The sequence below is a fragment of the Phalacrocorax carbo genome, chromosome 1 (assembly GCF_963921805.1).
Source record: "Phalacrocorax carbo chromosome 1, bPhaCar2.1, whole genome shotgun sequence".
NCBI lineage: Eukaryota > Metazoa > Chordata > Aves > Suliformes > Phalacrocoracidae > Phalacrocorax > Phalacrocorax carbo.
The window spans coordinates 108,000,311-108,485,077 of record NC_087513.1 but is presented as its reverse complement, the minus strand read 5'-3'; the positions used below and the strand labels follow the sequence as shown (position 1 = coordinate 108,485,077).

Sequence of the window (484,767 nt, the reverse complement as noted above, 5' to 3'; positions counted from 1 at the left end):
GCCAAAGCTGCATGGTGGAGAATAAACTCTCCACGTGAGAAATTTTCACAGGCACAGAACTGCCAGCTCCAGACATTCGGAAATCACAGCTCAGGCCTCAAAAGAGTGCCATGGGGCTTTAAAAGTATGAAACATACTTAGAGTAATACAGTCTGTATTTTTGCATTTACGCTTTGGATTTGGAGACTTCACTTTGTTTTTTCTTTCTTATTTTTGTTTCTTTCTTATTTTTTTCTTCAATGAAAGCTGACATTCTTTGGAAATTTTATGGTCCAGCAGCTGGTCTCTATGAATACTTCCAGAAATTGCAAGGCTTGGGATAAAGTTGCAAGTTGGCAGTACGTCTGGCACAATAAAGGCTGCGTCCTGCACAGGAAATTCCCTATCAGGTGTAAGATAGATAGAAGGCTGGTAACAGGAATATCAGACCGAGATGAAATATGTCTGAGAAAAATAAGGGAGTAGATGAACTGAAGTGCTTTGGCTCCTTTTATTGACGCAAGCATGAGTTCTGCCTCCTGAATCCTATAACTCACAGAGGGCTTTCACAGGGGGAGAGCCTTCTTCCACCAGATCAGGCTTTTGCCATCTGTCTCGATCTCTCTTTTCTCCATCTCTGTGCAGTCCGAACAGGAAGGGAGAATGTAAAAGCCACTGACACGTTATTAAATGAAAAATGTTCAGGAGAGGTCAGGAACGAAATCTCAGGGCTGTTTAAAGTTGCTTGATTGCTGCCTGTGTAGCAAATAAGGCAACCATACAAAGGTCACCGTGTCTCATCCTATTACATCAGTGCCCTTTCAAAGTACATTGTGTCCCTTCAAGTTGTGTCACATCAAGAGCTGGTCGAGTGCTTCATTGTGACTGATACTCATTGCTAATTTAAGTTTCTGCTACTGGTACATTATTTGTGAACTGATTCTTGTTCCTGGAAGCACATTTGTTGTTTGCAAGAGTCTTTGAGCAATTCGCAGGTGCTCCTTTTGATCGTTCATGTTGTTAGAAGAGTCACTTAAAACAAGTGATTCCTTTTCCTTCTTGATCAGATGACACTTTTTTTAAATAGCAGAAGAGTAAGATTACTCAAGCATGTATGTATTTGTTCATTCTTAAAAAGCTGTAATGTCCTTAAAAAAAAAAAAAAATCGGGAGTAAAAAGAGCCAAAAATTTTGTCAAAGAAGCTGACAATGAGCATGAACTTGGAGGACTTAAGATGCTGACTGTACTGTACTTTCAGTACACGCTTGTAAGCCGGGGTATCTCTGCATTACAAAACGAGTTAAAAGTCAAATCCCTTCAAATGTTGCATTAAGAGTAAAGCTCGGAATTCTCCGCTAGAGGACTCTCTCCTCTTTTAAATGGCACGCTCAGCTCTCAGATGAGGAATACAGGACCATGTCCTTTGGTCCTAGCTATCGGAGTGCTTAGTTTATAAAAATGTGTGAATGAGGTCAACGCTGAGGGACTTGTGTGAAGTCTCAGATGATCGGCCTTTAGCTTAAAATGGAAAAAGTTTTTTGAGCCAGCGTCCAAATCAATTAACCAAGCTGTGAGAGCGAACTGAAGTGAAAATCTCACTCTGTTTTGACACATGCGTAATATTTTATACTTACTGTTGAACTCTCAAAAATATCTTCACCTTTTCCTATCATTCACACACAAAAATTTATCAAACATGGTTCTCAGCCATGATCAGGACACATTGTTTTATTTTGACTTTAGTGAGTGTGGGAATATGTTAGTGCTTCAGATAAACTATTGAAATGCCAGGGAAATGAATTGTTGCTTTTTCTTAGAGTCCATTTTCATGTTAAATTCACCCCATTTAATGGGGAAATGCTAATGAAAGGGCTAATGTCCTCCATCAATCTGCTTATACCTGGCTGCGCGTTCCCTCTGCCTTTCCTCTAGCAGACCTGACGACTGTGCAGCTGCAAGGTGAGCTGGATTAATCATCTGGCTCAACAGAAAGCAAACCCACCAAAATAGTCAGATAGGCAAAGGGAGGCAGAGCACTAGGTCCTCTGCAAGGGAGCTGGAGGTCCCGCACACTGGCAGAGGGCTGGCTGGGAGGGAAAGGCAGGAGCAGGAGTTGCTTTCAGCAACAGTTTGCAGTTGCACCAGATTAGGTGCAACACGATACCGCAGATTTTCAGGCCACTAAAAATGTCATGCAAACACCACTTTGGTTTTCATTTGTTTTGTTTCTGAAACTGAAATTAGGTCACATCTTGGCTTCTGATCTGTAATATTAGATTCATGCACTTTCCTGGAGTTCACTGGGTTCGCAGCTGCTTAGTTTTATGCAGCTACAGAACAGGTGGCCTGAGAGAATGAGACCAATAGAAGATGTGGAAGTAAACTTGGGCTGACTTTTTTTTTTTAATTCCTCCTCATGAACATTATAGTCACATGGCTGTTCTCTATGGCAGTACAAACTATAGTACTCAGGGGACGCAGTCATTGAAAATAATGATGACAGTATATTGTGAATCCATCCATTTGTGAAAACAGTCTCTATAGTGCTTATTGAATAGAACAGAGACTTCCTTGGACAAAGTCTACGATACATATCCAAGTTATAACTTGAATTCTTACATACATGTTACATTTCTGTTAAAAGCCAGATCCTCTCTCACTAAGAGTACATGTGGAAGACATAAATATGGTGTGATGATGTTTTTCCTGTGTCTAACAGATTTGTTACCATGCCCTAACTGAAATGAATAAGAGAGGAATGCTAATTATTAAAATAAAACTTATGAAACAGCAACAAAAAAATGACGGTTTAACATTCTGTATATTTTTTGTCTGTCGGGGGTGATATTTTATATTAGTATACAACAACTTTACAAATGTTTAAGCCTCCAGTAGCGTAATAAAATGTGTAAAATATTTACAACTAAACATGATTTTCTAGCATTTTGTACTTGCTTTTAAAACATACTGATCAAAAGCAATCAGACTTTCAGTAGGCAGACCTAAACCCAGAGAATGCAAACTAGTACCTAGACTGTACTATGCTGATTAAGTACATTGCCTTTCTTCTTGATGGACTTAAGAAGAGGCTATCTTTCGTTCTAAAAAGGTAGACTGATTACCTTAGTGTTAGTTACTTGATGCTGGATGACATGTATGGGTTAAATGATAGGCACAGCTTAGAAAGGGATGCTCATATGGATAAATTCTACAAAGTTACCGAATAAAAGAGTGCACACTTCCACAGAACAATGCGATCCAATTGCAAGGCTCTTTGAGGTTAAAACCTAAGAACTACAGGTAAGAAAACGCAATTCTTTTATCTACTTACCTTTGTATGAGCAGGTGGTTGTGTTATCTAAAGCTAACATTCTCCATTTCTTTTCAAGACAGACCTCTCAAGGACCTCGACTACATATGGGCCGTGTTCCCATGCAAGGGTGTGGAAACCCTTTTATATGCACTTGAGGTGGCTCTCATGAACTTTAATCTGGGTTGTTTGTCTGCTGCATGGTGCTGCATGAGGTAAAAAGGAGAGGGGGAAACCCGTGCTATAAAATTCCATTTGCTGGTGGGCTCAGCTAATACAAGGAGAGGAGGCATCACGGTGTACTGCTAATACAGGCCCACCACAGGGATATGTCTGAATCAATTCTTGCTATGTGACTCAAGGCAAAGTTTAATTAATAATTCTTTACCTAGCTTTGAAGCTTCATACCTTGCCATGGTAACCATAGGTAATGTCTATTCAGCCCATGATGAAAAGTTCTGAAAAACAAAAACCAAACCAAACCCAACCTCCAATCAAAACAATTCTTGTGGTAACTTTAGCTGGGCTACTGGTGGAAATAGTCAAAATTCCCGAGTGTTAAATTAAGGCAGCAATAATCAGAATGAACTAATATAAAGCAGACTATAAAGACATAACAGGCTGTTCAGTATTGTCAAAATACGCTGTAAAACTAGCTAGATAGCATATACTCAGCTTTGCAGAGCCTTCTCAGGCAAAGTCTGCCAGGTATGGATGATAGTTTTATAATGGAACAGAAACCAAAGGGTTCCGCAACTATAAAGTAACGACTGAAATCAGAGGAGCAGGAAGAACCATCAGTGGTTTAACAGGAACCTCAGAAGCTAGATATAGTCACAAAAAAATATAAGTAGAGCTTAATGGCAGTATTTTGGAAGAAAGTACATATTTTCTTACACAAAGCAATGAAGTTGGATAAAATGGGTATGCTTTTGGAGTTGGCATCCCTAATGCCAAATCCAAAAGCATAATGTTCTTCCCAGTATATTAGCTGACTTAATAAATGATACGTCCTCTCCCTTTACTCTCTTGTATCCTTAGATCACCATGGTTGTAAACAACATTGGTTCAGTTTTAGCAAAATATTGCAAAGTAGAACAAAAATGTCTTCTACAGTCATGGGTTTCAGAATGAAAAGGAGAATACACATTCCTGCAGAAAATGAAGTAATGAAGATTTTAATTCATCATCTGTGACTCCTTTCTTCTTCCTTCTTGCAATGAAGGCATCTTTCTGCTGGGCACGTGCATAGGTGGCAGATGAAGTTCTTTCCTGATTATGGTAAGTGGAAAGGTCCCAGTTTCTAGGTGAAAGTTTCAAATCTTCATTTTCCTTTTTAAGCAAAGGTCTAGTCTCACCTGTCTTAAGGTCAAATCAAAAACAATGGAAAAGCACAAACATGTCATCTAACAGTAGTTACTCACACAGGGCCGGCTTGGTGCTGTCAGTGATGACCTCTGGTAGAATTTTGGGTGTCAGATTCAAAATCTTGGTCTTTCTCATTGATTGCCATCCCAGGCCTTGGCTTATGATATGTAAACAACAATGCGATATACCTGTGCTTGGCAGCCGCAAGTCTCTGGCAGAATGGTGATCAGAGGAAAACTCTCCAGAAAAGCACACCAAGCCCGTCGAGTGAAATTCCCGAGTCTGTGAACCATCCTAACCCTTCATCACCTTCTGCTCCAAGTACTTTTCTTTGACCATTCCCCCTCACCCCATATAAATTTACAACAACGTATACACTAATAAACACTTTAAAAGCAATCCTCCTTCCTCCTTCCCTATCTTGCTCTCATGAAAAAATCCCTCTACCAAAGGTTTTTGTCTAACGCAGGCTCCTCTCCCTGGGGACAGGATGAAAGGAGAAAGAAGTGACAGATGTTAGCTGTTTTGGTTAATGCACTATTAGAAAGCACTCAGGCACTATGGTGATGAGGGCATTATAAAAGTCTATGTGGAAGAGAATAGAAAAGGCACGTCACGCGTAACATCAGAAGCACAATCAGTGTAACAACTGCGTACAGCTTGTTTGCTGCACCTTGCTAAAGCACCTTGTCCGCTTGCCAAGCCGCACCATTTGTCCTGCCCTGCTGTTGACAATGGGACAGAGAAACATACAGGGTGAGCACTCTTTCAGATAATGTATACTCTGTCTTCCATGTCCTAAAGCACACCAGGGATTAAACAATAGGAATCACAGGCAGAATTAGCATTTTAATGGGGAACAATGAGTTTGAAAATTCCCATAATTTGGCCTTTGAGCACCATCTAAAAAAACTGCAGGCGCAGGGGGATGGAGACAGAGAGACGGAGAATGTACTCTGACCAGACTTATGAGAGATTCAGCCTGTGTTTTAATGAGGGATGGGTTAAAGTAAGTCAATGCAGCTGACCTTGCTGGAGACACATTTTCCTCACGCCAAATCCTGATATTTCAGAGCTGCCTTCACACGTTCCATGAATAGATGTCATTACTCATTATCACATTTATCATTACAAGTCTAAAACAACGAGGTGTCAACGAGGGGAAGGATTAAAATAGGATTTAAAACTTTTTCCCCCTCCCCTCCAGAAAGTATGTGGCAACCGTGGTCTAGGAGGGGAAAAAGAAGACGAGCTTCTGACACCAAAAAGTGTTCCTCAGAGATGCTATCCTACTGAGACCAAAACTTCCCATTATCCTGTTCCCTTCCAGACTGGCATAAGACATGGAACTGAGCTTGGAGAGGTAATAGGCAGTTCTTCCCTCTACTGGGGGTTTTATTCTCTGCTTCACTGCAGGTAGGCCAGCAGGAGCAGGGAGGTGATCTTGCCCCTGTACTCAGCACTGGTGAGGCCGCACCTTGAGTACTGTGTGCAGTTTTGGGCCCCTCGGCACAAGAAGGACATCGAGGTGCTGGAGCGTGTCCAGAGAAGGGCAACAAAGCTGGTGAAGGGTCTGGAGAACAAGTCTTATGAGGGGCGGCTGAGGGAACTGGGGTTGTTTACCCTGGAGAAGAGGAGGCTGAGGGGAGACCTTATTGCTCTCTACAACTACCTGGAAGGGGGTTGTAGCGAGGTGGGGGTCGGTCTCTTCTCCCTAGTAACAAGCAATAGGACGAGAGGAAATGGCCTCAAGCTGCGCCAGGGGAACTTTAGCTTGGATATTAGGAAAAACTTCTTCACCGAAAGGGCTGTCAAGCATTGGAACAAGCTGCCCAGGGAGGTGGTGGAGTCTTCATCCTTGGAGGTATTAAAAAGAAGGGTAGATGTGGTGCTTGAGGATATGGTTTAGTGGTGGACTTGGCAGTGAGAGGTTAGTGGTTGGACTCGATGATCTTAAGGGTCGTTTCCAACCTTAAAAATTCTATGATTCTATGAAGTAGCATCAAGCACACAGTGCAGATCTTTCCTCCTGTTTTGGAGGAAAGTCAATGCAGTTTTCATATATGGCACTAAAGTATGTTATAAAGAATAACTTGACAGTCAATTTCTGAATCTATTCGTGGAAGCTGTCATGGGATAGCTAGGGTGAATGGAAAATGACATAGCTACTGAGGTGTGGAGAAGGGTGAATACCTGGCATGCAAAACTAGAGAGGCTGAAATTATCTCCTTACAGATGTCACTCAACAAACCTAAAGAGAGCCCAACTGCCCTGTTTCCAGGAGGACATGATGCTTGGAGCAGATCACAGGAGTCCTGCCCACCCTGCCCCACATAGTGCCTTGCTCAGCTGTGACAGAACGGCTCCATCAACCAGATCCTGGAAAATGAGTTTTAGAAAGAAATCTCTCCCCCTGCCCCCCCCCCAACTTTTTTTTTGGGGGGGGGGGGGTAGGGTTTGGGTTTTTTGGAGGGGGGTTGGTTTTTTTAAAGCCCTATCGATCCTCAGGGCTCCTTCACAACATGGCCCCACATCTGGTGTTGCTGGCACACAGGGAGGAGGCAGAACACTGTGGCACAAGGCAGAAATAAGCAGGAACTATGAGAAAAGAAAGCGGCTAAGAAAATGCAGGGAGGTGTTGCTGTCCTATAGCTTGTGTATGACTCCTAAACCTATTCCATAATCCTAAATCTGGTGATAAATGTTGTGTGTTGGGAATTGGAATCATGCCTTCAGAACTGCTTTAATAATTTTCTTTTTTTAATAGAAAGAAAACTGGCATTTCGCAAACAGTAAATCCTGCTATTTGCAAATGAACTTTTTAAAAAAACTGCATCAGTTAATAGAAGTCTCTGTCATTTAGCCAAATGCAAACTCAAGTGAATAAGATTGCCAATTATCAGTATAATTTTGAAAGAAAGGTATTCAGAACTAATTGTATGCTTCACTTGGATAGCCAGTCTATCGCTTTGTGTTTGCAATGCCATCTTCTATCCAACTGACAGTATTATGGCTTTTTTTATGGAATTTTCTCATTTGAAAAAATTAAAGCCTTAGTAAAAGAAAATCTAGCCTCCCCAAGTTAAATCTGTCAGTCACTTTTTGATGCCACTCCATCATGACCAGCAGAACAGTCGGGAGGACTGGAAAACTTAACAGAACCGTGTTGAGGATGGTTGGAAAATGGCTAGTTCTGTACACATGTATAGTCATGGTGGGGAAATTGCTTATTACTTCTACCAGTCATGCAAAGAGCCCAGTTGTGCGTAGATCAGAGTGAGTGCTGAATAACCTTGCCTTTACTCACGTACTCCTCAAGCGCAAGCCTAGAATGCACAGAGCACTGACGGATCCATGTTGCTTTCTCTAGCACTTGCACTACTCAGGTGATAAAGCGCTGTATGCCATACTGACGGTGGAAGGATATCTAAAATGGCCTATGTGATCAAGCCTGTGATGCAGAAAGCTTGCCGTGGGAATGGAAAATGCCCACACACGTGCAGAATATCATATTAACCTCTCTATATTTTACAGCATAAAATGTCAAATGCACATGCCCCTGTGTAGAACAGATGAAAAGAGACATTTCCTGATTTTGGAGACAATTTGATTTCCATTTACTGATTACAGATTCATGGATTTAAAAGGCCAGAGGGGCCATCATGATCATTTTGTCTGACCTTTTGTATCACACAGGCCAGAGAACCTCCCCCATTACTTTCTGTCCCAAGACCATAACTCCTGCTTGTGTGAACGCAGTTCTTTTAGAGACAGACTGTTTCAGTCCCCAGTCCCATGACTGCAAGTAAACAAGAACTGGGCAATTTTGTTCAAATGCTGTAACCATCTAGTGGGAGAGAGAATTTCTTTCTGGGTTTTGTTTGAAACTTCTGAATGGTTTTGCCATCACCTCTGACAAATGAAGTCCTGCACTTAGTCTGTCAGCAGTTAAAAGCATAGCAATACTTGTTTCTCCAGCACCCACCTAACCCTCGGCCTCTGCCAATGAAGGTGCCAGTTTTGGAGGCAGTTTCTGTAATACGGAGAGTTTTCAGCTCCAAACTGGACAGACAAGTTAATTCCCTTCTCATGGTCCACTGAACAGCCATCAGGTGGTGATAAATTTCAGCCGCTGTTCATCTGCACTGGGTTCACTTTTGTAATTGTAAGTAACTGAAATATTGTAATGTTCTACTCTGAGCTTTATTACTGATATTTTATAACAATTCATTTCCCTCTTTTAAATTGTAAGCATAATTTAGCGTGCGAGATATTTGTTAAAATAGAATGAAGATGTAATTTAGCATATGACATGGTATACTTATGTAATTTCACAGAAGCATCAAGAATAGTTAGCCCCTGTCTTTAAAAATTTAAATCTAAACTGCATAGAATATGCCATGGTAAAGATCTTGTGGTATATTATCCGAAATAACTCTTAAGATAACTCCTGTCACTACGCTTTGATTCTTTCCTTGCATTTCCTGTAAATTAATCTTTAGTTTCCAACTGTTAATCTATGGAACTTCAATGTGTAATATAAATGGGACCTTTTAAAAATAGCACAGTAATATAATGAATTAAAATGACAGTAAAGAAAAAAAATCTTATCGTTGTGCCAGAAATCAGTTCAATATGCTGGCTTAGTCTTTTTAAAATGAAATTGAATTGATGAAGTTAAATGCAGTTCTTGCACAGAAAAATATGTATGATATAAATATTTATGCGGTCAGCACTTTAGAAGTAACATATATTCACCATATATATCCGTGTGATCAAAACTTGGGATATCTTTATTATTTTTTATGCAGGATGCAAACAAGCACAAAATTGTAGTGAATTAAAAATAGAACAATTTTGTCCCATATGAAGCCATATTTATTAGAAGGTAATAGCATAATGTTACCCCTTTGAAAATTTAGTTAATTTTCAAGGATGTGACTTTATTTAATTAGAACTAGAAATGGTCAGTATAGTTATTATCTTTGCTGATAATTTATTATTTCTATATTTTACACAAAGAATGCACCATATGCATACATTTGCATGTGGGGGGATTCAAACAAGTGATATTTCTTTATGTTCTCAGCCCTCTACTACCGAGTTCTCAGCCCAGAAAGCTCTCTGAAGACTTTTCTCAAGGCCACAGAGCATGTTCCCAGGGCTTCTTTAAGCTGTCTCTGTATTTTCTGCTGCTCCTTTTTCAGTTTCTCTTCCTCTCTTTTGCTAAAACGTTAGTCAGGAAAATGTTCCTGACCATTGCTGCTTTTGTTTTGAAGAGTAGCTGTAGTATTTTGCTTAACTGTCTTCTTACACTTCAGCACGCTTGATTTCCATGTTGATTTTTTTGCAACCACTGTACGCAATGGCAGTGTTACATCCTAATACTTTCAGTGAAGCATGAGAGGCTCTATATTAATATTTAACCTTTGTTCACCACTTTTAACACTGTGAAAGACACCGGAGAAAAGAGAAATGAGAAGCAGCTCTAGAAAATGTGGCACAAAACAAATGCCACACAGAACTTAACACAGCAATTTCTTTCCGTATCTATTAATGCTTTCACTTTTGTCACGGCTGTTCCCAATTAACTGTTAGCTGGACAACTTTAGCAAAAAAAATTCACTCAGTATCATCTAATATCAATGCTCACAAACATAGATACTAGCCCTCACGAATCCTAATGACTTCTTGCACAATAAAAGGCCATAGGATGGAGCCTTGGACTATGGGTGCTGTTTATATGCTTGGCTGGGTTTCTTTATTACTGGAGTCCTTCAAAGGATTTTTGTTTCATTCATGTCACAGCTGTCCAGCCCAGGTGCAGATGTGATATCTGGGCTCTGATGCTGCAGTGAGTTCAAGTCCACAGGTTTTGGCAGAATCAGGGAACAGTTCCCAGCAAAAAATATGTGCGGGAGGACCTTTCTTTGTTGCTATGAATGGGTTCAGGGATCTGTCTGGGGTGGGCAGGGGGGATCCAATTGAAGGAATTAGGAAAATAAGGTAAATTACAGCCCAAAGATGGTGTTAATTGCCTCAGTACAATAGAACTGAGAGTCTGTAAACGTCAGTGCTTACAAAGGTCTCACCTTGGATCAGTGGCGCAGTAGTAGCTCCCCCTAATAACCGCTTCACCTGAAAGTCAGTGTTGGCTGGAATGAATCTAAATTTAACTGTCTAAAAATCAACCATCTATTCTATTCCTGGGCTCAACAGAGAGGAAGGTTCCCTCAGCAATGGCACATCTCACTGGACATAGTGCCTTTAACACTCCCTTATATCCTAATATACTAACTAAGGCTAGATGCTTACCTTTAACAATGTAAGATGAGTTATATCCCAGCATTGGTCTATATTTACATGGCAATCACAGAAACAAGCTTGCTTGGGTAGCATAAGCAGCCTGCCAGTAGTCTACATGTGATACACATTTCTGATATTCTGAATCTGAACACTTAGAGGGGTAAAATTCTACCCCTGTGCAGGAGTATCATGGCTTAAGCTACCATTATTTGTTGCGATGGCAGGGACTGATTCTGCAATCTGTATTGATTTGAAAACATTACCTTTGATTTTGGTCACTAGTTGCTATATCTGAAATAACAACTAGCTTAGGAATAAGAGGCGACTGTAGGCAAAAGCTAGGAGGAGTACTTGACAGTAAAGTATTTGTTACTCTCTTCATACTATTTCATGTGACTGATTGTAATTTTGCCAATATCTTAGGTTTAGCACCTATTAAAATGCTTCATCTACCCAAAGGCTTTTCTCCATGTTCTTCTAACAGCTCTGAAGTTATTCATTTGTAATCATAAGAATTGGTAAAAGGAGGAGGGAGGCAGGCATCAGAGCTGATATGTGAAGTGTCAATCAGCCTTTGGATCATCATTTGCTATGACAGCAGTGGGAAAGAAGAAGAATGTTGGTTGCAAATTTATTTTAATGTGTCCTGCAACCTTGTGATTGATTAGAGGAAAAACAGATTGTTTCATCCTTTTTCCACAATTGGATTTTCTGGTTAAATCCAGAACTGCCGAAGTGCAATAAAACTCTCTCGTGAAAGCAGTAGTCTCCCTAAATCTTCATATTCCTCCCACCCCCACACACCTCATTTCATACACAAACACCGAACAAAATGGTGCATAAAAGCAGCAAAACTGATTACCATCAGCAGAGTTTCTTTTTAATGTATCAGACCTTTAATCTTTTCTTAAGTGTTGGCCATTAAAATTATTAAACTACTTTCCCTCCTCCTGCCAATGTATATTTTTTGAATGAAATGACTAGGGTATTTAAAAAAAAATGTTACTGCATTATTTCTACAGCTGTCCTGGTGTGTTTTTAGTGTAAATTTTGCATTGTTTAATGAAGTTAGCTCATCACTTTTCTGCAAAGCCAGTGGCTCCTGTAAGCTGCAGGAACTGCTTCTCCCCTCAGTTCTTACCAGGAGCCCGGGGGTTCAGGAAGGTCCTCTGGATGAAGATGAGCAGGGAGAAAGACCGCTTCCTCTGAAGTCATCTGCTGGGACTTCATACGCAGGCTTTTCTCAGCTACCTTTTACTTCTCTTTCAGGCCCATGAATTGGGTGAATATTGGTCATAAGAATGTCCACAACCAGTAGGTTAACTACTGGTTAAATAAACATTATGACAGCTAACAATGTAATTATCACACTCTTCTGAAAGGACTACAGCACTGCAGACACCATATGAGCAGTATCAAACAGCAGCAGGTTAAGCGGGTCCTTTTCTTTGCAGGATAGCTAAAATGATTTGCAAAGATGTTCCAAAGCAGTGAGGGGTCTCAGGAGACACTCCTCAGAGGTCTCAGGGAGGCACTGGCTTTTCGGAAGGGCATGCTTTTTGACTAACAGACTGCCTGAAGGAATACCTATGATGAAGCTACCCCAAATCATTTGTAACATTTGAAAATTAATAAACTTAATACTATTGATCCCGAATTAAGTGTTACCCTGTATATCAGGGTAGGTCGGGGTTCTCACAGTAAAGAGCAAGTGACAAGCCTTTCTTCAGCTTTTCATTTAGTATAAATCTAGTGCCCATAGCTGACAGAAATTAATAATGCAGTCTTGAAATATGAATCATGGAAAATGAGCAAGATGAATTCTTTTACTAAATAGGCCATACACTGACCACAGTGACTTCTGCTCTATGCTGTCTGCTCTCCCTGGAGAGCAGTGACTAAGAACTGGGTGCTGTAGGAAAATAACCTGGGTGTAGCAGCTGAGTGTCTGGATGTTGTGATCTGATCTTGTGGACACTGAAGCAAATGAGTGACTTCCACGTTTGAGCAGTCCCACTGATCAGAAGCCACTTCTTCCTTGTATGTTTGCAAACTCAGGGGCATATAAGTATTCAGCTTTCTCTACAAACAAAATTTAGTAATTTACTTTTCATTTGTAACAGTCAATTTATCTTTAATTTCACTCAAAACAAGTAATATTCTTATTTAAACAGGAACTGAGAGTTATGCCGCATCAGTACATTGACAATTAGCCAACCCAGCTGACATAGTGTATGAGTTACAGTAAGCACACATGAAAAGTTGCATCGGTCATTTATTTTGAGCAAGTTCGCCAACTTGGCCCATCTTCCTGGATAGTTCACTTGTTTGATACAAGCAACGAAAGACATTCCACTTATCTTAATTGCTTTACTCGTGTCTTCCATATTCCTGTAATGGTTCTTGATCGTTCGGCCTTAGAAATTAAATGTATCGTCTGCTATTATTTCCACAGAAACCAAGTATGACCAGTTAGGTAGTATCATTGGTAGATATATGCTAGTCTTTCACTTTTAAAAGTCTGAAATTCAGCTTTTGCGTGAGATTAAAAGTACAAGCAGTGTCAGCAGGATTAGTTTAGCTCCTGGCTGGCTCCTGTAAGAAAGCAACCAAACCAAACCAAACTGGCAGCGTAATCAGTTATCACTAGCTGTATTGATAACCGCAGTTCTTGTGCATAACTTACATGTAGATAATCTTGTATGGGGTCGGAGAAAGTTTACTTCCAGTTAAAGCGGTTGCTTTCTCTTCACATGACCAGCTTTGTTTTAGATATTTCTGTAACAGGCAGGCATAGATAGAAAAGTTATAAGGAGGCAAAAAAGACTAGGTGATTTAGATATATAGTTACAAAAAACCCTCCAGCAGCCCACATGAAAGTAGATGAAGTTCATTCAGGGAAAAGCAAATGCAAAAACTAGGAAATACCAGAGTCAATGTTGTCCATATAATCTTACTATGGCTGTCTATATATATATCTGCCTAAATTTCTTGGCCCCTGGTACCTGAGCGAGGCATGAATCAGAGTTGTCTAAGAGAGGGGACTTTTGATTTTAAAACCCTCCTCAAACACAGGGTTGCTAGGGCAGTTTTACAGGATTAATGCAAGGCATTGCTGTGCCCCCATGCCCTTGTGTTTGGAGACACCTGCCTTATTTTAGGTTAATCCTCTCAGAAGAGACATACTTCCAGCATCAACAGTTCTGGTCCTGCTTGGTGGAAGCTTGGCAATATTGAAAAACAACACAACATTGGGGTTTATAATGGAAAGCGTGTGGCACCCATGGTGACCCAATGATCTGGAGGAATTTCTGTTGGGAGCGGTGGTCATTTGGGTGTTTCCATGCTAGACTGCTCTGAGAGTGAGGCTCATGGAAGGGTTTTCCAGCTGTTCGCTCTGTTCTGCTTCCCCTGAGCCACAGGTTTTTAAGTGCTTAGTTATGCTCCATATGTAGCTACACTTGAAATTCTTCCCCTTTTTTTTCCAATTTATTTAATAAAAAAGGATTCTTTCACTGATTGAGTTTGGAGAGTGTCGCCACAAAGAGTTGCAGCAGCTCAGCTGAGGGGCTGGTAAATTGTGGTGGTCATTGACATAGCAGGTATGGGACAAGGGGAAGATTAGGAACCTGTTAAACTGGCTTTTCTGCTGGAAAAATTATAATGTGGAGCAAGCCATTCATTTTTACTTGTGCTGTCACCTGTAACTTTAATTTACAGCTCTGAGGATAAAGTACTATGCTGCTACTCGAATAGCAGTCTCTCATCTAGCTCATGAGCACATTTTACGCAGACCTCACCTTATCTGCAGGCAATCTGGTATTTCTTACCATTACCCTGCTCTCGCAGAATGCGGCTGCGAGTCGTGAAGGCAGAGTGAAACCAGTACATTGCTTCCTGCTGATCAGATCTCAGTAAGAATTAACAGACCTTAGAAGAATTTCCCAGCAGACCTCTGTAGAGATTAATTAAGTACCCCTTCTCCACTGGATTAACCAAAACGTACTGTTTCATTTTGTAATGAGAACTTATTTGATATGCAGACCAGGTGCTGCAGCCTTGTCCTTGTGTGGCCCTGGACCCTGCTGAGCCAGGCACTGTCCTGACCCCATCCCCATCCTGTCCCCATGCCATCCCAGGGGCTACCTTCCTGGCTGGGCTGGGCCCCACAGTGCCTGGGGATAGCCGGGCTGTAGCTGAACCCAGCCACTGCACCCAGCCGGGCCCATCTTGCCTTGCTGGGGTCTCCAGGATGGGGCTGGGCAGGGAGGGAGGGCATCACACCACGCTGGTGGTCCCACAGCCCCCAGTCTTGCCCAGATGCCCTGGTGCTGCCTCCTGATCCAGCTCCACAGCCCCAGGGCAAAGCCTCCCACAGGGTGAGAGGTAATCAAGTTTGCTTTAAGGACAGACTGAGGCTGACACGCTAAGAAGCACACAACATTAGCTTCTTGAAACCCCTTCTATAGCTAATATTCCCTGTGAATGATATTTGCTGTAAAAATGGGCAAAAGAGTCTGATTGCAGGACCTGTGAAGGTGTCTCAGCACATGCTGAAAACAGTGGGCAGTTCTGTAAATGACACTTACCAGCCAGCCTTTGGAAGGCAACAAAAATCCAAGCATTTGGCCTGAGGACTTCCTAGAGTCATAGGTACTTCCTAGGAGCTGCAGGGGTACCCTGACTCCCCACCGTTATGTCCTTGAGGCCAAAGACATCGATCCTCTCCTTGACTCCAGTGCCACGTCTGCACCTTCAACTCTCCCAATTCTCCCTCTGGGCAGAAGCCAGGATAGAAAGCAAACTGGAGGAATAGCATCAGTTTTGACTCCCTTTTCTACTGGGTTCTTAGGAGGGAACCGTGCATGGCAAAATGTTTCCTTCTTAAACTCAGCTAACCCTTTCTAGCCGTGTCTGGAGCACACAATGTCACTGCCAGGAGACTTCCATGAGGAGGTGAAGAGAGGGCAGATGGCTCTCTGAGGTTTTACCTTTCCTTTTGGCTCCTATTCATCCTCAACTGTCTCACAGTGTAAAGGAACAAGAGGTCTCTGAATAGGCTGACTAGAAAATTCACTGTTGTGCACTAGAAACTGGAGAAAAGAATGCCTGATTCACCACCGCGCTGCTGCCAGGCTGAGGGCAATGTAACACCATGGAGATCAGCTGGGATGAATCTGGAATAGAGCTACAGTGGATCAACGTAGAGAATAAATGGTCACATTGTTATATTTATACTTGAGGCCCTTGCACATCGAAAGCGCTCCTTGCACTGCAAAGCAGCAGCATCACACTTGTGAGCAGCAATACAACGCACCTCTTCGCACATGACCTGCTTAGGACAAAAAATTACAGCAGTCCAGTTTTGTGTAAACAGCCTGGCTTTCATTTTCAGGGCTGCGAGCTTATAACATATCACTGTTGACTGTCTTTATTCAACAAGAATAATGTCAAATGCTCTTCTGGCAGAAAAAAACGCAGACTTTGACCACACATTAACCCCATTAGTATGGTGTTAACTTTTGACTTTAATTCTGGCACAGCGTTAGGGATATTTAAAAGCAGAACAAAATGAAAGGAAATGTTAAACACATTCCTCTTTCTCTTGAAATCTGGAACGATAATTTAATGCTAATGTTATGAGATGGCTGAAAGGGTTTCGTGTCTCTGTGTCTTGCGATGAGTGTTACTGGAGGTAACCTGGGCAACTTCCAAGTAACAGCTGAAAAAAAGAAACATGTAACACAGCTTTTAAAAGGAATTACATGTGTACTTTACCCCATGAAGTCATTTCAGATGCATATCTTATGAGGAGTAAAGCTATTACTTCAGTAACACATTCATTATTTGATGAAAGTATAATGGTGATCAAAACAATATAATGAAAATAGGTCTCATTAATTATTAAATTTCCTATATTGTAAACTGTGCCAGCACTTTACATACAAAGAGATCTTTTTTAATAAACATTTGTTAGGGGACTAAGCCTCCTGAAGAGGTGTAATTTGGACTTTGAAAGGCTACACACACTACCTCCAGAGGTTTAATGTTTGGCATAATGTAATTTGCAGCTTCAGCTGCTGAAAGTGTCTGAGAAAATTAGGGGCCATAAATTACTAATTACATAAAACGTACAATAGCCAAATGGTAGTTGCTTCCAACAGTGAGATTACTATAACAAAAGCCAATACTCTGATTTCCCAAGATTGCAAGATTGTAGATGGATAAACATGAGGCATACAAGGAGAGATGTGCTCAGCACTCTCTTAAGGTAAACCTGAATTTTATTTTTCAATGGTTGCATATATTTACTGAAGGAGAAATGTGGAGTCAGCTGCAATTGCATGAAGAAACCGTTATATCCTATGGGTAGTAAACTCCAAATATGCCCCAGGGGACTGATTGGAAGTTACCTACAGTTCTCTCATTATCACGGCACTTTGCGTCTCTGGTGACTTTTGTCATGGTAAGCAGATTGCAGAGGAGTGAGTGCAGGATGAAAAAACCAAAGTACACGAGCATATTTTATGAGATACCCACACTTCGTCTACTTCAATGAAGCACAGGAACGCACAATCTTAACTCTTCTGTAGCTCTAGTTATTTGTTCTTCCTGCATCAGTGATACCTAGTTTTGACAGGATTACCCCACTGTGTGTATTTGTAAGTACTATAAAAATGTAAAGAGATGATCCAAGCACAAGATTTTCTCGTTTCCCTTAGTAATTGAATGGTGGAGGGTGAGCTTGAATTCTTCAAGTAACATACGCATGGCCAACGCACCCAGTAGAGGGCCAGGTAAGGCAGTCCAGGTCTCTGAGACCTTTGCTGAGATGTGAGAATGTTTCCATTGACTACCGAGCTAATCACCTTGGCCATACCTTCTGGTCCATGCAGAGGGCATCTCCATGTTGCAATGTACTGAGACACTGATGGCTTGTCTCTTTGCATGTTGCTGAAGAGCAAGCTCAACTGCTTCTACAGGAAGGGCAAATGGTTAAAATAGACATGCTAAGACTGAAGTTTTTTAGATCAGTAAGCCCTCCTTCATGTTAAAAGAGAAGATCTAGCCACCTTCTTTTTTTTTCCTTTTCTTTTTTTCTTTTTTTTAATTGTATGAAGAGGAGCCTTTGTTTGAGCTTCACAGGCACTAAGAGCAGATTATGTTATTTGCATGTTAAAATTAATGCCGTTCTTTGCTGCCAGCCAACATAAAATGCATTGCTTGGGATTTCTCTGAAGTTTCACATCACATTGTTGTGAATTATTGTAAATAACAGGGATGAGAAACGTGGTATAATGCAGCACAAGAATTTTAGCTGAGATAACACAGAAATAATGGATGTTTCTTTATAGTCACAAAATTTGTTACAGTAGTATAATTTATACATCAGTAAATGAAATATTAGGCTATAGTCAGAATATCATTGTATTAGACATTGCAGAGATATACTGTAACTGATTGCCTGTGTCTCAGAGCTATGATCTAAGAGCCTTAACAGAAAAAAAGCAGCAGAAGGGAGAAAAGGGTGAGAAAAAGATCTCAACAACTGAAGTGCAGTTCGTAGCCAAGCATTAAAAGCAAGTACCTCACCATTTCTGATGTCCTCTCTTCATGGGCGCCAGACCAAACAATGTGATGAGTAAGAATTCCCTCTGCTACCTTCCTCTGGCCAGAACTGCACCAGGTGCTACCAGACTGAGAAAGGCTGTGGCCATCCCACCATTCAGCTACACACATGAAACATGCCTGGCTGAAAGCTGAGAGTGCTTTCTACATGCAAAACAGCAAACTTCTTTGTAGGGTCTTTTCCTGCCATGCCGTTAGTCCAGCTTCTCAGTTCCTCTTTGGAAATCCCTAGACAGCAAATGTTGAATACAGAAGAAACACTGGGCAAGCAGTTAATCCCTAACATAGGCACCTCTCTCAAGAGGTAAGGAAAATGGCTGTAGTAATTGGATACGGTAAAAACAGTAAACATAGTATAAGTTGCAACCACTTTTCCTGAAGTCATGTGTTTTTTGTTTATTTTCCCTAGCTTTTATGTTACTTCCTTGCATTTAGAGGAGGAACAAGTAAATATTGTTCAGGATTCATAGAGCAAATAAAAGGCATTGCGATTAAAACCTCTAGATAAATACAAGTTCTAGAAATAAGCTTCCACATAAAAGCAGGCAGTTCATACAAATCTTTCATATGATTGTTTAACCCTAACATTTTTTTCTCTATGAGGTTAATATTTTATTCCATTTTACCTCCCATAAATTCTTGAGAAGCATACCATAAAAAAGTGACAAGAGGTGTCCTGTTTCCTACTAAGAAGTCAGGGAAGTCATTGCAGGTCCATTGAGTTAGCTCCCAAGCACTGATTTTCTAATCATACTTGGAAGAATATCTTTGTTCTCTTCATTAGCATGAGTAATTAGTAACTAATAGGAGTATGCAGCCTCAAAGAAAGAGGCACAGAGGACTAGGTTTTCCAGCTTTTAACTGTCTGGAGATGCCCCTCAGTGCAAACAGAAATACTGATTAATGTGGTCTCCCTTCCGATTCTCCTCTGCCCTCTTTTCTACAAGCACTTTTCCTAAGACCAGGCTCAGAATCCACGGCTTCACCAGCTAGTCACAGCCATGCCCGTTCTGCAGCAGAAAGTTACTCACATTGAATGTACGTCAATCTCCTTGCAATAAATGTGTCATAACCTGCTGCTGGTAGCCCCATAAACCTTGACACAGAGCCTCTCCTGGTCCCCAGAGCTCTCAAGAGCCCCAGGCTGTGGTATGGTACAATGCGTTGTCATCATCATGTTTATGCCTTCACAACAGGATGCTGCTTAGTGGGGATGCTGCTAATTCTTCAGCTCAATGTGCTCTTAATCACAACACATAGATCCATTCTCTTCCAAAATACCAATGTAAGAACATAAACCATAAATAAATGCAATGCAGTAAATGGAAAGCAATGTTTATTTTCTTTAGGTTTTTTTCCTCTTTTTCTTGCTCTTATTACTTCTCACCAGGTACTCCCTATTCCATCCCTACACCCATGCTCTTTCATCTCTTTTCTCTATCTTTTCTCCCTCGAAGATTTCCATTTTGTATGAAATACTACCTTAAAAATGTTGGCCCATAAAAATAATTCAGGGGAGCTTGCTACTAGTCTGTGGATCAGTTTCTAGGGAGCTATGTTTATACGACAAAACTGATCAGGAGACAACCTACCAATACAAAAAAAGAGGCTGACAGCCATCAAAGAAAGTCAGAGAAGCCATTTTAGAGAGCTGAAGGAGAAAGAATAACAAGCTGGTTTCCTGAACGAGAGGAGATTCTACAGGCTGTAGGAGAGCCACATGCAAGAGGGAGAGAAGAAAGGGAAGAACCTGGAAAATTTGGGCCTCACCCTAAAGAGTTTTCCAGAAACTGAGGAAATGGAGGCATGGGGATACATAGATGACCTGCATTATTTTATCCAGATTTATTGTCTGTCTCACATGGTACTAAAAAAAGAACAATCAGTCTAGAATCTCTTTTGAAAGGCCGCTGCATTGCGAGCTTTAAATGCTAGGTAGCCACAAGGAGGCTAATGCAAACTCAAATTGCTCATGTGGCTGGAGATTTGGGAAAGGGAAGTCCTAAGTTTAGCACTACTTCATGATACTATACTCATGCAGGGTACCTGTACCGAGAAGCTGTGCGTTGAGAAGGCAAGGAAAGAGTGGGCTTCACTGATGTCAAAGACAACTTCAAAGCGCATCGGTCCAACATGTGAAAATAAATCATAGACATCTAGCTACACAACCTCTCATTTCTTTCTTGCCTTCCATAACTGGCCTTGTCCAGCTTGAGGGAGAAATGAGTGGGTTATTCACCATTAATGGCCTTTTCCTTGGGGGGGTGTCTCATATTTCTGGATTTGCAGGCTGCATGTGGATGATCCTATCACCAGGCTGCTTTACCCCATGCCTGCTAATTGGAGCCTGTAGTGAAACTCAGTGCAAGTTCAGAGTGGCTGAGATGCATTCAGATCCACCCGTGTGTGAATGGTTGCTGGCCTTAATACAGCCAGAAGCAAAAAAAAGGCCAGGACCTGTAGGTCAGTCAGTAGTGTACAAATGGTACTCAAAAACTGGAACTTGCTATGGGCTCATTTAGCATTTTGAATAAGCTTCTACTTAGCAACTGTTTAAATCTTTAAGCCTGTTGAAGACATACTGAAAAAATCTTTGTCCCACATTGTTCTTTCCAGTTCTTTCTCAGTATATTGCTTTCCAAGAATCTCCAACCACAAAAATCTGTTTTCCTGCTGATATTTTATAGATGTACATTTCTGACTTTTCAAATCCAGTGTTGACCAAGTGCCTTTTTCTTGCCAGAGGGAACCACAGGGTTCATGCATGCAGCTTCACAGAGTCCCAGCTGATGTCAGACCCCCTCAGATGTGTCGTGTACAGGCTGGAAAGCCAAACTCTTTAACCTCGAGAGTGGTCTTGCATGAATTAGAGGGTTGCGGTTCTGATTTTTTCTTCATTACCAGTAAACCAAGTTGATCTATCTGATCAAAACTGGCAACTCCTTTGCTCAGTATCTTTATGGCTATAGTTATTTACCACTTAATGTTTTTTTCTGCCAGATTTGTCTCCATACGATCACACTTCATGCTGACATGAGATACTTTGTTAGGAATTCATAAGTACTGCAGCCAATACATTCCTAAATCCAGCCACACTACTTCTATAATTCTTGTCTATTTAATATCCACTGTTGTACTTCATGTCCGTATCTAAGCTCTCTCTTGCCATTAATATTATCTTGATAGTCATTAGATTATTAATATGCTATGACCATTGCTTAGCACAATTTCCTTGTTCTCTCTTGCCCTTCTACATTATCTGTTGTCAGATACTTGCCATAAGCTGTTTGCATCATAGAGTAAATTTTTGCCTGTTTTTTTGGCATATAAACCTAAGAGAATCTTTTTTCATACCCATAGAAATAGCAAAATCAGTTACAATATCAGCACCAGTTCTGGGGTGGTTTTTTTTTTTGTTATAAAGCAGTAGCTGACACTAATTGATGTGGTTAGTGTTAAATTGTCTTGGTGCCTGTTGGAAACCCAAGTGAAGAGGTTCAAATGCTAAGTAACATTTGATATCAATTACAAAACACTAAAGGTTTTCCTATTTGGACTAATGAGCAGATTTTCTCAACATTCTTGCATATCATCTGTCATAATGAAGCCATCCATATTACATTGCATTTGGCCAAGAATTTCTGAGACATCCTGATCTTTTTTATTAATTGGCCATTACTTTATTTTCACTCTGACAATACTTATTTTTCGTTCCTGGAACAAAGCCATGCTGAAAATCTAATACATAAATTTGTTCCCACCTTTAATTCTTAAATACTTTGGTGTCTTAGCATTCTGCAAGGTACACAACAAACATGATTCTCAGTTATGCTAAGGCTTTTTTTTTCAACCGCTCTTCTATCTAAAAGGATCTTAAACTTTATGGAAACAGCCCCTTGAGAATAACTCCTGCATGAGGAGCCCTGAAAGCAGCACAAGAGCTCTAACTCCCTGGCCCTGCTGTCAGGGGGGAAATACAAAGACAGGAATTTGTTGTGCTGTACAAGTTCTTTGCTTTGCATGACTGTTAGTAGGTCATGGGAATCAGAGCCCGTGGGTGCCTGAAATTCATGGCACAAGCATATCCAGTTGAGTGCAGAAAGTACAAATGTTTCACACTGAGAAACATGCACATGTTGCTGTCAGGTCCCAAGTTAGCTGCTGCAGACATTCCTTATTATGTTTTTCTGAAAAGCTGTCATTTGTGGGCTAATTTTCATACGCCTGAAACTGTCAACACAGAGGTACCCATTTTTTGCATTCTGAAAACATGACAAGGCCTGGATTTGTTTCTCACGTTGGCCTGATGGGTGTAATGAATCCAAGCCATTCAGAATGCATTCAGTACACCATTATCTTCTAATGAGCAATCATAGTCCTTAATGTTTAATGAGAATGACAGTCTTATGATTTAAGGTATGCCCAGGTTAGTTTCTGTGACTGCAGCTGTTTTAAGGATCTGAATGTGATCTACATTTATTTTCTGTCGATTTCAGACTCTGTGATTTGGAAGCACTTTTGCTGGGCTTTACAATCTGTATGGCTATCGTGTGTTTTGCCAGCAAGCCTGGCTTAAAAGACCGTCATCCTAACAAAAAATCTACAAATGTAACAAATTTAAAGCACAGAAATTTGTCTTGGCTGCTCCATCATATTCCCTTTGGTCCTATTTGGATTCTTTTCTAGCTGAGAATAGTACTGTCATGCGTCCAAATACCGTGATGGTAGGTGCATACAAATCTTTTAAATGAAAATAACCAATACATGTAGTCAGTGGTAGAAAAATATTGACTAAAGATGATATGCTTTGGCCAATGATCACAGGAAAATTTCTAATGAACTTTTATGTGGTTTCCAAGATCAGGGAAAACAGGGCTTGAGGGTTAGAATTTGGGGGGGTTTTTTGGTTTAAAATTTTGCCTAAAGGATGGTATGCAGCTGTCAAGACAGAGCTTACAGTCTGTGGGCAGGCAAGTCAGTGTGGCTGAGATTGGAATTTGTTGGTCCATAGCACTGACATGTTTCAAAGCAATATTATTCTATCCCCCAGCAGAGTAATTAATATTACGTATAAAACAAACAAACAAAAATTCAAAACTTACTTCTCTTAATGTCCCATCCCCTCCAATCCTACAGAACCAGACTTGAAGATTACAAGATGATAGAATCACTATTTCCCAAGCAATCATGTGTAAGCTACCTGGTGCATGGGATCTTGCTGTCAGAAGATCAACAATTTCAAACAGCTTTTTGAAATAGTGCCAGAACGCATATGCACTGGAGAGGCAAACTGTGATTGCACAGCTAAACTTTACTGTGTAATTTTCCAACTTGTGAGTACTTTATTTTGCAGCTTCAATTTTAATTATAGTGAAATTATATAATTTGGATGTGTTATTTCTTAAGAATATTTTAAGGTAAGGTTAAAATTAATTATAATTTGTATATATGATGTACATGTGCAAGAAAAGAACTTCTTTAATAGTCTTTGCTCAGCTGTAGCAAAGGAGAGTTTTAGAGAAAGAAGATACTTCTGAAGCTTGAGGGTGCTTCTTTTGTAATATATCAAAGCCTTACAGCAAATAGTGAAGCTGTGAGAGATTCGTAATGGAAAAATCACAAGACTCCTTTATCATGGAGACTATTAACTAACCTAACTGCTAGGGAGGATACCAGTTTCTCTGTAATAGTCCTGTGAAAGATACCTGCATTACTTGACGAAAGAATAGCAGCCTAGTATACATATTACACTTATGAAAAAAATATTGAAAGCTTCTAAAACTCAGGGTGTCAGTTCTGCTGGGAGGAGAAACCCCTGCAAGCTCCTGCAGCAGCCCTTAACAGCCATGGCTCCATGATACGGGTTGTCAGAGCCTTAACCTGCTGGATCACCAGGCAAGGCAGATTGAAGCCAGTTTAGAAATCAGTACGAGGCATAGCCAAATTAGCAAAAGCATGCAGTGGTGATTTTCTGCCAGCACGTGTCACTGGTATCCTAGACAGCTCCCTCCTTGTCTGCCCTGTGTATACCAGGACACCAGCCCTGCTGCACAGCAGGAATATTTTGGGGTAGCTCACTTAGACGGGGCCAGCTTTCATTTCCAAGGTCAACTGGTGACCCAGGAAATAGCTTCATAAAAAATACCATGCCACCAGCAGGCCAAAATGCCCCAGGAATCTTGGCATTATAAGTACCATGCGCTATTTTTGCCTCTCCCTTGAGCAACAGAAATAGCAGCAACAGCGTATATCCATCCTTGCCATGCCTAGCAGGACTGGGCAAATGATGTGGCTGCATCGAGGCTTGGCATCAGCTTTCTGTTCACCATGGACCGCGTAGAGAAGACAGGAGACAAGAGCTAGAGAATTGGAAGCACGGACCAACAAAATAGCTGCAGCACACACAGGTGTGTTCTGCAAGAACTTCTCCAAGGCAAGGAAGGGAAATGTTAAGCTTTTCCAGGCAGAGCTGATGTGTATATGTGTCCAGTACAGCTGGTTTTGGCCTGAGGCTTGGTTCTGGCTAGACTGAAATGGCATCTGCTGTACTTGCTGCGTGTAGATGTAATGGCCAAGGTCTGATGCCAGTGTCCAAAAAGAAAGAGATGCTACAGGGCTCTGGAGCCTGCACTGAAGGGTAGGCAAGAATTTTGGGTGAAAAATGAATAAGGGTAGAGGGGATAAGAAGCTTACAACCTTGTTGTGGCAATGCTGCCAGAGAAGGGTAGCATGCCAGTGCCTTTTCAGCACACCAGTCCTGCCAGGAGGAGTTTGTATGAGATAAGTCCTTTCTTTTATTGTATTTTTAATATGGTAGTAGAAAACCTAAAACCGAAATTATAGCTTACGGGGACCATAGCTGTCATTGAGCTGTCAGTGCTCAACACCGCTTGCCTCCCATATGTTGGACTGTGAACTGCTGCAATGAAGAACTTGTGAATATTTGCTTTTGCATCCTTTTTTAGGAGTGATAAGTTGTCTGCAGGCTGGGGGTGCAGCTGGGCTGCTATGTCTCAGACCACTGCACCTAGATCTGGCAGAGGTCACCTCTATGACTTCTGCTCAAGCAATACAGTTTTTTAAGGATTCTCTTACATGGATTTGTTCCCATAAATATGAAAACCTAGAAAAAAGAGAAAAAAAGAACTGCTCCAAATCAACTGCTCCCACTGAAGAGTAATCAGCTCATCAATTCTGACCATAGAATCAAAGATACACATGTAGACTATTAATAGGGATATAAGTATATTAATATTGCTGAAAACAAGCAGAGGCTATATGTTCCAGATTTACAAAACATAGCAGCTTAATTCTCAACTTTCTGAAGCCTAAATATCTGGAAATTCCAAAATTAGAGATGTGAAAGTGGTGTGCAAAAAATTTAGAAGTGTTGTATGGATACCAGTGCTTGTATGTCTTATTTCTGATCTAAATAATATTTAACCATAAAGCAGGGCAACACCAAGTAGCACTACAGAGCAGGTTATTCTAGGGCCATGACGCGTTTTATCCTTGTAATACTGTTGGTAAGGAGACAATGTGAAACACTAACCCCTGCTTTACATATTATGTCTTGTAGAAAGCCTAAGATGCTATAAAAGAGTTAGTGACCTGGCAAAGCTTTCAGGAAAGAGTTAAGAGCTATTTTTGTATGTCACATAGCCAGCAGGGGACTTAAAGAAAGGACTTATTTTTCTCAAGACTTAAGAAAAATCAAAGGAGTTAAGAAAATCCCTGCCAAGGTGAACAGGAGAATTTCTTTTTTGTTGCTTGTGCTCAGAGCTGTCTGGATTGTTGATAGGTTTTGTTTGCTTCATGGTAATTTTCCTCTTAAGTTTTTTGTGGATCTAAAATTATTCATTTCTAGCCAAGTTAGACTTTTAAAAACTCAGACAGAAATATTGTAATTGCATTTCTGATATTGTTACCAAAAAAACCCAAACAAACAAAAAAACCACCACCACCCAAACCAACACAAAAGCAAAAAAAAAAACCAACCCAAATCTTCCAAACCCAAAACTAAAAACAAAGGAAGAATTCTATAAAAAACTAAAGGAAGCAGTGATCATTCTTGTAACTAGTTACAGTAGTTATAATAAGGATATATTTCTAACCATGTACACATGCAGTTAGGGTATTCCCCAGTCTAGAGGTGATGCAGGTTTAGCTTCCATTGCAAGAAGGTAGTAGAACTAGGATCTTCTTCTTCTGTGCAGGAGTTTCTAAGAGGGTTTTCTCTCAGTTTTTACTGTCCAAGCCATTCCATTTTACATGCAAAATGTAGATAATTTTTGGTTGAGTTACTCATTCTTGTTGTTGTTGTTAATCAAGTGGGATCACACCATGACTGAATCTCTTGCAGGCACCAATTGTCCAGATCTGGGACCTGATCTAAGCAAGCTGAGCCCCCTTGTAGCCTGGGCACCTTCTGGAGTTTCCTTTCCTATGGGCATCAGGCCATGGGAGCAGCGATGGCAAACAAACACTTAACATTTGCCCTCAATACTTGGAACATGGCTGCAATGAGTGCCTGGAGCTGGGAAGTATTTCTGAGTCCCACCAGGCGCTCTGAGCCCATTCCTGCACCTAGTCTCAGTCCTGAACCCCATAGACACCAGGAGCTGATAGCGTTGTTTCAAGGGCAGGCACTACCTGATCTAAACAGGAGAGATAAGCCCTGGATCGTGGCTGCTCCCGCAGAGTCTGGGCCACTTTGCCTCCTTACAGGACTCATAGCAGGACCCCACGGATGCAGTAGCAGGTGCCCCCATTCCTGGTGCTATCATGGGGATGGGCCTCAGACCACCGGCAGACAGCGTGCATAAAGTGGAGCAGGAGAGAGGGGGGAACTGGGGGAGAGAAGGAGGTCACATCCCCCTCGGCCGTCCTGCTAAACCCACACCTGAGTTTCATTATGTTATTGCCATACAGCTGACATCTAATTATGTAAGCTCACAGAAGGCCTGGACTTTTGAACCGAAGAGCAAAGGTCAATTTTTGCCACTAAATCAAGGTGGCGGAGGGAACATATGGTCCATAGTTAATCCCTCCTCCCTGTCCTGACTTATTAGAAACCAAGAATTGATTTTAGGAACAACTGTCTCTGCATTTATATTTGCTGTATTTGGTAGTTGTGATCAGTTAGATCTCTAAGACAAACAAACACCCACAGAAAAAAAACAGCAAACCTTTATACACAAGTTTCTATTTAGGTAGCTGATATTCTGAATTTTTTTACTTCAGAGAGCATTTTAAGCTGTAGTCTCTGACATTGCCTTCTGTTGAGCTCTGCTACTGTCCTTCCTTGCAGCCCTTCTAGGATTTAGTAAGTTTTCATCCTCTACCCATATCCCATTGTGGTTGCTTTTGGACCAGATCCTGCACTAACACGTCAAGAAATGTGAACGTGATAGAGAAAAATACTTCATAGGTGAGATAAAAGTCCTTTTCTGGGTAATTTGTATGGTCTTTCCAGCTACTGTAATAGCATCAAACCTAAATGATAAGGATACTGCTAAACATACTTTAATTAATGTCGGTTTTACAGTCATAAATCATGATTAATCCCCATGTTAATTTTTGGAAACGGCCTAGATTTTTTTGGCTATTGCTGCAGTTTGCCTGGAAATTCTCCCCTCACGGACCTTTGATTGTTCTTCTTACTCCTGCCCTGATGTTTTCCCTGTCAAGTTGAGCTTCCAACTGGCTTGAACGTACACACAAAGTTACTCTTACTTCTTTAACAATGACCTAACTCGACTTCTGTCTGCGCCTGGCCTTTTCCTAATTCCAAGGGTAGATGAGATGTTGGAAGTTGTTGCAGCACTGCCTTTCAAGAGACAATATCATTGATTGGCAATTGTCTTCCCATATCAGTGCGTTATTGCCATTCAATAATACTGCTGATACCTATGGAGAAAGGCCAAGCACATCACTAATACATCTACATAGGTTAAGCTATTCCTTTTAAATGAAATACAGCCACTGACTTCACTGGGACTTCCTGCTTCCAGAAGTATTAATGAAGGTGAATACAATATTCAAATTACTTAACAGCTCATATATTTTACTAGATGTTGACTTTCCAGTGACCATTTGTCAGGCCTTTCTTTAATTCCATTTGGGAGCTTGGACTAGTTTGTCTTCGCTGTTTTATACGTATTGACAAAATTCCCTTCTGCTGGAGGGAATTCATTCTTTAGGAAGGCTGTGATTCTCTTATGGTTTCAATTTTGGTTTCTGTTTATACACTTCCCTTAGTTAACATTATTCAGCCGCCCTGTTTGCTGTGTCATTTGTATGCAGACGATATTCGGATATCCTCTCCGTCCCTGCAGAGCCTACAAAGAAGTTTGATGTTTTGTGTAATTGCTTCTGTGATATTTAATCACGGGTAACTTCAAATTTTGTTAAACTTAACACAGACAAAACTGAGTTGCTATTGATTAGTTCACTGGCGCAGGGGTCTCAGGTGTCATCTGTGGTAGTTTCCATTTGTGGTAGTTCTTTTATCCTTCAGATAATGCTTGTGACCTTGGGGTCATTGTGGATGCGGTGCTTTCTTCTGAAGCCCACATCAATCACGTAATTAAAGTGTCTTACTACTGTCTTTGGAATCTAGCTGGGCTGAGACCTATGCTCTTTCTAGCCCACTTGCTAAAACTTTAATCCATATTTTGCTTGTCTGACTTGACTACTGCAGCTCTTCTGTATGCCCTCCGCTGTTTGCATTAGGGACACAATCTAGCTGTTTAGGAATATGCAGTGCAACAGTCATGAATTAGCAACATTCATTGACTTCCATTCCAAGTACGGGATTTATTTTTAAAAGGTGGTTAGACACTGGGTATCACTTGGCTTCTTCCTACCTGGAGGCTTTTAATGATATTTAATTTAACAGGACACTCTTTCAAGACAGACCAGTAGAATTTTCACACGAATCCTATCAATTCGCTCTGTTATTTTTCAACCTATTTCTGAATGTGGATAGCTTTAAATCATTAGAATTTCAAGATTGCTGTCACTTTATATTATTAAATGTTATATATTTGCCAAGTTGCAGCAGCATTGGTTATGACTCCATTACAATCCTGTCTTTACTTACTCTTCACTTTGGGGGCTAATGTTTTCCAGAACTACTGTCTACTAAAAGATGACTTGTTTCAGTTTCAGTAGGATTTATTTGAAACAATCCTTTTCTCAAATAGATGTTTTTGCCAATACAATGTCATAGGCCACACTCTGCTCTCACTTATGTCTACAGAGTTCAGTGGGATTGTACAGGATTAATGGAAGCCTTGACCATGATGGAGAGCTGTAAGACTTTTAAACAATCCAGATAAACCAATACAAGTACGTATGTAAACATTTATTTAAGTTGAAAATATGCTTTATTTAGTTCAGGCTGATTCCTGGTAGTCTTAAACCGCACTGAAACAAATGAAAATAAAAAGTGATGCAGCCTATTGTCTTGGTATAAAATTTATGCTACATCTTTGCATTTTTGAAAGTGTAATGTGTAAACACAGCATAACAGCAGGCTACTGCCACATATACCTAATTATGGCTCATACCTCTTCTAAAAGTTGAAGCACTTGAGATGAAGTATGCTCTGACATACAGTGAGTAAAGGTAGAAGCTAAAAAAGGTGATCCATAGAGAAGCAGGAGAACTGTTATCTGTATCTGAAATGATTATCCTTAAAATCTCTTGAAAGGAAGAGTAACTTGGAACACCAAACAGATTATCAGCCACGTGCATGCCAGGGTGTCGAAGCAATGCACCTCTGCTCCTATTACTTGACTCTGAGAGTCACTCCTGAGACTACAGGAGGCAGGAGGCTGTCTAGCATTCAAATAGAACAAAACTGACAGTGGTACAAACATTTTTTTTCCAGTCAGGTTCTGTAAATAAGTGTCTGAAACTGCTCATTAGCATTGCTACATGCAGTCTCAGTGTTTATAGGGCAGCCAAATGGGTGAATTTCACTGCAGCAAACTGCTACAGGAAAGATTCAGTTACACAGAATTAGGTGGAGTAGTCTCCTGTCTGCCTTTGCTATGATGCTTTTTGTCTACACGCCCAACTGTTATCCAAGGCTGTATAGGGTATACTTAGATGTGAAAATCAGATGTATGGGATAAACTTAATGTTTTATTTATAGCAAGAACATTAATATACAGCACACTATGCACTATGTGCAAGGATGGTCTAATGGCATTCTGGAGCAGCTTGTTCCTAGCTGAAATGTGAACTTTCATCTCTGACAAAGAAGTACTGGAACACTACAGCTTTCGCTGAAGTTGGATGCTCTTCCTGAATCATTACAAAATTGTCTGGCAGTCACTGCAAGTGTTAATTGCCACAATGAGAAGATAACTTAACCTACCTCTCTAATTAGAGAAAGTACACTGGCCCAAGCAAGGGAAATGTCTGAAGCTTTGCCTAGTCCTCTAAAATGGATCCCAACAGTGAATAGATTCAAATTTCAGTACCTGAATAGCACTTCCTGCCTTTCTTATGTCCATCCGCAGACTCTGGAGGCTGCTGGACTTGGAGAAAAGGAGAGGTGTCCTCAAACCGCGAGGAATAAAGGAAATCTGAAGTTATGCAAGAAACTTTCCAGACAAGAACTTTCATGGGAAGGTTATTCCAAAGTCTCTAGAGAAGTGCAGGTTTTGTATCAAAGATGTAAAGCCTCATTTAAAGCTTGTGTAAGCAAGCACATTTTTTCAATTCACCCACAAATGCAGCTAATTGATTTTAATCGGCCACACATTTGCTCCAGGGTTTATAACAAAAGAGCAAGACTTGTTCCAAAACATTATTCTAATCATATTAGTCACTTCAGAAAGCATTGCAAAGTCAGTTGCTTCCCTTTCCACCTGGGCTCAAAAAGTTTGCGGAAGCCATTCTAAAAACGAGAAGAAGTTGCAAACTTTTTCCCACCACATAATGTAAGGGTCAAACACAGAAATAAAGGGGATATAACATGAAGAAGTATTTGTTCTGCATTATGATGTTCTGCTTTTTGGCAGCAGTGGAAGTTCAAAGAGAATTACTTTATCTCTAATATGGACATGAGTAATAGATGGCAGAATGTACTGAGACTTATACAGGCAGATTTATGAGGTGTGCCAGAAAACAGTGGCCCGCCGAGTTTATTTAAAGCCATAGAATCTGAGCAAGTCTGCAGCAAGGACTATAGCATTCATTGCCCTCCTTGCAGTAAAACTGTCCCAAGCTTGCAAAGGTGAGTATAGCACCACTGCCTCCTACCCAGAAGAAATTGGAACCATTCAATAGTCTCAGAGGCTCCAACAGCTATATGAAAGTTCTTCATTAGTGAGAAAGCAGCCTTTGGTTTTTGAAGCAAAAGTCTCTCTGTTGTAAGTCTGTTCGACTTGGTTGAGTGTAAAGTGAAACAGAGCTCTGCATAACTACAAACTTCATTACAACAGATTTTTAAGATGGTTTGCTCACTTTGGTCCAATTCAGATACTTGGCATTTAGTCTGTTTGCACTTCAGTGTTTATATCCTCCAGTTGGTAAAAAAAAGTTCGTGTGACTCCAGAGAAACATGCTCTAGGAAAATATGAGAAAACTTCAGCATCCCTGAGGAGGAACGTAATGTTCAGCTGCTGTATAATGAAGAGATGTGGAACTGGTATTGGAGTTACCATGCAGTAAAATATTCAGAACTCATAATGTTTCATGGGGCCAGTGCCCCTGGGAAGAGAAATAAACTCTTTTCTATGGCAGAGCAATAAATATTTATATATCTTATTGCCCAAAGACCTCCATCAGAAGGGACTGAGGGGGAGCTGAGGTTGCAGAAAAGAAAAAAGTGTAATCCTTCACTTGCATTTACAACCTGAAGATACAGACAGGCAGAGAGGAAGAGCTTGTTCCTATCACATTTAAAGAAATTAACAGACTGGAGAATTTGCAGAGAATTTGGTAACTAGAAGTGTTACAGGAGTGGTGCTTTTCCCCCTTCTTTGTCTTCACACAGTTTAGCAGCAAACCATGTATGATCTTTGAATCAACACAGTTGACAGATTAGCAAATTTTACTTTTTGATGGAGGGGAAACTGATTGCAATGGAGGTCTTTTCCTGCAGAATCTGGGTTATCTGAGTAACCACTTAACCCTTAAGGACAGAAGAGAAGGAATCACATCCGTCTTGAGCACAGAACAGAAAGTTTTCCCAACTTTCACACATGCCCATTGACACAGTCCCTTCTTAGAAGAACGTAAGTGGTTGAGAAAAAGAAGAGAATCAAAGATCGCAGGGAAATCATTCTCCCACACAGACTGTGTTAAAGGTATTTTCCAAAAGTACAAGCCTTGTATACTTAAATGTAACACCCACAGCACCTATTCATAAGACACCACATGAAAGAAATAAGTTTCAACTTGATTTTCTACTTTGGGGAGTTTAGGCTATCTCTCTAAGACATCAAAGTGCCCAGCTACAGTCTTAAGTCAGACAAGTGAGGTTTGGAGATTCACAGAGCATCACAAACAACACATCACCCATTGAAGGCATGAGAAGATAAATTCTTTGCATGTCTAGTGACTCTTAAATGCTCCTCAGATCTTAATGAGATTGAGAGAGACAATATTAATCTAAGAAGGTTTATTCGTAATTTACAGATAGGGGAACTGAGGCATTATTATAATGAGGAAGATTTCAAAAATTGGTCTCTTATTTTGCAGGCATTGGTAGTTGTTTTCCATCCTGAGCTAGGCAAAGTATAAAGAAGTCTGGGAATTTCCGAACAAAATTGGGTTTGGTTTCCTGTTCCATTAAGTGGGTCAAATTGTCAATAGCAGAATGTTTTGCAGAAATATATGACTTTAGATGAGCCTCTGCTGAAAAAAAGGAGGCCACTGGAAACTGCTTTGCCTCCTGCCTACAGGAACCCAGATTTCTAGGGCTGAGATTTCTGTAGCGGTCCCTCTGTATGGATTATCACAGACTTAGCAGCCCACAAAGTTTTAAGGTTCCTGCAGCATGTGTGGGAGCCCAGAAACCCAGGCCATAGCAGAAGTTTTTCAATATCTCAATTCTCCAGTTTCCAGAAGCTTGGAGACATTTAGCTAACATCTAGAAGAATGAAAAGGCTCAGCTTAAATTTGAAAGGCTTTTGGTATTCTAAGAGCAGCTCAGTAAGAAGCAAGGGAAACAACTGTTCAGAAATACTTTGTTAGCTAGTTAGGAAACATATACTTCAGTTTTTCTTAATTATTTGTAGGGGGTGGAAATACATTTTCTGCAGGGGAGTTCATCATGTGTAGCGCTTTTTCCAGTGATGGATAAAGAATTTTGAAATACTGGAATTGCTTTGCAGAACAGAAATGTTCCATTTCAAGCTGCTCTCCCCTGTTGCTGCTCAGCCTTTAGGGAGATCTTGGCTCCCCTGCTTTCTTTCTCTGGGCAATGACTGACTTCTGAAAATACTGGACACCAAAAATGCTGGACACCAAAAATACCAAGTGAAATCACTAGGAATTCCTATTTCACCTCTCAGGTGTACATAACACCGATGTGAAAGACAGGTCTGAGAGGCCAGAGGGAACCCAGGGCTGCACTGGGAATATAAATGCTGAGACTTGGAGAACTGAAGACAAAAGCAGGGAAGCCCTGTTAGCCTCCCTTGTAGCCATCAGCCTTCCCTGTTTCTAGATGAGAGACTCGAGATGGAGTAACCCTCAGATCTGGGCATGAAAAAATGGGGACACACTGAAAGCAGGGGCTGTTTTTTGAAAATGACCAAAATTTACAAACTGTAAAAGAAAGCCGGAGGGACCCCGGTCCCAGGGATGTGAGGGGTGCAGCGCCTGGCAGGACTATAGGAGGAGGGGCTGGCCATCACCTTGGGTGGCCTAGGGTTGCTTGACGCACTACAAAAGAGAGGCCATCTCTGGCATTTGGGGACTTACTATATGTGTGTGAATATTTATTACTCTAAGCAAAACATTATCCACATTTCTTCCTGGCAAGACGCTATCCTTTTCTGAGGTGTAAGAGAGAGGCTTTCAGCTGGGAGGGTTTAATGATAAGCAAGTGCAATTCAAAGGAGAACTGTAAATTGAAGTCTACTCCAAAACACTTCTTAAAACCCTGAGTCATTAGAGGCTGAATCACATTATTCCTGTCAGCAAGATCTTTTCGCTAACATCATCCTCTATTTACTGTACATTACCTCATGGTCCTGGTCAAACTGTGCATCTTTTACACGAACATGAAGAATCCGAGTCATTAGGATGAGTTTGACATGATGCAAGCTTTATTTTCGGATGCTAGTTAGAAAACAACAATCCCAATTCAAGGATTTACTTAGGCTCACTGTGCACACAAAAGAAGCTTTTCCTAACAAGTAGGACAAATAATAAGCCTTGTTTTCTGTTTTTCACATTTCACTTATTTGCTGAAGCTCATGGCTGGCTGTTACAAGGGCAATTCTAAAGTCAAAAGGTTACAGAATAAAGCATCACCCTTAAAAATTCATCATTTATCTGTCGAACAGTGACCTCGTGGTGACTCTGTCTCAGCTACAAAGCCATTGATTACATGGCCTTTCATCCTCCTTCTGTAAATCCTATAAACAAGCCCCTCTGAAATGCCTGAAGAAAATTTAGCATGCAACTCTTGTCACATATTGAAATAATGCTGCACTATTAGATTAGATATTAGACTAATTACCACATATTTAGCCCTTTCCAACAGTTCATCATATAAGATTAGGGGATAAGTTATCAGAAAAATATATTATTTGATTAACTTTCAAATGTTTTAAAATTTACCTGTAAAAATATATACTTAGCTGAGTAGATAGAACTTTAGGCTTACTAATATGACAGGTATTATGTTAAGGAGATAAGCTCCTCCAATCCAGATATGTCTATGAAATTTAGTTCCTTTAGGCGCAGAGCTGTTAATGCTGGAAAGGCACAGGATTAGAAAGTTTAAGCAAGCTGAAAGATAAGGATCAAAATTAAATTGAAAGTTACTGCGGTTCATTTGTTTCAGTGATTAGAGACCGTATTATTACAATAGTGAGTCAATTGTTTAGTGCTGCATATGACACAACTGCTTAAAGGGCAGAATTAACAACAAAAATTTTAGGAATTAGAACTGGACTCTTTGTTGAAAGAAAACACTCAAACTTGCAATCAAGCAACTATATTTACAGCCTGGATGATGACAAACTGCACTGACAAGATATATGTCTTCAGCAGTACTCCCAAGGGACCTGAAAGTCAGCCTAGGCTCTTCTCAGACGTCACCTTCTGCAGAGGGTGTTCTTTAAGCAAAACAGACCTCTACATTAGAGAGGTGTGGCCTTATTGTCATTACTGCATCCCCTCTTTCCTCTTTAAACACCTGTTATTTCTAAGGATGATGAATAAGGGTTTGGGACTGAATTGCAAACCGTTGTAAAAGTTCATAGGGTATTTGCTAATAATAGCACACAGTTTGTAGCAACACTAAAACAAAGCCTACACCCCAAGCCAGTTTACAATCACATTGCAGAGAGACCCTTACTCTAGCCACCCTCTTAACCAGGAAAGTTGTTATTGGAATTGCACTTTTCCCTGATCACAGTTGAAGTACTCCTGAGGCACCTGGGAGATAAAACTGCTAAGTGTAGTCTTGCTGGCTGGAGCTATTCTAGCAATTCAGACAGCAGCTGGCCTCTGGCAATATTTTTTCCTTCAGATTAGTTAACATTTCTCCTCAGTCCTCTGGTTGCAGGCATGATCATAAAATCCATGCATGTTAGCAGAAGTTGCATCAGATATTCACTTAGCCAGCTGTGTAGCAGTGATTTTATACCTCTGCACAATCTTTCCTGGTGTTTTTGAGGCATGGGAAACTTCGGTGCTGGACATGAAAATGGTCAGGTCTCAAATGACTGGACTGAAAGCCTGTCAAATCTTCACATTCACCTGAAAATTTGTACCTTCCTGGCTAATTATGCTTTCATAAGAAGGAAACCTGTCATCCTATACTGAATATACTTACCAGAGGGAAATTTTTCATACTGAGGACAGTCAACCATTGGAATAATCTCACCAGGGAAGTGGTTGACTCGGCCACGTTGGACACCTTCAAGCAAGAGTCGTCTGGACAGGGTGCTGGGACGTCTCGTTTAGACTCTGCTCTTCCTGGAGGGGTTGGACTGGATGATCCCTGGGGTCCCTTCCAACCTGTGATTCTGTGATTCTGTGATTCTGTGAATCGGGTTTTCATTTTGAGACTACAGTAACAGCCTCCCATCAACAACACCAGGCCAAAATTTCACAGGTTACTTCAGGGAAGGCTTCCCTTCTGTTTCTCCATCTCATTGATAATATACATCTCAGCTTCTGAGGATGATGGAAAATTTCCTTTAGGTAATCTCATTCCCTCAGTAAGGCCTTGTTAGACTGTAGTCTCACTATTCTTCAAGATTAATTTTTCTTAGTAAAAAATCTTATCCCAATATTACTGAGAAATATTCTTCTTTCAACAAGGTATGAGATTGTGATGCAAATACATAAGCTATGGTGTAATTTTCTGAGCATCTTTTAACAATGAGCTTGAAAATGTTAACTTGTTCCAGAAGGATTCCTCATGGATGTGAACAAAGCTTGCTGTGACTGAGGTTTGCAAATAACAAAACTGTCGCATCTTACAATTGGCTTGTCAATTTCTACAGAATTACTTCCCTCTTTCACTCTCAACACAACTTTAACCACACACTTTCTTTCACGTAATATTAAGTCCTCAAAAAAAACCAAAAAAGTTAAAACGACAGGGGTTTTTTTCACCATTTCAATTCTAAACCATTGCTGATTGAAGCCGATGAGAACTTTGAAAACATAAAGTATTTCTGGCAAAAAAGAGGCCAGATCTTGGACATAATGATTACATGCATTGCCTTAATATAGTGACAATGTTCATTATGCACCTAGCATTATACAACTGCCAATACTTTGGGTTTTTAGATCAAGGTAACATCCTTCCCTTTCTATGACTTTCCTGGGACTTCTGGATGCATTGCTCTGGCTCTTGAAGCAAAAAGAACTGATATTAGTAGAGAAAACTCAGAGGAGGATTTAGGGTGTGAAATCTGGGTACACAGGTGTCACAGCTAGCCTACAGAGATACCTACACCGGTTCCTAGAAAATCTCCGAGAGGCTCTTGATCAGTTACAACTGGAGGGTTTGTTAGAGAAGACGTCATGAGTCAAAGCCTGTCTGTCATATATTACTGGAATGTATGCACTAGTTAGCTGCATTCAAAAAAACCAGAACTCTGAGGGCAACATAAACCCTATATTAGTGAATAGGTCAATATCAAAGATCACCTCTAGATCAAAACCTGGAAAATGCAGAATGTCCAGATTAGTATGCAAAATAAAGCATCAATGTGGAGAGTGGATTTATATGATTATACTATGAATAATTCATTAGCACAAGAAATACAATTAGCTTTTAAAAATGATCTAACTGCTACGCTCATGTTTAGCAAATCTAACATATAGTAACATCAGGAGGTAAAAGTCCATAATGCAAAAGAAATTAAACCAGATTCCTTTAGGAGTCCAGCTGCCTTATTACTAAGGGGGAAAAGGGCAGTGGATTAGATGGGTTAGATCATGCCTGGAGAGGTTAACTTGCCTGTAGTCAATACCCTTGCATTTGCAGGTGTGCCCTCAATTGACCTTATTAATATGTGCAGCCCTTGCTGGAAACCTTATTTCAGAAACATTAAACTCTGGTCATCTGAAGTGGCTCTGTCTATGGTGAAGCGTTCCTTAAACTTGTAGAGGGCTTATTTGGTGGGAGGATGCAGAAGAGCCAAAATATTTTTTATGAGAGACTTTTCTGCACTTCCAGTAGACAGAAATCAGAGGGCTGAATCAGACAGAGGATAATCGATGCTATAGCTGGCATACTAAATCAATACATTACTGGCAACTGTAGCTAGTTTTAGCTGAACCTCTGCTTTCCAGAGCAATCACTCCAAGTCCTGACTTAGTCATTTTCAAGATGAAATTGCATCAGGCTCTTAATCTGTATTGTACTGGTTTGATGTTAGCCAGCCTGACACTGATAGTAATTTCCTGGGAGGCCGACTTCTGTCAACTGATACTACTCAAGAACTGAGCAGAGCAAGTGCAAATGGACAAGGGCTTGCCACGGAGAAGCCTTCGAGTTGGTGTTTTTCTTCTTCCCTGTATCCTATTTCTGCAGATGGTTTATCTAAGGGAACACCGACAGCGCTTATCTATCTTTTGGTATTTTAAAAGTATTGTGTATTTGTAATAGTTGTTCTTTCAAGAACGAAGAGTGCCACCGCTAAGTGACATTATGAACACGAAGCCAAAAGCTGATACAACAATTCAAAAGCATACAAATTAAAGTCAATTGTCAAATGGATTTTCCATTCCATTAAAAATGTCAGGATTGAAAAATTTTGACATATAAAAGATCATATTAAGTATTCATATTAAATTAAGCAGGGACAAACCCAAAAAATAATCCAAACATTGTACAAAATTAAATTCTGAAAATAGTTTGCCCAAAATGGTTAAATCCAAATGTGTTGTTGACATTTGGATCCTTCCTTGGATCCTTTTATTTTCTATTTCAAATAGCAGCTGATTTTTAAATAAAGCAAAACTTTTTGTGCATAAGTCGTCAAAGCCAAAGCATTGCTTTGCTATGGTGTTTTGTTTCTTTTCAGTTGTTATTGTTACCATTATATTACTGTTATTTATTCAATTAACATCATTTATTTTTTATTATTTATTCAAATAATTCGTCATAATGAAATTTGCCAATGTAAAATAGCTTTAATGAAAACTTTCCACCTATTCTAACGTCACTGTAAATTAACCATTACAGTTCTACTGGCTAAATTAGGAATAGGAATAGGTATAACTATTATAACACGACTATTTTCTTCTCTTTAAAATTATTCTTGCTATCAGGTGAGTGCCTAACCCCAGCTGTACTCATTTAACACCAGTCTTCTCACTGAATAGCAGTGGACTTCTGAGTTTGGCCTTCAAACAGTTTGGATGCTTCTGCACACCCAAGTAAAGGAGAGCCAGGGGACAATACCTGGCACAAAAAGTTGAGTGGCACCAACTGGCTCGCTTCTGAGCTCATTAGGGCTATTTTCCCGCTAGAGCAGACTGGCTGTTCCATCACTACACAGTGCTTGGTCCTCTGTCTCATGCCCTGTGAGGTACTTCTCATGCCTATTACTACTTGGAGTTGAGGACACTAGTTCAAAGCATATTATATAGTGCTTCAGACTACCAGAGTGCTGTCTTGAGCTTGGAGCTGGGAGGGTGCTTTGCGTGCCACATGGTTGTCGCATGGGAGTGTGTAAAGGTACAAAAGAGGACTGTGTAGGATGGAAGAAGTCAAACTCAGTGCAGTGTGGTCCTTGCCATCTGTTAGCCAGGATCGCTGGTGTGAGCTACCTCCCAAAACAAATCCAAACTGTGCCTCAGGCAGAGCTTTGTTGGAGAGGTCCCAGAGACAGCCAGATGCGAACTAACAGTTCAGCTGTGTCACCAGTCTGGACGCTAGTGGCTGGCTGCTCCTCTTTTACTCAGCAGTATAAATCCTGTAATCTGGGCAAGGCCCAGCTCTTAGGAAGTGTGACAATTTAATTAGTGGGAAGAAGTGTCTAAGTTTCTTCCTTTTCTCTTAAAGAATAGAGATGAGGGCAGCTGTATCACTACATGCACATCGCACTGTGCCTTTATTCCCCAAATTTGCTTTGCCTGTATTAGAAAGCTCTGTCAACAGAAAGGCAGCCAGCACAGTGTTAGTGGCAATGTTTGTTTGGCACACAATGTTCACTGTTGCCTATTTGTGCTGATGTTTTTGTTCTCATTCAGCAGTGGGAAGATGTCTACATATTTGCTGCACTATTTCTGTCCCATACTAAGATTTTCTTGTGTTCAGCGCTGTAAACAGCTCTTTCTGTACCCTTTTCTCAGAGAACAGTGGCATTTCTGAGCCACTTTTGCAATAGCTCCATCTCTTTCATCCCAGCAGCTACTCCTTTTCACACCATTTTCAGACTCCGTTGCAAGCATAGATACAGTGCTATTCAGCAATTGCTCGTCTGTCCAATTTAAAGAATGCTACATAACAAATGTATCTGATTAGAAAACCCAGTTAAATTCCACTAGCAGAATGCCTTTTCTAATTCCTCATCCAATTCCACATGTGTGACCCATAACTTTGCACTACAGCTGTGACCTTGCCTTCTTCAGGCACCTCCTAACAATCAATTTGCAGAAGAAGGAGTTGTAGGTGCCTGTGAACTCACTCGAAGTGCATTTTGTTTTAAGATGAATAAGACGTTATTCATAACAAGTTGTGACTAGAGCTGCTGACACTGCAGCTTTGGAAGAGTAGCTGAAGACATGGGATGGAGTTATCCTTAAACGCTTCATAGTAACTTCAGGACTGGAAGAAGGACGCAAAACGCTATGAACCAGGTTTTGAATCTGAAGTACCAATGCAATAAAGACAGCTTGGTAACATAGATGTAGTGAAGAGAAGGCACAGCAAGGGGAATTAAGGTGATCTGATCATAATTCACAATGACCCACATGAGGAATAGATTTCTGACAGCAGAAACTCTTTTACCCAGTAGAGAAAAAATCATCAAGACATGCAGTCACTGGAAGCTGAAGCTAGGTAAATGTGGGATGTAAGAAAGAGGCATTTTTATTTATTTATTTTAACGTTTTGTAACAGGTGATTAATCACTAGCAGAGTTTACACAGGGACATTGTGGATTTTTTGGTGAGTCTGTCCTGCCAGTAACTCATATCATGGTCCTTTACTCTTGACACAATTTTCCACATCTAGGTGCCTGCCTTCAGCGCACTCTGATATGTAAATAATAACTCAACGTTTATCCACTAACTCTGCTGCACATTTATGAATTTTAATCAACTGTTGACACACTTACAGGAAGTGAAACAAATGAGCAGAGTTGACAAATGGGATTTTTGCTTGGGAAGGATTTTAAATTCATATTAATATTCAGTTCCTCTCTAGGCCTCTCGACATCAACTGCGTTTCAGCACCTGTATGTCTGTCTTGAGCCTACATGATCATTTTCCATAGCCCAAACAGGGAGCCCATGTGCTAAGCATATAATACAAAGACAGCTGCTGTTCCTGAGAGCTCATAGTCTAAGGCAGAGAGAACAAATGGCTGGTAGATGAGGATAAAGTAAGTTTGAACTACATTCAGCAAGGTAAGAAGCTCAGTTGATATACCAGTTAACTAGCTGTTGGAGCCACATAATTGGAACCAGTTCCAAAGATGCAGCAGATTTCTGTATGTAACACAGTCCTTGCAGTTTGGATCAGATTTTTTTAAAAGCTGTGCCTGGCTTTTCAGCTAATGCAATTTTCCCTTTTTTCCCTCTGCCGCCCTGAATCACTCCCTGACCATGCTCCCCTCAGGTAAAGGTCTTTGTGCCTTTGATTATTTTATGGCATTTGCTGCAGCCCAGTTTTCATCAGAGGTCTTTCCCAGCAGACTAACAGCCCCATGAATGAAATCAGCAGGGAGGCTCTTCATTATCGCAATTCCGGCAGTGAAGTCTCTGTACTTTTATCACTGTACTGGTATCAATTATTTGGAGCCACATTAAATAAGTGAAGTCAGCAACATGAATATGTCATGCCCAATTCATACAGAGGCTCATGAACCCTCTGTTAAAAAAACCCTCTCTCTTTTATGCCTGCTGCTTCCCTTATGAATTTTTTGTAAGCTCTGACCTTAGACATTTCTCAATCATTGCAAGCATGCTTAGTTCAAGATTGAATACACATCCATTTTATATGGGTTGAGGGGGGCAAAAATCATGAGAAAAGCAGATGGCATTAGAAAAAAATGACTTTTCAAAGGAGGTGCAATGACCTCCATATAGATACGGCATGTTAAAGTCACTGACTTCTTTTTAACTCAGCACTTGCGTATATGTGTTTAGTATTGTATAATGTACTTGTAAGGGCAAAGCCTCTTCAGCATTTGATCTACAATATTTATTGTAGAATTCTGACTCACCTTCCTTGGGTTTCGCCCAGAGTCACCATAATACCAGTAATGACAATGAAATGGGACTGACTTGGCCAGTGCCCTTTGGTTGTTCGATGGGTCACAGCAGCACGCTGATCGCAGTTTTCTGCAACTTAGAGACAATCTTATTTATTTATTGATTCTGCTGAATCAGAATGAGGCTTTGTAAAGCCTATTCCCCCCCAAAAAAAAGGAATTAAGAACTCTCTGGAATTTGAAGAATATTTTTCTAAAGCATTTCTAACCAAAATTAATGTATTTTGGTCTTAAGTAATGAAAAAATGTAAATCTTTGATGCATAGACTATTAATTCAAAAACCCTAAAGCCAGTTCATTTTTCTTGTAATGTAACTGACCTGTTTAAACAGAGTAGCAAAAACACAGAACTGTGATGGGAAAGGAGACTTCTTGGACATTGCTTTGCACATAAACAGAATAAAAAATCCCTAGAACCTTTGAGCTTACTGAGAGTAGAAATACACGTAGATGGAAGGAGTAATGGGAAAATGCTTTGTGGGAGCATTTGTGAACTCTGAAACGCCAATTCAGCCACATTCGAACAGGTTTCAGCCTCTTTTCCGCTAACATTAATCAGAGTGGCTTTTGTTTAAAAGAATGTTGGAGAAAGGGTATTCTAAACTCAAATACTCTTGCAAACACACTTCAAACCTGCCTGAGAAGTGTTTTCCCTGCTTATAAATGAGGCAGTCAAGCTGGCAGCCAAAAGAATGGTGTCTTTCTTAGGTGGCCAGTTACACACCCAAAACAAGGAAAAGTGAATCGATAGAAAACATAATTAAAATAAATACAGCTTGTAAATAAGCCCAGTCAGAATATGGTCTGATGAAATGATTATGCAGCCTGTGCCCCATCTTATGCTTTGCAGAGATGCTTGGTTCTTACGCACTCTACTTCTGCTGAAATTTACAGGATAAAATCCTGTCCTGCTACAGTCAGAGACAAAAGCATTGACCTCAGGATTTTGGAAAGAGTACATCAATATGGATCTATGGTTTCACTAGGACTATTAGGGGTGTGCAAATCTGAGCTGGTGTTTGCACCTTTGCAAAACTAAAGCCAATCTCATAGGAAAAAACAACAGAACCCCACAGGTTTTGGAAAGTTACCAGAAAAAAAGGGAGTATGGGGGTGGAATTCAGATTAGAAATATGCAGCCAATGATGAGTAAAAAGAAGAAAATTAGTTCTTTCTTGTAAATCTTGAGCTTGGGTGTTTTCTTGTTTATTCCTAACCAATTTCTTGTACATAAAGTGAACTGGGCAACTGATTATTCACGTATCATCTCTGAAAAAAACTTGGCTGCCAAGTCAGCAACAGGAATAATTTGGAAGTTAGCATCACCTGAGAATTCCCAAACAGTCCATACCAGATGTCAGTGTTCTTTGTTCAGGAAGCTGAACTGAAGCACAGAGAAGGTCTTCATCTCAGCTTTATGTCATATGATAGCCAACTGGAAAAGTTTAAAATAAGAGGGAACAATCCTGTATTCCAGTTTACCATTCTCCCACCTCTGGATCACAGTCTTTCTGTTTTCTGCAATGTAACGTAGGTATACAATACTTTCACAATGGTCATTTCAGCATGAGTTAAGCCATTTTTGATAGCTTTCATCCTGCAACGCTGCCCAACCACAACACAGATATCAGCACAAAGCTTTTTTGTTTGTGTTTTTTTTTTTTTACAGTCTCTTTGTACATGTTGCCCAGTAAGATAGGTGGGGGAGATGTAGCAGTCGTTCATCTAAGGAGCATTCCTGGCATCATCATGTTATTCCATGAAGTAAGACTGTCAGGTTTATACCTGACAAGAGAAAATGGTATTGTGCTGCTGTTCAGGAGAGAAAGCAAAAGACAGACAAGTCAAGTACACAGCTCACTCATCAGAAATTGCAGGTGTCTCTCAGTTTGGATATATTTCCACGTATTCCTAAACTGTTCTTTATCATTTTACTGTATGATTGCCCTGCAAGTGCTTGTCATCACTGCAGGGGCAGCCCTGAAATCAACCTTTCTGAAATCCATGAATTAAAACAAACAATCAGATAAATGCAATGCTGTGTATTAAACATGAAATGACACAACTGACTGTTGGTAAAGGCGAGAAGAATTTGCAACAGACCCTACTGCAATGCAGACTGCCACCTCCATTTGTTTCTGATTGCTATCACACAGCACAGATGCAATGATTGAGAATGAAACTTCAATTTGGTGCTAGAAGTCCACTGTAACATCAATCACTTGAAATAAAAATGTCATGCTTATGATTCTTTGGAAAATGCAGCACTTAACTTCCAAACTGTTGCTTTCAGAAAAGGCTAATTCAGGGTTGGGTACATTAATGTCAATGTCCTATAAAAGTGCCAACTAAAAAAAAAATGTCAGCAAAGACATTTTTTAAGCCTGTGTCAGCACAAAAGGGTGCCTCAGTTGTTTCATCTCACAACAGCTGCATGCTTTCATTGACATTTGTTGCCCTTTCTTTGTGCACTCATCCTAACCTCATAGGTTATTTCCTGGCCTCCCTTCTGTGACCTATGACCGATGATGACCTTTAGCTAGAGAATGTGACATTTTGTTCTCCTCTGGCTGACATGTGATGCCCTCATTATTCAAAGGTATGTGAAAATAATGACCTGTACTGACCTCTCAGTTTCCTTTCGTTTATTGGTCTACACTAGGTGCTTGTTCAGCAGATTGCTATGACTAGGTGGTGGGGTGTACAATTTCTTTTGAAGAAGGAAGCTCATGAATTGCACCAACATTTTAGCTCTTTGTGTCTGTTGCTTCATTTAAGGAGTGGGAGATGAGGTGGTGCAGCTGGGGGAGGAGGGTTCAGGGTTCACGGTTCAGTTCAGTTTGAGTGTTGGGAGCATCTTCGTAAGGCTGGCAGATATGGCCAAAGACTTGTGGTCTTACAGAGTGGCAGCTGAATCCCGGGCTGGATACCTATCTTAGGGTATCTCAAATGGTACAGGAAGCCAGTGCATGAGCTATTGATTCAAGTTGTCAGTTCTCAGTCATCTGAAAGAATGGATGACTAAGTAACCTTAGGAATTCCAAACAGGAGTGACTGCAGCTTTCCCATCACCAAGATATTACTAAACCTTCCCTGTTGCGACCACAATGTAAACAGTCACAGTTACAAGAAATGCAGTATTAGTCTAGCATGCTAAGAGCGCTTTCTTGGGTAAGTCACTTTTTGCATTTCAAATGGTGGAGGTTTCAGTGTTCTTCAGAAATACAAGCCTGAACGCATGAAATTTTTTTCAAGAAGTAGATTTTATCTCCTGTGAGATGAGACATGCCCTCATTGACTATAGTAAATATTTCAAATGCTGAAAGTCTAAAGGAGGAACAAACCACTTTTGTGTGGGAGATTGTGATACCAATTAAGAGTTTATTCAAGACCTAGGCAGCATGAATATTTAAATCTCCTTTCCTTGAAGAAAGGATGGTTACTTCAGGTCAGGGATGAGGGCATGTATGGAGCAGCATAAGGAACAGATGGCTGTTAAAGACAATTTCTGACTATAAATAGTCCCTATTAAGAATATAGAAATAATCAATTAGGGACTAAGCTCTGCTTCTTGTTGCACAGGAGCAGAGCAGCAGAAGAAAATGTTACCGCATATGTCAGTGTGTGTTTCTGGCTGTGAAAGAGATAGCAAGCCCTTTCCCACTGAAAGGTGGGAAGCTGCACTGGGTCTGAAGGTTAAGATGGAAGATTGTCAACAGCTCTTTGGTATGCAGACCAGGAAATGTATTGAAAATCAGGATCAAGATTTTGACCTTGTCTCAGTACTCTGTGTAAACTAATACAGAAACTACGGGAAAAGTCCTAGAAGCAGCCTTCACTGGTAAAGAGAAAGCATTTCCCACCACCTGGAGTCTGTAAAGAACTTCATGTTGGAACACATCCACTAAAGGTGTAAAAGGTATTAATAAATGATGCCCAGGCATCAACTTGCAAACTTTGAGGTTTGACCTGAACATCTGGGCCTTCAGGCCAGACATTCATCCTGAGTTGTAACCCAGCTAACTAATGCATTAAATGATCAGGCTGACACCTACGGGACTGCAGTGCGGTGGAAAGGGGGCTCTGGGTTTAGATTAGAGATAGAAAATCTAGCCTGGCTTTGGGTTGAAATAGAAGAATTAGTGTAATCTGATGAAGAAAAGTATTTTGCCTAACTTGGTAGAAAATACTACTGTAGATACTTTTACATAAACGGCCTAACTATGGATATGACTTACCAGTTGTAGGTATATGTCTTCATCTAAAAGAAAATTTTTGAGAGTACTGTCCTCTGTCTACCGATATTACCTCTGTCCTGCCTGCACTCAGCTTTGCTGCAACAGTCCCACCAGCAGGTCTGGGCAGATGGCTGAAACTCAAGAATGGCAGAAAGAAATGGCATCTATGATTCATTTTGTCTGTTCTGTTGGTCATTCCACAAATGCCCTGGTATTGCATTTCTGAGGACTAGCTACTGATGGATTAATTGAAGGAAAAATAAGAGTATATAAGTGGGTCCTAGCTGGTGCCAGGCAGTCCTCCTGTCTCTGACCTGACACTGCTTCAAACCCTGTCACTGAGCAGGGCTGTTGAATCCTGCTGTTCCCTTTTGGCTGACAGCAATTTTTGTATAACTAGCGCATGGAATGCTTCTAAAAGGATTCAGCTAAGGAACGGATATGCTTTTACATATGCTTTTACATACACTTTTACAAGACCAGATCAGATGTCAGATTGCTTATGACCAATCATATAAATGAACTAACCCACCATGGCATCACAACTGCAAAAGGTCTTGCAGAAACCTTGTAGAAATATATTTATCAAGTGCCCAAAAGATTGTAACACGTGGAATCACGAGTTGCTTTTGACTGCTTTGGCCAAGAAAGACAACTTGTTTGTATGGCACGAACACAAGTTTAAAAGAATATAACTAAGGTAAACTTTTAAGGCAAGAGCATGTTTAGTCTTCATTGTCTTTATTTTTCCCCAGAAGCACAGCCTCAGAAATATTCTATTTTTCTTCCCCTCTGCCTCATTTGCCTCTCATTGTTCAGGAGCTCATAGGGTTTCACTGCTCCCAAGATCCATAAATCAGATGATTAACTTTCAGTCCAAGACTGTTTTATATGAGCAGAAGAAATCTAATTGGAATACAATCACCCTTCTACTGCTTTTCACATCTTTCTTTGCATCTCAATGTGATCTGAATTTCAGATATCTCTTTCTGTGAGATATTTATTTTTCCCCATCATGCACTGAACCCAATTGTTCTGCTATCTTCTTCTGCCCTTTTAAGCTCTGGCTGTAAATTAACCCTTATCCAACTGAAATAAGTTCCTTTAGAGTTCATAAACAGTATTTCAGCATGATAGCTTCCAGACTAGTTGCACAGGAACAAACTGCCTGATCCCTTGAATATGAGGGGTTAATACCAGTTTCTTTTTCCCCTCTCTCAACATGGGTGCTTAGGGGACAAGCTGTCTTGTAAGATGGGGTACTGGATGGACTGAAGGAAGAGGGGTCTGGAAATGCAGAACTCCATTTGCAGATGCTGGATGAACTCCAGGTTGGGGAATCTTTGCATTACGCTTATGGTTACTTGTTTTGATTTATGCTGATAGAGATTTAGTACAACTGAAAAATTCTGCTGATTGTGGACCAATTATTGCCCTGCAATTTACTGGCTTATATTACTCTTTAAAAAAAGAAAGTAAAAACCTTTTCTTATTAACTTAGCATTTAAGGGAACTGGCTGCTCGAGAGTCCTGAATACTAAGATGCTTCCTTTAAACATGCAACACACAAGCAGCACAAACTTTTCTTTAGTTTCTCCCTTCCTGCACTCCAAGTCTTCTCCAGACCAAACAAGGCATGTCTATAGGATAAATTAATACTCATCACTCATGAAATACTTGCATCTCTTCTCAGATGCTGTTGCTGCAGTGATCTGTTTGTGTATGCATGTGCTACAGATACTAGCCTATCCGAGAAAAAAAACCCACAACTTTAAATCTAACCACTTCTACATATTTAGATATCAAATGAAAACAACTTAATTATTAACACATGACCATGAATGGACACTGAACACGACAGGTATGATTCCTACAACTCTATAAAATATGCAAGATGATGCATCTTTCTGTCCCCATCCCAAGAAATTTATACCAGGGACCTGTCAGAGAGCATCGCAGCTTCTTCCTTCCCCTCTCCTCTTCCAACAGACACCAGGCTGCCATTCAGACTGAGAAAGGTGCATGCCTGGATTTCATCCTGATATAGAGTCTAGACATGGCAAGATGCGAGCTCCACATCTCACAGTTTAGACATAGTCTACCAATCCATTAAGCAACTGAGTGTCATTTAAATAACTACATACCAAGCCCAGCTTTGCTTCTAATATTTTCAGCAGTCCCATCTGCCTCAATAGAGCTACTTGTACAAACGTCTTGAGGAATCTGACCTGACAAGTGTTAGAACAAAACGTTGCAGCCAGTTACTTCTGAGTTTGAAGTGTAACATGGATGTTGAATTGGATTTCCAATATAAAGTAAAATTAATGAATAAAATGATCAAGCCATTAAATAAATACATCTCAATTCACAGATGGTTGTTAATCAGTGACAAGCCAATTAATAAAAAAGAAATAGATATGCCCATTTTCTGGACCTTCACATGCAATGTTTTCCAGTGGTGGAACTTTTCTCACTTAGGTTTCAAGCAGTCTGAGGGAAAGGAGGACCTGCTTTAGTGTAGCAATTCCACTGACATGATATGACACTTTTTTGTACCTGTTTTTGTTCAAAACAGCTTTTTTTGTCTTTGAATTTTTGGGTAGTTATTTTTCCAATATAGCGGAGAATATACAGTGGGGACTAAGAAGGCATTTATCTCGCCTTACTTTAGGTATCTCTAGTCTAAATGTTTAAATGTGAACCAACTACTAAAGGCTCCCCTTATAATTTTCTTTAATGGCAATTTCATCTGACCAAATGAAGACTCATGTTTTTCCCACTGCTAAGTGTAGCCAAAGTTGATTAACTTGGAGGTAAATAACTACATCTAATCAGACTAAACCCATCCATGGGTCTGTCTTCAAATCTTTCTTCCCTGCTGACCGTAGTAGTGCCACATGACAATGTCCACACTGCTGCTCCACTAGCTTTTACCGGAAGGTGCATTTTGTTCAATATTCTCTCTGTTCTTAGTAATTCATTAAATGGGGTTGACGTGGGGATGCAGTCTCAGCGTGGCCTCACTTTCTTTCTCTCATCCACTCATACATAGTGTGCACTGTATAATACTTCAGGCAAATAAGTTCCAAGCAGAGTTGCTTGTCATTAGCAGAGACAACTCTGGAGGCAAAATCAAACAGAATTTGTCAGTGAGAACTCTGTCATTAAGGAATTTTGTTTGCACCCCTGCAGTGATTCATAGAGCACTTGACTATTTTCTGCCTACCTCTTTATATCTTTTTTTTGTTCACAAAGTGTATAAATGTCATTTTCAGAACTTTTTCTCCAATTACAGGTTTTATTGATATCTGGTTGGGTTTCAGCTGGTTTCAGCTCCTGGCAAACTGGCAGTACAAGAGGAGGATTTCCTGGATGTCATCCTCATACAAACACTGATAAAGTGCAGCCAAAGCAGGGAAGACAAACAAAAGATTTAAAGCGTTGCTTGAGAAGGAAAGAACTAGACAAGAAACCACAGCCTGTAATGAAGAAGTAAAACTGGGCGACTATCAGCACTTATGCTTTGTTTTTACAGTGGAAGCATACATACGCACGTATGACCTGACTTTGCTGAGCAGGTCCTGCTTGAACCTGAGGGTAAGTTTATATGATGCAGTCCATAGAGATACCTGAGGTACTGTGGACACCTCTTGCATCTTAGCTGAGCATTACCCCAGAAAAATCAGGGGAGCATGCTGATTCACTTGTACTTTCCTGGTATCTGAACTAGCCTGGATATCGCTATACTAAACTGCTGCATACCACTGCATGCACTGTGACTGCCTCAGGTCCCACTATCTTTGCTGGAACTCAGGTCTGCTTAATAATTCACTGGTTCGAGGACTGACCACCCAGCCAATGTCAACTTAAACAAAGCCACCAGTAAAGTTCCCACTAGACCCGGACCCTGTCACATCTGCTGCCTGAAATGGCCAAATTTTTAAACTGTGAGCAGCACAAATTCGTTGGTTTAATTTCAACCACTGAAGGAAAGAAAATAACCTATCATACATGAAAAATTCAAACACAGCTTTAAAAACATTAACCACACAGAAATACTTGTGTTATATAAAGTTTTCCTCATGAAACAGTGGGAGATCTGTCTGAAATTAGCAAAAATTACAAAACCTCCCACTCTTAAGGTGAAGGGAGAAGCAAGGTTATAATTATATAAATTACTATGGGGAAACAGTTGCTCTGTATAGAGTGTGGGATCCAAGCAGTGTCGAACACTACTTGGAGCTTTCCTGACGCCAGGGACTTTTTTTCTTTTTGTCTCTTAAAGCTCCAGTCACTTTCCTGGAAAGATTTCCCCTGGGGGGTACCCCCCACGTATGCTCTCAGAGCAAGGGATTCAGATTATCTCTAGTTTTAAACTGATTCGGTGGCATCATTCTCTTTCACCCTCTCTTTACATCCTCACTCTCTTTCACCCTCACTTCCTTGGTGTGATTCTTAGTAAGGACCTATAACATCTGCAGAAGAACTGGACTACAGAGCTCATATATTTTTAGGCTCCACAACTGTATTTACCCAGGGTAAACTAGGATTGTAGTCCATTCTTCTGGGACATGTGGCAACAGAAACAAACAGAAGTATGACCTTTGAAGGGTTCTAAACTCCAATTGTATCTTACATCAGTTTGCCTTAATTGACTCAAGAAACATACAAACACATAAAAAATATGGCACTTGTACACATTATCAATAAAATTTCTTAATTCTGCTGAAGTAATCCTTGAACTTGAATCAACAGCAAGTTAAGGTCTCTTTCTTATACTCAGCTTCCTCTATAGATCGAGCAGTGTCTGTTCCCTTCTCTTTTTCTCCTATCCTCTCTGCTCTTACAACTTGCTTCCATTTTCTCAGCAGTCCGCAAAGGGGGCATCTCTGTTACAAAAGAGTTTCCCAATTTTGCCTTCTCTCACCATTTGCACACATCTCTTTCCATAATCAGTTTGCAGTCAGATCAGCTGATCAAACTCATTTTGTGGCTGAAGCATTCCTAGAGCCACATGAACTGTGGGGACACAGGGCCTGGGCTGACACAAAGCAACTCTTCCCCTTTCTGCATGGCTGGCTTCAACTTAAATTGAACAGAAAACCATGCTGAGGCTGTATAAGATCTGCTTCTCAGTACATGCCCGAACATCTTCACTATAGACTTGTCCACAGTGGCAATTACAGTTGCTACTGGGGAAAAAAAATCGTGCTTTTTTTCTGGTTTTCCTTCTTCATTTTTGTACATTTAAAAATTCAACAGCACAATGTTAGCAAACACCAGATTGGCACAGCTGTGACTGCTGCACATTTAAATGAACTGTTAGGTGCCTACAGTCTTAGACCTCAATAAACATTTCAAAGGATAGAGCAGAAGTCAACATTTGCTAACCATCGTCCTGTGTAATATACAGTATCCTTATTGTAAGGAAAAAGAAGTACAGGTCCCTGCTGCGATAACTGTTGACAAGTGCTGACATTTAAACAGCAACCAAAACAAGACCTGGCCCTTCAGTGTCCCCACAAGTACCATTAGTCACCTACTCAAACCCACTAAAATAAAACGGGATTGCTCTCTCATGACTGCAGATTTCAGGATCAAGCCCTTAGTGTGAAAAGAATCTCTCCTGAAGTCAGATCCTGCTCCATTCATGCTAATGGGCATATTCAATTGTAGCATGACAGAGCTTGTAAACATGAAGTCTGCAATTTTAAGGCACTAAACGGTTATTAAGCCAAATATCTAAGGTATTTTAATTTAAAACTTCAAAGAATACCTATCTGGGCAGTAGGCATTCTTGCTATTAATTCAAATACAATTGACAAACATAGCACAACCCATGAAACCATACAACAGAAAACCCGGCAACTGTGACCCATCATTCCAGTCCAGAAGAGTTAGAGGAAACCAAAAAAGCTGTAAAGCCACATCTTTCGATCTGACATATTCTTAAAGGTAAATCTGTGCCACACCCTGCCCCCTCCGCCATTCAAAAACTTGCCAAAGGTGCTTATCATCAGAGATGACTGTCACTACCTCAGTGAAGTTTGGTGGCATTAATTTCTTTGGGCCTTAAGTGATTAAAATAATGGAAAAATCCTTCACAGAAGCGCTCAAGACTTCAAATAGAGGACCTTAACACTTTTAATGGAGCTATTAAGCTTTCTGATGTAAATATACATTACCTGATCTTTTTATAGTGTAGATTACATAAATTTGAATGAAGTGACTTTTAAGAACATTGATTATTGATCTGATAAACTCTAATGGCAAGCCATCAGGAACTATTGTGTAAATAACCATTTTAAAAAATTTGTTATGTCATAAAAATTCTTATGAAATGTACTTATGGTACTTTACATGCTGAGTAACCGCTTTTCAACGTTAAGTACCTCAGCCAAAAATACATTTTTAAATTAAGCAGCTTTTAATTTATATATGATTTAAAAAGAATGCTTTTAAACCACTCAGCATATACTTTTTTGTGCTTGTGTAATTTTAAAATGACAAAGACAATGTTTTTTTTAATCCCTGAGAGTGAAGATAATCGTAAAATAGGTGCTCAAATGGCTGTACCAGGCTCATCAATGGCTCTTTGTGACCATACAGCTTTTGTGACAATACATACCCACAAACGTGCATAGGCCCATAGAAGAGCCTTTCAGCTCAAATCTCATTAACATCTTCCTTTGAGAATTTGTTTGTGTCAGTTGATTTCCAGCAAAGATGGCGATACCAGCTATCAATGTTCGAATCTAGAAAGGGCTTGTTGAACAGGCTTTATGCTGTGTAGTGATGGAAGTAGAGGAGTTCTCCCCTAACACAAGTGAACTGCCATGTCCTGCTAAGAGAGAAAAAAGCCCCAACAAACAAAAAACAAACCAACAAACAAGAAGGTGGAGTTTTTTGGGATGAAAGGCACCAACACAGAAGAGTTTGCTGGTATTGGAATAGTTAAAGGCAAGCTGAATGGGAAGCAAGGGAAAGTACATACAAATGATGCTAAAATAAAGCAGCTACATTCAAGCAAGCAGACATGCAGAAGAATGATGCCCACATCTGGAATGCTGTGGATCAGGAGCAAAGCCCACAGAGGAGAAAACAGAGGTAAAAGGGCGATGCAGATACCACCCACACAAATTTCTGCTGCTGGTGCATTCACTGGAACAGCAGTGCACGGCAAGAGGGATATCAGTTCCCTGCAACATAGCCATTTTGTTACAGTGACTCACCCAAACAGCCTAACTGATATGCCAGAAAGTATTTACAGTACCACCAATGTAAAATCGAATATCAGAGAATGTGAACGGGAAAAGATTTTAGAAAAGATACTGGCATGGAAAAAAACTAAACAAACACACATAGAACTGATGACAAGGGATATTTTCTGTAGGTGTTTTGGATGCCCTTGCTCTAGCCGGGGCCCCACAGCTACACAGACTCATGCACCTTCCTCAGCAGCACTACTTGTGAGGGCAAGAGTCCACACTGATACAGGGCTACCTCATGTCGCAGCTGGGACCTCTGTCCTTTGACAGCGGGATGTTCCTACAGTTGCATATTTGTGCAGAGTTGTAATGTACCTACGCCTCCCTGCAATGGCATAGCATGAAGTTGTCTTACAATGACTCTCTGTGCCACAGCGTTGCAGAAACCACACTGAGGACAGCTCCAAGGCAGAGCTCAGAGGATATAGGAAATATCCCTGTGAACTGGAGCTGACCCCAGCCTTATCCATGTTCCTCTCTGTTCTTAAAACTGGCTTCACACTCTCAGCTAGCACTAACAAGAATGACTGGGAAGGATAATTGCCCTGCAAATGCACTGCAAATCACTGTAAGGAGGAGTTTCATCAGGATAAACCAGAGTTTATGGAAATCCGTTTGTTGCAGGGGCCAGCATGCACAGAATGAAAAGCAAAGTCAAGCAGAAGTGGCAATGTCTTAGCTGACAGCTTTCATTCCTGTTTTATCAACAGATATTTAGTGTTGCTTCTGTCTGTGATGCCACTCATTACCGGGCAGGACATTTTCTACATAGAGCCAGAAAACATATATTTGCAAAGAGGATATACTTGAGCGTAGCTTAATGTTGTCTCTCTCATGCATCTCTCACCACACTTTATTTTTTAATCTCTGGCATACTGGGAACATGTGCCAAACAGCATGTGTACCTTTCAGAGATAACCTGGAGTCAAGGTGTCTCACAGAGAGTCACCAGCACAAGCAACATGGACTTCGGCCTCACGTGGTCTGTTCCAATTTGCCCAAGCTAAGACCTCATGTTCCCACAGCAGATGCCAGTACCTCGTGTTTGCTGGCTACACAGAGGCAGTACTCAGGTATGCAGTTACATACATACTTGCTTTTGGTCAGCTGCTGGAGGGGTTTTTTTGTCAAATAATGGAAATTCCCCTTGTAATTTTGGTGGAGGTTTGAAGTTCTGGGAATATCTCCTGATGTGCAACATCATGCTGTTTCAAACTCTTGGAGTAATAAAATGTTGAGAACGTGACTGATTAAACAGAGGTGAACACGTCAGAAACTGCTCTGTAGATACTTGTGAAAAAAGATAAATGTTCCATCTGTCTTGACTACATCTGTGCTTTCTGTATTTAATTTCTTCTCATATTCTAGGAGACAAGCTCCCTAACAGCATAACAGAGCCTGAAATTATTATTTTTAATGTTTTTTAAAAGTCTTAGGAAGTATGAAGGAACAGTAAAATCAACCAACTTTTACATGATGAGCTAGATTCAAAAGAGTTACACATATACACTCAGGAGGCAAAACCAGGACCCCTGGCCCTTCTGTCCAGCAGGTTTAAATGCCACACGCTCATGACAGAAGCCTTGAGAACAACCTAACAACCAATCCTTATTTGCAGCAAATGAACACATAATTTCAAGGGAGGAGTACATTTTTTAAAAAGTGTTTGGATCACCAAAATAAAAGCTCCTGTTCATCAAACAAATTGTTCCCTATGAACTATTCAGTCATCTGTCATAACAGCATAACTTTTTTTTGTGCATTTTAATAATTGGTTAGGAATATTATTCAGTGTTGTTTATGCATGTCTGGTGGATAAAGGGTCCTGTACAGTAAAATGCATGTTTGATGTCAGCAGGAGTTCATGAGCAACCTAGGGAAAGGTCATCCTGGTGTCAGAGGCTGCAAGAAAAGTCACATGCTTTCTCTTAATTAATGCAGGCTAGGAGAGAATCCTCAGGGAGGACCCAAGATCAGAAGGAGGAAACAGACATTGTTGTACCAATTATCACGGCTTATTTGAGCGTCTCCCTCTTTGTGATTACGCCAATTTAACCAAACATGTAATTTCTAGGCTGCATCAGTTTATCATAAGCGAATCCACTTGGATGAGTGTTCATTCCATATTTAAATATAGATAGACCCATCCTTGCCAGGTGCTGAGTTTGCTCAACTCCTACTGAAATTAGCAGGGGCTCAGCATTTTGCAAGAATCACTTAGCAGCGCCCAGAATTGGGTTCTTTATGTGTCTTATACATCAAACCAAAATCTGTGCTCCTCTAATGTCCATTTGCACAGTAATCCATATTTCTTTTCATTCATTTATTAACAAACAGACATCCACTTGGTGTTTCTCCTAAACAAATGTTAGTGGCTGTCACTACTAGATACTTAGGCAAATTGAATGTATTCCTATTCCCTTTTGCACCATAGCAATATTATGCAGTGTACTTTAGCTTTCAGCTTTTCCTTATGTACAGAATATTTATGGTCCATTTTGGAGTTGTCATCCAAGCACTTGGGGTCATTTTCTTATTAAACAGTACAATATTAAAGCAACAGAGCACAGCAGGTGGTGTGTTTCTGTCTATTTTGTCATGCCTCAGGCTGAGTTGCCATCTTCCACCCAAAATAATGTCAAACTGAATATTAGTACAAGCAAAAAAAAAAAAACAAAAACCTGTAAAAACAGATCATTTAAAAAAAACATATGCTGCATTGTAAGTTCCAAACTTAAATGGGGGCATTTTTAATGTGGGAGCTTTTCAGAAAGAAAAAGTGACTGATTTTTATAAAAGTTGGCATGCATGACCAAGGGCAGATGGTGCATAAATTTGGGCCCCAGTCTTACATTCTGGTCCGTGTAGGTGGACCACTGAACTGCTGCTGTGACTGAGAAAAAAGAATACAACCATGAACAGATGCAAGACTCCTGGGTACCATGATCAGGCTGCAGGACTAGGACCCAAACTTGCATTACAATAATAGTTTTAATACATTCAAGTATATAAGATAGAATTTATATACTGGTGTTTATATGCTGCTGATTGATCGTGTAAAATGTGTGAGATGTCTCTGCTTAAGATACACTTCGTGCTGTTATAGACTGTGTGATAGGTATTTGCTCATATATCCTGCTAAATATTAGGTCCCAGCCATCACCACAACTAAGAAGAAGATATGAAATGTCCTCCCTAGCTAAACTTATTGCAGTGATGACTAGAAGGATGACAGAAAGGTGAGGAAATAGAGAGCCGGACACTGTAGCAACACAAAGGGCACTGTTCAGTTTCCATTGAAAGACAATCCACATGGCTCCCTGTGTCAGATGGCTATTAGTGGATCTCATGTCTTCTCATTTAGTGGATCCCCCATCTTCTGTTTTACATTTGTTGTGTTCAGCTGATTTTCTATCACTGTACCAATCTAATGCATTAGTTCTAAGCACGCTGTCGTTTCATGTCTGATGACACTGAAACTATGGTATGCTTCCAGAATATATGCCTCCAAACTAATGAATCACATGAGCCAAACCTACACAATTCCATTATCATTTTGTTCTACATTTACATATGTAAAGGATAGGCTGTCTTCATAGGGTAACAAGCCTATAAGGCTCCAGTTTGTTTAGCATTTTCCAAATTGGAAAATACCTGACATTCATATTTTTTTCCCTATGGGCCTCCAGAAAGGTGTGCAAGGGTGAGGAAAGAGCACAAGATGGCCACAGAAAAGGGACAAATAGATGGCCAAAGCTCAAAGGAAAAATGCAGTGCCCCTAAAGAGAGAAAATCAAGGAATGTTGAAGACTTAATTTAGCAATCTTTGGAAATGAGGAACAGACATCATATACTACAGGTTGGGGTTCTCGCCATTTACAAGCTTTTTCTAACACCTGCAGTAACCAATCTACTATTCCAAACTGTAACAGCAAATTAGTTTCTTTGCTGTATAATTACCTTGGGATTATCACAGTGCCTCTCTCAGAGAGAGTGAATTCTCTGTTTAAGAATGGGGGATAGCAGAAGCACACAAAATTAGACAGCAAAGTACTGCATCCATTTTTAAAGCATTGCCTATACCTTGCAATTCCTTCAATTTGTTGTGCCATGGGCAGACTTACAAAGCAGCCTCAATCTGTATTTCAGTTTCATAGGATCCTTCAGCACTTCCAGAACTGCTGAGGACCTGGACCACACCTGCCAGCTGGGATGGTAGAAGAAATGCCCATCATGTAGATCAGAAATGAATGGGTCAGACTACTGGTCCTAGAGCAGCTGGACTAGATAATTATACAGAGCAGAGGAAACACCTGGTGAAGACTCCACATATGCCTAGTTACTTCTTTGTTTTACCTGGATTATGAATACTTACATCAACAGATTTTGGCTCACACTGGGACTCTCTCTTATAAATAGCTATGGTAACATAGCAACAAGGGATTTTGTGCACAAAACTGGTTTTCTAACTAATTTCTCTTGATTTCTAAGACGGTTAGCTCTGGTGGAAAAAAATTTTTAAGTGGTTAGTTTGTCTTTGGAACTTAAGCTCATTGTTTCTTGAACATTTTCAACAGTGGTTCTGCACAATAATTATTATGGCTTCATTCTTTAGTAACAGATGCCTTAAGGACATCTTACTTTTGGGTTTATATTGAAGAGGTATCATTGCTAAGATGTTCTTCAGGTGGCCATTCTACAGCATGTCTTTTTCTAGAATTTGTATTTTAAAATTAATCATGAAATCCTTCCATCATATATTAAATAGGTGAGATAAAGTGTAAAAACAAGGGCTGTACCTGATACTTGAAAGTTGCTATTCCTGACAGCACTTCATCTTTTTCATACCCATATTGGCTTTTATCCCGGCCCATCTATTCCTTAATGTAAGTGTTATAAATTGTTGTAAAGTGCCATAAAATATAATAAACATGAATCAATATTTCTTGGTTAAAAAACTTAGAAATGCTGATGAAGCTCAGGTTTATTATAGATGTTCTGAACCCACAATGTGCCTTTATTTTTTTTTGCCTTCATCATTTTTTCAGGTCTTGAGTTCATGTGTGCACACACATTCATTCTTCACAAATCAAAGAGGCAGTGAAAATTAAAATTACTAATGCAGAGCTAATGAAGCATCTAACATTTTAACCAGTTGGTTTAGGTAGGTCATCCTGTATATACAGGGTTGTTATATTTGGTGCATATGCCCCAATTCAAGCAAATTTCTTATGGGTCTAGTGAATATTAAGCCTGTGCATGGCACTAGAAAGTTTTGGGATTACTCAGATGCTTAAAGTTAAGCATATCCTTAAATGCTTTGCTGAATCAGGGCTTTAATGAAGAAGCATGGCACAGTAGTGCTATTTGCCATAAAAATTCATCATTGTCATGGATCTCTGCTCATTAAAGAAGATGCTATGATTTGTGTTTAAAATATGAAAGAAATATGATGCCTGCATGGTGCATTAAATACCCAAGCATACACATGCATTTAAATTCTTGCTATCTTTTTAAGGATATTGTTGTGAATTATGTTCTTGTATATGCAAGAGCATCCTTCACAGTGAAATGACAGTTCGTTTCCACATCCAGCTAATGCTCTTTACATATTATTAGTATTATTTATTCTCAGTCTGAAGCTAATGATGGATTTCTTTGTCCTCGGTTGGTTTTGTGGTTTCTCCACAGGAACTGCCGTGGGCCGCAGAGATTCCAGGGGCATTGGAAGACTCTTCCCAGGGCAGAACAAACCAGACCCCGTTCCCCGCTGTGAGGGGAGGTGCCACCAGGCTGACCCAGGCACCGCAGACACCCTGCTCCTGCCAGTGGGCCAGCACTGGGGGTGCCCAAACCGCCCCTGCTCCCACCAGCTCCTGCTCCCCAGCCGGCTTCAGAGAGCTTGGTGGGCACCATGTTAGCGAATGCTACCGCGAATGCCCCCGCTGTGAAACCTACCTGGCTCTGTCAGTAATGCAGCCTTGGTGAAGGGGAACATCCCCGTTCTGTCCTGCTGATTGTCACCCAGGGATTTGAGACTCCCTTTAGAGGCGGTCTAGCAGCTGGAAGGAGAAACACTGCAACAATGCCAGGGTATTGCCTTTGCCCAGGCCCTTTGCCCCTGCAGTGGCGGGCGCAGCCTCAGCGATGGCTGTGAGGGAGTAGCTGGGGAGAGGTCTCCTTGGGGGCTGCTGCCAGCCCTGGGGCCTTGCCCGCGGCCCCTTCTCAGGCCAGGCGATGGCTGGGCCATGGCCAGCCTTGCTCACAGTCCCTGGGCCAGCCCAGGTCACCTCGTTGAGGGCAGTGGGATGGGGCTGGTAGGGGAGAGAGGGCACCGCACCGCCCTGCGGCCCCACATCCCCCTCCACACTGGCCTTTGCTGTTACCAATAGAAAGCGATTCTGACAGAATCTGTTGCAAAAGAACCACATCCTGGTAAAAAAGTATGGCTGCTTTATACTATGAAAAGAAATCTGACTGAGTTTTCCTGGACCAGGGTGACAACGACAGCCTTGTGCCACATGCTATGCCTGTGCTGCCTGGCTGCTCAGACCGAGCACCCGTGGCTGGGAATGAGGCCACTAAAGTGGAAGAAAGATAACATGTCTCTAATCTATGTGTTGTTGAGTGTTGTTTTTTTTCAATTCATCTATTTATAAATGTGATAGTCCTCTGTTTCTCCTGTCTCTTTCAGCACTCCAGTGAAGAATGTGTGAAAAGCTCTAATTTCCCTCGAGGAAAAGAGTTAGTATCTTGTGATTTCAGTGAAAAGCTGTGTTCACACTGTGGTCAATAAATTCCTATAGACAACTTTTCCCCCTTGGAATTCTCTTATCTTGTTATTTTGTTAATGTTTGAGACAAATCTCAGCAAAGATGTGGTAGAAAGCCATCCCATTTCTTGTGGGTCAGCTTCAGCATGAGGTTGCCAGAGCTTTAATAGACGTTCCTGGCATTAGGTTTCCCTTTTCTTTCATGAAAACTTAAATAGTCTTGGTTTCCTTCTGATTTGGAGCAAGATCAAATTTCAAAATATCCAAATCCTCCATGAAACAGCATTACATCTTTCTCTAGAGCCCCAGCTGTTACTTCTTACGATGATAAATCCCACCAGTATCATATAAAGAAATTTTTCATTGAGAAAAGGTTGAAACATCTCCTTGGACCAAATCCATAACAACTTCCTTTTTTGTAGGCAAAAATACAATTTGAAATATCCAAGCTGAAAAGTTCTTGCCTCAGTGGTTAAACTGCTTCTGCATTAATGCCTTGCATCTCCGTGAATAGCCTTATGAAAGGAGGCAGACACTGCGGATGACAGGAAAGGAAGGTGCAGCTCCAAACAAAGTGTCCTCTGAACACGCATGCCAAACTGCTATGTGGTAATTCCAGAGTCGTGGGAAGATCCTGCACCCTCTATGTCTGGGATCCCTGTGATCTTAGCCCCATGGATAAACTCCAGTACAGGTCTGCATGCAGAAACTTAATTACTACCTTTAGATATGCCATCCTCCTAACATTATATTTGAAGACTATAGTCTTTCTAGGAAGGTCAGCAAAGGTAAATTTTGATGATACTCTTCTCTCTGATGATACTATTTTTCTCCATGTTCTGGAGATCATTGTATGTAAGCCCTTTTTTTTTCTTAATTAATATAAGATTTGTCCTGATAGTGAAGCAGTGTTAGTTTACACTATAAGACTTCTTATTTTCTAATAGTTCATTTGATTTTCATAAGGTAAACATAACTGTCAGCACTACATCACAGCACTGTACAGAACACCACAGCAGTGCTGCTAATCTGACTGACAGCACACAATGAGATGGAAAGAAAGACAAAAGAAAGGTGCTTAAGCCTGATGAGAAGATGCACTCAGGTCTTTGCAAAAAATTCAGAGCAGGAACTGCAGCCACAGTGATTAACAAGGAGTTTCCAGAAGTTAATATACCGGGCAAAAGGGTTGCTCCTTTGGAGGCTGAGCACTGGAGAGTAGAAGTTAAAATGACTTGTGCACCATTGAGCTGGAACATGCTGCTCCTGGGTCATTGATCTGCTCTGCTCTGGCAGGGCACTGCTTTGGTATTGTTAATTTTCAATGACATAAAGACTTGTATTAGTACAGGAAGCAGAATTGAAAGGCCAGAGACTAAAGGGAAGACAAAAGAGAGGCCAGCGGTAAACACAGAGGGTTCCAAAGACTGTGATGCAAAACCAGAAACAAATACAGCCCCTGAACAATAAGAAATTAATTACTTTGTGGATCAAATGGACCAGGCCAGATCCTCAGCTGCCATAGGTTAGAATTGTTTCTTTCCTATCAGGGAAGCTAGGTTCACATGAACTGGAAGAGTAGGTGATCCATAGTTTACATAGGCAGTGAAGCCACACGTAAGAATGACATTTTTTTCCCCTAAAAGGTGAGTGCACACAGAATTGTACAATGCATTTTTTTAATAAATATTTAACATCTAAAGCACACTGCCACTGCAATCCCTTTTTATGACCCCTACTATAATGGTAAGTATGAAAAGGTGCATAAACCTCAAAGAGCTATTCATTTATCAGGAAGAGAGAGGCTCATTCTAAAAACTAGAGGTAATAATTTACTGTTTGGATCTTCTGTAATAAACTTGAAATAATGCCCTTAAATTTCAGAATTTTACTGTCAGTGAGACAGTCATTAGTTCTTATGACTGAATTTCCACACCATAACATTCATCAGCATCTCCAAACAGTCCTCCTGTACTTTTCCCCAGGCTTTATATTGCAGGGGAAACACTGCCCTGGGGTCTCAGTGACACAGGCACGCTCACAGATTCCACACCTTTTTAACAACCAAGGCACTGTAAGTGTAGATATTTTCCTCTTTTCCTTTGACATAAGCGAAAGTCTTATCAAGTCTCCACCTCAGCCAGCTTGGGAAGGCAGCCGTCACTTCGCCAGTACTACGTGTGAGCTGGCTGAGTTGTGTATGGGGGAAACAAGTCCTACTGAAATGCCCATCACGTTGTTGTGTCTGATAGCTTTGATGCACACAGAGAAAGGGACAGCTAAGAAAGGAATTTAGCTGGTAAAGCGAGCTCTTGTCTACGTATTTTCTGCAGCTCTTTATCTGCAAAACAGAGAAGTAAGACTGCCTACTTCCTTCAACATAACAAATGGAGAAAATAAGCTAGCACATTGGGGGTGGGGCTGTCTCCAGGCCTTGTCTGGGCACTGAGACCATCACTGGGCTTAATATAAAGCAGCAATTACAGAGAATCAACCTTTCTTTAAAATATCAACAGTCTTCAGTTAACTAGGAAGGATGAAGAAAAGACAGTTGAATGGCAGCATGAGAACAACCAGCACAGTCAGACAAACTGGAAGGAAGCAAGAATTGTTGCCTGAATGAACTCAGTGGATACAGTGGTATGTCTGATTACATCAGTTGCTCTTGCAGAAGTAAAACTGAGTGTTTAAAAGACCAGAAGAAAAACTGAGCGTTTAAAAGGACACAGCACATAGCATTAATCTCAGATTTTATTCCCAAAGAGAATACCTAATTCGAAATTTTCTGGACTTCAGAAGAGTTATTTTTTTCTCTTTTATTCTTATTTTAGCACTTCCTAATTCAAAGGTGGATTCAATGTAAAAAATATTTAAGCATTAATGAATTGCTTTTTTTTTTTTTTTAATTGTTTAGTAGCTTCTGTGGTGTCAGGAACATCATAAATCATTAACATCAGTTCAGCTCAACAATAACCTAGCAATGCAGAGTATCTCTCCATTCTAATAGATGCAAAGCAAGTATCTGAGTCTTCAAGATCATCTGTAAGATGTCTCAGATCTTAAATTCTTTTCTATCCTAGACTTAAGGGTGATCTTTTACTTGCTTTACAATGAATGAGGGCTCAGTGGTGCATAATGAAAAAAATAAAGAGATTTTACATTAGGAAATGACAGCTTTGCTTTGTAGATTTATATGTAAAGCATATGCACTTGCTGAAACACAGCCAGTTTTACTGGGATTGTTTTTTCTACTTTTTATTACTATAGCAAAAAAAGTACTGGATTTCAATGCATGAAAATCACGAAGCGTGACCAATTTGGTTTGTATTCTATTGAGAAGTTATACCAGTACTGTGTTGTGGATTAAAAATGCTTGAATTTTTTAAAAACACAGGCAGAAGGACCCTACCTGTAATTTGATTCAATGATTCTCTTTGGCTATATCTAGATTAGTAATTTAAGTAGTGCTTGGGCACTGAAACTCAATTGCCTGTAAAGTTAAATAGTTTGAACGTGGCTTGGTTTTGTTCTGGGCCAGCTTACACTGTCCCAGACTATTCCCATGCAGATTCTGAGGGTTAGCTGGGACAGTTTGTACTAGGGACTGCCATATCTCACTGACCAGTGTAAATGCAGCCATCCTGCTTCGAAGACTATGAGAGTACAGTAATATGGACAGGCCATTCTGGGCTAGTTAGCCTCAGTCCCAGGAAACCAGGATAAAAGTAATATTTCTGGCCATGGGACTCCTGAAATTGTGAGGCTTCGCTGGACAGTTGCTGTAGGCTTTGGTATTCACTGACTAGGTGTGACTGTCGCATTCTTTCTCATGTTCCATTGTACCTCCATATACCTGAAAGCCTATGTTTCAGCTCATCAGCTGGAATAGGGCAAAGTCTTGTATGTATGTTCTCCAGAGGATAGAAAGAAAAGGAAAATCCTCACTAATTCACATAATAACACTTACCTGTTTTTCTAGCTCCTCCTTTTCCTTGTCAAAGGCACCATCTTTAGAGTTCTTTGAGACAAAACTTGGCATATTAAAAAATTTTTTCTTAGACTGTATTAGGAAAAGATCTTAGTAACAGCTTTACAAAAGGACCTATTGCAGTATTTTCTTCACAGCCAAGAAAGCAAAATCAGTCACTTCAGATCACTGGTATTCCCCAAATGTGTAGAGTCAAAGACAAAACTCATAACAAATTGCAGTCTCAAAAGAAAATTGGAATCCACTGCTCTCAAACATTTCCTAGGGCTGCCTGAAGTTACCCTTCTTGGCTTCCAGCTACCACTCCAGAAAAAGTCTGTCTCCTGTAGGTCCCTTCTCATATCTGCCAGTCCTGCAAGGAAGTCTTGGATATATTTGGGTATCTCAAGTGGCACTACAAGTTTATCCTCAGTGTTCAGGCAGCAAGAACCTGGATGGAGTTCTGATCACAGGTGAGGCCTGTAAATACCACAGTAAGACTAATTTTTTAAAACACATCAGGAACAAGTACTAATATTGCTCTACAAAACTGGCAATGTCCAGGACATACTAATTTTGGGATAGGTTTTTGAACTCTCACGCCAAGTAGTTCTCACTCGGGTTAACGGTCTCTCTAAATATGTGCTGGTCCACATGAAAGAGAATGACAAAACAAGACATTTCACACTTCAGTAGCTTTGGTGCTTGGATACTTGAAAATGGCAGATACTTGCTGTCGTGTGTGGTTCCAAAGGGTATTGCTTGTGACTATACTAAAAAGCCATGCATAGGTTTAGGTTGTCTGAAGTACCAACAAAATGCTACAAGTTTCATAGGCTCTTGGTAAATACTATGAACCAATGCACACCATGCCATCTAACACCAGCATCTTTTACCTGAGATTTATAAGCTTTCATCTGATCTACCAAGGTGCTTATTTGTGTGGCTACTGCAGAGTTATCTCTGTATCTTTATAAATCTGGACCCTATTCTTTCCATTCCTAAATCAGCTGAACACTCATTTAGCCCTGTGAGTAAGCAAGGGTGAGTGATTAGATATGTAGTTGTTCAACTATTCCATCAGAATTAGAAAGAAAGGAGACCTATGGGTGCATTGGGTGTATATTACTCTTTTTCAGTGAACTGGCTAATATCAAAAGCAGTCAGTGGAGCGGGGCAGGGAGTTAGCTCCTAAGATGAGATAATTCTCCAGCTCTTCAAGGACAGTGGAATTATCCAGCCATTTTTAGTGCAAAATCTTTGGGGTGCAGACTATTTTGCTATATCTATACCAGCAGCACAGAGAAGACTGTCAGTGCTTAAGCAATAATAAGTAATTCCCCAAATGCTGCATTCACAGCAGGTGTTACTCACGGTTGTTGACATCTCCATAAGGTGCAGATTTCCGTTGTATCAGACGATATCAAAAAATAGTCAGTCCCTGGACCTAAAGATAGCAATTTTATCTGTGTGGCTGGTGCCAGGAAACCATTTCCAAATTAGGTGTGTCCGTCTCTATTTTGAGACCCTTTGGATGGAATAAAAAATTGGGTTTCATGGTTAGACAGTCCTACTGATTTACACCAGATGAGATTTTAGTCAGGTTATGTGCTAAGATTGCCTGTGGCAGTTCTAAATATTAAAGTTAAAAAAATGAGGAAGGACTGGAAATTGATCACCGTTCAAAAGACTGTTCAAAGCACATTATCACAAAAAAGAATAAAAAAAAAAAAGAAGAAAACCAAAGAAGAAACAAAAAAAAGTTGAATGGCAGCAAGATAATCAAATACTAATATCTACGTAGTTTGAAAGTCGTATGATTACTCAAACAACTGCCAGCTTGCATTTATTTCATCTTCCTCTTACGAAGACATTTTTTTTCTCCTTTGTGCAATCTCAGCTAGGAAGAATCCCTGACAGATGTTATCTAGCAATTCATGACTACATTTGTATTTTTATTGTTTTGCTATCAAGGGTTAAGGTCTACTCAGACATACTAATTTCTTTTTTGGAATTTTCAAACACATAAAAGAGTAGGAGATTCTGATAAGGCCCTATTGTAGTTATCATGTGATATAACTACAGCTAAGGTCATGTCGACCTGCTCTTGTTAGAGTACATCATCTACTTAGGAGAAAAGAAAACAAATTGTGTCACATTTTATTCCATCAAGGGCTGTAAAGGAAAAGGATATTTTGAGAAACTGAATTAATAATACATTAAAATAACTAGAAAGAAGGGCTGATAATTAAACATGCTCTGTCATTCAATCCCAGCCTGAACAATGATTCTACTCTTTTGGTAACAGTTCATTTTAATTATAGAAGTGACAATTCTGAATGAGTCAAACCTCCTCTGTCATCTTGCACACAGACAAAGCCAATTAAGGTGAGACCAAAGCAAAAACATAGTTCATTCATTTTGCCCTCAGTTTACCCAACCACTTCACTTTGAAGAGCACTTAGAAGGGGAGCAAGACCCGGATCTGGTGTACATGTGATGGGTTTATTTGTTTGTTTTCAGCTGTTTTTTGAAAGATCTTAACAGTAGCATGGCTTTCCAAATGTGGTACAGAAGCATCAGCAAACCCTTTCAAATCGCTTCAGATATTCTTGAAGTTACATACTACTCTACACAAGCAAAGCAGGCAAAATAAGACCTAATAACAGTTACAGTAACTTACCAGAAGCAATTAAAACTGTGGGTATCCAGGTTAATTTAACCTAGAAGCATTGTGAGACAGAGAAACATTATATCATAAAGCCAAATAACATTTACTAAAAGGCTTGTTGTTGCAGGTTTCTAATAAACTTCTATTCAAAAGATCAAGACAATCCATCTCTTTGTCCCTAGAAACTATTGCAATGAAACATAATTCTCAGTGCAGCTCAGTACAGAAACTTTTACATTCATGATGCTGTATGAAATTACATTGCCAGCAGGTATGGCTCGAAGAGTATCATGGAGAGAAAAAAACAAAACAGAAGTGTGTCCAGAAGCAATATGTTGGCAGATTAAAACCAAGATTTGGCAGCATATTCCAAATTATTAAAATGCTTTCAAAAGGACTGTGCTTCCTGACAGCTATTTTACTGTCTGGCCAAAGGGCATTCCTTCTTGCTGAGGGCTTTGCAGTAGGAGGGTGGAACCAAGGTTTGCAGCTGGGGAAGGGACAGAGAAGTTGAGAAGATGTGGCAAGTCGATGGTGCATCCTTCTCGCTTGTATGTGTTCAGGTAAGGGGACTGTGAATAAAGCCTTGCTGTAGAACATGCCTAAAATTGACTGTCACCATTACATGTAAAGATTAACACCCCAAAGAGATTAATAGAATTCAGCAAATTTACTGCCTCAGATAACGTGTACCTTTATCATATCACATGATTTTTATACTGTAAAGGGTTGCATATTCCCTGGGTAAGCAGTAGCAATCGCTTCTCCTTCAGTGTGTCTTGTACACAATGCTGAGGCACTCTTCACAGAGCTTGGTAATGGCTGTTTCTTGTGTGGATTGTAGAAATAAATAGCAGGCTGCAGATGAAAGCCTACCCATCCTACAAGACTCAGGAAAAGTGTCACTTCTATCTTCTGAGTAATGTTACTTGCCTGAATGATATTTTTCAGCAGAGGTATAAAAATAATCTTGGATTCGTAGGGAAAAAAAACCTGTATTCTTTATCTTTCAAAGGGAAAAGGAAATTTGGACTGTAATACCCCTTTCTACCCATTTTCAAAATCTGATCTTACTGTGTTGGACAGGGACCGGTCCTGTGTTCTCAAGCAAACAGCATGAAGAAGTTACAGGATATTTGCTGTCTGTTTTTTACACTGGGAACATCATAAAAGACTAAAGAGCAAGAAAAATTCCATATTTCCTCTAAGTAAATTTACACTAATGATAATCAAAAAAGGAGACTTTTAAATCCAAAAGCTTCATTGTTCTAGGCTTAGTAAAGGAAAGCACCACTGTCATAAACAGCTATTTGATATAGGCCAGGTGAGGTGGATATTTTACTGCTGGGGAGCAGCAGGGCACTCACACTTTAGGAATACATACTGTACGCTTTACTCTGAAGCTGTGCTGAGCCATATCCTTCCAGAAACTCTTCATGACCTACTAATTGATCCCAAACCACAGTTTTGGAACTAAATTGTAGCAATAACCATTTCTTCCTATATACACTTTCCTGATGATGCTGACATAAAGAAAAATCAATCAAGCTTTTAAGAAAGGTCAGGGATAATCCATTCCAGCTGTGGTTTGAGGATATGATTCAAGTCCAACAAAGAAGAAAAACACCTTTCTACCAACATCATGGATTTCTGGCTGAAACACCCCATACTCCCTCCCCTGCACTCGTCATTAAGAGGACTGATGCTATTGCATCCTGCAAAACGTCTTATTTACTGAGATGATGTGAAGCTAATTAAGCCACTGAAAGGCATACAAACATCCTTCTCTGAGGAGAGGCAGGATTCACTCAGGCACTTGGAGCTTCATAGAGCCAGCTGGTACCATCATGTTCAGGGAGTGAAGAACTGCCATGATCACACAATTTTTTTGTTTCAGGTTTCCACAGAAATCCAGCCAGGAGCTTTACCAAAGGCAGTTTCTTTGAAGACAGACAAATACCTACTAATATCCATACAATATGACCTATATGGTCAGGGATGTGCCACATTATCCTGAACATGTACTCTTTGCGTTCAGAAATACTCCTGGCCAGCTACTGAAATCTAAGAAAATATGACTCAAATGAATAACTAAGCTTTTTATGTAGGGTTTTTTTTAAATTTCCCAGTGAAAATGCAACCCTATATTCAATGCTTTCCTACAACTAAGGAGAACACAAAAAAATATATCAATCATGAATCTTGCTACTAGGATTTCTTGTATTACTTAACTTATAAACTCTGAAAAATAAAGTGGGAAAGCTAAAGTGCAAAGTGCAGAAAGAATCATGTTAGCTAGATCCTAATAGGCAAGATAAATAAATGCTGTTATTTAGGTTAACAGAAGGATGACTGATTTGGGGCCAAACTTCGCAGCAATATAAAAAGCAGTAAAGGACATCAGGACAGATACAACCTTTCTACTGTTAGATCACATAGTGACATAAGCAATGGATACAACTCAGGCAAGTACCTGTGCTACCTTTAAGCTAATTACTAGAATGCATCATTACATTGAATATTTAGTAGAAGGAGTGATAAGCAAGAGAACACTCAATATAATACACAACAAATATTATACTTGCCTGGTTGATCACTGAAGATGAAAAAAATCAGAAGAAATGGTATAATGTTATATCCTGAAGTGAAAAATCTAAAATGCTTTACAAGGGATGTTAAATGGCCAAGTACAAGCATTTAGCAAACAAGTAAAAGTGGCAGAAGGGTAGACTTAAAAAAACAAGAGAAAGAAATTCCACAGATGGAGCTACAGACAGATCAAGAGGACGCTCTTCATTGCCTAGAGAAGGCCTTCTAAATACTCACCTAAACCGAGCTGCTTTAGTAATTTATCCACTGAAGAATTATTTCCTAAGAGACAGAAACTGTATATTTTAAACTAAGCAAAAGAGTTTTAGCCTCTGACATATGAGACCAACATGTTCAGGGTGGGATTTTTTTGTCCTGGCCATTGCTTTCCCCGTGGTTGTCAGCATCCTCAGCACAAAAATTACCCCTAGATATGCAGTAAATATTCAGTTGGTGCTGTCAAAAAGCTCCTTTCAAGATTTCAATACTACATCTAAAACTATTGCACTAATGGATTTGACTGTGAAAATGTGCTCCCCTTTCCTCCCTGCCCTGTTTCATCTGTCCCATCCTTTGAGTGCACTGGACCTCACGGCTGGAAATTGTTACAAGTGCAGGCTCCCTCCTCCAGGGTTAGTGACTGTGCCGTCACCTCATCCTGCTAGGCAGGCGGCTACAAAGATGCACGATCCCCTGTAGGCAGCAACACCACCTCTTCTGAGAATGTACTGTACATGTTTTTACTGCTGCAGCTAGAGAGAAAGAAGCAGCAGCTACTGAGTGATTTAGCTCTGCAGCCTGCAAACTATGTCAGCCAAACTGAGCTGGGTGGGCCCTTCCCAGACATCTGTGACTGATTCACCGCTTCACCATTTGCCGAGAGCAGAACCTAAAGATGCTCTGATTCTTTGTGCCATTGAAAATTACTACAAGTGGTGCAACATAACAGAAAGGAAAAGAAATATGATTAGTCACAGGAACATTCACAGAGGATGAATCTTCATTGTATTAACAGCTGATGAAACCCCTTGTCTAGGTTTCCATATTAAGTAGCTATATTCATTTTTATTTGTTGCTATTCCACTTTGTACTTTGCATCTTCTACTGCTTGTGTTATACTGCAATTACATTTACATGCTCCAGCTTTGTAAGTGCTTTTTGCCAAGAGGCATGTAGTAGAAGAAGGTGACAGTACTTGATCCCAGGAGCTTTCACTGAACACACAAGCCAATATTATAGCTAAAATCTTCAGAAGCCATGTCAGAACTATAGCTGCACGTAAAATGGATTTCTATTCCTGAAAATGTTTGAAATTACAAATCTATATAAATTTGTGTGCGTGCTTTTTAAGACTTTGTATTCCAATGATATTCCATAGAAAAATTACAGGAACACCTCAAAATGGCCAGTAGCTTGGAGGTCCTCTTTTAAAATGTAAGAAATGAACCACTGGAGTGCTAAGGCCTCACTTTCTGGTGTCCTTTTGGTTACTCTAAGCTCAATTTCTGCTCTTGATCAGATCTTCTTCTCCACCACAAACTGAGAAATGTTTCCTGAAGAAATTGTCATTGAAATAGATACTTCTTGGCACAAATTTCCATGACTAGGCATTTTCTAATGAAAAAAGTCAGTCAAAAATTCTCAGTAAGTTTCATACAAATAATCACTGAAATTAGACAAGAAGTAAATGGACTTGGCATGTTAAATCAGCATTGTTTCCAAGCACTAAGCATGGAAAACAGAAGCTCCTAGAGTTGTTTTAAAGTGAAAGTGTAATTGAATGGCATATATCTTAATCCAAACAGTGTTTTTTTTTTCCTTTTAATCTGCTGGGAATGGCAATTCATATGCGCAAGCAGTTCTGCCCAGGTAGCCAACCTTAAAATGCCTTTGTATTTAAATAGAGTGGCATCTGACATTTCTGTGTCCATGTGTTATCAGACCTCTGTTTACCCTCTGGAAAGTGCCAGCATGAGGGGAGAATAAGGGACAGTGAGAACTTGCCTGCTGGTTTGGGGACAGCTGGAATTCTGATTTACTATGAAAGTTCAGATTGCCCCAATTAAATCAGGACACTTGAGAGATATGAAGACTTAAATGTCCCCCCAAAGCTTTGGTCTAATGTGATTAAGCTGGATGTTTTTGCTAATAATAGACACATTCCAAATTGAAGAAAAATTATAAGTAGGTATAATGGATATTTACTGTTGTGTATTTATAAGAATATGCCCCAAAAAGGTTTCTATTTCCTCCTTCCATTTTCTATTAAATGTCAATCATTTATAACTTTTGGCACCTATAATACAGTCCTCCTTGAGGTATTGATGCCCTTAGCTCTCAGAAACATCATGATCTTTTAGTTTTACCCCTAGATTCCTCTGCTACCTTTTTTTTTTTTCACTTTTCTTGTTGATTTTTAGATTGGTATGCATTCGTGAAATGCCTATGACTTCTTCATGTGGGAAAACACTGTTTACACAGTGGGTACTAACTGAAAACAAAATGTGAAGAAAATGTACCACAGTATGCGGTATAATACTGCACAAGTGTGCAGCGCAGCTGAAGCTTTGAATAGGCAAAAAACCATTATGTCCTAAATATCTGAAAAGCATTGAGTTGCGATAGCTTAGGAGTTGCTCTCAGCTGTTTTCTTGACTCTTATTGGTGAAATGTAAGGAAATGTAACTTTATTGCTTAACTTCCACAAAGAAAAATATTCTTCAAGAAATGGAAGGGCAAATAAAGGAAAATATGTGTTCTGTGCTCCTGAAAGAGCCTAAAAAGGAATGAATAATAGAAAGAAAATTCACTTACAAGCTCATAATTTTTAAATTTCTGTAACTGTCTAATGTTATTTAAACACCACACACACACATTTTAAGTCAGTGATAAGTTACCATTCATGGTGAAATGTCTGTCTTTATAATGAGTGCCTCCTTTCCCCCCCCCACCATGACAGATTGTATTTAATTGAAGAGCTGCTGGTTTAGAACTGTCATTAAAAATGCATATATTCAAATAGTCTTAGGACAGAGTATTGCCCTTTCAGTTCATTTCCTCCTTTTATGTAGCAGTAAATATCCTTTTGTGTTCTGGTTCTAATATATTTAGAAATAATGTCCTTCTTACTAAGAGCAAAGGTTTTTTTTAAAGGATAGAGTGAGCTTGTTAAGTTGCTTGCTAATATACTTTTTATTGACCTAGTGTCTTTCAGTCCTTGTACCACTGAACTCCAGGGTGCCTTTGTAGAGAGGGTACATTTAGAGGAAAAACTTGGGTTTACTTACCTTTTTTTTTTTCAAGACAGTTTTAAAAGCAAATTCGTGCTGCGAGAATAATTCTGGCCTTACAGGAGACAGAAATCTTTCACTTCAATCAGCCAACGTAGATCCTGACTGCACGTAACAGAGGAGAGAGGTCTAGCTAACTGGAGTTTTGCCAGAAGGAAGAACTAGGGTGCCTAAACCATATCCACACACATTGCGACTGGCTAAAGAAAACGTTTTTGTCTACCCTCTCCCTCACTTTATACAATCTAAGTTATCCTTTAAATACATACCAAGTCAGAAAGCGAGGTGTTCATACAGGTGTTTTCAACATGTATAGCCACACTTCATTAATAACCTGAGATGGAACCAGCAGGACATAGTTACTGTTAAACATTATTGCCTGCCCTGCAGCATTGGCTACTTAAATCTTAAACATTTGATAACTTCTTTTCTTTTCTTCCTCTTGTTTGTTAGCCGGATGGATCTAGGTACACAGCAAATTAAAATTAGAATAACTAATTCTATAAAATAGAATAACTGTGAAATATCATAATCTTGGAAGCAATGGGCCAGACCTTTGGTTGTAATATTTCATTAGCATGAATGGAGCTATGATAAATCTACTTCTACTGAGGATGTAGCCAATTGTTTGTTGGTGATAAAATCTACATCTACTGAAGATCTGGACCATTGTTTGCTAATAAAATCGCCACTAATGCATGTGACTTTTATTTGGTATGTGTGGAGGTTGCTCTGAAATTTTCATAGACTGTGAGAGAAAGGAATGGTTATCACCAGTGACAAATCTAATGCTTGGAGGACTCTGACATTGCTCTTTCTTCAACTGTCTAAATGAATTCTTACTTTTTTGAGATTTTTCCAGTAATACTGTCATGTACAGAGACAATAAAATTAACCCTTCATTACTATTAATCATATAGCACTGGAGACAAACTTGAGAAAATATACATTATTTACCATCAGCAAACTAACAATATTTGAAATTAATTAAAAATTAAATTAAAATTTAAAAAAATATCATTAATCTACTCACTAGGTATTCCTCCAAGATACAGATCTAGCGAAGTAGTTGGATGAGACATAACAGTATGCTAATAAGGTAAACCTAAAAACTCTCACAATTAAGATGAAAATTAGAAATAAAAGTAGAGAAATAGGAGACAGAAAAATTCTTTTACACTAGGGCTTCTCAAAAACTTTGCATTACCAACAGTGGGAACAGATCTAAGAAATGAGAATATAACTGAAGTATTTAGAATCAGAAAGATCCCTGATCACTGACGAAATTTGCACTGAGAGAGATGTATTTTTGTAAATATAGTTGTTTTTTTGGCTACGGACAAATTCAGATGTCTTTTCAGACAAATATAGAACAGTGCCAGCCAACTCTCTGTCAACCAAGCTTTTATGTGCCTCTGGTGCTATGGTAGAAAGATAAGACATACAGGCAGAGACCACCATCTCGGTGTCAGAACTGTTAAAATCTTTGCCGAAAGGATAATATCACATATGTATCACCATGCAGTATTAAATAGAAGCTGCAAGTGCTTCTTTCTCAGTTGTCAGGCAGATATATAATGTGTGTATTTAGATTTTACATAGGTACATAATGATCCCCCTCCACTTTCTCAAGCTGATGCCAAAACTTTAGATAGCAGTAAGGATCAGAACCTGGTTCACAGCCACTCTTGCTTGCAGTGTAAGAAATGGAAGGTCATCAGTTCTGCCAAGAAAGAAGCAACGCAAAGCCTTACAACTGGTAACATATTTGTAGTGTAACAACAGAATCACTGAAGGTGCAGATGACTTGTTAAGCAGTTGTAATGACATGCTAGCATAGGCTCTGTAGGTATAATTATTGGTCAAGGACAGATTACTGTAAAAATGGTAATAAAAGACAATTTTAAATTCCTTTGCAATGAGCCTTCACAAAACCAGCATTAGTCATACATGCTATATATGCTTATTTTGTACAAAGCCACTTAACCACTTTATTTGAAAACAAGAGCTTCATTGTTGAATACAGCAGCTAATCCTTTGCAGCAGATAACTTTCTGCAGGTATGAGTGGAATGAGTTGTATGCCCATGTTCTTCCACAGCTGAAAGATTAAACATTTAATTTGCTAAACGCCGGTATATATGAAGGTTCGGAAACTTTGGGTATAGGAAAAGTCAAGGCATCATCTGAGGATATAACAAATGTTTGCACTAGATCCATCGTCCCATTTATTTCTTTTCTTAACCACTTCAGGCCTACAGGTGAAAACATATCCTTTTTTGGTCAACAAAGTTCAGCTTCTGTTAAAGCAATAACAATTTTTAACTACCTTTAAATTAGCATCATGATTGCATGGCTAACAAAAGGACTGCTAAGAGCAGCTAGCCTTTTTTATTTAAAAATGTAACAAAGTTGCATTGATAGACCAAGGTAGCTGAGCCATTATTTCAATCAGTTAAGATGAATACAGCGTTATACATACCGCAGGGACAAATACCTAATCACAGCCCTGTCTTTATGATTAGGACTGCACAAACTGATGCAACAGTAATTCCAGATTCATGGTAAGGATGATGAAGCTAATTAGGAATAAATAGTATGATGAATTAGGAACAAACAGTATGACAATGCAGTCAGAAAAAAAACCTCAAAAATAAATTCTTGTTATAAAACAGGTTATCAGGAGGCAAAACAGACCAGCAGATTCTCTGTTCTAGTGTTGAGGCTTAAGGTCCATTCTATGGTAACACCTCATTTGCAACCTTCTCATCCAAAAGCAGCACCGATTCTTGTACTCTTTGCATGAACAGTGAGACAGGCTTAACTTTCCATTCAGCTCCAATCAGCCAGCACTACTACACTGTAGACTCAACGAGGGACAGGACGTTAGAAGAGTCTATTATCTTGCTCTACTCAAAGAACAGAAAGATTCTTATTCCAGGTAATACATTTAATTTTGAAAACAGACCTATTTTCCTTACATGTAATTGAGTTCTGTTACAGAACACAAACCAGGTAGGGCTCACTGTCATCCTCAACGGAAAGAGGTCAATATTGAAGGACACAGATGCAAGTTCCACTTTATTTTCAAGGGCATAAGTTTCTTTATGAAAGGTTTCCAGAATAAAAGAACCTCTCCCTTCTGCATTCATAAAGGCCAAATACCGTTTTCACTGAATTAAGGTACAAGCTGAACAACTTCTGTATCGTTATTTCACCTACCCCACTCTTTTTCCGTCTTCAAGCAAATTCAGTGAGCACCAGCTGCAGTCAGGTCTCCTGTCACTTAATCCCTCCTTGCTTGGATTTCTATGCTCTCACTTTGGTATTGAACAGGGTTTTGTTTTTTTCCACCATCTGTAAAGGGAGCAGGGTTAGGCCTAAACTGTGTGACCTTCTTTCAAATACTGGGGGAAGAAGGGCAGGCTACTAGCATCATGCAAGCGTGCTCTGCTGCAAGAATAGCTGTTAAAGAGGGTTGGCTGATTCAGCATTATTTGAAAATCATTTGGCATGTCCTCAATAGGATGTTACTGGTGAGCTAGAAGTAAGATGGTGATGCTGGAGCATAAATAAAGTTTTTTCACACAGCAGATAGGAATGATCCAATTAGAGTATAAGTCACTAGTGCCAGGGACTATCAGTTTGTACATCACTGAGGCTAGTGAAGGACCGGTTTATGAGATGCCAAGATGCCATCTTTGATAATAATAGCAATAATCATAGAATCATAGAACCTTTTAGGTTGGAAAAGACCTTTAAGATCATCACGTCCAACCATTAACCTAGCACTGCCAAGTCCACCACTAAACCATGTCCCAAAGCACCAATATACATGCCTTTTAAACACTTCCAGGGACAGTGACTCAACACTTCCCTGGGCAGCCTGTTCCAATGTTTGGCAACCCTTTCAGTGAAGAATTTTTCCTAATATCCAATCTAAATCTCCCCTGGCACAACTTGAGGCCATTTCCTCTTGTCCTATTGCTTGTTACTTAGGAGAAGAGACCAACACCCACCTCGCTACAGCCTCCTGTCAGGTAGTTGTAGAGAGAGGTAAGGTTTCCCCTGAGCCCTCTCTTCTCCAGGTTAAACAACCCCAGTTCCCTCAGCTGCTCCTCATAAGACTTGTGCTCTAGACCCTTCATCAGCTTTGTTGCTTTTCTTTGGACATGAATATAATAATAATAATGATGATAATGATAATAGAGCAGGTGTAGAAAGCATTGGCATTTTTTAATGGTTGAAAAGAAACACATAAGTCCTAGATGTGTCAAGCACACCAGTGCTATAATATGCCCTAAGCTTCAGAACAATATTGTATTTGATCACCTGAGGCCATAAAAGGAGAAAAATGGCTTTTGTGGAACCTGGGAGTTCATATCATGGCACAAAAGTATGTCTCTGCTTTGAAGACATAAGCAGATTGTCTAATTTGTCCATCTACGTATTAGTATGTGCTTTATCACTCCTGTATTTCAGCAATGATATGCCTTGGAATGGACACAGGATTTCAGCTACCTGTATTCTGAAAACCATGTCCCTTTATGCTCAGAATATATCACTGCCACCTGCTGAACCTGACATTCTACTATAGCTTTCTTAGAAACATGAGGTGATAATAAGATTACTAATTAAAGTTTTCCTCTTCTTCTCCTTTACAAAAAAGTGACAGCTGGGTAGGTGCCTTCACATGACCTGCTTTAGATGTCAAAATAAGGTGCTGCTGAGGCTGGCTATATCAGGACCCCTGACTTCCTGTATATTCAGTGAAGGTAACTGGAGTTTTCCTGAAGTACATCCAAACATTTAAGTTATACAGTACACAGTAAGAATATTTCTCATAAAATAGAATGGAACAGAACAGAATAGAATAGAATATTTTAGTTGGAAGGGACCTATAATGATCTAGTCCAACTGCACAGTCCTGAAAATCACCACTGACTTTCTTTCACTGTAACAAAAAATATCTAATATATTGTGATAGTGATTTCTATCTGCATTTTGCAGTGAGAAAGCAGAGAGTATAACTACCATACACAAAATATGTGCATTGGTGTGTATTTTACTTCCTTTTAATTGTACCCTTTAAGGAGCCCTTACTGTGGCTAGACTTTATTTAAATAACAAAAAATCCAAACCTTCCAAAACAGAGAGAGATAATTGGTATCACCTTGTACTATTTATAAAAGGACTTTCTGGAGAGGAAGTATTATCAGTAAGTCATTTTCTTACTCTCTGCTGAAGGAATGCTCACTGTTGAAATTAACTCCTGAAATAAACCTGAAGCTAATATTTACAGCTGCTCTACTTAAAGATACAAGAAACAATCGGAACACATGATCCTGTCTGCAGTTCCCATCAAAATCACAACGGAAGATGATTCTGTGGTCATCATGAGGCAGATAACATTGATTAATGTTCCTATATAGCAATGACACCATACATTTATGGACAGACTGGCAAACCTTTGCCAAAGCTCAGTAAAAGCAGCTGCAAGGCAGGATTGACTTTTAACCTTCCCTGTTTAATACAGGAACTTCTTGGCATAAAAACTGTGCTAGTAGCATACAACCTGCAGGGTTACCATTACAAAAACAGATTTGGCCAGCAGGACATCTCTATTTCCTGAATAAACTCCTGACACATTACATGAAAGTGAAGTTATACAGGCATATCTGGAAACTGGAAGAAAAAGCAACCAAAAGAAATTAATTCTTAGGGTACTCTGAAAAAAACGCGTTTTTCCTTAATTTTGATGCGACAACCCCCCTTTTCATTGGTTAAGAAGTAATATTGATTGATACGAGTAGTAAACAACTATACAGATGTCTACAGTGGTGAAAAACATGCATATGAATCCTTATTGCTGAAGACAAACTGATCTCTGCCCAGTGAGGTGCAGCTTTTGCTTGTCTCAGAAATCTATTGCTATGGTGCAGGAAAATTGTTCTCGCTTGCTGTGGAGTCATCTATGGTTAAAGCCGAGTGCCAAAAGTCAATTGTCTGTGAGCTGCAAAATGGTATTGTGGAGAACACTGGTATTTTCCTTCTCTTTTTGTACAGGAAAACAGGGAATTCTTTAATAAGGCATGCTGATGGAGGAGGATGATTTTTACTCCTCAAAAGGCCTTTACCCATGTCAAATTTCATTTTCTGAATCCAGTGATATATTATTAGTGTCATTTTCTGGAACAAATGATACTGTAAATAATTCCAGCAAGTGCATTTAATATAGATTTGTTAGCTAAGTGGCAGTGTCTCCCTCCAGGGTTAAAGGTAGAATAAAATGTTGTTTATCCCAAGGGGAAAAAAAAAAGACAAGATTTCTTGCTTCCTCTCTTGTTTCTGTCTGTGAGCCATTGTGATCCCCAGGGCATAAGGTCTATCACACGCTAAAGGAGAGAATTCTTGCAAAGAGCCCTTTGTTTCAGTAGGGCAGTATCAGTGGCCCATTGTACTGTTCATTAATGCACCACCTCTTTGCTTCTTCTTCTGTTTCTTTTAACCAAGCCAGCTTCTGGAAAAAGCTGATCTGTGCTCAGCTATGTAACTGGATTACAGCCTCCCCAGTAACCAAAAACAAGGGCGTTCAAGCAGGTGGATGCAGCATATCAGAGCTAGAATAAATGATGTCCCACAGGGGCTCCCTGTCCCTCTTAGGGAAATCAATGCTGTTGGTGAGGCCTTTTCATTGCGGAATTCTGACTGTCCCCAAATCACCATTAGGCTGCCAGAGGTCATATGGCAATGGCCACGTTTGCATTTTCTTCCCAGGAGTGGACCCAGAGCTCAAGTCACTGAAGCTTGGTACCTCTGTGCCCCCTTTCTTGGGCTTTCCCAGCCATCTCCATGGCTGCCTCCTGCTCACTGACCCTCTGTGGAGCTGTCTCTTCTCAGCAGCAGCTAGGGCAATGGTTGTTGGACCTTGTACATTTGCTTCTATTTGGTGCTTCCTTCAGTAGGGCAGCAAAGGAACGGAGTGTAGGTTTCCAGAAGGATGGGGAAAAGTATCACTACTGGACACCAGATGTACGAGTTTCCTGTTTGGCAGATGTGAGTGTCACCATTTTACGTAAGAATAAAAGAGCTACATGGCTATGGTGGTAGTCTATGAATTTTATTTTACTCTTATGCAGCTCTAGTCTAAAGCTGACACTTCCAAGAAAAGAGAGAAGTTGTGTAAGACACATTATTTTCCATTCAGTTGAGAAATCCTTTAGGCCCTGGTCCCACATCCACTTATACCTTTGGTATTTCATTCCATGAAAGCCAGGGGAAGCATCCCTAGGCAGCCACATGTGAGCACATGCATGTACAGTGCCTTATTTCATCACTTTGGTGGCAGACAAAAAAGATGGAGAGTTTTGCTCCCTTAGCTACTGGCTGTGAGAAAAGCAGCTGCTAACCAGCCTAACTATGTGAATTGCTCACCTAAAGGATCCAGAAGATCTTTGTGGGTCCAGCACCATATCAGAACACAGATTCTTTTTAAAATTAAACCCTTCTGATTTCAAATCTGAAAGCTGCTAGCATGTGCTTCAAAGCAGGAATGTTCATAAATGATTCATCTCTATACTGTTTGCAGGAAAATGAAATGAATATTGGTTATAGAAAAGCTAGGCGTTCCTGTTACATGGAAGGAATCAAGATCTGCTGCCTCCAACACATACTGTTACAGGTGCTAAATTTCAAATCACAGCCTCCAAACTTTTTCATTTTTGTCTGAGAAGAAACTAGGCTTGCGACTGTGAGAAGACCGTGCTAACATGGATAACGTTGTTTCCTAAAACTATTCAAAATTGCAGTCATGCTAATGTGCTTTCAGATCCAAAATGTTTATTTTCTTAGGCATCTCAAGCAAATTTGTTGAAAACAGTCAACCCACTTCTGAAAACTGTTACTTTGCTCCTGAAGACTGGCCTGCTATATCACATCTGCAAGTAGACGTAAATGAACAACTTTCAGACAATGACTCTAGCACCTTCCTCCCTCTCAACAGGTGAATTTTAATCAAACACCCTCTTATGAGGTAACCACCATGTAGAAACTGTAAATGCATTGTTTATGTGGAATATGTGTATGAACATTTGAGCAAACTTCACTTGAAAAGTCAGCTTGATCACAGCAAGATTATTATGGGACACACAAAACTTCATCTAGCTCCCTGCCTCTGGTCAGATAGACCATGTCTTCTATTTTCAAATAGTTCATGTTGAGAGCACTAGAACACCTTCTGTAACGTGCAAGATTAATCAGTCCTGCAATGGACTTATGTAAATGCACATCTATGAGGATGTGAGTTGTGTTATTGACTTCATAAGAACTATTCACTGGCTTGAAACTTAGCCAGTCTGAATAAACAAACTGCCGAGGTTTTACTTCTCTTCCCTCCTTCCCTATAGACCAATTGGATTAATTTTGTTTAGGCTTAAGTTTTTTCTCTCTCTGCTGCAATATCTGTCTTCTCTTCCTTCTAAGCCTTTATTTAATTTGTCCCTTTTCTACCTCTTGTCTTTTCTCCTTAGTATATTTACCTTCTTAGGAGAAGTTTTTACGCTCCATAGCAGATTCTAATAGAGGACTTTGACTATCTGAGATAGTTTTTAGTGCACAATGGGGCTCTCAGCTATAGCCAGTGCTCATCAATACTATCACAACATAAATACATTCAACAACAACATCCATAACAATGGTGACAGACTATTAACGGTGTCAAACACACTGATATATCCAGGTCAAAGAGGTTGTTTTCTTAACGTCAGCTGAGAAAGTGTATTTTCATTTTCACTCTAATGAGGAATTTGGCAGTGTACAAATGAGGCTAGGAAAAATGTGAAGAAGTTTCTTATCAGAAATTTAGAAAAATAGGTGTGGACTAAAAAATCTGACTGCTTTTCCACTTTTCAGCTGAAAGGACATCTTCAACAGCATCCTGTCTTTCCTCAAGGAAGAGCTGCAAGTATACACCATATGACTAGAATGGCAACTGACACATAATTAAGGGCATTGCCATGATTTGGAATCACTCCTACTCTTCCATTATCAATAGAATTTAACTTCTGAGATTTTTTTTTTTCCTAAACTGATGGCACTGCTCTTCAAAATAGACGGAATTCCTATACAAATTGCAACTGGAAAATACAAGTGGCACTGTTTGGCTAGCATATAAACCTCAACTGATTGTTTTCAGTTTGATTCACACTGGGTGTGCTTTATTCCTCCCTAAAAAATAAAGCCCATTTTCAAAAGGAAAGGAGCTGTGAATAATCCACTTTCTATATAAGCTTTTCTAGTAAGCAGAGCAGAATAAAGATGCCTTCATTCCACTAACAATTATGAAAAGATCATATCAGACAATGACCTTTAGAAATGCTTCAGTGACCACTGTGTCAGGCTGTAAGTCCTAAGTGGGAATTCTTCAGACAAGATTTGACTTCACTTTCACTTATATGCCTAATTTTCTGCATTCATGTTAACATGATTTTTACTGTTGACTTCAACAAGGGAGGAACAAAGCCCTGATGTGCAATAAGCTCACAGAAATTAAGAGATAGCCATATGTACAACGGAGAACTGAGTTTAGCTGTGTATTTTTGCCTCCTGGCCTCTTGGTTTTCCAAGGACATGCTTTAGCATTTGATTTTGGTGCCAATTAGAGAGAAGGCAGAGGTAGAATTTATAGCACTGCCATTGATAAATCTCTTACTGAAGTAAACAGGAGATATGTCCATGAATTTGGCTGAGTATCGCTATGGTAGAAGAGAGCCAACCGACTGATTGTTTTCAGTTTGTACAGGGACTAATAACCCCAAGAAAGCAGTGAAGGAGAAATGTCTATTTATTAAGGCTTTAAAATAACATTTTCAAGTGAACTTCTTCTAGCAACATTCCACATAAGATTCAACAATACAAATCCATAATATTCTTCTGCCATTCAAGGTCATGTTAACCTTCTTGAAGAAGAAGCCAAGAACTCCTTAAGTTAATCATCCTCTACATTGAAGCTGGTGCTTATTTGATTCTGAGGTTTTGTTCGAGACGGAACAAGCATGTGAAAAATTGGTGAAATGCAAGATTTCATTTACACAAGGTCAAAGTGACCTAGATTTCAAGTGAGGTCCAAAGTATTATCGCTCCTTCACACAAGAAAAGTTTTGTGTGGAGTTCATTTAATATTTAAGATGTTTGCATAAGAGTATGTAAAAGAGTATTTTCTTCTTGCTCTGCCCAGAAAGGTCAAATAACTGTTAATACTAGATAAACCTTGCATGAGTAGTAGTGCCCAGAATAACTTGGATTATGTTTGGTGTTCTCAATACCCAACAGTTTATTCAAGGAGGAAATACATAGACAGAGTCTACCTCTACCACAGATGCAAGTTGTACAGCTTCGTGAGCTCTGGCTTGCCTGCAGAGGATGTGAGCCCACTGTTTGTCAAGACAAATAAGTTTAATGAAAATAGACAATTTATGTCAGCTGCAAGACTGGTAAAAAACTTTTGAGTATACAACTTTGTCCATGACGGAGCTCAGAAAAACAGGTAATTTTATTAGAAAGGGGCCCTGCTTTGAGTAGAACATCTTTATGACAATACAAGAAGAAATCTATGTTGTGGTATTAATATCTCAGTGACTCAGACCTAAACAACCAGCATATGCACTGGTAAAAAAGCTACTGGCTTGAAAATTAACAATTAATTTTATATTAAGTTTGGCAGAATGAGAACGGTGCAGTCAGTAGCTCTAGCAAACAGCATGATTTATAGATCACATTTAATTACACATGAATTCTTTAATGTTATTATTAAAAAAGCACATTAAACTTCTCCTATAAATATTTTAGCAGTAACATAATGGACTGGGTTGTTATTTGTAGTAAGATTTTTTTCTCTTCATATTTTCCATCTGTCCTACCTGTCGACATGTCGACAATAGACAGGTCACAGACATGGACATTGAAGACAAATGGCCAGTAGGAGACGTGCAGCATAACTGATAACTGCAACAGGCAGAATCAGACCTGAGGTGATCTTTTTGTAAAGAGTGTTACACTACATTGAAGTAGTTACTCACTTTTAGCTTTCAAATGTTTGTCAGCTACTGTAAATGGAAGAGGAACACAAAAGTTGTGACAAGCTGTGATATTTTTCTTTTAAGTATTTCCATAAGTTAGAGAGAGATGTGAGACATCTTCAATGTATAGGGCTCCTAATATGTTTATGTTGTCTGCTGACATTCCTCATGCTGTAGGTTAGAAAGTTTGAAATTCCTGTTCAGAGGAAGGGCTCTATCATTCCTTGAAGAAAAGTCCCTCAGTGGGGAGGCAGGGTCCCTGCCGGGCTTCTCCACGAGCGCAGGTACTCTGGCATACCTGCCAAAAGCAGAGTGCCACTCCCCTGGAAGCCCAGCCCTTTCCACGGCCTAATGCAAGGACAGGAGAGCCTCTGCTGCAGCCCACTCCCGCTCTAACACCAGTTTGGCAAGGCCTGTGGTATGAGCCAGAAGCAGCCCTTGTACTCAGGGAGAGTACCAGCTTAGTGGTGATATCTACTTCTCCGACTGCTCAGTCATTTCATGAGCTTTTATGCACTGAGTAACCTGCAGAGAGGCCAGGAATTCTGCATCATTTGTCTTTAAACCCAGTGCTTGTCTTATGACTGCAGTCCACTGCATTATTTATAAAAGGCATACTGCTCTTCTTTTTAAATACAGCCCGTCTTATTCTGAACACCTCCTTAAATTGAATATTGTCTTATGCACCGTGATTGTGCGTGGAAATATACTGCTTCAAGGTAAAAGGAGAGGAGTTGAATTATTATCCTGAAGGCTGTTTGTACACTTCCATGATCCACCCACTCATCTTACCTTGAGGGCGATGAGAATTGCATGGGCTGGTCAAGAACAGAGCAAAATACTCAAGTGCTGACTGACAAGGTTGCCCCTCCTAAGTGTTCGCTCTGAGCTCTGATCTCCGAGCACTATTGATACTCGGCAGTGAAGCAGAACTGCTGACGTTCCCGCTGGACTCCATGCAGAAACCTGAACATCCCCACTGCATTCACAAATTGGAGCCAGATTTCAAGGAAGAAAAAGCAGGAATTTTCATCTTAAATGAAAGATATTTTCACTCTGGCTCCTATTCAGTAACACACTTAAATATGCACCTAACTTTAAACATTAAAACCCTATTGTGTACTGGAAGGCTAGAACTCTGATGTGTGATTGAACCTAGCTTGCTGAACTTAGGCCTATATGAAGATAGAAACCTCTACAGCACCTCTCCTTATTAAAAATAGATTTCTACCAACAGCTGATATATTCCAGATAGGACAGCAGACTGTATTTCTTAATAGCTACTTCACAACCTCAACCTTCCTAATGACACTGTAAACCACTGGTTATCATACCAGATTTAAAGCGTATATACATAGAATGCAACCTCCATTACAAAAACAGCTATCACAATTGGCCTCGCAACTCTTGCTTTATTATAGAAGAAAAGCAAATATATGTGTGTGTGTGTCTATGTATCTGTACGTGTTTAATTTAAAAAACATGGGTAAAATCCTGGCACCAGCAAAATGAATAATTACCCTCCCATGGATCTCAGTAGGATAGGATTTCCCCTCACATTTCCCATCAGCAGTGTGTTTGCTTACCTGATTTCCCTCAAAATGTGGCTTAAACTTTATCCAATTCCTTCTTTTCCCTACTTCTTGTTTTATAAAAATGAAAACACAACAAACTGTGATTATAAGAAGAAAAACTGCACACTTACAAAGGCACAATTTCTTCCCTTCAACTACTAGAAATGTGTCTTTAAGAGTTTTAAAACCACATTAGAATATTAATGATAATATATAAATACAATAGTTCTTTTGCATTAATCCTTAGAGGTACACATTGAACTTAAAGTGACAATAAAATAATCTACAAAAATAATTTTGAAATAGTTAGGTCTCCTTAGGAAAAAAAATAAAACACAAAGAAAAGGGAAAACATGTAATGTATATAAGTGTTAAAATGTTGTTGACCTTAGAACTTGCTAGTGAGAGTTACAACTTTGCCTCGACTAAGCCACTGAAGTGGGCACATGGTGGATCTCTGTAAGGATTCTTGTTATTTCCATGTACTGCTGCTGAAATGTAAAGAGGCAAATCAGAAACGGAGGTGCCAAAGATGGTAAATTCATGACAATGCTTTAAAAGAAAGTGAGTGGGATGGCTTTTTAACACCTAGATGGCATGTTTTAGAGCTCTTCCCTGTGTAAGTCTTCCTGCCCTTCCACTAAATGCTTCTCCCAACAACTGGAAATGTATGCGTAATAGGAATGGGGGTTGCTGGGTCAAGTTGGTTGGAAATGGGGGTAATAAAGAGGTAAGGTGGAAGAGGAAATGAAGACTGGAACCATATTCCTGTAAAGGGGATGCTGTCAAATGGTTGACCATCACTGGAAGGGCATCCCCTATCTCTACTACAGGACTCACAAAAGCAGAGTACTATCCAATCTTACTTGAGATACCTATGTATCTCATATATGTGGCATGCAGGTGGATCTACTAGATATACTGCTGACAAGCCCTTGACGTGCAAAGCCTCAGACCTTTCAAAAGCTCTAGACTAGGACTAGGCCAAGAGATGGGCCTTTCCTCCCTCACCCCTCTGAAGTTGCGTTCTAACTCCAGTGTGGACAAATCACCCTCAACTGCTAAATTAATTGAGCAAAAACCTGAAGGATAGAGACCCATGCTTCACCCTTTCCACATTCGTGAAAGTCTTTGGGGGGAGGCAGGGAGGCTTCCTGATCTGCCAGCTAGACCACTCTGCTAACACTTTCAAACAACACACCTTCAAATCCTCGTCTAGACATGGCCTTATGCAAGTGAGAGATAAGAATCAGCCCCTGAATGGATGTTTTGTTATATAACCACCGATGAGGCTCGGGGAGTTAAACATTTGCAGTAGTTTGTAACATTCCTAAAGCATTACGTTTTCAGCAAAGTGGATTATCTTGTCTCATTTTTCTCTGATGAACAATCAACTGTGATCTTGACACATGAATTTATTATGCTTGGGTTAGACAAACTAAGCCTTAATAAGCTTCAGTTAAAAACTTCACTTGGTGTTTGTGGAGGAAGAACTCAGCACTCAGGTTAGGAAAATGAAATCAGGCTTCTCTACCCTTATCTAGCTTAGGTTGGATGTCTATATAACAAAGATGTGATTTTTTTTTTTAATAGGTTTTGCTAGATATTTGATTGCTTTGTTGGAATGGTTCCACAGTATCTGACTGAGCTGACCTCCAGATGTATCTCCTCCAGGGCATTATGTTCTGTTTCGCATTATCAGCTGCATGCTCCAAAGGTTAGGTTGTGAGAGCTTGGGTGCGGCTTTTAACTCCTTCTTCCAGCTCTGACGACTGTGGTGTGCCTGTTCTATGTGCTCGCGTGGTTAATTTTACCCAACAGTGAAAGAAAAGCAATACAAACTCAGCTTGATTTAATAATTGCAGTCATGATTTATGTATAATGGTGTCGCTTTATTGAACATTGATTTGATATATAATGGAAAGCATGTGCCTGGCTTATTTGGAAAGTTTATTCACCACTACAGATCCTTTGAGGAATGTGCAGAAACTTCTAAATATATGGAACAAACTCATCTGGTGTAAATCAGGTGTCTGAATTGACAACAGCAATAACGAGTAAGGCAATAATTAGTATGCATAACTATTTCAAGGTGTGTAAAGTAATACAGTTCTAGTGATGGAGTGTCATTGATTTACGCCAGCTGAGGATATGGCCTGTAGAACTGACAAGAAAAGGCTATGCCTACCAACTACTGAAGCTGCTCATGTATTTCAGCCGGTACTGTTTTTATGTTACTGAAAAATTACAGAAGTGCTAGCTCTTGCAAATCAGACTTCTAAAAGTTTTTGCAATATTTTCAGTTAAGTGGTCAGAAAAGTGAGGCTGCATTTTGTGCTCTGACAGTCCTCCTTCGCATTAAACCCTGGCTTGACACACTGATCAGGCTTCTCAACAGCTCAGGCATCATCACTACAGTTCGCACTGGCTTCTTCCCGGATTGAGACAGGATGAAAAGCTGATTTTTTGGTTAACCTTTCAGCATAGGATGAAGATGCATTTAGGATGCTTTTGAGACTGTTACAATTTCAGGTAGTCACCCAGAAAGAAGCGGCTTCTGAGTACAGAAAACTACCATACTTGGTATTTCCAGCAGCAAATCGTTTAAGTAGTGACAGCTGAAAACACATGAGAAGTATTTTAAACCCGGTGGCTCAGCTAGCTTCTAGTTTCTAATTTATGTAGAGGGTATTGAGGGTTATACTACACACCATATTTTGTCCTGCCAGATTTATGTCTCGGATCACTTCAGTCACAGGTATGTCTTTTCAAGGATTGAAATCACTGAAGGTAAAAGCCCTCACAAGCACGAGCACACCAAAGTCCTTCACAGCACAGCCATAAGATGAGCTAGCATTCTTTCCCAGCTTTGATTTTGTTAAATTCAAGGGCCAGTGTGTATTTTGAGATGGAAGGGTTGTTTTTTTTTTTATTTCTAGACCAAGTTTCTTTAGTACATCATTGATAACTGTTGGCCTAACTACTTGTGGAACTTGACCATGTAAGGATTTTTAAGACCAAGATCTCTGCCCTGGCTTTACTCGTACTGCTATTGACACAATAATGGTGAAGGTCCCTGGAAATTGTCAGGCCCTAACTCAGCCACTCTTCATATATCTGTGTGCTCAATATATGAGATGTTGTGGGAAACAACAAAATCTTTGTTGTTACTTCCCTGAAAAGTGGTTCATTTTGTACAGTTTTGGGCTGGAAGACAGATGAGCGAGTCCAAGTCTGTTCATGTTCTTAGAGTAACTTGTTTTATTTACAGTCAGTAATACTGGAAAACAGACGGTTACAGAAGCATATAGACAATTCCTTCACCCTCTGTTACCAGTTTAGTTCTAGTGCATAAGGTGCTGGAAATCACATTACCTCAAAAGCTGAATATAGTTCATATGATACTGCTTTTCTGCTATTCGCCTTCCTCTTAAAGAATTAGACTTATAAATCTCCCAATTGTTATTCTCAAGAGAAAAAATCTGGCCCATATGCTAACAAAAAAATTTTACACATCTGTGTAGACCAGCACCTTCTTGTGACCTTTGCTAGAAAAATATAAATAACGAAGGAGAGCTAATGGTGTTGTGATATTTTCTTGCTTTCACAGGCTAAGCCAAAACCTGATTTTAATTGTGGCAAGTGTCTTTGTGTTAACACCTATTTTTCTTCCAAGTGACAGGCTATGTTGTGTTATAATGTTAATAATCCATTTTGACAATACAGTAAGGGTATCTTCATGAGAACCAGACCTTAACAAGAATTTCTATTGACCTTTACCATGTAACTAGGTTATTTTCGTAATTTACCTTGATTATCTTCACTTCAGCTGTGAAAAGTCAGAGTACTAAAGAAAAAAAAAAAAAATCAAATTGGCCAATACAAAAAATTCTCAGGTTTGAGATGGTGCTTCAGCAGATGTTTTGAGTTTCATATTACTAAGTGTCCTGGTTTCAGGTAAGTTGGTTATAGGTTACTTGTCCTAATATTATTCAGTACTGCTGTGCCTGGTTTTACTAACACAACTGCTAATAAATCATTATGAAAGAAGAAAAAGTATTTTTTGGTGTTAAGCCAGATTTTTTTTTTAATCCATTCCTTTTTCTTCTTTGGGTTTATTAACCACAGGTTTGGCTACAGCAACATTTAAGTACCTTTAAATAACAAATCATGTCCAGGTTATTGTGCTTGTTCATTAGGTCTCTTATGTTTTCCTTATTCTCACATAGAAAATAAATATACTAAGCCTGATTCTTCATTGTCTACACTGGGAATAGTCATTATGCCCAATCCAAGACAAACACAAAATATGGAAGGGAAAAAATCTGATTTGGTAGCATAATGGATTTACTTTGAACTCATCACAATAATTACACAAGGTGATGAGTGATGAAGAATCTGGCTCATTATTCCTAAGAACCAACTATTTTTTAGCTAGTACTGCATATTAGAGATATAAAGCCCATGGTTTATTACAGTGATTATTATTAGTCCAGTTGCCAATCCAGAAATCACATTTGATTGTCTCACGTGCAGCAGAATGCTAATCTATTTCCCTTCTTCTTCTCCTATGCTTGTATAGACAGATACATTAATCTATTCTGCCAAGGGCAATCTCTTTATCTATGCAGAACTAAAATGATTCTTTACTCTTATCAGTATCAGCATCTGCATATATGCAGAAGATAAAACAAAAATGTTTCCTCACCCTATTTTTTGTCATTTCTCTGCCTGGAGGCAGATCAGATCATCTTTAATTGCATACTGAGCAACAAATATCTGACATTTGAGTTTGAGTGACTAAGAACTGCATTTTGTTGACAATATTAATATGCTCTTGTGTTTTATGTCTACCAGTTTTTTAGGAGTTAAATCAGGTTAACACCTTGCTGAAGTCTCCTAAGAATGCCTCATTCTGGCAATACCTAGTGCTGGCCATTCGCCAGATAGCACCAGGCTAAATTTCTTCACCTGAAAGATACGGGATGCATCACATCCCAGTGTATCCTGGGAAAACAGACCCAGTTCTTAGAGAGGAGGTTTCAGAAGACAGGACGATCCAACCAAACAGCTCGCTGGCAACAAAAAAGGGCGGTCCCACTCCTCCCCTTCCCTTTCCTCAGGCACTGCTCTGATATCCTGTGAAACAGATTAACTGAAGTAAAATGGCAGAGTGGCCTTCTGAGGGCCTCACCAGAGGAATATCACCATTGTCTCTTTGCAAGACAGGATCAAGCCCATAGGGAGACTCTGAAGTAATTTAGCAGTGGGAGGAGGGTTCTGATGTTATATGATCCTTAGCTTGGCTGGAAGCGATAGGTTTTCATGCAAAACCAAAAACAAACAAGCAAACAAAAAAAGAGAAACTGTGCTTAAAATTTTATTTTGATAGTGTTTGGCTGTCTGGTTAATTTTTGAGAGGTACCTAGGGCTCTAAATAGAAGGAAGATAAATGAATGAAGAGTCTCCTCATCTGTTTGTCAGCCCATGAGTCAGCATGATGAGAAGAGGCAAGGTGTGACCCAAGTGCATCTTTTGGACGACATGTTAAAGCAAAGTTCTGACCACTTGTGGTCATTAAAGGTCCCACTGCAATAATTATATCTGTAAAGTGTGTTAACTCTGATGACCTGGCCAAATGCCAAGTCTAAAAATTACATTGTCCCTTCCAACATTCCCACTTTGTTTCAAATGCATACTATACTCTTCATTTCCTCTCCAAAACAGCTATGTTGTTGTAGGCCGCTAAATTCTTCCTGTGTTTCACCACAAAGTTTCAGTGCTGTAGTAGATTAAACAATCATTATATAGTTTCTGTATCAGCTTGTAAAGCAAGGCAGTATTTCATGAGATGAAAGGCTCTATAAAAATGTAAACTACTAACACTTTTGAGCCAGCTCACTGCAATACGAAATTTGGCCAGTGGCAAAAAGTACAGTCAGCTGAGACAGTATTGAGTGGTCCCATTAACCACTGATGTGCAAGATTTCTTCCAGCACGTTTAGCGCCATGAACATATAAGTTTTACTTAAAAATCAGATCCTTACGTACATCATAGTGCTAGCTCTGCTTCCCTTTTAGGCCAGAGTTTGATATGATTTATGCTGCAAACAGTTAGAAGTCCTACAGGATACACACTTGTGTTAAGCGCAAAACCCCCTGAAGTAGTACTTGGGCTGTTTGTGTATATTTAGTTGCCTGCTTTGAGGTCAGTCCAAAAAGAAAGGGTGCTAGACAAAACTCATTGCTGTATGGGGTTAATGCAATAGAGTAACTTAGCTAAGGTAATAGCAGAGTCATAAAGGACACTAAAAGTGAGCCATCTGTGTTAAAATAAACTCTTCCCCTGTCTGACACCAACACTGGGTGCTTAGAGAGAGAGACAACGTAAGAAAAGGGTGCACCTGTAGCAGTATTTCCCCTGGTAGTGTCTCCCCAAATTCTCCCAGCTTCCAGAAGTTTGCAGGACTGTACACAAAGAAACAATGCACAGAACGGATAAACCAGTGGCATGGAGAAATGATATACAGATGTAGCTGATGCTGAAAATGCAATTTGCATAATATGGTAATGTATGCATTATAGCTCCAACTACATATGTGATCAAAGCATTCATTGTAAATGATAATGCAAATTAATTTTAGGCTCATTATTATTAATTGAACCTGAATAGAAATCAGATTCAGTAAAAATAGAATAAAGAAACAAACTGAAACTATGTAGGGAAACAGCCATTAATGTGATTATTCTCTCTGACTTATAGTTAGGTACATGCTCCTCTTGTCTGTGTTTCTCCTGCTTTCTCTGGTACAATTTCAGATACAAATTCTCCATTATTCAGCAGATCATGCTCTTGGTTTCTCTGTTGATGTTCATGTCACTCTCTCAGCACACTTTCTCAAATGTATTATTAAGGTCTGCATGGTCTAATAGGTTGCCATTACCCTGAGCTTTATTCATCCCTTTTCCAAACTAAATCAAATTTGAGCTTGAATAATGTTGATAGGGACATTTGCCTAAACTAAGTTTGTTACTGCAGTAATGGGGTTGTTTTCGTGAATTAATGGGTCATTTGTTTTTAAAAACAGAACACCAGTATGTTCCCGATGTTCCTGCCCTTTCTAATAACTTTTTAATGGTGATCTTTTGTCCTGTTGTAATGGTTTCTAGTTTCTGCGGTGGCTTATGCCTGGAGCAGGAGAAGGACAACATACTGGGATCCAGCACTGAAGCTTCTGTCCTTAAGTGGGTTTTAAATCATGTAATCATGTTATGTAATTATAACCTGATTTTCACTAAATATACTTAAATCTGGTGAGCCTACATTTCGTTTTTTTCTCTAGACAGTACTAGCGAGTGTGATCTTCAGTGACTACAAAATTATTTAGCATTGATAACTCTCATTAACAACTGTAAGAAATGCATGTTTAGTCTCCTTAGAATTAAAACTACCATAAGGATGCGAGCATCTTTTATTTCTCTGTGAATACTTTATCATAAACCTACTTTCAGTATAGGATAATGCATTGGGCAAAGACTGCATGCATTCATAGATATAAAATAATATTAAATTTCTTCCTAAACGGAGGAAGCAAAAACGGACAGATAAAATTAGTGGTCTCGCTCCTAGAAACATTCCTATCTGTCTCTCCTTGGTAAGATATTAACAACTTCATTCTGGCTTTTTAGAGGAAATACCATTTTAAGTAATAATCAATCTCATACTTTTCCTTACTGTTATTTTTATTTTCCTTATTATAGGCCTTATGGTTTGTTTATATGTGGCATTATAAGAAGTGTTAGTGAAACTGTGCATCTAATTTTATTTTTTTTACAGTTTAGACTATATTGATACTTACAACTGCAGTGAAGTTGCACAGACCTTATTGTCTTTATATCACAGTACATACTAGTTAAAACCCAATTACTTTCCCAAAGTCATTTTGGAAAACGTGTTGGAGCAATGTTGTGTTGCACCACAGAGGCCACCTCTGAACCAACATGGCCAATATACCATTGATCCGATACTGCTTGCATCACCTACAGAGAGCAAAGATGGCGTGACAATAGGAAGACTAAAGGCAGGTGTATTTGTCCCTGCCCCTTGCTGGTTACTCACAGTTTTACCCTGCTGTGTTTGAGGTGTTCTTACCCTGTCTGCTCTGAGGGAGATACAGGTAAGGAAAAGCTGAAACTTTTTTTATCATTTTCAAACATAAAAATATTCCACTTGGGAAGTCCCCATTATGAAACCTGCCTGCAGCATGTGCAGACACTAACAGCATTAGAGCATGCCCAGAAGATTGATTTTGTCACCTTTATTCATGATAAATGTCATTTTACTACATATTTGCTCACTGAAGTCAGCAGGACTTGAAGCAGAGTATGCAGATATTGGTTTTGAATCCCAGACCAGAATCCTCCCTACTCCTCCCAAATTTTACATTTTTCAGAAATGCTGGTCACTGTCTTTTCAGCTCTAAAACTAGATGTTGCAGGTGTCCCGTATTGACAGCTGCAATTTTACTGATGCTTTGCAGCACAGCATGTCCAGTCTTACTACATTTCAAGGCACAGGAAATGCAACTCAGTATCTGAATGCACAAGAAGGAAGGAGCCTTTCAAAGCTCAAGGTAGGTGCCATTCTTTTTAGGTTGTTGGAGGAGGAGAGAGCATTTAATGCACCTTTACTTAACTTAAAGCACTTAATTTTAAAACTTGCCGTTCATATTTAATGTTTCCTACAAAATTCAGGATGACTGTGGAAGACACTACATGCTGATATATAAATCAATTACAGACTTCATACTTACAAGCTTCTGGCCTCCCCCTCCCCAAAAGCCCACAGGAGCTTGAAGAGGTTCACAAACGGGAAATGCAGAACTACCAGAGACTTGGACCCCTCTCATGAAGGCAGACTGAAGAGAAGACAGCATGCAAAATACAGGATGCTATATAGAAGCCTTTGAATCAGAATAGGGGTGGTAAGTACACAAAATGCTAAACAAAATAAAAATATGTAGAAAAATATGCACGTGCTCACTGCACTCAAAGTTAGTCTGTTGACCTTGTTTCCTGAGGCCATAATTTGCATCAGCCATTCAGCAGGTTTCAAAAACTGACTAAATATTGATGTGGACAACAGCAAACTCCCAAGGTATAAAACCAAGTTTTCTTAAAGTCCTGTTGGAAAGGATATACCTTCCTATCTTTTAAGGCAGAAGGCAGTTCCTGATCATCAAGAGCAAGGAGGAAATTTTTCCTGAAAATATATGTTTTATTCCTTCTTTAGTTCCTTGCACTTTCTCTAAGCTTCTGCTCACTAGTGGTGTGATGATGGAAAACATGCACTACTGGGGTCAGATCCAACATGGTGATTCTTACAGCTCTACTGAGAATGGATATTCAATAAAGAAATGGAATTCCTTGTGACATGCAAAAGGAGGAGAGGGACAAAGCACTCCAAGCCAAGGACAGAAAGCCCCTACGAGATCTTTTCTCGACTATCCGCTGTATTTTTTTTTTTCACATGGCTTATTCTTGCAGACTTTGACTGTCTGATGTCTTTCAGTCTCATAGGAATTTTTTCAGATATTGACAAGTGTTTTGCCTTAGATGGCAAGCATGACAAACTGTAAAGTCACATACTAACTATTCTGGTATGTGCTCATATCCTGGTATGATCTCCTTTTAAGGAATGTAATTGTGACTTTCCAGCATTATAAATTGAAATCAGGATTTGGTTGTAGTCTGCTGCATAACATGTAAAATACTGTCTCTCTATGAATTTCAGCTCATGTCAATACATCTTCATAGCCAATGCTGGAAAGCATCACCAATTACTGTGGCTGTTTACAGAGCACAAGAACAGAATATTTAATTTTACCAGCCTCTAAGGACAGCAAAGCTGAATTGGAACTCTAGTTAAAGTTTTGCTGATTACTCTTGACCTTTCTGGTACAAAGACATGAAGGTCACTGGAGTCATGATTTTTTTTCACATTCTGCTTGTCTTTGTCATTCCCCTAACAATACAGAGGACTAGAAACAAGAGCCGGGTGGTGTTTTTTTCTCCCTGCCTGGAAATCTGTTTAGATTAGTCACCAGGTTTTCCAGTCTATGGTCATTGAAGGTCATTTGGTTTATAGCTGAAATTCTCAATTGGAACCTCATCTTGTAATCAGAACTTAAAACCCAAGTGAGGTTTTGTATCTCCTCTGAAAGGGTAGGCTGTTGTATGATTAGCTTCAGAATGTTAAATGGACTGTCTGTGTAATGACGGGTAATTTTGGGGGGCTTGAATTGCATTATGAGAAGACCTGTCTTGAATAATAAGTACCGGGCTATATTATGAAGAACAGTATTCTAGGCTTCTCCTAAATGCTAATTCTATTACACATTAACATTTCCTTTGCTGTAAAATGGCAAAAGGCAAGCCAGTAAGATGTAAAAATTTTGCAAAGTGCATTTTCACTTATAGACTGCTCCTAAAAGCAAGACGTTTCCTGAAAACGTCCCTTAAATAAGCATCCACTTACAGTGGTCATCATTATATAGTCAGCATCTGCTAATAGATGTTCCAGAGCCTTGGTTGCTGGCAAATACAAAGTATTTGTTGTAATCTATAGAGTGATGGAAATGGGTGTATAATTTTTACACTAATTTTTAAAAACTATTCTTAGCCCTAAGTATGAAGCATCAGTCACACAGTGTAGCTGTACCCCTAGAGGCAGTTCATAAAGTCTGGTGTCCTGTATTTTCTTCAAGGTTGCAAGATTACTGGTGACAGTCTGAAAGCCCTTTTTAAAGTTTATTTATTGATTGATTAACCGATTGAGTGATTATTTTAATGCCTCTTTGGCCCATGTGCAATTCAAACCTAAATACAAATATATACTTTTACATGTATGTGTGTATGCACATATGCATGCAAAACTGAAGACTCTGTGAAGAAATAAATGCAACTGTGACATTATATTGTTATGGAGGCTATTATTTTGCTTTGTTAGGCTACCTTTCGGCCAACAGCTCCTGACCTAGAAGTTGGCCTTTGATTTCTTCATTTTTATCACTTCTTAGGTTCCTAGCTTCAGAGACCAACCCAAAGGTAGCTTTAGCATGTTCCGTCCGTGCCTATTTACTCCAGTCGCTGGTTCCCTTTCTTTGTGTCCATGTGACCTCCACAAAGCTGCTTGGATACAAGCGGGAGGCTATCTTGCATAGGGCTCAGTGTCAGACACTGCCCTGTGCAGTGCCAGCTTGATGAGTTCTCCAGTTGCCTCATGGATATCATCCCTCAGTCCATGACCATGACCATCATAACCTGCGACATCCGCTCATCGCTTGCTCCAGCAGGTGTTACTGTCGCTCTCATTGGCAAGCCAGGGTTTCAGCATATCTCTGTAGGCAGCTGGTGGATCCACAGCTTGGCCCCATTCCTCAAGGAGTCTGAATCACCCTTTGGGCGCACCTTTTTGATTCCTCTCTGGGCTTGCAGGAGCCAACATCACCCAACTCTTAAGCTTTTCTCCAGAACCACTAACCTAATGCCAGATTATCTTTATCTTCTTTAGCCACCAAACAAACAGAGCTTCTTTTAACTGATTACTTTTCTATATTCACTTTACATGGATTAAAGAGAGTTCAGTGGATTTCAAAATACCAGTAGAGCCCACCAGCCTCCCAGAAGTCACAGACACCACGAACATGCACATACCCCTGCTCTCCATGTTTTTTAATCTGTGACATACTCTGTGATACAAATTATGCCACTGTTGCTTTGCATCTCTCTGATGCAAAGATGATGGAAAGCTGCTGTAACTGAATGCCTGGAAAAAACCCAACCACATAAGGAATCAATACCATTCAGAGCTACCTGCGTTTTTCAGTTGTCATTAGCCAAACTAGACCCTGACTACTCTGGAGAACAAAAGAAGACAAAGGTGTTAAGCAAATTTCTTTCACTCAAATCCATTTCAGTATTCAGACACATCCCAGGGATCTGGGCCTATGTTTCCAAACAGGTTATTTGGCTGAGGCCAGGCTGACTTTTCCAGCTAGCTTCCTTTTCCATAGCTGAGAACTCAGAAGAAAAAAAATTAGTTTAACTCACATTAAAAGGGCACCTTTAACTCTAAGTACCATTCCCAGACAGCCTCCTGGTTCTCTCAGGCTGGCAACCAACCACCAGCATATTAGCGAATGCATTTATTTTTTGATGAAGTACAGACCTTAAAAAGCTAAGCCGGTACAAGGTTCATGACAGGCAGCGAGGTCTTCCGCTGCAGAGAGCAACGTGCAGCCACAGAAAGACACTGCCTGCAATGTATTGTAGGAAGACTATAGTTTGAGATATTCTGCTTTTTAATAGGCTGTGTAGTCTCTTGGACGCATGCAGATACTGTGCTGACCAGAGGGTCGTTTCTCCAGCAATAGTGTAGGTAGCTGTGTGTTCTCCTCTAGCACATGATTTAGTTGATGTTCCTGAACCTAATGAATTTTGGCGGCAGGAATGATAATAGCAGACAATTGTTTGTCCCCAGTCACTAAATTTTTTAACAGAGTTAAAATAAACCTGTCTGCTGCACTAGTCTCATGTGTAACAAAATAAAAATAAGCCTTCACAAAGCATCATTTTCAAGCACCATTTTACTTTTTGTCTTAGGCTCGCGAATGCGTTTCGTGTTTTCTGCTATGTCAGATATCATAATGCAAAATAAATAAGCAAGGGAAACACACAGAGATATTCTCTGGGTGGCTTGTGGAGAAAAAGAGCCTTCTGCTTCTTCCTTTACCTCCTTCCTAGTCTTTATTTTTTCCTGTGCTTGCAGTAGGTGCTTCTTTGTAGCATTTGCATGAAACACTAATGTTCTTTTAATGCTGTACTATTTTGCAGCATTTCGGAGCCCAGTCACAGCTCAGGACCCCCACTGAGCTAGATATTGTGCAGAGAGAACAAAGTCAGCCCCAGCTCTGAGGACGGTCCATCCCACACTCCACCTCCCATGGCCACAAGAGACTAGCATTGTAAATGTTGATGCATTCAACACATCTGCCATGCATGCAGATCATAGAGACAATGACATTGGCTGAGACATTAGGGGTTTTGCCGAAATGCCTATTGGTTGCTAAATACATCATTCAAATGTAACCATTTTTAAAAAAGGCTTAAAGCTGGTGTTTGCCATGAGGCCCATCTGAATTCAGCTTTGAAGGAAACAGAAGAACATGCAAGTAGAGCAGGACTTCTTAGGTCAAATATTTAAGAGTCCCCCAGACATTTAGGAAATCACAGCCTTAATTTCAAAAGTGAATTGGAATTGAATTTAAAGGAACAAAGAATTTATGACATTTTTGCAAGGAAGACAAGGTTCCCGTTTCACTTTTCAAAATATTACCCCTTCTGTTTAAAAAACACACTGCCATGTGAAGACCAACTACTGTCACTCCAGAAGAGAGAGAGAACAGCAAAAATTCTGTGCTGGTTAGCCTAGTGCAGTGCCTGCCCACTAACAATAGCTATATCAGGGCTGGAGAGAAGACAAATCTCTCTTATGCTCCTGCAACAGGACCTTTTTCCTTTTTTTGGTAGTTGAGTCACAAATTTTACTGGAGCCAAAGATAAAACCAGAGTACTGCCCTTCTCTGGTCCCTAGCTCTAGCGTTGTAGCTTGACTTTGTGTCAAAGCCATCAAGTAGAACTTCAAAATGGCAGAGGACCAGTGACCTACCATTTAGCATCATTTTGCATTTTTTCCATGAAAGCAAACCTGTTTGTGCTAGAAATAGCTATAGGCATCTGACTCATTAAATTTTTGTTTGAATGACTACTTTTTTCTGATCAAAATAAAATGTTATTTCTAAGTTACCCACAAAAAAAAAGGATTGATTAAAGCTCCTTCCTAAAACAAAGCAGACTTTCTATCTTTTAAAGTAGGGGTCATAATTAAAGGCTGTTATTTCCTTTTTCTATGAAGTTATTTGGGCAATTAAATCTATTCTGAAAAGATTTTTTTTCTTCCATAAAACTAACAATTGTGTCCCTTAAAATAATAATAACAGAGTGGATTAATTCATTCTAGAAAGAGAAAATTGCTCTCTTCCTTACCCATTTTTGCCTTTGACCTATAGGTCAAATTAGGACAATACTTCCTGTTAATACTCACATCTAGCTCTTTAAGGGAAAACATGTTGGCAGTGGCTTAAAAGCAGTTTCAAACAATGAATGATCCAGCATCCTTGCTTAAAATGCCTTATAAAAATCTCTTCCTTCCCAGCCTGTAACCTTTCAAGGTCTGTTCCTGAAATTGGCCTCCAGCTGATGCTGGGTTTGCACTTGCTGCTGTATGGTGCCCCCCTGTTCTGTAGGTGATGCTGTCCAGGGAGATTCCTGGCATCTGTATAACACCCTCAAGTTGCCGCATGTTATGTTTTTTCAAATTGTCTGCTGGTTCATTAAAATGCAGTGAAAAATTCTGTACTTTTTAAATGTCAATTGGGACAGCTTCAGGGGCATGATTTTGCTTGGATGGAGTAAGGCTGTTGGGACCCAGACCCATATCTAGACCTTTAACCAGTGAAAATGAACACGGCTTTGCTGATTTCTTGCAGCTGAGGAACTTTCTGTACATTTTTGAAAGGCCTCAAACTACTCCTATTAAATACCTGTCACACTGTTTTCCACTGACACACACTAGAGCTACACTCTGCAAGAGTGAGATCGATAGGTGTTTTCCCACCAATTTCAATAGTTCCACATACGATAAAACTTGCAGCTGCAGAAAATCCTGCGGCATGTGAAGCACATTGTGCGGGCCATAGCCTTAGCTGGTAGAAATTTGGCATAGCTCCCTTGACTGCATTAATGTAAAGCCAATTTGCATCAGCTGCATACCTGGCCCTAGAAGTTGATTGATCGTTTGGTCCCTTAGCCTAGGTCAAAAACTACCATGCACGTACATAACTGCATGTGCAGAATGGTTGACGTGTAAAGAGAAAATGTGTTTTAATACAACATTAAAAGTATGTTTAGAAAGCGACAAGGTCATTCCTAGTTATTTTTACAGAGCTCATGGCAAACTTCTGATACACTAACCACCTGTGAAGGCAATGCTAACTCCTTTCAGCTAGAAAGGCTTCCACTTGGTCTTTGTCTTTACAGCCAAAGATTTCAAGGACACGGCTTGTTGCTTAATTCATTTGATCCTATTGGCTAGCTGTCAACAAAAGTGACAATCCTGTATTTGTAACGTCATAAACTTCCAAGTATGATGTTGTAAACTGAGGACCATGACTTTGACTTAAGGGCAGGAGCAGATGGCTTGGGCACTTATGATCTTGTTTTCAGGAAGTGAGACCTTGCAATCATAATACTAAAAAGTTACTTCATTGGAAAAGAAGGCAAGAAATCATTTTGCTGAAGTGCCCCTACTGTTCCTCCAAGCTTTCCCGAAAAAACATAATTGATTTCTAAGATCTGTGCGAGACTGCATATTTATTGCGCTGAATGAAATATGGATTGCATGAATTCTGCTGGTGTGACATTCAACCCACTCGAATATTATGAGTTTGACAGTTTGACTCTAACTCAGTTTATTTCCCACTTGAGAGACTGGAAAGGAACAGATGGGGATGTGAGAACGACCAGGGAGGGGAAGAGCGTGCAGCAGCTTGTGCTGCTGGGCCCGAGTGTCAGCGCACCTCCCTGCAGCTAGTCAGGGGTTGTGACCGCCATCTAGAAGTGGTTTTCCAGACATTATTAAAGCTGCAGAAGCACATGTAACTCTTAAAGCAGGCATTAGGCAGCCCCAGAAGGTAAGAGAAGGTCTGCTGAGTATGGGCTGTGCCAAATTTAGCGCTGGAAGGGAAAAGGTGATAGAGGTCAGCTTTACAGGTCTTGTAGGACGTTGGCTGTCTCAACTGATCGTCATTGCCATCGGGCATGTCCCTACATTAGTGCTGAGTTAATAGATAACTAGCTGCATCATCACAATATTTACTCCACCGGTTTAAACACATCTTCTTCCTGTTAATAGCATCTCTCTTTTTAAAATGTTTTGTGTATTTTCAAGTCTCTTGTCCACTTACCACATTTTGTGTCCTTATTACATATACTGCTTAGTCATATATTTACTGAAAATTAATGAAGAAGAACACTTGGCACTTTCCAGAGTCAAAATACTTTGCAAACATTAACTAATTAATAATGTATCCCTTATTTTCAAGCATGCTATCATGCTTGAATGCTGAGTGAAATTCTGCTAAATCATTGTCTCCCTGCATGTACCCTGCTCTTTTGCTAACCCATTACATGGTTCAAGAGTCCGATTATTGAGTTTGGTTATAGACAGCAAGTCTGATTCAAACTTCTGATAAGCACATGTTTTCTGAAATGCCTTTATAATCCACACCAGGCTTCTAAACAAAGCTCAATGTGACACACAGCTGTGTCTGCGTGCATGAGGTATCATCTTAAAATAAGCTAAATGTCTTTTATCTGACGAAATACGATCACCATTTTAAGAAGGCTTGGCCCCAGACAGCCAGGGCTTTGCTTAAGAATCAAAGAGGGTTTACTATTTTGTTGTATATTCTGGTGGAGACCCTGAACTGAGAGCGCTCTGTATGCCAACACAGATACTGCAGTAACGCCAGCCCTGCCTTATGCAGTAGCTTGGGCCAGGGCCTTGCATTTAACTCCTTGCCAGCCAAGATGACTCTGACAGTTGCTCTCAAGATAGAAAACCAAGACACAAATCTTATAATTAACATCAGCTATGCCCATGCTTTATAGAGCCTTGTAACTGGTTCGGTTCAAAGGTGTTTGTTTTCACTGCAGAGTTTACAGAGACTGCGCCTTTATTTATCCCAGGACACCTTTATAAATGTTTGAGTGCAAGGCTCGGTTACTGCAATTCCCTCATAGCAGGAGTTTGCCATAACTCAGCTTGTTCACGAGGCTTGCTCACAGATCTGACAGCTTGAGCGATATTGCTCCCACCTTGCTTTCCCTGATTTTTGCCAGCATTTGTATCACATTCCCCTTTTTGTTTACCATCTCCCCGCTGCCTTAGCACGATGCAAACTGTTGTCCTGAAAGATGCACAGGGCATTGCAGAAGCCCTTTAGGAAAATATCCCTTCCTGAAACTTCTAACAGACAAAGTCATCTGCAAGTTCCGATGCCTCTTCAATGGTTTGGTTTGTTATTTTTTTGAGGGGGGAACTGTGGGGCCTATGGGTTTGTTTTTGTTTTACAAATACGAGAAGAGCGCGCTGGCTCTAGAAAATGGATGCTCTTAGATCAAGAGCACTGAACACTGCTTGCAGTTGGGTACTACAGCCAGATGAGATTTGCTTCCTAGAACGAGTGATGCCCCTAGAATGAGTGATGCCTTTCTAGGATGTACCATCCACTTACCAAGAAGAACAAAAGGTACAGCATGTACATATTCATAGGTAACATTACTGAGGAAGCAACAACTAGTCTCCCTCTTCATGGGAGGCTTATCTGAATTCAGTACACCAGTTCTTTTGAGTTTGCGATGTTTACAATTTTTTTCTACATTTTCCACCTCACTTGAGTGTTGCAAAGCCTAATACGAGATCAAGCAGTGTGCTTTTTCTGGTCTGCAGAAACCAGTATGCCCTACTTTTCACTTTCCTTAGAGAAGAAATTTTTTTCTTCAGAGAGTGTTCTGTGGCAATGCAATGAATCCTCCAGCCCGCTATTTTATAGCACGCTATACTCCCAAGGTCAATCGATTAATATTCTATATTAATCACTAAACTTCTGATTAACTCTTGTCATCCCTGAAAACATTCTAGAACTCACACAGAACAGTTGCTCTAGTGATATTCATTGCTCTTTTCATTCTTCGGGTTATATGGAGTAGTTAGGGGTGAGCCTGAAACCACTAGAATCTAGATAACAAAATATATTTTAAGAGAACTGCAATGGCATCCAGGCACCAGTACAGAAACAGCACCTCTTCTGTGTCGTGCAGAAATTAAACTGCCTGCCTAAGAACTTATCGCTTCTAGGACTCCCAGACTAGTCCTTATAAATAGCAAACCTGTAAATAGTTTGACAGCCTTCAGGGACTGCTGACCTTGAATTCCCTTCCTATGAGTATATCTAAAGATTGTGTAAGCAATCCATGTTAAGCAACTCCTGTATTTATAAAACTTATACAAATGAATAATGTAGCAGACGTGGCTTGGAAGCAGCTACTGTTTTGACTGTTTTACCGTTCCACGGTAGTAATATAGGGACGAAGGAACATCCAGCCATTAGGGAACATCCTTGCCCTTAAGGAACATCACTGCTATGATTAGCTTAATGTTTTTTGTTTGTAATCCATTCAGCCCCTCAGGCCTCCTAATCTAGTTCTTACTCCCATGCTACATGTAAAAATAGCCAGAATAGCCCAAAGTGAAGCAATTTTTCAGTATTATGCCCAGCCTCAGCTTTTGGATCTATTTGTCCCAGATCCTTGGAGCTGTTTGTCTACCCTAAATGTCAAAGAATCAGACTCCCGTGAATGCTCCTGTCTTTGGGGATTCCCAGCTGCCGCTCAGACGTCTGCAGGCCAGAGGGGGGAATGATTCAGAAAAAGGGTTGTGACTGAGGTGCATTTCCTCCATTTAAAGAGAACATAACGTAAAGCAACCCTTTGGGTTTTTTGACAAGTGCCAGGGACTGGATCAGAGACCAGAAAACCCAGGTTTCAGAGCTCACGCTGACATCTGTGCCTCTTTCCAAACCCTCATCGAATATTTCTCAGCTACTGACTTAAAAAAACACAAGCAAATACAACAATGCATTTCTGCCCCAATTATTAATTCTGATTGTTGACATACTCCAGGTATTTCTCTTTACCTTAAATATTATCATCAAGTCACTGGTGTAAACTGGAACATTTCCATTAAATAAAACTGTTGATTCATAGTAGCAAAGAACTTAGCCATTTCTTTTATGGAGGCTGTTAAATGGAAAGTACTACATTTGTCTGTTTTGTCAGCTGAGCACTGAATTGCACTGGTGAGATAGCTACTACCATTTCTTCAGGCTAACTTTGCAAATGTAGCTTAATAGGAAAATGTATAATATTACCATTAATTTAAAATAGAAATTACATATGTTCTACTTGGACTTGCATTCAAATTTGCTTAATATTCTCTATACATAATTTAATGCATTTTGTCCTATGTTTACAGTTGACTGATAAAAGAATAATGTTGGGGGGATCATTTAAGGCAGTAGTGGTGAAATATGCTTGTTTGTAAAATTGAAAGTGCACTGATTAGGTGGAAAATTGAAATTTGCAATGTGTCTTGAGCTCTTTTGGTTTGAAAAACACTGTTTCAGGAAGAACAATTGCTTCCTAGGGGCATGGTTTAGTGGTGGACCTAGCAGTGTTAGTTTCATGGTTGGACTAGATAACCTTAAAGACCTTTTCCAACCTAAATGTTTCTTTGTTTCTATGATTCTATGATTATACAGCATTAATGCCTCCAGCTTAAACTCAGTATTTAAACTGATGCATACAGGAATAAGCGAATATAGATCTGCAGTGCGTTGCTCAGACCTATTGAGCTAAAGCCATTTTGGGGGACTGACAATAACAAATAGGTCCGGGACAGAAGGCCCCAGGACACAGGGACACTCCGATTTCCACTCAGGGGTCCTGTCCCCTGGGTGCCCAGTCTGCATGGTACTGCAGCTCCCATGCAGCCCAAACAACTGGATTTTCCTTCTCATTGAAATCAGGGAGCAGGTTCCCAGACCTAATCTGAACATGCAATCAGCTACACCAGGAATTGCTCCCATGCTCCTCAGTTCAGCTGTTAGCAGTGCAGGATCAGGGCTCTGCTCCCAATCACTACAACTACATGACAAGAGCAAAACACAGGATGGGAAAAGAAGAGTAGCTCCTCACCAAAACAGCTTCACCAAGGACTGAGCATTACTCCAAAGAATAATAAGGCTCCAGCTTACAGTTAAAAACTAGTTTGCCCAGTTGTAGAACTGCAGCCCTGTAGTGCCAAAGGTTAATGAGGGGGAAAATAGGGCTTCAAAAAGCTGCTTAAATACAGCAGTACTTCATATAGTAAGCCTGTAGAGACAAACTTTATCTTGTACCTGTATTTTAGATCCAGAGAGACAGAGCCTTCAGTGACACTTTGCTGCGGAGGTGCAAGCAGTATGCAGAAGAGAATTTACCAGCCTAGGTGCAGCCTAAAACATTAACACATTTTCTGAAACCTTAGAAATGCAAGAACAGATTCCTTAATTGCTGTGAGTCAAATTTAATTTATTTGGTTTAACAGAGCTTCCCTTTAAGGAGAACTATCACTCAAGGGTATTTTGTAGAGATACTGCAAAAGGGCAGTTGATTTAGTAACAGTTTTGTTTTATTTCACCGAGTGATGCAAAAAAGATTGGGACTCTCAATCCCTCTCAGATGTAACAGGGATGGCTGAAGAGGTTATCACTCCGCCTGCCCTATCCCTGTCCCAGAGGCTACTGCCACCATCGCTGTTTAGCACAGGAGAATAGCCATCATGTCTGCACCTCCGCCACCAGAGTTCATAACCCAGCTTATTAACTTAAATTGCCACTTATGTCACTTTAATTTGCCAGACTTTAATTTGCACAGCAGGAGCCGCAGTGCATTGAGCCCACTCCTTGGCCTGGGCTGGGAGAGGGCTGGCAAAATCCAACATGGATCCTGACTCAGAGTCTTAACTTTCTGACTTTCAGGGATGTGTTTGTTATGCTGTACCATTAGACCAATTATTTGTGGGACTCCCTCTGAATGCATCTGCAAAAGTTTGTTACCAGCATTGGCTTTTAATTAGAGCTGGTAGGAAACTTCTACCTGAAAATGTTTTTTTCACTGATAACTACAGATGCCTCAAATTTGGAGATTCCTCCAATGTAGAGCTATAAGCAGGAAAGGGTTAATTAGCCTTCTGAAGAGTAAATGTGTTTTGAGATGGAGAGGGCTGGGGAGGAGTAAGGAGATGTGAATTTGTCAAATGGTGTGCATTTGGATGCATACATTTTTAATTGCCATGATTCAGAAGGGAGGCAACATTTTATACCATGAAGGATCTTGTAGCAGAGGAGAGCTGCTGCTTGCCCAAATTCAACATTAACCCAAAGCAGAGGGAAACACAAGAATAACTGTCAGTCTCCTGCAGCATTTCTCTTTGATCAGGCCGAACCCTAGCAGGATGCACTGCGTTTTGTGATGACACATCCCCACCCTCCACCTGCGAGGGAGCTCTGTAGCACGCAGAGCCTCCTCACCCCTCCCAGCCAATGCACCCGCCAGACTTCCTGGCCTTGCTGCATCTCCCTGTATGAGCCTCCGTTCCTCTGGCATTAGCAGGCACACTTTGCCATCCCATCAGCGCTACTGCAGTCCTTTCAATAATGCATGAGCAAGGCTTATGCCCTCAATTTTTACAGTTCTTAATAAAATAAAAATTAGATGTTTCTTAGGTACTTCTGTGTATTCTGCTACGGGACTGCCACAACAGTTTGGTTTGTGTTGAGTTTTGCATGTAGAAATTTCACTGTACATTCAGGAGTAGGTGCTGTGACTCCAGGAGAGCAGCCACCCAATTAGGCACAACAACGCATGTAATTTCCATTCTGAGACTACAGGTAAATCCTTTAATTAAAGGCGTCTTACGTACTTTAGTGGTTCCTTCTGGAACCACAGGATCCTCCTGGGGACACAGATGTCCTGCTCCACTTCTTCTACCTAGTTCTGTTCCCGGACCTCCCCCTTTTCATTAACGTGAGCATGACAGGGTGGCTCTTGGCTCATTCACATTCAGGGTTTGACCTGACAATTGGGGGTCACTCAAGGACATAGCTACAGCAACTTCTCTGCGCTCTCCCTGGTGACACCATTGTGGCCAGTACACAAAAGCTGGATAGATGAAGCAGAGCTCCTGCCCCTGAGTGTTCTTTGTGCCTGCTGTGGTTTGCCTCAAAGCAGATCATTTCTACCCATCTCTCACCCCTGCTCTCTGCTTTTACTGCTCCCAAAAGCAGGTGCGACACACCAGACATGTCCCGTGGAGCCCATCTTGTGCACACCAGGTATGGCCGCTTTCATGTATGGCCAAGCCAAAGGTGCAGACGAACAGGGGTTTTAATGAGGTCCTGGGCAGAGCTGATGCAATGGATGTTTGCAGGGCTGGTGCTTCATACGTGGTGCTGAAGTGAGGCTCAAACTCCCGCTGGCTGCTCTGGGGAGGGAGCCTGCCCTGCACTCCGCTGGGGTCCAGCTCCAGCCAGCTGGGAAGCCTGGCTCCTCCTGAGCACGGCACTGTGTCACCAAGCTCCCTCCCCACAGGCTTTGCAGAGCAAGCTGGAGTCATCCTGGACAATAACGCCTCCTCGCAAAAGGCACTTATTCAAGCATTGAAATAAGACTAACCTGTAAATACAAAGCTATGTAGCATACCTATTAATGAGAAAGGCAGTAAAATTTATCCATTTGGAAAGGAGACTGATTTTTAATTCCCCCCCGCCGCCCAAACTGCATATACCGTCTTGCTTTTAGAATACCTGCAACCAAGATTTATTTTCAAGCAATGGCATAAATGAGACTGTGAAGCTATTTTAGCTACTATTAAATAATTATATTTTTTGTACCACATGAGCTTGTACTTGGTTTTCTCTTTCCTTTTTTGTGTTTAACACAATTTAGCAATTCTGCTACTCTGCAGATGGCTATCAAAATTATTCAGGAAAAAGCATTTGAGGACCTTTTAACCTTCAAAAAATATTCCAGAACTTTCTTTTGTAAAACTTTTCTGCATATTTAAATATATTGGCAGGTCCTGTTAATATTCAAATTCCTACTTAAAATAGTAAAAATATTTTGGCATATTTCTGGGAGTAGTCAACCCTGTTAGCTTCCACTTAAAGTGCAATTATTTTGGAATATTATAGATCATTATGTGGCTTTGGGGAAAAATCAGTACGACTTAAGTGCCCATTAGTGAAAGTGAAATGGTAGTAGAACACCTAGGAAAGCACATGTGGTATTCCCATGAATATCAAATTAATTCATTATGATAGCCCTGGTAAAGTGTTAAACTATTTCCTATTTCGTGGCACAAGATTTATTTTCCAAGGCTGGAATATAAACACTGTCCGGCAATATTGTAAGAAAGGATTTGTCATGGAGAGGTTTGTGTAAGAGATGGCCTTGTGTTTCTATATTATGGTGTCGGTGGTGGCTCATTTTCTCTGCCTCCTTTTCCCAGTTCAAAAAACTCCCCTGTGATATCTGGATAACAACTTAAGCAACAAAGAGATTTTCCCTTCACAAATTCTGCCTGGATGCAAGGAGGAGCGACTCTCTGTTTGAAGGAAGACGAGCCCTGTTTGGAGGTCAGTGAGAGCACATGGACTTCAATACACGAAATAAAGACATACACCCAAAAGGAGTCAGGGAAGCCGCTCCCATGTTGCAAAGCACATGCCACACTCTGCCTGCCTCTCCCTCTCCTGGCTGGCTTGGTGCCCTGAGGAGACAAATGAGGGGCAGCACCCCAAGTGATCCCCCTTGCCCATCCCAGAGCAGCAACCCCAAGCCATCAGCACCCCAGCCCCTGGGGCAGATGATCTTCTGCCCCATCCTGGGCTTTAAATAGGACTCCAGCCTCCTGTGAGCCAGGGGGTTTTGAGGCATTCCCATTTCATCCCATTCTGAGGCACAGCACCATGGCACCTTTATTGCTTCGGGTCCTCACGAGCCAGAGGCTGGTCTTTGGATATTTGGAGTTTCTGGCCAGACCTATTCACAGGCCTGACAGTCAGGGAGCGGGCAGAGGTTATGCCACAGTGGAGTGACTTGGAATGTGACATTTTGTGGCACCTCTCTGGTATATTGTGGTATACCTACCCATTATGAGTGGATGAACAAGTTGTTTTCTCATCTGTTTCTCACTGATTGCTGTTTAAGTTCAGAATCCAGCACAGCAATAGGAAAAATCCAGACCTCAGGCCAGGGTAGGATATATATGATCACAAAGGCCACAGCATGGGAAAGGAATATAGAAATCTGGACATTGACAGGCTGCTCTGAGGTGTCACAAGTAGGAAAAGAAAGGACAAGGACCTCCTGACTTGCAATGGATCTCATTCTTGATTGCCTGTGATGCCTCCTGGTTCCTGATGGATGGGAAAAACACAGTGCGCACCTCCTCTCCTCTGAAGGTACCTTTGTACCTTCTGAAGTTTCCCTTGAAGGCTTCAGATGTGTGAAAATTAAAACATAGTTCCAGTCCCACATCATACAGGTAGGACATGCGTTGATGCTTGTCTTAAAGAATGATGGTTTTCTAGACCTAAGCCAGGCATTTGCACTGTGACCATGATCATTACATGAAGGGAGGGGAATGATTTTGCAAAATACTTTGACCTCAGAGAATTATTTGCACAACATAGTGTTCGAAGTTGACCCAACTGGGAGTTTTCATTACTGTTTTAATAAATGCTTTTTAACCAAAAGATCAACTTTTCCATTTCTGCTCAAGTTTCCCAATTCCTATTACCTAACTTGTGGTTCTTTTAAATAAAAACAAACACACACCCCCAATCTTTGAATGTACAATAAGATTTAAATACATATTTCCAAAAAAGTTGCAAAGAATATAGTCTTCAATATAAAAGAGATGGGGTGGATTCCTAAGAAAAAATTTTGAAGACTATTTGCTAAGAAATCTCTACAATCTCCAGTTAAAATCAATCAAGTTATGCAGGAAGTTTATTCAGGAAGGGAGTATCACACTGCAAGGCACTAGTGATGTAGTTGTCACGGTTCATCTCTTATTCTTAGGAAAAGGTCTGCAGACCATCCCTTGCCCTCTGTTTCCCCTTCAGTCCGTCACCATCCAGTGACCCATTTAGCTGTTCAGTTGCTAATCTACTCCTTTAGGAAATGTCTCCCAGCTGCCAGGACATTTCACACCTATTACCTGTTGTCACCTCATCTGACATAGATTTAGTCACCCGGAAGGTTCCCCAGTCAAGTGACACCCAACTGATTCATCTCTTCAAAGCTGTAATTAAAAGTCTGCCGACCCTGCAGGGGGTTAGGAGTGTCTTTTGTTTACGATCTAGGGGCAATTCGTCCTGCAGGGCCCCCAGAGACTTTCCAAAGTCTGCAGGCCTAACGTCCTTCTGGGGAAAGTGTTCCCAAAAATGACGATACACTTGGGGGTTTTTAAACTATGAATCCTTTCTTCAGGGAAATTTAGGAATCAACATGCAGGGGAATTAACCCGAGAGGATGCTTAAGAAAACTTAATTACAGTCACACCAAAGCCAGCATGTCCCAGACCAATAAAACAGAAGAATTAGGAAACAGAAGGGAAAACAGCTACAGCCTAAAACAAGAGGGTACACACAAAGTGACACAAAGCGCTCTCAGCATTCCTTTGGCCAGGACAGCTCTGCAGAGACTGAAAACCTACCTTAAAAACATATATAATTCTGAGAAAGCCCACATGCTGAAGAAAAATCACGCACATGGACCAAGTCATCTAGTTTAAGACTTCTTAAAAATAAATCTAATGAGTTGCTGATGCTACTGTAGCATTAGATGCATTACTGTTACCTCAATAATTCATAACAGGTTTTTGCTGGGCAGTAGAGGAGAATAACAGTAATTACAAATAGAGGAGGAAAACTAATATCCCACATATGGACCACAAGAAGCCATTCTGACATCTCTCTGCTAAGTTAAGTATTTTTTAGACAAGGTGTGCTAGTTTTGGCTGGGGTAGAGTTAATTTTCTTCACAGTAGCTAGTATGAGGCTGTGTTTTGGATTTGTGCTGAAAATACAGGTACCTTTTAGCTATCCCTGAGCAGGGCTTACCCAGACCCAAGGCCTTCTCTGCCTCTCACCCCACCCCACCAGCGAGCAGGCTGGGGGTGCACAAGGAGCTGGGAGGGGGCACAGCCAGGACAGCTGACCCCAACTGACCAAAGGGATGTCCCACACCATATGGCATCACGCTCAGCATATAGAGCTGGGGGAAGAAGAAGGAAGTGGGGTGAACATGCAGCGTGATGGCGTTTGTCTTCCCAAGTAACCGTTACGCATGATGGAGCCCTGCTTTCCTGGTGGTGGCTGAACACCTGCCTGCCCATGGGAAGGAGTGAATGAGTTCCGTGTTTTGCTTTGCTTGCATATGTGGCTTTTACTTTTCCTGTTAAACTGTCTTTATCTCAACCCACGAGTTTTCTTGCTTTTACTCTTCTGATTCTTTCCCCCAACCCACCGGGGGTGAATGAGTGAGTGAGTGAGCGGCTGCGTGGGGCTCAGGTGCCAGCTGGGGTTAAACCATAACAATGGGGAAAATATAGTAGAACTCATGTATCTAGATTTTAACAATTAATTTCATATGTTGCCACATAAGAAGTTAATCTAAATAAAGCCCATGTTAGTAGTAATATTGTAGATATAGTTAAGGACCTTTCTAAAAGAGTCAAAAAGGAAAGTATGAGGATGCAGAAGAATGGTGCAAGGAAAGGTCTTGAAACCTACCAATCATTCTGTAAGGATCCTGGCACACAGGTAGCAATGCACAAATGAAATTTGCTGATCACAATGTTAATGTTGAGGATATCACATGGAAAGAAATAAATGACAAATGAAGTAATAGAAATTGGATTAAATCCAATTATACCAACTACAAGGTCACATGCTCGGGGACAAGTAGCATAAATCTCTTATAAATTGGGAACTTTCAAGTGGAAACCAGCCGAGTACCCTACAGACTTCGATACAGTTATTCTTTCTGCATAAATAGAAAGCCCTTGTATAACACAGTCACAAAAGACAGAAATGCAATCCTGGACTGGCCTGAGCAGCCAGAAAGAAAAGAATATAAAGCCTCACTTGGAATTTTGGGCTTCTGACCATCCATGTTCAGGAAAGGTTATTTCAGATGAAAGAGATGTGGACAATGATTGGGGAAACAGAACAGTCATCAGTACACTGGGGATCAAAAGAAAAAATTTAAATGTAGAGCAGAGAGATTCTAGAAAAATACAGGCAAAAATTGTACCTACTATTAAACTGGTGATCAATCAGCTTATGAAAAGGATTGTATGATATAATTGTGGTGATAAAGGATTTGAGCATAGGATGCTCACAGGAAAATCCCTAAATTTAATCAGCTGAGCTGGAGAAAAGGAGGTCAAAGAAGAGAAAGAACTCACAGAGGTTGCCAAATAGTTTCTGTGTGGGTCTTCACTCTGAGGAGAATGGGGAAATACCTCTCTTTGGTTTGTGAAGGTGAACTGCTGTCAGAGGAGCATAAGAAAAAGTGCTGAAACAACTTGACAAATTAAATTGCAATAAATCACTCAGACTGGAGCCTATTCATCTCAAAGTTCTGAAGGAACCAAACAAAATAGCTGAGCTATTAAACATATGTAATTTATCATTAAAAACAGCTACTAGATCAGAGATTTGGAGGGGAGCCAGCAGTATTCCAGATCTATAATTTAAATAGGTACCCTGGGCGAGCCTAAGAAACATTACTGTGGTTCTGACACGACCAGCTGGGAGGCAGGAACCACGTCAACAACAACGACAGGGTTTCCAAAGGGCTGCCACAGGAAGCACCTCACATGAACCATAGCACTCGGGGTGGGGTGGGGGTGGGGAGTTTTTGTCCAGCTTGGATTTGGGGCTGCATTGTTCTGAAATACACTAGATAAAAGCTATGGAGGGAAGAATTCACCTTTACAGAGATGACAAGCTCCCACGGTGTTAGCCCACAGCATCATGTAGCTCCACACTATGCCAAGGCGCTCTGTAGAGACTAATGCATGTGTTTCTCTTATATATTGACTTCAATGAGCCTACTCGCCATTAAAGGATTTTTTTGTGTGTGGTGTTGTTATTTGCTTTAGCACAGTCCCTTTTATGGATCAGGATCCCATTATCCAAAATGGTGTATACACATGAAGGACAAGCAAATACTATCCAATTATCCAGCAGAGACACGAGAAGCCTGGGCAGGCAGAGGGGGGACTACAAGGAAACAATAGATCCAGAGGACGAGCAGACACCCCTGTGTACCCACAGCTGGTTTTCCCCAGAGGTCTTAAAGGTGGGTTGGAGGAGAGGAATGCAGCTGCACCCTGGTGCATCAAGTGTGAGGGGCCACAGGGCACAAAGCTTTAATGTGCTTATCTGGAAGTTGAGCATCCTGTAAATGAAGGATGTAAGACTGGCCACAGACAGCAATAATCTTCCCAAGATCAGACTCCATCACCTTATTTTTGGTTCAACAGAATTACCATTCTGAACTGAAAGTTTTCATCCCATTTGGAGCCTTGAAACATTTCCTGAGAGAGATGCAAACAACGTATAACATATTTGAGCCTAATGACAGTAGGCTTGCTTTCTGAGTTCATTTTCGCATACCGTTTAAGAGCAGTTAATGGAGCACAAGTTAAAAACTACTGTTTTATACACTCATGCATGTTAAAGAATGGAATACAGCACTATGGAAAACAATCTAGATTCTGATAACTTGTATATTACAAATATTTGAACATATGCATACCTGGTTTCATGGACAGATTACAGTTCTTCTGCTTATACTGGTGAACTCATAAAAGTAGTCTTACCTTAGTCCATTTTTTAAACACTTATAGCAGGAAACCACTTTTTTTTTTTTAGATATACACAGCCTCAAACAGATGTTATCTGAGAAAGGTACATTTAAGTAATGTCAGAGAGATACATTAAGTGGCACATGTTTTACAGCAAACTCGACCATCAGAATTTGAATACAGGACTGGACTTTAGGTAGACTTATCCTGAATCTCTTCTGCAAGAGTTGTATTGAACTGAATGCAAAATAAGGACTGTCAACAAAAAGCCTGACTTTATCCTTCAAATGTTGGCAATTTCAGAGCTCTTCCCCTAAAAGGAATACGCAGGAAGAAGTGGAGTTGACAAAAGGTATAACTGATGGAAGCGCACCACACTTGCGCATTCCTGACCATACTTCAGTACCTAGCAATCCAAATAGACCATGGGATTTTAAATACTGTCATATAATGGCATACTGGACCAACATCTGGGGAACTGGGCTGAAAGGCAGAAATATATCTTTGTGACTGCCACCGATCCATTTTCTGAACTCCAGAGCAAAGGCAGACGTTGGTTGCAAAACTCTGCCAGCTGAGAACAACGAGAAACCAGAGCCATGTGCCCCAGCTATGCTCACAGACCCCACAGCACCGGCACAACGGTGGTGACAGAAGACTCTATTTGTCCCCTTTGCTAACACCACTGAGGCAGATGGTGTGGCTGTGCTGCCAGGAGGTCTCCTTTCACCGGTGGGCTGGGGATGGGTCCCCGCCTGCAGGTGCTGCCAAGGCATCCATCCCAGCAGCACACAAGGTCGCTCACCTACTGCAGGAAGGTCCTCTGCCACCATGCTTCACTGCACCTCTCTACTCCTCGCACCCCAAGTTGTCCCTTCCATTCACTCCTGTATCAATAGATATAGACCATTAACCTCCAGGACTGAGATTCTCCTGCTGGATGTTTCTGGCTTCTTTGGGGGCTTCCAGAAATTGCCTTAATAGAAATAACCTACAGGAAACCTGAAAGGATAGAGCAGAGGAAAAAGCTTTCCATTTGCAATTTGATTAGCTTTGTAATGCAACATTTTACAGTATTTGCATCACCAAAAAGGCAGGCAAAACTAAGGACTAAGACCTACAGCTGCAGTTTGGGAGATGGGAGGTTAGATAAGCACCCTTTTAGCTCTAACAGGATTGTACAGTTCATTTCAAGTATATTATTTTGCAAATGAAGAAAAAAGTAAAATAATAAAGAATCTTTTATTCCAATTTAAGGGACCCCCAATAACCCATGAAGGTAAAATATAATTTTAAATGTAAATGTAAATGAAATGTTATTCAGTGCTCTAGTGGCCCCAGTGAACTTTTGCTTGAAAGAGGATTTCTCCCCTAACTGCAAGCTCTGCAGTGCTGATAATTCCTGATGCACAGACTTGTAAGATTCATTGACCTATTTAAACACATTTCCCTGTTAAGAGGCCTGATTACGCAGGACTGGCCAAACTAGTCCCACTTTGTATCTAAATGTGACATCGTAACTCCAGTGTGATTCATTACTATATGATAAGGATGCCAGGAAGTAGCAAACATACAAAGTGGGGAAGGAATGCAAGCGGGAAATATCTGACATTCAGAGAGGGTGCTTGAAGCTGACTTAGTGAATGTTAATGAACAGCCACTTTGGACCATTTCCTGCTTATGCTAATAGAAGGGTTGCTTTATCAGAAATGAACCCGGTTTAAATCCAAGACGAGTGTAATGCATTAGCATGGTTGAAGAAGACACCTAAAATCCCTTTTGCTTTAAAAAATATACTGCTATTTTGGAACGAGGTCAGGAGACAAGTCTGTTGTAACTGACTCAGTTATAATTATAGTACAGATCAGGCCCTGACTCCACTGTAATTGTATAGCATGACAGGCTCGTGCATGAACGAGGAGTAGGAGTCTTGGCTAGAGCGAGACAAATTCTAATATCACAAACATAACAGTGAAAATCATAATTACAGATATGTCACTGCAGATTGGGGATGTTGCAGGCATGGACCGATTCCCGGTGACCTGGGAGGGACCGACTCAGCTCCACGCTGCAGCTTGGTGAAGCAGCTGGGCTACGATCGCTGCATTTTGCCAGGAAGGAAAATGACTGGTGCGGTGGATATTCCTTGTGGGTCTTTGCCAGCTGATGGTGACACAGGGGCACATCTTTCACTTTACCACGGTGGAGTGATCCCTGAGGTGGACAAGTGCCTGCCTCCCACAGCAAAAGCCAAGGTACTGGCAACAGGGTACTTCCATTGCTCCAGCAACCGGTGGGAGGTACAGGTGGTTCCAGTGGATCATGCTGGGGTTATGGTACACATCACCATCCTCCTGCGTGCTCTGGCCCCCTGTCTCTCCAGCACCACAAAAAGGTGCACCTTCCCCTCAGCTAGCAGGTGACTGCAAAGCCAGCCCACACTTTCATCTGCCACCTCTGCAATGCAAAACACGACCTACAGCAAAGACATGAGATTGATGGGCAGTGGTGACACTGTTTCCTCAGATGGATTCATCAGCCTCCATCTACCAGAGTGCTTTGATGCCTCATGATTTGGTTCAAAGCAATCAAGACACCCAGGAGAGATCAGATTGCAGAGCACCACCAAGAGCAGGTATCTTCAACACCTCACCTCTTGGGCGTCCTTTGGCACCAAGCACCAGGCTGCAGGGAGATAGTGAGTGTTTTCCCCAGCGTACATTCTCCTGTTACACCTTTCCTTTAGGATTTGGTGATGATATCAGTGCCTTTTATAGAACGAGGCAGTAGTTAAGCTCTCTGATGGGCTTCAGGGTCCCCCCTTCACAAGTTCAGGGCCTTCTCAGGTTTATGGATTCACATCTGACCTTTCCCGCTTCCCAGAACAGCATCCTTTAATCACCAAGCTCTAGGGTACAGAGAACAAGTGGGTCCTCCCCACACTTCCAGAGCTGTGTGGAAGATATGGGTTTTTTATGTCCTTCCAAAAATGAGTGGGAAAGGGAGACATGATTATCCATTTTACATTAAACAGTTGCTGGAGTTGACATTTGAGCGTACAACAAAAAAACAACAGATGGATGTTGACAGATGGAGGAGCATGAAGAAACAATGAGACATCTTCAACCACTCTTCTCTGCTTCTGAAACATGTTATTGTTTCCCCTACCATCTCTCTTGACCCCAGCCCCATTTTCAAGTGCCGCTCCATATGCTTCCTTTCTTTGCCTCCATATGTCTTAAACATGTAATAAAATAAAAAAAAAATCCCTCTTCTTCTGGCCCTACTCAGCCAATTCTCTCCCCCTGTAAAATCTGCTTTCTGTTCCCTCACGTCCATACAAATGGCTTACGGCATTACCAGCAAAGTCACCAGCAAGTTCCTCCTCCCTTTAGTTTTAGGGTGACTGCACACCCTCCCTTCCTGAAAACCACCTGTTCTCCAGCTTTCAGAAACACCATACGCTTCTTGTTTTCCTCCATTCCCATGCCATGACACACTTCCACATCTTCAACTACCCTTTACAAACTCAGCAATTTAACTTCTTCATTTCCACTCTGCTTTGCTAATGGCTTGCCTTTACCTCCCCAGCCGAACTTCCTCAATATCCCTCTGCAGAAAGAAAACCACACGCCAACAGACTGCGAAACTCAAGCACTTCCATTAAGTTCCTTCTCTTCCTTGATGCTTGTTAAACTTGAAAATCATCATATATTTTTGATATACTGTTTCTCATCCAACTTCTTCCACTGTCACTCAGTCTTAAAATTCACACAATAGTATTTTCTCCTCTATCTCCAACAAACAAATGTGCCAGCACTTCTTAAGTTATAGATAAACAATAAGTTCTTTTTTGGCTCCTGATATTTTACCTAAGCCCGTTTCTATCTTACCTTTCTCTTGGATCATATCCCATTTTTCTTCAAGTTCTTTTGCTGACCTTCCTATTAAATTTAAGTTCTTTCCCTGTTGCCTTCCTGGACATGCACATCTTAGTGTCTTTCTATATCTCCTTCTAATACACTTCATCTGCAGAAACACTTCACCACTTTCAAAGATCCCATCCCATCTTTTTTTTCCCTGTTCTTGGAACTGATCCATTGGCCCAGTCCATTTAATTTTCGTTGGCTCTTCTTTGAGAAGAGCTATAAATCCTAGCTTCCCTGCTCTCAATATTAGAAATTACTAATAAAGATTAATGGAGGCATTAGCCAAATGCAAGCAAACTTCAATGCTTGTTTACTTGTATTTCATTGTTTATTTTAAAAATTCGTTTGTGATTATAAGCTGTGATAAGACCTCTGCCTCTTCTGATGCTCCTCTAAGTACCTGGCACATTTTGAGATGTGTATAAATTACACTCAAAATGTCATGAAACTGAACTAATGTTTAAAGCTTTGCAAAATTCATCGCCACCAAATTCTGGTGTCTCAATTCAATGCTTCATTTGGAGTCTGGCACACAATATAATTACAGTGAAAGGCGAAATAAAGAAGAGTAGTATGAACATGTCGCATACCTGCTATTCACCATCTGTTCTTCTCTGTGACAGAATGATACAGCTTCTCTTTACAGAGGGGCCTCTGACTTGGTGGAAAAGGGAGAACAGCATTTTTTATCACATACTACAGAAATATTTCTATTTTGTTTTTAAGAACCAAAAAACCAAATGAAGTTAATATATCTTAGTGGGCTGTGATGACATATTAGAGGACTTCTAACTTCAGAAGCATAAATTAGGGTGCCATTACCAGGAAATCGTAGTACTGCCTTAACAGGACCACAAGGCGCCACCAATAATCCCCTCCTCTTTTGGAGTCCTTTTATACTTTGTGTGAATTACAGGCCCTAGAAGGTGAAGCCACCAGCACCAGAAGTTACCCCGAAAACATACTGAGGTTTTCACACAGTCAAGGTCTGAATCACTCACTAAGGAAAAAGCGCCATTAGGCAATTCGCAATACTTCCACAAACATTTGCAAAACTGAGAGTGAAAGATATCATGGGCACGGGCGTCTTAATTGAGTGACACCTGGGTTGAGTCATGACAAGAAATTTGCTTTACATTAAAACGTGCATCCCGTACCCCTGCTTACCTTAACACAGGAGTGAGAAATGAGTGAATAGCGACTGTATGAAAATTGGCTGCGGGTGCCATTTCTGTTGCCTTTTTAGAGCAAATTGTCACTGGGGCCGTGGCCCTTTCCTTCCTACTCCTGCTATCTCCCCCTCTTTGGAGAGCAAAGCTGCCTCGGCAGCAGCGCATGGGTTTCTGCTCCCGTCTCAGCACTGCCCCGGGACGCTAACAGGGATGCTAACAGGGATGCTGGCCCTGCCAGCCTGTGAGCCCGTCACCCCGGAGATCACAGTCCTTTAAGCCCCCCGCATCTGATAATCAGGGCATGGGAAGGGTTAACTTTTGAGACCCAGACAGTCCCCTGCTGATCCGGTAATGAGTAAGCAATGCAGCTGAATGTCAATAGCTCGGTGTGAACTCGGGTAACCCAGCTGAGCCCGGGGTGGGGGGGGGGGTCTGGTGGAGGTAATCAGCTTGACCCTCCCGACCTTCCCCAGCCCGTTCGGGGTCCTGCTAGCCCCAGGCCTGTTTGCCTGTGACTGCTACGTGCTGCTCGCCTGAGTGTGAAAGCCTGCTGTAACAACTGGCTCCGAGTCAGCTGTTGGAGGTAATATAATACACGTTAGTCAATAGCTCTATGTTGCACAATATACGATGTGATGTGGCGGTTCCTTTCTAACTTGGGGAGCCACCCAGTCTTTTTAGGATTTCCAGGAAGAGCTGTGGCATCTGACCTTCAACTGTTATTAAAAGAAATCAAAGGTTGTATAACAGTCTGTCAGAGCTTTGCGTTTCTTAGTGGAGTTATGTTTCATCAATTGCCTCCACATTTCTGAGCTTCACAGGTTCTTTATTCCTTTACTTGTTTATCCTCTGGTAAGCATTTATTAATGGAGTGACTTATTCCTTTACTGCACTTGTTTATCTTTCAGGGGGTTTGTTTTGTTTTTCAATTTAGAAGCAGAAGGGTCTCCCACGCATTTCAGGTTTCTATCTGCGGGTGAAGTCACTGCATGGTTTCGATAGCAATCTTCCAGCTGTCCGTTTTCACCCTGGAATCCCCCCCCTTTGGCTGATTTTCTGCATTATCACCATAGTTTTTGACTAAGACTATTAATCCACCTGTCCTTCTGTGAAAGCGGCTAGATTGGTTTGTGTAAAAGGGGAGTAAGATGGTATGAACTCTAAGTCTGCTATTAATCCCGTTAATAAGGGATTAAAGTGAAGCCCTGTGAGTGGGAAAGGCTGATTTGATTGTTTGGGACTATAACTTAGCTCTCCCTTATGAAAGCAGTGTTTGCTATGCATCGCGTTTTGTGATTTGCATATTTGGTCTCTGAGGAAATCAAGGTTAAATATAGCAAGGAGATTCTGCTGCCTTAAACTGGTAGCACAAGTATGCTCCTTCAGCCTAGCAGTCCCTCGGAGAGCACAAGCAGGAACCCTGTCTGTTCTTGCCTGGCAGCAACTGCATCCTATAACACTACTTATATTGTTAGCTTATGCTTTGCCTCTGACCTTTACATGCACTTTGCTGATGTACCAGATAGGCTGTCTGCAACAGAGGAACTGGACTAAAATAAATATCTTGCCACTGCTATTTTCAGTAAAAGACTTACAAAAGCAAGTGCAATGGAAAGCTGAACAGCACCATATATTCCCTATGCGGGGCTATCATATAGAGCAACATCAATCTCATTAAAAAAACCAAACAGTTGATGCTGTTGCTGTGTTAAAGCTTAGCATTCTGCTTCCTCCTCAGCTGTAAGAGAAGGCCTATAAATTATTAATACTAACATCAGTGTGAGACAACAGATGGTAAAGATTACTTGGAAAAAGTCTTCACATTAACATATTATGGCCCTAGTTTCACAGCACGTTGGGACTGTTTCCTGCTGCTGCCAGCCAGCCTGGCCCTGGGAGGAACCTCCCAGCAGAGGGGAATCCTTGGGCAGCAGCAGAAAGGTCCTGCCCTGGTTCAGCTGCACAGATACGGCGACCGGCCACCACCACAGAGAGGGGCGGTCATGTGTCACAGCATCCCTCCGACACCACACCAGCCCTGTGAGGGTCCTGGCATCTGCTATACCAGGGATGAGGCCAAGAACGAGCTCAGGGTTAGGAAAACCTTCAGGTAGCTGAAAAATGTATTCCTTGCCGAGATGCTTCCAGGTGGGACCAGTTGCATTGCATGCTCTGAAAAATTAGAAATATGCATTTATCAGTTTTGAACTGTTTTTGAGCCAATGTTGATATAAGACCCAAAGTATTAATTGATATATATGTTCATTACCCAAAAATCTTGCAAGCAATGAAATTATTTTAATGTTCTCTAGAATGGGTTACTTCAGCTTCTTCAGGTTTATAAACATATTAAAACTGGTATCAAGCAAGTAAATGAGAAATTTCTTTTGAGAGGGTAAGTGTATTGCATTGTCTTGCTAGGCGGTACTTGACTTTCACTCTTGTTTTGCCTATGACCATCCTGCCCATCACTCTGCTCATGCCATTTTTGGAGATAACTCTGTGTCAGAACCTTTGACACTGAAGGAATTTATCCACCCTTTTAGGGACTTATACGGGAGACGTTTTCTCATGGCCCATTACTTCTGCAAATGCATATGCCATGTGAGTGTTTTACTGTGATTAAATCATGACTTAAAACATAATTCTCATGTTCCTATATCCTCTGGGTGTTGTGGAAAATTTTCCACACAGCCTAAATAATGAAAACTTAAGCAAGCACTACCGTTCTCAGAGCAGTGGGCCCAAGTGTGGCTCTGTAAAATGAGCAGGAACTGGCTCTTCATTTATCAGCTTGTTGGAATCTTCTGTTCTCAAGAGACGGGCAGTGTGAGGGTCAGGGTATGGAGTGATTGCTAGAAAATGCCTTCAACAGCATCATTGCTGTGCTATTTTCATAATGAGTACCAAAGCCTTGGTTAAGCAGCTTTTGACTCATACCTCATTATTTTCATAAACTAGTAATATCTCTTTTACTGAACAAATATGATTATCCCCTTCATGTTTTTGTCACATTGGCTCGTGGAATCCTTCAGTGTCTTGGCTTTCGCCAGTCTTCTTTAAGGGAAAATGTCTATCTTTGTACAGGTGCCAATCCAAAACTGTTGTGAAACTCTTGCCTAGATCCTGGTTGCACAGTGTCAGTGCATCCAGACTTCACCTGCAGGGACTCCTGGCTTCACATTCAGCTTTACGTGATGACTTGGAGAGTTAGGTGCTCTATAGAGATTTGCTGTTCATAAGCAATTTTGCAATTTATTACAATACTGAGATGCCACCCTGTAACCAGCTGGCCCTTGAAATTTCCTGATTTGGGAATGAGATGCTGGAAGAGCTGTTTGAAAGTGCCTGATGCCACTGAGTCATAAAATATCAATTTCTAACTTAGATTTTTTTTAGATCATTTAATAATACAGTCAACAGGCTTTTGGAACAAAGGCCAAGTTAATCAGGTTTGGTACTTCATTATATTTTAGAATTAATTTTCCCCCGTAAAATTTCATCTTACTGTTATAGCGCCTAATTTTGGTTTATGAAAGAATTCTCCAAAGTCCCAGTCCTAGGGCCACTGAAGAGGCAGGCAACATTCAGATTAAGGTTAGTAGGGAAAGCATTCAGGAAACAGTATTAGTGGCACAGAAAAGGGTTCAGATGTCAGCATCTGATAATTCGTGATCACCTCAGCCTAAAAACAGCCACACTGACACAGATTTGCATTTGCCTGTGGACAACTAACAAGTGTTTACAGGTTCTGGATTACAATGGTGGCAATCTGTTATGTCACAGATAATCTTGTTTCCAAGTGTTCAGTGTGGGTAATTTGTAATCTGCTTTCTGTGAGTGAATATACCCCTAATTACTTCTTTTTATTGACTGGTTTTAAGGGGACTTGGGAGTCGAGGCCTTGTTTGTCCACTGCAGTGTGGGGGGCTGGGCATGACCCAGAGGGAGGGCACAGAGCTGGTCCACAGCTCCCCGCCCCCCCCAGCCCCACTCAAGGGTCTTTGGGGTCCCAGAGATAGAGCTGTTGCTACGACTTCCAGCAGAAGACGCAGGTAGGAGGGATTTTAGGTTATTTTTTCTCCTCCTGGATGAGTTTCCAGACTCTCCACCCCATCGCTGGTATCAGAGGGGTGATATCACAGGCCCGGAGGCAGAGGTGGCAACTCTCCTCTCCTGTTAGAACAAGTCCTGGGGAAGGTTGCTAAGGTTCCCTGAGGTCAAAGGAGAAAAGCAAGAAGACATGCATAAAAAGAAAAGAGAGATAAGGTATGTGTAAAAGCAAGTTTACAGGAAGGAGTACAGGCTGTCCTGCACTTTTTCTGCCTGCTCTCTGAGCAACTGCTGAGCAAGCAAGCTGGGATTCAAAGCTAAAGACCATGCTTACACCTTGTACATCCATGCTCCCCCAAGTCCTATCTGGACCTCAAGCAGGAAGAGGTCCCCACATCTTTAAATTATGAGATGCAGTCCTAGTGAAGTCATATTTTTGGTTGATGTGAATCAGTTGTCTAAAGGAAAATCAAACAATGATGAAGAACCAGGGAAGGTTTTTTTGGCCCAGCTGGTGAAGTATTGGGGCTGGAAAGATGATAGAAAGATTTGGCATGTATTTTGCAAATATATAGAGGGACAGAAATAATTGCTCTATTTTTGTAAGTATAGAATCGACATAGTTCAAAACAGCAGGTGCCATCTCTGTCAACAAAAACAGTACAGGTGTAGCTCTGTATTTTATGCATTTTATGCTGTGTGGACAATGTGAATGCTCAAATTCTGATATGCACTACGTTTTGTATGAAGGTCAGCTTGGTGACCTATACAAAATAAAAATGCAATTAAAGATAACTTTGAAAGCATTGAAACAAACCTAACTGAAGGTACTGGTATGTCTGAAGGAGTGGGGGGGGGGGGGGGAAAACACACAGAAAAAATTAATTAAGATTCCTGGGAAGGGAGGGAAACTGCTTGCTGCTCCACAGAGGGACTAAATGCTGAAGGGAGGAGCAGACCTTACGAGGTAATGAGAGTGCTAAACGGTAAAATTTGGGCTGGGAGAAAGGTAGAGCTTCAAAGGAGGAATGTGCACAACTTGGATTGTAAGATGCCTTTACATCTATCCTTAGCAAAGTAGAAGATGAAAGCATCTGCACTCAAAGGACCTGCTTTTCTGTTGCCTTTCACCTTCTGAGCTTATTTGTATCTATGCAAAGGGTATGTAAATTGCCAGAGCTCTGGTTCAGTGGCTCGTTGTCTAGCTATTTAGGATGAACAAAGCCAATATGCTGGGCTCCGAATATGTGGGTACTCTCATATCCTACCACATGCTGCTGATGGTGCCTTGTGCGTGCTCTTCTGGTAAGGTGGGGGGGTGAATCTTCTCTAGTGCTTTGGATGGTGTATCCATAATACTGTGACTGCAGATGTACATGAGTCGACATACTGGAGTACTGACAAACTTTTGGTTTGGCTTGTTTGCTACTCTGCTGATGTCCGTGGTGCAGTGCCTGTGCTTCTGCCATGCTGCCTGCTGACCTGCTCCCCCTCATGCTGCAGCAGCGGGGGTGATGCCTGCAGGGAGGGTGGCTCACTGCACCGGCCCAGGTGGGAGCAGAAGAGCTGCTGTGCCCACAGTCTCCATGGTTAACCATAGCAGCAGCCTTCCTGCTAATGAAAGGTCAGATGTGTGCGCGAATTGGTCTGGCGTGGAGGAGAGAGGGGTGTGTTGAGACCGTGAGGGAGAGGAAAAAGGGTTCTCTGTGCTGAGAAGAGCCCCACCAATTTAGTTATTAGGTGAGCACGGAAACTGTATAGGGAAAATGCTGAAGGATCAGGAACTGACAGAGGGCTCTACAGCAGAACTCGTATTGCATGCTTTCTGTCTCGTTTCGCTTGTGGGAGTGTTAATTATGAGGCTGTAGAAATGCTTGAGAGTGCCTGTATTTAGTGTGCTTTAGGATTCACTGCAGTTAAGCCCCAATTACTCCAATGGTATTACAGGGTCCTGTGTGGGTTCTGCAAAATTCATTTACATCCACTTTAAGGCCCCTTTGCACAGGCTGAGCAAATGATAACAGAACCTAAGTGGAAAAAAATAAATGGAAAGGAGGAAAAATTGATCTCAAAAAGAAATGAGCTTCACATTTGTGGTCCATTATAGCCAGAGGCACAATCACCTAATCTGCCTCCTAAGGTTAGTCCTAGATATCAGTGTAGGCAAGTCCCTGGACAGTTGCCAGTGTCTCAGGGCAGATAACATCAGCACAAGTCGAGAAGAGGTCTCCAGTCTAGCCTGCGTTTTAATATACTATTAAAATAAAATGAGACAGCAATTAGTTTCTCTTCAGCTATTCCACAGCATAACTTCGTTGGTCAATTAGTATGAATAAATAAATATAGGTCTTGAATTATTAAACTGCAAATAGAAGAAGCATCTGCATTTAATATTTTACTCTTCCTTCTCCTTGCTCTTTTGCTTTGCTTGGAGTTTTGATTCAGTTGGTATTATAGGAGTGCCTTTGTCTATTCTTAACTCTTTCCAAGCTTTTAATTCTTCCTTAGGATAATTTTCTTACTCCAATAATACTTTTAATCTTGGCTCAAGACATAAAGGTCGGATTAACAGAGAGTATGCGTTCACAGAGGAACAGCCAAGCCTCTGGGAGCAACAGGGAGGTCAGTGATTTAAAAAAGGAAAAAAAAAAAAAGAATCAGGACGTTTATTTAAGTGCTTCAGTACGGGCTTACTAACTTTAGGTTCCCACTTACTAAAATCTTGGCCTTAATCTTTTTGTGCATGGGCTGTCGAAGAGTAAACAATGTCTGATTATCCCACCAGTTAATCCCTTTTCCTACTAAGAGCCGCAGAAACAGGGGTTGATCGGGGTTAGGATATCTCCTGTTCGTGTCCAAAGGCCCGTAGCTACTTGGGGTGGAAGGAGCCAGTCTGACAGATCTGCTTAGGAAACTGGAGTACCATGGGCTGTAGGAGCAGCCCAGGACCTTTGGCACCTCGTGCTTCGTGTGCTATGTCTTTCTCAGATTTTCCACGTGATCAATAGAGATCAGTTTCTTCAGTTGTTTCAAAGAAAACCTTACTATAATTTTAGACTTTGGTCATTTCCAGGAAATCTCCAAGAAGGCAAATCAGAGCATTTTCTAACTGGTTTGTTCACAGATGCTAGCATTGACTTTTTTGGTCACTGGTGCTGATTCTTACAGAAATGGGTCACTGCAGTTCTGTACTTTACCAGAGCATCTGGATGTCAGGTCACGCGTTTCCTGTGGGAGATGGCCAAAGAAAATTTTAAATAATAGTAGCATGTTTAATATTCTGTTGATACATATAAGAAGAGGAAGGAATGCAACTTTAAGTTAGTAAGCAGGAGAGAACCTGGAAGCCCTAGGGTATTTCTCTCCCTCCTGAGAGGCACCTGCCTTCTGACCTCTGGTTTTGATTTGAGACCAAGTTCTCATAGTAATGGCTCTGTTGCACGCAAGAAGAGAGTGGGTTCTCATCTAGCTGCCTTGGGGTGAAGCACAAGCAATGTCCATGACACTATTTCCCTTAGGACATATATGCTGGGTACCCCAAACTTTGGACTTGGGCAAGTGGTGCAGTGCAATAGAAGTGGATCTGTAAAAAAACCTAGTGCTAAGGAGCCAGTGCCCTACTGTGTGTGCAGTGAGAGTTTTTGCTTTGGACTAGGTCTGGCAGACTGAACTCCTGCTAGAAGCTGGAGCACACTGGGTGAGCCTCTGGAATGCATCCTCCAGTTAAACTTTGTCTAAAAGCAGTCCACCTTTCTTACTCTGAGACTGCCCTGCAATGTGAAATAATATGCACAAAGTGTGGGCAGTTGGGAGATTTGTTAACCTGAGTTAAAACACTAAAGCTGATGCACCCAGCTTCAGGCAGCAGACTGCTGCAGCAGCACAAGCACCCCCCAAAAAGCCACCTGCGGCAGTGCTGCCTGCTTCAAAATACAGCAGTGGCAGCCAGCAGCAGGGTGAGGGAAGCACACTTGCTGTGGGGAGTCAGGGTGGATTAACGAGGCTTAGTAAGGCACAGGAGGGAATGAGAAGGCTGAGAGCCACAGCCCCAGGTTGCAAAATGCAGTGGTGACCTACACCTGCCCAGGACAGACTGACCTCTGCTGCCATCCGTCCTGTGTTTTCCCACTCTTTCGTTTTCCGTGCTGGTGACAAACCTTGAGCTGCTTCTGTACATGCTTTAAATGTATTATGTTTTCCCCTTTGAAGTTGCTTGAGGCACTCTGTGAGCTGAGTGCATTCCTCTTAGACTGGCTCACTGCAGTGTATTTTACAATGTTAATTTCAATGAGATTTGTTTTTCTATTTTAGTTTAAATATTTTTTTGCCATTTTCTGGCCTGCTTTTATGTTCTTGTTTTTTGTTATTTCTAGCGTAAGATCTCTGAAGACTGTAGTTTGGGTATGTTAATAAAACTTTTTCATATTGTACAGCTTTCACGTAGAAGTCATAAATGGGTCATGGCAGCAGCCAGGGGAGGATGTGACAATACAGTCTTGTGGTTATGTCTTACAAGCGCTGCTGTCTGATCTGCTCTGGTGTGCAGCATTTTCTCCTCTCTGCATAGCTGCCATGGTGATAGGTTACTTGGACATGCCATAAATAGACAAACTATTGGGGCTTTCGCTGAGTCTGATCATGAGGACAGTCCTCTGGCTTAGTGCACTCAAGTTTATGCAAGTTTGAAAACTGCCACTCGAGCCTGTTGTCTACAAAGCCAGTGCAGCAAATAGCATTGTGCTTGCATTCACAGGTGTACAAGAGCTTTCACTGGGCGGGCTGGACATAAGAAACAAGACACTTAATTCCTGTCAACTTGAAGCAGAGGGATTTACCTCCTCTGCCTGGTTCCAGGCAACCTTTTGCAAACTAGCAAGGCTCCGCAAGGATTCAGCTTGGTAGGCAAGTGCCAGCTGTGGTGTCTCTATGTTCCTAAAAAGCAGAGACGGTGCCTTAATGCCAGTGGTGTTTGTGGTCATGGAGCTTAGACTGCAGGCCCCCTTTCCGTGTGTGCCCCATTAACAAGTTGCTGAAATCTCCATGTATGAGATACGTGCCAGACTATGGGAGAGCCAAGTCCCTGCCCAACGGGCCCTGTGTCCCTGCAGGGTCATGTCATAACAGAGGGCTTGCAGCTTAAAGCTGCTGCTTAGGGCCTGTGCCTTTTTGCGAGACGATCCATGAGGTGCAGAACAACACCTCTGTGAAGACAAAATTAAACCAGAGCTAGGACAGGGCAAGAACTAGAAAAATAACTCTTGCAGTTGGAACCTGAGACTCAACCCTTGTTTCTGCAGGGCCAGGGTAGCCCACAACATCATCCCTCGCGGTGCTCCTCCGCTTGTTCTGGTCAAGTAGAAGGGCTCCTTCTCTACCCGTGTGCCGAAGGAAACCAGTGTGTACAGGTGGTGCTTCCGACCCGAAAGCCAGCCTGGTGTGCTGACAGCAGCACGGCCAGGACCCCCTGCAGAGACCGCCTGCCCTGTGATGCCACATGGCATTTAGAGGAGTAGGAGTCTGAAAACCACCCCATGCAGTGTAGTCCCTAACCGGTGAGAGACAAGAAAAGATGGAACCTAGTAAAATGGGCCAAAAATAGTTCAAAAGAAAGAAAGAGGGAAGCAAGAAGAGAAGACTTTTAAGGAGGGAAATATTTAATGTATGGAGGTAGGTAGGGTAGGTCAGCAAAGGGAAAAAGAGCAGAGGCACAGTGAGTAAAGCAAGTGGAAGAAATATGGAAGGAAGAGGAAAAGCTGGGTAGATTAAATAAAAGCATTAGTAAGGATGGTTGAAATTTTTAATCTATTACATGAGCTGTTAAATATCATTTTTCAATAAAGATAGCTGATTTTTTACTGTATAAAATAAGCTCTTAAATGTAATTTATTTTGCTGTTTCACACTCGAATCTAAATTTTTTAAAGTCATTCCTAAGGGAGTTGATATAATATTTTTTAGATGCAATTCACTTGCATTTGACTGTTATATCTGTCAAAATATTCCAAACTATAGCTTTTGCTGTTGTGTTGGCTCTTTACAGAGCATAAACCCTGCAGGAGCGTGGCAGGTGTCACAGAAAGGGAGAGGAAATAATTCAGAAATTAAAGTGTTCACAGAATGAGAATTTATAGATGAAGTTTTCAAAACAGAGGTGGAAATACAGAGTATGTGCTTGTATGTGCTTATATTTTACATATATGTATGAATGAAGTGTATATAAAATGCAATTAAATATGTTTTTACTAGTGAGGTGATGACATATCAAGCAAACACCTCCCTTAAAAGGAAAAAAAAACAAGGGTGGGGGGGAGGAAAGTGTCACCATTATTCAGATGTAACACCTTGCTGTGTTGGAGAGAAGGCATTGGATAGAACTCAGTGACTAATTTGTTGGCTATTAGTCCTTCATTATTTTTGTTTTCACTTCTGTTTTATTTATGTGCTACATAGCATGATTTGCTAAATAGTTTCTGCAAACAATTATTTGTTGTAGGAATATAATATTCAAAGCTAAAGCTACAAGTTAAATTACGAAGATTAGTTATAGGCTATGTTTTTGATCTCTGACTGAATTAATAGAAAATGGATTCTGGTTCAAGTACACAAGTCTAGGCTAGGTTTCAGTTTTAAAAACAAACAAACAAAAATATCCGCAAACTCCAACTTCTTTCCTTTCCCTGAAAGGTCCTGTTACTGTAGAAGACCTTCCTGTGTTGATGGGGAGCACACACACAGTGACAGAGGTGTTCCCAGAGCAGCTGCGTATTGAAACGCAAAGTGGCTCTTTGTGTGCACGTTCTGTGCCCTGGTTCAGGAAGGTACCTTCACAGGCTGAGGCCCTCCTCACTTTCTGATGTGTTGGTGGACCTGAAACATTTGCAGCAGGATTATGTCAAAATAGGAACAGAGATGCTTTGTGACTAAAGAGTTCAGGTGTTCTAGGGATCACTTGATTTGGCCTTGGGTCCTTCAAATACTTTAAGCAGTTGTGCAATCTCACTGAAGTGGGATCTTTAAGTTCATGAAGTTGCCTGGTGTTCCTCATTGCTGTATATACATGGCCAGGTCTTGAATCCTGTTCTCACCATGCTAGATGAGATGGCTCTAGTAGGTATAACCTCTTCAAAATATGTTTTTCACAAGCTTGTCTTTTTCCTTGATAATAAGGGGAAAACCCCGCATGTAATATTGTTGAATGATAAAATTGTCATTGCATTTTGCAGTCAAAAGTTCTACCTTGTATGGTAGGTCTTTATTTAAAACATACTAAACTAAGTGTAAAGCAGAGTCACCTGATTCTTCTTTGAATAGTTTTGTTGTAACTGGTCACCAATACCTACCTGCCGTCTGGAGTTTGTTTTTTTTTAATGGCCAATGCTTGACCCTAACAATTTTTTTCCCCTGAAATTCAATGAGAAATCTCCTTTAAAAGGTTGAGTAGGCAGGTCATGTTTTTGTGACCTTTTCTTCTGTTAGTGTTGAGTCAAAACACGGATTTGATGTGAAAATGAAAATAGCTTGTCAAGATTTACAACAGTGTGCAAAGGCTTGAGTGGGTAAATGTGAGTCAGAAAGAGAGGTTCACGTGAACTTCTTTTCCATTGTATGTGATAGAAAGGTGCTACGTGACAAGGTATTTCTGAAAGACAGATAAGCTCTGCACCTTTTGTCAAAGCTTTCACCAGAAGATGGGGGATAGTCTTAGCAAAGAGGAGCTAGACTTAAATGGGCAGTGGGACAAATTTGTAAGGTTCTTCCTTTGACTCTATGTCCAGGACGTCATCTGGGACACTCTTGCTAAACTATGAGCAAACAGGCACTTCCATCTGGTTTAGTTCCTTATCTGTTGCAGAGTCAGCAGGGGAGGTAATGCATGGAAGTATGGCACAACACTGAAACATCATGGGCAGCTGTAAGCAGCATAGTGTATCACCAAACTGAGTTAAAGAACTAGCTATTGCCCATTCCCTTGTGGTGAGATAAAGTCCCTTAAAAAAGCCGGTCATTTTGGTGCTGTCCAGATGAGTGCTGCAGCAGGAGTGTGTGTACACGTGTGCACTTACATTAAACAGCCTTTGCCACATAAAGGTTTGTGCTGGTGGCATCTGCAGTCAAAGCTGAATTTTCATTCGGTTCTGTTTGAGAGCTGCCTTGAGCTTAGCTTGCATGTGGTGGCTCTGAGGTTGTCTTTTGTATTATTTTTTATATACACTTTATTTTTTCCATACTGTACTAAAGCACTCATAAAGCCTCTCCAGTGCATCTGTTCTTCCTTCTGTATCTATACCCTCATGGCCTTTGCTGTGTCTGCTACAATAGTCTTTCAGTTTTTAACATGGTTTTCCAGCCCAGGTTTGGGTGATATGGTATTGCTTAATAATCCTGTGACTTCTGTCTTGTAAAACTCAGAATATACTCTCTGATGCTCTGAGTACTAAACTCTTTCAGAAAAAGTTGCTCTATATCTTCAAGAGCCTATTTAACTCAGCTTACTGCTACATCCCAGATTTTTGTTTCCTTAGATTCTTTTTCCCAGTCAATGACTAAAGCCCTTATCTCCAATCAATTTTTTCATCAGTGTTGCTTTTCACATTTTCATTGTATCTGTTAAGCTACCGCCATTGCCTCACTGCACAGGCCTTGAAATCTGCAAGTCACAACTAATTAACATATTAAAAATTGTTTCAGTTGCCCTCCAAGCTCCAGTCCTGCAAAGGACTGCCACGAGAGATCAGTTGTGAGTGCACAGGTCACCCTATTGGATTTAATGGCCCAGTGTTTTTGACTGTTGCAAGCAGCAGTACAGCTACTGTCCTGGAAAATACAAGCCCCAGCAGAGCTGGATGTGTGGTGTGCATCAGCATGTTCTCTGCAGGGTGGTGTCTGTGGGGTTCTGCTCTTTCCTACGTAGTTTGTTTAACTTCTGTATGTTTAAGCAATCAAAATTTCCTTGTCTGCTTGCTCCAGGAGCAGTTCTGAGAAACAGGAAAATTCTTGTCCTAATCAAGTTTGGTTAAAGATCTGTGTCCGTCTTTGAAACCACAGCACTGCAATGCACTAGCTGCATGCGGAATAGGCCTCAAAATATAGCAACCTTTAAATGAACACAAGAAGATACGGGTTGAAAGTGCCAGAGGTAACAGTAGCCTACTTGTAATGGTGGTGAACTTAAATGATGATGCCTTACTAAATGAGGTCATCATCTAACACACCCTCCCCTCTATGCCTGGGAGCAAATGTGTGGCTGAATTCTGATGAAATATTTGTCAGTCAGTGGGTGTTTCTTATGTTTACTCCTACAAGTATGGAGGCTAAATCACTTGTGTCAGGATGATACGAGTAAACCGAAGGTCACTTTCAGCATACTTTAGCATGCCTCAGAGGTACTACTGATAAGGAAAACTACGAAAGGACAAAAAACAAAATTAACTTTTAATTTCCCACCAAAACTATAGCTGTCAGAAATAGGCAGATGACTGAAATCTCTTGTGACATACAGCACAGGACTGTGTATTTAACTTCTTATCTGATTCAGCCCATCACAGTGGCAGAGCATGTAACACTGTGTGTGTGTGTGTCTGTATAGATATGAAGATCTATGGATCCTAACACAATTCAGGAAGATTTTAGTGACACATTTTCATATCTAGTTTCAGTTAAAAATCTTTCTGTCCTAAATTAGATGAAGAAATAAACAAATCAGATATATTAATTTTCTGTTGAGAATACTTTGGTGATTGCTGATATAAGGCATTACTTAGCATAATGTGCAGTAGTTTTCTCATTCTCAAAGGTATTCAGTTTCCTTACATGTTATACCTAACTCAGTTATATAGTTGTGCTGCTCTGTATGATTCTCAGGTGTATATTTGAAAATCTTGGGTTTCATCTGACTGAATTTTATGGGGCCGGCTGAGAGCCCAGCAGTCAGCGTGCAGGTACCCAACAGGCAGCCCCCGCCAGCCTCCAGCACCCACCACCTCCAACCAGAGAGGCTAAAGCCAGCTGCACCCCCAGAGCCCCTCCACACTGCCAGGGGAAGGTGAGATGGCAAGTGCTTTTGACCACCCACTGGGTGTTGGCAGGCAACATGCCTACCTGCAACTATCCTTAATGCAATAGATGTAATGGTACTGGGGTTTGTTTGTTTGTTTGTTTGTTTGTTTGTTTGTTTGTTTGTTTGTTTGTTTTTAAAAAATGACTAATACATTCCCTGAAGGTAGCTGGTGATTATGTTATGTACTTATATGGGATTGCTTCCGCCTCCTCCTCTTAAAAATACATTCACTATTATATGTAAGAATGAATACATATGAAAATTTGCATGAAGAGTCAAAAATGGTAATAGTTGTTATTAACCACTAATGACATTGATCTGACCCTTTAAAAAGATAATTTCTAAAGAGAGGTTTCAAAGTCTGACGTATAAAAGATTATATTTTTCTGGCCTGAGCTGTGGAAAAGTGTTTCCCTTATTTTGAGGTATACCAGAGAACATTTTGTGTTCAGAGTCCATCTCTCTGGATGTGTTCATCCACTGAATAAAGTGGACAGAAAATTATCTCAAGTCTCCCTTGATGGTATTTTGGTTTTGCTTCACCTTGATCTGGTTCTGAAACCACTTTGCCTTTTAAAGCCTCTGGCTTTTGGTTTCTAGGTTTTCTGTGGAGAATCATGGAAAGGACATGAAATGCAGTGGTGGTCTCTGTAAGGTAGGTGAGGAATAACATGAGACTTACTGAATTGAGACAGTCAGCTTTGTTAACATTTATTTGAATCCAAACCAATGACAGACTGTAAACCCTACAGTCACTCTCAGTTTTATGATCTTAAATTATGAGCTGTTCAAAAATACATTGTATTTTCTGCTTAAACAGTTTTATGTCTGTTTATGTCTTAATTGAAACGGTATGTAGGCATTGGCAAGTACCTTTTGTATGAAAGCCATTATTAAATATTGGTATTGCAAAGGTGTCTTAAAAATGCATTTTTGTTGCATTACAAGGTGTTTGTTGAGATCTCTCCATTAAACAATTAAGCCTCTAAGGCTTTTGCCTGTAACCGGTATAGGTTCTGTTTTGTCAGCAACAAAGGACAGCTGCCTGCCAATTACATGAAGAAGGTCTTGCATTGAGCTACAGAGAGGTCAGCATGCATCTGATAGCAGCCTGAGTTTCTTCATGTTTCAAAATGGTGTGACCTGGTCTTCTGAAAGCTGCTGGTGTGTTCCCTGCACAAAGGGGCCAGGGGGCACCTAAGCCTTTACAAAACACTCATGGGCGGGAGTCCTTGGAAGCAGCAAATATCTGTTTTGTCCTGAGATCACAGCTCTGATGCACCAGAGCGAAGGCAGGTGTCCGTATGAACCAAACTGTTGAACTTACTCACTTCTTTTGAAGGGGCCACAGAGGGATTTATCTTGGAAGGGATGTTGAGAGGTCTCTACTCCAACTTACAGCTCAAAACCTGTGAGATCAGACCAGGTTGCTCAAGTCTTTGTCTAGGGAGCTCTTCAAAGCCTCCAGCAATGGAAACTTCACAGCCTCTCTGGACAACCTCCTCCTCATGGGGAAAAACTTGCTCTTTATATCCAGCCTGAACCCCTTCTGTTTCAACTTTCAGCCATTGTGTATTATCCTGCCATACACCGATGTGAGAGCGTGGCTCCGTCTCCTCGATCACTGCAGGTACAGGCAGGTGGCTGTTAGGTCCTCCCACAGCAAGATCTTCCCCAGGCTGAGCAAGCCCCAGTCCCTCAGACTCTCCCTGGTTCCCTCAGTTATTCATCAGCTAAAAAAAGGCCTCTTTTGGCCTTTCCTGCCTTCATGTATGTTTTGTGAGGGCTGCTCACATCTGTGTGCCCACAGATGCTGGGAGGAGAGGAGGTGGGAAGGGTAGCACAAAAAGGACTTCTGAAATGGGATAAAACCTGTGCTAGCTGAGACGGCTTCTGCAGCTTAGTGGTGCAGAGAACTGGGTGTCCTAGCTTGGGTGCAGAAAGTGGCACAGGCTGGCTCTAAAGCTTTAAGTTTGAAATCATTGTTCGAAGTAAACAAGAACTGTGTGCACGCAGCATAGAAATACAGGTGCGGGGATGTTAAGCACCCTCTGCATCATTGTGCTCTAACAGTACAGGAAGGTGCTTTCAGCATGTATCTGATGAAAGGGCTGTGGGACAGGCAGAGTGGGTCTCAGCCCTGCTTGTTTGTGTCTTGAACCCTACTAAACCACTCTTCAGGTGGGACAGTAATTGCACTATACAATCACTTTAGTTCCAGTATACATACAAAAACTTTCTTAGTAAGTAATCATTAGCAGGTACAGTTAATAGAAAATCTGGAAGATCGAAAGTCCTGGCTTCAGCAGAGGAGTACTTGGGTCCTGCAATAGTTGCCAACATTAGAGGTTTCCAGCACATTTTAATTTCATTTCGCTTTGATTTCTGTGGTTGTTCACTGAAGAAAAGGCTCTTCTCCCTCCCTCTCCATTCCCTTTGTTTCTGTATGGAGTACTGGATATGCTGCTACCCTCTCACCTAAGCCACTGTAATGTTGTTAACTGCTGGCACACTGCAGAACACAAAAGAGAAAATCTTGGTCTGTGATTTCCAGGGTGTTATATTTTTTAATTATTTTATTTTTGAAGGGGGGGCAGTGAGTTCATTGGGGGGAAAAAACCCAACAACCTTCCTATGGAAATTTCTTAAAAGAATTCCGGGGAAATCTGCTTGGTATTCAGGTTTCAGGTTCTGAAAACACTGGAAAAAAACCCACAAGAAAATGAATTGAACTTTAGTCTATTCTGGCCCTAAAACCTAGAGGAGTTTGTTTCACACTTTTATCTTTCAACCAGACAGATGAGACAAGACAGCCAATTAGCAATGATGCATATCTGTTGACTAGACATCATGGGACAAAGCTATGGCTAGTTTAAAATAGCATAATTCTACTGCCTGCCCTGAGCTTTCCTCTGCACTGGACAGGGATCCTGCCTGGTTGGTGTATGCAAAGAACGTGTGGGTATAATTACACATAAGTCTTCTTTAGAAAAACATGACAACCACAGAAGCAGAAACCTTATTGTCTGAAGGCAACAATTCTATAAGAATTGGGACAGTCTTTGCCAAGGTTGTTATGAAATTATGTTGGGGATCATGGTATAGCTGAACGATGTTTCTTCCACATTGCGTGTGAGACATTCCAGCTGAGCCTTCTCTTCCTTGTATATTCTGCAAGGCATCTGTATCAAAAGAGCAGCTTATAAATTTGGAAAGAAGGAGATTCCATGAAGTAAATCCCACTGGATATTTCAACTGTTCCTTTAAAATTTTTTTTTTAACTCTCTACACAAAGAGATAAGGACTATAAAGCAATTTATCTAATTTTTGCTACAACGTAGCTCCATCACATTTTCAATGCAAGGGTCAGACAATTTTAGCTATAAATGTACCCTAAAATTTCTCCTGAAATCAGTATTTTAAAATAAAAATATGGAATTAGAGAAATAATAGAATTGATTAGCAGATGTTTAAAAGCTGCTGGTTTCCAGCATTCCTCTGATGATGACCAAGGCAAAATAACAATGGCAATTTCTTGAGTGGAAGACCATCATGCCATACCGTCATGCGTTTAATTTACATCTTAACGCATTGTTGTTGTTTTTCCTGTTCAAGTAAACTACTTCTCAGGGTGCACCTGTATAAGGTATTTCCATGGGAATAGGCTTATGTGAGGTTTTCCTTGCTGGGTTAAACATTAGAGGGTCTTCCATAGATCAGGCTGAGATTAAAACAAATGTTGTCTTGAACAGTTAGAGTGAAGTGGGATTTTAACCAGGAATTAGGAGTTTAGGGGTCAGACCTCTCCTTTTCTTTCTTGGTATTAAAAAAACACATGGAGATTCAGTGGGTTAGGTTTGTACATAAAAGCTCGTGTGTTGGCTATACAGCAACAGTCTCAGCTGGGTAGTTTATTATTAGTGCCACACAGTGATGTGTATGTGCATGAGTGAGCAAGCGGACCTCATACGTACACCCAGCACAGATCTGTCACAGTCCCGCTTCTGCCTATAATTGGGGTCTGCAGCAGCATTCAGGCTTTCTGATAGTCTTCAGCACTGGGCTGAATATTGCCTACAGCTCTTCATCCATCAACAACACACCTGCCAACCATACCATACCACACCTAAAATCCCCTACCTGACTGGTCTGTACTGTTTGTGAAGTCCTAGGAGAAATCAGGTGAATATATTTTAAATATGCAAGTGGTGATGACCTTTCTGGCTAACACTGACTACAGGTCTGGCTGACCTTGGCAGAACGAGAGGGTCATTTTTTGACATGGCTGAACTGTTCTTGAACAATTTATCCAGTGTGCTGTGTACAAACAGCCTTTTCTTTGGTATCAGGCATGCATGTCTTATCTTTCTACTTACTCGTTTTTTTAAAGAATCTTAGCTATTGTGAAGCAGGCAAGGAAAGACGTGTTCTCTATTTATATTGTTTGTTCTCCTCGGCCTCTACTATTCTATCCTGGACAATAACATTTCATGAATGCCTGTTTTTATTCATTTTTTGCTCGGATGATTTTAAAGGAGTCTCTTTTTCTCCTCCAGCACTACAGAACAGGGTCTCAGGGCCTGATTCTGTGATGCTGACATTGATGGGCCATTTCCAATTGACTGACCTGGGTTTAAACAACATCGAATATTGTCTTGTGAATGTAAGGAAAGGAAAAAAAAATACTTGCCAGTCTTTTAAAACAGCAGTTCTTGAAAGACGTCAGGAGGGAGTGAGAATGCCTAATAAGACAACTCCCTTCTGCTTTGTCTTCCAAGAAAAATTCTGCAATTAATGCAGGGAAGACAACAGATTTTCAGGTATCCAGAATGAAGGATCCAGTCAGCTCTGCTTTCTCTTTGTGTGTGGGTCTGTAATTTCCATGGTGGGGTTGTTTGGTTTGGGGTTGGTTTTTGTGTTGTTTTCTTCTCCAATAGAAGAAGCAAAAGATCATGTCAGGTTTTGGTTCAAGATGAAGATCTGTGTTTTCTTCTCAGTGGATTATCAATGATAGTCTCTAAAACAGATTTAGTTGCCTGAATTAGTCGAGTCCCAGTGTAGAAAGTGACAAATGCAAGTGTGTTTATGTGCAAGGTTTTCTTTTTCTAAAGAAAATGTTGTGAAGTCACTGCACATGAAGAATATCTATGGGGAAGAAAAATGCGGTTATGAACTTTAAGGGAGAGAATAAACTCTTATCTGCTCTAAGCCACTCTCCATTGCCCTGGCTAATTTGTTGTTGGGTTTGTCTGGGCTTTTTTCCTTCCATTTTACTGCTTCACCGATGGTTTGCGATAAGTTGGAGGCATATTTTTTTTCTTTTATTTTTTTTAGTAGCCATCAAACATTACCTTACAAGAGCTTTTAGATCTGTATTGCTGCTTGTCTTCCTGACATTTTGGTTTTTCATCCTTGTCTTTTTTTTAAAAGTTTTATATCTGTTCTCTGTGTTAGAGAAATAGCAGGTGCAAGTGTTGTGGGCCATATTTTAATCATGTCATTTTAGGCCACAATCTAACAATGTGCAGTGCTAATTTTAATAACCATTTTGGTGGAACACATCTAATTCTAGTGTAGAGCATGAATCTCAGAAGAAATGTACCTGTACAGTCCTATTAGGACGTCCTTGTTTAAAAATCTGGAAAGTAAAGCATAATGCAAATGAAATCAGTTATGTTATGAATAATGTAGGCTATCCATTATTCTTTATAAAAAGTTGCACGTGCTTCTCAAACCTATCTAGATACATTCCTGTTATGTGACCTCCATAGCAATGAGAACCATGGAAGACCAAATGTTATGTGGCAGGAGGAGAGACCAGAGCACATTATGTTTGACTAGAGCAGTAAGCCAAAAATGCATCTAAATTACACCAAAGTGCCTCCGTGTCTTCACATGGAAAAACCCCTTCTGAAATGTAACCCCCCTCTCCGCCGATGGAGGGGTGCAGGGCTTTCACTTGTCTCTGCTTTTCTTCCCATGGCTTGTGTACTCCTGGGGGTTTTGCAACCGCACGTTCCCAAAGAGAAGTGAACTTGTGTTTCTGAGGACAGGGCTTGGCTCACGGAGTTACCACAAGCCTATGCCTCTTTATTGTTTCTGAATAAAACAGGCCTCTTTGGCTGAGATCCTGCAAAGACTTATGCACATGCTTAATTCTGTACTCTGGGACTAATCTCACTGGTTTCAGTGAGACCACAAGCAATGCATAAATGTAAGTGATTGTGGCACTTGTTTCTCAAAATCAGTGTAAATAGAAAATGGATTTAAATGTATAGCTGGTTATGCAGCCTTCTTATTTAAGGTGGAAGGGGAGATCTTGATAATATGGAGCTTGAAAATCCTTCTGCAGTCAGACATTATTTTCAAACTGGTTTGGGGAGCTGGTTTTAAATAAATTTCACTGCAAAATAAAATTGATCATAAAGGTTTCTAGGTCTTCACTCCTTAGTGACCAGTGGCAGAAACCTCAGGAAAAATTTTACTTCTTTGAGAACTACTGACTTGCTTTCTCACTCAGCCTGGTCCAATGCTACTACCTCCCTCTGTCTTGTCTTGCAGTATCGGATCTTCAGGATCTTGAAAGAAGTAATCTTTTCACTAATCAAGGATCCAAGGGGGCAATGTGGGATTAGAGAACGTATGCCATGTACAGCACTTCTTTCTGCAGTATATGCTTCCTTGCCTAGGATATTTTCTCATTACATCCTCTGCAGCTTGGGATGCTTTCTGAACACCTCACCCACTCACTCAGACAAATTAATACATTTTTTTCCTGTTTTGTTAATATTTTCATTTTTTCAATAAGTCATTTCTTCCCTCCCTTAACTAAGTTTCTGTACTCTGCAAAGTGTTAGAGTCTGGATTTTAGCAAGAGCAGACACACCAAGCTTCAGCAGGTTAGCCTCCTCATACTGGGAAGAGAAAGATCTCAGTAGTGGAAATGCAAACTGATCCAAGCTGCATGTGACTGGGATGCTACACAGGGGTTTTGGAGAGGCATACCTGAGTATACTAAGGGTTATGCTTCAGCATGGACATAAATGCTGTTATTTTCTAATTATTTGGGGAGAGGGGGAGAAGAGAGATTTTCATGGTGCAGTGGGGCAGGTAGCGAAACTGAAATAAAAAGAACTAAAAAGCAAATGCCCTGTGTTCCTCTGTGACTGCATCCCTGTTTTTCTCAGCATCGCTTCACAGTTTTCCTTTAAAGTGTCCTATTCAGAGGCACTAGAAGAGGTGAAGATAGGGGAAGGGAGTTTACCAGTATAGCAAAAGAGGCTGCTAACCTCAGTCTTGCATACCGAAGGGCTTCTGCTGTTGTGGTATAATCCTTTGCTAGAATGAGCCAAACTCTCTGTTACTTAATTGGGCAAAGCTCCCATTGAGTTGTGCTTGATTAACAACTCTGGAATCTGGCTCTGCACAGTTGGGATGAGAGATGCTTCAGCATTTCAGCTCAGCCCGCCAACACTGATCTCCCCAGCTGCTGGTTCCCAGAATTTCCCAGCTACTGTTGTTGTGCACTATTTGAGGAGGGAAATGTCTCTTTGAGCAGCTGCAAAAGATTGTACTAGGCATACTGAAAAGCAAAGGCATAGGCTGGCAAGTGGTAATGAGGGTTAGGCAAATGGCAGAGCACGAACCTCTCTCCATTCCAGCCCACCTGCAGTGTCATTGCCAAGAAAGTTTTGGGTTTGGCTCCTTTGCCTTTTTTTTTAATGCAATTGTGTTGCTTTTGTGGTTGCCTTTGGGGATTTGTGCAGTGCAAAGGCCATTGGTATCTGGCATTAGTTAAGACCTACTATACGTCTGTCTGGATGGTACCAGAAGGCTTGGGGTTTTTCAGGGGAGTTTTTTGTCTTTAATGGAGCCAGCAGACCTGACTGCAAAGTTTTTTAGCATCTCAGGATGTTAGAGTTGGAGACCACTGGTGCCGCCTCACAGGGTTTTGTGGTAAAGTACGGTCTCCTGTAAGTTACAGCAGGATTAGAAAAGCACTAGGCTGAGCGTACACTTACAGGGGTTGCCTAAAACTGCATTCTTCAGACAGATTGTGAGGTTTCACCTGATGCTTATTGACACGGCTTTCTAATTAATGCATGCAGTTTGAAAATCTGCATGTCAGACATGTACAGCTATACTGTACTGTTGCTACGCTGTTCACATATGCAGGAGTTACTTTATGTAGAAAATAGCCTGGTTGGTACTGTCTTTTAAAAACAAGTACTCTGCTGCACTTGTCTAATGAGCACTGGCCATGTTTTATTACATGTAAACTCAAAGAACACCATTTAAAAAAAAAAAAGGTCAAACTGTATAGACTGGAAAAATTAGATAGTGCACAGGGTTGTTATTAAAACACCTTAGATGTCCTAGTCAGTCTTTGAATTAAAAACAAACAAACAAACAAAAGGCCTGCAGGCTGCCTGGTGTTTAACCAGAGGGGCAATTAATGAATTGGGTGTGAAGCGGCACTGTGATTTTTATAAAAGATTATGAAAGGGGTGTTAAACTAATGGAATCCATAACATTTGGCACAGGGTTCGCTGGTTTTAATTCCACGCTCTCGTTTCGTTTCTTAACTGTGTCATGTACATATAATGGACAGGAGAAACTTCTCATGTAACACTTTCTCAGTATCTTCACTTCTTTTCTATATAAATATGACAAGGTTAAGCATGAAAATGTAAACATGTACATTATTTGGTTTCTATTACAGAATTATTAATGATATGGCAGATCTAGTACTTGCATATTATGCTTGATCATTAAAACCTTGCTGCATATCTCCTTAATGGTAACTCCTTTTAATTTGAGCAATAACGTGGCTTGAATGAAGACTTCAGGATTTAGCAAATGAGTAACACAGAGGCTTGGGATTCAGAGGAGCTGATGCTCCATCAGCTCTTCTGTGTTGATGGTGGTGTGCTCCTGTCATGTTCATTATCTGTGCTTGAGAACTGCCTTTTGAGAAGCAACAGCCTTATGCTGGCTGAAATTGCTCTGGGGTCAATATCTTCATCCTTCTTCCGGGAAAGAGCCTGGATTCCATCATCCTCTCTAAGGACCACAATGTATTTCCATTCCTTTTGTTTGAAGACCATAATTCCTGTTGTTTGTTTGTTCAGCTTCTCTCCAGTCCAGAAAGGTGTAATGACAGGGCATGATAAACGTGTATGAGTTGTATATATAAAAGGCTGGACACTAATTTTGGGGACGGAAGTAGATATAAACAAATGGATTTCTATGGGGCGCATATCTATTTGATTTGTTAGGTAGAGGAGCAATATCACTAGGGAAATAATGCTGTTTTGTTTTGTTATGAAAAAAATAGCTGATGTTTTGGCCTAATCCTCCAAATTTCTAGAGTTATATACCATCTGAAGAGTGATTTATTATAAAAGCAAGGAATACTTTTCCTTTATTTGAAATCAGTCCCCCCAAATATGCAGCTGTTGTACACATAGAGCCAAAACGAACAGATGTGGGAAGAAGAAACTGGAGAACATAAGAACCTATCATAAAATAGATTAGCCCATACCCAGAAACATACACTGCTCACACCTATGCCTGATATATAGCTTATACCAATTTAGATTATAGTTCCTGATACTCTGGGAGGATGGAAGCAAGTCTGGGTACACTGAGGGATGGTCTGATCTCCTCTATGATACCTTTATTTTTATATGCTTACTCCTCTGAAGTTGCTCTCATCTACGAGGCCCTGCAATGTTAAATCAGGCAAAACAGGATCACCTTAGCACAGAAACTGCTACCACACCTCAAACTCTGTGTGGCTCTGTTCTGTCTGTTCTACAACTTGCAGCGTCACTTTTGCTGGGATAGTATAAAAAGAAAGGGAGGGACAAGTAAATTACAGCAGTGCAGCCGCTGGTACTCTGTAGCTTTTATGGGCCTGCTATGCCTGGCTGCAAAGGGATTCTTTACTCTGCTGCCTTTCATTTCACAGTATCCACTTTGTGTTCCACTTTACTGCCAAATTTTCAGGAGTGTTACTTTGTTATCGATGTTCTTCACAAATTGCGGCTTTAATTGATGGAGACCTTATGTGGGGAAAAGAGCGTCTGATGCATCTGCATGTCATTGTCATCTCTTTTTCTCAGTGCCTTTCTATAGTAAATCTACTCTTACACTTCTGACAGTGCAGTTGTAGCAACTGAGCTGATTGATTATATGTAGATTCACACCAGTCTTTCAAAAAGCAAATCCATTTACATTTCTCAGGGAATGCTTTTTTTCTTTTTCTTTTTTTTCTTTTTTTTTCTTTTTTTTTTTTTGTTTTTTAATTTTACAGTAGCTGAAACGACTCTAAACTTTAATGATGTTAATGCTGTTTCATGGATTGGAGTCTAATCTTTGATACACAGGGCATCCCTAGCAGCTAATGGTAGCTCTGAGGGTTCAAGATCTGTCCCTATGTAATTAATTCCTCTTTATGTTTTTAGAGTGGTGGAATAGTGGAAAAACATTTAATTAAGGGTATATTTGTGAACCTTCCCTGAGGTTGATTTATGCATAAAACTTAGAACTGATGTGCTGCTCAGCTAGTAACTTCTCAACAGGGCCCCTTCCTTTCAGCAAAGAGACCTGTTTTGAAGCAATAATTGTCTCTTCCAAATATTTGTCCAAATCAAATACTGGTGCAGATCAGCGTAGCTTCATTGCCTGTGGCACACTGATGCCCCTTCCCATTGCCCAAGGCTTTGATTGACTTTTTGCATAAAGGCAACCTTGTAACAAATTAATAGGAAAGTTATACTTGATTTTATGTGACTTTTTATTTTCTTTTAGCTAAATTGAAACCGTTTGGCAATATCACAAACTGTGTGTGGCACTGGTTGGGTTTTTTTAAATACTAAATTCTCTTAAGTCTTTTTGAGCTCTGCATTATGAGACATATTACACCGGTATACTGGAAGAGAGGTAGATACAGAAATGTATGTCATTTCCAAAAATGAAAATAAAAACATGGTTTTGCCTGATTTACCCTGTTGAAACATGTTGTTTTGCTTAAGGAAAAAAAAAAAAAAGCCAAACCTACAACAAAAAGATACAAACAAACATCAACCTTCCAAAGCAGAGTACATGGAAAATATAACGACTCAGTAGGAGGCATAATACAGATTTGCTTCATGTAGTAATCCCTTTGATTTCTTTTTCTTTCATATATGGTACTATCATTTATAATTCTAGTATTTGTTTGCATGTCTCTAACTATAGTGTTTACTCCCAGGAATTGTTTTGTGATGGCTGATTGCCCCAAATCAAGGATGGCTAGATAACCTTGCCTTTAGCTAAAATAGCTTGGTGGTTTTTTCAGCAGACAAAATACAATTATTGATAAAATACAAAAATCAAATATTTTTTCTTTACCCAGTAACCTAGAGTGGAAAGAAAATTAAATCTGACCTTCTATAATAATTCGTAGCACAATATTCACCATCTTGTTGAGAAATCGGATTCTGTTGTTGAAATGCAAACTAAAAATGCATTTGCTTCTGCTTCTTTTTCCCTACTTACGATGTATTTGGAGACCTAGTAGAACAGCTTTAACTTGGAGGCTAAAGACGGAATAAAAACCATGGTTTCCGTTTTACTCACTGAAATGTTCACTCAGACTAAAAATTTGGGCAGGCTTAAGCAAATGTGTTGGTAAATCACAAGTGACACCTGCCAGAGATGTGACTACTGTCATCATTTTGACATACATTCCATAATAATTCCCTGTGATATTCTATATGTATACCAAAGATCGTTCTAAGCCAAATCCCAGTATAAAAACATACATAGAGTCACTGGAGCTCATAAAATGCAAGTAGAGATTTTGTTGTTGGACCTTTCTCTAATTTCATCAGGTATGTGTGCTTTCATTGCACATTTGTTAAATCATTGTATCAGCCCAGTTACTTCTATATTCTACAGTTGCTATTTTGTATAAAAAAAAAAAAAAGATAATGCTGATACATTGCAAAATGCATCTTTTTGTTTGCCTGGGGGTTTGTGCTGTTTCAGTGTCTCAGAAGTGTAGTAATGAAGTAGTGCCATAAGGAGAAAAAGTTATGAAGTCTGATTTCTACTAGGTTTGTGCTTAATATGTGGATTTCTTTGTGTCTAATACATTAACTCTATCCCAGCTAAAACCATGACACATGGCAAGTTTTCCGCAGCAGAAGCTTTATCTTTCTTCTGCCCTACCATCTATACCTGTACAAAACTTGATCAGACACAGTATTTTTATAACTGCTACGATTCTGCCAAAACCTCACTGAAATTGCCCTGGAAAACTGGAAGTTCTTTTGCAAGATAGATAGACAAATGGATAGACACACCTGTACAGGCAGTTGTATAAACAGGCTTCCTTAGGAAGGTGGACTGATAATAAAAACTGACTTGCTAAATTCAAGCTCCTTCAACTGTGTGCTGGAGCAGATAACCTGTGTCTCTGTCATGGAGGGAAGAAGCAAGGGCAGCCCTATTATCACCAGGTTTGATTTGCTGCAACTCAGAAGTGTTGTTCTACTTCTAGGAGATTTCTGAGTGGATTTTATTCTGCAATAGTATCAGCTGGACAGTGATTGATTGGGTTGTGCTTTTTCTCTTCCCTATTGCATAAGGGTCTTGGAGATTTAAAAAAAAAATGTTTCTTTGATACCATTAGCTGAGGGGCTGGAGAAAAAAAATAAACATCAGTGTGTCCCCTCTCAATCCTTCTCTTCCACCCATCAGTAAAATTCAGGAAATTTGAGTTGCTGTGGTTCTATTTTGACTATATATTTTTTTTCAAATTGTTTAACTTCCATTGTTGTTGACATCACTCCAGAAATGGGGAATATATATTTTGAGGTTTCAGAATTAGATACTACATACCGTTGGAATTTCATGACTATAAAAATATTCCACAGCTTAAAACATGGTCAAAATGCTGCCTTGCTGGGCAGAAGTCTTATTCCTTTGGATCCATATTTTGTAATGACTGATGGGGAAATGTGGATCTATTATTATATATAAATACATAAATAGAAATGCATGGCTGTTCCAGTATTCAGGCTTTGTCAGCCCTTCTCTGAGGAGCATCTGCTGAGAAGTCTGAAAAGAAGTGTGCATTCTGGACAGTTTTCCCTTCCCCTCCTTTCCCCCCTTTGTTTTCATTTCTCTTCCTAGAAGACAACATTTGAGGCTCCCAGGAATTGGGATATTTGAATAAATGAGAGAGACTGATAGCACTGTATTTTATAACGACAATGACTATCTACATATAACCTGAACTTTTAGAATACTTAATAATCAGCTAAGCTAAACAGATTGCCTGGAGCAGCTATAGGTTGTTTCAAATAGCTCTTTATCCATCATTTTGGTTTAGGCGTACAATTGAGCAGGTTTTTTAAAGTGGAGTTGGCACTGCAGAAATCAGTTAAGAACACCCAAAAGGCCTATGCATGGAGAAGATGACATTTATCAGAAGATAAAGTTACCATAGCTTTCCCTTATACTTCACTTCCTTGTGGCTGGAAAATGCGATTCTTGAAATGGCAAGTGTTATCTGAGTAACCGCTACCATTTCAGGGCAATGCTCACAACCAGCCCGGGAAAGTACATATCCCCTCTGCTGCAAGCGGGTACCTATAGGCCTGTGCACAGGTGCCAGCAGGGTAAAGCTTTCATGCACTTGATGGCGCTACCCAAGTGGGATTTTCTGACATGAAAAATAGCATTTATGTGTGAGATCTACTATATTTGCTCTGTATGGTTACTCAGAAGTTAGGCTTGGGAAACAAGCAGACAGTCTAAAAGTAGCTGTTGAAGAGCAAAGTGAAAAAGAGATTTATAGTAGGTCTTTCCTCCAGGACCAGAGCTCTGTGTGTATCTTGACAGGACTCCTGAAGCTGAAATTTCTACCGGTGAGGCAGAGGCGCTGGCGGGAGGCATGTAGATGTGCTGGTGAGGCCCTGCAGAGCAGTCACTGCTTTTCCTCCTGCCATGGTCCCCCTTGCCCTCTGGGTGATGGGAAGGAGGGAGCTGCCTGGCAGCTGAGACTGGAGGGGCCAGGGTTTCTCCTTCTTTTAATTTATACCTCTTTAAACCTATCCTGCTGGGTTTGTCAGCTGAGTTTTCTTCCTACTTGAATTATTCCTGCTATAAAACTGGAAAACTGCAAATTCTTTGTTTTGAGTTTTTGTCTTTCCTGTTTTGAGCAACCATTCAAGTAGCTGTTTCTCATGGTCATTCTGACTTGTGGCACCTCTGGATCATGCTTTTCCCTCTGCTCCGTGGGCCTGGGGAACAGCCAACAACCCTTCAGAGACACTCCAGGTACTCTCTGAGACTTGCCATGATGAACAGTCTGTTTGTGCTGCTTGTGATGGCCTTGGGCAACTCTGGTTGCTTCTGAGTTTTAGATCTGTTTAAAGATATTTGCCAGAGCCCCTGGGTCCTGCATTAGACAGCAGCTGATCCACTGCAAAGCTGCCATTAATTCAGACCTGTGGAGCTATGTCTACATGACAGACTTGAGCAGGCCTGTCTTGCTCAGGGTTACAGGGATTAGTGTTGTCCGACAGGCAGACACCTTGCATAGATGCAGCTGAAACTTTTTACTGGAGCAGTTTGTTGGTAATAGCTCATTGGCAGTGGCAAATGAGAGGGTGGAGGTCACAACAGGAAAGTTGTGTGTCTTGTTCCTCCATTAAGTGAAAACTGCTGCTGTGGTACAGCAGTATTCCTGTATCAGCAAGGGGCTTCTTTGGTATTATGTTAGACTCTGTAGGTCGCTTGCTGGAAGGAGTCGCGTGAAGAACAATCAGAGCCGTCCTGATGAATGCTCTGTGCAACATCTGTTTGCCTCTGGGGGCTGAGGCTGGTCACCTCCACTACCCCATCATGTGCGAGCCAGTACAGAAACACAGTAAACCATCGGTGGTTTTGGAGGTTTAATCAGCAGCAGTTAACTCTGGAGGATAAGGTATCGCTGAGGTTCTCATCTGGTTGGTTTTGTTTATTCTTAATGCTTGAGTGCTAGAGATGAGTATCACCAGAAGCTACCCAAAGCATCTCCTGGAATAACTTTCTCACTAGACCTAAGCCTTGCAAATGTTTTCCACTGCATTCCTGTCTTCTCTTCAGTCCTGTAAGAGCTTGATGCTTCAGTCAGTTAAAACCACTTCCTGGTCTCATGTGTGCTAATAGTCCTTAACCACAAACATGCTTTAGCTCTACAGGGTAAAGTATGTGTGTATCAGCTTACTGTTACCAGTGTACCTTTCCCTTTAGATGTACCTGGGCAGCTGGTGAAGGTTCACTAAAATGGGGATCTTGATGAGAAAACAAACAAATAAACAATACCCCCAAAAAATCCGGAAAATTTGAGTGAAGAAGATAACTAACTGTCCTAGTTAATGACCTCTCTGAGAAGCTTATCAAGCAAATACTGAATAGTGTTTGAACTTGCCCTTAACACAGGAATTGATATTGGGCTCATCAGTGCTGCAGAATTACAGTATACTTCAGGGAATTGTTTATCACTGCGATCCTCAAAAACAGGATGACTGGAATGGTTAGAGGCAAATACCAGCCATTTTGTCCTGGCATGGGCTGGGTTTTCAAACACTTTTGAGACGATGAAAGCTATATTCTGTTTTGCTTTATGGATGTTATCCTGCCTGCTAGTATCTTTCAGCATCTGGGAAATAATATTGCATTTAGATGGACTAACACAGTTTTTTATAAAAAGCATTCCCTGTATTTTGTTCTGATTTTTTTTTTTATTCCCTCCCAGTAGTTGTGGCTGCACAGGTGAGGTACCTCCAAACCAAAGTACCTCATGGCTTGGTTTCTAGTGCATCTGTCAACTTGGGGCCTCTTTGGCTCTAGCCTTTTGTGAGACCCTTACTGAAGTGATGATTTCAATAGACTAAGCATCGAACTTTGGAGTTGAAGCTTTCAGAACCCAACAACAACTTTACATTCTGTCTGTACCTGAACAGTAGTAGGAGAAATATTTTACTCTTATAAATTGCTTTTGTTTTCAAAGAATTTCGAAAGTTAATTCACTGATCACTGGATCCTTCCACATCTGGAGCAGAGCATTGCTGCTAGATGATTTCTTGAAGGCAAAACACTGGCATGCTTAAAATTCACGCTTACATGTATGAGACACGTCGTTGCTTTACACATTGTGGCTACACTATTCCAACATGAAACTGGAAACAAAAGGAGAAACTAATTACAAGAGGTGGCGTCAGGAGAAACGGTATCCTCCTCTCTGAAAATGGAGAATTTTATGTTCTACCTCTTCCTGTGTGATTAGCCATTTGGAGAACAGCTGTTCACAATGGAGTGGGCAGCATTCCAGCTGTGTGACATTATTGACATGCCCTAATTGTCACCCATTTCTGCCTACACTTGCAGCCTACATGCTTGAAATGTTCATTTCATCAGCTTTTGGGTCAAAGGGAGGTTGGAGCCTGTGTGAAAGTGAGATGAGTGTACTTCTATAACAAACAGGACTCCTCATTTCATGCGTCCTTGTTACAGTTTTCTTCTTCCAAGGGGATTTCAGTTGAGATAGCAAAGCCAATGAAGGGCTCCCTCAACTTGGAGATCAAATTGCAACATGGAGGTTTTTTTTTATTTTGCAGTCCTGGGTTAAATAATCTTCAGCAGCTAAAATAAGACCAATATTTTTTTTCAAAAAGGTGGGTTTCTGAGTGCTTCAGTTCTGATGAGTGACTGAAGGAGAGATTCGACAGATAATCTTAACATTTGTGTGTGGTCTCATGAAATTACATCTGTAACCCCTTCCCCCTCCAAGGAGCCAGTACGTCATCATGTCTTAGTTGAAGGGTTTTTGGAAGGGTTACAAAAATAACTCTGTTGCACTCTCTGAAACGTGACCGACTCGGAAATAAAACCTATGCTAGGGAACCATAAGAAACAGATGAGTTATGGGTGTCCTAGATTTTGGATGTGCTTTTTGGTCTCTCTTTGCACTTCAAAAGCATTATGTAATTGTCAGAATGAATCAATGAGTTACGCGTATATGGAGAAAGCTAAAGCAGAGAGGTTAGTTGCTTGAGAGCAAAACCTCAAAAACCAATAATCCTTTCCTTCTTAGTCCCACAGTAGATGTATTTGACGGTGTTATGGCTTGTTCTCTTCCTTCTTGTTCTGAGGGAGGGGAGTGTCTCTTGGTCCCCAGTGCTGCACTCCCACAGCCATCTTGGGGCTGGCTCTCCTTTGAGCAGGGGTGCTGTGGCCAGAGGCTGAATGAGCCCCAGGGACCTTGAACCGCTGGCACAGGAAGAGCAACTTGCAACTTCAAGGGAAAAATGGAGGTAAATGTTCCACTCTAGCAGTTGGTTGTGCTTTTGATGCTTCCTTGAAAAACAAGGATTAATAAAATAGCAGAAAACTGGCATAGCTGGATTTCAATTTCCCTTGGTTTTAAGCATCTCAGTGGCTCAGTAGCTGCTTCTGAGAGCTCCAATATCACTTGGACAATCAGTGCTCAGAGAGGAGCTTTATATTTCCTTCAGTGTTAAAGGACAAGAGCTACCTGCCTAGCTGCTGAGTGTGATTAATTGTTGCTTGTCTGTAAGAGAGGAGTTATGGCCTGCTGGCTTTTCATAGTGGCTTGTCTGCCTTGCCTCTCCTACAAGGCTATGAAAACGAGAGGAGGGGAGGATATTGTAGAGTTTATCAGTATGATGCTGATACACAGTGAAATGTATGAGTATAAATACACTTCTTTTTAAACTGATCTGCATCCACATGTAAGTAGGTTACAATAAAGCCTGAGCTGAATCTCTTAATTTTTTCACAGATAAGAGTAGTCATGAAAAGCAGATCAGTTTCCAAAACTACTGCTTTGCCAAATGCAACATTTCTATATATATACCCCACTGTGGATCCAGCGCTGACATCCTAATAGTGTTGGAACAAAATCTTTGTCTTTTAATCCCAGTGTTTAGCCTTTGTTCCCTCAACAGTTGCTCCAGACATGACTGTGTTGATGGGCATTCATCGGGTTTTGTTTAGAAGAATTATTTTCTATATTCTCCCTGTGACATGGGCTGGGGAAAGAGTTTCTTAAAAACAGTAGGGCTGCCATGTTACTGAATTTTTTTTTTTAAATTTCACATTAAAATAATGTAAAATGATTATGTTAAACAAAAAAGAAACTAATGAGTTTTTATTACGTATTTGAAAATAAAAAGGAGACCCTTCAAAAGATTCTTGTCCTCATCACCATATGCAATTCTTATTTTTGCTGCTTATTTAAGCACAGAAAAGTCCCAATTTTTATACTTATTAGGTACCTGGGTTATGCCCTAAGAAGTCTAAGACGTAGTCCTAACTGTGTTATAAGCCTATGTCCAGATAATGATGACCATCATCATCATCTTTTTATTTGGATGGGTTGGGTTGGGGAAAACAGAACTGTAGTGAGGAATTTTAACACCAGAGCTGGTATCCCCATCAGGCCTCCGCGGCTCCAAACTTTTCTCCTGTTCCTCATTTTTACATTATTAATTTCTTCTTCTGTATGTCCTTCTTAGCCTGCTCTCCTGGCAGCCCAGCTGGTACTGTTCATAATTGGCAGGCCATTCAGAGCTTAGGCAAAAATAGCTATAAATTAAAACACGACTGACTGACCACTCTCTCCCCTGCCTTGCACCTTCTGTAGATACTTCCATGTGTGGAAAATGAGTGGGGAATTATATCTTTTTGATCTAGTAAGGTTTTATGCATGCTTTGCAGGGATGTAAAAAATTAGAGAATGTTTATGGCTGGTATTGTATAGATACAGAGCCAATATTTTGCATTAAGGCTTGTGCACCAGTTCTTCCTTTGGTTCACATTCTCCACTTTTGGTATATTTTATTCATTTTGGTTATTTATAATATTAATAATACATCAATCTTCCTTCTATCCTATCCCAGTGGGACTCTATCATGAAAGTTAAAAATTAGGTATGTTATTACTGTATCTGCGAAGCATTACGAGACTGATTATTCTAGACAGTGATATCTGGAGAGTATACTGATAATTTTAGATAGTGATTCACCTAGATAGTGAATTGGAATTGAAATAGGGGTGGGGGTGTCAACCTATTACGAGCTCGATAACAGCAGCTCTGGAAACCTCAACAATGATTTAATAACTAAAAAGATTATAAAAGCATTTTTAAAAATTCCAAATTTTACAATGGTTCCTACCTGTAACAAAACTGATTAATAAAATACTTTTGAAATGCTAATTATTAAGATTAACGACTAATAATTAGTCTGTGTAATTATCAACCAACATTCAGAACTGACCTTATAGCCATTTTCTTTGTTTTGGAAAGGATGATGGGCAGAGGAAGAAGGCTGCCATAGTGATCCACCCATCCTTACTGCACAGATATGTACTGTGAGGTGTAAACACCACAACTGGTACTGTAACTCAGAAAGTCTGTCAGGTAAGTGTATTCGTATTGAATGAAGACATGCTTAGGTTTGACCTGATCTAAAGCGTCTCCTCCTCTGAAAAAATGAAAAGTTCTGAGAAATTTTTGGCATGATTTTGTCATCTGTTTTGTTGACTGTGTGGTGTTTAGATATCTGGACTTAGCTAAAGGGGTGATTCTTCTTCTAGCAGAAGGTTTACAAAGGAGTCCGTGTCCAATGTTCTGGTCTAGCGTCTGTAAACGGGATCAAAGCTCTCCTAAGTCCACATTTTGATAGTGCTTTTGCAGTAATGGCTTTCCTTAGAGCAGGCATCCAATTTCTCTTAAATCCTTTTAGGTCCAGTTGACCCAGGAGAATGAATTCTTTGCAGGAATTTTCCGTTCCTCCTGCATCCAACCATTGTACAAACAAAGTGAAGAACTCAGGTCCTATGAGTAAATTACTGTGTTTGGTATAAATGTCTTCAGACTTCAGCTGCTGCACGATGTGCAGCCAGACTTGTTTTAATTCTCCCCTCCCCTCTCCCAGGAACTGTTGCTCAGAAGAGTTTCTGGGATGAGTTTTGACTAGCTGTTATCAGAGCTTTCTGTCTTTATATATACTCTCTTTCATACATGCTTGCTGGCATATTTGTTATATTCACTGGGTAACTGCTGTTCTGTACTACATGGAGACCCTGATCTGCCACTGAAGCAACTGCAGTTCCTGTGTTGAAGGTAGAAGCTTCTTTTGAAGGCTGCCATAAAGCTCCTATTCTTGCAGAAGGTAATAGGTTTCAAAGCCATAATGAAAGCTGTCAGTGGGATCAGGCTGAATATCGCCCTAAGGCACATACAGATCTCTTTTCTTTCTTTTTCTTTTTTTTTTTTTTTAATTAATTAATACAGACTAAAGTTTCTCGAGACTTGGAATGTTAGGAATAGCCTCAAAGTGAGTTTGCTGGCAGAGGCTGGTGTGCAGGATCAAAGATGCGTAATAGATTCATTACTGTATGGACCAGCCTCAAAGAACTGAGACTCGTATCACAGTGCAGAACTCGATGATTTTTTTGATTTGTTGCACAATCTGTATGGAATGCCTGTCAGAGCTCTGCTGTGACTGGTTTTGTTGGGCAACGCTTAATGCATAGCTGACTGGCTTATCATAAATCGAAGGTATATATTCTCTGGGTTATTTTGAATCAAAAGCCCGTTTTAGCATGTAGTTAGCTTCACAGCTTTCTTTGTTGCAGGAGAGGACGGAATTTGAAAATACGTGCTTTTTAGATGGAAAAAGAGTTTGTGTGTGTTTGACAGAAATTCTTTTTACTTCTTTGAAGTCTGTACTGAGTATGATAGTGTTACTGGACTGAAACAAATAGTGAAAAGGGAATTAGTGTTTTGCAGTGCCCTGCTGTAAAGTTGATGGCTGACTTGTTTTGGGACTTTGCTTCCTTTCACTGTATCTGATGCTGGGGAAACAGGCTTAGGTTCTCCCTAGGTTTGTTTTTGGTGTGCAAGCACTCAGCAACATGCAGGCAGCTGTAATCCAAGCATTTGATAGGGTAAACGAGAACAGAGACTGAACAACCTGAAGACCTGTTACAGAGGAATGAGGGGAGGCGTGCAAGAAAATGGGTGGGCTAGAGGAGTTGGAGGGAAATGACTCCTCTGTGTTCCTCATTACCACGCTCTTCTGTCTTTTTGCTATTTTTAATGGAATGTTCATGGTCCTGGTGAGCCTGCTGACTTGGATCCTGTGCTTTTGCTTTTCCTGCATGCTAGGATGCTTGCCAAAACAAGGTTAAGAGTATGAGAGATGGGGAAAATATGTTCATACTGTTTGGTAGTGGGTGAATACCTGAGCTGATTCCAGGTGAACCTCCTTCTAGACTCATCAGCTTGCTGCCACACCTGAACTAATTAGCCTCACAGATATTTTTATTTACTGTGAGGAAGGCCCAGAATTTGTGTTCTCTGTGTAGGAAGAAGAATTTAAATCATTCAAGTAACCCTTTTCTCATACACGTTTTCTCTTAGAACTATTGTCATCTTTATCCTCTATGTAATATTGAGAACAAACTGATAGTTGTAGCTTTTGTAAACTAATTGTACGACCACTTTTTCTAGGTTAAATGATGGCATGATCACTTTTTCTAGGTTAAACGATTTATGATGTTTTACCACAGCCTTATAAACAGGAAAAGCCAGCCTAAAGACAGAAGAGAGATACTAATTAGAGAACGATAGAAATACAAATTTAAAGCAGCCACAGTAGGGCAGAGAATTTAAACAAAAGAGCGTCCCTTTTATTACAACCTAAGCCTTAATTATATATCCTACGTCTTCTATTATATCCTAAGTTTAATTGCAGAAAACAGGGGATGGGAAAACTAAACCTTCACAGCCATATTTGGCAGAAGCTCCAGAATGAGATTGCCATTAGAGGAGAAAGTAGGAAGCGAGCCCTCATGAGCAGCACCTAAGAGAGATCAGCATGCTCTAGCGTTGCTGAGGGGAGGTGAGGAGAACCTGGACCTCCTGCCACTAAGGAACAGAACAGAGCACAAGTAAGCTGGTGAGTGCGGGCTGGAGCTGGATGTCCCCTGAAATAGCTGAGGGAGAAGCTGATGGTGAAGTATGATCTGGTGATGTACCTTACTGTTTTATCATTTAAAAAATGTTTACCTCTATGTCGGTGGTGTGTATTTGTAACAGGATGGTTTAACAGGCTCCCAAATTGTCATCCACCATGAATGGCGTTTTCTTGAGTGTATGCTCATGGAAATGCTTTTCAGGGGAGTGGCAGCATTGGATGCCGACCTTACAGAAGGAACATTTTTAGCAGATTATGAAAGGATACAGAATACAGCTCCTTGTTACTCCTCAGTATTCTTAAATAATAGCAAGATTTCCCTACCATGTGTGGGGACTCTCTCCTGCACACAGCTCCCCCCTGCAAGCTGTATCCTCCAGACAGCACCTTTTTCCTTTGTTTTTTCTTCCCACCCTCCCCAAACTGGCCACTGAGGAGGGACATGTCCTACCTCAGCTAGTGTACAGGGCTGTGATCTGTCCTGTTGGCTGGTTTTTCTTCCAAGGAATCCTGGACTTCATCTGTTGTCCTAGGTTAGCTTCCGTGTCTCCAAACACACCGGATTGCCTAGGAGTCTAAACTAAGTCTGTCCTTGTGAGTGTTTATTAAATATGAATAATGAAAGCATCCCTTTTCTCTCTCAGCTTAGTACAAATAATAAAAACAACCACATAGGCTAGATAATCACGAGGGCTTAAGCCCCCACAGTTCATTAACTGAAAGTAGATCCCTCAAAGTTTCAAGACTTAGGGTGGGTTTGGGTTTTTCTATGTGCATGTGTGTATGCATGGTTTCTGAGACAGAGTTGTGTTTTAATTAAAAATAGGTGGATTTTTTCCTCACAAAGAAAAGGGCACTTATCTACCCGTCTTTGATTTATATTTTGAATTCTTGCTTCAAATCATGGGAATCCTATAGAATTTCTGAATAAAATAAGTATTTTACATAACAATATTTTCTAGATACATTCTTTAAAAGCCTTGTCTGTTTTACCTGAAGTTAAACACACAAAAAGAAAATGGATGCTAGTGGGCACTCTTAAATATTTAATTTCTCCATAATATCTTAATATTTCAATGCTTATTGTTATCTGCCTATATTATCTTTATAGGTAGAAAATTGTCCTCTGTTTTCCCTTTTCTACAGATGAAGTGACACACAGAGACAATTAGACTTATCTCTTCAAATCTCATTTAAAAAGCATCAGGGCCCAGGGTCATGCAAGAATGATATGGTGGTGTCAGGAGCTAAACTTCATTTTAGGCTGAGACAGTGGACCACACTCCTCTTCCCTCAGGTGAAGTGCTTCCAAATGGGATTTGGAAAACTTCATACCACAAACAAAAAGCTTCCTGTGGATGCCTTCCCTCTGCTGCTTCCAATGCAGTTTTGGTAGAGGTTGTTTATAGTTTCCTTTAGTAGCAGCTTGTATGAAGAAGTCTGGAAGTTCTCAGGCAGAGGGCAGTTAGCGAGAGACGCCCAAAAACAGTGCGTGTGGAAATGGGTGAAGTTCTCTACCTCCATTTTAAGTACTGTTTAAGGCTCTGTTCCCAGCTGACAGAGGGACCAGATGAGGCTTCATGCAACTTCATTCCCAAATGAGCTAATGGGGCCAAAGGCTTGGTATCTTTATTCCCAGCTGTTGATCAAGAAAACAGTTTGTCTTCATTGCTGCTATCTATTCAGGGGCATTCAGAGGGTACAGCTGGATTCTTTACCCATACAGCATTAAAACTAGGACTTTGGTTTACTGTAGATAAACGAAATGATACATTCTTCTGTGTTTATATTATACATTTTATACTGCAGATGTGAAAATTGTATCTCCAGCTGTGGCATTGCAAAACCTGGGCTATTGTCTCGTATTCAAGGGCTTCTCTTTTTTTTTTTTTTTAATGCATCGTTTTGCCCTCAGTATGGGATCTCTTTGCCAAAAACACTGGGGCAAAGAGCCACCCAGCCCTCACCTTGTGAAAGAGTTCGAGAGAGAGCTGCTGTCCTCCTGGACTGGGAGACACAAAGCAAAGACTGGCTGACACCTCTGAGAAATAAGAATGTGTTTCCACATCTCTAGCTCCTTTGCATAATCTGTGATATCTGAATTAAGTTTCATGACATATTAACACTTTGAAGCTGAGTTAATATACTGTGTTGTGTAATACATTATGTATGACTTGGGCATCAACTGTGCTGGAGCCTCAGCAGCCACAGACTTGAAAATACCTCTTCCAGTGACAGAAATCTTAAATAATACTGAAACCAAATTCTGTTGGCATCATTTTATTTTGTATTCCTTGTCCCATTACAACATCTCTTACTTGCAAAACCACTCATGTTCAAGCTATCTAGCTTCCTCTTCTCTCCTCCATGTACTTGTCACAAAGTCCCCGCTGCACATCTTTCATATTACAAATATTCCCATGGTGCTGCATGGTAATTTTAGTTTGTAACATCAGAAGTGTTAGGATTATGTTAGCTTTGCTGAGCCTGGGCACTACGATGTGAAAAAGAACAATTATGAGCATTAACATTTGTAATAGCGATATGCTATAAAGAAGAGTAAGGAACAAAAAGGAAACAAGTGCTACTGTGGTTTTTTTCTTCTATATTCATGTTTTGTGCTTCCAAATACAGCTAAGATACAGCTTGTTTTATCAAAAGTTGTCTTATAAATTATACATTGTCTGACATTGGATACAGTATATATATAGGCAAATATGCAGTCAGAGGTTTATTGGTCTTAGTATAACTCATCTTAAGCCTGATTACTTTGTTTCAAAATTAGAATCTTAGGACATATTAATTATGGACATATCCCCAGACAACATGGCTGTCCATGGGAGATTTCTGCCCTTAACTCTGATTAGCATTAATAGGAGCTATCCATGTAAACTCCTAGAGGACGAAAAAGAGAAATAATTTTCTGCTAGCTATATATATATATATATTTTTTTTTTTAGGGTAGAGAACAATACTGAAGTGTTCTGGGAGTAAATTGGTAGAGTGCTTGATAATGTTAGTCTGAAACCTTTTATCTCTGTGGTGGATTCTGGATCTGATAAAAGCACTTTACAATACTATACACAACATAGTATGTTTTTAAGTTTATATATAAAGCGATACTCCTTTTTGTTTGGTTGGGGTTTTTTTCTTGTTTTTGTTTTCTAACCTGAATTAGACATTAGCGAATGCTTTTTTTTTTCTTTTTCTGGAAGCACTGGTCTGAGGAATGCCAGTATTATACGTCTACGTGACCTGGTGTTACATGCACTAATTATCCATTTGTCATGATTCTCCCACCTCAGATTACTCAGGAAAAAAAATAATCTAATTTAGAATTAGCAACAGGAACAATTTTCAGACAGTGGGGGTGGCTTGTGCTAGAAGCTAGATAAACTTAAAGATTATTGGGCCTGTGTTGACTGAGACTTCTGGGCTGTAGTGTAAGCTCTGCATACAATAATTAAAATAGTTTCTTAGTGATGGAGAATTTACTGCATCTTTTGACAACTCATCTCAGTAGCTAATTATACTTAAAACATGCTTTTTATCTCCAGATTGAACTTGCAAATATTGGATTCTGTTGTATGTCTGCCCACTAATTTAAAGTCTTCAGAAATATCTTCTTCTTGTCTAGTCCCTTAAAGATTATCATCTTCTCTTTGAAGCAAAACACATTTAGTTCAATGTCTCATTGGAAAGTCTTTTTTTTTTTTTTTATTCCCTAGACCTAAATTATTCTTGTTGCTCTTCTCTGCCCTCTTTCCAAGTTTATTTATTTTTATTTATTTATTTTAATTAAAGATATTAGAGTTTCCCAGAGGCTTGCCTGCTTTGTTCACAGAGGTGTTATGGTTTGCTTGGCTTCATTCACATTCCCATCTGCGGCTGTCCCTAGCTAAGCAAATGGTACAGATCTTCGTGCCTGCCCTCACGGAGAGAGGTCTGGTGCCCTTGATGAACTGATGGAAAGAGCAGGCAGGTGTTATCCAGAATACAACCTAAAGGTTTTATTGTCTAACACCATTCAGAAACTGTACCCAGAACTAAAGTAGGATCTGTTCCAAATGATCATGTCTATTCTTAGCAACAGCTAAATCTTAGGATCATCATGGTAGACCTGTGTGACAAGAGGGCCGTGTTCCAGGGATGAGGTGATAAAGCATGTATAATGCACATCTTATCATGGCAGGGCACCTCAGGGAGGAGAAATCATGGCTTCTGGATAGAGAAAGGAAAATAATAAGGTGTAATATTCTTGTATTTGTGCCAGTTGCTTTGCAGTCATTGGAGGGCTAGAAGTACTGTTACCCAAAATAGTAGTAACACAAGAACAGTAATTCTGTCAAATTCTGTCAGTCTGCTCTCTGTGAAGAATGCAAATCAAACTCTAGGATTAGACGAATGATGATGCTTTCAAAGCATTGCACTGAAGGTGGCGGGTAAGCAAATGGACCTAAGTAAGAAAAGTCCTGGGCTTTTCACTGCAGCTCACGAGCTGACCAACCTCACCCGATTGCTTCAGAGTCCTGCCAGCCCAGCCTCATGCAAGGGAGTGGTCTGAAATCTCTTGACTTAGTTTATTCTTTTCTCTCCTGTCCTTCTAGAGTAGTTAAAATTTTCCTTTTTTTTAATCATTCTGTTCACAAAAAGGAAGGAAAGCTGGGTGGAGTGGGAGGCTCTTCCCCAATATATGGAAGAGGGGGAAAAAAAGGGAAAAAGAAAAAAGCTGACCATAGAGGCCTGGAAAGAAATTAACGTTGAAAAGATGGTGGTGATGGGAAATAGGAAGAATGTAACTGTGATCCCTCTGTCTGTGGACAATTTCTTTCAAACAGGCTGTAAAAATACTTGCAGTATGTGAAGACCAAGATAGTATACTTCAAGCATTTGTTTTATTCTAGTTGTATTTGAAGAATTGTTCAGGAAACCTTTACTTTCTTAATCTTTTTTGCCACTCCATATTGTTATGACAACACAGGCACAATGTGGGTTTTCCAGTACCTTTCTCTTACTAGGTTTTGTTACAGTAAATGCATATGTGTATCTTCAGCTTTTACTTCTGCTACAGAAATGATTTAAGCATATTATTTGGCCCCTCTCTTGAGGTTTTCATTTGGTCCTTATTTAAGTAGGTCTCAGAACAGAGCACGCAGCAAACATCCATGGTATTTAGAAGGTGCATGAAGTCTAACTCTTTTTTTTTTTAGTGTTTTTTTTAATAGTTACCATAATCCTATCAAGTTGGGTGGTGCATTTTATTTTTTTGGGGAGGAGGAGGTGGAAAAAACCCCAAACCATGCTTTAAAGCTTCATTAACAAAGAACTTTACTCAAGGAGGAGATGTTAATAAGTAATGGAACAAAGGCTCTGTTATAGAGATTAAATGTGCATGTGTCTAAGTACAAAGTTCGTGTTGCAAAGTGCAGCTGTTTCTCGGCTGGCAACCCTGCAGCAGCCCCAGAGCCCCGGGTTCAAAGTCTGCCTGCTTTCCTGCCGCAGAGCTGACCAGGGCAAGGTCTGGCCGAAGTTCAGAGTTCAGTGTCTGAAGGCTTGCTGGCTCTGTCTGCCATGCTATCTGACGCGTCCGGGATAAGCAATAGTTGGTTTAAGATTATAAGTACAAACAACATAAACTTCCCGTTCCCTTTTCTGTGTCAGATTTCATTTAAGAAGGAACGTTTTGGAAGGAGTTGCTGAACTGTTTAAAAATAATGTGCTGTATAATAGAGCAACCTAACCAAACCCCATGGAAGAAAGACTAGTAGAATGATGCATGCAGGAAATAGCACCTGTTTGTGTTCTCCTTCCTCCTGAGATTTATTTAAATGAGGAAAAATGGAGTAAAAGAACTAATTCTCTATATAGGAAGAGATGAAACTGAACTCTTTAAATAGAAAAAAGGAAAAAGCTAGTCCATGTATTTCCTTTGTGTCACAATAACAGTGTTCCACACCGTGGGGATGAAGAAAACTTAATACCTCTGGATATCCAGCTTTCAAATCCTCCTTTTTCTCTTCCTTCAAAGGCTTTTTACGAATCTAACCCCAACTTTCTTATTCAGAAGGGCTGCAAACCCCACCTGTGCAGCTTTTTTGATTAGCTCTGGTCATATCAAAGGCTGCTTTACCCAAGCACAGACCCTGAGCGAGAATGGAGTCTGATGGCTGAGAGCAAAGGCTGGTACAAACACCCTTGAAGGAATTTATATTTCAGGCAATGCTCTAGCTGTATTACATATGGAGAAAAGTCTCCAACTGTTGCCACATCCTTTCTCAAGAAAAGAATGGTAAACCGTGGGTGGTAAACAAATTCATCAGTGCTCAGTGTCCACAGTGTGCCACGGGTGTGAGCAGACTGCTGACGTCTCACTTCACTGAAAGGAACATGGATGTTCAGAAAACTCTCTGACAGCAGAGGTCTGCCCCGTTTGCATCACAGCTTCTGTTTCTCTAGGTTCAGTAAATATAATCATTGAGAACCAAAATTAAAACCAGGACACAAGGAAGCCAAAAACATTACTTCTGGACCAAAGATTTGTATATTTAGATATGATTGATTCTTCCCTTCCTGCAAATATTCTTGAGGCCATCAAACACCAGAGGAGCCTTCCTCTGATGAGTCAGTCCTATCCTCTGGTTATTACCCCAGCTCTAACCTTCCACTTCTGAGTAATGTACTTGAGAAAGTAACAGAGACCAAACAGAATCCCAGGAAGCTACAGTGCACGGTAGGGGTTGTAAGGTTTCAGGTAGGCCCAAGAGCTACTTAGTGCAAGTAGCAACAAAGGTCAAAAGATCCAAAATAATGTGTTATAATGTCTGAGCCCTTCCTGGGAAGGATGTGGGGAGGAGAAATAACAGGAACTGCACCTCTGATGTTCCGTTCCTTTCCTGGATTGTGGAAACTTGGGAGTATTTAGGGGTTTTTTTCTGTTATTCTTTGCTGTCTCCATGCAACCACTGTAGTGAACAGATCAAGTCACTGAGACTAGTAGCGTATATCCATAATTAGTTAACTTGGTCCATTGATGCCGTGGCCAAAACACTGAAACACTGGTTACAGATGCAAATCCCTGACATAGCAGCAACTGTGAGTATGTTTGTCACATCTCTGGCATCTCTTTGCTAGACTGGCATTGAAATCTTTGTTTTGTGAGAAACTCTGACCAGTGCCACTACTCTCCCTAGCGCGGTAGGCTACTGAAAACATACAAAAGGCGAGGAGAAGATGATGAAAGTAACAGGTGCAACACATGTACTTGCTTACTGTACTGATTGAAGTCCTTCAGGTGGTAAAAGTCTGCTGGGTAGTAGCTGCAGATTTGAGCCTTGGCTTTTGCCTCATCCTAAAAGATGCCCCTGTCAGGCCATTACCTACTGTGAAGTGGGTTTCCGTCGTTCTTTTCTCTTAGCATTGACCATGTTTTATTAGCAAGGTATTTGTAGGGGAAGGTATATTGGGAGAAAAGTCCCTACACCCCTGTGGTTAGTAAGGTTGCACGGGCTAAGGTGGTAGGCTGAAGTTCAGGTATGTAGTCCAAATGAATTCGGACCAGGTTTGCAAGGCAGCAACTCTCTTGGTTGTTGGCTCTGCTGAAGTAGATGGGTGAATATTGTTCTCTCTCTTGCCTTTCCCTCCCCTCATCTTCATGATAGTCCTCTGTGCCTGCGTCACCTGGCTTCCGTTAGAAATACGAGAACAAAGAGGAAAATTACTTGCAGCTCAATTGTCCGGCTTTTGGGGTTGTTTTTGCTGTTGTTTTCCGTTTGGTTGTGGGTTGTTTTTTTTTTTTGCCTGGGTGTATCTGCTTTTGTTTAAAATTACTTATTTACTTTCTCAGCAGATAGTTTGAGAATCACCCTACCTGCTGCCTACCTGAACCAAGAGTAGACCCAGGAGCAGGACTGTGCTGGTGCTAATTGGTTGCAGATCTACTGGGATCCTAAGTACCTTATCCTAAGTAAGTAAAACTCAGAGTTTGTTCAAGGGTCTGAGGCCCTTAGAAGAGCGCAGTACTAGTGCTATCTGCCCCTCTCTGAACAAGAATCCCAGGCAAAGGGTGTGTGCATGCAGATATGACTTGCAGGGCTTTTTATCTTGAAACTAATCTCTTTCCACTACAAATCTGTGCCTGTGAATTGTTTTATTCTCAGTTTACACACTCCAGAGACTCTGTTTTCTCATCCTGTCAGGTAAGGCTATCAGAAAAGCCCTTCTTCAATCTAACTTCCCTCTTCTCAGTCAAATTCAGATGTCTTAAGAAAATACAGAGGAATTTCCTTTGGCAGGAATACTGGAAGAAAACAAACAAGAATAGTGTAAAATAGGATTGACACAGCTGCCCTCAGGCTGGGGTTTCTTATTTATTTCTGACTACTTTTTTGGTTTTGCTCTCCCCTTCAGAATTTTTCTCTTCTGCTCTTCTGTATGTCGTCTGCATTAAGTCTTGTCCACACTGGAGTGGTAGAGCAAGAGGGCTTGCTGCAGTTGAAGTTTTACTGCTTTATTCTGCTGGTGTAGTTAAGGCAAATCCTCCACCACCTCTTGCTGCTTCCTAATGCAGACTGTGTTGTAGCAGCAAGAGGTGCTTGTACAGGTACTTATGATGCTCTGTAAAGCAAATGGCCATTATTTGATGCCATACTTAACCAGTAAAACTGTGCACTAACACTTTCAGTGATACAATTACTTAATTTTCAAAATCATATTTCAAATAAAACATTTATACTGGGTAAATGTTGAGAGCAGAATAGATCTCATGGTAGCTAACTACTTTATAAGTTGGTAATAATGAAACTAATACACCTTCACTTTAAGTAGTGGACATATGTTGTTACAAAATTAGGAGAAAAGAGTGAAGTAAAATGGAGTTATTTTTGTAGGCATACATACATTTGCTATGCAAGGACTTTGACAAACTTCTTCAAAAGAATTGTTCAAACAGTAAGGACTTTTCCTTTCATCCAGGATAAGTATTTCACTGGCAAGAAACTCAGGTCCTATAGCATGGCCTGCTCTGTGTAAAATAATGATTGAAATGTCTGCTTTTCTTAACAACAACAAAAAAAAGAGTAAAATAATAAAATTTGCTTACAACCTGTTAATTATGGCATAATATTCATGAAAGGTTCAAATCTTTATTACAAACGAATCTTGTTCCTTTTGGTCTTCCTGCCTGACACTTTCCTATGAAAGGAAAGATTTTCTTTCCTATGAAAGATTTCCAGTGAAAACACTGATTTATATTTCTTCTGTGTTAGTTGAAGGCTCTGCACGATCTCGTCCATTGTCTGGATCTGGGCTCTGGTTTGCCAGGGTTAAGGATGGAGCTCTGTGGTTTATTGTGGAGATGCTGGTTTTAAATTCAGAATTCAGACTGTGGCAGAAGCTTTTGGTTTACTGGGATCTCAATTCTAAAAAAAAACAACAACCCAAACTCAATAAACTGCCACCTAACGTGCAAGTACTTTAAATACTGAATGATAGTTTGACTGGAAAATGAATGGATGTAGAAGGATCTTAAAGAGTTAACACAGAATTTATTTCTTGCCAGTGTTTCTTTTAGCTTATTCTTCCTTTCTGTAAGTCACTCTCACACTCTGGCATTGATCCTTTGTTCCTGCTCTTGTTCCCCAAAGTACTCCCTGCTTGACTAGCAGTATGGACATATAGTTTTCATCTGTGGAGAATTTTCTAACTTTTTAGTCATAACTGAAAATTTATGTGCAAAGTTCAACTCAATGAATTACATGACAAATCTGCAGCAATGCAGACGCCATCACGGAGACAGAGAGACTGGCCGTCTGTCTTGCCAAGTATCTCCGCAATCCTAGGACAGAACAAGCTTTCTAATGCGCAGCGTATGTGGCAATGAGATGTGCTGACTTTTTGATATATATGTGTACAAAGCTCCTATTAAAGCTTTTGTTTCCGAGTGTGAGTTTGACAGCTGGGTATATACTATGCTTTCATATCTGCTGGAGATGGGAGAGGGAACGGGAAACATTAGGGCATTTCAGTATGTTATCAGCTGTGCTGGTGGGCAGTGTGAAGATCAAAAAGAAGGAGCAAGTATATTCCTCACAGCTTGTAAGGTGTGTGCCTGCGTGTGTAGGGTATGTTCCATAATACAACTTGAATGATCATTAATTAATTTTTGTTTATTTACATGAATTGAACTTAAACCTATATACTATTTTGATATATCTATTCATATTTCAAGACCTTGTGCTGTTTTTTTATGCTGAATGTATACCATCACCATGCTTTTATTTCCTGTGTTTGCAAGCAAACTTGCTTCCTTGTGACCAGATGGATTGTTTACTTTTCAGACAAAATGAGAACATACCCTTTGGAAATAAGTTGTAGCATGATCTGGTCAGGCTGAGACTGGTAGGTACACAACAACGGGCATTTAAATTTATTGTTACGGCTAAAATAAGATTTGCTGAAACATGTACATAAAAATCTCTGAGAATGCATGAAAGATTTAAAAATGTGCCTGGATTCTTTATCTATATCCCATTTAGATAGCTCATTTTTAAATAGTAGTGAAATTGTTTTGGCTTGTTTAGTTTCAGTTGTTATTGGCTGAAGAAGTGGAGACAAGATACAATAATTGGTTATCTTCATTACATGTTAAGATGCATTTTTTTTTCTTTTTCCAGAAAAAAGATTCTTGAATTAAATATAAGCCAATTGATTTTTCGTTGATTTCATCTGAGCCACAAGCTTTAGGTCAATGAGACTTTGATTTCTTTTTCAAAATATCAAATCAAGTTATGTGAAGGATAGAGTGTAGGTTTGAATTTTAGTCTCAGTTTTCTATCTTTGATATTTTTTCTGAATGGATTCTTGTAGTCTGATCTATTAGTGATGCAGGGCTTGCTTACTTTGACTAGTACCAGCAGTCGTTCACTGGTTGTGCATAACTGCTGCAGCTAAGTGAAACTGGTGGTGGGGAGGGCACACCCATGGAAGAGAGGAAAAAGCCTGGAACAGCAACCTATCAAAATAGCCAGCCACCTTCCTTGGAATAAAATGATGCTGGCAAAAAGCCTTTCATTCCCATGCTCCTTCATGTCTCTGTCTTCTGTGGAATTCAGCAGGTGCCTCTGGGTACAGTCAGTAGGTCCAGCTCCTATAACAGGGTGTTGATGTTTTCACAAAACTGAGCAGATACCAACCCCGACACACCACCTGTACGCAAAACGGATATGTATATTTAGTTTCATTCCTTCCCTTTGCATGTAATGAAAGTAGTTTTCACGTGGTGCAGAAAAACATTGTTGCAGTTTAAGTATCTTGTTTCTAACTGTCATTAGATTTTACTTTTCTGCGTTTACATACCCTTCCCCCCCCCCCCCCCCCTTGCCACTGACTATTGTGGCAAGGAGCTAATGTAAAGAAGGTGGTTCTGAAAAAAACACCCTGTATTTCTTAAGCATCAGCTCAGTGAATCTTCCTTTGAGCTGCAAACCCATTCTGATATTCCGGATTTTAGCCAAGGCAACAGGGCAAAACTCTTCTGTTGTGGAAAAAAAAAAAAAAAAAGGCCAAGGGACTTTTAATGATCAAGCAGAGATGATAGGACCTTGGCATATGAAAAACCCTGATGTAGTAAATCAAAGCAGGCTGTCTTGTGTGTAGTAATATTTTTATGCTAATAAATTAGTGTCATAAGCGATTTGTCAATAAGATGTAGAATATGCTATGAAGGAAGTCAGACAATATTTTTCTTTCATGTAGAAGAATAGGGTGAGGTCATAGAAAAAATCCTCAACAAGATTTTTTTCTAAGAAAGATGTCGGTGGCTTGACCCACTGCACAATATTTGCATATTTAAATTCTTATATGCCTAAGATATCTTATATACCTAAGCTAGATGAAACCATTTAGAAATGTTTAATGAGAACTCTTATGGTAAGGAGCCGCGCTGCCAGAGTGGAGAACACTCCTGTCCAGGGATGTGCAGCACTCCTGAAGCAGCGTCCGCAAAGCTTTCCTGAAAACAGCTGCACATGTGGGTAGTGAGAAGCTCATGGCCCATTCCACATTTCTTCTCATAGAGGTGTACCTCGCAGCTGCCACTTTCAACAAGAACTGCATGCCCAAGGAGAGACAGTAACATCTGTCCATTACCATTCCCTCACACGCAGACCAACCCATGCCTGCACATCATCTCACCAACACAAACTCTCCAAACTCTCATGCAAATGTAGTGCAGACAAGAACCCTTGGCACCCAGCCATGCACAAAACAGATGTGCCATTTAAAGGGATGTGAGGCACCAGTCCTGAGGAACCAGGGCAGGAAGGAAATTGAACCTGGGCCTGTGATGGTGCACTAAAGGGTTCAGGCCAGTCCTGTGTCACTCAACTGCTGGGCTGGTTACTCCTGGCAGTGAGGGGCTACCGCATCCCTCAGCCCCATCTGTGCACCCAGGCAGCAGTCCTTCACGCTGGTCGCTGCCAGCTCTCAGAAAAGCTATGCTTCAGGCTCTACAGTCTACGCACTGCCCAGGAACTGATGAAGCAGCTACTCTTTCCCCTGAACGTGGTTCGGTCCAACACACCAGCGACCCGTTTTCTTTTCAAACTACTTTTGTATTCCCAATCCATTTTGTTCCACAAAGAATCTGCTGCTTTCCTTGAGAAAACTGCACTCATAGGGACTCACGGGAGTTACTGTGTCCCTGAGCGTGGAGGGCCTTTATTTCTCCTGGTCCTTGCGTAAACTGTACAAGCTGCCCTCTCTTGTGTGCTAGCAGTCCGGCAGAGCAAAGGCCTCTGGCTTGGCAGGACGAAGGTATCAGTCCAAGGTAAAGAAAACTTTTTGCTGGGGAAATCCAAGGGGCCAGGATTTATTCTTTATCTTCTGATCTGTATTTTCCATGCCACGTCCTATTGCATACAACCTTCCTCCACTGCTGCTTCATGCACACAAAAATTACAGGTGGAAGTCCAGTCTGACCATTTGGCACTGCTCTCTGCAGTGATACTAAGAAAAGACTTAGGAAGGTCAAAGGCTTATCAAAACTCTAAAGATTCATATTAGTGCAACATTGATCTGTTTGTTTTAATTCATTCCTGCTTTTAGCAGATTCGGAAGTTGCATGTTAGTACCAATTTAAAAGTTGTATGTGGATGTAATCCCTCTGGAACTTGCTGGGTCAGCAGCAGCAGAAATGGTAGCCTTCTGTTAATCTTCCTAACAGGTATGATATTGAGAAAAGAGTTTCTGTCTCTCTCAACACCCACTTTGGGAAGGTAGAAAGCTGGTTTGTTTGCCATATGTTTCATGGAAAAATTTTATGTGGCTGCAATTATCTTGATGCAACAAGATAGTTTTCTGTTGGCACTTGTTTTACTACTCATTTAGATTTTCTTGTAGATACGCGTAAGGTATGTGAATACTAATCTTTCTTATGCCAAGAGATTTTTAAGCTTTACACCCTCACTTTCAGGTCCTCAGTACCTATTCTTAAAATCACAGGTGTCAAAGAGGAACTCATTCAACCCAGTATCTGTTGTAAGACCGGTCACGATTGTGATGCAGAGATGGAGATTTTCATATGCACTCACCCTTGGAAGAGTATGCCTGCTATAGCTGGCTGTTGGGTTTGTGAGAAACTAGGGGGAACTCTCTCTGCTAGCTAACTCTGCCTGTCAGCCAATGCAGATCATGTATCTACCAGCAGGCTGGTAGACAGCTGTCCCATTTGCAACATGATTAAGGTAAATATATACTGCATGTACCATTCACACAGATATACCAACTGCTTTATCTTCACTTTATCTTCTGTATTGCTAATCTGGGATAAGACCTTCTTCTGCGGTAGTAAATCAGGTTCTCTGCAGTTTGGACCCGTTCTTAAGGGGTTAGCCAGAGCACGTCAGCCAGTGATTCAGACACAGGTCTCCAAGGCAGAACCCTAGCACATCCTTTAGCTCATCTTACTGTACATTTTCAGAGCCACTTCTGCATTGTGCCCTGCGACTGTAATTTCTTCTTGTGGGTTTCTGATTTCAGCTCGTGATTCATGGGCAGATGCTTATCCCTATCTCTGGCTGCTGACCCTTGGTTTGACTTTCTGGTTCCTGATTTTTGGCCATGAACTTTCAGCTCCTTTGCAAGTTCTGGACGCAGGCCCTAACCTTTGGGTTGAGTAGCCCACGCTCTAGTCTGTAACCCTAGAAGGCCACCAGGTCATCTGTAGTAGTCTGTACTCTAATTTATTCAATAATAAATGAAATCTAGCATAGAAGGTTGTTTTTTTTTTTCTATGACACCTGCAGCTATTTATTTGTAACCTGGTCTTCTAACAGTATTTTGCTAGATTGCTAAATGTCAATGTCTCCTTTCCCTTAGTTATCATATTGTGCTTAATGGCCATTCTTTCTTTGCAGAGAATATAATCACACCTCAGCCAGTGGAGTGGGTGAACAGAACTGTTAGCGTATATACAAATTTCAAATTGGTGGCTACAACTCAAATAAATTACACCAGAAAAGGCAGCATCAGATTATTATGAACTCCCATTTAATTTTTATATAAAATATTATAAAAATTATTCATATACTGTACACATGCTCTGCTTTTTCTTCTGGGACTCCATAATGTCATTCCATCACACATGACATAAGATTGTAAACATACACTCAAACGTAGTCACCCAGACCTGTTATAGTCTCAAGACTGAAACTTGATGAAAATATGAGATATAAAGTTGACAAAGTATGAAGGAAAATTTCCAGATGAAAGAGGAAGAACTGAAGCTTATAATGTGTGATAATGTTCAGGTGGAAGAAGGGTCAGGTTGCTTTGGCAAGAGAATTAATGGAGAATGAATACCAAACTGAGCTGTAAAATAAACTTAAGTTAATACTTAATCAGCTATGAGTAATAAGGAATAGGCAGTAATGTGGATCTGAGTGAAAACAAAACTGCTTTTATATAAACTATATATGCTACGTTGCTAATACACAAAGATTGTGTAACAGAAATCCATATACATGTGCTCAACAGAAAAAATCACAAGATCTGGGTGGATTTTATTTAATGTTGCTCATCAGCAATTCAGGCATAAAAAGCTCCATGTTGATGCAATGTTTTTGCTTTGTAATGTTTTGATGGAGTTAGGCATCTAACATCAAAGTAATATATGATCCATCTGTCCTGCTCCTATGTCAAAATATGTGACAGTTGGCGATCTAGGAAAAGCATACTTATTATTTTGCTTTAGCCTAAAAGCAAGTTATAGTCCACTGTTCATTGCTGTTTCATAGAAATGAGAAGCTTCCTTAATTTTAGAGCTTAAATCAAGACCTATCAATATGGAGACACTTAGATTAACTTTTGTATTAAATTATACAAACATGCTTCCTAAACCCATCTCCTTCTGCCCTTTGAGAAGAGGAACTGTCCTTTACTAGAGTGATTTTCGTGGAAATACACATTTATTTGTTTTTTCTGAAGCTCAAATAAGGGATAGCAGGATGTTTGTGGAATTCAGCTAACAGTGACTTATTGAGACTCTCCTTTACTTAGTATAAGTAAAGAGGATAGTGGAAGAAGCAAGTGTAGTGTACTGCATTAATGTGTCTCTTCCTAATTGGTCATGTACACTAATATGATTTTACATACTTTTGTTAAACTATCAGTTCAGAGAAAGAAATCTGTTGAAATAAAAAAGTAACTTCTTCAATTTGTTGTTAAAATTTGTTAGTATAAAAAGCTAGAACAGTAGGGCATAACTTTCATCTAAACTGAGAATTTTTACTTAGTGTAAAGCTCTTTAATGGAACTGCCTGTGAACTCGTGTGACATTCACCATGTGTAATGACATCCTTTTTTTTTTTTTTCCAAATGAATTAAAAATGGAAAGTACTTCCAGTACTTCTTGGTAAGTACCAAGAAGTCAGATCCCTTGGTATCACAGAGGTCCTTTCTTCATTAGAGGCAGGTAGTTTCCATTATTCATATTGGGTAGCATTTCATTTAAAGTCCCACCATTACTTAAAAAGCAAGATATTAATGGGAGATTTTACTGGAGTGCTGTCTTTTAATTTGATATTGTTCGATCCAGCTGTTTTAAAATTTCAAAGAATAAAGCTTCCGTTACCTTACATCACAGAAGATTTTTATAGGCAAGAACATCTAATTCTTGCCTCATTTCCCTTGATAGCCAATTGCCTTTCTTAAACCTCACCATTTACTTCTAGGTTAAATCCTCTTGCTTCGCTTTAAACGATTTCTCTGATTCCTTGATTTTTATACATTGCAGTTAGTTATATATAGATATTTTTCATCCTACCCCCATCCACTTAGCTGCTGAGTAGCCAAGCAATACATACTTAGCACTTTTAATTTTACCTCATAAATCAATCATTGTAACTCCAAAATCAGTTATATTTTTTTCTTAAACCATCATTCAATACAAAAAGTCCATTATGCATGTCTGTGAATAACATATTAATTTTGCGGTTTAAATTTATAAACAATGTTACACAATTAACTTCATAAAATTGCTCACTTTGAAAATTGTACAACGACAATTTCTGTAATAGTAGCAACAAGATGACAGAGTTAAGCCAAGCACCGTCGCTCTGAATTGTCACCAGTAAAGCAGAGGCCTCTTAAATGTGCAATTATGATAGAGAGAAAGTGCATTCCTTGTTACAGATTTATTCCTTTGCCTACTTTTTCAAAGGTTTTCACCTTGTTTTGCATTGCCATTTACTGATGGTGTAAGGCAAGATTACTTCCGTGAATGGCTTTATTATAAAGAAATACCACTATTTTTTAAAAGCTAGATTAAAAAAGTTTTCTTTTTCACTGTGCTGTATCCTCTACCAGGTTTTAGAAAGAAAAAAAAAAAGTCCCTACTGCTCTTTTGCTCTTGGCAAAAACTGTTCTTTTTCTTTTGGGATAGACATAGGGATGAAATGAATAGCAGGATCTACAAGAAAAGAGAATACGAATCAAACCCAAAATGAAAAATATTTATATGTTGATAATTATTTGTTTCAAGTTAGAAGACTAAACTGAGATCCAGGTTCCATAGGCTAGGCAGAATGCTAATGTCTCTAAGGAAGGTATTCTTGCGGTATTACAGCGTGCTTAGATAAGAGAGAGAAAGAGATGAAAAAGGCATTACCCTGCACTCACATCTGGGATACTGAGGTTCAGAGAGATGAAGCAATTTGTCCAGTATTACAGAAGTCCGTAGGAGAATCAGGAGTGTAAGCTCCTGCCTCCCAGTTGAAGCTGATCTACAAGACTTTATTTATTCCATAATCTGGTTTTATGCTCTTATCTATTTAATCTTGCCCTCATACCAATTTTTATAAGTACATCTCCACAGAGAACTCCAGCGTAAGAAATGTCTCTGCAGATGAACCCTGAGGTTTTATAGTAACACTGTATAATCATTACGTGGGAGGTACTTGGACTTAAAATGGTGCAAATTACCATTAGAAGCGAATCATTGCAGCACAGGGAAGTAAGGTTAGCTATCTGCTTATTGCCACCTTTCCATCGTTGGCTGTCAACAGCAGCGGCTCCTACAGCGTTACATAACGTTACATAAGTTTAGCCAGATTGCTGGCTCCTGCTGAGGGGGGACACACAACAAGCACACCCCTTTGCCCCACTTCTTCTGCGAGTGGGAGGAAAATCCTGAGGAATCCCGCTTGGGATTTTCCAATACAGCTTTCCAGGCCTGGGAAAGTTTGGCCTGGGCTCTGTGTCTCCATGCGTGTACGTGTGCACCTGTGGGCAAAGCCCCGGGAGGGAGGAGATGCTGACACCCATCACCCGCTTCCCCTTCCCACGGCCGGGCTCCTGCAGCCCCCCAGCATGGGGGAGACCCTGGCCGTGCTCCCCTTTTTCTCAGTGATGCTGCTAAGGAAAGGCTGCACACCGGCTCCTTCCTTAGCTTGCTTCATGCCTCTCCTTTCCATTTTCCCCTGTTATTCTCTGAATAAAGGGGACGGGTCAGCACTGCCCTCCTGCCACCTGGCAGGTGGGGATATTTGCACACAAGGGCTGCCTGGTCAAAACAAGCATCTTACAGCCATCCTTAACCTTTGCTGCATAAACATGAACCAGGGGAAGTTATCCCGTGGCTTACAGCTGCGGTATGGAAATACACTAAAATGAAAGCCCAGGTGTGGAATTAACGGATTGGGTACCCTACCGCTCAAACTAAAACACAGCCACTAACTGCTTCAGCGCAGTGTAGCAGTTATTTCACAGGTTATTTGTTCAAACAAAAGATTCCGCCCCGCCTAATTGTACTGTATATGAATCTCCAAATCTGCTACAGTTCCAGATTTATAAAATAGCATTATATAGAATATAGGCCTATTAATTTTACAGTCTAATTTCTGATTAGATTTTACAGCACCTCTGACGAACTGCATAGATTTTACCCATTAAAAATGATGACAATTCAGTTCTGTCATTTTAAGTGGAATTAAACCCAGTATTGCCAAGTATGATAATACCCTATGAAAAAATGAACCAACACTTATAAAAAATTTTAAAAAAAAGTAATCCCAGCACCATGTTATTTCTGTATAGAAGAAGTTCACTTGCCAAGACAGTGGGACTAACTGTTACCTGTTAGTGCAGTCAAAAGCCTGTGGGTCTGACAGTTGAAACCAACAGAAATTCTCCATTCAGGCTGAGCAGGTTAAGTAACATTTTCTAGCACAGCTGTGTAACGCGTCTGTTGGCAATTAGAAAAGCCTGCTAGAGCTGGTTAAGGAAAAGTTTCAGGTAAACTGTTTTCTGTCAGAAAATAGTTTTGTTAAAAATTAAAATCTCTACAAAGTCTATTCCTTGTTTTAGAGGAAATGAAAAAATAGGGGTTTTTTAGAGGGGGGAAAACAAATCAAACACTGAAACAGCCCGTTCTTGACTTTTTTTTTTTCAAGTTGCAATCCTAAATAAACATCCCCAACAGCAAAAATGGAAATGTTTTAATATTAAAATAAAATTTCAATTTTCTTTGATCTTAATTTTAAATTTTGGGAAGGGGCGTATTCTGATTTGAAACGAAGCCAGATTCTGAAAACAGACAGAAAACAACATTCCCACTTGTGACATGACTTTCCATTTGCATTTGTAGATGCAAGGTATATTTTTTAGCTCTTATTTGCTACACTAATCCCGTTGACTTCACTTGAAAAGAATGGCACGCTTCCCACTAACTTTATTAGTGACAGGATTGGGCCTTGATGCAATACCTCATGTCACAGCAGCAAAACTTGTTGCCAATAGACTGTCTCAAGGGAGGAGATTTCCAGTAACTGCTCCCTGAGAACTATTCTAAAAATGCATCTTTTTCTGTCTAGCCATCGGAAGAATGATATACTCCATCCCTAAAGAGAGGGGCACTGACTGAGCTGCATTGATGGCACCAGAGGTCCCTGCTGGCTTGTTCACTAAACAGAACTGGCAACTGACTCTGAAGATAAAAGTTCTTGACGTTTTTCCAAGCTAGTGGAATGGAGCTGAGTGACACGCAGAAATAAATAGAGGAGGGAATAGCATGATCTTGAATGACAGCGGAGCTTTCATGAAAGACTTTCATGGGGAAGATGTGGGATGTACTGTTCCAGGCTTGAGTCTAGGGGATTTGCTGACAGTTGGATAATGTGCATGTTTGCTACTGCTAGTGTGAAATGTAGAGGAAAACAATGGGAAAAATTCCAAATGAATTCTTTATTCCCACTTAAACGGTCAAAACCAAAATACAACAATATAGCTCTCTCTTCCCTAAAATTGACTCTCTGCAAATTGCCAGTCTTGCTGGAAATCTGTTAGAAGAACATTCTTTCTCCTGACAAGGAAATGTACTTCATGCAAAACGTTCGTCATTTGTCTGTTATTACAATTCATGATCTTATCCTTCATTCTCTTGCTTAAGCAAACAGCAATAGTACTTTTAACCCGAGACTTCCAAAGTAAAAATATTGTGAAGAGGTCCCCATTCTTTTTCTTCTCATCTCTGATCTAAGCCAAAGCCTTTGAACATCAAAGTGGCTCAAAGTTTGGGGCAAGTTCTTAAGGATCAGGTTACTAGAAAGAAATTCACTGAATCTCCATGTTCGTATTCAACACGGACCGGAACAAATATTAATATTCAAGAATAGTTTAATCACAACAATTAAAACAAGTTATTGCTTAATCTTCTTGCTCAGTACAATGAAGCTCACTCATTCCATTGTATTGCTGTGAAAAATCCTTGACTTCTGTTAGTCAGAAGTTGCTTGAAAGAAATTCTAACCTAGGAACTACAAAGCAATTAGGAATTTAAAATAAATTCCCCAAACAAAGAATGTTGCCATTTTAATTACAGTATCACACTGTCATGCAAGAGGTTAACACTTAAAAAATGAATCTTGTACCCTCGATCTATTACCTCTAAGCAATTCTCATTTTCACATTAATTTTTGTAGGCTGTCATCTAAATTAAATACTTTTGAGCTTTGTCAGTTTATCTCTCTGTGTATTCTCATTACAGCAGTCACTAGAGCCAAAGTATTTTAATCTTCAGTATAATCCCTGTAGGACCATATTCTTAGCTACAACTTTAGGGGTTCTACAGCCGGCCTTTTTCTTTTAAACAGCAGCACTTCTTTGTACAGCAGCTCTTGCCCTTGTAAGGACTTTCTATAAACAAGTAAGTTTTGCAGTCTCTTCTGAAATTACCTTCGTTGTCAGTGGCTAGATAGTCATAAATCCTCCCTTTCCCCATTACTCACCTTCTAATTTCTATGTTCTTGGGAAAGTTTCTGATAACACTACTCTGGTAGGTTTAATTTCTGGCCATTTAAAAACCAAATCCTGGCGACAAAACTCTTAACATTTTCAATTTTTAAATTGATATGAAAATATCAAACATAAATCTAAATAATAAAAGACGTTAGTCCTAAAACTAGATCCCTCCTCAGATCAGCGCAACCATACCTGAGTGCGCAAACCTGAACGTCCACAAGAATCTGCAATCTCCAGCAGAAACGCATGCCATCGGGAGGGCCAGTAAAGCGGGCTAGCGACTCTGCCATGTGACTGCTTCTGACTTAGGTTATGGTATGTTTTATTATGGAGAATTTTCACTGACTTCAGTAGCACCACCCAAGAAGTAAGGTACTTGTTTGAATAAGGTTGCCTGAAAAAACAGGCTGCCGTTGTTCGTTTGCCAGGGTGGGCTTTTGGGTTATTTATTTCTTTGTTTACTAGTTATTAGGAAAGAGTGCTTAGTCCAAATTCGTACAAATTACTGCAAGGGCCAAAATAAATATAAACAGCTTCTTAATCCGTGGCAGCTGACAGGCAGAACACCTTCACAAGCCAGAACTCCTCAGGAGACAATACAAATCTTGTGCAGCTTGTGGCATACTCAGACCATCGCCAGGCACAGCAGACCCGACTGCCACTGTCAGTCCTGGTCCTCTCAACCTGACGGAAAGGTGATCGCACATGTGGTTTCCTGCAGAAGAAAATCAGAGTTTGCAAAGAAATAATGCAAAATACCTAAGCTTCATTTCAATATGTAGGATATACCCATAGAGCACAAATACCTAGATTCAGGAGCTGCAAAGTGCTTCTGAATCTGCCAGTTGGGGTACACCAACTTTTTCTGAAAAATGTTTGAGAAATGAAAGGACATGAGCCGAAAGCCATCACCCAGTGTCCATGCAGTAGCTTTAAGAACATAAGTAGAGGCTACATGGGTTTACAGCTCATTTTTTCTGAAGTCAGTGATAAGGCTTCCATTAACTTAAGTTGGTAGGATCAGTCCCCTGACAAATATCTCTTAGTAATAAGTCAAAGTTCATTAAAAACTTGGTAGGAAAGAGCAGTAATAGCTTAAATAGATTTTGTGGTGTATTAGTAGCCACTGTGAGAGAACAGCAGGTATGAAACATGCATTAGTCTGTCCAATACATTGCCCTGGAAACAGAACTTGCTATACAAGAGGAAATTTGATAATCGGTCTCATCGGCGGATCAACAAGCTGGGCATTAAAATAATCTAGTCTGGGGAACATGAAAGCATGAATGAGCACATTTATTCCAACTAATAATAGGAAGCCTTAATCTTTTGACTGCAATACTGAAAGAAGAGCTTGCAATCAAAAACCACATAAGGTTTTTAACCAATGAACCTGGGTTGAATTTTAAAGATGGGTTAGAAGTTCAAGTGGGTTTGGGTTGATGGCAAGAGCCAGCCACGAACAGCTCAGTTTTGTCTGATTTTAACTGAAGAAAATTGATGCTTGTAGAGGCTTTTATAGTCACCAGCTTGTCAATATGGTAAAAGCATAGTTTGAAATTGCTGGTTTGGTTGACAAATAGACCTGTGTCTTGTCAGCACAGAAATGAAACCCAGCATCATGCCAACGAACAACCCTGTGCACAGGCAGCTTTGGATTGCTGAGTAAGAATGGGGCCAAAATGGAACCCTACAGAGCACGAGAAATAAATGCTCTAGGAGAAGGACACAAATTACCCTTGAAAATATAATGCAGGTAACTCTTGGATAAATATGATTTAAGCCAATTTAGAACTGTGCCAAACAGGAAGATAAAGTCCCTCAGGCATTCAAGAAGAGCATTAAGACCTAGCAAAATGAGAGTAGCTGGAGAACGAGAACCTGTCTTTAGGAGAAGGTTGCGTCTCACTGCTGTCTTGCTGAAAATTTTAAATGGTAAAAAACCCACCCAAAATATAGAATTCGATTCCATACTCACTGAAGCCAATGGCAAATCTTTTATGCATTTTGGTGATGCTGGCTTACGGGGATGTAAAATAAGACAGTAATTCACAGAGGGTTTTTATGCTTTGTGTTGTGTATCAACATAGCTCTTCTTTTCAATATAACAAACAGAATTTGTGCACGGTGTTGCATCTCTTGCTTTCTTTTGGATTCCAGCAACTCAGTACTGCTTGTTGTTACTATTTGTCATTTAACCCCAGAAGAGACAACAAAAAGACAATTAATCATAATAATTGAGTGAAATGTTCCACAAATCTGATTTCCATCAATCTTTAAGAATTTGAGAAAACATTCAACAGATTACTTTTTATCTTCTGGTTTACAGATTTTCTTTCTACCAGAAGTATTCTAGCAGGATTGGAAAATGTTGATGAAAATGCTCACTGATATTTCAACTCTCAGTGAAGAGACAGGAGAAAGAAGGAATGAAAACTTGTGACAGAACAGCTGTGCAATAAGAGGAAAGGTTGAATACCCTCCTCCTTTGCATGGTCCAGACCATGCAATTTACTCCACATTTTTTTTAAAAAATAGAATGGGTTTTTTGGATGTGAAGGTGGGAACTGGGAAAAAGCTGAGCAGTCACAGAAAACAGAACTATGTGTCTTTATGTCGTGATTTACACTGTGTTTTACTCATAAATCCAAGTACAGCTTATTACCGGAATCGCAGTAGATCTCTGATACTAGGAAAGAGAATTTCAGTAGAGAATAGTGAGAGTCATAACACAGTAAATTGTTTCTGCCTTTGTTTTTTTCTTTATAGAAAGGAAATGAACAAAATCTATCTACAATTGAAGGAATAACTCTGGAAAACACATGAAACTATTTGTTTCAAAAAGTCAAGAATTGATCTGAATTGTTGCTTCATTTATTAGCTTTCTTTAGGCATCCATATGAGCAACATCAATCAGACAGCATGAGTAGAAAATTAGAAATAACTAGTACATAAAGTGGCTTGGGAGAGGCGAAGAAATGTTTATGGATTTAATTAATTTATATTGTGTTGACCTGGCAAATTTAACTGCTTATTAATTATTTGTTAAATAATTGTGATCACCTTTTCAAGAGTTTAAATCTGCTCTAGACAAACTACACCGACACTTCTTTTGGTTTTTGTTTTTTTTTTTTTTCATATACATTTTTTCAAGAAACCTTTTCTGTACGTTTCTATTGGTAGACAATGCTCCAGGCAAGTGAAATATTTAAGAGTTATTAGGGACATAGAATGCAACATATTTTAGAAGATATCTGTAAGGAGTCGTATGAGTCCTTACCTTTCTATAAAGAAAGTTAGCAACAGTCTTAAAGAACAGATGTTTCAAGAGTTTCAATACCTTTTACATGAAAGAAGGGATTTTAGGAAATGGAGTAATTTTGAATAGTTTGTCAGAAAAACATGGAACCATTTGTATTTTGTACGATATGATAGTATTTTGCTCAAACAAAATAACAAAACAAAACACAAAAGAAGGCACAGCATCTAGACAAAATTCAACATGAAAACATTAGAAATATTTCTTTTTCCTGCTGTTTGACCATCTGATTGCTCAGACGGGGGAGGAAGCAAGAGCAGGAATCCCTAGGAGTACAAACCTCGCTCTCTGTAAGAGGGGCTTCCAAGTTCAGGCTTCTTGGAGTATTTTATCAAGACAACAATATTAAGGTCCTGGCTTCCTGAATGAATTGTGCAGTGGGCAATAATTCTAATCATATTGGAATACTGAAGATGTTGCTTCTCAGTCCAAATAAACATGAAACAAAACTTTCAAACTATTCACAAAATGTAATTATTTTCTTCACTCAAGCTTTTACTTTAAAAAAGTTGTTTCAGCCATTGTGATGCAGAAAATGTCATGTTTTTCAAATTAAGAATGTAACCCAGAGATTCTCTGTGCTAAGCCATCAAAAGTCAGAATGAGTTTTCTTCTCCACAGAAAATACCTTCACATATTTTTATATTTATTGATTTATTAATATTAATGATAATAGTAATTTTAATAGTTATTTACTATTTATTTTATTATAGTTCATACAAGAAAATAAAGATGCAATTATTTCAAAATTAAAAATTAGATATAAAACAGGTTACAGTATCTGCTGTTTTCATATGGAAGTATCCCCACATTCCTACTCCTTGTGTTTCAAAGCAAGAGCAATCTTGGCAAGGCAGTTCTCTGCAATATATACAAAAGGTGGCAAGAGAAATTTCCCAGCTGTATGAGCGGATGTAACTTACGCAAACGTAACTACCTGGTTTATGGTGAGCTGAATCACTCCTATGCCTCTGCCAGCTTTATGTCACATGTAAAATACTGGTATGATGATCAACAGCATCAAAGCTAGATTTGTTAGATATCCAACATTTAGTGAATGTCTCCTAATAAACCCTAGATATTTGTATGTTAACAAAAATATGCAAAGATGTGCAGTTGGATCAGGTGTAAAAGCATAGCTAGTATCATTCTGATAAACTAATCACATATAATACAATCAAGCAGAAACTTATCTAAGCTTACAAGCCCCAGTGATTTGAGTTCCTTAAGTTTTTTGATACACAATTTAAATGGATTTTCCCATTAGGCATTTAATGGGTAAACAGAAGCAGTAATCACTTGTGACTAAATCTGTGACGTTAGGTGTGTAAGCGCCAAGTTTTTTCAGAACATTTAATCCTCAGAACGGGGACCATGGTTTCCAAACAGTCACCTTTTCAGCACCTAGCCAAAGATGCCAGATTTTTCTCAGAATTACTTAGTTGTTACTTTTCTGAGGGCTTTCATGAGTGATGTTAGGAAATGCTGGGTAGTATTCCATGTTCTTTCTCTTTCCGTTATGTTTCTGTGCATTCATGAAAATTGTGAAGTGTAGGTTTCCCAAAATAATACTTTTTTTCTTTTCATCATAAAAGAAGAAAATCATAAATATCTTTTGAATTCCAGTAATCTTCTGAGGCCAACCTCTTTCCCTCACCTCTCCCTCCAACTCTCACAATGAAAAATAGAAAGAAAACAACCAGCAAGTTAGAAAAAAAAAAACAACATTGTAGACAAATGGAAAAGATAAGATGCTACTTTGGCATTTAAAACACTGGTATTGTATTAATCAATAAACCATCCATTCTTACGAGGTATGACGACTGAGCTGGCTAAGGTGAGGTACCCTGTGCCATATCAGAAATCTGACATTTACTTTACACTCTGGTGTCACTGAAGTCAGATAAAATAAATCAGGACTTGCTTGTTTTCCTTTCATTTGTTGTTAAATAGAACAAGCTGTTATTTATTGTTTTTCTTTTAAAAGGAGAAAAAGAATAAAGAAATTAAAACCTTGACTTAAGGTAACTCAAGGAAATGTTCCAAGTTAGTGGATGGGCAGAACCATTCCTTAAGTGTATTAAAACAACTTGTATTTTATATTATTGCTTTTCCATCAAAGGTTCTCTTGTTCATAAGCTAGTATGTGTGGAGGTAAATGTATTTAATAAAAATACATTACATGCACAGCTTAGCTTAACACAGCAGTTTCATTTACTTGAGTCAGAGCTCGTAAGATCATTTGTACTACAGAATATTATTACAATTTTAATATATAATTAAAGCGTTCATATATTGTAAAACATTTGCCCAGTACCTGTACTATTCTGAAGGGCACACACAGGACACTTCAGCTTCGCCTTTTTAGCTGTTTCCTAGTGGTCCTTTCCAGAACTTTATTCATTTGCAGTGTGGTACTGGCTGCCAGATCACCGTATGTATAATTTGTACGTACTGTTCATTTTAGTTTAGAACATACTGTTTCAGCAACACGGCTTGTGTCATCATGAGAACCGTGACAAAGGGTTATCCAGATTTCACGATAGCCAGCCAGAAAATGGGGCTGTGAAACAATATGGTTACTGAGAGCAACTTCAAAATGCAGAGTGTGAGAGAGGGCATGATACTTCAGTCCTCATTCAATCTGTTATTGCTGAAACAGGGAACATCTTTGACAACGAAAAGGGGAAAATACAAAGTCTGAAAGGAATATGCATGTTCTGAGTGGTTTTGGCTACATGCATATGACCTTCTCAAATATTATCTTTGCATCATCATCAACCCACGAGTAGTAACAGTGATTTCATGGTGTTATACCTGCTCTACTGGTACTTTCTCATGCCAGTTTGGAAGTAGTGAGTCCAGGCTGGTTATTTTCTGGACAATGCCTTCACACTATCAGGAACATGACTCATCAGAGCAACATTCTCAGGAGTACGTTTTTCATGTTTGTTTGCGCGAGTGGGATGAAATTGCAGAAAATTCACAAGTACAGGATGTGTTCTTCTGGCTGAAAACACCAGTGTTTTATTCTGGTAAAATATTAACAATTACTGTAAAGTAGTCATATCAACTTAGCGTACAGCCCTTTGATTCCTCCATGAAAGCTGTTAACAGGGGCTGAAAGTAGTGTTTATTTCCTGCCACCAAATATAAGGCCCAAAGTGTTAGTTCCTGTCTATGGTCAAAAAATGCACACCTCCACCCCAAAAATGCATATGGGAAAGCAAGCCTCACCTTAGCTCATGCCTCAGAATAGATACAGTGCGCTAGAGACATGGCCAAAACTCACCAGATGCTGCAAGCATATGATTCCTCCATGAGAGTTTATATGGTACAGCTGTCTTTAAATGTTTTTGTAATTGAAAAGACTCTAGCATCTGGTCCTTTGCTTATTACTCTTAGATCAAATAGTCACAATCTGAAGTCTACCTTTAAATAATGCAGAAAAAAACCACCCCAACTTCAGGCACTAAGGGTACATTGGTACATTTCTCTGAGATGACCTGCTTTGAAGTACTTGTCAAAATATAACTGTGTAATAAAAAAGAAAAAAAAAAAAGAAGCAGCCGAAAACAACTCCAGTAGGGAATGATATGAGTTACGTATGCAAACAAATACCTTTATCATTTTAAGTGTAGGTAGATAAAGTAACAAGCACTATGTACTCTTGATATCTTTCAGTTCTATAAAGAGTATATGACTCTTCCCTTTACCTGTTATTGTGTAATTCAGCTCCACCTCCAACAGTTGCAGACTTGCTGCTGTCATGAACAAAACAGGATATGCACTATGATACACCCTGCAGAAACCCTTGCCCTGGACCAGTTCTTCCTCTGGCAACACTCGTAGGGTTCCCATTCATTGGATTCAGTTAGTCCTAGATAGTACTCCTGAAGAATACCCAAGAAGTACTTGGACAACCCCCTCAGAGACGTGGTGTAAATTTGGGGTTGTCCTGCGCAGTGACCTGAGTTGGACTCAATGATCCTGTGGGTCCCTTCCGACTCAGGACATTCTATGATTCTAAAGGCAGACTTTTCCACCTTACTGCTACAGATTTATGGATGAACACTATTACATGATTAACATTTATTTAGGCAAACCTCCTTTGAAGTAAATTATTGAATAAATAAGAACCATAATGATTCTTGTTTTGGTTTGGTTTTAATTTATTTTGTGTGCCTACATAAGTTCTGGAATACTAGGTGATTTAATCCTTTGGGAAGGCACCTTTGAAATAGTGGGTAATCTGACATATTACATGAATTGAACTAGGCTGAGTCAAGGATGGAATCTCATTATTTGTCTATGTGAGGCTGACAAACTATTTTAGAGGAAGGTTTAGTCTGGAAATGAATTTCTGTAAAGCTAGCTAGCTTCTCGACCATATCCTAAGCCTTTCATATCATGATTGGATGCCATAAAGCAAGGCCTTAATTATTTTGATCGAAAAAGGTAGTTTCAGAACTGTTTTCGAGAGGCTGAGATAGCCTTAAATGAAAATCAAAATAAGAGCAAGCTCTTCAAAGCACTTTACGTGATTTAAAAATAGGCTAGCATTAGCTTAAAAATGTTTGGGAATCATGTAATAGCATTTTCATTTTCTCTTTGAAAATAATACACGTCTTATTACCGCATGGCACAGACCTATGTGTTTTACTTCAGCAAGATAAAGACAAAGTTTGTTACTGGAACTGTAGCTTTGTTCATAATTTTTAAATGTGTTATTGTAATCATCAAAGTGATCAAAGAAAAAGCTGGGGTAAGTCAACAATTTACTTAACCATTTGTGAAACTGTCACGCAGATTAATTTTGTACCTCAAGAATGACAGAATCACAATTATATTTTGATTTTGATAGGATTCCTACTAGGTAAAAAACATACCTTTTTGTTTGAGATTTCCAGTTAGCAACTGTAAAGAGGTGTGTGTGCGCACGCGTGTGTATTATTATATATTTTTATAAATATAAACAGAAGTGGTTCATGGATATTACTGAAGTACAGTACCAACAACTGTCCACTGAGTACCTGGAATTCTGAGAATGAGTTCTAATATAATCTCTATAAATGTGTTCTTCTCTTCCAAGACCGATCCAAAGGTCCTTCACGCTTTCCTGTTGTAACTGGCCTTCCATATAGAGGCACCTTACAGTGATGAATTCCCCTTGAAGAAAAAAATTGAAAAAATGTCCCCTTTTGTGACATCTGTAACAAAGTGAAGGTGTAGGCACCACCCACAGATGGTAGATAGGTAGGTACATCAGTAGATGCTCATCTTTTATGCTTGGAGAGTGAATGAGCGTTTAGGTTTGGTTGAAGACTGCACAGGAAGAACAAACAAATACACATCAGTTCTTTCATTCCTCTTGAGGCTGATTTCACTCTGTGCTGAGATTTTTCCATTGCTTGTACAGAGTATTTATTTTGTGTATTGTTTGAATTCTCATAGTTTAGGTAAATGCGAGCAAGTGGCACAATTCAGTGTGATATGAATGTTAAGTGTTGGAAATAACCTGCTAAATCCATACGTTTTATGATTTAATATGGTTTCAGTTGATTGTATCATATCAAAACTTGTGTCCTCAGGCAACTGTATGTTACCTAACAACAATAATTTTAACAAATATTCCACACGCGCGTTTTTTCTGTTGCTTGTCCAAGATTCCTCATTTTGTAGGTCTCTCGTCTACGCAATACGTTCCCTAAGGTTAAGAATGAAAGAGGTCTCTACTACAGACACTCTTGATTGAAATAGCAGCTAAATTGCTGCAGTAATGAGAAAATTTCCTTTTCCCTGGATAATTCAGCTGCTTAGCATTGAAAAATTTTTGAGATAAAGATTCTTCATGAAATAAAAAAATTAAAGATCGTTTCTTTAGAAGGAGCCTACTACGGAAATGAAGAGCAAAAATTATTGTTTTAATGTAGGTACTATCAGGTGACATGATGAGACTTAGGCTCTCAAGAAAAGACAGTTGTATAGACACTGTGACAGGCAGTAGCTTTAGAAAATGCTGCTGTGCTTCTGGAAGAAAGTGGTTAAAAAACACATGATGATGAAGTTAACCTAAATCTTTCATTGGCTTAAAAAAATAGGTCAAGTAATACATTACTAGCTCTGCTGTAAGCCTGTACACAATCCGTACATTCCAAAGTGAAAGAGGTTTTTGCTTAACATTCCTACATCTACTTTCATTCATGGTCTCTCTAGGCTAAAATATTTGGGTTTTCGCAAGCGTGACTCCCTTTTTTTTTTCCTTTCAAGTGGAAATGCATACGTTCTTTAACGATGTTAGCCTTTTACTAAAGGATGCTTGAATTTATAATTATTTTACCTGAGGTTTAGAACTAAAACGTTGGCATATGTTAATGCAGATATTGCCACGCAATTTATAAGCGACTTGTAAACAAATTTCTCTCTTCTCAGTCTCTAACTTCTAGAAGTATCATGAGGTGCTCCGCAAAGCATTTGCAAACACCGTGCAAAGCTTTGAGACATTTGTTAAGAAAGGCACACAGAAGATGCGATGAAGGTCACGGGCACTTTGTAGCTTCGCCTATATGGCCAAGTTCAGCGTGTATCTCTGGACGGTCTCTTCCTTGATGGGAATGAAGACTAAAGCCCAACTTGGCGCATAATGCAATTTCTGAGGGCAGGGGTTGTGGGGATGCCGCCTACCAAAATGGAGGGCTGCCTCTTCTTGGAAGCTCTGCCCAAGGCTAGTTTTCCACCCAAATTACTCACTGCCGCGCGGGCAAACAGCATGGCTTCGATGAGCCGTTTTGCCCCCGATTCTCGGGCTGCTCCCGCGTGGGGGGAGCAGTTTGGGAGCCGGGGATCGCCCCCCGCCCGCGGCGCCGGGCCCACCGGGCGCCCCGCCGCAAGCTGGCGGGGGTATGGGAGGGCCGGGGCGGGGGCGGGGGGGGGCTGCCCTCCGCTCCCCCGCGCCCGGCCGCCACCCCCGCGCCGCCGGGCCTGGCAGGCAGAGGCCGAGGGGCAACGAGACGTGCCGGGAGGCGGGAGGGAGGCAGGGAAGGAGGGCCCGGGCGGGGGACGCCGCAGGTGCCGGGGCGGCGGCTGCCTTTCCCCGGCTTCTCGTTCAGAAAACAAACCAAAAAGTTTCTAGCGCGAGTTTTTTCGGAGAAAAAGCTGAAAATATAAGCGTTAAAACGACAAGAAATGGTAACCACTGGAAGCGCCCCCCTCCCCGTTATTCTAAGCGAACCATAGTAAAAAAAAAAAAAAAACAAACCAAAAAACCCACAACACCAAAAACCCCAGAGGCGTTATTTTGAAGCCACCGCTGTTTTCATTAAATTCGGGTCCTCCGGTGCTACCGCTCCTAAGTTTGTTTCCCGGGGTCTCTGCGCCTTCAGTTACAGTAATTGGGGAGGGCGGGAGGCGAGCCGCCGCCGCAGCGGCGACGCGCTCCGCGGCCCCTGCCCGCACAGTGCGGGGCGGCGCCTCCCCCCCTCGCCTCCCCGCTGCCCTCCCTCGCCGCCCCTCGGGTTGGAAAAGGGTTAAGAAACTTGGCTGGCGAGATGAATGGCGCGGCGCGGGGAGGGGCCGGGCCGGGCTGCGCCGCGCCGCGGCGGGCGAGGTGGAAGGCGGGGAGGATCGCGGCTGCGGGTTAGGCTTTGAAAGTCCGCCTCGCAGGCATTGCAGCAGAGCCCCGAGCCGCGGAGGGGCGCGGAGCGGAGCGGAGCTCGCCGTGTATGTGCGCGGGGACGGCCGGCCGGAGGGACGGGGGGGGAGCGGGGGAGACGCGGCAGACGCGGCGCGCCCTGTACTGCCCTCCAGGCGGGGGACCCGGCCGCCCACCTCGGCTTCGGGAGCCGCCGCCGCTCTGCGGAGCTCCGCGCCGGGACTGGCAGCCGGCGCCCCCGCCTGCTCCAGCCGCGGGGCTGGGGCGCGGTGCGTGCCCGCTGCGGGCGCGGGGGCCGCCGCCGGGGCCTCTCCCGGGGCGAGGCCGGCCGGCGGGCAGCACGCAGCCCGCCCGGGAGGAGCCGCCGCCGCCGCCGCTACAGCTGCCGCCGCGGCCGTGGGGGGGTGCGCGGGCCCGCTGCGGGGTGAGTGCGGGGCTGTTCCGCCGGCGGCCGTGCTGGCTGGCGGGGGAATGGCCGAGCGGGGCGGGCCGGGCCGGGGCTGCGCTGCCGGGCGGGGAGGCGGCGGCGGCGGCGGCGGGGAACAATGCCGGGGTGAGCCCGGCGCGGGGTGGCGGCGGGGGCCGCTTCCGGTGGCGGCCGCCCCCCGGCACCCCGCGCCCCCAGGGCGAGCCGAAAGTTTGCCCGGCCGGGGTGGGTTTGGGGGAGCCGGAGGGGCGGAAAAGTTACTAGTCGTTACCCCCGAGTGTTTTCGGCAGCGCCGGCTGCAAGCCCCGGTCCCCGTTTCGGAGGGGCACCCTCCTCCTCCTGTTCCTGTTCCTCCCGGTGTGCCCGTGAATTATTTAAAGAGCCGCAAGCCCGGCGCGCAGCGGCTGCGGCGGCCGGGGAGGCGCCGGGGGCGCGGGGAGACCCGGCCGCGGCCTCTCTCGCCGCCGCCTCCCGTTTCCCTCCCTCCCTCCCGCCCTCCCTCCCGCCGCCCGGCTGCTCTCGCGGCAGCTGCGGGCAAGGCCAGGCTTCCCTCGGCTCGCCCTCTCCCCCGGCCCCGGCCCCGGCCCTGGCACCGCGTTACTGCCCGCCCCGCCTCCGCCGGGGCGCGGGCAGCCGGTGCCTGGGGCGCCGTCCCCGGTGCCCCTCGCTGTGCCACCCGCTCGGCTCCCTGCTTCCCCCAAAGATGCCTTCTCATCGCACCGGGCTCCTTAGGGACGTCGCTGTTTCCTTTCTAGACTAAAGGTTACTTCTCCAGACGTGCTTTTGTGTCCCCGAAGCCCTTTAAAGGTGATTTTTCTTCCCCCCCACCCCCCCCCCCCTTGCCCCTCCCTTTCTCCCTACGGAACGCGTTGTTTGAGGCTGTTCTTCGTAAGTGTCAGGTTCTTCGTAAGTGTCAGTCCGCAATTAAGTTGGAAGGTAGTGAAACCGAGAGAAACTGTAGTGTCGGGGCATGGGCAAAAATAAGGGACAGCGTTGTAACGTGCGAGCAGCCTTGTGTCTGTGCTGCACCTCTCTCTTCCATCTCCTGTCTTGTGGATTCTGATGATTTGTTAGGTTTATAATTTAAAGAAGAATTGAGCTAAAATGCTTGACACGTGTTGAAGATGTTTAAAAAATGGTGGGATTCCTGGCTTTGGGATCGCGTTGATGTTGGGAAAGCTGAAGTGGAAGTTGTCCCCCTCTGCCTCATCTCTCTGGAATCTGGAGACTACATTATTCCTTGTTTTATTTTGAGGGGACCTGCCTGCAGTGTCTGACAGCTCGCAGGCTGATTAGAATTTAACTGAGTCATGGCACTATAAATGTTCAGAGATACTGTAAAGCTTTATTTAACAAAGAGTGCGACTCCAGCCTGCGAAGACCCACGGGCAGGAAGCAGTCACTTGTGGAAAGGGGGTGGTGTATCCCTGCGCGAGTGGTAGAAAACCTTTTTCTTTAACGTTCAAATGCTATTTACTCTTTCTGGGTCTGACTGAACACGCTAGAAAGTGGCACGTTAAGATGCCATATGACAACAGCTTTCTGAGGTGAGGATATTTTGTGGTTAAAATCTGATTTAATGGCATCTGAGTAATCGCTGTTATATGGGCAGCAAGAGCTGACGTCTCGGAGAGCAAAAGTTCTTGTCCGGGATGGTGTTCAGGCAGGTTGGGGCTTCTGCTCTCTGGGGCAGTCGTTCTCCCAAACTTGTGGTTGCAAAGTCTGACTTGTTATTTTATCAGTAGTCTCCTGAGATAGAGTTGATGGTGACTCCGGAGCAAGACGGCAAGTTTGCCGTGAGTGAAATGCGTACGTAGGGGTGTACGTTTTTGCTGAGTGGGATGGAAGCGGTAACAAGTAGCGACGGCATCTTTCAGGTAGGGGAGAAACCTGACCTCCTGTTAGACTGGCCTATGGTTCTGAGTTACCTAATGAGCGAGAGCTGTCAATGGCTTTTTGTAGATGGTGCATGCACGGCACACAAGATACTGTCAAATGCCAAACCGTACCGGAAGGATTTTTTTTTCCTCATATTAGTCTTGGGTTAGAAAATTATTGGATAAAAACGTGATCTTCCTCTCTGCTCCCCGTACTTGTTGCTTCTTCTACAGTGAAAGATGTGCTATCCAAAATTGGAGGAAAAAAAACCAACCAAAATTTAATATAGTCATAAAACCGGTGTTGATAAAGAACTAAAAGTGAACTAATGTTTTTATATTGGAGACTTAAATGGATGATTTAGGTGCTGGCTGTATCACCTGCAGTGTTTGATAGCTGTGCTTAGGGTGAGTCTGTTCTGTGAAAGGCATCAAGGAGAATTTTTTTTTTTTTGGTGAAGTGATTCAGTAAAGGTGACAGAACTCAAACATGAATTAACTGTATGGTGATTGTATTTGCCTGTAGGTTTTCCTTAATGTGGGATTGCTTGAAAAGAATCGTCAAAGGTTTGCATGTTTAAAGCTCGTTTTTTTTCTTTTCAGAGCTAACTTTTAGTTTTCTGGCTTTGAACATTGGCAAAAGGTTTCTGTAATGCCGGCTGTATTATTGTTAGCAGTGAGAGCACTGTTAATTTTACCAGTGACAGTGAGAGACATTAAAAGGTAAACTATGTTTTGCATTGCACCGAGCACATGTATAAACTTGCCCAAGGCAAAGCCAGGGAGTTGCATTTCCCACAGTCAGCTGTCTCGCTGAAGGGTTGTGCTTGACGCCTCCTTGCAGGGCCGTCAGAGGGGACATGAAGACTATAGTATTTTGTTAATTTTAGAATAGCTATTCCGAACTTGCCTGAACCTTAAAACCCAAATGGCTTGTGGGTTTTTTTTTGCCTGTATGTGAATGCATAGGGAGGGAGGGGGTCCACAAGAGATACTGGGGAGAGTGTGGGGTTTCCATCTGGGCACCTGGTGTGGGGGCACAAGCCCCTTCGCAAGGGGGCTTTGGTGGCCGACCTCCCACAGGCGGTGCCTGCAGGTGGGGGAGGCTGGGCTCAGCTGCCCGGCCGATCTGTTGGCTGCTGGGCGGCACGTGCCGATTGATGGGTTGGGTTATGAGCAGTAGGCGGGATAAGTAGGATAACTATCCTATGGGTTAAAAAAGGATAAATATTCTTTTGGGACAAGAAGTGCAAGTTTTGAAGTATAAATCATTACTGCTCAGCAGGGGTTTAATGACAGGCAAGTGGAAAGATAATGTAGGTAGGGAATGAAGCCGGAACAGGAGGAGAAGGTATGAAAGGATATGCACAAATGTACAAAAAAGATAAAAAATCATAATCTTGACAGTCTGTCTGAACAGTCTTAAACTAAAGACGAAAAGGTTAATGGTAACAGCATTTGTGGTTTGCGCGCTCTTCCTGCCAACAGGCCAAACCGATAAGAACAGTATCTGAACCTGTATGTGGCAAATATGAGGAAAGTATTCAAAAGGCTTGTGGCATCGCTTTTGGATGTTACAGTGTTAGGGTTTTGCTAGTTGCATTTAAAAATACCGAATTGGAAAACAATGTGCTATGGTGGGCAGGCATTACTTTGGGTGATGACGTAAAAACTTTCTTGTGTTCTTGGGTGGGAAGATCTGCCTCAGGAGAAGTGGGCAGAGGGATTCTTTTGGTGACAATGAATGCCTACACTGTAGTGTTTCTGGATTATTTATTTCAAATACTTAGAAATGTTAACGGACCTATTTAGCACTTGAAAGAATTAATTTGGTAATTTATTTGGCTGTCTGTTGCAGGTCACTTGGCTTAATGGTTGAAGGAGGAGAATAGGAACTAAGAATCTTGTAAATAAATATGCATGTGTAGAAAGGGTAAGAAGCAGTTGCTAGCCATCTTAGTTTGGGTCAAACCCCTCCTGGCATAGTCGCCTCATACTTAAATTGTTACTGGAGCTCATTGCTCCTGTTTAATTGCCTGTCTTGAGAGAAACCCTGATTTCATACCACTTATTTCTAAATACCATTGTCTTCATCAGAGGAAAACCAGTTTTGCTTATAGGCAAAATCAGATTAAAAGCAGAAGCTACAGATCTTTTATTAGTCACTGGTTTCTAAGAGGGTGAATTTAGTATAGGAAAGAAGCTTAGTGTTGGGGAAGACTTCTGATGGGCTGCTTTTCTTCCTCTTGAGAAAGTAAGTTGTGAGTGAGTCATCAGAAGAGATCAGGCACTAGATGTAAAAATACTCTTGACCGAAATTATTATTTGAAAACAAATAAGGGAGTATTTAACTTGACCCCAAAAGCGCTTAATGAATTTCAGTGTTGAAATGTGTTTAAGTAGTACATCTTGCTCACAGAACAACGGTATTTTTGTTCTTGTTGGTGTTAGGCTGATACTACTGCTCTGATGCTTATGGGTTTTTTTCACAGCGAACTTTAAGATTCACGGCTATGGACTTTCTACTTTTTCTCTGTGCCCCACCCCACTATGAAAACGGAGTCAGAAAGGAAATTGAAAAGGCTTTTTTAGTGATGTGGAAAGAAGGGCTCACCTCAGAGGTAGAAAGAAATTAACCATTCTTGCCCCAGGAGATTGTCCTGCGGGCGGTGTTTGTGCCATCACCTATCCCACTTTCAGCAGTTTACAATGCAAAACAAATGAATATTCAAAAACAACTATAGGGTGTGCAAGGCAAGTGATCCAGATGTGAAGTTTTTGGGAATAAAGTAATATTCTAGAAAACCTTTTTTTTGTTCGTTTGGCTTTCTTTGCCTCATTTTTAAAACAATATTGAAGGAATATAGAGTTTTTCCCAGAAATAACAAATACTTCTGTTCTCTTTTCTTCTTTTCTCTGAACTCTTATAAACCTTTTGTAGTTGCTTGGGACAATACAGAAAAGGCTTTCTAATGCTGACCTAAAGGAAATCCTGTCTATACATAGAACCTTGATAGCAATACAGTGTGGGGTGTTTGTTGGGTTGTGTGGTTTGGTTGGGTGTCCTGCTACGCCGCCCCCCCCCCCCCCCCCCCAAATATATTTGTAGGAATACTTAAAACCACTTGTCGGTGGTGGAAAACATTTGGCCTATATCGATAAGCTAAAACAGAAATACTGGAATTAACTATATTTCTCAAATTTAAGGTGACTTGAAAATAATAATATGGCTTGTTTTTTTTTTAAAGTGCTGCTTCCTTCTTCTCTGAAGGTCCTCTTGTCCCGTTTTTCCTTTGGTCACAAAAGATTCCACATCCAGCTTATTTGCCCTTTCAACGAAATGGGGTTGGGAAGGCTTTGAACTATGTTTATTCCCACCTTTGTCCTGTACCTGTTATTTCTCTGTTTATTTTGACTGCAATGGTAGCTTTAGCTCCGCCTACCCCCCTCCGCCCCCAGTTGAATCCAAATGTTGAGCATTGCTACTGTCCTGTGGTGCAAATTGGCTTCTTATTTTGTCATGTGTGTAGGGGAAGGACTTGAAATAGTGTCTGCATGTAGTATTTCAGGGTATTCACTTGTTTTAGGGCTTAATTGAATCTATTGTTTTTGTTGGGTCTTGATGCTGGCAGTAGTCCAGCATGCTTCTGTTACCTTTCACATACCTGAAAGCTTTGAATAGGTGTCTTTTGGATGATGACCTGTCTCTCAGCACCTGTTATCCTCCCCCCCCCCCCCCCCCCGCCCCGAGGTAGCACATTGCAGTTGTCAGAGTTGGGTGTCTAAGCTGGCTTTAGCCTGAGTGATTTTGCAGAAGGGGGAAATGCTATGAGCCACCCCCAATGCACCCTTCACATTCTGCCCTTCTCCACCCAGTACACCCAAAGCCACCTGTGGGGTCCTCATGCTGGAGAAATCTGTTTAAAATGCTTTTGTACACGGTTTTTGTGAGACCAGAAGCTAAAGGTGAGGCAAAGAGGAGAGGAACTCTCCCTCTGCCAAGCCCAGAGGAGGGGAGAGTTCAGCCAAATGGGAGAAACTTTGTTTTTCTTCTTTTCTTATATTTTATTGTATTTAAATTTGACTCTACGCATAATAAACATGCTGCTTGGGTGGTAACTTGGTGACAGAAGATGTAACATAACTTCTAATAATGAGGCTCGACACAGGAAAAAGTCTGAATTAGTACAAATAACAATGACCTGGGCTAGCTGTAAGTTTGCATCTTTGAGCAAAAGTTTGCTTAGGAATAATAGGGAAGCACCAATAAGAATTTTTAAGGTGGTGCTTGTGATGAATAACATCTTCTAACTATAGTATCGTTTACTGTTTAATTCCTGAATATCTCAAAAGCAAATATTATAATTTCTACTGGTTTAAGTTTTTCTAAATAATTTTGTGGCATTTAGCATTACATCCACCAGTTTTACTATGCTCTGCTCTTTTTCTTTGTATATGTATATTTAAATTAATACGGGCTTTTTAAAAAATACGATTTTGACGTTCAGAGGTGCAAGTTTGAAGTGTTAAGCATTGATCGCTACGTAGGAAGGAAGGCTTTCATGTCACAGCTGTTTTTTGAGTAAAAGGAAGAAAGAGGACCGTAGCTTTGAATCACAGTTGAACGTTGATTTTTTTTTTTTTTTTTTCTTGCAGAAATACTGTTTAGTTAGTCAGACAGTACAAGTCTAGACTATGCAAGTTGTTCTTGTTTTACTGATGTTTCCTTTCGGAAGATTTTGAAGTTTGGAGCTAAGCTTTTCTTCTGAAATAGGTCCACTTTTTGCGGTTCTTATTATCTGAAAGTATCATTTTCTGTTACACCATCAATAAACAAGTAGGTAGAGGTATATTGGATAGGAAAAATGAGTATGCAGATTTTCATAGGGTCATTTCTGCTGTTCTTTTCAGATCAAGCATGGAATTGTTGAGGAAGAAAATTAATGCATCCTTGGACTCCTGAAGGAAGAGCTTTCCTGATGGGACCACTTTCAAGGTAAATGATTTGTTTGGGTTATTTACCTTGAGTCTTTAGTTTAGGGTTTCTTACTTGTCTTGCCAAATCTGTTGTACAACTGTCTGCCACGTGTAGGTCTTTCAGGATTATAATATGTTTTAAAGTGATAAATTTTCAAGTTAATCATTCTGTTTTAGTGTAAGACTTTGTGTGATGATTAAAGAGAAATAAGTGTTTTAGAAGCCTTTGAACTTTTTATATGGAATTTGCTGGTAAGTCCTGAAGATTTAGCCTACTTGTAGTAGGGGAGGTAGTTTCTAAGTAGAGAAGGACCTGATTTACATGTAATTTCAGAGTGAAAGAGAAGACTAAATACAACTTACTTTTTTTAAAATAAAACAGATCCAAGTTGAGCTTCTGTGGCAAGGGCCCGTCACAGTAAAACCATTATTAGATATTACATTACAATGGCATGTAGACACTTAGCACCACTGTCACTTTGTTTGGATCTGCTCCCTTGGTTCCCATTTCCTAAATCCTATTTTTCTTTGATACCGGGGAATAATTCCCTGAGTGTTGTCCAGTGATTGCTTATGTATACGTACTTTGGTTTGTGAGTAATTTTATCCACTTGAGTAGGCCCGCTGTACTCGGTGGGCCTACATGCATGCCTAAGAACTTCAGAATGCTGATGAGCATAAAGAATACAATTTGGGCATGTAATGGTTGACAAGCAGTTGTTGTTTTGTTTCTGGTCTCTCCCAGGACTCATTTGCATTGCCTCCAGTGGCAACTTTTGTGAGCATTAGTAGGGAAGGTCTAGAAGCTGGAGGCAGTAATACCAAATCCCAGCCTGCAAAACTTCTAACATATCTGTTATAATGGCACAGATTGCAGATGCAAGGTTGTATATTTCTTTTTTTAATAAATCCATGTGTTGCTTGACTTCATTTGAATATAGCATTGGTCTGTGTACTGCAGTTCGAGCATCTCCAACACAATAGAGTGTATCAAAGTGAATTCATTAGAAAAACATCTTTCATTTTTAAATTGAGGAGATTTGGGTTTATCCAGAATCAGTGTGCTGGAAACAAAGGGAAAATCAAGTTGAGGGATCCATTTCCACCCCCTTAACCCCCCAGGATGTTTCCTATTTGACTCAAAAGTCGAGCATTGCTGTAGTGGTGCTTAGCTGTCTGAGCAATTGTATTTACAGGAAAGTTAATTGTGTTACTTGCTGGTCTTACACTCAGTAAGATAGGCATTTTGGAACTCAAACACAATTAATTAATTAACTATTTAATATTTGAGAATTGTTTTGATCAGCAGCAGATGGTCACTTTTATAGCCTTAACAGAACTTAGTAGACAGTGGCTTTTTTGGCAACAAGCTTTCTGAAATCTTTCACATTTTCATAAGTAGTTAAAGTAATTCAAAGCTTTAAGATTGTCACCTCTGTTTAAAAGCAATTCTACTTCGTCAGAGTTGCAGAAGTGTAAGTTGTAAATAAGAGTCTAGCACCAAGTATTCACCTCATCAGTAAGGTGGTTAAGCTAAAGATTTGGGAAGATGTGTTTTTTTTGTCAGTGTATGCTTGCTGGTAATCCTGACACAGTTCGCATTCTTTTTTCTAACCAGGTTTATAAAACAGTTATTGTTATATGTGCTACATTTTGGGTTGGATTTTCTGTTTGGGTTGTTTTTGTTTGTTTGTTTTAATTTTGGGATGGGGGAGTCTGTTCATTGGTTATAAGCACTAATTGTAGAATACCTGTCTTGGTATACAAGCTTGCATTGCATACTGTTATAAATATCTTTAATGCAGAATACAGTAGAGTTGTGTCTTTACCAGAGATTTGTTTTTGTCACTGGAATTGGATTTCTTGTTTTAAGTCAGCGTTCTGGACCATTAGGATGATCTTTCTCTAGAAGAGTACTGCTTTGCAAACATAACTGTTGATGTTGTTGATGCTGTGTAACCTTCATGAAGTAAGAGGTGCAAGAGGGGAGGGTAGTCATGCTGTCTAAAGCTGAGCTTACCTCAAAGAAAAGTCTGCAATATTGAGCTAAAATCTAGGAATTACATCCTTACGTTTAAGTTTATGCAAGTCTGAGAAACTTCAAAAGATGCAGCTCATGAAAAGATACAGATGAGAGTGAACAGCTGATACTAACTGCTGTGAAAAGAACAAGGTGGTGTCTCGGTGTGAGCAAGGCTGGCAGAGGCGGCCTTTAACTGAGGAGGAATTGGTCACTGTAAACCACTTACGCCTTATTTTTAATGGCAGGTTTTTAGAGAACAGCAAATGAGTGCAGTGTGATCTTGGCTGATAGTATGTACTTTTCTTCTTGGATAATACGCAAAAGCCTGAAGATATGAAGTTGCGAACAGAAGTTTCGCTTTTTTTTTTCTTTCTCCTCTGAAGAGGAAAAGGTAGGCTATGCAAGTGGAAGAAACTCCACTTTTCTGCTGTGAAACTGATTACTCTTTAGTTATATTTTGTCTTTGGGAATGAACATAGTGCTTCCATTTTGTCAGCCTGGGAAATTTGGTAAAGGTGTTGGTAACTTGCAGGGTAGAGAAACACCCCTTGTTCTTTCTGTAGCTTGGCATTTAATATTTTACAGCAAACTTTTAAGTTTAACATATTTGAACTTGTACTAGATAGGGTTAATAGGCTAGAACAAAAGGTCAAAGCATAAGGCATTAGGCTTAATTAAGGGAGAGCAGGAGTGGCGGGAGTATGTGACAGTTAAATGGGTTTCCCACAGACTAATGTCTGTTACAGTGCAACCATGCCTCAACTTAAGTGGGTTATTTTGTGCAAAGGGCAGCAGTGATTAGCAGTTTGACATGCCAGACGTTTCTGGCCAATCCCATCTGTTTTGGAGGTTAAAAAAGCACACCTTTATGAGCTGATAGATTGATTTGTGTGCCTGTCTAGTAAAGATTAGAAGTCCAAGGCCGGTGCTGTAAATGCCAGTTATAGAATATTGCATTTTCTTAGTTGCTCTTTGTTTAAACTGTCAACTGTGTTGTAATGGGGCTAACAGCTATAAAAGTGACGGTGCAATACGAAGAACGTGGCAGGGCTGCTGCGGCAAGTGTTTTGAACCAGAAAGGTCTGGGAGGAACACTTCCTCCTTCGTCAGGTTTGTTTTGAATGTGGGCCTGTAGGCTTTGGTCATCTTGCAGTGCTTTACTTGGAAGGGGAATCGAGCTTAATGCACTCCTACTGAAGGCTCACACCTTTTCTTTATATCAGTCATTGCTAATGTGCTTGTCCAGAGGTTACGTGCCTCAGTATGAGGAGCTTTCCAGTTCCAAGCATGATTGGCTAGAAGGGAATTTCAGTGCTTAAAAGGTTTCAGTATTTTTTGTAACTTCATTATGCTCTCTGTATCCTTCCCATTCCATTGCTTATTCTAGGATAGGAGTGTATTTTGTTGTTTCTTTTTTCCCTTTGTAGCTCTCTGGATAGTTTTTCTGATTGTATCATGAGGTTGCCTTGTAAGCCTAATATAAAATAGGTAGCACAGTAAGTCTTGCCTGTGTTTCTCGTCATCTTTATGACTCTGTAAAGTCAAAGTTACATTACATTACTAGTATAAGCCTATTAATAAATCATTAATGCAATAAAACTGTTTTTGATAATGTTCAAGGTTTATACATAGGTGAAGGTGAATATCCTATTTTAAAATCAAGCAGAGGTCAGACTGTATTGTAAGATAACTGACTGTGGCCCAAATGATACGTGATAGCTTCAAGACCAATGACAGTCTTCCTCATTTTAAATAAAAACATGTTTTTAAATTAAACTGTTAACTATAAATGTATTTGATGGCAACATACTGATTAATTTCCTTTGTGTTTTGTGAAAATTACATAGATGTGCTTACTTAAAATTAATGCCTAAACCTCTCATTTTTAAAAGACATTGTTTAGGTTTTCCCTATTCTCTCTCTCCTCTGCAGTCAAGTAGTGACACTTGCAGCTCAATAGAAGAAATAAAAGTGCAGGAAATTAACATTTGGCACCTTGAATCTAACATTCCTACATTAACGTTAAACTTACCCACCTGTCTAAAAATCGGGTTTTTTTCCGCCTTGCAAACATGATTTTCTTTCCCTTGTTCCATTGGAGGGGAGGGGGGGGAAGTAATGACTTGGTATTCATACTGTAAAGACTGCTCCATATACCTGAAGTATACGTTTGCTGTAACAGCTGTGGCCTGTTCCTGAAGAGATTTACTGATTTGTGATTTATGAGCAACTTGTTTTCACCTTAACTAGCTTTGTAAGAGCCGCCTTAGTTTTTCTTTTGTTCTTGTGAAAGTCTTCTCCATTTACTTCAGTTTGAAACGCCTAGAATATTTTCAGTGTCCTTTAGGATGAGCCAGGCAACATCATTATCTTGCAGTTTATTTAGTAACATGGAGCTGAAATGGGCATATGCAGCATCATGTTCTCTATGGAATAATATCTATTTAAATGATTTGGATCTAATACATATTTACATGAAAAAACATCTTGCCCTTCTCTGTGGGGAGAGAAGGTGAACAAGCATAAATTTTATAATACTCATTGCTTCTCTTGCACTAAATCATACTTAAATTGCGGAAGGTTGTTGGCTTGAGAGTTGTGTAAAAAGTGCTTGGCTAGTGAAGTGAGGGTGCAGGGAGATTTATCTAATTTAATACTAAGAAAGTGTTGTCAGCTGTAGTGCATTGATATGGGATTGCCTAAAACCAAAAGCCGTACCTCAGATTTTTGTATATGCATATTGGTAATATCTTCATGGTTATAATACACAAACTATAATCCTGAAACAATCCATTAGTGCAGTGTGCATGTATACTATATTTTGGCTAATTTGATTGCTATTGATCATACCTTAGCCATTATCTAATATCTTGGGAATGGGATGGACGCTCAGTCTGCTTTTCTGCTGTTTCAGGGCAGAACAGCTTTATCAAGTTTCTTATGACAGTTGTCAGTAAAATTTTTCTAATTGCTGCTTGAGTGTAATTAGCATTTCCTGCTTTAAGGGTAGCACAGATTGAATAAAGGTAAAAGTTGTATTCAGGACTAAACACAGAATATTTTCTTCCCATATCTTAAGGATATAGTTTAGTTCTGTTGATGAGAGTGGAAATCTAGGCAGTGATTTTTATTCAGCTTGGGCTCCTCTCTGAGTCTGCGCAGTTCATGAATTACGGTAACATGGAATCAGTATGGTGACTTCTCTTCTACTGTTCCACTTTGATCATTGGATAAATCTCAGCAGAACTACTCACTTTAGCATTACTGAATATAACAGGGCACTATACCAAATACTCTGTAATATTCAATGATTCTGCTACATCTCTTTTTTTTAATATATCTTCTTTCGTATTGTGGTTTTCAATTAGAATATTATAAAATATTTGCATAAGACATTTATATGGCTTGAGTGACCGTTAAGTGTTAAAAACAAATTTAAAATGTCTATTGTTTTTGACTTTGAATAGTCTTCAAAAAAAGAAAGTGTGCACTCAGTTTTTGGTGTTTCAGAGGAGTTGCTTTTTTCATGTAATCATGAAAAAGCAAGCACCACTTGGTTGGTATCGCTGACCCTTTACAAACTAGGTAGAAAGGATGCTGCACCATGCTTGTGTGAACTGGCCGACTATGGATTTCTCCCTGTTTTAGATTTCCATACTCTTTGACCTTGTAGTCATTGACTTTGGTCTGGAACAATTTCAAAGTCATGTAAATGAATGTAATTAAGGTATTGCTTATCATCTTGGAGAGTTCACAGAGATGCTTATTGGCTAGAAAGGTTTGTTTACTTAATATGGAAGGTTAATATAAGGTTAAATTTTACTGTGTAAAATGGCTTCATAATGCTTTTATTTAGCAGCAGAAGAAAATAGTGTTTGAAAAGGCAAATAATAGTTTTATTTGACCTCCATGTGTTTCCTGTAGCTTGCATTATTGGGAAAATTTATCTTCATTGCATAGTCTTATTACTGTTTTCCTTTCTCTTCGTTCTACAAAGGGAACCTCTCAGAACTATTTGTAGGCCTTTGTACAGGAAAGGAGCTGCGTCAGGGCAGGAAGTGCAAAAATATTTGACAATAATTGCTATAAGTAGTCTATCCGCTTCCACTTATGTCTTTTGTTCCCCCTCCCTCTTTTGCCAGAATGGGATTCATGCTTTGTTCTTTGGTGCTGCTTTTGTCTTTTCACCTTATTTCAGCAGCAGCAGGAATAAAGACAGTGTAAAACAGTAGGGAGGAACATCAAGCTACTGGTTTCTGCCTTCATTTCTTGGGCAGTAGAAAGAACAGGGTCTAGGCCTCTGTTTTTGTTTTTTTTTTTTTTTTGTCTGTAGCCCTCAACTTTGTTTGAATATGGTTGTTTTGATCATCATTTATGGAAAAAAATTGCTTGCCTGAATGTTGTTTTTCCTCCACTTATTTCAGAGTTTTTGTAGTTATCAAAAAGGCGTGTATACAAGAGGCAAAAACCCAATGAAACAAAAAAAACCAACCCCACAACAAAAAAACCCACAAACAAAAAACCATAAAAACCCTGAAACAAACAAACAAAAACACCCCACTCCTGCCTTTATTTTGCAGAGTACTTGCTTTTGTAATTTCTTTCTCATGTAACCAGAGTAGTACAGCAGCTCCTGGCTGTTGAGGCAGCTAACTTTCTTCTGCTTACTAGAATTTTATGCACTAAATTACACAAGAATGATAATATTCTTTAAAGGCTGATTAATTCACTAAATAGTCTTATCTGACTATTTCTAGCTTGTGGGGATACCCTGTAACTCATACCCAAGGGCATCCTTCCCCTCCTGTTTCTGAAAGAGCTGAAGGCTTCAGGTTCTAGTCTGTGCTTCCTAAATGTGCAGCTAGACAATAGCTCACTCTTTCTTGAATTCATAATAACAATCATAACTTCAAGTGATCTAAAGGTGCTTTCAGAAGAGAGATAAGCAAAATCTGTCTTGGGAGAAATGTGAGAAGGAGGATAAGAAGCTAAAGTTCAAAACCAGAATATAATGATCTAAACGGGGTGAGGAGGAGGACCACTAATGATAAGTGTGAAATCCTTCACTTTTGAAATGGGAAGGAATGGTGCTGTTGACTTCAGTAAGGCCAAAATTTCACCTGAATTTGAAAATCATATGTTAAAGTCCTAGAAGTCCCTGAATAATGGAGGAGTATGATCATGGGGTGGGGAGGCAAAACCAGCTGAAAAATGTCCTTTATCTGTTACTTCAGGCCCTATTTATGGGAAGGGAAGAATCTACGCACCTTTGACATTCACTTTTGCTTAGCTTACATACTAAGAGCAAATCTGCTGTGAACTGCTCAACAGTGGCCATGTAAGAGTGCAGAATATCTTGAAGAAAAATTTTTCCCTTGCTGCTGGAGGTCAAGATGATTTCTGAAGAATCAGTCCTGGTCCTCTCAACTTATTGGTGTTTAATTCTCTACTGCCTTAAGTTTTATCCTGCTACAAAATAATGTAAAAGGAACATTTAATAAACTGTGCTGATAACATTTTGTAACCTCTTTGCACACTTTCACATAGGTTTAACTGTCGAGATGAGAAGATAACAAGGTTGTACAGTGTCACATTAACTGTTCACTGAACTCTGGTTTGTCTTTGGGTTCAATATCAAACTTGATAGTGTCTTTTACATATAGCTCTTCAATACAGCTGTCCTGAGTGCTTGCTCACAAACTTTATTTTTTTTTTTTGTAAAAAGCTTGTTTATCACATGCCCAAGGCTATCTCAGGATGCATGTGACTGAACTGGTTTTGATCTGAAACACATAAAAGGTCACTTTCCCAAACTTTGTCTTCTGGGCCCCAAGCTTTATCATTAGTCATTTTCTACTGTGGATTCCCTTAATGGAAAAAGGGTCTGTTCAATGTGCTCATCAGGCTTTCCAGGCAATTTAACTTCTGTATCACCCTGCTCTGGTTTTGTCTTCAAAGTATTCTGGTATGCAATAAGGGAGGTGCAGTAGGGGAGATTAACAGTATTTGGACACAACTTTTTGGGTAATACTATGTTTTTTTGGGTTACAGTGCTGTATGATTCCTCTAGCTCCGATGTCTTCAGAGCCTTGTCTAGGCAAATACTGGCTGTATTTTGTCTTTGCAAAACTGAACTTAAGCATTAAAGCAGGGCTTAAAATCACCTCTTTGAGCTGCTGCTGATGACACTGTTTCTGCGGCTCCTACCTTACGATTGTTGTTATTTTTCTGAGGAAAATTTTGCATGCTTCACAAGATAGCAGGAGCACACAAACAATCAAATTTTCTCTGCTGTGGCCTTTTGGGGATATTGCAGGCCATTGCTGTGCTGCTGCTTAAGTAGATTTAGAGCCTCAGATATCAGTTACTCTTTGGATAATGGATTGTATGAATTTAACATATAAGCATGCTCGTCTCCTTTTCCTGTCCTCCTTAAAGGTCATGGTACAGGAGGGAAAGTTGAGTCATGGGCTATAAACACTTGTAGATCTGCTATCTGATCTAATTCTTGTTAGCTTATTGCTTGCTGCTGTAGCAGGTGGACTTTGTCAGGTTTATCCACTGCGGTGCTGTGGACCCTAGTGATCTGCTCTGTTCCTCTGCAGAAAGTCCCTTTCTGGTAGCAGGATGGCAGAACTTAGGGTTCCTGCTGCCCTTCCTTGCTGAGCAAAGAGAGTCGCTTGGAAATGCAGCTGCTTTGTGTGGAGCATACAGCTTACTTCTGTGGGAAACTTAATTTTCTTTTTTCTTCTTCTAAAAAACTTGCCCATGTCATGTGGCAATCATCTACAGGATTCAGAGAACTGACATGATGCCCTGGGGTTGTAGAAATAGCAGTGGTTGTTTAAATAATTCAGAGAAGTAATGTAAAATAGTGAAATATTCTTGAATATTGCAGTTACTGTGCTTCAGTATCAAAACAGTAGGCAGGAGAAAGGCTATTGGAAGGGCATGTGACAATGGGTGCATCAGAGCTGGTGATACTAGGAACATCAAATACTCCTAAGACTGGGAGGGAAGTAATGGATGGGGTCCATTCTTTAGTTCCTGAACACTTGTCATGGTATCCTGGGGATGAAGCAAGTAGTGTGGTGGTAGATTTATGGGTGTTTTGTGTTTGGGTTTTGTGGGTTGTTTTGTTGGTTGGGTTTTTTTTAGTTGTTGTTGCTGATTTTTAATACCATTTTTAAACCCTCTTATCAAATGACCTCATACCCTCTCATTAGGAAGGGTTAGGGCAGAGGGCCACCTTATGACATATTTGAAATTGTAGTGATGAAGTTTACTTGTAGAAATTTTAGGAAAAAAAAAAAAGTAGTGATAAGAAGTCCTGGGGGGGTAAATTTTGATTATTTTGTACGCTTTCATATGTTTCTGAGCCTTATTCTCTCTGGGTAAAACAGGTCTCACTCATATGGATCAAATGTGAAGTTTCTAAATGTGTCACTTCTAAAAACTATTTCTGCAAAAATGATGTTTGGAGGCTTCTTGTGATTTGAAGAGTACAAATAATGTAATGCTCTTCAGATGTAATAAATAAAAACGCTTTGGAGAAACAAACACATGGTTACTTTTCAGCCTGTGTAATTAGCATTACAAATTAAGGTAGGGGCAGATATCCTAATGATTTTCTCTTTTGATTTTAATCACTAGATCATATAAACAAATGTGTAAATATAAACATATTCATAAACTGACTTTTCTGAATTCTGACTCCCCATACACACACTAATGGTATGTTCCAGCACCGTATGCTTTTATTTGTTTTTTACAAGTGAGTCATATAAGATATGTAGAAATTACTGGTAATTACTAAAATGAGATCATAGAGGAGAAGAAAAAGTTATAATATCTTCTGTATACTTTTATTAGCTCTCTTGTGTTACCTTGTGTGTGCTATTTAGTCTTTGCAGATTGCTCATGTGTAATGTGTGCATAAAACATTTTCTTCTGGAAATGTGTTAGTGGTTTATGTTGTTCAGTGACTGTGGTACAACCAGGAGGCTTGTCTCCCATTGGATTTGACCAGCACTGAATATTTTGATACTTTCTGTGGTCTGTGGGCATTGCTTCCTCTCAGTTTACAAATGCTGTTTGCCACTCCTTGGGACTATGTGCATCAGGAATGTAAGTCTGAACTAATCTCAACTACATTTTGGAGTTATTTGAGGATCTCAGTTTAAGTTGAATAATTTTTGTAATTAATTAATTTTAATTAAAATTCATAATAGAGGCTTTAAATATATGGAAAGCATTTTTATTTAAAAAAGAAAAAATGTCTTTTTGTGACTAAGTGATAATATCCACTAACATGCCGCCCCCCTCCTCCCTTCTGTGAAATAAATGTGGTAATTTAATATTTTAATATATTCCATGGCAATCATTTGCAGGCATCATCTGTAGGCATACTGGTAGAGCAAACTGATTAGAAGCAGAGCTGTGAAGAGAAATTTGGTCTGCCTTAAGAGTATGTAGAGGGAGGGTACCTGAGATGTCCCAGTCCAAATCCAGAACCCAGTATTTTTCTCTGTGCCCTCTGAATGTAAAGGAGAGTGTGGATGGATAAGCTGGAGAATGAATTAGTTGGGTCTAGTAGTTGGCATTCTTTAGAGATGTGAATTAAAAAAAGACATTTTTAATTTCTGGGAAAGCCTCCTAATGTACACATAGGAATGCAGAAGAGGTGTTAAGGCTTACTAGGCCTAACTGCTTGGAACTTGGAGGGTATTGTTACTTATGTCACTGGAACTATCAATTGTTCACAGCATCACAGAATGGCAGGGGTTGGAAGGGATCTCTGGAGATCATCTCGTCCAACCCCCCTGCTTGAGCAGGCACACCCAGAGCAGGGGGCACAGGAACGCGTACAGGTGGGGTTTGAATGTCTCCAGGGAAGGGACTCCACACCCTCCCTGGGCAGCCTGTGCCCCTGCTCTGGCACCCGCACAGGAAAGAAGCTTTTTCCTCATATTCAGGAGGAACTTCCTGTGTTCCAGCTTGTGCCCATTGCCCCTTGGCCTGTCGTTGGGCACCACTGAAAAGAGCCTGGCCCCGTCTTCTTGACACCCACCCTTTAGATATTTACAAGCATGGATAAAATCCCCCCATAGTCGTCTCTAGGCTAAACAAACCCAGGTGTCTCAGCCTTTCCTTGTAAGGGAGATGCTGCAGTCCCCTGATCATGTTCATAGCTCTCCACTGGACTCTCCAGTAGTTCCCTGTCTTTCTTGAAATGGGGAGCCCAGAACTGGATGCAGCACTCCAGATGTGGTCTCACTAGGGCAGAGTAGAGGGGGAGGATAACCTCTCTCGACCTGCTGGCCACACTCCTTTTAATGCACCCCAGGATATCACTGGCCTTCTTGGCCACAAGGGCACAGTGCTGGTTTATGGTCAGCTTGCTGCCCACCAGCACTCCCATGTCCTTCTCAGCAGAACTGCTTTCCAGTAGGTCAGCCCTCAACCTGTGCTGGTGTGTGGGGATGTTCTTCCCCAGAGGCAGGACTTTACACTTGCTTATTTCATGAGGTTCCCCTCGGCCCAGCTCTCCAGCCTGTCCAGGCCTCGCTGGATGGCAGCACAGCCTTCTGGTGTATCGGCCACTCCTCCCAGCTTGGTCTCATCAGCAAACGTGCTGAGGGTACACTCTGTCCCTTTGCCCAGTTCATTGATGACTCTGTTGAACAGGACTGGACCCAGCACAGACCGCTGGGGAACACTGCTACAGGGAACACCATTACAGGCCTCCAACCAGACTCTGCCCTATTGATCACAACCCTCTGAGCTCAGTTGTTCAGCCAGTTCTGTACCCACCTCACTGCCCACTCATCCAACCCAAATTTCCTAAGCTTCCCTATGAGGCTGTTATGGGAGACAGTGTCAAAAACCTTGCTGAAGTTGAGGTAAACAACACCCACTGCTCTCCCTTCATCGACCCAGCCAGTCATGCAGTCATAGAAGGCTATCAGGTTGGTCAAGCACGATCTTCCCTTGGTAGATGCATGTTGACGACTACTTTTCCTCTACATGCCTGGAGATGACCTCCAGGATGAACTGCTCCATCACCTTTCTGGAGATGGACGTGCGGCTGACTGGCCGATAGTTTCCTGGGTCACCCTCCTTCTCGCCTTTTTTTAAAGACTGGAGTGACATTGGTTTCCCTCAAGTCCTTGGGCACCTCTCCTGTCCTCCATAACCTTTCAAAGATGAATGAGAGTGGCTTAACAACAGCATCCGCCAGCTCCCTCAGCACTTCTGGGTGCATCCCATCAGGGCCCACGGATCTGTGAGAATCCAGTTTGCTGAAATGATCTGTAGTCCAATCCTCCTCAACCAAGGGGAAGTCTCCCTTTCTCCAGATTTTTTCTCTCCTCTGGATGCTGGGATATCTGAGGGCCAGCCTTAGCAGTAAAGACTGAAGTAAAGGCAGCCTTCAGTAACTCTGCCTTTTCTGTCTCCTGTGTCACCAGGGCCCCCACCTAGTTCAGCAGCGGGCCTACAGTTTCTCCAGTCTTTCTTTTACTACGGATGCATTTGAAGAAGCCCTTCTTTTTATTCTTGACACCCCTTGCCAGATTTAGTTCCACGTGGGCCTTGGCCTTCCTCGTTGCATCTCTGCATACCCTGACAACGTTCCTATATTCCTCCCAAGTGGCCAGTCCCTTTTTCCACTTACTGTAGACCTCCTTCTTTCTTTTGAGTTTTTCTAGGAGCTCTTTGGTCATCTATGCAGGTCTCCTGGCTCCTCTGTTTGACTTCTTCCTCACAGGGATGCAACGATCTTGAGCTTGGAGGAAGTGGTAATGAACTTATTGGAGAGTTAAGGTTATTGCCACAATTTGGCACCTTAACATTGGTGTGACTTGCTTGATTCTCCATATCTGTGGGTGTGTGTGTGAAAGTCTTCATTAAATAAATGTTAGCAGTGTGCGGATGATAGGAATTCTGAATTTGATCTAGCTTGAGTATCTAATTTTACAACTTGTTAAACACTTCAGAGGAAAAAGCAATGATGTGGAGGGGAAGAGCAGTAACGGGGGGAAGGTGCTGTGTAAAGCGTGCTTTAGAAACAGGACTGTATGCAAGGCTTTGGAGCACTCAGGGATTGTCTCACAAGGAAGAGGAGGAGCTGGCAGGAGCACCGCGTGGCTTATGAACTCTTTTGAACATGGTGCTTGCTCTGACTCCTGAGGCTAGAGACCAGTGGGAGAATGTGTTGCTCTGTGGCTCTGAGAGCACCACTGGAAGTCGTTCAACTCTGGAATATGGCAAAAGGTAAAAAAACTGGATGTTCTAGCTTGTTGTGTGCTACCATCATCCCATAGGATTTGCAGAGTCTATCCTGTGCACGCACAAGCCACCTGACCCCTTATTTGTACTCTTTTCATATGTTCCTGCATTAATAGATTTAAAGCTTGTTTTTATAAAATACATTATAAAGAGATATTGTGCTGGAACTGCTCTGGGCCTGGTAGCCAGTCTAGGGCATGAATTCTCACAAGTAGAAAACCAGCAACATGTGATGTGTAACCAAAAATACGTAGTAGTTCTAGGCAGCAAAGTGAAAGAACAAATCCATGCCTTACCTCCCAGTTCTGGGGAGGGGCTTTAACATCCATCAGTGGCTGCTTGAGTTTTGGTTTGCAGATATTTCTTATTGGTTAGCTCTTGTAAAATAGCTGGTTAAATTCCCCCTGCCCCCCCACCTTTAATCACAATTAGAGTTTTGGATTTTCTTTTTTCCCAGCCATTTGCAAGTGGAATGGGAAGAGCTGGCTTAGTCTAAAGCAACTTCTCCCTTAGACAGTTAACACTGTCATCACTAGTTGTCTGAAATCTTTCTTTCCTTTTCAAAAGATGTGTGCTGTATACAGGCTTTCAGGTATAAGACCCTTTTAAATGACCAAAGTCTGTTTATATACTCCTAAATTTGTCACATTTGTAGGCTGTATCAGGCATAGCTAAAGTGATAGAGGTTGAATTATGTCTAGTAAAGAGAAAACTGCCAGAAGGCTTAGTTATGTTTAAACCCACCACAGGCTACAGTATAAATATTCTGTTACAGAGATACTGTCAACCATAAGCCTGGGCTGGTTTCTTGTGGAATAAAGGCAGGTCTGCTTATGTATTCTATTTTCTGTAAAGTTTGGGAAACAGTGCTTTTTGGGTTTGTTGGTTTGTTTTTTTTTTTTTTTTCCCCCACTTCTTTTAAGCTTGCAGCATTTAATTATATGGCTTTATGTCACCTACTGTGACAGACAGTACCTATAATAACACGCATGCTGTAGGAAGTTACAGGTCTTGGCCTGTAAGTGTTGTGCCCTGTCCCTGTATACAAGGGTGACTCCTTCCCTGTTCTGGTTTTTCTTCTCTTAGTGGGAAAGGGTGGGATGCAAATCTGTGGCAGGCAGACTTCCATGTCTTTGCTGTTTCCAGTAATGGAACAGACAGGCTCAACAGGGATATCTGGGCAGAGAGAGGGGGGGAAAAGTATTCAGACTCAAGTTTAAAAATTAATCTAGGAAGGACATTCTAAAAATAGATCATGTGAACAATATACCTGTGAGAAAGAGAAGGTAGAAGATTTTGGTCCTAAAAGAGGCTTTTTAAAGGGATAGCTGTATGCACCTCTTTCAACATACCAAATTGCACATTTGTGATGCTTAAAAACATTTATTCCTGTTACGATCGAAGCCTGTATTGGTTTGCTTTCACTGTTTCCTGTTCTTGTAAGCTTCAATGCTGAGTATGAGAGAACATCAGATGAAAGTGGAATGCAGCCAAATTTAGGGGAAATAGCCCTACTGCCTGCAGAAAGTGAGCTCTTTTTTTAGAGATAAAGACTGAGTTTGTGAGGAAACAGTTAACACTGTTTTTGAATATGCTAACTAACATTTATTTTAATAGCTATATTGCAGTAAACATGCCTTTTCCAAGGAAGACAGTCAGTCCCTTAACCATACTGTGCACTAATTCTAGGGAGAGCTTAACATGAAAATTGGTGAAAGAGTAGGGTCTTCTGTGAGTTGGTAGTTTGGTTATTGTAGTTCCCTTTGCTGGAAGGGGTAGATAATATCCAAGGAAAAAGTGATCTAGTGATCTCTCCCCGCCCCTCCCATCAAGCTGGGGACTTAAATAGGCCTGAGCATCCAGAAGGGAGGTCTGTGGCAAGAGTATACCCTATCCCAGAGCTCTGCAGGCTTATGCCAGCATTCCTGGGTGGGTATTGAGTCTAGTACTGACAGAACACCTGGTTCTAGTTGCATGAAGGCATTATTTAATAATAGAATACAACAGAATATAAGAAAAGATGCTGCCCTAAAACTAGCAAGAATGGCAACATCGTCCTAGCAATGCACTGTATCAGACCAGCCTGTGGATTAGCCAGGGACAACACTAAGACCAGGTAAGGCAACAGGTAACCCTCTCATCAGACACAGTCTTCATTCAGAGACAAATAGAGTAAATACTGTTATTTTTGTTTTTATCTTTTCTCTTTTCTTGCTAGACTTAGAGATTAGAAGGCAACAAGAACCTGATCTGTGCTTTAGTTTAAGGAATTGCAATAATTCTCTTACTTGACCTAGGCAAATGCTCACTTACTCATGTATGTGGCCGATGCAGTTGGGATTCAAAGTTGTTATCAATGAGGGTTGTCGAACCTCTGCTAATCAATTTCAGTTTTAAACCAGTGTCAAATAATGTGAGGTTTTGCTTGCACAGAAGGTTGATATTGCGTACGTGAGGGAAAGCTCAGGAATATTCACTTAATTAGATAAGGAAATAAGAGAGTAGCAAGAGTGAATCGTTATCTATGAAGACCAAGTACACAGATTGATATTCATCTTGGTTTCACTGAGCAGGGAAGACGTATTCATCGCCCATCAGTCCTGCCACTTCACTGGTACAGGCATAGACAGTATTCCCTGCTCTAGGTGTACCTGCTTACGCAGGGGGGTTGGACAAGGTGATCTCCAGAGGTCTCTTCCAACCCCTATCCTTCTGGGATTACACTGTTGGGAGCAGTTTAAGGAGGTACAATTATTTGTCTTATTACAAATATAAACGTGCGTGCTGTTTTCATTACCTCAGCCAACTTACTGCAGATTAGGAAGAAGAGTGCTGTTCCTGATCAAAGGGTCAAGGGGAGGATGTGATATCTAGGGAAAGGTTTGCATGAGGGCTTAAGCAGAGGCAAAATTGAGGGCTGGAAGTGATGGTGTTTTGCTGTTGTTTTTTAATTTTGTTTTAAAATTTTCTCCTCCCCATACCTCCCTGGTGGTTCATCTGAGTCTATGGGCAGATAATCAAGCACAGCAGCAAGAGGTGGATAAACAAAACATGAGTTATGTATGTTAGGAGGACTTTCTGAGCAAGAGTATTTCCCTCCAAGAGACTTACCAGTGTTGGAGCCTTTCTGGTTTTCTTTCCCTTGTCTTTCCCTTGTCCCATTTATCTTGTCTTCCTTTTCCAATCTTATTTATTTATTTTTAGCACTTGTCCAAAGTAAAGAAAAAACATAATCGGGTATTGAAGTAGGAGATGGCTTTGAGTCAGGCTTATGAGATATTCTACTCTAGTTTTGCTAATGGAAAATATTCTGTTAAATCAGAACTGACTCATACGTGTTGCATTATTTCATTCTAAAATGCAATTCTGTGCTATGGTTAACAGGTGACTATTGTAGTCTAGTATCGTATGAAGAGGCACATATTACCACAGTAACTTCTGAACGCATTGGATAATCTAAACTAATTTCAACAAAAAATACCCTAACCAAAGAAACAAAAAATACTTGAATTTATGAAGACCACTCATTTCCTGTAAGTTTTGTAATAACAGGCCTTAAATTATTTAGAAGTTTGCCTACAGGATAAAAAAGAGGAACAAACTTATGAATTTGCCATTCTAACAAGCAAGCCGTTCTGTCATCTGAAAGTGCGCTGTAGGCAGAAATAGAAGGTATACCTGAAAATGATAGTATAATTTGGGTAAGAATGTGTCAACTACAAGAAGCAGATCTAGTTTCATAAGTACAGGTTCATGAAACTTGTCCAACTCAGGAGCATGAATACATTCTTAGCTAATGTCTATTTACTGTTAATTCAGTTTGACTAAAATGGAAATATGCTCTTTAGTTTACCACTTTATAGGTTTTAGGGTTTTAAAAAAAACCACCCTAAATTTTTCCTAATATGAAGGTGTGTAAATTTACTGAACTTCGAAGACATATGCTGATTTAACTAAAGTAATATTCTTAAGGAGGTATGGCAAAAGCAAGCAGTGTCTGTTTTTCAAGTAATAGTGTTCTACATAGTTAATTCCGTACTTGTTAAATTTGTCCGGAAGTGCTCATAACACGTTCATAGAAAAGTGCTTTGAAAGACTATAGCTTCTCTGCTGCTGAAAAAACAAGCATCTTGTTTTTTAACCCCCTAACATATTATTAGCGGCTCACTGTAACACTTCTGAATCAAAATGATATCAATATCCCTTAACACTCTCCTCCTGTTTTTTGTGTATGTATGATGTAGAAGCATCACTTTCAGCAGCAGGAGAGAGACGGGGGTGGCGGGCTCTAGGGTTAGATTGCGCTAAACTAATAAATCTGAGCAGAAATGGGCACTTCCAAAGAGGTGGCTCACAGAGGGAGGTGTGGAGTAGTGTACACTGCTGTCTTAGTATTGCATTGCGCGTTCAGCGTAAATGCACTGAATTGAAGAAGCGCTTTACGCTTTTCTCCTTTTTAGCCATCTTAAAGGGGCCCTGGATAGTCATAGTTGTTGGGGTTCTGTCCTTGATGCATAAAGGCAATTACAGGCTGTGCAAAAGCTAAAATAAACCTTGGCCTGTTCCCCTGTAGATTGCTGGGATGTAGGTGGGTGCCATGCGTAACGGCGTTAAGCAAAGGGCACTGAGATGTGCAGTTCTAGGGGCATTTTTCCTTTAACACAGAAGTTGGACTTGCTGGTTGGTATTCTTGGTTCCTGTCATCAATCCTCAATCTGTGCAGCTGTCATCTGCACTAGGAATTTGTGTACTTAATACCTGTTCAATATGCAGTGTTCCAGAGCTTTGGTCTGAAGAGTACAGGAGACCTGTCCTTATGTTAATGAAAGAGCAGAAAAGGTATGACTGGATATTTCCAAATCGAAAAGCATTAATGGGTTATCAACATGTTGTTGAATGCAAATATGGGTATAGAATCATAGAATATCTTGAGTTGGAAGGGACCCGTAAGGATCATCGAGTCCAAGTCCCTGCTCCTCTCAGGACTACCGAAAATGGGACCATATAACTTAGGAGCATCGTCCAGATGCTTCTTGAACTCTGACAGCATTGGTGCCATTACCATTTCCCTGTGGTTGGTCACTGGCACAGGCTCCCCCCTTGTGGTGAAGAACCTTATCCTACTGTCCAAACAGGTGAGGGAAAGATCTGTTCTAGTTCCAAATCACTAGGAGATTCACCATGCATTCTTCCAGTCGTACTGGCAGACTGGTGATTCCTCTTGGCTTACCTTGAGAAATGTTGTGTACTTACTACAAGTACTTCTAGGGTTAATTTTTACTGTTGCCATATTGGAACAATTTTTATGCTTTACCAGGATCTAGAACAGTATGCACCATATAGAACAGGGAAAAAAAAAAGGTATTTTAAGGCTTTGTGTCTTAGGTTGGTATTTTTGCTATGGTGGTGGGTTTTTTAGTGGGGTGGTTTTTTTGGTTGTGTGGTTTTGTGTGGTGGTGGTGGTGTTTTTTTTTTAAGGCCCTGGCTAGGCTTTTAGAAAGTGATCCTTGACAGAATGTCACATTTGGCCCAAAATTGTTTAAGTTGCTCAGGAAATGTGGACAAATTGTTATCTATCTTTACTGCTAAAGACCTTGTATTCTGTGGGGAAAAAGTCTTGGTGTTGTCATTGGAGTAACTGAGCTGCCTGTCTTCCACAGTACTGTGCTGTAATTTCCAAATAGTTGGCTTGACTGATAAATTACTTCTTCCAAATATTGTTCCTGCTTTGAAAAGTGTATTTTGACACCTGTGTTCTTAAACTCTTGAATAAAGAAATACAAATATTGTTGGACTTGTTGTAGACTTTTGGTTTTCCAGCTGTGTTTGGGTCTACATGTAGTTATCAGGTTGTATGCTAAATATTAGCTCAGCATTTGTCACTTGAGCTATTACATTACAGCACTGTGAAGAAGTTTTCCAACAATACAGATGGGCACTTAACCCATCTTGGGTTTGCAAGGAACTTCAAAAACTACAGTCAGACTCTAATACAGTTCTATATAATAAAATTATTTTTTCTGGTACTTTCACATTTAAAAAGAATCAAGATTCAGCAGTGCTTAAATAAAAAGCACAATATTGATTACACTTTGGAAACATGCTATGAGTTATGGAGTAGAACTATGTATTTTCATCTTTTTAAAAATTCATCTGTTCCTTTTATCTCTGTTGTATAAAAGGCTGTTGTTCAAGCTGTGTGGATAGGTAAGATGAGCCCCTGGTTGTTTTCTGTTTCAGCTGTAGCTTTGGAAAAAATATAATAATTGCCAGGGCTCATGGAGTTGCTGCTTCTTTACACAAACTCATTACGTACCTTAAAATTTTTCCATCTACTGCAAGTAATATTTTGGAAATAATTGGGTGAATATGTGAAAGGAGAACCTCCAACAGGAGCAGTGGTTCCAGACTCTGACCTTCTTGGCGTTGGCTGTGATGATAACTCTGGGACTGAAAATGTGAATTTGAATTATCTCTTCCTTGTTTGTAATAGTAATGTGCATTCTCAAAATTACTGTTTCTAATCAATCATCTTCCATTTAAAATAAAATAATCTGATATTTTTGGTATCAGATGAATGTTTCAGGTTTTTAAATCCTTTATTCTGATCTTTGCCTCATCAACAGTGATAGCTTTGACTGCTTTGTTACTACGTGGTGTGTGTCTGTCCGTTCCCCCTCCTTCCCAAAACACTAGTATATGTTTGAGTCTCCTCGTGGTGCTGATCAGTCTTGCTACTGCTTCGTCTTCCTTCAGATTCTTCCTCAGCACTGTTACTTACTTGGCCTTCAAAAAAAATCACCCTGCAGTCATTTTTATTTCATTTAGTAGTCCAACACAATTGCATTTTCTGTTAAGGAGAGAAAAACAAACATAAAACCAAAAATGCCAGAAAAGCAAAAAGAAGCAATCCTTTCTTTGGGAGTGTTGTTTGGTTTTTGTGGGTTTCTTAATTATTATTTATTTTTTTAAATTCTGTTTTTAGCCAACACTCTTGTACACGGTGTTCTGAAGCACTTGTCTCTGTGTAAGAGTCATCCGGTCTTGAGCTCTTATCAATAAAAAGATGATTTGCTTTTCCGGGTCATCTTTCCTTTCCAGTTGGACATTGTACATGCTTTGCCTTCAGAGTATGTGCAGATAAAAGTAGCAGCAGAGGTAAAGCACTAAAGGCAGGTGGTACTAGTTTACTAGAAACTGGAGTTTCATCTGTCCTTTGAGATGTGTCTTGCAATTTGCTGTTTTTCTGAGGTATTTACAGCAAGCAGTCTCCCAGCCTTCTGCATCAGGACACAGAAGAGTGTACTTAAGGGGAAGGAGGTTCCATGTCATGGTGGCAATCTCTGACTTTGCGACATCCTGTGACGCTACAGGCTAGCCTATTCTTGAGGCTGCCCTTGACCAGTGCTGCGAAGCTTCAGTTTGAGAAGTCAGCAGCTGGCTGCCTGTGGAGAGGGCATGGGTGGCAAGAACATGCTCGGGCAGTTCTTCAACAGCTGCGTTGGCTTCCTTCTGGCTTCTGGGTGCAATTCAAGGTTTTGGCCTTGATTGCTTTTAAGCCTAATGTGACTTGAGCTCCAGTTGAGAGGCTGCCTGCTTTTTTGATCCAACATAGCAATTAATGTCAACTGGGATACTTGACCTAGATCATCTTAGTTTTTAATGTCAAGTAGCCATTGGCAGGAAGTTCTTCGAGAAGGACTTTTGACTGTGGAATGTGCTCCCAACCTGGTCTGGTGGAGTCAGCTTGCTGAGTGGGCTCAGTGCCAGGCCTATCTTATTTCTTTGCCTACGGAGATGAGGAATTGTTCAGTGCTTCTCCTGTTCTCCTTTGCCCCTGAAGAAAAGCAGGTTAATGTGGGTTTATAATCACTACACTAAGATTTTTTACTTGAGCCATGTGGGAAGACGAGTGAAATATATTTTAAAGAAAAAATAGCATAGATGCCTTTCAGGAAAAAAGCCCTTTTATGTATAGAGAATTTAATTGAACGTTTTGCATGAAACGAAAGCAAAAGACATTTCCTCACACAGAACAGTTTGAAAGTATGGCAAGTTAAATTTAGATAAGTGCTGTTTTCTTTCAGCTTTGTGGAAGACTCTGCAGTTCACTGCCAGGCACAGAAAGCTTCCTTCCTGCTGGGAAAGGAGATTTGTCAAACCATTAAAACCATCACCAGGTTCTTTAAGCTTAAAGTACCCTCCCCAAGCCTCACAGCTGAATAGACTGTAATAGGGCCACTTTACCCCATAAGAAGGTGTTTGATGCTTTTTTCCTGGCTGTGCAGTTTCTGATGCAGTTGGCCAGTTCAGTGAAGAAAAATGTTCAGGAGCAAAAGTAGTTCTGAGAAGGAGGGGTTTTGTCTGGAGTGCTGCATGGCAGCTGGACACCAAAGCCGGAGTGAACTGTGGGAATATGAATGCAGTCATGACTTTGGCCTGGAAAAACTCTCTTACACCTACTGTGAGATGTCTGAATGTCTGTTGGCAAATGCCCAACAGCCAGCCAAGATTGATGATGTTTGTAGAAGGATATGAGGGTGGAAGAAGAGAGATAAGTTTGATCTAAAGCCCTAAATTTTAGTTCAGGGAGCCAGGACCAATCTCTAACAGTAGAGCTACCTCGTGCCTCTCTTTGCTCAGGTGAGAGACTGCCTGGTCCTACAGGCTGAGAGAGTTCCGCTTGCATGTCTGCTTTGGACAGGATGGAAAAAGTCTAACCACCTTCCTTTCCTGGAGGACACGCTTTAACCCTTTTCTGGTCAGTCTGGCTTCTGGAACACATGTTTAGGAGAAGAAAGAAGGGGAATTAAAGAGATTAGAAATACGGGAAAAAAAGTTACTTGTTTCTGGAGAAGCTTAGGAAATAGAAGTAGAATTAGAGAACTTGAGAATATTCATAATTTTAGTTCTTGACTATCCAGTAAAAACGAGGACTCTATAAGGAAATACAAGAGGTAACAGATAGTAAACCTGATCAGGTGGCTTGACTCAAAGTCAACTGAAGATGAATCTTCTGGTTTCAGCAGATTTTCAATAATACTTTTTTAAAGTGTAGAACAAAAACAAGCTTAAGAAATTGAAAACTTAAAGGAAATAAGGAAATAAACTAGGGGAAATGATACAGGTCACACCTAAAGGGAAAGATCTTTTGGTAAGTCTTTTCTGAAGACTGACAATGAAGAGGGGAAGTTTCTATGCTAATGAGAAGAGTTACTACACCGAGTGAGGCAATTCTTGTGACATCTGAGGGGAAAGGAACTGAAGGAATAAGCGTAAGCTGCCAAATACGTTGAAATAAACACGCTAATTGGGGTCACGTAACTAAAAGCGGTTACGTGAAGGACTAGTGTTACCCACTAGCAGGCATCCATTGTATTGAGTGGGAAACTCTGAGAACTTACATGATTAGTATTTAGTTACTGATTCTTAAATGGAGGGGATTAAGATGGTGCTAGGACATAGCATGGGATTTATCTCACCTGTGTTATAGATGTCCACTTCTTGAGTGGACAGTGGGGGGAAGACTCTATGTATATATTCAGCAAAGAGAAACAGGAACCCTGTAGAACTCTTACCAGGCAGGGGACAAATAGGCACTTTCAGGGTGTGATTCATTTGACCTCCTTTTAGACCTGTGGTATACGATGAGTTCAGTAGAAGAGCCTAGTTCTTCCCGTAGCCTGACAAGGGAGACTAACATGACCTGTTCAGATACAGACACCTACACTCTAAACATCTTTATTTGGTCAAGCGAATTCTGGCTTGGCATCCACATCTAAGAATGGAAAGACAAGGGTGCTCTGTTATTATGGCTTGTGGTTGAGTGTCAGGTGCGCTCCATCCAAGCTGAGTAAATACTCAACACCTTTTCAAAATGGAAACTGGCATTCCAGGGCCTCCAGAGGTCTGCCCAGGTAGGACTAACAATTTATGCTGAAGCATTCGTTGCAACCTCTCTGCCATGTCTTAACACGCTTTCCTCAGGAAGGCGTATTGGGGCAGCAGAAGCAAACTCTGTGTAACTCCTTGCTCCTCTTGTCTCGATGTACATGGACACCAGTGGTACACTGAGCTACAAGGCTGGGTCCTGCAGCCTCACTGGCAAGAAGAAAGAGCATGTATGGTTCACCTTAGCTCTGGATCAGGAAGTACCTTTAAAGAGCTGGTAGTAGTAGTAGCCCATTGAATTGCCCCCATCTAGCAGTGACTGATTTACGGGCGAGCATGTGTAGACGTGACAGGTGGTCAGATGGTGAGCTCCGCAGGGACACTACTACTGGAGAGCAGAATGTATGTTCTGGTGACAGGCTTGGTGCTTACCTGTAAATCAGCAAGTGCATGTTTGGTGGGCCGTGAAAAGCAAACGATTTATTGGAGCTGGTTCCTGGGGAAATTGCAGCGTTGCACTGTATCATTAAATAGGGCCACATAAAACACAAGAACTCATGTTTCGTTATTACTAAAAGTCAGTAGTTTTAATTTTCTGTTTGGACTATAAGTAACATGTAGATGTTACCATTCTCTTGCTTGTTTCTGTAATATCCATACAAATCTGATTTTATTACTTCAGGGCTTTGAGATTTTTGTTTATGCTGCAGAACTCCTAAGTAAACAAACACATGTATCTTTATTTTACTTGCAAAGTTAATTTAATTTTTTCCTCAATTTTTCCTGTGGTTTGTTTGGAATACCAGCATATTACATGGTAGCTGCAGTATTATTTCTGAGTATGCAGTACAATGGATGTGTCTGGAACTGATTTTCAAACAAAACAAAAAAGCTTTAATATTCTGTTACTGTGAAATGTGTTCAAGTTAAATTTTTCAGAATTTTTTTTTATAGGGAAGTAAATAGAAAAACCTTTTTGATTTGATGTTGTATTAAAATTCAAGGCACTGGACTAATCCTTTTTTTTAAGAAAAGGAGGGGCATCAAATTTAGTGTTATGGCTATTACGAATTATTTTATTAAACTACATTTTAAAAGGTAGCCTTGTTGAGAGTGTCTTTATTGCAAAAAACCATAAACGGATCATTCTTGTTATTACACCTATTTTCTTAAAGTGCTCATTGTGTCTGTGCAGGCTCATTTTATAATGTATGCATCTGGTAATGAAAATAATAATTATATTCTTTCACAATGAAACTGTGATCGGGGGGAGGGCAGGGGCGGAGAAAGCTCAAGTAATACTAGCAGCCGGATTCATACCCAGTAAAGCTAGCTAATTGTCTAGTAAGGCTGATTCTACACCTAACATATTGTAAAGCCTGAAGTTATGTTTTAAAGCGGTGGTTCTCTTTTTCTAATTGGTTCTCCATATTTGGAAAAACCACTTTTTTATCCTTTTATTCTTCCCTTAAGTTTTTTCACCCTTCCTGCCACCCCTCATGTTTTCTTGTTTTCTCCCCATCCTCATGTATGTGTTCTGATCTTCAGCCATTGAAGAATTGCTTTTGTACTGGGTTGTGAGTGACCTAGGCACTGACTTGCAAGTGTTTGAAGAAGATGCTGCGTGAGGAGGTTGGAGAGGTCTGAGAGGAGGTGGCTCTGTTGGGTGCACAGGGTGACAAGCCATGCTGTATGACCAAACCCTAATAAGGTCTCGCAATCCTGGGAAAGACAAGGATGTAATCTAGAGCTGAGAAGCAAAATCAAAGTGATGTGGATTAAGATACAGCTATCTGGGTGAGTGCCGGCATGCTGATTGAAATGTAGGAAATAATGCAAGAGCTGTGTTGCAGCGTAGCTGACTAAAAAGTATTTGGATTAAATCTGACTTACTTTTTCAGTTCTTAATCTTCCTGCTTTTCATTTTGTTATTGCTTATTGTATTTGTTTGGGGTGATGTGCTTTCTTTATGGTTTTTGTCCAGTTTTTTTTTTTTTTTAATCATTGTCTTTTCTTTTAAATGTTCCCACTCCCCCCCCCCTCCATTTATACTGTGGCCCACCAGTATCACTAAGCACTGTTTGCTTTCCTGTATATCCTCTGCATCTCTTTCAAGGCATATTCAAACAGATCTACTCTTGACTTAGGTTTTGAAATAAGAGGAACAGCGTCAAATGTTTTGGGAGCTTAGGACAAACTTCTGACAGTGCCTAAGCTCAGTATAGCCCCGGAGGCCTGTATTCAGGTTGTCTTGCAGGCACAGATTAAAGCTGAAATAGTCTCACAGCCTTGGACTGTGTAATGATTCCCCTTGTGTAACCAAGGGGAAGAAAATAAGGCGAGAAAGATGTCAGACCTGTCTGGGTATGTGGGTGCCAGCTTGGGGCAGCTGTAGTACCAGGGAGCATTCTTTTCAGGATGCCTTTCAGTAATTATCTGAGGCCTAGGGTGGCCTAAGTCCATATAAAATGTGATTTTTTGGGAAGGATGGTCTGATCCATGCATGAGTGCTGCACGTTTGTTATGGTGTCAGTTTTTCCTTCCTTTTCGAGATTAATCATTGTAATGTTTCAATAAAATGGAGGTACAACCTACTTTTTTAATAAAGGCAAATGGCGTACAATATTAAAGGCCTAAAAGATGCACTAAAATGATTGCATGTAATATTAAAACTTACCTTGCATGAACAAAAAGTGAAGTGACTGGTTTTGAAGCTGCTGCTCCATAGTTAACTTGAAAATGAATTTTGGTCTTTGTTGAACTCATTTAAACTTTCTGCTTCAGTCCCCAGCTGTAGTAGTTTATTCCACTACCCTTAGCATGAAAAACTTTTGCAGGACCTATCTATTTACTTGTATTTTCAATCAGTTGCTTTATATAACTTTAAAAACATCTAAATCATCTCAGAATATCTTATTTCCTGCTGAGAAATCAACCTGGATCCTTTAACCTCTTCATTGCAAATGTCTGAGGTCACGTATCACCTCCTTTTTTGTCTTTTGTTGACATCTGTATCCTTCTCTAGATCAAAAATGAGTCCCAATAATTTTTCTCCTCCTTTCTTACAAGAGCACTATCCTTCTGTTTGTTGTTGTTGTTTTTGTTTTTTTTTTTTTTTAAGCTTGGATTATTTAAGATATGCTTCTTCTCTTATCTTCTCCCAGAAGAAGTTTTTTCCAGAAACTTATAAAAAAATAGAAAAATTTGGTGATGAAAAGCCCAGTTTAGCATGGCAAAACTTGAGTTTCATTGGAGGATATGCAGCTACATACGCCTGTTGCAAGAGTGTTGTTATGCGAGACAGAACTTGATGGAAAACTGTAACCCAGCAGTCTGGTTTCTACTTTTCTCTTTGGCTGTTATGAAAGAAGAGAGTGACCCAGGTGCTCAGCTGTGCTGGTGGCTGCTCTGGACGGGTGGACCAGCAGAGACCAGGTCTTGCCTCTTACCTGTCGGCCTCCATGGGAAGCAGCTTCATTTTATGGTGTAGCTTCCCTCTCCAGGGAACAGCTTCTTCCTTTCTCAGGGGAACAGCAGCATTCAGCCTCTTATGCCCCCTGGCTCTGTCACAGACACCACACAGGAGAACAGGAGCGTTCTGGCCAAGGAGTGTTCCTATTAGAAATAACTAAAAAACCTTCATCTTTCTCCATATAAAGATATCATATTTTTATATATATATATTATATATATATGAAGCTATGCACTGCTAAGAACTTTTTTCTGAAATGAGTTGTATTTTGAGAGTGTGCAGTAGAAGACTTCCTAGACAATGTTTTTGTTTACATCCATAGAACCAGAGTTATGGTGTGTTACATCTGACTAAAGGGGAAAAACCTTTTATGGGGACGTTATCAAGTTCAGCAGTTCCTAAGCCTTACTTGTTAGAACTTTTAAATTGTTGTAAAAAGAGCATGGAGGTGGTTTGTCCAATGTACTCTTTTTGGCAACAAGTTAGGGGGAGATGACAGGAACAGAGAACAAAGTAGGAGAGAGTAGTAAATGCCATGTGCAGCTGAGAAAGGAAGAGAGCTTGCCTGCTTCTACCAGATAGCGAGACCCAGAAACCAGTGTTCAAATCCAGGTTTGCACAGTGCTTTTAGGGTTCAGTTCCTAAGCAGTCTGTATGGTTTCACTGACTGCTCTGATGGAGGAGCTCAACTGTGTAAGCACAGAAGAAAACTAGTCAGGTTTTGGCCCTTTCCTGCCATTTTTCTTGTTGGAGTTGGTAGTGTGGTGTGTATAATGCGTGTAACACGTGATCAGTATTTTTCTGTAGGTGAATGACATTGTGTGATATTTGTATGTCATGTTAGTTATTGTAAGAAAGTATGACTTTAGAAGTTGATTACAGTTACAGTGAAATAGAAAATCTAATAAAGCAAACAACTGAGAATTGGAAAGTTGTTTTCTTGATGGGTGGATTAAAGAATTTTCTACATGTTCTTTACTATTATGACTGACTAGTAAATCCTGTTTTCCATGTGAGCTGATAAATTTTTATGAGTAATTCGTCAGCTTTAGTTTAAGTATAAATTCCACCCTCCCACCCCCAGGTTTCTAGAATGATTTATGTTCTTGAGGATGAACTGCACCAGATGTCCTGCAAGAAAACATATTGGGAAGGGGTTGTTCTGGGTGTTTTTTTTTTTTAAATACCAGAATACAGTCCAGTAGCATTGTTCCAAAAGCAGCTACCAATGAGCCTTCATTGTTCTTGAAATTATGCTTTTTCTCATTTGCATTTGTTGATTTCACTGTCTGCCTAAGGAATGGGAAGATCTTCATATTTCCAGTGATGCTTGGTTGGTGTCTGAGATTTTTTTCTCTTCCCCCCTCGTCAGTCACGGCCATTAATCTGCTCTTCAATTTATGGACAAAATTTTGCAAGTTTTGTTTGTCCCATTGTCTGTTATGTGTTGATTCCTTGTGTGTCATCTGTCATCCATCTGTCCATGTGTCATGTCATTGTCACGTTGTGTCCACGTTCCCCCCCTCACCCCAAACTACCTAGTGTGATTCGATTTCTTCTGCTCAGGTTCAGTTACTTTAGTCTTTGGTACTTACTGATCTGCATGCTTGTTGTAAGGTTCAGTAAAATAGAGAGGATGATTCTGTAGGCAAAATTCTTTTTCTGTGTTTTTAATTTTGAAACCTCATGCTGATAAATGGAAACACTGTTGTTAGAAGCTTACCTGATTGTTGTTAGAAATTCTAGCCCATATATTTCAGGAAAGTTTGTTAAGGCAAAAACTAACTTAGTGCTGTTACTTCTATCTGATGACAAAGAAACATCTGCTTGAAGAGCTTACAGTGACCCAATTTAAATAGTCTGAACTGTGCTAAAACCAACTGTGCAGTATCAGGGTGGGTTTTTTTTTCCCCCTCGTTTTGAAAGAATCAAAGATAAATGTCTTGCACATTAAGGAGATGAGCTATAATAAAACATATATGGATAATATGGCAGCAGTCCAAGAGCATTAGTATGCATGCCCCGATCGAGCTGTGGTGGCAGCTAGCAGTCACTCTCAACTTACAGTTAAATGTTACTCAGTGAGCATAGAAAGCCTTCCTTTTCTCAGTGACCTGTACCTGTTTTGAAAGGAAGAAACTCACCACAATTTAAGGCATTTTTTGCCTGGATTGGTGTGAAACCTGTTGATTTGGAGAACTGGTGCCCAGCCTCTCAAGGGAGCAGGATTTGTTATGGAGTGTCTGGACTGCAGATGACAGTGTCTGTAGCCGTGTGGATAACTGCATTAAGACGGCTACGGACATGTGTTGTAACAGAAATGCATGGGTGATATACAGTCCTGCTGATGCAGATATGCTGGTTAATGTACGTGAATTTTGCTCCACATGACAGTTACGGGGGCACCATTCCTACTGCATGATAATCTGTGCCCAGGTTTTTGACAGAGGGGAGGCTCCAGGTTCTTATGAAACACAGCGGTGGGAAATCAGATGTGAGAGTGATTCCTCTAGCCCTTGCCTGTTTCCTTCCCATATCTAATTAGGCATTGGGGAGGACAGCAAGGAGCAGGCAGCTGGCCAGATAAATTGTTACAGAGGATTGGATCTGGCTGACAAGCGGCGGGTTGGGCATTCCAGTTTGGATTTAAAAAAAAAAAAAAAGTTTTTATATGAATTTCTGCCTTGAAAGACACGTATGTTCGATGCTGATGGTCATTATGTATAAAGACCAGGTTCTTTTTCTGTACTTAAGTAGAAAGCTTTTGGAAGGTCTTAGCTTCTTTTCCATGATTATCTATTTGTTCCCTTTGCTTAGGACAAGAGTAATCTTTACGGCTTCTCTGCATTATTACATGCTTCTTGCAAGTGTTCGGGCTTCTACTTTATTATCCTTTGGAGACTCTTTCACAGAGAAATGAACCTTGATGTCAGGTGGTAGTGAGCATGAATATTCCAGAGCCAAATTGCTCCTGCTGTGGAAAACCTCATACATAAGAAGAGAATTAAGTGAAGGAAATTTTCCATGAGGTTCTTCCCACAGACATTTCTCAACTGTTCTTTATATTCTAATGGTGAATGTGAAAGAGCAGAGAAGGCTGCTTCATGTCCATGGGAGATCCTTTGGGTAATGTTGGGATTCGCAACTTAGAGTTCACCAACACAGACGGCTCTATGCACAGTTTGATTTGTTGGTCATCTTACGCTTTTGAGGGGTACTATAATGTTAATTTTGCTCTTGTGAGCAAATAAATTGTGTCCTTTTATTTTTCCAGTGGCCAACACTTTGTTAATTGGTGATGCTTTTTTTGGTGCTTGTTAACACTAGCACACAAAACATTGCAAAGAGGAAAGGCTTACGGTTTTGTTTTGGTGTTCTCCCTCACATTGCTGATCCATGAAGCACTGAAAGTTGAAACAACCTGTATGACATCTGATATTTAAGTATACAACTATTTTATAAAGGATGCAAGTTACACTTAGAGTAGTAATGAAAACATTCCATGTCCTTTATCTTTTTGAAATTAGTACTCAGTGTGCATTTTCCCAGTATTGTATGTTCTGCTCCTCCATGGTTTCTCAATAGTGATTCAGTTGTACAGCAGGAAAGATGAAATAATGTAATAATTTTGTTCTTCATGATTACTGAGATTATGTATGCTTCTAATAGCTCAAACCATTTTTGTGATGTTAATGAAAGTTTGGAAAGCTGAAAAAATGAAGTTGTTTTTGGTTTTGTTTGAGAAAAATAATTGTTCTTAGAGTATTTTAATTTAGTAAATCTGTGTTTTTAGGAAGAGGCATGCCTCTTGAAGAATACATTTTATGTCTGTGTTTGGCACACAGATGTATTGTTACTCATCCATAAATTAAAAGAATTGAAAGGCGACAAAGGTCTTGTAAATGTTTGAAATCATTGGATATATTTAAAAAAATTGTGAAAGCTTTCATACTTCTGATTCTTTAAATCAATCAGCGTGGGGGAGGTGGCAGGGACGGTTGTACTACCGGCAAATATTAAGAATTAGGCAAACTTAAATGGACCGTTTTACACTTCAAGAAACTGGAGTTATGGTTTTTGGTGTATACTAAATACAAACTTAATGTCTCTTTTGAAAAAGCAGAACAATTTTAGTGTGCTTCATATTTTCCTAAGCCAGTAGTTTGGCAAGATCTGCTGTAGTTTAAAAAATTTTTACGAGCATGGAGCTGTTGTGCATTCATTTTATTGAAGCAGTGTGTTTGGTTTGAGGGTTTATGTTTACTACAAGACAAAGGAGAGGCTTTTTTTCTAAAAGGGTCAATCTAGTGTTTCTCAGGGAAGAGGACAGTTCAGGATAATTGCCTAAGAACTTTCTCCCACCTTCCTGCCTTCCCATTATTTAAAAACATTACTGGTTCTGATGACTCGGTACATACCTGAGTTTACGGCACTGTCTTTGACCATGAACAGGATAAATCTCACTTGCTTCTATTAAAGTTTCTGTTGGCTTTAATGTGAGGTTTAATACTACTTCTGAGTTGCATTGTAGGAAATAGTCAAGAGGTCTAAAACTTACAAAGGTATTAGAGATTCATAAACATTTGAATTTATAAGGTTGGGTGGAAAAAGGAGCCTAATATGTTGCAAATTTACATGTATGCAGTCAAGTGGGAATCTCTGGCTTGAGTATAAGGTAAAGCACCTGCAATGCTAAATTGAGTGTTGTAAAGTGAAATAACAAAATACTAAGAGAATATATGCAGTAGATGGATTTCTGACACTCTTGCTAGCTGGAGAAGAGGTTTGAGTCGCTGTATGACCTAGGAATTAGTATCATTGAAGATAAAACAAAGCAGGTTTGGGAGAAGGAAATGCAGTTGGCAACTGAGTACCCAAATACACTTGATAACCAGAAATCACTGCTGACTATTGTTGGCTTCAACTATTTTGTTGGACACATGGGAACAGTATTACAGTGTGATCCTTGCTGGAACTGTAGGAATGTAATTAATTCTTCTGTTGCGCTCATCTGGTTGTCAGCTTCTTAGTCTGTTCTCAAAATGGCCTGGGGTACCAGGGTAAAGTATGCATGTCTAATGTAGATGCACACAAGTGGAGATAAAGTGCATGTATAAGAAAAATGGTTGCCTGCCAGACGCTTCCAGTTTTTCACTTCTCATAACTAGCTGTATTTTTTGTAATCAGCATGCTGCTTCTTGCTTTGTAATGATATTTGAGTTTTCCAAAGACAATAGAGTATTTAAACAACAGTATTTGAAGGTGACTATTGGCAATGTAATATTTCAGTGATGATACAGAGACCGATGATGTATTTATTTTAAAAAGCTAAACACAATGGTTTTGGGTTTGGTTCCTCCCCCCCCAGCCTGTGATATTTCTTTAGTAATCAGGTGCTGACAAAATATTAATAATAGTTAATACAGCACAATCAAAAGTGTAATATAAGTTCTTACTTTCCCCCCTTTATCCCACATCCTTAGATATAAGAAGGAAGAAGTGATAGAAGCCTAAGGAGGTTGGTTGGAGTGATGAAAGAAGAGGACTGGGGGTTAGGGAATCTTCTTTAACTTTATAAAACATAATATAAATGAAATTGTGGATTTTTTTTTTTAATATTGCCAATTGTTGTTAAATGTAGGTAGCTCCCCTCCCCGCTTTTAAGTGCAAATGTAGAAAAGGTGGTGTCTGGCAGAGCAGGGGAAAAGAGCTTAAGCACCTGATTCTATATTGGATGCCTTCAAAGGCTAAGAGTGGGAGGTGTAGCTTAGACTTTGAAATTGCAGGAGTTGAAACTGATTTTTACATCATGTTTATACCTTCCAGATATGGGTGGCTGCAGAGACTGAAGGCTAAATTAGAGCCTACGGTAATAAAGGTAGCCAAGTAAAATTATTAACAGACAACTGATTAAGGCAACTTTAAAGGATGTTTTTCACCATTTAAAGATGTTTCCAGACATCACTCTGCTCTGAAATGCACTTGAAAAAAATTCTGTGCTCTGCAGACAGCCAAAAAGCTGTGCTTGTGAATGTTAAAAATGACCTTGAACAGAAGAACTCGGATATTGTTGGTGGCTTTGTACTGAATAGAATAAACTGGCACAGCAATGAGAAAAACCTGCATTAAGGTTCAGGGCCCTGATTCATCAAAACATACTTAATTTAAAACATGGATACAGTGCTTATTCTTCTGCAAATGCTCATGTAATTCCTGATCAGGACACAAGCTAGATACTAGAATAAACCATATTCATGAGTCTATGTAATATGAAGTGTCCTTAGATGGCTGAGATGTCTGAAGCAGGAAATGAACCCCCCAAAATGAGCAATGGTATCTGTGCAAGTAGTCAGCCTGCTTTTTTGAGATGCCCCTTGTGGAGAGGTGTCCCCAGATTTGGAAGTTACTGCTTTTGCAAAACATCTGCACAAGATTGTTGCTGTGAGTATTTGAGAGTTGTCGGGAGACCTAAATTAAACATCTGATTTTACTAGCAAGGTGCAAAAGATGCCTGGGTATTAAGTGAGATCTCAGTAGGATAAGGTTATTTCCTTTGTAACCATATAAACACTAATAATCTATTAAGACTTTTTTCTCCTGTGGATATAGAATTGCTGTATGTGAGAACTTTAATCTACATTACTCAGAACTTGTTGCCCTTAACTGTTCCTCTTAAGCAGCAGTACAATATTAATTTCTTGTATACTAGTATAACTAGTATATTGTATAAGTAGTAAAAGAATGCTAGCTATATTAAATATACTTGAAACTAATATGCTAATAAGGCTTCTCTACCTTTGGACATCTAATTTCCATGACTTCAGTTAGGATGGGTAGAATTCATGCAGACAGTTAAGTAGATGTACGTAGCACTTCATAATAATATTAATCTTATTTTTTCAGCTGTGTTTTTCTTTTTATAACCATTCTAAGATTTATTGGTGCTAATGTTTTATGTGTTATTTTAGTACTTAGTTTGTATCTGGTGATACATTTCATGAAAGCATACTTATTTTTACTATATTAGTACTACTAATATATTAGTATATTAGCACTATAAAGAACAATTTATCAAATTTTCCAGTTATGTAGAATAAGTAGCCCCCCTTACCTAATTTGCACTTAAAAAAATAATTGTTATTGCTTTACACTATAGGTGTCTCATAAACAGCGTAACAGAACCTATAATAATAAGAATCATGATTTACAACTCTTGTCTCTAGAAAATTCTCATGTGCAGTAGTAGACCATGGGCTGCTTTGGATGCTTCTGGGAAGTGAAGTCAGCAATGCCAGGTGACATGGTCTCAGGACAATTTTTCAACAGTTCCTTGTTAATACTGGTGCTGATGGGAGTATCTGTATTTGCTCCCAACAGAATGTTTTTGTCAATAGCATCTTTGCTTTAGGAGATACGGTTTCATTTAATAATGGGGTCCAGGTGGGAAGAGAATACATTACATGAAATTCTGCCATCTTTATCCTTTTTTTGCTGTGCAGAGATGCAGTGTACCAAATAAATGCCTTATACTTAAAGAACCTTAACATCATTGTATAGTCAGAATCAGCAGTTAGAAAATGGCAGAATTAAGGTTGTGTGAGCAACCTGTACTTGGATGGGTTGTAAAATGCTCGTCCCGTCCATTATACGGCTTGCACGTGCTTGTGCAAGCATGCTTACGTTGGGAGCCAAGTGCATAGAGAACAACCTGCCTCTCTGCACTTGGCATCCATGAGAGCCCCTAGCTGCAAAGGCCATTTTTATGAGATGGTTAGAAATGAATGACTGACTTCACAGATGTTACAGTGTCATGATGGCTGTGTTTTGGGTGTATGGGCACGCATGTTGCTGCTGTAGCTTTTGAGTTGTGGCTAGGTGCTGCATAGCCACACTCACGGCTTCTCTTGGGACAGCCTGACTTGGAAAGTTTTCGCTGGACTGTTGTGGTCCTGGAAGAAAGCTGCTAATTTGTATTTTTGGGTTTTGGCTTCTACTTTTGGCAGGGCCACACAATGTGTCCCATACTTGGCAGCAATGACTACTGGCTTGAAAGCTTTCATTGCATCTTTAAATCACCCTGCTCAGCTGGAACATTGCAACACGAGTTCTTTGTTTTTGTTTTGGGGGGTTTCACAACACTTGATGTTTGGAAATCCCATAATATATTTTTGACTTGTTATGTGTTGGAGAAACTTAAGAAATGGCAGATGTTGCATGGTAAGCTATGCGTACCATGAAAACACTTCTTAGTATTTTCTGCTAGGCTAACGTGTAACATGTGATCTACTTAAACTGGTCTCTCCTAATCCCTTTTTCTAGTAACCCTGGGGTAAACTGGAAAGTTTTCCAAGAAGCACAGTGTAGGACCCAGTGCTACAATAATTGTGTAATACGCTAAGTGACTGTGTTGTTTGGGTTTTTTTTTGTTTGGTTTTTCAAAAATGTTTTCCTTATTTTCAAATGACAGTTCGTGCCTGTATGGTGCCCTGTCATTTAAAGGCCACAAAAAGGACACATTTGTGCAGAAAGATCAATGAACCACGTGAGTGGATCTGTTCAATCTCCATTTGCCAGAGGCCCCGAGGTGGTGGTGAAGGCATGCATGGTTGTGTGCCACCTCTAGCCTCCCACTCCCCTATGGCTGCGGAGCAGAGGTGGGCTGGGTCCGTAGGGCAGAGCAAGCCTTGAAACCGCTCTGAGTAATCCTGGGGGTTGTTCTGACATCCAAGCACTGCAGGAATGCTGTGGCCCTCTGTCCAAGAATAACAAATGCCTGGGAAACCTTGGTAGGTCTGTGGAAAAACCTCTGTGTGGTGTGAGTTGCTCCTCTGCTGATACAGGAGACACAGTCACTGATACTACTGAAAACTACCCTTAAAGTTGCTAAAGTCTTCTAACAAGGAGGGTATTTTGTGAGAAGAGCTGCAGTTCTCGGGAGTGACAGAGTGAATCTATTTTAGTGGGAGGTGGAGGGTAGTGTTATAACAGTTGTGACATAACTGCCAAAGCTGTGTCCTTCTTCAGTAAACTTACATGTGTTTTGCTCCTGTCTAAGAGACTGTAGTACTTAAAAAATGACCGTACAAACCCAGACTAAATGAAGCCCTCGGTGCTCAACCGGAAAGAATCACAACACCCTCTGCTGGTACAAACGGCTCCGTCTTCCTCAAGGACTTGCCTGGCAGATATCCTAGAAATAGTAAAAGGCAGTTCTGAAGTGCGATGCTGGCTCCTCTCAATTAAGCTGAGGTTATTTTAACCTATTTGTATTAATTTTTTTTCCTTGCAGAAATTTGATAGTTTAATCAGACCAATAACACCACCACTAAAACAGATGAGGAGAAGGTGGTGATGGTTTTTCTTTGCTTTCAGATGTGGGAACCCATGTTACTTTCTAACTAAGTATACAGAAGGCTACCACCTAGTTGGCAAACTTCTTCTTACTGAGGTTGGAATTGGAGGTTTTGTGTGCAAATATGTTTCTGAAGAAAGCGTTCATCCCTTCAATGTGTTGATAGTTGCATTCGAATAACGCTGCCAAATCCACTGGGTAAACTTGTGGTTTCATAGAGTAACCATGTGTTCCTAGGGCCTTTTCCAGAGGTTCTCTCTGCATGCTGGCTCAAGTTTTTAGAAAGCCCGTGTCACTTGTCTGATGATAAGCAGTCAAGAGCAGGCAGGCTGGGCAATTTCTTCTGTTTATTTTTGTTTCCCCCATGCGTACAGTCATGCTCTCAAACTCTTGGTAGGCCTGTCGCATATTAATATCCTCTCCTCTACTTCCTTCTTGGCTCAGGATGACTGAGAAGGAAATAAGAGGTTAAGATGAGGAGCGGACGCTTTTAAATTTCTTCTCATAAAACGTGTCTGATGCCTGCCAAAGCAGCCCTCTTGCACGCTCCTGACCCTCCTCTTAATTTGCCTCGCCTAAACACACAACGTATCGTGGTAGGTGCTGCCACTCGCACTCTGAAAAAGTAATCTTCACCCACGATATTTAGGGAGGGTGTGGGGCTGCGAGGCGGCCAGCACCCCTCTCCCGCCTGCAGTCTGCGGAGGGAGCCTGCCGAGCCGGGTATGTCACCGCAGTGCTCTGACAGCTCCTCACACCGGCTGGAAAGATGACAGTTTAAGTTGCGGGGGAGGAGAGGAGAGGGATGGGGATGGCTGTGTGGAGAGGTTCGGTGTTAGTAACGGCACCCTTCCTAGTCAACGGTTGCTTACGTAATTTCGTTATGAAAGAACGCTGCTGGTGGAACCGCGCTCCTCTCTGTGGCTTATTAAAGTGTGCCTTCAGCACGCCTGTGATGCGCTGCCTCCTGCATGAGAAGGGTTAAGAGGAGACAACATCCTGTCAAAGACCTTGTTTTTAATTTTGCCTCACACACTGGCACGGATCCGGCTAAGAGCAGCCCAGATTAGTTCGGAAAACCTTTGAAGAGATTTAAGATGTCCTTCAGCCAGTTTGAAGGTTTTTGTCTTGCAAATCCAGTACAAGGGCGCCTGCAGGCATCTCGACCCTTGCTGTGCTGCTGATGCAGCTCAAGGTCACGCTAACCCGCCCTGTGACATTCAACAACACACACACGCACACATACACACACAAAAATTATGCGGTGAAACTGCTTCAGCATTCAGCCAACCAACAACTTCCTCAGTTCCTCACTAAAGGAAGAATTGTATTTTTTCTTTTTTTTCTTTTTGTCTGGGTTTTTTTTGGGGGTCTTCGTAGATTTTTGCTGCAGGAAATAATCCAGGATTTCTGGTGTGTGTGATGACAAGGTCATTTCTTAATTAGAACACATGTAAAGAACAAAGCTAAATGGCTTCAAAACAGCTTTGTAGTTGATGGAGAGGATTTAAATTATTTAAAGAGATAGTCACCCAACTATGATGGAAACTGAATTCTAAACACATTAACTCTTTCAGTACTCTACGGTTTCCATATGCTACTGAAAAGAAAATGTCAAACTTAATGAGCATTACTGCAACTGCTGTAAAATGAACATTTTTACAGCTATTTATAGTTAGCGTTGTGTTATGCTTTCTCTTATCGGAGTTATGGGAGCAAGATTTTTTTCTTTCTTTTTTAAGCAGTGAAATATTCCACGCTGGCTGGAGATCAAGAGATAGCAATAGGAAATTGCTTCTTGGAGATCAGTGACTTGACTTCTACCACATTTCATATTTTGGTGAACATATTAGCATAAATATACACACGCATGTGTGTGAGTACATGTATGAGTTACCGTGCAAGTATACAGGTATTATTTCAGAACTGTTGCTGGGAGAAATCTGGACTACTGTCCTCAGTACTCAACGTGGTTGCAAGGCAGAAGAATATAAAGAAGGTGGATTTGAGATTAGGGAATAGCGAATGAAAGGAGAGAATTGACAAGATAAATGGCAACTTCGCTTACTTTGAAATGACTGTGAGGTGGCTGGAAAGAGGAGGTGGCATCTTGGACTTTTAATTTTGTTCCTCAGATTTGCGTGTTTCTTTGACTCAAAGCACCTAAATATAAAGGCATTGGTACACCTGTCTTAACCATAGTTTGAGGTGGTTGTACGTTAATTATCCATCCTTTTGATCTCATCCTCCTGTATTTTTTTTTTTCTTATTCTGTGTTATAGACTTCTTGTTCTGTAAACGCTTTGGGGACTAGTAGGATGGCCACCCCTCTGTGGCCGCCTTGGCGGGCAGGCCTCACCCTGGCTGGAGGGGCTGACCCCCGTGCCCACTGCACTGGAGGAGAAGCCGGATTTGCTGTGGTCTGTATGGCCTGCCTTTTGGTACCAGCACGCAGTGGCTTCCCAGGCTGGCTGCTTAAGACAATAGTCAGGGCAAAAAAAATACTCAGAAGTTGTTCACTAAGGGAACAAAAGGCAAAAAAAAGGGTTGCACAGAAACTTTGCTGGCAAGCTTAGGGCTATATGTACGTCTGCTCAGAAATGCCGCTGCACTGAGATGTGGAGAAATAAGTCTTCTGCCTGTGGCCAAAAGTCTAGCACTTAACTCAGATTTAAGTGTTTCAGGTATAAAGACATTAAATTTACTGAGAATTTCTCTCTTGTTGTTCTGGGTTTTGTTTTGTTTGGGTGTTTTGTGTTCTGTGTGTGTTTTGGTTTTTGTTTTTTTTTTTTTTTTCTCCTGGGGTAAATCTTGTTCAGCTGGAACATGAGGCGCAGCAAATGTCAAATGTCAGGCTGAAATGGAGTATGCTTACTAGAGAGAGATTGTGCTGGCTCTGAGGACCTCCTTGTCAGAAAGGAGGAAGCTGCATTTGCCAGGATAGAGGGAAGATCAGGCACTACAACTTCTTTCCTCTTTGAGTTGCTTTTTTGCCTTTCCCTGCGCTATCTGGCTCGGACGAGGCTTGTGAGAAGAAAACGATGGAGGAAAACAGGCTCCATGCAAGAAAGATGGATAGGACGAAACTGGTGTGCTCTCTGAAAGCTGTACGTTCCTGCCCTTGCCTGGGGTGTGCCGTGCCCTTAATATTATGGGAGACCTCAGCTCACCTGCTAGTAATTTCTAATTTACTGTCCTAATTCATCGATTTGTTATCACTAATTGTACTTCATTTACTTCTGTGTAGTTTCCAGTACCTAAAGGGTTGAAAGGTTGCTGTAATTGGCACCCGCAGCTGCTCTTTCTTTTGACAGGGGATAATTTTGCAGCCTATGCTTTGTGTGACAGCTGCCTAATTGGGCATTCTCCCCTTGTAGCAAGCCTGCCTCCTCCAGCCTCCCTGCTGACAAATGGTGCTGGATTATAGATGAGGACACGCTGACCCGTTCGACCTTGCTGAGACAGCGGGGAGGGGCCTCCTGCTACTTGAGGGAAGCTTTGGGTCATTTAAAGGACAAGGTCATGAGCCAGGTGGGGAAATGACATGATCTCACATGACAATAGCCCGATGACACGGTCAGTATGTCAAGGACAAATTCATCAGTATTGATTAATGCTGCTTTTTCCTGGTGTCTCTGGGAAGCCACTGATATCTCAAAAATATTTTGCTAATTTATTCTAGGTAAAGTGCCAAGCGTTATTTTTGGGGTTATTTTTGAGAGTATTTGTGCAGTGTTTTCTTCCCAGTACAGATCACATGCAAGAGCAATGTTGTTAAACCCCTGCTGATGATAATTTATAGGGCTCCTCTCAATGTTTTTGGTAAAATGTACATCTGCATGTACTGTAAGGAAAATGTCAGGAAGGATGCAAGACAGGGCAGAACTTATGGAGAGGAGAAGAATCCCTGCTTTTGAATTTCAGCATTTCACTTTTACCCCTACTTGAAATACACGTGAATGAACCTTCATGAAAACTCATGTGTCCACGTATGTATGGCTGACTGGAATGTGGGAGAAGTGTTTAAATAAAAAGAACCAAAGAGAAAAGTTATATATAAATTGAATGTTTAGAGAAAAAGTCTTACATCAGCTCAAGGGCGATACAGTTAAGATAATGCCTTGCCTATTTTAAGAACTGATACAGTATCCAGCTATGCCAGGCAATAAAAACCTGCTAAGTGGGTTTTCGAAAATGTTGTGAGTACAAGTGACAATATTTTGAGAGCATCTTCATGTTGCATTTCTATGCTAATAAACTTCAAGGTAAATGAACAGCTTGTTTGACATTTGCTATGTTAGACAATAATAAAATGCTTTCTTCTGGAGTAATTAGACTTGATAGATTGATTATGTTAAGAGGTAAAGATAAATACAATCAAAAAGAAAACTCTCTCAAAGGGAGTTATTGCCTGGTTTGGGATTTTAACGGTACCGTTCTGTTTTAGCCAATGCCTAATGGTGTCTCGCTCACACGTGCGTGTGTGCACATGCTTGCACACGCACACATGCATGCACTAATGCGTGCATGCACGTACAGACACGCGTGGCATGCACCGAGTTTCTGAAACAGCCTGCTAAGCTGGGAGAGGAGTGTTCACCTAGGAGCACGCTTCCCATTTCTGAGAGATCTGATTTGTTGTTGGAAGCTGTTATGTCTGAACCTCGTCAGTTCACCAGGATGTAATTTTACTCCCCCGAGGTAAAAAGCCGTCAGTGGTAAAGTGTGATAAATTAGTTCACTCAAGTAGATGCGCGTGCGTGTGTGTGTGTATGTGTTTAATTCTGACCTTGCTGTGCATGTGTTTAGCTGCTCTCTGTGCCCGAGTCAAGCCTGGTGGAGGTTTAATCCTGTGCCCTTGTACACGTATACTTGATTAGTAGTTGTGGTTATCTCAGCAGAAGACATTCCGCCCTCCTCCTTGTATTGGTCGGGACCCGGGCATTGGGGAGTCAAGTCGAAGGAGAAAGAAAAGAGACTTTGCATTAGTATTCTATGAAAGCCTTACTGTCTGCAGAACAAATTGATTGCTACAGTGTACCTGTGCTTGGCACCACTGCTGTGAAAGAAAGGTATGGTTGTAATCTGTTTTATTGTATTACATATTGTGACACTCCAGGAATGTTTAACGTTCGTCTCTTCTGTGGCACATGCTAGAAGTCTAAGTAAAGAAAAATATGTGAATGAATGAAAAGTATGCGAGGCTGTTGTTATCGGCAGCTTTGTTTACTACAACGGAACTAAGTAGCCCCTGCTAATGAGACAAATTTATTGTATGTGCCAATGGCAACGTAAGGAGATGGATAAGTGAATGTTATATTCAGTTACTCACGTCTGCATCAGTAGTTGCTATGTACCTACACAGATAAAATTCTGATTAACCTTTTAAGGGGGTTTTGGTTTAGTTTTTAAATGTGAAATATACTTGAACATGTGGATGTGTTTGCCTCTTTAAATGAGAATGCGGGGGTTTTTCGTAGTTTTTAATCTGCTGCACTGATCCTATGTGAGGCGGGAGGGTAGGTATAAAAATGTGAAAACCTTACATGTGCTGCTATGATAAACAACAAGAACAAAGCTGAGGAAAAGTCTTACAGGATTTGTGCCTTTATCTCTGCCTCCCTCCCTCCCTCCCTTCCCCCCCCCTCCCCCCCGTATAAATACGCACCCGTATTTTGATGAGAAAGCTAGTGCTCTTCATTTCCGTAACTTAGTTGCAGACTTTACACAGTTGATTCTCTGGTTTTATAGATGCTCAGCTGATGCCAGCTGTGTGTTTGATGGGAAGTATGAAGCACTCCATTAATAAAACTCAGGCTGTTTCACAGAGACCTGTGCTTAGTGCTTCGTTCTTGGCATCACTGAAGTTGTGTTGGTGATTATGTGTATGTTTGCTTGCGGTCACTCCAAAACATCTGAAGTATCTGCTCTTGTCATGCAGACGTTCCCGACTAATTAAGTTTAGGACAGGTGGCAGACTTGTCCTGGGCATTTAAATCTGCATGTAAACCTAATCTAATAACTTGATGAGAAAATGAAAATCCATCTTTCCTGGTATGTTATCACCATGCACAAGGCACAGAGGCATTTGCAAAATCCTCTCTCTACTCTTTGTCCTGGCAGGTGACAAGTAAATGAGTTGCTTTAAGGAAATGAGGGACTTGGAAAACGCTGCATGCTGAAGAGCAGTCATGCACTATAATAGTTACTTCCGTCATATGGCCTGCCGACTTAAGATTAACACTTTATAGATGTGCAGTATATTTATATGAGTGTACCCTTGAGCTTACATTTTACACCTTGCAAAGAGTGTGAATACAGCCTTATGCATGCAAGTCGTTGATCTTCGAGATCCTTTGACAGCTAAGAAAATTTCAAAGAATGCTGGATAGGGAGGCTCTGTGATGTGATTGTTTGTACTGAAATAATGATGACTTTAATTACAACTAATTAGTCAAAACTTATTTATTCAAAGCAAATGTTTTGTGAATGAGCTGTACTTCCCCCTGGACGTCTTTGGAAATATAGACACATGTTGTAACGGTAACAAAAGTGAGTAAAAAAATGGTTGCACAATTTACACAGCAGATGGCCAGACCATATCTGAAAAGATTGTGGAAGTTAATTGCAGTAATACTGCAGAAATGGTTAAATCTTATCTTAAATTCTGTACTGACTTTTTGTAGATTTTAACCAGTTAGTGGCAGGCAGTTTAGTTCTGAAGAAGGTGTGAGATAAATACAGGACAATACTGCATTTCAGTGCAATTAACTTTTGTTCATAAATAATTCAAACTATGACTTTAAATAAATGATTAGAGGAAAAGAAAATGATATCTGATTAAATCCAAGTCCTTGAAAACATTTTACCAGTCAAGACTGCTGTGACTGCTTTGAGACTTCTAATTCCTCTTACGAGTAGAGCCAGTCCTGGGAATTGCAGGGTTTTTGTTTTGTTTGGCTGTTGTCAATTATTAGTGTATCGGTAGGTATGAGGCAGATTCCTCAGACCACAGTTAAAAGAGGACTGATGAGTGTGTGGTTTTGATATCTCGGTTTTCCTAGTGCCATGGAATATATCAGCCTGGGCAGTGTGTGATTTTCCTGGTTTTCTTTTTTTTTTTTTTTTTTTTTCTTAAAATGGAATGTAGTAGGATGTTTGCAGAATTAAAACTTTTGCTGCCAATTTTACTGAATGAGCATGACTCATAACACTAAAATCTTAATGCAAATTTTAAAATGCAGTTTAGCCTGGAGTGGACTGCTGTATTTGGAGGGAAAAAAACAACCAAACAAAAATACAAATAAACAAAACCCCAAGTAGAATTAATGAGATTTTAAAAACATTCTTAATTTACATTGGAGGCATGCAGTTGATTCCAGCATTGGTTAGCTGTGTAACACCATCTTTCCTCTGGAAATATTTACTGGAGTTTTAAGTAAGAGTTGACACTTGAGCTTCTGATCAAGTTGGGCAGATTTTAGAGGCAAATTCCAGTTTAGGTATGTTTTTGAAAGGTAGCTGTGCCTTGCTTGAGATCGAAATGCCTGTTCCTCATCTCCACCCCCTTTCCTTCTGTTACCATGCTTTACCATAGTAAAGAAAAGAGGAAGCTGAGGTGTTGCATAACTTCTCTAAGTAAATAGATTTTTCTGTGCAGATACTGAAGGCAGACTTAACTCAAACAGTGCTGTAGCTATGAGATTCCTGCTAATGCTAAAGGCAGTTGTGTAATTAATGGCCTTGTGTACTGAACTGAGTCTGCTGAGAAACCTCTGGAGGGAATTATTTTGTCTATCATGTTGGTTAACTTTCCCTGAAAATTAAAAGTGTGGCTGATACTCTGTTGGGGTGATGGGGGAGGATTTTACAAGGCCTGATGAAATAAGCTCTGGCATCTTTTCCCTGACCACTGGACAAAGAGTCTGCAGCAGCGGAATCGGATTGAATGATTGAAATGGAGCCGCTAATAAAAACGTGATCAGTCTTACTTGAAGGGGTAAGCATGGTTAAGATACAGTGGAAAGCTGCACTTCATGAACAAGGTTTTGTCTTTTTTAAGATGTCTTGAAATCATAGAAAGAATTGGTACCTGGTTTTGGTACTAGCACAATTACCTGTTGCAATCATGGTACATCTAGAGCAGACAAGATTATTAATCTTCTTTGCCTAATCTAAAGCCATTTGAAAAACCTGGGGCTTGTTGGAAGTTCCAGACACCTTTAGTTCTTTGTTTGGATCTTTGCTGTAGCAGCATCAACCATAGGTGGCACTGACTATTAGAAGTTACAAGGGTTGGGATACTTCCCCTCCTCCCAGACTTACATGTTTTGTAAAGCCGATGGCAGTCACTTGATATATTTTTCTCCCACTCTGGCAAAGAGTACGTGTAGCAGCTATCTGCAAGTTCTACAAATGAGTAACTGGTGGAACTAGAGTTATTTAGTGAGTTTGATCAATTGGGAAACTTCCAGCTTCTGAAGCTGGAATTTGAGTTTGTGAGAACTCCTCAGGAAAAATGTTAATATTGATTATTACAGGGATGAATATTTTCCCTGTGCTTTTTGGCTCTGACTCTTGTTTCTGCAGGGTTAGTTCTAGTTACTGGTGCGACTTGCAGAGGGTGCTCAGTCAGGCTAGGTATAATTCAGGATTCCGGAACCTAGGCACCGTGGAGCAGTTCAGCACATGCAAAAAAGCTGCCTGTCTGGATTCACTTGCTCTTGCAACTTCAGTTGCCTTTCTTTCATAGCTCTACTTGTCGCATGGCATGGACTGCTGGGGTTTTGTTTATACACTGGTGTACGTATGGGTGAACACAGACCCTGTTTTCTAGTCCATCCAAGCTATCCAATGCTGTGAATGTAGTGCAGCTGAATTAGCCTTAGGTATGTTGTATACACATTTATACATACTTCACTGCAAAAGATCCTTACTTCAGCATAAAAAGGACTTTATTGTTCTTGGTTAGGAAACAGACTGGAAGTGGGCAGTTGGATCAGAAGAGCCACTGCTGTAAAACTGCGTCTGCTGATGCTGTGCAGTGGTCCTTCCAGCTCCAACTCAATATTGCTTGCTCAGCTCATTAAGACTGTCTCAGAGATCTGACATGCTGAAAAATAGGGCAAGTTGGTGGAATTATGTTTTTGATGCTAATGCTATCATTCATCTTTTCAGTTCAGTACTGACACAGTTGTCTTCTTGGGGAGAACATCGTTCAGCAGGTATGGTGGAAAACCTGTACTGACTGTACTTGACTGGCACACATCTCCCCCTAAGGGTGATGGCAGTGTTGGTAATTTTTCGTACTTTGGAAGATGAAGGCATTTATTGTGGTGTGCAAGTCCTGTTCCTGTAGTAGTCCCTATTGTTTCCTCAAGTTTAGTGTACTCAATTGTTGTTTTGTTTCACCATTAGGAAAAAAAAAACACCCTACCCACAAACTGTAGAGACAGAATACCTTGCAATTAAAGGACCAAACTGAGATTTAGAAAATCTTTCTTCCTGCGCTATGGATAGGGACTTTGTGTGACTCTGTGGCCAAGTTGCTTAATCTTCACCTGTGCTTGCTGTTTATGTGTAAAGTGGGAATACTCCAGAGGACTGCTGTGATACATTCGTTGATGTTTTTGAAGTGTCCTGTTTTGTTCAAAGACAGAATAACTTTTTTCTTCCAATTTTGACAGTGCCCAGTTAGCCTCCAACGTGGTTTAGACCCGCACAGTGCACGTAATAAGAGGGCCTGGTGAACAATGGAGTGAAATTACTATGATCAGTCTGTAAAGAGCAGAAGCCATCTAACAGGAGATATTTAGATGTCAAATTGAAATAGGTCTTTGGTAACTGAAATGCCTCTTACTTGTCATTAGTTTGTTTGTGGGTGGGTTTTTTTATGACCTCACTTTTTACGTATAAGTAATACGGAGTTGAATTCTGTAGTTCACTCGAGTCTGAAACAGTTTGGGAATTCCATTTCCAGATTCATGTAATGGATAGAAAAGTCTATGAAAATCCCTTCTATAGTTAAGAATGTTACATTCTGTCTGGAGCTTGGTGGCATAGTACATCAAGGTTCTTTTTTAATTAGAGTTTTTAAGTGGTGGTTGTGTGTCGCATTGAAGAAAAAGAGGATGCTCGGTCAACTTCAGACCCTTTCTTCTTCTCAGCTTTTCTATCTGTGACTATCATTTTAACAAAGAAAATAATTTCATGGAAGGGTAGTTCAGATGCATGTTTTATGTAATTTGCATGTGTGGACCCTTGCACATAGTTACAGCTGACAGAGTACAGTCAACAGAGGAGAAAGTCTCTTACCAACAGTTCTCTGCTCCTAAGAGCATTTTTTCTGTTTTCCACAATTTATGAAGTCACTTCGTCAAAGGTTTTTTTAGCATTCAGCCAGTCATGATGGAGTGCAAACCAATTTGAAATAAAAAAATGGCTGGATGAGCTTTACTATGCAAAAATTAAACCCATAATCAAATTTGCTAATTGAACAAAGGGAAATGTTTAACAAGAGAGGTTTTAGTGGCAGTACCTAGAGTGGCAAAGATTTTGCTTACGTGTCCCCATCAAATAGTCTGGGTTTTTTGGATGTACGCTAGGAAACTGTCATAAATACTATTACCTTTCTTGTGATTGATGTCTGTGAGAAACATGGATCATGCTTGCTCTTGGAAGATACCCATTTGCTTTAAAGGTAGTTAAAGGTGAATACAAAAATTCATGGAAAAGTCAAGAAAGGTGCTTTCAGTAATGTTATGTTCAGATGTATTAGCAAAAAGGAAGCTGTTGTTATTCCATGTTCTTCAGAGTCATTCATGTCTTATCAGGCAGCTGACAAAAATAATTCACATTCAGTGCACACTTTGTGTTTCATATGTAGAAGTGAATGACAAGAATAATTCAGTCTGTTAATTTTCATTTTGGACTCTTCCCTCCCCCCCCATCCCACCCCCAGTACAGTATCCCCCAGTATAAGTGGAGCTTTTGGTCTGAATGGTGATAGATGGGGAGTAGCGTACTGATTTTCCTCCTTCCCTCCCTCCTGCCCCTTTCTCAACAACAGATTATGGAGTCAAGATGTTTTAGATCTTCCAGTCCTCCCTCTTGTTCCAGTGGTCAAGATCGCAATAAAAATAATCTAACCCCTGAAGATTTTGTCTTCCTATCTGTATACATTGTAACATAATGTTTATTGCAGTTCAGTGGAAATACTGCATACAATGTTGGAGAAATACAGCAGATGTTTTAGAAACCGCCGTACCTAGAATTTCACCTCTGGCTTTGTAGTTTAATGAAACAGGTTGATGTGTCCTTTCACAGTGTGCACTATCCTACATAATCTTGTTTCTGCTCTGCTTTTTCTTACTCTTCAGGTCTTCTTGCTTGTGAGACAGTGTCCCAGGCAGCTTGGACAGCCTCGCTGTCTTCACCTGCCATTGACACTTTTCTTCCTGAAACCTCCTTTTTCTCTACAACCCTTCCTTTCTGCTTAGTTATCCCTGTATCTTGTCTTAGTTTGTAAGCACTTTGGGGTTGTAGTCTGAATTTACGGGAATATATAATGTTTTACAATAGTAATTATGCCATGCAGTGTTTCCCAGCAAATGTCAAGCGCAGACAGACTTGCTCTCATAAACCTGGCAGAATATAAAGAAGGCAAGTGGAATTTGCATCCCAGTAGGTTATTCTTGGTGAGCCAAACTGTTCACCTTCAGAAGTGCTGCAAGCAAGCTCTGGGTTACATGATTTGGTAGAGAGATACCAAAGGAGCTTTGGAAGGAAGATGAGTTAACTTTCTAACTGAAATCAGACTTACACCCAGTAAATCCATTTCCTCTCATTTGAGGGGTAGGAGGAGACTTTATGTTCAAAAAAGTGGAAAACTTGCAGAATTAAGTCTGCTGTTTGGTCTCAGAAGGTCATTTCATTAAGGCAGCTGAGGTATAGAAAGCACCCTTTCTTTAATTGAAAGAGGTCTGGGTTTATGTTTAACCAGTCCCTGGGACAGGTACTTTCTCTGGCTTCACCTTCCTCCTCAAAAGTTTCCCGGTTCATATAGTCCTTGGCACCATTTACTGTCATGATTAAAAGTAAATAAATGTCATTATGAAGATAAGTTTTCCCAGGAGCAGCATTACCTTTCCTTTGCTGGTCTTTCTGGTCTTTCATCCATCTGCACTGTCTGAAGTGAAAACAAATTGCAGTGGGCCACGGATATTGTCATTGTACTGTCCAGGGAAGGGAAAGAGCTTTCACTAGATTTTTTTTTTTTTTTTTTAATAGCAGCAGCTCAAGAGAAGGGGAGCCCTTTGATGCTGTATTTTAGCCCTTCTGTACCCTTTTCTCCATATCGTTAATTTCTGCGTTCTGTTGATCTTTTAGTGTGTATCACTCTTTCCTTCCCCTCGAATCATAGGTAGTAAAAGAAAGTTACTGGGTGAAAAATGTATTACTACAGCAACCTGTATTGTTGTACTGCAAAAGCAATAAAAGGATTTTTTCTTTTTTAAGAGGAAGGGAGCACGTACTTATCCTGGAGGTCAGTGTTGCTCTAGAGCTTCATTTAATTGTCCAGCTAAACTAGTATTATGTATGTACTCAGTATCTCACAGGTATGGATATTTTAAACTTCCTATAGACTATGATGAGGGAATGGGAACAAACAGTGTGGTGTGAATCTGTGAGGAAATGCAAGCAACATACATCATTTGTGTTTTGGCTTGTGGTTTGCAGGAGGTATTTTGGTGGATTTGGATTAATTCTTGCTATGGTGATTTACTGTTGGAGGAGAGGAAGAAAGAGCCTCTGGAGTATAGATGATCTTCGCCTGGGGAGCAGTGCAGAAGCATAATGGAATTTCCTGTGAGAGAGGTGCCTGAGTATTACAGTAAAAATGAGTGTTGTGGAAACAACAGAGTAAGGAAGAAGGATACAATAAGTGGTTAGGTTATGTGGGTAGAAATGAAAGAGTTATTAATGTCTGTAGAACTCAGATGAGAAATTTTAACCTTAATTTAGAGCAAGATAAGAACAATTGAACACCTGAAGTAAAGGGTTATATGGTCAGAGTGTCTTGAGGGGAAGAATTACAGTAACAGCTGTGTTTTGTGTAGTTGGAAGGGTCATTGGATGCCAGTAATGTTACAGAAGTGTGGGTTGTAGAAGTAGGGAGCTGAGAAAAGACTAAATGAGAGTAATTTTAGGATAATAGTGGAGAAGGCAAGTCAGGTTTTAGAAAAGCAGAATGCAATGTTGAGGGTGTGTTATGTGGTAGTGTTTGTTTTGGTTTGTTTTTAAGCCATCATAGGTAAATGGATAGCGGGAGTGTCAGAATCAAGATAATCTCCTGATGACAACTTTTTTTGGCAAAGTGGATAGTATTTATCGGGCAAGGAGACCTATTCCCTCTCTCCTGGCATGCTACATTTACCAGCTTGCTTAGCTCAGTTTCACTGATCAAGCTCTGGTACTGTCATGAACTAACCACTAGTATAACCAACTTCAGGGGGAAAACTCTTATTTTAGTCTGTTGATACCTTGTTAAGAAGTTAGACAGGGTCCATTTCATGATCTAATACTGAATTAATGGAATGACTTCCCTCTTACAGAAGAAATAAAAATGTTTTCCACCAGAAGTTTCTGCATCCTGATTGTAATGTATTTATTTTTGGCAGGGTGAAGTGAAAAGCAGATTGACAAAGATCCAGCATTGACACTTGAAAGGTATGCTTTTCTGACCCTGAACTTGGGAAGAAGTTTAACCTGTATTTTTTCTCACCCCAGGCATGGAGTGGTAAATATATCTAATTCACACTAGCTTTGGTCCTTAACCCTCTAAGAATTGTAGGTTGGAGCGTCTTTGATCTCTTTCTCCTGAGATTGCCAGCTAGGGTGCAAAGCTAACAATCTGCTAAAAGTTTCCTGGGAAGCTGGAGACGTGATCACCCACCAAACTTCTGGCCTTTTCTCAACAAATAGATTTTAAATTGTATGCTTTTAGAGCATAAAGTCTCTTTGTGAAGTGTGGGGTTTGGGTTTTGTTTTGTTTAGGGTTTTTTTTCCCCTCTGGTCTTCTTTCGTTGCCCTGTTTGGCTGGTACCTCCCTGTCCTGTGTGATTCACTTCTGCATTAATTTTGTATTTGTGAGTCATCTTGTGGTTGGTTCTGTAAGATTCAGCAGGTACGTATGAGCCTGACCTGCTGTTGAATGAAATCACATTAACCTAGTCTTCAGTGAAGTTCTTTCGGTATCGTTTACTGATGAAATTTAGCAACAAGGGTTGAACGAAAACCTTCTTTAGCTTTGTGACAGGATTCTTATAAAGACTTTAAAAAAGAGAAGAAACAAAATGTATAGTTCAGTAGGAATGCAGGCAGTCAATGAAGCTTATCTTCAGGTCATTGACAATGCCTTACTATATATTGATTCAGAAAACGCTGGAGTGAGTTACTGATGGTGTATTGAGCTGGGAAATGACTCTTCCAGATACATGAAGGAAAGATAGCCTTATATAACACAAAGGACATGGGTTGTGACCTGTCAGCCATGATCAGATCTCTACCGTGGCAGATTAAGCTAGAAATAATACCTAGCCTGATCAGCTGAATCGATAGAGTTGTGGTTATGGGTAATAACTATTAGATAATGACTTTATACTATGTGATACGTAGTTTAAGCTACTAAGCTACTTTGGTGGAGTTTCATGTGTTAATTTGCTAGATTCATGACTTATAGGTCTTTTATGACAATTTCCTCCTCTCCATACTTTAGCAGTAGGCGTTAAGTGAACAGATTAAAACTGTAATTACAACTTTTGCGATGTTTCGGTGGGTTCCCCCCCCCCCCCCCCCCCCCCAAAGCTGAGACAAGATTTACAGAGGGAAATTCACCACCTACCCCCCACTGCCTCGCATTGTTACCACCAGCCAATTTTGTTAGATGATAAATCGGTATCAGGCTTCCAGCGTGTGGGAAACCAGATCACCTGCTATGGTTGGTGCATGTTGAACAACTTGAGGAATGGGAAAGCTTGAATAACTGATCTTGCACATCTTGTTTAGAAAAAATAAATCCTGTACTGTGTCCTGAATTATAGCTAATTACATTAGGAAGAATATTCACATTTTGAATATGAACCAGTTTGTTTTTAATAGTCATGATGTATTACTGTTTTTCAGTACAGTAGATGTCTATCTATCATGTGCCTAATTCTGCAGCCTTAATCTGTGTTGCATCAATTAGATGCCTCTCATGCACAAATCTGCATGTGTGCATAATCCTGCCATTATTTTGTTCTCCTAGTAAGATCCATGGATCTACTTACGTTAGTACAAACAAATAAATAAAAAGAATGTATGAAGTTAAAGGACTTAGTATTAAACTATTCACCAATATTTTAACATTTTTAAAAACCTGATTTGACATTTCACACATGTAAATATTACTACGTGTGGTAATGTTTTTTTCTTTTTATAAAGAAATAAATAAAATAGTGCCTTTGCAGAGTTGGGCATTGGCAGCCAGCCAGTGCTTCAAGATAATCCACTGTTGTGGACTACTTGAATACTAAATTGACCAGAAGTACTCTCTTCTTTGTGCTAGCTGTCATATTCATTTTTGTTGCTATATTGGCTAGTCATTCATTGCAGTTTGTCGTTACCCTTTTTTAAAAGACAGCACACTTGAAATGGTTTATGTTAGGCTCTGTGTGCAGAAAGCTTTGGCTTTGCCTGTTCAAGCCCTCCAAAGAGGAATGGAATAGAATTAGGTTTCAGACATTTTCTCTTTCTTACTGTGACACCATGGAGACTAAACCCACCACTGCCTGCTGATAGTAGCCTGCCGCATCCCTGTTGCTTGAAAAGCAGGGGATTCGATCCAAAATGCAGAACTAGCAGAAACCCCCTGCTCCCTGCACCAAAAAAAAAGAAAACCAAACCACCACAAAAAAACCCTGCTGCTGACTTCTTGTATTAAAGGTTTGGTTATAACGATTAAAAAAAGTTGGTGGGTGTTTTTGGTTTTTTTTTTCTTTCTAGTGTAAGCATGAGAAGACCTAACATGATACTGCATGAACAGTTACTAACTGTAATATAGCTCAATTACAGTAAAAGCTTTTTCGTGCATTTGAATTTTCATGCGTCAATAAACTTAAATAAGCTGTTGGACTCCAAATATACTTGCCTTAGTTTGCAGTGTTGGGTAGCTGTACTGCCGATAAGCTAGTACATTTCCTAGAATGTTTTTGGTTGTGAAATGTCTTATATACATATTTTCATGTGTGATTGGTTCTCAGAGTAAGGTGCTGATTTGTTTGGATGTCGAATGAATCTCTGTTGTATTTTTTTTTAATCTTGATTCATAATCATCACTTGATTATTTTATTTTTCCTTCCTAACGCTTCAATGCAGCGAGAGGCTTTATCAGCCTTTCACAAAATAGGAAGGATGGAAGTTCCACTTGGGAAAAAAAAAATTCCCAAACCTCCCATTTTCTCCCATTTTGTTGAAAGGATTTAGAACAAGAGGGACTAAGGAGGAGCAGAATTGTATTGCCCCAAGGTCTACAACTTAACTTAATTTGATCTTAAACCAGTGGCTGTTTTAAGATCTGCAGAATCACTATCAGGGCTAAAAACACTTATACCATTGGTGCTGAGAAGCTTGCATCCCAGGCTTCAGGAGTGATTTGTATTTGGCTTTAGTAGCTCAGGCGATACTATAGCTTAAAAGGGTGACAATCTAATTCTTGTGACGGATGTTTTCAAGAAGGAGACAACTTTTTAAAACTTGCTTTTCTTTTTTTTTTTGTCTTTTTCATTTAAGGCCTCTTCATTAGTTGACCCAAACCAATCACACAGGTAGCGTGCTGTAAATGTAATACCTATACTAAAGTTAAATGGAGGAAAATCAGTAAACAAATGTTGAAGCACAGCTGAAATGAGATGCAGAAGGGTGTGTGTGATGGCATGAAGGTTTAACTGGCAATGTCTGAGATGCCCACATACAAGTGAGTTTCACAGGTCACCCCAAATGAGTTCCAATAAAAGCTTTATACCAGCACAAATGGTCCTATTTATAGACATAGCTCTCTGTCTAAATATAAACTACTCCCAGTCATGTCTAGACTAACATCAGAGCTGTGCTGGTGTTGAAAGTGGGGGTTCAGAAGTAAGAGTACAAGCCACGCTATTCTTTAAATTACTACTTATTACAGTGAGCATCTAAACTTTGTGGCAGTGGTATAGCTGTGAACGTCATATGACATTGTGTCACCCAAGACACCTTTTCTTCTTCTTGCTTAAGCATCAGAAGGCACATCTGCTGGACATGACCTGTAAGCTAAATATTCTTCAGCATGTGTTTAAAGCTTTGAGAATGTATTGGTGGGTGGATGGATAGATCAGTAAATTACTTTCATTGGTAACTATTTTCAGCAGCTGAGTTTTAATGAGTCTTTCAACTGTTGCCTCCGTGTTTAATCTGCGTTCAGCATTAAAGAAGCTTTCTAGGAGGTAAATGTTGTCCTGATTACAGAAGAGGTTAGTTTGATTATGTTCTGCACAGACCTTGTGTTAAGAGTTGTTTTTTTTTTTAATTGAGAAATATATGCTGTGCACACAGATAATTAGGACAGATAAGCGAGTGTTGTGTTCAGAAGTACACATCCAAATATATAATTGCTATATTAAGATAAGTAACTTGGACTGCATGAAGTTATAAACTGAGGTCCTAATTCTCTAGCAGTGGTCTTACCGTCATGTCCTATATTTGAGTGGGTTCTCCTTTTGGATTTGTGATTTAATATGTATCAGCACATAGCTGAATAGAGTGAAAAGGATGGCAAAAAGTGTCTTCCACTTCCTTTTCATTTAACTTAATAGTTCTTCCTTAGTTTACTTGATATGTTGCCTAACATCTCTTGTCAAAATAAACAAACACAGGGCAGCTGCTCCTAAAGGTAGGGAATACTTAAAACATGTAATGTACCAGTGTGAAGAAAATGTAGTGGTATTTCTGGTAAGTGTACTAAAAAAATATATCCAGGAGCTTTGATCAAATGCCAGCTCTTACATCAGTTCTCTTTGTAATCTTTCTTGCTGATCTGTGACCTTGACCTTGTGTTTGTGTTTGTATGTCAAATCTATTTTAGGGATGGACAAACTAAATTCAGTTTAATTTATACTCCAGCGTCATAGGTTGCCTCAGTAAAATATAAAAATTAAAATAATTGATAAATTATTCTCTTTCCTGTCATCTTTTCAGATTTCAGTGGGCTTGAATACATTGACAATTTTTAAAATTCTGCTTAGGAGATGCTTCTTAAGAAGTCATTATCTCACCAATGAAGTCTTCTAAATTCAGCACAGAGGTTCCGCCTGGAGGTGGGGTTTCCCCTTGGAGAATCTCACCAGTGGCAAGGCTTTCATTTGGCGTAAGTGTAATTCGGTACTGAAAGGAGTAGTCCCTGCTCTTTGTCCTTCCTCATGCCACTCTTGGTCACACGTTCCTACACAGAGAACTGTGAAACAACTCCTCGGCAGTATCTTTGGGGTTTCTATGGACAGCAACAAGGTCCTTAGTCTGACTTGCCTTGTAGGAGCTTTCTATAGGAATACTTGGGTCAATGCCAGGGAGGTGTCAGGTGCAAGTGGCTGCAGATCTGTAGACCAAGACAAGGCTGCACATTTTGGCAGCAGCTTTACTCTTAGATGAGACAAAAATACTTGTGGAACCATGTTTTAGTATATATTTAAATGTGCAGCTTCTGGACTAGTTTATTTTACTTACTACTAGTGGTGTTCTTCATGGTGACTGAGATGGCCTTTTTTTCTAGAGGTCGAGATGGAGCTCAGTAGCAGCCAGTTAGGCTGTGATGCGCTGGTGCCACTTGCATTTAGCAGGGCTCTTGAGCACAGACTTAATTTTAGACATATGCTAACATGGCAGTGAAGTTGGCTGGTGTAACTGACACTTTGGGCATATGGCTTTATAAAGGCTTAGTGAGGTTGTTGGTTTGACAGGCACTGTGAAAGATGGTCCCAGATTAGCTAATACTTACGTGCAAGTAAGGAGTAATAGATTTATTTTTAATAGGTCTTTTATTTTGGGGGTAATGTTGTTATATGTAGAAAATCACACACTTTCTTAAAAAATCAATCACATCTGTGTTGTTTTATTTTATACAGCTTTTAAATTTAACATTAAATTGTCATTGTTTTGCTATTTTGCAATTATTTCCTTCATGCAGCAGTTGTGAAAGGCAGATATAAAACGTCTTAGTAAGAGTTCTTTTCCACAACTTTGTGAAGGCAAATTATTGTTCTTCTTAAAATGCTTGTAATTTTTACCAACATACACTTTGAAGTAATTTTTCAAATTTTATGCCCTTATATTGAGGGGTAGTTAAACACTTTCCCATGCCAGCTAGCTGCTGTTCCTACCATGGCTTTTTGGCAGTGAATAGGGTTTTCATTGGTTTTGAGCTAAGTCAGTATTTTAATTGTTCTGATTTGACTCATGGCTAAGGTTGAGTTGTAGCCCAATTCTTAATGTTTGAGGGTATTATTAACTAAACAATCATCTCTGTATGCATCTATATGACTTAAAAGGCTTTCAGTATTTTCATTAGGGATTTATGTTATGAATGTTTTCAGATTAACTCTGGCATAGTGGTAAAATGAGGACTTCCTGTGACATTCTTTACAGGACGTTGTTAGCCTCTTCTCCCCAGGTTTTGCTAAAGTTGGTTCTTATGTTTAATCTTTAATTCTGCTTGGTTTTTTTCTGCTTTGGAGAGAAAAAAAATCCGTTTTTTTTATTGTAATTGAACTGGTAGAGACCTTCTTGCTAACTTTTCCTTTCCCGCTTAACTGGTATTATGTGAGCCTTTTCTGTGGCCGCAGCCTTTACAAACATCATCTACAATAAGCTGAATTCTCCCATTATGATAGAAACTATATTGTCCTTCCACTCACTTGAAAAAAAAAAACCCAAATCATGTGGGTCTTTAACATGGATTTATGGGGGTTTACATATAATTGAATACTATGTGACTGTGGTGAAGTACAGTACCTTGCTATGGAATTACTGCGTATTTGTGCTCTGTTGGCTGAAACGCGTTCTGTAGAAAAGCCTAGAAAGTGGCTTTTATTCATACCTAACAATGAGATGCTTGGTCCCAAGTGGAACACAACTACTGTCAATAAAAGCTGTACATTACCTTTCAGTGCTTTGTTGCAGTTTGGCCTCCATGAAACCAATTCTTGGTTAAAATAACATAAAGTGACTTACCATATGACGAATCACCTAACATACAGTTATTCCAGCAAATCCAAGAAATACACAGTTTTATTGTAGTGCTGTCAATAAATGCCTGTATCTTTAGATCTCTTCAACAACGAGAAGGTCAGAGTTGTGTGGAAATGCATTATCTGCATGCATTGATTGTAACACAAAAGCATGATTGTCCAGAAGAGGACATTGATTTCTTCATTGTATATTAATCAAGTTTCATTCCTGGGGAGTTGACACAGAGTTAAATGCATAATAGGTGATTTGTTTTTGTAGGTGTTGGAGGGAATAGGAATCTGGTTGTTAGTTTCCTTTTAATAGCTTATTTATAGGCAAGTGGTTTACAAAGACTGGAAAGATGTATCCTCTGTCTGTACCTACTGGTATATTACCTACCCCTCCATCCTGAAAACAGGTCTTGGTATATATTTTTCTACCTCTTTGCTCTTGGTGTCTTGAATAAAACAACTCACTTAACCAAAAGCCTTTCTGCTTACTGTACTTCTGAGCTTTGATCAGCACACTACCTGAGTTAGTTGAGATCTATTGGTGTGTGCTGTTTCTGGATTCATGTTCTTACAGGGGATGGGGCAGAGTGTAACTCTTCTGCTTTATCATTTCGTTTCTGCCCTTTTTGTCTTCAGTAGCAGAATATCATTGGGCAGTGACTCTTGGGGCAGTTTTAGATGTCAAATACTTGATTCCTTCACAGGAAGCATTTGTAGGTTGAATGTCTAATCATCTTCATACTAGAACTAACAAAGAGTTGGCAGAGAGTGATTTCTAAATTCATTTCTGAGTGTTAGAAATGAACTCGAAGATGCCCTTTACAGTACTACTACAGAGCAAAATAGAAATGTTCCTCCAGTAGTATTTATAAGAACAAATATATGTGCATGGGTCTGTACTAAATCCCGTAGTGAAATGTCTGTGAACCACTCAGTTACAGGGGTAAATTATAAGTTACATGAACAGGGCGTGGTTTTCCACATCTAAGAGTGCTAATTTCTGTGATGCTCAATTCTTGTTACAATTAGAAATACTAATAAGGTAGGCTGACGTTAGCTATTGTTTGAAGAGTGCCAGAAGCATGAAAAACAGCCACACGTGTGATCCGTCTCTGAATTTCGCAGAACTTCTTAGCAGGAGGTTTTGACAGTCGGGCCAGATTTGGGTTAAGCTGAGTACGGTGCTTGAGTGTACTTGTAAATCTTTAGAGTAGCTACTAAGGCTTTCACAAACTCAGCTTTTATGGCACTTGTGTCTGTCCACCATTTCCCCCTCCCCATATGCTTGCTTCAGCTGTTCTGGGGGTTTCCTTGGTTTTGGGGTGGTGTTGGGCGAGGGACTTTTTTTGTTGTTTGGGGGTGTGTTTGTGTGTGTGTGTTTGGTTTTGGGGGTCTTTGTTTGTTTGTGGTTGGGTTTTTTCTATTTTGTTGTTGTTGTTGTTTTGTTTTTGTTTCATTTAGTTTGGTTTTTTAATTTTTCCCCTCCTTACTGGTAGCTTTGTGAAGCAAGCTTCAAAAACATGAGTCACCTGTAACTTAAACAGAAATGCTTTCCTGCAACCTTATGTAAGCTGTGCACCGTTTTCTGCAAAAGGTAGCAGAGATGTGTTGAGCACCTGTATCGGATGTGTTGCAGCAGACCAGTGTTGTGTTGAACTACCCTGCTTCTCAGGGCAGGCTCACCTCCACAGGGTCCCTTGCCACTGGGCTAGGCTTACTCTGGCACCTGAGCTGTCTTGGCTCTCTCCTGTACGTGTCAGTCTGCAGCACAGACATACCTTTTTCTCCGAGCACCATGACTCTTGGGTTGCTGTCGTTCACGCTCGTACTGTCCCCTCTCAGGGGAGAGCCATGTGTCAGAGCTAGACGGGCGTTTCTTTGCAGCGTGCTTCCCCAGGGTTGGGTGGAAGCTGCGATGAAGCCAGCACTGCTCAGACTTTTGGTCTTTCATGTGAAAATGCTTTGCCGCCGAGTTGGAGGCATTCAGACTTCTGCGTCTCCTCGCATGGGCACAAATGTGTGCAGCCTGCCTTGCCGCCTCTCCAAAAAGCGCTCTGCATAAATATGAAAATCTCTCTGACATTTCCACACCTCATTTAAGCAGACAGTGGAAATATTATATTCCCCCTTGATATATATTACGTATCGTCCCAAAGATCCTCGTTGACATGAGGTGCTATTGCATGGTCTGGGTGAGTCACAGATTCCCGGACTGTGGAGAATCCCATGTGAAATATGAGGAGCGGAGGGACACTGAAATGAGGTGTCTGAATACCCCTTTCCACACCCCAGAGGGAATATGTAGGAACAGCCTCCCCTTCCTTATGTGCCTCTGGGGCCACAATTAACAATGACAGTAATTTGCATTTACATTTTAGCAGTCTCTTAAAAGCCAAAATAAATCCAAATAGTCTTTACCGTCAGTTTTTTTTTCCCCCCTTGGTTGTTGGTTCACTAACATGGTCTGTCAAATCTTATTCTCACAGGAAGAACTGTTTCTTGGGTCTGCTGGGCTGTTGGCTTTCTGTTCCTGTCAATTTCATGTGACTTAGGACTTCTCAGTCACTCGGTGTTTGCATGCTTTTGTACAGTGGTGGATTTTGCATCTCTTTGAGCTATTGCATCAGCTGTTACAGAATTGGTTTTTTGCAGTATTTTTCAAAATTCTACCATTTAAGCTGCTAAAATCATCAGAAGGTTTTGATTGAGCTGGTTTGGCTGTGTTCCCTTCCGCTCACCCCCTTCTCCCCCTAATATTGAAAAAATCAACACCCCTTTCTGTTGTCTACAACTTCCCTTAAGAAAAGGAAGTAAGGTCAGGACTGTTCGGCAGTACACACCTTAACAAAACAAGATGGGAAAAGGCTTTTCCATTTCGTATATTTGCGCAGGATTTAGCCCTGAAGCCATGGCTGCTGCTAACCCTGCCGTTATCCAAAGCGAGTATTTTCCAGAGTGAGCGACACTGCCGTGTGCTGCAGGAGGGGCCGCCGGACCGCGCCAGCCTGGAGGGAACACCCCTGCCCAAGATGGGGGATGCCAGCTTCATGGCAGGGTCAGGGCTGCGGGAGCCCCTCCAGAAACCCTGGCAGCAGCGGGGGCTCCTGCTGCTGCTGCAACGTGACTCCCTGTGTGCCCTCTCCTGACCGAGCTGTTTAAAACTGATAGGCTATCCTTTCCATGTTTAAAGTGTTGTTAGTCAGTAGGCCTGATGAAGGAGTGAATACCCTGCCAGGCTCCTGGGAAGAAGCCTGTTTTTGCTTTCTCAAAGTGATATCCTATGACTGTAGGAGAGGAGCTTGATTTTTTTTTTTTAAATGAATTTATTGGAAAAAAGGCTTGTTGATTCCCAAGTTCTTAGGAGTGCAACCATAGACAAACTAACCCATTTTTTGCTGAATTTTGCTCCATCATCTGATCCCTTCTGGGGTGGGGTGGTTTTTTTTTTTTGTCTTTTTCTGAACTGCATTTGCAAAGCGAACCTTCAAAATGTCTTGACAGCCTGAATCAAAACTGTGAAGAGGTCTCAGCTGCTCCATTCATCTCAGTAATTTCTGATATAAAGCAGGGATTTTGCAAAGCACTTAAATACTTGATTCTTTTAAAGCACATGCTTAAGTGCCGTTGAAGTACCTGCACATTTGTGTGGCTCTGGATTTGGTACTGTGGGTTGTTGAATCAGGCCTGTTTCACTGCTTATAACCTTAGCAAAAAAAAAAGTCAACTGCAGTGTTTATACCACCACTCTGAATTCATCCTTCCTGACTGCTAAAATCAAAGTGCAAATTGAGCTTTGTAACAAAACTATTCTGGGACAGCTAGTCTCATTTTCAATGCTCATCTTCAGTTCGCTGCAAGTTTCTGCTGCAGTATCCAGTGCATCAAGGAATTTTTCTGGAGACCTTAATTTCATTGTGCTCTGCAGCATTTCACTGCAGACAGCTATAAGGGTGGGGAATCATTTAAAATCCTATGGTTTAGGTACTTAGTCAGTGCTATTCCTGGAGCTGTTGAGCAACACACACCCTTTAATATATTTATCCTCAATTATCTTTCTGAAGTTTGCATCTATTATTACTCCATCTGGGAAAACAGGGTACAGAAAAGTAAAACCAGAAGTCAGACAGCCTGTCTGCAGCACAGCAAGTAATTGGACCCCTGGATCTCAAGCTGCTGTTGTAATCGCTGTACTGCATTCCTCAAATCTGTAATAATTAAAAAGACTGTCTGAGCCATTGGTTGAAGTGGTGGGCTGTAGCCTTCACATTTGGGAATATGAGAATGGGGAGGCAGTCAGGTAGTGAGAGGCTTTTTCTGGCTCTTCCAGTAGTTCCTAACCGTTAGAACATTGAATTTATTAAATAACTAAAGATTTTAATTTCACAGACCAGCTCTACAAATTTGTAGTTTGACTCAACTTAAAAATGGAACATAAAATTGCTACAGGAATTTAGCAATCATTAAAGAACTCTGAAATGCAGCTAACAAAAATATTTTATTCTGTGTGTGTGTGTGTACACATACACACACATATATCTCAACCTCTATTAATTATTCTAACAATGTGCTTGAGTTTGGATAATCTCTCTTTTAATAAGTGTTCATGTGGGCTATCTGCTAGCCATTGCTGATTTCCTAAACAAATACCTTAATAGTTTCTATAACATTTTTTCATAGGATCTTGAACTAAGACAACAGAAGACATCTTAATAACATAGAGTTTTATGAGTTATGTCCATTAGATTGTGTAGCCCTCCTACTCAAGTAATGCTAGTCTAGTGTTGTTAATTTACTGTGGCTGTCTGTTTCATTTAGCAAAGGGATTTAACTAGAAATACTAGTCTGGCATATTGGAAAAATGTCTTATGAATGTAACTTTGCTAGTTTAAATTGTGAACTGTTCTTAGTTTCTTCAGTGGCAGCTGCTGAATATGTATTGGGTTAACTTGGAGGCTGCTGTTTGTTTAGAGTCTCCAAGTAGGTTTTACAGTTGAGGCATTCTTTAATTCAAAGTATTATTTTAAAATAAATAAATAAATATGGAGGAGTAAAAAGCCATTGGGCTCCAGTGTTGTTGTGCTTTAGCCTCTTAGAAGATGTGTTCTTAAATTTCATTGTTTTGCAGCAGAAATATAGCATGGTGAGCAGAGGATCTTAAACTTTATCATCATCTTTCTTTTAAAATCTTTGTGAGGGCTAAGCATACGTGTAGTTTGCAAACAAATTAAAACCCTAACAACTGCAAAGGTGGAATTAATGTCTGGACATACACAGCTTCTGTAGTTCAGCGTACGTTTTAATATTCTCTTTCCTTCCCTATTCTGCCCACAGTTTCTCCCTAGGCATGTTTTAAAAGGCTGCAGGACTGATTTCCCATGGTATGCTCCACTTGGGGAGTGTCTCCCCAGGTTACAGCACTTGTGCTGCAGAACCCTGCTGCTGCTTTAGTTCTGCCTAGGTAAACAAGGCTTAATGAGCTGTGTTCAGTGCATGTTCATGGAGGTTCTGAAAATAGTCTCTGCAAAACAAGTGCTTTTATTTATTTGTTAGGATACAGAGGTCTGGGACAAGATAGTTGAAACAACCAAAACCGGTACATGTACAGTAATCAAGCATTTTAACATTAATGTATCAATTAATCTTGTCACAATAGTTAAATATAATTTTTAGGTCTAGAGATTCATGGATATCAGAGGTTAATGTTAGAGGCTCATTGCAATAAGGTTACTTCAACCCTTCCTGGAAAACATGAGATGTATTGCTGTTGGGCTTCTGCATTCTCTTCCTTCTGCCTTATTTATGTTCGGTTTTTTTTTTTCTTTCCTCAGTTCTGGTAATTTCTGGAATAATATTTAATAGTGAGAAAAATAATTAACGTTTCAGTGGGTCCAGGGAAATTCTCTGGTACAGTCTATATGTTTTTAAAAGGTTGCTGAATGGTTGCCTTAGTGTCCAGCTAAACATTAATTTCATAGAATGGCTCAGTTTCCACATGACCACACTTCAGCTAGTGGAAGAAAAGCATGCTAGGTTCAAAACTCACTGGAGATTCTTAGTTATGAGATGGCCTTCAAACCTTGAAATTTATTACCTGGCTTTCCATCACAATTAAGGTGTAGGTTTAGAGACTACTTTTTTTTAAAATGTAATTTCAGTTCTTGACAGATGACTTAGTAACATTTGTGTTTTGTACGTTAGGTCTTGTAAGTCTTTATAATGCTGTAATACCTGTTGCAACACTAGACCAGAAGAGGCTTTTTAGAAGGATGGCTGATGTCCCATTCCTTATGTGTTAAGTACTTTTCAGATTTCATTCTCTTCAATTAAGGTTCCTTTGCATCAACCCAATTTCTGTGAAATTATCAATATTTGCTTAGCACTGAGTAATTTAAAAAAAAAAAAGCTGCAAAACTGTTCTTAGAGTAGTTATTGTATGTAAACTGTGCTGGCTACAAGTGTCATCTGCAACAGGCTTTTGGAGTACCCGAGGGATTTGCACAAATGCATTGTCTATTTTTTTTAATTACCCAGAGATGCAGTGAGTAAAGTTTTACTGAATATTGGCTTAATGATGCATTTGTTTGTGACTTTATCTTAAAGATGACCTGCAAGTCTTGCTTTTATCAGACAGTAAGAAATCCTGAAAAAAATCTTAAACACAAAACACAGGGTATCAAGTGCTACTCAGTCCTTTTCGTTAAACAGCATGCTGTCAGCTTAATTCCCTTTTGAAATATGAAAATATGGCTGCAGGTAAACTGTTATATTTCTGAAGTTGGAAAACTGGTTTTTTCCAGATAAAGTGCATTCCCAAATACTTGAGGATAAAAGTCTAGCTGTATTGATGTTGCAGTTGCTGGATACTTCATGTATTCATTGGAAACCTTGGTTGTTTTTGGTTTTTTTTAAGGATTTCTTATTTCTGATTTTAATCTGTTTTGGGTTGAAACTCTACAAAAGCGCACCCAGAGGTGCACGGGTTCTTGAAGGAACAGTAGGGTCATGGGTAATTTTTAGTTAGATGAAGCCACATTTAAGTTGTAGTTATATATTTGAACGAACACACTGTAAGTATTTAAGTGCTGGTTAATACAGACATGTATTTCTGAGACAAGTACTGAGACCCCAGCTATAGCTACCAACTTTTCGTTTGATATTTAGATACATGGTGTACACATTTATACTACAGTGCGTTGCTGTTATCTTAATTCTGTTTTTGAGATAGCTCATTTTTTAGAATTTCTCTAAATGACTCAAAATCTAGTAAGGGAGTATTTGCATGGGGGATATATGGGCTGTTAACATTACGGCTCTTCAGTCGTTCTTCTGATTCTTTACTTTTTTCCTGACTTGTATTTGCCTGTAGCTTTCAAATTAAAAAGTAGCCTCTGGGAAACCATTCATAAAATATTTATTCATTTTAAGGAGGCAAGGGTTTCATCTGTGTACGTCCCTTTTAAACATGTAAATACAAGCTTTCAATGGGCTTTTAGTCTGTGAAAGTAAATTGCAGTTATGTATGTAGAAGGACACTTAGCTTTGCTCATGTTGAATATTTATGCCAGTTCAGAACTGAGTGAGTGAAGGAGTAGGCATGTGTGGTGTAATGATCTCAATATTGAACTGTGGTGACTGTCTAAACTGTTCATGCTGTCAATGACCAGTAATATAACTAAAACTGAAGAGCACCATTGTTGTGCTTTATAAAACAGCTTTTTATAACATACTGCCTCATCCAAGGAAGGACTCAGTAGAGATGTTCTATTTGAAAATAACAAGACTTCAAGGAAGACCTGGGGTTTTTTGTACCATTATATGTTTGGCACACGGAATGAACGTAAAGGTAAAAGTCTTCCAGTGAAGGGAGGATTATTATGTCAGGATTTATATTAGATCAGGAACATTAGCACCCTTTTCACCACTCCTGTCATGTGAGTCTTGTGGTAGCTGGGAGTTGTAAGAACAACAGATTTCCTCCCGTTGTCCTATCATACTAGATTTTGCATTACTAGATAGTTCTGGGCAGCAGTGACAACTTGGTTTCTACTTTTAGCAATATTATCTACCTGCCAAACAAAAATGTACCTCTATATGATGCTACCTATTCTGTTCATTGAAAACAGATTCGGCATGAACCTAAGCATTAACTTTAGGCATGCCTTTTCCCACTGATTCTCTTTTAGAGTGACAGTCTGCATGTCCTGCGTATTTACATAAGAAGAAGAAAAGTTGATGCAACTGTGAAGTAAAATAAAATGTAATTTCTTTTAAAACTATATTTAGAGTGCTTTAAGATTTTTCTTTTCATGGTTGCTATTCCTTATTTTGAGCTGTAGGATAGAGATATTCAATGAACCCTTGTAGTAGCTATGCTTATGATAGTTAAGCATAATTTTTGTATAAATTTTTCTGTCTCAGAATTTTTTCAATGTTAGTTACCATGTACTTTGTCCATTACTTGACTTTTAATTTTTTCTGGAATGTGGTTATTGCTTATATATCCTGAATCTCTAAGACAATGTGTTGTTGTTTTTTTTTTTAAAAAAAACACAACAAACAACAAAAGTCTTATGCAATTAGATCTTATCCTAGATATTTTCTTTCTTGACCACTTGTTTTTTGTTTTGATTTTTTGTTTTGTTTTTTTTTTCACTTAGGAATTTTATGTGCTTGGTGGAGATGGAAAAAGATGAAAAACGAGCTGGCTTCCTGGAGAAAGAAGGCGGCAAATATGTAATTGAACTTTATTACTGCGGAACCAAGTTTTGAGTGCTCCTTCTAGACATCTTTCATAAATATTCTAGATATCAGCAGACTGATATGATTGGAAACCTGGCTCATCAAACAGTATACACTGGAAGAAGCTTGCTTGGCATATGACAATTTATATTGTGTCTGAAAGTCTGTGAGAAAAAAAACCCACTATACTATAGACATCTGCCTGTTATTTCTTAACTCTGCATCTCGATTCAGCTACAGCAAAACTAGTCTTTGAAGTGAATAGAACCAGAGCCCTTTTGGAAACTTCTATTGAACATGACTCATGGAGAAGAGCTTGGCTCTGAGATGCACCAGGATTCTGTTGTTCTAACTTACCTAGAAGGATTACTAATGCATCAAGCAGCAGGAGGCTCTGGTACTGCAGTTGACAAAAAGTCTACTGGGCATAGTGGGGAGAATCAAAACTTTAAGATTTCTGGAAATATATTTCCCAGCTGTCAAAGTAATGGTCCAGTTCTTAACACAAATACATATCAGGGATCTGGCATGCTGCACCTCAAAAAAGCAAGACTGTTGCAGTCTTCTGAAGACTGGAATGCAGCAAAGAGAAGGCGGCTGTCTGATTCCATTGTGGATTTAGATGGAAAAAAGGAAGCCTTGTTAGCTGGCATGGTTGAAAATGTGCCTAAAGGCAAACAGGATAGCACATTACTTGCCTCTTTGCTTCAGTCATTCAGCTCTAGGCTGCAGAGTGTTGCTCTGTCACAGCAGATTAGGCAGAGCCTTAAGGAGCAAGGATATTCCCTTAGCCATGATTCTTTACAAGTGGAGAAGGATTTAAGGTGCTATGGTGTTGCATCTAGTCACCTGAAGACTCTACTGAAGAAGAGCAAAGCAAAAGATCAGAAGTTGGACAACAGCCTGCCTGATATAACAAAGAACCTGCCCAAAGAGAGGTTTATAGAATCTCCTCATGCGGTGCAGAGCGGACCTAAAGTGATAAATGAGCCACTGTCATGTGCTGCAAGATTACAAGCTGTTGCAAGCATGGTAGAGAAACGATCTAGTCCTGCTGCTTCACCGAAGCCCAGCGTAGCATGCAGCCAGCTAGCTTTACTCCTTTCAAGTGAAGCACACTTGCAGCAGTACTCCAGGGAACATGCTTTAAAAGCACAAAATGCCAATCAAATAGCAAGTGAGAGACTTGCAGCTATGGCCAGGTTACAAGAAAGCGCTCAGAAAGATATTGGCCAGTTTGGTTTAGCAAAAGGAATGACAAGCCATCTCAATGGTCAAACAGGATCATCAACCAAAACGGTATCTAGCAAAAGCAATATGGCACCATTTCAGAGTTCAGTGGGAATCATGCATTCACCTCCCAAAAATGTGGGTTACAAAAGTACTTTGGAAAGGAGTAACCTGAAAACCTCTCCCAGCAACAGTTTGCTCTTGCATCTACTGAAAAGCCAGAATACCACCAAGCATGTAAAAGGGCATGAACAGAGTGAGAGAGCCAGCATTTTTGAAGACAGCAGCACACCAACAACTATCGATGAGTATTCAGACAACAATCCTAGTTTTACAGAAGATGACAGCAGTGATGATGAAAGCTCCCATTCTAACTGTCTTCCTATAGACCTATCCTTTAAACAGAGGACAGATAAACCAGATGCAGGTCCACCTGCATCCCTGGATAACCTGACTCAGTCCTTGCTTCATAACTGGGATCCAAAAGTATCCTGTCCAGAGAACAAGGAAGATAAAGACACTCCAAAAGCTTCTAAGCTGAATCCCCATCAGAAAGTAACACTACTTCAGCTGTTACTTGGGCATAAGAGTGAAGAAAAGGCAGACAAGAGTAGTGACCCTCAGGGACCACACAGTGCAGCTGATGTGGCAAAATTCACTGTACAGACCGGTAAAAGGACTCCTGTTACTGACAGTCCTGGTGCAAATCGAATGACTCCATTAAGCACTCCACCTTTGCTGGCTTCTGCAAAAGCAGACTCTCCTATAAACCTCTCGCACCAATCGTTAGCCATGAAGCGCAGCTCGCCACCGTATGCCTGCAGCATCCAGCCGGACAGGCTGGTGAATCCCGCATCTAAACATTTGATAGACCTTTCTAAAAGCAAAGAAATGCAAGGAGCCAAGCTGAGCAGGAACGATAGTCCCCAGAACTCTTCGGCTTTCAGTGCCAGCAAGCTGTTGCAGAACCTCGCTCAGTGCGGCATGCAGACTTCCATGTCAAGTGAAGAACAAAGAGCTAGCAAACAGCTGCTAGCAGGGAACACAGATAAACCTGTTGGCTTGATTGATAGATTGAACAGCCCTCTCCTTACGAATAAATTGAGTACGCATGAAGAAAATAACAAAATATTCAGTTGTCAGCCTGCACCCGCTGAACAAGGACTTCCAGGTTCAGAAATAGAAAATCTCCTTGAAAGGCGCACTGTCCTTCAGCTGCTTCTGGGAACTCCCAATAAAGGTAAAAGTGAAAAGAAAGAGAGAATGCTTTTAAGAGATGAAAGTTCTCAAGAACAGACAGATAAGGCTTTGAATGAGCAAATATTGACGGTGAAAATAAAAACTGAACCATCTGAAGAATCAAATGTTCCTTATAACTCAAATGTACAACAAGTAAGAGAGTGCAGGGGTAACAAATTTCAAGGATTTGTTCATTCACTGCAGAGGAACACAGCTACTTCTCCAGCATCTGAGGAGTTGAAGTCTGAGCCTCTTTCACCTCAAGATTTCTCTTTTTCCAAAAACGGCCTGCTAAGTAGGCTGCTGAGACAGAATCAAGACAGTTACCCTGCAGATGAGCTGGACAGAAGTCACCGAAACAATGAGCTGACACACCTTGAATCGAAGAGCCTTTGCACAGTACCGAAGAAGAGGAAGCTTCATGCTGAGCCTTTGGAAAGTCCATTAAAAAAGATGAAAAGTAACGTGTCTGATGCTCCAAACAATCACACTTCTCCTACGGAGGCGCTCTATGGGCCTTTGCTTAACCAGCAAGAACTGAAATTCAGCAGAAGTGATGCTGAATTTAAATATGCTGTAAGTCATGGTTCAAATAATGAAAGTGAAAATAGGAGTTGGTCTAGAGATAGTAAAGGCTTTAATGTGTTGAAACAGCTGCTTCTCTCAGAAAACTGTGAGAGAGATCTGTCGCAACATAGGAGTAACATGCTAATGGAGGGCAAGAAAAAAGGAAACAAAACCAGTGCAACAATTAATAAACCTGAGTTCAGCATTTCTTCAGTAAATGCATTAATGGGAAGCCCTGTGCAACAGAACAATTGCGTAGATCACAGAACATTTCAGTATCCTGTAGCAGTAAAAAGTCCTGCCAGTTCTCCCTTCCCTGAACATTTGGGGAGTACGGTATCTAGACTCGAGTCCGACCAGTTTAGCGTGTGTCCCATGCCCAGTGAAAGAGGGCCCATCAGATGGGTAATCACAGGTATGGACAAGAACGATTATGAAAAAGACTCTCCGAGACTGACCAAAACCAATCCAATATTGTACTACATGTTACAGAAAGGCGGCAACTCTGTTAGTAGCCAAGAAGCACATGACAAAGAAATCTGGAATGATCCTTCATTTACTGATAGTTCAACTCATATTACAATCAAAGAGGAGTTGACATCTGATGCAGAGCTTAAAACTCCTTTTAGTAACTTAAGAAGCCCTTACAACAGCCATATGGGGAGTAAGACCTCTCATCAACATGGTGTGAATGGAGAAGTGCATGGACTTCTGGAAAAAGTGCTAACAATCAAAAAAGAGCCAGAATAAACTACAGCCTCCTCAATGAGTTTACAATCAGTGGTTTTGAATCTTTGTTTAAAAAAAGAAAAAAAAAGAAAAAAAGAAAAAAAAAGAAAAAATAAAAATGAGTACGAACTTGACTACTGTATAAATTGAGCATGATTTTAGAAAAGCATGGTCTAATTGGAACAGTTTCATTTGATACTTTTTATTTTTTCTGGTGATGTTATTTAAAATACATGTAGATACAATTTGCTTTACAATAGATTGTCGCAAGGAAACTAGAACGGTTGTAATTTGTACAAGACATTTCTGTATGCATCAGATTAAGTTATGGGTACTCTTTGATCAGAGTCTTATTTGGATCTGCAAGTTTTTGGTATAACATAAAGTGTAAGCATACAGCCTAGGTGGTGGTAATGCTGCGTTTCCTCCCTCCCTGTAAAATAATCCTTATATTTTGGAAGCCTGAGCGTAGAGACAGTGTATTTTTTTTCCCCCTCTCTTTTCTTTTTGAATGTTTAATACGTTTTGTGAAATTTTAAGAATAACTTAAGAAATTGAGCAGTCCGTCCAAGGTATTAGCTTGTCATATTGGAAACCTGTGTCAGTGTTAATAATTGAAATGCACTGAAATGTATTTTTTAGTGCTTCCAAAATTTTTATTGTTATTTTTAAATCTTGTTTGTGGTCCTGCCAGAATAGTGGTGTTAAATCCCTTTTTCTTCCTTGCCCTGCTCTTGACAAATGCCTTCCTCGGAATCCTTAGCCATAGTTATGAGTTACTAGTTATGATTAAGTTGGGTTTTTTTCCTAGGTTTTTATACAAAAGACCATGCAGGTACTGCACGAGTCTTTTTGTCAGTGCATTCCTGCCACTTCCCTGCTTAAAAGGGGAAAGCCAAAATGCCTCTTGGAGTAGTGCGATTAAGAAAGCATACTACGTTATTCGGTGAGGAAAATGATGGAAAGTTTGTGAAGCAGATAAGCAGAATTGTCTGTTTAGCATCATCCTGCTTCCCCTGCAGAAGAATATCAGCTGCACTAAAGCATCATGTGAGACTTCACTCAAAGGTGCAATAGGATTTTAATGAAAAATGTGTGGGCCTCCTCCTACAACCAGGGAAAAGAATCCATATTCTGACAATATTTATTACTCTCTGAACAGCTGATGCATGGCTTAATGCACTACCCTTTCACTGCAGAAAATCTGGTTTTAGAATAATTTTTCAAGTTGCACTGAGGATAAAATTGTAGTTTTGTCATGTTCTGTAATGGATAGCAGGACATGTCTGAGAAATCCTCCTCTGCCCTTTTCCTCAGGCCCCACCTGTGCTGTGATTTGTAACATCTGGCAGTATCAGCCTGAGATGAGAGTAACTGAAAATTGCGGTCAAAGCTGAGACACCTTAAAAGAATTGCTGGCTGGGGAAGAGGCATGCGGCTCTGCTTTCGTGTTAACACTGTCAGTGTTAACTCTATTTGCACCCCTTATTTCTCATGGGGGAGGAGGAGGACAAAATCCAGATCCTCTAAATTACATGTGTTATTGGCAACCATACATTTTGCTGGACTTTTTACTCCCCTGAAAAAATGTTCTCTGTATCTTCTAAATTTGCTAATAATCCCCTGTGCCATCAGCAAGTAGCGAAGTAGTGGCCTTGCACAGATAATGAAAGCTATGCTCTGTTTTAATTCTGACTGTTTTCATCAGTGAGAGCCGATGACATGACAAAACTGCTGTTTCTGTCCATCTCATGTTTGCTTAGCAGAGATGAGTGATGGGCATTTTGCTCTTTTCCTTTCTGGTTTGGTTTCAGAGATCCTTTCCCCCTACTGCTGGCTTGCAAGACAGAGCGAGCTGTTGTCCCCCTCTCGTCCCCCACGCCCTGCCTGGGATCAGTTTCCCTTCTTCCCAGTTCGGTCCCTATTGAAGGGGACTTCTGTCTGCCAGCTGGAAAATGCACCACTATTCTGTTTTACCCCCCTAGGGAATACCTTCTTTTAGGGAACACAAATATTTGGCAGTATCCACTATAAAAACATTCCCCCTAGTTTATATGAGAAATAACAGAGCGATTTAAAGATATATTTTTATGTTATTTGGGTGAAGCGTAATATATTAATGGGCTGTACAAAGAAGATTTATATTTTAAAACCTTCACACAAATCTAATATCATTTTAAATGTCATTGTCTGAAGTATAATATAAAATAAAATTTTGTTTGTCTTTAATATTGCATTTATAAGTGGCCCAATGACAATTCAGATGTCTCATAGAATAATCATTAATGAGATAAAGTATATTTTGGATTGACAGTGGAACTGAATTCTTTTTATATGAGTCAACCCAGCAGAAATATTAAAATGATGGTATTTGTTCCATCCATTAAATGTCTTTTAAAGTCTTAATTGATTATTTTTCTTGAAACAACACATGCATAGCTAGGAAATATATACAATATAGAATAATAGATGGTCCCTGGAGTAAATACAGGGCTATAACTTACTTCAAGGGCTCCACCAAAAAATGTAGCTTGAATGGGTGTGAAATAATCTGGTTGGAAAAACTTCGTCAAAACAAAGTTGAGATAAAAAGTAGGGAGGAGAAAAAGTAATACTGGAGTCTAGGAGTGTGCTTACCTATGTATTTATTCTATGGTAGTCTATTGCTATAATATATACTTTTTGAATATTTAGTTTTTAAAGTTTTGTAAAACACTTAAGTTAAAATGTTAACAGTTTGACCAGTTAATGATTTAGCTTTCTTTTTTAGGTGATGGTAATGAAAGGGTGTTACCATTCTCACAGACGTCAGTAAACTATAATACATAGAATCTAAGTTTAGGACACGCTGTTCATGGAAGAATCTTAGCTCTTGTTGATGCTGCAATCTCAAGCAGCATGTAACGTAACGATGAGGCCCTTGAGAGAGGGCAGGGCATGCCAACTGAATGCTTTTCAGACAGCTGCTAAGAGGGCAAGAGTCTTCTATGTGAAATTCTCCAGTATGACTGATGTTACCCCGCCCCAGGGAAGAAAGGTCATCTTTACTGTTTGCCCCATCTGCATTTACAGCCTTTAAACCTGAGGACATAACGCTTTTTCATCATTTGTCTTGAAGCATGGGTGAATAAAAAGTCACCATCATTCTTCTGGGGGACTTTTCCCTCTCAGTTGTTCCATCAGAAAAGGGGGGTGCAAGAACTGGGTTTGCTGCACCAGCAGAAGGACCAGTAGGGCTGGCCATGTTTTCCCAAGCACCTCAAAGATCCTTGATTTCAACTAGGCCCTGTAGATGAATGACAATGCAAGGTCATCTGTTGAGTGACGCTTGGGGTTCTCAGCATCTCCTGTCTCCTTGGTTCAGTAGATGTTTACTAATAGGATATGCGTTTCAGCTGTCCCAAATATGCTTCCTTAATCTGTGGGAGTGGAAGCTGCAAAGATAGCTCTGCAAACTCAGGAGGCTGAAGTTTCAGCTAGGCTTTTAGACTACAGACTTGAAGAAAAACGGGGCCTTGTCAGATTTTGGCAGCAGTAGCTGTTGTAGGCAAAGAGGTGTAGGACTGATGGGTGCTGTTGTGATCTCACCATCAAAGGAGCAGGGAGAGAGGGGAGGAGATCACATCCCACTTCTGAGTGAGACTGCTGGGGGAAGGCTGCCTCCACCTCATGGAGCAGTGAAGAAGTGAGTTAGGGATGTGTCTATACCACGCTTAAAGTTGTAATTGCAGCCCATTGGGACTTACACCTGAGCTAACTTTAACCACCTAACTCAGAGCAGTTGCACCAGCAGCGGTTGGGTTGCTAAGTGCCTGATGCCTTGCTTGAGGGGGCATCTACAGGCTCATGCCTCTTCACCCGCTGTGGCGGCCTAGCACTCAAGCTGACTAGATTTGGGGATTGGCTTGTAATTGCCACGAAGATATGCCTTTTCTTTCCAGAGGTAAGCATACGGGACTGAGAGAACCAGATTTTTAGTGTCTCCTCTGCCAGAGTTTGAGGAAATGATGGGGGTAACGCATGACCACAGAGTCAAAGTTGTTTTGCTGGAGGGCTTCTCTACTGATACCACGTAACTACGTGGCTCAGTTTGAGAAGTTTATAAACATTATGAGATCAAAAGGGAATTCAGCCATAACTTTCACTTTTCTTAGCCATTTACTCTTAGAAATGTTTTTAAATTTTTAATTTACAAATGTTTTTAAAAGAAAGAAATGAATGGTTTAAATTTTCCCTGTTAAATGTTGGTGAAAGTATTACAGCTCTCATTGACGTCAGTGACATGATATTACCAGTTTGTTCTCTGCCACATCTTACAGAGGAGTAAACTGGTAAGTATATATTATATATATTTATATATAATGTAAATACATTGACTTGTTACACCTATAATATGTTGAAATTGGTTTTTAAAAGGTGATGTACATAGTGGTTTCCTTAATGAAAAATACATATTTTGTATTGTTCTAATGCAAAGGAAAAAAAAAACCCTTTTAATCTTTTTTGTTATGTATATTCCATGTATAAGTGTAAATATGATCACATAGGTTTAAAAACTTTTGCATGTGTGTATACAGTTGCAAGTCTGGAAGAATGTATAGAAAAAAAATTTTATTTAAAGTTGTGATTACCTGCTGCATGAAAAGTGCATGGGGGACCCTGTGCATCTGTGCGTTGGCAAAAAAAAAAAGTCTTAACAAGTCAGGTCAGTTCAAAACACAACAGTATTCCACTTCTGGACATGACTTCTGCTGTGGTATTTTAGCTTTGTGAAAGAATGTGCTTCAAATCAAAAGGGTCTGGGGGAAAAAAAAAACTGCAAAACTACTTTTAAAACATAAAGTACTCATACAACTATAATCAGTCATGTAAGTTCAGGACTCCATTTTGCGTAATTGAAATATTGTACCAGGACTATTCCATCCCTGTAAAACAAAGGAATATTGATTTTCATTCATACGTAAGGATTCGGGATTTTACCACAAGCAATTTTATTGTGATGTGTCTTCAATAATTTATCTATCTGGTCTCATTTTTTTATTAGAAATTAATTTCCTCATGTGATGTCACAAAACTGTACATACTGCAGTGTGAAGTTTTTTTAAATCTTTCAGTGTTTACTTCCTGCAGAAGATTTGAATAAATGAGAAAAATGCATTGTCTTGATGGTTTTTAAATCTGCTTTATTTTATGTGTACTTTCCATTATTGGAGTGTTAGCGGGCTCTTTGCATCGGTGCTATTAATACAAATTTCTGACAACAAAAATATCTCAAGGAGCTTAGGGACGCATAGCCTTCAACAAGGCTATTGACTGAAAACAGAGTCGTGGAGCTGGAATTGAAACAATCTAAATCAGATTGCAGCTTTACAAAGCACTGTATCTGTTTTATTCAAATAGCCTTCTGCTTATTAACTAGAAATCAGTGGCCATAAGCTGTAAACCTTTAAACAGGAATTTTCATGTGAAAATCATTTTAAACAAGTGTTGAAACATTTTTCAGGTCCCCTGTGCAGTGCAGGAAAGGTGTGTTTTCCCATTAAAATCTACTTTGGCCCCCATCACAGAGAGGACTTTTCTTCTGTTCAATTTAAGTTCTTAAGCAAAAATGTGGAAAAATTAATGCAATTTGCCCGTGAAGACTATACAAACATTTAACGCTGCACTTGCAACATGTACAGGTGGCTGTTAAGATTATGACATTAGTGCAAATGGTGGATCGCAACATTAATGTAAGCACTGTTTTTCCAGAGAATGATTTTCCAAGATGTACAGGCATGCTGGGCCTGCAGCTGTACAGTTGCAAGCAAGTGCTTGGGTCATGACTGTCCTGGGTAACAGTAACAGCTATTTTCATGAATCATCCTATGTTTTCAGATCTCTTACCAATAAATACGCATGCATGAGGTTCTTCAGAAGCTTTCTGGAAAGAATTCGTTATCATTCATAAAGTTATTTTAAAACCAATAATTCCAACTCCATAGATCTCAGGTAGGGCTTCATGAAGAATGCAGCTGAGCATTTTGATTGTTTGGTATCCTAAATGGAATAGGATCTGGATGCTGGCTGTCTTTGGATATCATTTTGGATATGTCATCTTAATGTATGTATATAATGCCGCCAGTGATACTCAACTGTGCTTCAGAGCAAAAAGACCCTTGACGCAGTTTCTGCAGAGAGTCCTCTCTGTAAGCAGGCTTGCCCCTGATTTGAGGGGTGAATGGCTAAGCCAAAATACAGCCACATGAAAAAGCCATATACCTAAGGAGCCTATCTAGTCTTCTAACGGCAGCGCAGCTTGGAAATAATTTCTGAAATACATGCCTCCTCACCGATATGAATCCTTGGGTTTTGATTCTACCAACCAAGCAAAAACAACGGTAAGCCTTCATTTCTCCTGTGGTGATGCCCTAGGACAGTTCCTAGGGGCACCTGAATATCATCAAGTTGTGTTTTATTACTCGGGAGTTCAGGCTCTTGTAACTTCACTATATTTATTCAATTTGTTGTGCTGTAACACCCAGTAAAACTTGTGTCTACCAGAACAAACAGGCCTGCAGAGCTGAGCGTCTGGTATGCTAAACAGCCTGTGGGGTGACAAGGATGTTGAACGGGTGTAAGTATTCTGAGAGACATCTCACTTTGAGTGAACGTTAACAACATTTGCGTAGTGATTCATAATAAACTCACTCAAAAATGCTTCAAACCACCCGTGAACTCTTCCCAGGCAGACCCGTGGTCATGCAGAATCTTCTTAATCTTCACTTTGTTCCTCACAAAAGATGCATGTGATGTTGATGACTTTTCACAAAATGACTGCTGGATAAAGAAAAAGTTTTTGCTCCAGAGATTTCAAAATGTGGGGAAAAAAGTAGTCATTGTGTTCGCAGGACTTGGCAGCCCAATCTCATGCTCCTTGGTGAAACTAATTCTAGCATTTTGGGCATCAAGAACAGATGTGGACTCTAGATCACTTGCAGGCCTACGCATTGTGGAACACTGTTAGAGTGGAAAAACTTGTTGCAGTAATACGAACATGTCTACTCATAAGAAAAGTCAAGCAAATTCTTCATTGACTCTGAACTTTGCGAAGAAAAATGTGATTTTTGAAGCCGAAGAAAACAATGACATTATTTTTCTGTGTGACACAGCTTGGTGCGATAGAGATATGTAGTGCACCCCTGGGAATGTCTGTAGGGACTTGATACAAGCCTCAAGCAGAGGCTAGGACACACAGGTAATAATTGTTGATAATACTTTTATTTCCTTTTGATTGTTAGAGTGACTCAAAGGGAGCATGGCACAAACTCAGGGCATGAAAATTCTCTCTGCTGGTAAATATCAATGCTGCTAATTGAAGCATATGCTGATCTGAGCTCACAGCGGCCCACTTTGATTTGGCTTTTTAAGGACTACTTGCTCTTAATGAATAAAGAGATGTGTCACTATTTCCAGATTACTTTTCTGATTAAACTACTTGGAATTTAACTGAATGCAAAATGAACTTTATTGGCTTGTGGTTGTGCCAGTTAAATAAGCTTGATGCCTGCCTCTGCAATTAAACTCAGCATGTGCCTTCGCATCTCAGTGTGTTGGGGAGAGGTGGAGAAATAACTTTGTCCCCCTTCACAGTATTAGATGATGTTGGTTCTCTTTGCCCAGTCTAGTTCGGTGAGGTGGGGCTACTTCCTCACTAAATGGGCAGCAAACTGGGCTATTCTGTAAGTTGGTGGGGGCTCTCTGGCCCCAGTCTTTACTGAGGCTGGTGTTGACCTTTAAAGCCACACCCTTTTGCATGCTCAGAAATTATTTTGAAAATTTCAGTACAGACCTCAAAGGTGACTTCTGCAAATGAGTTGTGGGTAGCCGCTGGGACAAGAATACATCCGATCTGTTGCTGTTACCTCTTAATATTTGCCTGGCGGCACCTTTGTAACTCCAGCAAAATGTCATCATTTTCCAAGTTCTGCCTGGCTAGAACCTATGCCCAAATCTCATCACTGGTACCAGGAGAGAAAAAGATGAAATTCAGGTGTGTTTTGGAGTTGGATGCCCTGACACTCCGTCTCTTATATGCCATGACTTGGGAAAAGGTTTACTCGGGGTTTTGTGGAAGATGGAAGTAAGTTCCTCCAATTCCTGTTAGCTGTTAGAATTGTGCAGTTTTTTCCAAATGTGTTATTCACATTTGACTCTGAAAGAAACCCTTGTTTTTTTTAAAGAAACCTAGGTCATTCTCACATGCCATACAAATGGCTCAGCACATAATTAGCCTTTGGTTGTGCAGGAGGCCTGTGTTCCTACCCCCGTGCTTGTATGTACCTGTGCGCCTGTCCTTTGTGTTTGCTGTGGCGCACCAGCAACTTGGGGGTGTTGCTCACCTCTTGGGCCACTGTTATTTAAGGGGTGGAGGAAGAAGGAGAGAGAAGGAGAATCTTAGGGTAGCAAGCTACAAAGATGTTATTCTCAAAGGCCTTTTACTTTCTAACCCCATCTCATTTTTCTCTATTCAGCATGGTCACAGGGAGAAAGTCTTCATTAGCATCTGCACCAAAAATCAGATAAATCCAGGGAACAAAAACCTCATGCAGCTATTCATGTCATAGTTAATATACTACCTAGCTCTAGTTTGCTATCACTGCTTAAATCTCAGAGTATTACTGATGCAAGTTTACTTACTTCCTAGTCCAAAATCAAAAGAAGCCTTATGTTTCGTTATGCAGAAGTACCAATAGTTTAGCTAATCCTTGCATGTAGTGATGTGTCCATCTCTCATGCAAGCAACTGTTAACTCTCATGCCATCTTCCCCCTTCCTTTTCCCTATCGTTTTGAGTCATTTCATCTAATTTTTAAACTACACGGAAGCCCAGCCATCACCTATGAAGGACAGAGGAGGCCAAAAACCAAAATTTTTTTTAGTCAAAAAGCTGCTTTAAAATAAGTATTTGCCTAAGGAACTATGTTATGCATTGACTGTATTGAATGTTATATCTCGCTCCCTTCTACTGAAAGTATTCACCCAAGGCATTGCAAGGTGCCTGCAAACTGAGAAGAGAGGTGATGATGTTTAGCAGCATCTACCCCCGGTATTTCTTTATTTTAGAATGCTGCTTGCTATGGCAGAAAGAAGCAAAGTGTATGGCACAAAGCATTTTTTCCCCCCCAAAAAATTGCTACTGAAGAGTTTTAAAAAGTGACACAGAACAGAAGGTGCAAGTCCAAGGACATAATAGGAGAAGGAAAATGAGAGAGAGGGAAGGTTTGGGGTTTCTTTTAAGTGTCCTTAAGATGGTCCAGCTGGCAACCTGTTGCCTGCTCGCATTCTGTCCCACCACCTGTTTCTCCAAGGGAGCACAGAACGCCAGTGCAGGCAGTGGTTGCTTCCCAGGGGGCCAAATGCTGCCATTTGCATGAGATCTGATGTAGAGAGCTGGGAGCTGGTCGTGGCTGCTCTCACCACTAACAAAACAGTGGTAGCTGCTGATGGAGGAAGAGAAGGCACTGAAATCCCCTGCTGAAAACATTAACAGCCCAAAGAATCATCCTGTATTTTTTGCATGACATAGAATTGCAGCTATTAATTAAGAGGCATAAGGATTAATTGTCTTAGAGACAGGTAGTAGCTATTGTATTGAATACATCCACTCTTTAAAACTCGCACAGAAGGTCTCAAGATAAACCTAGTTACATTTAAAAATTACTTTTTCTTATATCCAGTGGCTTCAACAGATTTTTTGGTCTTCCCACACCTGCTTAACGCTTGAAACCTTGCTTCACTTTAGTAAGATGGTATTCCAGTTTTCCTGTTGTCTTTGTCTCTTTTTACATAAACGTTTATGTTGTGCTTACACTGGAAGGAGATGGCCTTCTATCCCTTGTTTGATTTCAGACTATGTAACCCAGTACAATTTTGCCTGCAAAACAACTCCTGACAGTATCAGGAACCTCCTGCGTGGAGCAGAAGTCTCCTCTGACCTGGGCAATGTTGTGCCTCACTGCTAGGGTGCCTGGAGCGCTGAGTGGTAACATTAGCCCTATGAGATACTGAGTGCTGTAGAAATTTCTGCCGAGTTCAGTTTTTGTATCTCCCAGCTTGAATCAAGGGGAAACGGAAATCTTTGGCAGTACATAGAGTATAGGCTGCAGAAGTAGCAGCCAGTTTCCAGGCATCTACTATATCTGTGTTACCCTGCATTAATGGTGCGGCTGTGCCAGTACCACCCTTTGAGTATGTGCCTGGTTGGCCAAAAGCAAACAGGATTACACAGGAGCTGAGATGGTGCTGTCCGTTTTGATGTGGAACATGGCTGCCTGTGGCGTGGAACCCTGTGCTTTGCAGGAAACAGCCTATGGTATCAAACTCTCAAAAACTGTAGAAATGTCTCTAGGGCAGGGTAGAGCTCCTTTTTTTTTTTTTTTTTTTTTTTTTTTGAGGAGTCATGCTGGATTCTTGGAGATCGCTCCCTTTCTCTGCTTGATGCACTGTTTTGAGTTTATTTTTCTGGAGTGGGAAACAGGAGGGGAAGAATCGGGTAAATGAGAACAACACTCATGGGGCTAAATCCAGTTCCTGGAAAGAAGAATCAGATCAGAAGGTGGTGAAGCACAGAGGCCTCTGTCCAGAAAGGTATCAAGGCCAAGAGACAGTTACAGTAGTAGATTGGTCAAAGAAGGAGTGCTTAGAAAGATGGTCTGTGTCTTTTCTGTTTAGTATGCAAATTTTTGGTATTACCTGAGACCTGGCAGGGGTTGCAAGAGGTACCAAAATGGGGCAATATAATGGAGCTCTGCTGGCTGCAGCTGCTATTGCTGCAGCTGCTATTGCTGCTCAGTGGGGTGGAGGATACGCAGTGGCCAGCTGGTTAGATCCTGAGCCTGGAGGCAATGATGACTGGGTTGGGCTTGCTAAAAGAGTCCAGGATGAGAGGGAGATGTAGTAAAAGGACCTCAGGAGGAGTATTGTGGTACCAGGATGTGTTGCTTTAGCATCTGAGCAAACAAGGTCAGGTTACAGAGCCAAAATGGTAAGGCTCCTGCAAAAGCAGAAGTTCCTGTTTGCTATGTTTTCTTTTTCCATAGCAGAAGTTACAGCTGCTACATCATCACTGCCCAAGTTCAGCAGCAATCACTGCAGTCTTCCTGCTATGAGCGAAGATTGCTCTTGCCACAGCATCTATATGCAGCATAGATGAGACTATTACTATCAGGTAGCGCCTGCAGCCTGTTGTGACTGGTTGTATTTCCTACCACCATGCTCAGCAGGAGGAGAGGGACAGTCCCCAAATTATGACTGAGGAACCCCAGATTTGCATTGTTGTTGACTGCGGGGTTTCTTGAGATTTCAGGTGGGGCATATGGCTATGCTGCATGTCAGGATTTATCTGTTAAATAGACCAAAAAAGGCTTTTCCTTGTTTTAGGGAGAATTCAATGCTAGCGGAATCTCAACTGCACATGTATCTGGGATAGACAAGAGAGTATAATTTGTCCTATATCAAGTTTTGGTGTGTTAAAATGCACAGCACATGGTTTGGCCTTCCTATTTAGAGCACCTAAATGTGAAGATTCCCATCAGATGGGAACATTCCTGGAGATGATGAAGCTGCTATGATCTGGTAACCTGTCTGTCAGAAACGTCTTTGCAAGTGATGGATCACAAAGCAGAAGGTAAACTCCACCACTCAGGTCTCTCTTGCTTCCCGTCCACACTGGTTATATAAATCACACTCTGTAACCCTGCCCCTACTTTGGTCATCTCACCTGGGACCTTTGAGTAAAACTAGGTTAAAATGTACCTGCAAGAGAAACATTTTGGAAATATAACTCACTTACAATGTGTTAAATAAGCAAGTTTAAAAGCCAATGAGAATGAAGAAAATGAAAGAAAGGTTTCTGAAGCCAGAGAGGAACCGAAGCGGAAGCAGGGCGCCTGCTATGATTTGTACCTGCAACCTGTGAAAGCTGACCCCAGGCTTGCGATTGTATAGCAGGTCTAACCCCTAATAGGCTTGGACAAGCAAATAAGACCTAGCAGCAGCGAAGGTGCCTTATGGCGACCGTGCTTGTGGGAGCCTGATGACTGTTTTTTTCTCAGCCAGGCTACACCTCACTGTGTTTTCCTCAACATAAAGCTCTTTCACTTAGACTTAGTTCCACTGCTCAAGATTTCAGTGTATTTTTAGCATGTTGTTTGTTTATCATCTGCCGTGTATTTTTTATATCAACAGCAGGGCAAGTTAAACATGGGGTCTCGTGTCTAAAATAGCTTTTCTTGAGGAACACAGACACAGTGCTTTTATACTCACTGATTAGGTTTTTCGGAGGGAATGGGAACTTTGCTAGGAAGAATAAAAAAGTAGAATGTCTTTAAAGCTGACTCTGTCTCCAGCTAATCAAAAATGTTTGGATTTATGTGCAAAATAGGAAATTTTGGTGCAGGGGATTATTTTAGCATTTCTTCCTGCGGAGAGAAGTGTGAACGAGCATGTATATGTACCTAAGCACATGCAGTAGATGGGTACAGTGACTCATGCAGACAAATGAAAAATTGAGAAAGCTGACAATGCAAGGGCTGATATTTAAAACAGTAGGGGCATATAGTGAGCGTTCTTGTAGAGTAGCCATTATTTATTAAGTAGAGACAGAGTGAGTGGAGCTACACAAAAATATAATGAGACATGCTTCAAGGAATTTGCAGCCTATTACAAACTCAGAAAAAACCACTGCAGGCACATAAAGTACATTAAGTGCTGGTACAAGTTAGCAGTAGTGAAGGAATCTGGCTGAGGTCATTGTTGAAAAGTATTGTGAAAGGAATAAGTCTGGAGGAGGAGGATGGGCAAAAGTCATCTGAGGTGAAAATCTCTGGAAGACTTAAGTGGACCTGGCACTGGCTCCTCTGGATTTTATCCTTGATGCTGGGGAAAGATGACTTCCCATTTGAAGAGGCTGTCAGGGGGTGGAGGAGAAAAGTGAAGCAGGTGGAACTGGAGGGAGAGATTTTACGATGGGACTTGAAGCAACTTTTGAAGGCAATGAGGGCAAGATGAGAGCAGGAGGGGAAAGAGGGAAGAATATGGATGTATGGAACTACAAAATAGCAACTGAGCTTGGTTTGGAGCTAGTCAAGAAACACTGGTTTCAGATGGTACTGAGCTGATTTTTCAGGAGTTGACTCAAGCCAGAGCATTCAATATCTTATGAAATTTAGAAAAAAAAGAAAAAAAACCACACACACAAAAACAAGGGTAGAGGAGGAGAAAGATTTATTAATTAATTAAGTTCCTTATTTTGATAGGGAGTGTGTTGTTTCTTAACTTAAAACAAGAATGATTATCTATAGCCTATATCATGGAGGTGATCAGAAAAGGAAGGGGCCTGTTGCTGTGGGGTTCCCCAGTAATCCCTTAAAAAAATTCTATGAAACCAAGAATAAGTATGAGGAAGATCAAAAGTGGGGTGAGAAACAAGTTACTTATTAAATCACCCAGAAAGAAAAAAAAGTGCAAACTAACTTGTTTAATACATGAAGAAATCTAAAAGATGCACTGAGGAGTTTGGCGAAAAGCTCTCATGTTCTTGGAAATGCTGCTGGTGCCCATGCCAACACATTTACAGCTAGTGTGGGTATGTCTGCACAGCCACAGCGGCAGAGCAGTACTGGGCTATGCGGACATGCTCTCAGGGCTTTGCATGAGACGGGTCTTGGGATTTTAGGAGAGACGTGAAAAGTTGTCTGGATCTGAGAAATGAGCAGTAGTGAGGTAAAACCAGGAAAGGCTACGTGGAGGGAGCTGGCTCCAGGTCCCTGGGTGCTCCCTCTGTTTATACTTAGTTGCTTTTAACCAGCATAGAAGTGTAGTCCGGTGTGTCGGTGGTTCCTGCACTGCGACCCAAGGCTAGTCTTTGCTTAGTTAAAGGTTAGCGCTGACAATACCATTTATCACTGCAAGCTGGAAAAAAAAAAAAAGTAATGGGTCTTCCTAGTAGTGAATTTTAGGGAATTTTCCTGATTTCTGGTGGCAAGGTACAAGTAAATAACAAATTACGGCTGGTATAACGTAGCTAATGGGAGGGTTTTAAACCAGACATGGTTTTATAGAGTTGGATGAAGTAGATGACCTCACCTGCTCTATAAATTGTAAAAGCACCTACCCACACCTCTTCTTGTTCCATAATATTACACCGTGCTCATTGGGGCTGTCCACATACAATGGAGCCAAGCAGCTACAGGTAGTAGATGAGCCTGGTTGTTCTCTACAGCAAACCATGGAGAGAAGGGGCAGATGGTCCTTCTTCCAAGTCTTCCGATCATAAATTTCAGGAAGAAGTTCTTTGTCCTTTTTTAAAATGACCCAAGAATATCTTCTGGCCTTGGATCTGCCAAGCTATGAATGCCTAGCCTTTGCTTTTCTACCATGAAAGCAAAGTAGGCTTGTTTCTTTTGGGTGTGATCTTTGGCTCTCCTTTGATGTGACTTAATGAGTGTCAGTAACACCTCACCTCTGCAGACTGACCTTGCTTACCTTTTTTATGGAGAATATTGAGACTCAGACTAAACAACAGTGAATTTGGATATAAATTTAGGTAAACTGCATACTGTTCCCCAGATATCTGAATATACGTTTGGGGGGATTTGCCATTATCTTCAGTTTCTGCATTCCTTGACTTCTCGAATCAGAGCGGGGGTTCTGGAATGTATGGCCTCCTGCATTTATTTCATAACTGTGCAGGCACTTTTAAGACAGAGAATTCAACCATCCTGACAAAAAAAAGTTTGCTTTTTCCAGCTGTCTTTTCCAGGGATGCTCAGGGTTCTTATGGCCCTAGTAGAAAAATGTCTGCTGTGGAGGGATTGTCTCTTAAGATTATTCATGTACCATGAGTAAAAGATGCAGGAATACTTGATGAAATGAAAGAAATATTTTGAAACTATTTAGATTTATTTGTATACCAGATGACTTTTCACCTGTTTAGCATGTTAGTTAGTGCGAATATACCTTCTCTGTGTCTCCTCAGCAAAATCTGTTTAGAGCAACCCGTACAGATCTGGAAAGAGAAACTTGCACTTTGGGAAAACAAATGCATCTGTGGACTGCTGCCCCTGCCAGATTACAGGAGTTTATTGCTCTTAGGGGAAAGCTTAATAGTCTGTTAATTGAGAAGACAGAAGATCTTTTACACTTGGCTGCACACTATTAGTAGGAGCATAGCAATAAAGGGAGCAAACCTTAGCCTACATATTCAAGTAAAATTCTGCAAAATAAGTTTAACAAGGTAGTGATGTATTATCCATGCTACAATGTGCATGGTTCTCTGCAGAGCACAAAAGGGCTAATAGTAATAAAAGAATTGATTACAGACAGGGATTCTGCTGATTTTTATTATTGCCATGGACAAGGTGCAGTTGCCTAAGCAAGCCACATATTTCTTTAACATTGTGTGAGGGCCAACACTGAGAAGAGCTGGGGTGTTTCTGGTGCTTCTGACTTAAACCAAAGGTTGTAGAGTTGCAACTCTGTAATGTCACAGCAGTGTGGAATCAGGCCTAGCTTGCAGAAAATTACATTTTTTTTCTGAAATCTCAACACTTTTTAAACTTTGGATCCAGACTACTGGATCAGAGTGAACATTGAGTTCCCTGAAGGTACGGAACAGTTTGTTCCAAGGTTTTGCTCGCTGTGTATGAGGCAAAACTGCTGCTTTTCAGAGTGCGATCTGATGGTACTGTGATTCACAGATAGTAGCAGTGGTACCATGACAACTCCAAACTCAGCTGTGCTTGTGAATTTCAATCTCAGCTCCCAGTGCCAGCCCCATCTTTTATAACTCCCATATTTTGTTGGGTTTTTTGGGTTCATTTTGTTTTCTTTTCTTTAAATGATGACAGTGCCACTCTGAATTGCTTCTAAGATTTTAATGCAAGTTGTTACTGCCCCAGCTTATACAGAGAAAAGCACGCTTCACATTAAACTTGCAAACACTTCTGGGTCTTACATTTTTATACCTAAGTAAATTATGGCTCTGTAAACAAGGATTGATTTGATAAACTCTATTGTGATTGATTCTTATCGACTTAAAAGAAGTCAGGCGTGCAACTGTGCTGCCAGTGTGAAGTCCATGAAATTTAGATCTCAGGCATGCTTGTGAGTAGCTTCTGGTACATGCATGTGGCTTTGCCTGGGCAGCTGCTTGAGCCCATGTCTCCATTCTAGGGAGACACAGAAGTCTCTTGCAAAAGAAACTGTGGGGGTTTGGATCTGCATATCTAAATCTACTATGTCTCCAATGGATCTGTATCATATACTATTTGGGAGAAGATTATTTTAAAGCAAGGTTTAGAGCCTCTGCGCTGGGGAAGATAGAGAGCGGGCAAGTGTTGCAAAGCAGGGGTAATATTTCTTTTTATGTTTGTATGTTTCTTGTTACTGTGAATTAGAGATGCTACCACAGGTTTTTTTAAAATATTTTTTTTTCACCCAGCAGCATAAGTTAATTTCAGTACAAATACTCTTGCCCTGTCCTTTGGGCATCTGCTACAGGAGAGAAACTCACCCTCGAAGGGGTACTTACACTAACACACAGGCTATACACCAGTCTTTTCCCCAGATTTGAACACCACCTGTGTTTTAATGAAACCATCGTCTGTTTTTCTAGACAAGCAGTTGGTTCCAGTGCAGAAGGCAAAGAGCCAGGAGAAGGCACAGCACTGGGGTCTGTCTGCTTGTCAGGGAGAGCCTGCAGCCAGCCAGACCCATGCCCCACGCAGCTCTTTTGGGAAACTAGGTATCTGAGGGAGAGGTGGGCAGGCATTCATGACATGCATATTTTTAAAACTTTGCAGTTTACTGAAGAAGCTTCCATTTATGCTCCTATTTTTTAAAAAAATCAGGGCTGCTGTGCAGAAAGGTTTTGCATCTGGCATGATGTGACATCTATGCTGTAAGGAGCTTTTGGTGGCTGACACACCGGAGCTGACAAGGGTTTTACCAGGAGGGGGATTTTAAGTAACAAAAACTTATTAACTCCTACTTCTGCAAGAATGCCTGTGTAGCTTGAAGCACAGGAGCCGGCTCTGTTGCTGTACCATATTTGTCTTGACCATCAGATTGGAAAAGACTTCTAGGATCATCAAGTCCAACTGTCAACCCAACACTACTATGCTTCCTAAACCATGCCCTGAAGTGCTGCATCTACAAGTCCTTTAAATATCTCCAGGGATGGTGACTCTACCACCTCTCTGGGCAGCCTGTTCCAATGCACCTGGCTGAATCCATGCTGATGCTAAATTTCCAGTATTTTCTTCTGTGATGTTGTTTGTTTAAAAATGCGTGTAATCAGGGCTGTTGGTGTAGATGACTGGTTCCCAGGAGGCAGGTGCAGCACCCATGAGGGCAGGGCCCTGCTGATCCTGCTACACCGTCCCCATCAGGTCAGACAGCAGAGGGTGGCACCATGGCGGGCCTCTCTCTGCCCCTGCCTCCCCCATGGGCAGCCATGGGGGCTGGGGCTGCCTCTGGGCCACTCCCTGCAGAGGTGGTGGGAACCACCTGACTGGTGAGGCCCTGCCATTCCCTGCTGGAGTGGGTGGCCCAGGCCATGGCCCCAGCATCCCTGTGCCATGGTGGGAGTGGGGAAAAATAACATCTGTCAAGCTCTCAGATGAGGCATTTTTCTTTGTTCAGGAGGAGCACAGTGCAGGGGCCCAGACAGTCCATTTGGTAGCAGTATCTGAGAGTGCTGGAAGATATATGGAATTTGCTTGCAAAACATGCACCATCCACTGACATATTTTTGTAAATCCCAAAAAGGTGGGGGGAGAGGAACCCATAAAAAAACCCCAACCAAGAGGAACTTTTCAAACCTTTCTTTCAAACACATTTTTTAAAAATGCAGAAGATCTGCTTTGTCTCATGAAGAGTACTGACTAGCCTGAAGTCTCCTGATGCAAATTCTGTCAGCTCTGCCAAGAGTGGAGATTATTTTGGGCTCATCCTGATCATGTCAAACCCATTCACACCCTCTTATCCTGGCACCAAATGTACCGATGTACTCCTCCGGCTGGGTCATGCTGCTGCTCTGACCAGGTCAGGTATGATGCAGACGTGAAAACCAAACAGACGCCCAGCGTGGGAGCATGCTGCTGCCAGCATTTCCTCCCAGGTCCTTCCATCCTCGGAGGAAGAGAGAGGATCACCGTGCCACCCCACAGGAGAGGGCTTCTGGGGACCAGACCTCACAGGGGTGCTTGGAAAGGAGGAGATGGGTCTTGAGGAGAGTGGTTCTGCTGATGGAAACTCTCATCCACCGATGACTCAATAAAATCTCACAGCCAGCTGAATCGCCACCTACGCTGTGTCTTTAGGTCTTACTAGGGCAAATTCAAATACTGTGGCATCTCTACTGTGCCCAGATCTACGAGCTACTTAACAGAGTCAAAGTAGTCTAACGAAACATGATGACTACTTGAGCTGCCATGGAGAAATTTGGAGTAAGACGCTAGCGAAATACAGGAGGCAGTGCACAAGCTGGTAATGGCTTCCTGAGCAAGGGTTTCACAGCCCTTTCTCTCCAAGAGTGAGATCTGCTGGGTGTAGAGAAACGGCGATACAGCCAGTTATTTGTGTCACCAGCTAGGGAGGAATCTCAGCCACTCCACAAACCAAGCGAGTGATGGAGACTGAAATGCACCCAGCAAAGGGAGGGGAAGTTTCTGTGTCTGAAACTGCTGTTCTTTTTTCACATTGGTGAAACTCAAGTCTGCACAGCTATGTCTGCAGAGAACCGTGAAAATTCCTCGTGAGAAAAACTTGTGATAACAGTTGGCATGCTTCGCAGACCAGAGACGCTGACAGACGGCTCTCAGGAAGTGCATGGGAGCACTGCACGAGAATATTAACATCTGCCCACCAGGAATGAAGTGCTGGGGCCACGTTTTCCAACAACTGAAAAGGACTGACAGAGTTTGGGCAGCTGCCTTTGAATGTGGAGCGTTCAAAGGTTTGCATCTCTCTTCTGCAATTTGACAGCCCAATTGTGTGTAATACTCCCGGTGGCTAATCTTTCCCTGTACACTTGGCTTCCATTGCTGCAGACTGACTGGGTGCTCTGATAGCCTGCCAACTGTTGGGATTTTAAGGCAACAAACACTTTGCAATTATTCTTTTTTGCATGTGCTTGTTCAGATGTGGAAGTACTTAACTGCATAATGCCCCAGATGTCTGAAGGCCTCTCGGGGATGAGAGCATGCACTGGTGATGTTGTAGCCTGGGACAGTGCTTTTTGTGCGTGTTAAGAATGACTACAATTAGTAACGGAAATTTAGGACAGGAAACCACCTACCTAGAGAAGAGATTGACTATAGACAGATCCATGCACAATAATTCTGAAAACCAAGCAATATTTAACATTCAGATAAAATGAAGGTAAGTCTGAAACTCAGGCACTCAAATGGCAAGTTAAAGTAGGTCAATGAGTTTAGACCCAGCACTGCAGTTTGAACAACTCACAGAAAGTATCTGCATATTTTTCAAAACATAGGCACTGCCTAAAGCCATTGCTTTGCAGCAGATGCAGAAGTCGACCGAACATTCAAAAGTCTGATCCAAGACTTTCCAATGCTGCAGTATCATAGAAAATGAGACTAAATCATCATCCCTTTTAAAAGAAGTGTTCAGTCAGGGAAAAAATTTAAAAGGGTTAAGCTTCAGCTGACACGTGCCCTACTTCTATGAGCTTACTAGGAGAAGGGGTAGGAATTCATCTCTGTGAAAGCAAGCCAAGCGTGAAGCTTGGTTCCGGCCTTTGAGTCATACTTGTATGCCCCACCCTGGGGTTTGTGTGGAGCCACAATACTTCCCTCCAGCTCAGCCCTGTCCACCACTGGCTACTTTGTGCAAGGGCAGAGACTACCTACAGTCCGGGGCTACCAAAAACCTCCCTTCATGTGACACGGTTGAGAAGAAAAGGTAGCAAGTGTTCAGCTTCTCCTGGGCAATGTAGGTTAGTACCATGGAGGTAATGTCTCTCTGAGATCCCAGCAGGGCACCCAGAAATGCAGCAGGCTGGGGCAGTCCTATCAGACGCAACCGCCTGGTCGCTGTTAGGAAAGCATGCAGCAGGATCACTGTTTCCTCACGTGGCTCCAATGCTACTAATAAAAATAGGGTTAATGTTAACTTGTTACTGGGGAAGAGTGGCAGCATTGGCCAATTACTAGGGCTGGCAGGTGAATTCTCCCTTTTTGTGTTGGTGTTTCTTCTCTACTGAAAACAGAAAAACCTCTGGTTCTGGCATGCTGTTTCTCTGCAGGTTTTCAGCCCCAAACAAGCGAGTTGGTTTAAAAAACTAAAAAAGAAGGAAAAAAAAAGAACCCAACCCAGAATAAAGTGACACCACGTAGCTGGCTAGAATCCTTAATCCCTCTTGATAGCACAGGAAAGCTGTACAGACTTTCGCAGTGAATGACTCAGGTTGGTATTTAAATTTATTTGAGAAGAAATCAACCTAAAAATATAAGTGAAGACTGATGCAGTTTTCTAGGTTAGGTCTGCCTTATTTAGTGAGCCTCATTACATGTTCAATGACATAAAACCAGGTGGCAGTTGACACACTAAACCAGTCTAAACAGGTCACAGTCTGCTCCAATGTCAATCATTTGCCTGGGGTCAGGAAGTAAAAGTAGGCCATGACTTCATTTCTAAAAACATCAGATTCGTTATTGTTCCTTGTTAGTTTTGTTCAACTCTCATGTTGAAATACAGTGGTTACATGCATCCCATGTAAGTGGCTGAACATGAGACTGTATCTTCAGTAGGAAGCCACTGCACAGGTTTGCTGCTGCTCCTCACTGTGTGGTGTCCACCCCTTCCTTTTTGACTGCTGAAAGGGTGGTTGTTTATTATCCCACCTGCCTGGAGCAAAAATCATTTCAGATTTCACAGAATGGCTCACTTAAACAGCTCGTTCTGTGTATGCCAAAGGTATACACAGGCACAAAACATACTTGCTGGGATAAAAGTCTTAGCTAATAGACTGGCATCACAATCTATCCTCTGGTGCAGCTCTGCTGATTTACATCAGCTGACTGATACCTCTGGTACCTCTCTTTTCAGTTAGCAGGGTCATTTCAATAATATCCCTTCTTGCTAAAATAGAGTTTTCTGAAAATATATCATATACAGCAGCCAGCCAAAAGCTGATGCTGTGTGAAAAGAGAGCTTTTGTAAAACTGCATTTTCTATGAAACAAAGGCATAGATTTATTTCAGTGGACAGCACTTAGTTGTACAGTCCTACCAGGTTCATTCCCTGGTTTCCCATCTCCAGGTAGCTACTCCGTAGGAAAAAATTAATATTCTCAAAATACAGCATTTTACTTTCTTTTCACCTCCAATCCAGCTGTAAGGCCAGGAATTGAAGAGCAGGGTTCTCCTTCTCAGTCCCATGTTAAAGTGCAGTGAAAGCAGCGGTAGGTCAGCAGAGAATTGGCCTGAGATTTTTCCACTGGGGACATACTCCAGTCTAGGTTTCTTTTAGTATGCAGCACCACTTTTGCTCTGTGATCCTTTATCCTGTCAGTGATGCTTTCACCAGGTATTTTGGAGGATTTAGTAATAAAAACATAGGCAACTGCTGTATCAAGTGAAAATTCATCACAATCCTTTTAGATAAGATGCTGAGGAACCCTTGACACAAGTCTTTCCATGATAAATTTCTATTTTGTATTAAATAAAATTACTGAGAATCATATTCCAATTTTTAATTCCAGGCAGCTGTGTGGATCATCAACATTCCTAAAGGATCTGAGGTAAATTCAATTACTGAGAAATGCTTCACCTGATATAGAAAACTTGAGTGGTGTGCATTACATTATTAGATGTTTGTTTATTGATTTCTGAGGAGTTATCCTATTATAGTTTTTTAATCCTGCTAAAGACTGCCTCAGGTTTTCGAAAAACACTTTGGGTCTGAACAGCCATATTGAAGGGCCGATTTATATGGTCTTAGTGTGAGAAAAAAACAAATCAACAGTTTAAAATTTGTCACCAGTTGGAAACTAAGATTTAAATTTGAAAAGGGTCAAATCTGAATTAAGTATTTTAGGTGGAGTTCTCAATAAAAAAAAGTGAACAAACTGAAAAATTCTGAGAGGCAGTTCATAGATGGAAAAAAATATTGCTGTGCAAACACTGAGAGAGAAATTTGCTGAAAACTGAGATGGAACCTTTCCAAACTCTGATACGTACTGTAGCATAAACTGGATTTTAAAGGTATCTTCCATTAATTATCTGTATCACAATTCTGTGTGGAACAGTAAATTCAATATAATATAATACGAGTTCAGCATGTATATAGCTGGTGCATTGGGGAGGTAGTTTCGTTCATGGTTATAGAGCGATTTGAGAGCCCCCAAAGGAAATGCCACATTCTCTTGCTGTTATTAGGCAGGCATGCCTGGGTTGACTTAGCAGATTTGCAGCTTCTTTCCCAAAATTACTGTCATTGAGAGATGTGTGAGGCAGCCGCTTGCTGGGGTGGGCAGCAGGAGAAAAAGGGCTCTTCAGGTCGTAGGCTTCAACTACAGCTGACAGAAAGTGGCTAAGTAAGGGCCTTTGAGTTATGACCATGGGTCTGGAGGAGATGAGTCCTCTGCTGTTTAGTCCTGATACAGTTTTCATCCAAAATCACTGTGCAAGGGCTTTCCACAGAGGATATGAGTTATTGCCAGACCTCTTTTAAATACTTGCTTGTCACCTGCTGCAGAATGGGGTGCAACAGTATTTTCTCCTCTTCCCCATTTCCAGCAAAGGAAAGGGCCGGTCAAACCTAGTACCAATTCTTTTAGACTTCCATATGTTCTCTTTTTTTGTGGCTGGTTCAAAGTACACCTTTACATGCTAGAGACCAAACAAAAATGAATTCTCCCATTCCATATGTCTGAATACAATTCTGAGACTGAGCCATAAGCAGTTAAAAAGAAAACCCAAATCCCAAAGAGACTTGTGTTTCACAGTTCTGTAAATGCATTCTGATTTTGCAAAGCAACGTAGTGCCAGTGCTTGTCATTACCTGGTAAAAGAAATAAAAGTGATCTGTTTAAAAGAAAAAAAAAAGAAAGATGCTTTTTAGACTGGTATATGAATCTCCAAAGCATGCTAAAGCTGCTGCTTGTGGGAATATTTGGTGGGGACTGCAAACTAAAGTGAGATCATTTTCCCAGTGGAATTGTTGATTATTCATTTTTCTTGTTTTCCTTCATAGGAACTCTCTCCAAGGTTGTGTATTTTAGGATCATAAGTGTAACTGTGTTCTCAGAGCATATCAGTTCAGTTTATGTAGAGAGCGTCACGGCACGTGTCATATGAATTCACTGGTCAAATGCTATCTAATGCTGGTCTGCTTTAGTTCAGATTATCAGTCATTTGTAAGTGTAAGACCATGATCTTTGTTGCCAGTCAGTAGATATCTAAACCAGAGATCATCGAACATTTTTCTCAGAGTTATCCTGCTGTTGATGATGTAGGCTCCTTAGCAACAGAAACAAAAAGTGCTCTATTTTGTTTGCCTGCAGAAATTCGTAGTGCTGTTTTAAGTTTCAGAATAATTGGAAAATAACCAGTCATCATCTATTTACAGGAGCACATTTTCTAGTATAAAACTGAGAACTCTGCCTTGTAACCACAGCTTAGCATGCAACATTGAGAAATCAGTCTAAGTTTTAATAAGGTCTTTAATGAAATTGAAAGTTTGTGCTAACAGAATGTCACAGCTTCTCAAAGTATCACAGCTCTGTGTTTTCAGTGTAAAGTGTTAGTGGCTTGAATATAATGACAGTATGAGGAGGAAAGATGTTCTCCTGAAAAATCTATTTCTGACTTCAAAGAAGCTTAAAGAGAAGAGGTAGAAAACATTAGTTCACAGATCGCTTTCTCCAGAGCCCTGAGAAGTCAATGGGAATTGCTGGATGGGATGCAACCAACCACAGCAAATGTGAAGGTTTGGTATGAAAATACCCTCATAAGCAAAAAGAAATTATGCCTGATGGTTGTGGATGCCAGAAAATTACTTTCTATGGGGATTCTTAAAAACATTACATTTTCAACAAATAGATGTAAAAATTATTTCATACTATGTTTCATACCTATTATCCAGGGTCCATGCTTTTAATTGCAGCCCACTGATTCAACAGAGAGCGAGGAATTCTAACACGTGTTCACGCATTTCTCTCAAAATTGTTAACTCTTCACATAACTGAGATACTAAGTTTAAGTTTCTTTTATGTATTCAGATAAGCTCCTGAAACTCATTACGATTGTGGGCAAGTTACTGTAACTGCTATTGAGCTGGCTTGCTGTTTATTTCGGATCACGTTGTGTTAGACTTTCATTTCTAGAACTGCTTCAAATCTACATATTTTGATATAACCAGTAGTGAAATGACCAATTAAGCAAACGGGCTGGAATAGCCAAGATTTACATTGATAGAGGAGTGTAGGAAAGTTTCCTTCTTGTAATACTTGGCTCTAGTGAGTTTTATTAACATTTTATTTCCCTGTTGTAGCCAGGTGATATTGATTATCCACCACACAATAAAAATTAAACGGCAGCTGGTTTGCTCCCACATTATTCTGTAGAGATCTTTAGCATAGGTATTTGAAAATTCAGCCTGGTATATGACTTTCCATATGCTTCATGCTGAATTCTCAGGAGAGGAATGTCTGCCTCAGCCTAGATACTTCCAGTCACACCTTTCTGATATGGAAAGACCTAGTTCATACTTTAATCATAAATGCGCTTTTTCTACATCTCCACAAGCATTGGCATCTGCTGTTCTTCTAGCTGCCTGCCATTTGTTCACTGGCATTATCAATATGGGTGAAAATGAAAAACATCTTTAGACCAAAAAAAAAAAATTGCCACTATTTGAAAGATTCTATCAGAAGCAAGGTCATAGCAAAACACCTCAAGTGAGCCTGATGGTAGCAGCATAAATTATCCAGCAAGTATTCTGTATACCAGGGAAAAGTGCAATCTCTCTTGGTTTTCTAAAAATAAAAAGAAATTTTTAGTGTTTACAGGTTTCTGTTGCCCTGATTAGCCATAGATCTTACTAGACTCATTGGAGGCACCCAGTAAGATCTCATTTGTCTGGATTGTGGGTGAAAGCTTAGAAAATGGAGGATTATAATAAGGTCAGCAGCAAAAGGCCAGAAGTACCTTCATGCTTCCCAGGCAGTGGGGTAGAGCGCCACGCTGTACAGGTGGTAGGGGCAAATACTGATTTTCCATTTGCTGTAGAGTGTCAACACACCAAGACGTGCTGCTACAACTTACAGGTTAAGGTTTCTTGTCCAGCAGAATATGACTACGTATGGCTGTGACTGGTATTTTCTCATGCTGTCTTAATTTTTTTGTGCTTTGAAGACTAAGTCAGCCTAAGAGAGAAAGCAAATTATGAAACTTTCCTTGTAAGGGTGTTTCTTTTTGACAGGGTTACCTGTACTAAATGGCATATTAGGGTGAAGAGGCAGTGGAGCCATAGCAGCTAATTTGCACAATGGTGCGTGAAGACTTTGATTGTTTCTTGTCTCCTGATGGACCTATGTACAGCCGCTTCATGACTGAGCAGCCTTCTTTAGGGATCTCACTGCTATCTCTGTTGGGGAATAGAAAAATCCATTACACACAGTGCATATTTTACCTCATATGTATGGGAATCCAAAGCTGTAGTTGCGCTCATGAAAATAAGTACAAACCTGCTATTCCAGCCTTCCTTGAAGAAACTCCAAGGGCACCAATAGCCCTTAAGCATCCTCAGATGGGACCCCTAACCTCTCCCCATGGGCCTGGGAATCCCATTCCACCTCTGGGCACCCGTATCTGTTTCCAGTCTTGTCCCCAGTCCAGTCTCCTTTTGCTCCTGGTGGGAGCCCCTGGCTGGGCCCTGGCCCCAGTCCAGCCCCTTGCAACGTCTGGGGTTGCCAGTCAATCCTGCTGCTGCCCTTAGTTCTGCCCACTGCATCCAGGGGCTGGAGGGTGGGGGCTAATGGCATTCTGGGCAGCATTAAGAGGCGTGTTGCCAGCAGGTTGAAGGAGGTGATCCTTCCCCTCTACTCAGCACTGGTAAGGTCACACCTGAATTGCTGGGTCCAGTTCTGGGTTGCCAAGTACAGAAAAGAGATGGATGTAATGAAGAGAGTCCAGGGAAGGGCCACTAAGAGGATTTAGGGTCTGGAGCATCTCTCCTATAAGGAAAGGCTGAGGGAGCTGGGTCTGTTCAGCTTAAAGAGAAGGCTTAGGGGAACCTTATCAATGTATTTAATTATTTGAAGAGAGGGTGTAAAGACGACAGAGACAGGTTCTTTTCACTAGTGCCCACTATTAGGACAAGAGGCAATGGGCACAAACTCAAACACAGGAGGCTCCACCTGAAAATAAGGAGGTTTTTTACTGTGAGGGTGACATAGCACTGACACCGGTTGCCCATAGAAGTTGTGGAATCTCCATCCTTGGAGATATTAAAAGTCTTCTGGACGTGGGCCTGGGCAGTTGGCTTTAGATGGCCTTATGTGAGGGGGGTTGGACCAGATGACCTCCAGAGGTCCCTCCCAACCTCAAGCATTCTGTGCCCAGGTCATCTTGGCTCCTTGCTGTCAGGGGCAAACACCATGCCTGCCTGACATTGAACACACTTTCTATTCCATCTCAAGCAGCACAGCTGCAAGGGCGGCAGTGTAGAAAAAACAGCCAGTGCATCTTAAAGATGCCTCACTTGCCTAATCCGAAACACCAATTGGCTATATTAAAAGACGACCGATGAAAATTATGAAGAGATCAAACAGACTGTCTCTGTCTAGCACAGCTCATATGTTAAACTTCACAAGAAGCTGGAACATTATAAATCCTTGTGTAACATGACACCTTTGGGAAATGGAAGATGCGTAGCAGAACGGCAAGGCTGAGGACATGCAGTCCTGTACTAATACGTACAACACCAAATATATTTCTGCAAAGATCTCTGTATGGGGTCCCACCATTGCTAACTTCAACTCCTTTGACAGATCTTGGAGTAGCATTTCTTATCTGAAAAAGTTGTTGATCTTTGCAGTTGAATAACATCTTTAGTCAGCCACCTCTCATCTCCTTCATGCAATGATTAATGTGATCAGATAGAAATCTTATATATAATTTTGCTACAAGAAGATATGTCCCCTCCCCTCGGATGGTGGGATAGCTGCTAGCATACTTACGTGTGGAAGCAGAACGCTATTGTGTGTTGCTCTTTCACTGTTTACCCAAATATGTGGAAAAGGAGAAGGGGTGGAAGATTTAAAGGATACTTTAATTGCATGGCTATGGAAAAAAGAAACGTGATTGTCCATTATGTGATAGCTATCTGGCATCTTCCTCCAATTTATACTTTGGAAATTATTAGTTCAGGTTGTTCTTAATATCAGTTCAGCCTTCTGATAGTGATGCCTCATGACAAGGCAGTTTCTGGACCGTGTGTGGTAACACTGAGATAATTATGCTTGGACAGGCAAACCTAGGAAAAGCAGAGAGATTAGGAAGAATTCATAACATAAAAGATTAATCTTAGTCCAGTATTTTGTCTTGGAGTGGCTATTAGTGTGTGTTTAAGGGTGACTATAAGAAAGCATACATTACTACTTCTCCCACTATATCCTCTCAGCTTCTAGAAATTGACATCTTAGTATTTCTTGGAATCAGAATTCATACTCTGTGTTACTAATTGGACTAAGCTATTTGATTGTCTTGTTCAAGACTCAGCAGTCTACAAGTCCTCAGCAATCCAGGCTGTTCTGATAACCTCATCTACTCCTTTCAAGATGATATAGAAGGCCATAATTCTCCATTTTAGAGTAGTTTCTTGCTCCCAGTGGAGTCAAACAAGGCTCTGTACTTGCACCTAGCCTATTAGTTTTCTGTCTTTGGTAATGCTTCCCAGAGCATGACAAAGGAATACACCTTCGCTAGAGAACTGAAGATCACCAGCTTAACCTCAGCAGACTGAGAGCCCAGCCCAGGGAGGAACCAACCAGAAGTCACGTTCATCGATGATTGCAGGATTGCACGCCTATTCGCTGGAAGTCATTAGGCTATCCTCGGTTGCCTTGCTGTCATCCAGAGACATTTGTGTTACCATTAGTATATAGAAAATGGAGGTCCTTGTACGAGCTGACCCAAGGCAGTTATTCAGCTTTTTCACAGCCACAGTTGATGAAACAAGGTTCCAAGTGATTGACATGTTTACCTTGGTAGCACTCTCTTCAGGACAACAATATATGAGGATGCAACATCTCTTTGCTTTTGGGAAGAGAGCTTGTTTTGATCATCAACAGAATCATAGTTGGAATGAAGGATGTATCCAATGATCTGCCAAAGCTCTGATGTTTACTTTCTGCTCTTTTCCATGGGCGCTGCTCTGGGATGGTATCCAGTAAACAACCAGCAGTCAAACAACTCCATCAATGCTGCTAATGCCAAATTTTGGATGTCCAGTAGCATAACTTTGTAACAAATGCTGAACTTCTAACTTGCGGCAGCTTTCCATGTATCAAAAGTGCCACGGCGAGATCCCTTCTGGGCTTGCAGCATCCTCAAACTTGTCTTTTTCCACAGCTTGTTAGTACAAAGAGGATCACCTTGAGGATGATAGTTAAATCTTTTAAGGACACCGTGAAAATCCTCAGCCAAATTGGTGAGATTAATACTACTGAGTGTCAGGAAAAGGCTTTGAATTCAGATATCTCCATCAAATCTTTTTAATTGAGCCTCAGTCTCCGTAATGAAGCACCCAGCCAAGCTACTGGCCAGAAGAGAAGAAAGGCTAATCAAAGAGAAACCATAATAATGTTCTTGTCACCTAAATTTGCATATTTGGCCTGTAACCATACCTGTTCATCCCAGACTGGCTTGTTTGGACATTATTGTATGTACAGATGCTGAAAGTGAAAACAGCTAGAGCTGACTGGCAAACAGAGATTGTCAGTTCTGTTGGACAACTAATAAATTATTGGTTAAGCTCTGAGACGGAAACAAAACCAAAATTAATGTAAACCTTAATGTTTATAGCCCTTCTGTTGTTAAACTTTGGAAGTTTGTGTTTGTTTTCACACTTTAGGATGGTCCCTTAACGTGGGGGGAAAAAAAAAAAAAAAAAGAAAAATGGTAGCACTTTGTTTTCCATTTCTAGAATGGACTTTTCTGATTTTCATTTTTCTCAGTTATTAAATTAGAAGTATTATAGTTACTCTATCTCTCAGTCTATGAAATTTCAGGAATGAAGCTTATGTAGTCGCAGGACACTGGTACATCAGCAGAAACAATGGCAGTACAATAGTATCTCTTCTTTGGCTCTAATGTGATTGCTGGACTTGGCCTGTAGCTCACTGAAGATAAATGGAGAATGCTCACTGAGTTTATTCAGACCTGAACAGGATCTGAATTAAACTCAATGCACAGAGAAAGATAAGATTTTTTTATCCACCAGACTTGAAATTCTTCTAGCAGCTTTGCCCACTGAGTCAAAGTCACTTTTCATTTAGCAGCTTCTAGGTGGATAGCCTTAATAAGAACATAATTTGGTTTATCACCACTGGTTTAATTGCTTAGATTATGATGTTTCTTAATGTGAATGTAGAGAGTGTAGTCAAAAACTTTCTCACAATATTTCACAAAATCTTAGCATGTATTTCATGTGTTAGCGACAGCTAGGCTGAATGTGTATTTTTCTGGCCCGAGTAACTTTGGAGTAATTTGTGAGAAGACATACAATGCTGAAGTTAGAATCTATAAAATACCATGACATAAAAGCCCCAAGCTTCTCATCACAAAGAAGTTCAACCTTATATTTTTGATGCATGTCTAAATTCTATAATGATTTCAGTCTACAGATTTGAAAATGCTCAGAAGACTGTATCAGCGCCTTATCAGTGCATCCAATATTTCGCTTAAATATGTCTGCCTCAGTTGACATACTGCCTAAAGGCCAATAGAGGAGTTTTACATTTGGAACAAGTTCTAAAATTTAAATCAGGAAAAGACCTTTACTGCATTTTCCATCAACTTTAGAGTCTACAGAAGATGTTATATAACCTAGATTCACAGTTGTTTTTTGTATGCAATATTTTGTATTCAAGGGGACAAGAGACACTGGTGTTATGCAGTATTTCAAAGCTGCTGAACAAAGCAACTTAATAATGGAGGTAATATGAAGTGAAATAGCCAAGGTTTAAAGGAACTCTGATGGAATGGTGCTGTTAAAGTCACCAGGAATGCAGCATCTCTGGAGATAGCCCTAGCAGGGAACTAGGCCAATGAAGCTCTCAGCTTCATCTTTAATAGATAAGAAGCTTGTTTTGCAAAAAATCAGTGTAGCACAGTTAAGCTGAGGCTCTGGTAATTATAGTAGCTGAAGTTCCTCTGTTAGTTCTCTCCCATGCTTTCTCCTATTTAAGTGTTTATGCTGCCCTGCTACCCTGCCCCTATACCTTTTCCTTCCCAGCCTCCAAAATAGCACCAGAGTTGACTGGTTGGACATGGCTTCCAAGAAAAACCAACTGGTCAGCAGTCAGGCAGTAAGTAGCATTATGGTAGTATTTCAGCTCTAGAACAATTAAAGCTAAGGTGTACAGAGAAACTACCAAGAGCAGTCTCAGAGCACAGTAGGGTTAATGCATCTCTGCAAGAGAGAAGCAGCAGAGCATGGAAGTATATAGGGCAAAAGGTCAAACAGGTTTTGGTAACAGATTTAGATGTAGCTTATGGTCTGGGTTTTTAAGTGTAGTGCAGTCAAGAAGCAATAATGAAGTTTGGAATCCACCTATAGTATTAAAAACTCTGCAGGCCCTTAAAAAAGATAGACTGGGTGTCATAACTCTTACTGAGCCCAGAAGAACATAAAGCAGAGAATGTAGCAGAATTACAAGCAAAGAGCAGTGCAAAAGCCAAAGACTGAAAATCAAAGCTAGAAAATATGTGGGAAATCCCTGGAGATGAAACAGGCATGCTGCTGCTGGTGCTGCCATTTCCAATAAAAAAGAATAATCATTTTTCAGTTGATTTCCACATGACAAGATGACTAAAGAGGGCTTGGAATGACTATGGCAAGAGCCTATATGCCCCAAACCCTTACTAATTCATATATTGATTTTTTTTAGAAATAAATTCTAGCCTTTCATATGTCTGGTAAATGTAAATCAGTAACTTGAATTACCAGCTGCTGACTCTTATATGCATAAAGTGATGTGATAGTCTTAACTAGAGGGATTTGCAACCTTATTACTTTTTATCTCATTTGGAAAAGTATAAATTGGGTGTTGAAACTGCAGTGAACCTGATTAAATATCTTCCCTATCCCCACTGGCTGCCTTAAGTGCACAGTAATTCTTTCTTGTTGCTGTAAGAGGCATGAAAGATTTAGAAGCTCAAATCTACCTGAAAGGCAGCACACACATGCAGATGGGAAGTGGGTGCTTTCTCATTTGTAACAATGCCAGAATTTTATTGTGATGCCTTGGAAGCATCTCTAGATATTGAGTCTGAAAAATGATGGCACTGGTTCAGCCCCAGTGAAAGCAACGGAGTTAGCTTGCCCAGCTTGCTTTTGAGGACTTCAGCCATCTATCAAGTGAACACAGCAGTTTTTGCATATCCAGATGAATCATTTCTGTACAACTGTACAGGACTGTACAGGAATGCTTAGCTTACTCTCAAAGCTACTAATCTAATATGCATTTCATTATTAACACTTTTTTTTTTCTTCTCAAAATGAATGTTCAGTGACTTTTTGCTTTGAGATTCGGTTACTGTGATTTCAACATTAAACAACTGATCTTTATTATCAGAGAGGCTGCCAGCCCTTTCATTACTAGTCACGGGGATTGTCACATGCCCCTTCCATTGTGCCTGTAGATCTTTTCCCTTCTCTGGCTCATGCTGCGTAACCTCCTTTCTCTCCTACGTCACAAGTACTGCAATCCTTTTCCTTTTCTGTTGCATGCACAGCAATAATCTCCAGCTAACGCACCAGCTCTCTCTAAGAGAATAAGCCCTGTCACCTCCAAGCTCAAGCAGCTTCCTGAATAATACCACATGGTAGGAGATTACATGCTTAAAATGTATTTCAGTCTTAGAGTTTTCTTGCCGGTTGTAAGTCATTCAAGCCCTTCCTTGCAGGTTGTGATGTTGGCCAAATCCCTCCCCAGGCCTATAACCCTGTTGTCCATTGTCTAGTGTGACCTGACTTGGTATCTGGCCTTCTAATGAGTCTCCAGGTTGCTGGTGAGGCACATGCCTTCTGATGTGACTTTAGCTCCCAGGGATGGGACTTCACCTTGTCCCTCACCTAAGACATTGCAACAGTAATGCGGTGCCCTGGTACAGCACTTAGACCCCCCAAATTACAAAGTCCTATGCAAAACAGGTTGCATTTTGCAATCCTACTGTGTTAGAATGTAGCTGATTATTAGCCTTCTTACTGACTTCTGTAATGTTGTAGCTATGTATGTATGCATTCGTATTTATCTAGCTGGGATTTTCACTAAGTTTTCAATAAATATGGTAAGTATAAATCTTTACCCAACATTTTTTGAAATAAAAGAAGCAGGTTGATATATCTAAATCTCATAATATACACTAAGAATGGAGTGCCTGAATAGCTCTGTTACATAAAGTCTAAGTTTGTGTGCAAGTACTGGGGTAAATAGGCGTGGATTTATAAAATTTTAGTATTGAAACAACTTTAGAAATTGGGTGAAACATTTCTTCTCATGTCTTATCATTTTTCAGCTGTTTCTTTTCTCTGGACTCTGAAGACTGGCAAGCAGGTACTCTAGGTTGCAGAATTCTGCAGTAAAGCTTTGACACATCATGCAGTCAGAGATCTGTAAAACACTATTTTCTTCTCCACATGATTTCATATGTTTGGGTTTTTTTGTTGGGTTTTTTTTTGGTTTGTGGTTTTTTGTTTTTTTTTTTTAGTGAAACAGAGTGATGCAGTGAAGCCAAAGTTGTGCAGGCAGCCAGAGCTCATTTATGTGCTCTGCTACACAACTTTGAGAGTGATATTTTGCTCTGTGGTATGTTAGCTGCAAAATGAGGGTATTAGTTCTTGCCTTCTTTGGTAAGCCTATTTGAGGTGAGGTAAGTGTGAAGGGATAATTATACATTATTACTATAATAACGCTGTTCTTTTTAATGTATGGTTTCATGCAATACTTCCTAAAAATCATACTGCTTTGCCATTGAAGCATTCATTAGCCTTTTCCCTGTTAAACTATGATTTTTCTTTTTTTTTTACAAGACAGCATGATTTTTCTGATATAACTGTCTTTCTGGCTGGGGACTTTCAATCAATGGTAAAGTGAAGGAGAGAGAATAGGTTTCTTTCAGTACGCTTTTCTGGGCGGGTACATGAAATGGATACAATCTGGAATTATATAGAAGAGTTTTAGGGTGGAATTAATTTTCTTTTTATTTGGCTATCTAAAATTTTGCCATCCAGTCAAGGTTAATTGTGTAGCTAAGTATTTTCTAGGGAGTGCCTAAGTCAGCTGTCAGTCTTCCTCATAGTCTTGTGATTCTTTTTGAGTCTGCTGTATAAACACTTTCATGATTCAACGTAATGCTTATTTTCACAAATGAAATCAACTTTCTATTGCAGAATTGTGATTTTTTTTTTTTTTTTTGATCTGGCTGTATGAGTTTCTGTATTTAAAAAGTGTAAGTGTATTTGGAGGTAGTAGAAATAATTTATCCCAAGAAGTAATGTAAGGGAGGTCAAGAGCATAGAATTCTTTCTTCTTGTGATTTCGCTTTGTTGCTACCAAGAATCTGTCTAGCCAAGAGACAATTATTCCTGCCCTATTACGTAGCTATAAATAACTGAAAATTCAGTGACATTTATTCACAGAGCTGGAGATTACTAGGCATAGCTTGGTTTAGAGGTATTTTCTGAGACATAAAGCTTTTACCTGAGTTTTGCTCTAAAGTTCGTGCCCGTAGCAGGTTAGATGCATAATTTCTAAGGTCATCAGGTAGCAGAAGGTCAGCAAGGGAAGTCTGTTTCTGGTCTGTTTCTTGGTGTCTCTAGACTAGAACATGGCACAATTCAGGACACCAGAGTTAAGCTGTAAAGTTATAAGGTGGAAGCTGGACTGTGGTCTCTATGCACTGCTGGGTTTTATTATCTTGAGTGGGACTATGTGTGAAATACTATGGCTTATTTAAGCTTGGGTGACTTCTTAGAAGATTTGTAAAACATAGACAGAGCATGCTTCTATCAAGGTGCCACGTGAGCTAGCACTGGAATTTTATGGACTCTGTAAGGTGCAGAAGCTTGGTCATCTACTCTGACAGGTGTATGGAAACTCCACAGTTCAACATAATTTATTCTTTGTTTTAGATGGCAAAATCCATGACACAGGAAAGCGCTGTATGGTTGAATGAATCATAGAATATAAGAAGTCCATAACTGAAATCTATTTGTCCTGACTCCTATTCCATGGATATGTCTCCCCTTACTCCACTGTCATGCTCTCACAATGTGCCATCTAGGCATTTTTACCAATACAAAGGCATTATGAAAGAAACCTAATTAAAAACCTGAACTATTCTCCTTTAACTCTGTTAGAAATTCTTATGAAAGATAGTGAAAGACACCATAACACCAATACCATAAGTTTTTTAAAAAACATTTTATTCCTGGATTTACTGAGAAATGTTATTAGTAGATTTGGAACATCAGATGGACAACTGCATAACGCAAGGATTAAGAAACTGACAGCAAACCATAGATCACAGACAGCTAAAGCAGAGTGTTAATTGTGGTTCAGGTTTAATATTTGGAGGGACAAGCTATGAACAGGAGAAAAGGTAAGAAATTATAAGTACCTTTTTAAGCAAGTCAGTACTTAAGTCCCTGATTTGTTGAAAGACATCTGGAATGTTAATTGAAGTCTCAGTTTTAAAATTAAATTGAGTCCTTAGGAGCCTAAGGCCATCATCAGCCAATGACTGCAAACACAACCATGCATGCTTAACATGTTACTGCCCACTGCATATCCACCCCCCAGACTGAGTCAGAAGAGCAGAGGTGCCTCAGAAAGGGTATGAATTGTCCTAAATTGCCTCAGTACAAAGTTAGTTGGATTAGCTTAAACTGCTGTTCAAAGCTCTTTAGGCATTAAGTAATTGACAGCTACTGTACTTAAGTTACTATGAAGCAAGTAACAGTAAACATTTTAATGTTGGTTTATGAGACAGCTGAACTATATTTTAAACAAATAATTCAATAAGAGCAATAACAATAGTCATTAAACTTCTCACACAGTATGCAGAGTGTACCAAAGACTTCAACAATTCTCAGAATGATTTTTGTGCTGCAGTGCTTATATTTTCAATAAGAATTGGCAGGAACAGTAAACTAATTAATGCTGGACTACAATGGAATTCCTACAAATGTGTATATGACATCTAGATTAATACCAAATGAGGCCTTCATGATTAATGCTGCCATGATGAACACCAGAGGTATTAATAAAGAATAGACCAATTATTAGGAAGTGTCAACCAAAGGAAGGTAGTTCAGTGCAAAAAGATTATATTCAGTATTAAAAAAAATCAGTGTCACCCTTTAAAATTCATGTTAACAAAATGATAAGGATCTGACTAAAATTGAAAAGCCCAGACTGTTCTCTTAAAATGCTGCGGGCTGACCTTTCTGGTGAGGCAGGCATACGTTTCTGCTGCTTGTGGGGCACTCTGCGTGGTTTGGCAGAGGTGTATGCTGTACACTCTATTCAGCACAACCAAATTTGGATCCACCCAAGGACCATCGACGGCATCGTTATGTACAGAGAAGAAAGCATTGCTAAAGCCTGCCAAATATTGTTTCCTTAAACCTCAAATAACTGAAGAAAACACCCCAAGCCCTGACTCAACAGCCATGCAGATGGCACGTGTGGGTAGTATATGAGAAAGTTTTTCTTACTGGTTTCTTTGCACATCATCTCTCTGTAGATTTCTTTCACCTCGGTAGCCTTCTCATCTTTGTCTCTGATTTTCTGTAGTTTATTTAAAGGATTAAATTTAGTTCAAGTAATAGATCATCTGAGGATTTATTTTAAACTGTAACTTACTGCATCCTAGTAAAGTTTGCACGTGTGAAAATGAAGTGTGTTTTTAAAATATACTCACATATTTAGATTACTGAGAAATGTTAATAGATTTTGGTGGAGTTCTGTGGCAGATACTTGATCAGTTCACGGTGATGAACCAATGGAGCTAAACCAGACCTATCTACTGGGTATCATATGGTGCTGTAAGAGGAGAGACAATGTTTGGAGGTTGGTTGCAAGGTGAGAAGTGCAAGGATACAAGAGAGATTGATCCTATACAACGAGGGGATCGTCACAGATGAAGGTATAGGGAATAGGTCACAGAATTTCACTTGTTTTTCCTACCCTACATCTGAGAACTTGAACTCACTTTAGTAATACCTATCCTCTACAACAGCACCCATTGCAAGGTGAGGGCTTGGAAGGTTGGCAATGAGCCAAGGACGTGACTTGGCATGCGCTATCTCATCCCCATTCACAAAGTGAACATCCTGCCACTGCTGAACAATCATCAGGTCATGATGACCCTAGTCTCTATTTATTGCAACGGTGTATTGTTTGTTGTGTAACCACGTGGGCATGATATATGTAATCTGTTAAGAAGAAAAAATATATAAGGTGAGGCAGGGAGGTCCCTGAGCCAAGCTCCAACTGGACGCCTGACCCAACAGTCCACTTCTCCCCTGCAACCCCCCACATGAGTGTGGATATGTGATCGATAAACTAATAGCTATCTAGGCCCTGTCGTGGTCCCACATTTCACCTGACAGTATTGAACTGTACAACTGCTTCTGAGAATCTTTTTGCCTACACCCAGCAGTATCAAAATACAGTATTCTTGACAATTTTTTCCCTTTTGTCTGATCACCAGTGAAAACACAGCAACCTATATGATGGTGAGTGAGTGGTAGGAGCTAAGGCTCCCCCCCAAAGGGAACTGTGAGGCTGGAAAAGCATAAGGACAACTAGAGAAGCTGCAGTAAAATCAACAGAGTGATCCAATTATAGTACTGTTTTCAGAATACTTCTTTAAAAACATTTTTAACTATGTCACTGAAAAATGAAAGTGATAAGATAAATCTTCCTGTCACAAAACAACCTTTCAGCAAAATCCAAATTTTTACCATATATGCTTTTGGTTTTTATGGAAAGTTCTTTTTCTTTTGAGATACTGGAAACATGACATGAATCTGCATTTTTGTCAAAGATGACACCTTGCCATGGAAGGAAAATGGCACCACATACATGGTGTTAGGGTAAACTACAAATGGATACTTTAGGGCCTTCCTTAAGCAGACTACAAGAGAGAAAAGGTACTAGCTAAGCTTTCAAAACTGCAGAGCAGCTATAAAAACCCTCTTCATTTCAAACTGGTGTTGAGACCAAATAGCCTAACTGTCTCAGGACAAATTCACAGCTGAAAGAGGTCTGCTTACGCAGCTTTGCTGCCAAAGCCTACTGGTGGTAGTGTTGTTAAGACCTGAAAAGATTGGTTTTGCCACTATAGCCACTTCTGACTCCCTGGGGGAAATATACCAACAAAATTAAATATTTAAGGAAAAACACTTATGCTTTTTTGCACCAGAGATTCTACTGCAAAACTATTATTGAAATGAAAATTTCCTCTCTAAACTACAGTGTCATAACAGTGAAAGATTTTTATGTTAGACTATGAGCTTTGAGAAATTAGCTATGAAGTTCTATAAAATTGAATGGTGAAGCCTTTCTAAAGCATATATTTCAATGTCGAAGGGAGGTTTCCAAGAGCTTGCCTTGTGTTGAACAATGTACTCGCTATCTGAATAACATGGTACCAAAGCCAGGACAGTAAACCCTGCTGAAAGGTAAGATGTATTGGATCAGGTTTGGAGTTGTTCCATTGTGGTTGCACCCCTCTTAATTCACTTGTATCACGGACAGAGCAAGCTCACGTTCGCCTAGAAAGTATTATGTGACATACAGTAAGATGCAGCTGCAACAATACAATTTTTGTTTTTTAAAGTGTAATAACAGTAGAAACTTTCCCAGAGAAATACTGGGGTGGAAGGCATGTCTGAAAACAATAGCAGATGGGATGATAATTCAACCACTTTAGAACTCCTATAATGTTTAGTGGTCTACGATGAAATAATTTTACTTTAAAAAAATCAAATGCCAGTGGATTTGTTTTCCAACTCGCCACTTCCACTGACATTTGCATTGACCGTTCTCTGTAAGCCTTTGAGATGGAGCACATGCAGCATGTGGAGTCCCATGTCATGTCGGTCATCATTCTCTACTTGACATTTCTTGTGCCTAAGTTGATATGTTCCAGATTAATGAGGCATTTGTTCTCAATCAAGAAGCTATTTAAGAATACACTTTTAATTGTAATGGGTTGTATATGATTAATTATTTCTACATGGCTTGCTCATATTTTTGGATAGTTCAAAGCATTTCCACTGGGTACTGCCCAAATCTTTTCAATGTTCATACTAGTTATCACCCAATAATTCATGGATGTGAATTGTCTTCATGAGGGGTTGTGAACTTCTTTGAGAAATTTGCCTGGAGGTCTTTGTTGTAATGACCTTCAATGTTCTTTGTCTGTAAAAGGAATAAGAGGGCTAACATACGAGTTTGCTGCAACAGCTGTGTGTTTCAGTTAATTTGTGGGTTTTTTTATTAAAGACTCCATTGTTTTAGGACTACTCATCTCACAGTTGGTTCTCATGAGAGTATGTAGCCATTTTAGTATTGTTCTGTGCTCACCATTCTGCTTTAATTGATGTCTACTCTTTTAACTATGTCTTCAGAAGAAACTGTGTTTCAATGGCCAGAACATTCCAAACTGGACCGAGATGTTCCCTACATGTGTGCTCCCTGCATGGGGGAAAAGGGATGTGCCATGTGTTTTCATTTGCAAAGCTTGTTGCAGACTTTTTTCCACACCCTGAAGAATTTCCATTTGTTGCTGTTCTTGAAAGGATAAAAGGCTCAGTACTTCAGGGCTCTAGGTCTTGAGAGATTATTTGAAAACCCTGATTTTATGACCTTTCATTTCTCTTATTTGCAGCGGACATAATCTTGGCAAGTGTAACCATAGACCTAAAGATGGTCAGCACACCAGACTGAGCTCAGAAAAGAGTTTGTATCCATGAGGGAAGAAGATATTTTCTCTCCTCTGAATTAGTAAATAATTAAATTAACATTAAAATCAACTTAATCCTACCCTTCTCATAAAATCTGTTTTATGTTGCTGCAGATATTGCAAATGAATCACCTGTAGAAAGGTTCAGGTGCAGAGGAGGCTCTTTCCCTTTTCACATCTCCTTTGTCTGCAGCTGTCAGATAATCTGATCATCCACTCACAAGATACATTATACTTTTATTAAGTAGGTCCAGTATATTAAAATAATAGCCACGAAGATGTTTCAATAAAAGACTAACAAGAACCCAAAATGTTTGTTAGAGCTGTTCGTAGATAGCAGTGTGCTAGTCACTGCCTTGTGAGAGTTTTTTTACAAGTTTCATGTGAAACGTACTGTGGGCAGCTGGCATCCAGCTATTTTTCTTGGCTGTTTCCATTTTAGATGAGCAAAGGCAACATTATGAGGAAAGATCTATTTTTCAGAGGGACCCATTAGGTCTAAACTTAGGGTCTATAGCATCAGATTATGTGCTATCTGTGGGTGGCTTTTTGTAGCATATGGTGATTGAATCTATGTTCTCTCCTCTTCTCATACAGAGTATGTCAAGAGGAGCAGCTCCTCCAGAAGAGCTTTCTCTGTAGGAAAGACATTCAAATTACTTGGATTTTTCCTAATATCTATCACGGCAGCATGTTCCTGCAGGGCAAGGGACAGAGCTTTGTCAGTTAGGTTTACAGTAAAAGGGCATAAGCAGTGCAGAATGACTTAGCAGAGAATTAAAAGGCAGAATTGCAAATGAAACAAACTGTAGAGTCGTGGCAAAGTGCAAAGAAGATGAAAACAGCCAATAACCACCCTTCCTCCCCTCCCCCTCAAGTGTGATATACCATTCAGGGCTCTTCTAACAAGTGCCGGTGACTCATTTTGGTGAAATTTCAAAGCTTAGAATCCTTCCCCATTCCTCAGTTGGAGGTCATAGCCCTAGATGCAGAGGCAACAGATCTGAATGTATTATTGCACATAAGCTATCACAGCTCATGGCTGATTTGTTTTAATTTAAACTGCTGCATAGTATATTAATACACAGAACGTAGAATAAGACAACAGGAGAGCAGAAACACTTGACACTGTCATCAGCCAGGAGGGCAGGTGGGAAGGGTCATCCTCTACTCTTCTCAGTGCAATTTGATGGTGCTCTTAGGTCAGAGGTCTTGTTCTAGAAAGCGCTTCTTCTATCCTGGTAGTCAGAGGCTGGATTTTGCACTCAGAAGCACTTTTGTATAGATGCTTGCATGCGAAGGGCGTGAGATGACAGCAGAGATGAGTAAAGAAGAGGGTACAGTACGTGTTAGCAATTTTGCCCATGAAGTTTATTTTACCACAAAGAAAAATATCAACTTAATTTTTTAGCCTGAACGTTAGGACACAGCAAAAGCTTATTTGAGTTAACCTGTAGAAAGGCAGAGAGCTGAGACATGGAACAGCTGTAGTTAAAGGCAAAAGGGCATATGTGGAGACTGATAGAGAAGCAAAAGTGAACTAGAATAGTTCGTGTCTCACTGAAGCTAGAAAAGTACGTTCCATTTAGAATGATAATTTATGGAGGTCTGATTGCCAGGTATTCAATTTGGTCCTGAAGTCACTTGAACTCAGATTATATTTGTGAAACAGTCATGCTTTGTACAAATATCGTCAGTGTCAGCTGTATTGAACAGTCTGCCTTTTTTTTTTTTTTTTTTTTTTTTGGTATGAAGCTAATTATAATTAGTTGAGGAAAATGACAATTATGTCCAAAAGGGACCTCTTCCAATAAAAAATTGTGCTATGCTACCTACTGCAAATCTAGTAAATGGTTTAATAATCAGATTCAGTCATCCTTTCCTCTATCTGGATGGCCTGTAACCTACAAAATCTGTTGTTAATTTTAGAGTTTGGGGTTTGAATGGAGCTTGTGGAGAAGGTCATGCGGAGTTAGTACCATGCACCCTCTTTGGAGAGACTGATGTAAATATGGCTGGGCTGGCCCAACTAGACCCTCTCAGGAGGTCACCATCATTAATCGAACTTTGAGACCCTGGTCCCAGTAAACTAGTTCTGCCAAAATAGTAAAACTTTCTTACTGAACTGAATTTGAAACAGCTCATGTTGGAGTCAATTGCTGATCACATAAAGGAGACAGAAAATGTTTCTCAGAATATTCAAGAAAAACTTATCTTTGCTCTAGTCTTCATCTGACAGTGTAAACAAGTGACCCAAACGATAAAGGAGAGATGCTTGATGAATGACAGTCTAAATGGAATAACAGGTCATGCAAAGTCTATAGCAGAACTAAGAAACAGAAGGGTAGTTTAGGACAAGCTTCCTAGTAGTGAAGATTTGCAGGTCCATTGCGAAGTGTATATTATTTTATAGGCACAGTAGTGAACATTATTTTATGAGAAAGGCCTGGAAATGCAGAGAGTGAGTTACATCCCAGTGAAAGAAATTCTAGAATTGAGTTAGATCTAAAACTTCGTTTCTTAAAAATGAATCATTCTCCAGAGCATAGGTCGGGTGGAGCAGGATGAGGAAAAAGATCTTCTGTTATGTTCTGGGAGCAAGATGGTCAGATCTAAAGCATGCTGAAGTGGGAGCTCGTACTGATTTTGCTGAGGTTTGTATCAAAGAACAGAGTCATAGGTACTCGTCAGAGTAACACTTTCAGGCACTCTGTGAGAGATTTTTACTTGTGGATGCAGCAAGACTGAAATGCTGATCTTCAACTTCTTTATAAATGAAGCAGTACTGAACTGTTCTGGGAATTTTTGAACTTTAATAAGCTGATCTTTTTGTTAGGGACCACTCACACCATGGCAATCCAAAACTCATAGTATGAAAAATGCCCTAAGGACAGTCCAAATTAGAATTTGTTGGTTTTTAAGACTGCCGTTTTCCCAAATTCATGCATAGCAATCTACTATCTTCCAAGCCAAGGGCATTTTCTATTTCAGTTTCATAAATGCTTATCCTGGACATTAGACACAGGACAAATACTAAAACAAAAAGTAACATTTTTGTTGGCTTTTCCTCTTTTTGGAAACCTTTTGACCCACACCAGTTAGTATCAGTCTCTTTGCACCTATTGAATACCCCTCAGGGAACTCACATAGCACAAATCTGAACTGTATTATGTAAAAACAGATATATTTTAGATTAGCTGCTTTGTATATTTTCCAGCAGCATAGTTGCTAAAAGGTCAGCATGGGGATCTTATTCTTTAGAGAATGAAGATAATGAAAACACCTATACTTGACGTGTTCACCATTGGCAGAACTGGTGAACCTGAGCTTGCGTGAAATAAACTGTGCAAAAAGTCCTGATGGAGAAACATCTGCTGTAAATGTTTCAGCAGGGAAAAGATATTGTCTGGCTGAAAAATGTAGGACAAATTCTCAAATGCAGCATGTTGCTGTTTAACAGACATATGTGGCCTTAGGGACCCATGTGGCTCCATTACTTGTCCAAAGTTCAACATAAAGAGAAAAATAAGTTTTGACAGTCACTTCTGCAGGAAGTGATAACAGATCAAAGGACTTTCTTTTATTGCGATATTTTCATCATTATGGAAAAGAATCACTTTGGACTTTAACTGCTGTTTGAAATCTTTACCTTTTAATAAGTGAACTCTCTGTAAATGTAGCTCAGAGAACAAAGGTTTCTCTTTTACAGTTAAACTTTTAACCCTTGAGGTTGAATTGGTGGAGACCAGAGGGAAAATTCACTGTGTTTTCACTGAACTTTTTACCCTTTGAAAAAAACTGAACAAGTTTAAAGTTCATACACCGAGCAAGAGGTCTCTACTGGGGATTTCTGGTATTATTAACTTCCTGACCTCAGATAATTAAAAGGGAAGAGTGTGGCAGTGCAGACTTTGACTCAACTTTGAACTTTTAACCTCTTGAGGAACGTTTTTAGTGTGCAAGTGGTATACACAGTAAACTCTTTTATTAACTTTCTTTAACCCACAGACACAAAAAAATGTCAACAGGCCAAAATTATCCTTTGTCCTTTATGTCATATTTCTATTTGTGTAGCAGTTAAAACTCAAGGGGGATATTGTTTGGATACAAAAAGTGACAGAGATAACTATTTTCCAGGAACTGGCAAGTACAGTAGGCAAGCAAAAGGGAGAAGCAGCCATGAATCTGTCAGGCACTGCAGTAGGGTCTGTAATTCAGACTACGTTGGGATTTTACCTTTAGGACATACACCAATATTTTAGTGTTGCCCCTTAGCAAAACTTTCCTTCCAGAGTAGAGGTATTTTATCTCTTTATTCAACCAGGCTTTACTTCCTCACGCATTAAACACAGTGATACTTAGCAGCCCAGGAGATTATGGATTTATTGAGTAGGAAATAGTCAAACAAGTAGCATTGTGAATTCTATATTTGAGCACATAAATTGTACTTTCTCGTGGCTATAATATAAATGAAAGAAAAAAATTCTGTCTTTCTTGTCTCAGCAAGATGCAGATTATCTGTGGTTAGTTGGTTGTCAGGGATATTATTTACTATGAACTAGTCTGGGGAACAATGTGGGAAGCAGTAAAATCATTTAAACCTCCTAGCATTAGTGCTATTGAGGTGTAAAATAGAATTATCATGAATCCATGTAGTAAGAGATACAAGAACTTAGGTGAAAAAAAAAAATAAAAAGAATGTCGAATGAAAATATTTCCAGTAAGAGAAAGTGTAAGCGTCTGGGGAAAAACGTCAATAATTGGTATCCTCTCATTTTTTTTCACCATAAGAAAAGGAAGAACACTAGTGAGTTTGTCTTATGGTTCCCTAAATGTTTGTTGTGCATCACGGTGCTCCCAATCACAGCAATCATTTGTCTTCACTAGGAACTCAGCAGTGTTCAACGTAAATGGTAACATTCATTTCAGTTTTTTTAGATGCAGAGACACAATCAGAAAAAACTGTAAAATGTCTTTTGGAAGCAGATGAACTAGAGCATGAAACTGCTGTGTTAGGATTATCAGAAAATTAGGAGACAAATTTTGAGGCTGGCTAGATGTTATGGTAAGATGCATTATTCTTGAAAGTTTTGAATTTGGAAGATTTTTCAAACCTCTTGATTAAAGCCAGCTGAACACTATAAAAAAACAAAAATCCAACCTTTTTTTTAAAAAAGCATAAACCCAGTAGTTATTTAGGGGATCATCCTATATGCCCTGATGAAAAGAACTCTGCAAGATGTAAGTTTTGAAAATTTTGGCAAAAATCCACCTTTGCTTGGAAAGGCACCAGATTAGCCTGGTTTTCTATTGGATTTCATTGTTTTTCTACTGCTTAAAAATATTGGTTACATTATCAGATAGCGTGATGCCATTCAAATAGATCTGTAGAGTGAAACAGTGTGGTAGGGTCTGATATTCATGCTGTATGCATATGGAGGGTATATTTCAGACTAGCTCTGGTCTGTCCCCATGAGCCAAGCACCCATAATGGCAGAAGCAGATCATGAGTATTCCCAAGGTTTATTTTCTGGTCTATTTTTAACCTGGAGGAATCTATTTCATGTGCTCTGTGACCTCCTGACAGTGCGAACCAGAGAGCAAGAAGTGGAGGTGATGAAGGGATGCACTTCCAAAGCGCCCTCCTGTTCCGGACTTAAATGCCTATGTAGATGCACCTGGTGCCATTGAAACAGGGAGCAGGAGTTGGCCTCCATGACCAGATCACATACCATGCTGAAAGCACCCTCATGCTTTGAAGTTGGTAACGCAGGCACAGGCTCAAACCTGCAGCTGTGTGGGTGTGGGCACGCGTGTGCTGTGCCTGTAGCAAGGTGGGAGGAGTAGGAATCCTTCAGAAACCTGCAGTAGGATCTCTCCCGCAGTGGCTGGGAAAGAGCCACCCCATAACCCTCCTTTCACAGGTGCATCTATAAGGGTTGATGTGCAAACAGAATAATAAAAGGCCATTTAGTATTAATCTTTCACTACCATCATCTGGGGACATCATCTGTGCCCCTTAGTAGTTTTCACAGGAACCCACACTGGGATGTAGGGGGGGACCAAAACCACATGTAGAGGGATGCTGAACAACCACATGGGCCCAGTGGCCAGAAGAACTTGCTGTTAAACTGCCGCAGAGGTGTCTGATATTTCCTGTTTGGGGTAGGACTGTCACAGAAAGTCTAAATTAAATATGTTATATTGAATCTGAAAGAAGTGTTGCCCTGTGTCTATGAAGTCCTGACGCAGGAAAACACTACAGCTACAGTTTGTATGCTGGAAAAGTGAAATTATGCGTAGACACTGCTATTAGTCAAAAACCATAGTGGAGGAAAGAACACTTGAGTTGCTACATGTAAGAAAATTAGTAAAATTTCTTCTTCTTAAATGTAAATTCAAATATTAATTTTATGATGTGAGGCCTTCAGCTGAGCTGTGGGTCTTGTTGAGCCTTGGCCAGCTGGATGCCGTCCTCCTGGATGGGGACGTGGCCTCCTCTTCAGGGTGCAGTGAGAGAGAAGGAGGGATATACTTATGAAAGCTTCCTTCTGCTCCTCTGTTGGAGCAGGGTGAATCCTTTCATCATGCCCTGCCCTTGGAGGGGAGCATGAATACCATGGCAAAGTCTCATGCTCAGGCTGAGATAGTTCATTCATCCTGTGCCGCACCAGCGGCACCAAGCCATCTGGAGGCTGGGCAGGGTTTCCCCTGCTCCCTTTGCAATATTTAGCTCTGAAGATTTTTGATATTTTCAACTGCAAGGTAGGAGGCTTCAAAGTACAGTCACTAGGCCAAAGTGGGCAATTTTTCATGTGGATGGCAAAAAGCACTCTTGGAATAAAGGCCCAAGTCACCAGAAAAGATCAAATTCCTGCTGCAAAGTATGGGATTAGTAAGAGCATCTCTACTAGCAGGTTACCTAGATTTTCTTTTTTTTTTTTTTTTACAGCATAGACACAACAGTGCATTTTTCCCTGATCCAGATCACTGAACTGTCTGAACTGGTTCAGTGCAGAGGTTTTCCAAAACACATTCGGCTTGTGGTATATGGTTGGCACAGAAAATTTCAGCTGGAGCTAGACAGGAGAAGTTTGGCAAAGTTACAGGCAGCTGATAGCAGGATGTTTATCATAACAAGCATTGGGAAACCTTGCTACCAGCCCCTCCTGCAATCTCACAGTTCATACACAGAGACAGAATATGTAAAGTCAGCGTGAGGGCGTATGCATATGAGCATGTGGATGGATGGAAAGTGTCAACGTGCGTGTGAGTTTGTGTACTGCAGAGCTACTCCTCTGAGAAAGTAAGTACCAGAGCCTGTCCCTAGGCACGGATTAAGGAAAGCAATTAGACACATGCTTAGGCACTGGGGGTGCCTTCCTCTGTCAGACCTCTGCAAATTCATCTGTCCTTGTGCACCACTGTGCCTTTGGAAGCACTGAAATTCTCCTTTCCCTTTGATTTCAGCATTGGTGGACTGGCACCAGCTGTTCTCTGTGGCAAGACCCTCGGCTCCGCTGATCTACATTTGCTGTCCCTCAAAGCAAAGAGTAGTCTCATTTGTTCTGCAGACTTGCCTCCTGAGCATGGAGAGTATGTTCAACTTGTATTGGAGATGGAGATGGCAGCAGGAAATAGAGTAATAGAAGTACTTAGTCCTCTAGGGCACTTCAGGAATTTCAGTTAATCCTCACAGTAACTATATGATATAGGAAAATATTGTTGGGAGAATACTGCACTGTATTTTTCCCTGGATGGAGCATACAGGTATTATAGAAACAGATAAAATATAAACCCAATAGTTATTATCATCTGTATATAGATGGAGAGCAGAAGTTAAATGGTTTACCTGAACTTCAGGACGAAACTAGGGCAGGATATGGTTTAGAAAGTCAAAGCCTTGTTCTCAGTCCTGCACCCAGCACATAAGTCATTATTTCTCTCATGCTGGATGTAGGTAGCTTTTATTTTCCATGTTTTCTGTGTGGCCGTGTGATGGACAGAGTTTATAAAAATTGGAAAGCAAAATTCTCACGTCTGTTCACATTGAAACAAGAATAAAAGAGGAATCCTGGTAAATGTCACATCCCACACACTATGCCCTTGAGTCCTTTGAAGCCAAATGGTCAAGGTTGAAACGTATTGCATGGAAGGAAGGAAGGGGAATCGAAAACCTGTTTCACCTTGCAAAGGGATACTTGCAGCTTAAATTCTGGTCAAGGTGAGGGACAGCAAGGAGATATAACTGATATTACAAACCCTGCTTGGGCATTTAGGGGGGATCCCTGCTGAAAAGTGCTTGCAATCAAATTTGAGACTTGATACTGAAGGTTTTCAAGACAAAATGCTGAATAGATATATGCTGAGCTGGAGTTTTATTAGCAAAAAAGACTTCAAAGCCTTCTTCCTTTATGGTGAGTTGGAAAAAGTCTTTCTTTTTTGGTTTTTTTTTTTTTTTCCCCAATGTAAGTAAGTCTGTGGGGCTGATCCATTGATAGAGCCATAAAGAAGAATGTGTTTGAAGTTTATGAAGTGGCCAAGCAGATACTGGTGAGAAAATAAAATGAAAGTTTAAAATGAAGATTGAAGCTTATCCTATAAAGCTGAACTTCTCATAAGCTAGCACCACGGAGACAACAAGGAGATAACTTCTCTCCTGTTTGCTTTTTTTGTGCCATGGTTGCACCTCCAACAGTTTAATAGAAGACCATCCCAATCAGGTTAATGATTAAATTTCAGATTTGTTGGCTAAGCTGGCTACTGGCAGAGAAATCTTCCTCCCTTGGATGGTATTTTCTTGTCAGGAAGGGAGACTCTATTGCTTTTCACTGGATAAATTATAGAGATATACAAAAGGAGGGACACATTAACAGTCTTTCTCATCATCAGGTCCAAATAGCTTGTTAGTTGTTTAATCTTTTACTTTAGGCAATGGGACTTCTTATATAGTGTAAAGATCAAAGTGTGCTCTTGTCTCATGCCTCGTGCCTAATCAAAACCAGGTAATAAAATATATTACTTCTTATGTTCCTTGGTGAAGAGCTGCGAGGCAAAAAGACACATAACTTGTCTTTATTTTAGAAGAATATGCTACTGATCAGATTTTTTAAAATAAAATTTTGTTTTATTTCACAGTCTCATCAACGGAAAAAAATGCGTCTGGTATTTAAGGCATAAGTGCATAGTCTAATTCATCTGATAAAATGCTTTTCCTCGGACACATTTCAGTCTGTGCACTGAGACAACAGAATCTTCTTCTCTGATGCATAAGTGATGCCTTACATATTATCTTATTACTATTTATCCTTAAAACCTTTTCAGTGTGCCTTATACAATATTGCATATATAGGATACCTTTATTATTTGTAGTGTCAAGTGTTAGAATGAAGAGCTAAAAATAATATATAAAAAGTAACATTAATAAGTAGCTGATATTTTTAAGGGTTTTGTTTGTTATCAGGAGTACAGAATGATAGCTTGGAAGTAGTTCAGGAACTTGTGTTGATCTAAAATCTCAACCTCAGTTCCTACCTTACTGGCCACAGGACCATCAGAACTGCTGGATACTGTGCTCAAGGAGTACCTATTTGTATGTGTAGGATTTTGAACGTTTGGTACTCATCCCCAGGGCTTCATTTTCTCATGTGCCACAAAAGTCAAATCACAGCATGAAACAGCGGCCTGTGACCATGGTGAAGATACCATAGAATCAGTGGTCACAGGTAGTACAGAGAAGATGATGTCGATTCCACACTACTGAAGAATTGCTGCCAGTAGTTCAGAAATTTACACTTTACTTCCTCTTGTAAAGGACCCTTATTATATTTTAGAAATACAGCATTAAAATAAATTAATGTTTGTCCGCCACCACATATTGTCCAAGAGGAAGTCAGACAACAAGAAAATAAAAGGATTGGCGAGTTTCTTATCTTCTCGCTATTTAAGGAAATCCAAGTAAATTGTAGTAAACATTTCAACAAAATCAAGAAGTGGAACTAAGAGTCTGACCCAGTGAAAGAACACCAGGAATCATCATCTGGCCTGAATTCTGGCTGTACCCCAGCTTTCTGTCCCAAGAAATGCAGATTTGCTCTCCTTTTAAAGCATATTACCACCTAAGCAAAAAAATCCGCTTGTCTTTGGTAGTCATAGCTGTAAATTTGACAGGCTTCTATATTAGCTGATACACACTACATTTCACAAAATGCATTTGTGTTGTGCCTCAAGGTGTTCTTGCTTACAGTTACACTGTTCCCTGAAGAAGGGTATTTTAATGTCATAATAAACTTCACGTTTTGTTTCTAACACTGATATATCTAATGTAAACAGTCCTCCCCAAGGAAGAAAGGAGGAAAGTAAGAATGCAGAAAGCACTGCATGCGAACTTTGTTAGCACCACACCAAGCCTGCCTTTTCTCCCCAGTGGCAATAGGCACGGCACCACGCTCTCCTTGAGAGTACTGCCATTTTCTCCTTTTAGGGTAACAAATCCCGATCTGTAAAGTTCACAGTGGCACAGGAGCTGCAGCCAGTTCCAGGAATCTGCTGCCGTTCCCTGGGTCGGCTCAATGTTGCTTTCATCAGAAGTGTCACTGCAATGGGGAGAAGTTGTTATAATGAGTTTCAGGAGGCATTGACATAATCAGGTCAGCTCGAGGTGCATAAACAAGGGAGGGGGGAACAAAACCCGTAGAGAAATGTATATCTTTCCATCCTGTCCCTGGGAGACACAAAGCAAAAAGCCTTTGCTCTCACCTGCTGGCATGGCATCCTTGCTCCCCTCTTTTCTCTGTTTGGCTCTAAGGTGTTTTCGTCACTGCAGCCTGACAGACCCAAGGACATTTTCATCCATTGTATGGATCTTAGGCAAATTTTCCCTTTTTTCTTGTTATCATGGCAGGCAGATTTTTTTTAACAGGCTGCTTAATGGCTAGGTACCCCCCACTGTGGGGATGTTCGTCAGTGAGCAGGAGAAAGGACAGGGTTCTCTCCTGGAGGTTCGGGGCCCCTAGGGAGGGGAGAAGAGGGACCTTAAAGGAATATTGTATATTGCAGGAAAGTCTAGGGAGCTTGTGCCCCTGATGATGAAAACGTTACTGGGCTTTTGTATTTTCTCCTCTTGTGAGCCTAGTGAAAGTTTTTCATGATGACTGTAATCTGAAGAGAGCCAGGAAAAATACCGTGTTATGTAATTTGCATCTGGAGATGGCACATGCTAATGCAAACTTTAGTCAATCACAGAGCAGGCTGCTATTACAAGTGAGGCTGAAAAATACTTTTTCAGTTTTAAAGAAAATAATCTAAAAGCATTGAAATTACTGGAGAATCCTCTTTTCTGATGTGACAGTAGCGATATCACAAGTAGGGCCTGCAGTCCTGGTTGGAAGATGAAGTACTCTGTATTTATTGGACATTTAGAGTACAAACATGCTAACACGTATGCTAATATTTAATGCAATCTCTAGCTATCTTCAAGATACTGATTTCATGAGGAAGAAAGATGGCAGATTCTGTCCTTTATGCTGTCACTGTTGCTGAGCAACTCATTTTCCTTTGGAGGGAGAGGGCTTGGAGAATATGAAAAGGAGTCTCCATCGGTCCCACCTCTGTTAAGCATCCAAATTAACCAGCAAAGGAAGAGGAAGGTGTTAAGAGGGAGGTGGGAAATACATTTTGTTCATGAGAAGCTGAATTTATGTGATCTGCCGCAGCACTGAATTCTGAGAACTCATGGATTAAGGGGACCAATTTGAGGAACTCCTCTTGGGAAAAGTTTGAGGTGCTCTAAAAAGAACATGTAGTTGGCACGTTAGATACCGTGACCTTCTCTTTACAGCAGTGCAGAGCTGAAGACTGCCTTTGACATTAGTGGGCAAAGACCTGCAGCGGTTTTAGATAAGACTGATGTCCTTGTAAGTACAATCTCCTGCTTCTGGCAGGAGAGTGGCAGTGTATTCCTCTCCATATTTGGATTATTACCATGCTTTCCACCTACTTACACTTCACTTGCAATTTTGGATAAGTAGAGTCATCATCTTCATTTTATGCCCCAAGCTTTTGTCTGGTACAGCTGTTTAGTGTTACCAGCTGCGTGTTGTCATTACAGAAGTGGCTGCATTTTAGGAATAGGCAATGAGACTTCTGCTCTACAGTTTGTTCAACAAGTTTGTGGAGCACTTTGTAGATCCAGGTGTGTAAAAAGTACGTAATAATATTGATCTTACACTAATAATAATTTGGATAAAAGATTATGATCCATGTTTTATGTGCAATTTACTACTGATTTCTTATACAATATGCAGAAAATCTTGGGCTCATGTTACTGAGCCTCATTGAACAAACCCCAGGTCTAGAAATTAGATTGTTATTTTGCAGCTCGGTGATTAAAATAAAGAAATACTCTATCACTTGTATTTACATTCTTGCTGCAAATCAGGTCACCCTGCCCTTTGTGTTCTGTTTTCCACAGAATGGGCCAAATCCATTCCCAGTGTGGCTCCCTTGACTCCAGGAAGGTTGCACAAGAGATGGCTGTAGCTCATTAAGTCTGCAGAATTGCTCTATTTTGATTAGACGTAAAAAATTACTATTTGGGTAGTCTTACTCTTGCTGGCATGCTAGATGTTTTTTTTCATTGACATTAACTGAAGCTTGAATAGACTTTATTAACCTAAATAAAAGAAGAGAAAGTATATATTTTATATGCTTTCTAGCCATTGTACAGAAATAACCATAAAACTGTAAATGACAACAAAATCAGAAGAGAAAGTAATTATCATATCTTACCTATGTCTTCCTCTGTAATACCATTCTTTGCTGAAAACACAGATGCAGTTCTGCTGCAAAAACAAGAAAGGGATTGGGTCCATTCGGCTTACTGCTTCCTCACTGAGCTGGGAGCACTGGGTATGGATAGGCAATGAGGGGGGATGTGCTCACCTGAGCACTCCACAGAGGAGGTGCAAAGAGAGAGCCAAGCGTGGGTACTAGCACCAGGAGGCTGCTGGGAGAGGAGGGAAGAGGTAGAGGGGCCTGGAAAGCCCTGTCTGCCTTGCATGGGTGGGACACTGAGCAGGGAAGTGCCTCCCTTGAGTGTGGGAGGGTAAGAGAAAGGCACGGGGGAGAGGGATGGAGCTAGCTGGGAAGACAAATATGAGGCATTAGAGGCTTTCTGGAAAGTGTGGGATTGAGAGAAAGGTCAGATGAGGTGCCTGATGAAGAGACAGGGGGACTTTTTGGTACAAAGAGGAGAAGAGATGACTGGAGTCACCCATGCCGTGTAGCAGGAAAGCTTTCAGTGGACAACTGATTTAATCCCTCTGCCCTATACAAGAGAAACTGGCCAAGACAGTCGTCTTTCTGTTGTCTCATCTCCAATTACTTTGCCATAGACAGGGACCTGCAGTGCCCCAGACTCTGTCCGGTGGCAAATAAATAAATCTGATTGACTAGTGCTGTGAACATTAATTCTCTGGGAGTAGCAGCAGAGTGGCATTGCCCTTTGTACATGCAAGGGCCAGGAAAAAATATACTGTAGCACTTTTCTTCCTGAGGTTTAGCTGAAAGTAACATTAAAGACCTCAGCTCCTCCCAGCAGGTCATTAAGCCCCAGGAAATACCCTGTTCCTCTATCGTTATTGCTTAATTATTTTCAGCTCTCTAATCTAATTTTCAGTTTGACTCTGTGTTGATTCTAGCTACCGTATCATAACCTTTGCAGTACAGGAAATGTGACACATGGTTGGCTGTACTGACATCTAAAACTTTTGGTGAAAAGGGCCTTTTCTAAGCCTGCAGCTTCAGCAAATAACTTGTTTCCTAGAAAGCCTGAAACCTTTAACATTCTGGAGATTTCACTTTCTCCTGCTTTATTTTAAAAATGTTTTACAGACTTTACAATGCAAAACTGAGCAATAAAAGGTCTTTTATTGAATATGTGCCATCACACTTTAGTTTTAAAGCAGGATGTTGGAGAAATATGTCACACAAAGGAGCCATTAACATATTCCTTTTATTTCAATTAAATATAACAGATGCTTCAGATATTCTAAAAAACAAGGAAATAAACTCATAACTATGCAGGGAAGCTGTCTGAATCCAGGAATTACACGAGATCAATTAACAATTGAAACAATTTAAAGCTTGAAGTATTATTAAATATCCGCTGTCTAAAGCAGATAGTTTTATTTCAAACAGAAACAGCTGAGTTTATGCAATACCTACTACCTACTTGGTTTCTCTAGAAATCTCCAAAAACTAACAGGAAATTAGAGCCGTAGGGAGCCGTCTGCTTTGAGATATGTCTCATCAAGACTCTCGTTCTTATGTCTGGAATTGTTTGACAAAATACAGGGACAATACATACAGTTCACAGGACGTGATATATGAGATGCTTTTGAGCTCAAAGGTTCATCTGGATGCGTATTAGTCAAGCGAGCCTGCAGGAGCACACTTCATCTGAAATAAGGTAAAAAGGGAAAGAATCTGAAGGGGTCTCTGAAGTGTAAGTCTCCAGGAAAAGCCATCAAAAAAAAGCACAGAAGGGTATCAGCTAGACTAGGAGACGAAAATGGGGGAAGCATATGGAAATTAGCGATCAGCAGTCCAGGGACTACATTTTGGGTCAATATCTTTAATGAGTAGGAATTATTGCAAGCAAGATTGTATTTTAGTTTTCCTGTAGCTTTTTTGTTTCCAAGCCTCGCATGCCTGCCTCTGAACCTTGGCATCAAACCAGGTTAAATAAACCTTCCCATTGTTTTGCTACAGGTCTGTCTTGTGTCAAGGTGCACCAAGATGAAACAGAGGGCCTGAGCCTTCAGCCTTAGGGGCTCAGCGTATATCAGAGGTGCAGAGGAGGGGTGGGAGTGCCTATGCTGTGTGTATTGAGGGACCCTGAGAGGTCCACGCAGATGCTCTGAAGCTTCTGTTGCCACATGTTGGGTTGTGAAGCATTATCCATGGCTGGTGCAGGAAAAGCTCTTGCTCTGCACTGTATGGGGGTATACGGGCCATTTCTCAGCTAAGGGGATGGTGAGGTATCCCTGTGTAGTGCTTGTGCCCTGCGTAAAAACAAGGGCCCTGTCTCACTTCAAAATCTCAGGATCTCAGAAAAAGAGATTTCCACAAAGTGGAGACAGGCCATTTTAGGCCACTGGACTCAGCTGCATGCGATGACTCTAAAACGCAGCATGCTGTTCAGCCTTCCTTGTATTAGGCATGTAGATTATGAGAATGTATGGAAGAGTTATTCCTGCTCCTCTCTTCTCCTTCTTTGTCACATAGCTCTGCAGAGCTCTGTGAGCCTGCAAGCTACAGCAGCCCTTCTGCCAGGATTGCCATTATCCCCGCAGCAGGGGATTTCAGAGGTCTGTGTTAGTACACTGAAGTGGTGTGTGCTAACTAACCAGTACAGTGAAAAATACAATAATACTCTTTAGTTGTCTCAGAGCTGTTGTTCAAATGCATGTGTGCAGAGTGGAAGAAAAGAAAAATTGCAATTAGTCTCCATATTCCCTATATAGGAAAATAACTGCTGCGGTGTCCAGGTTACCTCCTTTCTACTCCCCAGCCCAGTGTCACCAATATAGGTGAGCCCCCAATAATATGAAACAATCATGGTGTTGCAGATGCAAAGTCTTTCCTCCTGAGCAGTGCTGTGGCAGCTAGGCCTGTCCTTTGAATTAAAAAAATTATTCTGGTTACAGAGTTAACTGAATTAATTCAGTATAAATGAGACTGAAATGGACATGTAAATAAGACTCTGTTGTTATATAAAAATGTTAGACTATTCCAAGTTCCCTCTTGTTAGTACTACGGGGAAATACTCGTGCAACAAGTATCTTGAATACTGAACTCTGCTTGGCTGATTCAAAACGAATAGGCACCTTTATGGTCTCAGCCTGTCTTCATTGCTGGACTTAAAAATTCTGACTGAAGTCATTGGAAGACCTTTGATCCATTAGTAATGCAGGATCAGATCCTCTCCGGGTAAAAGACATAACAAAAGGTATGGAAATGGCAACCTCCCCTTTCTGCATCATGCCGCATGATGACTTGTTTCTGTGATCAGACACAAATGTAACAATTCAGGAGGAAAGGCCTTAATACTTAGAAGAAAGGCTGAAAAGACAAGATATTCAAATGACAGCCAGAAGAAGGGAACAATGCTGATATAATTGGAGTAGACAAAGGATGTTCACTTTGTGACACATTTTGAGAAACATCCAGGAACATTTGTTATGCCAAAGCGGGTTCATGGTTCAGTGGAAATGCCATCTTCCGATGGGGAAGTAAGCAGAAGAGGCAGCGCTCTGATCAGACAAGGGAACAAAAATAGTTCAGGGTTCCAGAGCAGATAGTTGTGTACAAGTTTAGATATGTTTTTATTGTAATAGTCTCCTAAGTGTGCGTGGCATTTTCCTTTAGTGGTTGTTCCACTAAGGAATGGCTGCATACTACTGCTGCTAACTAATTCACTTCATAAGCAGCAGTGTTCAGATGATCTACCTCCTCCTCCTGTAGTTGGTAATTATGAACTAGAGACTAACTGTGTTTATTTCTGGATTTAAAATACATGATTAGAAGGCATGGTGAAGCCTGCTCATGCCTTAAGCAATGTCTGATGACATGGGGATTATTCAGATTTATCTACTCAAATGCTGGCAGATCTGCCACAGCAGTCTCATGTAACAATATGCAATAACAATTGGAGTCCTTGGTTTAAAGAAAATAAGTTTTCAGAAATGGCTTTTTTTAAAAAAAACCCCTTTTTATTAGAAGAAAAGCTTCTCTTTCCTCATTCAAGCTGCAACAATTTCCACAAAGTTTTCAGGTATAGGGAGGCAAATTACAGTAGAGTTCAACAATAATGAAGAATAACTTCCATATGGGCAATCAGTGTTTTCCCAAAGGCATCAGAAGGAGGACAATCTACCATATCCCTGCACAGAGTGCTGACTGATTTCACTTTTAACAGTATGTTCTTTATTCTTAATTAGAATTAGTTAGGCTTAAGATCACAGCCTATGTTTTTGATGTTATGTCCTTCCTTGCTGAATTGGTGGGTCCCTGAGCTACAAGTACCTCCTCTCCAGTAAAGTGATCTTAACTGCAATCAACCCAGATCCTGATCTTTTGGATAGTAAAAAGATTAAATTGTCTTTCAGTGTAAGGCATCTTCTCTTGCCTTCATATATTTTTTGTCTCCTTTCTCTGTTATAGCTTTCAAATGTAAGCATTAGACCTGTATGTAGCATCCCAGAATGTCTCTCATCAGTCTGATTCACCAAGGTACGTTCATTAGTCCTCTTCCTGCTGAATGACCTCTATTAGGTGCATCCAGGGATTGTATAAGTCTTTTTTTTTTCCAAGGAGAGCAGGTTGAACTGCTCTTTACCATGATCCAAAAGCTTGAACAGGGATAAAATCAGGGTGTAACATCTCTAAGGGCTATGTGTGACTTTTATTTCTTTGTTCTTCTCACTCAATAAATTAATTCATTGCTATGAGTTGTTTTAGTTTAACAAACTAACTATAGTAAACCAACTATATATAGTTTATAAACTATATATATATATTAATCAAAAGAAATAATATTGTGGTAGGACACATTCATTTGCCAAGAGCTTTGGTATGTTACTGTAGTTTGATATAAACCTGTTTTTGCAAAAAGAGTTATAGATGTAATTTGCATTATTATGGCACAGCATGGCCTCTGGTGGTTTGATTTTCCAGATGTCAGAGAGACCTAGAAGGGTCTGCTGGTTGTACCTTCAGCTAAGCTGATTCTTCCATAAGGTGATCCTCTATATCAGCTTGCCCTCTGAGATTTGTAGCATATTTCGCGTTACAACTGAACCCTCAAGGCCTTGTGTTTTGAGCAAAGGATTGCCCTTACCCATGTAACTAAGTTTTGCATGACGGCGCTTTTACCCTGTAATGCACTCTTCTGCAAAATCTTTCCAGAAGCTTCTGCTTTTCCTTTAAAAGAAGAAAACACCTCCTTCTGAACCTCTTGTCTGTCATACAAAATCTTAAGCTGACTCATAAGTAACAAATAGAAGCTTCAGTGTCCTAAGTTAGATATCCACTTAAATGCTTTAATAAGTAGTCTAATATCCATTGGTTCCTTTGTTATGAGTAGAGCAGGGAAAAAACATTCTATACGCTTCCCTTCTCTTTTCTAAAGTACAAGTGGCTGTTGCTGGCACCACTTTCATGTTTTGGACTTTCTGTTGTGACAGACTACTGAAGATTTTTCAGTGGAGGTACCTGTGGACACAGAGGAAAATTTGGCTGAATAAATTCTCATGGGACACGTGTGGTAAAAGCTGCTATTTAATTTGCAGTATTATTAAAATACTATTAGGTGTGGCAGAAACCAGCCTATGATGTGTCTAATTTGGGGAAAAGCTATCCGTTTCATTTCCTTTATGCAAGCTGTCTGTGCATGTGTATGTACAGGATACTTCTATGTATGCAATGCTTAAAGTCTTGACCTCTTAGTAAGAAACATTTGGCCTTGAAAGCCTCAGAGCTGAAAAATTAAGTAAATCACTATCTCTTACTAAACAAGAAGTAATAGTTTGAAAACAAAATTTCTTTGTTCTGATTTGCTCATTTGACCTTTAATATGTATCTAAGGCAAGAAACATTCTTAAGAAGTGGTGCCAGGATGTAGGTTGATTTCTTATGATTACAATTCTCTAGGCTGCTCTGAACCGTGTTCCTGTATGGTAAGCCAAACTTATCCTTGGAGTAAGACCATTTTAGTCAACGGATGCATTTGGCCCATTAACTTTAGCCTGCCATAAAGTCAAGGGCAAAAGGATATTCTTATGCAAAGCAGAGTCACTGTAGATATGCTACCAATCACTGAGGATTAGAATGAAGATATTCCTGTCCTCATAGCACCTTTGTATGGCTTTTTAGCCTTTTTTTTTAAATAGCAGAATTACAAGGACTTTTTTCTTTTACTTCTAAGAAGACATCGTACTTTCATCTACTAACATGAAGTGGAAAGTCTATTAGAATTGCAATTATGTGTCCTAAATCTTTTAGTACTTCTGTGCGTGTGATTGCTAAGCAATAGTAGTTTTAATTACAATTTCATAAACCGCCTATGGGCAAAATGGTACGCTATTTGTGAACTTTGCAGTATTATTGTTTGGGCTTGAATGTTCCTATTAACTATTTTAAACCTACGTATTTCAAATAAAAATAAGTTGAGAATATCTATGTAGGACCGAAACCCCATTCACCTTAATCTTGCACGTAGATCTACAGGAAATCAGTGGGACCACTTCATTGAATATGGCATCAATTATCTGTAGGCTCTTGAATTTCATTTTAAGTGGCACTTCATAATACATAATGTTTTGTCTGAACAATACTACTAATATCCTTTCAGTATTCCGAAAACCCAAAAACCCCATGACAGGAAAATATTTCATTGGCAGAATGAAAGGGATATTCTCCTTCAAATTTAAAGACTCCTTATATATTTATTTTGTTTAAAGTCATCGTGATTGGATTTTAGTAGCAGATATTTTATAGTTGGGTTTTTTTAATATACATGTATATGAAAGCAAGAGATTTCATTCATAAAAAGATGCAGCTCATCACTATATTTAATTACAATGTTCTGAACTGAAATACATAGCCAGTGGGAATAGGACTATTGATTAAAAACTAGGGTAGCTTCTGTTTAGTCTGTCGGAGGCTCTTCTTTTTTGTCAATTACTGTGTGTAGGAGAGGTCAGTCTGATTGCATTATAAAATTAGGTTAAGAGAGAGTATTTCTATCACTGACTTGCATGTGATCCATTTCTTAAGAAAAGACACAGTAGAATACTTTCACTCTAAATTCAGAGCACTTTGCTGTGCCTGGCATATAGAGTTTTTATTTTACCCTTCAAATTCATCATTGCAAAACAGAGATGCTTACAAAACAAAGTTACAAACTGATATTCATATGAGTGAGTGTAAAGAGTCTGTTTTGTACGATGTATTTCCCATCAATTTTGGGGAAATTTGCTATGGAAATTACAATGGATGTTTGGAGAGCATAAAGATGCAGAAGGAGGATCACATGGATTATATAGAAGGGGATCTCGTAATAATATCTTAGAATTATATATCTTCTCAGGGACAGCAGCTCTTATCTGACAGCCTCGTTGAGCTGTCTGAGCATCCCCAGCAGGGAGGCAAGTGGGCTGAGAGCTGCTGAGCTCCATGGACATGAGTTGCTCCATGTTCATCAAACAGGTGGCTTCTCTGTGGCAACTGTCTGGATTTTGTATTGCAGCCAGGCTTGTATTTGTGTGATGAAGTATGCTAATTAATTAAATGTGGTATGAATAAAAAGCATAGCAAGATTTTCCAAGAAGACAATCAGGTTTTGCTTAATCCTGACAGAAAACAGAGCTGGAAAGGATTGCGAAGGGTCATTTCCCAATGCCCTGATGCTGGATCAGTCCTACCTAAACTATTCTGACAGATGTTTGTCAGGTCTGTTCTTAAAAACTGCCAGCATGAAGACTCCATGGCCAGCCCAGGCAATATGTCTTTACACTTAGAAAAGCTTTTCCTAGTGTCAAACTGAAATTTCCTTCGTGCAATTTAAGCCCATTATTTTTTGTCCTCTCCACAATGGATAAGAAGAGCAGTTTATTTCCTTCCTTTTTCATAGCAACCTTTTACATATTTGAAAGCTGTTATCGTGTCACCTCTTAGTCTTCAATTCTCTAGACTAAACAAGCCCAGTTCTTTCTGTATGCTCTCAAGAATCATGTTTTTCAGGCTTCTGATCATTCAGGAAGTGTTTGGTGAAACTCCCACTGACTTTGGGAACTGAGTTATATCTGCACTGTAAAACTCTTGTGTTTGCAAAGCATCTAGACTTAATATAGCCATTTTTATATAAGGGCCTTGTAATCAGCTTTTATGTCTTAATATGATTGCTTAAAAAATAACAATAGTACATCTTAGTGACGACCTTGTGTACCCACACTGGTGGGAGCACTCAGCCTTTGACTTTTGTGTTTTAGAAACATACGTGGGACAGATGGGTATCTCATATACTCACATGACATAACATCTGCTGGTGAATAAAGATTGTTACAAAGACATAAAATAAAACAGTGAATGTGTTTACAAATACTCAACCAGTGTTGCATATACAGCAGTGTAACAGAGCTAGTGGACAAGAAGGTGAAAAACAATTGCAAAAAATGTGTCCCTATTCTCCTTCAACAATTAAGATATTTTAAAAGTTTCTTCCATCTCTGCAAGTATATGCATGGCTGAATGAAGAAAGAATATGAAATAGGATCATCAGTCATTTAAAAGAGAAATTGCTGACAATGGAGGTAGAGATCCTCTTCTCTTAGGATTACTTTGACTGCCATCCTTTTCATACCTCTTTAGATGTCTGCAGTATTGAGGTATTCACCTAAACTAGTCACTGTACAATGCCTTTTCTGAGTGGTAGATAAGAGCTTTTAGGGTTCAAATCACCTAATTATATTTAGATAGCTATTTCTGGATGAGATGAGTTGCTGCTGACCTTCTTTTTTCCGCTCCATTAATTTTAACCAAGTCTAGGTGACTAATTTAAATGAGTAGACTCTGCCTAAGTTGCCAGTCATGTCCCTTAATAGCATTTTCTTTAAGACTTCTAGGGTCTAGGGCAGAAAGTCCATGTTGTGGCCTCTTCAAAAGAAAGCACTGAAAAGATGACTGGCAGTCACTGGGAATTGAGTTGTATGGCTCTAATGATCAGCAGGTAGAAGATCCAACACTGGCATTACTCCAAGGGGAAGTCTGTCATGGGTGAAACAGAGCGCCAGAAAGGATAATTTTGCTATCTCTTTCCAAAGAGAAAGGGAGAAAAGAGTCAGAAGCAAAAATGACTAAGAGAGACCTTCAAAGAGTCTCCAGAGAAGGGCAGCAAAATAAAGGAGCACTTCAGAAACAGTTTTGGTGGAGACAGTAGGAGAGAAGCCAGAAGTTTAGGAAAGAGCACTGGGAAGACAAACCAGGATACTCCTAGATTACCTAGTTCCCAGGGCAGAGAGGCCATAAAGAGGAGTAGATAGGAATATCCTCTGAACTGCTGTTTCCTACTTACTTCTGAGTATTAGGAGAAGACCACACTATACAGACTTCAGGAGTGTTGATAGCTGCTGGAAAAGAAAAGCTGGGACAGAGACTGAAAATGAGGGATACACACAATGTGCTTTGTTAGCGAGGAATGGGAGACACCCAAGTTTGTACTTCAGTGACTGGAAAAGGTGTGAGGAGACAGGGTATCTTCATGCTAGACCTGGAGGACTAATTGAATCAAGTTCAGCTGAAAGTTTGGAAATTACAGGGATAATTAGAAGAAAACTGAAGCAGGTTGCCTGAAGGGCTCTCCTATGCTATAGAAGGAACAACAGTGTACAATAATACCTTTGTCCTGAACCCTGAGTTGCATAAATCATACTCCCTCAGGTGCAGCCTTGGAGAGTAGTGGTTTTCTGGGAGCTGACTCTAAGGTAATTCTCTTCCTATGCTTCTTTTTTCCCCTATCTTTTTTCTGTGGTGCTGCTTTCCTGTATCTTTAGCCAATTGTATTGTCCTTTGTCCTGATTCAAATATATTAGTCAGACAGTATGACCTGGAGTCAGATCCCTGCCTACCCCTTCTTGCTGATATTTTCTGGAGAGGCGGCAATTCAAGATGAACTGTACATGCCTAGATGTGAAAGCAGGTAACTCTGACACAAGTCAGGTATTCTCGCACTGCTATTGACTCCAACTGAGAATTTTTCACCCCTCAACAGAAATAGGAGTAGGTTCTGCTTGTTTACAACACTTTTATGCAGGCTTTCATTCATGAATAATGATAATGGTAAGTATGACAAGCTGTTTAAGTTTATCCCACTAAAGTACATCTTTGTTCAAATCTAATGTGTGACTTTGACGAAAACTTTGTTCCAGTTCTGGCTTGTCATTCTGCTTTGATCAGTAAGAGTATGATTTAGAAATTTCTAGGTTTTGGATTTCTGCCTTTCTCAATCTAACCATCAGGTTATGTCTAATCTTTGGCTAAATATGAAATCAAAGTTGACTCAGCCACATGGGACAGTTTCAAGAGTTGGCTGGACAGAATGCTGGGCCATCTTGTCTAGACAGTGCTCTTCCTAGAAAAGCTGGACTAGATGATACCTGAGGTCCCTTCCAACATGTGATTCTGTGATTCTGTGATTAACAGATTCTTCAGTGGTATGCCCAATCCAGGAAAACTTCAAGGAGCAGGCGTTTGTGGTTGGTAGCAATAAATATGCTTCAAGCTATGGAAAGAGTTAGGTAATAGCCAATGTCTTGTCGGCCTTGACTTACAGAGGGACTTTCCTGTGTGAGGCAAACACTGGGCAGAGATCGGTATTCAGACCTGCCCGGCGACTGTGTTAACCTACCCCTGTCCTTGGCTCAGGAAATAGTTGAGTATCCTGTACAAAACGGATAAGTGAGACTGACAACAGTCTGTCTAAAAATAAGTGAAGGTCAGCAGTGATGTCATCTTCAGGGAGATCATCGAGGTTACAATCCCTACTCCAGTCAGAGATGAGATTTGAACAGGGGTTTCCCACATCCTAGAGATATGTTGCAGTCAAACTAACTGAGGGGAAGAGAAATAAGGACTAATTCCTAGTTTTCCCAGCAGCACAAGTAGGACTGTGGAGCACTCCCTGAAAGGGATGCCTAAGTCCCTGCATGTTTTCAGGAATGTTTCCTGCTTCAGCGTGCCCTGCTTTCATGTGTAGAGTCCAAGGGCCTACTGCCAACATCTGCAAGGTTCAGGTTTTAAGCTGGGTCTTATTTTAGTTGCCTCTTAAAGCTGAGCTGACGCTTGTTAGCTGAAGTCTTTTGTTGACCAGATTTTTATGACCAACATTAACTTGTTGGTGCTTAAAGTGTAGCTTCACAAATGTAGTCTTAGCTCAAGAAGTCCCTGCCTTTCCCTGGCTCTGCCTTAGTACTGACCCCTCAGTGCAGCTAGCAGTGATGCTGCAGTTCCTCAGGACCAAGTGAAACGACCCTGTTGGGTTCTGGGTTAGAAAGGCATTTGAAACACACCCATGTATCAGCACATCTTAGTTACCCAAGGAGTAGGTATGAAATGTGGGTGAGAACAGAGGTGTTGGAAGGGGTGGGAGCCCCATGAACTGGCCTTGCAGCTGATGTCCAAATGTCATGGATGTCCAAATTTCACAAAACCACTCTTGCAAGTGCAGGGTGTTCAGGTGTTCTTATGTTGTTAAGGGCAGTGAAAAATAATGGTGTAGGTTAAGGTGCTTTTTAATTTTCATCCTTCTTTTCTTGACTCTTCTGGTGTACTGATATTCCTAAAAAATTTCCTTTCCTTCATCTCCAATTACAAATATTTCAAAACTGATTAAATAACAACACTTCTATTTTATGTTTCAGTGATGTGAAGCAAAGCTGATTAAAGGATAGGTAGGCAAGGACAGCACAAAATTTCTCAATGTATCTAGCCTGCAATCTCCTCTGTAGCAAGTTTCCCTTCAGATGTTTTACACAGTTCACTGATGCACATGGAAAATTATGTTGCTGTAGTTAATAACCTTATTTTTTCTATTAAATTTATAACCCTTAGTGGGAATTAAATGTGAATAAGTCACTTGATGTTTTTGCTCTTCTTATAAAATCCATATGTTTCCTGAGGTCTCCAAGTCTTGTCATTTAATCTGACTATAGTGATAATCGTTTTTGGAGAAAACGACTATCTGGTGAATAACCAACAAATTTATTACTGCCTGAAACTATAGAGGACATACTTGTTTCTTTTAAAGCTTAACATTTTCTGAGATAAAAGACAGTTCCCACGTGCTTGCACTCAGTATTTTTTGACACAATCCTTTTGTGTCTTTTTTTTAATTTATTTTTGTCATTTACCTTTATCACATCTGATCTGACATAAGTGATATTTGAGGGCATTACTTTCAGGTCTTTTTCAGCCTTCCTCCCTGAAAGACTGACATACCTACCCTTGTTCACTGGTGCATTCTTTTTTTCATGTAATCAATGGTGCAAAGTCCAGCTGGAGGCCAGTCCTCAGTGGTGTACTCCAGGGGTCAAGCCTGGGTGCAGTACTGTTTAACATCTTCATTAATGACCTGGATTCATGGGGCAGAGTACACCTTCAGCAAGTTTCTAGGTGACATAAAACTGTGAGGAACTGTTCATAGACCGGGAGATTGTGCTGCCATCCAAAGGCACCTCGACAGGCCAGAGAAACGGGCTGACAGGAAGCTCATGAAATTCAACAAAATCCTGCACCTGAGAAGGAACAGGCTGAAGACCAACCAGATGGAAAGCAGCTCTGCTGAAAAAGACCCTGAGCCTTGGTGGACACCAAGCTGACCATGAGCCAGTAATGCATCCTTTCAGCAAAGAAGACCAACAGCCTCCTGGATTGTGTTAGGATCAGCATTGCCAGCAGGTAGAGAGGCGATCTTTTCCCCTCTGCTCAGTCCTGGTGAGACACATCTGGAGTGCTGGGTCCAGTGCTGGGCTCTCCAGTACAAGAGAGACAGACATACTGGAGCAAGTCCGCAAGTCCACAAGTCCACTGGAGCACCTGTCATATGAGGAGGGGCTGAGAGAACTGGGACTATTTAGCCTGGAGCAGAGAAGGCTCAGAGATGCTTCCTAAGGCTCAGAAGGTTCTGATCAATGTGTATAAACACCTGATGGTGGCAGGGGGAGTGAAGGAGAGGGAACCAGACTCTTCTCAGTGGTGCCCTGTAACAGGATGAGAGGCAATGGGTACAAACTGAAGTAAAGGATATTCCATTTAACATGAGAAAACTACTACTCTACTGTGAGGGTGGTTGAACACTCCAAGGGGCTTCCCAGAGAGGCTGTGAAGATTTTCAAAACCTGATAGGACATGGCCCAGAGCAACTGGCTGTAGGTGACCCTGCTATGAGTGGTGGTTGGACTAGATGATCTCCAAAAGTGGCTTCCTGCCACAGGTGCTCTGCTGAGTCTGTGGTTCTTGCATGACCTTAGCAGAAGGACTACAATAGGCTTTGTCTGCAAGCTTCATCTGTGGTCAAAGCTGACTCTTTTGTACATATTTTTTCTTGTTCCAGCAAATTTGGTTGTGTTTCCAGATGCTCATTGTTTTCTTTTCCAAATTTAATCCTAGTGTGGGAGTCAATGATTTTAATGTCTATTTTGCTCTACTTGATTCTCAAAATGATTTCATGAGACCATTAATAATTGTGCAATACACAAATTAAGGCTGTTCACATCCAAGACTTTGCCTAACATGTCCCATGGTTCTACTTTCAGCAGGGTATTCTTAAAACCTATAGGCTAAATGCAAGTTGGGGTTAGCTGTGCTTGCAAAAGATCAGCTTGGATCTCTCAAACACAACAGAGCATCTTGGTTAAAGGTCAAGGTAGTTTCAGGATGTTACTGTAGGTATGTTTGTTAACGATGGTACAGCTCTGAGTAAACAGCTTATTCTTTAAGCTCCTGTCCTCGTGTGTTTCCAACAGAAGAGTCATATAAGGGCATTGGGGTTGTTGCACCAAATACTAAGCTAATTCTGGTGGAGCATCCTCATGCCATCTTGTGTACAGTTTTTAAACTGCATCTTGGATGTTGGTTGCATGCACAACTCCAAATTGGCTGGTGAGTGCAGTTATAAATACCAACTGATTCTTTTTACCTTCTGTTGTTAATTGATTAACACAGGGGAAGTCTCTTATTCTAAAACCTAACAAAATGCTTATATCATTAAAACAATTACGTTTTCCTTTCCCTTCTTTGTCAGTCTGGTTGCTTGAGAACAATTTTAGTAATACCACCTTCCTCAGTTGATTTTCCTTCAAACCTGACTCATTTTAGAACTGGTTGATTAACTTGATAAGCTCTACGGGCACTTTGTCTCAGCCTACTAATGCTGGGAGTGAGGTGCCTCTGGGTTGCATGGCGAAGAAAGCCTGTCACTTCTTGGCTTTGACAGGACTCTTATCAGCTACTGACAAAGGCGGTGTACATCGAAGATCCTTGTCAAATCTGTTCTTAAAAATCTCTGTCATGCTTTCTGGCTCTTCTTGATCTACCCATATTTGGCTGAAATCCTTTTCATATTGTACATCCCCTTGACTTGTCTGTTCTTGAATCTTGTCCACTTCTTGGCAAGTTTTGCTTTAGATGTCTTGTAACTGTTTTTCATATCTCTGTTCCATGATTTAGTCAGTCAAGGCAAAAATATTTCCTCTGATACCTCAAGCAGAGGCTGCTTTCATCTGTCATTTTTATAGCATTTGAGCACTCATTGAATTATTCTCCTTATTTACCACTAGTAACATCACTGTGTGTGAATGATGCTTAAGGGGTGGCCTTGACCAATGTTAATCAGTATAGACTCCCTGAGTGAAGGACCAGGGTCATGTTACTTTCCTAATTAAAAAAATGTGAATTTGGAATTATCAACATCATGGTTCCTGTAGTTGCTTCTCACTCAGTTGCTGAGCTATAGATGGGAGGGCAGGGGGAGAAGGAATTTGCAGTAGTGAAAATAGGAAAAGTAAATCCCTCTGGCAGAATGTACTCCCTCCTCTTCACTCCCCCAGTTCATCTGCTGTTTTGTCCTGTGTATTAGCAGGCACAGAGTTTACATAAGGCAAATCCATCCACTTCTGTTTCTGAAATTTATCTCTTATTCTTAACTCCATATTGTGACCTATTATTCCTACCTACATCTGGTGAGCTGAGGTTTCACCACCTTTAACAAGGTTTTGATATTGTTCTCTTCATTGTTGTGGTTGCTCAGCTGATCCTTGGATACAAACACTTGTGATTCAGATGCTGTAAATCACAGAAGTATGTAAGTCCAGTGGAGGAATGTATCACAAACTGCTAGTTTTAGAAGTGTTTCTCTTTTACTTCTTGCACTTAGAAAAAAGAGATCAAAATATCATGGCAAGATCTGGCAACTACCCTTTATCAAGAAGGCTGGTTTTGCATAAGGCCCTTCTATCTGACATATGAGCAGGCTGACGTAGGGAAGTCATCTTCTGTAAACATCTGAAAGTAGGGTGGTGGTGGTGGTGGTTGTTCGGCAATATTAAAACAATGAAACCAGCTAGCAAATAGAGCAGTAACTGAGCACTCCCACAAACTGAAGAAAAGAGACAGTAAAGTACATGAAGGAGGAATGAGGGTATTTGTAACACCCAGTTTAGCAGAAATACGACAGTGCAGTCTCCCTTCAACCTGTAATGCTGTGAGTCAGCAGTGCTCGCAAGCTAACTGAGAATGGAATTTTAACTAAAGTGATTGCCTTACAAATCAGTGGGACTCCCAGGGAAAAATCCAGACCAACTCTTTAAAAATCTATTTCAAGGTGATCAAAGACACACGTGTCTTACATTGTTCACCAGGGAGGAGTCTTTCAATAGCAACCAGAGTTAATGCAGTCATGAACTTGAGCATCTTTCAGCAACTGTCTCACATTTTGCTGAAATTATCATCCCATGAAACCTCTTTCAGAGCAATTCCTTAACCAAGCTCAGTTGCTGGAGAACAGCCATTACATCTTCATCCTTCATCTGGTAAAGCAGCAGAACATTTACCAATGTATACACAGCTGAGAAATGCAATTTGACTGGTACATTAAAGGTATTCGGTGATCTTTAATCTTAGCATAACTGCTGCCCATCAGGGGTGCAGTAATGTGCTTCACAAAGCACACAAGAGAAGACAAGACCCTTAATGAGTTTTGGCTGAGCTGGGCTCGTTGTGCACAGTGTTGTTCAAACTGTCTCAGGCTTCCTGCCAAGTAATGCAGAAGAAAATGCCTTAGAGTATGCTAGCTGTCTATCAACCCTGCAGAAAGTTTTCTCAAAGACGGTCTTTGATTTGTGAGTCAACCACTATTAAGCAAGTGTCAAAACCCACTCTAGAAGCAATGAAATGGAGCACAGTTCTGCTGTTACTTCTAGCATCAACATATCTATCTTGAACTTAAGGCTCTAGGTTATTTTTACTGTCGTGTATCTCTGGAAGCTGGAAAGGCTTTGTGGGGTGAGTTATGGGGCTTAGTTTTTGAAATGATGGGAATAGATGTCAGGGAAGAATACTGGAAAGGTTGTGACCATCTTGCAACTGACATTATTAAAGGAACTAAGAAGAGTTGTATCTTTACAGGGCAAGCATTACATTATATGCTCCTAACTTGACTCACTTACGCATACTTGCACATATCTGTAGAGTGAATGGCAAATTTGCAGAGAAGTGCTGTGACCTCCCTCTGGTTCCAGTAGTCCACGTGCTAAACATGGTAGGTAAGCCTAGTCGGACCAGCTGGTGACGGCATATTGGTTCTCAGGGAGGCCCAGGGATTTTGCATTTTGTTGCTGCAAGGAAAATGTCATTTAGCACAGTGCTATGCCCACAGGAGCCTCATGTGCAGGCACAGTGGTCAGCTTCATACTGACGCTGCAGTGCCTCCTCCGTTGGATGGCAAGATTGCCTCCGTGTCTAGTCTCTCAGAGACTTAAGAGAGGTCTTTGAGGCAGGGATACTAATGTTTAGGGAAAATGCCAAGGAATAGCTGTCCAACACAGCCCTCACATAGGTGCTGAGTAGTCATGACAACTGTAGTTGTCAAGCATTAGCACGGGACAGCATTTTAAAACTGTTTTGCAGGCATTAAATAACAAATCACGCTATGGGCTTGCAACTGCAGAGCTCATAGATGACAAAAATACCCCTTCTGACTTTGAGGAATTGACAAAAAGGACACTAAGCCACAGGTGATCACTAAAGATTCAGCCTAACTGCAAAGGATATGCATAATGATATTATATGTAGTAGCTGACTGCTAAGAAAATACAGCTACTCTACAGAGTAACCTGGGTCTCTGGAAATACATTAATAAAGACCTGCTTGAGGTCTTCAGTGAGCCAAGCTATAGACTGAGGATTTGTAATGATACCAGCAGGATATAGACTCTCAAAAAGGCTTTCACACAGCAGCCTGATAAATTTATTGTCTGAATATCCAAAAAGGCTTTTTAGAGCTTTGCCTCATCCAAGTTTGTATTGTTGTAAATATTTAAGCATTTATAAGTTCTGAAGTAATGGGCTTGGAAATGAAGACATTAATTTAATACTAGTGACTAGATTTGTAGGGCAAAAAGAAACAGAAAGCATACCTCTGAGGATGCACAGCTCCTCAGATGTTGCTTCAGAGTCGGCCCATATGCAGTTAGCAGGAATTTTTCATCACTTGCCCTTTCACTTCCCTGTATTCTTCTTTTCTTACCTTTCCTCATTTGTCCCTGATTCCTGTTCTCAAAGTTGTACCACTGACTCTCTGCTTCAGATCTCCTTCATTCTCTATGGTTCCTACCATGCAAGCACATGATGAAGCTACTGTGGCTTGACAAATTACGTGGCACCAGCTGTGCCACCACCGTGTATTCCAAGCTCACGGCAAATGCAAAGGTAAACCTCTGCTGTAAAGCTGGGAACACACAACCAGGAGCTGCATCATTGCAGCTGGCTTGCTGTGACTTGGTCACAAGTCTGGAGTCCTGGGTTCCTACATGGCAGCCTCTGTTTCAATGGTTGGGAGGCAGCCTCTTCAAGACTATTGGTGACAATATGTTTTATAGGCCGTGGAGTTTTCTTTAAAAAAAAAAAAAAGTTTAAAATGACCAAAAAAAGTCAAAAATGACAAAAAATTGAAAATACCAAAACTAAGATCAATCTTCTTCCAGACTTTTTTGTTGCTGCTTCCCAAGGAGGGCAGGACTGATTTAGAACTCTCCTTTTCTCCTTGTCTTGATATGATTAAAGTAGGAGTGGCAGTGTGTTTCCAGAGGACTGGAGAATGTTAAGATTGTGCTTGGAAGGGAGGGTCAGTGTCATGTTAAGGTGAGTCTATGGCACGATGAATGCCTCATGCACTGCATGGGACAGAGGGCCTTCCTTTTACTTTAAAGTTATTAGCCTACTGGGAAAACTAGATATATTTGTGAAATGGAACTTCTAAATTAATGAAAATGTTTCTAAACTATTGCCGATCCCATTTTCAGATTCAGTAGTTCCCAGCTTCTCTCTATTTACTATTACAATGTCTTTTAAATTTGGCCTCAAAGGTTCAGATCAGTATGCACCCTAGCTATTAGTCCTACACATCAGACTTTCATCCCATTCCCTCCCCCACCCCACCACTTGTGACTTCAAGAAATTGTAAATGTACATTTGGCATATTTTCTGACCTTGACTTTTGGGCATTCAGGCCAAGCACTCAATCATTACCATGCAAGTTCATACCCTTGACGTACCATGAGTAATTGATCTCAACTCTCAATTATTTTGTTAAGCTTATATGGATATAGAAGAATGAGATTCTTCCTAATTAACCTCAAGTTTTTTGATAAGATCACAGTCAAGATTGACATTGACAGTTCAACATTTAACTGAATTTTAAGGAAGCTCTTCATAAATTGCCAAGCGAGGACTTCAGTGTTATTATAGAAATAGGTTACAAAACCCACTAAAAATGCTGAAAACAAGAAGTTTTGTGAGCAACTGTAACAAGGATGGAAGATGTGTTAGACACACGTGGGACAATGTTTCAAAGAACAGTAAGGAAGAACCCGAATGGAAGGCTGTTTTTCATGGTAACTAATGTGAGCTAAACTTTATTGATCAAAAAAAAAAAAAAAAAGAAAAGGTAACATAAGAAGCAGATCTGCAGGTGGTAAAACTCATGAAGCCTGGTTTCCATGGGCTTTGTGCCTGGTGGTTGCATTCACTTAGATCTGAGAAGGTCTTTAATGAAAACCTTGCTCTGGAATGAAACACTTGTATTGTTTCTCATGTGAATTCTGTGCTGTAGCCTAATGGGTAATTCTGTTACGGCCGTCCCACTGTGGCAGTCCTCTCTCCACCCAACTGCCTTCCTTTGTACCATTTTTTTTTTAATTTATTGTCTTTCAGAGTGCTGCCCTTTCTCAAATGTGGTTCTGCAGCTTCCAGAGGATCAGCTGGTCACGGTCATATCACCAGTTAGCATTACTCTTCAAGGCCAGTGAAGGTTGAATTAATGCAGTCAATCAATCTTTGCTAATTCACACCAGCTAAGGAGTTAGCTGTAAAAATGTAACAATTTTTAAAATGTATTTCTAGAAGAAGTAATCCGTTACTGTTCTGAGTAACTATTTTACTATAAGTATGAGAAACTGAAGGCTGCCTAGCTGCCGTAGACCAACAAGGTCATATTCCTGCATGACTTTATACTTACATGGCATCCAAAACCTGGAGAAAATGTTGTTAGTAATGTGACTGAAATAGATGATGCTATGTGATACTGCAGGGAATGCAATATTTTGTACAGAATGGGATGAATGACTACAGGCATTGGATAAACTAGGAGGATATTTCAGCAGCTGATTATACAAAAGCTGCAAGTATTTTCCTAGTAGCAGCGATTAGACTTGATTTGTGAAGCAGGACATCAGTGTTCTGTTAGGAAGAAATTAATATGGATCCAGATAAAATGGGCATTTTCATGTAATGTCATTTTTGTCTGAGATTGATTAGTCTGACCTTCACTATCTTTCTAAAGACAGTGCAGTAAGTTTTGTTGGCTTTTTTTTCCCTCTGGTCTCACTGTGATTAGAGCATGGATTGGCAGTTAGGCTGGCCTTGCATGCTGCAGAAAAGGCAGCAGAGAATTTTAGCTCACAAGCATTGAAAGAAGATATTTAAACCCTTCCACAGAGATGTTGATAAGCAGAGCTGTTGATGGACAGCTGTTTGCAACGTTATGGTCATATATTTGTAGACCTAAGGGAATCAGATACCAAAGTCCTTATAACTGCTAGCCTGGTAATTATATATGACAGTCTTATCATACAGTATTATCAGCATTTTGAAAGTATGTCTTGAAGATGGAGATACAATAGTCCTCTACAGTTCAGCATCAGAGAGCAAAAAATGTTTAGCGTGAAAGAGAAATTTTGAGATTCCAAATACATAGGGTTAAGACCTTGATAATAGAAGGTAAAGTAAATTTAAAAATGTTATATATTGAGAAAGATAAATATATTAGAACTGTTATAATGGCGCTGCAATAGATTCATGAGACCAGAAGTCTTATAGTGATGCCACCCCCTTTAAGGGTTGATTGCTGTTCTCCATAGTTATATTGATTAGTATCTTTATCAGTGAAGGCTTCCACTGAAATTAGTAGGATTCAATGTGTTGGCAGAGCCTGACCTTTGAAAATTTAAGAAGATCCACAATATTGCCAGCTTCTGTCTGTGCAAGCCCTTATAAGTTTGTTTTTTTTTTTAGTCGGTTCTGCTTTTACCACTACAGAGTCTCAGTGAAAGCAGTTTAGAAAACCAAATATGTCACTTAGGTGAAAAAAAGAAAAAAAAATTGGTCACACACAAAATTCTGGGAAACCCATTCTCCAGGAAACATACATATATATATTTTGTCTTCGTGACTACGTAGCTTAATTATTAGCTATGCCAACTTCTGATACTGAGACACTTTCCTGGCTCCCCAACTCATTCCTTATCAACTCCCATTGCTGTATTTTAAATGACTGTGTAGTTCCCCTCCCTCCTACTTTTAAGCCAATATTACCCACTTAAATTTTGACACTTGTCCTCATCCTTAGTTTTACTCTCCTTACAGAGTGCTGCCATTGATTTTGATGGCAAAATGCTGTGATTATCTCTATATATGTTGAATAGGTAACAATCCTTCCCGTCAAGAGTAAGATACTTGTTAGCTGAGCAAAGATATTGCTGCCTCACCAATTAAACTGCTGCAAGCAAAGCCTGTGTGTAAAAGCAGCTTCTTGGCCACACCTGAAAAACAGCTGGATTTCAGCAAATTATTTTCCTCTTGAGCTGTGCTATACAATTTTAACAGGTTTTATTGATGTAGCAAAGTTGGTACCTATCACCCAGTTTTGAAGATAGCTCTAGAACAAACAGTGTCACTTTCCCCTTCCAGTTTATTCAAATGAACTGGCTCATCTGAACACACAACTGTGACAGTTACAAGTGGATCAAAGCCTAAATTGTTTCTGGAGTAGAAGCTTGAATCGTGTAAAGAAGCACAGTACCTCCCATGTCTGCAGTAGACTTGCGCATACTCGCATCGGCACAGGATCTGTGTTGTTGCTAAGGTGGATGGTGAAATTCTTTGGGGGAAAAAATTGGGTTACCAGCTGAATGGCACAAACATGCTGCTGGTCAAAAGCTGGAGCTGCAGTTAAGTTAGAAATATTTTAAAATGTCACTTCATTGGTGTTTTGTTAAAAGGTCATCTGGCATGTTAAATAATGGGTCATTTCTAAAGGCCGTACATGGAAACTGGGCATAGACTTGTTCGTGGTATGGAACATGCTCACCTAAAGCGTTATTTTGTTTCCCTGGATGGACCCATTACAGTATTTGTGAAATAAATATTCTGCCAGATGATATTTTATCATCTTCTCTATATTTGCCCAGGTGAGTTCCTAATTAAGCTTTTTAAGGTCAGTAAGTGGTTTTCTTGGCATGCCCAGGAAATCCAAGATGCCAAAAGTATCCCTGTCAGAGTCATAGATCTGCACCTTTTCAAACCAGCAACTCAGGTATCTACGCTAGACTGACAAAAAATTTCTGAACTGTTCAGAGACTGATGGTGATCTTAAAGAGTGATGGCCTGAGCTACCTTTTTGTTTCCATTTCTGTAATGAGTTTCTGATTTTAATTTAGCAGCAACATAACATTTAGTACACTGAATGCCTAAGACTTTTGACACAGACATCTTCTTTATCTTCCTCAGTTTTGGAGTTGTTCATTTCCTTCTCAGAATGACAAGCCCTCCTTCCAGAAGGGGTCTTGAAAAAGGCAATAAGCGTTATCAAAGATCTACCTGAAAAAGGCAATAAGTGTTATCAAAGATTTACCTGAAGAGTAATATACTACACTGGCCTCAATTAGAGAGTAGGCATCAGTTTAGTTGTCTTCAGATGAAGCATTTCTTCCATCTTTACTTATGAACGCGAACAAAATTGCTGTTTCATCTCCCTCATGGTATCCGTGATATATAAGACATCTCAAAGGAAATTTACATCAGCCTGTTATGACTTTATACCTCCCCCATCAAATAACGGCCTTGAGCATGGAACAGAGACCTGAGGGAAATATGACAGAGAAGGAAGAGAGCCAAGCAATTAATAATATTTATAATACTTCCTACATGCAGTAACCTATGATAAGGTTAGTTCCTTTTTTCCCTTCATTATTTCTTTGCATAAAAGTTGCTGCATGAAGTCAGTAGAAATATGTGTATGAAAGAAGTGTGGAAAAGACTCCTTGTTTCAATGCATGTTTTCTGGTTTTGGTAGAAGTTTAAGGGTGTTTCTGGAGTATAGGAAGAAATTGAATCTATTTAACTTGTACTGTACACTATGAATACCCAGGGAATCCTTGTGCTCAATGACATCTGGGTCTTGCACAGTTATTAGTACACAACAGAAAACTTGGGTATTTTACTGACAGCAGGTACATTTGCAGTAATTATATCTCTCTTTCAGTTCTTTGAGCTTATTTAAGCAAAACTTATGTATGACAAAAAGTAGTGTGTGAAAAAATACTTTGTCCGCTCAGGTGTAATTTGCTTAGGTACAATTAGCAGGTTACCAGACTATCACATACATAATACTGAAGGAAAGAGATGGTAGGAAAAGCAAGAAGAGTCATTTGAGAAGAATATGCACACTGGATGGTGCATTACTTAAGAGAGGTGCTACTTAGCATAGTGAGACCAGAGGCTGGCTTAGAGGACATAGTTACTGATGTAAAAAGTCAACATGTCAAGTTACACTGCTAAGTGGAGCTGATTTTATGGTGGGCTTTTCACACAGGTGAGATTACCTAGTTTTTAATTACTGCAGACAGAACGTCTTAACATAGATTCACTGGAGGACATATCAGTTGTCATTTTGTTGGTTTCAGTAAGTGCTCCGAGGTCCCAGTTGTTACTGTCTGTGAAACATGCATTGTAAATCTTATCCTATGTGAATATCCTTGGTTATTGATTCTTCTGTGAGCTTGGCAGCCCTGTCAATAAAGAAAAAAAAATTAAAAGAAAATCAGTGTCCTTGCCTGATGCAGTAACCTGCACAGTTCTCGGGAAAGACTCCAGTACAGGCACAGTAGCATGGTTAATTAAAGCAGTAACATCATTAGTATACTAATTCAGTAGTGTGTAGATGTTGGGTCCATGTATATCAGAGACACATTGCAATTGTTGCACTTCTGTTGCTTGGTTTATATTTTTCTGGAATTATGTACAAGCTGGGGGAAAAGTAGGAATGCTAAACCAGTCAACCAATACCTGAATTAAAAGCCATATAATTTTTAGGGAAGACATTTTATAGTCTCAAAAAGAGGACAATATTATGAGGTTATTGGGGCACTAGAAACCAGAGGAAGCTGTTCTGAGATGGCTAATCTATGGGTTTGGACTTATGCCAATGAGCCATTGGGATCCATAACAAGGCAGAGGATTTTGAAAACCCCTGTTCTCCTGGATCCACACAGACAGATTAACGCCTGTGCGTAGGGTTTCTCTCTAGTCTGACACTGCACCCTGGTTTACTACTTTACATTGTAAGTCCAACAGGGCGGTGCCACTGCTGACTGAATGCTCTCGTCTTTTGAAAACTGGGAATGTTATGGAGAAAGAGATTTCTTTTTTCTTTCCCATCATTCAGATTTTATTAGTTAATTGGATGCATGAAGTATTGTACAGAGCTACAGAATGGTACTGAACCATGCTCCAGTCCCTGTCCTAATTTGTATGGAGCAAGGTTCTCCCAGTGTTTCTACTTAGAGGTCATAGGGAAAAAAAATGGTGCTGACTGAGAAACATGACACTCCTTTTTCAACACTGTTAAAAATTGGAATAATGAAAATCTCAACACCTCACCCACTGCTAGTGTAAATAAAGTACTATTCACTGTGTCTTACACTAGGTATGTTTAAAAGAAGAATTTGAACTGTAATGTGTACATTAAATAGCAGGGGGGAAAATGTGCCCTCACATGCATACACTGTGCTGAAAGACTCACAACCAAGTAAGAGTAAATTCTGGTCCCTGTTAAATCACAGTAGAACTTGAGACACTGCCTGCGAGAATTCAAAGCAGTGCAATCAGCAAGTTGCTATCTTATTTGGGTTTGAAAAGCAAACCATCAAGACTGTAGCCTCATGCTTGCAATCCATGATTTCATAAGCATTTTATCACACAGGACAGTGTCCACCACTGGTATGGAGAACATAAAAATTGCTATTGACACTGCAAAGGTAGTGTGAGCTCACCCTACTGCTTCAAGAATGTTATATTAATTGTAGACTTATAGAAGGAAGTGGACTTTTGGATTGTCTCATGAAAGCATTGGAAAAATATCAGTTAAGGCAAAATCCTAAGTGCATTGGCACTTTACCTTGCAGGACTGAGACTGACTTAGGACTTCTGCTGCTCTGCAAACAAAGAAACAGCCAGAGCCTCTTGGAGAGGCTGATAGCATGCAGTTTGAAGTAGTGATGAAGATCACCAAACTCACAAGGACTTAATCATCCATGTCAATGAAAACTGACAGAGTAACACCTTCATTCAACCTTTATTTTATGTTTCTCAGAGGTGTTATCCAGCCTCATACACCTCATAGGCCATCCTCAGAACTGGCCCTCTGAATCCTGATATCTCACATATGGATACAGGGACATGCAAGGATTACCATTGCCTTCGTCAGACATTTGCCCCACGCTTTCTTTCCATCAAAAAGCAAAAGCTGCGAACACTTTTTGTATTCACTTTGTTTCAGATCTCTGCTGCTTAGAAATTCATGTTACCTCCCTCCTGGAGAAGAAGCTGTTACTGCTTATTACTTCTTACTGGTAATGGAAACCTGATTGGGCAGGTCCATAAGGAGAGAATTTATTTCCCAGCTGTTCTTTATTTAAGTATTTTCCACTGGAAAGTCTCCAGTGTTTGGGACTGACCCTTCCTGACATTAAAGTTTTTCTGATGAAACTAAATAGTGTTAAGCAAAGATTTTACAAGGCATTGCCCAAGTTTTCTGCTTAGTTATTTTGGTTACGCTTTAGAGGTCACTTTTTGGAGCCAAAGCGCAGGGCTGCGGCGGGACAGCAGAGGGAGATAGTGCTCAAAGGAGGAAGAAAGGCATAGGCTTCCTCCACAGCACCCATCACCAGTAATAACCCAGTGAGTAATGTTCAGACCAGTAGCAGCCCTCCATTAGAAAGAAATAATAATTACATTAAATTAATTTGTCCTCCTGTGGATGAACATTGGTGTGGATAAGTTGTAGCATGTTGCCTCCCTGCACTTCTCTGCTGGCCAACAGCAGCAATGGCCTCCTGAAATGGCCCCGGTAACTTTGCTGGTTGTCCTGGCAATAAGCCAGTTGCCTTGTTGGTGATTCCTCTCAGGTAGTGACCTTGCTGGGTTACAGAAGCATGCTGTACTGACTTTATTAAGGCATGACCTTTATTGAGAGTGTGTTTAGTGTATGTGTTGGGTCTATAATTAAAATGCTAAAATATGGTTCCAGGAGAAAGTTTAACAGATTATTATCTTTCCTGCACAGAAGGAAGAGAGTGCTAGGACATATCTGTTTAAAGTGACTGTGCAAATGACATTTTGATGTTCCATATTTATGGTACTCTCCACCAGTAACCTGCATATTAAGGGCTAGATTATACCAGCCCTGCCCCAGAAGGAGAAAGGAGAATGAACCTCAATCACAACCACTCTCTCCGGCCACCTAACTTTCCCCCTTCCCTGCTCAATGTGGCTGGGATGCCATTTTGATCAGGAGAGCATCAAGGCCTCGTTCTCCCATGCTGACCTATTTCTATGTGGCAGTGTAGCTCTTAGCTGCTGTTTTTCAGGTAAGCCAGAGCAGGATCAATAATGTCTCATCTGAAACCTAAGCTCTAGTTATAACTCACCTGTCCCAGTACGAATTGCATTAGGGCATGTTGTTAACAATGTGAGGACCACCTCCTGCTCCCTTCCACTGCAGAACCTGACAGTGTTGGGAGTAATAAGCTCTTGGGTTTGTCAGCAGAACAAAATTGAGTCTCCCTGCAGAATTTGTTCTGTTTTGCTCTTTACATTTTTAGCTTCCTTATGGAAATTTTCAGAAAAAAAATAAAATCAAAGAGCTCCTGTAAGTTTTAATCTAAGTGCAATTACAGACTGCCAGTCAACTGACTGGTCATAAAGGGGCCATGGCAGAGTTATTGATGGTGCAAAATGTCCTATTGTCTTTCTGTAGGTGTTTTTGTTGGTGGCAGCTCTAACAACTTTCAGCCAGTGGGAGTCGCCTGTGCTGTGGTGCCAGCATATGTGCTGCTGTGCTTGATGCCAGAGGGGCACAAGACTCAGGAAGGTTTTACTGAGGGTTATAAAGTCCTGGTGGGGATGGGCACCACTGGCTTTAAGGTAAGAGCTGCCCCTGGTCCTCGTGTTACCAACACTTCAAAAGTCAGTGTGATAGACATAAAAAATGCAACCTGTTTTGGCAGTTGCCTAACAATCCTTAGCCATGCTTTTTTTTCCCTTTTTTTTTCCCCCCAAGCCCCATCCAGTCCGAGAGGCCACCTTCTCAGCTGCACCTGGGGCCTGCGGCAGTTCCTGGGGGTGGCCGGGCTGTGTCCAGCCCTGGTTACAATCCCACGCCTGGCCTGGCTTACCTCATGGAGCTGTGGGATGGGGCTGGTTGGCCTCAGAAGGAGGGCACTTCATTGCCCTGACAGCCAGGCCACCCTGGGATGCGCTGCACTCTGAGACTGAGCTTGGGTACTTTCAGTCCCTGAGATGGCCCTGCAGGGCCTGGCCCTGGGCTGTTCATGGCCTGCCCCCTGACCCAGCTGCATGCCACGGGGGCCACCCAAGGCTCCCAAGCTGCCCTGGCTCCCGGGTGGGGTGCTGGCAGTGGATGCCCTACAGCCCCACTGGGACCAGGCTGCCCCAGCTCTGAGTTGGCCCTGAGCCCTGGTGTAGGGCAGGGAGATACCCTCAGGCCCCCGACAGGCACAACAGGACAGCTCTCAAAGTTTGGGCATTTCCAGGTTTTCTGTGGGCTTAAATACATGGGTTTAATGAATCCAATGTACCTGGCCAAAGCCAAGCCAGAACATGTGGCAGGCTCAGACCCATGCACCTTATGGTCTTAGCAGGAAAGACAATAAAGAAAAAAATAGTTGAGTGCAAAGAAAAAAAGATACTCCTTTTTTCCTTCGCTCTGAGGAGCTTCTGACAGCATGAATTTGTTGTCCTGTATCATCTTTCTTTGATACTGTTACTCAGGCATCAGCCTAACTAGAGCTGTGGCAGTTGGAGAAATCTCTGGTTTGCAGCAAAACAACCTGTTGGGCTCAGAGTGGCAACTCAGAGCCAATTTTAAAAGCATATTCCTTTAGGAAACAGCCCTAGAGGGAGTCTTTTAATGAACACTATATTTTTGCCCTGTTTCTCTTTCTTACTGGAAAAAGGCATTCTCAGGTGTAAAATTCCTCTTCCCTGAACAAAAGTGTATTGCACTGATGTTCAGTCTCAAATGACAAACCCTCTGCCTCATGCTTTGGGAAACAGTGGGTCCTGTCCAGAAAGGCCACAAAAGGGATTTTGTTACTTGGATGAACCTCCAGAATTTTAGACCTTCTCTCTCTGTATTTGCCCCTTTCCTACTGGCGCACAGGGTTCCTCTGCTGGGTTGCTGGATTTCATCTCCTATGAGAGCAAGGGAAAAAAAAAATGTGAACAGTACCCTTATCTACCAGTGAGTTACATCATCACTAAGGGGTTAGTCAAAGTATCTTCGAAACATTTCCTGGCTGTTCCAGGTTTTGCATAGGTCATGCTATTTTTAAGGATATTTTAAAATTTGAAGACTGCTTTTGACTTTAACACCCAATTTGATTGTAAATTTTAAATTCTTACTAAAATGAGACGCTAAGTCTTCAGTGATTTCACCAGGAGAAAAAATTTTCTCCCCTGTTTTCTCACAGAATGTATCTGCACTGACTGGAAAGAAAAATGTGGAAAATAAGTTAGAAACTAGGTGGCAATAAGGCAGCAACTAGGCAGCAATAATATACTACTATAATAACTAAATTGCTAAATGCTGTGGTTACTATATACTCGTCAACATTAATAAGGGGTCCACTTTCCTATGCCGCTGAAATACTTTCGTTTATTAAAACTTCAGATAGTAAGTTTCTACTAGGAATTTTTGCACGTATTTCTACAGCAGAAAAAACCAGCTGACCCCTGTTTAAAAATCAAATTGTCTCAGAGTTGGGAAAGGTTTAGTGCTCCAATCTTTTGTTGAATAATACTGTCTTGTTTATCTTTGTTGAAATCTTCTCTCTGTCTGGTTTTTGTTTTTTGGTTGCTTTTTTTTTTTAGTGGAAATATTTATTTGAATAGGTCAGTGAGGGCATTACTGGGAGGCAGTGGGGAAGGTTGTTTTAGTAGGGCTTCTGCTTTGCTTAACAACTTTTAGATGCAAATGCTTGTCTGAACACACAACTTCTGGGAGTTCATTCAGCCCTGGATAATTATTCAATGGGACACATCTGGTTCTTCTAGAGTCAGCACTCCCACTGACTTCACTGGGACTAGTACTGCAGGATTCAGCCCCACATGAGCTAAACAGAGAAGAGAGATGAAACTGTTTTGCTGATGCAGACAACCATCATTGACAAAATAAATCCTCTGAAGGAAGGAAAGGAAATACAACTGCAGCATTATGTTAACCTTTGGGAAACTACCGTAAGGTATTTGCCATTGCAAATGAGAGAGAGCTTCACAAGGAACTAAGTTATATGGGGCACACAGAATTCCTTGGGTATTTTTGTCATTTAGGTTTTGGTTTTGGTTTGGTAGGGGTTTTTTTGTTTGTTTGGGTTTCTTTTTTTTTTCTTTTAATATATCTAACTAAGCAGGGATATGGCTGCTTTATTCTGATACTTTTGCTGGAGCGACTTGTGTTTAATCCAGTATTTGTTGGGACAACTTTCTCCAAGGATAGCTATATCCAAATAAAAAGTTAAAAAAAGTGAGGGAGCGAGTACTTTTAGATGATAGGACAAGGAATGGGAGCGAAAACTTCTCTGATGTCAAAGGTAATGTGAAAACATGCTTGGGTCTACAGCTGAGGTATTGCATTTAAAGAAACATGTAAATACACTGTGTGCTTCAGAATATTACTTTTAATTGGAAATGGTGGTGTTGAATAGAACTGAGGTGATTGAAACATGAATGGTACAGGTAAATTAAAGGTTTATATTGATTATATAATCACCATCCTATCCATTAAAGAAAACTGGAATTGCAGAAGACAGCAGAGCTATAAAGGAGTGTTTCAAGACAACTGATAACTTCAAACATCACTACAGAAGGAAAAAGATGAAGACCAATTCAGAGGAGAAATAATTCTAGATGGGTGAAGGGAGCATCTTCGGGGTGCAAACAGTCTGGAAAATGGAAATAGAGGTTACTGAAAATACTTATAAATAAAAGTGAAAGAAACTGCAGCTCATATGTTGAAGAAGCTCATGAAGGAAGAAAAGATACGTGAAATTTATAGCAGCTCATGGTACTTGATGGGGGAGGGGGGAAGGCATGAGGAGCAAGGAGAAAGATGAGCCTTGAGTGTGAGGAAAGCTGACAGTGGCCTAAAGCATACCTGGCAAAACTGAAAACTAGTGCTGGAGAGGGCTTTCAGTGAGAAATGGAGCTGCTAAGGGCAGGATGAGAAGGGAAGGATGCAGATTATAGAACAAACCAGGGGTGAGGCCAATGGAAGAAGCCAGGAGGAATGAGATAAAACGATACAGGGATTTGGAGAAGAGAAAGATTATCTGAAAAGTCAGAAAATGTGGGAGAGCTTTAAGGAGGCAGTGTCCTTAATTTTTATCCTACAACCCTGCAGCAAGTATTACAAAGGGGACATACCAGAAATCTTTATTCATTGGTAATCTCTAACTGTCATAATGGTCCCTTGGAGGCTTTGGCAGACTCCAATTTAAAATAGCTCTAAGATACATTGACATGAAAAAAACTCAGCATAGCTTCAAGAGATCCTAAAACTGCCCTAGCTCACTGAGGAGTCTTCACCTGTAACTCTGGGTTTGGAGATCAGCTTTGTATTTCAGTTTCTCCAAGCAACTCCTGGTTGTATAACCTGTTAATCCAGTGATCCTCTTCCCTGAACCATATCACCAAAGATAATGCTGGAGGGAAAGAAAGCAGGAAAGAAAGCAAGAAAGCAAGCAAGCAAGAAAGAAAGCAAGGCTCACTTTGAGAAGTGAGTTTCAGTAACTGCTGTAAGACCTATAGACAGTGGGCTCACCATCTCTTCGTGTTTTAGTGCCTTTCTGGCAGTTATGTGAATGTGCTTACGGAGGGGCTCAATACATGCATGGCTTAATGACCATGGGTAGTTATCTGACATAAATAGGGGATTCCCCCTTAGCGTAATGGCTCTTTCTGGCCTCACCATTTATGAACATGAAGGTCTAGTCCTCTGGTACCTGTGGCATCTTTGTGCCTACAGGTTCATAGGACAGGCTGTTTTCAGAGATTCCAGGTGGTGGATAATTCTCCCAAGAGAGCTAGGTAAAAGTCCTGTCTCTCATAGTGATGTTTATTAGGAGGTTTTATACATCTTAAATGAGGAGGAAGGGCATCAAATGTTGCAGGTAAAATACATCTTGAGCTCAGCTGACTGCAGCTGGCAGCATTTTGTAGTTTTGAACCCAGGCTGCTGTGCACTCTTCAGGGGTCAGGTAGCAACAGTGCTATGGGTCTGAACGATATATGCTGCAAGATATGGTGTCAGTAGGCATGACGGGAAGGAGGCATGCGTTCTATGAAAGTTGTGTGTGCCATGCTCCCTGGGAAGTGAAAGTAAGTCCGGCAAGGAGCACTGATGCTATGAGTGACTTAAATGTATTTATCAGCTGTCCAGAGACACAGAGGGATAGCGAGGTGAATCATGATTTCCAGAGTGTAACCTCAGTTTGGGTATATTGAGATATCCACAGAGCTCAAGGCCTTGAATTAAATATGTAGCACTCAAAGGATCCTTTTACTCCTAGGTTCTAGGTGAATCTAAATGCTTACACACACACAGAGCTGCCATCAGTCAGAGAAGCTGGATATAGAGCAAAAGGAGAAAAAGGAAGGACAAACAGCTGGTTCAGCTGGTTATGGTTATTTAGAATATGCTTGTACAGTATGCAACTCCTTTTCCATACACTTGAAAAAAAAAAAGTTGGTAACTAAAGTCACATCAGAATTCTGATTCAGAGAGCCTAATCATGTAACCTTCGCTTACCCTGGTGAATAATTCAGTGGGATTGTGTATGTGACTTAACAAATTCTTCATGCAAGTAGAGGAGGAAAAAAGGGAGAGGAGTAGAACTGGGGATATGTCCTTGGCTGGTGTAAATTACATAACTCAACTGAAGTCAGTGAGAGATACCTACTTGCACTGGTTGCAGATCTGACAACATTTATGAAGAACATAGGAAATAAAATTATTAAACAAGAGAAAAACCTGTCGTTGTGGTTATGGCATGTTCCTCACTGGCAGTGGATGGACAGAAAAGAGAGCTGGATGGGTAATTATTCATGACTAATGTAAATTTGAGTGTTTCTTTTTTGTTCACTTCTTCATAAATTGTCTGTGGAAGAGGTCACAGTTTTCTCCACTACTCCTTACTTTAAATTATCTGTCAAATTTTTCTGGCAAATCATTCACATTTCAACCCACCTGCAAGGAGTATAGTGGAAGACTTCTGAATGGGTGTGGAGGTCTTTTAGGGTCTGTGAATTGTCTCCTTTTCTTCTCTCACATTGACTTACCAGGGATTAGGTCACCAGCATGAATGACAGATGCACATCAAAAAATTAGGATTTAATAGCCATGAGGTACACCTGCTTTTTGATTTTCATAGAAACAGATACAGTTCCAGCTGGAAAATGTCAGGTCCTGAAAGGCAAAACTGTTTTCCAAGAGGGGTCTGGAAGCCCTTGTCCTGGCTGGGTTCACTGAAGTGTTAATGAAGCAAGGAGGGACAGAAGAATGTTCTTGTTTCTCTGAGGGAGGTGGTCCTCAATAACCAGCTTTTAGTGTTGGAACCTCCTACACTTCAGTCAGTGCTAATTGCTGAGATCAATTGTCAATTTAAAGGCACAGACAGAATTGTGTCATTGCTAGTGTTCAATCTCACTTTAATATATGAAACTGAGCCACTTCAAATGGTCTGGGGCTGGTTTTCACCCACTGAAGTTACAGGTAAACCAGGCTGCTGACATAGATTTGGTACCCTGTATGCAGATTGTTGGCAGCACTGAAGCCTCTGGTTGTAGCAGGACAGAGGCTGCACTTTCGACAAAAACAGCTAAATCAAGAGGGTATAATAAAAGCACTGGTGGTTTATTTGAGCCAAAATAGGGTAGTTTAAAACTGTCCAAAATTTGTAGCATATGCTTATCAGCCCTACTCCCACATGCAAATCACTGTGTCTCATTATAACATCTATAGTTCTGTCCTGTCTAGCTAGTTATGTCAGCAGGGAAAACACCATGCAAACAGACACTGGAACATGTTCTAATGCTGACCAGGAATAGAAACACAGACGCTTGTGCCTCTGGAAAGTGATGGCCCAGATATTTTTCCACAGTGAAATTACTGGTCAATCATATAAATGTAAGATTTGTAACACCTTTATTTGAATTCTTACAGCTGTTACCATCACAAGTTGGGATGATTTTGTAACACAAATGATGCAGCTACCAAGTGCGTTGTGACAAACCAGCCTTTAACCAGTGAAGATTAATGAGCTATTCCAAAGCTGAGCTTTTATACGTGCTGTTTATACAAAAGGAGTATTAAAATGAACAAAATGGGCTGTCTGCCAAAGTACTGTCATATAGAATATTGAAATAAATAGCTGATGATGCAAAAAATGCTGAAAGAAAAGTATTCAAGCATGGTGTCATCACATGGTTGTATCATTGTTTTGGAATTGCTGTCATGCCTTTTCTCAGCTGCCTGTACACTCCCCATGACTGATTCTTGCCACCATTACTCTGTGGCTGTTAGTCCTGACTCCAGTGTATATACAAGATAAGGGGGAGTTGTTCTGTCATGGTTACAGAATATTAATTGAAAACAACAATTTCTGTATGTTTTCGTTGTGAAAAGAACAACACTTTCAACCACCTGAGTACTTAATATTTACTTTGTAAATGTCTTTCTCCACAGGACTCATTCCCAAAATGTCTGGTATACCCCAGTATTGGGAAGTATCTCTAAAATGAATACTAAAATAATTACTTCAAAAAAACTCCACACCATAATAAACCAACAAAGAAATCATACACAAAACATGAAAACGTCCATGTTTATATAATATCTTCCACCCAAAGATCTCAAACCCTTGCTACATGTGGTCTTTCTAAACATCCTTGATTTGTATTTTTAGATACTTCATTTTCTTTTAATACTAAGGAGACAAATTATTCAGAATCACTACTGTGTTCATATTGCAACAGATACTTAAGCATCACTATCCTCTGATATGTATATATACTTTTTCTCCTTCCAACACAGAAATTCCTGTGCTTTGGAGGTTAACAGTTGCTACTATTGAAAAATTTTCAGTATAATCTCAGGACAGCTTGAAACAGGACATGAGATAAAAACCCACAGTTGTTGAAATAAGGATATAGTGAGGTGATATACAGTTACATGAGCAGGAATTCTCCAAGGACATTTTGATGAAGTCCTCTATTGCTGTGGAAAGCTACCCAAGATTATTTACGATCACAAGTGGTCAGAATGTTTTGTGTGGTCAAAAATAAGCTAGAAAATAACACACAATATTTTTATTTTAATAGTGTGCTAGTATGAAAATATGCTTTGTATTATAGTGCCTTCCTTATTGGAATAGATCAAAAGTCTATTGATCTATTGGTTCTCCAAGCAAGTGAACTACAAAAGTCCAGAGAACAGTACACCCATCACTCTAAGCCTGAGAAGCAAGATCTTAAGATGCTCTTGAATATAGTTAAAAGTAAGAACAGGATGTTTCTGAGGGGAAAGAGTTTTCCGTAGAGACTGGAGGGTGTGTAATAATCAGAATCTCCTCAGAATAATAAGGAAAAGCTGGAAAGGGGAATCACATTCTTGTTGATGTGGTATTTTCCTAATCACGTGTTCTTAATGAAAATTATGTGGCAGGGACACTGAAAATCAGGTTAACCATATGGCAAACACAGTGGTTGCTTCGTAATGCATGGGCTTCCTAAGGATTAGAAAACTATTAGAGAACAGACTTAGAATTCCATTGAAGAAAGTAATGAACTGCGTTTCAGTGAAGAGAAAGTAATCTCAGATAAGCAGAGAGCACAGTCAGTTTGACAGTGTGTTGAAGAGGTTCAAGAGGTGAAGTAAAAGTCATGCAAAACCACTGAGGACATACACTGAGGTGAAGGTCTCTTATTTATTGTGCTGCAGATTTCTTGAGGAGGAGTTCTGCAGGTGAAGTGCATGCAAGATCAGATCTATTAAAAGCAACTCTTAAAATTCTGAACACATAGGGCTAAAAAAGTACTTAGCCAAGAAGCAGATAAAAAGTCTCAAAGATTCTTTAAATAAAAAAGAAGCAGCTAGTGAATTATGTTGTTTCTAAATGTTCAGTGAACTATCGGTAGACCATAATTATACATGAAATGGCTCCACAGGGTACGCAGAATCTATAAAATTAGACGAGGAGATATTTTAAGTGTCCAAAATCTGAAAGGAGAACAAGAAGCGCATCCCTAACTTTTATTTTACAAACAGAATTCAAACCCCCAAACCCTAGAAGGCTTCTCTTCCCAGCTATAGAATGAGCTGTTAACAACCTAGTCACTCTGGCTGGATTTCCTCATTTATTTGGATATGACACCTGTGCTCCCAGAGAAACTACATAAATATGTTTTCTCAAAATGAAGAGCAGTACCACAGAAATCAGTATGCAAGCAGTGTGTTGCTTCAATATCACTACCAGGCTGCCCTGGATTCCAGACTTGATGTGTCATAAGAATTTATTCTCTCTGCATAGCACGTATATTGGGCCTAAATTAGCTGTCAGCATAGGTAGATACTTCATGAGTAGCGAATTTTTACCTTTTGTTTTTCTGTGCTATGGGAAGCATTAAACTCTATGATGTGATGGGGCATAGTTTGCCTTCCTCTCTGCCCACCTATCAGCAGATTAAAAAATAAGCCATTTCTGCATGTGCCTTTGTTCCTACCGTTTCAGGGTTCATAGTGAACACAGAAAACCGAGAAAGGCAAAATATTTTGAGACACGATCATTAGTTTGCGTAGCATCTTAATTAAGATGCCCTTCCATTAAGAGACTTACACTGGGAAAAGAGAAAGGCTCTGCAGAGATGTCAGGCTTCTGTCTGTACCAGCCAACAGACAGTTATTAGCTCACAAACTGTCTGACCTGGGATTCAGGGGTCTTGGGGTCAATGTTTGCCTCTGATTTCTGTGCCACCTCACACAAATCATTTAATTATTACGCATTCCTGTTCTGCATCAATATAATTGATCTGAAGTGTGGAATTTCTCCACCCTGGAGAACACATGGCAAGAAAGTATTTACTCTCAAGATATGAGGTCAGTGTCACCCACAGGCCTTCTTGCTTGATCTTTTTTCCCATTATTTCTTATAGCCAATAGCAGATAACTTCTCTTCCACTTTCAGGTTTTTTCTGATTGGGGGGGCGGGTGTTTGTTTTTTTTGGGGTGGGTGGGTCTGGTTTCTTGGTTGGGTTTTTTTTAAACTTATACATGGATGCATTGCTTTCTTTCCATTCTCTTTTACCATCAGTTCTTTCAATTTGTTCTCTAATTGTGTGGTCTGCCCTACTAAGCTGCAAACCTGAATCACTTTCAGTGTTCAACTTCCTGCACTTGTGCATATACACTGCAGTGTTTCAATGAAAACTGCTTCTCCACGCCTGTCTCCCCGACTGCAAAAGAATTTATTCTCTATTTCCATTCTATGGTCTTCCTGACTAAAGTTTTTCTCTTCCAGCTCAGCTGAGCCCCATGCCTACAACCTCAGCCACTTTTTTCCCACCTTGCATCCCCTTTTGAAACCTTCAACAACCTTACTCTCGACTTCTGCACATGTTGACAGCAATTTATTCCAGTCAAAACTCTATATGCCTTTCTTCCATGAAACGGCCATTTGACCTCCTTGCCCCATCCCAGATTGCCTTATTGTCTTTGTAATGGTTCTGCAAGTGTCATCTTCTCCCCTGATTCAGGTGCAAGTTCCTGAGTCATGGTTCTTTGCTAATCACCTCCAGTTGCCTTAATATCATACTATTTTGTCTTCAGTCTGCCTTGTATCTGTACAGTTTCCCTCCTTTACCCTGTCCTTTCTCTTATTATGCTTGAGCTTTTCTTTTCACAGTGCAATCATACTTCTGTCTTTCCTATCTTAATACAAATTGCATATACCCCCTTAGCTTCATGTGCCATTACAAGTACCTTCTCCATTTTCTTTCTCCTTTTCACTTCTGGGTGATTGAAAGTGCTATTTAGAACTCTGAAGGTCTATTTTTCCAGTTATATCCTCACTTTTTTCTTCCCCTGTTGCTCCGTCAGACCTCTCCCTCTGAGCTTACTAAAACCTTTTCTCTCAGAAGTGCCCAGGACTGTTACTCAGGGTTCATTCTTTCTGACACATCAATTACATTCATATCAAGTATCAAACGTACCAAACCTTTCTCCTGATGGCCCTTATTCTTGGGCAATGATCCCAATAACCACCTAAAAAATTATCATGTTTATTATCTTATCCTGCTTCAAATCTTCCTTAAAATTCTCCTTGTCAGTGAAGGCATCGGTGACCCAACTCCCCTCTGTCATGCTGACCAGCACGGTTTCACATTTTTCCTTGTGCAGATCCATGTTAACTGTCAATGCCTCTCATATTGTTCTTGTGTCAGTAACTGTGTCTTTTACCCTGGATCTGTGTAGCCTATAGCCCAGTGAGACCTTGCTCCATAATTGCTGCCTTAAGTACTAAAGCAGTAGTAATAACATTAATAATAGGTAGAATCCTATTGACATTCAGCACTGTGATCAGCACCTTCAAAAATGCTTACAGAGAAATTATTGGCAGGGAGGTCATATGTTTCCTAGGTTGTTTAAAAAACACAAAACAAAATTAAAGTCCTCTTAATGAGCATAGCTTAAATCTGATTTTCTTGGATTAAATCAGATTAATCCACTAAGCATCATTCATAGCTTCAGATCCTGTTTCAGTTATTTCTTTCCCTGAAGCTAAAAGATGCCTAAGTCCTTCTTGTGTTGATTCAGTCTTTTTTGCCACTGTGACAAACAAGGATTTAAGAGAAGAGTTTGGCAAAGAAGGGGCTAGGGGACAGGTTGCAGCTACCTGATTTGTGTGTTCAATCAGAAGGATAATCAGCTAAGATGAGCAGACTCTCCTTTTTATGCTAATAGGAAGGGATGTGGGCTGAACTGTTAAAAAGGAGGAATCTTTCAGAAGAGGACTCCCAAGAGACAAGGATGGAAATGTGGGCTTCTCTGGAGTGTGGCCAAAGATTTTACCGTGAGTATTGGATTATGCAAGCTGTTATTTATGTGTGGCAATGGAACAATCAAGACCTCCCTTACATTAACATTTTTCTGCTGTCCCATAAAGCTAATAACACTTGTATATCTCTCAAAAAGTATTTAAGCCTTGCATGTATGTGCAGCATCCTCTCCATCCTTGCTTTGAAGGGCTTCTTGGAATGTGCTTCATACTTCACCTACTTCGTTACTACATCATTAAGAAAAAATGCTCTTTCCATCTGGCCCACTAAAACCATTACCAAAACAGGGTTCTGTGACTATATTTCTCATGCAGCTTCTCACGTGAGCCTTTCTGACTCCTAGTTGGTTTTGGATGCCCCCTGGTTCTTATGAAGCCATCTCCTGTTCTTTTCAGTGGTTGGTGTCTCTAGCAGCCAGTCAACAGGAGATGCTGTTTCCAACTCTCAACTAGTTTGCATTTCTCAACAAGGTAGTCTCACAAACTACCTTACTGTGAGTGTCGAAGTTCAAATGTGATCATCTCTTCATCAAGCTTCTAATTCGCAAAACCCTGACCCAATACGTTTGTATTAATGGAATTAATATTCTGTGACTCTCTATTATCATCTACTTGTATTTTCAGTGTACATTTTTGGTCTCTAAGGTACAGTAGAACACAATTTTAGGGTTGACTGGTGTGTTTGCATGGTTATTTCCAGCTTTCTTCTTTATGTGTATTGATTATCATAAAATTATGGTGGATGGAGTTTTGGTAAATTAAAAATTTCTCTGTAGTCCCAGGTCTCACTGTGAGGGGAAGACAAGGGGGGTATCACCCTTGTAACAAGGAAAATTCAAAAAGAAATTCTCCATTTAAAGGTTTCCACTATCAAATCTCCCAAAACATATTTTCCTTGTATTTTGCTGGTCAGGAAGTCAAATTTTACCTTCCCCAACTTTTTCTGAAGCTCATGGGAGAGGCTCAGGTAAACACAAAGGACTTGAAGTTAACCTCACCTAGGGGGCTTAAGTATCCCTCCTCGCCTTTCATATCCATCTGGTTTTGCTTTCAGGAGGGGTACAGGCAGAAGACGTTCTCTTGTGAGAAAGGACTGATACATTTGTATACTTAGATGTGCATTCTTCTGGTGGCCTACAGTTCGCACACACTCTTTGTTCCCTCGGAACAGGGCAGTTGTAGCTTTCATCGTGCTTCACTTCCAGCCAGACCCCTCCAAAAAAGGCTTTGCCTTATCCATACATCCTTCAGACATATAGGCTTTGAGCTAAATAGCAAAAGGATAATCACAGTCACATAAGCAGTCAGGAAAAAAACACCTTGAATTTCTACAAAGTATTTTCTGTAGAGAAGGCTGTGACTCAAGGTTTATAGTATTTCTTGGTATGAAAGTTTTGAAACTTGTAAGGTTCTATAAACACAAAGTGGTGCAAATGTGACGACCTGACAGAAAGAAGGATGCCGTTTCCATGCATAGCATCTTGCTACCAAGACAAGACTATCTAGGGATTTACAGTTCTTCATACACAGAAAATGCACTTCAGTCTCTAATATCCATTGTTGGGTCTCCATCTCTAATGAACAGTACCTTCAGGCAATATTTAATTAGGTAGTGCAGTAACTTCGTGATCAAGATATAAATTCATTACAGACTAGATTGCGACTGACAAACTCATTTCACCTATGACCTAAACTGAATATGAACTCAACTCTCCTCAGGTAGGAAGCTGATGTATAAAATAATTTTCAACTCGTTGCCAGGGGATTTAGAGTGCATGTTTTTGGTGTTTTAATCTGGGATTTAAACTTGAAACCAGTCACTTGAAAAGCTGGCCAAAACCAAGATTCGCAGGATTTTAGTGTTACAAAAATAGCGCTTTTGATGGGGAAAGAAAAAAATGCTTGATTTTTCTTTTAGCATTGCAATACATGAACATAATATTTATCAGAAATATGTCTATATTCCATGTTCTTGACTATGCATTAAAATTATGAAAACTAATAAATGTTACGGTGCTCCCAACATTTATGTTTTTGTATGCTTCACTGGTGATGACAAGTTTGGCATTGTTTCAAAAGATACTTTCCATAAAATGGAATACAGACAGCCCTAATGGCAGATGTTGGTCAATATCTTTTTTAAAACAGATCCCTAAAAATTTGCCACGAATGGAGAGTCCAGCTGGAAAGGAAGAGAATGGCTGTCTCAGATATTTTAATGTGTTGAAACTGAACAAAGCAAAAATTACATTTATGCTTTGAAGTTAATAACTTTTAATAATCATTAAAAGTCTCTCTTCTCAACAGAAATGAAGGACTTGCTAGCTTCATGCCTGGATGACCAAAGACCTTTCAAGAACATTTCACTGCTATTCTGTAAGTTTATTGTCTTAATAGATATTCCCATTGATCACTGTTTGCTTTACATTTTTTCACTATGTATTTAAAATTGACATATATTGGATACTTACCATTATACGGTCAATGGAGCTATTAATTTAATAGGTCAAATAATCATATTTCACTAGGTTGCTGGGTTTTAATTCATTTAACATTTTAATCTTCCATCAGTTTTTCCTTTAAGAGGATTTCGGTGCATACACAGGATTTGTATAAATCTGCACAGTAAATTTATTCTTTTAACACTTTTATTCTTTCATCAGAAATTCATTTAAATGGATTCTACTATATATCACATTCACTGCCAGTGTGGCTTTAGGTCAGGCTGTAATTGATGCAAAAGCAATGAGGTATTAAAAGAGAAAGGAAATATCTGAAATTGGAAAGGGTTCAAAAAGCGTGCCATTGTAAGGCCATGACATTCTTCAGATATGATGGGGGAGGGGGATGGACCACTAATAAACAATTTTGGTCCAAAGCCTGGTAGAGTTGCTAATTTCAGGTTTTACTGAAGTCAGAATCTGTGCTAAGAAGATGGTTGCCTTTAAAGCTTGAAGGGGCATGTCAACTCAAGAACCACCTATCAGGCTATAAATATGGTCCCCTCTATTGTGATAAATAAGTCTAGAATTATCAAAACAGAAAAGTACAGAGAAGATGCTTTCTTCTTTTTCGGTTTATTCATGTGATACATTTGACATATTCAGCCTTTTTGTTTTGATGATGTAGGTTGCTCTGTTGGCATGGGATACACAGAGCAGTAACCGTAATACATGCCTTTTTCCAAGTTTTAAGGTAGACTGGTAATGACAGAGAATAACAGAAAAGAATTAAGCTAAAACTAGTAAGGGATTTCACATATATGTGCATGAACAGAAAGAAAGGAAGTACAGGAAAAAGGAGAATGATCTGGATAATGTAAATATGCTAAGATTTCCTACATACAGAAAGATAGCAGGAAAAATGTAATTTCTAAATTTCTACATGTCAGCTACTACCATTTAATATATGCAGCATAAGGTTATACTTTTTACAATATTAAGCAAACTTAATTTAACTGTGACCTTTTGATGAGATAGCTAAGGTATTTCATTGCAGATCTAGACGTGTGAGTTCATACCTTGCTCCAGATTCAGCTCCAAATCTGTCTGTTGCTAACCTTACCAACAGCAGCTTCTTGGTCATGTGCATGGGGAAGCCGAAGTCAGTCAGAAATGCAGCTCACTTATATGATACCTTCAGTGTTATTTGCTGCAGAAGCTGTTGTAACTTCACTGCTCTTGAAACAAAGGGTTCAGGATATATGGGGTAGCCTATGGACCTCTAATAGTATTGGTACATTCAAACAGTCAACTTGCATGCCCTCAAAGCAAATAGAAGAAGAAATGAATATTTAAAATTGACAGTACACAGAAACTAAACTAAACTAAAATAAGGATTTTTTTTAAAAATTGCAAAATAGCTCAGGAAAATTAAGAAAATCCGAGGAAATATGCTGGGGTCTAGAGTCTGTAATGTTTATGTATGCATGTAAGAAAGACTACATGTCTTTATGCAGTCAAATAGTGTCATTGATTTTAATGGAAAAATTTCCAGTAAAACAAATTTATGATTACATCTTTTTTTTTTTTAAAGAAAAACAGAAACCTGGATCCTTTGTTTTATTTTAAATATATGGTCCATACAGTATATCCTTGTCAATTTATAAATTGTTCTTTCGCTAGAATTGCCAGTGATTGCAAGGAAGTTTGGAACATAAGTAGGGTTTCAGCGCTGATGAGGAATGGTTGGTTAGATCAATGAAGAAAGATATAATGAGGGGTCTCTTTAACATGTAATGTGCTTCTTATTTTAATTCAGCATGTAAAACAAAAATTCATTCTTACTTGGCAATTACAATAGTTGTACATAATTTTCTTTATTTTTCACAGAGACCTTTTAGATGGCATTGTGTCGAGTAAAAGATAGAAAGCAGGGTCCCGGTGTAAGGCTCAGCCCAAGCCTAAGCTTCGGGGAGAGGTTAGGAGACAGACAAAGTCCAGTGCTGGAGAAGGGCTGCAAAGGGGGTGCCAAGGAATGAGCTGGGCTACAGAATGATTATTCTACTGAACAGTTTTTTACCTGGACTGTGGTTGGAGATCCCCAAGTAAGGCTCATCTCACCCCTTGTGTTGAAGCCACAGGTAGGTGAGAGAGAAACCCAAGAGCTCCTGTTGGAGCAGGGTGGGAAAGGGGCTCCCAAAGGAAGTGGTAGGCTGCAGAAAGGCTTCTTCCCTGACTGCACTTTCATATGGAAGGTGCCTGGGAGTCCTGATCTAACGCTGAGCCCTCTATGATGGTGAGCATTAGGGTTAGAAGAGAGCCAAAATCTAATGCTGCTTTCGGAGTGGAGCAATGAAGGACTACCAAAGAAGTAGCAGGCAAAAAAAGATTAATCCCCTGACAACTTTTTCATCTAAGTCCTGCCTGGGGATCCTTGCCTGAGGCTCAGCTGAAGTCAGGACATATGGTTGGAGAAAGATAGGGTGAGAGTTAAGAGGGAGAGAAAGACTAGAGCTCCTGTAGGAATGGGACTGGAAAGGGTCTGCCGAGGAAAGTGGTAGGCTATGGAAAATCACTTTCCTGAACGTTTATTTTTGTTAGGGCTATTCCTGAGGCTCAAGGGGTAAGATTCAGGCCACCCTTAGTGTTGGAGGTAGTTTTAGAGTTAGGAGAGATACAAAGCCTAGATTTTCTTTTGGGCTGTGTCTGTAAAGGACCTTCCAAGGGAAGTGGTAGGTTATGAAAAGATTATTACCCTGACAACTTCACCATCCAGGCCATGCCAAACTCTCTGTGATGCTTAGAATTAGGGTTAGGCCTGTGAGAAATAAAGTGCAGAGCAGCTCTTGTTGGAGTTGGCTGGAAAGGGGCTGTCAAGAGAAGAGGTGGGCTAAAGAAATACTATTCACCTGACAACTTTTTCATCTGGATCATGCCTGAGGGTCCTGGGGTAAGGCCAAGCTCTCTGTGACAGTTATTGTCAGGGTAATTGTCAGGGTGAGGAGAGAGACAAAGCCTGGATCTCCGGATAGAGTGGGGTTGGAGAGGGTCTACTAATAGAAGTGATGGATTAGAAAATTACTACTCAACATTTTTTTAATTTGGGCTTTGGCCAGGGGCCGTGAGGCAAGCCTGAAACTTTCTAAAATTATTTGCATTTGGTGCTGGGAGAGAGACAAAGGCTAGAGGGGTTGTAAAATAGCTGCCAATGGGTGTGATAGGCAACAAAAACATTATTCCCCAGACTTTTTAGTTCTGTCCATGGCCAGGGTTGCCAGCTCAGTGCTGAGCAAAAGCCAGCCCTTAGGGTTGGGTTTAGGGTTAATATTAGAATAGAGGCAACACCTACGACTCTTACTGAAGTCAAACTGCAAAGAGGCTGCCAAAGGGGGTGGTGGGCTAGGAGAGTATTAATCTCCTGACTTTTTGATCTGGCCATGCACAGCAGATCCTTAACTAAGGTTCAGCAAAGGCCAAGCAATAAGGTCGAGGTTAGGGTTGGGTTTAAGGTCAGCTTTGGGTTTAGAGGCAGAACCTAGAACACTTGTCGGAGTGGTCATGCAAAAGCTATACCAGGGAATGAGGTAGGCTTCAAAAAGTTTTCTACCCTGACTACTTTTTAATCTGTATGATGTCTGGGCATCTTGGGCTACTGCCAAGATAAGGCCAAGCTGAACATTTGGAGTTATGTTTAGTTTCAGAGAGAAGCAGAATCTTGTTCTCCTGTTGCAAAGTGGCTGGAAAAAGGCTACCAAGGGCAGTGGTGAGTGAGCACCATGATGCTGGTGAGATTTTGGGTTAGGGTTAGGAGATTGAAAAAGCATTGAGCTTTTCATTAGACTGTGACTGCAAAGAGAATGCTGACTGTCAGATTAGGCTGATAAATATTTCTTGCTTGACACTGTTTTCATCTGGGCCATGGCTGGAATCCTGAGTTAAGGCTCAGCTCGTCCTTCACTTTAGAGTTAGAGTTAGGAAAGAGACAAAGCCTACATCTCCCATTGGAGCATGGTTGCAAAGAAGCTGCTAAGGGAAGGGAGAGGTTGCCAAAATATTTTTCTGGGGCATTGCTGTTCATCCTTAGCTGAAACTTAGTCCATATTCATCATTAGGTTAAGCATTATAATTAGACAAAGGGTTAGGAGAGAGACAAATTTTGGGGCTTTAGTTGGAGTAAGACTGCATGGGGCCTGCGCAGGGAAGGGGTAGGCTACAAAAAGATTTCTTCTGCAATAACTTTTTCATCTCAACCATGGCTTGGGGTCCCAGGCCATGGCTCAGAGCACAACACATTTTAGGCTTATGGTTTAAAGTACAGTGAAGATTAGGTTTTGTGTTATGAGAGAGACAATTCCTGGATCTCCAGCTCTAGTGAAGCTGCAAAAGGACTGGCAAGAGGAGAGGTATTGTGCAGAACAATTTTTCTCCTGACAGCATTTTTTATCTGGGCAAAGGCTTCTGAGTGTGGGCCAAGTCTCAGCCCATCCTGGTTGTTATGGTTAAGGTTACGAGAGAAATTGAACTTCCTTCACTCAACCTGATAATCGATTTTTCATTTTCTTTTCTAAGAGAGCTCTGTATTTATAGGATATCCTTCCATCACATTAAAAGTTACACCCTTGGACTGGTGTGATGGCTCTGTATGTCAGGGTGTTAGTTCCTTCAGCTTGCTGCAGTCAATTTACTTTTGACAACCAAGAAATTTGATTTTTATAATGAGGCATAAATCACAGAAACGGGTTGTCTGTAATGGACTTCAGCAGAGTTAGGAGCAAGAGTGCAGTAGTTCATATCAACAGGATTTTATAATAGAGAGCTGCACAGTAATGTACATACTCTTCATGGACAAGGAGAATTTAGGGAAATTTGGGACAGCTAGGTAATAGTTACACAGCTTGGAGGTTTAAAAGCTGTTGCCTTGTTATGGTCAATTGTTCTGGTGTGGTACTTGGTTTGATATGTAAGAATACCACTGAGCCAGGAGGCTGGCTGAAAACAGAAAGATGGGGTGAAGTTCAGCATGCCTGAAACAGCTGCAGTACGTCTTACTGCTCAGTACACTGAACTGCACATTTTTAAAATTGAATTATACCTTTATATTAATTCAATTGAATGTAAGACGAACGAATTATAAATAATTCTTAGGGAGCGTATAAATATGGCTTGGTATAACCTACCACAACAAATAGGAAAAGCCTATAAAAATGTATTTGCATGTTTACATATCACTCCCCTGTGGTGGATTAGCAAGCAGAAAGAAGTCTAAAACCACAGGGGGAAGGTTTAAATAGGATGATGCAGACATTAGTGAATGATTAACAGTAATTTCACAAAGGTGGAGGGTAAGCTGCTCATTTTGCAGAATCTCACAAATGTGTTTTGAACGATTAACTAAATTTGCTCAGCAAAAGTTTAATTAAAGCTACCACCTATTAACCACGATTATTTAACTCACTGTATAGACTGGCTATACACCCTAAGTGGAAAGCACAGCATTAACCAAAATGAAGGTGTTCAAGGGGTTTTGGGCCTCTCCGGTCTAGCTACCCCTTTGACAACTCATCTCCAAAGAACAGAGGGAGTCACTCAGAGAACATTACACAGATCTCCTGAAAGCCCTCTGGTAGTCTCTGACAGAAGCTTCTTAATAGAGTGCATATACATACACAGTGTACATACACAGTCAGCTCTGTGGGCCAATGCATGAGTGAATAGGGTCAAATCCCTGTCCCCTTTGGTGAAATGATGGATGCTGCTTTCAACACTCTTGACATTTCTACAAAGCTGCAAAAAACAGACTGGGTCTTGTGTCTGCAAGTGAGCTCAAGGCAGGGAATGAATGGAGCTTTCCTGTATCCTCCTTTGCTCCTTCTTCCTCTAACACCCCCAACCTCTCCTCCCTTCTTGTTGCTCTTGTTCTTTATGAGACCGAATGTAATCTGTCCCTAGCTGGTGACACTACTATTTTCAAATGCTGCTTACTGTCTTTTATGGGTAATACTATTTTTGCACAGTTGGACACACTTGTGAGAACAAGTGACATCTGTGGCATTTAATTGCTTTTTTTTTCACTTTTTTTTTCAGAGAGAGAAAAAAAACAGGCTAGTGCCCTTAATAATAACTTACGATTAGAGCTGATTAGGAAATAAGTATTTCCTGGAAAGCATTTTGAAAGGCAGCGAAAATTTTCCTTTAAAAAAAGAACAAGAATTATTTTCATAGTTTTATCAAACCTTCTTACCTGTTATTTTACTCTGTTGTTAAACGTTCTCCGAGCTTTTCATGTCGTACATTCTGGTTTCCCAGTGAGACTCTGGTTGTCTGTATCCCAAGCTCCAGTGAAGAGGTGTTGATTGTCAGATAATGGTAGGCCAGGTAAATCGCTCTGATGGCTATTGAATGCAGCTTTTCCTTCTAAACACCTCCATGAATGTTATAAAAAAAATAGTAGGAAATATGATACTCTTGTGTGGTAGACATAGTGACATATAAGTTAAACATGGTTTATTATCAATATTCTTTAGTATTAAGAAGACCCCTACATCTCAGTCAGGATTTCTGTGGCTTCACAAGACTTGACAAAGATGTCTTATAGAAACAGATCCTCCTGTGACTGAACTCTCTGCTGCTTTTACGCCTAAATCATGCAGTTTACTTGTGTTCCGTCCATTGGCCTGGTGTTGCACAATGTACTTCAAATATACCTTGAAAAGTTAATATTTTGGATCTGCTTAGTATCTTATTTGCATCTCTCTTATGTTATGATGTTTGCAGAATCATAGTGTTATTCAAGCAGTAACTTTGCACACCTCAGAAATCCCAACATTACTTCATTAGCAGTTTATATGAATGTTCAGTTCAAAATATCTGTCACCTTGTTTACAAAGACTTCCAACCCAAGACATAAATTCACTAAAAGGATAACTAATTTTATTGTTCCATGAAGAAAACAATGTCTTGCTACATATTTGTATCCAAGGACTAAACTCAATTTCTATTGTACCAAGTATAGTATTTCTATTCTTTTATTGACAAGTTATAAAAGCTAGCTAAGTTTTAGCTAGCCATTTCAAATGCCTGTCAGCTTTCTGTTTGTGTCCTAAATTGTTGCTGCATACAATAAACAACACATAGTCCAGTAGTATCACAGCCCCAAAAAGTGAAAAAAAAAAAGAAAAGTCAGGACTGGGACTGGGAACCATGAATTATCTTTGGACCATGTTATTAAGAGTGTTCATATCAAGGTGCTTACATGCTTAGTTTATCCTAATAGCACTTTGAATATTCATAATTAATTAGCTTATCTTCTTCTATCAGTGTCTTAAATAAAGGACTAATGATGTCAGCACAGCTTGCTTTGGCATTTATGAAATATGTTATGATCTACCTGTAACTGATTGTAGAGGGAGCTGGAAAAGCATATTTTTAGATTGCTTCATTTTCTATTATCGAAAAATCTGTCAACCTTAGCTAGAAGGCTTTAGCAGTTCCCCTACTTCAGGGAGGCCTCTACAATGTGTCATGCCCTTGAGAAGAATATGTTGTTTAATTTTGTAAAACGATGTTCAGGTTAAACTGTAGAAGAGTAGCTATGTCCTTTTCCTCCTCCTTTTTTTGTTTCCCTCTCCTGTTCTTCAGAGTCTCCAGGAGTGGGCAGGGAGCTGAATGCTGTCTCTGGGGAGCTGGCCTGTGCAGGAGGCAGAGCCCGGCAGGCTGCCATCCAGGTTCCCGGGGAGGGCATTGGGATGGGGTGAGGAGGGAAGCAGGGAGGAGCAGGCTGTTGCCAGCAGTTCCCCCATTCTCCGACCTTCTCCGGCTCAAGGTAACTCATTCTCCTGCCTCTTGAGGCACCAGCTTTGAAGTGAGCTTTCCTTCCCTCCCTGAGGCAGGGTCTAGACCCCCTCCCTGCTTCTCCTACATGATCCCTTGGATTACTGTCAATATGGATAACATCACCCGAGGTACCCAAAGGGGCAAACTTAAGACCACACAAATGCCTTATATTCAGGTATTTCTGTTTTTCAAGAGCTTTCTGAAACTTCCATCTTTACAGTAGCATAGCTGTGCCACTTCACTAATCGTTCAACAACATGCAACTATAATTTAGCCATGAAGGCTAGTTTCCCATTGCTGCCAAGCGGTCTTGAACTCCATGTGTCATTTCTCCCACAGGTGAGCACAAATCCAGGTTTGCCCACTGAGGTGCTCTTTGCTCCCCACCCACGCCACACCGTGCCAGAGGAGCAGATACGTGTGGGTAGGGCAGTGAAATGGGATCCTGTTCTTTAGCAATGCCAGCAGCCGGCATGTGGTAATGGAGACCCACAGAAAATAAAATGAACAGGAGTATCTTATTGGCATATGCTGCGTGAAGCACTTCTGTTTCAATGACAGCAGGCTATCTTTTGCAGAGCTGGGTTACCTGTTTCCTTTAGAAAAATCCACAGACCCATTTTCTCCACCCTGAATTTAGGAGGTTCAGCTCAGGTTTGACGGTTTGGTAGTCTTAGAAGCAATTGTCAAGTCTCAGAGAAAGTGGTGGATTGCCATAATATGGTTGTGAGGTGACAGATGTTTGTTGAGCTGGATTTAGATCATCAGGTGGGATGGGCTGTATTCTTCAGGTCAGTCCTAGGACATGAGATGGTAGGTAGTAAGATGTCATTTTGAAATTCAAAATAACAAAGGGTTACAGAGGAACTCTGTCAGAGTGTTTTGATGATTTGTGGCTGTCTGTCTGAGATGCTGCACATACTTCAAAGAACCTGCTGCTTCCTGCAAGAATAATCTCAATTTTGTGAAGGTTTAACATTAACCAGCTGCTCCACAACCATATGGTGACCTGAGCAAGACACTGGCCTGACTGGATTTCTGTGGTGTTATTGAATGTAAGTTTTTATGTGGATGCATAAAAATGCAAGATAGAGAAGTTTATTAAATCAGTCTCTCTCTGTATTCACTTCAGCTCTTGGAGCAGCTGCTTAAGCTCAGTCTCTGAACTGAGTCAGTCAATTTACTCCAATAGATACTAAATCAGTCCCTTTATTCATAATGATTAGGCAGCAGCAAAGTGCACATCTGATAAAGTGTGGAGAAATCCAGCATAAAGCTTAAGCTTCCCTCACAGAGAAAGAATAGAACCCTAACCAAGACTGAACAGGTTAATGGCAAAACTGTACCAAGTAAATCCATTCTGCAACATGAAAGCAGAATCAAAGACATTAGGCATAGGCAATAGCATAGTTAAGGTACAACAAAAGAGTGCCTCAAGCCATATTTGTCAGCAACTATTCCTGCATGAAAAGTACCTTATAATTAACGAAAGATCACATTTGAATTAAAGCTCAACACTTTGCATTGCAGATTTTCTGTAAACAAAGTGATTAGTTTGCCTCAACTCTATATTCCAAGCAACCTTTATGAAAGGTCTACTTCACTGAAAACTACCATCCATCTCTTAAATTCAACAGTTTTGTCTGACCTGGCTTCCTTAATATTTTATTTTTTTTTACAAAGATTAAAAAATACACTCTGGAGTAAAATTGTCTCAGCTTTGCGATATGAAACTGCATCTGAAACAGTGCTTCAGTTTCTAGTAATTTACTATGGTAGCTCTAAAGCACAGATGGGAGAGTATAGAAAGAGGATTAAACTGCTTTCCATATCCTAAACTTTATCAGGGATAACACAGAAAACTGTGTCATTCATTACTGCCTGGGGAGTTCTTAAGTGTTAACAATTTATCTAGCTGATACATTAGAAATCTAGGAAGTATTTTTTCATTAGCAGTAACAGACTGCAACTAAAATGAAAGTCAAAGTTGCATTGCAAGTTTTATTCACATGCCAAACAGAGAAAATTAATTGCTTCACCTGGAAATATTGATCATAGTACATCTGAGCCAAAATCTAAGTGCACAGACCCAAGAAATGAACTGTTGAAAAATTTATTTTCCTGAGTCTTTATTTCCAAAAAGGCTATTTTTTCTGCATTAAAAATAAAGAATAAAGAGAGACTATTTGTGATGCTTCATGTCATACAAGGTTTGTGTTCATACACCGTGCTTCACATCACAAAACGAAAATGCTCTAGGATTAAGTTCAGAACCTATTAAAATCAAAAGAAATACCCTCATTAACATTTAGCAGACTTTGGATCAGGCCTATGCAAAGATTCAGCTGATAATACCAATACATGCAAGAGATTACAACCAAAGTCTTGTTATCCCTTGTAATTTTATCCCCCTCATGTTTGTTTTCACTTGTATGTTTCGGTGTTTTTTCTAGACACTTCTGTTTAAGCTGTGCTCTTAGATTTAGCAGAGCTTTATGTCTACATTAGTTTGTCAACAATTTCTGATTTTCTACAAATCCAAAGTTATAATGCTCAAGTGGCAAGTTTACTGTGATTTTTCTGTAAAACAGGTGACATCACAGAGTTCTTGTTCAGTTTGTAAATAAACCCATTAATATAACATGGATTTTAATAAGAAAGAGAGCAGCAGATCTATACTTGCAGGTTGTCTAGATGTTATTGTAAACCAGTTTATGGAATCCAGTATGTATATATACACATACACTACTCTGCCTCAAGAGTATACATTTCATCCTGAAAGTGCTAAGCTGATGTAAAAATTTTCCATAAGATTTCTCTTCCAATTCAGTAGGACTTCTGTGTGAAAGCCTTGACCTCTCATAGACACCTGCACTGAATCTTTCTGTTACATGGTATTTTTGTCTCAGTTTCCACAGCAAATGTTTGCTACAGATCTGTTTCTCATCTCCCAGCTTTGTTCTATTCATCTTTGCTCCCACTGACTTTTTGTTGGCTGGACTCAATCTTATCTTCTGCTACTAGGATCAGTATAAAATCACCAGGTAACATGCAAGCGTAGGATACCTTCTGCAAATAGGAAAACACCTCTGGAGTACATAAGACCACATGAGCAGATATAGTGCTCAGAATACTGAGGTGTTTGGACAAGAACAGATGAATATCCCATTTCCAACAGTGATTGTTATTAGTCGTATTCAGAAAAATAATTCCAGTCCTCATATTGTTTTTTTCTTTATGACTATCTAATCCCTTAATAATATATTATGCCTCAGTTGCTGTATATGAGATAAATGATATGTCTTCTTTAAGTAAGTATAAACTGACCCCCAGCAAAGCTATGGCTGTGGCTAACACCACTTGTACTAACAGGAAGAGTTTCCAGTTCTGGGGTAAGACATATACATACACATTTATCCTTTCCTATTCAATTTTCACATAGTATCACCATTTCCTCTCAAATAAGATTCCCCGTATCCACTCAATCTGACTGGGTTTTTACAGCAAGGGGCTGTTGACAAAACGGTCTGGCTTCCCTGTGGTTAATGCTATGCACAGCAACAATCTACTAGAAATCAGCTCATTGCACTTGGCTTTCCCACTACCTTTATGAAATGGCTCCTTCCTCACCCTGACAGTTTCTGTCCTGTAAGTTCCCAGAGATTCAAGGAAGGAGGTAAGCAGTGTACAGAGGGAGCTGGCAGAGTAAGAAGGTGCATGCCATCCTTTGCCCCTCTAGAGGTCATGCATTAGAGATGATAAAGAAAATGAGAGACTGGCAATTGTACTACATATACTGCACGGTTTACAAACTAACTGAAGAATTAAACTGTTTCCACTTTCATTCTGAGGACAAGCAAATATTTTCTCTGGACCCTCAGGACACAAATCTACAACTGTGGTGTGTGGTTCAGATTTCTGTCTTCTGCAGACTTCTTGCCTGAGCACTGGTAGCCAGTCCTCCAAAACATTTTATTTTACTTGCTGCAACAATTTTCATTGCTCTGTTCCAGTGAACTAAATTAATATTTAATGTTTATTGGAGGTGGGACTGGTGAATCCAATTGTAACCCCTGTCAAGTGACTGCTCTAGCAAGCAGGCCAGAGAGTCTTGTGCAAACATATGCACACACACCCCACAATCCCCCCCCCTCCTTACCTCAACTAGTATATAATTACTCTGTATTAAGTAGAACAGCTAATCCAAGGTTCTGGAGAAGGAGAAAGTCTCTCACCTGGTAGTTGGAGAAATCACAGAGAAGAGGAGAACAGAAACCAAGAAGGAAATTTGAACCCTAATCCCCATAGTGAGAAAGGATGCTGCAATCGCTGGGCTGCGATTGGTGGGCTGCCAGGTAAGGAGCAGCAGGAGAGGCAGGTCCTATCCACTCCTTTACCCTCATTCTCTACAAAGCTTCTTTGTGTAAATTTGCTCTGAGGATAGCAATCAGATTAATCGCAGAGGTAACATAGGAACATGAATGCATACATTATAGATCCTGATTTAACTTAAATGTAGGGTAGCTTTCTAGCTGCTCAATATTGTCAAGAATTCTACAGTATCTGGGTTTCTTCACAGACAGACTTTACATTTCTAAGTACCTTTAAGCACCTTAAGAGTGAAGAAGCAAATTGAACTACAGATTTGAAAATCAGTGTTTTGGATTCTGTGATCCCATCATCAGTGACTGCTAGATGAGATGTATCTGATTATGCTTTTTAGTGATACAGACAATAAGCTCAACTGTATGATAACATGGGAATAGTACCACATACCCTGTCATAGGGATGTTCAAAGGATTGCTGTGCTAAAGACTGTTACGTTTTAGATCTGATAATAGTGGTACCGTGTGAATGCCTACTATGAAGGTGGGAATGTATGTCTAGCAGAGCCATCTTTGAAGTCCTGCTTATGCACTACACCAGGTAAAACTGCTTCTAGGATTTTGTAGTATTAAACCAATATGTCTGTGATTCACTAAGCTATACCTGGTGAACATTTAGAGCTTACTCATAGACATTACTTTCTGCATACAGCAGTGTTCTCTTTTCTGTGTTATTAGGGTAACAGGTTGTTGAACCATGTCTGGATTCAATAGAGTTAGAGTAAATCTTGGCTGTTCCATGGTTACCCAGGATAAAAATGTCATCTATTCCATTGAATCCTACTCTGAAGAATTTGAGTGAAGCAAGAGCAGGGGGAGTCACAGGGGGATAGGTCACTCTTTGATGTGCAAGTCTTTGAACGGTAATTGTATCTGTTACCTGTACACTTTTGGCAGATCTCTGGATGCCTGTCTTCTTCAAGAACTGTCCTGATTGTTCCTTTTTCTCATAAGTTAAAAGAAGTTAGGCTATCCAGGTAGAAGTTCCTATGCAAATATAGAAATACTGCTATGCACTTTCCCCTCTGTTTTCCCTCTCAATCCATCTATAATTCATTTGGATGATATTAATTGACCTGTTGAAAGACTCTGTTTTACCTAAAGCAGAACAACACTGAAATTTCCTCAACAGTGTTTTGGTTTGGGTGTTTTGTTTTTTTTTTCCCCTCTGCTGGTTTTTCCATGTATGTTCCAGTTTCCAAGTTATCCATCATATGCTTTTGGTGAATTGGCTGAGGTAATCATGTTCTGCTAAATCGGGGTGGTGGGGTGAGAAAGGTTACCTACTCAACCTTTAATAAAGTTTCAGGAACTGCCAGCTTCAAGCATCTTGTTTAACTAGCATGGATCTAAATGAGTGATAATATCCAGTTACTAGCACTGAGACAATTTGGCAGTCTGAGGTACCGTGAGGACTCAGCTACAGCAAGCAAGGTTGTTCTCCACAGAAATGAATATGTGCTGGTATGCTGCCAAGGTTATTCTAGGGCTGCAGATGGCATCTACTGTTCCCACTGTATAAGCCTGGGTTTAATGTGACTGGTGCAGACAGTATCTAGCTGATGCAATTTTTTACTGGCATGTGATAATAAAATTTAATATTTTTTTTCCCTAAATATTTTAGAAAACACTGATATGCTATGAGTTTTTCCTGCAACTTGTCCTTACAGCAGTGTACAGACTTCTTCCCCTTAACATCAGCCTCTTCTGCATATTTGATTACCTTAATAAAAGCCAGTAATAGGTAATAGTGGGTACAGACAGGGCATATTTTGCAGGTATGTAAAGGCATGAGTTGCAACAGGGCATGAGGATTGCTGCTTTTTTTTAAAGGGGCCCTAAAAGGCAAATGCAGTTCGTCTCTCACATGGCATGGTATGTTTGTAGAAGTGAAGGAAAGTGCTATAACACATGGAGAGGCAGTAAGACAGTATAGCAGGGTCATGGATAGTAAAAATGAGGACACTCCAAGCTGGAGGCTCTGCAATCACATGCACAGGGATGTAAACAGCTCAAATTGCCACTGCGTCAGTTGATGTATCCTTGCCCCTAAAAAATAGCACTGTCGCAAAAATTAGCTACACGGGTGTAACTGGTGACACTGGATGAGCTGGCATAACTCACATGAAAAATATGAAGCTTTGCTAACATCTACCAGCTAAGGGTCTATCCAGAATAACTTCCAGAGAACGTAACGGGTCTGTCCAAACAGCACAGAGCTGTTAAGCTATATAAAACAGAAGGTAGGCAGAAGTGCTTGTGCAGCAGCACGTATTTCTTGCTGCAACATGAACTATTTTATGTGGTTGATTCCAGCTCACGGCTATATTTGCAGCCCTAAAGTGTTTAGACCATTGTCTTTTATGCACATTTTGTACTTCCTGGATGTGTTGGTACTCATGCTTCAGAGCTGGTGTAGAACATTAGGTTTTATCACTGTATTTCACTAAGTACAGATAGAAACCTAAGTTGCAGAGTGTTAGAGAAAGACTTTATTTGACACAACAGCAATTGTATAGCCTTTAATGTGTAACTGATATGGATTGCTCATCTCTGATTGTATAAAATAATTCCTTTTTTATCAGGAAGATGGTTTTAAAAAGCTACTGAGTCTATCTTAGAATTAGTGTGGTGCTTGTACAGCAGAGTTTATTTAGAATGACTTGTAAAAGAACAGGCTGCAGTCAGCAGGCACGTATCTAAATCAGCTAAGGATCCACGAGATATATGAAAACTGAATGGGGAATTTCTGAGTCCCTAATTTTGATTTCCAAAAAGGTAAGTCTCTCACAAACCTGTTAAGAAAATTAAAACATAAGCCAAGAGTTCATCAATGAAATTGTTAGGCTTTAGTTTTTCTATTCTAGATGCTACTGTCGTTTCATAGAATCACAGAATCACAGAACGGCAGGGGTTGGAAGGGACCTCTGGAGATCATCTCGTCCAACCCCCCTGCTTGAGCAGGCTCACCCAGAGCAGGGGGCACAGGAACGCATCCAAGCGGGTTTTGAATGTCTCCAGGGAAGGGACTCCACAACTTCCCTGGGCAGCCTGTGCCCCTGCTCTGGCACCCGCACAGGAAAGGAGTTTTTTCTCATATTGAGGTGGAACTTCCTGTGTTCCACCCTGTGCCCATTGCCCCTTGGCCTGTCGTTGGGCACCACTGAAAAAAGCCTAGTCCCATCATCCTGGCACCCTCCCTTTCGATATTTATAAGTATTGATGAGATCCCCCTTCAGTCTTCTCTTCTCTAGGCTGAAAAACACCCAAGTTTCAGCCTTTCCTCATAAGGAAGATGCTCCAGTCCCCTGATCGTATTGGTATCTCAAAATATTTCACTGTCTTCCAGTGAGTTACTCCTGATTCGTATGAGAGTGAGAGCAGAGACAGGACCCAAGAGTCTCAATGTAGACTCCTGAAGGACAGAGAATATTTTTAATCTGCCGTTGTGTCTACAAATACAGGCAGATGCAAGTCTGAATTGGCTGGCTGGGAACCAGCCCCAGCCCAGAAAACTGCAGATAAGGTGGTGGCATGGACAAAATAGTACATTCTGCTCAGAGGCTATTCATCTAGGTGCGGGGGCCTATGTGAGCCAGCTGGCTCTTTCTGTTTCACTTTGAGCTTGGTGCTGTCAGCAGCCATCTGTGGGTATCTCCCGGAGGTAAGGCAGTGTGTGGAAACAGGAGTGGGTGCCTGTGGCCACAGGCAGTGGGTGCAAGTTAGGTTAGAAAGGCTGTCATGGGGCTGTATCCAACTTAGTGTATAAATTGGTAGAGGAACTCTCAATTAAGTTGCCAGAAGTGCAGGTCGATATATGTATTCCTTTTGGCTTCATTTAGCATTGGATCAGGCTCTCAAGGAAGAAATAGATGACTAATGTCCTTAACCTGAATTCTCATAGGCAAAAGTGGAGAGGCAATCTTTCTTGCAGGGTTGATTGGAAAACTTCTGCTGGCCTTTCAAAGTTCTGTTCTTAAATGCTCACACAAGGCCTGGGTGCCTACAAACTTAGAGGGCAGCGTTGATTGTTTGGAGCTGGTTCAAGCAGGTTGTGCTTAATAAGGCTCTCATCTTGATATTAAAAAAAAGCCATCTAAGTAAAAGGGAAGTGGGGTGATGGGAAGCTAAATGTTTGCAAAGCACACTGGTTCTTTCCATTTCCCAATCCATTACATAACAAAAATGCATGAACTGTGTGATTAAGAATACTAAGTAGTAAGTACAGAAATCAATTCTGTTTAGTGAGGATTCAAATCCCCTTGAGGCTTTAAAATGTTTTTTAAAGTCTAAGGAGGTGGGGGGTGACATCTTTTCTATAAATGCATAGAATTACTAAGCACAGGGGATTTATTTAACCAGGAACCCTACATTATTGAGATTAGACATCTCCTTTTCAAGGTGCTCCTGGAAGATAATGACTCCTATACCCATAATTCACTGTAGACATCAGTTTTGTCTGATAATACATAAATTGGCATGATGATAGAAGTTAGCTGTTTTCACTCTAAATTGCAGTATAGTGCTAGATAGCAAGAAAGAACGTGTGGGCCAGATTCACTGAGTTTCAGTAAAATTATAGAGCGAGGATTTGGCCGTCCCATTTAGGAAATACACATTTCCTCTCTAGAACAGAAATGCAGTTTTTCCTGTGACTAAAATATAACTGCTCTGAAAAAAAACCACTCCATGACAAGGGAAAGAACAATGTGATTATTTATCCTAGAAGGAAAGTTAGCTTCAAGGCATGGTTGGATGTTACAATGAATTGTATGGGGAACACCATGTGCTTTTATGATGTTGTGACTAAAAGTGATCAGTTACCAGGAGAAGGTGCACGAAATTCTGATAGAACTGAGTTTGATGGGATTTTTTGGCAGTGATTTTAATAGGTACAGAACTTGCCTGGGATTCTGGAAATTGTGAAAGCATTTTGCTTGCCTTTTTGATTTTGAGTTACAGAATATTGGCTCTTCGTGTCTTTGCTTGATTTTCTGGGCGGAAGTAAATGTTATGGCTGTTTATGCTGAGTGAGCTTAAAATAATCTTTAACTGAGTTAAACTCTGTTGAAAATCCTTGTTGCAAAGGTGTAAAAGCTGCTGTGTTGAACTGATCATTGCATCTGTAAAATTATCTTTTCAAACGAGGAATGGCATACTGCAATTTGGCAGGGGTGAGGGGGGTTGTGAAGCTTTTCCCTTACCAATTTTTAATTAGCTGCTGAATGTAAAAGGATGAAATGAAGAAGCTGTCTCTAAATTGAAGGAGATTCTAAAAGAAAACAAAAATCAATAACATTTAAAGAATCAGATTTTTAGTTAGTACTTCATGGTTCCTTTCCAAACTATTAAGCAGATGTAATTTAGAGACAGTGACTGGAACATTTGATTGAGGAATATCAAATGTTAGAACCTCTGTCTTAGAGACACTATTTTTTGTGGTCTGAAATGGAGCTTTCTACCATTTGGGGTCTCTTCAGGGGATGTTCATGATAGAAAATGTTAAACTTGTTTTATAATAGCAGTTTCCTAGGTTCAAATAGTGGCTTCTCATAGAGTCACTTGGTCATGGACTGTGGGTCAACAAGGAAAGCGTTCTGCACAGAACTGCTTTGTCATCTGCCTATTGTAAGTGAACAGAAGGAGGTGAAATGAGACGGGGTTTATCCAGTGTGCCACCTACATGGTTGCCCTTACATGTAGAGAACATGTGGTATATTGAGCAGGCACTTGATGAAAATAGACATACAGTCTCTTTCCAAAGAAATGGGAGAGCCAAGAGGAAGCCTCTAACTGATTTAATTTCTGAATATCCCACTTTCCACAAGGATAGCCTGTGGAGTGTAGTAGTAATTCACTATGTTTACCTTGAGCTCATGATAAAGTAATAATTCAGCCTTTTATGTGGACTGAATAGAGACATGTGACCACTTAGCATATGATCAGTTATATATTTAACACTTATACTATAACAGGTTGTAGAATTTTGGAGTTTTTGCTTTTAGTTTTAAATCTGTATGAAGATTTAAATGAAGGTGACAAATAGATGATGATCAGAGGAGCAGTAGATGTACATTTTCTTTAAGGATAAGTATGCTTTTGGAGGAAAAAAAGAAGTGAGATGAACCAATCATAAGCTGATGCACCTTATTTAGTTATTATAGTAAGTGTTTCCTCACAGTTTGTATTTTATCCATTAGTCTAGGACTGGAACGTGATGGGTAATGCCAACTATAGTTTAGGCCTGTCAGCAAACTTGACCCTTACAGATGGATTTATTAGTGAATTAGTAGAGGTCTAAAATGTTACCTTGTCATAAGAGGAGTCTTAATACTATAAGTACTCAAAAACATGCAATAACAAATTTGCAGTCTTTAGTCTTTGGGTCTGAGTGACTTGCATCCAGAATATCTGCAGCAGTGCTTTGGTATCCCACTTGAAGTCTTCACTGAAGGCTATTTCTTGTAAAGCTATTAGTCCAGCAGAATGAAAATGAGAGAGGTTTAATCTTCTCGGTTTCTCAAGTGGGATATTTGAACTAAATATTTTAAACCTGACTTTAATAACTTTCACCCAGTACTGTCACCATAATGCCTGTGGTATAGATATATGCAGAGAGCTGATACAGCTGGAAACAAAAGGATTAATGCATCAGGATATGAAATGAGAGCAATCGAATGCTGGAGGTCTGCCTTTTGGAGAAAGGAGGAAGTCAGACAAGCCATCTGGGGCATATACTCAGGAGGCATATCCACAGATTCTAAACTGGTATGACTCCCAGTTTCAATCTCCAGCTCTGTATTTGCAAAAAAACCTGCGTCTGGTTTTCACATTTTACTTCAATGGAATAGTGCCTAGCTCATGAGATTTCAAGCCTGATGTGATGAATTGCACCTGTCCAAATGGTGAAGCAAGAACAACTAAAGCAAGAGTTGGCCCAATGCCCTAGAAAGTTTCCAGATGAGCATTTATCTTTCTTCACAAAAGGTTGTCTTGTAGAGCTCTGCATTTTTCCCTTCCAACATAGTTGCTTGCCATATATGTGCATGTCTGTAACTGTAGATACAGGCTGCTTTTTATCTTTTAATTTGTTCTTAAATTACTCTCTTTTCTGCATGTCTACAAGCATAAGCACAATGAAAGCTGAATAGCTCAGTGTAAGATCTATGCTTTCTTATCTACTCCTGCCTTGAGTTATCTGTGGTATAAAATTAAGAAACTTCCTTCTAAAGGTTTCAGAGTAAATATGCATAGCAAAACCCCCTCAAAAGCCACAACCCAAAATCAAGACATTAAATCACTCTGAATGATAAACACACACACCCTGAGTTACTTAGGTGTTGGTTCCCTATTATATCTTGTCATTTTACTAGCTCTTCAGTCTTTCTGGAGTCTTACGGGTAACTATTACTGTAAATAGGCATTTAAAACAAACAAACAAAGAGTAATTCTCCATATCTGGGGCAGGGTGCTTTTGATCATTACTTTCATAGTACTTTGCACATGAGGTTTGTGAGGTTATTTCAATTTTTCCATCTGGAAAACCTGAGGCACAGGAAGGCTAAGAACTTGCCCCCTCACAAGGAAATGAGCAAGTGAGCCACAAAGTAAATGCAAGCCCATCTGTGGCAAACTAGGCCTCTCAGATGTCTATTTTTGTATAATCACATTAGTAAAGTGTCACTGGGTGGTAATTGACAAAATCTGTTACTGTTCAAGTTTGTAGGAGGAGTAAATGAGAAATCTCTCATCAATTGGCTTCTAAACTATAACATTTTTCATGAAGTTCTTCACAGCCAAACCCACTTTCCTAACATGTGAACACAACTTCAAATCATAACTGAAAAAGGAGGCCTGGCAGAAGCCTTCAAAAAGACTTTTATATACTTCACAGTAAATAGGAGAAGTGCAAACTATAGATCTTTTCCTTTTAAAATCTTGAATCTTATCTGTCCTCTGGTGTTTGTTGGCGTGCCTTTGTGTGAGCCTTGTTTGGGTTTTGTTCAGTGTAGAAACTAACTTATGTTAAAATGTATTTATCCTGCCAAAATATGGACATTTGAAATTCACTGGGGTGCAGGATCAAACTGCAAAATTACTAGAATAAACTGTAACAGTCAGAAGTATAAGCAATGAAAGAGGTGCTTGACATTTACAAATATGAAGTTCTGGGCCCAGAAAAAGGCAATCAGGATCTTGGTCACAAAATGAAACTACCTCTCCATTTGTGGTGAATTTCAGCTGAAATCTTTGGTACCAACTGCTGCTTGATCAGCAAGCAAATTGTAACCAAATGTCATAGCATTCACATAAGAGCTATGGGAAATTAACTGTGGGTTGGGAGGAAATATTATTCCAAACCCATTCTAATTTCAGGTATTTCATAATCTAAAACAATTTGAGACTCACAGTGCTTTCAGCACTATTTCTTCCTCAGACTGTTCTACTCCACAATGAGTCATGAAATTCTGCTGATTTATACCAGTTAGTGACATAGGCTACTGTTTTTCTTTACAATTGCTTATCCCTCATCTGCCTGTGCATATACACTATAATACCTTCTCATTGTAACCCATGGATCACCTTTGAATACTCCCAATTTTTTAATTTCCAGACTTGCCATGTTTTCTAATAGCAAAATTGGTTTAGTCCTACTCTGCGTCACCAAGCAGTCAGCACGTCAGACACCAGTTTGGTAATTATTTTTTAGTGTACTGGCCCAGAGTGTGAGGTTTTAATTTGGTTTTTTGTTGTGGTTTTTATTTTTTTTAATAATTTGGTTGTGGCACACAGGTTTCCTTACCAAGGTCCCTAAGTAAGATGCTTCCACGCAAAATGTAGTCAAAAATAATTACTGAATTTTGTAAATTAATTCATCTGTACAGAAAATTAGCATTTTCCAAGAATTTCTGTCTTTGGATAATCTGAGTAACCCTTGGAGTTAGCTGTATGTTCCAGTGTTACTAGGCAGAAAGTTTTATTTCTATTAGATGCTAAACTAAATGGAAACAACAGCCTGCAAGAGAGCATTTTCTGAGTCCATCATAATCATTCAGACCATGCTTTTGTTTTGTTGATAAACACTGTTCTTTAATTCAGAAAACTGTTTGTACTGGCCTGGGGAAGCCTGTCTCATTTGATAATGGGCTCTGAATCCAGTGGATTATTGCAGGGATTTTATCTTGCAGTAATCTCCAGGGAGAAATGTACAAACAGCTGGGAAAGCAAGGAAGAGCTGCATTGTGCGGCAGGAGTTTGTGGAGCAGAATTGTGGGGTGCTGGAGTAGATCTCAATACCAATATGAATCTTTTCTGTTTTTCTCTGGTAAGTGTACACAAACATGTTTTTATTTAGTGGGTTGCTGAGTTCATAAATCTAACTGGTGGGTGTGTTTGGATGGGAAAAAACCATCAAGGTGTTATATCACATACTGTGCAAGGGTTGTATAACAGCAAGTCTCTCTAGCATAGATGAAAGAGTTTATGTATGAGAAATTATACATAGCAAAATCTGATTTAGTAGACATAAGATTAAGCAGAAAGCATATAATAAATGTACTGTGTAGTACCTGTGGCTATTACAAAAACATGAAGATTTAAACATGAGGCATTTGACCTCAACACAGTAAAATGCCTCATATGTGTGTTAAAATTACTAAATATGTGTATGCTATAATTTGCTTTAAGCTAGGGTTTTTTTGAGATAATGGCATCTGTTTTCCTTCTTAAATAGTTTGGGAGAACTGCTAGAACTTTTCAAGCATTAGTTTTCTATTAGCCAAGCACGAATACATAGTCATCAGGGCAAATCCATTCATATGGCAGTATTTGCTCACAGACAGAGAGGCTGATTTAAGACCCTCTTCAGGTTTTATTTTTCCACTTTCTCTTTTAATTTTTTTTTCCTCTTCCCTTGCCCCAGGACAACTGGTCAGAATGAACAGGTAAAGCAGGATAGGAAATCCATGGAAACGGCTTCTGCTTTCAAAGCTTAACCATCTGCCAATACCAATGCTCAGTATGAGTAATGGTAATTAGATGAGTATATTTGCTGTATTTACACAGCACAGTAGATATATTTGCCCATTTTTCATCTTTTGTCCAGATGTTTAGTGTATCTTCCCCATATGTTTAGAAAGAACAATAAAAATCAATATTCAAACTGCATTTACATAAATTCAGATAGGGGAGCTGCCTTGTGTAAACTGTTGTTTCTGATTGCTAATGCCACCTTAGTGCAGAGGACTGGTATTCTCCAGATCATAAGGATTAAAAGCTGTATTGGAGTACTTAAAGTAAAATGCAGTGGTATTTTAGGATTCTGTGACAAGAATCACTCATAAGAAATAATTCCCTGGGAATTCAATGACACTTTTGATCATAGTTTAATGTGAATAGCTGTGTATTTGTTTAAAGTTAACAACAGCTTTGTGGTACAATTTGTAACAGCTTGAAAAATACTAAATTCTGAAGTTTTGGGGACCGAACTGTTCTATCAATATTTTATTGTTCCATTGGGGCAGCTTCTTGCTTTGCATGTAGTTCAATTTTCAAACAGGTGGTGAGCTTTGTGTTAGTTGAGAAATCAGCATTTAGACAAAACGTGAGGTAGACTGTGTAGGTGAGAGTAGGTCAAGTTGCAGTTTCGCTGTTGAACGGGGTATGCAGCAACTGGAATTTCTGTGAAAGAGATAATGACTGCACTAATAACGATGGTTCAGACAAGTGAAAGCTAGTGCCATGATAGTTTCTGTAATGAAATAATTAGTTCTGTTTAAAGATTGCTGCTAAGAAGATAACCTCCGTTCTTTAAAGCTTTCCGTGGGAGCCATTCTGTCCTCTGTGGCAATCTTTCAAGCACCTAGCGAAACACCTCACAAGTTATCAAGATCTAAAGACAATTCATAGGTCACTAATGTATTTCATAAAACTCAGAGCCCTGTGCAGTTCTGCCTACGCGTGCAACACAGTGCAGTTGCTTTCTGTAGTCAGATTGTCTAGCTTGGAAATGAGCTAGTCATCCAAGTATGTACGCTAGCAACATTTACTCTGTCGGCCTGTGACTGTGAAAAGGCTGGAAACAGAATGGTTAAAATATCAGTGTAAGGGTATTTTTCTCTTCAAGAGAGTCAAGCCGGAAATAACACAGAGCAACAAAATAATTAGTCTTTAAAGACAACTTTTAAAGACACTAGAGGAGCTACTTCCTTAGTAGATGCAAATAGCCGCTGACGAACAGAAATCACTGCTGATTAACATCAAGTGAGTATCTGGAGTAATTGCTAAACCTGAAACCATGGAAGAGAAGTTTAGACTATCAGCAGCCAGAACAAAAACAGCTGTCCAAAAAATAATATTCTCATGGAAGTATTTTCCTCACATTGACTGACAAGATTTCAGACTGCAAGAAGCGTGTGCTTGTGTTTACGTGTGTATGTGTGCGCACATATGCTTATTTTTTGAAATACATTGTTTTATAGCTCAGACAATACTTTTCTACCGTACAGAGTATAGTGGTTGAAGTAAGCTACAACCTGAGGGAATGAAAAGAATATTCTGTTTAAAACCAGACTGGTTCTGGCTTATCCAAAGTGGTGGAACACTATGGTAGTTAAAGGAACGTAGGTTTATGCTGTGGGATTTGACTCTCTCTGGGTTTGCTTTAATACCTGTCCATAAAACTGAGACACATTTTTAGCATGACAGACCAAATGCTAGGGCCAGTCTAGCAAGTAGTGATGTGCAGGCTGAAGGCACTCAAGAGTCACAAGATGATTGTAAGGGCTTTGGAGCCTGAACTGGACTCTGTCCTTCCCAGGGAGGCAGACAGAAATTACTGCAATCTGTTGCCACCTGGGAGCCCTTTGATCTCCTAGTATGAGTGCTCCAGCATGGGGTGTTTCCCCAGCAGTACTCTGTGTCCTGAGTTGACTTCAGAATGATTTGGTTTCTCAACAGATTAATTTTGCATCAGACTCATTGCCTTAGTCTCAAGGGATATGCAGACAAATTAGATTTGCCTTCGAAACCTCGTGTCTCTTTTCCATTTACAAAATGATTGAAAGCATAAATGTCCCTTCTTTTGTTGACATATCATGTTGAAAGGTCAACCTTAGACCCTGAATTTGCAGTGGTTTTTCCATCTTATGGTGCTTAGCATGTCAGACAATTAAATCAGAACAATACTGTTTGTATTATGGACAATATACAGAAAGGTGCCCAAATCAAGCACTGCTTCTGTATGAATTGCAGGAAATTATGTCACCAAACCATCTGTTTTCATACCCTGCCTAATAAATGGCAGAATCCTACAAATCTCAGAAATGAAAGATATCGTTGGATCATCAAGTCCTTTAGTCAAGGTAGAATTCTTTTTTACATTATTTTCCAAATCAACCTTCCAATATCGAGAATGTACACACTGGGGTTAGCACCAGTTCAACTGGAATTAATCCTGCCCTGGGTTATTCTCTTTTCTGGTAGGGTATACTTTTACAGGTTTGGTCACGTTTACTCCTGGAAGCAGCAGACATGTCTCCTTATATGGGACATCTTTGACCTAGCTTGTACACTTAGCCCAAATAACAGGCTTTTCAGATATTTCTCTAGTTTTGGACCCACAAGAAAGACAGGGGCTCCCACTCTCTTGATAAAGTACACACATCCAGGAACGTGTCTGGGCATTGAGCCTCCTTAGCATTCAAGAACCTGCGTCTGTTCTAGCAAACCCTCCAAAACAAGGTAGCTTCATGCAACCTGCCTTGTCAAGTATGGTTTTGATGGTGTTTTAACAACTGTGCTGAGGAGTCATTTGGATGTCTGTTAGTCGACATACAACAAATATGGGCCAGGGGCTGTTCTGGCAGGGGCACAAGTGCAGGTGATCACGTTACAGTACCCACCCTGGTTCATTCTTATCCATCATTTCATTTACTAAAAGAGGTACAGCCAGATGTATTTCTGTTTCAAAGAAAAACTTAAGTTTCGTTAAGAAAGTGGACATGAGGGGCATGAAGGACTTCCTTACACAAAGCAATACTTAAAGGCTAGATCCTACCTTCTTTGCCAGTGAACAGTGGCATTAGTAATGGAACTAATGAAAACAGGGAAGAAGTTCAGATTCTTAAGAGGTGCTGACATTTTGTATATCAGAAACCTGTGCAAGAAGGGCAGTAGGGAAAGGATACAACACTCCTAATCACAGGGTTGCTGAGATCAGTTATTCAAGCTAAGCACTAATCTTAGCGTTTAAGCCAAATAAGATCCCTTGCATTTGTCTATTTCTCTTCCATATGGTAGCTTTCTAACCACCACTTCTGCTAATAAAACATAAAGTTAAGTACTGAGTGAAGTCTAATCGTCTTAGTGATTTTCAGTAACATTGAACTAGTTATATATTTTATTTTGATAGTTGGTTTAAAGATGTGCTGACAGCACAATATAAAATATATTACATCTAATGTTATAAACTGAAACAGCTCTTGGCACTAACTGATGTTTCTATGGTGAAAGATACAGTGAAAATAAGTATTAATAAAAGTCGTGTAATAGATACATTATTAATTAGATGGAGCCTCCACATGTTAAAGAAACTATAGAGTAAATAGAAAGATGCTAATGCTGCTGTGGCTATTGCAGTGTGATGTTACTTAGAAATGGATTTGACTTAAAAATATGTGTTTTAACAAAGAAGGATTACCTGAACATGGAAAGTCCTTCTTCTAAACTGTACTGTGAGTAAAAGAGGTCTGAGTGGTTGAGCTTTGTAGTGCTTCCCATGTAATCATCTTCCTATACTCCTTGTTTGTTTTAGCTGGATTGCTATCATCCCACCATACACAGGAGTTCACATTTAAACACTGAGCTGGGGAATGACCTGACTGCATTATTAAACGCACTTCTCTCTGCCTTAGGATTCAGCCAGTCTCCACATGCCATGATAATATCATGCAAAGAAAAGCACTACAGACAATTATTTTCTTCTGGATCTGAACTAGGAACTTTTTTCCCATAAAACTCATGAGGCAAAGGGCTTCAAAAGACTTTTGAAGAATTAAGTTAATGTTTTATTCTGCTATCTCTCATATTGCTCCGTGCTGTTTAGTGTGCTCAGGACTACTAAAGGAGTTGATATGTGAAATGGAAAACTTTACTGACATTGCATTTTTTGCTATAAATGTAGACCTAACTTTAAAAAAAAAAACAAACCACACACACACAAAAAAGGGGGAAGGAAGAAAATTTGAAAATTTCAATTTCAGTTCAATACTTTGAGTTGCCCTGAAAGAAAATTATTTCTTTTAATATTTACCTCCTACAAGGGAAATATACTCTTACAAAGCATAAAACCATTCAGCAAAGAAAACTCTTGTAAACTGAATGCACACTTTCTCTTTGCCAAGCACTCTCTTTCTCAGTCCTTTGTGCTTTCCTGTGCATGCTTCCTTTCTTGCACTTGCTTTCTTGGCCACCTTCTCTCGCACCCATTTTCTCTCTCATACGCGCTCAGTCTTTCTTGTGCCTGCTCTTACTTGAGCCCACTCTCGTGTCCCCTTGCTCTTCCTCATTCCCTTGCTCTTTCCCACACTTTTGCCCTTTATTGAGCCTACCCTTCCTTGAGCTCTTGTGCACACTCTTTGTATTGCTTAAGCTCTCTCATTCTCACACACTCTCGTTCTCACATGCAGCTTCTCATGATAATTCTCAGCCTCTCTTTCTCTTGCACTCTCACTTTCTATCGCTCTTTCCTTCTCTCCCTTTCTCACACACACTCTGCCTTTCTTGTGCTTTAGCTCTTTCTCATATACTTTGCTGCACACACTTGCTCTGTCACCTGTGCTCGTGCCTTCTCATTCCCATGTCCTTTCTCATGCTCAATGTTTCTTGCACCTTCACACTTGCTTTCTTTCACACATGCTCACTCTCTTTCTTACATGCCCACCCTTCCTTGCTCACCCCCTCTCTTTTTCTCATTCTCCCTCACATGGACTTGCTATTTCTACCATGCTTTCTCTTTCTTTCACACAGTCAAAATCTTTCTAATGTCCACTTCCCTTCTCATGACCTCACTCTCTCACTCCCCTTCTTGCACCTTTCTCATGCCTGTATGAGCTTTCTCACACTCCTTTCTTGTTACTTTGCACAATTTCTTGTGACCTTCTCACTCTTTACCATACCCTCACTTTGCACATGCTTTGGTTTTTTCCTGCCATGTCTCTTCCTGCATGCTCTTATTCACTTGCTCTCTCTCTTTCTCTTTCACCTTTTCTCTCTCCTCCCCTTTCCCCCTCTCCCCTTCCTTCTCCCCCCCTTCTTTCCCTCCTTCTATTCCCCTTTCACTCATCCTTCTCTCATGCACATGCTCACTCTTTCTCACATGCTGGTGCACCTGCTCAATGTCTCACGCCCTTGCTATCCTCACAACTTCATGCCCTTTCTTGTGACCTTGCACTAACTCTTTCTCACATACCCATGCTTGGATTCTTGTACAAACCTTTTCTTGTGGTCTCTCACTTCTTTTATGCCATCTCTGTCTTTTCCCCACACATTATCTCTCTCCCTCCCTTTCTTGAGTGCTTGCTTTCTTGAAAGCTCTCTCCCCCACTTTGATCTTTTTCTCTTTATTTTGTCTTGCTCTTTCTCACAGTCTCTCATTCTTACACTCAGCCACTCTCATGTGCTTGCTTTTTCTCAGTCACTCTTTCTTGCACCCACTCCATATCTTGCACCCTTACTCCCTTCCTTGTGCCCTTCGTCATGTCCCCTCCCCATTCCTTGCAACCTTGTGCCCTTTCTTGTGACCCTGCTCTCATTCTTTCTCATGGCCTTGCATGCAGTTTCTCATGCCACCTCTCTCCTCATGCAATCTCTTTCCAGCACACTCTCCTTATTCACATGCTCTCTTTCCCCTTCTTGAGTGCTGTCTTTCTCACCCACTCTTTATCTCTCTTTCTCTTCCTATTTCTCTCTCATGCACACCTTCTTGTGCCCACTCCTTTTCTCACATCTTCACACTTTTTCTTGCAGCCTCATGCCCTTTCTCCCAATACTGTGCCTTTTCTTGCAACCTTATGGCCTTTTCATTCAGTCTTTCTCACAACCTCATGCTTGATTTCTCAGGAACACTTCATTTCTTGCACCATGCCTCTTTCTCTTTCCACCTCTCTCTCATGCCTGCTCTCACTCTCTCTGTTCCTTGCTCACTCCCTCCTTCCTTTTCTTGCATGCTTGCACCCCCATTCTCTCCTGTGCTCCCTTTCTTCTATGCACTCATGTTTTCTTGTGTGCTCCCTTTCTAAGTGCCCTCACTTTCTCATGCTCTCATTTTCTCATGTGCTCACTCTTTTTTCTGCACTTGAATTTTCTCACATATTCGCATACTTTGCACTCTTGCCCCAAGTTGATTGTGTCCACCCTTTCCCCCACCATCACACTCAGTCTATTGATCTCTCTCTGTTTCTGATTGTTATTCTGATTGTTATTGATCTGTCTCTGTTTTCTCTTTTCTCTTTTTCCTTTCTACTGTCTCTCCTCTCTTCTTACTCTTTTTGTCATGTGCACTTTTTCTTGTGCATGCTCACTTTTTCTCATATGTGCTTGTTATCACATGCCCTTTCTCTTGACTCTGCACTTTCTTGCAAAATTGTGCCCTTTCTTGCAAACTCATACTTGCTTTTTCTTACCCACTCTTGCTATATTGCATGCACCTTCTCTTGCATGATCTGTTGCCTGTACTCTGTTTCTTGCTCCCTCTCCCCTCTCCTTCTTTCATGCTCTTTCCCTCTCTCCCATTCTCCCTCTCTCCCTCTTTTTCTTTACCTTTTTCCTTTGTGCACCCTTGCTTTTTCTTGCAAGTAATGATATTCTTTCTTGTCGCCACTCCTTTCTCACATCCATGCTTTTCCTCACACCTTGTACCACATCTTGCACCTTTATGCCCTTTCTTGCAACCTCATTCTCACTGTCATGCTCTTGCACTCATTCTCTCATGCGCATGTTCTCTCCCTTCCGCACTCCCCATTCCTTGCACACACGCTCCATATTTCTTAAGTTCTCTTTCTGTTTCACTCCTTCTTTCTCTTCCCCTTCACTCGTTTTCTCTTTCATTTTCTAGATTCATGTCTCCTCCTCTCCATCCTCCTCTCTCTTACCCTGAAGTGCCACATCTACACATTTTTTGAACCCCTCAACCAGATCATTGATAAAGATACTGAACAGAACTGTCCCCAGTACTAAGCCCTGGGAAACACCACTTGTAACTGGCCATCAGCTGGATTTAACTCCATTCACCACAACTCTTTGGGCCTGGACATCCAGCCAGTTTTTTACCCAGTGAAGAGTATGCCCGTCCAAGCCATGTGCAGCCAGTTTCCTCAGAAGAATGCTGTGCGAAATGGTGTCAAAGGCTTCACTAAAGTGGAAGACAAAAGACAAAATCCACAGCCTTTCCCTCATCCACTAAGTGGGTCACATTGTCATAGAAGGAGATCAGATTAGTCAAGCAGGACTTTCATAAGCCCATGCTGACTGGCCCTGATCACCTGGTTGTCCTGTACATGCTGCATGATGGCACTCAGGATAATCTGCTCCATAACCTTCCTAGCACCGAGGTCAGACTGACAGGCTGGTAGTTCCCTGGATCCTCCTTCTGGCCCTTCTTATAGATTGGTATCACATTTGCTAACCTTCAGTCAACTGGGACCTGCCCAGTTAGCCAGGACTGCTGATAAATGATGGCAAGTGGCTTGGTGAGCACTTCTGCCAGCTCCCTCGGTACCCTTGGGTGGATCCCATCTGGCCCCATAGGCTTGTGTGTGTCTAAGTGGTGTAGCAAGTCACTAACCCTTTTCCCTTGGATTATGGGCTCTTCATTCTGCTCCCCAACCATGTCTTCCAGCTCAGGGGGCTGGGTACCCCAAGAACAACTGGTCTTACTATTAAAGGCTGAGGCAAAGAAGACATTAAGTACTTCAGTCTTTTCCTCAGGCTTTGTCACCCTTTCCTCCCATATCCCATACAAGATTATCCTTAGCCCTCATTTTGTTGCTCATGTTAACATTTTTTATTTCATATTTTTTTCATGAAACATTTTTTATTGTCTTTTGGGCAGTAGGCAGATTAAGCTCTAGCTGGGCTTTGGCCCTTCTAATTTTCTCCCTGCATAGCCTCACAAAATCCTTGTAGTCCTCCTGAGTTGCCTGCCCCTTCTTCCTTTTCTTTTTTTTTCTTTTTTTTTTTCCTGAGTTCCAGCCAAAGCTCAGCCAGACAGGTCATCTTCCTCGCCAGCTCATCTTCTGGCACATGGGGATGGCCTGCTGCTGCTAAGCCTTTAAGATTTCCTTCTTGAAGAATGTCCAGCCTTCCTGGACTCCTTTACCCCTTAGAGTTGCCTCCCAGAGGGACTCTGGACACCCGGCACCTAAACAGGCCAAAGTCTGCCCTCTAGAAGTCTAAGGTGGCAGTTCTGCTGACCCCCTTCCTTACTTATCCAAGAATTGAAAACTATCATTTCATGATCATAATGCCCAAGACAGCCTGCAACCATCGCACCGCCCACAAGTCCTTCTCTGTCTGGAAACAGCAGGTCAGTGAGGTGCCTTCCCTCATTGGCTTCCTCACCACTTGTGTCAGGAAGTTTCCTTCCACACATTCCAGGAACCTCCTACCCTATTTCCTGTCCACTGTAGTGTATTTCCAGCAGATATCTGATAAGTTGAAGTCCCCCATGAGAACAAGGGTTAGCAATTGTGAGACTTCTGTCAGCTGCTTGTAGAATACTTTTGTCTGCCCCTTCACCCTGGTTGGGTGGTCAGTAACAGACTCCCACCACGAAATCTGCCTTGTTGGCCTTCCCCGATTCTTACCCATAAACACTCAACCCTATTGTCACCGTCATTAAGCTTTAGACAATCAAAGCACTCCCTAACATTCAGAGCTACCCCACTGCCTCTCCTTCCTTGCCTACCCCTTCTGAAGAGTTTATAGCCATCCATTGCAGCACTCCTGCTGTGTGAGTCATCCCAACCATGTTTCCGTGATGGCAACTATATCACAGTTTTCCTGCTGCACAATGGCTTCCAGCTCCTCCTGTCTGCTGCCCATGCTGCATGCACTGGTGTAGGTGCATTTCAGTTGGGCTGTTATTCCTGCCACCTTTTTTGGGGGAGAAACCCTAATTCCTATGTGACCATTCTCAGGCACTTCCATGGTTTCTAACACATCCATAACTCTTGCGTCTTTGCTGCCACATGGATCTCCATCCCCTGCCTCCACTGAGATAGAAGACTGAAGGACCTCACTAGCACACCATCCCTCAAACATTGGCATGCTGCCCCCAGGCTTAACTTTAGTCAGCTTGGTTTTATCCCTTCCCCCCTTCAAATCTAGTTTAAAGCTCTTTCAATGATCCCTGCTAATTCCTGTGCAAAAATCCTTTCCCACCTTTGAGACAGGTGTACCCCGTCTGTCGCCAGCAGGCCTGGTGTTGTGTAAACTAGCCCATGATCAAAAACCACAAAATTCTGCTGGTGGCACCAGGCTCTGAGCCAGGTATTGATCTGCTGTGTCTTCCTGTGTCTTCCCTCATCATTCCCTGCAACTGGAAGGATAGAGGAGAACACTACTCGTGCTCCTGATCCTTTAACCAGTCGTCCCACGGCCCTGAAGCCTCTCTTGATTGCCCTCAGACTTCCTGTTGCAGCTTCATCACTGCCTACGTGAAAAATCAATAATGCATAGTATCTGAAGGCCGTATCAGGGTAGGAAGCTTTCTCTTCTCCTCATTAACCCAGGCCTCACACACAGGAAGAGATGGCATGTGAAAAAGCGATTGGGCAAGAAAGAGAAAGCGTGTGCAAGAAAGTGAACATGAGGGACGAGGCAGAGAGGGTGTGAGAAAGGGAGTGTGCATGAGAAAGAACAGGACAACTTGTGGGAAAGAGTTCGCATGTGAGAAACAGCAAATGTGTGCAAGGTAGAAAGGGAGCACCTGTGAGAAAGACAGCTTTCAAGAAAAAGGCAGAGGGAGTGTAAGAAAACAAGCATGAGGGCAGAAGAATGGGTGACAGTGAAGTGTCATGAAAGGTGCAACAAGAGAGTGAGATTGTGAGAAGAGGAGCAAGTGGGTGAAAGAGCAGGACCATGTGTGAGAAAGAGAAGGTACAATAAGAGGTGGGTGTGAGGGCACAGGAAAGAGAGCTAACGTGTGAGAAAGAGCATGTGTGCCAGAAGGAGTTTGATGTGTGAGAGAGATGGCAAGAAGGGATAGTGTCTGAAAGAGAGCAAGAATGAGGAAGAACTTGGGGGAAGAGGAAGAAAGGGGGAGAGATGGGAGAGGGGAAAGATGAAAGAGTGGGTATGAGGAAGGATAGGTGTGAGGGGACAAGAAAAAGAGCCAGCACACAAGACACAAGCATGCAAGAAAGAGCAAGGTTGTGAGAATAAGGAAGGGCACAAAAATTAATAAGGACACAAGAAAGGGAATTAAATAGTGAGCACATTAAAGAGTGAGAGAGAGGGAGAGACAACAGGGAGACAAAAGGGAGAAGAAAATATGAAGAGAGGGAAAGAAAGAAAATAATGACATAAGAATGAGAGAGAAAAAAGAGAGAGGTTTAAGAGAGAGAAAGGGGAGAGAGTGAGGCAGACAGTGAGAAAGCACAAATGAGTGAGGCAGGGACTGTGAGGGAGACTACACTAAGGAGACAGGGTGTTTAGGAAAGAGTTGGTGTGAGAAAGAAAGTGAGCACAAGGGCATAGGAAAGCAAGAATGAGGTTGCAAGAAAGGGTGCAAGGTCACAAGATTAAGTGCAAGAAAGGGTGCAAGGTCACAAGATTAAGTAAACAGTCTTGTTTAATATCTTTATCAATGATCTGGATGAGAGGATTGAGTGCACCCTCAGTAAATTTGCAGACAACAGCAAGTTGGGCGGGAGTGTCAATCTGCTTGAGGGTAGGAAGGCTTTGCAGAAGGATCTGGACAGGCTGGATCAATGGGATGAGGTCAATTGTATGAGGTTTAACAAGGCCAAGTGCCAGGTCCTGCACTTGGGTCACAACAACCCCATGCAATGCTACGTGCTTGGGGAAGAGTGGCTGGAGAGCTGCCTGGCGGGAAAGGACAGGACCTGAGGGTGTTGGATGACAGTGGGCTGAACAAAAGCCAGCAGTGTTCTCAGGTGGCCAAGAAGACCAGCAGCATCATGGCTTGTATCAGAAATAGTGTGGCCAGCAGGACTGGGAAAGTGATTGTTCCCCTGTACTCGGCACTGATGAGGCCGCACCTTGAATACTGTGTTCAGTTTTGGGCCCCTCCATACAGGAAGGACATCGAGGTGCTGGAGTGTGTCCAGAGAAGGGCAACAAAGTTGGTAAAACGGTCTGGAGAGCTGGTCTTATGAGGAGCTGCTGAGGGAGCTGGGGTTGTTTATCCTGGAGGAGACTGAGAGGAGACCTTATCTCTTTCTACAACTACCTGACAGGAGGTTGTAGTGAGGTGGGCGTTGGTCTCTTCTCCCAAGTTATTAGTGGTAGGATGAGATGAAATGGCCTCAAGTTGCACCAGAGGCAGTTTAGATTGGATATTATGAAAAATGTCTTCACTGAAAGGCTGTCAAACATTGGAACAGGCTTCCAAAGGAAGTGGTTGAGTCGCCATCCCTGGAAATGTTTAAACAATGTGTAGACGTGGCACTTAGGGACACGGTTTAGTAGTAGACTTGACAGTGCTAGGTTAACAGTTGGACTTGATTGAGTTGGTCTTTTCCAACCAAAAAACTTCTATGATACTATGCTTCTCTGATTCTATTGCTCACTTTCTTGTCCATGCTTACACTTTTTTTTGTGCATCCCTTTTCCTGAGTGCCCTCCCATTCCTGCACCCTTGCCCCTTTTTGTGCCCTCGCTCTTTTTGGTGCCCTCCGTCTTTCTTGTGCCCTTACTCTTTCTAATTCCCTGGCTCTTCCTCACATGCACTTGCTATTTCTCATGCACTTAGTCTCTTCTCACGCACTCATGTGCTTCCTCATGTACTCTTGCCCTTTCCCACGTCCTTATGCTCACTCTTCCCCAGGTGAACTTTCTCTTTTTCATTTGATCTCTTTCTCATGTGCTCTTTCTTGCCCTCTCTCACTCTCATTCACCCTCTTAGAGTTTCTCTCACTTGCTCTCATGCATTCTCTCTCTCCCTATCTTGTCTCTTTCTTTCTCTTCTTCACCTGCTCTCTCTTCTTTGTGCTTGCTGTTCCTTGTACACTCACTTTTTCTTGTGTTCTTTCTCATGTCCACTCATGCTTTCTCATGTGCTCCACTTCTTGCATACATACACTTTCTCACGCCCTCACTCTTTTTCTGCGCTTCCTATTCCTCATGATCTCACTTTCTCATGTGCACGTGCTCTTCTTCCACAAACTTGCTTTTTCTTACACACTTGCTCTTTCTCTCACCCTCGTGCTCCATCTTTTTCACATGAGCTTTCCCTCTTGTTTGAGCTCTTTCTCATGCTCTCCCTCTCTCCCTTTCTTAAGCACTCATTCTCATGTGCTCCCCCTTATGCTCTCTTCCTTTCTCTCTTGTTTTCCCTTCCTTCTTCTTCTCTCCCCCATTTCTTCCCCTCTTGTTCTCACTCCTTCCTCCCTTCTCTTTCACATAGTTTTCTTTCTCTTTCTGTTTCTTTTTCTCTCCTTTCCTACCCTCCTCCTCTCTCTTCCTCTCCTCTCCTTTCACTCTTCCTTGCCCTCTTTTCCCTCTCCTATTCTCTCTCACACTCTCTCTTTCACATGAGCTCTCTTTTATGCTTCCATCTCCTAATTAAAGGCTCTTCACCAAAATTCTCTTTCCCTGTTGAGGGAGAACTATATGGTTGCATTTTACATTGCAGAATCCTGGAAGTGTCTAACAAGGTTTTCAACTCATCATTTTTGTCTAGAAATGCTCAATCCACAACTTCAGACCAGGAGCCTGAACCATCATTTCTACATGGCAACATAGCTACAGTAAGAAAAAGTAATATTCTTATGAATAAACGCAGTTGTTTTCAAAACCCAGGGTCAGCTGGCTGTTAGGAGAACGAGCCATGTGTCGTGTGCTTCAAAAGCCATGCGCCACTTTCCCAGCAAGCATTACCTCATTAGTTCCTAGACTAAATTCCAGTATATACCTGAAGTATTTTCAAGAGTTTCAACTTGTAATATTTCTCCCATAACATTTATCTTGGCTTATCAAGACTCTAGAAGACTGAAGCAAATAAAGATCTGTAGATAAACATTGTGGTTGCAAAAATTAGTCATGTCTTTGAACTGCTGTTTCACCAGTCAACAATATTGCCTGTTAAGCTCTACATATTAACAATATAACTTCAAATATACATCTGTGCTTATCTTCTGTACTAGATGAACAATGTTTTAAAATAATAATATACCATGTTAATTCAATGGTGTTGCTCTGCTGTAAGTCAGACTGCTATAAATTTGATTTATTCCTTAATTAATGTGGTTAAAATCAGTAATCAAAATTAATTGGAAAAATATTCAGTGCAGATCAAAGTGGCAACATCTAAAATCTAGGATCATTAGTTAGAGTGTCTTTAATTTTACCATCTGCTTTCATTTAACTCTTGAATTATGGAATGGTGGTGTGAGTATATGTAATCCTGGCTCTTGGAGTTGTGGGATAAATATTAAAATCCTAGTCTCTGTTAAAATGTTTGTAGTCCTGGTGGTTGGAGAAAAAGAATCCTTACATGTGCATTATAACATAGCATTCAAAAATTTGAATGCAAATGGAATTTATTTTTAATTTTAGTCATTCTTATTTTTTGGGGGGCCTAAATCATGACTCACAAATTCTGGGTGCTGGCAGAATTGTTGCCATTTATATCTAAGCAGTAGGGTTACCTTTCTGCATCAAATCAACTTTTCCCCATGAAGAAGAAGTACTAACTATAAAACATTTTTATGGTTTATATAGAAATTTTCACAGTTCATAGTTCTCATAGTTTTTACAGGATATATGCCTGATTTTACTCTTTCTGAGTAGTTAATGGTCATTTTTGCAGTACCCTCAGCTTTACCCCTGCCAATCTGTGGAATCTAAACGATGGTACTGTGAACTCCAGCATTTGGGTACTTACAATAATAAATTTCTATATCCTTTTTTGAGAAAGAAGTAAATAAAGGTTTCAAAAGATAGGGGAGGAAAATGACTCTTTCTATTTTGTAAACCACAGAAATGGCTTGGTTTTTTAATTACTATTATTTTAATGGTTTTACAAGTGTTCATCTTTGAAAATCTGTTTGAATGTATTTTAGGAGGGCTCAATGGACAGCTTGTATGAGCCTGTCCCAGAACATCAAGAACCCAAGGATACAACTACTGTTGACAGCCGGGCTAGCACTCCAGTGAGCATGCATGTAAACTGTGGACCACCTGAAAGGTCTATGTCTTTGGTAAGTAAAATTTAATTGCAAAGTATGCAATGTATTTTGCAAAAAACTGTTACTCTCTATGCGGGCATGTGTGTTCAGCTGGCTTAACTGACCATTTGAACTATTCGGGCTCTTTAGAGCCACTGTTCAAATCCCATCTCTGTAGCCAATGACCTGATTTCTGTCCAGTCTTAACAAGCACACTTGGAAAACAGGTCATGAGTTTCTATACAGCTAGCAGCAGAGTGAGATTAGTGCAGCTTCACCATATGAGGGAATTTATCTTTGCAAGTAATAGCATATGAAAATACTGGTTACAGCTATTAGTACTGTACAAGATATACTATTGGTGTCTTTGGTTGTCCTTTTTATTAACCAAAAAATGCATTTCTAAGGTGTGAGTTCTGTGATTTTTGTAACAGATGGCCTCTGGAATAACCTTTACGTTTTACAAGACCTCATTAGGTAAACATGTGAAGGAGGTTGTCTTCTGGGTTTTTTTTCTTCCTAAATAATGTTACCCTAGTTAATCCTTTATTATTGGTATGTTATTGGTATAATGTATCATTGAGGCTTTGACAAATATTTTAACATAGAGTATTAAATTTCATAATCTTTTCCATTTCATAATCTCTATTCTCTGCTTTATAATGTTCCTTCATTTATAATTACTATCTATTACAACATAGATGCAGTCTGGTGAAGGAATGAAGAGAAAACAAGGAGGTTCATTATTTAAAGAAGACAGACTGTCCCCCCTTCACAAATTATGCCAGGCTTTACCCCTGTGTGCTCTGGGTTAGGTACTGGGTACTTATAAGACTGCTGGGCCTATGGTGTTGCAATATCACAGAGCAGGTTTGCACACAGGATTTCTGTGGACAGAGTGCTGGAGCTGGCAGGATAGGTGAACGGCTGGGGATTTGTGGCATGCATCTGTTGAATTCCTAGAGGAATGGAAATAGCCTGTTCTTCTCAGACCCTTCTGCTGCAAACATCTCACTCTGTCCATGTGTCTCTCTTCCAGATAACCACCTTGGTGCTTTATAAGATGGTCCTGGTTTTGAGACGGTAGCAGTGCAGAGATCTCAAGATGATTCCTCATAGCATCAGCACAGATCTATGAGCCTGGGTTCTGAAATGTGCCTCCATTATAATTTTACTGTAGTAGGTGGTAGGTGCTTTCCTGTGTGACAGGTTTCTCCCCGTTTTCAGGTTGTGACCTTGTTACTATAAAAATGAGCCACCTCTACTCTGCTCTAGCAAAGAGTCTTTAATCATGGTTGTGAAATATGGCTGTAACCTGATCCTGGCATGCTTGCAACATTTCAGTTGTGTGAAGCTCTAGCTGTTTGGCTAGGGCTGTGCTACACAATCATATTGAAACATGCCATTCTGCTAACAAAGGTAGACATTATAGTTCAGCTCTTACATCTGTTCAGTCCTTTTCCCCTTTTCTGTGACTACAAACCAACTTAACAGTGACAACTACACTAATATTTCTTTGTCCGATAGGAACAGCATTTAAACAAATAAACTGAAAATTGAAAGCAGATTTGTTTTCTGGTTTGTGCCTGGCATGTGACATATGACCTTCTAACATAGTCTGCAATAAATAACTACTAGAAATTATCCTTTACCTTCTCAAGGTATGGTAGAGGCACATCCCGAGCATCGTGCTCTACACCAGCTTCTCACAATGTGTAAGACTAAGAAATAAAAGAGCAGTGATAGTTTACCTCAGGCTTTTTGTTTCTTGCTTTTTCTTGGTTTGTTCTGTTTTCTGATTTGACAGCATTACTTCAGACTCTTCATTATATTAATATAGATTTAGGCTTCATAAATTTTCCAGCTAAATAAAAGTAATAAACCTATTCAATACAGAACTTTATTTTCATTGAGACAGCCTAGAGAAGCAGATTTGCTACTAGTGTAGGATGAGAAAATTCTATATGTTAACCAGAACAAATTGTAGCAAAACATTTTTCACACTGTTCAGTGCTGTTTCAGTGGGATGGCACTGTTTAGTCCATGAAGGCACATGTATAGCAATGAATAGAAAAATCTAGCACTTGGATTCTTGCTAACTCTTATCATACATTTCGTTCTTCCTAAAGGAGATATTTTAGTGATGGCACATTTATTCATCACTAAATTTAAATTTCATCATCAATAAAAGTAATGGTGAATGGGGAAGCAAACTGTTGGCTCACTAGGTGTTAACAAGATGCTTCCTAAGACTGGCTGTGGGTTTTATTTTATTCTGAGAGAATATTCAGCTCAGCACTTAACTAAAAATAACGGCTGGATGCTGTGTCACTGTGCTGGCTGTAGAATCAACATGATTATTTATAAAATACTCTCTAGAAAAGGAAAACAAGATTAGTGATGACGTGTCAGCAGTAAGACCTATGGAAAAATGCCGCTAAGGCCAAAGGACTATGTGTAATCTTATCTGCTATTTCTAGCATGTGAGTTATTAGGCCTACACCTTGGATGAAGCTGTTAAGCTTATTAACAGAGCCCATTTGTACTTCTCTCCCATTTTTAATTTCGTCACTTGGTTCCAGGCTGCAGGGTGGCCCCCATAGCATGATAAATTCAGAACATTATTGGCTTCCTCAGGCCCTGATTCAGCCATCTATCATTATTCATTAATGCACTTACTTAAGTGCACTGCTAATTAGGTATGGGCTCAAGTGTATGTTTAAACGGTGGGCTCAACCATGGCCATGCAGATTCCACAGAGCTGTTAAACCTCCTCAGGGTGGAGCAGCCTGGCATGGCCCATTTCCGCCTTAGGAGGCTTTGCCCGCTTCCTTTTCCCTATACAACTTTGGAAATCAACAGGGCAAACGTTCAAGGTCTGCTCCCCTCAACTTAAAAAATGGGAGGCCAGTGCTAGAGGAAATTCTTCCTCATACTGCAGCAAGGTTGTTATTTTCTTGCAGTTACCTTCTCCGTTGTGATTTGTCCTAATCATAGCTGGGCTGTGACATTCTTCTGGAGACATGGGAAATACAGAGTACTGTGGTCACTGAAGCTGTGCAGGACATAATTCAATGAACATACTCTTTGGGCACCTTTTTGAACTGTGATTATTTTTGCTCCTGGCCAAGTATCTGCCGAAGTGACACATGCTGGATGAAGAATAACCCCTCTTTCATGTACGCTGTTCTCCTTCACATAACTTAGAAGGACTGCTTAGTATACAAAATGTTTTGCCTGGGATGTTCCCACTTTGGGTTCTTACGGTACTGTCTTGTGCCTGTGATGCATGCTTACTGTTTGATTTTAATCCTCTCAGGGAACTGGCCTGTTAACTTTTTGGTTAATTTGCCTGTTGCTCAGCTTCAGTAATATTCTCAGACAGAAAAAAAAAACAAAACAAACCAAAAATAGTTCTTTGGATTGTTTTTGAACCTCATACATAGCGAAGTTGAATTGGATCTGCCTCAGAAACACTTGGTGGCCAACAGCAATGAATCATATGGGTGCTCTTTGCCTTAACTAGGCTATTGACTGGGAAACCAAATTTCTACCTCTTGTAGCTTGTTCTTACAGTCTTTTACCTCATGAGCTCTTTTAAGCTTCTCAAGAAAAGCATCTTCAGCATTAAAACTATTTTCGTATATTTCCTGTCAGATTGCAATCACCAAATGTCATGAGATCCACATATTTTTCAACTGCTAACTGTGATATGATCAACTACCCTGTATATCAGAGAAGTGCCAAATAATTTATCAGTCTTTCTAAGTTATTGCCAGGAAAATCACAATCAGTCATGATACCTGCTTTAATCTGCGGTGTTATAATTGGCATTCGATTCCAGTGAGGGAAAGAAGAGGGCTAGTTATCTGAAATGATCTTTTCCCTGTTTGTAAGTCTTAACAGACTCCTGGAGCTCTAGCTTTCTCAGCCAGCTTGTAACCACTGGAGGGACTCATTAAGTTCTTTAATTCAGAGTTATTAGATAAAAGCAGGGAGGAAAGGACTTTATTAATAATTTCATAATGCTGAGCTTCCACATGTGCAGTTTGATTTTAGGAAATAGACTTGTTCATATTTGGGATAGGGAAGGGAAGAATTGTTCCCATAAAGAAGGTAATTACATACTTCGGAGAATGTGGACGGTAGAGTCTAGATGAACCTTAATTTACATTCTAAGATAAAACATGTTTTTAAAAGGGCTTAATTTCTAGTTTCAGATTCAAGTTACATATGATTTTAAGTGTAGTCAAATACTGAAAAGACACTTAAAAAAAGAAAAGTACAAACATGAATAATTTATTCTTGTACCCCAGTTTAGCCAGCTGATTCAGACAAACCAGGAAGAGGTGTCAAATAAAAGGTGTCATTTTTAAAAGACCATTTAAACCTACTGCCATATTTCGTTGTGGCACTGCATCCCATGATATCCAGTGGAGTCACATCAGTATCATCTCAATGTATGATGTAATGTTGTACATGACTATTTTGCTGGATTTTAAGAAACTGATGCTGAAGCATTGGTTTCAAATCTTGGACCAAAAGACTAAACCTACAATTCCGTGTTTCATGTTCCACACCAGGTATTTGGCATGTGAAGATATGAATTAATGGTCTTTCCAGTCATATGGCCACACTGAGGTTTAGAGAGGGCCCTGTCTCCATTTTTTACCCCGGATCACATAGATTCTAACTTACAATATCCTTTGGTCTCTGACCTCCATGCATAATGCTTCCTTTAACAAGCCTCTTTGAAGCCAAATATTTGATATTTTTAAGTAAGATGTTGACACCTCCTTTTTGAAACAGCCTTAAAATCAATTTTTCAATATTTTTCAACTTTGTGTGCCTGTGCACCTCATCTAGTCATTTCTTTAGAGCTATTGGAAAGACTTGTTCCAAGACTAAAAAGCTGAATTTCTTTTCGGCAAGAAATTTCTCTTAGATTGCTTGCAGTATTTCAAGGGAGATGGTACATTCTGTATGATTTTTTTGATTTGTGCACAGCATCTGTGAAAAAATCTACACATGCAGAAAGAAATTCTGTGGAAACTGCATAAAATTATTAGCATTCACAAAGGTCCAGGTGCTAACAAGACCCCCTACACTCAGCTAAAATAACCTCAGTGCAGTAAAATATCCTTAATGCACTCTCCTGAAGAAGCTTAAAAAAAATCTATGATGGGTTTTACCAAGAGGAGGGGAAAAATATAAAATGCTCAATTATGCACTTGCATCATTTTATGTAGTACATGTTTTGGCTTTTCATCGTGCAACCAGGATGACATTTTTAAATTACTGTGGTCAGAGCCATGCAGATGTAGATAGTATTACACGAAGGAAATAAATCAAACATAAGAATATGACAAATAGGTCCATACACTGAAGTTTTCATATTTAGAAAATAATGAAGGATTTAAAAAAAAAAAAAGCCTCTTGTTGCACAGCAAATTGAAGCGGCACTCATAATGGACATTTTTATCCCAATTTCGGCTTTCCAGGCTGGAAGAAATAGATATGAAAGTTATACAGTGCTTTGATATTCTGTCTCAGGAGATATCAAAATATTATAGGGATAAGAGATCCCTTCTGTCCTAGCATGACATCCTCAGGTTTTCTTAAAGTTAAAATTAACTTCAAGTGCCAGGGTAAGTGCAACAGCAAAGATGCAGTGAGATGTTTTGGCATCGCTTGCAGAGTAAGGCACCCTTTTGTTCACTCTTTCAACACCCACATAACTCTTCTCATCCTTCCCACATCTGGTCAGGGTACATACCATCCGGGCCCTGGAGGCTGTGAGATCTTGCCTCCAGGCCAGTGCTTGATTCTCATTTGGGGGCCCTCAGAGCCTTACCAGGCCGACTTGCACAACTTTCAATTTTACTTGCAGAGTTTCCTGCTCTCTTCTACATTCTCCTGCATGTAATGGGGTTAGAGAGTCTATGTCCTTCTGTGTCCCTCAGAAAGCCACATCCCATTGTAATGTGTGGGTATTCTATTCTCATAAATTTTAAAGGAATCATATTGTGGAAGAAATATGATATTAATTCTTGGGGTACAAGTCTTGTTCTCTGGTTATTCAGGGGTATTACTGTTGTCAGCTTCTTGGGAGCCATGCATACTGAAGCTTCCCAAAGTCAGGACACATAACTACATACATTCTCTGCTCCACTGTGTCCTCCACAGCTTCAGCTGCTGGAAAAAGAAAGACTGGATTGCTAGTGGATATTAAAAATGTGCCTCAAAAGTACATCATTCAGTATCTTTCCAGTGAGGAAAGTATTATATATGGATTAAACATTTTTGATTTTCATAGACTGTTTTTCTCTATCTTTTTAAAAGGGATTTCCTGACTTTGAGAACACAGTGACCAAAAAAAGAAAGTAAGTTGAGACCAGTTTGAGGTCTGCACAGTGCCACTATATTTGTCTGTACCTTTCAACCATGTTGTTTTACTAATGTTTGCCAATGTTGCTTTAATCTCATGGAGTACATGTATTAATGTTACAGCTGGAAAGCAAGTAACAAGCTTGTAATGTATTACTAAAGCTCTTTTGCCACGATTTTTTCATATACATAAAGATTTCTTCCAAAATATCAGAACCAGGACAGCTAAAATCAAATGCAGTTAATCTAAGCTTGGTTTAACCATATGTCTGTTTTTCTGAAAGATTGATGTGGTAACCTATTTTATAGCATGTTTGCACCATTGACCTCATAATCTCCCAATGGGTTTTTTGTTTGTTTTTGATCCAAGTAAAAAATTAGTTTGCAAAATGATTCAGATAAAGCAGGTCAGACTGTATTTTATCAAGCATATGTGTGACAGCAGCATGCTTTGCATCCATTCGTTAAGACACAATGCTATGGTTTGAGCTAATGATTAATATATACCAGTAAGCAGAGGAATTTATTTTGAAAATTCTTTTTTGACTGCAGGTTGAAGGCTAAACATTACTGAAGTGGTCTCTTTCAGATGAAATCTGAAATCCGGCCTGATGGAGTGATAGAGACAGATCTTATCTGTCTGGCTGTCACAGACATGAAAATCCCTGGATTTTTTTTTTTTTTCTTTTTTAGGTGGGGCTCCACTAAATTCAGAACATCATTGTTACCTATGTCTATTGCATAGAAATTTCAAAATAGATAAAGATTTCAAAGAAAATCAAGAGCTTCTTTGTCTTAAGTAACAGTTTTAATCTATTTCTAGTTGTCTGATATAAACACTAGTAACATCAACCGCAAACACAGAGATGTATACACTCAGAGCTGTGAGATCTCAGTTGTCTGTGACCAGCCAGGGCCCTGTGAAAATGCTCTCAAAATTGCATTAATTAAAGTATGGACATAACTCTATTTTTCACTATTTTCTCATAATTCTTTAACACTTTTAAGGAAGACAAAGTACTGTGTAGGCCTTACCCAAGTTTTACTCTACCAAGCTCTACCAAATAAGGTGCAATCAGCTAGCTGCCTGAGAGACTCCTGCCTAGATCAGAACTAAGTCTGCCCCAGGAATAGCAATAGTAGTCTATAGCTACAGTGACAAATCTTACAATGCAAGCAAAACCATTCTATTCTAAAACTAATCCTAACCTAAATGAATTGTCAGAATTTAGAAGGGTTGTCTAGATCACTTCATTAATCAACACAAAAGATGAGTAAGGTGTATGAAAATAATTTCACTCAACATGAAAAGATTTTGTAATGACAATTATTTTGTTGTGAGTATCCAGCCATCACATATCCTGCCCACCACTACCAGTGCCATACCCCCACTGATAATGCAAAATTTTTTCCATTGGCCTTTTCTGTAGAAATAGAGAAAGTGAATGAGGAATTATCATTCTTTTTTTCTTACAACGGGGCAACAAGGAAGCACCAAATGAAATAGAGTAGCAGAAATAAAATAAACAGAAGTATGCCTTGTTTAGACAGTAAGAATTAAATTGTGGAACTCTGAAAGAAAAAAAAATCCAAGTGGTTTCAAAAGAAACTTGTGCTTATGGACCAGTTCCTTAAACAATAGTTCAGCTGCCACCCCCTTGCTCAGGAAACCCTTCAGTACCTACATGCCTGAAGTTGGGAGATGGCTCTCAGTTTTTGTGCTCTTTCCCTTCTGCTGATCATTGTCACAGATTAGAGTGTCTGGTCTCATCACAGTATCTCATCTAGTATAATCTAGTATAATCTTCTGGCTTCATCCTCTAGCCCATAAATTACTATCCATTGGGGTTTTTATGGATAAAGTGAAACAAATTAATTCACAGGTTAACTCATTGTTAATTCAAAGATTTATTTTTCTTCTGTTAAGTTAGTATATTGTTTAAGTCATCATCTATAAACCACTGACCACAGATGGAAGCATTAGTTAGGACTATTCCTTGATGTAAATGTGCAAAAAGTTCAAGGTTCATTTGGGCAATAAAATGTCACTCGAGGTCATGGGGATGGCATGTTCATATGTAGCTCTTTGGTTCGATCCATTATTATGTCGCCAAACTCCACACACTAATTTCTAAAAGTTGTAGGACACTTCAGATGTCTAGAGACATGTCTAGAGAAAAGTAACTTTTATTTTCTTCCTGATGGGCTCCCTGATTCAGTCATGAATTCTTCATTCCAAAAAGAAACTTTAATAACATATTTTTACAGAATGAAAATTCAGAAGATTTCAGAGCTTTGTGTGGCATGTGGGAGTAGATGATTGGGTAAATGAGAAAAGCCAAATAACTCCAGTTAAAACCAGGGGGAATTGCACAGCTAAATCCCTGTGCCCTGCTTTGAAGAATTAGGTTGAAAATATCCATATTTGATTAAATGTGCTTTCATTTTTCATTCTGACTTTCAGCTAATGGTAAATTCTTTTAATTCTTTTAGATCCATCCAGAAGTCCATGTCTGAGAATGAAGCATTTGGTTAGTAACTGCTTAAATAATTTACTGTATACTTGCTAATCTCACAGAGCCAACTTTAATTAAGGGTCTGATTTGCTTTACAGCTGTTAGAGCAAATGCAAAAGAAAGGAAAAAATACAGTTAAGCTATCAATATATCCCCTGCCTCACCTACCCCACACTTTCCACAGACATATTTGTAGGCAGATATTGAAAACAAACTAGTTAAACATGGAAATCAAATCAAGATTTAAAGAACCTGTTATGGGACAGCATGAGAAATACTCAGCATGTTCAGCATTTGTTTTAATCATCTCAGTAAAAATTGAAATATCTCTGATCTAATCAAATTAGCTCTCTGCCCATTCCCATGTTAAATTACTTTGTTTCAGCTTTCACAAACAAGTTCATCAAAGAAGGAATTCAGGTGGTTTTTTTCAGTATGCCCTGACACTGCATATTATTATCCACACTTATGATTCAATGAGTTCTATTTTGTAAATCCTCTGTAAGAAATAATCATCAGTTTCTTAAAAAGTAAAAATTCCTATGTTTTTCAGTGAGAGATTCCCATTAAGATTCTATTCTTTATTCTCTGGAGTTTGGGTTTAATTGTATCTAGCCCTTACTGAGCAAAAATGTTGTTATATCTGCCTGTAACGATGTCGCTGTATTTCATAACAATGTGCCTCAGATAGCTGAAAGTTCCCCTATGTTAAGACTTCATTCTGTAGCCCTGCACAGGGAAAACTTTCATGCAGAACAGCATCATTTAGTCTACAGCGTCCAGGCTGTAATGAATTAATTCCCAGCACTTGACAAAATTAGCAAGTGCTTTTGTAAAGTTTTCTGATATAGAGTGAAACCTAACATTTTTTTTAAAAAAAAACCAAAATGAAAAAGCACAAAAACTTAATAGTTATCAATATGCTGTGAAGCATGACTGCTTTGAGGTTCACTGAGGGAACAGGAGAATGGCCATCTTGTTCTCAAAGCCAACCTAGTTTCTCCCATTCAAGCAGAGACAGTATTCACCTTGGAGCGTGTATGACATAGATGTGGGCATCTTTCATGCTGTGTCTTGCTAAGACACTGGCTGGTTAACCGTAAAATTAAATAATGTTTATACAATTCCTGGAAGCAAAATAAAGACACAGATGTTCTGTGGGCTCCTAGGTCTTAAAACTAGGGTTAAGTTAACAATCACTCTGATCATGTTTTAACAGTGTTAAATGAGATATTAGACAGGAGCAAAAGATGATAAAACTTGAAGTCTGCCCACAATAAATCTCATCCGTCCATCAAATTTCCTATATTGTGAAATCATCAATTCATTTCTGTGTTTCAGCAGACGCTACAGTGTTCTGCAAGCTTGTTTGATTTGCATTCTGGTTATATTTTTATAGACTTTCCTGTTATTTCACCGGTTTGCTATGAATTCAGGTGACTGCTCTCTGTGCTTTTACTTTAGACAGGAAAAATGTGAATGGCACACTTTGGCAGGGCTCCAGGAAGCCGGAGAATGATTCGTACATCAGAAGGCACTGTCAGCTTGAAGGTAATTGCTAAACATATTTCAGCTGATTTTGCATTTTCCACAAAGTATTTTAAAGGGCACCTAGGAAAATTTCTCATTTTTCACCAATAATCTAGCTAAATAATTTGTCAAGTCCTTTTGAGATTTATCTTGTCCTCAAGGGGAAAAAAAGTAGTTAAAATAAAGCTTACCTTAAAACTGGGAAGCCAGGAACACACTCTGTGAGCAATTCAGTCTGTAGTCCACAGGCCAAAGAAGACCTCCGCTACAGTAAATTGCAATAGTCATGTTGTATAGGGCTTGCCAACTGTAATATGAGCCTACAGTAGGAATCCATGTTCCCCGTGTACTTCATATTACTCCAGGTATCCAACAGGGAAACAGTAACTTTTCCCACAAAAAAAAACTCTTCTGGCAGGTGGAGAAGAGATTTGGCAAAATTTTGTAGGCAGCTGTTTTGTCCAATTCTCTTTCTAATCCTCTTTTGACTAATTTTATTGAAACAACCTTACAACTAATATATTGGAAATTGCTAGTGACACTGTTTAAGAGTTGATCAGTACAAACCCATTAAAACAAGTACGAGAAATAACAAGTGAGCAGTCACCTTTTCTGTTTAAACATAAACTGGACATCTGAAGACCAAAATGCTTTGATGATTTGCTTAAAGTTGCTTCCAGGAATGGAATTTGTATTTGTACCTTTTAAAGTTGAGATAGATCCATTATAATTCCCTAACCAGACCAAACCAGACAAGGTTCAGCAGAAACAGAAACCAAGATACATGAGATTTATTTAAGTGGATGCATGTTTTGTTCTCTGCTTAAGCCAACAAAGTGGGAAGATGGCCATTGCCTTAACTTTTAATATCTCTTGTACAAATGGTCTAGATATCGCCCGCTGTTAGGAGATTACACCGTTACCTGGATATGCCAAAGAAAGCACAGGACAGGGCACCAGCTTTCCCTCTGGATTTCATTCACTTCACCACTTGAAGATAAACCCTTAAATCTTGGAAACTACACCTGAAATTGCAATACATATTGTATTTGCCCATGTATAGGCAGATTAAGTTTCTTGGAACCAGAATGAGAAAGAAAAGATGACAGGAAAATTTAGAGGAACTCTGCTTTTGTGATGAATTGATGAGGGCAAAAGGGACCTACAGTGGTTTGCAAGGTAAAAGGTTGTAATGATAGGTAGAAGAAAAACGAGGCATTTGTCTCCAGACAAGCCTTACTTTTAACCAAAAAATATTTTGGAATGATTCCTCAAACTACCCCAGAGGTTGTCAGTTTGGAGGCAGAAAAAGGCTGAATGAGAAAACAGAACTCTCTGACCTTCCTCCAGAGTCTTTTATACTCAAGACTTTTTTTACGCTTTTAAATATCCAAAGCATGCAAAAGAAGCAGTGCACATTTTAAAAGCTGACAAGTGTTGTAATTGAAGGGCAGGGGCCCAGAGGGAACAGGAAGCAAAGCTGGCAGCTAAATAAAAATCTCCCTTTCCCCTACTGCAGTGAAATTGTTTGAAGGGAAGTCCCCTTCACACAGTCGTGAAAACCATTGCAAGAAGATTCACAGTATATCGCTATTGATCAAGATAATTTGTCACTATTGATCAAACCTTTCTCTTAACAGAGATAATACTTCAAGGTCTGAAAGTCTATTGCATAATACGAATTTCTGTTAGATATAATAAGCTATGTGTCGTGGCCAGCACAGACTTCTCTTCAGAGCTGTATTCACAGACCTGATCCAAATCTCACCGAAGTCAATGAAAAGACATCCACTGACGCTGGTAGCTTTTGGATTAGGTCCTTAATCTTGCTGTGTGCATAACTTCTAAAAAAATCAGTTTTCCAGACTGATAAGGAAGTAAAAACATATATATCCCACAGACACAATAGAGGGAGTACCTGTCATCGCTGACAAGCCCAAACCCAAACCGTCAGTACCAGATTTGCCAGCTTAAAACTATCATTGTTGAAAAAGTTGACTATGCGAGTCTTTGGCCTTCCATGAAAGAACATTATGGAGAAAAACAGAGAAGACCTGACACCTCTCAGAGTCAGTGGACATAATTCTCCACTAATCCTAATTCACTCCACAGTAAAATGACTGGTACCCATTGTCAGACTAGGAAGAAAAAGCTTCCTAGTTCCTGCAGCTTATAAATACCTTTTGCGTGGTTTTTTTTCCCCCCATATACCTTATTCCATATTCCAGTGGATTGGAGAGCTGATTTAAGCAAGATTTAAGAGTACTGCAGATGAACGTTATTACGGCTAGCAAAAGAGATCATGATTTTGGGGGGGACAACTAAGGTTTGCTTTAATAACTTGCTGTTGTTCGTTTGCTTTTGACCAAAATGACATTAAAAACAGTGTCACTGTAAGTAGTCTTTCAGGCTAAGGTCATTATATGTTGCCCCAAAGTTCTTTGTGATTAAGCTGCGAACAGCTACCAAATAATACTATTTTGGATGAGACCGTAAGAGCATTTGTGGGCACAGGGCTGAACACTGCAAGACTTACGTTTTAGAGTACGCTTACAGAGCACAGGGGCACAGTGTTCAGAGGTGCCTGCAGGAGAGGAAAACAAATTAGCCTAAGGACCAGAAACAACCCAGTTATGTGAAATGGTGTTGCATAAGCACTGCTTGACACGAGTCATGCTGCTCCTAGAAGACCAGCTAGTTCTGTATTTAAATAAACAACTGGATTGTCAGACACCTGGCCTTCAGTGACTTCAAGGAGATCTGCAGGTGCTTGAGACATCCTAAAGTCTGGTCAGTCACGTTAGATTTTGGAATGTAACATATTTTTTTGAAAAGCTTTTCATTTTTTTGTAACCATCAAGTTTGTAGGGGAAAGACACTGTCCTATAATCATAGAAGCTGATTATTTGTTACTGTGTTACAATTTTTGTTTGCAGAGGATTTTCTTTTAGGAAAAATAAGAACCCTAAAAAAGTCTCTTGAATCAGAATTTGCTTTAAAAATAACATACGAAAATTTATGTGCTGACTTGCAGCCCTTTAACTGTTTCACTCACATGAGTTTAAGGTGTTTTGGCTAACTTTACACACATTGTGGTCTCATTTAATTCCAACATAAGCATAGGCATTTTGAGGACTGGGATCATACTTTCGTCTTTGAATATAAATTTTCATGGTCACGTTCAAACTTTTTTTTTCATGTGATAGCTGAAGAATCTCAGTCACTTGGAATTATTCACTGAATTAATCTTTCTTTTTCTCTTGATTGTAGACAAAGCAATGCGACCAGTCTCACCTGCCTACAGTTAGCCTTTGTGAACCTGTATGTTAAGTTAGCTGTCCATTTGCAAACAGAATTACTGAGGTTGTAAGACATTCCTCAGCAGCAGTAAGGAGGCCAAGTTAGGATTAATGAGAAAAAAACCCCAACACATTCCTCCTGGTTTCTAGTAACTTTGGAAAAATAAGATAGCACTTTGGGCTTTGATTAGCAGGTAATTTTTCTTTTTTGGTTTTGGTTTTTTTCTTTTTCCCCCCTGAAAAATAACTGTGTGCCTCTGATATCTGTGTTGATGGAATTTAATCGCTAGGGCCTTCCTACAGTAATATAACAGTGAATGCTTTGCCTTAAGAGTGGCAGTAAGAGCAGACCTTTCAAAGTAGGTTTACTAAAAGTAAACTTTTCAAAGAGTTGTTTGACCTATTATCGCTCATTGTTGTAATGAAGGTAAATACTTTTCCCATGCAAAGCATTAATTCCTTGGAAGAAATGGGAGGACATTCTTCCTTTGAAAGCAATTTCTAATCTAATCTAAACTAAACAGATCTCAATTGCAAGGATTATTTTTGCCCAGGGTGTTCATTCTTTACATGAATATTCTACACTTTTCTGCTGTAAATTAGCAGGGCAAGAGGAAGCACTTGGTGGGATTCTGGTTTAGTAAACTGAGGACTAACTACAGATGAAGAAGTTAGCACAAATGAGTTTTCTTTATGTAAGTTAGTTTGCCAGTTTGTTCTGTGGTCTTATTTCAAAGCAGTTTGAGATAAAATGCTTAAATGACATAGGATTAAGTTCAGAGAGTCAAAATGTCAGCTCAAACATCAAGTACAATTCAAATTATATTCCTCAGAATAACTTATAACAGGACATTTTAAAGCATATTTTCTTTTTTTGTCATCATTCACAGAAGATAATATCATTGGTGATGGGATACATTTGCTGCAAGGAAAGAAGACAGAAGAAACCACATGCCAGGTGAAAGAACTACTCTTCTTTTCAGGATTTAAAATTTTCTTCAAATAAAACGCATATTTCTTGATTCCATTCAGTATTTGCCCAACCTGAACTTCATACTCAGTATGCCCGTGTATTTTAGAAGCTGAGTTTAAAAGAATACTCTGGTGACTGAGTTATGCACCATTTTAATTATGCAGACCATATGGGTTTTAATGCTTAGAAAACTTTTTCTTTCCTGGAGCGAATCCATTTCTGTTAAATCAGTGTGCTGGAGTTGCATCTAGCAAGATGTATACTGTGTTTAGATCAGCCTTGCATGATCCATGTTGGCATATGTATTCCAATGCTTTCTGAATTTCTGTAAACATATACCATATCTCCTCTTTGTAATACTACATTAGTTATCCCACTAGTACGAGCAAGTAAGGAATTCTGACCCTTGGGTTTGCAGAACAGTAATAACGTAAAAATAAGTAACAACTCATCAGCTGGTGACCAGTAGAGAGATGGGGAGAAGGATTTGTAGCTCTGGAATTAGAACAACTGGCATTTGCTTTTTATTTCACTTCCAGTCCAATGTTTGCCCTGATAATATAGTTAAAGGGCCAATTCATACCTGTTGCAAATCAGCTTAGCTCTGCTGATTTCACATGACACAAGTTTGCCCAGTTTGGGAATCTGACTAAAAGTGTCTAGCACACACCTATACGTGTGTGTCTGTGTCTGTGTGTCAAAATAAGGAATTAATACAATAAATTATTCAAAAGCTAAAAAAAAAGGTAAATTTTCCTTTACAGAAGAATATTACATTCAAGGTGAATATTAAACTTTATAAAAGGCTCCTAGCTGAGTTTCTATACAATGTCAGGAGTCCTTTTGGATATTTAGGTTAAAAGAAAGAAAAAAACTGTACATGCATCACCCTGAAGGCATCTGAGATAAGTCAGAAAGCTGTGAAGACCCAGACTTTAGGCAGTGCTCAGTTGCAGTGTAGGCCAGAGACACGATCTGGCTTAAAAAGAAGACAAGTCAAATGATCTGTGTATCAGGGGACAGATGACCGTATTGGTGACTTTAAAGCCAGTATGTTCCAGGTTTCTCCTGCTTTCCCTCAGGGTTTTATCTGCCTCTGTACTGTTATTTTGTTCCCATGATTACCTCCTCTCTCCGCTGCCAAAAAGTAGGTGGGGAGGAAGGAAAGGAGAAAAGAACATCGCTTCTGTATCTCTCATTCTCTTTCTCTGTTCTCTTCCCCTAACCTTCTAAGTCCCTTCTAAAATCCCTTAAAGCATCTCCCCATGAACAGTTTGCCCCATTTTAAAAGCAAAGTTCTATTTTTGACTTCTCTAATTTTTTGAAGATGCTTTTTGGGGCACATGACTAACAAGCTGTAGAGACTTGGATACCTCCAAGTTTTGTACCAATTTAAGACCGATTGAACTTGGCTTTTACAGCTTGCCTTTTAAAAATGTCAATTTTTATGACATTATTTTAGTTTTAGTCTTATTACCTCTGGCCTCCATTATCATGAAGAAAACATTGGTATGATGCCCTTTTAAACTTCCAGAATAGTCTGATTATGTCTGTTTTCATTTGTTGTATGGCATTATGCACACAAATAATGAAATGCTGAGAGAACAGCATTATGGGGGAAGCTCTCACACTTTTTCTGCAAAATTAGCACGAGTGAGTGCCTTTATGAAGTGGCTGTATGCTGATGCACACAGCATAGGGAACAAACAGGAGGAATTAGAGGTTTGCATGCAGTTGCAAGGTTGTGGTCTCACTAGGATCACAAAAATGTGGTGGGATAGCTCACACAACTGGAGTGTAAGCCACCACAGATGCCACTCCTATCTTCAAGAGGGCCACAGAGATCCAGGGAACTACAGGCCAGTCAGTCTTACCTCAATCCCTCAGAATATGATGGAGCAAATCCTCCTGGAAACTATTCCCAAACATATGAAGGACAAGAAGGTGATTGGGGGTAGTCATCATGAGTTTATGAAATGGAAATAATGTCTGAACAGCCTGAAAGCCTTCTGCAGTGAAATGACTAGTTTGGTGGAAGAGGGGAAAGCGGCAGATGTTTATCTGACATTACTAAGCCTTTCAACACTGTCACCATAACATCCTCATGGACAAACTAATGAAATAAGGACTAGAAGAGTGGACAGTGAGATGGACTAAAAACAGGTTGAACTGCTGGGCCCAAAGGAATGTGATTAATGGCTCAAAGTCCCTCTGGAATCCTAGTGGTCTACCCCAAGGGTCAATCCTGGGTCCAGTACTGTTTATCATCTTCATTAATCACCTAGATGATGGGACAGAGTGCACCTTTGACAAATTTGCAGTCAGTGCAAAACTGGGAGGAGTGGCTGATGCACCAGAGAGTTGTGCTTGCCCATCAACAGACCTTCAACAGACTGGAGAAATGGGCAAACAGGAACATCATGAAGTTCAATAAAGGGAAGTGCAAAGTCCTGAACCTGGGCAGGAATAACCTCTTCTGTCAGTACAGGCTGGGGACCAATTGGCTGGAAAACAGCTTTGCAGAAAAGGTCCTGGGGGTCCTGATGGGCACCAAGTTGACCATGAGCCAGCGACGTGCCCTTGGAGCAAAGGTGGCCAACATCCTCTTAGGCTGCTATTAGGCAGAGTATTGCCAGTAGGTCAAGGGAGGTCATCCTTCCCCTCTGCTCAGCAATGGCAAGCTGACCCACCAACATACGGGTGCTGGGTTCAGTTATTGTCTCTCCAGTACAAGACAAACAGGGAAAATACTGGAATAAATTCAATGAAGGGCAATGAATATGATTAAGGGACTGGAGCATCTGTCATATAATGAGAGGCTGAGAGAGCTGGGACTGCTCAACTTGGAGCAAAGAAGGCTCGGGGGGATCTGATACATGTGTACAAACACCTGATGAGGGGAGTAAAGAAGACAGAGACAGACTTTTCTCAGTGGTGCCCAGTGACAGGACAAGAGGCAATGGGCACTAACTGAAACACAGGAAATTTCATTTGTCATAAATAAAGCACTTTTCTACTGTGAAAGAAGGTCAAACACTGGAAGAGGCTTCCCAGAGAAGCTGTTTAAAGTCCATTATTGGAGATTGTCAAAACTTCTCAGGGCACAGCCCCGTGCAGCTTGCTCTGGCGGACCTGCTCTGAGCAGGGAGTCAGACTACACAATCCCTGGAGGTGCCTTCCTGCCTCAGCTGGTCTGTGTGAATCTGTGATTCTATGAGACATGGAAAAGACGAATTTACAAGCAAGAGTAAATAGAATCGATTAATATTTTAGGTTTTTTTCCCTCTTTCTCAAAAAAAAAAAAAAAAAGAAAAAGGCAAATAAGCTTCCCTGAGTGCTTCACAAAAATGTTAATCCCTCTCCATTTCATTCCATTCATTCTGTAAGTGCTGGAAAACAGGGGCTTGGAACAGAAGTACAGGTTGAGGAACACAGCATGAGCACCACTTTAATAATTGTACCTTACCATAAAAAATAGCTTTACTTTCTGCATTTATTTTTCATATCTTTGTTCTTGTTTGTTCATGTCTAGCAGGGCTCCCTTGATGACTCAAACCCTTTGTAGCATATTGGGAAGGACATAAAATATGAAGTAATACAGTCTTTGGGCTAATACATTTTCAAAAATGTTTCATGCCTCATTTCTCACGTAAATTCTTAGGTTGCATTCAGCCTTCAAAGTGTCATTCATATTCATGAAGAAAAAAGGCTAGTGTTCATTAGTTTCACTGATAAGCTATAAGCACTGTCAGGCTTACCCACTAGGGACTGCATCAGTGCCCCAGAGAGTGTGTTCTCATGGTGTTCCTATCACGAGGACATTGTGACCAAGAAATGGATTATGGGCAGATGATGAAAGTGTATATAGGCTTGTCTTTGCTTAGTTGTGAGGATCCTCCCATTTTCTCTGCATTATTAATCCAATTCAAACTCACACTCTTGGGGCTCAACATCCCAGGCAAAATGAGGTGAATTGAACAAGTATCTTTTTAGAAATGCATCAGTGACACTGGCTCTTCGGCTGGGGGTTGCTGCCGAGTCTTCTGTAGATTTTCTGCTCATTGAGAAAGGTGAGCCAAATCTAGGATGAGACCCAAGCGTCCCATGATATAACGCATGGCTCTGCTGCTGTACCATATACACTGTGATGTCTCCAAGATGTTACTGTGTCCCAGATAACTACGAAAATTAAGACAGCTCAGTATCAAACTGATTTCAATGGGTGTCAGCCAGTGTATGTCAGCCATTGCTTTTATATGCACACAGTACTGGATGAAAAACTGCTGAGCTCTCAGCCTGTATTCAATGACACAATACTAATTATGTTTATTTGTCTTACTTATATTGGATTTTTTTTTTATTTTACCTTTCTTACCATCTAGGTGATAAACTATGAGCAGTGGATTCCGCCACGAGTTCACAATCTAGATGTGGTTGGTAACAGTGAAACGGTGAGTTGCCTTGAAAACTGTTCTTTTTTTTTTTCATCAGCAGCTAGCGGCCTGGAAGAAGATGCTGCTTTAAGAGTGTTTCCTTTACTGCATGCTCCTTCCGCAAAAGTTGAAAGATCTTTATCCATATCCTTGCTACAAATCATGATATATCTATCTTTTATAGAATACTTTACCATTGCTCAGCTATTAATCATCATATTTCTTTATCCTTCACAGAATATCTTAGTATTGTTCTGTGATTCCCAGAAGAAAATCTGCCTATAATCCTGGCTGCTTAAGTTTGACTCTGCAGTCATTTCTGAGTAGCTGGAGTACCAGACTGAAATAATAGGAATATTTAAAGGTCAGATATGTATGGTCAGGAGCACATGAAAGAAGTTTGTACAGTGCTTTTCTATATATTGGTTGATCGTGACTTCACTGACATTTTTTAACATAAAATTTATCCAAATTCAGTATATTTTACAAAGCTAACTCTTTGTATAAGTAGAGCAGAAAGTTCTTAATCATCATGTATTATTTCAATATTCACTATGTGCAGCAAGGGTATTACTGAAACTTTCCAAAAATTTCTATGGAACAATAATGATACCTCCACTGACACAGTAAACACAGAGTAATTTTTTGTCTTCTCATATTACCTTGTACTCTGAATTTAAGTGCATAGGTAATCATGATTAAATCATTGCAGCTCTTTGGGAAAAGACAAAGCAGTTGAGGAAAAATCACAGATTACGCTCCGCCATGACTAAACTCTTTATGCTGAGAAGTGACATGCTGTGCAAGTACTTTTATTGAAATTAATGCAGTTACACACAGGAAAGAGAGTGCTCAACAGGACTGAGATTGCTGGAATCTGACCAACAGTGTTTTACACTTAGCTTCCAGATTGCTGTATTTCTGTCACCAGGTTAATCTCTGTAACACCTCAGTGAGCAAAAGTTTCTAAGGTATTTAGAATATCTTAGGATAAACTGGAAACAGTTTACCAGACACAATTTAGGTCTTTTTTTTCCTGTAATATATTTTTATAAGTGCATTTTTAAAATGTTTTTTTTTTTGTCCATAAGTATTCATGCGCACTTCGTGCAAATTATTTGCAACTAAAGGGCAGCCTGTGACTTATTTTTTTACACCATTCATTTTTATTTGTGGTGTGACATGATTTTGCATGACTAAAACCTGTTAAGCAGGGAAGTAAAGAATATTCTTGTTTACGAGGGAACTCCTTCCTTATAGATAGTTTTGTTTATAGCTTGGGCAAAACACAAGCACAGCTACAATATTCAAGTAAGCAAAAGTTCTGACCCTAGAACATGGAGGGGGGGAAACATTTAAAAGTCTTTAAATGTGTTTTAAGTTAACAGCTTTTTATGAGTGGAAACTTACAGCTCTGTGCACTGGTCTTCAATATTTCCCCATATCTCCTTCCGGAACATCCCCTTCCACAGAGAAGGAAGGTACTGGAGAGTATCATACTCCAAATTAGTGCACGTTACTGGTCCAACCAGGAGTGCTGCACATTCTGTCACTGCACTTCCTGCTCTCATATCCTGGACAGCTGCAGCTAGAGGTACCAGCTATAAGAAAATTGCCTGAAACCAGAGCATAATATTTAACCTTTTTTTTTCTTGCTTTTATCCATGCTGTCACTAAGCTGTGGCTGAGGGTTGCCAGGACAATACACCAAAACTGTGAGACCAGGATGGTCAGTTCACCTGATTGTCTGGTTTCTACATCAAAGAATGTTTTACCTCTGTTTGGATAGGCAGCTAAACTTCTGGATTTGAATGCTTAGGTAAACCAAAATAAAATACTGTAAATTTTAAAGCTGTTCCATCACTGACTGATACTGCATGAGCTTTTTTTCTCCATAAAAGGGGGTTACTGTATTTATTATTTAAGCAGTTATGACATTTCACGAACAATAGGCTCTACCAAATGAGTGCTTTTAAGGTAAAGAGGATTAGATTTTGCCATTAATAAAATTATCTGAATAGATTATCTTCCGTTTATCTTGATGTCTCCATGATGGAAATCCCAGATCATAACTCAAAGTCATCATGTTACTTTTGTGCCATTACTTATAAGTGAACAAATGATTATTACCACAAGAGATCTTACATTAGAGCAATATTAGCATTTTAAAGCCACTGTGATTTATTTTGCAAAGATATCTCACAATGAGAGACTGAAAAATTACACCTCGGTTTCTCTCTTTAGCTAAGCTAAAGCTGTAGTTCTACTATCTTGAATTTGGAAGAGGGAAGAGGGGGCTTGAAATACAAATCAGAACATAATTAATCTGAGGATGCTGGATTTGGCACACACTGGATGATGAATACTCAGATACAAGCTGTAAAAGGGCTCTAAGCTAACTAGAGCTTTAAGGTGGATCTGCTGAGACCTTCCTCTATAGTGAAGATGCTCAAGAAGACCTAAAGGGTTTTAAACTCAAAAACACTAGGTTTTATAGTCTACAAGATAAAATAATTAATTTTTCAAATTGCAGAAAATGAAAGCACCTGGGTTTTGCCTATATTAGTAACTAGCACAGAGTAATAAGTGAGTATCAGCACAGCACAGCAGAGCAGTTGGTGCTGATGAGCTGATGTCCACACTATATACTTTATGGGGGATCTGCCTGTGTTCAGATCTGCTCTGTTAGACATCCAATAGTAGCTGGAGTTCATCAGTTGAACTTCTGGAAAGCATCTTTCATCTTAATTTCATCTGCTACGAGTTCAGTTTGTGGCACTTTAACATGAAAACACAGCTTCCAGGAATATCTTTAAAATTCACTTCAAATATATGCCCCTAATCGAAACTAACATGCTAATAACTTACAAAAGACACTGGAGACATGAAAAGGTGTTTTCATTCAACTCCGGCTTCCTGCCGTGTTCCTCTGATTGGGTCCCAGTTTCCAGAGAGCCTGCAGTCTTCAAGAAATGTAACATGCTGCTGAGAAGAAGAGAGTCTAAACCCACGTGCTGTCCGCCATGGGAACTTCTGTATTACTCACTGTGTTTAGCAAGAGGAGGACTGTTAAGGTCCTACCCTTAAGGAAAGAAGTCGGGATAGCTTGTTCAGCATTAATGGAATCATACTAACTTATATAAGCCATGAAGGAAGCCATTAAAGGTGTATCTAGAGATAGACGACTACTACTACTACTAAGGGTTTACATAGCTAAGAACATTTCATCACAGCAGTGCCTGAAAGAATAAAATACTTTAAGATTTTTTAATGTATAATTTTACAGATAGGCATATGTTTATTTCCCTAGGTCATGCTTGGGTCAAGACAATTTGCAATATTCTGTTAGTCCATTGGTCTTACATGAGGAGGATAAACCAGATTCTGTAGGTTATTAAATCCCCACGCCAATTTATAGCTGGACCAAGATGAACTGGTGATGCAAATCATTCGGTACAGACCTTTCGAGGTCTGAAATCAAACACCTGAATATACAGGGGAACATCTCACCTATTCTCACTTAGCTTTCAGTAAGTCTCTGCTTTAACTTATTATAATTTCAACACAATTGTCTAGTGACACAAAACTAACTAAATGCACATAAAAATGTCCTTTGCCTGGGCATAGAAGTTTTGGACTATTTCTGCCTACAGAACCTCTTGTCTTCATATAAAAATACCTGAACCTTTGGCACCTGAAGCATAGCGATCTTTATATAAGCAGTTATCTGTCAAGTGAATGGTGGTGTTTTTTTAAAATCTGAAAATAGCATACACCTTCTCCTTTATCATTGCTGCAGAGGGTGGATGTAGTTTGTAATACGTGAATACTGGGGCTTCAGACGTGCTTCATGCTAAGACTTAAGGCAAAAAGCCTTTAACCCAAATGAAAGCTTAGGAGTTCAGAATCTCTTGAGACCCATCCCTAAGCAGCCTGCCCACTATACATTAGACTGTGCTAGCAAACTCCCGGATGACTTTGTCTCAAAGGATTATGCATATGAGGAAGCAGAAAGGATATATGATGTGTGACCTAATTGTTGGGGAGACTGCAATAAAGGTCTCTGCATTTCTACATTCTGATAACATCAGTACTAGCACTTAGTCACTCATAATATGACCTAAGATGCATTGCCACAATAGGTTATATTTGTTGTTGGTTTGAACAAGTGCACATCCATAGAAGCCAGACAGTATTGTTCAAAAATTAGCCATCAGTGAATTATGGTTTTACTAATTTCTAATTTATTTATGGGTTTTTTTGTTTCTAATGAAAAGCAGATATCCTATGTGAAACACAGCATATGTCTGTGGAGGAGAGGTTATTTGCTGTCAAAGTACAAAAATTCTTTCTGAAGCTCGCAGAGAAGTTCAGAGTCAGACTGAAAGTGAACTCAAGTGTTTCTGGACTGATTTACAAGATAGCAGCTGGTTTAACATAAGTGAAATCGTGTGAGACAGCTGCATGCTCACAAAGTTCCTGCTCTAAGAGCCTGTAGTACCCAAACCTTGAGTTTCTCCAGTAGGATGTTGTTGGAATGTACAATAACAGATCTGAATAATCATTTAAGTTATTGTCATTTATCTAGGAAAGGAAATAAGGCCTTGAATAAAGGAAGACATTAGTATTTCAGAACACTCTCCCATACACACTTAAATGCAGTAGCTTGCCACATCTGGGATTTCTGTGCATACCTAAAATGCTTCTGGATAATATAGTGGATGCATATATTAAAATGTTTTCTGGAACTAATCTGGAATTAAGTATTAAGTAATACTGGGGTATTAAAGAAAAGTAATATGTAAAGAGCAATATGAACGCTGATCTAGTTTTGATGCCTCTCGTGACTTGCCTTTTTCCTTTTTTTGTATCTATTGATCCCAAGCAAGGGAGTGCGTAACTTTTAAAGCATTGTGTAGATGATTAATTCTTTGAATCTGAGACTTTGTCATTCTCAAAATAAGCACCATATTACCCTTAATTTTTATTTGTAGGGTTTGAATACTTTTAACCTTTTTTTTTTTTTTTGCCAGGGTACAGGACCAGATGATAAAGCAGAGTCCATGGGAACATTAAAACGATTGCAGAAATTGGTCCGAAGCAAAAAAACAAATAGGCAAAGCTTGGATGATGTTAAACATGTTTTGCTCCCCCTCAGTAAGCAAAGCATCATATCAGCATTCTTTCCAACATTTGGGAAATGGCACTGTATTGACCATAACTGTAAACAATCCTGTCCTGGTCTGTCATTCACCACCCACAATTTTCAACCCCCAACTGAGATGTTACTGTGATACCACTTTAGTGCTGACTTCCTCATAGTGTGAAAACCTGTTTCCTGTCACACTAGCATGAGTTTTGTAAGAGTATATCTTGCAAGTGGGGATTTTAGCTAAATAGAATTGTATAACAGTGGGGCCTCTGTGCTGGGGACAATTTCTTTTTAGAGTAGTTCCTAGTTCTGTATCATGTTTCAGATCCTTTCTGATCGGAAACAAAACTCACAAGCGCAAAGATAATTTTCAGCATTAATCCATAAGTCAGTAGCTTCTGGGACCGCGCACAAGAAGGTCTGCAGTATGATAAGCAAGTCGGCCTCTCATCATATCTGATTGCCTAGGGCCATAAAATACAGGAATTCTAAACTGATGCTGAGCTCAGGTTATTTTCTCAAGTCTCCTATAGATCACTGATCTGACACTGAAGCAGTTCTTCCTGTGAACTTGTTTTGCCAACATTAATTTAACAGTACATGCATTTGTTGTACAATGCATTTATGTATACGATTATTTTTAAACCAATGCTAGCAACATTATTTTAAACTATCTATGTGATGAGCTACTGCTCCAGCCAAATCATTGCCTGGGCTGAAACACATGAGGAAATTCAGATTTCAGCAACTATTTTGCAACTACAACATACTGGGAAGGGGTGGGTGAGGAATTATCCAGAAAAGTTTTCCAAACATTTTCAATATTTAAGCTAAACTCATGCTCCCTGCAACTATGCAGCAATATGATGTTTAATTAGAAAATTTTCATGTTTATTGCAGAACCAGTACAATTTGCCAGGCTTTTGAGGGAACAAGACAAATTTACCAAATGGAGAATAAATCTTGCTTTTGGCTCAAATGTCTGAGCCTGTACAAAAATCCTTTCCATTTCCCTAATTATCATTATTATTTGCTTTTTATGGAGTCCATGGCTTTTTCATTATATAGAACACAACAGACAGCATTTAAGAAAATAAGCGTGCTATTTTGTCTATGAATTGCAACATAACAAGAGTATTTGCATTTTTAAAGATACATTAGAAGATGCTTATCTCTCTGAAGAGGATGAAGCAGCACTAACTTCTTGCATGAAACTGACCAAACCTCAGGAAAAGAAGACCTGGAAAGACAATGTGAGGAGAAAAGAAGAGACTGAGACTAGGGAAGATTTTATTTCTGCATCTCTGGGCCAGTCATATACTTCCAGACTTAATAACTTAGGAACTATTTCAATCCGCTCGGAAACCGAATTTCACTTGTGGAGTGACTGGAAGCCATTTCCTGATAACCAGCTCTGTCCTTGTGACTTCTTGATTTCAAAAATAGAAGAATGGGAAAACTGTACTTGCTCTTCTCATCATCCACATCTCGCATATTCCCTAGCTGATATGGATCTACAGTACTCCTGGGTAAGTGGAAGTGGTTTCTTTTGTGCTGATATGCATAAAAAGTAGAAACTTTTTCCTCTGATTCAGCATTAAAGAGATGCTGTCATCTTCCATGTGGTTATAAAGTGCAGTAAACAAAATTTAGATTTCAGGTGAATGCATTGTTCAGGCTAACACCAGGGCTTCGTATTGCCCTAGGTGCTTCATTTTTAACCATGCAGACATCAGCAGCGTTCAGATGGAAGGCTTTAGGCTATTCTGTTTCCCATCAGAGACACTGAGTTTTTTTCATCTGTACATTAAATACTCATCCTTCCAGGCTTAGAAAACTTTCTGTGAGTCTGGGGTAAGTCAGTAAGGGCCAATGAAACCAGTGGGCTTGGACCAGGCCCCTAAAGGTCACTACAATAGTAAAGGACACTAGAGTTATTTAGATAAGTATCAGAGGTTGAAGAGGCATTGGTGTTTCTCCCTTCTTGGACCGGCTCAGCTGTTGGAGCCTATTTTTACAATTACCTTTGTGACAGCAAGAAGTTTTTAGAGCCGAATACAAAGGAGCAGAGTTTAATCTTGGTCTGAAATTATCCTCTGAATAGCTGTCTGGAGGAGGCTTTTCTATTTTAATTGCTGGTTTTTAAAAAATTGCTATTTAAAACTAGAAAAGCAGAAACAAGAAAAACTTTCATTGGAGAGATATACAAAGTATCGGCACTGCAGTGAGGCTTTTTTCCCCTCCCCTCACTGAGCACAGCAGGTCTTCTGGCACTCCACATAGTGGTAAGCACATGGAGGGTGGCCAGTTGACTGAAATATATCAGGGAAGAAGCAGAGTAGCCTCTTTTCCCTTTATGCCCGTTCCCTCTACATTGCTCCAGGGACAGAGCTTTCTCACTGTGCAATAAGGCCAACCCCTAGGAACCTGTATGTAAACCACAGGAGGCAAGATACCTGCTGAAACCTGCCAGCTGAGTGTCCAAATGGAGACCTGAGCAGCCATAACCTTAGATCAGAGAGTCTCCTGTTGAAAACAGCATTTTCTCTAACGTGTGCTCATATATCTTTAGGAAAGGTACACACACATAGACGTGTGGGTCAGTATAGTGAACATATTTCTGAATACATGGAGGTAGTCATTCAGTTTCTTTTCAGTGACACAGTAGCTGTCAGGCAGTACATGAAACATGGGATTTATGTAGCTGAATGTAGCCCAGAAGATTTTCCTGGGACTTGACATAGAAAACAGAAAGGCTAAAGCTTTGATTGATGGAACTGTAATTAGAAGAGAGAGAACGCAAACTACCCCTAAATAAAGGCTGAGAAAGGTGCAGCCGTGAAACCCTGGACAGCCTCAGCACTGCAAACTCCCAGGGAGAGGCCCTGGAGACAGACCTTCAGGGCAGAGTGTTGGCAGAAATAGGCTGGGAGCTGTGAACAAAGACTGTGCTCTGTCGGGTGAGTCCTCCTGTCTGCCGGTAAATAGGACTCCATAGAAACCAAATTGTGTCAGGGATGCCGGCCTCCATCATATGCCTGCTTCTAATGAAAGCAACTTTCAGCATCCCAAGCTAATGCTGAAGTCCCAGGGCAAAATAGTAATAATAGATGTGTTGGTCAGATGTATGAAAGTGTGTCAATTTAAATAATTTCATTTCATTTTGTCACAAACAGGCTGTTAACATTCTCTACCCTGGTGAGATTTGTCCTACCCGTGTTACTATTAAGTGCCAGCAAGAGGTTTAGTGCTTTTTTTCCCTGCATTATTGTTTATTTTGCCATCTGCTTTCCTGATGGTCTCCCTGACTTTAACGTATCTCTGTGGGCTTAGTGTCTTTAGATTTAAATTACAGGCAATAGCAAGATAGCTCATTCTTTGCATATGCATTCTACCAACAGGCCTAATCGAAGATTACAAAGACTGGATTTTCTGTTTTGCTTTTTAAGAATCAAACAAGCCAACACTGGTGGTTTTGCTATGAGGGGGTCAGACATTGGGGAAGATGCAGATGTTCTTTCTGATGTTGATTTACTTATTAGAGTAAACCAAGAGTAAAGTATCATTTAATTTTCTTGGCTGATCTTGGTTTGGCTACTACTCTATTGTCTGTGCTGCAGCATGATGTGGAGGAGATAGCCTGATATGCAGTACTGAAATGCAAGACAGTACGTTGTGAATTGAGGCAAACAGGTAAAACTGGTAGATGCAAGACTAAGATCCAAGACTCTGCTATTCCATCAGCAAACTGGCTGATCTGGTTTGCGATTGGACACATATTATCCAGACTCAACTCAGCAATATACACAAAGCTGATTGAGCCTAGCCTTAATTAAAGCTTGAATTGCAGAGAGAAAATTAGGTAGTGCTCTCCCGTAATCACAAGAAAAAAGACCTGGATCCCTTCATAATAGATCACTGTTTAGAGAGACAAAATATGAGTAATCCTAATTCCTTTCCTTCAGTCATTTCCCCTGACTCCTTTCTTCCTCTTCCTTTCTTACATGGCCTCCCTTATGGTGCCTCATATTGCCATTGTTTGTTCCACCTAAAACACTAAAAAGGCTGACAGAGATCATCCAGGTTGGCCACCTAAACAAGAACTGTGACAACAGGCTACAAAAGCCACACCCACCTTCAGCTACAACAGACTCACCAAACTCCTCCAGCTACTCTTACTTCAGCCTCCCCCAGTTAAGCACACGATGAACACCTGTGTTAGCTGAATGCCTCTGGCACAGGGACATTGGCGACAATTCAAACCTCACCCATCCTGCCCACCTTCATGTATTATGAAAACATTTTAGAAGTCTGTATCTCCATCCTTTAGTTAAATAGAGAACTATGTTACCACTTTATAGCCACGGTGCCACTGTTAGCAACTTTGTGCAAAGTTAACTTAGACATAAGTCGTCGTTTTTTTTGCATTGTTCAGCTGTTTACAACATAATTAGTGGTTGGTCAAAATTTTGCTAGAGGCAATGTAGAGCATTGCTTTTTTTGCTGTGTCAAGATTGCCATGTGAAATTATTGTTATTGATATACTTTCTAAGAGATGTAATTTGTAAATAGTTCTTCCTTAGAAAGTGGAAGAATATATTTAAGAAAATACTGCATACTTCAGCAAAAAAAAGAATAAATAAGCCTGGATAAAAAAAATACTATGCTGCATATTTTTGTATTACCACAAAGTATATTGGGGAGAGAAATGAGTGATCCACGCCAGTGTTTGTAATGTTATGAATCAGCTGAAAGTCAGGCAGAGGATGGAAGAAAAGATTGTCCAGACACCACTTTAACAACCACTTGACCTTAATGTGAAAGTTTATTAGTTTTTTTTACTTCTTTTTATTCCTCAAGGTTAGCCCTGCAGAAAACAGTTCAGCTGTCTGACACAGACTTTTTTTCCTTTTTTTTTTTTTTTTTTTTTTTTAAACTGTGGTTACTAGAAGCTGCCCTTGTGATATTCTTATGCTAAGGTCTTCACTACCTTAACAAAGTAGTATGCTTAGAAGTGCCATGTCCATATGACTTTTATACAAGCCATTTCAGCCTTCTGTTGCCTTTTCTCAATCTGTACAATTGCATAAGATTTTTGTAACCTCACCTAAGGCATGGAAAATCTAGAGTAAGAAGCTTGGAAAGTACAGGAGCTTGATGGGCTTGACTGGCCCTGAAACAGGCACAGAGTGGAGAACACAGTAGGGTCACAGCTGAGGGGTCCTCTTCACGAAAGGGCTCCCAGATTGTCTTGGGGACAGCCTGAGACAGAGAGAGAAAAGCTGATGAGTCACTTTCTTCTCTCCTTCAATACTTTAACATGCTACTTCACTGGCTGACCCATCCACTCTCCCAGTAACTGTGCAATATGGAAGCTGTGTTTATAGGATGACACAGACATCCTTTACAGGAAAGGGAGAGGAGACATCTCCTGTTGGAGACAAATTAGGAGAGAGCTACTGGAAGTGGGTTTCTCTTCTTGCAGTATCTCAGAAGTACAGTTAGGTTTAACAGAAGAAGGATTTAGTCATCGATACCATAAGAGTATTTATTTGTTGCAACCCATGTTTGGTATTCAGTGAGAAGGAAAAGACGAAGGTCATTTCCCAAGACTAGAGAAGACCTGGGATACTGGTGAGGAGAAAGAAAATCTAAGGGTGCTGCAGAGCAATATATCTTTTCTTTCCCATTTTCAGGTTAAAAAGAGAGTAGAAAGCTTCAAAAGATTGGTTTCTAACCAATATAAATGCACTACATTGTGGTGGAATAAACAGTCTGGGAAAACTGCAGGTGACTTTATGCCAATGCTTGTGTTTGTTCTCTCCATGGTTCTCTCAGGAATGTCTTACAGTCTTTTTGTTGTTATGTTAGCCCTGCTGTTACGTCCATGGTTCTCTGCCATTTCTGTTACCTTGTGGCTTTCTGCTTGCCTCCTGGTGTGGCTTGCTTTCTTGCCAGACAAGTGATTTCTCAGCACCTCCCTTTGACCCTTAGTAGATATATCTAGTTTGACACTCATTTGTTTGTTGAAGTAACACTCTTCTTCTAAGCTATATTTTTGGAAATTTTCTTGTCCTATCTTTTCCTGACATATTCTACTTAATAGGTTGTGGTTCCTCATTGCCCCATAACACCCTTACATGCTTGCTTGCTATGATTGCTCTTACCTTGCACTCTGTACTGCCTCTGCTGCACCTGATCACCTTGGTTCTCGAAGAAGTGCTGTATATTGCCTTGAGGTTTACAGAGGTTATTGAACCTCTTGTGATACCAGGGATTGACCATTGTTCTCTAAGTTAGCAGAGCAGGGAGGAAGAGTATGGGCAGCTAGTAACAAACAAACAGGACAGAGAGTGTTCTTCTCTAGCCAAATGTGCTTTGAAGCCGAAAGCTGCATTAGACCATTTGCACAGCCCAGAGAATGGCTACGGGAAGATTTCTACTTCACTTCAGCCAACAGTTCCTCCTGTGCACTAGAATACTGTGGGCTTTAATAGACTTTCTGGTTGCTCAATTTTCTTAAGCAATTTGACTGTTTTCTGCATTATTTTCTTTCTTTAGCTATTGTCTTTCTGTTGAGAGACACCTGAACAGGCCTTAGAAGAGCTTTCTCCATTACATTTTGAACCCTCATTTGGCACAAATATAGCACTAAAAAGAATGCCTGGAAATCCCCAGATTGCTTTTTTGAGACACCAATTTTCAACTGCTCTGGTCACTTTAGCTGTTTCAGTGTCAGTAATAAGTGATCCTTTCAAAAGCTGTAATTCTTACTCGTTCCTACTTCAGCGACAAAGTAGGAAGCCAGATCCTGACCAAGTATAAATCTATTTTCTACTGGTGTTAGGAAGCCCTGCTCAGCTGTGCCCAAGCTGAGGCCCAGAGCCTTTGCCCAGGGAAGAGATGAAGAGCAGCCGAAAGGGTGGCAGTAAACAAAGCAGTCAAGACCATGATGATGGGTATTCAGGTGCTAAGCTGTGGCTGAGACATGAAAACAGGATTTGTTTTCTAAGATATGAAACTGTCCCCAGCTGCTTCTTCTCTTTCATCGTATCATATCTTCATTTACAAGCACCCTGATAGGTTTCCTGTTGCTTTTTATAACCTTCTAGCTAATTTCACCTGTTACCCTGCTCTCCTCATCAGTCCATCAGCTCAGCCCTTCACCCTGTGTGTTTAGCACCTCTGTTGCAGGGTAAAGAGATAGCTAGAAACCCCGCCATGCTCCCCAGTCTGCAGTCTTTGAAGACACATGAACTGACAGACAAAAAGGAACAGCTAAATCTAGCACATGGTTAAATTTAAAGGCACTCACTATTTCCAGTTCAAACCCTGCCCCAGAACCTTGTGAAAGCTTATTTTGAATTTTAAGCCTTTTGAGGGGGTGGGGATTGAGATATATTTATACATGTTTGATGGATTCAAATGCTTGTGAAATTTGAATTACTTTGATTTTAAAACAGGGGGAGAGTCAAGATGCAGGACTTAATTTTCAGTGTTTACTTTTCCTGGAAATACCAAGCAAAATATTGACTTGGCCAAAAAGATGCAAATGCTGGTGAACTTAAGAGCAGTTATTTTCCTGATGCTTCAGTGTCTGTAGAGTCTTACTTTGTCTTCTGTCACAGGGAGCTTTATTTAAGAAACTGTTACACCAAGAAGTTGATAAATATTGTATAGCTTGCTTCAGTTAAATACAAAAAGTGAGAGAAAATCACCTCTTAAAGCACAAGGCTTCATCTCTCAAGCTTTGTGCTTGGAAGAGAAGAGCCTGGGAGGGCATCCAGCCTTGCTATAGCTGCACCATTGCACTGTGCTGATAACAAATATATGCCACTGCCATTCTGCATCCTACAGTGGTTTTTGCTGCCTCCTGCACAGTAATGTGAAAAATTTAGAAATTTAGTGTCTTCATCTGTGGTGACTTCGACCATGCAGTCTCAAAACAGGTTTTAAAGGATATGAAAAATCTGATGATGCTGCTTTTCACTATGGTAACTCTTGTCCTATTTTATATTTTTAACACCTTACTGGAATTTTTATAGCTATATAGGGAATTGTGTCACATTTTCCATTAATCTTAGAGGCACGTATACCTAACTCTACTAAAAGACTTAACAATTCCAAACTTTTCCCTCCAAACATTGCTAGACTGTTCTGTAAAGCTGGATAGCTAGTACTTGCTAGTATATATAAGGCAGAATGATAATTAAGTGAATTTATTTGTAGTAAAAATATTTTAAAATACCACAACATCTTTAATATGGTTACAGATAACTACAGAAGAACATTTCAAATCACCTCTGCAGATTTCACGGGTTTGCTTGTGACATAGCTGTTAGGTACTGCAGAGCTACAGCTAGAGAGAGAAATAAAAGGTTATTTTGGATCACTGTCATGAATGTAGAATGAAGGGGGATATAATTGTTGAAAGTGCAGGGAAAATTGTGTATTTCATATACTTCTTCTTTGTAAATGGCATATGAATTCTTAATAGAAAAAAGGAATACTACCTACTTCATGAAACATGATTAAGAGTCAAAACATAATTAAACTAAGTGCAGCTGTTGATAACAAACTGTCTGATGAAAGGATGACTTCCTGTTAGCACCATTTAGAATTGCCAAAATGATGCACTTTTGCATACTGAAAGAAATAGATTGTATTGCCTTTCTGCTGCTTTATATACCTACGCTGTGATAATATTATCCTCCTGTGGATCTGCTGTCGGTCCAGTATTTTATAACTGACATTTTTTCTTCTTGATTTTTCTTCTTGGTTTTTTTTGTATTAAAAAAATATAAAAGCTATAATTTCTTCCCATATACCATTCAAAGCAAAAAAAAAAAAAGTACACATTACTCTGCTTGAGAAGTGGTCCTGCTGAATGAATCCACTAATACAGCTGTGTTTTGATCCTTGTTGTGCTAATGCATTAGCTCCTGGTGCTGGCAGGAACATTTTGACCAATGAAGCCATTAGGTGCCTTGGGACCTGCCTATCCAAGACTGCAACTTTTGAAGTACAATTTATCTCCTAACACAAAGTAGTGCAGTTTTACTTCTGCATAGATCCACTTTTGAAACCTAAACTTTGGCCTGATCTTGTGCTCGTTGCATTGGTGACAAGCTTCCCATTTGTAGTCAAAATGTTTAACCTTCACTGTGCTTGCATTAGCTCAGTATACCTTTTATGTGTGCTCATCTTTACTCAGGAGAAAAAGCAAGCTTGGTTTCAGATTTCTTCAGTGTCCCTGATGAAGTTGAAATTAAAGTGCTACCCACATTATTATTTTGGTAAGTATTTTGAGGCTAAGGCTTTGGTAAGGAAGCCACAACCTAAGATGACTCAAGGCTCCTTACTGACCTTAAGTTACAAGAATACATAGGTGGTAGGTAGGAGTGCATACAACGTCTGGTATTCCTTGTCTTCTTCCCTAGCTAATTCAAATGTCTTTTCTTTTGGAGAACATTAATTTTCTCGAATTTCTGAGCTGGCTCAGGAGCTGGTTGTTTGCTTGCTTGTTTTGTGAGTGTAGATTGAGCTAGTTATTCTCTTTGGTAAGCCATTTTTGCATGATTTAAGTGTTCCTGTAAAGCATATTTGTGAAATAAGCCTTTCATAAATCAGAAGAAATTAGTTGTGTTTTCACCTCTCTCACACAGAAATGTGGGGAAAGTCACATGATATCAGTGCTTAGCAATGGCATAAATGGAAGAGTGAGGATTTTTAGTGCCAAAAAGGCATTAAGATTGCCAGGGCTGCAGCATTATTATAATGAATGCATTTCAAAGTCCAGTAAAAGTACTTCTGTTGTGACATTCTCCAAAAGCAGGTTATGTCTTGCATAATTTCAAACTTGTTTTTAGAAACTGAAAATTTCATTTGAATACTGGGTTTTCATCCAGCTTTGAAAAAAATAATTGTGGGTAAAATGAACAAGAATAGGGCCTGAAAAATATGTTTGGAAGTGAAACAATGGGCACACAGTGGACATAACTCTAGTTCTGCTATTTAAATACTTTCAGGTATATGAACAGATCATTAGAAATCAAAACCCAGGGCTTTTCAGAAAGAACCGGACAATTATTTGTATCTGAGTGTTCTCTTTTATTTTGAAGAGAATTCACCCATGGTAATTAAATTTCTGGACTGACTTTCTGTAGACATTTAATTGATTGAAGAAGTCCTCCTTCCCTAATACAAAAGCAAAGCAAATTGGAAACTTGAACGTAACAAAATTCTTGCTGGAATTGCTTACACTCCAATCCATTTGAAGAAATCTGGCTCAATATTTTTCATGAAAGGACCAAAATCATTAGGTTAAATGACACGAAACTTCTCATTCACTTCTACTTACACCTTACGTTTGATAACATACCACAAGAAATGACGACAGTGCGTGACAAATGGGAAAATCAAGAGTTCAGGTAGTTTAAGATCATGAAACAGAAACTTTTGCAGATATTTTGAGGGTTCCTATATTTAGTTCTGGATGGTGTAGGTGTTTTAATACCTAGATTTCCTTCCTCACAGATCATCCTTGCTTCACGTAACTTCCCTAAAAATTAATCAGCATGGCAATACAGCAATACGTGTGGCATCAGTTACAACAGGGGACTAGTGTGTTAGCTGCCATGCTAGCTCACAAGACAGTTCTTTTTCTCAGATAAATACAGATGACAGCTCACATCCTACAGCAAGATATGTACAGGTGGAAAAGGGCAAAATCGGTTCATTCTGGTGGCCATTTTAAGATAGGCAGGATATTATTCAGTTTTTTCAGTCTGCAAGCGTTTAAGTCAAACTCCCAAAACTTTGCTTGTAGCAATGTTATTATACATAACCACGGGGTCAAAAACTCAGGATTACTTGCAGTCAATGATCAGCTGCAAAGTAAATAAGTTTTAACACAATTTGTTAGCATTTCACTGAACTATAATGACAAATAAATCCTTATTCTAGTTCTTCATAGCAGCATAGCTTACTTAACTCTGTGGATCATGATCCAGTGATTAAGGATGTAGATAATACAGATTCAATTCCCTGCACTTCTGCAGACCTCTTGTGTGATATTAGACAAATCACTTAACTTGTCTGCCTCAGGCCTCATTTGCAAAATGGGAATAGTATGTTATTTTAAACATCAGACAGTTGTTGCATGAGCAAGAATACACATACTAACTTGTGCACCAGAAGGGCAGGAGTTGAAACAGTTTATTTGCAGGCTCTGACACCTCCATCCAGATGCATCGTTTGCACTGAATGAGACAGACATTCAGCAGAGAAAAAGTGGTAAATATTAAAGCTACATTATGAAGCATACATGCATGGGGTAAGATCCAGGTATCACAGGTAGCATTAGTTTTGCCTTCCCTTGCATTCAAAACTTTGCTTTCGTAAGCTAATGAGTTTGTGTGTGTATGGTACCCGAGGGTGTTATTTTTTAAGGGTTTAGGTATTATTATTTAGGTTTATAGGGGTGTTCGAACCCAAAGACGTTTCAAAGATTTTTGTGAACTTTCACCTCCCAAATTAGAGGAGCATAATATAAATCTTTCAACCATTTGTACATATAGTTAAAAAATTACTTGGTGTAAACTAACAGGCCTATCTCTAGCTTTCAGAGTTTTGCTGCTCCTGGAGTGAGTCCTCTCCAGTTTGCTGTCTACAGCTCAGTAGAACTTGTAGCAGATCACGTTGCTCTTGGAGGGAAAAATTTTATTGTCTTTTCATCAACCTCTGTTTTCCATGGCAGCAGCAAGGCAAAAGAGACAGAAAACACAGAAGGTAATATAGGTGAAACAAGTAAAAAGGATCAGATAGGTGAGAGTAACAGGTAAAAAAAGACTAGAGAAGTGGTATGCAACAAGTGAGTCAAAAGCTCATATACTTTGTGGGGAAGTGAGAGGGGAAGGAGTTTGATAATACAGTGAAAAAAGATCAAAATTGATGGAGGGAATCCTGAAGAAATGTGGGGTGTCTGCGAAAAGGCAAAGCATCCATATCTCTTTCCACAGAGCATAGTTTCAGACAGCCTACTGAATAACGTGACAGTCCCTCTGAGTGCTTTTAGCCCACAGCCTGAGATAAAGCATGTTATCCTAAATCCTTAATGAAATAATTCATGTGACTGTGCTTCACTTCGTCTTGATGATGGGCTGAGAGCACGTTCCCACCCTGTTAGTGAGGCTCAGATGACCTGGGGCAATTTACTCAATTGTGATGGTTCAGCCCCGGGCTGAAGTGTCCGACGGAGCCCCAAGTAAGGCAAGCAGGGCACTAATCATGACCAGCACAGGGTACAGCAGTCACCTGGTCAGTCATCCCTAGTGAGGGACTTGGTGCCAAAATCCAGCAGGAAATGTCCCTCCTCTTCTTTATAGGGGAGTTCAGCGGGGCAGAAGCTTGCCCACCCTCTGTCACTCCTGCAGCAGAGCAAGTGGCTGATGGATTGGGGTAAACACCTATATGTGCCAGATGTACAGAGAAGGAGCCAGACCTCCCTGCAGTGAGGTTCAGGAAGTGAGCATGAGAGCAAATCAACCGCTCGACTCATTCCCAGTGTGTGTGATTTGGCAGGTCTGCTGATGGAGCTAGCCTGACCCACGTCCTGCTTGATTTTGAAGGTATTGCCATTAATGTTAGCACCTGAATCAAGTGTTGCAACAGATAAGCCCAGAGCCCTGGTACAGTGTGTTTTATGAAAAGAAAATTGAATGTAAATAATATGTAACTAATCATCTATTCTTGATGATGAAGCATTTCTGTGTTCCTGCTAGCTATCTATCAGGTATCATACCAGTTAGATGGGTAGAAAGAAAGTGTTAAAACCAACTACAAATAAAGCCATCTTGTCCCTCTCTGTCCCTTCCAAATTTTTATTTTCACCCACTTGAAACCATGTTCAACAAGAAAGGAAGAATAGCATTTTACTCTAGAAGCAAAATCAAATTGAAGCCCTGCAAGTGAATATGCGCTGTACCATACTTTATTCCTTTTCATGTTAGCATTTGCATGGCAGTCCTAAGGCTGTGGTGGCACAGTGACTTCACACACTGACATCGGTGAAGAAATTCAGCAGGAGATTTTTACTGGTAAAAGATGGCTCAAACTACAAAGAGTTTCCTGACAGCAGGCTGTGCATTAGAGTTAATCAGAATTTACTTTTGTTGATCTTGATTATAATCAGAGATAGGGAGATGGACATCAGGTATGTACCTTAAAAAATATTCCCTGCTGCAGTGTCAGTACTTGTGCATTAAGCTGGCCTTCTAGATGTTGAATGAAGCATGTCACATTTTGTGTATGAGATTAAAACAGAGAGCCTACATTTATTTTTATATCAGTTCCCTTTATTGAAAATCTTGTATTTGGGTTTTCTGAGTAGATGTGCAAGGCAACTGTCACTCTTTATCTGTAAATGTATTTCTGGCAGTCTGAGCTTCAGCTGGATAACTACAAAACAGTCATACAAACCTGTAAATTACGTGGGATAAAATGCCCTTCTAGCTCCTTAGTAATTGCAGTGTTCACTAACAGAATCCACTGAGATGTTCTAGGCATGAACATCACGATGTTCTTTAACATTCACTCTGAGAAACAGTGTGCTGTTCACTTACATGCCTGAACCCACAGCGGCATCGTCCTACCAGTTACTTTCTGTTATTCATCACAGGCAGTAAAGGGTATTCTGCTTACAATAAATTGTACAGGAAAACCACCAGTGACGCATATACTTCTGTTGGAAATTATTACACAGATGTTGGATAAGCCTGTGGCTGTGTTTTGCAAGACACCAACCTTGCTGACTTTGAGTTTTCCCAACCGGAACACCTAGAAGATATAGATACAACTTTGGCTCTTACTCTTCAAGGTAATAGGAAAGGGATTTGTTCAATAGGTGAAAGCCAATCTCCTTGAGAATCCTTCTGTCACAATAGCATAGATTTTTATTAGCCTTAGTGCTAACCTGACGTAGCGTAGGTATGACTGATCTGTTCATCTACTGCTAATACAAGAGAATGTGTTCGGATCAAAGTTTGCGATAAGTTCTTGGTACTTCATTTTCCCTTTAGGTCAGGTGGTGTTGGGAGCATGCCAAGGACACAGTCTGAGGGCCTGGCAATGAGATGCTTTTTCTTGCTCACAGAATAGAAACTGCTTTTTGTACCAGATAAATCTTTAAATTCAGTAGGAGCTCTGGTAGTGATGCTCTATAGCCTGCTCTATAGTCCCTGCCATATTTCTTTGTGACTTCATCAACCTTAGTGGCAAAGGATTAGCATAAGAGAAGGAAGAATCACAAAAACATTTTTCAGGAAGAGAAGGAAGCCCACTAGTCTGAGAGAGGCCAAATTCACAATTCCTGGGACTTGGCATGATGAGGGTATTCTTGCTGCTCTGCAGTTGCTTAAACAAACTTAGACTCTTGTTGGTCCCTCATGCAGTTTCAGTAGATGTGTGACATTAAAAAATCCCCCTCCCCAATGTAAATTACACAGCAAAGATCACAATTTTGAAGATAACTTCAGATGTCAGTTTTTAGCTTTGCTGAATAGCTAGTTTCTTCAGGCTTCATAAGAATTATACGTTGTACAGTATAGGAGTCTTCTTGATATAGTATCAACCCTCTGCCAAAACAAGGGTGTAAGCTTAAAATATTCTTTAATCCTTCTTGTGTCTTGAAGACACTGAATTTCTGTAGCTACTTCTTTTTTTTTATTCCTGATCAAAAGCACATAGGAGCCTATTCAACAGGAAATTACATGCCCAGTTGCATGAAGCCCCTAAGCATTTTGGACTAATTTTCAGTGCTAAGTTCTGGAGGCTCACAGTGATGAGTCTGCAGTGAGTGTGGGAGTTTCAAAGATGGGGCCTTAAGCATCCAGCTCTATTCCCCAGCAACCCAATGGAAAATCACAGCCTCAGTTTTTGGAGTTAAAATTAAAAGTGAATGTTTAGTTTAAATAGCTATAAAGACAGCCCAGCCCAGCCTGCAACATCTGGCTTCTTTCATGGGTTCTTGGCAGGGGAGGGAGGACTTAACTTCACTTTTTCACACTTGTTCCTTTTAGTTTCTGTAGTCTTTGCTGTGGTAGTTGACGGAGAGAGCTCTGCTGAGGAGTAAGTGACTGTAACTGTGGCTGGCCCTTGCTCAGATTAGACCAGGAGAGGGAAGTATCTAGCTATGTTCTGGCCCATAATTAATACATATGAGGAAATTGTGTTCTGCTCATGAACATTCCTTGAGGAAATAAAGATTAAATTTGTTAAGTAAATTATTCACTGCAAATTATTCACTCAGCTCCACTTGCTATTCTGAGATTTCTGCAATATCTAAGGGAGCTAGATCATGCAGGGAGAGGCATGGCCACAAAAGCAGAGGCTGAAGGCATGATTCCTTTCTTGTACAAAATACAAGTCTTATTTTAATTAAAATAAACAGATTAACACACTCTGGGATTGTTTAGCATTAGGGAAAGCAACGTACAGCCCCAAGGTATCTCTGAGTCTCCAGTTAAACTTGGACCAGATTTGTCTGACAGACAATGAAAGACGAGTTGCTAATATGAAAAAAGTCTCGTTCATTTGCTTTTTGACAGGTCCCCGGTGTGCTAAACCCTTCAATCTACTTTGCTCTGTACTTTTTAGTTTTATCAGAATAATCAGGTATTGAAAGTATAAGTTTACACTTGCAGTTTACACTGGAAGTGATCTCTCCTTTTAGGGCAAGGTAACTGGATGGAGCCACTGAGGGGATATGGCACTGTTGCGGCACTTGATATCGTGTGGGAGGGAGGCACATAAAGCACTTGAATATCCAGGACCATTCATCATGGTCTATTCATTAAAACTGAATAATGATAATAATAAGCTATAAGGTATGTTGCTTTTTAGAAATATAATGACAGCGGAAATCATTCTCATGGGGTCATCTTAATTATTTTTAAGTGGATAGCCTTTTTCCCAATAGGACTTCCCAGAGAGAAAAGTGACATTGCCTGGGTATTTCAAGATGGAGGAGTCAATCCAAGCCCCATACAATTCACCTGAAAAACTTCTATTGATTTCACTGGGGCTTGAATCAGGTCCAAAGACCAGCAAGGAAATGGCATAAGTTTCCTGCAGTCATGTCCTACAGAAAACTGACTATGAGAATTTTGCTTTTAATTTTACATATTCATTGCCCTTTGAAAAATTAGCTTCAAATGCAGAAGATATAAGCACCAAGCTTATTACTAGTTTTTAACTCAAAAGAACTCCTTTTGAAATTTATTGGTTAACTAAAATAAATTAACTTAATGTTATATATGTTTGATTTTCTTCACTTTGTTACTTTTTAAAACTAGTGTGGGTCAGCCTTCCAAGGGCAAGAACATAATCAGGTCAGCTCTCAAGCTGCTATAATTTTTCTGATATGTGGATGAGGAAAGGAAATAGATATGGGTGGGTACTATATCTCTTGAAATGGCCTCTTTCTTCCTGTTTAACAATAAATATTCTACAGAAAGGAAGCTCATATATTACTCTTCAGATGAGTTCCCATTTTATTAATCTTGAAGATTTTAACAGGGGCCTGAGACAGGAAATCACAGTCTAATGATCAGCAGAGTCTGATCTAATCCTCACATTTGGATCAGATTAAGAAGAAAAACAATATACTGCAATGTACCTCTATGTAGATAAATAATCAGGTTTAATTACTATTAAAAATACATACAGCTTTTATAAAACCATATGGCCGTATTGAATTACTAAGGCTGATTAAATATCCATGGTAAAACCTCCTTATGGTTAGCCACTTAAATGGACTTTTCAGGTGTTGTCATCAGATATATGAAAAAAATGTGTCTCAGAGTTCACGATTATTATTATTAAGTATTGATTATTAATGATATCAATTATTATGAGATCTGGTGGATATGTTATTATTAATAATAGCAATAATAAATTCAATTCTGTTCTAGATGAATGTCGTTCTGATTAAAATGTGAAGTGAAATGTCTTAGTTAATGGGTTGAGGTCCAACACGTACTCCACTGCAATCCAATAAACTAGAGAACAGTCTTGCACAATATTTGGCAGAATTTCAGCACCTTAACCCCAGTTCCTCCTCCTTTTCTTACCAAGATGGTTCTTAGAAGGTCTGGAAAGGAAAAGCTTATTATACCATTAGCATATAATAATTACTCTTTAATCAGTCTCAGTCCATTCAGTTGCCTATCCAACAGAATCCAAGGTGGCCTCCAAAACTTTTCTTAAACATTTAAATAGAAGTCCAAATAGCAAACTGAAATGGGAATTCATCTGATGAGCAGTGTCTTATCCCTCCCTGGAGTATTCATATGATAGAGGAGGAAGAGAGCAATTCAGCCAAGAGACTACCTGCCTATGTAGCATTGTCTCCTCACAGATGCTTCAAAAAGTTGTAAGTGTTTACGTGACTGAGAAAGGCAATTCTAAGAAATAAGTCCCATGCATTTCTTACCAGCTTTCAACCATCAGTTCTTTTGGTTTTCAGTTTGGATGGTTTCTTTTTTTAGGTTTCCTTGAGATTTGAGTTCAGCCATATTAAAAGAATGACAAAGAGAAAGGAAGGTCTGTGCACTGAGTATCTGGATTGACAAGGACTTCTGAATTTTTATTTGGTGCAAGAGACCTCCATAATGACTTGCTCTTTTAAAAGAGCTTTTATCTATGCAAAACATATAAGTAAAAGTTGCTTAAAATAGACTTGCTTGGAAAAAAGTCTGAAAAAGTGTAATCAAAATTTTGAAAAATAAAAAAATTTACCAAAGTTTTTTCTTGACACTCGTGAACATTTTTCCTGCAACTTACTTAGAAATAGGTTTATTTTTCATTTGTAGTAATGCTAAATTAAGATTTAATTGAAGCTCTGTGGGTGGCCCAAAAGTTTGGGATTTGAAACTGAGAATTCGCCTTCATCATTCAGCAAAACATTGGGAATTTTTCATGGTTTCAGGTTGTGTGGCCTATGATTCACAACAAATAAGTTTTACTTAAAATACTCAAGACGTTTGTTTGTTTGACTTTGGCAAATAATATCAAGAAAAATGAAGCAGAAATTCAAAGCTGTCTTAATACCTCCACTTTTATTTGGCCTCTGGGCTGTTTGTCAAGAGGGTATAAAGGACCTCTGCTGTTCTCCTCTGTCTCCTTGTTGTAAGCCTTCTGTTAGACTTGCTTTTTCTCCCTGTGACTTTGTCACCAAATCAAGGACAACAGAGGACTGAAAAGTGCTGTTTCAGGGAGTCCAAATTCTGTGATGAATGGCGAAAGATTATTCCACCATGCAAAAGAAAAAGATGGCTTTAGAAAACCTCCCTTGTCTGCCAGTGACCTTCAATCTCATTGCTTTTAGTGCATTACTGTAGAGCTAAGAGAGAATGGGAGGCCTTAGGGACCAGCTAGACCATGTACCACAGTGCAGTGCGAATCTGCCGGGGGATAATATACCTTGGTCCTCTGAACAGCTGCATACCTTCTTCACATTTGAGTCCCAGCAGAAGCTGAAATGAAGGGTGCAGTTAGTGCCACAAGGCTGACTGGGGAAAAATGAGAAAGGAAAAGAGGATGATTTTCTTGAAGTTGTCCAAAATCTTGCTGAGGCCTGACAGTGACATAGAAGGCGATTAGTCTTAAGGTATTTCTCACTCTGACCCCTTTCCTCATTTTCAGCTTAGTGCACCTCTTTCTTTCCCCCGTCACTTCCTCCCCTCCTTCTTCACTCCCTCACAAAGATTTCAGCTCGCTCACCCATGCCACAAAGCAGCTGCGTGAAGTCACATCCTGATAGAATAAGGAACTGAGTAACTGATGTACGCTTGGGCAGTACGCTTTGCTGTACTTAGTTTGGTTACAAGCTGGTAGCATTTGCACCTCAGCTGGATAAACCTGAATTTAAAATGTTGAAGAGAAAACCATCTAATGTGTCTGATAAGGAGAAAAGTCAAAAGCCAAAGGTAAGAATGTTTAATTTTTATTGTCAGTGAATAATGACAGGAATTCTTAACAATTTTTAAAGGGAGGATTTCCTTTTAAATCCTAGCTTCGGGATTTCTTGGTGGGCTAGCAAATGCCTCAGTGGTATAACCTAAGAAATCTCTTTGTATATACTCACTTTATAAAAGTAATGATCCAATTCAAGTGATCATCATTGTGAAGCTGCTATAGCTGTGCTAAAGAGTCTTGGTACTGTACTTTGTCTATTGTTATATGCTCTGCATCAGTCTTTTAACAGAGGGGCTCGCAAAAATCCCCCTCTCCCTTTCATCTATGATAAACAGATGACGTCCCACAAAAGAGTGTGAGAATCAGTAAGGAACTAGGAAAGCTATTACATTTGTTCCTTATTTTAATAAATTTGCTTCTGCATCATCGTAACCAAAGGAGAAGGTACTTGGCAATCAGTGTTTGTCATCTTCACTTCTCTGGTTTTTATTATACTTTCAGCCTGAAATAAATAGTCTGAATAAATTGATAATATGCTACACTGGACACTTTCCAAAATCTGGAATTGCAAGAAAGTAAGTGAGACTTTTGCAGGATACATAAGGATGTGTTCTGTGCTAGAAATTTATTTTCAGTCTCTGGACTGGACGCAGAATGACTTTTGTAAGTATATTGTAAGCCTGAAGAGAAATGGCTACTGCTAGACCTGAGAGCATCAGTATCTGTTTTTAATTCAGTTTCCCAGTGGTGAAAATTTAAATAAGAGAATACAAAAGCCCGTTAGGATAGTTCTGCTCTCAGTAACTCACTGTCTCCTAGTTTACAGACCCATCTTCTCTTTGTTTGGGAATACACCTCACTTTGTGATTTCTGGGCCTTAAATATAATTGCAGATGCTATTTCAGCAGGAATGTCTTCTGGTTTTACTCAGCATTGGCTTTTGTGTATTGCACTACCATACTGTTTTTTAAAGACAGGTCAGAAGTAAAATTAATATCTTATTATTCTATAGGTTAAGGAAGAAATGACCATGACAGGCACTGTGGATGCGCTTTGTTTTCCTATCTGTTAAATAATTTCAAAAGCAAGTTTTGGTCACTCTCTTCTTCCAGCATAATACATGCCTGAACAACAGCCTGATTTTTTTTTTTTCCACACAGTTAGTTATTTATTCCTGAGTGCACTCCATGCTATTAAAATGCTGGCATTGTGGCTTCTCAAAAAAAAAAAAAAATCACCGTCATGGATTTGATTCACCATATGTGTAAAGCAGGGATAAAGAGAGTCTAACCACTTGGCTGAGTGTCAAACCTGCTGACTTTGCTGTGCTGACTTTGTTGTACTGTAAATGTTTACAAAAATGGAAAGGTCTTGGTGAAGTGGCTCAGGATGTCTTTCTGCCTCAGTGGTGTGCTTTGAAACACTTCAACTATTGTAGTCCCACTTCTGCACAGAATTGTGTAAAAATTCCACGGTGAGAATGTTTTTGCTGAATGTGCTATTCACAAAAAGGGCACGGGAGGAAACAGCCCCACAGCGCATGGTATGGCAATCTTAGTTTGTTTTAGCACGTTTTGAAACATGCTCTGTGGAAGCAACGCAAACACTGAAGTTGCTTAATACTGAATTGGGCAACATGGGACGCAGGTCCTTACCTCCCGACAGAAGTTACAGGATTTCACAAGTGACTTCCCAGGATCACTTCCTGGCCGCCCCTGCTCTGCACAGGCAACATTTGGTACCTCCTCATACTCGCAGGGCAAGATGCCATTGTCACTGTGAAGGTCTTGTGCTACCTCACCTTGCCTTTAGGCAGCTTAGATGTCCCAGTGTCTCCAACACATCTGTATGGGGCTGAGACAAGAGCTATGGGAGACCCATAAGGTCTGGAGTGTTCAGTGAAAATCAGGTTTGCTACCTTAGGCCCTCAAAGAGGACCCCAAAAAGATCTTTTTAGGTAACCGAATCTTATCCATAGTGACCAGTTGTCTTTATCACAGTTGGATGAACTTCTGTGCATCAATTCAAGTGTTTCACCAGGATTTTCTCTTTAAGCCTTTTGCTTCTATTGCTTTCTAATGTGGAGAATATCAGCATCCGGTTATACTTTTTGACAAAGGTGAAGGAATACCATGCTTAATATTGAAGAAATTCAACCGATTGAAGGGCTAGGCTTTCTATTTCAAGCCTGTCTAATCTAACCTATCTGTCTATCCAGGACCTTAAATGACTTTCTATCACAACAGAGCCTGTGCACCTCCCACCAGGGCATCCACCGAGAGGCAGCTCTCTCTCAGCGCTTCCTTTCAGTCCTCATCTGTCCCCTTTCTTTTCCGTCAGATGAGGCATGGCTCGGTTTACACGGCATAGCTGTTCTGAGCTGCAGTGTTATTTGTAGGCAGGTGAGGTCAAACAAACAGCATCTTGCACCTAGCCCTGAGTCTTGTGGTCATGCTGACAGCCGGAGTCGGCCAAGCTCCGGCCGCTCACTGCAGGGTGAGCATGTGTCTCCTGCATTGCTGGAGTTTTAGCTGCAGAGCAGGAAAGTACTGTAGCAAGTGGGGGAAAGGATGCTTTTACTAGGTGTATTTCAGCTAGGAGTTTGTGCAGTCTGTCCGACCAGCATTTAGAGACCTGGGGAAGAAGAGAGCAGTTGACTTAGAGGGTGAAACAAAGACCCCTAAAACCACCTGGATTTTAGCCTCTTTGGCCCTTATGATGTTACAGATGTCAGTGTCTCTGGGGAGTGCCATGAAGCACATTTAGAAAGATGGTAAGAAAAAACATTCTAAGAAATTATCCAGGATCTAGTCTTCTCTTTTTCATATGCTTCAGGCAGCACCATATAAATAAAACACCACTAAAGCATTTTGCAGCTACTCTGCATTCCACTTTGCACTGTTTTACACATTTGACCAGGTGCAAATAATCTGTAAAACATCCCTGCATTGTCTTGCCCACTTCAAGGGATGAAATGTGCTGGGTAGAGCCTATTTCTTTCTCTCAAATTCCTACGGACGTAGCAAACTTGAGAACTGCCTGATGATTCTTGGCTTTACTTCAAGCTGAAGCAAAGACTACTTTGTGCCACTTCTTTCTGACTTGACTGAAGAAAGTCTTGTGTCATTATTCTACATGACAGTTGATCTATGTTTATGCTAAAGGTTTGAGACGTTTCTCTTTCCTTATTCTGCTTCCAAATGCGCTTGGTGCTTGAAACTCAGCTTACTTCTGGTGTGTAAGACAATTCAGGGTCAATGCATGTGCATTTTGTTTAGGCAAAAATATGTCCAAGCTTCTAATTAAATCAATATTTGTTTACTTAGGTGATAATCTATTATTTATTTTCAGGGTTATGAGAAAATAGTGGTAAATCCAATGGGAGGAAATATTTTAATGTGCAACTTTGTTTCCTAGTACTATTTCATACCAATAATTTTCCTTTTTATAAGCTTTAAATGAAACCCTGCCTCCACAGAAATCAATGCAGATTTTTTCCATAGACTTGAGGCCAGGATCTCCCCTTTTTATAAATTATTCACAGAAAGCCTGATCCTGATTCTGATAACACTTAAATGAATAAATTAGCTGTGATCCCATTGATTTCAATGGGATTTGTCACCTGAGTAAGGTTTATTGCTTGACTAAGTGTTTGGAGCCTGTAGTGCAGACAGATGCTATAAGCAAGTTTTGTAGTGCTGCCTTTTTCTTAGATGGTGGCTTCTGACTCTCCAATGGGGAATATTTATTAAAGAAAATAAAACAGAAAATAAGTACAGCAAGCCTAAACACAAAAAATAATTCAAAACATGATTAGATCTTCTGCAGGACAAGATCTGCAGTGCAGAAATTGCTCAGTGTTAATGAATATTAACTAGGATTTATCCTTGAGTGAGGAAAGCTGAGGTTTTTAATTTTATTTCAAAGGTAAAGACTGGTAGAGTTCTGAAAACAGCAAGTTTTATATTCTTCCCCCCCCCTGAAATTTTGAGTGCATAATAAATGAGCCACTGCTAATGTCACAGATGCTAATTTTCACAACCATGACTGAAGTGATGTTCGTTTCCATTTGCATTTCATTCTAACAATGATGAGAGGTGATGAGTTGATGATAAGCTGTTTTCACCGAACTGCCCGCTGTGCAAATTTATGCTTATAGGCAAAGATGACACATAGTTCTGTCATTAAAGGTCTTTACTGCATTTGCTCTTGAAGAAAGACTGTTTGTCAAAATCCATTTGAACTCTGTTAAATAAGCAGAAATGGATGACAACATCTGGGTAGCACTTTTAAGAATCTGGTTTATAGTGGAAATACCTGTGGGCCTTTATCAGGGAGGGTTCAGAGAAAGAAAAAATTATACTTTTAATAACCAAGTATGTGTAGATGGGGAAAAAACGGATTGCAGGTGACACTTCAGAAGGTGTTTCCTGTCTCCCCCAGGCTTCATAAAAAACTAGAACAAGGTTAGAGTTAACCTTGGGTGTGAGTGGAAGGCTCTACAAACATATTATTGCTCCCCTTACCTCTGGTATTTTTTCCTCATTTATATTATCATCCTTCTTGAATGGCAGCAAACTTTTTTTTTTCAACAGCAGTTTCAAAAAGTTGTTCATGTCTTAACGTATATGTTAGCATATCTCTTGTGGTATGGTCTTGAAATTTGAGGAATTTTGTTTTCTCACCAGAAAGTAAGGGTCCTGGGTCTTTGTGGGGAAAGAACAGCCATCTCTCTCCTGTCCCTGCCAGGAGGCTAATTGGGATATTCAGACCCTGCATTTTGACGTTCAGATAAACACACAGGCTTGTTGAGGGCTCACACATCTCTAGACTAGCTTGTGTGCCAAAGGAAAAAATGACATCTGTGGCCTGGTCCAGTCCTGGCCTCTTTTGTGTGTTGAGTATAGCACCTTTTAAGTTTTGACCAAATTTGTGGAAAACTCAGGTAATTTCTTATTTTGTCCCTGTCTTCCCTTCTCTAGCCAGGCTGAAGTCCTTAATAGCAGAATATTTTAAAGAAAGTGAGAGCAAATTTCCTGCAGGGAATATTTTCATATTAATATTAATTTTGCTTGGAGTAACAAACCTAGTTTGGGTCTTCATTTGTTTTCCTAAGCAAGCAAGAGCATTTAAAGATGAACCACCTTCTCTGGCCATTTTTAGAAACAGGACAATCAAACACATAATTTATAATTACTCTCTGATAAGTACTGTAGCACAACTACCAAGGTGGCATAAATCAGCATTAGTTACCTTTAAATTCCTTAATTAGCTTTGTAGAGCAGATGACTTCAATATTGTTTCTAAGAAACCCAAAATACCTCAAATTGAACATTGGCCAGGATACCTGACACTGCTGGAAAAAAAGCAGTAACTGTGTACAGGCAGAACAGGCAGAGGATGTGGCCTACAGTTTTCTGTAGGTTTCAGCACTCTTCTAGTGATCTGTGTCATAGCATAAAGCCAGACAGAAGTCATTATAAAGCCATCACTGGCCAGCTGGTAAAAGCAATTTGTGGGTGGCTACAAACATGTTAGCCAGAAGACTCAACCCCTTGATGTGTGGGCAGAAACCCCCGGCAATACCTATTGCAGAGAAGGAAAATAAAAAGTCTTCTGGGCCTCTGTAATCACAATATCCCTTAACCCTTATATTCTGAAAGCTTGCAACAGACAGCAGAGTTATTTCAGTTCTTAGAAACTGTTATACTCTTCCACAAATTAGCAACATCAGTGTTTTTGCTCTAGACATTTTGCTGCTTGGCACAGATTATAAACGCTCTGAATATTTAGTAAGTCACAAGTCCTTTAAACCATCCTAATAGAAAACTTAGTTTTGTACACCAGGTGAAGGCATGTGTGTGCACGTATGTTGATATTCCACAGGAAGTTGAATGACCACCTGTTTTTTCCCCCAAGTGAAATCTCTCTTGTATATCTGCTTGCTCTTACTTTTCTAGCTTTTTATATCTTATTCCACTTGGAGTGCACTCAAGAGCATGTTCTTACTTTTTTTGTTCTTCCCAAACTTCCAGCCTAGGGAAAAGTCTGGAGATCTTTAACTGCTTCAGGGAAGCTGCTTCTTTGACTATACATATTCTACACCATACTGCTACTTTTCTTCCCATACCTCTTTGGTTTATTCCATGGATACACAAGAAAGCTGGATAACAACTGTACAGAGTCTTCAGGCTGCTTCGCTGCCAGTCGTAACATCTACTGGCATCTTTCTGGTAAGCTGAATGTCAACAGCAAAGGGCCTGCCATTTCTAACCACCACCCAGCACTGACATGACAAGAAGCTTTCTTTCGGAAAAACATCTAGTGATCCACCCAATGTTTTGCACTATTATGTCTTCTGGATGACGTTTTAGTCACTTTCCTACCCTTTTATGTCTTCATCTCTTTTCTAATCTTCACAAGAAGAACCAAGTAACCTCACACTCCTGTCCTTGATTTCCACGGGATACTGAATGGTTACTTCCTTGAGAACCATAGTTCCTCTACGTGGTCACGTTGACCTCATTCAGAAGGTGTCGTAGATTTGCTGTTCTTTCAGGTATGTTGAAAGGCAAGTGAGATACAGAGCTACTGGAATTCTTAAGTACTTAGTTTTAGGTTTTTCTGCAGGGTTTTTCATGGCTTCTTCAGGGAGAAGAGAAGCAGTATACAAGTGCTGTTCAACCAGAAAGCATGGAAAAGCTATGGCACGGTTTAATGTCTTCACTTTACCATTATGTTTGAGATAGAGATGGACCTTTGTCACTGACAGCCTGCAGCCGTGAGATAAAGAAATCAGCTTCACTTAGCAACAGCACAGCCAAAAGCAGATGTGTGAAGATGAGATGACAAAGTGGCTGAGACAGCTGAATGAGCTCATGCAGCTTGACTCTCTGCTGCCTTCACCTGTGCAAAGTAGATGCTGAGCTTTACCACTCTTGAGTTGCTTTCACTCGCCACAGCTGTGCTGTCTTTCTCATATACTTCTGTCTGTCCGCCCCCTTTTTAAGTTCAGATGTGAAGTCCAAAAACCACTTCACACAGCTGGAAAGGGGACATGGTTCACAGATGGATGAGCAGCTCAGAGCCCTTGTAGAGGATGCATGTGATGATGCTAGGTTAGGCAGTCAGCTATAATCACAAGTATATGGCAGGGCTCTTCGATATTGTCTTTTGGGGTGTTTCCATTATTTCCTTTCTGTCTCTATAATGGAGCTTATATTCATTTGATTAATGCCTCTTGGTAATTGTGTCTACATGGGTAAAATATCTGAAAATTGTGTGTTTGGGATTTTTGTTAATATGTGAGGGAATGGGAAGAGCAGACATGTTCCTACCCATTCATGAAAGCTTAAAACCTTGTAGCTGGTACAATCCCCTTTGCAATGAAAGGCCAGATTTGAGTAGGATTTGGAGTATGGCCTTGAATTTGGGCTTCACATAACACCTCAAAGCTCTCACTGCTCTCAGTGCCTTGGTAGCGTCATCTCATTGGTGAGTCTCTCAACTACGCATGGTTTTCATGGAGGTTGCAAGAGCAAGGGAGGGGTGAAAAGCTTAGTCTCAATTTTGTTGTGAGTCAGAATGAAAACACACTTCAAATGTCTGGTACGTTTGTTTTTTCTGAGATGAAACGGTAGTTTTCCAATGAGCTGTGATTGCAATAAAACCCATACCACAGAGATAATAGAACCGAGAGAGGGGACATGATGTGCCCATACTGGACTAGTACCACTTGCTGTACCAGGTACTCTCAGTGAGCTATTTATTGTGCTTCTTTCTGGTATAACACCTGGTATGACCTGAACAGAATCAGGATGCTATCTTGTCTTCAGACTAGATTTTTTCCTTGGGACTGCAGTTATAGAACATATGCCACAAAGAAAACCCAGAATTTAACACATCGTAACCTCTGCACTAAGAAGTATTCTTACACAGTGCTAAATCACTAGGAAACCCTGAGCTGGAAATCCTTCAGCTTCCATACTGGTCCAAAACCAAAAGCTTATTGAATTTATTTTGTAAGTTCAAATTTCCAAGGAGCACAGTTTAGATTCCCAGGCATTTGTTGTGCAAGCATGTCCAGTTTTTGAAGCCTGCGAGGCTGCAGTGAGGTGCCATGTGTGCTTTCTTCAACTGGACAATAAGGATAACTTTGGCCCATTGATGGCAATAAGCCAATACCAGAACTCTGCCTTCTGACAAGGGAGGATACATGAATTGGAAAAAAATTGGTGCCACTGGTCATCATTTTAAAGGAGTCAAAAGTTAACCACTGTAATGAGTATAGTCTTTTTATGTTTGTTCTGTTTTCTAAGATAAAAATAATGTAAATAATGGGACATATAGATTTGATGAAACACTAAAATTCACAGTGGCTGATGATAGATACTGCACTGAATTTTGCTCCTTTACTATACTGCATCTCCATTAAGGCAATTTCAGCTAATCTCACTATGGATTCATTAATCAAGTGTAGTCTGGATGTCTGAAGGGAGATAATGAGGGGGGAAAAACTGGCCTATTGTTTGGAACTTATTCTTCAGCTAATTAGTTTGTTTATCATGCTCCATAATATTTGTATCCCGATAAATAAGTTCCAGTTGCAATTAGTTATCATAGCAGATGACTAACACATTTTTATCTACTCACAAGTTCAAAATTATTCCACAAATAGATCAATTAACTTACTGTTCTCTTTACATCGCATGCCTTTACAGATTTCCAGCCTTCAGTATCAGTTAACAGTGACACGAAAACAAGTGAACCAGTAGGACTTTAAGATTTTCACCTTTTAGCCAAAGGTGCAAGCACCCATGAAGACAAAGTCCTTAATCCTATATCTTTTTCTCTAAGCACTAACATCCTAAATGCACACTGCAATATCAGCAGTCTCGTAGTGCCTTCCAAAATTTCTCCTCTAAAGAGCCTAAGAAAAGATTTGTTCATTTTTTACTCATTTTTTACTCATTTAAGGTTACATACTGTATATCTGCCCCACATCAAGCTGTCACTAAATTACTTAAAAAAAAAAAAAGTTGAGGTTCCAAGAACCCAGTGGTGTTGGAGATTGCTGAAGATGGGAATGTTTATAAGCTCTGTGATATTAACTGCAGCACTCAACCTCAGGTGACATAAAGCATGCAAAAAAGAACTTTCTGTCAGTTTTATTATTTCTAAAAAGGTTCCCCTTGAAAGAGAAGAGTGACCTTGCTCTGCTGAGCTGACATATGCCACTGAATTAATGGCTAAGCTTTGCTGTAGGGAAGCTTGCAGAAACATTACAACTCCAATGGCTGAGTTTGCTGTGATCATTAATCAGGGGAACCAACATGATGTATCAAACACTCATTTAAAAGTAATAAAAACTAAGTCTTTTTCTCCCCCCTCCCCCAAGTTTCTTAGAATTAGCTTATTGTTGGTCATTACCTGTTGTCAAGGATAAGACTGCAGGATGGCAGTAAAACTTGTATAAGGGTTTTCTGAAGCTTGCTTACTCTTCAGAAAAAGAACGAGGTTTTGGGACAGTCAAATTTAACCATGACTTAGAGGTTATTTTTTAATCTTGTTTTCCTCTGGAAGGTCATTTCAAGGAACACCTTCCACTGAAAACATGCCTCTCCCTAGCAAGGAATGCAGAAGCTGCCTTTCATTCTCGGTGACTCCCTGGAAGCAGGACCAGCTCCCATGTCACGCATGAACGAAGCATTAAGATAGGCAAGGAGGCTCTCGCTGCCATTGAAATAACCCCTGTAAAGGATCTTGTATGGCTGTGGTACAATAACTGAGTCGCAGAGGCTCTAACCAAAAGACTGTCACACCAGGCAGGAGTATTTTCTGCACATCCCCTGCTGCTCTGCTCCAGGATTGGCAGGCGAGTGTGCTGCAGTTGGCAGCTGTGGCTGCTCTCAGGCTTGCAAAAAGGAACAGCAAAGCCCATGGACGTGCTGTGTCTCCCTGCACTGCTCTGCATGCAGTCTATGTATAGCACAACGAGGCAGTAGGCTCCTTATCGCCGCTCCTGCTCTGGTGTAGGAGCATTCATGGTAATATCATCCCACCTCTGCTGGGGGAGTACGCCGGCTGCCCCACTCCGTGTGTGCTGGACAGGCATGGGGCTCTGAAACTAAGCCCTTGGGGTCTACGTGCTTCTTGGCCCATCTTTGGACATATATGTTTTTGTCCTTGCTTAAAGCCCATTCTGCAAACACGCATGTGAGTAATTTCTCTCACACGAGAAATGCAGCTGCAGCTGCAAAGTCAGGACCTAGGTAACAGACAGCATTAATAAAATCATGCTTTATATGTAAGCAGGGAAAGGACTTTAACTGAGGCAAGGTGATTAATTTTTAAAATATGAGAATTCATCTGCGCATTCATCTGGTTGGGAGAGGAGAAAGTTTCAGAAGAGGAAAGATGTTGGTACTTAAGGGATTAAAGATCAAAGCCTGCAATGCTTACGTGGTGTTTAACCAGTCTTTACTCAGACAGCACTCCCCTTTACTGCAGTCACAGTTCTGTGGAGGGTGGGTTTCCAGGCTTGTCCCTCGATGTTTCTGCCCATGTGTAAATGAAGGGTAAAAAAGGATAACAGGGAGGTAGAAGCGCACATCATGCCAAGTCCTTAACTGTCATTTTCATAGCTCCTCTGGGTTTGTCACACATCCTTAACCTTCTTTTAAAGTCATTTTCTTTTCATGGTTTTGTGTGCCACTGAAAGTCACTTTTAATTAAATGTCATATAAATAATAAAGACTTAATTACATAATTATTGCAAATACCTGTGCGCACACTCCCAGAATTGGACAGACTGCCAGAAGAACACTTGGAGTGACTTTTCTCACTGGGAGCTGAGAGTGGTGTTCAGCAACTGGCCAGGAATGACAGCATTCAAAATTCAGGGTCAATGTGCATTTAAAGGAAGAGGAGTCAGATCCTTCCCCCCCTTGTACATTTTGCAACATTCAGTTACAAAAAACTTTCTTAGTGTTAAGATGAACTTTTCTTAAATTGCTTCCGTATTTAGTTCCTCACAAACTTGTTTAATCAACACAGCACATTCTTTTGCCAGATGAAATTGCCTTTTTGCTCAGACTTCCTACGTGGCTTGCCTCTTCCTGAGGAAGACTTACAGACTTTGCAAACCATCTCGCCCATTTAACTTCGTGACGGTAGCTTCCCCCTTGCTCTCAGCTACGTTGGCACCTGCCCTGCACGAGTTGCCCTTTGAAAGCACTCGAGAAATTAGTTTCTAGTGGAAACTCTGACGTGGGGGCTGGTTATCGGGAACTACGTGCTTTGTGTCAGCATTGGTTCAGGCTTGAGAGACCGAGGCTGGTACCAGATAGTGGTACTGATAAAATAGCCACTCAGTGTTTACTTTGGAGAGTGAAGTTTCTTGACCTGGAGGAGTGTTAAGTACGATTATCTCACTATTTTATACAGCTTTTCGTTTCCATTCATTTTCCACCATTAAAATTAGGGTGTTTGCTCTGAGTCTTCATGGTGGAAGTTTTGTTCAAAGATCACTTTGCTCCCCTCTCTCCCCACCTCCATGAAGTTACGGAATACCAGACTACGATAACAACCAGTCTTTTACAGAGTCATTTTTAAGCCAGTAAAAAATGCTGTTTCAGTAGATTGCCCTATTTGAGTTAGCAAGAACAAGCTGTATCTTTTTTATTGCTTTTGACTGGAGAAGTACAAGGTTTAGGCCATGTTTCGTGTGGGATAGAATGTTATAGCAATAGCTTGGTTAGTGGTCAGAAGTTCTATGTGTGTAACTAATGTGTGAATAGGTCCGGAGGTCATGATATCTTCTCTTTTTTTGCTTCTCTATTACAATTTGGAGAGTTACTGAATCTTGTATGCAAATCCTCTTTCTTTATAGAGAAGTGAGGGGCTTTTTATTGTTGGTGGTTTTTTCCACAAATCATCCCAAAAGCTCAAAATTGCTATCTTGCCTTCTGGGAAAGTAAAGGACAAGCAAGAAGACAAGCTAGCAGAGTGGCAATATTCATCCCTACCTTAGTAACTCTTAATTTCATTCTCAGAGTAGTCTCCTCCTTCTGAAGGCACTAGGAGCATCAGAGAACAGAAGAAATGAATCAAAGCCTGAGCTCCACTTATCTCCATCGATCAAAGCAGCGTGCACAGACTGTCCTCTTGGGAGTTGCTGTGTCTTCTTCCGAGGAGAGAGGGAAGAATACAAGTGTCTGTGGCAGGCAAGAAAATTGGGCAACATGCTGAGCTCCCTTTTATTTACTCCCAGTGACTGCATTTGCCCCTATATAGCTTACATGGTCTGGGTAGTCTAAGGATGAATGGAAGCTAAAAACGAAAATGCATGAAGGAATTTGAAGAGATTTACTTGTGCGAGAGGGTCAGTACAAAGCCAGTGCATCATGCTGGCCTTAAAAGTTATTTTTAATAGGACTTGAAGCAAAACATAATGGACCAGAATTTCTCACAGCAGGGAACCGGATCTCTGAGCAGTATGAATTGTCCAAAGGAAAATATGAGATGAATATCAGCTATACTGATTATTTAGCCAGATAACTGCTGCCAGTTTTGGCTCAAAGGTTGTCTTTAGACACAGAGAAGCGCTGACTGGTTTATCTTAAGAACTAGCTGACTTCTGCTATGATGTGCCCTACAGGGAAGAATGTTTTATAACAGAAAGACATGGATTGCAGAACCTCTTTTTGTTGTTGTTTTTCTATTTGTATACCATACCATTTTCTGGGGAAAATGATAGGTTATTTACAGGCAAAACAGATCACCAACTGCAGACTGTGCAAATTAAAATAAACAGCAATTGCATAACACTTATCCCTTTAAAGTGTTTCTTTAAAGTTCCTGGATTTCAGGGAATTGAAAATACAGGAAAAGGTGGAAGAAAGATTTAAAATACTGAAAAATATCTTTGATATTTTCTGTTACACTAATTTGGTATACCAAAGGGGAAGGGATGAAAGTTAATGTGTTGATTTATAGAAATTATTTGATTGGTCCTTGTGTGGGAAAATGAAAGTGTTTGTCCCCTGTCCATGCTTCCATGAGATTTTACTGAGCAAATTTGTATTTGCTTAACGTATCCATTGGTAGTTCTTGCATGAATCCAGCCAGAAAAATCACTTAACTTTCTAGGATGCTGAATCCTGGTATCAAAAGTCAATAGCATATTTTCTCCTAGTAGCTTTGCATTTACTTTAAAAGCTTCCCTTCACCTGGAAATAAAGCCTGTGCGTATCTTCACAAAGTAGGTGTTCCCTGACGCTAATGCAGTGACTGACACTACTGAAAGTAATAGTCCTGTTCCCTTTGCAGCCCAGAGCTCCTAAATCTGCTTTTTGTTATCAGTGTAATGGGGTTGAATATATTTTTAAAAGGTGGTAGCTATTGATTACTTAATGGAAAAAGTTAGTTTAGAGAATTGCTGAAGCAGCCCTATTTAGTGCTCTTCAGTGCAACGAGACCATTATCTAGAATAGTGGAACTCATCCTGTAACCCTTATTAATATTTAATAGGGATGAAGCAACATTGAAGTACACTACAAAATAGCCCAAGGCTTCTGCACATGTAGGATATAAGGTTGTTTCAAGGGTCGAAAAAGAATAACTGATTTCCCTGTGCTCAGGCTGTTTATAGGTAAGACCAACAATAAACAATGTTTTTCCTCTTGTTCCTTTTAAAGTATTTGCAGCACATCTGCACTTTAATATGCAGTTATTCCTGCTAGACATCTTGAAGTGATGAATGCAGCAGAAAGGTCAGTGTATGTTTAGAGATCTCTGTGTGAGACTATTTTATACTTTCCCAATATTGCTGTGAATTCCAGCCTCCCTCTTTCTATCCCTTCTGCTCCATGCTGGAGGGCACATTTGGCTGGGTTGACAAGCCAGTGAAAGGTGTTAATCCTGTCTAATAGAACCATAATCCTTGGGGCTGTGTTTTTATATCATACTATTGAGCTAACCTCGTGTCACAGGATATTGTTCATCTACTTAATAGCAAAGTCCTTTATGGGAATTTTAGACAAAATTGAAGTGTACAATCCAAATTGTCCTTTTCAGTTTCACAGGGTAAAACCAAACAAATACACCACAATGTTTAGCCAACAGAGATATTCTGAGAGATTACAATCAATAAAGAGCAGACCTGTGTGATTTTTTTCTTTCTTTTTTTTTTTCCCCCTTCATGAATAGTAAATGTCATTTTACTTGACCAAAATTATTCAGAAATCTGGGTCAGCTTCTTCAAATAACCTTTGGCTGGAAATATTTTTCAGGTTAGATGTGCCCAGAAATGTAGTGGGGGGAAAAAAAAATGATGTTATTTCTTTTTCTCTTAAGCTGCAGTGGTTAGAACATGTACCCAAAATGTGGGCACGTTTTCCTCTTCCGTCTGGCTGTGCTCAGGTCTCTCCCACTGCTATGTCCACATTAATTATTTTTTCTTTGGAGGGGAGGAGCTGGGTAATAAATAAGTATTGAAAAACAGGGAAATGAAACAGCAAGGAGCTTTTCTTTTCAGTTGTGTTCCAGGGGATGCTGATTTTCTTCTTCTCAAATGGAGACTTTAAGGCAAAGTATTTGCATACAGTTTCCCATAGCTTTTCTTTGTCATATTTTTTTTCCTCCTGCAAACGATTTTTAGTGTAAAAGCAACTGTGTGTAAGAGATAAAGGAGCTAATATGGATAGTAATCCCGTGATTTATGAGCAGGGACAGAATCAGATGGGGTCCTTCCTGGATGGAAACACCCAGGGGAGGGTTGAGTGTGCACTGCGTAGCTGGTATCATTTAGATGAACTCCTTCCTTAAGATCACAGTTGTGAAGCCTGAATGCTACCTCACCACCCTGTGTGGCATCAGGAACCTGACACTATTACTGATGAGTCCCACAGAGGACTGACTAGCTGCTGCCAGGAAAGGAGAGCATGAGGAGACAGAGCAGCAAACAGCAGCTTGGCAGCTGTGGGCAGAACAGGTACAGGGATCTATCAGCAATCAGAAAATTGCCAGCAGCTGAAATTGTTACTTAGGTCTCGGCTCAAACAGGTCTTTGGTTTTCCAGCTTTCCAGAGGATGGCACACCTGCATCATTAGTAACCCATCCGCCTGAGTAGGGAAGTTGAGGATGGGTGCAGCAAGAGGGGTGTTGCCTGCTGCACTCGCTGTCTGGGCAGCTTTGCTCCTCTTGCCATCACTGAGAGGTTTCTCCTTAGCTTCTCTGGAAGCAGGTTCATGCTGGCATTAAGCAGACAGGCAATGGGAGCGGCTATTAAACCAGTCCTTTTCTCCTCCTTTTTCCTTGCCCAAAGGATGGTCTCCCTCAGTTGTCTCTGAGGCTACCTTGTGAAAACTCTTACCTGGCAGAGAAGATTGCAAAGCTGTAATGGTGGAGCAGAGCCAGGAGCTCACAGGCCCTTTCGAGGCTTGTAGTGTCTGGGATGGGAGAGCAAAAGGAGGCAGCTGGAGATGCCAGGGGAAGGGAGCACAATGGGTGCTTTAGAAACCTAGGGGGAGATGATAAGATGGCTTGTGTGGCTTGGGGGGAAGAAAGCAATGGAGAGCAAGGAACTGGTTTGGCTGAAATCACATGGGCAAGGTAAATGCATTAATAAATACAGGAAAACCTGTAACGTGGTGGTCTGAAATCACTTATAGTTTTTCCCTTCCAGAGGGGATTTTGAATACTCAGAAATATGCTGAGATGATATTGCATAGTATGTAATAGTAAACCCTGCTTCAAGAAATCTCATACTGCATTAAAAGACTTCCACTTAGTATGGAAGAGTGAAGAAATTTCAAAAAAGGAGTCATTCTGGATTTAGCTTTGAGTATTGGTGAAGGTATAAAAACAAGCTCTTAAACACACTGTAGAGTTGATAAACGTCCAAATTCTGCTGCTATTAGGGCCACACTTAAAGGGACTGGTCATCAATGCCAATTTTATGCAGTTTGCCACCATGGGCAGTGCAGTGTCAGATAACTCTGCCCGGGCATGCCTGGCAGGTATTTCTGTGTGACCGCTCTTGCAAAAATCTGCTGCACCACTTCCCTCCTTACCATGTCAATTATACACACACAGAAAGGGTGAAAATTAGAAGGAAGTAAAAACAATCCATTCACGGTCTCTTAATGCACAGCTCAGGTGATGCATCCTTTCTTATGTGCTGTGGCACTGGGAAAAATTGTACCCGTGTATGTTTAAAAATCAGATCTTTGAATTGGTGGGTTGGGAAATAAAACACAAGGACCACCTAATTATTCTGTTACTTAGTCCCTCCAGAACCTACGCATTTTGGAAAAAAATGTATTCATAATCCTCGGCGGTCCTTGCTGATTCCTGTTGGTAAAGAGCCATAAATAGTCTCCCCAGCTGCAAAAGTAAACTATAAATTGCCACATTTGATGCCACCATAACTGACTCCATAGCTTGTAAAAAAATTATGGAAACACCTTTTTTTCTAAGCTCACAATAGCAATCTTACCTAGAAGTAACTCTTGGATATCTGTGTATAATTAATGTGAAACTGATGTAGAATTCAATCACATCCATGATCTGGTTAGTATTTGAAGCAGTATTGGTTCTCTTATTCATTTTTCTGTGTCTGACTGTACAGTCACAATTTTTTCCCCATATAGTCACCTCCTAGTTTGTTTCTAGCTCGATGTAGTAGTTCATGGTCCATTGATCTGGGACGAATTTTTAACGCAAACAGGTGACTTGACAGTTGTATTTAAGCCTTAATAACAGAACAAACCACCATCAGTGAGTCAAGGTTTGTCTTCTCTCTTTCACAGCGCACAAGCAGCTTTGGAAGTTTTGACCGTTTCAGGCATCACTCGATATCAAAGACAGACGACTCAGCTGAGGTCTGTATAACACAGTTTTACTTTCTTCAGTTCGCTTTCCCACAACAGTTATGCAAAAACATTGGGAAACTATTGTGTAAATTTTACACTGGCGAGAACTTTGCTTGTGTACCTGGGTCAGTCTGAGTGATCAAGCCCTTGCCAAAACGCATCACACCTACACTTTGGTACTTTGATGGGAAGATGAGAAACAATTTTTAAAAAACACAGAAGTGCACTTCAGGTTGTTGCATGCCCAGAGGAACTGGCATGTATATGCAATGACACATTGCATACAATGACACAGAGGTGTCATTTTTGTTTTCAAGAACCTGCATAAATCCCCTCTATTCTTGTTTGGATTAATAAACAATAGGAAACAATGTTTTCTGGCATAAAATATATTTTCTTTCTGTCGTTCACACATAGAGTGGTGTGCTGCAAACCCGTTTAGGAACTCGTCTCCCCAGGAAAATGGCTATGACTGACTTTTGTCATTCTAACTGCATTTCATGTCTTTAATATTTTTCTGTGATTCCTATTCCACTACACTGAATTCCATTTTCATGGTGAGTTGTGGCTTACTTTTTTATTTTGAATCAGATATCTGAGTTGGAGACTATAAGTGACATTGGAGATGCAGGCCAAACTAAAGCAGCAAATAATGGAAGAAGTTTGGGTAAGAAGATGAGAGCCATTTCCCTTACCATGAAGAAAAAGATGGGTAAAAAGTACATCAAGGCACTCTCTGAGGACATGGTAAATACAGCTTAAGAATCTCATGTTTGATGATAATACATGTCAAGTAAAAATGTTATGTGCATTTTTCCTGTTCATGTTTCAATTGTCATCAGTCATGACAATCCATAAAAACATGGTAACACATACTGAATTAAACCAGCTTTAGTATGTACCCTTTCTTTCATGTGCATGTTAATGTACACACACAAGCACATATACAACTAAAGATCACACAGTAAGGGCCCAACAGAGACACAGGAGTTTTACATCACTGAATTTTGCTTTGTCGTTAAGGAGCATTTGTGTAAGCATCACAAAAAAAATCTCCTGATATGGATGCAAGGGAGTATCGGATGAACCCCATTTGATACTTAACATGTACAAAATGCTTCATTAGAATAATTTATCTTTCAATACAAGAATTATTTTCAAAGTCCATTTTATAGATGTCAGCCAGCATTCTAGAGCACAAGGCATTTGCTGTATCTGCTTTTACCTTATTGAATCTTAGTGAACCTATATAAATTAAATATAAAAAACATGTAATGTTTCACACATTGCAAAACACTGTTTTCTCAATATGTTGTGTCAGTGAGTTCCAAATTTTAAAAAACATAAGGAAAAAGGACTTTTCATACTAAAAAATCTACCTAGTCTGCATCCTGTCTCACACACGTGTCAACATCAAGTAAGTAGGGAAAATAAATAAGAAACTTCACAAGCAGAAAATAGTTTCACAGGATACCTTTAGACAGTTTTTGGAAGTCAATGACAAGGATTCCTATTCCATTAGTTCAGTTTGCATTTTTTGCTAAAAGTGCAATTTAGAGAGGTTGCAATCCATGATTTTTATATTATGACAAAGAAAAATCAGAATTTTGACATTTACCTTCTGCACATTTACAGCAACAATTCACATGACAGAGACTCAATGAATTATCTTGTTGGACACACATGTAGCATAATCGTCATTCCTGCAGGAGATGATGACAAACAATACTGACCCAGTGATTGGCCGATGGGTTATGCTGCTGACTGGTGCAACAAGCACTGCCCTTGCTGAAAACCAATATAGTCTTTCATTTCAATGCTATGCCTTATATGTACCTGTATAAGTCTCTACTTCATACATGAGCGATCATCTTTGCTTGACGTCAGCAGCCAACTGATGAATAATTAATATTTCCCCAAATACAACGTAGCATCCTAAGTACAGCAGGATATTTCAGTTGCATCAGAATATGCACATTGAGAATGTGTTGAAATCTGCTGAAGAAATTCCTTCCTTTTTAAACTCATCGTTATTTCATTTAGTTGTTACATCACCCCTAACTTACCTGTGATTGAAATATGGATCTTATTGTTTTGAATAGGCGGTGATTCCTGAGGTGTGATTTAATGTTATAAACTCAAGGGGCCAATTTCATACACCATTAGATTTTGTGACAGAAACATGCATCTGTTAATTCTGAAATGCACTGGATTTTGAGGCCAATGTCTAGGACGGGCAAAGTGGTGAGCACAGTGCTAGGACACACTGACGCCATATCTGTATGCAAGCTGTCTCCAGAACAGCGTGGCTTGGGTGCCAGCCTGTCACCAGGTGCCCACAATTTTCAGAAGTTCAATGCAAAATGCAGCTGCGCCAGCTAGCACTTCACCATGCACTTTCAGAATTAAACTTTACATTTCCTCCTCTGAGACATCCAGAAAAAACACCTTATCTGCCTGCCTGCAAATTTCCCATTACAAGCCTTTGTTGCTGCTGTGGTATATTGTAGTCTTCCAAGATGGAGAATCAGTTTAGCTGCTTGAGCTGGAGTGGAATGTAGTGAGTGGGGCAGAGAGGAGACAGGGGATTTCTCCAAGATCATAAGGTGTTAGGGGTAGTGCTGGGCATCCTTAGTACCAGGCATCAGCTTCTAAAATGCTTTTTCTAATATAGTTGTTCTGAATAAAGCGTAATGATGGGTTACTCTCCAGTGATGATTTAAAAGAAAAAAAAAAAACAAATATTTGTCTAAAATACATCTCTTGGTGGTTAACGTTGGATTTTTGTGTTAAAGAGTGAAGAAGGAAAAGATGACAGTGATCCTGGTGGTGGAATACACACTGAGAAAGTCTCCCTAAAAGCCAGTGACTCTATGGAAAGTCTCTATAGTCTGAACAGTGGCCAAAGCTCATCTAGTAAGTACAAGATATCCATACTTCTTATTCAGTCACTGGATCAATATTGTTATTGTTTAAGTCTGAGGTATCAGAGCTGGTGATCAAAAATGTGATAGTAGAGAGCTTTTCAGTCTGGCAGACAAAAGTGCAATTTGATTAAATGGGTGGCAGCTAGCGTGGCTACCCTCTCTCCAGAAATAAGCTGAGTGTTTTTAAGAGTGGAAATATTAACTGAAGTAAAAAAAATAGCATGGATTATAGGGGATGTTGTTAGTATATACACCATAACTGTTTTTTGGGGTTATCAGTGTGATGGTGCTGGCACCCATAGAGGTCCAATCACTGGGTGCAGCCACACAAGCATCCTTTCTGGGGGTAGTGACTGTGAGTTCATCCCTCTGCCCTGCAGATGTGAGGCAGACAAAGCGAGAGGTCTCTCTGAGATGATGGGTGATGGGAGCCTGACCTGGTGGCTTCGGGTCATGATGCAGAGAGACACAGTCTGCTTCTCTGCAAACCCACTGAAAACCCTCCTCCAACAGGGTAGTCTTAGTCAGAGGGCAGATGAATCTCTGATGAGAAGTGGAGTTTGCCTCCACCTCTCTATCCATTGCTCTGCTGTGGACATTTGCTGGGCAGCAGGCCACAGCTGTCCATGATGATGTTGCTGTGCCATCACTGCAAGCACCACGTGAGCCCTAAGTGGGGACTCGAGCTGCAGTCCAGACCATTTGCACTTAGTAGTTAATCTGGCCCTGAGACGGAGCTGTGCACTTAAGCAATCACCTCAAACAAAACCATTTTTATGATCATTTTCTATGATGTGATTTGTGAAAATTGGATATGGGAGTTTACTTCCAACATACTGCTGCTCTTATCTAAAAACATATTTGGATGGGATATTGCAGAGCTTGCTCAAAATTGCTTGAATTACTCTGCTGATATTTTATTGCTCAACTTGGATAAAATGACAGGCAGAAATGTTGATAAGATTAAAATTTCCCTCTGCAATGCAGGTTCCTTTGATGTTTCAGCTAGCTCTGTAATGGCATAAAATAACTTCTACCGTACTTGTTTTCATTTCTTTGAATAAACAGGAGAAGTTCAGCAAAATTAATTCCCTAAATTGCATTTTTAGAGTACATTTTATTAATCTGCAGAGGTGATATTTCAAAAAGTCTGTAAGTAAAATGTGTAGTCTATTAGTATCATGACCAGAAAAAGATTATTGTAGGGAATATGTTAATGAAAGATCTCCTACCTATTTTCTTCAGTCTCTGTAGTATGCTTTTTATTGAATGTATTTTCCCTGGAATGTGTCAAAACCACAGAGTACACTCTTTCTCTAATTCTGTGCTTTTGAATACTTTCGTCTCGGCTGCTGTGCAGAATTGCATGTCTGGGCATTTGGTGCGGGAGATGTCTCAACTTGGCTGTCTTTAAGGTGGGGTGACCAGCTGCTCAGACGGAACAAGCAACAGGGACAGCCTCCGGTTTGATGACGAAGTCCCTTACAGCGGGCCCTTCTGTGGTCGAGCCAAAGTTCACACCGATTTCACACCAAGTCCTTATGACACCGACTCTCTGAAAATCAAGGTAAGACAATGACCACGACTTCTTCTTTTCCAGTAAGAATGTCAGGGGGGCATTTCTTACATGTGAAGAATACATTTACTAATGTATTTTTAACTGTTAAGTATGTGTAACACCATAAAAGCAAGACCAATCTGGTTTTGCAATGCTTCTGTAAGGACTTAGTTCAGACAATGCTGCAAAGCCAACTGCTGCTAAAGGCTTTTAAAGGCATAGACTCCAGGTAGGTACCTCATCGTGATATTTACCTGGATACCACAGCTTTCCTCAGAGTAAAGTACATGTTGCTTCCCACACGCTAGGTCTGGAGCAAGAAAAACTTGAGTCTCATGGGATGTGAAGTTGCCTTCCCAGCTTTTTCAGTCACAACTAGGATATATCAAGAGCTCAGTGACACCCATTGTCTTTTATGAAACCAGTTTGCCTTTCCACTCAGCTTTTCTTTAAGCATACCTTTGAATTATGATTTTTCTCTGGCCCTGACAACACGGCAGGGGTGTCCAGACTGTGTGAGTGAGAAAAAAGGAGCTCCAGACGTGGGCCCAGTTGAATATTACTAAAAAAGCCCAACACTTTTCTCCTCTCTCCATGCACAGATCCATTCGGTATCGTCATCCTTCAGGCTTCTCCTGTTTGTCATTTGGACTTCTTTATTTTCCCTCTTTCCAGATTATAGTCACACTTCAGCATCTTTTCTTCTTCTTCACAGCTTCTTATTTTGTCAAAATCCTTACCTGTATCTCACTGCAGTCTCCTTCTCCTCCTCTCAGGCCTGCATTACAGCCATTGCTCTGCCAGTGCTTGCCGTCTTCACCACTTGCCCTCCACTTCCACCCACACCGAGGGCATTTCTTTCAAAAGAGTTTAAATGGTCACGAAATGCCAAACATCTGCTGGCTCACAGAGGTTCCTTTTTTAGTCACTGGTGTGGTTTATTTTAGAATTACAAACTGATACTTAGGGTTTAAATCCCCTGCATTTATGTCACAAAATTTCAGTACCCTGAATCAGAATTCAAACAGCGTCTGTAGCTTGGCTTACAGCCACTGCCTAATACTGATCTGCATCCATGTCTGACGTTCCTGAGCCTCCATGAGTGTGTAGAATAATATGTGTGCTTAAAGGCCTTTCAACAAATGTTTGTTTAGTTTCAATTTCAAATGTGCTCATAGCGCTGAGCTCCAAATTCGGACAAAACCAGGTCACTGGACCACAGTCAATTTCATACTTGGGTTTGTACCAAAACTAGGGTGACCACTTTACTTGCAGTTTCTTGACCAGACCAGAAAAGATTTGAAAGTTTTGGAGCTGTTAGCAGGTATTTTAACAAACTGAGTTTGATTTTTAACTTTGTAGCAGAATGCCAAATGAAGTGTGTAGGTGGGGATTTGTTGCGTAACTCTTTAAAGACTGTCAACATTTTTCTAAGTTCTGTAGTACCTGCCCAGGAAAGAGGACTCTATTCTAAGGTCGTGGGAGCAAGTTGTGTTGGGTGTATGACATAGATGGGAGCCCTTTTACTAAGAGAATTACTCAGAGTAACTGTTTGGCTGAGCTGAGACCTTGGTTCCTACAGCGTGGCTGTGAACTCCTCTACCAAAAAGCCCCCTTGAAGTACCTGTGTTGTCACTCTCTTTTGCACTCACATTTGTGAGTGAATGAACAAGTGTGGAGAGCTGAAGCCTTTAGATCTGTCTGCTGAGGCATCTTCCACTATTTTCTCAGTAAACTGTGTTAATAATAGTGGGAAAATCTGTCAGTCCTTTGGGAAAGACAGATTGGAAGATATTAAGGGAGTTAAATGTTCTTTATTGCCTTTAAGAAATGGAGCCACTGCTTTTACTGTAAAATGGGAAAGATATGCTTGTATAGCTTGTATATCTCAGCTATCAGTTTTTGAAGACCCTTGAGATCCTGGATAATAAGATTATTGTGTAACCTCACAGAGTTCCCTTGCTTTTTGCCAAAGACATGCCCACTCTCCATGGCAAAAGTTGATTGCTGATGCAACCCTATCCCTTTTCAGGGACCAAGTGTAGCACAAAAAACCATGAGAGGGGCTGCTTATGCTCACTTATCCATCGCAAATGTTTGGAGATAAGGACTAACTCAATTTTCTGTAATTATTTTGATGGGATTTTATAAAAGCAAAGGAGTTAAACCTAGGTAATTATAAAAAGTTACTTTGAACGGAGCAGTTAAGATTCTGTGGTCCATAGAGGAAAACCTACATGTAACAAACCAGATTTTTTTTTTATTGTTCTAGAAAGGAGACATTATAGATATCATCTGTAAAACCCCCATGGGTATATGGACAGGCATGCTGAACAACAAAGTAGGAAACTTCAAGTTCATTTACGTGGATATTATCTTGGAAGAGGAAGCTGCACCCAGAAAGATAAAGCCGCACAGAGGAAGCAAAAGGACCAAGCCTAAAACATTGCAAGAGCTCCTGGATTGTGTCCACCTGCAGGTCAGCCAACGCAGTATTTGAAATGTTTCATTTCTGTACGCTCAGGTTTGGATGTCATTTACAGGCAGAAGTGGAGAGGCAGGTTTCCACAATTTGGAGGTCAGCAAAGCAAAGCAGATTCACGTCTCTCTTTTGTCTGATGTGAGTGGCTCATAGAACTGCATCTTATGACATCATTTAGTTAGGGTAAGAGACTCCATATGAAGAGGCACAGTGGTGGCCTGTCAAGTCACTGTAACCTGACTGCAGCTCTGTGCCTAAGCATGGGAAGTGTGTGACTGTGGACACTGCAGGGACAGGACTGCAGCCTGACTCCAGTGCCAACATTTAGAATTTGGGTTTCTAATTTCTCACAGTCTTTAGGGAACAATAGTCTTTTTGCACTATGCTCATGTTGTGCCTCTCTTCCTCTCTGCAACCCTAGCTCTTGACTGAGTATGAAAGCATAATTAGGTCATGATTTACAGGTAACATTTTTAATAACAGTTATTGCTCTGTTGCTGATGCAAACACTCCTTTCCCTGGTGTATGCACAGAGTTTCATACCACATTGACACACAGCTTGAGGGGCACCATGTGTGACACAGCATGGCTGAGGGCTCCCTTGGCTTCTCACCCTCGTCTATATGTAAGGCCTCCCTCTGTGCAAAGGCAGAGCACACCCTACCTTCCCAGACCCAGTGTGGGAGGCACTCATAGAATGACACCCCCCCCGCGTCCAGACACTCAGCAGATTAAATAATTTCTGGCAGAGCTCTGTCCTGGACCGATTTGCTGTCGGACTCTGTTAGACAATTCAGGCACAGATGCTGGGATGGCCAGGAGAATCCCCAGACACCCCGGCCTCTGTTGTCTCTTCCTCTCCAGCTCTGGTTTTATGCCGAAGGCAGGTCAACCAGACTAGAGAATGGAGCCCATTTCAACCTGACAAAAAAGTAAAAGAGAAATTGTTCCTATTCCTCTACTAAGCATAGTGCTTGTTTACATGAGAGGATTTGCTTGTTTCTTTTTGTAGGAATATGCCTCAACTCTGTTGCTAAATGGCTATGAAACTTTAGAGGACTTAAAGGATCTACAGGAGAGCCACCTGATTGAATTAAATATTTCAAACCCAGAAGACAGGGCAAGATTTTTATCAGCAATTGAAAATCTGCAGGACTATGACAGTAAGTGTTTAAGCTTTGTAAAGAGTTATGTGCAAGTTTTAACTGAAGAGACATTTTTAAAGAAGTAGTGATTCTCACACTGATGTGTAAGTTGATTTTTCTTTTAAATATGAAACATGGATTGTTCTTATATTTGTTCAGATAGCAAACTGTACATCTCTTCTAGATATGTATATGATTACTATACTAGTAACACATGAATGGTTTAAAATTTCCTATTTATAGGTCCTACACTAGAGATTGGTAGCAACTATTGCTTAAGAACAAGTGGGTTGGTGACCCAACCCACAGAAAGGCTAAGTGACTTCCCAAAAGTCATAAGGTTTGTGCAAGAGCAGAAAATAAAACCTCCCAAACTCTCTGCTAGCACCTTAACCAAAATAGAACTTATTTCAAATAGCTACAGCAAAGAACTTTCTTCAAATTTTTATAAACACCATTTTGCAGAAGAGTGGAGTTTTTCCTTCCCTCACTTTATCGCACACTTAAATCCTTATCCAAATCAGTTTCTTTTGGAGAAAGGTTTTGTTAAAAAAAAAAAAAAAAAAAAGACACTAATAGCTGGCTTGCATTCTTTTCTCAGAATGAATCTGACTCAAGTTTCTGGTGAGCTTCTGAAAGCTGATCATACAGTGTGTGTATATGTCTGTGTATTGACTATGTTTTCTTCACTTGTTCCTTTTGCTGGGAGGGCAAAATCTAGGATACAGAACAGAAAATACCTTTCTCGTGATATTTTAACGATATTTCCAGCCTGACTTCTAATTTTAAATAATTTATTTGAAATTCCTAGAAACTACAGCTAAGCATCTACTTAATTAGACAGTCAGCAAAACAGGAGATATTTTCCTCTTAATATTGGTGCATACTCACCCCTATGCTGAGCAGTCATTTCATCAAATGTGCACTTGCAATTGGGAAGCATCTGAAAGAAAGAAAAGGAGACCTGGAAAAGCAATGTCTTCCTGGGATATTTTAATATCAATTCTTGTCAGGTGTCCACTTTTTATCTCTTCAGTGGGTAGGTAGCTTTCCAATTCTGACTCCAGCACATGTACCTATGTATGCACATACCTGCATGCACATATATACCCTATGTGCTTCAGTACAGAAATCTCTCTGGGTTTCTAAGCATGTCTTTGGCTACCTCATCCATTCAGTTTTCGCTGCAGGTGTTCTCTAATCTCCCTCTTTGTGTCTCTGCTGACCTTGTTTTTTACTGTATGTTTGGGCTTTTTCGGGACCCCATTTGTATGTGCAGTATTTCCTGTTCTTAGTCAGCTTCCAGGGAAAGGTAAGGTTCTTGCAAACACGTTGGAGAGTCATTAAAAGGGTTTTCTTTGCAACCAGGTTCAGTAGTTCTGGTCTATAGTTTTGTGAGATGTCAGGCTAGGAAAAGACTCTTGAACGGCTGTCTGTGTAGAAGTAGTGATTGAAAGACTGAATCCAGGAAAAAAAAGGATTCATCAAATGTGCACTTGCAATTGGGAAGCATCTGAAAGAAAGAAAAGGAGACCTGGAAAAGCAATGTCTTCCTGGGATATTTTCCAAGAATTGTATTGCAGGGATCTAGCTGGAAATCATCTGAAAATACATTTGTTTCCCTAGTTTGCCCTTAAACTACATATATTTGTGTATACTTCTTGGTAACTAGCCTTGCTGCACTTTCTGCACCTTTTATTGTGTATGTTTTTCTATACCAATATTTAACACACACACGCACAAAATTAGTGAAAAATGCTAGATTGTAATTTTGCAGTTTTGCATCAGTGTGAAAAACAACACCAAAACATAACGGTTTTTAACATACCACTTGAGTGTCAACTGTTCTGGAGCAGTGAGGATATGGTTCACTACTTACATTCCTTGTGTAACAGAAAGCATAGCAAGCAGCCTTAGACACCTAACCTTTCTAGAAGATGACACCAAGTTTTTCTTTTTCTGAAGGTGTCTTAACACTTAATACCCTACATACACCTGTGCAAGGTCTTTACATGTCCCATACAATGAAAATTAATAAATTTACCTTAATTATCCAAAAAGGATTCTTCTTAATTGGCAGCATGGGATTAAGTCACTTCTGCAGGCAAAACAGTGTCACTGATGTTATCGGTATGGTAGACTGTTTAAATTCTTTTAATGGTTCTGGAAATAACAACATAAAATCTTATGAAGTGTCCCATGCTTCAAAGTCACTGATGACACTGTAGTCTCAGATCAAGAGATGAAATGAGTATTTCCTTCACATCCACTTTAGATAGGTACAGATAATCTTTCTAGTATTCAAATTCAATAAAATAATATTCCCCCCAGATTTATGAATACTCACAGGGACCAGAACCAAGACATCTTTATATACCATGCCAGCTATAAGCATTCATTTAAGCCTAGTTGAGTTTCGTAAGACTCACGTATATTTTAAGGTAAGCCACACATAAATACTTTTTTGGTTTGAGATACTGTCTTGAATCAGGACTGAATCAAATCATTGCCTTTTCTGGTTGCCAAAGGTTCATAGCATTTGTCATGTGACTGATAGGGACAGAAGAGAATTTAACAGCCTGCTCTAAAAAGGGAGATACTAAAGACTAAAATTGATAGAAGCTATCTCTTAAGTCGTTATAAAGAAAGACAGGGAGTGAAGATGATCTTGGGAATAAGCTCAGCATGAGTCTGACTTTGTCCGAATCATTTGACCTTTTTGTCCTTCTGTCAATCCGATTGGAAAATTGGGTTGAAAGAGCTAGGTGTTACTGTGAAAATGAATTCTGCATCTGAACTGAACTTTCCTAGGTCAATATTTTTTTCTCCTAAGTGGGCATGACTCAGTCCAGCATAAATGATTTTTTAATTAAAATTGATTTTCTGCATTGCTTAGAAGTGAGCAGCATAATTACCCACAGCTACAAGGTAATCTGTTTACTGGCCAAGAGTATTCTAGATATAAGTTCAGCACTTTTCCAGGTAAAAGCTCACTCTTTTTGCAAGCTTTGTGAAAAAAATATACTAAGGCCATAGACCGTATTTACTGTTCTAAGCTGTGTGAGCCAGCACAGGCAGGACACAAGAACAACCACAATACCACAGACGAAATGCAAAGAGTAAACTTATTTTCGTTACCTTGTCGGCCGGGGGATCCCCAAAGCAGCATCCGGGCGGAGGCACACAAGCGGGAACGCAGGCACTGCAGAGCTCAGTCTATGCTAGAGGATCACTGAACCTGCTGGTTTCGCCTGTATTTCAGGGATTCGCACAGGTTAATTTACCACTGTGCTTCGATGCAGGAATCTCAAGCATGTTCGACAGGGCCTATCGATGGCCTGTGTTACAAAAACACAGATGTTCTGCTTGTCCAACACACAAGGCCAAACAACAATTACTATGTGTTTTTCGACACCCCAGCTGCAAGTTACTTGAGCGCATTTACAGTCCTCCTCGCCAGTCTTCTGTTATTTTCCCACATAAGCCCATCTTTCTCACAGAGCTTGGAAGACTTCCATGTTTTGCATTACATTCGTGCTCCCATGAAGCACGTGTCTGAATAATGAATGGAGTCCCAGGTATAGTCCAGAGTTGAAATGCAAGGGTTTCTGAGTTTTTGCAACTCTGCTATTACTGCTATTACAACAGCCAAGCGTGCTGGAACATAGCCTCATTTTACTAGATTCTACTATAAATGTAGTAAACCAAGATATAATATTTCTTTAGTGTGATATCGGACATTGTGAAATGTCCAGATTTTTTTACAGGGCTTTAATTTCTTTTTCGTTCCTTGGCTTTTTCTTGACATTTATTGTGTGTTATACTAAGTGATTTCTTCCTGCAGCATACTTGCGACTATATAATTCATGTTGCAGAATAAATAGTTATTGAGTTTTCTAAAAAAAGACCTGCAGCAATAGTTGCCACATTATATGCTTCTTAAAGCCATCCAAAATGTAGGATTTCTGGCAGTGAGAATTTTTTTAACTTACGTTTGATTTAATTTGATTAATTTGAAAGGAAAAACTTCACCCATCTTATACCAGGAATTAAAAAGTAAGTTTTATTTAGCAAATGCTACCACATAGTGGTTTTTCAGGTACTGCATTATCTTCTTTGTACCTTTCCTGGGAGTCCAGGCCCAAATTCTCCATTTCCAAGTACTTCACATAGCAAGGCTATCCTAGAACTGCAAGGTCTTGTAAGCTCCTTATGACCCTCCCCCCTTCCCAGATCTCTTTTCAGATTTTCTATAAATTGATCAGGTCTACATATTTGGGACAAAATGATTGGTTTCCATGAATTCATGGCTGGGGAGGGAAAAAAAAAAGCTCTTTTTCATAAAGTATGTCTTAATAGCTTTCCATTCTGCTCCCAGATGGCTTCTAGACAGGAGATGGATATCTGTGCTTTTGTAGGATGCTATTTTTAAAGTGAAACAGTTGCTGGATGGTTAATGAATAAAGTAATAAAAGACGTTTGGAACTTTTTTCTTAACAGCTTCCAAGGACACATGTTTTTGTGTGTGCAAAACAGCCTTGATTCTCTTCTCACTCAGATGATTTAAGTCAAGAGGTTCGTTCCTGAAGTCCAGTGGGTTACATTAGTCTGAAGCTATTCTGAGTTAAAGAATTACTTTATCGAATACATGCATAGAGTTTATTTTATAGAAAAAAAATGGTGCATATGTGCAATTTGGGGGTAATATCTCCCCACTTATCTCCCCAAATCCACTTCCTTCTTACTTTTCATATTTAAGTGCCAGATCATACTCTGAATTCCACTGCCAGTACCAGATAAGGTTTGTTCCTTATTTATTGTACTTGGACAGCAAGATAGTAGATAGCTGAGGACATGACTTTCAGTTCTCAGTTGCATTCCTTACGTGAGGGCCTAGCATCAAGAGTACCATTTTACACTGGGCAGTCTCTTTAAGTATATGGGATTACACAATACCATGCCAAGGTCAAACAGTGCTCCAAGATAATCTCCCCTTCTGTACTGTGGTACAAATCATTGACATGGACATAGTATTTCCAGATTTCCCAAGGAAGCTCATCCTTGCATGAGTATTAGTATTTTTCGCCTATTTTTCAGGCACATCTGTTTGATTCCAGATTTTAGAGAAAAAAGAAGCTTCTCATTTCTGTTTCCAACATAGACTCTCCTCTCACAACAGCTCAGTATCCCTCACAGAAAAGCTATGCCACTGACTTCATTGAGTGCAAGTTTTTAAGTGGCATGTCTGTAAATATCCACAAAAGATTTACTCCTTTGAGTCCCCAAAGTGTTGCATGTATGTATAGAACCACTTCAGGTTTCTCTGCTTCTTTTTCAAGAAATATTGGTATTTACTGCTTCAGAAAGATCCTTTCAGAGTTTGACGCTTTGTGAGTTTTCATTGTAACACTGAGGTGATCTAACTGGTACAGGCACTACAGTTTGATACATGGCCTTCATACGTACGTAGGAGGTCTAACATCAGCCTTGAAGACACGCTTTGTTCTATTTAGTTATTGTATGGTGCTGCTTAGTCCGTCACCACTGCACCTTCCAGGAAGGCACGCAAGTGACTCAGCCTAAAGCATCATACTCCTAGCCCAGTTCACCTTCTGGGCAAAACTGACGAAGACAAACTCTCAGAGGGCTCGCTCACAAAGTACGGCTTGCTGCTAGGCAGCCTTTTTGTTCCAAGACAAAATCCAAGCCTCCTGCCACTCATCTGGTTTAAACCAACATAACCGCACAGAAGTCAGTGTGACCTCTGTAATTCTTGAGCTGAATTGCCTTAAACCTAAGCTTAAAGTGCCTTCCTAATCAGGAATTTAAACTTATTAAAAAAGGGAAAAAAAGCTGGTGGAAAAAATCCAGATCTATCCCTGCATTTGTCATGCACATCTATGTCACTGAATAACAAATATTCTTTTCAAAGAGCTAAATAACAAGGAAGATAAGTATGCATCACACATCTATTACCACGGCTAAAGGCCTCACATTTTTTTCATGAGTCTGAATATAATCCTACCGTCTAAAGTAGTATTAGAATATATGTGTCAAAATGATTCATATCTTGGACTCTTCTGGCCATATCATAGACAACAATGACTGAGAGCTATTTATCTTATATGAAACTGCTTTACTGTAGAAAAATGATAGGTCTTCCATTTGTTGATAAGATAGTTATTTCTGATGATTCTGCAATATCTAACGGCAGTTTAATTTTATCAATTCCTGTTTTCTGTGCATTGTATCTTTCTTCTCACGTCCAAAAGATTAAGACAGAAAACTTCCCTTTACTAATGTAGAACTTGAACACGTACATGTTAGAGAAAGGAACTAAGCAGAACTGAATATAAGAGCCAAAATCTAAAAAAAAAAAAAAAAAAAAAAAAAGTGTAGTTTCTTTTCTCGTGAAGAAGCATCTAAAGTTGTATGCTATGTTTATTTATAATACTCAGTATCTTGTTCAAGTGGTTTGGTAGTTACTGCATAATATTTAAGGCTGCTTTAAAGAGAGCTTAAAAAACAAAAAAGCACCAAAGTTTGCTTTCAGTCTTTTCTTCTTAAATATGAGGCAAATGTTTTTCAACTTTTTCTGCTCCGAATGAAAAATAGAAAATACAATATTTGTACTGTGTCTGAACATTTTTGATTTTCAGTTTTTCATGTAAAAATTCTAGTACCATGGGAAGGGACAGAAGTTTTAAATTTCTGTATGTTTTCTAAATAGAAATTTCTTATTCTCCTAACTGACTGAAATGCAGATTTAAAAAAAAAATATCTCAATTTCAGCCTTGTCTGTGCCTTCTTCCCTGAAACACACAAGAGAAAAACATTGCTACAAAAGAATTCAGACTCTGTTTTTCACATAGGAATTACTCAGATTATTACAACTAGTTACAGGGCACTATTACACTGACTGAAACTGTATTTTCATTTTAATCCACTAGTTACTTGGTCTTCTTTCCACTGTAACACAAACAAAGTGGAGGTAGGTTCCTCTTTGACCTTGAAAATGTAAACAGGATTAACACTTTTTAGGTCACTGCTTGCCAGGGCAGCAGACGATGCTAGAGAAGCTAATGAAAGTACCAGCAAGCAGCATTAGGCTGATGAGGGGATTACAGGGGAGGGCAGGGGAGCCCTGCCCGCAGCTGCACAGGAGGACTTCACCCAGCCACCAGCTGAGCTCTGCCAGCCCACAGTGACCAAGACCTGGGTCATCCAGGCACCGGTGGGATGGGTGCGAGGAGCTAATGACACAGTTTAGACAAGGCTTCACTGGGGCATCTGCTGTTATTTGTGCTAAACTCCTTTTGTTGCTACTAATAGCAGCAGTAATAGCTTCACTAGTGTAATGCCTTTTGTAATTCTTTCCTGACTTAAATCAGAAATCAATTGGACTCTAGGTGATCAAATATTTTCCCTGCAAAGAGAGATAACATTTGACATGACAAACTGTGTTCTGTAAAGTGAGAGGAGATCAAACAGTTACAGATATCAATTAAATCTGCTGAAAGGTGTACTTTTTCATGCAACTGCGATTAACTATTAATTTATTTGGGAACAAGGTGGGACTGCTATTCCTTGTAAAGCATTTAAAGTATTTTTTTTTTTTTCAAATACAACAGGTTATGCCTATAACCTCAGGCTTAATGAACAAATTACTAAACTGAGACTTTGGATTTTTTTTTTCCTCAAAATTTAGATTAATTAACTTAATTAGGCAACTGAAATTTAGAAAATATTAAACAGATTTAATCAGTCCAAACAAATCTACAAGACTTCCATCAAGACCAAAAAATGTCTCTCAATATATTAAAATGCTTTGTGAAATATATTTGTTGAAAGCTCACACAATGAAGAAAGGTACTGACTCTCCTGCTGTTCCATTTCAATATTTTCAGAGTGAAACATTGCAATCTTTAATTTCTGATTTACTTTTTGCTATATAACACAAGATGTAAAAACAAACAAAAAAAAAAGATATCCAAATTTAAAATCTTTCCCATCTTACCAAACCTTATAACTTCCAACAATTGAAACAAATGTAAGTATGAATTTTCCTTGTAGAAATTTTATAATTCTGGGACATAAACTAGATTTAGATTTTGATGAAGGACCAAGTCCTTCATGTACAAGGCCTTCCATTCTGCCTAGACTTGAATTCAGACAGCTTAAATCTGACTAGAAGTTCAAAGCTAACTATGTAACCATGGAGTAACAAGTCAAGTGAAATAAGGGAACTTTTTTTGCAAAAGCAAAAAGGTACCATTTTTCTGAAGGGCTAAAATCTGGTGTAAAACCACTTGTTTTCCTATGAGATTTGCTCCTTATGCATTGTTTGGAAAGCAAGCCAGTTTTTGAAGTAAAAACACAGTTACAGGAGGGTGAAAATAAAAAACAAAAAAGTAAAAAAGGGAAAGATTTTATATTTTATAGCTTGCTTTCTCAAGAAACTTACTGTGAGTAACCATCACGAATTTCATAGCCAGAGTATATGAAGACAAACTTTGACCACAAGTAATATTAGTTTCATGATATACAGGTATAGCCTGTCTGCATGGCACCAGCTTCCTGAGCTTTTTTTTGAGATACTCTCACCAAGTTACAGACTTTCGTGTTTGAACAGATTAGTCATACAGCAGCTAAACAAGGACAATTATTCACAAGATAATTTGCTTCTACTTAGTTTTTTGAACAGTGTTCAAAAACCGTACAGCAGGAGTTAGGCTTCTTAGCTTTCTCTGAGGCCTTTGTGTTTTGGACAATAACCTTCTGGATAGCAAGCTAAGCTTGGGAAGTTTCCATCAGCCACCCACTCCCATGGAAAACTCCAGTGCTTTAGAAAACCCGACTACCATATCTTTATACTGAACACTTCTGAAGACCAGCACATTATATCTCATTACACAGCGCACAGAGTAGTTAAAATGGTGGGGGTTACATTTAAAAGCCACAACATCTATAATGCAATGTGTTATAAACAAGGCACAGTAGCCTACCTGATTAATTGCATGAGCAGGCTCTGAAATACATTAATGTGGGAGGGGAAAAGCTGCCATCTCTACTGTGGGCACCTGCGGACAGCCTGAAGGACCTCAGTATAAAGGATGAGGACAAAGTCTCCTGCATTCATCTCTGAGCAACATACTGCAGGATCAAAGCCAACCTCAACATCAGCTTAGATGTTGTTATACTCATGTAATCATATTTTCAGTTCTTTGATGCTGAGGTTTCTGTTTCTGATAGATAAAATATTTGGATGTAGTCATGTGTATATTAACAGCTCTGTTTCTACAGGTTCTTTAAGATCAGCCATGTTGCTATCTCAAACTCTTTCCCAGGATACTTATTCTGACAATTTTTTTCTTTTCTGTTCTTTCTAGTTGAACAGCAGCAGAAAAGTGAGGGTAGTCAGGAGACACGGAGCTTAAGCCCTCACCATGGCTTTGACAAATCACAGTTAAATGACTGCCCAAGAGATTCTGGCTGTTACATCTCATCAGAAAATTCAGATAATGGTAAAGAAGAAGCAGACCCAGAAACTCTGTCTGACATGGTGCAGTCAATAACGATCACTGAGTCGAACTGATTCACTCCTGCTGCTTTTCTGCAGATTTTCAGAAGCGACAATCAGGTTTGCTGGCGTGATGGCACAGAAGAAGAACACAAAATATTCTCAACACCAAGAATCTACTTCTGCCTGATGTATGATGCTCTAGACTGTTTAATATGTGGACACTTCACAGCCGAATGTTAGCTGATAATAAGACTGTCTCATGGTTTTCTCTTCAATGAATCCACAGACAGTTCACTGAAAAAGTTTACACATATTTATAAAGATTTGTACAGTAAATGCATTTTCTATAGTAAAGAGAAATGTTTTAGGTAGTGGTACATAATCTGGACGTGTTCATTTCTGGAAATGTCCAAAATGTAAATATTGTATATATTTATTTTCAAACCTATCAAAAAGTAGACTAACATCTCCTTCTCTTTATCCTGGAGGTACAAAACAGCTATAGTGTGAATCTGAATCAAGCTCTCTGTGTTCATTATCTTTTAGAGAACACAGCCATCTGAATGACTTATGCACTGGCAATTTCTTTATTGTTATTTCCACACCTGTTCTCATTCTTCCCAAGCATTACACAGAGAATGCAAGCTTGGAGAAAAAAAAAAATCAGTATCAACGCTATGTTTTTGTAATAATTTTTTGTGAAGTTCTTGCCTTTTGTGTGTGGTGTGAAGTTTGTTAATAGGGTATTTGTTTGTATACAAAACTCGGAAGCTAATATGGTTATTGTGCACTGTTGTCTTTCATATGAGATTTTATTGTATTTCCCGGTATATTTTGTACTGGAATACACATTTTAATTGCCTGTCTTCTTTTAGAGTACTTCCTTCAACAATAAAGAGTATCATGGGTTTGAGCCCTTTAAAAACTACTTGATTTTTAATGCGGTCATTACATTTCAAAGACTGCTCTGTTCTAAGACTAACACAGTAAATGGCAACTCCACGGAGCATTTTTATCATGCATAATAATCTGTGTATCAAATCAATAGAGGAACATTTTGCTCACTAATTAGTCACACAGTTTTCATGATTTAAGACATTTTGTGTTTATGTTAAAAAGATTCCACACATTGCTGACAGCTTAAAATAAAATCACCTTCAGAAGAGATGAAACACAGAAAGCTCCCCCCCAAAAAGAGTTGTTCTGAAGAAGCTATAAACAAATGGAAAGCTTTTCTCCTTCCCCCCCCCCCACAATGGAAATGCTTTCTGTGTTTTTCATGACCCCTCAGATGGCTACTGCTGTTGGACTCCTAATACACAGATCTGCTTTGAAGGCTGTAGTATACAAAATGGCGATTTTAGAAAGTTGCATTAACTAGATCTCAAAGATTTGGATTAAATAAACTCTGTTTAGAAAAATAAACAGGAATGGAAGATGCTAAGATTTTTTCTTTTTTTAACTTATTTTTTATGCTGCCAACAATAGTCATCATTTAGCAGCAATGACCCCATATTGCCAGGCATTGAGGGGATACAGAATCCCTTGACAGGATGAAGTATGTGAGAGCTTGTATCAAGCAGCTATATTTGTTTCTTAGTGCTTTTCTAACCACTAGTGTCATGACACGCAGTTCTGACTTCACTTAATATGTCTTTAATAACTTCTGAAATAATGTATTTGGATTGGCTTCTATCATCTCCTCATTCTAGAGAAGGACTGAAATCAGTCTGAATTCCTCTAAGAGGGGCTTACCTTTTGGCTTTTGTGGCAGAGGAGCTTAGTCTTCAGGTTGCTTCTATCTAGACATCTGTAAAATTGCTGAACTTGTAAAAATATGTTGAGGCAAGCTTAAATACAATTTACTGTCAAGAAACAGCTAAGCTAGCTGGGTCAAGGACTAACAACCACAGAGACCAGAGATGTGCCGTGATACAAATACCCTGAGAAATCTTTATCTGCATAGGTTTGCAAATGAAAATAGGCCTCCCTAACTAGTTACAGTGAGACAGGCAAGGCTTTCAACTGAGCAAAATACCCAACAGCTGCTATTATTTTACAGGAATCAAACCCTGCGTAACTTGGACTGATGGCAAGAGGATAAAGGCATAAGCGTAAGTAGTTAGTAACTATGGGCATGAGCTGTGGTTTAACCACTCCTGTCTCTAATCAGTAAGGCTTTGTCCAAAGGCCTTCTTGTTTAGAAAAATGTGTCAACTCTGAAAACTTGTTTGTGTCAACCGAAATCCTCGCTGCCCAAGTTACAGAAGGCAAAGGCAGACACTGGGAGAACGAAGAACCGCCCACTGTAGGAGAAGATCAGGTTCAAGACCATCTAAGGAAATGAAGGTGCACAAGTACATGGCTTCACTAAAGGCAAATCGTGCCTGAAAATTTAGTGGCCTTCTACAATGGGGTTACAGTGTCGCTGGATAAGGGAAGAGAAACTGAGGTAATCTACCTGGACTTGTGCAAAGTATTTGACACTGTGCCACACAACATCCTTGTCTCTAAATTGGAAAGACATGGATTTGACAGATGGACCACTCAGTGGATAAGGAATTGGCCAGATGGTCTCACTCATGGAGTTGTAGTCAATGGCTTGATGTTCAAGTGGAGACCAGTGACAAGTGGCATTCCTCAGGGGTCAGTATCAGGACCAGCACTATTCAATATTTTTATTAGCAACGTGGACAGTGGGATTGAGTGCACCCTCAGCAAGTCTGCTGATGACACCAAGCTGTGTGTGGTGGTCAACACACTGGAGGGAAGGGATGCTGTCCAGAGAGACCCTGACAGGCTTGAGAGGTGGGCCCGTGCAAACCAGATGAAGTTCAACAAGGCCAAGTGCAAGGTCCTGCACGTGGGTTGGGGCAACCCCCAGTATCAATACAGGCTGGGCAGAGACTGGATTGAGAGCAACCCTGAGGAGGACTTGGGGATGTTGGCTGATGAGAAGCTCAACATGACCCCACAATGTGCGCTTGCAGCCCAGAAAGTGAACTGTATCCTGGGTTGCATCAAGTGTGACCAGCAAGACAAGGGAAGTGATTTTGCCCCTCTACTCCATTGTCATGAAACCCCACCTGGAGTAGTGTGTTCAGCTCTGGGGGACCCAACAAAAGAAGAACGTGGACCTGTTGAAGTGTGTCTAGAGGAGGGCCACAAAGGTGATCAGAGGGCTGGAGCACCTCTCCTGTGAAGGCAGGCTGGGAGAGTTGGGGTTGTTAAGCCTGGATAAGAGAAGGCTGCAGAGAGACCTTATTGCAGCCTTTCAGTACCTGAAGGTGCATCCTACAAGAAGGCTGGAGAGGGACTTTACAAGGGCAGGTAGTGATAGGACAAGTAGTAATGGCTTTAAACTGAAAAAGAGTAGATTTAGACTAGATATAAGGCAGAAATTCTTCACTGTGAGGGTGGTGAGGCACTGGAATAGGTTGCCCAGAGAAACTGTGGATGACCCATCACTGAAAGTGTTAAAGGCCAGGTTGGATGGGGCTTTGAGAAACCTGGTCTCTTGGAAGGTGTCCCTGCCCATGGCAGGGGAGATGGAACTAGATGATCTTTAAGGTCACTTCCAACCCAAGCTGTTTTATGATTCTATGATTGTTCAAGGCATTTGTAACTTCCTGTGAAGGCAAAGCAGATTAGATCTCAAACTGAGAAACTTCCGTTCTCTCAAGCTATTCTGAGAAAAAGAATGAGGAAATTTTGTACCACAAAGAAAAAGATGCTTTTTTCTTTCCTACAACAAGCATACCCAGCCTTCTTTCATCCTCTCAGTGGTCTTGTTAATCACACTGATCATGGATTAAACTGTTTGTAATAGCATAAACAGTTCTCTGATCGGCTTTAGTGCTGTGCAAACAGAATAAAAGGTAATTCTAGAAATTGTTGAAGAAAGTCTGGTGGAGATCTGAGCTACTTTTGAGGAATCTTTAAAATGTCCCAGAGACAGGGAAGGGAAGGGAAGCAGCAGAGGTTTTGTTCCTTTCTGTTACTTGCTCAATGGTGTGATTTCCCTTTTAATTTTTATTAATCTTCCGCTATGATCAATGAGGACTATAAGGTTTGTAAGACTCTTATTTGGAGATAAGCGAGAGCCCACTGTTCCCTGTAATTACAAAGCATACAAAAAGATGCAAAAACAACCCAGTAATAGTAGAGGTGAAGCTAACAGGGCCAGCCCTACTGGCCTTTAGCCAGTGGGGATTTCCCCTGCCGCAGAAGGCTGCAGTGCAGCTGCAGCCCACTTCCCCCCAGGGGTGCAGGTTTGGGCTGGCTGCTGGCACGTGTGCAGCCGCCTGCCCACAGCAGAAAGCTGGTAACTCAGAAAGACTTAGGTGACCCACAGAAAAATGCAGGTGGTGGCAGACGAACTCGTCCCTGGTGATGAACCACCTCTGGTCAAAGTTAACATCGCTTTTAGCAGCATTGCCTCATGCTCAGCCCCATTTGACTGCTGTTCACAGATGGCATCACATTAAAGGAGGACTGCTCTACTGTAAAAAAGGGTAGCAGAGTGCCAGACCACAGACCTGTGGTCCACGTAAACTAGCCTGCAGATCCCAGGAGTCAGCATCCTGCTCTCTGGGGTTTACAACAAAACTTGTGAAAGTCAGTGGGCATAAATGCATCAGCGTAGTGGCTAGCAGCAAAGAGTGTTTTGCATTCATTTTGCTGAGGTGTGAATGAGCACATGAAGCATAAGGCAGAATGTGGGCATACTTCTGGAAATTCTGGAGGAGACTGACCTCCAAGGGACTCAACTAATTACTGTCTGCCAGCTGGACTTTGCTGCGCTCGTGCAACACACTGAGCCCAGCAGTCCATCCAATTTTCCACCCACCTTACCGTCCAGTTGCCCATCCCATACTTCACCATCCTACCACTGAGTGGCCAATCTCCTGTGATGTGACAAAACCCACAGCTCACTAGCCATGATATAAAAGGGGCCTTTATACCATAGAGCTTGCTCCCAGATAGTGGCAATTAAAATAATTTCTGGCATTGTCAGGGGATCTGCATCACACTGGTGGAGCCATTAGGAAAGAAGGCTGGTGCAGAGTGCACAAGGCAGTTTTGAAAGAAAAAAAAGATACCTCAGGTGCTCTGAACCAGACAGGCTGGTTTCTACATGTCACTAGGTTCACAGGATGAGTACAACCTGCCCCTTTCCCTGGAAATTAGCTGTACCATCAAGCCAAGGTCAGTACAGTTCTTTCTGCCCACAGATACAAACATGCGTACACACACAAACCTGTGGTGTCAACAGGTAAAGGAAAACATGCCATAGTCTCCTCCAGTGCCTTGGGTCATGTTAGCAGCTTGGTGTCTGTCCTAAGACAGCCTCAATAGCAGTTTTGCAACTGAGTCACATGTCATCATACATGGCTGAGCCTTCTTCCATGTCAGAGGGAAGTAGTACCATCACATCTAGTAACAGCATAGCAAACCCTCTGCCAACAAACCACAGCTTGAAGCTGAGGTTTTGGGTTACGTTAGCCACTGAAGAGACTATTTGCATCACACTGATGTCTGCTGGCTGTGTATGTTGTACTACTGCTTTGTGCAATGACACTCTTTGGTCATTTCCAGGAATATTTAATATGGAATGGTGTAAGCACCTTCTTTTCATCTAAGGGCTCCGGCATGAGGTGTTCACTTGCGTCCTTGATCTTTGGTTCCTGGTATGCGATAAGCAGATTTTTCCCTACATCTCAGGGGAGAATGTGGAAAAGGCTGTCAAATGTCTGTGTAGAGCATTCAGTTTGTGTGCCTCCAGTGTTTGTCCTACCTGATGAACCCATCAGCATGGAGCTCCTTGTCTGACTCTAAAGTTCTGAGGGCTGGCCAGAGGGCTGGCACTAGCTAGCATCCTTGCCGCAGAGAGACAACCAGCCAGTGATTCTGTCAAGCTCTGTATTTTACCTGGCCCTTGAAGAAGGGCTTGTCTGTCCACTGGAAGACCAACAAAAGTGGTGTAAAAATCTTCTATTTACTCCTGTCTTGAAAAGGCCAAGAAATACCACTACAAGCACATGGCAAAAGGGAATGAGGGATAGTAATAAGTTCAGGGAAACACAGCTGTTGAATGTACAGAGTCACATCACATATGCATAATAAACAGCAGTCATTGCAATGAACCTGAATTTCTTGGGAAATACATATTCTCTAGAAGGAGGAAATAGGTGGGAGGCAGTCCATGATAGGCAAGGGGCATCTGAGATGGTCATTTCAATTTTTGTGGCCAGACAGAATTTGGTCTGATACACCTAGTTATCTGCACCAGGCATGAGATAGCAATAGCATGGAAAATCTGCCTGTGCCAGGAAGTCATGCACAAATGAGAGACAAAAGAGCTGAAGAGCAAGTGGTGTTCCTTACCAGTTCACATACCTTGGCTGCTTAATTTAAACCTGGACAGCGTCCCACAGTGCGTGCATTCCCTGGACAGAGCCCACATGTCCTCACCTCCTAAGGCCCATTCCCCACATCAACCAAATACATTAATGCCCTCCTATTCACTGGTGCTCTGATGTGGGGCTGTGGCAAACCCCAGGCTTTCTAAAATGATCTGCATTCAAAGACCTCAGGTTTCAAAGTCTGATTCTCCATAGCTCCTCCATACTCGCAGTGAGTGAGGGTTAGATGCACACTTACTACTACTATCCCATTACTTTTCCATCAGAGAAGCTGTGCAACCCAGGTGTTCCAGAATATCTGTCGCCCTTCCCCAGTCACGGTTCTGGAGCTGTTCTCCACATACGGAAAAGCTCTATTGTTGTGTGTCATACATAGGTTTTTAGGGTGGAATATCAAAGGTGTAGACATGTTGTGCAACTCAGCATCAGGACACAGGGACAGGTTAAGAGCGTGTGGGGCCATGAGGCAGTTTTGACAGACTGTGGGCAAGCTGGTTGACACTGTTTGACTACCAGTCATGTCCATATTGCCAAGGGAGGAACTGGGAGGCCTTCAACCTGAATCATACCCAAGCCTTCACTCTCCTGCAGAAGGAGGCAAACGGTGTGAATCATAGCTGCCTTGAACGCAAACTAACACCGCCAGCCTTTTGCCACTTCTCTGTGGAAAGAAACAAGGTAAGTAAGGTAAGTTGTGTCTGCGACATACGTTATATCACAAATCATTCTAAAATGTTCACCATCATATTGGAGAGCAGTCCCTTGCTGGCTATCAAAAAAATATCCTCCAGGGGAAGCACTTCTTAAAACACTATTGGCAATAACCTTACACTTTACAGAGTGCAAATGTAAAAGAAAGCCACTCATGTGGGAAAAACACGCTTCAGAGAAAAATGAATATAGCAAAACCGAGGAACTTCTGTGCTTTCAAAGAAATCACTCTGTATATTATCTAACTGCTCTGCCTCCTAAGTTTGCTCTCATCTTTAACATAAGAGGTGAATGACTAGCATCATTCTTTATGCTGGCATATTAAAATAAAATGTAACTTACTGGAGAACAGTTATTTCTCTTTAAATACTTTTATGGTAAAAATATACAGTAAATACTTATTTTACCTCCTTTTCCATCTGTCTAGCTATATGGCTATTTAAAGACAGGTGAAGTATCAGAAGAAGCTAGAAGATTATTAGCGTAACTGATAGCTCTGCACCACTCAGTTAATGCTGTGAATATGCTTACAGGACATCTACCTGTCTTCTTAGTTCTGCTTTATTTTTAGACAAAATGTACCAGCAATCATTGCTTATTTTAACTTTGTCAAGCAAAACATGCTTTGTAACCTAGAAAAGGCTTTGGAGGTGTTGCTTTCTCATTTTCCTTTCAGAGTGAAGGGAAAGCCATCGTTAGTGGAAGTGGTTGTGTGATCAGTGACTTTGTCAGGTATGGCTTCCCTTCATTAGAGAAAAAAATGGGAAAAACTGCCTGGTTTGGACTGAAGTTTTCCATTGAATTGAGTGGAACTGAGTGAATTCCACAACTAAACTTAGTTAAGGGATCAAAAATACCGTATGTTGTGAAACGCATCAAGACTATGGCTATATTGGCCAGGCCCTACAGGTGGTTAGTGAGGTCTGTGAAAGGAAAGACAGTATCTGAGTGCCCAGGAGAACAGGACCTGTGTATGAGAGAAGATGGATATACTCTGACTTATGCTTTTAATATAGCAGTGAATGTGTGTTTAATATAACACTGGTTTCCCCTGTGAGGCAAACCAACCACCTATAATTCTTGCTTAAACTCAGTCTCTGCAGCACCACAATTCCATGTTTTACTCTGGAGAAAGACCTAAATCTTGCACAACTGGCAGAGAATTTAGACATTATTTGCCAAAAATAAACAAATTTGTCTGAGATGCAATTCAACAATTTAAGATCCTAGATAACAGGATTAGCTACATACTGTACAGTACTTCACAGTTTCAAAATTGAGTACAGGGATCATTTAATTAAAACCTATTCAACTGAAAATCCTATTTATCTGAAACAAATGTTTGCCCTATCTATAATATCAACAAACTATTCACATGAGCAACTAGCAATAAACAACAGAAAGATGCACAATGAATGTCAATTAACACAATTTGCTTTCAAATAAACTTGCAGTTTATGTATACAGCTTTAGTACTGTCCTGTGTATCCATTATAAAGGTCAATTAACCTCAATTGCAGCTAGTCAGCTATTTCTAAAACAAAATCAGCATAAGATACCTTTTTTTTTTTTTCTTTTTTATATCAGCATCTCAGTAATTCAGTTGCCTGGCACTGAAGAACTTCTAAATTGCTAAAAGTCTTTGCTAAAAGTTTTATGTTAGGAAGTGTCAAAAAAAGAAAAAAAAAAAAGAAGGAATGAGATTGGCTGAAATTGGTGACGTGTCACAGTGAGGCTGCAAAAAGGTTTTTAAAATTATTCATTATTCAGCATAGGATCATACGGATTCGGAACAACAAAGAGCTTTGGTACATGTGTTTCTCAAAGGATTAAAATCTTCCTAAGTAAAGCTTTCAATGCATACACTAATCTATGACTACACTAACAAATCTTTTGAAATAGAAATCCTTGCTGAAAATGGCCTGTGTGTTTTAAGCACTATCAAAGATATTTTTCCTCCCCTCTCCCCTTTGGCTGCAGAATGTCAGCATTTATGCCAAAAGTCAATCAGGTGCTCACTTGTTCTGCTTAATCAGGAAGAAATGGTACCATCTGAGCACCAGGAGCTCTAATCTGGAATTGCACAAGCACCACTAACTCAAAGGACCATCAATGTTGTACAAAGCAAAAGCAAGTGGTTAAGAATTCTGACACATTGGTCTGTGAAGGAGGAATATGTGTGACACTTTAAATGAGAATATTTTTATTCACACTCAGGAAAATACAGGTGAATCACTGGACTTAGATAAAGGCTTGTTTTCTCAGACTTTTCTTAACCTGTCAAAGTTTGAGAGGCAGTTTAACTCACTTCTTAAAAATAACATGAAAGGTGGTGCCTTGACATCATGAACCACAGTTCTGGCCCTACCAGATGCTTCTACAGTGTTTTTGAAGCTGATGATAGTTATAAAATGGCTACAGTGGTTTCTTCTCTCTTTAGAAAAGAAAACACACAAGACTGTACAAAGACCTAGGGGGAAAAAAGATTGCTTTCTCGGAGTCTACTAACAAAACCTTATTCACAGAAGGTTAACAGGGGCTCTGTGCTTGCTTTGTCCTTTATGAACTTCGTCTTTGCCGTAGGCAGACATCATTCAGTGCTACAGTGTATTTTTCCCAATGCTACTACTACTGAGGCTCATGGAATATAAAAAAATATGCTAAAACTGAGAACATAATTATCCAGACATAAAACTGTAGGAAAATGCTTAGTTTTCTGGCACCTGTGTTCCCTAAGGCTTCTGAAACGCTTACTATTGGCAGCCTGAGAATTACAGAGTCTCTTAACTACATTACAGTATCCTGACTCACTGCTCCTTCCTACTTCAGTGCTTAAGCCTTCCTAAAGGTGATCTTTACTTACTACTTCATTGCTATAGCAAACACCAAACTCCATTACACTCTTTAACTTACTAGGACTACATCAGTAAAAACGGCGACTATTCTTCATAAAAATGTAAGAGTCACATGCCTGGCTGATGGGTATGTGCTTTCAAAATTCAGCTACAAACATGAACATGATTCATGCCCGCTGAAGAAGCGAAAAAAATGTCTTTTAATTTGTTCACATTGCTAAAAGAAGCCCTCCTAAAACAAGTGAGTGTCTGAATCTTAGTGTTATGGTTTCAGCATGAGACAGTGAAAACAGATGTGTAGCTTGGCTAGCTAACAATGAATGGTTGATCTATACAGACTAGGCTAGAAATCTTCCACTAATCCCTAAGTTTTGTGTAAACAGAGAAAATGTGCTGTTATTGATGCAGGATATGCTAAGATGCTGCAGTTCCTTCAACTGAAAAAAAAAATATTTGCTATGATTTCTCACCAGTTGAAAAAAACTTTGCAATGAAACAGTTCTGTACGCCTATAAGAACTATTTGTTAAAGGAAAACGTGCCTTATAAATAATGGGGTTTGTTCTGGTAACGTTATAAGAAATCGACCATCTGAGTCAGCCAGCTTGGAGTAAGGTAATACCTCCTAAAAGGCATCCTGAACATCATCAGGGTCTTGTGAAACAACATTTTGATTAGCTAAGTGAAAATGAATCACAAGTGTTGGCATACAGCTATGCTATCATTTTATTCAAAGAATGATCAATCGGTAGCAGAGTGATGAAACATTAAACAGAAAGATCAATTCAAGACATTATATTCTTACAAGACTCCTAGATCCTCTACTCAAGACCTGATAGTTTCCACCAGACTTATCAGACATGGATGATAATTACAAAGATATGGTAATTGAGGGCATTAAATCAAGCATGTGAGCTAGACCTGCTGTCACAGCAAGAACTTCTTCACTGAGAACTGGCAGAGAAGGATTTTCTTCCCCCTCGACTGGCACAGCAGGGTTCTCATCCAGCCACTGGCACAGTAACAGGTTCCACTTTAAATCTATCCTATCCACACCCTGTTGAAGTAATTCAGTTAATTGCGTGCATCAGTCTCTGCAGAAATCTTTCATACTGCTAGTTATGTCCTTGGATGAGTATGGTAGCAATCAAGCACTGCAACGGCACACTGCTGCCTGCTAGATCTGGAATCACTGCTACAGAGCCAAGAGTCCACTTAAGCACCAAGGAACCAAGAAGCCCACAAGATCATCTAAGCTTTTAAATGCTATAAATTTCTCAAGAAGGGATGTTCACCGTGGCACAAAGCACTATATAGGGGGAAAAAAACTAGCCAGAGTATGACTTGACAATTTAAAGAATGTGATAGTAATGTTAGTTATTTACATTTCCTTTTTTTAGCTTTAGGGAAAAGAAAGAAAAGAAAGAAAGAAAGAAAGAAAGAAAGAAAGAAAGAAAGAAAGAAAGAAAGAAAGAAAGAAAGAAAGAAGAAAGAAAGAAAGAAAGAAAGAAAGAAAGAAAGAAAGAAAGAAAGAAAGAAAAAGAAAGAAAGAAAGAAGAAAGAAAGAAAGAAAGAAAGAAAGAAAGAAAGAAAGGAAAGAAGAAGAAAGAAGAAAGGAAGAAAGGAAGAAGAGCAAGAAGAAAGGAAGAAAGGAAAGAAAGGAAGAAAGGAAGAAGGAAGAAAGGAAGAAGGAAGAAGAAGGAAGGAAGGAAGAAAGGAAGAAAGGAAGAAGAAGAAGAAAGGAAGAAAGGAAGATTGGAAAGAAAGGAAGGAAGAAAGAAAGGAAGAAAAGAAAGAAAGGAAGAAAAGAAAGGAAGAAAGAAAGAAAGAAGAAGAAGAAAGAAGAAAGAAAGAAGAAGAAAGAAAGAAAGAAAGAAAGGAAAGAAAGAAAGGAAAAGAAAGAGAAGAAAGAAAGAAGAAAGAAAGAAAGAAAGAAAGAAAGAAAGAAAGAAAGAAGAAAGAAAGAAAGAAAGAAAGAAAGAAAGAAAGAAGAAAGAAAGAAAGAAAGAAAGAAAGAAAGAAAGAAAAGAAGAAAGAAAGAAAGAAAGAAAGAAAAAGAAAGAAAGAAAGAAAGAAAGAAAGAAAGAAAGAAAGAAAGAAGAAAGGAAGAAAGGAAGAAAGGAAGAAAGAAGAAAGGAAGAAGAAGAAGAAGAAGAAAGAAAGAAAGGAAAGAAAGGAAAGAAAGAAAGGAAGAAAGAAGAAGAAAGAAAGGAAGAAAGGAAGAAAGAAGAGAAGAAGAAAGGAAAGAAAGAAAGGAAGAAAGAAAGGAAGAAGAAGAAAGAAAGAAAGAAAGAAGAAGAAAGAAGAAAGAAAGAAAGAAAGAAAGAAAGAAAGAAAGAAAGAAAGAAAGAAAGAAAGAAAAGAGAAAGAAAGAAAGAAAGAAAGAAAGAAAGAAAGAAAGAAAGAAAGAAAGAAAGAAAGAAAGAAAAGAAAGAAGAAAGAAAGAAAGAAAGAAAGAAAGAAAGAAAGAAAGAAAGAAAGAAAGAAAGAGAAAGAAAGAAAGAAAGAAAGAAGAAAGAAAGGAAGAAAGAAAGAAAGAAAGAAAGAAAGGAAGAAAGAAAGGAAGAAAGAAAGGAAGAAAGGAAGAAAGAAGAAAGAAAGGAAGAAAGGAAGAAAGGAAGGAAGAAAGGAGAAGAAAGGAAAGAAAGGAAGAAAGGAAGAAAGGAAGAAAGAAGAAAGAAAGGAGAAAGAAAGAAGAAAGAAAGGAAGAAGAAGGAAGAAAGGAAGAAGAAAGGAAGAAAGAAGAAGGAAGAAAGAGGAAGAGAAGAAAGGAAGAAAGAAAGGAAGAAAGAAGAAGAAAGAAAGAAAGAAAGAAAGAAAGAAAGAAAGAAAGAAAGAAAGAAAGAAAGAAAGAAAGAAAGAAAGAAAGAAAGAAAGAAAGAAAGAAAGAAAGAAAGAAAGAAAGAAAGAAAGAAAGAAAGAAAGAAGAAAGAAAGAAAGAAAGAAAGAAAGAAAGAAAGAAAGAAAGAAAGAAAGAAAGAAAGAAAGAAAGAAAGAAAGAAAGAAAGAAAGAAAGAAAGAAAGAAAGAAGAAGAAAGAAAGAAAGAAAGAAAGAAAGAAGAAAGAAAGAAAGAAAGAAAGAAAGAAGAAAGAAAGAAGAAACCAAAAGAATTTCAAGGAAGGCCAGACAGAACATTCACCTAGACAGCTGAGACACAGCTCTTCTACAGACTGTGCCAATATTGACTTCCACATAAAATCCTATTTTTTTATAGAAAAGGTTAACCTTCCACAATTTACTTACTCATGAAATATAAGGTGAACAGAGACACTGATGCAAATGATCCAGTATATTAAAAAATGCATTGAGCCAGGAAACATTCAAAGTTCTGTTATAAATTATCTTTCAAGGTCTGGGGATAGTAGACATAGTGGCTGTGCCAAGCCCTATTAACTGGAATAGCTGAGTTTAGAAGGAATCTCCTTTTCAAGTTGGTCTCTAAAAGATAGAGGGGCTTCCTGTCCCACTCATCTTTTAAAGATTATTTTAAATGAAGTTTATAAATAGCCTATCACGCCATTAGGAACTCAGTAGTGACGTAGACATGGACAACTGGAAATATATGTTTCAAAGGAACAAGGTATAATAACAACTCTTTGACCCCTTCCTATCCTATCCTATAAAGGATATCGTTACCATTTGTAAGGGGGGGGGGGGGGGGGAGAAAGGGGGAAAATGGGCTTGGTTAGCTCTTGATATGAACTGAAAATGTTAGGCTGTGATGTTTGCCTTCCTCTATTGCCCTCAGACAGCAATCAGAAAAAGTAACTAAAGACAGGCAGGGAAGAACTGAGTTTATATGCTGCTGATATGAATAATAAAGTTTTTCTGCTGTTCTCGGCCGGCCTAGGGCACCAGACAGATG

General features: G+C 40.2%; 2 protein-coding genes across 7 annotated transcripts; both read left to right on the top strand.

Annotated features, from left to right (window-relative positions):
• Nucleotides 1–195,096: 195,096 nt before the first annotated feature.
• NRIP1 (nuclear receptor interacting protein 1) lies at nt 195,097–269,176 on the top strand. 4 transcript variants are annotated; one of them, XM_064469926.1, is made up of 3 exons: nt 195,112–195,181; nt 244,869–244,917; nt 260,153–269,176. In XM_064469926.1, exon 3 carries the CDS (start codon nt 260,532–260,534, stop codon nt 264,018–264,020), a length of 3,489 nt encoding a protein of 1,162 aa, XP_064325996.1. In that variant the 5' UTR covers nt 195,112–195,181; nt 244,869–244,917; nt 260,153–260,531; the 3' UTR covers nt 264,021–269,176. The 4 variants fall into 4 exon arrangements, with proteins under 4 accessions (XP_064326011.1, XP_064325996.1, XP_064326019.1 ...); XM_064469941.1 differs by lacking the exon at nt 244,869–244,917 and having other exon boundaries at nt 195,097–195,181; XM_064469949.1 differs by lacking the exons at nt 195,112–195,181; nt 244,869–244,917 and adding an exon at nt 244,956–244,987.
• Nucleotides 195,141–471,773, top strand: SAMSN1 (SAM domain, SH3 domain and nuclear localization signals 1). 3 transcript variants are annotated; one of them, XM_064469960.1, is made up of 18 exons: nt 195,141–195,181; nt 244,869–244,917; nt 356,375–356,443; nt 393,032–393,169; nt 399,479–399,519; nt 402,017–402,054; nt 403,504–403,590; nt 407,762–407,826; nt 412,224–412,292; nt 417,308–417,431; nt 418,579–418,955; nt 453,214–453,285; nt 453,868–454,023; nt 456,072–456,192; nt 457,619–457,770; nt 460,034–460,240; nt 461,256–461,406; nt 470,778–471,773. In XM_064469960.1, the coding sequence occupies exons 3-18, from the start codon at nt 356,405–356,407 to the stop codon at nt 470,981–470,983; spliced, it is 2,043 nt and encodes a 680-aa protein (XP_064326030.1). In that variant the 5' UTR covers nt 195,141–195,181; nt 244,869–244,917; nt 356,375–356,404; the 3' UTR covers nt 470,984–471,773. The 3 variants fall into 3 exon arrangements, with proteins under 3 accessions (XP_064326030.1, XP_009506673.1, XP_064326043.1); XM_009508378.2 differs by lacking the exons at nt 195,141–195,181; nt 244,869–244,917; nt 356,375–356,443; ... (6 more) ...; nt 417,308–417,431; nt 418,579–418,955 and adding an exon at nt 436,195–436,412; XM_064469973.1 differs by lacking the exons at nt 195,141–195,181; nt 244,869–244,917; nt 356,375–356,443; ... (6 more) ...; nt 417,308–417,431; nt 418,579–418,955 and adding an exon at nt 449,971–450,052.
• Nucleotides 471,774–484,767: the final 12,994 nt, after the last annotated feature.

Coding starts and splice junctions, on each gene's coding strand:
- SAMSN1 (XM_064469960.1), top strand. CDS start 356,405: ATGACCAAAGACCTTTCAAGAACATTTCACTGCTATTCT. Junction 417,432..418,578: donor ACATGTTTTGCTCCCCCTCA/GTAAGCAAAGCA, acceptor GCATTTTTAAAG/ATACATTAGAAGATGCTTAT. Junction 453,286..453,867: donor AGACAGACGACTCAGCTGAG/GTCTGTATAACA, acceptor ATTTTGAATCAG/ATATCTGAGTTGGAGACTAT.
- NRIP1 (XM_064469941.1), top strand. CDS start 260,532: ATGACTCATGGAGAAGAGCTTGGCTCTGAGATGCACCAGGATTCTGTT.